The 563081-nt window shown below is 58.2% G+C and overlaps 4 protein-coding genes across 9 annotated transcripts; 3 read left to right on the top strand and 1 right to left on the bottom strand.

Moving 5' to 3' along the window:
- Positions 1–96706: 96706 nt before the first annotated feature.
- Positions 96707–97840, top strand: ACTRT2 (actin related protein T2; the record flags this gene model as incomplete). The annotated part of the gene is made up of 1 exon (XM_081055855.1): positions 96707–97840. One exon carries the CDS (start codon positions 96707–96709, stop codon positions 97838–97840), a length of 1134 nt encoding a protein of 377 aa, XP_080911981.1.
- A 38582-nt stretch (positions 97841–136422) lies between these two features.
- PRDM16 (PR/SET domain 16) lies at positions 136423–450984 on the top strand. 5 transcript variants are annotated; one of them, XM_081057127.1, is made up of 17 exons: positions 136423–136551; positions 239761–240110; positions 293836–293886; positions 406095–406229; positions 415272–415374; positions 421308–421515; positions 423252–423399; positions 423779–423932; positions 428496–429912; positions 432201–432285; positions 434985–435154; positions 435812–435889; positions 441406–441575; positions 442982–443156; positions 446114–446347; positions 447250–447424; positions 448648–450984. In XM_081057127.1, exons 1-17 carry the CDS (start codon positions 136515–136517, stop codon positions 448780–448782), a joined length of 3825 nt encoding a protein of 1274 aa, XP_080913253.1. In that variant the 5' UTR covers positions 136423–136514; the 3' UTR covers positions 448783–450984. The 5 variants fall into 5 exon arrangements, with proteins under 5 accessions (XP_080913253.1, XP_080913252.1, XP_080913255.1 ...); XM_081057126.1 differs by having other exon boundaries at positions 432198–432285; XM_081057129.1 differs by lacking the exon at positions 447250–447424.
- Positions 450985–463530: 12546 nt separating this feature from the next.
- Positions 463531–485581, top strand: ARHGEF16 (Rho guanine nucleotide exchange factor 16). Of its 2 annotated transcripts, XM_081055448.1 has the most exons (16): positions 463548–463612; positions 465176–465400; positions 469800–470403; positions 472266–472311; positions 473418–473587; positions 475214–475270; positions 475710–475870; positions 478403–478555; positions 478708–478837; positions 479660–479734; positions 479959–480051; positions 480173–480324; positions 480762–480950; positions 481868–481941; positions 482503–482604; positions 483124–485581. In XM_081055448.1, the coding sequence occupies exons 3-16, from the start codon at positions 469819–469821 to the stop codon at positions 483261–483263; spliced, it is 2127 nt and encodes a 708-aa protein (XP_080911574.1). In that variant the 5' UTR covers positions 463548–463612; positions 465176–465400; positions 469800–469818; the 3' UTR covers positions 483264–485581. The 2 variants fall into 2 exon arrangements, with proteins under 2 accessions (XP_080911573.1, XP_080911574.1); XM_081055447.1 differs by lacking the exon at positions 465176–465400 and having other exon boundaries at positions 463531–463612.
- Positions 485582–492002: 6421 nt separating this feature from the next.
- MEGF6 (multiple EGF like domains 6) lies at positions 492003–525675 on the bottom strand (the record flags this gene model as incomplete). The annotated part of the gene is made up of 33 exons (XM_081055446.1): positions 492003–492302; positions 492892–493020; positions 493126–493254; positions 493483–493611; positions 493750–493878; positions 494998–495126; positions 495678–495806; positions 495938–496069; positions 496258–496386; positions 496511–496639; positions 496903–497031; positions 497340–497468; positions 497772–497900; positions 498181–498309; positions 498401–498529; positions 499129–499260; positions 499406–499534; positions 499611–499742; positions 500317–500442; positions 502788–502922; positions 502998–503132; positions 503837–503965; positions 505646–505774; positions 506536–506667; positions 507037–507207; positions 507802–507924; positions 508269–508388; positions 508739–508876; positions 509227–509349; positions 510582–510704; positions 511587–511712; positions 519222–519344; positions 525507–525675. 33 exons carry the CDS (start codon positions 525673–525675, stop codon positions 492046–492048), a joined length of 4461 nt encoding a protein of 1486 aa, XP_080911572.1. The 3' UTR covers positions 492003–492045.
- Between the last annotated feature and the right edge of the window lie 37406 nt (positions 525676–563081).

Raw genomic sequence — 563081 nt, 5'->3', positions numbered from 1 at the left:
ACGTGGAAGGACCTGCATGTGCCCCCCGCTGGCGGCTGGCAGCACAGGCCTTCCCGGTGGGTCCAGGTGAGGGTGGTGGACTGGCACAGCTGGGGCTGGGGTGGCCGCCCTTTACACAGAGTGCCCGGAACCACCCTGAGGACCTCTCCTGACCCCGCTCGGCCCCTGCCCCCAGTCTCAAGTAAGTGTCTGGGTTCCCATAGGGCTGGCCGTCGGCTGGGGCTCCTCACCCGCTTCTACAGCTCTGAGCCAGAGCTCTGGGGCCAAGGACGGCCCTGGGAGTACCAAGGCCATTGAGGTTGGGGAGGTGTGTGTCCGCAGGTCGGGGGGATATGTGGGCTGGCCTGGGCACTGCTCCCGGGCCACTGGCTGCCCTGGCTAAGCGGCCAAGCGTGGGCAGGGCAGGGGGCAGCCCACCCACAGTCCAGCCCAGTGGGGCCTCAGCGCAGGCGCCATGAAAACGCCTCGGCCGCTGTCGCGGACCGGAGCCGAGTGGGTTCCTGCAGCCATTGCAGTTGACCCGTGCAGGCCGGAACGTCTCCGGGAGAGAAATATGGAAGCAATTACTGTGAGAGCCGTCGTTTGAGCAATTCCCAAAGAGACACCAGGGCCTGTCCGCTCGAAGCCTGGTGCACGGCGCCCTAATGAAGCAATTAAGGCAAGGGTCCTCCGACTTTGATCTCGATGGGGTAATTTTTACAAAAACATCACGGAGTGATAGATACCCATAACTCAGGGTCCTTAATTGTACTTAATTTGTTTGGAATACGAATGTGCATTTAATTAAACCCCAGCTCGGCCTGCATGCTTCAAGCAGGGCTGTCAAGGAAAATTAAGACCCAGTTTGCTTTCAAAGTTACTGGTTTTTATCAGGCAAGGACAGCGGTCTTCGAACAGAAGGTTAGAGATAATTAGGCTGAGAGCTATAGCCCGAGAAAGTGGAGGGAAGGCACCACGGCCAGGAGGGTGGGGAGACGGGGGAGGCCCGGCTGGGGTGGGGGCAGCAGGGCCCCTGCCCCATCCAGACCCAGGAAGTCAGGGAGTGGGCCCTTGGCTGCATGTGGGATCATGTCCACAGCTGGGGTCGGTCCAAGGCAAGGCCTGCAGGACAGCCCAGCCTTCAGAGTGGCCCGTCACATAGGACCTGCTGGCCTCTGGTACATTTCAGCCATGAGGGCACAAGATGTGGGACATGACCCAGCCCACCCCTCAGGTAAGAGGTGGGAAACTGAGGCACAGACCAAGAGCCTGCCCTGGTCCGTGGTCACACAGGACACTACTGTCTGCTGCTCTCCACCAGTGCATGTTTGTGGGGCGTTGCCTTGTGTCACCTTAGATGCCCGTGAGAGGATCTGGGGAGGGTGACGTGGTGATTCTGAGGACAGGTGCTTCCAGCCAGCGGACTTGGACATCACCTCTGGGCGAGGCGCAGATGAGAGAGGAGAAAGTGGCTGCCCAGCCACACCCAGCCCACGAGGGAATCTGGGCTCCCAGACACACCAAGGTTTGCATGGGGACCTGTAGGGACGATGTCCCCAGTCGGTTCAGAGGACCCCAGGCCTGCTGGCCGTGGAGCAGCCCGGGGGAGAGACAAAACCCCTCTCTCCTTTCTGATCTGAGACTTAGGGCACACAGACACGCACACACGCCCATGCGCACACACGACACAGCACACACACGCACACGGCACAGACATGTGCATGCACACACAGGCATACCACATGCGTGCACACACGTACACCTGGGGGCTCATGTGGGCTCAGCGGTTTTTCTCTCCGTTGGCCTCTGCGTGACCCAGGTGCTGGGCTCCCGACCGTGGTGACTCTGCAGCTATCCCCACTGTGGCCCTGTCTCGGGGACAGATGATGAGTTTGCCAGACTAAGAAGAGCCCACACTCCTGACCCTGGGCCAACCTCCATTCCTGGGAGACCAGCTGGAGTGCCAGTCCAGCACTGGGGTCACTGTGGGCAAGCCCCCGGCTGCGCGGCTGCTGCCTCGCCGACTCGGACTTTCCCCTCGGCCTGAGTGCCCCGCAGGGCCTCCCGCTGCCAGGGTCCTGTGGTCTGCAGCCCAGGAGGGACTCCCGACAGTGGAGTGGGCAGTTCCCCAGCCCAGCCCAACTGTGGCAGGATCACACCCCAGCACTAGCACCGGGGGCCCCTGAGCCCGCATCTCGGCTCCCCGCCTGGCTGCGGAGACGACGTTCTCTGAACGGCCTGCTCCCTCATCCTGGAAGCTCAGTGTGTCTTTGCTCACTGACCCCTTTAATTGCTGCAATTCACTGGCTTGTTAGCAACCGTCCCTTTCAAGTGTCGAGAGGTTAAGTAACTTGTTCAAAAGTGACTAGAGGAGATGGCCACACTGCATCACTGCCTCGGTGGGAAGGGGACTTTACATTGGGGCCCCTGGAGAGCCAGGCCCTCCCCAGGCCCACAGAAGCCACCCTGCTCTGCGAGAGGTGTCTGCCCGGGTCAGCCTGGGTGGAGGAGGCGGACCTGGTGCAGATGTGGTCACAGAGGCTGCCCGATCCAGCACTGTGACCACTGGGCATGCGGGTGACATCCTGCGGAGGACGTGCTAACGCATCCTGCCCCTCCCACGGGGCAGACCTGCCTCTGTGTCCCCAGGGGGCTGCCGCCTTGTGGGGACACCTGTCCATCTGGCGGCAGTGACCCCCAGGGATGTGAAGTCCATTTGGTGACTTGCACACATGCAGCAAACTCCGGACAATCGAGATGCCACCAGCACTGATGGGCCGAGCTCAGTGCTGAGCACCGTGCGGCTGCCGCGCGTCCCGGGGCCACAGGCACACAGCCCACCCCCGGCTTCAGCCACAGGAATCTTCTCTCCCCGTCCTGGAGCCCGAAGTCGGAGCGGCAGGTGTCACAGGGCTGGTCCCTCTGAGGCCGTGAGGGAGAACCCGCCCCAGGCCTCTCCCCGCTCCTGGTGGCTGCTGGCGTCCTCGTTGTTCCCTGGCTCACAGACGTGTCACGCTGTCTCTGCTTCGTGTTCCCATGGCGTCTCCCGTGCGTGTGTGTGTGTGTGTGTGTGTGTGTGTGTGTGTGTGTGTCCACACTTCCCCTTTTATAAGGACCCAGTCGTATGGGATCAGGGACCTACCCATGTGACCTCATTCTCACTTCTCATCTGCAAGGACCCTGTTTCCAAATGAAGTGACGTCCTGAGGTCCCGGAGTTGGGACCTCCGCCTATGGGTTTGGGGACGTGGCTCAGCCCGCCACAGTAGCCCTCACGGGTTGCTGGGAGGGTTATGAGCTGGCGCATGGCAGGGGAGGTGCTCGGAGCACTGCTGGCACGTGGAAAGTGGCGTCAGGGTTGGTTATGGAAGGTTCCCTCCATCAGGCGTCCCTGTAACTCCTAACTGCAGTGTTTCAGGCGCCCGGTACAGCCTGTCTGTGGGACCATTGGGTTCCCCACACTCTGAGCAGGAGGCCTGGCCAGGAACGCAGAGCACGTGGGGTGTTCTGACCGAGGACAGGTCATGGCGGCATTGGTTTGGGGCCATTGGAGGCTGCAAGGGCCCTAGAGGGTTGCCTGGGGTGACCAGAATGGTATGTGCTAGAAAGCTGGAGTGAGCTATCAGGACTCAGAGAACAGCCCCAAGGACCTGGGGCATCTCCCGAGCAGGGCTGCCGCTCAGCTGCTGCCGGGCGCCTCTGGGAGGGCTCTGTGGGCTGCTTCGGGGACAGCCCGAGGGAGCTGGAGGCTGCGATCAGTTGCAGCTGAAGGAGCAGGGCCACTGCTCGGAGCAAAAGTGCCAGGACAGCACGTGGACACGCTTCTCCCAGGCCTGCTTTCTTAGCTCCTTGAGTGCTGTGTTGGCAGGACCTAACAGGAAGCCAGTCACGGTGGTGCTGGCGGGTGGGGTTGTTTGCAGGGTCCTAGCAGCATCTCAGCAGATGGAAGGCTGGGCTGGAGCTGAGGGACAGCACACGAGGGAACTGTCGCCGTCCACCCTCCGGCTGCTCCTTGTCCTTGCAACCCTCCTACGCGTGTGTCTGTCTCCAGTGACGACAGTGCCCGTTTCTGCTTCTGCCGAACAGGACGCAGTCATCAGAAAAACAAAGACAGGTTCATCCCCCTCATAGAAGACAAAACCCCGAGAGTCATGGTCCCCGTTTCCCAGCCAGGTTGGCACTCGTCACCGGGCCATGTGAGTGTCTCTCCTAGTTCAGTTACGACACCTCGCATGTGTGTTTTTGAATAAATATTTGTCTGTGAAAATTTTGTAGTACAAAGAAGAAACTGCCAAATGAACCACTGCTGACAACCTACTGATATAATAATAATGGGAAGGGAAAGGGGGGGAAGGAAGGGGTCCGTACACACGAATGCACATGCCCCGCACACACGTGGGAGTGCGTGTCAGCTCTGGCCGCTGTTTCCATGGCCGTAAGGCCCCGCAGCCTGTGCTGACGCTGTCGCCCTCCTGCGCCCTCTCTGTGCCCTTGCCCTCCCCAGCGTCCTGGCGGACGGCCCTCTCCCCGGTGGGTCTGAGACCTCTGTGTCCTGCCTTTCGCTTTCTGGTTGTCGGGGGTCTCCCCTGGCTTTCTCGCTCCTGAGGGAGGCACCCAGGGTGGGGGGAGGATGCCCAGGTTCCAGCTATGTCTCCTCCTCAAGCCTTCAGATGTGGCATGTGCTGCCCCAGTGGATACGGGGCCTGTGACTGTCCCAGTTGGTTCACTGGCCCTTGGAGCCCCAAACACCCAGCTGCCTGTCTCGACCTTAACTCAGTGTGACCACTGACGTGTCACCTGCTGGCAGCCTCCTCTGATCACGGGCTACGGGAGCAAAGGGCTACACAGGGGGCTCAGGACGTCAGAAATCTATTTTCTCTAAGTTCCGGAGGCCGAAAGTCTGAAATGAAGTTGTTGCAGGGCCGAGCTCCCCTGCAGGCTCCTTCCTGCCGCGTCCAGCTCCTGGGGCCGCAGGCGTCCCTGGGTTTCTGCCCACATCTCTGCCTCCGTCTTCACACGGCCTTCTTCTTCCGGCATCTTCCTCTTCTGACAGGTCGCCCGCCCTAGTGGCCCCTCTTAACCGGTTACATCTGCGAAGACCCTGCCCCGCATCAGATCCCAGTTCCAGGTGTTGGGCTCTGGTAGGTGAACCCTTATCGGTGTTCCTGAACGACACTGGACATGGCAGCTCTGAAACGACTTCTTGGGGATTGTGTAGCAAAGCCTGTGTTCCTGAGGCAGACATCCCGTCCCCTAGGCCGGCTGACATCCAACTCCCGTGGGGAAAGGGACTGGATGCTGCGGAGACCAGAAAGTCCTCTGCAAAGTGACCGCCCGAATGAGATTGTCACGAAATCTTCCGAAGACCGATGACGGAGGCGAGTTTCTGACACGCGCCAAGGCCCTAATGCTTCCTAAGTGACAGCTGGGTCATCACAGAAGAGACGGGCAAACCCGTGGGTTCCGTTTGTGTTCGGTTTCTACTCTCGTCTGTGCAATTAAGTGTAGGGTCTCCATGTAGAGCAGTCACTCCGGGGGCTAAAAGAATGACATTGTTTTCGGGCCACCACTGCGGGCCTCTGGCTTTCCGACAGTAACTGCTGCTCGTCACCGCCCCCCAAATCCTCCTGGCCACGCAAGGTGGCAGCTACTCTCTCAGATGCCACGCCTGCCGTGGTGGTCACGTGCGGCCGCCACTTGGTCCCCAAGGCATGCACTTCAGAGGAATTTAATCATAGTCAGGCAAGGGTGACAAGTTCATTAACTGGTGCCACTGCAGGGCACAGACTGCTGGCATCCCGTTTTTCCTTGGCAAGGATGACAGCACTGTGTTGGAGGTGAGGCCACCCCCAGGCTGTCCCAGAGTCCCAGCCTTGTCGTGGGAGCCTTGGGTCACTCCCGGCTCTGGGTACCAGCCAGCACCCAGTCTGGAAAGCCAGAACTGCCCTGTGCAGTGCAGCTGAGGGTTAACGTGGGGACCGGGGACAGCGGCAGCTGCACAGGCCTTGGAGGGACCGTGCGGGAAGCAGCCACCACCCTGGGCAGACTGGTGGCCCGTGGCCGGTTAGGCTCTCCAGAGCTGGCGCTTCTCGTTCCAGGGCCTTTGCTCTGACTGGGCTCCTGTCTGGAGTCTGCTGGGGGCGGCACAGCCCCGGTGCTCACTGCTCCTGCCCTGGGCTTTGTGGGTCCTGGTGTTTAGTCAGACGGAAGGGCCTGTCCACAGGGCCTGTCCCCTGACCTCCCATCCAATAGCCCCAGCCTCTCTCCAGCACATCTCCTTGTGTTTTCCTCCCTTCCCTTCCCTCCTTTTCCCTCCTCTCCTCTCCTCCCCTCTTTCATTAGCTCCTGCAAAGTCACCAAGCTGCGGGGGCAGGGGTGTGCCCGAGACAGGAGCTCACGTGCGCACTGTGGAGTCAGGGGCCATGCGTTTGTGGGGGCAGAAATGTCCTCAGGGTGGGTGTCTGGCCCCAGGCAGGGCGCACTGGCCAGTGCCCTCCCGTTGAGGGTCCTCTTTGAACACCTGGGAGCAGTCATGTCCCACCTGGGCAGCCTTACCTGTGAGCTGTGTCGAGAGAAAGGACAATGTCCATTCAGGCCTTGAAGGGTCATCTGGGGCCTGGGAACAATCTTCAAACCCACCATTACCATCAGAGTCCTGGCTGGAAAGAAGTGGCCCAAGCACGTGGGAGAGGGCACACAGGCCGTGAGGGGCCGCGTGCAGAAGTGCACAGGGCTGAGGGGTACGGACGCCCGGCTGCAGTGGCCACATCCCCACCCCAGGTCTGGAGGCTGGAGGACGAAGCAGCCTCTCTCCTGTCCTCTGGCCTCCTGCCTCCGACCTCCTTGGCCAAACCCCATGGGAAGCCAGAGGGCAGTCCCGGCAGGTCAGCCTCCTTGGGGACACAGGGCTGGCAGTGAGGAGGACAGCAGGCCTGCAGGGGCCAAGGTCAACGGGAGGGGACTGGGCAGTGCGCCTGCGCGGGGCCAGGCACCCTCCTTGAGGACATTTCTGCCCCGAAACGCATGGCGCCTGACTCCACCGTGTGCTTGTGAGCTGCTGTCTCGGGCACAGCCCCTCCCGCACAATCACCAAGCTGGGGGTGTGTGTGAGGCTGTGGGATCTCCTGGGGCATAGCCCCTCGCACCATAATCCACAGATTTCCCCGGTGTGTCATTTTTAATAAACACCATTGCTGTTTAGAATCTGATATTCAGGTAATTAGCTTCCCCTGGCATCTTCCCACGTCCACATAACACCATGAAGGGCAGGACACGGGAATCTTAAAACAGTGGTTATCTAGCGGGTTCCTCAACCTCCAGCTGCTGCTTGGGTCTCTCTGGGCCCAGGAGCAGGGGCTGGTGGGGGGCATGCGGGAGGGGGCTCAGCTCCTGAGTCCTTCATGCAGCCTGCACCGTGGTCAGGAAGGACTTAGGGTCCAGCCCTGGCTTCCAGGACGGCAGACTCGTGTCTGAACTGCCCAGGGCTGCTCTGCGCTGGCATCACTCAGGGGCCACTGGGTAGCAGAGTGGCGAGGGGCGGGGGTCCCTGCGTGGGCCTGGTGTCACCTTAGCCGGGCTGCTTCTGCTGACCCAGTCTGTAAAACGGGCACGAGCAGAATACCCGCCTCAAGGCTTAGATCTTACAGAGGAGCCAGTCTGAGAAGGCTCAACTCCAAGTCTGTGGCGTTCTGGAAAGTCCAGGCTATGGCGGCCGGAAAAGGATCGGGGGCTGCAGGATCGGGGTGGGGAGGGTGGAAAGGCAGCACCCTGCTGCCAGTAATGTCTTTACACGTTTGTCCAGACCCACAGGATACGCAACCCCAAGGACCCTCATGCACACCAGGTGGAGACGTGTCAGTGCAGGCCACCGGCTGTAACACGGGCACCCTCTGCGGGGACCCTGAGAGCCAGGAGGTTAGGCGTGTGTGGGGGCTGCTGGGCGGGGTGGGAATTCGGCATCGTTCTCTCAGTTTCGCTCTGAACTTCAAACAGCTCTAAAATATGAAGTCTATTAAAAGAAAGTACCTCGTCAGGGGTCCAAGAGGCCTGAATGACAAGATACGTGCCAACCGTGTGCCTGGCACAAGTCACAGCGGCTCCAGAACAGCAGCCCTACGTGCGGCTGGCTTGCTTCGGGTCTCGAGACAGACAAGGCCACGTTGGCGGGGCAGGGGGACCAGCCAGAGGCAGGCGGACGGGGACACGGACCAGTTGTCCATCAAGAAGCTAATGGGACAGGGCCAGAGACCTGCTGGGATGCCTGCAGGCTGGTCACGGTCGGGCTGGAGGGGCCGCGCAGTGTCCCCTGGGTCTCGCCCCCCTGCTCTCAGCGAGGGGGTGAAAGTCTGCGCAGGGATTCCCCGGGGGCCGCGTGGTGCTCGGCGGCTCTCAGAATCCAGTGTGGAATCTTTGTTAGCGGCTCGGCATACATCTTTTAAATTATAAATCAATAAATAGTTAATTCAAGAATAGAGCCTCTTGAATATTTCATGCTGCCCATGCACTGTGCCCTCGGCCTGGATGTTGCTGAAACAGCGGCAAGGAATTCATCGCAAATTTACCCCAAAGTCCTACTCGTGTGGCTGCGGGCTCAGCGGGGAGCAGACGCCTGTCGTCTGCACTCACCTGGGACCTTGTTGGCCGTTGTGTGATGCTCAGAGGGTGACCCTGGGGGCTGGGGCCTCACGCCCCATAAACCACCGCTGCTCAGAGGCTCCTGGGCTGTCTGACCAGCGAAGGCCAAGGGCAGCGTGTGGCCACTCTGACCAGAACAGCCAGCGGAGGCGTCACTTGTGTTGGATTGTGCCCCTCCCACCATGAACTCTGTGGCTTGGGTTCCCCTCTGAGCCGCAGGCTCCTCGTCTTAAATGTCCCCTCCTCACGTGTGGCCTGTGCTTGGAGCAGTGAATGTGGGTCTTGTGGCCGCAGTGGTGGAGGTTGTGTCTGAGGTCACAGTTGTCCTGCCTGACCGGGGTCTAGAACTGGGCTTCGGCCAGGGAATGTGGCCCGTAAGTCCACGGTGCGCACGTGAGACGGCACCGGGACCCCTGTGTGCTGGCTGGCGCCTGGCCGCAGGTCCAGCTCAGGATTCTGGCCAGACAATGCCCCTTTTTATGTCCCGGTGCCACCCTGGCCCTGGGGAGGGTCTGCCACTGTCAGGGGAGCTAGGGTGCTGTGGGGATGGGCCCCTGGGGGCTGTGGGGTTATGGTGACGTGGGGGGGAGCTCGGTGATTTTCTAGTAAGCTGGAGAACTGAGGCCTTTCCCAACCGTGCCTGCCGAGCCCTCGCTGTTGTGTGAACGTGGACGGGCACCTGTGATGAGATGTCTCTTTGCTCACTCACTGGTGTGTTGCCTGCGTCCCCAGCTAGGAGGCCCACGAAGGGGGCTGGCGGGCACCTGGACGTCGTGGGCACTGAACGCCATGTCAGCCACGTGGGTGTTGGGGGGCTGCCGCTCTCTGTGGGGCTGTTTGGTCAGCACCTCTAGCGGCCCCATGGTGTGGGTGGGGCTCAGGGGCCGGCTCCGCACCCCGAGCCCGAGTGGCCTGCGCTCCCCCCGCCCACCACGCGCTGGCTGCTTGAGGGCAGAGGGAGGCCGGTGATACTGGCTGGGGGCTTCTGGTGAGCAGAGCGGCCTCAGCCGGGCGTGCTGGCCCATGGTGGACACAGGTGGCGGCCGCACAGCCAGAGAAGCCATAGGACGCAGCCGGCTGCCCAGCAGGCGTGGTGGGTCAGGGGAGCAAGGCCCGCCCGCCCCTTTCTGTGGGACACCGGGTGGAGAAGCATCAGTCCGGTGGGGGAGGGACAGCCGGCCCTAGGCAGCCCCTTCACTGCCTGCCCCCTGCCCTGCCCCCACCCCTGACCTTGGGGGGCGCTCCCAGGGGAGCTGGGGTGGTGCGATGCTCAGTAGCTGCCCCCCACAGCCCAGTGTGTCTCCTCCAGAGCGTTCTAGAGCAGGAGGGACGCCAGCATCCAGTGCTGTCGGCCACAGCGGCATGAGGCAGCCCTGGGCTACACGGAACCTTTGGCTTGGGTCTCTGAGCGACCTGTGACCTGCGGGGACCTGCAGGGGAGGGGACGGTGCGGGTGGTGGGGGGAGGGGAGGCTGGAGAGGGGTCTTTGTGGGGAGTCTGAGCTCCCAGGAGCCCGCAAAGCTGCTCCCACTAAACTCGTCTGAAGTTGGCTCGGTCCCCTTGTCCCTGTGGCCAGTGTGGACCCCAGTGTGGTTGGAGAGGGGGTGGCCATACAGGAGGTTCCCTCCCTGTCTCCGTGGGGACGGGGGGCGGGCACCACGATGAGCCGTGCAGTCTGGGGGTGCATGGAGAGCTGCAGGCATCACCCCTCAGAGACCCACTAATGAGCCCAGAGCTGGATGCCCGGAGGCTTGAGGTCTACGACATTTATTCTGTGCCCTTAAGGCCAGCGACTGCCCAAGAGGGACCTGTCGCGTCCCCAGAGCAGATGGCAGTCCTTCCGGCCCGGGTGGCCGTCATGTGCGTGGTCGCTGGCAGCCCTGCCTCTGCCGGCCTGTTAGCTCCGCTGACAGAGCTGTTACAGTGACAGTAGATTAATATCTCTTTAATCAGCCAAAATGAACATGGCACGCTGGTGACAGTCCAATTTTCTGCTAACAGATTGTAGCCCATCTAAACCCAGCACTCAGCTGATTTTTATTTCTGCCAGAGATAACTCAGCGCGAGCACCGGCCGCCGTCGTCCCATCCACCGCCTCCCGCTCAATAAATCTCCCACCGCGTGTTTCTCAGCCACCTGTCAGGGCGGCTGCGGGGACAGAACGCGCCTCCGCAGGCCGGTGGCATTTGGAGGCCACGCAGAGCCAGGGGGCACCTGGGTGGGTCTTTCCTGCAAGTGGGGCTGCGGAGTGTCTCAGAGGCCCTGGGGGGCGAGACGGAGGAGCGGTGTGTGTCAGTGTGCACGTGGGCGTGTGAGGTGGGGTGGACACCAGTGTGTGTGTATAAATGTGCGTATGTGCATGTGTGTGCATGTGTGTGCAGTGTGTGTGTACACGTGGGGTCCAAGTGCCAGCACAGGCTTTGTGTGACTCCGGCCATCTCTCCACGGCCATGGGAAGTCCCTTCTCGTTCCCATTTTCTCTGTGGGATGCAAAGGGCAGCCCTGCTCCCTCTGCTCCGAGACACATCCTGTGACGTGGAGGGTAAATGCGGGGCACATTCTGGGTAAGAGCGCAGCACCCTGAGTGGACTGCCTGCCTCGATGACAAACTCTTCAGTGCGTCTCTGGGTGCTGCCTGGTGGTGCTTGCAAATATGACTGTCATCTGTGTGGCCCGCTCACCCAGCGGCCGCGGCCATCAGGGTAGCTGGGGTGCACACAGCCTGCTGGCAGCCGCTTCTCGGAGGGCCCTTCCAGAAGCTGCACCCCCGCCGCTTCACCCTGGGACCAGATTCCTGGAGAGTCATGAGCCCTACACAGCATCCCGGCAGCCTGACCTTCCCCAGGGCCCTTTGCAGCACTGGATGGCGGGAAGGGCAGGGCCTCCCAGGGGCCAGGCCCGAGCCTGAGTCCTGGAGCGTCCTGCCAGGGGCCCTGGTACCATGAGGGGCCCGGCCAACGTCCCTTTCAGATCCTTGCCACCACCAGGAATTCTTCCTTAAAAAAAATTGCACGAGAAACAGAGATGAGAGGTCACGCTTCTCAGTGAGCACGAACCCAGAGGTGCTGGGGTCGGCGTCTGGCCTGGGCGGCCGTGTCTGCAGATCTGAGTCCAGCCTCAGAGCCGCCCAAGTCCAGGCCTTGACACCCACCCCTGGTGCCTTGAGACCGCCCAGCCTCCTGCCTGCACTGGGGCTGGACCCACAGCAGTGCTGCTCACCTGTGCCACCTTTGTCCCGTTCCCTCAGGGCTGGGAACCTTGTCCCCACATCTTTGCTTGGTCTCCACTGACTGAGCCAACCAGGGGAGGGGAGGTCGGCTGCTGGGGGCTCAGCCGCCTCCCAGACGCCGTTCCTGGGCCGCTTCACGTACTCACTAGCAAACATGGCCCATGGTGAGGCTGGCTCGTGGAGCCCATCCCCGCGGCTTTTGCTGATGGACGGTGGGCCTCCTACATGGTTCTAGCCTCCTCTGCCTGTGGCTGGCAGTGCCGCATGCCACCTGGCCCCAGCAGGGTGTCCCTTGGGCAAACTGACCGGGAGTTTCCCTAGTCTGGCCCCGAGCCCTGCCCTGAGCTTGCCTGTCCCTCAGGGAGCCTTCTCCATGGAGGGTGTCCCCATCCGCTCCAGGAGTACCTGGGCAGTCCTCCTTCAGGGCAGGGAAGCCACCCCCCTACTTCTGTTCCAGTGCCATCCGTCCAGCTGGGCTGGTTGAGTCCAGTGTCAAAGGGCCTCTCCCCAGAGGCCACTGGCTCGGGCAGTGGGGGTATCCTGCCATCCTCTTTATCCTGCTTGAGGATGTATTCTACGAACAAGATGGTGAGTCTGCTGGTGATGAAGAGGGCCTGGTTGCCAGCAGGATGGGAGGGGGCTGGGCCGAGTGATTCCCGGTGAGGCCTGGCGCCCGTTCGTTTTGCCTGCAGCCGTCTGCCTGCAGCAGCCTCCGGAGAGCTCTAGAGGGAGGCAGAAATCTGTTTCTCCAGAAAGGCCTCCCGAGAAAGATGGGACACAGGCCCAGACCCTTCTCTCCAGCACAAAGGACCCCGTGGCTGGCTTTGCCCCCGGGGCAGCAGTGGGAGGGCATAGTGCACTGATGGGGAGGGTGTGAGTTGGGGAGCATGCCCCTGGGGGGGGCGGATCCTCGGAGGGCACAGCAGTGCTGCCTTCAGTCCTGGACGTGGCCCTGGGGCAGCTTCCCGCAGGGAGAACCCTTTCCAGGAGGGCTGCCCTAGGCCAGGTGAAGACCTGGGAGAACCTGGAACGACGAGGTGGGGGCCAGGTGGTGAAAACTGAATGTAAACTTGTCCCTGCTTATCCTCTGTTCCCCAAATATCCCTGTGACAACTCCAGGCCCTTGGGGTGGGAAGTGAGCTCTCCCCATGTGGTTTGGTGGGTTTGTGCTGGGGTCGGTCCCAGGCATTTAGAGAGTTGAGGGTGGGAGTGGGAAGGACTAAGCCCCTTGAAGCTCCAGGGTTGGGGAGTGCCGGGAACACGGGTCAGCTTGCTGAAAGGTCACCTTCTCCAGTCACTGCACTCGTCATATTTAAAGGACCCCAAGTCCTCTGGCCTGAGAGCGGTCCGAGGGTCAGCCCTGGGCTCTGGCCACAGCTGCCCACAGCATTTCCCCTTTGGAGACCTTCCCGCATGCTCACCTCCCCACCCCATGGCCAACCTGGGGCCTGAGAGACAGAAGCTGCACAGGCTGGGGCCTGTCTGCTCCAAGTTCGCACGCCCCCACGTGCACAACTACACAGACACGCAAAGTACATGCGTGCACATGTGCACCAGTGTACACACATGCACAGACATGTGCACAGTTCATACATGCACACACGCAACATGGGTGCACAGTACGCATGCACACCCCCTTTAGAAGACCTCACCCAGGACTGGGGCTCAGGGCCCTCCAGCCCTCAGACCGGTCAGGGGCCTCGGGGGCTGTCTGCTGCAGCACGGGGCAGAGGGCGGCCGTGGACACTGCTGGCCGGCCGGCCGCGGTGTGGACACGGGGGAGACAGCCGTCTACGTGCTCGCGTGTGGATGTGGTGTCCGGGGAGAACCCACCAGTGTGTGCTCTTGTCGCACCCCTGCTCTGAGTGCAGACGTGCTGCACCTGTGTGTGGCTCTTACACGTCCTGTCCACACTGTGCCCCGGTGCCCGAACGTGGCAAGGCCGGGGCCAGTCCCAGCTGGTGGGCAGCGCCGGGAGCTCCGGGCCTGAGCCACTGCTCAGTTCAGACTCACCACGGAGCTGGGGCGGCATCTCCCCCCAGAGCCGGGATCTGGGGCCTCGCCCCAAGGCAGGTCCTGACCCCAGGGCCGCCCCAGCCCGCCGTTCCGTGGGCCCCATCACTGCCGACAGGCTGGCATTTCCCTTCCTGTTTGCTCTTTTTTCTCCCTGTCATGTCGACAAGCAAGACCGTGTTCCCTGACAGACGGAAATATCAGCCGTGAGCCCGGACCAAAGCAGCTTTAAACTTTAACGAGAGGCGTTAATGGAAATTCAATGGAAGGCTCCCCTTCAAACGTGGGGTTCTGTTTTATCCAAGGAAAAGTGCTCTAAATAATAAATAAACTATGTGTGTTTCAGTTCTTTTACATGCGTGAATATTTAAAACATGCAAAAATGTGGAAGACGCATTTGCTGGGAACAAAAGGAAACACTCATTTAACCCCAAAATGTGTAAGTGAAGGAGGTGTGGGGCAGGAGATGGGGAAAACAGAGCAGATGCCGCTGGGTGTGAGGGCTGTGTGAGCCGGTCTGCAGATAGGCTGACCTGACGGGCGCAGGGCCTGGGCTGGGCGCCCGCCCAGCGTGGGGTCTGCCCCCACCTGTCCAGCTCAGTATCTGCCCTCACAATGCGGGGTCTCTCCACTCTTCCTCTGCTGATCTGCTGTTTGCAGATTTTGGAAGCCCAAACACACCGCTGCCCTGCCTCTTTCTGTTCTGTCATTCTTCGTTTCCTGAACACCTGGACACCCCTCGTTTGTTTAGCACCTACTCTGTGCCTTAACCTCCAGACTGTGTGAGTTTCCTGGGGCCGCTGGAAGGAAGCACCGCAATCGGGGGACTTAAAACAAGACATTTGCTCCCTCCCACTTGTGAAGCTGCAAGTGCAAGACCCAGGTGCCCCAGGGCCACGCTCCCTCCAAGGGCTCTTGGGGAGGGTTCTTTCTGCCTTGTCCAGCTTCTGGGGGCTCTAGGCACCGCCTGGCTTGAGGCCTCATCACCCCAATCTCTGTCTCCGTCGTCACAGGACTGTCTTCTCCCTGTGCCTGTGTGTCCTTTTCTAATAAGGACACCAGTCGTGTTGGAGTGGGGCCCCCCTAATGCCCTCATCTTAACTTGCAAAGGCTCTACTTCCAAATGAGGCCACACTCATGGGTACTGGGGGTCAGGACTTGAGTGTGTCTTTTTGGGGGACACAGTTGAACCCACAATACCGGGGCACCTAAGCCCTCCTGGAACCTTTTAGGGGCAGGGAGCTGGAGGCTGAGGGGATGAGTGACCCGCCAAGGTGGGCTGTGGGGTCAGACAGCAGAGGTCTCTGCAGGGTTCTGCCAGGGAAACGCCAGCTCCCAGCCTCACGTCAGCTGTGGGGGCCCTCAGATTGACTGGTATTTTCTCTCACTTGGACACTTGGCACCCTGCATCTCAGGATGGGGGGTGGTTGTGCTCACGAGTGTGGGAGGTGTGGCTCCCTCTCTCAGGGACCCCTACTCCCCCCAGTGGCAGACATTTTAGACAGACTGACGGACATGTGGGTCTTTGTCTTAGTGCCTGGTTCCCCGCAGTGCCTGAGGGCAAGTGGGAGGAAGCCCTAGACCTCGGTTACGCCTACCCAGCTGGGTGACCTTGGGAACAACAGGTGTTCTTGGCCCTCCTTCTCCTCACTTGGAAGTGGCCCTCAGATGGATGCTGCCCCCCAACCCCCGCCTGCCCCAGTGGGCCGCATAGTGAGAGAGCAGATGCAGGCAGGGCCTTGGTTAAAGCGTGGAAAGTGGGCTGACAGACAGGCCCATTTTCTGAAATTCATGTGGACTTGGTCAGATTCTCTGTGGCATTTTCTAGAACTTTCTAGAAAGGTTTAAGAAGGAAGTGCTATTTTTCCAGGGCACAGTCTGGCCCTTGTGCTGATGATGCAAATGATAATTTCGCCTTCGAGAGCCCATCTTCAGGGTCCCTGTCCTGCGAACGAGGAAGCCACGTGAAGGGGCTGGGCGGTTGCCACAACTCACAGGAGGGCAGAGGCAGGATGGAGAGCTGGTCTGGCCGCCGCTGTGTTCCTCAGGTGCCTGGGCTCACCTGGCCTGTACAGGTACCTGCAGGCTGCTCCGTCACCCCACAGTCCAGGAAACCCTGCATTGCTTTTAGTGACAATTCCTTTTGCTCACCCACCTTGGAGGGTTCACGGGGTCACCACTCAATTATTCATCACCTCGGTCTCCCTGGGATGGAGAGGTGGGAAGGCTCCGAGTCTGGAGGAGGGTTTTTCATGTCGGTGCATTAATTTTTAGACTTAGTCTCACTGGGGGCCACCCTGAATGATGCCCCTTTCAGACCATCAGGTGGGTTAGGCGAGAGGGATCGTGTATGTCTGAGGCTTTGTGACCGAGGGCAGCCCGAGAGCATCCTCAGACACAGCAGAATTCCAGGATCCTGAGTAGAAGAAGTTTCCAGACCTGGAAGCAATGTGGTCGGTCAGAGTGGGACTTCTCAACAAGCCATTCAGCCCAGGCCAGGAATGCTCTCCCCGGATTATCACATTTGCTCCGGTTCCCCTAGGAGGTCGGGAGAGCAGCCAAGGAGGAGAGCTGCCAGTTTCCAAGTGGGGAAACTGAGGCAGTTCCAGCTGGAGCTTTCCCTCCAGTGGCTTCCTTTAGAAAGTCCCCTGGGGAGGGGATCTCTGCAGGGGCCGTCCTGCGCCCAAGCCGGGAGGCCGGGGTCCTAAGTGGTTCCCGGTGCAGGCAGCTGCAGAAGCCCTGGCCCAGACCGTTCTCATTACAGCCAGATAGACTCGGTGAAATTATAACACTAACAACATCATTTATTTCAGCAGCATCGGGGCAAAACGACTTTACAACGGTGTTTTACGCGCTACATGTGCGCCGTAAATATTTCCATAAAAACATGCATTAAAATATAAAAGTGGGCCCCAAGATATCCGAAGTTGGGAGGGAGAAAACCCACAGCAAAGCCGTGTGCCGGCCGCTGGGTGTGAGCAGCTGCAGGGGGTGGCCTCCCTGCAGGGGGTGGGGGGGTTGCTGAACGCTGCCCCTCCCCAGCTTTGCTGAGGGGGCAGGCGAGACGTGGGGGCTCAGCATCTCGCCCACTCAGTCTTGGGCTCTGCCCAGAGACTGTGCCCCCCTCACCCTGTGTCTGGCACCTCCCAGTGGTCAGTGAGGAAGGGCCCCCCTCTCCGGGCCAACACCCTGGGGGTCCTACCTGACCTCTGCTCACAGCTGTGTCTGCTCAGCCCCTCAACCATGCACTCCCCCAGTTCACCCCCTCCCAGACAAGCCCACCATCCTGGCGGACCCCTGTGGCAGGGCCGGGTCCCCCTCAGAGCCTGGGCCCTCTCAGCGTCTGGGCTGGGCTCTGCTCTCCCAGCTGTACAGTTATTGACTCACCTACACTCCACAGCTGCCCCACATAGGAGGTCGGCACAGGGAGGGTTAGCGACTTGCTCAAGGTCACACAGCAAGAAGTGGAGGGGTCAAGACTTGAACCCTACTGCCTGGCTTCGGAGTCCTGAGTCCCTGAGGACCCCATATGCCAGCTCTAGCCAGCTCTCAGCACACCAGGCCCGGCTGGCCCCTCCCTCCTGGCCTCCCTGGGACACTCTGAGCGGTGCCCTCCTCTCTGACCATCCCTAACGCAGGGTTCCCTTGGTTGTTGCTGCCCTTCCAGGCAGGGCCCCTGGCTGTGCCTGCAGGGGTCTTGGCCCCTGCTCAAGGCCGTTGCTGCAGGCTTGGGTGCTAGGAGGGCTCCGGAGAACTGGAACCCTCATGTCCAGAATGTTTTTCTCCTCCAACACTTACTAGTTCTGGTGACCTTGATGGCAGAATTGGGGGGAACGGCTGCCCCAGGCAGAGGCCTTGGTCTTGCACAGGGCATTCAGCCTCCCTGAGTTCACCCTGAGCCAATATCCCTCCATGTCACCATGTGACTGCCAACCTGACCAGCATACTCCCCACTTTCTACCCTGGGTTGGAGCCTCCAGGCCCACCCCTCACTGCCTCTACCCAGTCACGGCTACTGGTGGAAGCCCCAGTGTGTAATGGCAGCCCAGCTCTCAGCTCGGCAGCCTGCCTTGGACCCTCTCCTCGTCTGTCTGGCCAGCTCCTGTCCTCAGCTCCAGGACACTTCCCTCCAGGACAAGCTTGCTGTTGACCAGGTCGCACACTTATTTGAGGCAAGACAAGGAGCTGCTGGGAGAAGAACAGCTGAGGCCCCCTCCCACCCCGGGCCTCCCACTATGGCCTTGGAGACGGGAGGATGGGTTTTTGTGCTGGAGCCCAAGGTGGCAGCAGGGCAGCCTGGTGCCCGGGCAGGGGCGACAGGGAGATTGGAAGCTAACGGGAGCTGTGTGTGCTGTGGGGGGTGGGGCGCCGGGAGGAAGGATGGTGGGGCGGGGCCCACAGGTGTGCCCATGTCACCAACTCATGTGCATCAACGAGACTGAAAACCTTAGAAATGGAAACAGGCTGCAGTGACAGAAACGGAACCGTCGGAGTGGCCCTGGCCTTCCGTGCCTCTTAGTTCTACGAGAGCGGAAACTTCTGACTGGAGCCTCTGCGTGGCCTGGAAGAGCCAGGCCTGGGGGAGCGTACCCACACTCCGAATCTCGTGCTGACCCTGCAACATCACAGAGCAGAGCCGAGCTGGCAGCTGCAGAGCCGTGAAGGAAATGGGGGGAAAGCCACCTCTGCAGTGTGGCACCCCAGCCTCCATCCCCTGGGCCCAGGTCTCCCGGGACCAAGCTGGTGCCCAGGAAACCTCGGCGCCTGGAGCCCCCTGGTGGTGAGTGGCCACCACTGCAGGGCCTGCTCCATCCCCGCTGGTCCCTGTGGGGTCTGCCTTCTCTGACGTCCCGGGACCCGCGTGTGTGGCCCCTGGCAGGGGTCCAGGCAGGGTGGCCAGATTTAGCAAGTAAAATCCAGCTAATTTGAATTCAGACCGTCAATGAATAGTATTTTAGTGTAAGTATGTCCCATGCAGTATTTAGGACAAACGCTGAAGACGATTGTTGATTTGAAATTCAGACAACTGGGTGTCCTGGGTGTTATCTGGCAGCCCTGGCAGAGGGTGTGTATGGAAACAACAAAAGAAAGAGGCCCAGGCTCGTGAGCCAGGGCAGATTGTCTCCCCGCCAAGGCCAGTGGGCTGGGAGTGCCAGGCAGGGTGGCAGCCGGGGGCTCAGGCAGTCAGGGACCTGCAGGCAGGGCCCTCCCCACTCCAGTGGCCGTGGGAGGGGCAGGAGAAGTGTGGCCATGGGGAGGGCACAGGGCTTGGGTCCCGGTTGTTCCAGCGCCATCTAATTGTTACTTGAAAGGCTTTATTAAGATACAGCTGAGGCTCCAGGACTCACCCATTCGAGTGTGTGACTCAGTGGCTTTCAGGATACTCCCAGAGACAAGCAGTCACCACCACACACGACGTGGGAACATTTCCATCATCTCGGAAAGAAATGCAGTTCCCCTGAGCTCTCCCCACACCCCCTCTCCCCCGGCCAGGGCTCGGCAGCCATGAATCTGCTTATGGACTTACTCATTCTGGACATTCCGCAGAATTAGAATCACGTCCCGTGTGGCCCTTTGTGCCTGACTTCTGTCACTGAGCAAGATTCCTCCAGGTTGTAGCACGTGTCAGAGCGCATTCCTTTTTAAGGCTGAATAATGCTCCCTGCGTGGACCTGCTGTGATTTCTTTATCATTCATCCGACGACACACACTTGGGCTGTTTCTACTTCGTGGCTGTTGTGAGCAGGGCTGCTGGGCACACGCGAGTGTGACTCTCGGGTGTGGGACCACTGCCCAGAGTCACGCCCTCCCCTGGGCCCTGGGCCTCTCCGACTCAGTTGACCCCGCCATGGGGAAGCCCAGGGCACTGGGCTGGTCCCAGCGTGGCTCCCACCCAGGTGTGCACAGGTGTGTGGGCCGTGGGGACCGCCCAGGGAGGTTGCAGGAGCTGTGGAAGCAGAACACTTAGGAGTTCACATGGATGTGAATCGTTTCCCAACTGAGTTCCAGTCTCTAGCCGGCCAAGGGACAGTGGTGGGGCTGGCTCTAGTCTCCGGGGGGCCACATCACACCTGGGCATGTAAATAGTCACCTGAGCAAGGTGACGTCTGTGCCCCCAAGTCTGCCTGAGAAGGACGGCTCTTCTAGGATGGGAAGCCTGGTGGCCTCGTCACCCCTCCCTGCCTGGCCCTCGGGAACCCTGCAGCGTCTTCCTGGAGCTGCAGCTGCCCAATCCTGACTCCGATGGTCTAAGAACTGGCGTGTCTGGTTGCTACCCAAGCTGATTGACAACAAAGGCTCTGGAATTAAGCATGGAGTTCAAAGGCCACTGTGCCCCTTATCACTCTGTGGTCCAGGCACCTCAGCCTTTCCATCCTCACACGAGGTAACGATGGTGGGACCCACAGTGCAGGGAACAACAGAACCGGTCATGATGTCAACAAGATTGTCCTTCCTGGGCCCAGGTCCCTGTGAGCTGGGCTTGGAGGATTCCTGGCAGGCAACCCACTGGCTGTGACTTGGGAGGGTCCCCAGTGACAGACCATCTGGACCCGGTGGCTCAGGTGTCCTCGAGATCAGCCTCATCCTCAAGGATGGGCCCTCCTTTCTCTGTCCTCTCTCTGTCAGGGGGTCTCAGCAGCTGATGGCAGAGGGCACCTGGGCTTAACAGGAAAGGTCAAGGGTCTTGCCAAGGGACCAGAGAGGAGGGGCCCTGGGTGGACAAGCAGGTAGGCCCAGCTGTCCTTATGTCCCCGCCGGAGGGGCCAGCTATCCTCTCCCTGTTCCCTGGGTGGCCAAACCCACTCAGTGCTGTGGGTCTGCCCTGCCTCTGAGGTGCCTTCTCTCTGTCCCCTGTCACCACAGGTGCTTATGAGGCCTGGCTGCAATGTCCCCACTCCTAGGAAGCCGTCCTGTCACCAGCAGGTAGGAGACAGCCCTCCGCCTTGGGGAAAGTCAGGCTTTCCTTTGCGTTGCATTATTTCAGCCTCTAAAATCAAGAACTCTCCCCCCCCCCCCGCTCCCCAGTCAGAACATGAACTTCACCAAGTGAAATGTCATCAACTTATTTCAAATGAAAGGCAGAAAAGTGCTCCATGAGCCAACCGGAGAAGGGCAGACCCCGGGCCCAAGGAAAGGCCGACCCCAGCCTCAGAGCTCGTCTTGGAGAAGCTCGAACTCCCTCTGATGTTCTGGGCTGCTCCAGGGTGCCCACATGCTGTCGCATCCCTAGGAAGCGGGGACCCAGAAGCACGGTGTCTGCGATTCTCATTCCCTCCCCTTTTAAGGAGAAGAAAAGGACTCATTCTCCCTTTGTGCCAAAGCACTGCTGCTGCCCGGTCATCTGTCATCAGCTTCTTCCTTTATACAAGTGACTCCCCCAGAGGACACCACACATGGTCCTGGGGCCTTGGGGTGCCCTGAGCCCTGCTGGCTGTCCGGGCGAGAGCCGTGACCTGCTGGGAGCCGGATGGTGCTGTGTGCTGTCCACACACCCGCGGCTGAGCGATTCGCCACGCCGCGTAAAACCTCTCAGGCCCTAAGTTTCCCAGATTGTTTTACAGCAAAACTCGGTGTCAATGTTATGCTTTGAAACATTTAAGAAATGGCAGTTTATGGTCTCAGATCTTTACGGTTTGGAAGACCAAACACTCCGCTCGCGAGGGCCAAATCGATGGTTGAAATGCAGGAGAAACCCCATCATGTTACAACAGGAGAGAATGGCCTGTGAAGAAAGTGCCCAAATCACTCCAAGCTGTTTCGGGTTTCACGTCTCCGCTCTCTACGGAAACACGCTCGTGCTCTCGGGCGTAGAGTCAAAATACACAGAAACGGGATATTTTTAGACAAGCACATTTGGAATAAAACCGCCTGCTGCAGTATGCACAGAGGGCCTCCAGGAGGTGGGGGCAGCCACACCTCCCGCCGTCCTGTGTGCTGGAGCCCAGCTGGCTCACCTGGTCCAGTCCCTGCCTGACCACACGGTGTCCTCCTGGCCGTGGGACCTGGAAGACAGGCTCCCAGATGCAGGTGGTCATTGTCCACTTGCTCCCTGGACATGCAAGGTCCAGGGGAGCTTATGTATGCACACGTGTGCATGTGTGACTGGGTACGTGCAGGGGCACATACGGCCCAGCCTGTGTTCCGGGCAGTGTGTGGGGGACCTGCTGACTTGCTCAGCCGGGGGGAGGCAGGGCCCCAGCTGGACGGTCCTGCTTGTGCCCTGCTTTGCACAGCTGCGCGGCACACAGACCGGGTTTGCTCATCGTGGGACCAAGCACCGTGTAAAAGTCATCGAGGGGGTGTCAGTACGGACCCTGAGCTGTCTTCATGGAACCACTGCTGTTTTAAGTGTTGTGGTGATTAATGTGCAAAGATGGGAGGCTGATATGGAAACACGGCCCGGGGATCCACAGGCCGGGCCGCGTGCCCCAGGATACGGGAAACGATGACAGCACAGTTCTGAGCTCCCTCCATCCGCCGTCCCTGCTCAGCGCTATGGCTACTGGTCATGGAGTACCAGGGGGGTGCCAGCAAATAGCCCCTCTGTGGCCTGGACTGGGCTCAGAGCAGGAGTCCGTGCACCAGACTGTGTGTTCGCAGCACCTTGGGTGCCCACTGCCCCGTCCCGGGACCCCTGCTCAGAGCCCACAGCCAGAGGACCACGTCTGCTTCCCCGGCTCAGGGAAGGCCTAGGATATTACTGAGAGCTGGAGGGTAGGCCTTTACATCCCACCACGGTGGCTCAGGGCAGCCCCTAGCCAGCCATGGACAGACCGCGTGCCCCTCAGGCCGTCGGCCATCGGCAGTCTGCACTGAGGCCGTAACCTGCAGCCCAGGTGTGAACCTTTGTCCCAAGCCCAAGCAGTGGTTGGCTCCAGGAAGAGCCGGGGTGGCGGCTAAGGATCGAGCTGCATTCTGGGGGGATGTCTCCAGTGAACGCTGAAAAGAGGACCTGGTGGTAGGACTAGGGAGATGAGCCAGACGGAGGACGGGTACCTAAATGTGAATTCAAAGCCTTGGAGTGTAACTGAGGGCATTTGTCTGCTAGAGCCATTGCAACAAACACCACAGACGGGGCTTAAGAACAGAGTCTGTTCTCTCACCTCCTGGAGGCTGGAGGTCTGAGATCCAGGGGTGGGCAGCTGGGGGCCTCCTGGGGCCCGTGTCCTCAGCGCGTGGACGGCCGTGCCCTCCTGTGTCTTCACACGGCCGTCCCTGTGTGTGTCTGTGTCCTGCTCTCCTCTTCTCATAAGGACACCAGTCAGATTAGTTCAGGGCCACTCAGTGACCTCACGTTAGTTTGATCACCGCTGTAAAGTCCCCATTTCCTAATACAGTCATATTCTGAAGTCCTGAGAGTCAGGAGTCTCACATACCTTTTTTGGGGACACATTTTAACCTATAATTGTATGTCCTGTGCAATATTTGGGGCATACTTAGCCTCAAAGTTTACTCGTTGCTTATCTAAAATTCAAACAGAACTGCGCAGCCTGGGTTTTTCTTGGCTAAATCTGGCCTCCCTGCCCACAGAGCCCATGTCTGGGCCCCCCTTTCCCTCACCTCCAGCAGTGGCTCAGCCAAGAGGCAGACCAGGCCCTGGGGAGTGAGGGCTTGGACGCAGAAAGCCCTGGCATGCGCACGGCCAGCAGGCCTCATGCGGGGGGCGTGCCGACCCCTTCACCCGGGCAGAGCTAATGCTGGAAGAGTAAAGAAACGGGTTTGCAGGTCCATCTTTCACCACACACACACAAGCACACAAGGCACACATGCATGCACACACTGACACACACGCACACACGTGTGCGTGCACGCATGTTCGCGTACTTGCACACGTGTGCACACAGGCATACATACAAGCTCACACATGCACACACATGTGTGTGCGCACACTCACGTCTCAGAGTGCAGACTTGCTCTGTGTGCAGGCACGGGGATCCGGGAGCTGCCAGGAGGTTCTCAGGGCGCTAATGAGCTGCTCCAAGGCCCTGAGGAGATGCGACCACGCAGGTCGGATTTCGGATGGTTGATGAAGGAAGTGAGGCCCCAGCAGCCTCTGGTTACAGTTTAGGAAACACAGGGCGCCCGGGTCTCCAGTTCAAAAGGCAGAGAGATGAAGGCGGCCGAGAGGGCGGGAGCCAGAGGGGCTTACAATGTGGCTCGGTCTCTGGAGGCTGCTCCCTGGACCCCAGCCTGGCGCAGACGGGGTGGGGCAGCGTCACAAGGCTGGAGCCCCTGCGAGGTACTGTGGCTGGGCGGGGGCGGCTGGTCCTGGTGGCTCGATGCCTGTCTGTTGAGGGGGCCCGATGGCCACACATAAGCTGTCCCCGCCTGCTGGCTGCGGCCACGCTCCCCAGCCCCAGCCCCAGCCAGGAGGTTGGGAAGTGTCAACACCAGAACAGTTTTCAAGTGAAAAACCTCCGATTTATTAACTCTGCTCCCGAAGCCAACGCGTCTGTTATTTATGCGGCTTTGATCTAAAAAGCTGTTTGTTTACATTTTATTGTGTTATAAATCCCCAGTGAGCAGGCATGATATTTTTATGGTGCCCAATAAGGATTCTCTTGTGAATGTGTCCGGGGCTTGGGGTCTTGACTGCCCTGCTACTGGGCTCTTCCCTCCTGGGTCCTGCTCTGCTGACCATCTGACACATGCGGCTTGCAGATGTGTCTCCTGCAGAACATCTGGGGGGCACTGGCTGTCAGTGCACGGCCAGCCATGTACAGGCGTGGCCGGGACATGGGGCCCTCACAGCTGCTCCTCTGCAGGTCCCGGGCAGGGAACTCATGTGACCGCTCAGCCTTTAGTGGCTTGGGGTGGAGCCGTCCTTTTGCCTCTTGTGCAGGCGAGCAGCGGGGACATTGGCCACTCACCTGGCCTTGCGGTCCTAGCTCAAGGGGGTCCTTTACCGGAAACAGAGACAGCCAATGGGCAGGAGACGGCCGCATCCGCTCCCGTCCTCACTCAGTGAGCACTGACCCCATGCCTGCTCACCCAGGTCCGTGCTGGGGCATGGACACAGCGGTGATCGGGCTGCCCACGGCCCTGGCCCCTGGAGCTTGCAGACCAGGGAGGGAGAGCAGCCTGGGGGTGACAGTGCTGATTTGGGAACAGGCAAGACCTCGCAGAGAGGGGACACGAGGCCAGGATTGGAAGAGTGAGTGTGTGTTGCTCCGGCAGAGGGCAGAGTGCGGGAGAGATACCCCAGGGTGAGGGGTGAAAGGTTTGGGAAGGGAGAGGGGTCCCTTGAGGTTGGGACAAAAGGGGTGACAGCAAAAGGGTTGGGTGGGCACGTCCCTCCTGCGTGACGGGAAAGTGGACTTCACACTGTCCACTATGCCCAGGTGGGATGGGCCATCACTGTGGTCCTGCCCCGTCCCTGACCCCGCCCACACCCCAGGCAAATGTCACTGTGTCTTTCTTGGTGATTTGGGGCTCCGTGGCCAGCCCTCAGCATGATGCTGTCACAGCATGTCACCATCCCTGTTTGTGTGCCCTAACTGTAGGGCCTGGGTCTTCCTCATCTCACAGGACCCTTAGCCCAAGGGAGAAGTCCCTCAGAAGGGACGGGTCACGAGGCTCCACCGAAGGGTGTGAGAATGTCACCTGAGTCTTCCAGCCCTGCCAGGCTTTTTTGGACAACATGCACTGAGCACCTTCTTCATGTAAATGCTGTGAGGCTCTGGGGACACAGCATTGAGTGGAAGAAACACCGGGGACATGGTCTAGAGAGGGATGGGCACTGAGATGTGGTTTAGAGTAGAGCAGGCACTGGGGACACAGAACAGTGACAGGGACACAGGACAGGGACAAGGCACTGTGCTTGGAGAGGGAAAGCATCACTGTTGTCCCATGGAGCTCAGAGGCTGGTGGCACACAATCAACCAGCAGTTCCCGTGGCGTGGGCAGTTTTATTTAATGTCCAACTCCACCAGGGAAGGTGCTGTCACCACCCCCTTAGCCGCTGAGGAAACTGAGGCACGGAGTTTAACATCTGGCCGGACAGCTGCTGGTGGAGGAACTCGGTCTCCGAGCTCGTCCCTCTTGACTCCCGACCCCACCCTCACAGTATCCACTGGTGGCCCGGGGGCTCAGGCAGCGGCTGAGCAGCTCACAGCTGCAGGTCTGCAGGCTCACTCTTCTGTGGGAGGAGCCGGGCTCCGCGTAGGGTCAGCTGGGAGGGTGCGTGTGCACACAGGTACGTGTGTGTGACACTGTCAGTGTGGCACACCGTGCGGGGCATAGAGCTCAGTGGGGACCGACGATGACCACACTTACAGGCCCTGAGTATGGAGGAGAAATCAGCGCAGGGAGGAGGAAGGGTGCGGTGGGAGCTGGGAATGGTGGCGGCTGGCCAGGGGTCACCTGTGACATAGGAGGGAGACCGGGGCAGGTGAGAGGGGCCACCCGCATGGTTTCCAGGGGAGAAGATCCCAGGCCAAGGACCAGGGTGGGGGGAGTGGGGTGCAGGATCGCTCAGATGCTCCTAGACAGCAGGGAGCAGAGTGGCCGTGTCACAGGGCCAGGTGGCCGACCAGGGCAAGGGACACTCATGGGGACCTGGACGCTGCCTCTGAGCAAAATCAGGGCTGTTGCAAGGGGCACAGGCTGTGGCGGGGACCTCGAACGAAGCGGTGAAGATGGGAGGGTCTGGATGCAGAGCCCGGCTGACCCACTGGGGGTGGGGTGCTGGGCACGGCCTCAGGCTTTCATCTGTGGCCCCTCCCTATGGCAGCTTCTCTGTCTTCCTCTGTCTGGTCCTTCCGCCTCAATCGTCAGGATGTGGGGTGGAAGCGGGAGCCTGCCTTATTTGTCTTTTTTTTTTAAATAAGTATTTTTAAGAGCAGTGTAAGGTTTACAGAAAATTGAGCAGACAGCACAGAGTCCCCCAACAGCTTGCACCCTGTCCTGCATTTGTCACAATGGATGGGCGGATACGGAGACCCCTTGGTTACGACAGCCGAGGTTGACATGAGGGTCACTCGGTGTCGCACATTCTGTGGGTTTGGAGGAGCACGTAGCGTCACGTGTCCACCTTTGTGGGAGGGTACAGAGTCGTCCCAGCGCCCTCCACATGCCTGTGTGGCACCGCCTCACCCCTCACCCCCACCTGCCCAGTCACCCCCAGCCCAGCCCGCCGTGCCTGCCCGTCAGGGCTCACTCCTGCTGCGCATGGGTCCCCCAGGGTGGGCATGCCGTTTGGGGCCTTCGGGTGCAGGGGGACCTGCTGTGGGCACTGACCGGCCGTGACTTAGCCAGGAGACCCTCGGGAGCCCCTTCCTTTCCTGAGACTTAGGGTCATCCCGCATTCAGCTGAGGTCTGGAACGCAGTAGGTGCTCAGTTAGGCTCAGTTCTCTTCTCTTTGCCCCCTCTCCCCTGGCGCCTCTCACTTCTCAGAAAGTCCTCACTTGTGGGGGGAGGGCGGGCACAAACTGGGAGGAGTTCCCTTGTTACCGACGGGGAGCCCGCCCTGTGGGCTGGGGCTGCTGCGACCTGTGTGACTTGTGTGGGCCCTGTGACCTCCCCTCCTCCCCTGCAAGTGGGCTGGGAAGTGATGACCACCAGGTCATGGCGTCCTCTACCCAGGGGCCACGCGGGGCCGGCCCCGTTTACGGTCTCCTCGGTGCAGCCCTCTGGAGCGAGGCTGAGCCTCGGCGAGCCCCAGGAGAAGGCTCTCTTCATCTGTAATGCAGGAAGATTTCCAGGTAGGAAAGGATAAGCCCGGTGCGGGGGGTAATGAAAAATAACGACAGGCCGGCGACACATCTGTGTCTGTGATCTCCTGGCCGCAGACGTGCAAGCACTCACACACATTACGCACGGGCCCGGCCTGCAGGCTGGCCGTGGACTCTAACGTGTCATCGGCTTTCAGGAAACTGGAACCTCAGAGTAAGTATCAGATGAGTTGCTAATGTTGGAAAAAAAGCGAAAAACATGTTTAGGGTCTCTGTTTTATGGCCGCTCTTGAAGTCAGAATTTGCGATTGTAACCCAATGCGGCCTCGGCAGCGTGTTCTCAGTCTTGTCGGGGTAATTGAAAGTCCAGACTACTTTGGCGTTTAGGCCTCCGAGCAGCTGATCCTGTGCTGGCCCCAATGGGGAGGAGTGCCGAGCCCTCCCCGCGGGGCGGTGGGTCTTGGTGCCGACCGTGCCAGCAGGCAGCCGTGGTCCTGCCCCCACCTTCGTCCTAGGGACCTGGGCCACACGCAAGCAGAGGGTCCCCCGCTGCAGCTTTGCAGCAGCCCCGTGACTTTCTGGGTGGCCCAGCTTTGTCACCGGGACCTTTAGAAGTGGAGCTTGGCCTGACGTCTCTTCTGTGTCTGCTCTTTCCCAGGAGGACAGCATCCCAAACTGGGTGCCCTACGTGGCAGGCAGGGTCTTCAGGGATCGGGGGCCTCCTTTGGCATCTGTGATAGACTGAATTGTGTCCCCCTCCCAAATTCTTATCTCAAAGTCCCAACCCCAAGACCTCAAAATGTGACCTCATTTGGAAACGGGGTCCTTGCAGATGAGAAGTGAGAATGAAATCACATGGGTAGGTCCCTGATCCCATACGACTGGGTCCTTATAAAAGGGGAAGTGTGGACATACACACACACGCACACACACACGCACACACACACACACACACATGGGAGACGCCATGGGAACACGAAGCAGAGATGGCGTGACGCGTCTGTGAGCCAAGGAACAACGAGGATGCCAGCAGCCACCAGGAGCGGGGAGAGGCCTGGGGCGGGTTCTCCCTCACGGCCTCAGAGGGACCAGCCCCGTGACACCTGCTGCTCCGACTCGGGCTCCAGGACGGGGAGAGAAGATTCCTGTGGCTGAAGCCGGGGGTGGGCTGTGTGCCTGTGGCCCGGGACGTGCGGCAGCCGCACGGTGCTCAGCACTGAGCATGGCCCATCAGTGCTGGTGGCATCTCGACAGGGTCGGACAAGTTGGCTCCAGCCCAACACATGTTTGGGGGGTATTTTGGGCCCTGATTTGGAGAAATACCCTTGCCCTTGGGTGTTGGGAGTACCCAGCCTGGGGGAGAGTGCCGTCTGCTTGGAGCCTTTGCTATGTGACCCATGGCTGCCCCTGGTCGTCTAGTGGGGGATATGTCCTAATCCTGGGATCAGACCGTGACCTCCATTCACACGGCCAACAGCTAAACAACCTTCTCTGTTTGTCTGCCCACTCGTGTAGAATGAGAACTGCTTTTGAAAAGATGGATATGATGAACATCTTGAACCCCAGGCCTGCCCCACACGTCCCTACCTGCTCCGCTCCCTGGGCCCCAGGTTGTGGGCAGGGGAGGCCTGGGAGGCTGACCGTGGAGCTGGCCCCGGGCTTTCTCGCTCTGCCTCTGCTGGAGTCTGGCCAACGGAAGTCACTGCAGGTGTTAGCCTCTCTGTCGGACCACCTTGGTTGCTGTGTTCCCTCCCCATGCCACCCTCCTGGCCAGGACCAGTAACGGCCAGCTGCCCACCCTCTGCAGGGGCCCCACTGTGAAGAGTCCTGGGGTCCCGGTGCTGCCCCCCACTTTCCCAGCCCTGCCCATGTCTTGCTCAAGACCCTCAGTTAGCCTTCATTGACTCACCCCACGGAGTGAGCCGTGGACATCCTGCTGCGACCCTGTCTGAAGCGGGTGCTGTGCTCGGTCACCCTCTGCAGTATCCCTATCTCCATCCTCTGGGCTGCAAACCCCAGCACGAGTTATTATGGGGTCACATCTAGACTTCACTCCATAGCACACATGGGATCATGGGATTAGGGGTGACGCTGTGATGCGTTAACTGTTGGGGCCCCAAACTCCACCTCCTTCTTCTTCATCTGGGTGGCAGGACATGCACACACAGCCAAAGACACGTACCAGGGTGACACCGAGAATCTGGGAGCATCAGTGTGGGAAGTCCTCGACCTTGGTGTTCAAGGCAGATTTGGGGCGATATGTGATGAGGATGAGGCAGTGGTCAGAGTCCTGCCCTCCTCCTGAGCCAGATGTGGCTGCCGAAGTTGGGGTGTGGGCTCACCGAGAGGGAGGCGCCCTGCTAGTCCAAGGGGCACAGAAGGAGCCAGACCCGTCCTCGGCAGTCTGCCCACTTCCCGGGGTCGAGGTGGCCCTAGTTCCCCAGCTGGCATGGGGCAGGTAGGACAGGTAGAGGAAGACAGGAGCTGAGCGTGTCTGGGGCCATTCCCAGAGTTGGGCGGGGGGGACAAGCCAGCAGACAGGCAGGGACACGACCCAGTGTTGAGGGGTCTGTGGAAACCAAGATGCCCACAGGCACCACCCTGGGCTCCAGATGTCAGCTGGGTGTGGGCAGGGGAGGGGAGCCCTGAGGGCATCATTCTCACCCTGACATGACCGCATCCTCTCAGCACTGGGAAGATGAAATGGAGATGAATTAAGTCATCTCAGAAGGTACATTTGCAGCTTTGCCCACTAGTGGCTTCGTGGCCTAAGATTCTTGTCCCCAAAGATCCATACACATTTTCTGATGGGGGCAGGGCAGGGGCAGACCACAGTCTCTGACTCTGAGCAAAACCGTGAATTGTAGCACTAACCTCGGTAGAAGATTAAGTGGCCGGGAGCGTGTTTGGGAGGGGACACAGCCCCCTCCCCTTTCCGGCCCGCTCTCCGTGCTGGCATCTCCCCGGGCTTGAATTCATTACCCAGGAAACGTGCCACGCGGGAGGGGCCTGCCTGAATCACACGTTTTTACAATTAGCCATTCTCTGTACACCTGGGCTGGGATTCCAGCGAGGCGGAGGGGCCAGGAGAGGTGGGGGTCTTGTGGGGTGACCATGCACCTTCCTGTTTGGGTAAGAAAGGGGGAAGGGCGGGAAGAGGGAAAAGCCACTTTGGAACAACAGGCCAAAGGGGAGTCCTGCATGTGCCCAGCCCTGTCCCCCAGCCTCAGTCCCCTAGCTAGGGCAAGTCCTGAGCAGGCGGTCTGCAGGGCGGCTCTGGGCCTGAATCGGACCTTTATGGCCCTCGGGGACGGCCTGGCAGATTCATGGGCCGGCGCCCTTCCCTTCTGGGCTGTGAATGGGGCCCTCAGCCATTTCCTTCTCATTTAATTTATCATTTGTGCCTTCTTTCAACACCAGGCACGGGCTAGCGATATTGGAATGTGGTCCTGCCCAGAAATGCTCCTGCGGCAAGAGGCCTGGAGGGGAGGGAAGAAAACATGCTGCCCTTCTCCGGGGGCTGAGCTGCACTGTGGGTCCCCTCCAAGCCCTCCGTGGGGACAGCCCAGCTCACGGAGGCCGACGTGGCACCAGGGAGTTTAGGCCTCCCAGCAGCCCCTGTGGGCTCCTGCCCACCCCATGGCCCTCACCCACGCTCACTCATGCTCGAGTCTCAGAGCAAAGACACACCAGTGCAGTTTCCAGGTGAGTGACCACTGTCCTCCTGGCTTGTGCGGTCAGACCCACTGCGGTGTCTCAGGCTTCGCTCTCGGCCTCTGGGTTTGAGTGTTTCTATTGTTTGTGGTTCGAAAAGGTCAGAATTCTCACTATCCTGAGAAGTGGATGAGAAGAAAGGGCCCGCTACGGATGCTGACATTGGACGGAGCAGAGAACCTCAGCCTCTGGGCTCAGGACAGCCGGCTCGGCCCCGACTATGGGCCTGAGAGTGCTGCTGCGGGTGCCTGACCAGCGTGAGGAAGGACGACTGTCTATATTTCATTGCACTAGTTCTGCCTCATTTCCTGACTCCTCAGTCAGCCCCTTGTGTCACTGAACACACGTGCACGCACACGCAGGCATGAGGCATGCACATGGTACACACGCACATCCACACACACGTGCACACACGGCTCTCTCTAACAGGAGGCCCAGCCTCCCCGCTGTTCAGGAAGGCATGAAGCCGAGGTTCACCGCAGCAGCGGGAGTGCTGGGCCACTGGGAGCTGGAGGCCAGGTCTCCAAAAAGGGCACTGCGGGGGCCTCGTGGAGCTCTGAGCCCACTCAGGTTCCCACAAGCCTGGCCTCCCCACGAGCCCTGCCTGCCGTCAGCACGATGAGACGTGGGCCTTCCCCAGTGTGGGGCAGAAGCTGCCACGGCTCCTGTGGTCCCCCGAGGGGAGGGCCACTGCCCCTGCAGGCCCGCCTCCACCCAAGGGCCAGCTTCCCTTGGTGGTGGTGCTGCAGGGCAGTGCCCTGTGAGGTGCCTGCCAGACGTGCCAGCATCCACCTTTCCAGGGTCCTGTTGTCACCAGAGTTTGGACCAGAGCTGAGATGAGGGGGATTGGTGTGCCATCTGGGAGGCAAAGGGCCCATGGCCTACGTGGCCGGAGAGAGTGGTTCGTACATCCTCCCGCTGGCTAGGTGGGTTCGGGCCCCTCGTCCAGCGGAGACCAGGATGCCCACGGGCCCCTGTGCCTCCATTTGTCCATGCCACCCTTTGGCATTCAGTGGGGACATTGTACCTTTGGGCTCAGTCCCCTCCTCGTAAGCCCAAGCCCTGTTGCAGGCGTGGCCCTGCAGCCTTGTCATAGATGGGCCCAGAGGGAGCACTGGCACAGGCGCCTGCCCCCGGGCTGCGTGTCAGTGGGAGAGGTGCCCGAGCCCGCAGACTGAGCGGCGATGCGTGTCCCTGTCCTTTCCCACCGAGCCCTGGACTGCTCTTGGATGTGGAGAGGAGCACACATGCCTGCACACAGCAGGGTGACAGTCACCTGCTGTAGGCACCAGCTGGTGGGCTTCCAAGGAACGCTAGAAAGAGGGACTGGCCTGGACCTGGGGGCTGCAGCGGCCCCTGGGGTCCCAGGAAGACCCTCACTGTCCACTCCTTCCCCTGGTGTTTACAAAATGTTCAGCCACAGATGGCGGCAACTTGTTCCAGGTGGGTGAGTGGGGAGAGGCAGGAAGAGGAAAGAAAATAAAGGACGGAAATCTGCACGGTGGGCCTGGGAGAAGCAGCTCTGTGTTACTTTGCGTCTCAGTCATGTTCTCAGGAGGCCAGGTTTCAATTTGGAGGCTATTTGAATATTCTGTCCTTCATCCCACTGACCCGCCCGACAGACTGGGGTGTGATGGTGGCAGCAGCTCCCCAGAGTGTGGATGAAAATTGGTTTATTTTCTGGCATCTCTGTTTTTGAGCCAGATGGGGACAACCCTGGGGGCACTAGGGGGTCATGACCCAGAAGGAAATGCTCAGAGGCACCCACACCAGAATAACCCTCCAGATGACCCCCCAAGAATGCTCCTATGTCGTCTACTTTCTTCTTTCTTCAATTAAAATTTATTTTGTATCAGAATTATACATGGAAATAATCTGTCAAAACCATACATGCACGTAGTGTAAGGGATAATATGCACACCAGCCCCACTTCTCATCAATCGTCTGGTCTCAGTGCCCCAGAAGCAGCCATTTCCAGCTCTTCCTGAGTTTTATCTGCATTTACCTTTCTATTCTAAAATAAAATGTTTGGACCTTATATCACATACACGTGAAATAGATTTTAACAACTTTCTGTTGCCTTTGTGCTGTCGGAGGGTGAAAATTTAACTCTCTTCACACCTGTTAATGTAGCTGTCGCTTCACAATTTTCTGTTACATCCGTTTTCAGGTTCACGTTCATAAGAATCTCAGCCAAGCCGTGTAAGGAACTATGATTCCATTTCCTGAAGCAACTTTTTTATTTACCTGCGTTAACAATTGACTTATATTTTCATTAGCAGATGTTTCTGTGTGGCTGCCACTAATTCATCCTTAAACCGTCCTAAAGAGCCATCACATTTCTCTAAAAGTGGCCAAATGCATCGGATTTCTGTTAGTTTCATTTATGTTCTTATTTGGTTTTGGAGCTGTGCTCTTGGATCCTTCCTTTGTATTCTCCCCTTAACCCTGTTTTGGTGGCTCGTTAGTTCCTATCCTACTCAGGATACATTTAGGAGCAAAAGGCTATAATAATTCAGCTGGGAGATGAGCATAAAGCAGCAGTCTTCCAGTTCACGGGGACGTGAGCTCGCCCCACTAGGCCACCAGTGCATTGGACGTCTTTGGACTTGCTCTCACTATCACTGTGGATCCCATTTCATCTTTTTTGTTTGTTTGGTTTATGCCCTTGATTTCCTGGAGCACATCCTCAAATAGCTTTTTGAGAAAAGGTTCCTCAGAAGGAAGTTTTTGCAGCCTTTCAGTCTTTGAAATTGTCTGTGTTCTACCAACATTCTTGATTGTGTGTTTGTCTGAATACTAGATTTTAGACTGGAAACGACTTCCCTTCAGGATTTTGAAAGTGTTGCTCCGTTGTCCTCTGGCTTCCAGTGGCTATTAGGTCTGAGGCCATCGTATTCCTGATCCTTTGTATATAATCTGCTTTTTGCCTCCTCTCTGGAAGCTTTTAAGCTTTTCTGTTTGCCCCAGTATTATGACAGTTTGTGATGTTACGTCTTGGTGCAGGTAAACCCTCATTCCTGGGCACTGTCCCAGTTTTTTGTTCTCCCTGAAATTAGCTGCTGGACTCCTGGGTTGATGTTTGATGTTAACGTCATCTCCCTTCTCTCAGAGGTTGTGCTTCCCTCAGAAAGTTCTCGGGGATAAAATGGAGCTTACTGACGATGAGGAGGATTTCACATGGGTCTCCTTTAGACCAGACCCCTCAGAGGCATTTGGTCTTGAGAAGGAGGGACGCTGTAGGGGAGCAGGTGGGCTCCACTCTCATGTGTCACCGTGTCACTGCCAGCAGGAGACCCCACACAGTGTGTCAGCCCTGGAGCCACCTGGACCCCAGCGGCCCTCCAGTCTTGTTCCCATTCCCAAGGACACACGGCAGCCACGTGGCCTATGACCCATCTCTGCTCCAGCTTCCTGGTGGGAACATGTGCCAACCTGACTTGGGCAGAGTCAGACAGGGGCTGAGTTCTAATTCGGGGACTGCCGAGTGGCTTTGGGCAAGTCACCTCCCCTCTGGCCTCAGTTTACCCCATTCATGGCCTTGCTGGCTCCCGAGAGCCTCTCACCTTTGCCCTCTGCATTAGGTGCTCTTGGGGCCATGCTCAGAGCCAAGGACCCTCCCAGGGACCCTCCAAACCCAGCAGCCCCTCAATGTGGACGTTCCTATCACCAACCGCACATTCCTTCATTATAAACGTCCAGCCTCAAGCTGACCACAAATTCTTGTCGGAGACAAATCTAATATATTTCTCCCCTCGTCCCACCACCACCAGATCCCAAGCCACCCTGGACACGGGGCCGCTCGGCTTCTGTCGTCCTCGGCCCCTCTCTCCGCCCTGGCAGGGCGCCAGTCTGGGAAGTTCCTTCTGATTTATTGTGTTTGAAACGACCCGCAGATGTGGCTGATTCTGCTGCCTGTTGCCAATTAAAATGCAGGAGGACACTCGCCCTCCTGGCTGGACAGCCCTTCCTCCCAAGGTTGGGGACTGGATCAGCCACGAGCTTGGGTTGGTGGTCCTGCAGGCTCCCAGGCTGAGCCATGGGGCCCATCAGTGGGAACGTTTACTTTCAGGGAGCCATGGGGATGGAATAGTCCCTAGAAGGAAGTCGCCAGTGGTCTACAGCTGGATGTCCACTGCCAATGGGGTCTGCTGGCCTGGATGCAGTCTCTGATGGCACCACATGACTCTGGCCCTCAGCACACCAATGGCGGGAACCACTGATTCTGAGTTAGTGGCACAATCGTAACTCTGGAAAGAAAATGCAATTAATGGTATCTGTGTGTGGGGATGAAGGGATGGAGAGGGAGAAGGCACACCTAGACATAGCTATGATAAAATCACAAGCTGTTGTGGGGGCTGGTGGCCATGGCCTCCACACTCTCTGGCCTGTCTACACCGCACGGTGCAGGGCGCTGAGATGGGCCATGGCCCCCGTTACAGACACATTTCGGACCTCCCCACACTGTCTGATAATCATGCAACCTTACTTTTAAAAACAAAAGGGACCCATTAAATAAACAAACGCTTTTGTTATTTAAAAACCCATGCAACTTTTCTTGTTAGTAAACCTGCCCTTTGGGAAACCCATCCTGTGTCAGGCGTGTGTCCCCTTTGGTTGACAATCGGCCCGCCCGGGAAGGCAGGCTATGTGGACTTGTCCTCCAGAGCAGAGCCCCTAGAATTTCCCCAGGCGCGCTCATTCCCACCTCCACGCCCATCTTCAGAGCTACAGGGATCCGTGGCCCCAGGGCCCCAGGGCTCTGCACTAGGGGCCACCAAGGGGCTCAGGACCCCATCTTAGCTAAGTCCTGCCTCTCACTAGTGTCTCAGTATCAGTGGGTTTCCACTCACAGCCAGGAGAAGGGGAATACCCCCTTTGTCTCTCCTCTGGGGTGACTTGTCCTCCATCTGCCCATGGAGGAGAGCGGACCCCAAGCTGCTGGAGGCTCTGGGATGGATGTCCCTCTGTCCCACCCCAGGTCACCTCCCAGCCAGGAAGGGAGGGTTGGGCCAGAGGACACAGACGGCTCGCCTGCCTGCCCACGCGACGGCTGACGGATGGATGGGAGGACGTGATTTTGTGCTGATCACAGCCCTGCGTCTCCAGACCAGGGTAGCAAACTCACGGATGTTAAATTCCCTTTTACAAACAAGGGAGCGTGTCTCTGTTAGCGTGTGTTGGTCCTCGTGTTTGTGAGTGTGCCCAGACGTACGTGTGTGTGCCCAGGCGTACATGTGAGTGTGCCCAGACGTACGTGTGTGTGCCCAGGCGTACATGTGAGTGTGCCCAGGCGTACGTGTGTGTGCCCAGGCGTACATGTGTGTGTGCCAGGCGTACATGTGAGTGTGCCCAGACGTACATGTGTGTGTGCCCAGGCGTACATGTGTGTGTGTGCCCAGGCGTACATGTGTGTGCCCAGACGTACATGTGTGTGTGCCCAGGCGTACATGTGAGTGTGCCCAGACGTACATGTGAGTGTGCCCAGGCGTACATGTGTGTGTGCCCAGACGTACATGTGTGTGTGCCCAGGCGTACATGTGAGTGTGCCCAGGCGTACATGTGTGTCTGTGTTAGTACTCTCAGTGTCCGTGTATCGGTCTGTGAATGCGAGTAGGTGTTATGTGTGTGTGTGTGTGTGCACGTCAGTGTGCATGGGTGAACATGTGTGTGCTTGCACATGAGTCAGTGTGTGGGCAGTACTTGGCTTTCCAGGGGACCCTCTTGGCACAGACTTGCCTGGAGAGGACGTCACCGAGTGCTCTTTGCTAGGACAGAGGGGTGGGGTTTATGTTGAGGCCATCTGGGGTAAGAGCCATTGCTAACGTCACTAACAGATGTCTGACCTCTGATAACCTGTCTTGGTTAAAAATCTTAATAACAACATAAAAGACTTTAAAATTTTTCCCTTAAGATTCAGCAAGTAGTTTGTTATGAAAATGTGCTTGTGCATTTCCACAATACACAAAAGGGTCTGGCGGGGTAGGGAAGGCCACACCCCTGGGGGCCATGGTCAGTGCCGGCCTGCGGGGCGACGGGTGCAGGGGCAGCGGGCCACCAGCCCCGGGAGTGACGGGCCCATGCAGCTCTCGTAGGACTCTGCCCGAATTTGGGGGCTCTGACCTGCCTGGGGTGTGGAGTACATGGCCCCTGATGGAAACTGTCGTTCATCTCAGACGTGCTCTCTGGTCCCCAAAGGGCAGGCGGCCTGCCATTGGGGACTGGAGCACCAGCTGTGGTTCTGTCTGTCACAGAGCTCTCAATGGCGCTCCTCCAGTACCCAGGCAGGAAGTGCCTCTAGTGCCCTGAGCCCTCGTCCCCAGGGCCTACAAGCCGGGCTCCCTATGGGCTCAGAACTTGCAGGTTCCACACGGGCCTCCAGACCTCAGCCCCCTCTGGCCTATCTTAGGTCAGGGCGTGGTGGGCACGTCCCCTCGGGTCCTTGTGGAGGCAGCTTGTCGTTCCAAATGCGTCACCCAGGTGGTCATGTTGAAGGTGACCCCACAGGGCTGGAAGCAGACAGAGGCTTCAGGGACAAGCAGAGAGTCACGCTGAGTGGCCAGCACAGGCTGAGTGGAGAGAACCCTGCGGTGAACTGAGAGGGGTCCACTCACTCAAGGGTGGCGGGCGGGGGTCCCTCCCTCTGCAGGGCTGGCACCGAGGGCCGGCACCTGGCTGTGCTGTTAGAAATTTTTCAAAAGCTGAATTCGTTAAGAATCCACCTACACATAGAAGCAAAAAGGACCCCAAACAACCAAAATGAAATAAAATTAAACGAGAAAACCACAAGCACAGAACAGCTTCAATGGCAGGCGGCTGGGGCCGCACTGGAGGAGGGAGGTGTTTGTAACGTGTTCAAAACTAAGCTTTTGTTCTCCTTTTCTGAAAAACGGGACCCCAACTATGTACAGCGCAGGCCGGCAAGCCTGGACCCACCTGCCGACGGAGAGGGCCCCGCCTCTCTTAGGTGCCCACAAGGTGAGCTCAGGCCCCTCCCCACCGTGGGGAAGAAATTCACTGGAACTGGGAACCAGTCAGTTCCCGACACCTCTGCCCTGTCGGGCTCCCTCACCCTTGGGGACTGAAGCGACTGACACCTGGGCGAGACAAGCTGCTGCCTGGTGTCTTCGCCCGACCCCCCCAGACCAGCAGTGGGCGAGCAGGGAGCCCAGGGCATGGCCACCCCGGGGACAGACCGGCAGACTCTAATCGGCTGGGGTCACTGCTCACAGCTTTGAGTAACAGCAGGCGGTGAGCTGTGGCCGGCCAGCCACAGCTTCTGTTTCTGATGGAGCCCTGGGCACCACGATTTAATGGATTAGTTAAAATGATGTGAAAAAATGGATCTCTGATTTATGACCTGCAATTTTTTGCTGACTGCGGCATGTTTTTTCCAAGCCCCGCGTTTTAAAGTCTCGGGCACATAAGGCCTTTGTTGTTTCGCTGATTCGGCCCTCAGGGCTCATCCGTGGACCCTGTGCCCAAGGCCCCTCCAGACCTTTAAAACAGGAAGTTTAATTTTATAGAATTAAAAAAGAGAAAACGGTACTTAATTATCTGGCTGTGAAACAGCACTGCCCTTTCTTAATTTTAGGAGCTAATAAAATGCCGTTCCCGCAGTTAACTACTTCTGGTCCGAGGCGCCCTACGATTCTGCCTGTTTGGGGAGGACGTTTTATGATCTGTTATGTATTGCACTACGGTTTTTAAGCTCTGCTATGACATATTTCTCTCAAGATTTATTAGGAATTTTTATTTAAAACAATATATTAAATAGGGGAGAAAAAGTAATCTCAGGTAAAATTCAAATATTAGCAAAACATAACACGGACCAAAACCTCTTTCATTTGAAGTTGCCCCCCTCCTGCCCCCTCCCCACCCACTGCTGCTAATAAAACGGTTTTGGGGAACCATGGCGCACAGCTGTATCATTAATTCAACATGGCTCCCAACCTGACTCCAATCAGGGATCAATTTCAAGGCCAGTTGGTGCTAAAGTGACTTTATGGAAACAGAAAAATGAACTGGGCCCGGTGAGACCCTGGGCGCTGTCCTGGTTTCCAGCAGACCCTGAGGGTGACCACACAGGCCCATCCCCGAGACCCCCGAGGTTCCCCACTGGGGCTGACTCCTCAGCCACGCCGGGCCCACCCGCCTGCCCCACCTGTGTCCTCAGCTGCAGTCCTGCAGGGTGTCACTGTGTCCTTTGGGGATGAGAATTTTCCTCTCCTCATCTGTGGAGGCCCTACTGTGTGCTAGCTCTGGAGACTCCGGCTTGGTGCTGTTCAGCCATGGAGGCGGGGGCTGCAGGGGCCTCCCGGGCATGCTCCTCCATCCCATCAGACAGCGTTAGTTCAGCACAGGTCCAAAGACGGTATGTAAGACTCATTCCAGTGCGAGACGGTGCTGACGGAGCCCCAGGCACGGCCCTTCGGAGCCCAGGTGCTGTGGGTCTCATGGCAGGGCACAGTGCTGACCCTGTGTGGGTCCTGGCGTGTTTGGGAGGGGACCACAGGAAGGCTGAGCGCAGCGTCCGCGCATGGGACACTCAGCCCCGAGGAGCCAACAGCCCCCAGAGGGCAGAGTAGCCTCTCATGTGCCCAGGGAGCCCAGGCGTGGGTGGGGACAGTGGGGACCTCCTTCCTGTGCCCTCTGCTCCCCAGCAGCTGTCATTCAGCACCAGCTACTTGGGTGCGGTCGACGGCTGGCCAGGGAATGGGACTGGATGAGTGCCCAACCGAGTGGGCTAGACAAGAAACACAATATTTACAGCTTGTGGTTAAATGTGAGGAAGAAACACACAGGGCAGTGAAAGAGGGGTCAGCAGGGGGCCCTTGACCTGGAGGCGTCCAGGACACCTCTGATGAGGGGGAGCTGGGTTGGGTCTTTCTTTGGGACTCCCAGGCCCACGTCCCCTCTGGGGCAGCAGGAATACCTCCCGAGCAGGTGTCCCAGGCAAGAGGGCGTCTCGTACCAGCCGGATCCTTCACGGGGCGGGCACCCTTGATTGCAGACGAGCTGCCCTGGAGAGCATCTGTTTGCCCTCCATGGTCCCTGGGTGCTGGAGCGGGCCCCACTCACCTAGGGGCCGGCAGTTAAAAAGGAAATCGTCCTCAATTCAGAGACTGGCGCTTCCCAGGCCTCTATCCGGCCGTGGGTAGTCAGCTAATTTGTGGGCACTCAGGAGTGCGAGCAAATCAATCGTTTGAGCCGTGTGGGCACGCTCGCGTCTCTGTGCAGCCTGCCTGGGCTCTCGCCAGGCCTCTCAGGGCCAGCCTGCTGCAGTTGCTGAGTGTCAGTCCTCAGTAAAGAGCCAAGGCCAGCTCGGGGCTGCATGGGGGCGTGACCTCGGCCCGGAAACGGTCAGGCTATAGGGCACGTGTGCCGAGGCGGGGCATTCCAGCAGCTCTGTCCATGCAAGGGCTGGCTTCCGGAGCCATTGTCACTACTCTGCCTGGCCATCCAGGAGTGCTGGGGCCCCAGAAGAAGGGACACCCTGGTTCCACATCGCTGCCTACACCCTTAGCCAGGGACCCCTTCCCCTGCGAACCCCGTCCCCCTTACCCCCAGAGTTAGGATGTCCTACTTGGGGAAGGAGTCTTGTGGTGATAGATGGGGCACTGCTCCTTTGTCCTGCAGGTACAGGCGGCGACTGTCAGCAATTGTCATGGGACTGCAGGGTCCCACCGTCCATGCAGGGTCGGGGTGAACAGGGTCACCCCCCCAAACTTGTATCCACTGAGAACCTCACAGAGTGACCTTATTTTATTTGGAACTTGGGTCTTTACAAATACAATTGGTTATGATGTGGTCATATTGGATTAGGGAGGTCCCTTTATCCAATGACACATGTCCTTACAATGCCAGGAGAGGACACAGAACATGGGGGAGAGAAGGCCGTGCGATGACGGAGGCAGAGGTTGAAGTGCTGTGGTCACAAGCCCAGGAAGACACCAGAAGCCAGGGGAGTGGCGGGAAAGACCGGCCCCCAGAGCCTCCAGAGGGAATGGGCCCTCCCTGCTGACACCTTGGTTTGGGGCTTCTGGCCTCCAGACTGCGAGAGGATAAATTTCTATTATTTTCAGTCGCACGTTCGTGACACTCTGTTTTGGCAGCCCCAGGAAACTAACAGAGCTCCAAAGAGACTCTTTCAATGGGATCCCGTCCTGTCTTACATATTCTCGTGATTTTTGAAATCTACCCTCGTATCTGTTTTATTGCAAAAAAGGGCGGGTGATCCCTGGGCCTTCCAGTAGAACCACTGCTATGTCTGTCCTGTGATGCATTCGTTTCTAGCTTGTCTCGCTATGCCCCACGGCTGCCCTGGGCCGTAGGACAGTACTGACCAGCCTGGCCGGCTCAGATCACAGCCCCACCACTTTTGGCTTTGGGCAGGGCCTGCGCCCTCCTAAGCCTTAGCCAAGGGACCACCCTCCTCAGGCTGCTAGGAGCATGTGACTGGCTCCCATATGAAGACACTCGGTGCAGAGCCCCACCTACTGTGCCTAGGAAGCCCTGGCTGTCATTTTTAGAGATGAGGCAATAAGGAGAGACAAAACTGGCCCCTTGGTCCCAAATGCTGTGTGGGTGACTCCTGTTCTTTCATTGGGAGCTGGGGGGTGGTGGGGGGCAGAGAATCACAAGGGCTGGCGAGGGGCTGAGACGCACATGGTTCCACTGCACCATTTAACCCGTGGGGTTTTGGAGATGGGAGTAGTCAGCAGGGGAGGGTGTGGGCTTGTCCTTGGGGAAAAGAGATTGTGTAGGGAGAGGAACATCTGCAGCGTTGGGGGAGAGTGGGGAGAGGCAGGTGGGTGGCAGGGGACGAGTGGGGTCCTCCCTGGGGTTCCAGTTGCCTGCTGGGCTCACAGCACCCAGCCTGCCAACAGGCTCCCCAACCATCAGCATGAGGCCTCTATGGCCATCAGGACCACTGAAAGGGCCGTGGCTCCGCTGCCCTCTAAGTGCCGGCATATTCGCCCTCAGGACCGTGGGGTGCCCCCAAATCTCAGTAAATGCTTTGCTTTATACGGGGCAGTGACCGAGGTTGCTTTTGATTTCCCTGGAACCAGTTCCCCCATCTTCCTTGCAGCTAAATGGAGCCTTCCCAGATCTATTTTGAGTAACCTCTGAGCTGAGACATACTTGTGGAATGACAAGCCTCGTGGTGATGCATTTACTGCCGTCTTCAAAGGCGGAATCGGAATGGAAACAGGATCCGCTGCCCGGCACAGGGCAAGGGAAGGAGCGGGGCTGGTGCCATCGCAGGCCCTTAGCGAGAAGAGACAAGATGGATCGTAACAACTGCGCCGCTGGAATTCCGGCGTGCGAGGCCCCAGGGTCCAGAAGTGTCGCCCAGGATTAGAGACTTGCTGAGGAAATCGTGGACAGCCGTGGAAAAAGTGTGCTTGGCTGGCTCTCACTTGCTCCTCAAAGCTGCCTGCTGCCCACCTCCGCCAAAATCAATCCTGTGTGGACAGGAGGGAGGTGGGCTGGGCAACAGCCGGGCCTTCCCAGAAATGCAGGGAGTGAGGGTCCGAGTGGGGCCGGCAGGCACGGGCCAGGAGGAAGAGCTTCTGGGCCCCCACCAAAGCTCCCAGGACCCCCACCCCCTCCCAAACATGCAGACTGTGCTCCGCGGTCAAGAACCTCAAAAGGAGCTGAGGAGGGGGCGAGTCACAGGCGAGATGGCAGCTGTGTCAGACCCCATATGGAGGTCATTACTGGCCCCAGAGAAGCTTGTTTGGGGCTCGAGTGTCCAAGGTGACAGCCTGTGCCGCTGAGGGTGTAGGGGGTGGTGTGGGGGGAGGGTTGCTGCAGGAAATGGTGAGGCTGTTTCAGAGCCCCAACAAAGCCTGGGCAGAGAGCTGGCTCCATGGGAGGGTTTCCATTCCGTGTCCCCAGGCTGCAAGGCCAGTCCACGAAGCTGGGGTGACATGAGCAGGAAGAAATGAGAGGCGTTCAAACATGGGCAAGCAGGGAGGTGGGGAGTTGGAGCTGTCCAGATGCCTGGGCACATGTGGCCTTTCTCCTTGTCCCGATCCCGCCATCTCCCGGCTTTGCTTCCTCCACCCACACCTCTCCCCGTCTGTGCTTTGCCTCCTGACTCTGCCTCCCTGGCGCACCGTCTCCTCTCTCCCTTCTACTCCATCTCTGCCTGTTTCCTCCCTCTTTTCCTCTCTCTCTCATTCCCCCTGCCATCACCTCTCTCTGTCCCCTTAGCCAGGAGGCTCAGAGGTTTTGTCCAACAGTATCTAAGGTAGGTGACCAGGGACCATGAGCAGGTGGCCCCCGTCAGCCTGCAATGCTGCAACTGTGACAGACCAGAGGGCCAGAGCATGAGTTGTTGAGGGGCAGACGAGAGGGCTTCTTCTGTTTACCATTCCGTGCTATGGGAGTCCTTGCAAACAAACTCACAGCTGAATTCCACACTGTTGTGGTCCCCTGGCCACACTGGCCCTTCTGGGGGTGCCCATGATGGCTGGACCTAATGGGAGGCCCTCTCTTCACCTCCCATCCCCCCTCCTCTGGCTTAAGCCAATGTCCTGAGTGTCACAGCTTTGTGTCTCAGAAAGTGAAATGTGTGCAGGGGAAGGATTCTGTGCACAGTAATGGCAGATAAAAAATTCAGAAAAAAACAGTTTGAATCAGAGTTAAGAAGGCAGTGAAGACTGAGGGGAACACAATGCCAAAGAGGGTCAAAGGGCACTTAGCACTTGGGGCTGCTTCTTCATTAAGGACATCCACTAATTCTGGAAGAAATGGCTGGGAGCCTTTAAATCATCTCAATACCAGAAATTGGACTTAGGTGGTCCTGGATTACTAAGTCTCCTTGTGCTTGGAGAGACATATGTCCTCTCTAGAGGAAGATAATATAATTTTAAGCCTTAGATTCCATATATATATATATACACATATATGCAACAAAAATAACTAGGTCCATAAGGAGATAAGACAGTATAAATGAAAACCAAGAAAACAGCAGGAGATATAAACAGGAGCTCCAAATATTGGAACTATCAGGCATAGACATTAAAATATCTACATTTACGATGTCTAAGGGGGTAAAATAAATGACTTAGAAGTTTATCAGAACTATAAAAAAGAACAAAATGGAAAAAAATGAACAACGAATATAATAATCAAAATTAAGAACTCAATGGATATATTGCACAACAAATCAGGCACAGATGGAGAGAGAATGAAAGAACTGGAAGATGGATAAGGAGAAAAAAATCCAGATGTAGAGAACAAAATCTATGGACAATACAGATGAGAATTTAAGACTCAGAAAAGATAAAGTAAACAATTCTACAGACTTCTACTTGGAAAGAAGGAGAAGGAGAAGGAGAAGGAGGAGAAGAAGGAGAAGAAGAAGAAAGAAGAAGCAATATTTGCATAGATAATGACTGAAATTTTTCTAAAACTGACCAAATACATTTAATCACAGATTTGGGAACTCTTACAAACCCTGAACAGGTCTACGAAAGTTGGGGTTACAAATGTGAGGAGAGCGATAGGAAGATGGTGGAAGAAATCACCACGGGGAGGGATCTTTTCCCACCCATGTTCATTGGGCAAATGTTGCCTTTTCTGTCCTTCTCATTTTTCCCCTCTCTGTCTTTCTTGGATCAACTTAGTAAACTGCTGAAAACCAAAGAACAAGAAAAATATTAAAACCACCAGAAAATAAGACTCATTACTTTGAAAGGAACCACAACAAGATCTAACGCTGAATAGACACAAGTCAGAAGACAGTGAAATAGTCTTAACACTTTGAAACAAGATAACTATCCATCTAGACTTCTACATACAGAAGAAAGTATATTTCAAGAAAGAAAGCAAATAAATATACGTTTCTAGACGAACCAAGTCTGAGAAGTTGTCGCCAGTAGATGGTTACTGAAGTGGACATCAAAAGGTTCCACACAAAGTGACAGGTGCCCGTGGAAGGTCAAAGACGCAGGGAGGGATAGAGGTCAGCACAGATGGTGAGTAAGTGGGCAGATGTATATGAATGCTGATGGGATAAACAAAAATCAACACTGTCTGGGGTACATACACGTGTGATTGAGATACATAATATCAAGATATATAAGCTGGGGGGAGTAAAGTAGAATTAAAGTATTTTAATACCTTTGCAGTGTCCTAGAAGAGGGTAAGAGTACTAAGTAACATTACTCTTTGACAAGTCAAGGACGAATGCTGTAATCTCTAGAGTAACCACTAAATGAATAAAAATATATGTATAACTGATGAGATAATTGAGAGGGTGGAGTAATAAAGAAAACAAACCAACTGAATTGATCTGAAAGAGGCAAGAAAGGAGCATAGACAATTCAGGGCAAATAGAAAGTAAATGGAAAGACATATTTAAGCCCAAATATATCATTAATTCCATTAAATACAAATAGATTAAATGCTCTCATTAAAAGACAAAGATTGTCATACTGAATAAAAACAAAATCCAAATACCTGGGAGAAAGATGGACATTTTATGTTGATAAAATGTTCAACTCACTGTGAAAATGTATGGATTCTAAATGCATATCCACTTAATACCACAGTCTTGAAATAAATAAAGCAAGAATAGAGAGAACTGAAAGAAGGAATTGAAATCTGCAGATACAGTGGGAGATTTTGGCACAAATGTCTCAGTAGCCCATACGGCAAGCAGACTAAATACCATGAAAGATGTAGAAGATTTAAACAAAATGATCAGCAACTTAACCTAATGGGCATAGATAAAGTCTACACCCCAAGTGGCAATATATAGATATCTCCCATGAAGCATTTAAAAATGAAGTTTATACAGGGCCATACATCAGGTTTTGAAAAATTTCAGAGGATTGAAATCATGTGGAAATAAATTAGAAATAAAAAACAAATGTAACGACAAGAAGAGTCTTGCAAGTTTGGGAATTAATAAGGGTATTTAAAAATAACATACGAGTCAAAGAAAAGCATCACTTTGGAAATAAAAATATTTTAACTTTAATGACAACAAAAATACATCACGCCAAAATGTATGGTATGAAGCTATAGTCTTCTTTCAAGGTAAATTTATAATATTGAATGCATTAAGAAAGAAAAGAAATGGAATATCAATTATATAAGCAGTCATCTCAACAAGTAATTAAAAAAAAATTCCAAAGAAAGTAAAAAGAAGAAAATGGTAAAAAGAATAGACAACAAAGGTAAGATAATGAAGCCCAAAGTTTATTCTTCATGTGATTAAAATTTAATAAACTAGAGCGAGAGAGAGAGAGAGAGAGAGAGAGAGAGAGAGAGAGAGAGAGAACACAAAAATGCAAATAGCCAATGTTAGGAAGGAGTAAGAGAAAATCACTATAGATTCTGTAGGCATTAAAATATTTTTTATACTAATCAATTAGAATATGTGAATGAAAACATTTCTTGAAGAATAGAAGTTAAACCATCACAAGAAGAAACTGAAAAATCTACATGATTCTATAAATGTTAAAAAATGGGCTCTGGAATTAAAATCCTGTCCATAAAGAAAACTTTAGATCCAGATTCACTTCCCAGTCCAGTTCTGTCAACATTTAAGAAATTAGGCCAATCTTACACAAACTCTATCAGGGAATTCAAAAAAGCTCAATCTCCTCAACTTAGTTAATGGACCCAAAATATGACGTAAACTTCACAAGAAACTTCACCCAGACCAATCTGCTCACCACTTCAGAACTTAGGGGCAAAGATCTTAAACAAACATGAATGAACTCAAAATCATCAGCATATAATATAATACAACTTGACTAAGTTAGATTTACTCTAGGAATAAAAAATGGGGTTAACATTCTTAAAATTAATCAATGTAATTCAGCACATAAATGGAAGAGTGAAAAATCATATAATAATCATAGATTTAGCAAAGACATTTGATAAAACTTAGTATTCATTCATGATTTTAAAAATTAGCAAACTTTCTAGAAATAGAAAGCAACTTTCTTAATCTAACAGTGTAAATATACAAAAACTTACAGCAAATGTCATACATGACGAATTGTTGAAAGATCTCTGAGACTGAGAACAAGACAAGAATGCTTGCTACTACTAGTTTTATTAAACCCTGAACTAGTAATTTTAGCCAGTGCAATAATGCAAGAAAAAGCAGTAAAAGTTATAACTATTCGAAAAGAAGATATACTGTTGTCATAATTTGCAGGTGATATGATTATGTAAAGAGAAAATCCAAAGGAGTCTACAGGTTTATTATTAAAATTAATAAGTGAATTTAGCAAACATTTCTCTCTCTCTCGGTCTCTCTCTCTCTCTCTGCATATATATATATATGCAACAAACAGAAAATTAAAAATTTAAAGCTACCATCTATAATAGCATCAAAAATATCAAATTCTGATTAATGAATCCAATGAAAGGTGTGCCAACCTCATCACAGAACACTATACACCTTCAGGAAAGTTAAAGAAACCATAACAAAATTTAGAGGCGTACCCTATCGTAGGTTGGAAAATCCACGTAGGTGAATATGTCCACCTCTGCAGATTGATGTCTAGACTTAACGCAACCCTAATCAAAATCCCATCCATTCTTCTGTGGTAACTAGAGGGTATTTTTAACTTTGTATGAAAAATCAATGAGTTTGGAAGAACCATTACTCTTGAAGGACAAAGGGGGATTTATTGCTTCACAGATCACTCAGTCTCGTGAAGCTGCTGGGTCCTGGGAACCAAAGTGGGTGAGAGGCAGGCATCGGTCGTTTGAGAATCCTGAACGGCTAGCTCGTCATTGCAGGACCCGGGGGTTAGCAAGAGGGGCCACGTATATGCCAATCCCATGTGTGCGGCCGAGGGGCAGCATTGACGGAACTGACGAGCGGGCTGATGGAAATACATTATAGAAGGAATTCATTTCAGACCATCAAGGCAGGCTGTTGTCACCTCAGTTTCTCTTTCTGCTTTAACACAAGACAAGGGATAAGGAGATGCAAATGTTGGTTAATGAGAAATCCCAAAAACGTCAGGTAAGATGGGGCAGCTTTTCTCTCCTGCCAGGAGGAGCAAACGGCAGAGAGAAGCCCCAGAAGGGACCTCCATGCGCGTCTGCCATGTGCTTCACCTGCCTCATGATGGCATGAAGCCCTGGGATTCCCTCCCTGGTCAGGGCACACGCAGGGCCAGCGAGACCAGCCGCGAGGACACCGGGCTGTACGACCCATTCCAAGGGGGAGAAAAGTGTGTCGCCATCGATACTTCATTCCTTTGGACTTTGCTTTATGTTACAGATACCAGATGGGACCTTTTTATTAGATATCATTGAGCCAAAATACGTTTAGTTAACCAAGTATTCAGCTTAAAACTTCAAGGAACATGATTAAATTTTACAACCACAGCTGTTAAGCACGGGCTCATGCCTTCCTTGGCCACGCCCGAGGGGAGGACGTCTGATTCTCCAAGGCTAAACCCAGGAGGCCTGACCACGCTGAGCAAGTCCCCACAGCCTCTCCTGGTGCCCGAGTCCTTGGCCAGTCACCCGTGGGTGCAGAAGGCCTGCATGCACCCAGCACCAAAGAGGCAGGCAGGAGGCTCCCTGCAGGAGCTGGTCACGCAGGGCAGCGTGACGTCACGACCGCCTCGCTGAACCCTGGTCCTGTCCCCTACCCCCTGCCCCAGCTCAGCAGCCTCAGGCAGGTTCTGCGTTTCTCCCAGGACACCGAGAGGCTGAAGGAATGATATCTGTCTCCTGGAATTGTTGCATGTGACAAGGCTAGCTGGCTGCTACAACTTCCTTGCGGCCAAATAATCGCCACTTCCTTGTCTTTCTCAGCATGTGCCCTCGCAGGAGGTGCCCGAGCCAGAGTGACATGTGGTCTGCAGTGGATACTGAGGGCACCCTCGAAGGACCCTCAGCATGGGGACAATGCAGGCCTGTGTCCCGGGGCTGCCTTTCCTCACAGACTCCTCCTGTCTGCTGTGACACGTGCTGGTGCTGCCATTGGTCTCCTGGGGCAAGCACGGCTGGGGTCATTCAGGTGTTGGCCTCGTCATTGTTAGCGTTTTGTGGCAGAGTCAGGAGAAGGCACAGCAGGATGGGCAAGGAAGCCGCGGGTGGGTGGGGCCACCTCGGGTGTCCTGTCACCTCTGTCCTGGGAGTGGCCTGGGGTCACCTGTCCTGCCAGCCCTCCTGCAGGCCGTCCTGTTTGGTACAAATGAGGTTCCCAGACAGATGGACCTCTCCTCACACCTTCCTGAGCTGGAGCCCTATTTTATGTCCCACAGCACGACACCCGGCCTCGCGGGCACGGTGAGGAATGCCCGACAGCACAAAGCATGTGCGTGGGAGCTCTCCCTCCTCATGGGGCGTTGGGCTTATGGGTGTTCTCTGAATGTCTTCCTTCCTGGGCCCTGTGGCCCCAGCAAGATGGCCCGTGGAGGGCCAGGGCACTGGTGCCCCCCTTACTGGGCAGATCTCTGAGGATGTTTCCATCTGTCCCTGTGATCGGGCCCTTTGGTCTCAAACTACCCTTCAGGAACTGGAAAGGCCGGGCTTGTCTCTTCCTAGTACTGCACTGGCCAAGAAATGGAAATAATAGGTTGAGGGCGACCACTGGCATTCAGACCACCTGATATTAGAGCGGCTGACGGACAAGCAGCTTGACGTGTCCCCAGCTCTGCCCCACATCACACCAGACAGCAGGATGAACACGTTCCTTCCTCGGTTTAAAAACGCTTGACGGGTCTGCGGGCGGCTGTGGGGCCCTGGAGACCAGGCTGGGCTTTTAATCCTTTGAATCCCCAACTCCATTTTGGGAGGACAGACCTCACCTCTTCAGCAAGTCCCTTGTTATGGGATGAACTGTGTCCCCCAAATCCATATGCTGAGGTCCTGTCCTAAACCCCAGGAGCTCAGAATGAGACTGTGTTTGGAGGTGGGTCTGTACAGAGGTGATGAAGGTCATCAGTCTGGACCGTCATCTTATGTGACTGGTGTCCTTATAAGAGGAGGAGGTAGGACCATGTGGGGACACAGGGAGAGGACACCAAGGAGAGAGGCCTCGGGACAAAGCAGCCTACTTACACCTTGCTCTCAGCCCTCAGCCTCCAGGACTGGGAGGGATTAATGTCCGCTGTTGAAGCTGCCTGGGCTGTGGTGCTTTCTCAGGGCAACCCGAGGGCCTGACACAGCAAACCAGGGCCAGACGGATGGAAGGTGTCCTGAGGCTGGAGCCTGTCCTTGCTCACCCTTCCAGCACAACTGCTAAGAGGAGGCTGGGGAGAAAGGGGGGCAATAATATTGTGTAAATGGGATAGCAGACATCTGGGTGTCACTCTCTCGTCAAGCAAATATTTGTTCAGTGCTTTCTGGGGTGAACACATGAATAGGCCCCAGCCACGCAGAGCCCACAGGCTATTAATGGAATTAATAGTCACTTAGAGAAACTAACGAGAACATATGTGACAGTTTGGATAGTTGCTCAGCAAATACTCACCCCTCCTCTTCAGCTGTGGGGTGGGGGTGGCTCCCCAGCTGTGAATGTTGGGCTGGGCCCTGTGACTTCTCTAGATGTTGGTGACTTGGTGTGAGCAGAGGCCAGCCACCCTCCGGGCACATGTCCTGGAGCAGAAGCATGATATCCATTGCTTACTTCTGTAACCTTCACTTCAGGGTCCAAAACTGTCCTACTTACCACTGGGTTCCTTCCTTCTTTCATGTCCTCCATCACTCAGTCATTTCCTGGACACCTTCCTTGTGCAGTTACCTGTGCTGGACCTGAGGAGGCCATGAGTAAGGTAGTGGTTCACTCATCCACCCATCCACCCATCCATCCATCTCTCCATCTACTCACCCATCCAGCCATCCACTCAATCTATCCATCCATCCATCCACCATCCATTCATCCATCCATCCATCCATCCACCCATCCACCCATCCATCCATCTCTCCATCTACTCACCCATCCACCCATCTACTCAATCTATCCATCCAGCCATTCACAATCCATCCATCCATCCATCCATCCATCCATCCATCCATCCATCCATCCACCCATCCATCCATCTCTCCATCTACTCACCCATCCACCCATCTACTCAATCTATCCATCCAGCCATCCACCATCCATCCATCCATCCACCTTCCATCCATCTATCCATCCACCCTTCCTTCCATGTGTTCTTTCAGTGACTATTTCCCAAGTGGCCATTTCTCAAGTGCCATGTTGGCTCAGGGATATAGTGTTGAACTAACAGATAAGCCTGTGCCTTGTGGAGCTCATGTCTTGTAGGGACAGGAATAACCTAATCTGCGGTTACAAATTATAATGAGAGAAGTAAAGAAAATGAGTGGGAGATTCTGCAGGGCACAACGGGAGGAGACCATTCTGAAGGGGCGGGGGGATGTTAACCTAAGACCTGCAGTTAAGGAATAAAGAGACACTTGAAGCATGAGCCAGGCTACCCCTGGGGGCTTGGGGACGCCCGCAGTGTGTGCGGGCCCTGGAGAGATGAGGGGTCTTCAGTTCAGGCAAATCACCCCAGCGCCTGTACTCACAGCCCCATAGTGGGGCAGAATCAGCACTTCTGGGGAATGGGAGATGAAGGGAGTCACTCCCCAGGAAGACTTTGTTGACTCCCTGTACTGGGTTCCCCAAAATTCATGGCCAAGGAACCAGTGATTGTGACCTTATTTGGAAATGGGGTCTTTGCAGAGGGACTCAGGTTAACATGAGCTCACACTGGAGTAAGGGGGACCCTCAATTCAATAACTGGTGTCCTTAGAAGACGAGTGAGATTCAGACACGCAGATGACACACACAGGAGACGGTCATGTGAAGACAGAGAGACCTTCCCATAGAGCCTTGGAGGGGAGCACGGCCCTACTGACACCTTGATTTCGAGATTCTGGCCTCCAGACTGTGAGACAATAAACTTCTATTCAGTGGCAATTAGTGACCGTGGCCAGACACGGATGTACCCCTCTCCCCCCACCCAGGACCGGCCCCTCCCTCTTTCAAACCCAGGTCTTTCTTGCTGCTGCGTCTTGTGTTGCTTTCCCAGAACTCAGCAGCCCCTAAGCTGACATGCCTATGCAGTCATTTCACCCAGCAAGTGAAAGTCCTTAGAAGCCCAGCAGCTGGCCTCGCGTACATAGTAGGTGCTTTATAACTGACTGAGAAATATCCATGCTCTCACCTTCCAATTTTCTAAGAAAACTGGCCTCTCATGGCAATGCCCCCACCCCATCCTCCATCTTGAACCTGTGGCTGTCCCCTCATGGCTGGGCAGGGCCAGCTGGTGGGGCTGGTGAGGCCTTTCCCTCATCATCTGTAAGGACAAATCACTGACAAGGAAACTTGCCCACTTGGGAGCTGAGACTTGGGGGGAATTCAGCTTCCACTGAAGGGAAATGATTTATAAGAGGTTTGGGGGCCAGAGGTCTCCTGGAAAGCGGGCACCGGACAAAACAGTAATCAGCAAATTCCAAGAGGTCGTCCGTGACGGTTAGGATGCTGTGTGGTCGTCCCATGCCAGCCTGGGGACAGGGTGCCATGGCTGCTCCTGCAGCCTGACCTTCCTGGCTTGACACCACCCGGCCGCTGCCTGGTCCTGGTTTGGTTAAGGGTCAGGTGGAAGGGCAGACACTGGTCTGGTCATGTCACAGAGCGATTCATCAAGTCCTCTGCCACCTTGAAGCAAGGCTTCACGCAGGCACCCGGTGCTCTGGTTCAATGGTCTCGTCTCTCGGGCCTAGTGTACTGTGGGCCGCCGGCAGGTGAGGAGCCCAGGATGACAGGGTGGGAAGGGGCACCCTGGAGCAAGTCCCCATTCCCATGGGCAGACACAAAGCCTGGCGTTTGGGGAAAGTCCTGGCCACACCTCCACGGGGTGTCGGGGCGACTGCTAGGCTGTCCTCGGCCAGGTCTGGGCAGGGTGTGCCCAGGTGGAGTCAGCGCCTGCTGCCCAGGCTGTGTCCAGACACACGGTCGGAGGTTGATGGGCTCACACTGCACGGCTGGGCTGTCACCTGGGAGCAACACAGAGCTCAGGGGGCCAGAGCATGCGGGGCCCCAGTGCCCACTGCACGGAGAGACCATCTCCGGGTTGGGAGCGTTGGCCTCGCTCTGGGGGCTTCCTCCTCCTGCCCCCTGATGCCTGCACTGGATCCAGATCCCAATGCACTGAACATAAGAATTAGTGCGGCGTTTAGGGCCCCTGGAGGGTCAGGGCCACCGTCTGATTTAGGATGAAAGCTCAGAGGAGGGCGGTGGTGTCTGGCCGGGGCTGTCCTGATGGAATTTGCTCCCAGAACCCAGAGGTTTCCAGACAAAATGGGGCGACGCTGGCAGGATGGAGCATCTGTGTCCTCTGGCCTGGGGTGGGCGCTGAATGAGGTCGGATGCCCTGCAGAGTCTGGCCGAATCCAATGACACCGAGACGCCTGCGAGCTTGCACTGCTACCGTTTTTAGGGCAGTGTGCGAGACCCACTGCAGAAATAATTTAACGTACCAGCCCCATCACACTTGATGGTCCCACGTGGATGCTGGACGGCAGCTGCTGCCCCGGATCCTGGTACAATGGGTGAAAGTCGCAATTTGGAAAAGAGGATTTTTTTTTTCTTTGCATGAGTCACTTTCTCCGCGTGGAGAGATGGCTGGCGGTTCTTATCTTTGAACTTCCATGTACTTAACGCTTATGAAAATCAATACCGTCCATTAGCCAGCCACGTTTCCATTTTTAATCATCTATTGATATACGGCCTGTGCTTTTATAGGACTAAACAAATTTCCGCTCTCCGTGGCCCTCTGTAGCCCGGGGGCAGGCGGGTGCGCACGGCCGGGACGTAAATGTTTATTTACTGCCTGCTTCCTGATCGAGGACATGCCTGGTCCACGGGCCTCAGCTGGCTTTTACACGGGAGACTTACGGTCACTTCCTGTTTTCCAGACACAGCGCACCGTTTTTAAGGAGCGTGATGAATGTGAGGTATTGTGGGCGTACTCACGGGCCATGCCCAGCCCGCTCGCAGCTTTATTATTTATTTACCCCTTCGTTCATTCCTGGGGGGGCAAAGGGGAAGCGGAGACGGGGAACTTGTCACAGCTGGGGCTGTGTCCACCGTTCTCTTCTGGTTTTGACAGCGTCTGTCCTGAGGACCACGCAACCCCAGGGAAGGTTTTTATACCCGGGATCCTTCTGGAATGAGGGCCAGGGGGGCACTCCCTCTGTGCTGCATGTCCCTTTGCCCCAGTTACCAGGAGACATCGGGGACCCAAGGGGAGATGCCCCTCACCTCCTGTGTGCTCACCTGCCCTTCACTCGCAGGCTGCGGCCCTCGGCCTGGCCACGGCCTGGCTGTCTCCTCTGAGCATCTTTAGAGACAACTGTGTACAAGCATCTTCAGCGCTGGCATGAGCTGGGGACAGGGGAGCTGGAGACCAACACACCCACCCACCCCTGCCTCTCGCTGCCATGGTGTAGACGACCCTCAAGGAGTCCGGAGGACGGGATCTGTGTGTGGCAGCTCCGGGGAGCCCTTGCCACGCAGGGGGGTCTCTGAGCACCCGGGAGACCGCTGTCATCCCGGGCCTGAGTGGCCCATCTGCATGACGGGTGTCAGTGTCTGGAGGGGGTACCCTGTCCACCAGCGCCAGTTCACGCGGCTACTTCCAACTGCAAATCTTGCTGGTCTGGAAGTTTTGTGGCAGGAATTAGTCCTCAGCTCCAACTGCCCCCAGGGAGGCGGCAGCTCGAAGCAGGGGGCTCAGAAGATGTCTTGCAGGGGGGCACGCCATCTCGGAGGGGAGCTCAGACTCTCTAGTCGGATCTTTCTGTGGCCGCCTGGGCTCGGGGAGCGGAGCTGGCTGGGCCGCACGCGGGCACAACCCGGAGCCCAGGGCTGGCTCTCAGGGCGGGCTGCTGTCCCCCTGGCGTCGTCTGTGTGCCTCGAGGGGTTCACATCATAGAACTCGGGGCTCACAGGCCTCGGCCACCCAACGGCTTCCCATCTGTGTTCTAAGACGCTCACTCAGGTGTTGGGGTCCCCCGGGCCACCTGCTGGTAGGGCACAAGGTGATCAAATTCTGTGTCTGCAGAACCACCTTTCTTCCTTTCTGCCATTTTAATTCTGTTCCTACACCATGTGGAGGTGTGTGGATAAACAGAATCCTGCTGCTAAGATAAGGTGACAGTCGTTTGTCGTCCCGGATGCCTAATCCTCACACATGAGGAAACTGAGGCCCGGAGAGGAGGCCCGAGGCCCCTCTGGAATCACGCAGCAGAGGGAACTCTGAGGTCCAGACTGGGGTCTGTCCCTGAGTCACGCTCCTCCCAGCGGCTGCGCGTGTCAGGGAAGGGTGGGAGTCTGGGTGCAGGGACCCCTCTCTGTGCATACAGAATGGACAGACCGCTGGGCGCACCACCGGCCACCCAGCACACGACGCCAGGCCCGGCGAGCCGAGGCTGTGTGTTGGGCCTGCTTCTGTGGCCAGTGGCTTCATAAACCGCCCTCTAATGAAAGTAACACAGGGCGGAGGGAGAGGGCAGCCCTCACGCGGGGCTGTGTCGCGGAGAAATGTGCTTGTTAAATGTGTAATGAGAGACATAACAAATCCCCAATATTGGGCAAAGCTGTCGTTAAACCCCTTAATGATAGTGGAGTTTTCTCTGGTGCACCGCATAGACCTTTACAGACCCTTTGGCGTGCGTGGGGGGCAGGGGGCAGGGCAGGGTGTGTGGGGCAGGGGGTCTGTCTGGAAGGGCCTTTCCTGGAGGCTGAGACCCTGGAGCCCGACCTCCCTCTCATCCCTGGCCCTTTATCCTCGGTGGCTGGGCCGTACCTTCTGGTCCTGCTTCCCCTGGAGGCTGGGCCCGCGTGGCAGGCTGACACACCCCGTGAACCTCGGAACCGCCATTGGCTGCCGTCCTGTCACTCGCTGAGCCCCAGCCATGTTCCTGACACTGCCCCGGGCCCTTCTCTCCTGGACACGGCAGGACCTCCTACGGGTTCTGCGGCCCTGAGCCCCAGACGTCCTTGGGACCAGGCACGGAGAGAGCGTGCTGCAGCTGGCCCACCACCGGGTGCTGCCCAGAGCCCCACAGTGGAAGGGTCCCAGGGTCAGAAGCCCAGTCCCTGGCCCGCCGGGCGCTGTGCTGATAAGGCACCGCTCGTGTCTCCTCGGTCTCCCACCTGCACTTGGCTCCTGCCGTCAGCGCGAGTGGTGGGGTCCTCAAAGCCCAGCATGTAGCTATCCAGCGGTCCTGGTCTCCAGTGGTGTTGGGTGTGCGGGGGGCTGGGGGAGGGAGGCTTCACGGCCAGGCTTTTGGCCTGGGGTGTGACCTCAGTGGGAGGGTCCAGGCCACGTTGGACCACGAGCACCCCTCACTCCCACCACAGTGACTGAACCTGACCTTGGAGGACAGTGGCCGTCTGCTGTGTGCCTGGGAAGAGTCACCAGAAGTCCCTGCCATCAATGGTGAGAGGGGGCCTTCAGTGTGTGGCCAGCACACGGGCCTTGGGGTCAGCAGAGAAGCAGCATTTATGCCCCAGGCCCTGGGGCTGCACGGCCTCCTGTCTCCATCAACATCTTCTCATCCTTCAGACGCCTGGAAACGGAGGCCACCATGAGGCCCTGGGGCCCAGGCTTGAAGGGATCTCTCCCGGAGCCAGGGCAGCACTGGGACCGCTGGCCGGCACTGTCGGGTTGGAGTCATGAGTTTTCGAGTCTCCCAACCCCACTGAATGCAAATGCCAGGGTGAGCTCGGCAAACACTTTGCTGCCTGTGGTCCCACAAAAAATCCTGCGACACGTAGTCTTCCCTAGGGAGCAACTGGGAGTCTGCATGCCAAGGGACCTCAGTGGGCCTTCCTACAGGTCAGGGGCCACGAGCCCCAGTGAAGGAAAGTCAGGGCTGGCCTCATCCCCCCGTCCCCTCCTGAGTATGGGCATGTGAACACCTCTCCGTGCCTCAGTTTCCTTATCTGGAAAGCAAGCGTGCCATCTTTGAGGGGTCGTGAGCAGTAAATGGATTGATCCGTGGGCAGGGTGGGTTTGGACGTGCTGGTGGTAGTTTTACTGTGGGGGTGTTCTTATATAAGGGGACGGGGGGACAGGCCTTTGCAGGCAACATTTTCAAAGGCCCTCAGCATGCATGTCCACCGTCCTTCCAGAAAGACTGACCCATGCCATGCCTCAGCACCAGACCCTAAAGGGACTCCCCCAAAGGACAGGGTCATGGCCCTGTCCCACCAAGGGGTGAGGCTGAGCTAGAGGCCCAGGTAGGAAGGCAGTAGGAGGGTGAGCAGCAGGGCAGGTGGGGCAGGGTCCCCTTGCCGTCCTTGGGCCTGGCTGACCTCGCTTACGCAGCCCTTCCTGGGTCCCCGCCCGGGCAGTGGTTTCCCAGGCCGCCGGAGGACCCAGGTGTGGAGAGGTTCAGTAGTCTGTGCCCTGCCATCCACTCTTGGCTGGGTGTTAACGGCCAAATGTTTGGCAAGTAAATTACCAGAAAGAATTATTCCTGAGAGGCAGACGTTTGTGGGAAGATGTTAGAAACCGGACAAATGGCCAGTGACTGTTTCCAATGCGCCACCCCTCCCAGACAGAAGGCCCGGCTGAAATGAGGGCCAGGCCACCTGCTTTTAAGGCTTGTGAGGGGAGGAGGGTGGTGAATCCTCCCAGACAGGACCCTCAGCCCACCCAAAGCCGCTCCTTCTGAGGGAGGAATGGGAGTGAGCTGTAGGACTGGCCCAGAGCTCCCCAGAATCCCTTCCTCAGAGGTGCTGGGCAGAACTCAGCCTCTCAGCTTCCCTCAGAGGTGGCCGGGCACAGCCGGGGTGGGGGTCCCTGGACCCTCAGAGGTGGCCGGGCACAGCGGGGTGGGGGGCTCTGGATTGCGCACAACGTGTGCTCTAATGGCATCTTAAGAATCGTGTAAGGAGAGCACATGCTTCCGTGGGCCCCACCTGCCCCGTCCTTGGAGGTGGTCAACAAGCTTTGTGTCTGGCCAGGGGGTAAGACACGGCAGGTCCCCTGCTTTTAGCAGTGATGGCAATGACGCTTCCCGCTTACCTAGCTGGTGCCCCACACTGAGGCTCCTGGCCAAGCATGAGGCCTGACACAAAGTTGGCATGAGGAGTATCCGTTGACTGAATTCCAGGCACCGTGACCCTGGGGAGGCTGGTGGGCAGACCACGTGAGCTGCCACGGAAGGCCGTCCAGAGAGTAGGAACCAGCCCGGGCAGGGCTGCAGCTGTGGCAGGAAAGCCCCAGCCCGGCTGACCAGCCAGCCCTCTCTTCCAGACCCAGCGGCCCAGGCTCTGCGATGGGTTCTGACGGCTCTGTGCTGTCTCCTTTCAGCTGTGGACCAGCAGCCTGCACCCCGCTCCTCCGAGGGGCCAGGACGCATTGCCAGCTTGCGTTGCCAGCTCAGACACGGGGAGGGATGGGCCCGGAGGCCAGGGAGGGCGTGCAGGCTGGTCTCTGCACACGGCTTCCAGGTTCCTGGCAGCTTCCGGTCCTTAGCTTCATTCAGCCTCATTGTTCTCATCTGTGAAATGGGGAAGGTGCCCACCTTGAGGTTTTGTGAGTAGCAGATTACACTCGATGAAAGTACCTCATGCAGCATTCTGTGAGGATGTGTGCTGAGTGCAGAGCCAGGTATGGATACCCGAGGGGCGGCCCCCAAAGGACAGGTCCCCCAGACCACCTCATAGCTCTCCAGGCCCAGCCCCTCCTGGCGAGACTCGTGCCCTCGCTGGGCTGCCCTCAGAGGAGATGGTGCTGTGGCCGGAAGGACATCCAGACTCACCAGGCCACACCCGGCCTCGTAGGTGGGATCACGGCCCTCTGGACCTGGGAGCCAAGGTGCCCGGAAGAGGGTGGGGGACCCTGCAGGAGAGGGGGTGCAGCTGGACCCACGGGTGAGCCCTGCTCGGAGCAGACCCTTGCCCTCCGCGAAGGCTCGGCCTGCGTCTTTAAGACGCTAATGGGCCCTCTTAAAAAAAATGACAGTTTGCCTGCACACTAACAGGTTCTCGTCTGACATCAGCAGGGAATCAAAGATATTTTATTATTTGGAAACTCCATATAGGGAAGGCAGCCTTGAAAGTCTGTCATTGCTCCAAAACCCACACCTCCCCTGGGAGTTAATTATTTTCTTAAAATGCAACTTGTACTGTTAGTTTAAAACATTCCAACTGTGTTCACACTCTTTAAATCTTCAGTAAACCTTAGAGTTTAAATCACTTGCAGATAAGAGTAATTCTATTAGGGAGAGAGGGAGCAGCGCTCGGAGGAGGTGAAATCAAATGGAATGAAAAGGCCATTGACTGTGGGTTCTCGGGGCACCTTACCCCTCGGGACAGCTGGCCACAGACTATAGCCCGCCAGGGCCCGGCTGCCCGGTGCCCCGGCCGGAGCTGCTCACCTTCCCTCTTGGAGGGCTGGACACAGGTCCTGGGGGCTGGACTAAGGTCAGTTGCATGATGGCCCAGGTGGGGATACTTTTGGGGTGACCCACGACACTTGCCTTGGTTGTGGGGAGCCTCTGGGTGCCCAGGCTGGGAGGCCCCTGGCGCCGGACGTCCGTGTGGGGCCTGTGTGGGGCCAGCGGTCTGGGATGGGCAGCCGTGGGGTCTGCCCTGGTTCCCTCGTCCTCACCTGCCAACATCCTCCAGTCAGATTGCCTCTGCTGCTCTGGGCCAGGAGGCCATTTGGAACATCACTTGTGACTGGTCTTCCTCCCAAAGCCAGGGGACAAACCCAGAAGTCAGCCTGCCATGGGCGAGGGACAGGCTCCTTCTCTGCTCTGAGGGTTCAGGTTTCTGAGGGGTTTCAGGGACGCCTGAGCTTTTATGCCTGCCCTCCCCCACCTCCAGTTCAGGGGCCATACATTGAGTGACGTGTGTCCTCCGGGCCATTCTGTTTGGCCACAGGTGGTACCTCCTAGTGCCTTGGACACTTCTCTCGACTCCAGCCTGGTGCACACTGCCCTCTCACTGCCAGGACGGCTTGGCCACCAACTCCTCCCAGCCTCCTTTTCTGTCTGCAAGCCCTGCCCCAGGCACATTCAGGGGCTGCCTCTTCCTCCCAAACCCCGTGTGTCCCCACCCCAGCACTGGCCATACTGGACCGCTGGGCCACTGGTCACCTCCCCACTAGACTGAGACCCGCCCCCAGGCACAGCCAGGCACCCACGTGGGGGCTCAGTGCAAGCTTGTGAAAGGGGAGCACCCAGGAACTAGAAGGGACAGTGGGCTGCTTGGTGAGGACATGTGTCCTCCCACAGGCATTCAAGTCCCCTCATGCTGGGCTGGAAGGGCCATACATGTCCCAGGGGCGGCTGTGCCACCAGTTAGAGCCTTGCATTTCCTGTGACAGAGCCCCCCCCCCCCAAGGTGGGGTCCAGGCATCACCCACTACTGCCAAGGGCAAACCCAACCCACCCCTGCAAAGTCGTGGGAATTCCCTGGGCTCCTGGGGAGGGCTGCTCAGTGTCTTCCAGGCTCCCTGGACCTGCACTGCAGCCTCAGGTGACCCCCTCACCTGGGGAAACAGCAAACCTGCCTGCAGCCCCACGGCCTGCGTCCTCACTAGGGGCATCTCCCCATCCCATTATTAAAGAAGGGAGGAAGGACAGCCGAGGAATGGGCCCAGAGTGACCGATGGGCTCTGGGGTGAGGAGGGGTCTGGCAGCTTCAGGAGGTAGTGCCCCCCCAGTTGCATACTGGGCCAAGCAACAGGGGTGGGAGCCTGGTACCACGGGGCTCAGCTGTGTGTGCAACGAGTGAGGGCACTGAGTGTGCAAGTGGGTGCCAGTGTGTGTGAGTGTGCGTGTGGATGTGTGTAGAGCCCAGCAGTATCCACACGTGTCTGAGCCCCGTCCCCACTCGGGTGCCTGCGTATCCAGCCAGGCCAGGTGGGAAGAGAGATGGGGCCATGTTTACAAGACGAGGGGGCCAGCCTTACCTTCCCACTGCCTGTCAGGGCTCCGCCTGGCCCAGGGTCTGGCTGCAAGCCCTCATGCCCACACACAGTGTCGGGGAGCCCATTAGCTCCCTGGCTGCCCTGCACTTGCAAACGCTTCGCGCCCCATTTCCAGCAGCTTTGCAGCTGCACTGGGGCAGGCTGGGGCAGGGGTGTGTCTGGCTCAGTCTTTCTCCCAGTCACTCCCGGTGGCCCCTGCCCTCTGGATGATGGGGGACACGCCTGCGGCCTCCTCTCCCCAGCACGACTGGCTGGACCTGTCCCGACAGAAAGAAGTTCCAACCGGGCAGAATTCTCACCAATGGGTGAGAGCATGTTCATAAGTGGACGCTGCGTCTGGTTCATGGTGGGAAACAAGCTGCCCCAGCAGTGATGGCCGCTGGCGGGCAATAGAGACGTCCACCATGGGGCTCTGTCTGCTGAGCCCGAAGGCTGTGGTCCTTGTTGGGCCAATGTGGACACCCCCTCCCCTCCTTCTGGGCTCAGGGAGGAGGCCTTGGGGGCCGTTGGTTAGGCTGCCCAGCCTCCAGGTCCACCCTCAGTGTCCTCGGGCCACCTGCTTCAAGAGCTGAGGGTGGATCAGACTTGGGCTGTGCCTGGGGCACAGGATTGGAGCTGTAAGACGCCCAGATGTTTGCTGGGAGGAGTGACTCCCGCAGGCTGAGGGCGGGTGCCCTGTGCCCTGTAGGGGTGTCCCCCCACCCCTGCAGGGAAGGCGGCAGCTCTTTGGAGCGGATACGTCCCAGCCCCCCAGTGTCCAGCGTGCTTCTCGGGTAGACCTGGCTGTCTGGCAAGCTCCACGCAGGCTTTCAGAAGGTAAGCTCCGGAGGCACCCTGGTCTGGTCTCACTCTCACCAAATAGCATTTTGATGAGTTAAGTGTGAGAGAATTAAAAACAACCCGATTAAATTTCCTTTATAAATACACATGGGTTTGGAAATCAAGGGGAAAAGCAGCTTTGGGCTAATAAAATGCTGCGTGGGTTTTCCCGCAAGTGTTGGGGAAGGCGGCTGACAGATCCTCAGAGCCCGGATGCCCCAGGCTGAGGGGACAGGGAGTGCGAACCCCGCCCCTGCCCTGGAGCTCCCGGCCCCCAGCCTCACCCCAGCCCAGGCCAACGGCAAGGTGGCCAACTCTGCTCACCTCCCCACCTCCCACTAACTGCGCCAACAGCTTAGGGCACCGCTCTCCCGGGTTATCTCATCCACGAGCAGCACTGTGGCCACCGGGGCTGGGATCATCCCCGTGCAGGAGAGTGAGCCGAGGTGGGAGTGTTGGCCAGGCTGGCTGAGCAGGGCCGTCCTAACCACTGGGAAGCGCAGCCCCTGTCGCTCAGACGGGTGGAGGGGGGCAGCTGGGCACACAGTGGCAGGGGAGGGTCCCAGGCAGTGGAACAGCTGAGGTCATTGGAAAGGCAAACAGCATTGTTAACAGCTCCAAAAATAACTCAGCAAGAGTGAGATCCCCAGGGGCTCCTCCAAGCAGTGGGCCTTGGACAAGGGGGGTGCCCGCTCACATAGTGCCGTGGGCAGTGCTGGCCTTGGGGGCAGGCCCGGCTCCAACTGGTGTCCTGGGCCCTACGGAGCTCTGATGAGTCCCTCAGCCTTCCAGGGCTTCATCTGCAAAATGGGCCAACATGAGATCTGACGGGGGACGAGCTCATCCTCAAAGGGTTTGGGGCGCTGCTGATACTGCCTGGCTGGTGGGCACTGTCCTGTGTCCCTTTACGACGGCCGCATTATTTAAAGGGTGCATTTGATACGTTTTGACTCATGTATGTGCCTGGGAAAACATCACCACATCCAGACTTCGGACATATCCGTCACCTCCAAGAATCCCCCAGGCCCCTTCGTCACCTCGGCGCCCTCCCTTCACCTCCACGAGGGCCATCACAGATCTGCTTCCTGTCACTGCACATTAGTGGGCGTTTCCTGGAGTTGCGTCACACTGGAGGTACCCTTTGTCTTCCCTCTCTCGGAGCTATCATTTTGAGATTCGTCCTGTCGTGTTTGTTAGTCGCTAAGTCCCCTTTTTCTTGTAGCAGGAGCCATTTACTGATGAATCCCTTCGGCTCTTGTATGTGTGAAAAAGCCTTTGCTTCACACCAACCTTTAGAAGAGATGTTCCCTGGGTGTGGAATTCTGAGTTGACTGGGTTTTGTCTTGTTTTTCTTCTAGGACTTCAGAGAGTCTGCCCTGCGCCATCCCCACACCATCTTCTCACCTGCGTTGTTTCTGACCAGAAATCTGCCATCAGCCTTCGTTTTGTGTTTTTTGTGGGCAATTGTCTTTTTTCCTCTGGCTGCTTTTGAGATGTCCCTGTGTCACTGGTTTGAGCAACCTGATAATGAATGTATTCTCATTCTCTGCGTCAAATTATTGAACTTTACAACCACGCTTCTTGATAAAAACGCAGACAAACAAGGCACAAGGAAGTGACGTGTCTCTTCCTGTGTCATGTCCCCGGGCTGACGGGACCCGAGGGCCGGAGGGAAGGACCAGGCAGGAACCTCCAGCTTCATCCTGGTGTGAGGGCAGCAGGTTCCCGGGATCTTGTTCTGTGGCTCCGTCCACAGACAGGGAGCCCTGCTGGGGTCCCGCCCCCTCATCTGTGTGGTCAATACTGCGCCGATGACACTTGTTAGTTTTCACAATGCTGTTGTCTTTCCCTCAGTCTTTTCCTCTCTGTCTTCCGGTCAGAAGGAGTTAGGCGAAAGCTGCGGCGTGGCCGCCATGAGGGCGAGATGTGAAGAATCAGAGTGAGCCTGGCCTCCCACAAAGCCGCGGCCATCTGCCTCCCTCTGCCCCTTCCTGGATTCCCTTGCACCAATGGGCTGGCGAGATGCGCTGAGCGCTGGGGCCCTCTCCTCGCAGGGCAAGCTGCTGGCCAGGCAGGGCCCTCCGTGCCCTCTGACCCACGCCCCGGACTGAGTGCTGCCCTGCTCCACACCCCGGGGGCCCACGCAGGGAGCAGACCCTGAAGGGGGGGCCACAGAGTCCTGGATGTACTGCCTTGTAGGTGTGGATGTGGACTCCCTCCCCGGGTGCTTCAGGCAGGGCAGCCCCCAGGTGCGGGACACAGGTCACACACAGGTGGTCCAGGGAGCCCGGGAGAGGCTCCCTGCAGAAAGTGGGCAGCCAGGCCAAGCCAGTCCACTGGACCCGTGTTTCTCCACCGAGCAGACGGCCGGGGTGGGGGCAGGAGTGTGGGGTGGGCACTGGGACCCTCATCGTGTCCCTTCTCACTGGCGTGTCACTTACTTGGGCAAGCAGCCTCAGGGTTCAGAGAGAGCCCAGCCCCTGCCAACCTCAACTGGCAGCCTCCACGGGAGCCGACGTCTTTGGGGGCAGAACTGACTCTATTTCCCCTCCTTCCTGGCCCGTTCCAGGGGCTGGGAGGATGTGAGGTTGAAGTGAAGAGGCATCTTTGTTTCATTAATTTTGCCCGTTGGAAACTCCGGTGTTAATATTTATGAGAAATGACCTAATATCCACGCCGCCTGCCGCGTGTTTGTTTAACATATTTAACATGATTTGGGGGCTGTGTTTACTTTTTAACAGCCTGGGCGAGGGGACCTGACCTCTCTCCCCCACCAGGGAGAAGAGGCAGCAGTCCCCTGCACGGCCTCCAAAGTCGACCTTCGTAACTAAATGGCTTAGGAAACGCATCACCCGAGCCTGCGGGAGGGGTCCTGTGGGGACAGAGGGGCTATGTGGGGCCCGGTGGGCTCCGCAGACGTGCACCTCCCCGCCTGAGCTCCACACATGCAGGGGAAGGGGTAGGTGGACTTCTCCAGGAAAGAAGGAAAAGCATTTGAATGGTTTCTGAAAATAGCTCCTTTGGATGTTGTGAGACAGCAATTTCAGTCAAGTGCTCTCTCCCCGTTTCTTTTGCCCTGGTTGTTTGGCCCTGACGTTGATGCTGGCATTACTCTGCCTGGAGTTTTCCCTTTCCCTCTCTGAGCTGTGTTAGTGCCTGCACAGGTAGGTGGGCCCCACGGGGTGGTGGGGACCGCGTGTGGCCAGGCCCCCGCCTTTCGACCTGACGCCAGGAGCATGTGCAGTGGGAAGACAGCTGGGCCTCTGTGGCTGGAAGAACGCTGGCTCAAATGCCAGTTTGTTGCTTAAAAGCTGTGTGGCTTTGGACCGGTTGCTTCAGCTCTCTGAGCCCCAGGTCCTCCTGGGGTAAAGTAAGAGTGAGAACAGGGACGATTCTGGCTCAAGGAGTTGTCATAAGGGTTAGAAACTGTACCTAGACTACGCTGGGTCCTTCTGCTGGGTGGTCAGACCTGCAGGTGTGGGGCTTTGGGTCCACTCCCTATGATGTTTCACAGAAACCCCCCCAAAAGGTGCTCACAGGGGCTCTGGCAGGCCCTCAGTGTTCCCTGCTGAGCCTGGAAGAAGGACCATCACAGCAGAGGCCAACTCCTGGGCTCAGCCAGCCAGTCGCCTTGGAGACCCCAAGGAGGATGAAGTCGGGGGCCCTGGGCAGTGAGGGGCCCTCGCCAGGCCCAGCTATCACCAGGCTGGGACTGGCCCCAGTGTGTGCAAGATGACAAACGACACGTTTTCCAAGAGCCATTTTGTGGGCTCCAGATATGTGGGGTCTCTGCCATACTCATAAGCTGTCCAGGGTCATTCTAGCTGAGAGACCATGTCTTGAGTGCTCACCTAATAAAGAATAAAAGGGGACATAAGAGCGACCCCTCCCACATGGAGGTGCCGCTTTCCTGGGCATGAAATGAGCCCCATGCCTCACCCGCTGGGGTGCAGAAATGACTTGGAAGGGGGGAGAGGGGGTGTCTCAGTGCAGCCTTCCTGACGGGGGTCTGGCGGCCAGGGGCGGGATATCCATGTGATCCGCAAAACCCACCAGAGACGGGGGCTCCAAGTCCTGTCCCAGGTGAACAGGCAGGACACGGCCATGTGTTCCTGGGTCCAGACCTCAAGCTGAGCACTGGTGTGGCTCCTGCACCACCCTTTGGGGTAGAGGCTGTTTCCCCATTTTATAGCCTCAGCACCGAGGCTCCAAGGCGTCCACAAGGCCGGAGCCCACAGCAGCCTGGGCCTTGGAGAGAACCTGCTTGTGATACATGAAACGACACCCTTCCAGGGTGTTGGTCATGCAGCCTGCACCCTGTCCACCTCCCAACCCAGCTGTCCAGCCACAGCCCCCATGGATGCCCCTGACAGCCCGCCCCGACCCTCTCCACCGTCTGTCTTCTTTTGTGCAGAGAAGGGGCGACACTGCAGCCCACCCAGGGAGCCAGGCAGGGTGGGCGGTGAGAGCTTGAAAGGAGAGGAGCGGCTGGGGGAGACCCTGGCAGGGGACCCTGCTATGTGCTCTGAGAAGGCCCTGTGTGCTCATCTGAAATGTGATCCCCTCCAGGCTCTGCCTTCCCAGCCCTGCCCTGTGGAATGAAGATGCAACTCTCAGCCTAATGGTTGGTGAAGGACACAACCAGCTGCCCATCAGGCCTAGACCGGCGACCTCCTGGGACAGGACACCAGCACGCGTGGTCAATCAGTCCCAACGCTTCTCGACACGCTTCTCCAGTTACACGCCACAGGGGTGATGTCATAGCGGCCACTGCTGGAGCCCGAGAAGAAAGAGGCTCCTCTGTTCCAAACCCCAGGCCCAGCTTCTTGGTGTGTCTGAGTGTCTCTTCCCTCGGCTTCAGGAACGAGCTAGTGTTGGAACGTTTCTTTATCTCAGACTAAGGAGGTAATATATGTTTACTACAGAGACTTTGGAAAATCTAGGAAAGAAAGAGAAAGAAATAGAAAGCATTCAGAATCCTACTGCATTATATTTCCTTCTAGTATTTTCCATCACACAGCTCTTCTTACCAAACTACCTACCTACAACTCATCCATTCATCCACTCATCCATCCATAATCCATCCTACCTACTCTCCATCCATCCATGAATCCTACCCACTATCCAACCATCATTCATCCACCACCCATCCATCCATCCTCCATCCATCCATCCATCATCCATCTGTCCATCGTCTATCCTTTCTTTTTTTTTTTTTTTTAAAGAATGATGGGTTTTTGTGTGTTTTTTTTTTAAGATTTTATTGGGGAAGGGGAACAGGACTTTATTGGAGAACAGTGTGTACTTCCAGGACTTTTTTCCAAGTCAAGTTGTTGTTCTTTCAATCTTAGTCGCAGGGGGCACAGCCCACCATCTCTTGTGGGACTCGAGGAGTTGAACTGGCAACCTTGTGGTTGAGAGCCCACTGGCCCAGGTGGGAATCGAACCGGCAGCCTTCAACATTAGGAGCACAGAGCTCCAACCGCCTGAGCCACCAGGCCGGCCCCCATCCTTTCTTTTTGACCAGACCCTTCCATGGGGTCTGGAACGTTTCCTAGATTCAGCATTTAAGCAGAACAAAGGTACACCGTAAGATGAAGCTCTCGTACCAGGAGGTGTGGGGTGAGAGTGGAGCTGGTGTGGCACTTGCCCTTTTGTGTGTGAGTATGAGTGTATACGCATGAATGTACTTGTATATTCGAGTGTGAGAGTGAATATGTGTCTGAGCATGTGCAGTGCACGTGTGTGCCACCGTGAAGAGAAAGGGGGCCTGGCGGCCGCGGTTGACAAACACGAGCAGAGCCCTGCCTGGCTCCCAGAGCACTCTCTCGGCTCAGCCGGGAGACCACACGTCCATTGGTCAGGCCCCACGGGCTGCTTCCCGCTGTCTGCTCTGGCCGCCGTGCTTGGGCGCAGGGCACATCCCAAGTCAAGATGGATGAACACGCCTTCGCATGTCACGGAGCCGGGTGGGCGTGCTGGAGGCCGCTCTCTCACACATGGTCCACGTTAGCCGCCCCCTGACTTGTGTCCGTGAAGCGCCTGGCCCTGGTAGCCAGTCCCCGCCCCCACCGCCAGCCCACCTCCACTTCTAATTGGGCCGCCAAACCGTTTAATGGTGTCTGCACGGCTGCAGGGCTGCTCAGGGCAGAACAATGCGCCATTCATGTCCAAACAGAACACTAGTGATCGGGCTAATATCTTTAAGCTAAAAAGCAAGGCTTAATTGGAACAGATGCTGCAAATTCCAGTGCAAAAGGCCAGCTCCTATGTGATCTAAACCAGGTATGTGCCAGGGGTTCATTTTAATAGTGGCTTTTATTTTTTTTATTGGCATATACAAGCCTCACTAATACTCTGAGCAGCAGACCGGCAGCAGGGCTCTCAGGAAACCTCCCTGGCGAGAGCCTGCAGAGCTTGCTGCAGTTGTTTGGGTTACAGTGACGATGCCCCCTTTGCCCAGCTGTCCTGGTGGACGCTGTCTCACCTCGTCCCTGGGCCGGGCTTTCTGCCTTTCCAGATTGATGCAGCTGCCAGGGCTTTCCACCTCAGTGTCCCCTACAGCACCCGACGGCCTGCTCGAGGCCGCGGGTCCTACAGATGTAGACGAGGCCCCTCCTCTTGGCCAGGCAGCCAACCCCCACCAAGCACCCACTGAAGTCTTCCCGCTGATGCCCCATGCCCTGCAAGCAAACTCCTGTCTTTGCTCCAAAACTGTCGCTATTCAGCAGTGTCCTATTCTGAACCTCCCAGCTGAGTCTGTCAGTGCAGAAGGAAACGTCCTGAAGCTGGGCTGGCTGGGACCTGGACACTGGAGCAGAGCCGGCCTCACTGTTACTGCCTTCCACGTGTTCAGAGAAAGATGAAAATCCCAGAACTCCCAGCTCTTCTTGGGACTTGGGCAAAGCCTGTCTCCACGCGGTCCTGAAGCGGCCCTCACCTTGCCTGCCCCATTCTGCCCAGGCTTGGCGTCAGACTATCCCTGAGAGTGAACCTGAGCCAGGGGACCCGGAATCTACCTGACCCAATCCAAAACATGCTTCCATTCAGACAACTGAAGCTGTCACCACCTGACCTGGCTTATCGAGGCCTGGAAACTGCCTCAGGAAACTTTTATGATGTTTCCATCATAAAAGCTAAAATGGGACGGGTTTCCCAGTCAATGAGGACTCCCATTTACTGGAACTTCTGAGGCCCCGAGGGAGCTGTTGGCAGGTTTTATCTGAACAAATGCCTCAGGAGGGAACCAAAGCTGCAGAGCCTACCACCCACCCACCCACCCACCCATCCATCCAGCCATCCACCACTCATTCATCCACTCCTCCTTCCTTCTTTTCTTCCTTCCTTTCCTCCCTCCCTCCCTCCTTCCCTCTTTCTCTCCATCCTTCCATTTATTCATCCATCCATCTTTCCATCCTGTAAATATTTACCTGGCCACTACAAAGTGCCTGGCTGGTGCATGGCTTCCTTCCCTCCCAGCATGCACTTGGCACACTCTGTCCCAAGATGGGCTATGGATAGGCTGCACTGGTGGTTGGTGGCTCAGTGGAGGCCAGAAGGACCAGGAAGTCAGCCAATAAACTGCATGCACAGGGGAAAGGTGAAGAATGGGTCCTCTGTCTGGACCGGAGCCTGGCACCTGGAGGCCCTTCCTGCAGGAAAGGCTGTCCTCACCCAACCCAAACCTCCGAAGAAATCACTTCTTGGGCTCAGGGCTCTGGAAAACCTCCAGATAATTAGTAGGCAGAGAGGAGGGGTGCTTAATGCCCAGGGAAGTGAGAGTCAGGGACCATTAAATGGGGTGGCCATGCTCCACAGCTTTCCTCTCCTACACTCTACAGCGCCCCAGGCCGGGGAAATGCAAGCCAAGTGGGGCGGTGGCCCTCCTGTGACCCCTGCCCGAGGTCCCTGCTTCTAGAACCCAGGCCCAGCATTCCACAAGCCTCAGGGTCCTGCCCTCAGACTCTCCTTCATCTGGGCAGCAGACGGCTTGCCCAGCGTCACGACGGGGCTGTCAGTGTCAGGCACGACCACAGCCCAGGTGGCCCAACTGTGGGGACAAAGCCCCCCAAAAAACAGTTTCCAGGCTCTCAGCCTCACATAGAAAGGTGCTGGCTCGGGTAGTAAATGGCCATCAACTGTGATCAGATGCCAGCAGCTGTGGCTAGTTGGCCGTCAGCTGTAACCCGTAAGCCATTGGCCACTAATATAACGGCTGTGGCTACGCTAGCAGAGGAAGGAATGGGGGCTAGCAAGAAGATGGTGGCTGGCAAGCGCGGACTGCTGTTGGGCAGATTATGTAGATCCTGCTTTCTGTGTCTCCAGCCCAGCCGCCAGCGAGAATATATTGGTTTGATTCCCCTATCTATGGCTCCGTGGGTGTTCCTGTTTGGCCTTACCGTGTCCTGCGTTCTTGGGCGGGGAGCGGGAGCAGAGACCCTGCACGACAAATGGCACAGTGAGCAGGGTCCCCCGCGTGACACCAACTCTTGGTCCCGCTGAGTGGGATCAGAGGCCCCCAGGAGAGCCTTCCTGCTCCCATGCTTCTTGAGGTGGTGCCCTCCAGGTGTGGGTGGTGAGAGGGACTCGGGAATTGGCTGGAGGCTGGGGAGCGGGTGTAATCAGGGATCCAGTCTGTTCTCCTTGGGAACCAAGATGCCCCCTCAGGGAGATGCACCCAGAACTCACACGTCCACTGGGGAAATGTGAGCAACCATGTCCCCGGAGGCCAGCTGTGGCCATGGCCCCAGGGGTGAAAGTGGATAAGGAGGTGGGGTTGCTGGAGAGGTACCTGCCTCCCTCAGGCTGAGAGGGGTGGATGGGCAACGAGGGCCTCCCACGGGAGAAGGGAGGCAGTCCTGAGCACTTGCCGGGCCCCCGAAGCTCCCATTTCTGTCAGCTTCTGCACAGGCTTTTCCAGAATCATGGAATCTTTCAAGATTCCAAGATTCCACAGAGACAGGAATGGACACAAATACGGAAAGGCCCCACTCACCTCGTCTTCATCAGGTTTCTCACATCGAGCAGCCTACATCCTGTTCTGTTTCCACCTGAACCTCACCTTTGGCATTTATCATTCTCAGGCCTGGTTGGTGGTCTTTCATGAGGAGTCCCATGTTTGCTTGTGCTTTGCACGTCGATTGAAGGGTGTGTACATGGTTTTGAGCTTCCCCCACACGATGTGTTGAGATGCGGCCGCTTTGTGGTATGAAAGCTGCTGTTCCGCAGGTGTGAGTGCCCCACCCACCCCAGGCTCAGCCACGCTCCTCGTGGTGGACATCTGGGGTCCTCCCGACGTTCTGCTGCAATGAACGGGGCTAATGTGGACACTCACACACGATTCCCTTTTAAGGGCCTGTGGGGACAGAGCCCCAGAGAGCAGTTTCCACGTCTCACGTGGAAAGGTGCTGGCTCAGGTAGTAAATGTCCCTCAACTGTGATCGGATGGCCATCAGCTGTGGCTAGTTGGCCGTCAGCTGTGACCAGTGAGCCATTGGCCACTAATACAACAGCCGTGGCTACACTAGCAGCGGATGGTGGCTGAGCTAGCAAGCGTGGATTGCAGTTAGCAAGTGGGGTTGGCAGGCAGAGAAGCAGACGGCAGATTGCCTGTGTCTCCAACCAGCCACCAGCGAGAATATAGTGGTATGACTCCCCCATCTATGGCTCTGTGTTCCTTTTTGGCCTCACCATATCCTGCGTTCTTATGTGGGGAGTGGGAGGTGAGACCCCGCATGACACCCTGTGTGACAGGGCCGATGCCTAAGAGTGGCACTGCTGGGCCGAGGCTTATCTCTACCTCTAAAACTTGCCAAATGACTTGAGGGCAGAGGTTGTACTAAGCCAGGTACCTCCGACCCCCAGGGATATGAGTGGTGTTGACAGACCCCTAAAGTCTGCCCGCCTGGTGTCTGTGGCATGGCCTGTCATTCTGGCTTTCATCAGCATTTCCCTTGTGACAGGTGACTTGGACCATCTCTGCCCAGGGTTCTAGGCATTTGTGTTACTGCCTCTGCAAAATGGCCCATGATAACCTTTACCCATTTTCCTGTTGGAACGTTCCGTCTTTCCTATTTTTTTCCCTTATTGTGGTTAATTTTTTTAAATGAACATTTTATTTAAAGACCAGATACATACAGAAAAAAATGGAAAGGTCGTAAGTGTGCATGTGATTGGGTGACTTCGCAGAACGGGCGCGCCATGTATTCAGCACCCGGATCAAGACACAGAACATTCTGGAACCCCAGAGGTCCCTCGGGTCCTTCCCGTCACTACCCCATCTTCCCACCAAAGGTCGTAACTATCCAGACGCTGCTCTTTACGTATGTGGCATTGTGCAGCCTGTGCTGTGTGGTCTGGCTTCCCTGTGCCACGTTTCGGCTGTGAGGTCTGTGGAATCGGTGGGTTCCTGTTTCTACAGCGGACCTCATTTAGGTGCGTGACGTGTGTGTCCATTCTAAGAGTGTGGACTCGAGCTGTTTCCGCTTTTATGCAGTTTTGATTGAAGGTCTTACCAACACTCTGGTAAACGCCTGTGGACTTGCTGTGCTCCATTTCTGCTGAGCACAGCTGGAATCCCCGGGTCAGGACACCAGGGTGTTTGTTCTGGTTTTGTTCATCCTTCTAAACAACCTCAGAGCGTTTGTGCTGGTGCCGGCCTCTCCCGCAGCACGACGGTCCCTGCTTCCCAGTCTGGCAATATTAGCCGGTCAGACTTTCAGATTTAGCCAAGCTGTGGGAGTGAAGTGGTAGGTCCTTCAGGCCCTAATTTGTGTTTTCCTGGTGAGTACAAAGATGGGAATTGTTCAACTGGTTTTCTACTCTCCTAATAATTTCAATTTATCCATCTTGTCCTGATGGCTAGTACCCTGGGCGGCCTGCCCCAGGCCATGAACACATTCCACCGTCTCCTCTAGAGGTTTTAATGTTTCCTCTCACATTTACAGCTACGTCCTACGTAGAATAGATATTTTTGCATGGTGTGAGGTAAGGACCCCGTTTAATGTTTTTTGCTGTATGACTTCCCAGTTGACCCAGTACAATTGATTAAAAATGCCATCCTTCCCTGGCTCCTTCACCAGAAGCCAGGGCCCACGTCTGTATGCATTTTCTGCTCTGCGTGTCTGTAAGGACGAGGGTGAAATCAGGATGGAGCTAGTTGGTTGTAAACAGACATATGACATATAAAGTGAGTCAGTCTTCCATGCTGTGTAACAAACACCACATACTTAGCCGCTCAGAACCCTACCCACTAATTATGTCAGAGCTTCTGGAGGTCGGGAATGTGCCAGGATGTTCTCGCAAGAGGGTCTCACAAGACTGTAGTCAAGGTGTTGGCTGGACAGTCTTTCCTTCTGAAGTTCAAGACTCTCTTTCAAGCTCATGTGGCTTTTACAGAGCTCAGGTCCTCATTTTCTTGCTGGCTGGTGGCCAGGGCCTGTTCTCTGCTCCTAGAAGCTACTATTGAGTCCTTGCTGTGTACCCACTCCATCCGCAAAGCCAGCGACAAACATGGCACCTCACGTAAAATCTCTCTCATGCTTCAATCTCTTCTACCAGCACAACCCCTCTCCCTTTAAGGACTCATCGGATTAGGTGAGGCCCACCGAGGAAAGTGCCCCTATCAACTGATTTGGCACCTGAATGACATCTGCAAATTAAGTACCTATTCCTACCACAGTGGGCTGGATGTCTTAGGGGTGAGGGGAGAGCACACCTTCTGCTCTGTGGGGAGCCATGTCCAGATGTGGGGAGAGCAGCAGACATCGCTAGGCGATCCGGGACTCTGAGGTGGACATTTATTCCCTCTCATAGCAATAGAATTCCTGGTTGTGAGCTCAGCACATGACCGCCCAGGATAAGCCCTCACCCCAGCCTCCCTTGCAGCTAACTGTGGCCACGTTAACAATACGACTAATTATAGTGAAAGTGATATGTACGATTTCTGGATTGTGTACTTAAGAATGTTCCCATCTTTCTTGTAGCCTGTGTCCTGTGTAGAGGGGATGAGGACAGAACAGGAGGAGCCCAACTCCCCAGATAACTTCCTTAAAGGAAGCCGCGATGTCAGCCATGGATAGACTCTGCAACATGGTAGGTGGGGGAGAATGAAACCTTACCTGTTTAAACTACTGTATCTTTGACTTTCTTTTCTGTCAAATGCTTTCAAACCTAAGCCTAATTAATACTGACAGCAACTGACTTGAATTAGCCTTTCTAATGTTAAACCGTTGTTGCATAACTCTGGTAAATCGAGTTTGGTCACGATATTTTGTTTTGTGTATGTTTGCACATTTCATGTTACTGCATTTAATTTTTGGCTGTATTATTTATGACTTTTTTTTAAAAAAAAACCCAATGTTCGTAAGTGAATTTAGCCAAAGATATCTCCTTCTTGTATTGTCCTTTTCTGATCTTGAATATCGAAGTGATTTTAGTTTCATTAAACGATTTGGGAGTGCGTTTCTTTGTTTATATTTTCTGAACCAAACAAGTGTGTTTAGAATTGGAACTGTATATTCATTGAGTGTTTTGGAGGCTACCCTCTAAAATGCTCTGATTCTGACGGTGTACTTCATGGGTATATTTTGCATTATTTTTAATAATAAAAGACTTTTATATTTTCTTCTCTTTAGTATTTTTATTTTTTTTTTTTGAAAGTAAATTATGAACTCCATCTGGATTTCACCAGTTTTCACACTAGAGTGCTTTTTCTGTCCCTAGGTCCAAGTTAGGATACTACGTTGCATATAGTTGTCCCGTCTTCTTGGACTCCTCCAATCTGTGACAGTGCTTGTCCTTCATTGTCATTCACGGACCTTGACACTTCTGAACAGTTGAGGTCCGGAATTTTGATGCATGATCGTCAACTTGGGTTTCTTTTGTTTTCTCATGATTACAGTGAGGTTGTAAATTTGGGGTAAAGGACGTCACAAGAGGACACGCCCTTCTCCGTGCACTACATGAGGGTAGTGCAGACATCACTGCCTCCTACTGTAGGTGATGTTGACCTTGGTCTTTTGTTGAAGGTGGTCCCTGTCACCTTTTACACCGTTAGGTTATTGTTTTCCATTTGTAATTAACTAATATTTGAGGGGAAGTATCAAATATCAAATACAAATATGCTGTCTCTCCTTAAACTTTTACCCAACAAATTTAGCTTCCATCAGTGGATCTTGCCTACAATAGTTATTTACTGTGCTTTTCTAATGGTGATCCTTAAATTTCCATCCATTCATATTACATTTGTTAACTGAAATGCAAGAAAGAGTTGCCAATGCTCTTATTTTTATTTATTTATTAATTCAATCATTTGTTTATGAACTCATAGATATTTTCCCCTCTGGGTTTTAATCTAATACTATTACTATTTATTATATTACTCAAATTGTTCCAGCTTTGGCCATTGAGAGCTTTTTCTGGTTCCACATCCTCTAAACATGCCCCCCTCACACACACACACATAATTTGTTCATTTTGTGAATTTGTTCATTTTGTGAATTTTCATAAATGTTCTTTATCAGATTGAGGAACTTCCCTTTTTTCCTAGTTTGTTGATTTTTTTTAAAAAACCATAAAAGAGTGTTGGATTTTGCCAAGTTCTCTTTCTGCATTTATTCAGATGATCATGTGGTTTTCATCCTTTATCCTATTAATCTGGTGTATTAGATTAATTGATTTTCCTGTGTTGAATGAGCCTTACTTTCTTGGCATAAATTCCATTTGGTAATGGTATATAAGCTTTTTTAATACGTCATCGGATTCAAATTGCTAGTATTTTTGATGGTTTGCATCAATACTCTTAAGGGACTCTAGTCTTTTTCTTCTATATTCTAGTCTAGTTTTCTTTTCTTGGGATGTCTTTGTCGAACTTTGGCATCAGAATATTGTTGACTTCACAGACAGAGTTAGGAAATGTTCCCTCTTCTTCTCTCTCTTTTATTTTTTATAAGAGTTTGTGAAAGATTGGTGTTAATTCTTTTTTAAATGATTCATAGAAATTGGAGAACCAAAACAGCTGATGGTGTAGTTTCAGTCCAAAAGCTGACAAGCTCAGTGCACAGGAAGAGCTGACGTTTAGTTCTTAAAGCCTGAAGGTAAGAAAAACACCCAAAGTCTCTGCTTAAAGGCAGTCACGTAGGAGGAATTCTCTATTGCTGGGGGAGGGGCAGCCTTTTGGGTCCATTCAGGCTTTCAACTGATAGGGTGAGACCCACCTATATTGTAGAGGGCACTCTGCTTTGCCGAGTCTACTGATTCCAATGTTAATCTCATCCAAAAACACCCTCACAAACATACCCAGAATCATGTTTAACCAAATATCTGGGCATCCCAAGGCCCTGTCAAGTTGACACACGGAATTAATCATCACACCTTCTTATTGCTTTCTTTAGGTTTAGTTTGTTCCTCTTTTTCTGGTGTCTTAAGATGGAATGTTAGGCTATTGAGTTGAGATTTTTTTTTTTCTTTTTCAGTGTAGGTGTTTTCACCTATAACTTTCTTGCTAAGCTCTGCATTGGCTGCACCCCATAAGTTTTAGTATATTGTGTTTTCATTTTAACTCATCTCAGAGTAATTTCTAACTTCCCTTGTGATTTCTTCATTGAACCATCAGCTATGTATAACTGTGTTGTCTAATTCTCACATATTTGTGAATTTCCCTAATTTCTCTCTGTTATTGATTTCTGTCTTCATCCCATTGTGGTCAGAGAACACACTTTGTATGATTTTAATGTTTTTGAATTTATTGTGTATTCTGCTGTTGTTAGGTGGGGTTTCCATGGATGTCTTTTAGGTGTACTTGGCTTCAGTGTTTTTGAAGACTTCTGATTCCTTGGTGATCTTTCTACTTCTTCTATTCATTATTAAAACTGGGATATTTAAGTCTCTAACTATTATTGAGAATCGTTTGTTTCTTTCTTCAATTCCATCCATGTTTGCTTCATGTATTTTGGGGCTCTATTTTTAGCTACATATATGTTTATAATTGTTATGTCTTCCTGATGGATTGACCATTTTATCATTGGAAAATGCCCTTTGTTTCTCATACAATTTTTGTCTTAAAGTTTATCTGATATTAATATAACCACTCCAGGCTTCTTTTGACTTCTGTTTGCATGGTATCTTTTCCCCATCCTTTTACTTTCAAACTGTGTCTTTGAATCTAAATTGTGTCTTCTGTGTACCACATATAGTTGAATCACGATTTTTAAAAAAAAAAAATCTATTCTTCCAATCTCTGCCTTTTGATAGGTGGAATTAATCCATTTACATTAAATATAATTACTAACAAGGTAAAATTTATGTCTGTGGTTTTGCTATTTGTTTTCTATATGTCATACATCTTTTTGTTCCTGTGTTTCTCCCATTACTGCTTTCTTCCATGTAAAGTAGATATTTTCTATTATGTGACAGTTTAATTTTATTGTTGTTTCTTTTACTATATTTTCTTAGTGTTTGTCCTGGGGATTACAATTAACATCTTAAATGATTACAAAACAATAAAGATTACTACCAACTATGGACCTCAAAAAGGAAAATATCTGCAAAGAAGGACTCCTTGTGGTTAACTGGTTACAAATTCATAACCAGAGCCTAGCAGACATTGCTGACAGAGGCCCTTCGGGCGATCTGCTTTTCAAGGAAGTGCCACAGACTGGCTTTTAAACCCCTGAGCTGGCTCCTGCCTGAGTCAACCCCTATAAAGGAGTTCCTTGTTTTGTCTCTCAACCAATGAACTGAGACGTACCCCATCCAATCAGAACTACACAACTATATTTTCATTTGCATCTATACTGACCAATTAGAACTGCTCCATAATGTCCAATCAGAATACACAGTCCTGACCAATCAGAACTGTGCAGGTTTAGATTCCTCATTTACATAAAAATGGACAGGAACTTTTTCTATAAAAGATGCCTGCCCTTGCCCCACCCTTTTGTCTTGGTGGAGTGCACTTTTGGTTTCAACCAGGGGTTGCATTTTCCCGGTTCCAAACTGTTCACCTGAGTAAAGTCTCCTTTTCTACACCTCAGATTGGGAATTTTTGTTGACACCATTTAATTTCAATAGTATACATACATTTTGCTCTCCTATATAGCTCCATTCCCTCCCAGGCCTTTGTGCTATATTGCCATATAAATCACATTTTTATATATTTTATACCCATCAACACAGTTTTATAAGTATTATTGTACACAATTTTCTTTTAAATCATATAGAAAAAGAAAAGAGCTATAAACAAAAAAATACATTTATACCATCTTTTATGTTTATCTTTGTAGTTTTCTTTACAGGTAATTTTATTTATTTGTGTGGATTCAACTTACTGTCTAGTATGCTTTCATTTCAACCTAAAGAGCTCCCTTTAGTATTTCTTGTAGGGCAAGTCTGATAGTGATGAATTGTTTCACTCTGTTTATCTGCGAGTGTATTAATTTCTTGTTTATTTTTGCAAGAGTTCTTCTCAATATAGATTCTTGGCTGGTCGTTTTTTTCTTTCAGTGGTTTGTATAAGTGATCCCCCTGCTTCTGACTTACAAGGCTTCTGATGAAAAGTCAGCTATTAATCTTATTGAGAATCCTCTTTACCTGATGAGTTTTGCTTTTCTCTTGCTGCTGTTGTCTTTGGCTTTTGACAGTTTGACTATAATGTGTCTAGGTGTGGAACTCTTCGAATTTATTCTACTTGGAGTTTATTGAGCTTCTTGGATATGTAGATTAATGTTTTATTCAAATTTGGGGAGGGTTTTTCATTATTTCTTCAAATTTCTTTCTACCCATTCTCCCTCTCATTCTTGGACTCCCGTTATATGTATGTTGCTATGCTTGATGGAGTCCCATAGATCTCTGAGGCTCTATGCATTCTTTTGCATTTTTTTTCTTTCTGTTCCTCAGAATGGATTATCTCAATTTACCTAGCTTCAAGTTCACTGATTCTTTCTTCTGCCAGCTCAGATCTTCAGTGGAGCCCATCTAGTGATTTTTAATTTTCATTTTAGTTACTGTATTTTTCAACTTCAGAATTTCTGTTTTTAAAAATAACTTCTATCTCTTTATTAATATTATCTATTTGGTGAGGCATCATTCTCAACTTTTCCTTTCAGTTCTTTAAACATGTTTATAATAGGCGATTTAGGTCTTTGTCTAGTAAGTCCAACATCTGGAGCTCCTCTGGGGCAGTTTTTATTGATGGCTTTTTGTCCTATATGGGCCACACTGTCCTGTTTATTTGCATGTCTCATAATTTTTGTTGAAGAATGGATGTTTTAGACAATATAGTGTGGCAACTCTGAAAACCAAATTCCCCTCCCCTAAAGTTTTATTGTTGTTGCTGCTGTTTGTTTGTTTATTTGATGACCTTCCTGAACCAATTCTATAAAGTCTATACTCTCGTGTGTGGCCACTGAAGTCTCTACTTGGTTTGCTTAGTGGTTAGTTAATGTTTGGACAGAAATTTTCTGGAATAACTTGAGCCAATAAGCCTCTCAGAGCTTGCTGAAGAGGACTTCAGTGCTCTGGCAGGCAGGGCACAATTCTGTCCTAGCCTTCAATTTGTCCTTATGCAGCATCTCAAGGTCAGATGGAGGTGAGAGATTAGGGCCTCCTGAAGTTTTTTTCCTGGGCATGTGCACATGCGCATGCCTTTCTAGATTTCCAGGAAGAGTGTTGGAACTCTACTCTCTGGTGGATGTTAGACTGTTGGTTTTCACAGCTCTTGTGACTGACACACTATTGGTTTTCAGGCTATTATGCAGCTTGGGGGTGGGGATGGGATAGGGCAAGTGAAAATGCCACAAAGCTCTCCAGTCTTACCAAGATTCAACCACTTTATTGAACAAATTCTAGGAGGCCTTTGGTGAATTTCCAGTCCTGAAAAAGTTGATGTTGACCATTTTGACGAATGATCTTGCTTCTGTGGAGGAGCAGGGTTTTGGAGTCCTTATTCCATTCTAGAAGTGCTCCTCTTCAGGAGAAACGTTTACAACCTCTGTCTCAGTTCAGATGAGACAGACAAGCTTTCTTGTAGTATTTGTGTGCCAGTAAGTGGATTTTTTCAATGGCCATCCTTTCACGGAGGGTATAGCAGGAACCATGGCTGTATGCAGAAGTCTCCATTCCAGGCTTTGCCCCATTGGCACCTAGGGCTTTATCCCCTGTCCCAGGAGCCCATTTCAAGCCCCTTTACACCAAGACCAGCATCTGGGAGCCAGCCACAGCATTAGCTCACCTCAATTACTATTTTGGGTCATGTTATTCATTTTTGGGCCCCTGGAAATTTCCATTACTCTTTTGCAAGCTCAGCGCTCCATTTAAAAGATAGGTATCACATTTTACCTGTTATTTTAAAACTATTTTTTAAACAGGAGTATTCTTGGGTCATTCTGATTGGAATATTCCTGGTAAAAGGAGGTCTCTATATCTTTTAACACTCACTTAAGCGCACACACACACACACACACACACACACACACAGCTACCAACATGTAACACGTAGAAGCAGGAAGCATGAAACCATGGTGAGGACAGTGAGTAATTATCTTGCACGGAGACAGTAAGAGAGTCTGACCTGGGTCCAGGCGTCTTCACTGCTTCTCATTCCACCTGTGGCTTTCCCTAGAAGTTTCCAATGTGATGAAAGTGAGGTGTTTGGGGGTGCTGCTGTGTCAGGAGCTGGGAGTCCGCTGTAGGCCCAGAGCCTCCACCTATCTGGAGAAGGGCGGGTCTTTCCTGAAGCTGCAGCCTGGCACTTCTGGGACTATTATTTGGGCCTAAAAACAACACTTCCCAGGAGCCTCCCCACCCAGCATTCAGAGACAGTAAGAGGTTCACAAACCCCAAGTTAAATGGAAAGGCTGTCTGTCCATAACAGCGGGTGCCAGGTGGAGGTGTTAGAAGGATGGTTTGTGTCCCCCAAAATCCAGATGTTGAATCCTAACCCCCAGTGTGATGGTGTTAGGAGGTGGGGCCTGTGGGAGGTGAGAGGTCATGAGCGGGATTTACACCCTTATAAAATGTGTCCCAGAGAGCGTTCTTGCCCCTTCCACTGTGTGAAGATGCAGAGAGATGGCCATTTAGGAACCAGGAAGTGGGCCCTCACCAGACACCCAGTTTGCCAGCGCCTTGGACTTCCAGCTCTGTGTTTAAGCTCCCGGCAGCGGCGTCCTGCGAGCTGGCTGAGCTGACTGAGACAGACAGGATGCCCTGGGAGAGACCAGAATGGAGCTGGTGCTCCTAGAAGCTGGCCCATTTGGACAAGAGAACTTTCTGGGCTGCGAGCAGGGTGAGGACCGGAGGGAGATTGGCCGAGGACTCCTAGTGTGACCTGACAAGAGAGCAGCTATCTTCTGGGCCTCAAATCCAGCGGGGACACGTGGGGACCAAGGACAGAATGGGTGGTGGAGTCATTCAGCAGCTTGATGTTTTCTTAAAAACGTGTTGGGGACATCCCAGTCACCTGACTATAAGTGCTATACCTTCCTCACCCCACATTTGAGTACAGGGTCAGACAATTAAGTTCAGGAACTCGTCCTAGACAAAGTGCTACACACCTCATTGCTGAATATCACTATGGTCACCTTCCAAGTACTCCCCTTGGGAGGCTATGCACTGATGCCAGCACTTAGTCCACCCTTCAAAGCAGTTTTGGAACTCTTTTTCTGGAATGGCCAGCAGAGCTGTCGTATTACCCTTGATGTCCTGAATGTCATCAAAATGTCTTCCTTTCAATATTTCCTTTATCTTCAGGTAAAGAAAGAAGTCATTGGGGGCCAGATCAGGTGAGTAGGGGGGGATGTTCCAATACAGTTATTTGTTTACTGGCTAAAAACTCCCTCCCAGACAGTGCCCTGTGAGCTGGTGCATTGTCGTGATGCAAGAGCCAGGAATTGTCGGCGAAAAGTTCAGGTCGTCTAACTTTTTCACGCAGCCTTTTCAGCACTTCCAAATAGTAAACTTGGTTAACTGTTTGTCCAGTTGGTACAAGTCCATAATGAATAATTCCTCTGATGTCAGAAAAGGTTAGCGACATCGTTGCAACAAGGAATGTAATTGTCAGACCTCGTATATACCGGGGTTGCCAAAAATACGTATATACATGATTTGTGTTCATTTTTTGTTATCAGTATATATTGAGTATTACAATTTTAATGCAGTTTTTTCCTTTCTTAAACGTACATTTTTTTTGGCCCCTCTGTGGACATATATGGTCACACAATTCCACTTTTCTCTTGTTTTCCCACTCTCCAACCATGTAGTAATTATATAAGCTCTCACTTTGGAAAGCAACAAAGTGGCCAGGATTAGGCTGCAGGTGTTGAGATGGAAGGGACCCTGTGTTCACTCAAATCTGGTTGTTAGAAAACTTGGGGAGAGGATGCAGCCTGAAGTGGTAGGACCTAATTTCTTCCTTCTCACCTTTGTCATCATCGTCATCAGGGGTCACCGTTCCCTGAGCACCCGGCCACGTCAGGCACTGTACCAAGTGCTTTATGGGCACTGTGTCATTTAAACCTGTCAGCCTCCTGGGGATCCCCACTATTCTGGACACTTTGCAAAGAATGAACATCAAAGAGGCCCAGAGCGCTAGCTACTCATGGTCCTAGAGCTACTCAGTTGAAGACCCGGGATTTGAACCCAGGGCGTTCTCTCTCTGGAGTGCATGTCATAATTATGACAGTTTTCCCTGACGCTTGTTTCATGGGGAAGTTTCAGCCGCCCAACCAGCACCAGGGATCTGTCCATGCGTCGTCCCTACATCAGGCTCCCCTGGGATGTGGCTGCATGTAGTTTATCAGAGACATTCATGAGTAAGACCTACAAGGGACGAGAGGAGCAGGGCAGGTGGGGGACAGCTGGTGACCTCGTGGTCTCACACCGTCTCGGAACACGAAGCGTTGGGCTTGGGGGTATTCACAGCAGTGCACACATGAAACATCTGTCTGTCCTGTATACCTCCACAGGGGGTCATTGGAGGGGACCCTGGGGTTACATCACTTCCCAGGCAAAGCTACTCACGTCAACTGAAAGAAATCCTCTGGAGAAGGAGGAAACATAAGCTAGTAGTAGCGCCCAACACTCAAGCAACAGTAGATGGAGTTGTTGATCCAGTAAAGGGGGCCTGGGGGGGCCCGGTGGCGTCTGCTGCAGTGCACCCCTTGTCTGCTCAGAGTCACTCGCTACTCCCAGGGATTCACATATCCAGTCCCAGATTCTCCATGAATCTGTGCTCTTAATTCCTGTGGAAATGTCTAGGAAGAAGGGTAGTGTGATAAAGTGTGCCCCACTTTATCTGCTACAGCAGATCTCAGTCCCTTACAGTTGGTTATACGATACTCACCGCCCTTGTTCTGCATGTCCTCCCTCTAGGCTGCTTCTCCTCCTGGTCCAGTCGCCTTGACGCGTGAGGGGACCCATTAGAAGCTTGAGTCCTGGTTCCTATGCCTTTATAAGGCCATGGTCATTGTACTTGGCCATTCATGGTTTAAGCTGGGCACTGGAGCACCAACAGGTGTCCCAGCAAATTGTCTGCCTCCAGGCGTCGTCCTCCCCACCCTGCTGTGTGTAAGCAGCCGTGCCCCCAATGATCAGTATTAGTTACCCCTCCAGCACAATGACTGTTCTGCGTGGGGCGGCATGTGGGAGGACCAGTGGGTCCCCGGGAGAGGCCGTGCTGTTCAGGCTCCTTCGAATGAGACACTCTGCGTTGTCAGCTGTGGCGCTGTGTACAGGAAATGCAAAGCCATACCCGGAAGACATGTCACACTAGGGAGAATGCCCGCCCTCCCCAGCATGGAAATGGCTCTATGGAACCAACTCGCCACCGCGGCTGCTTGGTGTCTCTGAGCAGTGGCCTTAGGGCCAGTCTCTGGGACTGACAGGTTGGACAGACGGCAGTGTTGTCATGCCGTCAGCCTCAGGAAGAGGAAACCCACACGGCTGAGCCAACACAGAGCTTCAGACCCTGGCACCACGCCCACTTCATACTTGAACCCATTGCTCAGACACGGAGATGGCCGAGGACGGAGGCTGGCTGAGAACGGGGGAAGTCACCCTGTCCACATGGTTGCTCAGAGCCCCTCGGGCCGTGAAAGCTCCCTGGTGAGCACTGATGTGCAATTTTGTGCCATCCTCAGGTCCGCTCAGGGGCCTCTTCCCCACAACTCCCTGTCCCCTATCTTCTAGTTTCCTCCCAGCCCTCTGAGCAGCTCGCTGAGCCATTCACTGCCCATGAGCTTGTGCACGTCCGCGTCCTGGGAAATTTGTCTCCACAGAAGCAGGTGTGCAGGTGCGTGGACCCAAGCTCTGCCTCAGGAAGACATTAGCTCACCCTGCTTTTCAGCTCCACCTCTGAGAGCAGCATGCCATGCAGCCTTCCTTTTGTAGTGGTGGACTGAATTGTGTCCTTCAAACTCATAGGCTGAAGCTCTGACCCCCAAAGGGATGGTAATGCGGGGGGCGCCTCTGGGAGGTGATTAGGTTTAGATGAGGTCATGAGGGTAAAGCCCCTCGGTGGCGACAGTGCCTCTATAAGAAGAGGGAGAGAGCAGAGCTCCCATTTTCTTTATCTATCTATCTGTCTATCCATCTATCATCCATCCATCCATCCATCCATCCATCATCTATCCATCATATATGTCTGTCTGTCTGTCTGTCTGTCTGTCTGTCTATCCATCCATCCATCCATCATCCATCCATCCATCCACCATCTATCCATCATCTATGTCTGTCTGTCTGTCTGTCTATCTATCTATCTATCTACCATCTATCTATATCATCGACCTACCTATAATCTATCATCTATCATCTATCTAATCTATCTATTATCTGTCTGTTTTCTATTTCTGTCTCTGTGGATCTCTGTCTCTATCTAATCTATCTCTTTTTCTTTCTCTCTTTCCTTGTCCCTACTGTCTCCCTCCACCATGTGAGGACACAGCAAGAAGGCAGCGTCTACAAGTCAGGAAAACCGTTCTCAGCAGACCCAGACAGAACCTGCTCACACTCTGGTCTGGATTTCCAGCCCCCGAAACTGTGAGAAATAAATGTGTTGTCGAAGCCCCCTGTCTGTGGCGTTCTGATACAACAGCTTGAACGAAGACAGTGGTTAAAGCAGCGTCTGGCCCACAACTCCCACTTCTGGGATTTGGTCCTAAGAACCTGGGACACCCCAGCGCACAGGATGTCCACGGCAGCACTGATTAGCCCTCTGGAAGGTTTTCCACTCTTAAGAGGCAAAACTGATCACCTAAATTAATCCCCCGCACAGAAAACCGTACAGTCGCCCGTCGTTCTGTAGAAACGCCCGGGGGCTCCTGGGAAGACGAGTTGGCGTGGCAAGCATCCACGTGGCCTCATGCCCTCTGCTCCCCTTCAGCTCAGCCACAGTCACAGGCTGGGGAAGGGGAGCTCCAGAAAATCCATAAACCCTGCCCCCCGCCCACAGGTGTGGGGGCCCAAGGCACAGTGCCTTCTGAGGGCACTTGACAAAACTGAAAATCGTTTGCCAGCACAGGTGGGGCCCCTCCAGCCTCTCCCTGGGGGTTACTGCTTTTCCCCAGAGCCGCTGATGCCAACAGCCCAGCCCACGTGGCCACGGTCTAGGCGGAGGACCCTGGCTGTGCTGCATAGACAGAGAGGGGCTGAAGACAAGGGGGCCTGAGCCCTGGGGCTCGGCCCATAGCGCAGGCTCTCACTAGCCCCAGCCCAGCCTACCCCTGACCCCTGGGCCTGGATGCCAAGCCTGGCTGCCCCCGTCCCCTGGCTGGCGTTAGGTGTTGTGGTTCCCCCAACAGGGATCTCTTTCATATACCAGGTCAAGGCTGGTTGGGAAAGACCCCAAGTCAGAGAGCCAGTGCTTGTGATGAGCAGGGAGCTGGGGAGGGTGACATCACCCCTGCCCCAGGGCCCCTGCTTGTCCCATGCTACTCCCTCACCATGCTGAGTGCTCTGCTTCCCGGTCTCCCATGTGCTCTCGGCCTCGTCATTGGGGTCTTAGCTCAGTGGGGTACCCCCGATCACCTGACTTACTTAACTTGTGCCTCAGCCCCGTCCCTCCCCACCTGTTTCATTTTCTTCGCGGTGCGTATTCCACGCTGACACCACCTGGGTGTGTATGTGATCCCTCGTGCGCCCCACCCTGCTGTCCCCGGCTGCAGCTCAGTGAGGCAGGGCCTGGGGACGGTGTGTGCCATTCGTTCAAGCCGTCGTTGACTGGGCAGCAGGTGGGGAGGGCACAGGGGGCATTGGGGACAAGCTGGGGACCCCAGCCTCATCCACACTAAATCTCTTAAACAGCACCGTCCAGGATCGAGCCTCTGGAGGAAATGGGTCTGCACCTGCCTCCTCTCGTGCTGGGCACGTGGGAACCGTGGCCCCCAGTGTGGGGGACCCTGTCCCACGTTCCTGGGGCCGTCAGCTCCCATTCCTCTCATGCAGGGCTGCTCTGGCTGACCCATGTTGCTGATATCTTGGGAACGTGGTGATCAGAGCTGAGCAGGGGTCATGGTTACCTCCTGGCTCTCATGAGAATCGTGAGGGCAGTGTGACCGTTTCAAGTCTCTGCCGACTGGTTTTCCAGAGGTCCCTCTCCTGGGAGTCTGGGCAGACAGGGGGCCCAGGGGAGAAGGAGGCTGGTGTCCATTTTTGGGTTGAATTCCCTTTTGGAAAGCTCCAGGCATGTCTCTGGCACGGGTGCCCAGAGTGGCAGAGCTGGGACCCCGTGGCCCGCCGGCCAGCAGTCCTGGCTCACGCTCCTTTCCTTGATATGTGCTTCGGCCCACGGACTTGGGAGGGCTGGGGAGGGACTCATTTGGCTCCATTCTGATGACTTGGATCAAATGTTTGTCTACGTTTAGGCTCCTAGTGGAACATCAGCCATGGGCAGACCCCTTAGAGTGCTGAAGCTGAGGACTGGGGGCCCAGAGCACACTGGTGGGCGGCTGGGTTTGCAACTGCAAGTACAAGGTGCCCAGTTCAACTTGAATTTCAGATAGAGACTGAAATGTGTTTAGTACAAGTATGTCCTGTGGAATTTGGCAGTCCCCCACAACAGCAACCAAGAATGACATCAGAGAGTATGAACAACCAACCCCATCTGGGGGTCACTGGGGAGGCCAGCTCAGGACTGCTCCCCAGACAGGCCCTCTGCTCTCCAGCCTTTCCTGGTTCCCTGGAAGGGAGGTGAGGACACGGGACAGGTGAGATGTGAGCAGAAGTACACATGTCACTTCCAGGTGCAGTGGCCCCTCAATGTCTTTCTTGCCACCTGAACAGATGGTGCGTGAACCACCTGGAATCGCCCCATCGCCCTGCGTCTCGGAGTCTGCGTGGAGCTGAGGGAGCTGAAGGCTGACAAGTGTCCTGGGGCTGCCAGAGCTAGGCCCGGTCTTCCCATGCCACATCCAGCGGGACGTTGGGAGATCCCGCCAGGCACCCGACACCTGTCCTTGGAGAAAACCCTCAAGAAAGAAAAGAAAAGAGAAAAAAGGAGAGAAGAGAAGAGAAGAGAAGAGAAGAGAAGAGAAGAGAAGAGAAGAGAAGAGAAGAGAAAAGGGAAAAGAAAACCCTCCCTGCTTGTGAAGGAGGCCAGAGGACTGAGCCCACAGGCTACTCCAAGTGAACTGCTCGCTCATTTGTAGCTCCTGCCTGGACGGCATCTTTCCGCGGGCACCGGCCCGCCCATCATGGGATCCCCAAGCCCCGTCCTTGTGCGAGGTGCGTCCCCCTCCAGGCAGAATGTGGGCTCTAAGAATGGCCATCGTGAGGAGCCAGGTGGGGAGCTGGGTGCTGCCTGGAGAATCACATGCTTCCCCGTCATTCATCAAGTTCTCATTCATTCATTCGTCTCAAAGGCTGTTGTCCAGGCAGGTGCTGGACTGGGCAGTTCAGGGCCACAGCACTTACAAGATGGAGCCCCTGGCCTCCTGGAGCATGAGCCCTGCTGGCAGAGACAGGTGTGATCACAGTCAGGGATGGTAGCTAGACGACGACCATAATTTGCAAGGACAAGTGTGGGAGGAAGGTACACGGCAGTATTCCAGACTCCAGACACCACTGTCCAGGGAACTCGGGCCCTGGCGGGTGGGCCCGCACCTGTGCACTGGTCACGCAGCCCCCAGCCATCGCCGGTGCACCTGGGCACTGAGCGTTTAACTCAATGTCGACATCCATGGTTACAGGTGGCTGTGACCACTGCATGGGGCAGCTCAGGTGAAGAGGGTGGTCCAGGAAGGCCCCTCCGAACCTGGTGCCCAGGTCTGGAGGGAAAGCGTCCCTTCAGCCCCTAGGAATTGGAGCAAGACCAGTGTGGGAAGCAGGGAGGGCCAGAGGGTGAGGGGTGGGAGATGGGAGAGGAGCCAGGCAGGTCCAGTTTGTCTCGGGCCTCTGGACACAACCTGGACGTGATTTAATTCAGCCTGAAGGGGACGCTTTAGAGGGTTGCAAGTGTCACCAGATGACCACGAGATCCTGCTGGCTTCAGCTCCTTGTCACCCTCTGGGGCAGCGGGTCCGTGCCAGGTGCTTATTGTACTCACCAGCCAGGCTGCCGGGTCCCTGAGCAGCGACATGGTTGTCAGGCCAAGGGAGCTGAGTGGAGAAGGCGCTGGAGGAGGGGCCGGGGGCCAAGGCCCCAGGCTGCATTGTTCTCTGCACTGTTCTCGGCACCGGCCACCCACAAGCTCACCACCGAGATCTCAGACCCACCACCCTGGCACGTCTCCCTCCGCCTCTCTAGACAAGGTCCACAAAGTTTGTTTGTAGAGAAGTCGTGTCTGCAGCCCCTAAAACCCGAGATCCACTGTCACTTGCCCAGAACCTGAGACTACATATTGACACAGGTGAGATGTGCACGGAGACGCTGCTGGGGAGAGACAGGGAGATGCGACCTGGTGTTGAGATTGGGTTTGGGGAGATGGCCCCCTCTGCCAAGGGCGTCTCCAGCTTCCACTCCTCCTGGAAGACGCGTTAAAAAAAGCCTCTGTCTCTTGAGCTGGGGATAAACTCTGAAATGCGATGTGGCCTTTTTGGTACCTTCTCTAGAAGGTCCTGTGGATTTTGTTAAAAAGAAAGAAAAATGACAGTTGGGACGAGGGGAAATGGACACCTTTAGAAAGGTGAGTTGGTGGGTGTGTTTCCTCCCCACGGACTGTCTGAGGCTGCAGGGAAAACTGCCACACAGGGTCGGCGGCTCAGAGCACCAGGGACACCTCAAAGCAGACTCAGGTGAGGGAGGAACTCAAAAGGACGATGCCGTTACCTGTCGTGGCTGTGTGTTTACGTGGATGTCAGACAGGTGACGCCGCTTAGACACCTGACCGTTATTCTGAGACTCTTCTCGGGGCTGCTGTAACAAGTCACCACCTTGGGGGGCCGAGAGGCTTAAAACTACAGCAACTGATGCTCTCCCTCTTTTGGGGGCCAGACCTCCAAAACCAAGGTGTGGGCGGGTGGTTCCCGGAGGCTCTGAGGGAGCGTCTCTCCGTGGCTCTCCAGCTTCTGGTCACGGTCAGAGGTTGGTGCTGTCTTGTTCCTTGGCTGGAGCCACACCACCCCCATCTCTGCCCTCATCATCACATGGCCTTCTCCCTGTGTGTCTGTCCTCTTCTGAGGACACCAGCAGTTGCAATTTGGGCCCATGCTACTCCAACATGCCCTCATTTTAACTTATTTAATTGTGTCTGCAAAGACCCTATTTCCAAATAAGGTCATGTTCTGAGGTTCTGGGTGGCTGTGGATCTTTGGGGTGACCTGTTCGGCCCAGGACACGTGGTGCACAAACCCTTCAGAACCAAGCATGGATCCTCAGCCCTGCGTCAGCCACGATTCCAGTGTCTTGGGACCCAGCTCCTGACGGGTCCAGCCACCTTCCTGATCTGTGGACCAGGAGGGAAGTGGGAGAGGACCCCCTCGTGGATGGGCCTCGGCCGTGCTGGGGGTGTCATCAGGCTGCCATCCAGCCCCCTTGCCCACCACCGTGATGGGGACGGGCCACGGGGGCAGCAGACCATGTGCAGAGGTGGGTGAGCGCTTCTGCGTGGAGACGCCTGTGTCTGGAGCAGCTCCTCCACACCCCCCACTGTGAAGATGGGCACCCCCAGAAGAGGACACCCCCTCCACTCCCCGCCGCCAGCCTGTGGAAGGCAGCCTCATGGTGGACAAAAATCCTTTCACCTGGAGCCAGAACTCCACGGAGATGATGAATCTTCTTCCCCCACGTCTGTTTCAGGACCAATGCCTGCCACTTACAATATGAAAAACGCCGGCAAGCTGGCTGGAAGCGGGACGTGGTGAAAAGGTTAGTCCCCTGCCTTGGGCTGGCGCTGTACCCTGCCCCCACCGGAACACAAAGCCTTTTCTTTCTCCAGCTGGAAACGCACACTGGCCCATGAATGCAAAGAGCTCTTTCAACATTAGATTTTAAATTATTTGAATTAAATCTGGGATCCTTCCGGGCCGCGTGCTCCCCGGTCATTCATCACCGGCTCAATGCAGAGGGCTGCCCAGCACCTCCAGGGACTGCCCTCACGGAGATGCTGCCTCAGAAACCGCATGAGCTGTTTCAAACTGAAAGCTGGGCCGGCCGGTTGGCGGGAGCTCAGGCACACTCTGCTCGTCGGAAGCTGGCGGCTCCGCACACTTGTTCATTTGCTCTGGCTTTCCTCTGGGTAATCACTTTAATACACTTGAAAATAAACCTTTTCCCCACCGAGGCAGGGCGGCTTTTTCCCTATTTAGCAAACATTGATTTTTTTCCCCCCTTCAGTGTCCAGCCTTGCCATGAAACTAACTAACAAGCGTCTTTTGTTCCGGGGGCCCCCTCCTACCCCCACCCCCAACCCGCACATCTTGTGACACTTCCACTGGGCGCCAGCAGGGGGCGGGAGACACTCTTTTTTTGAGGGCCACCCTAAGGGTGCTCCTGCTGGACTGGCCATGGGTCAGGGACAGCCTGGTGATGGGGTGACCAGCAGCTCAGAGACTCAGTGGTGACGGAGTCTGAGAGTGCTCACCTGGACGTGCGGGGGGGGGGCCGGGGGAACACCCCTAGTGTGTTTGAGACGACTTAGGTCAGGATATAACATTTTGCAGTAATAAGAAGTGGCAGCACTACTGGTTATATAAACGAGGCCACCAGGTCCCAGAGAGTCTCTCAGGAAGCCAGAAGAGGCCCAGCCAGGTACTCACGCCAATTGACCGGTGTCCCCAGCACCCCTGACTATGGGGCCACCCTCCTCTTCTCCTGAGACTCACCCAGTGCTGTGAGCTGCCCACAAAAGCTGGCATCCCTGCTGACAGCTGGGGGAACTGAGGCCAGAGCAGCCATGCTTGGGTCAGAACTGCCAGCGGGAGACCCTCCCTGTAGTCCTGGCACTCTGATCGATGCCCCTTTGTGGGCAGCTTCCAATATGGCACTCAATCTGGGCATGTGCACCTTCATGTAGCCTCTCCTCGTACTCAGGGCAGGGCAGACTCGCTTCTGGCCAACAGAAAACAGCAGAAGTCGTGGGAGGTCACTTCCGAGATTAGATTATAAAAAGGTGGTGGCTGTCAACTTGGGTGCTTGCGTGCTCCCCCCCTCTCTATCTTGATTGGTCCCACTAAGCTGATTGAGCCAGCTGCCACGTCCTGAGGTCCCTGGGAGGACCCCACGTGGGGAAGGCCTGAGGCCTACCAACCACCATGTGGGTGAGGCTGGAGGCGGAGCCATCCTCACCTCCCCGTGGGGCCTTCAGATGAGACCGCAGCCCCACCGGCTACTTGACGGTAACCTGATGAGAGACGAAGCCATTGGCATGCCCGTGAGCCATGCCCAGATTCCAGACCTATAGGAACTGTGAGATAAGAAGTGTTTGTCGTTTTCGGTCGCTAAGTTTGGGGTTAACTTGTTACATAGCAACAGATGGTGAATACAGCCCCTTTTCTGTGCTGCACGGAGCAGGCACTTCTGAGACGTTGCTGGGATTCCTTCTTCTCATTTGCTTTCTCCACACCAAGGTACTGAGTTCTCACTGGGCAGGTGTTATGGGTTGAATTGCATCCCCCAAATTGTTATGTTCAAGTCCTAACCCCCAGCACCCATGAATGTGACCTTATTTGGAAGTAGGGTCTTTGGGATGATCTAGTTTAGATGAGGCCATTACGGTGGGCCCTGATCCAATAGGACTGGAGTCCTTACGAAAAGGGGAAATTTGGCACAGACACGCAAATAGGGAGAAAGCCAGGCGAAGACTTGGGGTTACACTGCTACAAGCCAAGGAGCTACCAGAAGATGCAGAGAAGCCAGGGCCGTCCTTCCGTACACCTTCAGAGGGAGCACAGCCCTGCTGATCCCTTGTTCTTGGACTTCCAGCCTGAAGGACAATTAGGTAATACAGCTGACCCTTGAACAATAAGAGTTGGGATGCCGATAACCCCTGAAGTCAAAAATCTGAGTATAAGTTAAGTCTACCCTCTGCAAGAGAAGCTGCTCACTTCAGTCACTAAGACAGGAAAGGTGGATGGGAAGGAGGAAGGAGAGAGAGAGGGAGGGAGGGAAGAAGGAAGGAGGAGAGAGGGAGGAAGAGAAGGAGGGAGGGACGGAAGGAGGGAAGGAAAGAGGGAAGGAGGGAGGGAGGCAACATAACTGAATAGGAGGTAGAATAGATGGACGGACGGATGGATGGGTGGATGGATACATTGAGTAGATGGGTAGATGAGTGGCGTAGATGGATGGTGGACAGAGGGGTGAGTAGGAGGGTGAGTAGGTGACTGGATTGATATGTGAATGAGTAAATGGATGGGTAGATGGGTGGATGGGTGCATGAGTAGATGGGAAAATGGATAGGTAGGTGGGTGATACAAATTCCATCTCAGAGACTTAAAGGGGCTACCAGGAGGAGAGCTCAGGTCTCTGGGCTTCTTTGGGGGTGACTGTGGCAGAAAGGTGGAAGAGAAGCCATTACTAGGGGCTTCCTGCGAGCATGGATGGCCCCTGGACTCACACAGCTCCATTGGATGTTTGTACCATTCTCTCTCTTGCAAGAGCATGCCCATCTTGCCATCTGCAGAGTCACCCTGTTTCTCCAGGCTGTTGACCGACATGGGACCAGGCCCTCAGTAACCAGGATCTGGCCGCCAGATGTCAGCCAGCACTAATGAGCCCAGTCTGCTGGTCACTAATTGGCTGAGGTTCTGGGCGCCAGTGACAGATGGAACCAGGGACGCCAGGACAGACAGGACAGGCCTAGCCCAGGCTTGGTGGCCCAGTCACACTGAACCAGGGTAGTGAGAGGCAGGGGTGTCCGGCAGATTCAGGGCTGCCCACTGCCAAGTGTAAGTGCCTGGAAAGCTTCCCAAGGCTTTCCAGGGGCTGTCCACCTCCGTCATGGACTGGGGCTCCTCCAAGGGCATGGGAGGTGGGGGTCGGGTTGGGGCTGGAGAGGGCTGCAGCTGGACGTGACTGCTGGAGCAGAAATAAGAGCCAGCCTTCCTGTGCAGGACGGAAACGAATGCCCTCCAGAATAATCACGGCGGTGAGCCTTGCCCTGAGGAGGGAGATGGAGTTACAGCCAGTTCGCCCATAAACTTGTTCAACCGATTTACGAGGCATGCCGGGCGCGGGGTGGGGGCAGGGCAGCTGTGGACCGGCGGGCCTCTGGCTGGTGTTGGAGAGGGGAGAACGCCCGTGTGCTAACAAGCCTCACGGCAAATGCTCAGTCACGGCGTGTTTCTGTCACGTGGAACATCACGTCCCCTGAAGTGGCAAGGACAGCTGTGGGCATCGACGAGGACGCCTGCACCGGCACACGCGTGGCCCCTCTGAGCTCTATAGACCCAGCTGGCAGAGGGATGGAGGCGTTCCTCTGATGGACGTCTGACGTCCAGGAGGCAGGAGGGCTGAGGACTAGGTTCCCAGGCACCTGAGAGCCACCGGGGGCAGTTTCTGCCCTGGGGGGGATCTTGAAACCAACCCAGCATCACGTAGGCCGTAGCTCATAAACCCACTCGGTTTTCTCAGTGGTCACGGGGCATCACCCCACAGAGAGTATCTCGCTTCTTGGCGGGGGTCTCAGAGCCTTCCCACTGTTCTCCAAGCAAGGGACAATCCATCAGCTGATTATGTGGAGGGCAGAAACCTTTACTGAACCCGGGGGCTGGCTTGGGCGGCAAACCCAGAGCTGACATCTGGGGAGCTGGCCTTTGCCTGACCTCTGAGCCCTGGGCGTGGAGCAGGGAAGGTGGACCCCTGGCTGGGGACCCTTTGTCTTCAGTGTACAGAGAACGGCAAAGTGGGGACTGCTTCCCAGGAGCGCTCTGCCTGGCGCGTGGCATGCAGTGGCCATGACTTTCCTGGGTTGTGAGGCAGGTTGGGGGTCCCAGACCCAGGGCAAAGGGCAACACGTGTCTCAGGCTCAGCAGGGAGTGAAAACATTTAGGAAATGGGTCCTGGAAATACTCGGATGGCTTTGCTCAGAGCCACTCACCGACGGCTGGCCCTGCTTGGGCCTGGAGGGTCTGAACTCATTCAGGGCAGACAGGGCTCACAGAAGGACAGAGAATGGCTGTTACAGGTTCCGTGACAGGTGGAGGGCCCCAGACGGAATCTGGAGGCCAGAGAGGAAGCTAGGCCTGGGGGCAGCGGGGCGGGGGGGTGGTCGTGCTGTGTGGCCTGCGTGTAGGTCGGAGGCAGCTGGCCCGGGGGACACTGTTACTGTGTGTTGTTTCAGCAACAGGGTGCCGTGAGGCCTCAGCACTTTCCCAACGGACAACCTAAGCTTTGCATGAGTGTCTGTCCTTTCCTCTCTGTCTCTCCTGCAAATGCCAATGTCCCAGCCAACGTGAGCATCTGGCACACAGCCATGGTGCAACCTGGCATTTGGAACCGACATGCAGTCCTCTCTCCCCAGCTTTGGGGCCCAAATCCAGAGGGCTTGAGAGCACGTCCCTCCTGATTCAGCCGAGAATGCGGGCAGCAAAGAGAAAATTCGAGCAAAGTCTGAGATCCCAGTACACAGGCCGTTTGGGGCACCACCAGTCACACCCCCACCCTCACAGCAGACTGCGGGGGACACACACTCCCCTAAATGTTGGACCCCAAACCTTAGAAGCCTCGCAGTGGTAGCCGATGAAGGTTCTGGGCTGCGCAAACTCGGGGTCACAGCGTCTACCTTGTCACCCACTTGATTCCATTTCTGTCTGGAGGTGTCCCTGGGCAACAGCTCAAGTACCACTGAGTTTTTATTGACTCCCACCCAGGGCTCAGCGCCGGTCGGTGCCCACAGTGCCCCGCGTCTAGGTCACACACCTATACCACACACCTGTAGCACACGGCTATGCCATGTGTCTACACGACACGACTAGCACATATTCCTTTTTTGCTGGTGGGTTGGCAGGACGTGCAGTGAGCTCCGCTGGCAGAGAAGGCCCGGGGTCTGGGAGGGATGTGACCGTGGGAGGTGGTCCTCTGGGACAGCGTTCTGGATGGGGGAGGAGCTGGACCGCAGGGTGGCTTGGGACATGACAACAGGGGAGAAACCACCCATAAATGTCGTGTGCTCCAAGGCCACCCCACCCTCCTTGAGACATCAGTGGGCCTTGGTTCCCAGGCCTGACCTCCACCCAAGCTTCTTTCTGAGCTGAAAACCAGTCTGGGGTCTGAGTGCTGGTGCTGTTGGCCTGGTTCTCTGGCGGCTGGAGAGCGGCTCCTCAGCCAGCCCTCGCCATCTTCCTGGCCTTGATGACCTGGTCATTTCTGACTGTGCTTCAGTGGGCTGCGCTGACTGTGTGACAGGCCACAGGCAGAGATGTCCCAGGCTGGAATCAGGGCTGCCCCTCATGAGAGCTCTCCCCCACCCCCTTCTCACAGGCTACTGCTACTGCATTCCCAACCCCATGGACCAGCGGATGTTGCTCTGTGACACACCTCCCAGGGCTTCAGAGAGCAGTGAGGGACCCTGACTTCAAGCCAGAGTAGGGACATGCACTCTTGGAGAGAGAACCAGCAGGCCCAGGTGGCTTTGCTTAGTATCCACCTGTGGGACAGAGAGCCCGGGCTGGTGGGGTAACAGGAAGATAATCCCCAAGGACTTCCTGGAGGAGTCTGAATTAAAGAGAACACTCCAAACGCCTGCTGTGAGGAGGCTGTGGACATCACCCCTCCAACCTGGACCTGGGCCTGGCGTGTGGTCACTCCTCAGCAAAGAAAGTATGTTTTTGTCACCCTGCCAACAGCAGCTCAGTTGGCCCAAGACACTGGTTCTCTGGGTAGGCCCAGGCTGAGATGCTTCGCTTGGTTCTAAGACTTGGCCTCAGGTCCCCAGGCTATTGTAACACCCCTGGGTACGGCCGGCCTTCTCTGTTTGGTGTCTGACCAGGTGGAGAGTGCCAGGGGCTCCGAGCCCCCACCCCCTACAGACCCTTTGGTGCCGGCTGAGGACAATTGTTGCCTTGGCTGGATTGTTACCTAAGGGGCTGTCATCCCTGAAAAGGCCTCAGCAGCCTGGGCCAGTGAAAGGAGAGCTGGTCTGTGGGCGAGGATGGAGGGCTCTCGGGGACCCGCCATGTGTTAGCCTGCCTGGAAGACGCCCCGACGACTGTGGAATCCTGTGCCCCTACGACTTCTAGAGGGGCCTCTTGTGTCACAAAGCAGCCGAGCGGCTTCTGTCTTTATTTTGCTGAGGCACAGAAGGGGACGCTGCAGGCATGTCTAACCCACACGTGTTAGAGTCTCCCGCCGTGATTTTTGACAATGGGTCTGGGCTCTGCAAAGCAGGCCTGTCCGGAGAGATCGGCCCTCGCCATGTCATCAGCGCCATCGTGGGACACCCGAAATTCAAGATGCCTTTAGCAGGACCCAATCAGAAGACGTACTTTGTGGGGGAAGAGGCCCTGCACAAGCACGAGGGCTTACACCTGCACCACCCCATCGAGCGAGGCCTGGTCACGGGCTGGGACGACATGGAGAAGCTTTGGAAGCACCTCTTCGAGTGGGAGCTGGGCGTGAAAGCCAGCGAACGGCCGGTGCTCATGACCGAGCCCTCCCTGAACCCCAGGGAGGCCCGAGAGAGGACGGCCGAGGTGATGTTTGAGAAGTTCCACGTACCCGCCTTCTACCTATCGGACCAGGCCGTGCTGGCCCTCTACGCCTCGGCCTGCGTCACGGGCCTGGTAGTGGACAGCGGGGAGGGGGTCACTTGCACTGTCCCCATCTTCGAGGGATACTCCCTGCCCCATGCGGTCACCAAGCTCTATGTGGCGGGGATGGACATCACAGAGCACCTCATGCGGCTGCTGCTGGCTAGCGGGCGGACCTTCCAGTGTGCCCTGGACAAAACCCTGGTGAACGACATTAAGGAGAAGCTGTGCTACGTGGCCCTGGAGCCCGAGAAGGAGCTGTCCCAGAGGCCCGAGGAGGTCCTGAGAGAGTACAGGCTGCCAGACGGGAGCATCATCCACATTGGGGACCAGCTGTACCAGGCGCCCGAGGTCCTGTTCACGCCCGACCAGCTGGGCGTCCAGAACCCAGGCCTCTCCAAAATGGTTGCCTGCAGCGTCACCAAGTGTGACGCCGACATCCAGAAGACGCTTTACGGGGAGATTGTGCTGTCCGGGGGCACCACTCTGTTCCAGGGGCTCGACGACCGGCTGCTGAAGGACCTGGAGCAGCTGGCTTCCAAAGGGACGCCCATCAAGATCACGGCGCCCCCCGACAGGTGGTTCTCCACATGGATCGGCGCCTCCGTTGTCACGTCCCTGAGCAGCTTCAAACAGATGTGGGTCACCTCTGCAGACTTCAAGGAGTTTGGCACGTCCGTGGTCCAGAGAAGATGCTTCTGAGGGCCCCGCACACAGGGCGGTCCCTGGGACCAGGAGCTCACCCCTCGGCATTGGCAGGGTGTTGAATAAAAGGCAGATGGTGCAGCTTGGTCACATCAGGCTCATTCTTTCTCGGTGGTGCCAGAACAAGTTCTGACCCTGGTGGTGAATCTCTGTGCAGTCGCTCTGTCCCCCACCCCTTTGCCTTCTCCTGAGAAAGCCCTGGGTTATGAGTTGAGGCTGTGTCCGTCTGCAGCATTTGGACCAAAAGCAGGGGCCCGGGCCTCATGCTCGAGTCGGCAGGAGTCTGGAGTCTGCATTTTAAACACATGGTGTAGGTGGATCTGAGAGCGAGTCAGGAAGGGGTGGCAGGACAAGTGGGAGTGCTGCCCTGTGCTGGGCCAAGAAGCCCTCACCTGGGTGGGTCTTGAGCACAGCAGAGCTCTCGCAGCTGAGCAGGTGGGAGCCCTTGTCCCAAGCGGATGGGGACCAGCAGGGGAGAAATCCCCACCTGTTGAAGGCTCTCTGAGGGTTCCGCTCCCTGGAGCACGCGAGACTCAACACCTCCATTGGATTGTTGTGACCTTTCTGTATGCTTTTACTTTCAAAGATGTTTAATGCAGCGTTTAGGGGTAAAATACTGGGACAAAGTTCATAGCCTCAAGGAAAGAACGGTTGAATAAATTATATGAAAGGGAATTTTTCCACGTTGATTTGGTAGAAATCTCCCAAAATATTACTGGGAGAGAAGTGGAGAATGTAGAGTAGTCTTTATAAGATGATTCCCCTTTTGTCTGGTAAAGCAAACAATGGCACTTCCCCATGTGTGTCTGTATGCAGTTTATGTTCATTTGTAAGTAAATGTGTGTTTTTATAGGGTTATAAACATATGGAGAGAAGAACAGAAGGGTAGAGAAGGTTGGTGGGAAGGAAGGAATGAGTGGAAATGCAGGAGGAAGGGAAGAGGGGGAAAGAAGGAAAAAAATCTAAAAGAACTATACAAAATTTCATCTTGAGTGAAATAAAGCCATCTATCTAAACGTGTGCGTGTGTGTATATTTAATGTTTGCCAGTATATCTTTTTCCATCCTTTTATTTTCAAGCTACCTATGTCATTTTTGAAGTGAGCATATGGTGTATATGAAAGGCAGAAGATATTTGGGTCACATTTTTAACCTATGATGTCAATCTCTGTCTTTTAATTGGTGTATTTAGACAGTTTATGTTTAAAGTAATATGTTCTCTCTTAAGTCTGCAATGTTATTGTTTTCTGTCTGTTTCCTCTGTTTCTTGTTCTCATTTCTGTTTTCTTACCTGCCTGCGGGTTCCTTGAGTGTCTTTAGGATTCCATCTTGATTATTTATGGGTTTTGAGTTTGTATGATGTTTTAGTGATTGCCTTTGTCCACTACTACTGACATTTCCCCACTCGGAGTTAAATGTTGAAGCCTGACTTCTATTTAAATCCTTTACCCTCCCAACTTTTAAATATAATTGTTTGCAGTATTTCCTCTGTGTACATCAAGCCCAACCTCATGGTGTTAAGATTTTCCCTTCCACCTTCGAATGATTTAAGAAACCCATGAGAAGAATAGTCTGAAAGGGTTACCCGTACTTTTTACCGAATCCCAAGTTCTTTTGCCAATCCTGAAGTTCCCAGCCCTTTTCTGCTCTGCTATCATTTCCTTTTTGTTTAAGAGCACTATTCTTTAAGAATAGGTTTGTAGCAACAGATCTTCCCAGTGTTCTGTCATCTGAGAACATCTTTATTTCCCTTTCATCCCTGAGGATACTTTGGCTGGATATAGAATTTACGGTTGACTTTTTTTTAGCACTTGAAGAACACTGCCAAATCCTGCCCTCATGCCCCCTGTGGTTCCAGATCAGAAATCCTCTGCTATTCGACCGGCAATGTGGCATTTCTTTCAGGCTGCTTTCAAGAATTTTTCGTTGTATTTAGTTTTCAGAAGTTTAATTATGTGTCCTGGCATGGATGTCTTATCCTATTTGGGATTTATCCAGACTCTTGAATCTGTAGATTTATGTCTTTTGCCAAATTTGGGGCATTTTGTGCTATTATTTCTTCTAACACTTTTCCAGTCCCACTCTTTTTTCTCTCCTAGTTTTTTGTCATCTGAGAATGTGTTTATTTCCCATCTGGGTCTCTGAAGATACAAAAGTTAGCAATCTTATTATTGTCCCACAGGCCCCTGAGACTTTCGTTCATCATCTTCAGTCTATTTTCTCTGTTGTTCAGGTGGGGTGAAGTTTATTCACCTGTCCTGAAAATCACCAGTTCTATTGTGTGTCATCTTGCTCTCCTCTTGAGCCCCTCCAGCCCATTTTTTATTTCCGTTGTATTTTTCAATTTGATAATTCCCATTTGGTTCTCTTTTTATAACTTTGAATTCTTTGCCGAGGTTTTTCATTTTTGCATTTGTTTCAAGGGAAGTTGTAATTGCTTGCTGAAACATTTTTATGATGGCTGCTTTAAAAGCTTTGCCCAGATAATTCCAGCAGCTGAGTCATCGCAGCCTGCTCCAGCACTCACATCTGTGGATTGCCTGTTCTCATTCCGTTTATGATGTTTCTGGTTCTTGGTGTGATGAGTGATTTTTCTATTGTGCCCTGGACATTTTAAATATCCTGAGACTCTGGGTCCTGCTTAATCCTCTTTTGGTAGTAGGTGTCCCCCTATTGAGGTGTAGCATGAAAGTCATAGGGGTGGGTGTGTTCAGTTTTCTGCTGATACCACCCCAGAAATGTGGGAACTGACTCACATGGCCGCATTGCAGACAGGTAGGAAAGAGGTTCAGCTTCCACCTTGGGCCCCCTGAATCTTCCTGAAGAAAGTAGGCACTGACTAACACCTCCTCAGTGCCTCTGAGTGGGAGTGAATGCTCAGCTCCCCACTGAGACCAACTGACACTCAGGAAGGGGAGGCGGAGTGTCAACTAGCCCTCCTCCCACCACTTCCTTCCATCTTGCTAATGTTGGGTGAGGTTGGAAATTCAGATCCCCGCTGGATCCTGCGACACCAAGGGGTGGAGGTGAAGCAGTGGTGATGAGACCCGGCTCACACCACTGTATTCAGTCTTATTGTGTTGTTTGGGGCTGAGGGCTCCACTCACCCCTGGACCACACCAACACTACCCCACTGGGTCAACCTGAGAGTCACCTGCTTCTGCCGAGTGGGGATGGAGCGACTCCCTGCTCAGCCGTGCGCCACCATGCAGGTGGGGAATTGGGAAGTGGGATGGGGAATGACTTGGGGCTAGGCTTGGGGTTCTATAAGACCAACTGCCCACTCTGCCTGCTGAAACCACAGAGGAGGTGTGTGGTTTTTCCATTGGCATTTGGGTGGAGGAGGGAGGGCATTCCCCAAAAGGTAACACTTCTCTCAGTGGGAACAGACTTTTCTTAGAGCTGTTTTAGTCTGTGTCTGTTGGAGATTTGGGGTTGGAACCTTCTCCAGCACCCTGTAGGGATATATGGGAGACAATAAGGAAGTTCAGGGAACTTCTCAAGTCCCAAGACACACCTTCTTCCCTCCTTTCAGGTGCTTCCTACGTTTGCTTGTATTACAATAAGGGCTTTTAGTTATAAGAGAGAGGACTTAGGCTCCTGAGTAATGTTTTTATTTCTTTTCATTTCTCCTGAAGCTCACAAGTGAACTTAGAGAGGCCAGTGGCCCTCACCCTCAATGCCCTCCCTGTCAGCATCACTGTTTTACAGGTGAGAATGTCAAGGCTTGGGAGTTAAGACTTTTCAAAGCCATATAGGGAGCTGCGAGCAGAGCTCATCCCAGATTCCCAGTCCAGGGCTCTTTCCCCTTTGAACATTCTTTTTCACCATTTCCCACACAAGACTGTCTTCATGTTACTCAATTACACCTCAAATAAAATAACTAACAGCTTTCTTTTTTCCATTCAAGAGCTGCTATTACTGCTATTGCTATAATGGTGATGTCGGGGTGATGGTGATGATGGTGATGATGGTGATGATTGTGATGGCGATGGTGGTGATGGTGGTGATGGTGGTGATGGTGGTGATGGTGGTGGTGATGATGATGATGGTGATGATGATGATGGTGATGGTGATGATGGTGATGATGGTGGTGATGGTGATGGCGATGGTGGTGATGGTGGTGATGGTGGTGATGGTGGTGGTGATGATGATGATGGTGATGATGATGATGGTGATGGTAGTGATGGTGATGATTGTGATGGCGATGGTGGTGATGGTGATGATGGTGATGATGATGGTGGTGATGGTGATGATGGTGATGATGGTGATGATGATGGTGATGATGGTGGTGATGGTGATGGCGATGGTGGTGATGGTGGTGATGGTGGTGATGGTGGTGATGGTGGTGGTGATGATGATGATGGTGATGGTAGTGATGGTGATGATTGTGATGGCGATGGTGGTGATGGTGATGATGGTGATGATGATGGTGGTGATGGTGATGGCGATGGTGGTGATGGTGGTGATGGTGGTGGTGATGATGATGATGGTGATGATGATGATGGTGATGATGATGGTGGTGATTGTGATGGCGATGGTGGTGATGGTGGTGATGATGGTGATGGTGGTGATGGTGATGGTGGTGACAGTGGTGGTGATGGTGGTGATGGTGATGATGATGGTGGTGACAGTGGTGGTGATGGTGGTGATGGTGATGATGGTGATGATGGTGGTGGTGATGGTGATGATGGTGATGATGATGGTGGTGATTGTGATGGCGATGGTGGTGATGGTGGTGATGGTGGTGATGATGGTGGTGATGATGATGATGGTGATGATGATGATGGTGATGGTAGTGATGGTGATGATGGTGATGATGATGGTGGTGATTGTGATGGCGATAGTGGTGATGGTGGTGGTGGTGACAGTGGTGGTGATGGTGGTGATGGTGATGGTGGTGATGATGGTGGTGATGGTGGTGATGGTGGTGTTGATGGTGGTGATGGTAGTGATGATGATGGTGGTGATGGTGATGGCGATGGTGGTGATGGTGGTGATGATGGTGACGGTGGTGGTGATGGTGGTGATGGTGGTGTTGATGGTGGTGATGGTAGTGATGATGATGGTGGTGATGGTGATGATGATGGTGGTGAAGGTGGTGACGACAGCGGTTTTCTGACCTCTGGGTCATCTTCAGCTCTATGTCCTTAGGGTGCTAAATTGTAGAGAGGGAAAGTAGCTCCCCAAATCCCTGATAGAGTAGCAGGAGCTTTATAACCAGTCTGGCTTCTAATTCTGGTTTCCTTGTGATGCCATGTGATGACATAGAGACTCAGACACACAGGGGTCAAGGGGAGAAAGCCCGGCCTGGTCACTCTCTCCCCGAGGATTGCACTCTCTGCCACAAGGAGCTTCATCCTCAAAGCACTTCCCAGGCACAGGAAGCTTGGTCCCCACAACCTGGGGTGGCTAGGATGACAGTGTTCACTCACTCGCTCCCTCAGTCATCTCACTGATACTGCTGGGAGGCCTACCAAACCACAGGCACGTCTCCATGAGGTGTGGGTCCTGAAGGGAGAAGACACTGTTCTGTCGTCCACTGTTCTGTCGCATGGCCACCAAGGATGCAGAGTGGCAGTGAGCAGAGAGGTGTGCACATGAATTGAAACAATAGCCCGGATGCGTGTGGCAAAGGACCCACTCACTCTACAGTGACAGAGCCCAGTGCAGGCTGGGAAATGCAGGTGGCCCAACAGCTCAGGCTCTGCACTTGGACAACCCTCTTCCCCATGAAATGGGGGTGGCACCAGAGCTGTGAGCAGTATCCATTGTCCTCACACACCTGCATGACAGAGGGGGCTGTCCAGTTGTTTGTGGGCAGCAGAGGCCCCTGGCTCAGTGCCCCTCCCACCCTTAGTCGTAAGATCTGCAGACCTTGGACCTTCCAGCACAGGGCGGCTGTTAGTGTGGGGGTGCCCAGGACAGTGATGGGTAGATCCGGAAGGACAGGCCCGGCTACCATGCTGCCTTTCCCCCAGAGTAGGGGTCCAGTGGTGGGACAGTCCACAGCTGGGGTCGGGGCTCCCCAACTCCCTTAGCTCTGCTCTCCTGAAGTCAGTGGTCAGGGAGACGCCTCCAGTCCCCAAATCCATGCCTGCAACCCTCCCTTGTACTCCCGTCACCCCTGCCCTTCCCCAGACGTGCGCGGGGCTCCTCTACTTCCACAGCTGGGCTCATGTAGCCGTTGGAGAGCCCGACGCAGGGATCCGAGGCCCCGCGCCAGCACGGGAAACTTGTAAACAAATGAGCTTCAACTGTCGACAGTTTAAATCGTATACAGCTCACTGACTTCCATACGAGAGGGGATTTACAGGCGCTTAAGAGTTTAGAGTCGCGCTCTGGGGATGCGGCACAGATAATGAGAGAAACGGCGGTTGCTGGTGGAGCTAATGCCCCCAGAGAGGGGTTTCCAGGGACCAATACATAAAGCCAGGACCCTCCCCCCCATTCTGGCTCCTGCCCGCTGCATTCTAACTCGGGGGTGACTTCCATCTCCTCTGGAGGCACAGGAGGTGGGCTGTTCTTCAGGGGCCGGAGGGCCTGGCTGCCCACAGAACATCAGACACCTGTGGGCAGAGTTTCAACCCTCATTCGGAATGTGTCTGACTCTCAAGCTTCCTAAAGGTCTCACAGAAAAGGATAGGTGTGCTCCCCTGGCTCCCCAGCCTCTGGGCACGTGTGTCTGTGTCAGCGTGGCACTAACCCTGGCGGTGCCAGCCCGTGCGTACCACCCCAGCACCCTGTGTATGGGAGGGAGTGCAGTGGAGGGGCTGTGCTGGGGGCTGACATGCTTCCTGGAGGCTGAGGCTTCGGGGATCCCCTGTGGGTTGCACAAAGCCTGGTGTTTCCGGGAGCCCTGGATCCTGGGGGCAGGTGAGCCAGGGGTTCAGGCACGAGCCAGGAGGCAGCCAATCCAGCCAAGGCCTGGTTCAACCCCATGTCGCCTGATCAGGCCTCAGTCTCCCCATTTGTCTGCCAGGTACAGGGACAGAGAAGCCGAGCTCCAAGGAACAGTGGTCTGCTGCAGGCCCAGCTCTCTGGGCAGCTTGTCCTGGGCACCGGGCAGAGCGGGCACCCATCCTTGGATGAACAAGTGTGTCTGAAGGTGCAAAAAGGGGGAGGAGGGCTCAAAGGCCAGGGCTTAGGGTAGATCCAGAACCAGGCTCCCCTGTCCCCAACCTCCTGCCTACCTAGCCCCAAAGCAGGACAGAGCAGAGCAGGGCCAGGCTGACCGCTGCTAAGTTCCACTCACTCTCCATTCTTTCCAGAATGTTCCTGGGGGTGGGGCAGTCTGAGAGGGAATGACAGAGTGTGTCCTCAGGCTGTTTGGGATTGAGGGGCTACCAGAAACTCCCTCAGCCAGCGTGCTCCTGGAGGGGGAGGGGAAAAAGTTAACTGCAGCAGTGACCAGGCTCCAGGAAGGTTGTCACCCATGGGTCCCTTGGTGCGGGTCCTGGTGTGGAGCTTCCTTGTCCTGAGAGGTGACCTGAGGCAGGTCTAAGACTCCTGGCCCCTCACCCGTTCTGATGCAAGGAAGCCAGGGCTGGTTCCAGCCTCACAGTTTTGCTAAACATGGAAACCTCTGCCTCGCACGTGGACACCCAGGACCCCCTCCCCCTGGCTGCTGTCCCAGCTGTGGGCAGAGCTGTCACCAGGCTACATATGCACTGTGTCAGCAGCCAGCGGAGGGTTCCCTCCTCATGTTCCTTCAGACCCGGCCGCGTGCAGCGCACGTCTTTCTGGGAAAGCTGGCTGCCTCCTGGTCCCGTCCTGGCTTCCCCGGGCGTGCTGACCCCATGTGTCTGGGGCTCTGTCACCCAGTGACAATGCCTGACACTGGGAACAATGCACTTACTGTCACGGCTGGGTCTGGCTCGGAGCACAGAAACGTAAGATGCTGTGTCCCCGTTATCACCCTCACAGGGGACTGGGCTGGGCTCCAGCTCGCACGAAGACATAATAATTTTCTCCCATCATTCAAATCTCCTGTTCCCTCGCCTTGCCCCACCTTTTGGCGGCAGCACCCGAGGGGAGAGGGTGGCTGGCCTGGAAGGGCCCCAGGTCCCAGGATACTTTCACAGCTGGGTAGCTGTGCGGCGTCCAGGGCCCATGGGGGCAAGGGTGGTCAGCACTGCTCACCAGGGGCCTGGCTGCGGCACACAGCAGGCACAGCGTTTCCGGGATCTGCTCCCTCCCACAGTTGTCTCTTGACCAGAGGCCCACAGTGCTGGCAGGGCTGGGGATGACGCGGGAGAGATGCAATCAGAGGGTGGGGCATTCTGGTGGCCCGCCACTGCCCACACTGGCCAACTCCGGTCAGAGGTGGCCGCTCCTGGCTCCCGGAGAGAGGGCTCCATCGGCCACTGCCAGCCTGCCTGCATGGTTAGGGCCAGCTCAGAGACCCCACTGGAAGCCTGGCAGGGAGAGTGGTGGGAGGCGGGTCCGCCCGCCACGGGCCGTTTCAGGCCTGGCTGAGAGGCGGCAACCCGAGTCAGCGGATACCTCACAGTTATGCAACCGGGGTCGGCGAGGATGGGCCGCACGGCCAGCCAAAACAAGCACCTCCCGGCTCCAGAGTGTGACATCGTCGGGCCCAATTAAAGGGACGCTTGAGGAGGCGGGTGGGGGTTGGGCGTCGATGACAGCCTCCCTGGGAAGAGCAGTGTTCTGAGAGGCCTGGCTGCTATGCCAAGGCCGGCCTGGCCCCCACGGCCACCCCAACACCCTGGGGAGATGGAGGGAGGCTTCCAGACTGTTCTCCCCTTCCCCCCAACTAGACTGGACATTTCCCACACAAACCCTGCATGTCGGGGAGGGGCATTGATGGAGAGATTCTTGCTGCCCTTTCTCTGCGCCCAAGGAGCCTTGGAGACCAGGCTGCTCGTTAACTCATCCAGCTGCGACTCAACCTGGGCCAGGTGGGTCCTGGAGTTTCCCAACTCCAGGCTCCCAGCCTGATCATCTGTGAGATTCACAATGCAGAGTGTCAGGTGCTATCTGGGATTCAGAGAAGATAAGGACCCTGCCGTCCTTTTCACTAGGGTGTCCTAGAGCCTGGTGAAGGCCCCAAAGATGAACCAAATGTAGGGCTGAGTAGTAATGCACCCAGCTGCCACCGGAGTGGCTTTGAGTGAGTGAGAGGACGATGGGGAAGGCGCAGGGAGGAGGGACAGACAGGAGGGAGCACCTTACCCCTGCGTGAGGCCCCCCTTTGTGTAGAGGGAGCACCCACCTTTCTGGCCCACGACTGTTGGGGCCAATAATGTACAGTAAGAGCCGCGGGCCAAGGTCGGGGTGTTGTCCCCTTGGGGGAACAGGAGGAACCCGGGGCACCTGGTGCAAACCCCAGGCTGGAGACGGGTGAGCCCACGTGGCCCCTGCCTTGCCACCCAGGTGGGAAGCTGCAGGGCCAGGGCTGCATGAAGATATGTGAGGGGAGGAAGGAGACGCTCTGTCCACAGGAGCAGGATGTGCCTTTTATCCTACAGGGAGCTGGGAGGAGGTTTCCCATAAAACTCATCCGTGACCATCGATCAGAAAGTGGAAGCCAGATCTCAAGAGCTGAAAACACTGGCTTCGGGCTCTGCACGCGGAGGCCGGGGGCTCAGCCAGAAAGCCTGTGAGCCCAGGAAAGGGCATTACTAGGCCCTGGGGAGGCCGGGAGCCGCGTTCCCCACAGATGCCAACCACCACCTGCTCTGGGTCCCTGTGTGGCCAAGCGACGAGGCTGCAGACACTTTGGCCAACGAGGGTCCTGCCTTCACGCAGCTTTCCACCCCGAAGCTCAGCAGAGAACCCTCAGGAGAACCCCCATAGCAGACGGGACAGCACCCTACGCCTACTATCCTGGCGGTGTCCCCAACCTGGGCTGGGCGGCCTTGGCATCTCAGCTGCGAGCACGGCCACAGGGGTGGGACTCACAGCTACTGATCTCCCCGAAGTCGCCGGCTTTGCCCAGCGCTGCCTCGGCACTCACCAACCTGCCAGTATCTGTCCCCATGAGCAGAGTGGAGGCAAGTGGCCCAAGCAACTGTGTCCTCTTTTAGCAGAAAGAGGGACAGCAAGGGTACAGGACCCCCCAGGCCATCAGCTATGTAAGGGGCAGAAACGCAGCTTCAGCCGGCCGTGTCCCCCAAGCCGTCCCCAAAGCTTCCCACGGCAGGACACACGGCTCCTGGGCTGGGAAGAGCAGGCAGGCCATTGGAAATGACCACGGCCCTGGGGAAGCCAGCGGTCCCCTGTGTCCAGGGCATGTCCCTGACTGAGAGCCCCAGCCCCGGGGGCAGCCACCATGACAGAGGTGGCGCCCACAGGCTCTCTGTCCAGGGACGTGCCCGCTCACTCTGCTGAGGCCTGGCAGTCCCGAGGGCTGCAGCAACGGCCACAGGCTCTGTGGTCCCTTTGAATCCTCCTGGGGGGCTTGTGAGCGGGAGCAGGGGACGCGCCTCGCCAGGTGGGTTCGTCGGCCCCTCCCTCCCTCCTGTCCCACCAGGAGCCCTCTGCGGTCCTTTCCAGACGTGCAGACAGAGGGCTGGGGTGTGCTGTGGGGACCGCAGAATATGGATAGGGCACTTATCAGTGGAAACAAAAAGTTTTCACCCTTAAGAGAAATACACATCGTAATAAATTTACCCGCCAGTGGAAGCGTCCTTGGGGTCTTGTGTACGAGCCTCTCCCAGGCCCAGGACACGGGGCCTCCCTGTAACCCCAGCTCTTCCTCTGAGAATTCCAGGGGTGGGTTTAGGTCACTTTTCTGAAAACTGGTGAATAAAAGTAGGAGTTGAGTTTTCAGAATACAAATAAAAATTCAAAATTCTGGAACAAAAGCACAGCAAAGCCCAGATTCAGAAGAAACTCAGTCAGTGCAGTTTAAACCCGTCCACGCCACTTAGCTTGCTGTGAGCCCACGAGCAGTTAGTGGAAGGGGCTGAGGGACCCGTCTGGCTGACGTATCTTCAGGGACTCCATTGCTGGGCTGTGACTCTGGCTGCTGTCCCTGTCTGACTTCTGGTCGTCCCCTGAGCCAGCCTCCCACGTCTTAGGGACACTGGAGGTGTGTGGCTGTGCGCTGCAGGCTGTGGGAGGACACACGTGCACACACATGCATATACAGGACACACACACGTGTGTAACGTGTGCACATGTGTGCACATGTGTGCATTCTCACAGGTGCACACAGACACATGCACACACACTGAGTGAGGCCCCACAGCAGAGACCAGCCATGCGTCCAAGTCTGTCCTGACTCCACCCTGGCCCCTTGATGTTTATTCCTTATTATGCAAATGAAGAGCCAGAGCCCGTCAGGGACTGTGCACGTGACAGTAACTACCCCGTCATCCAGTGACAGTGACTACGTGGAATCTGCCTCCTGAACCGCCCTGCAGAAGCCGCGTTTTCCGGCAACCTGGGACACGACGGCAGCCGCAGACCCTGCTGCACACAGCTGCACGTCAGCCACACCAGACACGTGCACACATGTCCTCTCCCGTCTGGGCCTGAGCACACCGAGAAAGTCGCCAGGATCAGCCGGGCAGGGTGACAGGAGCTCGCCACGTGGGCACCTACGGGACAGCGACAGGAGCTTAGGATTCGGAGCCAGCAGCGTGCTCCCACCCAGATTCTGCCCCTGGTGTGGTGGCCCTGGGAGGAATGGGCATGGGGGGGTGCTGACGGCCACCAGTGTCCTGCTCAGGGGCATGTAGGAGATGCCCAGGAAAGGAGGACCCCAAGTCATCTCACACACCAGGTGTTTGTTCTCCAGTGACCTGCTTTGAGGGTGGGGTAGGAAGGGGGGCTGCAGGGAGAGGCTGGGGGGCCTTGTCCTGGCTGGGAACACCCCATGTACCAAGCCAGGCAGCCACGTGGCAGCAACGGTGAGGGAACGGCCCTTGTTTTGTGCACTTACATCCAGAGTGTCCAGGGGAGGGGTGCCGGGCACAAGATGAGTGTTGGGGGTTCGAGCCTCAGGGTAAACAGTGCTCTGATCCTGTGAGCCTGGGCGCCTGTCCCGCATCCTGCCCAAGGATCTGAAGAGGGGTGTCCCCAGCCCCTGCCGCCCTCGCTCCCCCCCAAGAGGGTCTTCTCCAGCGGGGCCTGGATGCAGACATTACACGGGGCCATGGTGTGGGGAGCGAGGTTCCCCGTGCCCAGAGCCACGCAGGAGTGATGGGCTGACCTCCTTCCCATCTCACCGTGCTGACGTAGGAGAGACCAAGAGCCTCTTTCCCACAGGCCACAGATATAGATGGAAAAACCCCAAGCCCAAGTCGGTGAAATGGCTTTGGAGCGTGGTTTCTTCTACCAGGTCATGTGAAATGGTCTCACTCCTCAGCCTGTCCAGTTGGCCCCCTCACCAGTGGAAGCTCGTGTGCGGCCAGAGTCTGAAATGACGCCAGCAGCTCTGCTGGGGATTCCACGAAACCCAAATCATTCTTTCTGTAAGCATTACACAATCGCTTTTAGTTCAAACGTTACTCTGTGTCCTGGAGTGAGACCTTCCTCTCCAGACCTTTGGCCGGAGGACAGAAGCGTTCTCACAGGATGAAGCCGAGGGGGACAGATGAAGACCTGGTCCCTTGCAGTGCCAGTCTCCAGATGAGGTCCTCTGTCGGGGCGCAGACCGGCCCCCATTAGGTCTGTGCCTGGGGTGCTGGGGCAGATCTGTCTCCAGAAGTAGGGCTGAGCCGTGGAGAGGGGGGAGCTTGTCTGCTGGCTGACGAGCTGCAAGAGTTGGACGTGTGTCCCTCACGAAGGACATGTTCCAAGTGCCATGTGTGCTCTGGGACAGTTTGGCCATGACCAGGAGGTGGAAGCACGGGGAGCAGCTGGAAACCACACAGGCAAGAGCAAAGCATGAAGGAGGCCGCTAAGGGCCTGGGCGAGGTGGGGGTCTGGGGCCGCCTGGGGGTGGCCGGCGGGCTGGCCGGCAGCTTTTCGACACTTCCTCACAAAGCGGACATCACAGACTTTGGATTCCAGGTGGCACTCACTCGGGCAGCCTGGCTGGGAACCCGCAGTCAACAGGAGCCAAAGTAACACTCCAGGCACCCCGGAGCCCAGCTCTTCATGGGCTGCTGTGTCTGTGGAAGGACGCAGTGACCAGCACCCAGCAGCTCTGCACCTCAGGAGGATCAGCTCGGGCCTTGTCCTGGGTGTGGGGGGACCCAGCCCTGACCAGCACTGCCTCCCCGACCCAGCTCTTCTGAGCCTGGGCATGGCCTTGGCCTGCCCAGGGCAGTTTTAGCGAGCATCCCCCCACTCCTGACACATAACCAACTTCCTCTTTGTAACGTCCTCCACGGCCCCTGTCCACTGCCTCTGTGCTCCAAAGTCAGCTCAGCTCTGTACTGGTCTCCCCCCGCGGCAGGAGCTCAAATCCAGCCTGTCAGGTGACAAGGGTCAGTGCAACTTCTCTGTGACACCCCAAAAAGCCAGGCCTGGCATGGGCCTGGCACGAGCCTCTCACCAGAGGGCGCAGGGCCCCCCTCCCTGCTTGGCCTGCAGACGGAGCCTTAGCTCCTCTCAGGGGTCTTATCCTCCCCGGATGCAGCTGCTCACTTGCCCCCCCCGCCAGGACGGCCACTCACCCACTCCTCCCCTCATTCGCTCACTTGCAGGAGGCCCTGGAGGGGCCCAGACTCCCAGCCTGCTTGGTGGCACGAGGACGGAGAAGTTGGCTGAACTCTGGGTCTCAGTTTCTTCATCAGCAGACTGGACGTGAGCACTGGGCAGGGCTGCCTGGGCTGTCATTGTCACCACCGCACCCCTGGGACTCACCGTCTGGTCAGGGAGGGAGACACTGAGCAAGTACTCACCACGGACAGGAAATGGCTGCCGTGACAGGCGTCACGGGAGAGAGGCAAGCGGGGACTTGACCTCGTCGGGAGAAACTATAACTTTGAAACGAGCAGAAAACTTACTGGGTTTCCTTCCAAAAGGCGTTGTCTGGCAGACCCTTCCTGGCTTAACTGAACTCCCCGGTCTGTGCCTTTCATTGTCTCTGAGCTCTTTCAGGAGCCCGTGAGCTGCAGAAAACGGGGGGCGATGGAGAGGACTGTTGCCCAGAGAGAGGCGGGCTGCAGTTGGCCCTTCCCTGTGAACACAAACAGGCTTCGTCCAGAGCAGCTACGTCTTCTGTTCCCAGCCGCCTCTGAAGATGCCTGTGCTCCAGGTTGCCCTTTGAAGCAGCTTTCACACCCTGTCAGTTCCCTCCTAAGGTAATGAATGAAGTCAAATTGTTGGCACGTGTTTATCTTATACTTGCCTCAGAATCACCAGTTTACCCATTAAATTATACTTTCACTCCCTCAGAAAGAGCAATCAGAGAAGGCTTCCCAAAGGAAGTGACGATTGAGCTGAGACCAGATGGAAGAGCAGGAGGTAACAAGGCGGAAGGGAAAGGAAGAGCACGTGCAAAGGGCCTGAGGCTGCGGGGACATGGGAGCAGTCGGGAGTCTCCCCTGATTCCGCATCTCGCCCAGCAGCCTGGCCCAGTCTGACCATGGGCGCCTCTGCAACAGTCTGCAGCAATGACAGCTGCCACCCAGTGTCCTCCGATGACCCTGCTTCCTAGGACCCTGTGTCTCCTCACTGTTGTCATCAACCCTGCTTTCCTCACCTGCCCCAGGTGGCTGAGAACAGCAGCTGAGAACCAGGTGTGGGGCAGCCAGCCTCAGTTCAAAGCTCAGCTCCAACAATCAGCTCTGTGACCGTGACAAGGTTGTCTGACCACTCTGTGACTCAGTGTCCTCATCTATGAAATGCAAAAGATATGAAAAGTCTAGAAAGTGTAGAGAACTCGCTGATGGACAGTCAGGGGTCAGGCAGATGAGGATAAGACCGGAAGCCCATTGCCATAAAGGGAGGGGCTTGGCTCCTTTGTCACCTGTTGGAACCACCCACAAGGGACCCAGCTGGAGCCAGAGTTTGCACCACTCAGGAGTGGGGGTGTCAGTCCAAATCTCCTGCTCGTCGTCTCTCCCCACATGCGTTGTGTGTGTTTAATTTGCTCCTGTGCTGCTGGTGCACATGGCTTCATGGATTTCTCACTCCACAGTATGTGTGTAAAGCTCTGTCCACTTTGCAGTGAGAACACCTAGTTGCCACTCGCTGCCCCCTGGCTTTCCCCAGGGCGTGTCCACCACGACATCAGCTGTCCTCCCACACAAGCAAGACGGGCCTGGGCCTGGGAGCTGTTCTGGGGGCGGGCGGTGGGGAACAGCATACAAGCAGTCACCGTGAGCTCTGCCTGTCCCTTCAATGCCCCATCTCTGTACCCCGTTCCCCCACACCTCCACCCTCCGTGCCATTTCACTTTCAAATGTTTGCAAATTGGTTGGGTGTGAAGGTGGAAAATCTTTTCCAAAACTTGCATTACTTCGATTCCTGTTGAGTTTGAACATCTCTGTGCATGTTTTGGCCAGTGAAGGGCCCCTTGCTGACTCTACAGCTGCAGTGTTTCCTTTTCTATTTTGAATTAATCACTTAGTCCTTTCAGCCATGGCACACATCTTCTCCCCTCTTCAGACTCTCCCTATCTTTCGCTGTTTTACTTTCTTATGTCTGGTACATCTGTTCCAATATCTTTAACTCTGATGTAGCCAAACCCCTTAATGTCCAGCTTTAGGTAAAGATTTGAGGTCTGATTTCAGAAGTTCTTTACTGTCCGAAGATGACAGCTCTCATCCCACATCTTCTTTAGCTGATAAAACCTGGAGCTTTGGCCGGCCCGGTGGCTCAGGCAGTTAGAGCTCCATGCTCCTAACTCCAAAGGCTCCCGGTTCGATTCCCACATGGGCCAGTGGGCTCTCAACCACAAGGTTGCCGGTTCAATTCCTCGACTCCCGTAAGGGATGGTTGGCTGCGCCCCCTGCAACTAGTAACGTCAACTGGACCTGGAGCTGAGCTGCGCCCTCCACAACTAAGACTGAAAGGACAACAACTTGACTTGGAAAAAAGTCCTGGAAGTACACACTGTTCCCCAATAAAGTCCTATTCCCCATCCTCAATAAAATCTTAAAAAAAAAAACACAAAAAACCTGGAGCTTTATCTTTCATACCTAGGACTGTATCTGTCCAAAGTGCCCTGTGGAAAGGCTTGATTTTTTTCCACCCAGTGAATCAGTTTTTCCAACACACCCACTGAACTGTCTGTCCTTTGTCCAGATGAGGAGCCTGTCACACCATGGGCCCTTTTCTGAGCTCCGTTCTGCACGATGGGTCACACTGTCTCATTCTCAGGGCTTCGTACCGGTCTAGTGGTCAGTAGGATGAGCGCTCGGCTTTGCTTGTCTTTTCAAAAACTCACTAGCTGTTTGTGACCCTTTGTTCAACCACGTCCATGCTAGAAAAGGTTAATTAGACCCTTGGAACACGCTGACGAGATGTTGATTGGGGTTGAATTGACTCTGAAGATTGAGTGGAGAAGCCCTGTCTTCAAAATATTGAGTCATCCCATCCATGAACGTGTATGTCTTTGCTTTTATTCATCCTGCTTTGCGCTCTGTGATACGATGAAACTTTTCCTGGAAAGGCTTGTGAATTCCTTGTTAGACTAATTCCTCGGTCCTTGAGAGATTTTGTTGCTAATATGAACGACAGCTTATTTTTATTTATTACTTTTTCTAATTAGTTACTGACAATGTCAAGGAATGCTAGTATTTTGGCAGGTTGACCTTTTATCTGGACTCTTACTGGACACTCTTATTGTTTTGTTGTTGTTGATACTGTTTGTCTACTAGTTATTTAGGATCTTTATATTGATGGCCATTATCTAGGTGACCAGTCTTCTCTTATTTCTATTTTTATTTTATTTTTATTCTTACAAATAACTATAGGTTAATTTCTTCCCTTGGGCTCTTAGGTGACTTATTTCTTACTGGCGTCTGAGGGAGGTGGCAGGACTGTTAGGTGCCACTGAACAGTCACGCGGGGGCAGGTAGGCCTTTCTCGTACTTGATCCCAAAGGGACCACATCCAAACTCCACCAGGTGAGAAACCTGCTATAGGTTTTTTTGAAGATCAGCTTCACCAAATGAAGAAAGCTGCTTCCTCGTTTTCTCAGAGACTTCAGACAGATGAGTAAGTGCTAACATTTATCAAATAGTTTTTCTGCACTTATACAATGTTTCCTGAGTCCGTTAATGTAAATTGATCAATTTTCTGAATTTAAACTATCTTTGCATTCCTGGGATAAAACATATTTGACACGATGAACTTTTCCCAACATTTTATTGTGAAAACTTTTAAACATCCAGGAAAATTGAATTTTATAGTGAACGCCTATATACCTACCACGTAGATTAATATATTACGAGTTACACTTACATTGCACATCATTTACATTTACAAGGTGGCTTGTGGTATGTGCATCAAATGTGTGCAGAGGACAAGGTCGGTTGTGGTAACTGCCTCAGGTATATGCTGAGGACCAGGTAGGTTCAGTGAGAAGTGGGTGAAAAGTACACCTCACAGAAGCTGTGTATTCCGTCAACACTGTTTCCTCTCACAGGAAATACAGTAAAGCAGTAGTGAGGTTCTGAAGGCTCGTGTTCCTCTTTTCAAAGTACAAAGGAGCAAGTCTCTGGTCACAGAATTGGAGTCGCTGTGTCTCTGAGTGTGTAAACCGTGTGGAAGTCCTCCGGCCCCATGATAGCCCAGCTCATTGTCCAGAGAGTTTCCCACCTGCAGTTCAGGGAGGGGAATCTAAACCAAGCCCACAGTTCTTGGAGAGTTCAGGAAAGGTGAGTTCAGAGTCCCCCAGATATTCACAGTTGATGAAATTCAAGAAGCATTGTATCAGTGTGACTCTCTTGGCTCGTACAATGGGACCCGGGTTATGTAAGACATTAACATTGGGACAAATTGAGCAAAGAGAATTTTGGAACTCTGTGTGCTCTTTTGCAACTTCCAGAAGAGTGAAATTATAAAACAAATAGATTTTATAAATTGCCAGTCATGAGACGAAATACTGAAGGGAGAAAACTGTCAACCTAGAATTCTATCTCCAGCAAAAATGTTTTTCAATACAGGGCAAAATACATGACATTTCAGTCAAAATAAAAGTTGAGCAAATTTATGGTCAGCAGACCAGCATGACAATAAATGTCAAATAACATCCTTCCTGCAAAGAAAAATCACACGAGACGGAAATACAGACCTACACAGAGAAATGAAGGATACTGGAAATGATAAATATGGGGTAAATAAAAGAGCATTGAAATTAATTTTTTTAAATTTCAAACATAATTAACTTCTCAAAGGAAAATAATACCAACATTGTAAAAGGTTTATAAGATGAGGAAGTAAAATTTATGACAATAACACAAAGCACAGAAGAAAGGAAACACACACTGTTGTAAGGTTTTGCACTATGTGTGAAGTGGTATAACATTATTTGAAGTTAAGGTAAAGTTAAAAGTGAAGTCTGGTAAGTTAAACCTGCAGATCATAAACTCTAGAGCAATCAATGAAGAAAAGTTGTAGCTGATAAGCTAATATGGAAGTAAGATAGATATTTGAAGTCATTCCTTTAATTCAAGAGGGCAGAAAAACAGTAACAACAAAGAAGTGAGACAAAAAGGAAAACAGACAGTAAGATGTTATATTTAAACACGACCATATATGTAATCACATTAAATGTAAACGGCCTAAACATTTCAATGAAAAGGCAGAAATTGTCGGAATGGATTAAAAAAAAATGAAGTCCCCCACCACATTAAATGCTACAAGAAACCCAGATAAGTTAAGAGTAAAAGGATGGGAAAGAGATACCATGTAAACACCAATCAGAAAAAGCAGGAGCTGCTACATTATCATCAAGAAAGATTTATTTAAGAATAAGAAATATTACCACGGATAATATGTATCCAAGGATAAGGAAGAACATTTGTTAATGATAAAGTAGTCAATTCTTCAAGAGGACACAGTGATCCTAAATAATCCCGAGAGAGACCACATTCTGAGCTGTAAAACAAGTCCCAATACATTTTAAAAGGCTGAAATAATACAAAGTATGTTTTCTAACTACAAGAAAATTAAACTAGAAATCAATAATAGACAATACTTGAAAATTCTCAAATATTTGGAAACTACGCAACATACTTCTAAATAACTCATGGGTCAAAAAATCAATCACAAACGAAGTTAGAAGATATTTTAAACTGAATAAAAATAAAAACACAATATAGAAATGTGTGGGATGAATTTAAGCAGTGCGCAGAGGAAAACTTGTCACATTAAATTCTTATATTAGAGAAGAAGAAAAATGTCAAATTAATAATTATGCTTCCTTCTGAAGGAATTATAAAATCAAGAAAAAAATTAAAGTAAGTAAGCAGGAGGAAATAAAGAGAAGAGTAAAAAGTAAATGAAATAGAAAACAGAAAAACAATAGAGAAGAATCAATAAAACCAAAGCTCTCCTTGAAAAGGTTTATTGATAAATGTCTAGCCAAACTGATCAGGAAGAAAATAGGGAAGAAAGAAATTACCAAAGTCTAGATGAGGGAGGAGACACCTTTGCCAAGTCTACAGACAGGAACAGGATAACGAGAAATGCTACGAACAGCCTTGTGCAGGACGTTTGGAAACTAAGATGAAAGACGTAACTGTCTTTGAAAAACACTAACTATCGATGCTCACTTCAGAATAGGTGCAGATAACACATTTGTCTATATAGAAAATCCAGAGGAAACTACAAAGAAGCCACAGGAACTAATAAGTGAGTTTAGCAAGAGCAGAACATACAAAAGTCAATGTACAGAAGTAAATTGGATATCTACATACTAGCAATGAACAACTGGAAATGGAAAGACAAAATTACTATAGAATTAAAAATATAATACACTTAGTGATCGATTTAACAAAAACAAAAACCAAAAAAAAAGTGTAAGGCTCATACACTGAAAACTACCAAATATTGCTGAGACAAATGAAAGAAAACATATTAAATAAATGGAGAGATATACCACGCTCTTGAATTGGAAAGGTCAGTATTGTTAGAGTGACAATTTTCCTAAAATTGATCTATAAATTCAATGCAATACCAATAAAAAACATCCAATAATTCTTTTATAGAAATTGACAAGCTAGTGCTAATGTTTATGTGGAAATACAAAGGACCTAAAATAGCCTAAACAATTTTGAAAAAGGAGAAAAACGTTGGAAGACTTATAGTATATCTCAAGGCTTATTATAAAGCTAGAGTCATCAAGGTAGTGTGGAACTGACGAAAGCTGGAACGTCCACACAAAAATTAATTGGTCAATTAATTTTTGACAAGGTTGCCAAGGCAATTCAATGAAATGAATTTCAATCTTACCTCAGACCATACCAAAAAAAAAAAAAAAAAAAAGCCCTCAAAATATATCCTAGATCAAACTAGAAGAAATAAAGCTGTAAAACTTGAAGAGAAAACAAAGTAGAAAATCTTTGTGACCTTGGGTTAGGCAAAAATTTTAAAAACAGAACAGAAACACAAGCACAAACTATAAATGGAAAAGAAAAAAAGATGTTGCTAAAATTAAAAATTTTGTTCTTCAAAGGACACCGTTAAAAAAATGAATTGGCAACCAAATGCCAGGAGAAAGTCCCTCAAACCATCTATCTGGGGAGGGGCTGTCGGATGATAAAATGTCGGGAACAGAAGGGAAAGCTCCTGGACGCTCAGGGGCTGCACCCAAAGCAGGCGTCCTGACCCAGCACAGTTGAGTGTTCTGATGTTGTATGAAGCACCATTTAATCTTTTACCAAATCCCTGCTTTACAGGTGTCCAAGCCTCTCACCAGATGTACTCATCAACTGGAGGGTCCGCTGGGCTGGGCTACCCCCTCTCTGGGCTGTGCTCATCCCCGTGGGCAAGGTCCCCAAAGTCACTGAGAAAAAGGGGGCCAGTTATCCCAGGACACCTGAGTGGAGTGGTTGGCTTGACTGCCAGCGTGAGGACCCCCCACCACGCTAGACCCTGTCCCCTTGGTCTCCCCTTGCTGGCCCTGCCTGGGGTGAAAGGCAGCTGGACTAACGCTCGGGGCACCTTTGGAAGAAATCCACCTTCGAGGCAAGAGGGTAAACGATCAGTGTGGTTATTCTGGCAGAATCTGGAGAACAAATAATGTCGCCTTTATAAGGGAGTCAGCTGAACATTTTACAATTCTTCCCCAAATTGACTAAGCCATTTTCACAACATAAAACGAGCAAAAAATGTAATTATTTCAAGGTGTCCTTCACCTCGAATTCACTGGAGGCTCACAGCTTAGGGGTTTTTAAAAATACATATATTTAAAGCAAATATTATTGCAAATGACTACTCTGTAATTTGGATTAATTGCTTTGGTTTTTTCTGGAAATAAAATCTTTAAGGCAAACCCATAAAAACCCTGGAGCTATTCCTGCAGTCCCTCGTTTGCAGAGAGACTGGCAGCCCCACTAGAGGCCTGGGTGGCTCACAGAGTCCCCTGGAGGAGGCTGTGCCTTGCCCAGCAGAGCCCACAGCTGAGGACAGCCCCGGCCATCCCACGGTGGCCTGGTTACACCCAGCTGGGAAGACACCTTGTGAGTTTCCGGGGTGGTCCCAAGGCCCCAACCCAGGAAGGGCCCAGGAAGGCTCCTGGCCAGGTTCGTCACTACTCCCTCTGCAGGGGGAGGTCAGAGGTCAGCCAGGCCCTGCCAGGTCAGCCTCAGGGAGCACATGCTGGTGTGGGACTGGCAAGAACTGGCCCCAGCTGTGCCCGTGGTCAGAGGAAGCGTGAGGCTGTGGATGTGTTGGGGTGGGGGGGGTGTGCAGGAAAGGCGGATGGATAGAAGAATCCTGCACCTCCCCTGGGCTTCCTGCCCACTGTGGACATCTGGAACTTGAAACCTAACCCCCGTTGCAGGGAGGGGTCTCAGGGAGGCCCTGGGGAGGGTGTGCGTGTCCATTTTTAGGAGTGAGTCGAATGAGCATGTTCAATGCTCAGGGGAATGAGGAAGACAAGGATGGAGCAGGGGCTGTTGGATGTCTCTTGGGACCCTTGAGAGGAGTTGCAGTAGAATAAGGCACGAAGAGCAGAGTGTCCGGTGGGGCAGGCACGGAGGTCATGTGACCACCAGTCACCTGGTCCCTTCAAGCCTATCGTCTTATTTGTTCTGAGCAGCAACCCTGAGTGCTGGGCATCACCTTTGCTCTCCTGGCTGCTGTGCCCAGGTCAAGAAGTGACAGATTGGAGAACTGTGCTTCCTAGAGGTGCAGGTGAATGAGGTGAAGAGGAGCAGGTCCTGGACTCTGGAGGGCTCCATCCTGCGGCCAATGGCAGATGCAAGACATGGATCCCACCTGGTTGTCAAGGTGAAACCACTGTAGACAGCTGGACAGGGAGGACAGAGGTCTGGAATCCTGGGCCAGCTTTGTCACCAATGTGCACTATGACCTTAAACAAATTCCATACCTCCCATTAGGTGTCAGTTTTCTCCAGTTCATTCCCAGTTTCATCATAACACTTAGTTTCCTTGAATCATTGGGGAAATCCATCCACCCACCCAGCCAGCCAGCCAGCCACCATCCATCCATTACCTACCTGTCATCCATCCATCCATCCATCCATCCATCCATCCATCATCCATCCATCCATCTATCTGTCCATCCATCCATCCATCCATCATCCATCCATCCATCTATCCGTCCATCCATCCATCCATCCATCCATCCATCATCCATCCATCATCCCTCCATCCATCCATCCATCCATCCGTCCGTCCGTCCATCCATCCATCCATCATCCATCCATCATCCCTCCATCCATCCATCCATCCATCCGTCCGTCCGTCCGTCCGTCCATCCATCCATCCATCCATCATCCATCCATCATCCCTCCATCCATCCATCATCCCTCCCTCCCTCCCTCCATCCATCCATCCATCATCCATCCATCCATCCATCCATCCATCATCCATCCATCCATCATCCATCCATCCATCCATCATTTATCCATCCATCCATCCATCATCCATCCATCCATCCATCCATCATCCATCCATCCATCCATCCATCCATCCATCCATCCATCATTTATCCATCCATCCATCCATCATCCATCCATCATTTATCCATCCATCCATCATCCATCCATCCATCCATCCATCCATCCATCCATCCATCCATCTATCCGTCCATCCATCCATCCATTAACCATCCATCATCCCTCCATCCATCCATCCATCATCCATCCTCCAGGCCCATAGCCTCCCATGAGAGAAGCTGTGGGCAGAGGCACACACATGAGTACAGAAGAGCACTGCTGAACACAGCCCAGGGAGGAGGAGCAGCTGGGCGGCCCTCTGTGGATGGATGGGTGGAGAAGGTGTGGCCCAGACACACACCAGGTGTCAGTCAGCCGTAAACGGGAAGGAAGCTCCGACACCTGCTACGGTATTGATGGACCTTGAGGACATTATGCTGAGTGACATAAACCACATACAAAAGGACTAGTATTCTATGACTTCACTCACAGGAAGTCTCTGGAGGACTCAAGTCCATAGAGACAGAGGAAGGGTGGCTGCCAGGGGCTGGGGCGGAGAGTGAATGTTCACTGGGGACAGAGTTCCAGTTTGGGAAGATGGAAAGTTCTGGAGGCGGTGGTGGGGACAACTGCACAACACTGCAAGTGTGCTTAGGGCCCCTGAGTGTGCACTTAACAATGGTTAAGACGGTCAGTTCTATGTGTGGAATTCTCAGCCCCTCACAGGAACAGTGACTATCACCCCACAGAGGCCCAGAGGGGGTGCAGTTCTCACATTTGCAGGTGAGGAGACTGAGGCCCACACAGGTGTGACCAGCTCACGTGCACAGGGCGGCTGTGGGGTCAGGCGGCCACTTGCTCTGGAGACTGCACTCCTGCCCCTCCCCCACCCCTAGGCCTCAGGGGTGGAGCCCAGGGTCAGATGCCCCTCCCCCATCTCAACAAATTGGAAAACTGAGTCAAGCTCAGAGTGCGTCCATGACCTCCCATGTTCTGGTAGAAATGAAACTTAAAGTTATAAATAAGTTGATATTCATAAAATAAAGTTTTATTTAAAGTCTGTCTCACAAATGTGCTGAGGGGAGCGTTACCAATAGCAGGGTCAGGGGAAGCTCCTGGGAGGTAATGACATCTGAGCCAGCTCCTAAAGAACAGTGTTTTGTTCTTAATTTCAAACCTTGTAACAGTTACACAACAGAGATATAGTCACTGGAGAAAAATAAAAATGTAGATAAGCATAACAGAGGAAAGAGTTCTAACACCCTGAAAGGCCCACCCTCAGAGGAAACCTCTGTTAATACTTCAATTTACATTGCGAAAGGTGCCCCCCACCTTGGGTCCAGGACAACATGGCAATACGAGTCTCTACATCATACGTCCCTTGTACACAGTAGTCCATCGTGTGGCACTGACCGACTTCACGGAACAATCCTATCTGCTGCAGGAATGTGCCATGGGGGAGGCTCCAGGAAAGTCAGTGGTCAGGACCCGGGACCCCTGGGTGGGATCAGGCAAACCCTTCACCCCTGATAAAGAGATTTTAAAAGACATTTACCGATATGGAGGGGAGGACAGAGTAACCCCAAATTTCTGAAAGCTGAATTACAGATGGGACTGTGGTAACCAGGCCAACAAGAGAAAGGCAGCACTAAATAGAGAGTGAGGGAATGGGAGATTTTACCAGATTTAATACAAAGAGCACCCCGAAACTCAAGCTTGGCCATAAAAGTGCCCCCGGGACTAGGGGTGCCGGAGTAGGGGTGATCAGGGAGTCGAGAGTGAAAGGGGTTTGTGAGGAAGTTAGATTCCTGGATCCCCACCCCCCCAGTATCCCTCCCCATATTAGCAGAAGTCCAAAGGCGTATTCCCAGGAACACAGGCAGGCTTGACTAAAAGCTGCCTGCAGGGGCCAATTTGGCTCCCAGAAGACTGACAGCCGGGCTCCTCCCTCTTTTCCTGGGCGCTTCCCTAGGAGTCAAATCCGTCCCTAAAGATGCTGACACCAAAGGCTCCCAGGATCACCATTCTGTGAATCTCAGAGGCAAGAAGCCCCCAGCCCTCACTCTCAGGTCTTCTACCTTGCTCTGTGCTCCCCTCTAAATCATGGGCAGACAGCCAAAGATCAACAGATGTTGGAGAAAAGACAGAGATTAAACAAAGCCATTTGGCGAACTCACAGCCTAGGTGGGCAGAGGACAATGTCATACTATCAATTTCCAAAAACGAAGAACAGAGGTAACAGAGGGTCGAAAATCAGCAACGAAGTGTTTCAAGAAAATTTCCCACAGCTGAAGGACATAGCTTCCAGTTTGAAAGGACCCACAATGGACACAAACAGACACTGTCTAGCATGCATCACTGTGAAACAGTGGAATGCTTGGGACAAAGAAAAGATTCTGGAAAATTTCAAGGATAAAAAAGCAAGTCACACACAAAGTATGAGGAAATAGACTCTCCATAGACTTTCTCAACAGCAGTCCTGGAAGCAAGAGGAACAATGGCGCAAAGCTCTTAAAATTCTGAATAAAAATCATGTCCCATCTAGAATTGTATATCCAGTCAAACCATCACTCTGGGAGGGTGGAAGAATAGAGGCATTTTCAAACATATGAGGCCCTAAGAACTTACTTCCCAATTCATCAGACGCTGCTAGGGCATGTGTTCCACAAAACTGAGAAAGTAAGCAAGAAAATATAGGCTCTGGGGAGCAGGAGATCCAAAGGAATTCCCCACAGGGTAACAACCAGAGATCCTACTAGGATGATGGCTATGGGCAAAATGTACAGGGCAACTGGTCCATATTGGAGTGGCGTGAGTAGGGAGCCAGCTGTGAGGACCTCTGTCATCAAAGCCCTGCAGTCACTGTGCCCTTGTCTTAACTTGGGAGAGCCTGGCTTAGATTTTTACTTTAACCTGGCTTGTCTTGACCATGCGTGAAGTCCCGTCCACCCACCCCTATGGGTTTCCTGTGGCTGCTGTAACAAATTACCACAAATCTAGTGGCTTAAAACAGCACTAAGTTCTCTTTAAAATGGGTCTCACTGGACTAAAATCAAGGTATCGGTAGGGCTGCTTTCCTTTCCAGAGGGCCTAGAATGCATTTACTTGCCTTTTCCAGCTTCTAAAGGCTGCCTTCGTTCCTTGGTTCATGGTTCCCTTTCATAGTTAAAGCCAGCAAGGCCAACTGAATCTTTCTGCTTCCCTTTACCACATTTAAGGACTTTTGTGATGTCCTTGGGCCCACGGGTATATTCCAGAACACTATTCCTATTTCAAGGTCAGCTGATTAACCATCTTAATTCCATCTGCACCCCCCACCCACTGCCCTTCTGCATTGATTTCCCACTCTTCTCTCCCTCCATCCTTCTGCTCCAGCCACACTGGCAATTTTTCGCCTCAGGGCCTCTGTACTGGCTGTTCCCTCTGTCCAAATGCTGTTCCCTAAGTGTGCGCATGGCTCCTCCTCACTTCTTTACGTCTCTGCTCAAATGTTACCACCTCAGAGAGGTCGCGCCTGGCCACCACACAGACAACTGTACCTTCCTCACCTCCGACTCCTCCCTTTTCTTCCTTCCGGTTCTCCACAGCATGGATGTCACGCAGGGTGTCATGCAGGGTCTCTGGTCCCGCTGCCCACATAAGAACGCAGGATATGGTGAGGCCAAAAAGGAACACCCATGGAGCCATCGATAGGGGAGTCATACCACTATATTCTCACTGGCGTCTGGGTTGGAGACACAGGAAACAGGAGCCACACTATCTGCAACCCACTGTCCGCTTCTCTGCCAACCAACCCACTTGCTAACTGCAATCTGCCTCTCTGCAATCCACAATCCACAATCCGCGCCTCTCTTCAATCTGTGCTTGCTAGCTCAGCCACCATTCTCTGCTAGTGTAGCCACGGCAGTTATATTAGTGGCCAATGGCTCACTGGTTACAGCTGACGGCCAACTAGCCACAGCTGATGGCCATCCGATCACAGTTGATGGCCATTTACTACGCGAGCCAGTACTTTTCCACGTGAGGCTGAGAGCCTGGAAACGGCACTCCTGGCTCTGTCCCCACCATGGACAGCCTTCTAACATGCTGTGCAGTGTTCTCATGTATCTTGCTTAGCTGCCTCCCCCATGAGTAAGTGAGCTCCGTGAGAGGTGGTGGAGGCTTTTGTCTGTTTCGGTCACGGCTACATACTTGGGGCCTATGGCTGTGCTGGCACATACTAGGTGTGTGTGGGGACAGAGCCAGGAGTGCAGTTTCCAGGCGCTCGGCCTCATGTGGAAAGGTGCTGGCTCAGGTAGTAAATGGCCATCAACTGTGATTGGCTGGCCATCAGCTGTGGCTAGTTGGCCGTCAGCTGTAAGCAGTGAGCCATTGGCCACTAACATAACTGCCGTGGCTACGCTAGCAGCAAATAGGGGGGCTCGCAAGAAGATGGTGGCTGGCAAGCGTGGATTGCAGTTAGCACAGCAGGTTGCGGACAGTGTGGCTCCCACTTCTGTGTCTCCAACCCAGCCACCAGCGAGAATATAGTGGTGTGACTCCCCTACCTATGGCTCCATGGGTGTTCCTTTTTGGCCTCACCATGTCCTGCGTTCTTATGTGGGGAGCGGGTCAGGAGACCCCGCATGACTCCCTGCAGGACAGTGTGCAATAAATGTGTGCCGCTTGAATGAATAAAAAGCCACACTGCAATCTGTGGATGCCTCTCCTCGGTCAGCACCTATTTCCTGCTGGCTTCCAACCAAGGGTCTCCCGTCGATGGCCCCAGGGTTGGTGCTGGACCATGGTCTGGCTCATTGCCTCTTAAAACCTTCACCTGCCCAAGACACCGCTGCCTTTCCTTCCGCAGCTACGGTAGGCAACCACCAGTCTGCATTCTGTCCCTGTGGATTGCCTCTTCCGGATACTTCATCTAAATCAGATTACAATATGCACCTTTTAATGTCTGGTTTCTTTCACGTGGCATGTTCGCAAGGCTCACCCAGGTTGTAGCATGTGTCAGAACGCCATTCCTTTTGATGGTCAAATACCATCCCATGGTGTGGACAGGCCACGACTCACTGACCTACCTGTGGCGGTTTTAATATTCCTCGTTCATTTCAACTTGAAGCTCTAACAGCTAGACCCACATTTTAGGCATCTGTATTATGGGATAAGACAGGAGACAGTTACCACACAAACCTGGGTGGTGGTCACTTTTGGACTGGCACGGGGAGGCACCTAGAGGGTGAGGCTGCCCAAAGAGCTTTGGAGAAAACGGTCCTGTGCTCGTCCTGTGCTGAGGTGCTGAGGCCGGTGCTCATGTGACACCCATCAGCGTGTGCACCTGCGTCTTACACACTCATCAAGCTGTATGCTTATTTCCAAATTTTTAAAAGAGCTTTAAAAGCTTTTTAAACATGCATGCTCAGTAGTGGTGTTTTAAATGGTAGATTTATTGAGGTTAATTCACATACCCAAACACCATTTTAAAATGTACAATTCAGTGACGTTTTCAGCACATTCACAATGTTGCACAGCTGTCTTCCCGTTTCATTCCAGAACCTTTTCATCTCCCAGGGGAGCCCACACCCATTGAGCAGCTTCTCCCACTTCCCCCTCCCCCAGCCCCTGGCAATCACTAATCTAGTTCCTGTCTCTATGCATTTGCCCATCCCGGACATTTCAGGTGGATGGAATCATACCGACACGTGGCCTTTTGAGACCAGCTTCTTTCACTGAGAAGACAGTGTTTGAGGTTCATTCGTGTAATGCACGTGTCAGCTCTCCTTCCCTGGTTATGGCCAGGACTCCTCTGTGGTACGGACAGGCCTCGTCTCATTCCCGCATCGGTGCTGATTTTCCTGTTTGTCCTTTACTTCGTGTGAATAGTCTGCAGCTGGACTCATCGCAGGGTCTCGGAGACCCAGAGGTCCTGCCGCTTCTGCTGGGTCGGCATGAATTCTTGGGGACGCTTTCAGCCTTGGATTGTGCAATTCCAGAGCAAAGGCTTTACAAGCAGCCTGTGGAGATGAAACAGTGTTCATCGTTTAGGTCTGGGTCTGCTGGCTTGACCCAGGGAGAGACCTTTCTGATGTCCTGGGCCGAGCAGAGAAAAAAGAGCAGCAAGGATGGCAGGGCGGCTTTTCCAATTTTGCAAAAAGTGCACACACACAAAAGGAAAAGCACTAAACGCACGTTCGATGGGGCAGGCAGCCTTCAATGAATGACATCATTTGTAGAACATAAATCTTGGTTTGTGTGATTTATTTATGTTAAGAAATCCACATATGACGCTGAGTTTTCAATGGCTTTGTTTAAGTGATAGTTTTTCCTTTTTAGTGAAAGTTGGAGCGAGGATAAACAGCTCCAGCTGTAAAAATTAAAGGCGGAGGTGGAGCCAAGGTGATTATTACACAAAAAAGCTGAGTGGAGAGGGGTATTTGGCCCTTCTATCCTCTAAAATGAAAATTACCCTCTGCCACGATGTGCCATGAACAATTACCTGCTGTTCATTAATTAACCTATTTTAAAAGCACCACGTTTCTACTAGACACTGTTATTTCTCTAATGTGAAAACTGGCTTATTCGTGTTTATTAGAACAACTATGTCCCACGTGGTCTGGGCTCAGTGCACACTTAACTGACACATATATTTTTTAAATGACACATTTTATGATTGGAAATACCTTACTAGAAGCCTAGATGCTGAGCATGACTTACTTGCTGTGTTAGCCCCACACTGGGCCCCCAAAGCCACTGGCTGAGTTGCGGGGCTTGCCCCCAGAATAATTCTGGGATGGCCGCCCTGAGCAGGCAGCTTGACTCCCCAGTGAGAGCTGGACTCTGAGGAAATATGGACCCCACACGGCTGTCTTTCTGGACACAGGCAAGTGAATGGTTATTGTCAGGAGCACATGGCTGACCTGGAGAGCACAGCACTCTGGAGCGCATGCCCCTGGCACCACATGGCACCCAGGGAAGGGTCCTGGGCACAAACCCCTCCGCAGCGTTGCCTCTGTCACGTGCATACCCTGGAGAGTGTCATCTTGTTGTCTGTGTCACCTGGAATCAGGCTTTGTGGTCAGCACGGAACCCCTCTCTCCTGCCTCTGTGACAGGCCTTGCACCTCTGAGCCTCAGTTTCCTCATTTGTAAGGTAGAAGCAGTTGCTCTTCCTAGTGAATGGGATTGTTGTGAGGGTCCCATAACACCCTGAAGCATCCCAGGGGTGGCAGCCAAGCTGGACGACGGCCAGCACCCTGCCTGGCACAGGAGTCCGGCACCATCTGGCTCCATCCCTCCAGGCCAGGGAGCCCCACGAATAGACAGTCTCTCCCGAGGGTGCTCTTTCCACCATGTCCCCTGCCTCCATCATCTCGCTGAGGCCTCCGAGCAAGCCGAATGTCTCATCCAAATGTGCCCTGCGCAGCAGTGGACCTGGGTGGCTTGCTCACTGTTGGTTCCCTCACACGGGGCTGGCGCTGGCTGCTGAACGCAGGCGGCCCTTTGCAAGTTGGGGCTGATGAGGGACACAGGTCACTGAGCACAGGGCTGCTGCCTCCACTGTGCTGCAATGTCCTATAAAGTTGCCCCTCCTCTCCTCTGTCTGTCCCCGGGCTGAAACCAGGCTGCAGAGATTCCAGGATCACTTTCTATGCACTCAGCACACTTCATTCATTCGTGACTCCATTCATTCATTCATTCATTCATTCATTCATTCATTCATTCATTCACTCACTCACTGAGCTCCAAGCAGGCTCCCGGGCTTGGGCCAGGCACTGCAGCTTTGGAGTGGTCAGAGACCCTGAAAGCTCCAGGTCTGCTGGAGGAAACCCCTTCACGGCCAGCCTGCACCAGGAGACTGTTCCAGCAACACTGTCCTTACCGGGGCCTCTGCCACATGTGAAAGAATGAGTGCTAGGTCTGCAGCATGATCCAAGAGCTTCGGGCCCCCCAGGGGACAGGTGGTGGGCCTGTGAGAAGCACCAACTGCAGGTGCCAGGAGACCAGCTGGCCCTCCACCCTGACCAGGCAAGACAAGGGCAGGCCAAGGTCAGGAGGGTGGGGCCTGACACTGAGAACCTGTGAAGACCTGCCTAACAGCTCCAGAAGCCCTGTCCTCAGGCCTGGCTGACTTGCCCTCTGTGTCCAGCCAGGGAGAAGGTCACTGCCCTCCATGGGTCCACTCAGAGCCATGGCCAGACCTTGTTTCTGTGGGAGGAGGGGCCAGAGGGTGGCCGGACTCTGCCACTAACAGTCCTGCTCCAGCAGCCTGCAGAGCTCCCAGGAAGCACGAGGCTCTGCCCTGCAGGCTGCCATCCCCACAATAACCTCTGGCTTGCCTGCCTGCACATTACACATTAAGAAATTGGGGCACCCAGGACGCTGGGGTGGGGGAGCGGCCCTAGGGTCTCAGAGGCTGTAAGGTAAGGTGCCTTCTGTCCTCACCCACCCAGCTGTCTGCTTGCCCTGGAAGGAGGTTGGGGGGGGGAGGTTCATAGCACAAACACATAGGGAAGCAGCAGGGAAGCCCTCCCATGTGCATGGGGGGCAGTGCCCAGGCAATCCCTTTGCTGCCCCCCCAACCAGGCTCAGCATTCCCATTAGAATTCCATTGATATCATGGGGGAGGATTGCTCAAGGCTGGGACCATGCCATCTCCACCCTAGTCCCCAGGCCTGGCACATAGTTTCTCCTCTGGAGGTCCTTTGACCTGCCTGGGCTGTAGGGGGTTTGGGGCCTTGTGCACGTGTACCTTTGTTGGGGGGCTTTTGGGGTGAGATGCAGGAGGGAAGGATGGGGGGAACATCTGCCTTTCTCTGCAGGTGGCAAAGCCTGGGGTAGTGGACACCAGAGCCAGTTGCCTGAGTCCTGCTCCCTTCCTGGACACGAGGTCCTGGGCTGGCAGCTGGGGTAGGGGCAGAAGGCCCTGCCCCTGGAGGACATGCAGACTGGTTCCATCACCTTCCGGCCACGCAGCAGAGGTAATTATTTTCCCTGCCGGGGGCGGTCCTGATCTCCACGCCTTTCTTGTTGGCTCAGGTAGCGGAGTCTCCACCTTCCGGCTGCCAAGATTACAGGTTTAGTAGCAAGCAAAGTGGGGCGGGGGGAGGGGGTGTCTGCTTGGGTGCCCCGCTAGACACTCCATTCCCCTCTTTCCTCCCGCATGATGCTGCCTAGAAGCGGTGGTCGGCCTGGAAAATTTGCTCAGGTCGTGCCCCCTCCCCCTGCTCTCCCACCCTACCCCCCGCAGTCAAAATTCGGACGCTCGTTTAAGAGGATAGCTGCACCTGGGCTCCCAAGGTCCCGCCCCGAGGGCCCCGCCCAGACGTGCCAGACACGCCCGGTCCCAGCACCTGGAATGCCGCCGTAGTCCCGGGGGTAGCGTGGGGAACCCGGGAGAGACCCGTTTTGTTCCCGCCCCGACGGAGCTCAGCTGGGACCCAGGCCTCTATCGCCCGCCCTTCCTTCCCGGTAGCCCCAACACTCGCCCTCTGCAAGACATGGGGTGCGGGGTGGACCACCCTAGAGCTGGAGCCTGGTGTGTTAAACCTCCCTGCGTCCTGGGCCCCAGGGGAATTGGAGAACACCGCCCAGAGCGAGCCAAACCGCTCCAGGGGGGGAGCTGGACCCTCATCTTCCTCCACCTAGCCCTGGAGACGGGAATTCGAGGATGGCGCGAATGAGGGGGTGAGCGTGAAGAGCAGGGATGGGCAGAGATCGCCCAAGAACAACATCGCGCCCCTTCCGCTGTGGCCGGTTCCTCTGAGCCCCACTGCGCAAACGTGGCCCCAAGGGGCTGGCTGCGCGGCCCCTGCTTGGCGTTTTCCACTCGTCCTTTCTCCCTCCAACCTCACATACACCCGTGAGAGGGGCACAGGAGGGTCTGGTTCCATTTCACAGATGGGGAAACTGAGGCGTGGAGGAGAAATCCACCGCAGCTCCCTGTGCAGGGTCGCATCTGCAGGGTGTGGAGCCCTCAGGAGCAAAGACCAGATTTCGTTTCCAAACTAAGAGGGTCCGCGGCGGTGGGGGGAAGGGGGTCAGGGACTGCGGCCCAGAAGAGAGAAGGAGGGGCCTTTGCACAAAGAGGGTGCAAGCCGATTTGGGGAGTCTCCTCAGGTACCAGGCGGCCAGGCCAGGGTCCTCGGTTCTGGGGCGAGGGCTCTGGGGTGGGGTCGCGAAGAAATGGCTCCCACCGCGCGGCTCCCGGGACTTGATCGCCGGAAAGGCGACGCGGTTAACCGTTTTCGTTGTTGCCAGGGCTCCGGCCGCGCGCAGCCAGAGCCGGGAGCAGGAGGCGGCGGCCGCGTCCACGAGGGCCGCGTCTGGAGCGGCCACAATGCCACCTCCGCCGCGCGCGGCTCCGAGGACCCTGCAGGGCCAGGACGCGGGGGGCCGGCGGCCTGGGGGTGCGGGCGGCGCGAGGGCCCCGCTCCGAAAGGTGCCGGCCCCCGGGGGCACGCGGTGGGCGCGCCGCTCAGGATCCACGCAAGCCGAACAACGGGATTCGTTGGCGGATTTTTAAGGGTTCTCGGCCGGAGGGGGAAAGCGTGGGAAACCAATTCCGTTTATTGCTCCCCGCGGCCCGGCCGCCCGCGCGCTGCAGCTGGAGCCCGTGGCTCGGCGACCGCTGGGTCCGGACCCACTGTGCGCGCCGCCGAGGAGGGGTCGTCGGGGCTGCCGGCACCTCCTGGAGGAAAGGTGTGGGTCCGGTCCGGGCGCCTACTCCCTGCCAGGCTCAAACCGGGAGTTCAGGCCCGCGGCCTCCATCTCTTAAACTAAAAATGAAAACAAAAACCAAAACCTCCCGGTTACCACCCACCCCAAACGGCACGTGGCAGACCCCAGGTGCCTGCCTGAGAGTGCTGGGGGGTCCTGAGAGATTGTGGCCCCGGCCGGGACTCCAGGATGCAGGTGGGCAGGGAAATCTCGGGACCTTCCCGGGAAGCTGCTCATCTTCTAGGACGATGTCCGCCTGCCCCAAACACCTGCGTTTTGCTGCAAGTTGGCTGTGTGGTCCGCATTCCTGGGAAGTCCCGGCCGCCAGTATGCCCCGGTCTCCCTGTGACCCGCTGCAGACCCGGGCACCGGGTGTGGGCACCCAGAGGCCTCCACTCGGAGCGGCTTAGGGAACCGCCTTGCACAACGCTTAGGACCTCCCTGAGCCAGAAACTGGGACCTGTGTCCTGCCCTTGAAATTGATCTGGGTCACAGCGAATTTCCCTGGGGCTGGGGTAGGAAGAGGGGCAAAAGGGGGCCTGCAGTAGGAACCCAGAGCCCAGGAGGCTCCGCCGGCCCCAGTCCGGAGCGAGGCGTGGTGCCGGAGAAAACACTGCCAGAGTGGCGGCCTCCTCGGGGGAGGAAATGGCCCTGGAGGATGTCTGTGCCCTGCCCCCACCCCAATTCTTGACCAAACACTCGAGCTAACTATTCGCCCCAGGCTGCAAGGCCTCTGCGTTCAGTCCCCAACGCGTTCCCTGCCGGGAGCCAGGACCACCATGTTTTCTCCTCAGCGGCTGGTCTCCAGTTTGTCCCTGAGCATACAGCCTTCCGATGTTCAAATCTGGGAGACGTTTCCATCTAGTGTAGAGCAGGGGAACGAGCCCAGAGGGGAGACCTTCTATCTCCGTCAGACTCAGTGCCTCACGTGGAGGTTGGGGTGAGGCCTGGTGGTCTGGACCCCTTCTGGGGCAGTTCCAGGTCTTAGAGGAGAGCCCATGTGTAAACTAAGGGAGAAGAACCTTTATTCTCTTAGCTACTCAGTGTCTTTCTGAGCAGGAACCAGAGCGTGAGCAAACCTGGAGTCTGATAGAACCCAGAGACTGAGTGCCTGACAGCCTGCAGCCGAGCTCAGGGAGCCCAGAGGGGAGCATGGAAGGAAAGCGGAGAACCCAGCCAGAGAACCCTCTGCCCTATAGGTGGCTGGCCATTCCCACTGCCCAGCACGCAGTCTGTCACAGGCTCCTTGGGGCCTGAGGGCCTGGGTAGGGGGGCTGGGCCAGCTCTGACCCTGCTACTCCAGGCATACAGACCTCGAAATGAAGACCTCCTCTACAGAGGCCGAGCCTCTGTGAGTTGGCCAGGAGCACGGGTCCTGGCCGAGCAAAGGGACCTTCAGCCGGTGTGAGAGCGGTTTTACTCCCTATGAGCTTCTCGGAAACCCGGGAATTGGGGACTCGCCTTACTCGTTGCCATTACAATGCCCGCTACAGAACTTCAGGACTGGCTTTGCTCCATCTCCCAAACATGACCCTTTCCCAAAGGCGTCCCCCTGATGCTGGGTCTCCAGCTGCACTGCCCTATGAGCTGGACAGGCTGGGAGTGGGCAGAGCCCCGGCTGAAGTGGATCGCACTGCCCCAGAAGTTGGTGGTAAAAGTCCCTGTTCCAGTCCCCTGACCCAGCACTGAAGTGGGTTCTGAAACTCAGAGTGGAGGGCATGTCTGTGCAGCCAACCCCCAGCTCAGCAGCCCCCGACAAGCCCAGCGGTCACTGGGGATGTGGTGGACAGCATGCCCATCCCCAGGGCAGGGTCCCATTGGCGGCATCGGCCACAAGATTTCCCACAGCCTGGCTCACTTTGAAAACTTCCCGTAAGCCTTTCAGTATTACCGAAATGAAAATTGGGCTTCACTGGCCCACACCTGTTCCCCTAAGTCCCACATGTCCTCGGGCAGGACGCAGAGCTGGGGGCCCCCAGGAGGACCTGCCTTTGATTTTCCCTGCTTCACCCTCTCTCTGTCTGGGATTCCACAAGGTCTGACCTGCTCTCCATTCTAAGTCTGGCCACGTGGGGGCAGGGCCTGGTCAGGCCAGGGCCATGGCCTTGGGGATGGCCTGTCCAGGCGCCTGGAGCTGATCGGCTGATTGGAGAGAGCCCTCACGCACAGGGGCTGCAGCACATGAAGATGCCTGTCTCCCGGGTCAACCTTGATTTCCAGAGCCCTCTCTCTCCGCAGGCTGGCCCAGATGTGCAGTCTCACCCCCAGCCCAGCAGGGTCCTAGCAGGGGGCAGGGAAGAGAGTGCAACCTGGCATTCCCCCCACCCCAGCCTCCTGCCCTCCTTCCCCAGGCCCTGGTAGGGTGCAGTTCCAGAATCTATAGGGTGTCCAGGCCCAGCCTGGCCAGGGCTCTGAGGATTTTAATCGACTCCTGAGCTGAGGGAGGGGGCAGAGAGAGGGCCTGAGTGAGCTGGGATGCTCCAGGAGAAGTCTGGGCCCTCCCAGCCTTGGGGTTACTGGCTGCTTCCAGGGCAGGGGAGCCAGTACTGGGCTGGGCTCAGGGGTCTGGAGGAGACCTACTCTGCAGGTGGAAGGCTTCACAGGCACCCCATATTCTCCCAGACCTCGTACACAACCTCATTGAGAGGCTCCCTACAAGGGGTCCTAGAGTGCCAAGATATGAAGGTGACCCTGCGTTCTCTCTGGCCAGCAGCTCTAGCCAGTTAGGTCCACCGGTGAAAGCCTGCCTTGGCTGAGTTAGGTGGGCAGTTCCAGAGCTCCGGGTTTCCAGCTCCCTTTCCACCTGCCTCTGTCAGTGACCACCCTCCCCACCCTGGAAGTGGGCAGGAGTGGGCTCTCAGCTGGCTAGGGCCAGCAGCAATGCCCTAGTCCCCGTGGGCACACTCCCCACCGAGTTGTGGAGAGCCTGGTAGCAAGGCCCAGGGACCCTCTGAGTCCAGCAGTACTGCGCTCAGCCCACGGGGAAAGGTAGTCCGAGTGTTTGGGGAGGGAGGAGGGCGAGAGGCCCTCGGAAGGACGGGCGGGCACTGGCGCTGGAGTGCCCGGGACGCTCAGTGCTGCTGCCGCGGGCAACACTCACCTAAGGGCAGGAAACAGCGGAAGAGACAGTCAGTGAGAACCAGAGCCGGGCAGAGTGCCTTCTCCGTCGGGGCAGTGAGCGGGGTGCAAGAGTGGACACCCCCAAGCAGTGGGAGTTCTGTTGGGGTTCCCTTCCCGGCAGGGAAGCGGCTGCCGGCTTAAGAGGCCCAAGGCCCAGAGCTGCACCGGCACTGGCTCCTGCCAAGCCCGGCTCTGTCGGGATTTTCCTCTGGGGAAGGGTTGGCCATGCACCCCTCGCCCTCAGGGTGTTCCTGCCAGGACCCTGGGGTCTCGGGTTTGCTCCCTGGCCACGGCCCGCTCGCCTCTTTTATGATCAGAGAGCCCCGGCTTGGAATGTAAGTCCCAGGGAAGGCACTGCTGGTCTCACTGCACAACACAGGGGAGGGGCAGGAGCAGGAGGTCTCCCAGGTGGCAGAAACCCCAAATTGCGGGCTGGACCCCTTTCAGGCTCAGGCTGACTCTGCAACAGCTCCAAGTCCTGCAACCTGGCCGAGCCCTGGTCCTGGAAGGGCCCGGGGATCGGCCCTCCGGTGGCTTCCAATTCATTTTGGAATCCCAGACATACACACTCGACTGAGGAATTCTCACTGTCCCCACCATGTCCTGGGCCCAGACATCCTGCCTGCCCCCAGCCCAGCCCTCCCGTGCGGCGCCTGGGAGTTTGAGGGCTGAGGGCAGAAGGAGAACCCGGTGGGCGCCCGCCCCCGCTCCTCCACCTGCTCCGCCGGCTCTCCCACCCTGGAAACACCTGGCCCGAGCGAGGCGAGGGGGGAGTGTCCCCAGAGGCCCGGTCCCTGGAGGTGGTCCAGCTCGTGCGCTCGCGCGGTTGGGTACTCACCTGGGGGCCGCAGAGGCAGGAGTTCGCGGGTTGCCCCCAGGGCGGAGAGGTGCGGGGACGCCGGGTGTGCGGACAGCTGTCCCCGCGATGCCTCCCTGGTGCCCGGCGAGTTGCTCCCCGCAGTTCGGCGCGGGACCGAGGGCGGCGGGTCCGAGTCCCGCCCGCGGCCCGGGCAGTGGCGGAGCGCGGAGCTGGCGGCGCCGCCGCTGTTGTTTTTGAGACCAGAAGCCCGAAGCAGCGGCGGTTGGGTGGGGGCAAAGGGGAGGGGCAGGGGCCGGGGAGGGGGCGGCGGCCCGGAGGGGCCTTCGAAGGAGCCGGGTTCGGGTGTGCGGGCCCGGACACCCCCTCAGCCGCTGGGGCCAAGGGCTCGGACCAACGCGGGAGAGGGAGAGAGGAACGCGGGCTATAGGGAGATGGTAAACCCAAAGCTTTTTAATCAGGACTGAAATGCAATAAAAGGAAGCAAAATCAGCCAGACCCGCGTCCGAACTGTCGGCGCGTTTGCCCCACATCCGAGGAAGTCGTGAGGGCAAACGCAGCCGCCACTCTGTCTTCGGCCGGCCGGGGCGGGAGCAGCAGCGCAGCGCGACGCACGGGAAGGGTGGGGGGATAGTCACCTCGCCTCCGGGGCCACCTGGGTCCTTTTAAAGTGTCCGGGGTGCGGGCCCCGGGCGGGAGCGCCCAGCCCGGAATGTGTTCTTAAAGGGCCAGTTCCGAGCTGCGCTGAAAAGGGGGGTGGGGGAAGGGGGCGGGGGGAGAGAGAAGTGAGGTGAAGCCCGGGAAGGCCGAGGAGAGCCCCCCAATCCCGCGCCGGGGCGGCGGGCGGCGGCGGCAGCGCGACGATGAGGATGATGAATACATTGCAAAGTTTTTTTGGCCCCGGCGAGGGGTGTCAGATTGAGTGCTCTGTGCGCATGTGCGAAGGTGTCCAAACTGACAATGCTGGGGAGATGAAGATAGTGTGTGGCTGCTTCTGGGCTCAAGGAGGAGGAGAGAGATTCCGCGAGCCGACACCATGCGATCCAAGGCGAGGGCGCGGAAGCTAGCCAAAAGTAAGTCTCCTGCGCTCGGCCGCGCCGCGCCAACGGGCCCGGGCCTCGGGGCCCGGGCGTCCGGGCCAGGGGTGCGCGTCGGGGCGAGGCCGGCGCGCCGCAGGCTCCTGGCCCCCACAGCGGCCGCGCGGCCCGGGGGCTGCTCCGCCTCTCGCGCTCCGGGGCGGCCGGGCTCGGCGCGGAGGCTCGGGGCGCCCGGGCCGCGCGCTCCCCGAAGGCGCCGGCCCCCTCCTCGCCGAACCCCCTCCCCCCCCGTCAGGCGCTCGGGCCCGGGAACCCGAGGCGCGCGGTGGGGGCCAGGGAGGGGGGCGGAGGGGGAGGGCTGGGGGTGGAGGGGAGCGAAAAGCGAAAGTTAGCGAAAAGTTGACGACAGGGGAGAGCAACTTTTTCCTCCTCGCTCGCTCTCTCCCTCTCTCTCTCCGAGTGGCTCTCAGTCCTGGTCAAATCATATTCCGGGCTTTTGAAATAGTGGGCGCTAGAGCACCGCCTTTGGCGTCGGCCAGCCGGGCGCGGAGGAGGGAGACCCCGAGCCGGGGAGGGGGCGGAGGAGGGGGCGCGGGCCGGCGCCCACCGGCTCCGCGGGCGCGAGGGCACGGGTGGCGAACGCAGGACAGCCGCAGCCACTTGGGAAGCAAAATGGAGACGTGTTCCTGGGCTTGGAACTATGGTCGTGAAGTTTATTCCCACCGGTGTCCCGCGCGGCGGAGGGCGCTCCTCTGTGACTCCGGCAGCCCACGCGGGCCGCCCAGGCGCCGGTGCCTCCGGCCGGAGTGTCCCCACCCGGCCGCCTTCCGACCCGCTGCGGCCGCCACCACCCTCCGCCCCGCTCGGACCCTCCTGCACCCGTTCGCCTGGCACAGCCGTGAGGCCCGGCGGGAATAGAGCTGCCCCCGGCGAGACTGCCCGGTTCCCGGCCTTACTTTCTCTTTCGCTGCGTCTCGGGCCGAGCCCCGGGCTCCGCGCGCCCAGCCCTCCGGCTCCGGGTCCTCGCCGCCGGCCGAGTGCTCCCGCTGCCTGCGCTACCGCCCGCCGCTGCGCCTCGGGGCCACCCGTGCGCCCTCCGCGCCCAGCGCCAGCGCCATCGGCCGGGAGGCCCACGGGCCCGAGTGGCGTGCAGGTGGGGGCGGCGGCGCAGCGCGAGAGTGCGGCTCCCGCAGCCCTGGCCGAGGCCCGGCTGCAGCGAAGCGGAGAGCGCCGCGCGGAGCGGAATCGGCCCCTCTGCTCTCGCTGCCCGCTTCTCTGCCGGCCGCCAGCCCACTGGCGGAAGGGGCGCGCGTCCTACTCCTCTTGGGAACCCCGCCCGACCACCAGGCAGCTCAGCCCGCGCCTCCTCGGCCTGACCCGGCCGGGCCTCGCAGCGCTCGGGGCCGACCCTGAGCGTGAGCCCGCTGGGCGCGAAACTCCCGACAGTTTGGGGACGAAGTTCTGCTCTCCGGGTTCGGTATTGGCGCGGCGCGGCCCGACAGCGACCCGGCGGTCGTAGGCCGAGGCCGCGTGTCTGGCTCGCCGGGGAAAAGCAGCCTATGCGGGACGCCCCTGCACTCCGCCGGTGGCTCTCGGGGCCCTTCGGGAAGGCGCCGCCGCTTTCCAGCCCGTCTCCTCTGCCCAGTGCTTCTGGCCTCGGCCTCCCCGCCTCTCTCTCTCGTAACCTCTGGCCCCTCTTGGTGCGAACAAGGCCCCCGGTTTGGGGTTGGCCCGGCTGCGCACGCGCTACCTGACTGCCGGCAGGGGCGCGGGGTGTGCGTGTTGGTGTGCATGTTGGGGTCTGCGTGCAGTGTGGGCCCCCTCAGAGTCTCGGTCCAGGCTGCCAGCCTCCCGGGTCAGCCTCTCTGAGGAAGGGCCTGAAGCTGGAGAGAGAATGTGGAAAGTGGCCGCGCTCTCTCCTGGTCTTCGCTGCAAGCGAGTGGCGCTCAGCGTGCCTGGCGGCAGGGAAACTTCCCATGCCCCCAGCAGGCGGCCACTCTGGCCACCATTCTGGCCTTCTCTCTCTGTCTGCCCCACCTCTGCCAGGTGGGGAAGGTTGCCCAGGCCAGGTTCTGCTCAGGACCTAGATGGTGGCTGGCAGCCTCCAGCCTAGCCTGGAGGCCAGAGGACAGGACCAAGGGTAGGGCGGCACACAGGTTTCCCCTTCCTGGGAGGCTTTAGTGAGAAAAAGCACAGGCGAGCAGGTCTGTCAGGCCCAGACCAACTGGAGCCCACACCAGGGCAAACATTGGGGACCCCTCCTTCTTGGGCCCCACAGCTGGGACAGCTGTCCCAAGCCCTCCCCAAAAATGGTGGTGGCTGAAGCAGGCACAGAAACACGCTGCCTGCCTGACACAGAGCTCAGGACCCGCTGAGGAATTTCATTTCAGTGGACAATATTTTAAGCAGATGTGGATATCCCAGGGGACCTGACTCTATTACCTGAATCCCAGGCAGAGGGCAGCTCAGGGCCACCAACAGAACCTCCCCCTCTAGGCCACGTAGCGGCCAGGGCCAGGGGCTGGGGCTCGGGGGAGAGGTCATAGTTACAAGGCCAGTGTGCAGGGCTGGGCTGTGCCTGCAGCCATGTGCTGGGCAGGGAAGGACTACCAGGTGGGTGGGTGTGACCGCCTGACTCTGAGCTTGGGGGGCTGCACCAGAGGGTGCCTCTGGGACTGTAATTTCGTTTGTGTTTCCCCAGGACCCCACTCCAGGGGGTCTCTCTTGCTGGGCCTGCACTCTGGGGTCCTCCACTGGGGGCTCTGAGTTGAGCTTTCCAAGGGCAGAGGCCACTGGGCTGCTGTTCAGCTGCTGGAACACCCACCACCTCCTCAACCTGGGCTTGGGAGGCAGGAGGTACAGTGAGGGTCACAGGTCGTGTCCAGGGTCCCCTCGCACAGGCTGGGGCAGGGCAGGCCTGTGGGGGAATAGGGCTGTCCCTGCGGAACATTTAAAAACAAAATGCCTGACAAAAGCTTTGTGTTTCTGCCTCTGTTGTGAGCCAGGTGGGCACAGTTGTGGTCCCTCCTGACCTCTGTGCAGGGAAGGATGGGCCCCAGGAGGGGCCTGTGCGCCTGTGCCCAGCCAGGGGCTCCATCCAAGCAGCCCCTGAGGCCTAGTCCCGGTGGAGGTGACGGATCCCACGGTCTCAGGCACTCCATATCCTGGGTCTGGGGATGGTGGCCTATGAATGACTCCCGCTTAGCCCCTAAAGTGAGGGTGGGGCCTGCGACCTCTGCTAGATGTGGCTTTTCAGTGTGTCTTGTGTGTGTTTCAGGGTGATGTGTGTGAGGAAGGTGACAGGGTGGGGGAGCCAGGCTGCAGGCTGAGCTCCCAGCCCCTTCTTTCTTCCCCCTCCGCCGCGGAAACAGGCCAGGCTCCCTCTCTGCTGGCCGCTGCCCTTCTCCCACCCGCGGAAAGTCTGCCTTTCCACCATTCCTCTGCCTGGAGCTGGGCAGCAGCCTCCTGTTTGCACGCCTGGTAGGGGAGCAGCGCCAGGAACTGTCCGGTGGGACGGGAGCGTCTAGCCCGCTTCGGGCGAAAACGCGGAGGCAGTGGTGGAGGGGCGGGGTGCAGGGCTGCCGGCCAAGGCCAGGGGCCCTGCAGCGGTGCGCAGAGGCCCCAAGGCTGATTCCGCGCTCTGCTGGTGGGTGTGCCGTGGCTGGGGGCCTTCTAGAGGAAGGCAGGGGAGTTACCAAATCCTGTTTGTGGAGTGACCTCCCGGCGGGCTCCCCAGAGAAGGGGAGCTGCGCTCTATGGCCCCCCACACCCAAAGCTCGTCCAGCGCTGCCTGCTTTTCCTGTGTGCTGCTATCGCACAGCAGGTGCGGGCTAGGCCTCCCCCACCGCCCTGCCCTCGGCTCCCGCGCACCCTGGGTCCCCCTCCTGAGCAGAAAGCAGGGCATGGGACTTGGTACCTTTTTCTGTTGAGAGGCTAGGTGCTGATGGTGGGGTGGGGGGCTCCCCCCACCGGGCTCCTAGGAGAGGCCAGCCAGCTCTCTGGGCCACTTTGGGCGTGATTAGCCCCGTTTTATTCAATTCGGAGGCAATTAGGGATCCTTGGGGGGCTGGGGCTGGTAATTAAGGTGATGTATAATTAGAGTTTCAACAAAAATTATCCAGGATTAAAAATCTTTTGAATAATTTCGTTTAAAAATTTCAAATAGTGCTAAATACAATTTATCAGGGTTTGAATCAAACCCGTGTAACAAGTCTTGGACGCCGCAGCTCATGTCGCCGGCGCAGGAGGACGGGGAACGGCCAGGACGCCGTCCCCATGAGGGAGAGAACTTCTCGCAGCGAAGGGAGCGCCGGGCCTCGCTGCGGGGAGAAGGGTGGCCGCGGGCGCAGGCCCACTCGGTGGCCCAGGGCTCCAGACAGCGCGGGCCCACCGCGCGGGACCTGGGAACCGCGGCTGAGCCGACGATCACCGCAGCGGCGCCGGGGTCTCCGCACACAAAGTCGCGGCCAGCAGCCGCGCGGAGGGAGCAGCGCCCGCGTCTACGCCCGGCAGCCGGACGCGCCCAGGCGCCCCTGACCCCGGCCCGGCGAGTACAGCTCCCTCCACCTCCTGGGCTGCGGTCCGGCCCAAGCGCCCCTGCCCTTGGCTTCCTGGACAGAGGAGGGGGGGTTCCTCGCCCCGACCCCTCGACCCTCAACCCTGGCCCACACTCCGCGGGCGGCTGGCCCATGTTCCGTTCGCAGTCGCCTCTCAGACCTGGGTGCAGAGAGAGGCCGGATCGGGTGGGTCTAAACGGGGCAGTGGGGGAGGAGGAGACGGTGTGGAGGGGACCCAGGTGGAAGGTGGAGGTTGGGCTTTCCAGGATCGACCCCACCTCCCGTGGACCGCATTCGCTGGTGCAGCTTCCCCGAGGTGATGTGTGGGCCCCGCATTCGCTCCACGCACCTGCCTGCCTGGGGAGGCCGGAGCAGGCTGCAGCCTGAGCCAGGGTCGCTGCCCCGTCCCGGCCCCTGCCGATGCGGCTGCCTCCAGGGAGAAGGTCAGGGTTCCTTTAGAGGTCACTGTGGTCCACGTGGAAGACATGACCCCATTCCCCTTCACTGACCCTGAGGAGGCTGGAGTGTGGCGTATCTGGCACCATTTTTAAGGGGTAAGAAAACCAAGGGACAGAGACAGAGAGGTCAAGTAACCCACACAGATCACACAGCAAGTTGAGGGTGAAACTGAAAGTCACTTACATAAAGCCCTCCCAGGTTTCTTATTTAGCAACCCCTCTACCCCCACACTGCAAGCTGCAGGTATTTCCATAGGATTTTAAAAAGTGTGTCTGGGTTTAAACATTTTCCCAAGGCCAGTGCTCAGCTTGTAACAGGTCTGCTCTCAAAAAACAAGCAAGGCATCACTGTGCTTACAGCTGTGGGTGCAACTCAGCCTCCCGCAGGCTGGCTTTTTCCTACTCCCAGGTCTGGACTCTCCCGTCGCTCTCCCCACCCAGCAGGCGAGGCGGGAGGCCTGGCTCTGGCTTCTCCAGCCCCTGGTCTGTGTGTCCATGTCTAAGAGCAGGTGCAGAAGAGTGGAAGTGCCCACCACTTGCCTGCACCCCCATCACTTAGTGCCTTTTACCTGAGTGAATTCAGGAGGTGTAGGACCTATCTGCTCACCCCCCCACCCCCACCCCACGTCTGGAGGGAAATAATCTCCGCCCCTCCCCTTAGACAATCAGGGGGAGGTGGAGCTGCCTCTGCATGGACCTGAGCACAGGGCAGAGGGAACTGGCAGCTCAGTTGCTGGTCCTGCCTGGGCCGGCTGCTGTTCCTCAAGTGTGGGCATTTCCTAGGCTACGGCCAGGGCCACGGGTGGCAGTTTTGGGCCACCTAGTTCTCCCCAGCTCTTGTGGGCCCAGGGCAATGCAGGGCAGGCTCTTCCTGCTCTGACCACTCTCCGTCTCGGGTTTTTGCCATCAGTTCCTCTGGGGTCCGGTCTCTCCCGAGACTCTGAGGAACGATGTCCTCCCTTGGGCTCGCAGAGAGGAGTGCCCTGCTCCCAGATCCATGTTTGTTTAATAGTTAACATTCTGTGCAAAACAGGAGGGAAGTTAGAATCTGGTGAAGGCTTTGCTTATTTTATATCCACTATAACTATTTCTGTCCATGAAAATTGGCTTAATTATATCAATGGAATGTTGCTTTTTCAATTCTGTATGCAATTAGTCCGTCTTGCCGGCTGCAATTTATTTTAATAAAAAAATAAACCAGTGGTGTGTTCAGTTCCTCGTCCCCTGGGGACAAATGCGATTGGTGTGTTTAATTTCATTAACTACAATGCGGCCTACTGGAAAAATGTATAAAATCAGCTTTATACAGCTTAAACACTGGCATTTGAAACAAATCATTATTGCATTAGCTGTCACACTGGTAATTCTAGAATCTAAGGAAAAAAATATATTATGGCTGTTTTTATAACCCTTTGCAAATGCACTGTTAAAATAATTTATAATCATTTGAAAACAGGGCTGGGTCCTGGTGAATATTTTATCTCCTCTGAATAAGGCTGCGCGTTGTCCCGTGTACCTCGCGCACCCTGACGTATGTGCCATTCCCAACTCCAAGCCCTCCTCTTTCAAGGTGGAGGCAGTGGGGGCCGGCTGTGAACAAGCCTAGTGAGCACGGGCTGATTTGTTCATTCTGACCAGACCCCGCTCTTGCGGTGGAATATTTGGTGCAGTGACAGACGCATGTGAAGTTCGCCAGGTCAGAGGGGACCGCCGAGGCTGGTGCTGCAGAGCCCTGGGTTTCCCTAACCTCCCCTCTGGCCTCTCAGATGGGAGGAGGGCTCCATAAACACATAGAGCCTTACAGGCGTGGGAGGAAAACCTCCCACTGATGGTGTTCCCGAGCTCCAACTTGGGGAAGTGAAGGACTACCTGTGCTCTGCTCACCTCTGCCACCACCCTGCTCGGGGGAAGCCAGAGAACCAGTGACCGAACACTGCTTTCTGAACCTGCCCAGGGTCTGCAGAATGAACTCAGTTAGGGGGTTCACTAGACAGAGGGAATGCATTGCTTCTTGGTGGATAATACACTTCCAGACGGTGGGCGCCTCCCGTTCGCACCCCGTTGAGCGTGGCTGTGGAGGGGCATGCCCCAGTGTGTGTTGGGATCAGCCTTATCAGCGGAGTCCTGGACCAGCCTGAGCCGAGGCTGCGGCCCATGAGGCAGGTGATGGGGCCGCTTGCCTCTTGCTCCCCTGGGTGTGTGGCTAGAGATGGTTAGCAGGGCCTCGGGGAGGGGTGTTGGGCAGACTGTGGGCTCCTCTGGCCGTCTGTCACCTGGTTGAAATGCGCCATGCCGAGACCTGACTTGTATTGCTAAAAGCCCGACAGCCGGCCGTTGGCCTGTCCCCGGTATGGAGGTGGTAAGGGTCCACATTTGGCAGTAGAAGGGCAAAGACACAAGGTCTCAGCCTCCCTGCCTGCTGCCACTGTCCCTGTGTAGATGCCTTGGGTATCTTCTAAGGGTCTGTCCCCTGCCCCACCCCAGGTAGTGCCCAGGGTTATTAACAGGAAGAAAAGACCTTAGTGGGCTTGGTCTGAGGCCTGGTACCAGGACGGCTGTCCTGCTGATGTGGGAGGGGAGGGGTTCCCAGCTCTTACCTGGGTTTTCTTAGGGGATTCCCAGAAATATCCTTGGGCATTTCTGGCCACATTGAGGACTATCCCCTCGCTCTGCCCCTTAGCCTCCTGACTCACCTCATGGATTTACGTAGATTTCATTGTTTCCTTTTGACACAAAATTTATATTCTATGATAATTTTCAATGTAGGGTGATGGTGGGGCATTACGGGGCACAGGCACACCATCTTTGGGTCTGAAGCTCCCTCCTGCTTCTCGGGGGGTGGCTGGTGGGGCCGCGCAGGGAGGACCTGTGCCTGGTCTCCCCAGATACCTGGCTCTGGGACCACACCCCGTGGAGGTGACCTCCTTATGCCCAGGGTGGGTCCTCAGGCTTGTGGTTTGCTTTCCTTTTGGTAAGCTGCCGAGTTGAGAAATTAATGGCTTTGTCTACTTTCTTACTTTAGAAAGAATAACAAAACCAAACGCTTCGTGCAAATCTCCAGCTCTGGGCCGTGGGTGCCCTGCATGCTGCAGCAGAGGCCTCACATGGAGCCCTGCAGCCGCCGCCCTGGGACAGGGCTGGGGGCACGCAGCTCCCTCCAGCGCTGCACCGCCTGGAGTCCCACTCCCAGGTCCCCACACCCCGCCTGCATCCGGCTCTGCCAGCACGGCACCCCTCGCCCCCTTGCCACCAGTCACCTTTGCAAAATCAAGGAAAGGGGAAGCATTTGGGGGAATAAAAGTGAGCTATAACTTGGTTGAAGGGTTGCAGTGTATGTATGTGTGTTCATTTGGACCTCATGCTCCTGCACTCCCAGCCTCAAGCAGGGATGACTCCACAGAAGGTTCTGGAAGGGTCCAGAATGGAGTTTGCTGGGGCGTCCTGGGGCAGTCAGAATGGCAGGTGAGTCCCGCTCCAATCAGACAGGCAGTCAGAACTGAGTTCTGGTTTTCTCTCTTTGGCCTACGTGGAAAACTGCTTTGTCAGTCCTCGGCCTTCCTCTCCAGCCCTTATGGGGGCCATCTGCGGGTCCTATAGGGGGTGCACAGGCCCGGTGGAGGGTGTGCACCCCAGCCTCCCCCCCCCCCCCGCCTCCCCCGGTGCTGCGTAGCTGCCCAGGCTGCCCCATCACAAAGCCCGGCCGCTCACCGGACTGCCTGGCTGCAGCTAAGCAGCCGTTTGGATGCTGCCATCCACCTCAGTCCTGACCTGAAACACACACGGGATCCTTAGCTCCAGATTTTACTTTCAAATTGGGGAGCACAGATTCTCAGCCCAGGTCGGCCCCTCTGCTGGGTGGCCAGGCACTTGCCGTGCTCACAGGCCCTGACTCCCTCTGGCCGCCTTCCTGGCCCTTCCGCCACGCTGGGCCTTTTCTATCCTTGCATCTTTCTTCAGGGTCTAACAGCTGTGGGCATCTGCAGCCGCTTCTTACCAGAGGCCTCTCAGTTCCTCCAGGGGGTGGGGGGTCTTCTGTTGTTTGTGCGGCTCTAGTCCATCTGTCCCTTCATCTCTGGCCCCGGAGCGCAGCACGTGGCCCATGGGACTACTGCATATGGGCCTGAGACCTGCTCCCTGGGGGAGGGGCATCCAGAGGAAGCGTGGTCATGTCACCATGCTCTGGCCAGTGTGGCGTGTCTGGGGGTTCACAGATGCCCAGAAGACGCTCTGATCCGCAGTGGCCAGTAGGTCCTTATCCCGGAGTCTAGGCCTGTGTGTCCAAACTATTGGGAAGGGGAGAAATCCAGATTCAGCCCAGCAGGCCACCCCCAACCCCAGCACCTTGGGGGACAACCCACTGTCCCCATCCCTGGCCTGGCCTCTGTGCTGGTGGAGGGTTTGCCAGAGCCTCCCCGTCCCCCAAAACTAGCTGCTCTCTTTCAAATTAGAAAGGCAGAGAAAGAGGGCAGAAAGGAGGGAGGGAGGCGGGAGAGGAGGCTCACATACCTGTGTGCTCCTGGGAGCCCCTTCCTCGCCCTCTCTACCTAAACTCAGTGGCTCACATGCAATTTGTGTAGCGTTCCTCTGGTTGTGGTGGCAGGCAGGGCACCCCAACATTTCAGCACACGGATAAAGTGCCTGGGTGGGCGTATGAGGAATGGAAAGGGAATATGGCCGGGAACTCTTCCCTGTGACACAGTGGAATCCCCGTATCTGCATGCAGTTGCTGGCAGTCAATATTGTGCGTTAATGTAGACTTACGTAATAGACTGCCATCGGTCTTTCCAGCTGCCTCTCCGAGGGAAAGGGCCGTGCGCTGAAAACACTCATACACAGGTATCTGCTCAACGGACTGTTACAGCCCCTTCCGAGAGGCCCCGGTCACATTGGCCCATAAAACATTTAAACACAAACTGAAAATGATGCTCAGGGTAGAAGCCCCATGGTGACCCCAGGAAAGTCGCTGTGCTGCTGGGCAAAGCCCGGGGCATCGCTCCTCGTCGAGCCCTGTCACCTCCTACCTCCCTCCTGCCATTTGGTCCAGAGCCTCTGTCACTCCCTGGCACTTCTGTGCCCTCAGGTGACGCTCTCTCCGTGAAGGTTCAGAATGAGTCCATCGCCCTAGGTCTCACACGTTCCCACGGAGGCGTTTCGCCTTCCGTCCGTCTGGGAAAAGCGACATGATGAGGTCTTCACTGTGCTAGAAACCAGCGTCTCTGGCTGGTGCTGCCCTGACAACCATTTCCAGCCCCTAAATTCAGAAGTGGCTGCTGGTCACTCCTCTCCCCATTGGCTGCCCTGCTGGCCCAGCCTTGAGCGTGCACCTGGCATCAGGGTTAACCGCCAGGTGGTCCTGAGGACTAGTTCTGGGGTGTCAGTGTGGGGGACCTCACCACGCTGCTGGAGGCTCCCGGGACCCCTTTTGGATGGGAGTTTATGCCCCAGAGAACATCCATTGCTCCATAAACACTGAGCTGCTTTAGGCTGTAGCAACCGGCATGGGGCACGGTGTCCACAGGGCTGTGCCACCTTCCTCACCCGTGCCACCTGCCACCTGCTCGTCCCCTCCCTGGGAAATCGGGCCTTCCATGCAAATTGCTCACAGCTCTCATTCCTGGAAAAACCCGTGCATTCTTGAACTGCCTGAAAACCGGGAGCATTTGTTGGCCCGAAATGACGCTGCGTGCGGAAGCACCGACGCTGACCCTTCGTCTGGTCAACACGCTGGGAGGGTCTCCAGGGAGAGCACAGCCATGTCCACGTGTTTTCATGTGTGCTGTGTGTTCACATGTATGCGTGCACGTGCACCTGTGTGCAAGCATGGGTCTGAGGTCGGAGACTTACCCTCAGGCTGGTTTTGTTGTTGTTTTGTCAGTGACATGGCACCGTTCGTGACCACTTGTGCTGGGCACGGAGCCCCTCGCTTGCACTGCCCCCTCCCACTGCTTAGCTCTCCGCGGTCTCTGGCCGTGACTGCAGCAGCCGGCCCGAGTCGTTTGCAGCTGCTTGTGCTGGGAGAAGAGACTGAAGTTCAAAGGTGGCGAGAGGAGTGTCTGCACTTTCCCGCACGTTTATAACCCCCTAGAAGAAACAAAGAGGAGAGGGGGTTGTTTAGATAATCCGGGGCCCTAGTGCTCACATTTAGAAAAATTAGGCCCTCTTGAAAAATTACAGAATTATGCTGCCAGTGTCAGGTTCCGAGATAATGATGTGTCTGTGTGCGAAAATATTAAATTGCAATAACACGCCTGGGAGGACCTCTCTGAATAGGGTATTCAGTTCCCAGCTTGGGCTGGACATCAAGCTAGTGACTGACAGAATACAAATGGTGTCAGGAAGCATTGGGGGGTGTACAGCCCGACTCCGCTGTTTTTATCGCTTTCTCTATCTCGGTCCATCTAGCCATCCTTTTATTTAATGAAACAGCCCGACAATGTGGCTAATTATTTATTTATCATGTTAGCAGGAGGAAAAGCTATCAGAGACAGATCAATTTTTCCCTGGAAGTGATTTGACGTGACTTAAAAAATAAGGCCCGCTAAGATGCTCTGGGCTCTGTCTGGGTGTCTCCCAGAGTCCACTTCACAGGCTGTGCTGACGACCCATTTTTTAAAACACCGAGCGGCCCACTGCAGGGCTGACCATGGGTTTCTGCGCCGAGGACCGCGGTTCCTGGCTTCTTCCGGGTAAATGAAATCTGAGTGGCAACAAGTAAACCTGGGGCAATGGAAGGTTTTTCTTATTTCCACAGAGCCCATGGAGACCTGGCGTCTCTGAAAGGAAGTCGGGTGAGATGGGGGTCCTGGCCCCTGACTCTCGCAACTCTCCCCGTGTCCAGGGAGCTCGTGTGTGTGCATGTGCGTGTACGTGAGCATGTGTGTGATGGAGAGGGGGTGGAGTTTTAGTGGCTGCACGTTTGGCTGAGTGTCCTTATGAACAAAAGGGCTGGAAAAAAAATCCACTGGAGAGAAAGAATGCTCAGAAATCAGGGGGCAGATAGCTGGCCCAAGGGGGGCTCTCGTTTCACGGCTGAGAATCAGAATTGCAAAGCAAGGGGGCCCCCAGGCTTAACTTTCTTTCCATCGAAGGTGTTAATCTTACCTTCCAAAGGTTAGATAAAGCCGCTCAAAGCTGCTGTGTGCTATTGAATCGCATCTGCTAATTACGGCGGGGATCGAGGTTCGAAGCCCATCTCGGCCGCCCCGCTGGGTCCCCAGGCTGGCAGCCTGGATAAGGGATCTTTCTTTGCTCCAAGTTCTCCTTTTACCCTGGGTTTTAGGTTGCCTCCAATGCTGACAGACTACCCTCGTTCAAAGGGGAGGGGGCGCTGATGGGCACGGTGAGGGTGAGAAGCCCATTACCGCAACCGGGGTCCCGCTGCCCCTCGGGAGTCCCCCTCCTTGACCCACAGACTCAGCAGGACAGAGTGAGGGAGAGGGCCGGGCGTGGAAGAATGCAGCCTTGCGTTTTCTGACAAAGAACCCCCGATTCTTTATTCAACAGGGTAGAATAATACTTGGCGTCACCTGCAGGGCCTACCGACTGTTGGAGGAATACAGGGAAATGGTCCACAGACAGCTCAGCACAGTGGGTTTTCAAGGACATTGGGACCTCCAGGACAGCTGTGGGCCCCCGGGGGATCTGTGATCACAGTGCTGGTTCCATCCCAGGGTGGTGGTCACTGGCAAGTGAGCATAGGCCGGCCACAGGGTGCAGGGGAGAGGCGGCCACCTTGGGGCCCGCATCACAATGACATCCCTCCTGAAAGCCCGTGACACTCACAGAATTTGTAAAAGCAAAACCCTCCGTCCCTACCCGGCCCAGAGGCAGAGGCCCTCAGGGCCCGGGCAAGCAGGCAGGACTGGGTGGTGAAGCCCGGCTCCTGTCATGGTGGTGAGCGTCCCTGCTGGGCACTGCAGGCCTCTTCACACACTTTGTCCCTCCGGCTCCCGAGACACCACAGTGTCGAGTGCATCTGCACCAGCGGCTCTTGGTCTGTACGTCCCGAATTCCAACTGCGATGAGCTGTATTCTCACCTTAGCTCCTCGGACCAAACCAGAGGAACCTGATGGGCCGACCTGCCGGCTGAGTGTTGGCCCTCAGGCCCCTGTGCCACCGGGCAAAGGGGAAGGTGGCCGGGGTGGTGTCACCTTCCGAGAGTGGTAGAAGCCTGTGGGGCCCCACCCAAAGGAGATTTTCTGCTCCCTGCAATCGTCAGGAGAAGCAGGTCCCCTGTGGGTCCCTCGAGAGCACCTCCAGGCCAGGCTTGACTGGTGTCAGAGGGATAATGGCCCGGGCCTTGGTCCGGAGTCCCCCTCCGCCAAGGCCGAGATGGGCAGGAGAGTTGCAGATAAGCAGGAAACCTGGGGTGACTGAGGAGGCCCACAGCTGAGGGTAGATTGAGTTTTAGAGAAGGGGAGAGGGGCGCCCTCAGGAAGCCTCCTACACCCCTACCTGGGCTGAGGTTGGGGGACACGTGCCAGCTCCTGGACTCTCTGACCTGTCCCACCTCTGCTGGGTAAGGACAGAGAAGGGACTGATGGCTAGTGTCATGTGCTCCTTCCCCGGACCTTCATCCTGGCCTACAGGGCTGGGGGTGTTTCTCCAGAAATGGTGAGGCAGATGTGGGGTCCTGTTCACCTGTCCACTCCAAGCTGCGACAGCTGGAGTGGGTGCCTTCACCCCGTCGGTCTGGAAGGGCCAGCCTGGGGGTGGTTGGGAGATAAAATGAGATCTGTGTGCTGGACAGGGGTAAGCACCTGTGTCCCTCATCAGACACGGCCCCCACCTTCTCTGTCCCTTGCCCGACATTTCTGACTGGCTCAGATGGGGGGCAGGAAGCGACTGAGGCCTCGGGTAGCGACTGAGGGTGGGGGGACTTCAGGGCACTTGAGCACGGGACGTTGGTCTCTGATATTGTCTGCAGGACCGAGGCTGCCATTCTGTCATTGTTAACAGGTATTTTGGGTTTGTGGAACTTTTCTCGCACCGGCCGAAGGCAGATTTTGCGGGAGTGTATAGGGCTGAGCAGTCTCCGGGGGCCTCTGGCTGTGTCTTATAGGTTTAAAAGGTCGTCTGAAATATTTTGAGGAGGGGAGAACAAACGGATCCCAGCGATAAGGGTCTGGTCTCCTTGCAAGCCTGTGCCGACATGGGTGGAGGCGTCTGGCTAGAGGAGCTTCAGGCCGGAGGGTTGTCTGGGCAACTTGGGCTGTGTGCTATCTGCGTGACTGGGGCAGGCATCTTCCCTGGGTGTGGGGCTCCCTCCACCCAGCGTCCGGGAGGAGAAGAGCCTCCTGCCCAGCAGCCCACCGGGCCGGGCTTTGGGAGTGTTAGACCCTGTCTCTTGGGGTCTCTTGCTTAGTTTTCTTCCAGGGGATTTGGGGGTGTTGACTGGCAAGTCCCAGAGATGAAAGGGGAAGCTGTTTCCCCTTGCTCTGTCATCATCCAGCTCCTGTTCTGATTCTTGACAATGTGTCTTTGGCGTCACCCAGGTGGACACACTTAGGACTCGCTCAGGGACCCCTGGGATAATGGGGCTTCACTGTAATCAGTGTGTGCACAAACATGTACACCCCCCCGCAGGTACACACGCTTATGTGTGCAATTGACACACGTACAGCTCAGTCACACAATGCAGTGTGTGTATGTGAACACACGCAGGTACACACACACGTACGCATGCGTGTGCACACAGTGCTCTGTGTACACAGACATGACTCCATGACCCAGACTCTGGTTTTAGTCTTGGACGGTTAGGGGACTGACACATAGATAGCAGATGGAGCACATGTTTGCAGGCAAAGGGGACGCCCGTTCAGGGGGCTGTCACTGAGTCTCAAGAGGAGAGGGAGGCTGGGACAGCCAAATCCAACTGCAGGACCACGGGCTCCCTCCGGGAGAAAGGGTCTTGGCAACTGCCAGGCCGGGAAAGCCTGTCCTTCTCCCCTGGTTGGGACGCCGGTCCAGGTGGGCCCTGGGGTGTTGGGGCCCTTCCCCCTGGGGTGGGGCAGGCAGGACGGGCTGGATCTGGTGTCATGCAGACCCAGGGGCACAGGGTCCCGTCTGGCCCTTTCAAAGGGACATTCGATCTGAACCCTGGGGCCCAGTAAGGAGATTCCTGAGCGGAGCTTGGGATCAGAAGCAGTCGGCGCTGGACAAAGCACTTTGCACCGTCCTTGGCTCTGGCAGGAGGCCCTTCCTGGGATTATCTGCCCCCTGGGAGGCGTGGAATTCTGGGGGCCAGGGGCCACGCAATACAGAGCTCACGCAGGCCCCCGATAAAGCGGGCTGCTTTCTGAGGCCCTTCTGTCGCCGAAATTTGAGGTGCGGCCCCAGAGTGGAGGCCGCTGGCCCAGGACATTTGAGCCAGGGAGGCACCGTCCATTCTGCCGTTACCCTTGGGAATCAGAGTCCAGGCCGTGTCTGCCGGTGCTTATACCTGGGTCTCCCAGCTCACCCCACCCCCGCACTTAAGAAACAGTCTGGAGGGCGGCATTTTACTTCCCAGACCCAGCTGTTCGCAGGCGTCGCTGTGAATCAGATGCCAGGCCCAGTGGACCCGGCCGTGGAGGGAGGGCAGGCGGGGAGGCTGCAGTTCACTGGGAGCCAGTGGGTCCCTGGGCGGAGGCACCAGGTGGCCCCCACATGTCCCTCTGCAGATGCCGGCCCGGCGTCTTCGGAACTACTGAGCATCCTGACCCCTCTGTCCCCGACTCATTCCCGTCTTTGTCAGGGCACATGGGGGCACATCTAGTGTGGTACCCAGGACCCGACTGACCCTCTAGGACGTAAGTCCAGTTGGAACCTGAGCGAAACCACAATGTGCAGGCGGCATTGCGACCTTGAAGAGACAGACGTGGATGAGCCCCCGCAGTTTTGGCGGGGTGCTACAGACGACCTGAGGGGCCTCTGAGGCAGCATGGGGTGGGGGGTGTCTCTGCCTCAGTGGCTCAGAACCAAACCGCTCTGGGGGGCAGACGGACTGGTCTAGGAGCAGAAGCTGCATGAAGTGGGTGGGTTCTGACTCTCGATCCGGGTGAGGTGTCTGCGCTCCTGGTCTGGCTGAGTGGGTGAGCAGTACAGGCTTTGGGCTCAGACCCCTACCAAATTCTGCACCCACTGCCTGCAAGCTGTGACCCAGGCTTCTCTCGGCCTCTGTGAGCCCAGCGTTCCCATCTGTGAAACAGGTGACCCATACCTCGTGGGGCTGTGATTGAATTGAGAATGGACCTCCCCATCCCTCCTGGAAATCAGTATCCTGCTCCCATGGCAACTGGCCTTCTGGGGCCACGGCAGGGACCACGGCAGGTCTCCTCTGGGTGCCTGGGTGACCTTCCTGGTTTTCAGCACAGGCAGCAGGAGGCCCTCAGCCAACACCTCCCCCCAGGCCTGCGGTGGCCCCAGTTGAGCATGGCTATGGGGACGTCCTGAGGCCGCCCCAGCCTCATGCTTCCCTAGGCCCCAGAAGCCTGTCCAGCCCTGAAAGCTGGCTCCCCATACACACGTGTGGGTTGACGGTGGGCGGTCAGCTTCTCTGGAGCTCTGAGGCTCTCTATGCCTCGCCCCAAATCTGTTGGTGTGCACGCACACAGGCTTGGCACCTTCCTTTAGCCTGGTTCAGGGGGGCCTCAGAATGTGTCCACGGGTGCCATTGAAGGTCATGGTGTCTTGGGGTGGGAAGCAGTTGTCTCTGCCTGGGTCCCTTTTTGTTTACACCTCTCAGATCCCTTCCTCTCCGGGGAGACAGTTGGGTAAACTGAGGCATGCTCAGGGTGTGCTTGTGCATGTGGAAGTGCTTATAAACTGTAAGTTGCTTGCCTGGCGAGGTCCACATGCAGAGTCTCACAGCCAGGGTGGCCAACCTGGACGGCAGGGTCACTGGTTCCGACCCCAGGCTCAGTGTCCTTTCAGCCTGGAGTGCGCCCTGCAACTCAACCCCAAATGAGAAAATTCCAGTGGTGGAGGGGCCTAGGACCTTCCTGTGCAGAGACCTGCACTCAATGGCAGTCTCCCCATACCCCTGCCTCCATGCACCCTCAGAGCAGAAATGCCTCGAGTGCACATGTTGGCCTGGCTTCCCGCTGCCGGCCTCCTGCCTGACCTGCCTCCGCCTGTTGTATTTTCATGTGGGTACTTTGGTCCTGTTTGGGAGCAGGCGGCCCAAGGGGAACCCTGGTGGCTTATCTCGCTGAGCCTCGGCGGTGTCGGCTGGCACCTGTGAGCGCTGGGCCCAGAGCTATGCAGAGGAGACCCTCCCACTTCGCCCGGCCATCACCGTCCCCTACCTGCCACTTTTCAGGGGATGATTTTATCAAGTCTTTCCACTTTTGGAGCTAACGAAGGATTCTTGACTTAATCTGTCAGTGCTTGCCCTGCTTATTTATTTATTTTTATGAAGTATGCTGTTAATTGGGCAAACGATCATACCAGAGACTTCTGCGGAAAACGGGAAGGCTCCTGAAATTACCACCAGCGAGGCAATTATGTGACTGAATTCCACAGCCCGACATGGTAGCTGGTACCTCCAATGAAAGAGGGGAAAAAAGAAAAAGACAAGGACAGACAGAAAAAGGAAAGAACAAAGCCAAAGTCTGCAGGATCGTGATGCTCAGACTGTGTGTCTTTGTCGTGTGGGCAGCGAGGCCTCCTGCCAGAGGAGAATGCCTGCGCCTGGGCCTCCTGGAAAGTGGGGGGGGGAGGTGAGCAGTTCCTCCCTGGGCCCCCCCCCCCCAGTGCTGCTGCTGGCCTACCCCGCGGCGGGGTCCTGAGGGCAGACGGAAGATGGAGCATGTAACCTACAGCAGAACAAGACCCTGCAATGCAGCTCCTGCTGCACCCCATGTGGGGGTCCAGGAGCGGGGGTGCTGGGAGTACCCGCTGGGTCAGTCTGCCTCTCACACGGCCTAGGAGCCCCAACAGAGAAGTGCTGTCCACATTGGGGTCGGGTCAAGGGTCCTTCCTTGCACTTGGCAGGCAACTCAACCCCAAATGAGGAAATTCACATATTTTGGGTTTGTGGGAGGGAGTTTTTAGATCAGAGGAGGACATTTAAACTAACTGTGATTTTTTTCTTTTTTCTTTTTTTTGGCAAATAAACTCTTAGTCAAGAATGCCCCATCTGCCCCATTCCCCCGGACATTATAAATCCAACAATTCCAGAGCATCAATCCAGAGAGGTCGGCAGCCCCGGCAGCTGCTGGAATCACTTTTTTCAAAAGCGTTTCTTGATTGTGTGTGCCTTTACCCATAGTTCTCGTTTTTACTTTTTTTTTTTTTTTTTAAAAAAAAACAACCTTGAGATGCCTTTGGACGAAATCTCTGGTTGTTGACAAATCAATTTTCCAGGGAGGGAAATGCATTTCTGTTGGTGGCACTGGGGTCCGGCCTCCTGCTTGTGGCTGAGCGAAGATTAGACTAAATTTCTCGGCGAGCTGTGTTTCCTCGGTCCCCCGTGACTGCCCTGCGCTTTGGCCTTCATGCTACATTCTTTTTGCCTCGTAATGTTGTTTCTCTCACCTTCTAAAGCCAGCCAGCAGCAGCGCGGCTCAGATTTATGAGGTCTAAACTTCTAACAGGATCGTCTATTTCATACATTCTCTCTGCCGCTGTAGTCATCTGACCTGGCCGCTGCTCTCCGTGCGGCTCATACATGCAGGGGTCTGTGTGGCTGAGAAACGTGCGTGTGTAAGAGATGGGAGGCTGGCCCTGGCATCTTTGTCGCATTAAATCAGGGAGCTGGGGCCTGCGTCACTGAGAACAATCCAGAAACAATAATACCCCTGCCGCACGACCTAGCCCCCATGTGTGTTCTTATGTGTTTGAATAAACGTAAAGCTGGACCTTCGACTGGGGTGGAAGCGAGTGGGGGCATGAAGTGCGTTTACAGAGCGTCCCCTACTCCGCACTCCCCCTGGGGTCTGTGGCCTGAAGGAATTTCTCTGTGGCTGCAGCATGAGCGACCAAGGTGGCACCTGCAGCAGCATCGCCCCCGCCTGGAGAAGATGTGGGAGGACCCTGCACTCTGGGCCGCGATGCCTGCACGGTCTAGTTCCCGGCTGGGAGCTCATCGTTTGCTGAAGGCTGTGGGGCCCCCAGGTCCCCCAGCCTCCTCCTGGGTCCACATCCTCCGTGAGCCTGTTTGCCTACTTGGCATCCAAGGGGATCTGCAAGTTCATTTAAGGCAGTGCGAGCCCTCTGAGTACAGCGGCCTGTCCCTGTTCCTGCGCAGGAAAAATAAAATGTCCCCAGGCCATAAAACACATGCTGTTCAATCGGCCTCTTTATGTGATGGAGTTTCCTCATTGAAACAGAAGTGGCCCTGCCAGGCGCGGGGTCAGACACCTCTTTCTAGGGGCGCATTTGCTCCCCAAGTGGCTTGTTCCGGGGCAGCCACCACTGCAGACAACATTTGAGGAAGCCGCCTGTCTGGCACTTGCAAATTCCCCGTTTTATTACATTGCCTCCAGGCCCAGCCTAATCAGACGGACGTTTGCCCCAAGGCCCCACTCTTTCCCCACCAGCATCGCTTTTGATTTGAGAAAATCGGAGCACGGGCTGTTGACTTGTCACCACTGGAAGTAGGCTCATTCGAGTGACTGTGACAACGGGCTCAAACCACGTCATCCGCCCACCCTGCCGTCCACCATCCATTTGTCCAGTGGTGGTTACGGGTACCCACCTGCCTCTCCCAAGTTCTGAGAGGCTGTGTCTGGGCTGCAGGTGCTCAAGGGCAAACAGGCAAGGGCGGTAGACACCCCGGCAGGGTAGAGTGACGTTGGGGACCGTGGCCTCCGTGTCCCCAGGAACTGCCCGTCTGCTTCCGATGGCGTCCAGCTGGGAGATGCCGCCATGTACCCACCCCGGCCAGGTCATGGGGCTGTGGCCCCGCTCGGTGTGGCTTCAGGGGACATCTCTGAACCAGTCCCGGGGACAGCCCACCCAACAGTGCAAACTCCTCAGGAATCCAGCGGCCACTTTCACCTAAAGAAGCTGGGCCAGTCCCTTGTGCCCCTTCCGGGCATGTGTCCCCTATTTGTACTCCTGCAGCTGGCCTCGTGCCCATGATGTTCAACCACAGGGTGGTTTTTGGCGACCTGGGGGCGCCTGGGGCCTGGCTTTGCCGCTCCCTGATTCTCGGATGCTAAGAGCCACCTCCCATTGGACCCCTAAAGCTTCCTGCTTTTGAACTCTGGCTGAGTCACCCCGATCTCAAATCGAGGGGGTCTCTTCTCATAGCAACAATCCCCCAGAGAGCAAGCAGTCATCTGATCCAGGGCTCCTGAAGCGGCAGCAATGTTCCTACACGAGACTCTCAGCCCTGAGCTGCTCCTAGATGGAAAGCAGACTCTTCAGGGCGGGCCTCAGCGGCTCCCAGGGTTGGGGGCACCATCTCTCTGTCCCCTTAGTCCCGGTGTGTGGTTGGACTTTCAGATATGTTTGGGTCCACGTGGGAGTCGGTGGGAAAGGCCCGGAGGGTTCCCGATGGTGAGTGACAAGAGGCTCCCACTGGGGCGGCCATGGCTCAGTTGGTTAGAGGGCGAGCTCTGAGCAGCGGGGCTGCCAGTTTGATTCCCACATGGGCCGGTGAGCTGCACCCTCCGCAACTAGATTGAAGACAACAACTTGAGCTGAGCTGCCGCTGAGTTCCTGGTCGGGCGGCCGGATAGCTCAGTTGGTTAGAGCATGAGCTCTTAACAAGGTTGCTGGTTCAATTTCCTCGTGGGATGGTGGGCTGCGCCCCCTGCAACTAAAGATTGAAAATGGCGACTGGACTTGGAGCTGAGCTGCGCCCGTCATTGAAGGACAACAGCTTGACTTGGAGCTGATGGGTCCTGGGAAAAACACACTGTTCCCCAATAAAGCCCCTGTTCCCCTTCCCCAATTAAAAAACAAAACAAAGAGGCTCCTACCTCCGTCCGTCCTGTGTCTCCCGAGCTGGGTTTCGACCCTAAAGGGGTCAGGGAGAGATGGCCCCCAGGGGCATGTGGCGAGGGGCCCCAAGTGTGGACCCCAAAGCACAGTATGCTGCATACTCCCCCTGGAGTTTGTGCCCATCTCACCTGTCACACATTCTTAAACCTTCCTGGCCACACGTTCCCATGCCCTGTGGGCCCATCGGTGGCCACCCGCACTCCAGGGCCACAGATTGGGCCCCAGGAGAGGACTCTGTGGTCACTGGTCCAGGGAAAGTCAGGGAGCGTGGGGATGGGCATGCTGGGGGCTTTGTTCAGGCATTTGCTTTTCATTTTCTGATAAAATGTGCCCTTTGGTTATAAAAGCCCGACGACACTCAGCACTTGCTGTCAGTGCGTGGTAACTGGAAACCAGGTGCCGGTCAGGATGGTGAGGCTGTCAGTCGGGGCTTCCGCGATGTTTCTCGGGCCGCCATGCACCTCCCTCTGGCCAAGCGGCCCCTGCCTGGGCTCTGTGCCTCAGGGGGGCCTGACATACAGTGGGGTCTCCCGGAGGCTCTGGGCCTGAGGCTGTGGGCTGGGAGGCTGCGGGTCCTCTTATCTCGAAGGGACATGATGTCCCAAGGTGAGGCTTTGTTTTAATGTTTAGGAAAGGTGCTACAAGTGCAGTAGATGGTCAGGGCAAGACCGCCATGGGGCTGGGACTTCTGGTCACCTCGGGAAACCACTGCCCAGCCCCGTGACAGCCAGGGAACAAGTGTCAGCATGGCTGATGACCTCACCAGTGACTTCCCAAGTCACTGTTCCCCTGACCTGGCTGGGGGAGGGCGTCTCCCCTCACCTACAACTCCCTCCCAGGGCCCAGGGTAACCCGGTATGAGAGGCAGGGCCCAGGCTAGCCGGGTGTTGGAATCAGACAGCATTAGGTGTCTGGTGAATCACGGGGCAAATGTCACTGCCCCTCCTGGACTGTAGCCGAGCAATAGCCGTGGTCGATGGGCTCAAAGCACAGGAAAGCGTCTGGAATGCTGTGCGGTCTGGCCTGTGCCCCCCCAGCATGCCCACGCAGAAAGCAGGTGGACAAGGAAGGAGATCTCGGTAAATTTCCCCGAGCGCTGAGGATTTTTACAAGTTGCCACGGGCATGTGGACTTCTGTGATTCTGTGGTCAAGCCACTGTGTTCCAGGAAGTGCCAAACAGAAGTGGTGACTCTGGCCAGTGACCTTGGTCTGGGGAAAGCAGTGGCCGCAGCCAGTGTGGTCTGTGGCTGTTGGTGACCTAGAAATCTGAGTGCTCAGGGCGGGAGGCGGGGCACCCTGCCACAGCAGAGTGGCCACGGGAGGGGAAGTCACAGTGCCAGGGTCAGGGGCCATCGGGGTCCATGGGTGGGGGGTGGGGTAGTGGGCACCTGGGAGTGGGGGTGCCTGGAACAGTGGGGGGCCAGGGCAGTGCACGCCTGAGTTTCCCAACTGCCTTTCCTTTTCCCCGTGCTTCTAAGCATCTCTAGGGTGGCCGTGAAAGTCTTGGAATGGAGGGACTTAAAAATAAATTCACGTTAAGCGAACGGTGTTTCTCAGGATCAGAATCTGTAGGTCAGTCGGTCAGACGGTGCTTTGGGCAAGTGAGAGCAGCCATGTCAGCTCCTTGCAGGTTCAGTGCCAGGGCCAGGGACCCTGCCGAGAGCGGGCCCTGGTGTGCGGTGATGGGGAGGTGACTTTCATGCTGGTGACCAAGAGAGCATTTCACTTATTGGCGTGAACAGCCTGGTTTCGTGGAAAACACTGCGTCCCTGAGCTGTGTGCCAAGAAGGAATGTCACACCTTCCACACAGCCTTGGATGGCTGCTGTCCACTGCTGCTGGAGTGAGCAGGGACTGGGGGGAGCTTCTGGCTTCCTGCGGTCGGGAGCTGGGGACTTGCCCTGCTGCTGTCACCGTGGGGACGTGGGGACGCCAGTCTATGTGCTTGTTCCCCTGGGAGAAAATCCCGTGGGCCAGAAAATCCTGTGGGCCAGGGGCTGTGCATGTACTGGCTGGGGGCTTCCCTCCTGCCCTTCCCCTCAGTGGTTGGGGCCGCAGAAGCTTTGGTGCCTGGTACTCAGCACTCATGGTCAGAGCCTTCTTAGGGTGGCATGGGGGAATTTCCTATGTTGGGTGAGACAAAGCCAGGATGGGCGAGGCTGGGGGCTGGGGCCGCGGGACCCCTCTGCCACACCAGGTCCCCTCCCATGTCTCCACCCTGCCATGCACAAGTGGCCATCTCGTGTTTCTGCTGCCCCCTCCAGCCTGGGAAATGGGGACCTGGGGTCCTCAGGCTTGTGCTTCCTGGGCGCTGGCTGGGGTGCTGGGACGGGCGCTGGCAGGTGGTCAGGAGCTTCGCGCTGCCTTGTATTCTGCCTGTGATGAGAAGAATGGTCTCGTCCTTGTCCCAGCAATGCTGCAGTGGGCTCAGTGTGGCCTGAGCACCCCACAGCTACCCCGAGAGGCAGGTCCCTCTCAGGAGAGACCTGGGCTCACCATCTGGGGTTTGCCGAGAATACAGTCAGCAAGGACGAGGTGTACATATGGCAGTTTGGGGTGTGGCAAAGTGTACAGCTGGGGCTGTACAGACCACCCTCTGTGCCTCAGTTTCCTCATCAGTAACGCAGAGGTAACACCGTTGGCTCCTCACGGGGTTGGAGGGAGTTGGCCTTCTTAAGCTAGAAAAAGCAGAGCCCAGCCGGCATGCTTCCTCAGGGGGCAGGAGGGACCCAGAGTCTGGGGAATATGCTGGTTAGTTCTGGAAAATGAAGTGAGGCCGTGAGGCTGGCAGGTAGCTGAGGGAGGAGGTTGTGGTCCTGCCAGCCTGCTGAGGGCCTCCCTGGGCACAGCCTCTGCATATTCAGAGAGGGGGTTGGGCAGGTGGCCGCTGCAGCCTGCCTGCAGCTTGGTTCTGACTCCGCAGGTGTGGATTTTGGACAAAGTCAGGTCCAGACAGCTCTGGGGGCTTCTGTGCCGTCTGAGACTCGGCCGGGCCTGCAGGTGCCTTGAGCAGCCTTGGTCCAGGCCCAAGAGAGCAGGGTCTGAGCGGGCTGAGGTTGGTGCTGGGGTGTCTCTGTTAGGTCGGGAGGACTCGTAGGTGTGCATTCGCCACTTGAGGGTGTCCAGGGGATGGTGCCATCTGCTTTGGGTGTGTTTTGGGGAGCCAGGGGCCGGTTCACTGTCGATACGCCATGGTCTGTGGTTTAAAATCAAAAGTCCTCTCCTCTGGGCAGGGTGGGCTTGATGACAGGCACTGGTGCCAGAATGGAGCCCAGGTCAGGGGGGCCGTTACCCACCCATCCTCCTCTCGCTGCTTTACAAACGGCCTGTGGCCTCTGTCCCAGACAGTCGTACCTCCCGGAGAAGCCCCAGGAGCTTGCCCTCCGCTCAGCCTGGACCAGGTGGCCTGGGACATCTCACCCCGCCGAGCCTGACCGTGGGGTGTGTTGGGTGTGCGGTGCGCATGCACACAGGCCGGGTCCCAGGGAGGACTGCAGGGCGGAGCCACCCAGCCTGCCCTTCTCCATCCTGTACCGGACTTTCCCGGCTCCGTGTCGGAGAGCCTCCACCTGCGGGCACCCCGGCCAGGGGGCGCCTGCGCACGGGGGCACCTGGCTCCGCTCCTCCCCTCTCCAGGCTGCAGCCTCAAAGCCCCTGCCTCAGGTCCTTTCTCGCGGCCCCCACCCTGAGGGGCTGTTCTGAGCCCCTGTCTCCCGGCCTTGGCCAAGTTGGGCCTCAACTTGGGAAGGAATGAGGTCACCGGAGGGGGCGGCCGGGCGTGTGCTCAGACCTGGAGAGGGTCTGTTTTTAGAAACCACACCTCTCCTGAGGTGAGATCCACTTAACCAAGCCCCTTCCCCCCTCGGCCCAGCCTCTTCCCCTTTTGCCAGCGCGGTGGGGACCTGCCCTGCCTGCCCCCGGGCTCCCTCAGTCCCACCGCTGCCACTACACTGGAAGCGTCTGTCCTGGGGGTTGGACGTCCAGGGCCCCCCTCCTGCTCCTGGACCAGTGAGGACGGCCGCCTGGGGCACAGGGCTGACCAGCAAGCCTTGGAAGCTTCCAGAGCCCGCAGCTGTGCCTCTTAGCAGCAGAGATGGTGAGTAGGTCTTCCGTCACCGGGAAGCACACAGGTGGGTGAGCCCCAGGCCTCGTCTTCCTCAGCTGCCCTGCGTCGGCCTGTCCTTGGAGCCGCCAGGAGGGTGAGCCCAGCTGCCTCCACTGTGGGCCAGCTGTGCAGTCCCCCCATGAGACAGCAGCCATCATCTCTGGGACCACTGGGGCCATTTTCAAAGGTGCCACGGCCATGCTCCCCCTGCTTCCTCCCACCTGCCCCCCACCCCCGCGTTGCCTTCTTCAGACTTTCCCTCAGGGAGTGTCCGCTCTTTCTCGTATCTTCTGAAAGAGGGACAGGCTTGTGCCCTGTGCCGTGTGCCTGCCCACAGGTACCTGGGGTGTGGGTGTCCCTGGGGACCGTGAGGCTGGGCTGGGGTCAGAGATGCCACCGCCCGTTTCCCGGGTGAGGACCCAGCAGTTCAGAGAAGCTGCCTGTGTTGCCAAGGTCATGAGAAAGGTCATGGGCGAGCCAGTGGAGCCTCTGGATGAGCCAAAGGGCGAGGTCTGGCTCTGCTGGAAAAGCTTGGATTCCGATGGGCCCTTCGCTGGCTGTGGCCTCGGGTGTTTGCTGACGTCTCTGCAGGATGGAGATGAGGTTGCTCATCTGGCGGGAGGCAGGAGAAGCGTCTCTAAGGTGTCTGGCACCTAGAACGCCGTCCTTAGTAATAATGGTAATTAATAATAATCACAACAGTCAGCGGCAAGGCTCCGTCCCGGCATCTTGGTATGGCCCCTGCAGTTAACACCTTGGTAGGTGCTGTCAAGATCCAGCGATGTCACAGAAGCCACCACTCGCAGCTGTGCCACAACTGAAATGCTCTTGAAAAGGCACCTGTGGGGACAAAACCCCCCAAAAAACAGTTTCCAGGCTCTCGGCCTCACATAGAAAGGTGCTGGCTCGGGTAGTAAATGGCCATCAACTGTGATCAGATGCCAGCAGCTGTGGCTAGTTGGCCGTCAGCTGTAACCCGTAGGCCATTGGCCACTAATATAACGGCTGTGGCTACGCTAGCAGAAGGGAATGGGGGCTAGCAAGAAGATGGTGGCTGGCAAGCGCGGACTGCTGTTAGGCAGATTATGTAGATCCTGCTTCCTGTGTCTCCAGCCCAGCCGCCAGCGAGAATATATTGGTTTGACTTCCCTACCTATGGCTCCGTGGGTGTTCCTTTTTGGCCTTACCGTGTCCTGCGTTCTTGGGCGGGGAGCGGGAGCTGAGACCCTGCACGACAGCACCCCCCGCCCCACTCCTAAAAGTGCTCAGCTCCTGGCCAGCCCCTCGTGCTGCTGTCCCGTCTCTGGCCAGAGAATTTCTGAGGGGCCTGGGGGCCTGGCTGCTGAGCCAAGCTGCACTTTCTGAACCGTGGAGGGGCAGGGAGGTGGCGGCCACAGGCCCAGCTGGGGGCCTGAGAAGCCTCCTCCTGAGATGCCAGGTGCTGCTGGGGAGCTGGGTTGCTCGCAGAGATGCCTGGTTGGGGGGCAGTCCCTCACTGAAGGCAAGAGGCAGGTGGAGAAACTGAGACATTTGACAGAAAGCCACTCCGGAGTCTGTTGCTGCTGCCTGGGGAGACCAGAGAGAGGGTTCTGTCTCGCCCGCCCCTGGAGCCCCCCTTCTCAGTGCCATCACTGTGGCATGCAGGCAGGGCCCCCCCTCTGTCCAGGCAGCTCCCAGACAGAACCTAGGCACTCCGGGGTGAGGGGACGTCCTGCCTGGTTCTCCAGGGGACAGGTTCTGGGTAATGACGCCCCACCGTGGCCGCGGCCTTGGTGGTTTAGGATCTGCCCCCTGCCTCCTTCACTGCCCGCTCCCACCCCACAGGCAGGGCTTCCCTGAGGCTCAGGGTGCTTCCCAGTTTGTAAAGGGGCACGCCTAGGCCGGGCTGTGAACCCTCTGGGGGTTGTTCTGCCCTGAGCCCCCACCAAACCCACTCTGGCCGGGAAGGAGGGATTTGCCAGGAGCAGGAGAGGAGAGAGATCTTGGGGAGCAGAGAGCTTCCCCGTGGGCCAAGATCACTCACAAGCTTTTCAAACAGTCATGACTTCATTTGGGGTAAACCACCTGGCGCCGTCCTACCTTACCCGGCCCAGGCTTCTCCAGGGCTGTAGGATTCCGAGCGGAACAACGGCCAATAGTTTTGGTGGCTGATCGTCGGGGTTGGAAGGGCCAGGCTATTGGGAACATGGAGGTGTGAGGTGAGTGGGGGCGTTGGGATAACCCACACCAGGCTGCCCAGGAAGGTGATTGGCTTCAGGCACATCTGTAACCAGCCTCGATGGGCTGGGGCTATGACTGGTGCCCACGATGCGGACAGAAGCCCCCTGTTTGCTTGTCACTGGGTCTCCAATGTCATGGACTGGGGGGCTGGTTTGCATGTTAACTACAGTGAGGCCAGAGGCAGGTATTGGGCTCTGGCTAGTGTTGCTTGAGGTCCAAGCCAGTGCCTTGGCTTGTTCCTGCTCTCGTGCAGTTTGGGGTGCTCTGAATACGCCTGAGTATCTCAGAGGGGGCTTCCGAAACCCCAGGCCTGTGGGGTCTGCAGACTATGGACGAATTTGCTCAGAACTTGGGGACACATTCACTCCTGCCGTCTGGGGTCAGCCTCGGGGTGTCACCTGCAGTTGGCACGTCAGGATGGGCATCGGAGATGGTTTGAAAGGGAAACACGCCCACTGCACTGCAGACAGGAAGAAGGAAGCCAGGAAGGGTGGACGGCTGAGGGTCTCCTCTCCCGCCACGTCTCCGTCTGAGGAGCGGCGAGGAGCCGAGCTCAGGGCAGGGCTCACCTCGGGCACGCAGAGTGCTGCTCATCTGGAGAGCAAACCAGGTGGGGACACCTGTGAGCGGCCCTCATTAGGGGAGACCTGTTCAGCAAGGATGCCACGGGTGAGGGGGTTTTCCTGAGTCCTCGTGGGGGCTGGGAGTGCTGGTCCCCTGAGCCCTGTCCTCTGAGGGGCGCAGACGCTGCCCTGTGTGTCTCCTGCTGCCATCTTGGGGAGGAGAAGGGTGTTGGTGTCACTTCTTTCCTTTCTCTCTGAGAACCCAATGTTTAGGGCGGGGATTGCATCTGCAGGGCCGCTATGGCGGTCTTGTCGCAGCCGGATGGCGTCTCCCCACGACCCCTGTGTGAATATGGATCAAGGCACCTCCTCCCACCCCATCCCACCCCACTCCGGCGGCTTCGTTTCCTCCAGTTATCCATCCCATTTGGGGGTGCATGCAGAGGCTCCTCTGCCCCTGGGCACCCCCCCCCACCCTGGGACTGTATTGCATTTATTTAAGGAGCTGAGAGAGGTCTGGTCCCTTGGGGGCCCCCAGAGCACAGAGGGACCCTGTCAGCTCTGCGACTTTGTCCCCACACCTGTTCTGAAGGGGCAGATCGACCTACTCAGTGGGCTTTTCAGTGTTATTGTCTCTGCAGTGACATTCCAGGAGTTGGCTCAGGCTGGGCTGAGGGTGGAAGGAGGCTCTGCAGAGAGGAAATTCCTGTCTGCATCTGTGGCTTTTGGGGGGCATGCTTCCTGCCTCCCCAAGCAGGACAGAGAGACCCCCAACACAGGACCCGGGGCTGGGCAGCCTTGTGGGGGTGCTGTGCCCAGGAAATGGCTGAGCTCACCCACTTTGCTGAACACCCCATTTCCTCCCTTCATCTGATGAACTAAAAGTCAGACACTTGGTTGGCGTTTGTGGGTGCTCACGGTGGGCTGGGCACAAGTCAGGGTGCCCCAGCCTCAGGAGTGGCCAGCTTGATGGGACAGACAGACCAGGTCCCAAACCCCAGCTTGGAGGGACAGGACTTTGGAGAGTGATGCCAGGCCAGTTCTGCAGGGTGAGCAGTCCAGGCCATCGAGGTGGCAGTGACATTGTGGGGACAAAGCCCCAAAAAATAGTTTCCAGGCTCTCGGCCTCACATAGAAAGGTGGTGGCTCGGGTAGTAAATGGCCATCAACTGTGATCAGATGCCAGCAGCTGTGGCTAGTAGGCCGTCAGCTGTAACCCGTAAGCCATTGGCCACTAATATAACTGCTGTGGCTACGCTAGCAGGAAAGGAATGGGGGCTAGCAAGAAGATGGTGGCTGGCAAGCGTGAACTGCTGTTAGGCAGATTATGTAGATCCTGCTTCCTGTGTCCCCAACCCAGCTTCCAGCGAGAAAATATTGGTGTGACTCCCCTACCTATGGCTCCGTGGGTGTTCCTTTTTGGCCTCACCATGTCCTGCGTTCTTATGTGGAGAGCGGGAGCAGAGACCCCGCCTGCCACTCTGCACGACAGACATGCCCGTGAGTTTGACATTCTCAACGGTCGTTTTCAACACCGCCCTCTTCTACACGACAAAACCAGTTTCCATCATAACCAGGTAATAATCGGTCACAATTATTGCTTTCTTGATTCATTTCTTGAGTTTTAAAACAACGAACCCTTTAAAAACAAGAAGCTCCCATCTTCACTGAAATTTACACTTAGCAGACAAGACCATCAGCCTCTGCAGTTCGACTGTTAAACTCGAGTCAGGTCTGCAGCGGTCAGGTGCTGTGGCAGGACAGAAGGGACTCACTGCGGCTTCTCCTACTTTGCACGGTGTGGTTACGGCTGATTGGGCTTGGGGATCACGTGTCCCCAGGACCGGCGACAGCCCACCCCCCAAATCTCAACCATTGAAGTCGCCCTCAGAGGGAATGTGCATGGTGGGGCCGGGGTGGCCGTAGTTCTCGAGCTAAGTCCCACACCTGGCACAAGGTAGGGAAGGAACGCCTGCTTGTGACCTCGGGTGAAGCGTCCACGTACGTTAGCCTTGCTCTGTATTCCTCAGCGGTTGTTGGGGACATTGTCACAGACCGAGGTCTGTCTGCGGGGAGCAGAGTGCCATCCCTGATCAGGATTGGCATTGCCACGTGGGGTGATGATAGAAAGCGATGACCATCAGGTGCTTCTGTTACTGTTTTAAATTCTCTGCCTGGTGCCCCCTTTTGCAAGGCCTGGGCTGGGCCACTCCCACCTCCCTGGCCCTGGGTGGTGGTTGGGGACAGACATATGTCCAGGAAATGGACACAGCTGAGTGGCAGCATCTCGTGTGTGTTGAGTGAACCGCGGGCAGAGGGGGTGGCTGGGGCGAGGGGTGACAGTGAGTGACTGGGCCAGGGCTGTCTCTGCAGAGCCAGGCTCTCTGGGATACGACCGGTGAGTCTGGACCAGCCCCTCCCCTGGGCTTCTCCATTCTGGAAGGGGCCCGTGGGAGAAGAAAGGCGTGGGAGGCCGTGTGGCCCTCTAGAGTCTGGTTCTGAAAGATCCCAGGGCTTGTTGGTTGTGTGGCCTGGTTCCCGGGTGCCCTGGGTCGAAGGGGAGCAGGTTCCCAGGGGTCAGGTGATGGGGCGCCAGTGTCCCTGGGCTCTGACGGGAAACCTGTGTCTGGGCGCTGGGCACCTGGTGGACCTGCGAGCAGTGAACCAACCAGGGAAGCGTCTGCTGCCAGTCTGCCTGCCCCACCACGGGTCCTGGTTATTGTGAAGTGAGGTGACACTCAGCAAAACACTCAGAGGGTCCCTGGACACCCTTGCAGACCTCCAGCCCCCTCGGGCAATGGGACCCTTCACACAAGCTTGGAGAAGGGAGTTGGGTGGGGCGCTCTGAGATCCCAGTAGCTGCCTGGAGCCCCCAGTCAGGCATGTGCTTTGGGAGCACCTCTGGTCACGTTCTGGCCAAGGAGAAAGAGGCCCCAGACTATGCTGTGAGGGCTCTTTGGTCGTTTCAGAGGGTGAGAGGAGAGAGGTCTTGGCTGACTGCGAGGGCTTGGGGTGGCAGATGATGGATAAACATGGTCCTCGCCCTCGGATGGGCGCGGTTGAGAAGGGGCCATGTGATATATACTCCCAGTACCTGGACTGGAGCCCCCGCAAGAGGAAGAGATGGAGGCTGAGCCGTTGGAAAGGGCTGCGCTCACTTAAGGTGACTTCTGCCACTTTGCCACGTACTGACATTCTGGCTGGAGTCTCCAGGAGCGGGGGGAAGCATTGGCCATACTGTCCCTTAAAAGGCAGGACCTGGAGAAGTGTCCTGCTGGGGAGAGGGGCCATCCTGAGCTGGATGGGCTGCACCGTGTGCGTGGGATGCGATCGGAGCAGAAGCTGCCTCCTGCCTGGGTGGGGCCCACCTGGTCCGCTGGGCGCGGGGAGACCATGACGGGCAGCCTGCTGGCGCTGCCCCTTTGGGTGCGGGAACAGAGATTGTGCCAAGGTGAGCTCAGCTTTCTCCCCTCCTCCCACTGCTGGCCGGGACGGCCTCGCAGACACTCTTCCCTCAGAGATAGTGGCTTTCATCCAATGCTCCTCCGCTAATCACCAGCCATCGTGGGAAAGGCCCAGGATGAGGGCCGAAGGCAGCACATTGTCTGGGGGAGATTAAAGCCCCAGAGCCCAGAGCGGCATTGTCTGGGCAGCGGATAAATCTTCGTGCTGTCACTCAGACGCTGAATTAAATCCCCCCTCGTTTCTGAAGGGGCTTATCTGTGCTGAATGGGCGGCCGTACAGCAACGCGAGCGTGTTTGGGAGCGGCTGTCCCGGGCACCTTCTGAGCAGGCGCACAGAGAAGGGAGCTCTGTGCGACAGGCGGCATCTCTCCTGGCGGGAGGGTGGGGTCCACCCAAGGTCCCGTGGGCCCCATGGGGCGCGCATCGCACAGGGTGGGACACAGGACGGCTGGGAACCTGTGGGGGTTCCGGGCAGAGCTGTCCAGGGAAGGGGCCCAGAAAGGATGCGAACTTGGCCAGGTCAGAGGGTGAGCCGGGGGAAGAAGGGAGCAGCAGGGCTGCCTGAGGCCGAGAAGGAATTGACCTGTGTGCTTCAGAACCTTCCAGAGAAGCCACCCCATCCCTGGTGGAGACTTGAAGCGTTTCAGCGATCAGCCCTCCAGGCTCCTCCCCAGCTCTGGCCAGCAGTAGGGGGGAACCAGGGCACCTCTCCCAGGACTGTTGGACTCAATAGCCCCACCTTTGGTCTCTGGCTGTTCAGGGAAGCACTAATCGGGGTTTCCTGTGTTGTGTGTGAAGTGTCCCCTAGTTCACAGGGTTTGGCACTCTTCTGTGGAAATCTGTGGCTGTGCTCGTACCCCTAGTCTCTCCTTGGAAGGAAGACCACGGTCGTCACCTGAACAGGCAGGTGTCCCTGTTGCCAGACTTGTCATGAGCCCAGAGCAGGGCAGGAAGCTTGTGGAGAGTGACAGCCCCACCTGTGCCCGGCCCGGTCTGCAGACCTGGGCCAGAGCCTGTCGCTTCCTACGGGCGGCCCCCTCCTCCTCGCTGTCGGCGAGGGGTCACTGTGTTGGACATCAATCACAGCCCGTGTGTCTGAGCTCACTTCTGGGCGGAACTCATTGCTTCTTCAGACCCTCCTCTGGTTAGACCAGAAGCCAGCGGTCGTGTGTGTGGTGGGGACATGCGTTGAGGCTCATCCCAGCTGGGGACCGGGGAAGGTTTAGCACGTCCTCCCTGACCTTACAGACTCGAGGCCACAGCCTGGGCGACGGCAGGAAGGTGGGCGCTCAGTCCCTTCCCTGAGTCTGGACCAGATTCCTGTAGGTTCCTGGGGCCCCCAGACAAAATGCCACTGATGGGGCAGCTGAAAGCAGACATGCTCCCCAGCCCTGGAGGCTTGAAGTCCGAGGTCCACGTGTCGGCACAGCCAGTTTCTTCTTCTGGGCGTGTAGACGGCCGTCCTCTCCCTGTGTCCTCACGTGATCGTCCCTCTCTGCGTGTCTGTGTCCTGTCTCCTCTCTTAGAAGGACACTAGTGCTACTGGATCAGGGCCTACCCTCGTGACCTCATTCTACGTTAACACGTCTGAAAAGACCCCATCTCCAAATACAGTCACATCCAAGGTCCTGGGGTGCAGGACTTAAATGTACAAATTTTGGGGGACACAGTTCAACGCGAAACAATGCTGTCTGCCACCATCTGTGCTGCCCCACGGCTGGGCTTCATTTTGGCTCAGAGCACCACTGTCTGTGATAATGTTCTAATGCAGCCCCAGAAATGGGATTGCAAATGGGCCCCAGGAACACCCAGTCCCCCGAGGGGTGAGGCAGAAACATCTGGCGTGGGGATGTCCTGAACACTGAGTCCCGAAAGAGAGAGGGCCTCTGGGCAGCCCCAGGAGCGGAAGTGCCGGGAGGGGCAAGAAGTGTGCAATTAGCAGAGAGGCTGCTCTCTGAAAGGCCAAAGGAGCTTAAAGAGAGGCCTTGAACCTGAGAAACGGCCATGGAAATCAGGGCTTGACTGGAGAGCACGATTTCTCTCCTTTCTGTGGGGTTGAGCCTTTTCAAAAAGATTTCAAGAGAATAAAATCAACAGGCCCCAGGAAATTTGCATATGGCTACTTAACATCGATTCTGTATTTTTATTTTTTTTTAAAGAAATAAACACATCCTCAAACATCCCCATCCGCAGGGCGGGACTACCCTGGGAGTTAACGGTTCAAACCTTTACAATTTTTTAAAACCCAACAGCTTTCCATAACAAAAGGCAAAATTCACAAACAAATTGCCTCCCCCCTCCTAAGGCTGCTCCTTGGCCCGGTGAAGGCGTGTTGACAACACACAGCTCCTTGGGTCACCGTTGAATGGCGGATCCCACGGAGACAGGGTCCCCCAAGGTCTGTTGAGAACAGCGTGGCTCAGGAGCCTAAGTGCATGCTCTCCCCCTTCCAGTTCTTTCAGAGCGCCCGCTAACAAGCGGCATTGTGGGGCCTGGGAGGCAGCCTCCACGAGCAAGCAGCACTGCGCAGAGTCTGCCCAGGAGCAGCTGTCCTTGCTGGGAGGTGCTGGAAGATACTGGAAGGTGCAAGAAGGTGCTAGAAAGTGCTGGAAGGCACTGGGAGGCTGGGGCCTCCATGGACTGGGGCTTGTAGTTCTAGAAGCATGTGTGTGCTGTTGGTGACTGCAGCCTGTCCCAGGTTTGGGAGGGGCATTTGGTGAACAGCCGTGGAAGGCATGGGGTACACGGCAGCAAGGGACCCCCAACCAGAGGCCTGAGGCAGCCCTGAGGGCAGCGCAGGGGAGAATCGCCTTTACTCCTCAGCCTGCCCACCTGCCTGGGTGCTCCTTTCAGGGGTCCAGGAGGTGGGATGCCCAAGCTGGGCCCCAAAGCCCTCGACCCAGCCGGTGAGAGGGATGCAGGAACAAGTGCCCGCTGTGCCGCCCGCTCCACACGTTTGGGGCCACAAGCTCAAGGCCCTCTCCTCGGCCCCCTTCTTGCCTCTGACTGTGAGCTTGGGGCTCTTGCCTCTTCCTTGCAGAGCCCTCACAGCCTGTGCCTCACTGTCACCCTGTCCTGAGCCGTGCATTTCTAGGTTGTGACCAGCCCCCCCACCCCCCCCAGGAGACGTGACCCCGGGGCAGGGATGGCTTTCCTGTTTCTCCTGGCTCCCAGTAGACCCTCCATAAACAGTCACAGAAGGCTCACAGGAGACGCAGATAGGCCTCCCGGCAAGTCCGTCAGAAGGGCAGGCACTGGTTGTGCAGAGGGGGCGGCACAGGACAGACTTGGCTCAGGAGTGTCCGGCAGGGGGTGTCCCCAAGTAGCCAGCCCTCGCCGGCACCGAGTGGTGGGAGGCCAGCGTGGGGCCACCAGCTCTCCACCGAGGAGCGAGGATCGTGGGGACCCGTGTCCTGGAGGCCATGTGCTGGGCTGCTGGGGCTCCACCCTGGAGAGGCCACCTGCCACCTGCTGGCTTCCCTGGCCCAGCCTCTGGGGAGGCTGCGGGTAAACCCATGTCCACTTTGTCCTGTCCACCTATTTCGGCCATTGTGGCCGCCCTGCCTCCTTTGTGGCCCGGCCAGCACGGGGGCCTGGCTGCTCACCTCTGGCTCAAACCCCCTTGTTCCCACTCTGCATTCAAAGACAGGAGCTCTGGTGAGTGACAGACCACAGAAGGCCCGGCGGGCGCGCCCCTAACTGGTGGATGCTCAGTGGACTCTTCTGGAAGCCCAGTGGTCGGCCGGCAGCGTGCTTGGCATTCTCACAGTCACCGGTCTGGACCCCAAAGGGTTAAGGAGTGAGTGCGGGGGCTTTGTTCAGGGTGTCTCATCGTGTAACCCGCAGCCTGTCCCCAATCCCTTCCTCATGACCATGATTAGCACGGAGCCGGGATGAATAGGCCAGGCCGATTCCTATGGTAACCTTCAAAATGCATTCCTGGGCAGGCTCGGCCTTCCCAGTAATTACATTCCTAGCTCAGCCCACAAACAGCATGCTAATTAGCCCCTGGAGAGAGCAGGCTGCGGCTCCCTCCCTGAGAAAGGGGCCGAGGCAGCAACTCCTGTGTATAGCTCCCACTCCCAATTGTGAGGTGCCTGGGTGCCCAGGGCATTCAGGCCAAGCTGCCACGGAAAGTCCAGGAGGGGGAGCAAGGACAAGAGAAAGGGGGCCTGAAAGCCTGTCCCCTCTCCCCTGCCTGGGCACTCTCAGTGCATCCTGTGAGGTCAACCGAGCTCCCAGCCCGGGAATCTGGGGTAGGACCCTTCCTGGAGAAATGCCTGAGCCAGCTTCTCGTCAGCACCTGGAGCCCTGCTGGGGTGGGCATAGGGGTGCAGGCAGGACGGCCTCAGTGAGTGCCACTGCCAGTGGCCAGGGGACCGGCCAGCAAGTGTGTTGGTGTGAAGTGTGACCAGGCCTGTGCAGAGACCACTTGAGGCTCGGGGTGAAACGGGTGGGGCGAGATCCCATCGCGGGAGGGAATGCTTGGCCCTGAGGCTGTTGAGAACTTGGGGCATCCTGGGCGTGCGAGAGGGGCTGCAGGGCGAGTGCCCAGTGGCTTTGAGGGGGTGTCAGAAGCCACCAGATAGGCTTTTAGCAGGGGTAAGGTGGGCCTGGCCCTAGCTGTCAAAGATGGCCCAGGCTCCAGCACAGAAAACAGATTCCAGTGGAGCCCACGTGGGTGCAGGTGCGCGGCTCCCGCTGGGGTCTGGCTGGCAGAGGCGATGGCTGGGCGAGGCCAGGTGGGCACATGTGGGAGGGTTTGGGAGGCAGAACTGGTAGGAAGTGCTGTGGGTTGCAGGTGGGTGACCCCAGGTTTCCGTCCTGGCCAGAAGGGCCTATGGGGCCGGGTGTATGGCCGCTGCGGAACCAGCACCGGTCAGACATGGCGGTCCTGGCTCAGGTGGCATCGCTGCCTGCTGGGCGGGTGTGCCCCTCAGACCTTGTCAGGGTCAGGGTCGGTGGACCAAGCTGCTGTGGCCGGGGGCTCTGGAGGCTGGAAGCAGGGCCAGGCTGGCCTGAGAGCCCAGGTGGCTCAGACGGGAGCTTAGGGAGGATTAGGATTTAGAAGCAAGTTCCTTGGTGTCAGTCTGCTCAGCTAATTCTCATGTAAATAGAGCAATCCTTTAAGTATATATCATTTAATGCTCAACAGGGAGCCTGGCATCTCTGTAACACACCAGCCACTCAAAATACCTGCCAGGTAACTCCTGTGGTGGCAGCCCAAGTCCCCTGGGCTGTCCTGTGGTAAACCCTGGCAGCACCATCATTATGGGAAGGGCCCAGTAGATTTTCATCCCCTATTGTCCTCGCCTCTGGGAAGACACCTCAGAACCGCCTTCCCTTGTTAGGGACACACGATCCCAGGAACTCTGCTGGCCAAACCCCCGGCACCTCCCCAAGGTGCAGCCCCCAGAGGGTCTCTGGCCACCCTCTGCCCCGGCCAGTGGCCAAGTGCCAGCCCACTGCAGGCACTCCCTGTGGCCAGCCTGGGGCTGGGCTCTCCTGGGGGGGTCTAAGTAGAATGCATGGGGTCCTTCACGCAGAGCCACCGGCCCCACCATAGTCGCCCGTGTGAGAGTCGTGCCGCGCACCTGCCAAGCTCTGTCCCTGCTGGGGAAAACCAAGTGTACAGCTTGGGGACATGCCCACAGCATGCGTCTGAAATCTTACGTTTGTCGGATGAAGGCAGGGAGCACGTGCAGCGTGGAGCCACCAGTCTTTTCTTTCGTTCTCAGAGCTTTTGTGTCTTAGTTAATAAATCCTTCCCCACGCCCAGGTCATCTTCTGGAAGTTTTGAAGAGTTGTTTCCATCGTTGAACCCCCTACCCTCTGTTGTGAGTGGGTGTGCGTGGTGTGAGGTAGGCGGCTCAGCTTAGTTTACGCACCCCGTGGGCAGCCATGCTCCACTGGAGGGGAGTGGCAGCGTTGGTCTGTGTGGTCTGAGATGTCCCCAGCTAACCTGCAGCGTCGCCCCTGTCATAGAGCCAAGTTCACACGAGTGAGGCTGTGTTTCAGGGTCTCCTTCCTTCCCACCAATCAGTTGGTCCTAGCTGGGGCGCCTGCGAGGACTGTCTCGAGCACCACTGTACCCTGAAAGCAGGCGCAGCCGTGCGTGTCCCCACTGTGCCAGCCCCTGGCCAAGCCCTGAGGGCAGGGGTGGGGGAGCGAGGCCCAGCGAGCTGGTGAGGCCCAGGGGGCCTCACCCTGAGTGGTCTGGGCAGCCCCCGTCTGCACTCCCAGGTCTAGAAACCACGGGGCCTCCGGTGCAGCTGCTCCAGGACAGACCGAGCCGCTATGATGTCAGCTCTTTTTTGGAAGGGGGACAGTGTGAACAGGACAGTCTGAGGCAGCAACCCCTTGTCACTCCCAAATGGCCACGGATTGTTTGGAAAGGTGTGGTAAAATTTAAACACCAAGAGTAAAGCAAAGTGGCGTAGGTTAAGAAGGAGGTGTGTGCTGCGTGGCGTCCCCAGAGGCTGGGGGCTCGGCCCCGGCGCTGGCTGTGGCAGGTGCTGGTCGTGGCGCTGGGTGCTCATTCGCCTCCCCAGCGTTTTGCAGGTGGGTGGGCTGCCAGCTTGTTAGATGAGACGGGGCACTGTGCACACTGCTTTGCACTTACGATTGTTGACCACTATTTTATCGTTAGCCACGGATGGCACCATCTGTGGAGCAGCCACACCCCACAGCCCCGGGGACACGCGCTGTGGAGTCCCGCCTGCTCGGTACCAGCGCTCAGCGTGGCTTCCTGAGCAGATGCTGAAGTGATTCTGCTCCACGGCACTGATTCTGCTCCCCAAGTCAGCTATCTTTTAATAACTGATACTTACTGCTCCCAGGGGACCTCGTGAAGCATCACAAGCCATTAGACCAGGGGCTCCAGCCAAGGATTAATTGAGCAGCGATTAGGAAATGGCTTCACGCGGTGCTGCGGGTAACTGTGGCTGTCAGTGACCAGATCGAATTCACCCCAGGGGCAGGTCGAGGGGACTACGTGCCTGCCTGTGTGTTTGTTGGAGCAAAGAGCTGACACCTGAAGTCCTGAAGGTTTGCTGGGGTTGCCCCACATGCCATGTGAGGAGCAAACAGGTGCATTTGGTCAGTGACTGATGTGTTTTGAGGGGAAGCTCCTCTGTCTTGGAAATTGGCTCCGGGTCACAGGACAGTGGTATCACCGCCTTCTGGATGCGAATGAAGCCCAGACACTCGTCCACATCCCGGCGTGGGGCCGGGGGTGCGGTGCCTGGGGCCGCTGTCTTTCAGCCCTAGCGTGTGGTTTAGAGAACACGACGATGATTGGCATTGTGGTGACGTGAGTGCCGTGCCATGCCAGGAGCCTTCCTTGCAGTGTTTCTTTATTCCTCATCACGCCCCCGCCCCCACCCATGAGGGTGAAGGCATAGCTGGAGGAGGGTGTGGCTGACCTGCTGGCAGGCACATGGCACGTGCGGAACAGGGCCAGACCGAGAACTCAGTTCGTCTGACTCTGGGGCCCCAGGTCCTCATGACAACAAGGGTCTGTTCGGTCCGGCTTCTTCCATGCTGCTCTTGCCGGGAGGGTCCTGTGCCCGGGAGCTGCCGAGAGTTGGAGACCAGCAAAAGGAAAAGCCGGGACTTCGCTGGGGCTTTAGCTGAGGAGGGGGGGCCCACACCCCAAAATCAGCACCGTAAACTCGCCCTGGGAACCCTGAGCTCTACCACGTCCTGGGTGAGCCCCTCGCATGGCTGTCACACCCTGTGTGTGGCTGAAGGCTGTCCTGGGTGGTGTCCCCGGCTTCCCGGCCCCTGCCCCAGGAAGGCGCATGTGAAGGCTGGTCGCTTTGAATCCGGGGCTGCGCTAACAGGCTCCCCAGCTCACCAGCGCTCGGCCCTGAGGAGGCCGCCCCCCAGGCCTGTCGTTCTGGGCCCTGGCTTCCCGGAGACCTCCTGGGCCAGGTGCCAAGGTCAAGGCAGGATGGGGAAGGGACAGGAGCTCCGGACACACCAGCGTCCTCTCCAGGGATGGTTTGTGCTGGGTGTTGGGGAGACAGCAGAACAAGGAGGCAGCCTGGTCAGGGTACCCGGCTCTGCCATCATATCGCCTCTCCCTGGTGGCCCATGGCAAGTGGGGACCTGGGGCCCCTGCCAGGAGTTCCTGTTTGTCCCACTGAAGGCTCGCTTCTGTCTCCTTAATGTTTAAATTATTAGATTTTAGCGATTCCAGTCGGACCTAAAGTGGCCTTTCCTCAGAAAAGTCATGTATCGACAGCCAAAAAGGGGTTTATATTTGTTAGGGTGGCATGGTTAGCTTGAGGACATTTTCTTTCCCCTCTTGCGGTGTCTGAGCTGTGCGGTTCCTGTGGCCCTGGAGAGAAGGTTCTGGACATGGCAGGCTTCGCATCGCTGTAGCTGGGAGCGCGAGCTCCACACAAGGCAGGTCCAGAGTCCGTCGTCTCCAAAGGTGTCCCAGGAGGTGGGCCGTGCGAGGGGACATGAGCTGGGCAACGACAGGGGCCAGTCTGTGGACAAGAAAGGCTGCCCTGTCGTTGACCTGCTGAGGCTTCTGGGAGACAGCTGTCAGAATGACAGGGGGCAGGATGGACTGCGTCTGGGCGAGATGGCCTGTGGCAGGCTGGCCAGGACGTGGCCCTGGGCCAGCAAGCCGCTGTGTGTGTGCTGGGCCAGGACGACTCGGAGGCTGGAGACCCCCACACTGGCATCCCGAGGAGCCACCCCCCCAGCCCCGGGCCCAGGCTCACATGCGACATCCCCAAGAGGACAGGCAGGTAGGAGAGAAGGGCTTTGCCTCTCGCACCCCTCAGTGGGGGCGGGTCTGCACAGGCCCCTGTGTGTTCCCTCAGGTGGTGGGGGCGCAGTGGACAGGTTTCTCCTCCCTGAGGGGTGCTGACAGGGAGGGACCCGCACACAGAAGCAGGGCGCTTGTCACGAGGGCTGAGAGCCGGGCAGTGACCTTCGTGCAGGACCTGAGACTGGAGGGCTTCCGTCAGGAGGGCAGGGGGAGGGCAGGGAGGAGGAAGGGCGGGAGGAAGAGCAGAGGCCAGGGAGGGAGAGGAGGGGGATGAGAGGATGAGGAGTGGGGAGGGGACAGAGGGGCAAGCGCCAGGCGGGGGACAGACAGCGGAGGGCACCGAGGCCCAGCGCAGGCAGAGGCGGTGGGTCGGGGCGCACACACCCCCTTGGGGACGGCGGGTCCAGCTTTCAGGTACCGGCCTTTTGTCTGCTGCCCTGAGCTCGCCTGTCAGCCCCGCCGTCAGAGGCCTAATCTTTTTTTCTTCGCGGGCTGAAAAGGCCCAGCATCACATCAGGCAACATACTGCTGCCTATTCTCCTTCCCCACGGAACCCAATCACCGGACAGCGCCTCTATAATTCACTCCCCAGCCCGCCCTTTGAAAAGGTGGGCCGCCTCGGAGCTGCTCGCCCAGCAAGATAAATCATGTACTCGAAATTAACTTCCATTGAAGGGAGGGCAGGAAGAAAGGCTGATGGCCAGCGCGGGCGGGCGGCAGGCGGGTCGACTCCTTGGTAAATGTCAGCGAGGATAATTTGGGGGCCGTGATTAAGATCTTATCTAGGTGGGAAGTAAATAGGAAGGACTTTCATAAAACTCTGGCCTGTCTGTCCGTGCTCACCGACTCGGGAAGTTCCTCTTCTTTTCTTTTTGCCCCTGTATTTTTGGGTGGATGGGAAGGGAATACCAAAGAGGTCTCCATTAACAGAAAAGTTGAATCCAGGGCCTCACTCAAAGGGATTACATAGACCTGGGAGGAGCCAGGGTGTTTTTCATCTGGTAACAAAGGGCAGAAGGAGCAGGACGCAGCCACCTTTGTCTCCAAACACCAGCTCCCGAGAAATGCTGAAAATTGGGGGTGGACGTCGGTCACCATCCGGTGAGGCCTGTAGGCTTCTATGTCTTGCTTGTCTTTGGTCAGGAACATTATTTTGCTGCAATAAAAGTTTTCCTCAAATAAAACCCAACAGAAGCCCCTTACGGACAGGGCTGGAGGCCGTTTGCTGGTAAACGCACTCTGGGTGCCCGGTACCCATCAGGTGCTTGCAGCCGCGCTGCCGGTGCTGGGTTGTTTATTTTTGCTACCAGATGACTTCAGCGACCCACAGCTTGAACCCCAGGCTGCAGGGCCTGGGCTGATGACCGGCCAGGTTCATGTGGGCGGCTGCTCTGGGCGTGGGCTTCTGCGGGCTACGGCGGAAGTCACTCTTTATTGACGAATCTGTGCCAGGTCTGCGGTGCCCCTAATTGGAATCGCCGGGAGGTGAGGACAGAATGGCTCCGCAGGCCGGTCCTGTCCATAGATCCCCATTGCTTCTATGGACAGGGGTGGCCAACAGGGCCTCCTGGTGGGAAGGAACCCTGGGCATCACGAGGTCACATTTGCAAAGGGCTCAGCCCAGGGTGCACCGCTGGCTCTCAGGCTCAGCAAACCGTGACCTGATCGGTACACACCCCCAAGGCCGCGGGCCTGTCAGACCGGGCAGCGCCAGCCTTGTCACCTGGCACCCTGAGCCCGCCCGGGAACTGAATCAGTGCTGGTCCCTTGATCTATCACTGGACCGCTTGCACCTGTTCCCACCTGATGCCCGAGGCCCCAGGGGGGGGTCTGGGTCCCTGGACTCGTGCTGTGGGCTGGAGGGGGAGGGCAGCGCAGGGGAGCAGAGAGGAGGACAAGAAGACGTTGGAGAAAGAGGGTTGCCCAGAGGGGCCTGGGTCCCTGGCCGCTCATCCACCCCTCCAAGCCAGGACCTCAGCGGGCCAGGGGAGGGCTACACACAGTAGGTGCTCAACAAAGGTGTTCGGGAAGCAAGGAAAGAAGGAGGGAGGGGGAACGGTTGGAGCAGACACCTCAGGAACCAGGCAGAGTGTGTGTGTGTGGGAGGCCACAGGGATGGGCCTCCCGTTGACGCTTTGTTCTGGAAGGTTCCGTGTCCTGAGCATCATGGAGTGCCGAGTCACATCCCTGGCCTCTGTGCGCTAGGTAGCACCCCCATAGTGCTGACGCCCCACAATGTCCCCACGCCTCTGCCCAGGCCTAGGTGCTGCTGCTCTGCGTCCCCCAAAGGTGTGTGAGCTCAGGGGCCCCAGGATCTCAGGAGTTATATTTTGACTTGAGACTATTTCCTGTTTCTCCCTCTTTGATTTTAAACACTAGGGACGCAAGGGGACAGACACTGGCATAGTTTCCATTGCCTGCCAATGTTTTGTTTGATTTTGTTTTTAAACCCACGAGTAGCGTGTGGAGGAGTTTTAGCGACAAAGTTGCCAGGTTATAAAATGTAGATTTGCATTCGACGTTCCTTTGAAATGTCTCGGTGTCGTTTTAAGACAGCAGCATTTACTCCCTACACACACTCGCACATATGCTCACATGCTTGCTCACACATGCACACACACAGCGAAAGCTGGCTGCCCCTGGTGCTGGGCACGTGGGCATGTGTGGGCACTTGGACAGCAGTGGTCCCCAGGACCTCACCGAGCAGGTACAAGTGGCACCCCGAAACAGTCCCAGGGATGGCTTCGAGGGCCATTCGGCAGAGTCCAACATGTCAGGAGTGGGAGAGAAAAGGCTCCTTGTAGACGCTGATCCAATGGCTGGCACAGGACCCAGCTGTGAGGGCAGCAACCTCGTTCTGCACAGCTGGCCCCAGCCCGCCCTCCTCTGCCCGCCAGGCAACCCTGGTGTCTTGGGGTGCAGCCTGTGGAGTCCTGGCACTCGGCCCTCAGCCGCTGCTCAGCCCCCCGGCTGTGTGGCCCTGAGCCAGGTGCTGACCCTCTCTGCGCCTCACCATGGTCCCGCTGGGTGCAGGAGGATGATGGGACTGTCTTCACCGAGTGGCTGGGAGACGCTCGCTGTGGGTGACGCCGCCATGGTGGGTCGGTGCTGACGGAACTGCCATGGGCAGGGCCCCAGAAGACTGTCCTGGCGGGGGGGGCAGGCGGAGGGGCTGTGAGAACACGGGGCCCCCTCAGGAAGGGGTGCAGGGGGTGGGCAGGCTTGGAAAGTGGCAGATAAAGCAAACAGCCCAGCTCCTAAACAAACCCAGCAGGACAGGGCAGATGACAAATGATGGGACTGTGTCAGCTTGAGAGAAGATTGGACTAATGGCACGCGGACTTTGCACTCCCAGGATCAATATTCCATCAGACAGGCCATGTGAGCAGCTCTCGAGGACAAAGGGGAGACCTGGCGATCGTCTGCGCACACTCGCTGCCCCAAGCGCCCCCCTCACCATGGGCCACGAGGAAGGCCGAGCAAGGCCAACGGCCCAGGACAGCGCCCGGCTGCAGGCCGTCCAGCCATGGCCTGCAGTGCCGGCCATGATGTCATGTGGCTGCAGGTTACCGTGCTAGAGGGTGCTGGGGCTGGGATGCCCAGTCCTAGGTTGTGGCTTCCGGAAAACTCCACCTGGCTCTTCTCCGGCCTCCCGGGGACCATGTGGCCTTTCCATCCCATTTCCCTGCAGCCCCTCTCATCCCACCGCTCGCGGGAGGCTGGTTTCCATGCAGGTGTGTGGCCGGGGCCCCAAGTGGAGGGTGTCTGGTCAGGTTCTCTGGGGCGACGGAAGGGACTGTCCCAGATCCTGGGTGTCCCTGTCTTTCAGCACGTCACCTGAGAGAGGTTCGTTTTCTGCATCTATTCCCTGGTGTGTTCATTCCATCCATGTGTTGAGTGTCAACTGTGTACGACATTGAAAATCAGAGCCAAAGACAGAAGTCGTGTGAGCAGTAGGTGTGCCCATGGTGGCCTGGAAAGGATGCTGGCCGTGCGTTGCCCAGGTCTCTTCTTGTGGGAATTTTACACCCAAGATGGCGGCTTGGCCTGGGTGCCATTGGCCCTGCTCCCAGGCAGGAGACCCTTGTCCGGGCTTGGTTACTCGGGAAGTGGACCCTTATCTTTTTCTGGCTGGGCAACTGCTACAACCCCCTCTCCCCGCTCCAGCCTCTCTCTGCCAGCGACAGGCTTACCCGTGGGGCCCCTGGCCCCCGCTCTGATCGCAGACACCGTGGGGCCCATTCATCCCAGGTCTCCCCGAGCCGAGCCCAGGCATGCTGAGGGTCTGCCTGGCTGGGAGGCCGGCCTGTGGTCAGAGCGGCAGGCCAGAGCTGCTCTTCCCGGGTCCGGTTGTCTGCCTCCAGGTCAGCTCTGCCCGTGGGTCTGGCCCTGGCAGGTGACTAACTCAGCGGGTTGCACCTCTCAGCCCAGGGGAGGTCATCGTGCGCGTATTAGATCTTAGCCCAGTCCCAGGCACTTCAGGACAAACACGTGGACGAAGGGCTCTTCACTTGGCTCCCCACAACCACAGCCGGCCAACACTCGCGGTTCTGGAGGAGCTCATACCTGGGGTCCACCAGAATTGAGGGTCTGCACCTATCCTGCGAGTATGGAGAGCGAGTGTGCAGTGCTGGCCAGGTGGCGAGTCCCCATGCTGCAGACGCCCACACGGGTGGGGTGGCAGGCCCCCCGGCAGCAGTGAGGGGCTCCCGTCAGGGGAGTTCTGTGTCTGTGGGGGGACCCCCCTCCTTCACGCGTTTCTGCTCTAAGCTTTTTTAGGCACAGCTTTTCCAGCTAACATCCTCTTGGAATAATTCATTCCTGGTTTTTCCATTTCCACATGTACTTCTGTGAGAGCTGCCCAGGTGGGCCCAGATTTAGGGCCATTTTAAATACAAATGTGGCAGCCAGGGCCTGGAGGTCCAGCCCCGGTGTCCCGGGGTCATGGCCTCGACCTTTCGGAGTGGGACATCAGATTAGACCGGGCAGGGACGGGCCGATTTCGTTGCCCCATCCTCCTGGGACAGCAGTGACACAGGGACTGGGGACCGTGTGGAGTCCAGGCAGGAGTGGGTGCTCGCTGCCACCTGGCCTCCTGCCACTACACACGCCAGCCTGGGTTCTACCCCCCAGCCTCTTCCAGGTGACTCGTTGACTCAAGCAGGAAAGGATCCTTTGCTTCCCACGAGCCCGTCTCCTGTGTGAGGGAGGAGCAGGGCTTGGGGCCCTGAGGGCTCCTGGCTAATCTCGTGGTCAGGCTTGGCCCACAGAGCCAGGCCGTGCCGTGGGCACAGCTCACCCCGTGCTGGCGCTGGGGCAGGAGCCAGGGACCCGGCCGCCCTCCTGGACTTGTCTGAGCACTCAGTGCCCTGTGACTTCCCTGGGACCACAGGCCCAGCGACCTGTCGTGTATTCCTGTGCTTTCCTTGGAAATGCAGCCGGGTCCAGATTGCAGCACTTGGGCCTCTGACGCGCCACACTCGCAGGCTGCAGGTGGCCAGGGCTTTGTGGGAAGCAGGGGCCCATCGGGGCACTGCACCTGTGTCCACACTGTGTGCGTGTGTGAATGTGTGGGTGCGCTCAGTGTGGGTGTGTGTGCACGTGCGCACGTTTGGGAAGACTGCACACACACACACACACACACACACACACACACACACACGGCACTGCCCCATCCCTGTGACAGGTGTACCCACAAGGTGAGCGTAGACCTCAGCGCAGAAAACTCGGAATCATGTGGAAGTTATGATAACATGGAGGCGTGGCTGCCCCACTGTGGCCACACTTCTGAGCTCCTGCCTTCCGCCCAGGACAGTCTTCCCCACCCTGAAGCTAGAGGTCCTTCTCTGGGTGAGCCTGGACGCCCTGAGGCCACACACAGGCCAGGCTGTCTCCTGGCAGATTTGGGGGAACACAGAGGTAGGATCGGGGTTGTCCAGTCGAGCCCTCCCAGCACCCCAAGCCGTGGCACAGGCCCTATGAGGACAGTAAAACCACACCGGGGACTGGGCCCTGGGGGCATTGGGGCCTGGCCCAGAGCAGGAGCCTCTCTGTCCTAGTCAGATGCTTTGGTGAGGCTGATGGACGGACAGCCGACAGTGTCCTGGGGTCCTGGGGGCTGCCAGTGGGGCAATGAGCAAGGGAAAACCCAGGCTGCACGGCTGGGGCTCTGCCAAGACGTGCACATACGACACGTGTGCATGTGTGTGCATACTCGCACACATACATGTGCCTGTGTGAATGCACGTGCACTATGTGAGGTACACATGGGAGCATGTGCAGGTGTGTGGACACGGAGGCACTGAGCTGTGCGAGTGGGAACGCCCAGAAAGGAAGCCACAGACAGCCCTGCCCGGCCTCCACGGGCGCTGTGGCAGGAGGGGACCCCACCAGCCAGCCAGCCTGTAGGACCTCGGCTGGCTCTCGGGTTGCTTGACCAAGAGGCTGGCCAGAGGGCCCTTGGCTTCACCCCAGGGTCAGCCTAGGAGGGTGGGGGTGGCGTGGGCCTGGGATGCCCCTTGGCCCGTCCTGGCTGCCTCCATCACCCTCTGGTGCCTCTCTCAGGCCAGGGCCTTTGTGGCCAAACTCGCTGGTCTGGTGACTTCTGCCTCGATGCCCATTGATCCGTGGGTTTTGCGTGGACAGCCCCCTGCCTGGCACAGCCGTGCTGTTCTCTTTCTCAGCAGCCGGCAGCCTCTCTGGGCCGCAGGGGGCCTTCCTTTCCAAGCACGGGTGGAGGAGAGCAAGCTGTCTGCTGCCTGTCGGCCGGCTGTGCACGGCGCTCCGCGGCTGGCCGGCACCGTGGTGGCTCTTTGTGTGAGCAGGCGGGTGACCCGACTACAGGCTCGGCCCTCTGGGGTCCGGTTAATTACCTTTCTCCAGACCCCAGCTTGCAAAGTCATTTCCCTGAAAGGGCGCAGTGGGGGGGGCTCTCAGTCCGGCCTGGGCCTGCCTTCTGGGCTGGGCTGGGGGAGCCGGGGAGTCGTCTCAGTGTAGCCTCAGTGGCCCCACGGCCTTGGCTTCTGGGGCTGGGGGCTGCGGGGCTGTGGGTGCAGGGTTCCTGGGGGTTTCTGGGGGCCTGGACTGAGAAGCATGTGGGGAGAGGGTTCTAGAAGCCTGGGGCTGCGAAACCGGGCGGCAGGAAGCAGAGGCCTGAGGCTGGGAACGTGGGAGAGTGGCGGGGTGCCGCGTCTTTGTGCAGGCACAATGGGATTTTGATGATAGATCCTTTTTCCTAATGTAAGCCACGGAGTTAAGTGTTTGAAAATTGTTCCAGAAGCTGAGAAAGGCCTGCCCTTCTGGTCACGCTGGATTGTCTCTTACTTAGCAGCTGACAGGCCCATCTGCAGGCTGCGGGGGAGGGTGAAGCCTGGGTGAGGGGTGGCACCCTGACCTCTGCAGCCCCCAGAGCTGCGGGAAGGAAGGAGGCCCTGTCCTGCCGGTGCCCAAGGGTCCTGTCCTGTCTCTGTGGAGGGCAGGCGAGCCCTCCTAGCTCTGCCTACCACCCTGGAATCTGGGCCCCTGGACTAGATGCCTGTGGGTCCTTGCCCCAGGGCTGGGGGACCAGGGAGAGGCTGGGGTGTGGCCCCCCAGCAGGCGGGCCTCTCTGCTCGGGGCGGTTGAAGCCGTCCATCGCTTGTCCTTGGCTTGGGTCCACAGGTGGTTCCCTGAGCCTCTGTGGGAAGACGGTGTCGGGCCAGCCCCTGCCGCCGGGCTGAGTTATCAGTTCGCAGCTTGAAATCCAAGTAATTAAGGGGATGGATTAAATCTGTAGGATGTCTCCGACGCTGGCCCCGTATCATGTTGTTCCACAAATATCATGTGTCCCCGGCCCCCGTCACAGTCTGCCACCCCTCCCCCACCCCAAGGCGCTGGAAGGTTCCAGGATGCGTCTCATGCACTTCAACTTTGTTTAGACCACTGTTACCGTAAGCACGTCGTGAAGTGGCATGAAATTCCACAGCATGTAGAGGGCACTGCACTGCCCAGGGTGTGGCCGGAGGACAGGGACAGGCAAGAGTGGAAGGGAGCCAGGAGGGGGACTTTGTTCATGAACTTGAGAGGGGTTGTCACATTCACAAAGGTCAGCCCAAGCCATGCCGGTCACTCATTTTTAGTGACCCCCAAGAGTCAGCCACACCCCCTGCAACCCTCAAGAAAGGGAAACTCGCTGTCAGCTGGACAGGCTATCCCAGAGGGCCAGAGTGGGACTCAGGAGACCTCTGACCGGCAGCCCCTGGTCCTATGCCCTGCAGACCCTGGGGGAAGGCAGGGTGGGGGCGACGCCTGCCCTTGAGCCTTAGGGCTGGAGCTTCTCAGGCCTTCAGGTAGAAGCCGGGGTAGATATTGGGGTACCCAGGAGCAGTGGGCCTCATGGGAGTGACCCAGGGGGGCAGAGCAGGGGACAGTTGGGCGGCGGCTGAGCCCCGGCCAGGAGCAAGCGCGGCCACTGGCCCCAGAGAGGACCGTTAGGGGCCGACTTCCCACTTCTGTGAAAACCCATTCTGTGTTTAGATTAGAAACAGGATATAATAAACGTGTTAACATGTCGGATCTAGTGTTGAGACGACCTAAGTGGGCGTTTGTCCTCTTTTCTCTCTGTTGTGCAGGAAAACGCCGCAGTCCGTGCCCTGACTCTGAGGCCAGGCCGGGGGAGGTGCTGGGCTGTCGGCAGAGGAGAGCGGAGGGTACTCGCCTGTCCCAGGGTCAGGGGTCAGCTAGCAGGGCCCCAGGACCCCACCAGGAGCCCCAGCCCCAGCCTCTGCCCATGAGAATGACCCTGGGGCCACGTGGGGGGCTGTGGGGCAGGATCACATTATTTGTTTTTAAAAAAGGCTTTTATTTTAAAAGCCTTTTGTCCTGGAGGAAAACAACATGGAGCTATTTTCAGGAATAGGCTCAGAAAAAGATCAGCTCTTAATTAAAACAAAACACAGTAAGATCAGGCCGTGGCCCGGAGGCCCCCGACCGGAACAAAACCGTTTCTGTCGAGACCTGTAGGAGTTGTGCGGCCAGCGGCCTGTAGGCCCCGCTGCCTGGCCGAGTGTGGCTCCCAGGCCTGGCCAGGATGGGGAAGTGTGGGACAAAGGGTGGCAGTGACAAATGACCATGGCCTCCCAATGCAGAGAAACAGATGTGAGTCGGGGACAGGACGCGGCGGACGTGGCTGATTAGGGGACCGAGCACAGGACCAAAGTGCAGCCACACAGACTCGGGGGATGGTGGCCCAGGCCTCACTGGCTGCCTGCTGCCCAGCCCCACTCAGTGGGCCCAGGTGGGCCACCTTGTCCCCGAGGTGGCTGGAGACCCCTGGAATGCGAGGGTTGGGTGGGACGTGGAGGGAGGGAGGGGCTGCAGCCACGTCAATAACCTCGGTGATGCAGTGAGTGAAACATCATGAAAAATGAAAGCAAATCCTGCTCTAATCTCCCCGAACAAAGGCCTTTCAGTTGGACCAGAGTGGAGCGGGCGATGGGTAGGGCCAGATCTTTCATATTAAATGCGCACCCGACAGAATATGGATCTTATTAGGGAGCCATGCAAGGCTCTTTTCCTGCACGTGGTGTCTGCGGAGTTGGGGGGGGGGGGTGCTGGCGAGGCTGTGTCCTGGCCGCAATGCAGCCACACGGCGGCCAGGAGTGTGGTAGTGCCGGGAATGCCCACCCGCCCGCCTGGAAAGCCGGTCGGGGCCCCTCCATCCAGTGTGGGAGAAGATGAAACTCGTCGTCCGTCTGTAATCGATGCCTGTGACACCTTGGCCCGACACACTCTTTGTCTAATTGTCCATCCTCACAGCCCAACAGTCAGATAAATGGCCAAGGGATGAGTGACCCCCCCAAAGCGGCCAAGCCTGCGGAGAGTCAAGTGTCCACAGGTTTCTTCGAGAGGGTCAGATGTCTGAACGAGGAGCCATCCCGATTCCACCTTTATCACACACCTGACACGACATCCTTGAGAAATGCTGCCCCTCGGGACCTCCTGGAGGGGCCCCACCGGCCCCCTGAAAGTTCCTAGGAGTTCCGGTCTGGGCAGAATAAACACAACTCAAGTGCCTGCGGGTAGAAGAAAGGATCATTATATGAGTGAGAAAAGTGAACCGTTTTGACTCAACAAATACCACAGTCCTGCCTTCTTCCAGACTCAGTCCCCCGCCATCGAAATCAGCCCAGGAAAGGAAATCAAATTTAGGGGTTTCCCTTACTGGCCAGGATGTTTAATTTAATAAGGGGTGGAGAGATGCTGTTGTATTTTACTTTATTTCGACTTTGAACAGGTTGAGTGTTCCTGTAGGGCTCTGGGAGGGCGGCTGCTGGGAATAGAAACCAGCCTGGCTTGCAAATTCAAACCAGGACCCTTTTCCAGCCTCCAAACCAGGGAGCAGCTGGCTCCTCTGGGAGGCGGGGGAGACCCACTGCATCTCAGGCCTGGGGAGTGGTTCAGGGTGGGACTTGGAGCTCGGGGCAGTGGGGTGCACAGGGCCAAGCGAGTGGGAGAGAGACCCCTCAATTTCATCGTGTGCCATGGATAAGTCACCGCTCATGGCCACTGGCATTCTTTGGTGCCATGGCTGTGGCACCGAGAAGGGCAGCACTTGGGTTTTGCAGCTGTTGTGTGGTTGGAGCCGGTATACGGCCAGGCTGTCCCCAGTCTGTGGCGCCTCCTTCTCTGTGATCTGGAACCCCTCATCGCTCCCCCAGAAGCTGTGGCCTTCAGCACTGCGGGAGCTCAGCGCCTCTCCCTGAACATGAGACAGGGGCCAAGGGACGTCATGGTGCTACGTTCTGGTAGCCCGGGAAAGCTGGTGCTGTTGTAATAAGAGACCATCACTGATTCAGGGTTAAGAGCATTGTATCTTGAGGCATCAGTCAAATCCATAGACCCCCCCAAGCGAGGTGCAGAGGCTGAGATAAAACGCTTTCCCCAGGTGTAGGGGAGAGTGGCTGGAGCCCAGGGGCCTTCCTGGAGGAGGCATCACCCTGTGATTCGCACCTTCCCGCCTTTTCCTGATACTGCCTTCCAGCTCAGAGAGCACACTCCCACTCCCACGTGAGGGAGGCCTGAGTGCTCCCAGCTGATGTCGCTATGGTTGGAACCAGGGGACAGCCCATCCCAGCCCTTCTGTGCACCCCTGTGGGACGTCAAAGGCCCTGGTTCCAGGTCCAGGGGATCCAGGAGATAAGGCTGGAGGTGGAGCCATCCTCTTCATTGGCTCCTCAGGTGGTTAGTGCCGTGCTTCTCCTCACTGAGGGGAAAGAGGAGAAAGTTAGTCCTTCACAAGCCTGAAGGAGTTGGTCTGTGAAACGCTCACCCAGGGTGTGGCAATGTGGGCCAAGCATGGTGACGGCGTGGTGGCATCATTACGGTCTTGAAGCAGGACACTGTGACACCGTGGAGCCCCCTCGTTCCCCTGGTGGGGGCACGGTTCTGTCCAGCCAGGCTTCCTTTCAGGACGCCGTCTCTCTGAGGCCTTTGTGCCCAGCAGGGGGAGAGGTCTTCCTGCAGGAGGACTGAGAGACCCCCAGCCGGCCCTGTGAGCAGCCCGGAGTCTCTGAGGGGGCCTGGAAGGAGGGCCGATGTCTTCTGAGCCCCTGCAGGTTTGCCTGTGTTGCTGTTGGCCCGCAGTGACTTTCACAGGGGCACGGGGTGGCTGCCTGCATGCGTGATCTGTAAATGTGCACCTCTGTGCAGTCGTGGACAGTGGGCAGCGCAGGCCAGAGGCAGCGGCCCCGGCTTGGCTCTCTGTCTGAGAGTGAGCCGCCTCCCTTCAGGCCCCGCCTGGCCACATGGTCACTGAGCCATGTAACAGCCCCAGGCAGGCAAGGAGACTGAGAGATGCACTGTCCTTCACACCTGGGCTTGTCCCTGCTTGGCCTCAGGCAGCACACGACTCCGCTCCTCCCAACCTCAGGGGAGACCGCAGCGCTGTGGGGGGGGTCTTCTCCCCTCCTGGCTGAGGTGGCCAGCCCAAGGTCCCAGAGACGCTATGGATCACAGCCCCTCCCCCAGACAGACCCTGCAGGGAACCAGGACCCACTAAGGAGCCCCCGGTTCATCCATGGGCCTTGGCAATGTGGCCACGAATGGCGTCCGCCGTGCCAGCCCCCACCCCACCCTGCCCACATTCCACCAGCACTGACTCCACCAGGCCGCTCAGCAGACCCAAAGCCAGCATGGTTCGGCTGAGCTTGTCTTGGCCCAATGGTGGGCATTTCCTGGATCGGGGCCATCAGCGGCCAAAGGCAACAGGCCGGTGGTGAGCATGTTCTCCAGGTACCTTTCGGGGAGGCCCATTCTCCTCTGGCCAGTCACTCAGGCCGAGTCCAGGTTCTTATGTGCAGCCCGGGCTGGTGGCTCTGGGCCTGCGAGGCCCCAGGACTGACCCGGAGGCCGGCCTGACCTGGTGCCTGCTGACGAGGAGGGAGGAGGGAGGGGCGAGAGCAGTTACAGAGAGGGCCACCAGCTGTCTGCTCTGGCTGAGATGGGTCAGCCTCTCGCATCTTTTGTGGCCCCCTGAGGTATGCACCATGAGCACCACGTCACACAGGGGAAACTGAGGCCCCAGAGGCCAGGCAACTTGCTCCAGACCACTCAGTTGCTGCTCAGCAGCTCTGAAGGGCAAAGTAGCTGGGTCAGCAGGACGCATCCTCGGAAAAATTGGCCCGCCGCTGACCGTGGCTGGCGCTTGGAAAGGTTTCAGGGAAATTGTGGGTTTTAGGGACCAGGCAGTTTTTTTTCCAGAGAAGAAAGAACATCTCCTGGTCTCTCCTTAGCTGATCAGCGAGTTCCAGCAAGTGTGATGCCTTTGGTCAGCCTGAGGGGCGCCGAGCCCACTGCTCAGGGCCCCGGGTGCAGGCTCGGGAGGGCGGATGGTGGGGACGGTCCCAGAGATGCCCGATTCATTAAAGGCCAGGCTCCTTTGTGGGCCCCGAGCCCCAGGCCCATTGCTGTCATGGGCTGTTACAGGCGTAATGACAGGCATTAGAGCCCCGAGAGCAATTAACAGGCTGCTTAATTAGCAAGAGGAATTAGAGTGTGAGTGGCTGGTCTTCTGCAAAGCCTTGTGGAGAGCGGCAGTTATCTGATTGTGCACTGATCCACGGCTAGCCTCCTTCGGTCATCCTCTCCCCTCCTCACAATCTGTGAATATACAACTGTTTAAATATTCTAAACTGAACTGTCTTAATCAACGAGCGGAGAAAGGGTCCCATTGTGCCCTTCCTTCCCCAGCCCAGCAGCTCCTACGGTCGGTCGGGCGGAGGCAACAGCCGGTCCCCGGGCCCTCGCCTGGCCAGTCTGGCTGGGCCTGGGAACAATGTGTGGCCGGCTGGGCTGCAGGCGAGCTTGGCCCCAGCTGCCACATGCGTCCTTCTCTGCAGGCTTCTCCCAGCTTTCCGTGGCTCAGTCTCTCCCTGTGCTTTGGGGCATAGGCACGGGTAGACCCAGCGTACAGATGGCTATGGTGAGACCTGAGGGTTTGATGGCAACTGCACAGTGAGTGACAGGTTGTCTTACTCTTGTGGCAGCATTCAGATCGTGCATGCATGGCCCCGTCAGAACCTGGCATGGCTTCGAAATCCCCGGGAGGACTTTGGGAGCCCAGGGACGCTGGCTGATGTCAAGAAACGTCCTCCTCTCGTGCTGTAGCCTTTTGGGAGATGGAGGGCTGGGGGGATGGAGCAGTGGCCCCAGACCTGGCTCTAGTGTGGACCCCGTACCACATGAAAGATGCTTCTGGAAGGAGGGGAAAGAGGCGAGGCTCCCAGCCCCACCTGGAGGGAAGGGTGCATCTGATAATGGGAACAACCCATGCAAAGGCACAGAGGCTGGGAGGTGCAAGGAATGTTCTAAAAAGGCTCCTGATTCTGTGTGGCCGGTACATGAGGTGGAGGTGGGGCCTGGGTTCTCCAATGACAGGCCCAGCGCTTGCTCACGGACACCAGATGCCTTCCATGTATGTTCTGGCAAACAGGAGGGCTGGGAACTTGCTTCAGCAGACAGCTGGAAGCCCCCCGGGGCTGGCCCCATGAGGTCCCTGGAGCGGGGAGCAGGCAGGACAGTGACCGAGTCCTGGACATGTTTGCTGGGATTCTGTCTTGACACCTTGGCTCAGCCCAGCCGGGGCCTGGAGCTGGAGGCTGGTGGTGGGAATAAGGCTGAGACGCTGGTTTTAAAACGAAAAGGGAAAGGTCAAAGGGAAAAGATGGAGAGAGGGAGAGAGGCCCAGACGGCCTCTTGTTTTGCAAAACTCAAAATAGATTTCAGCACCGTGCTTTTTAGAGACAAATCTCTGCACTCTTCTGCGATCCTCGCTTGACCTCTCATGGTTTCTGGCAAGGGGAGCCTGTTACGATTTGGCATCGAGCGGTTTAAAATGCATAACAGCGGTGCGCGAACTTTGCCAAAAGCTGATCTCTGTTGGTTTCTTGAACTTTGCTTTTCTTGTTTGCTACATCAGATATCATCTTACCCAGACGATGCCCCCATGAGATAGAGCGCTCCACCCCTCAACTTTGTGGGTGCAGCCAATGTCTTTCGTTTTGCTGCGTGCTGGGTCCATGTGTGGAGAGAAAGGACCCCCGGCACCAGCGTGCACAGCCCGGCCTCCCAGCCACTTGGGGAGTCTTTATCGAGCTCAAATGATGAAACCTGGTTTCTGGTTTCATTTTGGAAGACTCGCCGCTAAGCAGATCCATTCTGCCTGTAAAATGATACGGACGCTCCAGGCCACCGTGCTCCCTCCGTGCTCCTGCCCCTGGCCCTTCTCCACAGGGCAGGGGACAGTAGGACCTGGGTCGGGCCAGCCATCCTGGGCCAGGGCCCACTGGGCGGAGGCGGGCTTGCCTGTGTGAGTGTGGAAGCAGCAGGAAGCGGGCTGGCCACCGGCCTCCGGGTGGGGGAGGCCCTCGGGCCCTGGCTGCTCACCGGGGAGCCCAGCTGCCTGGAGCAGAAAGCTGGATGGTGTGGTCACGGGGAGAGGGGACTCCGAGATGAGGGTCAGGCTCTGGCTGTGGCCCTGACCACGAGGCTCCTGGCATCTGGGGCATTTCCCCCCGTCTTCCTGCCTAAATCACTAATTCCTAAGAAAAGCGCCAGCATGTTTCCATCCACTTCGGATGGTGCTTGAATGAAAACCCGTGTCTTCCAGGTCAGCCCCACTGCTGAGGGGTGGACTGCATTTTATCTGAACGTCCTGAGCATTATCGAGTGAAAGGAAGATCCAGCCTCTCTTCCACCCGTATTCTGCGTTCTGCTGGGGCCAATTATCTTTAGAAAAAGAGAAGCAAGAACATCGAGGGTGAGGGGTGCCTTGGTGTCTTGTCCTGGAAAACTTGGGGACTAGTAAATCCACCTTGATTCCTGTTTTATTACTTTTTTCGGATCGTGAGGTCACATGTACGGCTTTGGAACATGAAAGCCTCAGTGTAGAGACGTCAAGAAAGAGCCCCGCCAGCCAGGACTGGGTGGCCCTTCTCAGTGATGTTCTCTCCCACAGCGGTGGCTGCAGGCTCAGGCCCCCAGGAGTCCAGCTCAGGAGCCCAAAGGCAACTGGCTGCACAGTTTGGGGAGGCGGGGGCGTGGTGAGCCATGAAAGAAAGTGTCTTGGGAGATACAGGCATCGAGCGGTTTGGTCCCCTTGTTTTGAAATACGGGGGGTAAACATGGGGATGGTCGAGCCCCTGGCATCACGCATGCCCGTGCGTGTGTGCATGCATGTACCTGTGCATGGAGACCCTGTGCGGGCACAGACAGACAAGCTGCTCCCCAGCACCTCACCCAGAATCCTTAGCCAGCCCCGGGGGCTGCCCCAAGCCCGCTCCTCTCACCTCTGGGTCCTACTTGCCAGGCTGGGGTACGGGGCCCTCAGCGCCACCTGGCCTGTCCCAGCTCAAAAGGACCCTGAGAGTGTCACTCCCCCAGCAGGACACCTGGGTGCCTGTGGTTCTGAAGCCGAGGGATTCAGAGGTTTAGGGTGGTCTACCCTGTTCTCCTGGTCCCTAGGCTGACAATCGTCACCTCAGCCTGACCAAGGATGGACGACCCTGGACATTGTCAGGGTTGCTCTGTCCTGTCACCTGCTGTCAGTGACCTGGCCACCGGTCAGATGGCCTTTTCCTGGCAGTGATAGCACCGTGCTGGGCTCCATGAGCATGGCCTGCACAGACGGGCGTCACGTCTGCAGCCCAGCGTGGGCCCCTGCTTGCAGCCTCGAGGAAATGACCACCCCGCCATTGCTGCCAGCCTCAGTGTCTGTGCACGGAAAGTGGGAGGGGCGTGTGAAATCAGAGGGAGGCCGATGGGGACGGCGGCGCCCCTGCCCGTTTCCCTCACTGTGGACGCCGCAGGAGTGTGAGGGCTGTGCGAGCGCTCTGAGGGGGCGGCCAGGAACGAAGCACATGTGTGTGCATGTGCACGCGTGTGCGAGTGTGTATGCTTATGCAACTACACCCTATGCATGCCCAGCACCAACTCGGAAATGCAGGGGGCAGGGCATCTCTCCTGATGCCCACGTTCAGGGCCAGGTGGATGGGAGCCCAGGGGCCTTGGTGGCCGATTCTAGTGCTTTCCAGTCACGGTGGGGGAGCCCCAGGGGCCTCCATGCGGCTGGTGGGAGGGGCAGGCTCCTTAGCCACTGGGCCCCAAAGCTGGCACTGCAGAAACTCCTGGAAGAGAAAATGGGACTGGGTTTAGACTTCTCCTGCCGCAACCCGACAAGTTCTCTCTTTCTCATTCTGTTCCTCTCTGTGTGTGTTTTGCATGTACATGTATGTGTATAGGCAGACACGGGTAATGTACAACATACGTGTGCATATGTAATTTATTCTACGATATATAACTTGTTTTACATAATAAGTTGTTTACGTTATAGTTATTGGCAGTTTTCTCTTTATGAGATAATGGACCCTCATTCTGTAGAAAACACTAAAGGAGGCAGAAGAAATTCAGGCTTGTGGCAGGAAGGAAAGAAGCTGGGGTCCCTGGAGCTCCAAGGAGCCCCCGCCCACCTGCCTGTGGGGCCCTAGCAGGGTCCCACCCATTTCTACTCCACCCCGCAGGACAGGGCAGGCTGCTAGAGCCGTGGGAGGTGTGTGGAGGGCTCCCCTCGCGCACAGGACCTGCTCTGGCCAGAGTTTTTATGGGGTGATTTGAAGAAAGTTTTGAGACACAGATCCCAGAGGCACGCCCACCGCTGACTGGTCCCCTGCAAGTCCCAGACTACATGCCTGGCCCCCAGGGTCTCTGGGGCACATGGTGACGGGTCCCCAGATCTCAGTGAGAAGCCAGCAGACCCCTCTGTCCAGGACAAGCAGGGACCCAGCATAGGGGCTTGACCAGCCTGGGTGGCCTGGGCCTTTGGACAGCTGGGCTCTCCCTGGAGCCACAAAGGGTCCATCCAAAGCCACCTCCACATCCCACGTCCCTGTGGGTCCTTCGCAAACCACAGACAAGACTCAGAGACACTGACTGTCGGATTGGTCCAGCCCTGAGGGCACCCTCCCTCCCCGCTGAGTGGCTGTCATGTTACTGCTGATTTAGGCGACCTGTCTGGGGCTCCGGGGAGGGGAGAGGCTGCAGCTCCTCGGCCGGACATCAGTGGACGCATTTCCAAGAGCTCATTGTACATAGATTTCACCTTCCTCCTGTCCTGCCTGAGCGGCTTGTCTTATTATTTGTGCTAGAATACCTGTGTTTTCATTTACTGCGCAGGTCGGCCTGCCCGTCTTTCCCACACAGCTTCGCCGGCTCCCACCATATTCCCTTGTGCGAAGCTGTGTCAATATTCGCGTTTGCTTCTTGCTCTCCATTTTCTCATTTACTGGGTGTGTTGAGAACTGGCCCCCATGGGTCACTTGTGCTGATGCAGCATGAGGGAGAGGAACTTGCTCAGAGTCCTGCAGGAGAGAGGAGCCGATGCTCTTTTCTTCTAGAACATTCTATCGTGTGTGGCTGGCTTTGGTCTCTGCTTCCTCCTGCCTGCGCCTCATCTTGCAAGTTTCAACTATTTTATTTTTGTTTGTATCTTCTTTGCACTGTATGCCAAATATTTAAATTCATGGAAAAGCAAGTCTCCTCTTCTATTTTAAACGTTTGTTGTTATTGTCAAGTGTTACTATGTCCCCCTTCGAGAAAAAACTTCAAAATATTTTCCCCCCAAAATTTATTCTGTAATCTTATTCCATTTTTAGGTTAAAGTTAGGGGGATTGAAAGCTTTATGATTTCAATTCTTCCTATTTAGGAATATGCCTTTCCTTGTTTAGTCGAGGTTTTTTAAAAAAATGGTTTTCACTAAAATTTGGTACTTTCCTTCCTAGAGCCGAATTGTAACACATTTTTCCTTCGGTTTACCTCAAAGGATATTTAGCATGAAAATAAGAGAAAAAAAAATGTCAAAGTGGAAATCATTAAAACTCCTCTCCGCTGCTGCCTCCTCCAATGTAGAAAGTACGTTGAATGAGACAGTTCCAGAACCAGTGAGCAAATACTTGCATGCCGCTGGTGATGCAGTGGTTTTCTGTGCCGTGCTCCCTGGGGGTCAGGGGGTGCCCCTCCCCGCTGGTACTCCTGGGGTGGTGAGCTGGGGCCCAGCTGCTCCCAGCCCAGCAAATGCCACAAGGTGGCCGTGTCCGGAGTGACGGGCTGCTCCGGGGTCTGCTTCTGTCCCTTCCTCTCCAGCCAGCCAGTGGCCTTTTCCTCCGCTCACTGCTGCTGGGGAGAAGGCTTCCTGTCCCTCCCGGCCTTGCCTCTGTGGCCCGCTCCTAGATAAGCCTGTTAAATTAGCCCCATAATACTTAAAATGCTAGTCCGTTTAATATGTAAACAATGACAATTTTTTTTTCAAAGGGTTTAGGATTTAAATTAGTTTTTAAAAAACCCAATTACTGCCATTTAATTTGGAGGAGAGAGTTCTTTATTTGCTAATCATATAGTTGGGAAACGAGCAATCAAGGGCACAAAGGGGCGGTAAGGGCACCTTTTACAGGTTTGAACTTGTTTATCTGGGTTCGGGGTGGGGCGTCTGCGGTGAGAGCAGCCTGGGTGATGAGCCTGGGTGACGGCGCCCTGGGGGGGGGGGGGGTTGAACCAGGATGAAGGGCCACATGGCCGAGCAGCAGAGAAACATGTGTGATCGTTATAGTGTCTTGTTATTTCGAAGATGTTTACAAATGTGTTAGAACCTGGACATGGGCCCTAGTCTCTGCCCAGATGACTCTCTGGCCGGCAGGCAAAGGAGAGGCTGCTGTGTGGAGGGTGGACAGGAAACCTGGGCCTCGTCAGAGCAGGGTCCTGGGCCCCTGTGGGCCTGGCCTCATAGAATCATCCGGAACTTTCCAGAACCTTCCAGAGGAGCACGCATGCCCCAAGAGGCAGATAGCCTGCATTATTCAGTTTGCCTCCTCAGACCCGGGACACTGGGTAAACATGGGAGCGGGACTTCTCCTCTTCCCTCCGTCACACCCTCCTTCCTCCCCAGTGAAGTATCTTTCCAACAGATCTGGTTTCCTGGAGCTGACACGAGCCTGGAAGGCTCTGGAGCCATCCTGTCCAACTCTTGCCTCAACACCTCTGCTTCCTCAGTGAGAAAGGATGATTCATGTTGAACAGAACCTGTCTTTGGAGCAAAGGGATCTTTACTGGGATACAGCATCCTGTGAGGAGATGAGACCCGGGGTGGCTTTGGCAGGACTGCCCAGCCGAGTCCACACCCCTCTTGCTGCCTCTTGCAAACACAGATGCTGTGCTTCTGCCCAAATTTATGGGGAAACGGGCCTGTAATTAACACAGAGCCATATTTAACTGGCCCGGGACACTGGGTGTTTACAGAAGACACTGCAGCATGGTTCAGAAAGGCTGCAACTTGGGACCTGCGGCAGGTGTGTCAGCAGTGGCCATCGGAGGTCCTGGTGCGTCCACTGAGTGGGTGGGTGGGTGGCCACAGGCCCTGGCATGGCAGCCACACTCACCCGTCCTGGCACCTACCAGAGAGACATCCCTGACTGGAAGCTGGCCATGGACGCCTGAGATCTTCCCCGGGCTGACTTGAGGTGGCTTTCGGTGCCACAGCCCTGGTGTGGGACCAGCTGGGTCTTCCCCAGAGGGAGGTTTTGCTGAAGTGGGCCTGGGGCGGGATGTCCCACTGTGACCCGAGGTCACGCAGGGCAGGACTGTCCAGCTGCTGCCCCCCAGCGCCCACCACCCATGGAAGTGATTCCAGGTCCTCCGGCGCCCTCACCACCATCCTCCACAGGGTCCCACGACACTGCGTGTGGTCTCACTCACGTCCACAAAGCCTGCTATATGTGCAGCTGTTGACTCCGTCTTGCAGAGATGAACGCACCCCTCCCCCCTCCCCAAGGTCACTCGGTGAGTGATCCAACATCCGGGAGCCCCAAACCTGGGCTCATGACGGGCCAGCTCCGTGCTGGGGCCCCAGAGGAGCGCGTCCCAGGCCTGGACCCTCGGAGCTGATGGCTGATGGAAAAGGAGGCCCGTGCACAGGAGCTTTCCAGGTCATGGGAACCGTGTGGGAAGGGCCAGAGAGCCAAGCGGGAGTCCAGAAGGCTCCCCGGGACACAGCACACATCTTGATGCTTAAAGACAAGGACCTGGCCGGCAGAGAGAGGGAACGCCAGGCAGAGGGCACAGCCTGAGCAGTGGCAGGGACCCTGGGGAAGACGCGCCCAGGGTCCGAGCTGAGATGGACAGCGCTCAACACATCCCACCCTCCTCCTCCTCTCCACGTGGCCTCGGGCGTCAGAACCCCTGGACGGAGACCAACCACAGCATGTCTGGGTCCCGTGCAGCCCCCTCCCCGCACGGGGCGGAGTGGGGGTGTAGGAAAAGACCCACAAACAGCAAGGGCCCTGACCTAATTGGTCCAGGGAGGTCAGCATCAGCACCTACAGTGTTCAAAATCGGCGAAGATTAAACTTAAAGCGATTAGACAACTTATTTTCTTTTTCAAGACATTAGCTGGTCAAAAATGACAAAAATGTCCTTAAGCCGTGATGAGGCAGAGGCAGCGAACAGGCGGCCTTTTGTTTGGTGGCGGGGCCCGACCACGGCCTGCGTGGGGCACCCGGGAGCCCACCTCCCGGACACGGTGGGGGAGTCGGCAGTATTAGTGGGATTAGACCGCTGAGCTGCCGGGTGGCAAGGGAACTGCCGGCCACCCACAGGGGCAGGGCTGAAGGGAGGAAGGGCATCTTCCTGGCAGAGCTGGGCTGCCCATGTATTTGGGGGCTTCGGAGCACCCCGGAAACCGGGGAAGAGCCCGCACAGCTTTGGCCCAGCCCGCCTGGGAAGGAAGGTGTGAACCCAGTTATCCTGTTGGCCTGAAGGCCCCTGACTGCCTGGGCACAGGCCAGCTGTGGTCGCCAGCCTGTCTTCCCCAGGCCGGGGCAGGAGAGCAGGTGGGGGTCCCTGGCAAGGGGCCTGGGTTCTCAGTGGGCGTGGGTGAGAAGGGTGGGCCCAGTGAGGCCTTTCTCTGCGCCTGGCTCTTCCTGTCTTGCAGACACTGTCCTTGGACCCGACATTTTCTTAAGAAAAGAAAACACATGAGCCCACATTTCTTATCTGAGTGCAAACAATGAGGTCGCCGCTGGCCCGGGAAGGGGCTTTCACAGCAAGTCCTCCGACAAGAGCCCAAGCAGCCACTGCCAAGACTGGCGGGGCCTGTCGGGCCCTGCCCTGAGGTCGGTGCCCTCCCCCTCTGCGGCGGGCAGGTGACACGCCAGCTGTGAGCCTGGTAACCAGATCCTGCCTGATGCATTGCACCCGGCATGGCAATGACAATTAAAGGGTCTCTTCACCCGCTTCCTTCTGAGCGCTGGCACTGTGGGTCCGAGCACCCCCTGGGGCTCAGGCGTAATTATAGGGTCGGGTTACCCCGAGAAACAGGTCTCGGCATTGTTCAGTCCAACCCTGGACCCCACGCCCCGACCCTCCTACCCTTCCCTTCGCTTTGCTCTCTGGGCCTGGTCACTGAATGCTGTCCCCAGGGACCCCTCCTCAGTGCCCTTCACCATCCCAGAGAGGGTGGGCCTGGGGAGGGGGCAGGGACCACCTCTTGGGTTGCTGGTGGCGGCCCAGAGAGTGGGCATGGGCGTCTCCGACTATTTTCCCAGCAGCTAAAGTTAGCCGTCCAGGTGCAAGGACATTGTTTTGCTTGCATTGTCTGAGAGCCACAGGATACCAGGAGTGGACAGGCGAAGCGGCCTCCTCGGAGCTGCCCCCAGGGAATCAGGGGGGTCCTTGGGCCCAATGGTGGGCCTGACGGCTTCGGGCCTTGAGCTGTGCCCAGGCGGGACAGTGCCAACCTGAGGGCAGATCTGTGGGTGTTGGGAAAGCTGGAGGCTGCCACTCGCCCCAGGCCAGGCAGTGGCGGCAGAGGTGAGGGCCAGGCCACCCAGGTAGAGCTGCTGCGTGAATCTCCCAGGGTCTCGTCTCTGCACGCCGTCTCGGGTCCTCACGACACACCGGCACGGTGGTCCATTTTATGGATGGACAGTAGGAAGTAGGGAAGCCAGGATTTGAACCCAGGCCTGGTCATGTCTGGTGTCCTTGCCCACCACTCTTTTATTATCACTGTGTTGCATAGAAGTTGGTTCCTACTTTGTGGCCTTGTGTCCACAGCCTGGGTGGGCCGGCTCTGGGCTCTTTGAGGCCATGGAGACTGGCTTCTCTGGCCGGCAGCTCCCGGCACTGGGTGTGGACCGAGGAACAAGCTTATCAGCCATTTCCTGTGGGCCCCCCCTGCCCCTCACCCCCTCCCCTGCTCCTGGCAAACACGCTGCTCTGTAGACGATTGCACACTGCTCCCCCACCCCCAGCACGCAGACCCCTCCTTTGGGCAGCCTGCGACCAGTAGTACCTTATCATGTCCGGTGCTGGTGGTGGGGCAGCCCCTGTTCTCTGGATGCGGGGAACTGGTTTGTGGCCTCCTGCTGGCCCAGTCGGGGTGGGGAGCTCTGGATTGTACACGGCGGGCCTCTCGGGCAGGGCACACCTTCTCCCCCTGCCCTGGCTCTGGGCCCAGGAGGGCTGCTGCAGAAGGAAGTCTTGGATCTGTTGGGATGGATGGTGGGTGTGGGCAGTGGCAGGAGACTTAATCTATTTTACAGATGAGGAAACTGAGTCAGAGAGAGGTCACCGTGCTGTGCAGGTGGCAGGAGTCCCGCTTCAGCCTGGGCATTCAGCGGACCAGGGCAGGGCCGTTTCTGTGGCAGCACCCTCAGGCATCCCCCGGGCCCCTCTCCCCTCCCTCTGACCTCGCAGCCACCTGGCTTGAGAGCCAGCATGTGAGGTGGTCACACGGTGCAGATTTAGATGCGAGCTTGTCCCGTAGGGAGCAAGGAATGCAAAGCTGGCCTCTTCCTTCCTGCAAAGCCTCATCATGTGTGTGAGATAAGTTCTGGGGACAGTGGTGGCTGCCAGGAGGACGCTACCAGTGCTGTCCCAAGCTACCCAGGCAGTCCTTAGGATGTCTCTCTGAAAAGTCCCAGAATGTTCCAGGGCCTGCTAATGGGGAGGGTGCTACTAGTCAGACCAAATGTGGTGGGGTCCAGAAGGGCCCTCCAGGAGGACTCCCTGGAGGAGGCGGCTTCGCGTATGTGTATGAAGGAGGCTGGAAATTATCCGTGATGAACAAAGAAAGGCTGGAGAAGGCTTCCTTGTTGGGTGCATAAACCCTGAGTTGCCTTCTCATCCCCACGCAGCAGCTGGGAACAGGTTTCCTACAAGGCGGGTTCATGAAAATAGCTTGAGGGAAAGTCGTGCCTCCCATTTTGCTACCAGCAAGAAGAGCTGCTACCTCTGGGCCCCTGGCCCCATTTGCCAGCCCCTCCCAGTGCAGGTGGTTTCCTGTGGTGTCTGCTGACACCCCCATCTTGGCTCAGGACCCCTTGGAGGGCTAGACCGCGGCTGCAGCAGCCACTCCTGTCAGTGCTGTTCTAAATACTGAGTTGGCGTCCTGGGAGGGGCAAGGGGGTAACCCCACGCCTCCCTACCAATACCTTTGTGTGCCCTCCCCCAGCCCTGCCTTCTGCACCACCGAGAAGCCTGTAAGCTTGGGAGCTCGGGGAGGAAAAGCGTGAGGCTGCATCATCCACCGGGGGAGCCGGCATGGCTGGGCTTTGTGGGAAATGCCTTCCTGCTTCCGTCTCTCAGAGAAGCGGAAGCAAAGCCCACCAAGTAGACCAAAGGGATTCGCTGACCAGGCCTCCAGGTGCCAGGACGTCCGATGGCTGGGGGTGTCTGGTGCCCTCTGAGGCTGTGCTCGCTCTGCCCTGGGGGGCCTCAGGTCTGGACCCTGCATCTCCCCAGTGTCACAGTCAGTCTGGGTGGCGTCCGTGTCCACTTTCCTGTGTGCGCTCAAAGTGGTGGCAGCGTTTCCACCGTCCCCTTCAAGGTGCCCTGATCCGAACCAGTGACAAACCACACTGGCTTCCGGGCCGGAACCTCCCTGCTGCTCGGCCATGGGCCCTGGAGGCACTGGGATGTGTGGAGTGGGGGCCTGACTTCTTGTCACAGACCCTTCCTTTCAGAAGATGGCACGGGCACCCTGGGAGGTGGGACAGACAGGGCCTCGAAAGTTCCAGAAAGTTCCAGGAGGCTTTTCTGCCATGGCCCAGCGCTCGCCAGGGCACTGGCGTTCCAGCCGTGTTGGGGGCGCTGGTCACTGAGTCCTCTGTGTCGGGAGGAGGTCTCAGAGCACGTTGGGGGAGGAGCCCAGTGCCCTGCAGTGGGGCTGGCCAGTGGATTTGTGGCTTCTCTAGTTTTGTCTTTTCATGATCTTTCGTGAAGGAGGAGGAGGAGGGACGAGGTCGTTCCCGGTGCTGCCCTTTTACCTCCCCCTCAGCAGTTTCCCCGGTGCGGTGGGCATTCATTTTTGACCTTTGGGATAAGATAATGGGGCTTCTGTTCTTGGGAGAGGCTCAGGGGCCCGGTGCTCGGAGATCCAGTGTCACTGTGACTGACCCTGGCTGGTAACTCTACACACAGATGCGTTTGCACTTTGCTGCATTTCTGTGTCACAGGGGTCGGCCAGCTGAATGGTTGGGAGCAGGGGTAGCCCACACCCTCCCCCTGCCTGCTCCATTGCTGCCCATACTGGGTCCTTTCCCTCCCCAGGGAAGCACAGCTCGTAGGGAGTCTCCCACCCTCTGGCTGGAGCCCTGCTCCCTCTCTCCCCCGCCACCGCCAGCAGGGCATTTCGATGAGGACCCTGGAAGAAGCACACTGGGGCCTCCTTGGTGACCCAGGGGTGCCAGGACTAGTGTTTGAGTAATGAATCCCATGCCCTTTTGCCCAGAGCGGGCAGCACATTCAGAGCAGACAGCTTGCTTGTGAATGCCGGTCACCCAGCCAGGAGAGTGAGGGCTGGGCAGGGGTCCAGCTGGGGCTGCAGACCCGCCTGACACCCCTCTGGGGTGCAGTCCCGCAGTGCCGTGTCTTAGGGGATGGCCAGCTCACTGTCATCGTTCATGCCATTGCGAATAAGCCTCACGTTGTCAGCTGTGGTTCATTCTCTCTGCCTGGGCTGCGGTGACTTCCCTCATGGCTGTGAGCAGAGAACTTTCTAGGACCAGAGCACCCGCCCTGGAAATGGTGCTCATACCCCCATTTCTGTCACAAGAGAGGGAGCTACTCCCATCAAAGGGGAGAGGGGTCCCGGGCTGAATGTGGTTTGGGGGGTTCCAGAGTGGGCTCGGGGAGGGCTGCTGTGGTCCCGGCAGGAGGCGCGCCACCACGCTGGCCGCCTCCCTGTCCTCTTCCCCGGTGACCGTGCACCCTGACCTTGAGCCCTGGTCGCCTTCCTCTGACCACCCCTGCCAGACGAGTGCGTCAGCCTGGTGACGAGAAGGCACTGTTGGTTCTGGTTTTTGACAAAGTCATTAGTGAGATCTGCGTCCTAAAGCAGCGTGTTAGAAAAGGCTCCAGGAGGTGATTATTTCTTTCATTTCAAACCTTACGTCGGCAGCACCCAAAGTGGTCCGTCCCGGGCGGTGCTGGCTCCGGATGGCCGCTTCGGCCATATATCTTTGTTTAGGAACCTGGTTTTTATTAAATTTAATTGCTTCCTTTTCTGCCCTTAAATCAAGGGAGGCCTCAAAGCAGGGACAACATCCATTTAATTTAATTACTCTGCACTGCAGCCTCCGAGTAGACCCGTGGCTACCGAGGGCTCACACAGGGCCCCCAATGCGGAAGGAGCCCGGCAGCTTTGGGAGGGGACAGTGGAGGGGCCTGGGCTCGGGGCTCCAACCTCACCCCCCACCGACCCTACTCGACGGCTGAGAACCAGACTCCAGACCTTGCTTTTCACGCACTTAGTGACGTGTTCATTTTTCATTTGCCATTAAAACTACACTGGCTCTGTCACTGAGGACAATTCATTTTGGACTATCTATCTGTTGTAGCCAAATGTTGTCACCCGCGGTCCAGCCCTGGGCTGCAGACACTCGTCAGCTCCGAAGCAGCCGTGGGCCACACATGCTGCCCTGCATGCCGGGTCGTGGTTGGGGACCACAGCCGAGCAGACCCTCCCTGCACCCCAGGGCGCCCGCAGCCCACCGGGATCCCTGCCTCGGTTTCCAGCACGCAGGCGGCTGTGGACTTGGGTGACCGCAGAGGAGCCGAGCGCCATGGCTGCTGCGGCCTACGGGGTACCAAACGGGCTCCGACTCCGGCTTTCACCCCTTTCCCTCCACAGGGAAACCCCGTGACAAAGGAGCCTCTGAGGCCGTCTCTGGCACGCGTTATTAAGCACCACCGATGTTGAGAGCCCTTGCAGCCGGGGCTCCCCGGAACTCCGAGCAAAAACACTGGAAATGATTAAGATGATTTGTTAAATAATAGAAAATGTTTTTCATTTCCCAATTTCCAGCTCTTGCTAAAACCATCCTCCAGTTGCCTGCTTCTCATTCCTTAATGTTTAGACTTATGGGCCAATTTGAGAGTATTTTCTCTTTCTGCCGTGATTAATGCTGCTATGAAAAAATGTCATCACAAGTCACCTACCTGCCCTGTCAGCCAGGCATCAATCTCGCTGGGCTGGGCGGTAATTTATGACTGGTGCTGGCAATTTGCAAAGCTAATGGGGAGCAGGGAGGAGGAGCTGCTCCCCGCTCTGTCTGCTCGTCTGCGGCCTCGGCAGCCCCCCTCCCATTAGCAGAACAAATGGTGCAGAGATCAGACAGCATCTCCAAGGCTCGATAAATATTTTATCAGCCATAATGGAAATTGTCAAATTGATCTAATTGTACAATACGTTATCAGTGAGATATCAAAGCCGGGTCTGGCCTCTGCCCGGACCCTCCTGGCCTTCCCGGCTGGTGAGTCTGGGAGTGGCGAGTGCCTCTGACGTGGGGTGAATAGGACACTGGCCACAGCAACCCGTTAAGGGGATGATGAATTCTGTGGAATAAATGTCTTATTCTGTTGGGCTTTCCTAGGCCTGATTTTTGAGACCCAGAGGGGAACAGAGAGAAATAGAGGCAGAAGGACCGAGAGAGTGGGGCAGGGTCAGGGCTTCTCCCGAGGCACTGATCAGTCCCCACCTTCTTGCTTGGGGGACGGCAGCCCTTGACAGTTGGTCATGTAGCTGCCAAGCAAAGACCCATTGTGGCCTCACTTGTCCTGTGAGGGCGGAGTGTGCCGCTGTGGAAGGGGACATTTGTTTTTCTGGCCCTCTGGAACCAAGGGCCCTTGGGCTCGACGGGGGGCAAGGTAGGCGTAGCTCATGGTGCTTCTTTAAAATCCAGGGTCACGCTGTGCACTTGGTACCCGTGGGGGCAGATGCTGGTGCAAACCATCCTCCAGCCCGTGGGAGCTGGCAGCACATTTTAAAACGAAGCTCATGAGAAACCGAAAGCTGCCTCACTGTACCCCTCCCCCGGGGACTATTCATGGGGTCTGGTCCTCCAGGAAGGGGTGGGGGAGGGACTCGGGCAGCGGTGGCGGTCAGGCGTCTTTCACAGCCAGGCAAGACCTTTTGATTTCTAGAACAAACAGCGATGTCTTAGACCTGGAGCCCATTTGCAAAATCGAGTGAAAACATCTGTGAACAAGCTCACGACTAGCTGCCTGGCTGAGTGTGGGGAGCCCTGCCCCGGGCGCCGGGGGGTTCCGGCCAGCGTCCCTCCTGTGCCATGCCCTCCTGCCCACGTCCTCAGCCGCTTCATTGCAGCCTTTGTCCCGCTTTCAAAATTGCTCTGGGTCTCAGGGGACCTTCCAGGGGACCTTCCAGGGGACACACAGGAGCCAGGGGGTGGGGGGGTGGGGGTGGTTCTCTGGTGCAGACATTCCAAGCCCCATGCAGCCCCAGTGTCAGGACAGCCTCCTGGGTCGCTGTTGTCCTGGAGCCCAGCCGGGACCCAGTGGACATTCACCTTGACCTATGCCTTGATATTGACGAGGAGGCGTGGGAAGTTCATGCCTTGTCTGCGGGCTGCGCCACGACGAGCAGGCAGCGTCCGGAAGGGGCAGTGGGTGGCGAGCAGAAGACGGCTGCGGCAGCTGGGGCCCTGGGCAGGCTGGGCTGGCGAGCACCAGCCAGGGCGTGGGCACCATGCGCTGCCTTGCACGCCGCGTCATGTGCTTCCCAGATGGGGGTGGCCCCGGCCAGCTCGGGCTTCCTCGGTGGCACCTCCAGGCGGGAGGCAGGTCCATCAGTAGCAGCTTTTCCGTTAGGGAATCCTAAACATTTCTCGGATGCAGGCTCCGGCCATGTTTCTCATTAGCTCACCCGGGGGCTGGGGAACACACGTGCACACACACGCATGCACACACACACAGAAGCCTGCACTCTGTCTCTTTGGTCGCCTGTCATTTTAAATAAAAATAAGGGAGAGTGTGCCGGCGTAACGGGAGCCTCTCAAGGCAGCGAGGCTGGCTTGTGGTCTCTCTCAGGAGGGGTTGGTGTCGGCCCACGTGGCCTGAGTGCAGTGGACGCTGGTTTCGGCAGTTGTTTGGGCAAAGGGACACGATGACCTCTGGGCAGCCAGGCACAGTGGACATGGACCTGGGCTGGGGACTCGGGAATGTCCCTGCCCACTAGTTGGGACGTCAGGCCTGGAGGCTCAGTGACCCCCACGAGCCGTCTCCTTCCCTGCGTGGGTCCGCTCCATGGCTCACTTTTTCTCCCTTTCTTCTTCCAGAAGAAAATGACAACAATGTTTGAAACCGCTTTTTACTTTCATTTTGAGTGATGAGGACCAGGGGAGGAACCATGTCTCCCGCGTGTCTGAAACCCGACAGCGTGTGCAGCACTGAGGGGGCTCAGATGGTATCTGCGTGGGAGGGGGACAGATCACGTGTCCTGCGGCTTCTACCCAGTGTCACCATAGCAAGTGCTTCACAAGTGTGTTCTAGCGGGAGGGGAAACAACCGAGGGCTCTTCCTTGCTCAGTACCCTCTCCTGACTGGCTAAGTCCCCAGTGTCCTGGGAGGGTGGGCCCTTCCTACTGCCCGGGCCCTGTCACCATGGGACGGATGCCGAAGAGAGGAAGAGAGAGAGAGAGAGAGAGAGAGAGAGAGAGAGAGAGAGAGAGAGAGAGAGCACGCACTGGCCGCTGGTTCCACTGCTCACAGAAGAAGGTGCTGGCGCCTGGGGCACCAATACTGCCCTCAGCGGGGACCCCAGTCCCCACAACGTGCTACCTGGGTCATACCTGAGAAGTGAGAACTGTCTTTCCTTGTCTTGGGAGGGAAAGCAAGAGGCCTCTGAGCTTAGAGACACCTGGGTACCTGTGCAGCTGACCCTGCTGGACACCCCCCCACCGCAGGAGACCCCCACACTGCCCGGCTCAGCCATCCAGGGGCTTCTCCCCAGGTCTCCTCCCAAGGACATCCTAATCCGGCCACACTTGGCCGCCCCGTGGACGAGTGCTCCTGGTTATGGGCCCGTGGTCAGGCCACGCCAGGAGGGGGTTTAGCCCCGAGACCCCTGCGACCCACCCACTCCCCGTCCCACCTGCATCCCTGTGGAAAATGACATCTACCTGCAGGACCATGTGGTGTGTCAGGGTGCGGGCTGCAGACACAGGTGAGGTCACCCCCCAGGTCCCGAATAACCGCATTAAGAAAGTGTGATGTATCGAGCCGGATTCCAGCTGAGATCTAATGTGTCCGAGTGAGCCCTGGGTCCCTATTGCCCGGCACATGGGAGCCCTGTTGTCCCCTCCAGGACCCGGCCACTGGCCCTCTGAGAATAGGACAGGGTAGGGGCCAGCTTTCTGTGTTGGTGAGGCCTCTGCTGGGCGAGGACGTGCGAAGACACCCCACCCTGAGCACTGTGTGGGGCGGAGTGCTGGGTGCCCAGCAGTGAGGAGGCCCTGCCCATGCTTTGCTCCCCACCCCTCCCACCCCTCCCACCCCTCCCCCTGCTGGCAACGGGGGCCCAGCTCCCCGGGGTGAGCACTGACCTCAGCCAGTACCCCCGCTCTCTGTGACGGTGAACTGTCGGCGGAGAAGTCATTTGAGAAGTCTGCAACACGGGATTCGTAAAAATGAAGTGCTCTGCAGCATGTGTGTGTGCACGCGCGTGGGTACGGGCGTAAGTGTATGCGTGTGTGTCTGTGTGTTTACGTGTGTGCATGTGCACGTAGTATGTGTGTGCGTTCACTTCTAAGCAGTGACCTGAGGACTTGCCTTAAGCACTAGGAGAAGGAGCAGACAACTCGTGGGCCGTGAGCGTGGGACATGGTACGCCTCCTTCCCGCTCACACCCTGCTGGCCCTTTCTCCAGCAGTCAGACTCATTCCGACCCGGAAATACACAGGGGTGCCTGTGGCCACCAACAGCATGACTTTGGGACGTGGTCTTCGTGACACGGCCTTGCGCGTGGTGGCGAGCCACGAGAGCTGTTTGAGGCTGAGGCCCTGGAGGCCTGGGGAGCCCATGCAGTTCTCCTCCCTGTGGTGGTTTCTGCTGGAAGAATGGGTTTCCAGGTGCCAGAAGTGATCGCCTTCGCCCTGCAGTGTCTAAGTGAAGGATGAGACCCCAAATCTTGACCTTGGGCTCTTTGGGGGGGCCCAGGGACATCTGGGTTGCACATGACAGCATTGCTCCCGCTCAAGATGCAGGGCCCCAGGCCCGGCAGGTCATTGGTGCTCTGTGGGGCCCTGGGCAGCCACCAGTGAGCCCGGGGCTGCGCCTGGAGCAGAAGTGAGAAGTTCTGCAAAGGCGGTTTGAGGTTCTCCCAGGCGGTGGGGGCCGACGGGCTGCAGCCAGAGCCCCTCATTGGTCAATGTTTGCACTGGGGGGCTTCCGGCTCATTTTGTATGCGAGTCCTCCCTTAGATGCTGACACCCTGGTTCGGCCACGTCGAAAGCCGGGGAGACCGCGAGAAGCAGGGTTTGCTGCCTACCGTCGAGGGGCTTCTCGTCCCAGCGCCCTCATCCCTCACTCCTCCCGGCTCTGAGTGCCCCCACACAGACCTGTCAGCACTCTCAGCTTGTGCAGTTGTGGGAATGGTGGGGAGGTTTGGCCATCAGGTGGCTTCATGGAAGGGGCCCCGCACTGAGGGATGGGCAGGAGCCCCAAGGGAAATGAAGGAAAGCTGGGGGTGCCCTTGTGCTGTGATGGGAGCAGGCATCACCGACAGGCCCTCACCAGGTAGCTCTGCAAAACCAGGCACCAGGGCGGCAGGAGAGCTCGGCCTCCGGGCATGGGAGGCGCTGTCCTGCCTGGGAGCTGCCAGCCAGCCCTCCCCAGAGCAGGCGGCAGCCCCCTGAACTTCCCTTCCCTTCCTGAGGGGCAGGGCTCCCCCATGGTGGTGGCCCTCATGCTGGGGAGCCTCTGAGATGCCCATGGATCCCAGGTCGGCAGCCTTGGCTGTGCCAGCCCCGTCGTGGGACCTCCTTGCCCCCTTGTTCTAGGAGTCTTTGGCTGGAGTGTCCTTTCTATCTCTTCTGTGGCCAAGCATGGGGGGCTTGTACCTGAGAGAGATTCCAGGAAGAGGGGACCCCCTGAGAAGGGATCAGCGGAGAAGGCGGCAGGTGCAGGGCCCGGGTGTGGGTGTTTGGGTGAAGACATGGTCCTGGCATGAGGGCAGCTGTGGTGGGGACGGGAACTCCAGGGAGAAAGAAGCCCCCAAACCACAGCCCCCTCCTCGTGGAGGACACAGTCTTCTGTTGCCGTTCACCCAAGCAGGGGCGGCTTCCAGTGACTGTGTGACCCCAGATCAAGGAGGGTCCGTCCTGATTCCACAGAGAGCACAGAGCCCCATGGAGGCAGCAGCCCTGGGTGCCAGCTGAGGTTCAGCCGTGTAGGGACGTGGCCAGGAAACCAGGGTGCCGCAAGCTGACCGGCAGCTCCTGGCTGGGGGCCTGACTTCAGTTCCCAGCAGGGTGCATGCATTTGCCTGGGGGCCTCGTTCAGCACGAGGTCATGGCCCCTGGTTAGGGAGCCGCACGCCCCCAGCCAGCGGGGCCCGCACTGTACCCAGGCTTTGATCCATCAGCCCCGAGGCCAGGCTGGCATTTGTGGGGCCTCAGTGGTCCCCGGCCCTGTGGCATGGAAGGCCATTGAGCACCAAGATCTTACTGGCTTTTATTTCACCAGAAAGAGAAACTGACACGTTCTTATTAATTAATCTTTTCTTCAAACTTAATCACTCAAGGAAGGGTCCGGCCTTGGGCAGCAAGGCCGACTGTCCAACTCCAGGGTGGGGAAGCATGTTCTCGGACGCTCTCAGGCCCACTGTCACCTTGGAAGCTGATTCTGGCTCCCGCTGGGCCTGGAACACACACCTCCACTGGGGACCGGCTGGCAGTAACCACTGGCATTGACATTCAGTGCTCCAGGAAGCCCGAAGCCCAGGTGTTTTCTCGGCTCTACCGTGACGGCCGAGACCCAAGCAAGTGGCCATTGTGGCTGGGGTGTGTCCAGTGTCGACACTCAGCGTTGGGGATCCACAGGCGTGGTTCCCCCCCACGTGTGGGCAGCTCCTGAAAGGAGACAACACACCCCAGACAAGCAGATGGTACACACGTTCCTCCCAAATCGCAGAACCCAGCACCAAAACACACGTGCAAGTGGGCAAGCCTCGGGTGTCTGTGAGTTGGGGGAAAAGCTTTGTCGGCCATGGAAGCTCCCAGAACGTGTTCCACGTCGGTAAAATGAAGGCCGTGGATCTGGACACGCAACCCAAGGCTGTCGGAGAAGCGCAGCATTCCTCGGCCTCCCCCCAGCGAATGTGGGCCTCCCCTCTGGACTTGAACTTCAAACAGATGGGAGTAAAAGAGACTTTTACAGTCACGAGGCTTTGGCTGAAGTAGAAGCTCACTCTTTCACCCAGGTCCCGCGGGGGTGGGGCAGTGAGCGCAGAATTCCCCAGGCCGGCTGCCCTCAGGCGGGAGCTGGCTCTTCCAGGATTTGACCCGGACACGCTCCTCATCCTGGCCACATCACCCCTGTGATGCCGCAGTCAGGAGTCCAGCTGCCTTTGTCCCCAGACACAGGAAATGGGGGCCACAGTGTGTGTCCCCTCTCCGGGCACAAGGCCCTGGGCCCTGGGGCACCCTGTCTCCCTGTCTGGTCTGGAGAAGTGACAGCCAGGGTCTAATCCTCCCCAGAGTCCAAGCAGGAAGTGGTTTTACGGGGTGGGGGGGTGTCTTACCTCAGGGTAACTAATATGGAGCACCAACTCCTTCTAGGGGTGGACCCGTCCCCGGCCCCCCCGCCCCCGCCAAGATAGGACAGACAAGGCTGCTCTGGGGCTCGATCCCAGTGCCCACTCCGGGCCGTTCATGTGGGTGCTCTTTCTTCTTTGACTAAACGGGGTCCCTAGGGGCTGTGCTCTGATTGCGTTTCCATCTTCACACCAAGAGTAAAGCAAACAGGTGAGAACTAGTTCTGACACCGGGGCAGCGTGTGAGCTGCACCCCGGCCCAGGTCGCGGGCGGCAGTGTGCGCGGGGCCCTGGCTCCGCCGCGTCTGCGCAGGTCACAGCACACCCGCCGTGAGCGCAGTTTCCCCAAAGGTCACTTGCGTCGTTCATTCCTGGAAAAGACTCGGCTGACAGGGACGGCTGTCTGTGGGGGCTGCTGGGATTGGCCACGTTACGTCCGAGCCACGTCACTCCTTTCCGCTTTCATCTGGGCATCACCGACAGCCCTCGCAGGAGCAGGGTCAGGCAGGCCTGAGACCCCTCTGTCTCTGCAGAAGCTTCCACACAGCTGACTGTGACTTTTAAACCTCAGAAAAGGGAACAAGCCACTGGGCCAGGACAGCGCACTCTGGGAGCTAAGTTGGGTTTGGGTGGGACAGAGTCTCCTCTCTCCTCATCTCTGCAAAGCCCTGCTGGTCACCTCATGCCTTGGCTGTTCCTGTCCTCTCTGAGCTCTGTCCCTGAAGGCAGAGCGGGGCCAGACCCAGGCTGAGCGTGGACTCCAGGCTGGAGTCCCCTCTCTAGACCCGAGGGCTCCTAGCGACAGGTGCTCCGATGCTGGTGTGGGGGGAAGGTGACAGGACCCGGAGGATCCCTGAATCAGAATCACAGGGCGAGGCCACTTCAGGCCCCATTTCAAACGTAGTAAACAAGGTCGCTGAACCGCAAGGCAGTGTTTATCCATTGATTCATTCATTCATTCATCCAGCCATTCATTTATTCATCATTCAACCCACCCATCCAACCTTCCATTCGTCTCTACATCTGTCCCTTCCTCTAGCCATCACCCGTTATCCATCCAGCCAACCAGCCAGCCAGCCAGTCAGCCTTCCATTCATCTCCACATCCACCCCCTCAGTCACCCATCACCCATTATCCACCCATCTACCCTCCCATTATGCATCCATCTCCATTCACCCACCAGGAAGTACTGATAGTGTCTTAAAGTGCCAGGCACCGTCTGTGGTTAGTCCCCTGAACAGGCACCAGTAGGTCCCCATCTGTGACAAAGAGACAGACTCAAAGCGATTATGGAGCCTTGACCTCTCCCTCTGGAGTGGGCATGCGTCCACTGTGCTGGCGTTTCTGGCACTGAGCACACGCTCTCGGGAGCCACACTTGCCCATGGGGTTTCTCCGAGCCAGGGCCAATGGCCTGTAGGACGGCGCTGTGTTGCTGCCCACCTGACTTCTGACTTGTTGACGGGCCAGGCCCGCTGCAGGGAGCTGCAAACAGAACTCGGCAGCGCAGGGGCCCTTGGCTTCAGGGATACCCACGCTGCTTCCTGAGCCACAGGAGTCTCCATTCTCAGGCTGGTCGGGCTTTGCCCTGAGGCTCAGGCTGTCCTATGAGCCCCCTTTCCTGCTGAGGCTGATGGCCAGACCTAGCCAGACAGGGCTCCTGTGCAGTGATCGTGTCTGCCCTTCTCTTCTTCTGAGTGGGAAAGGGGGTGCCCCCCACCCCTGGCCCTTACTGCTGGGTCTGCCTTGCCCACTTTCTCTTCCCCCCACTCCAGACTCGCAGCCTCCTCCTCCCAGCCTGAATGTGTCCATGTTCATAGGCCACGGCGGCCCCAGAGGTGAGCGCTGAGCGGGTGGGTGGAGGCTGTGCGCAGGCTGAGGCCAGGAACAGGGTGGGGGCCTGGGTGGGCTCCCGTATCCCTGGAGTCCTGGCTGTCTATGCATGTACACACGTGTGTGCATGTGTCCAGGCTACACTGTGCTGGGAACGGCATGCACCGCCGTCACCCACCCAGCCGGCAGGTGACTCTCGGATGGAGAAGTCGGCCCATGACCGCTGGCTCACTTGCGTGGGTGTGGCCACCAGGCTGGACCAGAGTGCAGCTCACATGGACACAACCCACCATTGCAGGAAACACGATGCAGGAAAAACTGCCGTGTGTCTTTCTGGAGGCCTATCCTCATGCTGGCAACAGTTTCTCTCGCTAGTATTTGGTCCTGGAGAGCCCCAATTCACCCTTCCGGAAAACGCCGTCCTGTTTGGATCAAAAAATAATTAGCAGGGCTTTAAGTGAGGGTTTCAAGTACACATTTAATTTACGCCGACTCACAGTCATATGCTAAGTAAACACCAGCTGAATATTAAACTCGCACCATTGAGAAGCGCGGAAGGCACGGTTATCGAGAAAACTCGGTAAATATACCATTTCTGTAACTGGTAATTAAATTAATAACACACAGCACTTGTCTTCCACAAGTGAAATTAACTTGCGCATATCCGCTCGGAGATTCGGGCTCGGGACCTTTGGATGGGAGTGTTCCCAGGGCGTCCTCCTTCCCAAGGCCCCTGGACGGAGAGTCCCAGCTTCTGAAGCAATTAGGCTAGTGAATAAAAAATAAAGGAAACCCCTCCCCATGCTGTCGTGCCCCCCAGCCCATGTCTTTCCCCTTTTGTCTTTGAGTCCCTGACTCTAGAGCCGCGTGCATCACCGGGCCCTTTGCTGCTTTCCCCACGTGCCTGCTCTGTCACAGGGACCTGCCAGGCCCTGGCCTGCGGTGACTCGTGAGGGTCTGATGGGACCTACTCCCATGTCCCTCAGCGGGCCGACGGGGAAGGACAGGGGGATAGAGTTGTCTGTGTGGCCTGTGGCCTCTTGCATTCTACAGGAGTGACTTGGCCTTTAGGGACACAGATGCCATGTGGCGCATTGTGACGAAGGGCTGCGTGTGCCCAGCCAGCTTTAGGACCCAGCCTTCCTGTACCCACACTCCCATGACCCCAGGCGTCCAGTTTCAGGCGGCTTACACGTCCTGGCTCCCCTCTGGCCCCAGCTGCTCCCCGGTGTTCTCAAGGCCCCCAGCACGGCACACCCTTTACAGCCTTGTGCTGCCTGCTGGGCGTCCCCTGTGCCCGTGTGGGGAGACCTTGGTCCTGCAGACCCTGATGGAGGACAGGAGCCCAGCCCAGTTTAAGACTCGCACCCCCTAGCCGAACCCTCTGGCCACCATCACCCCCTTACATCAGGAGCCCAGGGCAATGAGTGTGGGTGACAACAGCTAGGCAGGGCTGGGGGCACTTACGAAAACTGCTGTGAAGTCAGCATAAGCATCAGCAGTGCAAGTCCTGTCGTTAAAAACCCACATGCGCCCAAATAAGTCTTGTTTGTTCCAGTGGGTGAGTGGAGGGTCTGCGTGAATAGGTTTCTTCATCACTCCCAGAAATAAAGTCTACTCCGTTCCCAACCCAGGACCCCTGGTCCGTCGGGGCTCCCACAGGTCTGGCCGAAATCCTGGTGTGAGGGGGTAGCCTTCCTGACCTCCCCCGCCTCTTGGCCCCCAAATCGCAGGGCTGCCGCCATCCTTAATAATTTCCCAAGGAAGGTCCCCGAAAATGACTTCTATGGGGACCCAGAGCTGGCTGCTAGATCTCTGGGTGACAGTCCAATAGCCAGCCGAGGCAGGTGGTGGGACCAGTGGCCCGGGCACCTTTCTTGGAGATTTTAAGAGAAAATAAAATGGGGAAAAGCAAACCAAGGCTGGAGGGCTTGGCTTAGCCCCGGCCGCGGTGCTTGCTGTTGGCATCGTCTCAGGGGGACCGTGGCTTTGGCGTGTGGGTGCCATCGTTGTCCACAGATTGTCACAGCAGTGTTCTCTTGTGGAGAAGAAAGGGACCCGCTCCATCGGTTCAGAAACGCACTTGTCCCCTCGCTGAGTGCCTCCATCTGCTTCCCTTCTCCATTCTCCCGCTGCTGCCCGGCCACCCCCCAGCTCTGTCCTGGGCCTTGCCTTCCCAGCTCCTGAAAAATGAGATCATTTCAAACGGCGCCGGTTCCCACTTTGCGAAATGTGCTTGATATGGGGGAGCAACTGTGTCATCTTGGACTTAAACGAAACCTCGGTGGTTGGAAGGCGCGGGCCCCGGGGCTGGCGCTTTTTCCTTTCTCTGACCCTCACGCCGTTCCTGCCGTACCCTTCTCTTCTTCTCCAGAGCTGCTGGGTGTAATGCACTTCCTTAAATTAATAATGTGCAGGAGGAGATTTACAACACGTCGCTAAAATATTGTCTCTGCCTTTTATTCATGCATTTGTCACTGTGGCCTCTGATCGAGGTGCTCGGGGAAGGGATAAATAATGAAGAGAGAAAAAGCTCTGTCATAATCCAAGACCATTTGCAAATTCATCACCGATATTCTCAGAGAAGGAGAGACAGAGGAGATGACAAATGGGCCCCAGCCCTAATATATCTCCTTGATTTCCTCTCCTATCCAGTCAGATAACCTACTTGGGCTGTGACAGAATGAGGGGCACGGCTGCCCCAGCAACAGATGGGGCTGGGCCCCCAGGACCCAGAGGCCTTGATTGGGGCCAATTTGAATGCTAATTTGCGATCCATTGGATTTTCTGTGACCTTTGGGTAAATGGTTCTCAGAGGGGAAAAGGTCAAAGATGATTTCTGCCGCAAATCCTTGGGAGTAAAAGAAGTCACCGTGTCTTCTAATTTTGTGGCTGGGTTTGCTCAGGTCGATGACCATGATTTAAAAAAAGAAGTGGCCCAAATTCAAATCAATTCCCCCAAAAGAGGCGCGGAATGTTGTTCTGGTTTGGAGGGATGGTGCTGGAGGGCCTCCCGGCCTGGCCTCCCTGTGAGGCCTGAGCTGAGCCCTTGGAGGCCTCCTGGGTGGACAGCTTTTACCCGACAGGAACTGGGGGCAGGGGTGGGGATCTGCTCTGGGAGACTTTGCGCCACTCCAGGCAGTGTTGGCTGGGCCAGAGAAGGCTCAGTCTTGCTGTCAGCAGGCCACCCCCTGGGCTGCGCCCCTCCTGGGAGTGTGGTGGGGACAGGAGCCTCAAGTCACAGCCCCAGACCTGCTCCCTTCCTGGGCATCAGGCGTGGGTTTAGCACAGGGTGCAAAATGCAGGTGGAAAGTGGCTTCTGTGGGAGCCTTCCTATGTGGCCTTAGGGAACCCGGGGGTGGGCGTCAGCTCTGGGGGCAGCTGCCTTGGTGGGGACCCATGGTTCCCAGAGTGTCCAGAGGGAGCCAGTGAGACTTGGTGGACCCGACGTGGTGCAGCTCCCCTGTGGCACGGAGCACAGGGCAGGGGGCTCTGGGCAGTGACTGGCTGGGGGTGGGCAGGAGGGGCAGTCCAGGGTCTGAGAGGCGAATGCCACCCAGGGCTGGCCCCACCCGTCTCCCAGGCTGAGGTCCCCTTTTCCCACGTCAACTTTTAACATAAATTATAATACACATTATAAAAATGACACCATTATAAAAATAATGCGTGTTCACTGTAGAAAATACAGAAACCATTTTAAAATTAAAATCTCACGTCCCATCATCTATTGTAGAAGTAACATTTGCTGCATTCATTCAGTGTCGTGTTTATCTTCCATACATGTGTGTATACATAAATACGTATGTGTGTATACATACACACATTAAATAATTTATATACACACACCTATGTATGAAGGTATATACAGATATGTACACATACATACATGTAAGCTATTTCGTGTATGTAACACATGATACGAACTGATAGTTGGTTCCCCCAAATCTCTGCCGTCTAAGCGGGCCCACCTGTGCCGGCAGTGACCACCACCGGTCAGGATTTCCCTGGCGGAGGCGGAACCTCCTCTCCTGCTCCTTAAACTCTCGGCTTCCCGAGGCCGCGAGACGAAAATCGCAAGACACAGTCCACGGGCAGAGTTGTCCTCAAGGGGTCACTTTCTAAAACAGGGGACCAGACCTCGTTTGGATGTTAAAACTTGTTTTCTGTTGCAAATGTGCTATGATTAGTTAAACAGGGGGCATTTAAAACTTTTCAAAACATGTATTTTTTAACCTCTACTGAAGCAACTGATATTTCAGGGTTTTGGCCGAGTCAGTGAAATTTTAAAAGTGGCATTTTCTTGAAGAGCTGAGCAGGTGCCTCCAAGTTTGCTGAGGTCTGAAGAAAGCTATGACTTTCCATCCAATCCTAACAGGCCAGCTTTGGGGGGCGGGCGGGTGGGGGTAGGGAGGCGTCCTGCTAAGTATTTTTCTGTATAAAGTGCAAAAAAACGTCGCCCTGGGTTGAGGAGCAGCATTTCAGGCCCCCAGGCATGGCCCAGGGAAAGTGGCATGAGAGAGGGTCCCTACATGGCAGGGGACACACTTATACTAAAATTTACTGATGTTTGAAATTCAGGGCTGACTGGGAGTCCTGTATGTGTGTCTGCTGAGCCTGCCGCCCGGGGCTGGGGACACACCGGCCACCGCGCGCCCATGGAGGGGCTGGCGAGGGAGGCTCTTCCCAGCTCCCGTGGCCCCGCTCTCAGCACTGCACACAGAGGGGGCTTTGCGGCGTAGCCCCAGGCCCCTGGGTGAGACTGTGGGCCCTGTGCTTGGATCATCTGGACAGGCTGGGAAAGCGGGGGGTGACCTGGAAGGACTTCACGCCCGAACCCGGAGCTGTGGGTCCCCGTGCACGAATCTGTGTCGGACAGGACATGCCAGTCACATCCTCACCCCTCTCTGCCTCACTGATAAACTCAGGAAGCATTCATGGAGTGCCTACTGTGTGCACAGCCGCTGCCTGGCTTTGGGGAGGACACAAAGGGTCAAGGACCCCTGGAGAATGCCCCTGCCCCCACCCAGGGTAAATGTTACTCTGGGAAAGGGGACAGAGAACGCCTGGGGCCATGGAACAAATAGGACGCACCCTTCCAGACACAGCGGGATCAGGACGTCCCCCGGGGTCAGGGTCCCAGAGCCGGAGCCGCCGCCGACAACCAGACCCCTGGCTGCAGGTGGCACGCTGAGAGCTCGGCAGGAATGGCCCAATTTCATTCTCCCAGGTCCAGTTCCACAAGGTAGGAGGCTCAGAGAGGTCATGTGCCCTGCCTGAGGCCACACAGCCAGGAAGAGGCCCAGCTGGGTTAGGGCCCTTGTGCTGTGTCTCAGGCCACCCCCTCCCCCAAGCCCGGGGGTCTGCGGCTTCCATTCTTTATTTCCCCTGTCCCCATGATGATATCGTGCCTGTATTTTCTGAGACCCTAAGAGGAGAGCAAATGCAGTGGAAGAAAGCACAGGGGCTCAGGGGAGCCTCCCACAGGTGAGGGCGGCCTGCAGATCGCCAGGTTTTCAAAGTTTCCCAAAAGGTGGCAGAGGGCCGCCTCGGGTCTCAGCAGAACACGCGGGACCTCACTGGAAAGTGTTCAGGGGAAGTTGACTGGAAACTTGGCCCCAGGGCTGGCCAGGCTTCTTTGTTTGCTGGTCACAGCCACGGAGCACAAACCCAGGGCTTTCCCACATCTTGTCAAAGGACGGCATTTCCTCTCCCCTTTCTCCTCGGGCTGATTAGCGGGTCGGGCAATAGTGTGAGGACACGTTGGGGGTAGGAAAACGGGGGTCATTTTGGAGAACCTCTTTGTGGATGGGTCGGGAATGGGGAGAAAATGAATAGTTATAAGCTCATTTCCATAGAAACTGTCTCATTATCATGCTGGCTGCCCGCTGGACGCTGGACGAGGCAAGGCTTCCTGCCAGTAACGGGCTGCACAATGAAGTGTGCCCTGCCCGCCCGGCTGCCAGAGAAGCCGGGCAGGAGCCATGGCTCCCACCCCAGCCCGCTCGGCACACAGGGACTGTCAGCATTTCTTTTCTCTGGAAATGTCAGACATCTGTGTGCGGATTTCACCCGGCGTATTAAACCATATTAGCTAGCCCCATCTACTGATTGGGCGAGTGTCGCTGGATGGTCGGTCTCATTGTGGATTTTCCCTGCACACGGGGTGAGAGCTCCCAGGCACCCCGAGAGTGTTAACAAAAGAAATGGGAACAATTAGGTTTAAAATCACTTCCTGGGCCGTGCCCTTTGTGTTCCGTCCGCGTGACATGGCCCGGTCCCCTCGCTTGGGAGGCACTTTGTCACCAAGCTTCACGGGCAGGCGCATTTATTCATGGGCTGTTCCAGCGGCTCCAGCAAAGCTGCCCGCTGTCCCCGAGCCTCCCTGGCTGTCCCCAGACCCCGTGCTCCTGTAGCTAACCCCTTCCCAGCCCGGGCAGAGTCCCATTGTGCTCGGGTCATCACCACACGAGGGTCTTTAGGTCTGGAAAAGAGGGAACAAGCGTGCGACCAGGGAGAGAAACGGGATTTCTTCCAAAGGAGAGGGGCGTGAAAGTAGGGCGGAGGCGGGTCCATTTCACAAGCTTTTCCCCCAGAACAGGCTTGTTTTGTTAACTGTGGTGAAATGAACATCGGATGATATTTGTCATTTTAACCATTTGTAAGCGCGCAGCTCCATGGCACCGCGTGCATTCGTGGGTTGTGTGACTGTCACCCCACCTGCAGCAGCAGGATTCTCACGGTCGCCACCAAAATCTCTGTCCCCGTTAAACACTACGGCCCGTCCCCATCCCCCGACCCCTGCTCCCTGGAGTCCAGTTCCTGCCTTTATGGGTTTACCGGCGGCTGTTTTTAAGACGGAGCAGCTTACCTGAGGGAAGCAGAGACCCCCTGAGTGTGGCACCCACAGCCCGGAGGCTGGCACAGCGGCCCCACCCGGCCCGTGTCGTTACCTCTGTGCATTTAGTCACCATCTGTGTCGCCTGGTTTTGTGAGAGGCCTGTGCGGAAAGAAACAGTCCTGCCCCCTGGGAAGTGAATAATTTGGAATTGACCGACAGCAGCGAGCCCCGAATGGGAAGATGGCTGCCGCCGAGCGCGTGAACCCCGAGGGGAGTGTGGGGGAACCTGATTGCACGGGGGAAAAAACTGAGAACGTGGAAAGTGCAGGAAGGGCCCGGGGTCCGGCAGGGGCCTGAGCTCTGCCTCCCTTCAACATCATCCGAAGAGGTAGGGACTGATGACACGGTCCCCGTTTTATACTCTCAGATGCCCAGGAGGTCAAGGGTTCAGGTCAGTGCAGCGTGTGCCCAGAGCGGCGGCAGGGCCTGCAGCTCTGTAAACACAGCTTCGAGAGCCCTTTAGGAATGGGGGTGTGGAAGCCCCCCCTCGTACCTCCAAAGGAACGTTAGCTCTGGCCAGCCCTTCTGGCCAGTCACTCAGCACAGCCCTGAGTGTCCACCCGATGTGTCCATCCTGATGGCCTGAATGAGCCCCTTCAACAGTCTCGCACATAGTAGGTGTTCAATCAAAAGTTCTAACGTGAAATCTGTCAGTTACATTAATGGCTGTATTAGTGTCTGGGGCTGTTGTAACAAAGCCCACGGTCAGACTTCAGCCACAGGAATCTTCTCTCCCCGTCCTGGAGCCCGAAGTCTGAGCGGCAGGTGTCGCAGGGCTGGTCCCTCTGAGGCCGTGAGGGAGAACCCCCCCCAGGCCTCTCCCCGCTCCTGGTGGCTGCTGGCGTCCTCGTTGTTCCCTGGCTCACAGACGTGTCACGCTGTCTCTGCTTCGTGTTCCCATGGCGTCTCCCATGCGTGTGCATGCGTGTGTGTGTGTGTGTGTCCACACTTCCCCTTTTATCAGGACCTAGTCGTATGGGATCAGGGACCTACCCATGTGACCTCATTCTCACTTCTAATCTGCAAGGACCCTGTTTCCAAATGAGGTCACGTCCTGAGGTCCTGGGGTTGGGACTTCAGCTTGTGAAATTGGGGGGACACAGCTCAGCCCAGGACAATGGACTGTGGGCGACTCCATCCCGAATGGCACCATCTATCCTCGGGGGCCTGTGGGACCAGTCTGCCGACCCAGCGTCGGTGCCTGGGAGTGCTCAGACAGCCCCCCACTCTTTCCAGCCAGCCTCGCCGTCCCCCAAAAACAATGAGGGGCTGCAGAACTCGCCCGCCATACCCTGACACGGTGCCTTCCCCAGACTTCAGAGGCTCTGCCCCGAGAAGTCTATGCCACTCAGACATCCAGCCAACAGCTTAAGGATAATGTGTTGTAAACACAGGAGAGCATTCTGTTTTGTGGTTTTCTAAGGTTGAGAAGTGATTTAGAATAATTTTAGGTTGTCCTGGGTTGGCAGACAGTGTGATAGGCAATTCAAGAAGACAAAGGTTTCCAATGGAAGGATTTCCCTTCCTTGTTTCTAAGTTTTTAGAAACGCAGTCAGCGTTAGCCGGCGAGGTCAGGCTGACAGCTTCTGGAACGGCTTTCTGCAGCAGGTGGGCCAGCAGGTCCGGGGCTCCCAGGTCAGGGCCGTGAAGTGGCGGCCGCTGTGCTGAGTGAGAAAGGCTCCCGCCCTTACACCTGTGCCCAGCTTCTCTTTAGCCAGCACATCTTCCAGTAAGAGCTCTGCTCTGCTGTAGCCGGCACAGTATGTCTAGTGTGTCTGGAAAGGACGGGTTTGCAGCATGAGGAATTGCTAGCTAAGTGCTGGTGGCAGGCGGGTGGCCTGGAAGGGGCAAGGGTCTGCAAGGTGACCTGCAAGAGAAATGAGGTCGTGGCCGCTTTTCGGTTGTGCCATTGAAGGCCTTGCAATGTTGACGGAATAAGATGCCGCCGCAGAAGCAATTCTGCAGGGCTGTGCTGGGGGCCCCGGGAAACGGGCCCTGGAACTCTAGCAGGGAGACGTGGCATGTGCCTTCACCCTCCAATGGGACGCCTAGCTATTGGGGTGAGACAGGGCACAGACTGATGGCCTGTTATCTGCCACCCAGGGGCCTCATGGGCCCTGTTCTCCCTCCCCCTGGTATTCTGGGCTACGTGTCTGCTCCCCAGCCCTGCAGGGTGGGGCCTCTGCCCCCCAGAGACATCCCACCCCCATGTTCCGTCAATGGTTGCTTGTTTCTGTGACAGTGTGGGGATGGGTTCACGCCCTGTGCCCGGTTAACGTGGGCCGAGAGGCCTGTTGGGGTCAGCGGCAGAAGCTCCAGGGCCCGCTCTCTGCCAGACCCTTTCTGGAGGGGACTCGTCTCAAGACAGGCAATCTCCTGGTGCAAACACCTACCTGGGCTCGTGGGTGGGGCTCACCTGGGCTAAGGAAAAACCTGGGCTTCAAAGGACAGGGCTTCCCAGGAGGCAGGGGTGGGGACCTGGCCTCCTTTCCTGTGGCTACACCATGCGTTGTTGGATGCTAGCAAAACGCGAGTTAGGAAGTGCCTTGGAGAACGGCTTCTGTGGGGGTGGGGTGAGGCGTCCAGGAGGGCGGGATGGAGCCCCCACTTAGCCCCTGGTCCTTCCTGTGTCTGGATCTGAGCTCTCCACTGGAACATCACCTTGCTTTCCGTTTGGCTGAAATTCATTAACTGCCAGGAAATCATGGATTTCCAAGCCCAGCTTTTTCCACAGCCTTCCACTTAGCAGAGAAAATCAAATTGATGCAAGCAAGTAACGAGGAACAGCTCCTGAAGAAGTCTGCTGAGCAGCCCGGCTGGCAGCTCCCCGGCGAGGCCGGCGGCAGACGTTAGTGGAGGTGACTTTGCAGAGACCCCCAGGCGTCCATGCCAGGTGCCATGGGCCAGGTGTGTGACTGTAGGGACTAACTCTGCCCAAGGGTGCCTGTCATGCAGGGTGACATGCGGGCTCCCCACATAAGAACGCAGGACATGGGGAGGCCAAAAAGGAACACCCACGGAGCCATAGGTAGGGGAGTCACACCACTATGGTCTCGCTGGCGGCTGGGTTGGGGACACCGGAAGCAGGAGCCACACCATCTGCAACCCATAACCACTTCTTTCTGCCAACCAACCTCACTTGCTAACTGCAATCCGCACTTGCTAGCCAACCTTGCTAGCCCCCATCCTCTCTGCTAGCGTAGCCACGGCAGTTACATTAGTGGCCAATGGCTCACTGGTTACAGCTGACGGCCAACTAGCCACAGCTGATGGCCATCCAATCACAGTTGATGGCCATTTACTACCTGAGCCAGCACCTTTTCACGTGAGGCCGAGAGCCTGGAAACTGCTCTCCTGGCTCTGTCCCCACAGTGCCTTTGGATAATTCTCAAAAGGAGATTGAGTCCCAGGCCCAGGGCAGGCCCGGTTCGAAAGCGCTGCCAGGGGTACCTCCCTGCCTTAGAGCCAGTGGGTTGGGGCTCATGTTAAACAGGCCTCTGCAGGAGACAGCTCTGGCAGAGTGTTCCTGGTGGCCTGCTGGCTTTGCCTTAAAAGAGAACGTGCGTGTGGGCGAGAGCTCCCAGCGTATCGCCAGAAACCGGAGGCCCTGCTACTGGCCGGGCGCTGCTCACAGCCTCCCTGAGTGCCCGGGAGGTGCAGATGTGGAGGCGCTCCTGGGCCAGGTTCCTGGTGTCTCTCTGAGTGACCGCAGGCCACACCGGTCTGGGTGCCAACTGCCCAGCGTGCTCAGAAGCCCTCGCCCGTGTTAGCGCATTTCATCCTCAAGGCAGCCTGTGTGCAGGCACCGTTGTTACTTTGCTATGAAGATGCTGCCTCAAGGCCCAGAGACCTCAAGGCGCTTGCCCGAGCACACACAGCAGGACGCAGTTCTCTACCCGCCACTCAATCCCATCTCTCCCCGCCTCCCCGTTCGGAAGGACTCCTGGGGACCCACAGTGAGTTGATGGTCCATGGTGAGGGCTGTCGCTGCTGGGCTCCACTGCACTACTAGCAAGTTGGAAAAGGCTCTGGTCCAAGGATATTATCAAGATAAAATGAGGAGGTGGAGGTTCCCCGAAAGCCCAGCCTTCATTCTGCAGGAGAAGACTCCACCCTTTATCTGTGTGTTTGCTAGAAATTTCTGAAAATGACCCATCCAGAGCCAGCTCGCCAGCCGGCAACAGGCAGGAACGAGGCTTCCTGTTCTCCAGAGTTCAGGCCCCTGTGGGCCCAGGAGCAGGGGCTGGTGGCAGGAGGAAGGCAAGGTGCTTGTCACCAAAGGGTCACATTAATGCTCGGGTGGCCAGGGCGAACGGTCTCTCCATCGTGAACCCTGAGGGCAGCACGGAGGGCGCCTCTGCCACCCCCCAGTGTCTGCTGCACGCGGCACCAGCTCCTCACGTGTGAGCACGTAGCTATTTCCAATCTCACAACAAGCACAATGAAAGGAACAGGTGGGAAGATTGTTGAGACTCGTAAATTAGTCGCTAATGAGGAAAATTAGGAAATTTGCCGAGGCATAAAAAATGAGAAGTCCAGAGAAAGAAGACAAATGGGTCGGGAGTTAGTGCCCCCACCCCCACTCTCGTGCCTTCAAACCCTGGTCTAGCACAGACTGAAATGCAAATCTGACGACGGGGTTAATGGGAAGAAATTGGTTTAAGATGTAGAAATGATTAATTGGATTAATGTGCAAAAGATGGTCAAAGTTGTGTCAAGGAGTGAGGGGGAGGGGCCACCTGCCACCTGCCAGCCGTGTCAAGTGCTCTGTGGGTGTCATACCCCTGGTCCCCCCAGGACCCTGACAGGTGGGCCCTGTCGCTCCCCTCGAGAGAAGACCTGGCTCAGAGAAACTACGGGAGCCGGTGCCCAGCTACATGAGCCAGCTCGGAGCCCCGTGCTGCCACACCCTGTGCCCATCCCCCTCCCTGGTGAAGGACCTGGACTGGGGCTGAGTCGGGGACAGCGAGACCACTGCCTGTGGTCTGCAGTCACAGGACAGGTAAGACGGGAGCCTGCAGAACCGGTCAGCCATGTCCGGCCAACGGAGGCTCCGCCCCACCTGTTCAGGCTCCGCCCCACCTGTTCAGGCTCCTCCCTTTGGCGTGTTCCTCTCTGAGCCTCAGTTGTCCCTGACCCTAGGTGGTGTCATCTCGGGTACCACACGAGAGAATTTTCTGCTCGTCCTTACCTACAAAACCCACGTTTGTGACCTCGGGGGAAAGTCAACCTCACCAAAAGCAGATTTCTAAGATCCGCCCTGTTAGCCTCACTGTTCGGAATACGTGTGATTAGAAAGTACAGTGGCCCCCCCAGTGCTGTGGGGTTGGGGTGCCAGCCCCCACGCAGTCGAAAATCCTCGGCTAACTTTGGACTCTCCCATACTTCACTGCTCATAGCTTGTGCTGATCAGAAGCTGGTAATCGGAACAGCTGGTTACCCCGTAATTTGTAAGTTCTGTGCATGAATCACATACTGTATTCTTACAACAGAGGAAGGTAGAAAAGACGGTGGTGTTAAGAAAATCATAAGGAAGAGAAAGTGCATGTAAAGCACTGTGTGTACATATTGATACCGTAAGTTTATGTTGTCAATCCAGCATGAGTCGTCGGTCAGTGTTGTTTTGTGTGACAGAACCCTGTGGATGTTATAGAAATCACTAACACTGGGTACCCAAAATGAAAAGATCATGTGGAAAAGCGGTCTGTACTTACTTACAGGAGATGTTTGCAGGGGGACCAAAGGGAGCAGAGCCTGGCCGCTTGTTGGGCCCCGTTTGAGTCCATGTGCTGCCCTCGCCAGATTACTCCCTGGGGCAAGTTGTGGCTGCTCTGTGCCTCAGTTTGCTGATCCATAAAATGGGGTAATAGTGGGCCCCAGTCCTGGGGAACAATCAAGGTTATTGGTGTGAGCTTCCTGGCAGCACGTGGGTGTTGGCCGTCACCTCGACAGGGAGGGTGACAGAGTAAAACAAATACACAAGGAAGAAACCAGGGAGCCTGGAGGTGCCCACCGCCCACCCCCTGCGGCCCCGTATGCCCTGCAGGCTCCTGACTTCCTCACGTGGCATCAGCATCTTGTGGGGAAGGAAGGGAAGGGCCCGGTGCTCGCTGCAGCCCCTGGCGCCTCCAGGAGCCGCGGGCCTCTCCCCTGGCTGCCGGGTCGGGCTGGCGCTCGGGTCAGCAGCGAGCTACCGCCTTTGTCAGGGTGATTAATAGTGGTGGGGATTGTCGTTAATTCACTGCCTAATGACTGCGGCCGCCGCGCTCCGAGTAATCGGGTGATGTATGTGGGGAGCGTCCACCTCATGGCAGAGGTGAAAATCATTTCGACAAGTCAAATATTGTCACAGGGAACAAATGGCTCTCCCTGTTAATAAAAATTAATGAATTTTTTTTCTTTCTCCCTTTCTTTTTTTTTTCTCGCCACTGGCCTGCTAAATGAAGCTGCAGAGTGGCTGAGCAGGGAATGAGCTTGGCGGAGTGAAGCACTTTATTTGATGGTTAAAACTATAAACGTCTTTATTAGGGCAGAAAGCAGCCCGAGGGCCAGGGTGGCTATCGGCCAGTGGTGGCCACAGCTGGAGGCTGCTCTGAGGTGGGGGTGATGGGCAACCTCCCCGCCCGGGTCTGCCGGGGTGAGGATTGCGGGCAGCTCTCTCCACCCCTCCAGTCTGCAGCCCTACTGCCTGGGCCACACCAGGCAGGAGAGAGAGGGAATTGGCACAGGTGCCCGGGCAGGGCAGCCACACGGGGAGGGTCCTGCTGGCCCCTCCCACCCCCGGCGCTGAGGTGCAGGAAGGCACTGCTTCCTTGGGGGGGCATCTGGGTGAGCTGAGCCCCTACTCTTGGCTGCACAGGGGCTCAGCCTGTGTACCTCCCCACCCCTGTTTTGGTGGGGGGCCAGCCAGGCTCATGGGAGAGGGAAGAGGGGCCGAGGCCCTGCTCTCACCACCGGCTGCCCACCTCCAGGGCTGGAGGCAAAAGGCCATGGCAGACCCGTCTGCCTCCCCTGGTGCAAACACCCTGTGTGTGCAGAGGCCGCTGAGCAGAGGGTCGGGAGAAAAGGGCTTTGCCTCCCAAACCTGGCTGGTGGGACTCTGTAAGGAGGGCCGTTTCTCCTCCCATGCACCCTGCCCGGAGCCCGGCCCCTCCTCACCTGGGGTCCCCAAGGACACCCCAGTCCCACCAGGACCCCAGGGACACTGGGCCTTCCAGGCTAGGGGCAGGCTCTGGGGTCTGCTTCCTTCCTCTTGTGATTTTTATTTCGGGGCCACATTTGTTTACTTGTGTCCCTTGCTCTGGCCTCGAATGGCAGCCACAGGCCCAGTTGGTAGGAACTGAAGAGATAAATCTGTCTATAAATAGTTTGGTGGCGGTTGTTGGGGTGTTTGCTCAGCGGTAACCCGTTCCTCCTCCATGTGCTGCCCAGACAGGGAGGGGAGGAAGGCCCGCTCCTGGGGTCGGAGGGGCCCCAACCTCACCCCCAAATCCTCTGTGCTCCATGGGGGGCCTGCAGCAAGCAGGCATGCCTGTCGGAGCAGGTGACTGTCCCACCTTGGCCCATCCCCTCGGCACCCCACTTAAGCCCCTGAGTTTGCAGAAACAGTGTGCTTGTGGGTATTGGGGTTCCTGAGCTCATGCCTGTTCCCTGAGGCTCCCCCAGGGCCCTCCACCTCCCTCTAACAGGCGCTCCCCTCCAACAGACTGGGGTCCCCGCTATTCCAGGAGTGCATGTGGGCACAGTGGGGTGCTGACAGATGCTTGGTGAGAACGGAGCCCCAGAGGTGCCGTCTGTTTGGTGTGTGGGCTGCCTGACGACCGTGGGATGACAGTGTCCCCACATGCAGGTGCCTTGTCACTTTGAACCTTCCAGTGTTCTCCCACATTGGATGTACCCCTATGTTATATCTGTACCCTGAGGTCCAGAGAGCATCTGTGGGCGAGCCAGAGGACAGCCTGCCGTGCTTATCAGACCCGAGGATCAGCCGAGACGGTGTGCGGAGAGCGCCTGGGATGGGGCCGGGGGCTGAGGACAGGAGCCTGGTTTCACTTTGGTGGGACAGCCTGTGAGACCCCTTTCCTGGGTTTCGGTGACGCCAAAAGTACCCCCTTGGACTTAAGTAGGTGTCTGCACCCCCGCGTTCATCGCAGCATTACTCACAATCGCCAAACGTGGGTAGCAGCCCGGTGTCCACTGACAGACAAACAGATGGAGAAACAGACGTGGTCCATCCACACGGTGGAATATTACACAGCCTTAAACAGGAAGGGCTTTCTGACACACGCGACAGATGACATGGATGGGCCTGAAGGACGCTGTGCTGAGATCAGCCAGACACGGGACGACTCCTGTCTGATTTTACTCAGATGAGGTCCCAGGAGGAGTCAGATTCACAGAGACAGGAAGTAGGAGGGTGGGGGCCAGGGGCTGGCACTGGGGCAGGGGATGGGGAGCTGTTGTTTGATGGGGACAGTTTCAATGTGGGAAGATGGAAAGTTCTGAAGATCGTGGTGGTGATGGCTGCACAGCACGTGTGCTTAGGGCCACTGAGCTGCACACATAACAATGGTTAGGATGGTGAATTGTGCGTTATGTGTCTTTTACCACAATTATTTTAAGCGCCCCGTGGAGTTGCCGAACGTGAGGTTAGGGAGCTGGTGTCTGGAGCCAACCTCCCTTGATATTTGAGGGGGTCATGGGGGCCGGGGTCCCCTCTGGTGCATTAACAATACAGGAGGCGAAGGGTCCTGGGAGCACACCCCCTCCTCGCCCCAGCTCACATAGCTCGCAGCACGGGGGGGCTGTGATTTAGAAGAAAAACAGTGAGATTTGAGCAATCGGGGGCTACCTCAGTGCCCCCGGGGCTCGGGGAAGTGGTATATTAACCAAGGAATAAAGGAGAGGAGGAAAAAAGGCCAAATCACATCTCTCTGAAACAAAGAGGCTTTTTACCAGGAACAAGCCTTGATAAAAATTACAGTGGCATCGCAAGCCATTCAGTGCCTGCCCGGGGCGATGGAAGCACGAGGAAATAGGGACGCGGGGCCTGAAATAGGGACGCGGTGGTCTCCGGAGCATTGCGTGGATAAATAATCGTCTTAGAATAATGCAGTGGCTTTAAGTAGGGGCCAGGTGGTCTGGGCTGCGGTCAGAGCCCCCCATCGCCCTGTGTCAGCTTGGCTGGACAGAGGACCTGGGGGCTGGGAAGGGGCTTGCGCCGCGAGTGGGCTCCTGCAGCTCCATCTCTGGCCAGCAGCTGGGCCTGGCTGAGAGCAGGAGTAGAGGACAGAGGGACCCAGTGGGATGTGGTGGTGGCCAGTGAAACATGCCCTGGGGCCCCTGCCAGTCCCTGGGGAGGTGGATCGAGCCTTGAGTAGACTGAGCTTGCCAGTGGCAGCGAACAGCTGGGGGTCCTTCTGCAGGACATCCAGGGTCCCTGGCTCTGAGAGGACTGCTGCTCAGGCTGCACTCCCAGCGAAGGGCTCATCTACTTTGTGTATCAGTTTGTTCATCCGTGAAATGGGTAGATATGACTACTTCACTGTGCTGGGGGCAGACTAAGAACCAGGTGGAGAGCTTCTGAAGGTGGGAACTCTGTGAGGGGAGGCGGCCCCCAGGCCACATCCATGGTGGTCAGGGCTCTCTGTGTCTGCTCCTGGGCTGTGGTAACAAAGGACCATAATCTGCAGGCTTAAAGTGTTTATTCTCTCACAGTTCTGGAGGCCTCTGTGATCCTGTAGCCGTCCTCTCTGTGTCTCTCCTGGGTCTCTGCCTCCTCTTTCTAGCACAGCAGTCATGTTGCATTAGAGCCCAGCCTAATGATTTCACCCAATCGTCACTTCTGCCACAACCCTGTTTCCATCTCAGGTCTCATTTGCAGGAACCAGGGGTTAGGACAAAACATCTGTTTTGGAGGGATACAGTTCAACCAGGAGCTGGTGACATCCTGAGTGACAGGAGGCCAGAGTCGCAAGGCCTGGACCTGCCACTACCTGCTCTGGACCCTGGACAAACCATGGGTTGTTCTCACCTCACTTCCGTCTTCTCCAAAATAAGGCAGTGCTGGGGGCCGTCCCTGCCAGCTCAGTGTTTGGGACAAAAGAAACACGTGTGTGTGACAGTGGTCAGGTCAAGTGGTTGCCCCCTTGTCGGGTTGGGAGGAGGGGAAGCTGTACCTCTTTGTTGGGGAGGTCCCCAAACCTCGGCCCTGGCAGGACAGGCTGGGATACAGCTGTGACAGCACCAGAGGCCGGAGCCAGCCCTGCACCGTCCCAGTCCTAATGACACTCAGCTCTGCCCGCCCTGCAGCTGGGGCTCCTCGCCCTCTGGTCCCTGAGGGCAGGTCCTGGGCGAGGAGCTGGGAAAATAAACGGCCATTGATTATTATTAATATTTAGCATGTTTGCAGGAATGTCTTTTCTCGGAGCTATTAATCTGCTATGTTATTAACAGCCGTGCTCTGCTCTCAGCCCAGAAGCTCGTGGCTGTCGGCGAGGGGAATGCCAATGAGCACGGTGCCCGAGGCGGCCGGCGGCCCTGGGCAGCTCGGTCAGGCAGTGGGTCCCCCGAGCATCATTGGCTCTCACTGGGCCATTCCTACAGCCAGAACGGCTTTGTTCTTGTCTTACAGCAAGCTCTGGCTCTGGGTGAGAAGTGACCATGTCTGCTGGGCTTGACTGAAGTGCAAGGAATAGCCACGCTGAATCCTGTCAATTCCCGTGTCCCTTTCTGACAAATCATTTCCGGAAGTGGGTCCACAGGACACGCCCCTGCAGCTTAAGGACACCTCGAAGACAGGGCTCCTCCTTGCCTGGTTGCACTTGCCAGAAACGTAGCTACACAGAAATCCTCAATTAGAAATAAGAAAGTCTAATCTCACTGTTTTATCCAGTGGCTTCCATGGACCCAGCCTGACTGAGTGCTTCTCTGTCCCCCTCTCATCTCCTGAGTGGCTGGCAAGATAGCCCTCATGACAGTCTCAGCTCGTGTAGACGTACAGGCTCTGGGGCGGGGAATGTGGTGGGTCTCTGAGGGGCTCAGGACACAGCACCGGTCCCTGCGTGGTTTGAGAGGTTAAACAAGAGTCAGAAGATGGGAAAGCCAAGTTCTACTTGTTTCTCCAAAAAGGCTCAGGGGACAGGGCCGGCAGGCCTATGGCTGAACCCCAGAATAAAAGACATGCCCACCCCACCCTGGGAGTGCTGAGCCCGGCAGCCACTCCCCCTGGGTGATGGGAGGACAGCCCTGAAGGAACAGCAGAGAAACTGGCCCCTTCCAGAGGTGGGGCACTGAGCTGAGCAAGTCCCGGTTTTTCCCCAGATTAACCAGAGCCAGGGGGGAGGAAACAGGGGGTCTTGTTAATGGGGCTGATCCTCAGGGAAGGAAAGATAAGACTGGGGAATGAGGTTCCTGCCTTCCACTTCTTTTGGTAAAAATTGCCCTCAAGGTTGTCCATCCATCCATCCATCCATCGATCCATCCATCCATCATCCATCCATCATCCATTCATCTATCCATCCGTCCATCCACCATCCATCCATCCATCCATCCATCCATCATCCATTCATCAATCTATCAATTATCCATCCATCCATCCATCCATCCATCCACCACCCACCACCCACCCACCATCCATCCATCCATCATCCATTCATCAATCTATCAATTATCCATCCATCCATCCATCCATCCATCCATCCATCATCCATTCATCAATCTATCAATTATCCATCCATCCATCCATCCATCCATCCATCATCCATTCATCAATCTATCAATTATCCATCCATTTATCCATCCATCCATCCATCCATCCATCCATCCATCCATCCATCCACCACCCACCACCCACCCACCATCCATCCATCCATCCATCCATCCATCCATCCATCCACCACCCACCACCCACCATCCATCCATCCATCCATCCATCCATCCATCCACCCACCACCCACCACCCACCCACCCATCCATCCATCCATCCATCCATCCATCATCCATTCATCAATCTATCAATTATCCATCCATTTATCCATCCATCCATCCATCCATCCACCACCCACCATCCACCCACCATCCATCCATCCATCCATCAATCCATCCATCCATCCATCCATCCACCACCCACCACCCACCCACCATCCATCCATCCATCCATCCATCTATCTATCCATCCATCCACCACCCATCCACCACCCACCACCCACCCACCATCCATCCATCCATCCACCACCCACCATCCATCCATCCATCCATCCATCCATCCACCACCCACCACCCACCCATCCATCCATCCATCCATCCATCCATCCATCCATCCATCCATCATCCATTCATCAATCTATCAATTATCCATCCATCCATCCATCCATCCATCATCCATTCATCAATCTATCAATTATCCATCCATTTATCCATCCATCCATCCATCCATCCACCACCCACCACCCACCCACCATCCATCCATCCATCCATCCATCCATCCATCCATCCATCCACCACCCACCACCCACCCACCATCCATCCATCCATCCATCCATCCATCCATCTATCTATCCATCCATCCACCACCCACCACCCACCCACCCATCCATCCATCCATCCATCCATCCATCCATCCATCCTTCCATCCTCTCACATATCCATCCATCTTTCCACGTAGTCATCCATCCACACTGACCTACCCGTCCATCCATCTGTCCATCACTTTATCCATTCATTTCCTGTATCTTCTACGGGACAGGAGGAAGGTCATCATTAAATGCTGGGACACTTTCTCAGGTGTTATCTCACTGCAGTGAGGTCACTGGGTTGCATAGTATGGTGTCCGAACAGCCCTGACCAGCTGTGTGACCTTGAGCTTCCTTTCCCCGATATACAAAACAAGACGAGTGAAGTCACAACCCCACCTCTCTTACAGGGCCACTGTGGGAATCAGACGAAGGGCAGTGCTGGCCGCGTGCTCTGTGGGCCAGTAGGCACGAGCAGCACGAGACCCCAGAGGGCAAGGTGACTTAGTGCTAATGGTCCCGAACCACAGAACTGAGGAGAAGTCGGCAGTCTGACCAGGCCCTCCCTGTGGTCACCTGGTTGCTTTCAGAGTCATACCTGGAGCTCTAGAATGGCCCAATGGCCAGGCTGGGGCTGTGCGTCCCAGAGTCCCAGGCGTTCGCTGTTCTCTACTTGGCGTCGTTTCTGCCACCACACTCCTCTTAGGAGCTGAATGGTACCGTGAAGCACTCCTTTTGATTGGCCTGGTGGGATTGAATGCTACCCTGGCCATTAAAACCTTCAGTTGGCCTTGCGGAAGGGGTGTCCCCAGCCTGTCTCTCCCTGGGGGAGGGCATGGCCTGGGGTCCTTGCTGTTGGCTAAGATGATGGGGACACTTCCCGAAGGCTTTGGGCCTGCCGTGTCTGGTTGCCTCTGTGTAGGATACATGGATGAAGGGAGGGCTGGGTGGGCGGATGGTGGATGGGTAGGTGGTGGATGGGTGGGTGGGTGGTGGATGCTCTAGCTGAAAACAAATTTGGGAGCCCTGGCCAAGCCTGGTTTTCCTGCAAACACAACTGAGCATTTCCTGGATGTCATATGGCTCTGCTTCCCTGCTAGGGAAGGAGGGACGCTTAGAAACACGGTCACAGCCATGGTCCCCTTTCACCCACCAACCCTCCGTAGTGAAAGCACGCAGCTCGGGGGCTCAAGCTGATCCCTTTGGAGCTCACTCGCAGGCAAGGAGAGGGAGCCTTGACACCATTTTTTGGACGTCCTTGGCGAGCCTCCCACCCTCCCTGACACAGCCTGTCCAGGTGCCTGGGGTGGAATGAGGTCTGCTGGGTGCAGCTTCTTTAACCGCGAACCAGCCTTTAAGTACATCTGATGGGAAATAAACTGGGGTGTAATTTCTCTTGGCAACCAGACGGGTGACTGGTAATGGCTGATTGCAGGTCGTTTTCCTCCTGCCAGGTGGCAAATTTGTGGACTTTCTTGCACGGGATCAGGTATGAATGGAACCGTGTGGATGGCACTGGCCCAGATTTCCAGGGCGATCTCTGGCCGTTTGAAGGGCCGTTTGTGTTGAACCCTATTTTCCCAGAATGCATTCTTCTGGTTTTGGCATTTCTGGCATGGGCTGCTCACCCCCCTCCTGGAGCCACAGCAGTGCCTGTCACATTCCAGGGGGCTCGTTTGGGCACAGACCGCTTTGTCTGCACAGTTTCAGGTTCAGTGGGCTTGGTTGGGTAGGGCCCAAGAATTGTAGTTTTTCAAGTGCTGGGGGACATGACTGCTGCGGTCGGGGGACCCCACTCTGAGAACCTTTGAGCCAGAGAGGCAAAACATCCCCAAAATGCCCAATACTGGAATGTCAGCAGCCCAGCTCACTGGGCATGCTCCCTAGCAGGAACCTGCACCCTGTGCCCTGCTTCTGCTGTCAGCGGGACCGTCCCCTGTTGCCAGTGACGTGCCTTTCAGCCGGGGCGCCTCCTTCAGGGCGGTGCTCTGGGGGCTGCAGCCAGCTTGTCTGGAGCCGTGGGCACAGGTTCCGTCTCTGGGTGCAGAGCTCCCTGGGCACCTGGGCCCAATCCACAGTTGGACACTGCACCTTATGGTTTTGTCCCCAGTGACATTTCAGGTCTGCCACTGTTTTCTAAAAACAACTGGGCTTCTTCAGACAAGAGGGCTTTACCTTCAATTAGTTTCAACGCTGGTCAATTTAATGGTAATCTGATCCCTTTGACTTGAGAAGTGTCCACTCAGCCATCAGTCCCCATGTGTCCTTGTGTCACGCTCTGTTGAACCTGAAGGTTACAGCGTTGCTAGGCAGGGCCGGTGGGTCTCCCACAAGTAACCACCATCCCTTTGAGAGGTGAGGCCATGAATTCTCTGGGTTCAGAGGTCACTGAGTGCAGAATTCCCAGGGGAATGCTCCTGCCCCTGTGCCTCCTGGACTCAGGAAGGGGGTGGCTTTCGGAGTGTTCAGGATTGGGCCTGACTGACCTGGCGTGTCTCCGACTGGGGAGAAGGTCTGTAACAAATGTTCTTGGAAAGACATTTGGGCAGCCAGTGGCTTTGGGGGAGCCAGCCGAGCCCAGCCTGTCCATCACACCCTGCACTGTGTGTCACCATCACTGCCCAGGGAGGGCGGGTCTGTCCCAATTTACATGGAGAAGGCGTCAGCTCTGGGGCCCGGGTCTGAGGCCCAGTGTCACTCGCTGAGGAGTGAGGGGCTGCCCAGGCCAGGCTACTGCGGTGCTTCTCTGGGGATGAGCACAGGACGTGGTTCCATCGGCTCTGGGTCTGAGAAAGTGACAGGGACTTTCAGGAATCAGTCCTGTCGGGTGTCCGGGATGGTTTCCCTTCGTGGGTTCTTGAGCCCATGAGCCAGCCGCAGCGTGCAGGCGGCAGCCAGGGCAATGAGATCAGCCTGCATGTCCACACTGGGCAGGGCCGTGCACCCTGGCTCCACAGGGAGGGGGGACAGGACCTCGCAGGCCAGGGTGGAGTTTGCTGCAGACCAGCCTCGCCATCAGGTTGAGTTGGGGGTCTGTGGCGGGTCCACACGCGCCCTACCTGAGCAGCTCACTTGTGGGGCATCACGGTAGCCCTTCTGCTCCTCTCTCCCAGTTATCTCTTCTCCCCCACTGGGGGACAATAGTGCCCATGCGAGGGTCAGCAGCAAATCATCGCAGGACAATCTGCTTTTGACCCATGACCCTGGGATAATTGCTGGATGGACTATCATGAGGGAGGAGAAGGTGCAGATTGGGGGGTTCCCTCTCAGGCCAGGCACTGGCCACCTTGCTGGTCTCCCCCATCCCAGCCCTGCCTGGCTCCAATGTCTGTGTAGGGTATTGAAGATGATGATGGGGTGACCAGGCCCAAGGTGCTTGGTACAAACTACTGCCCAGAGCCCAGAGAGTTAAGGATGAGCGGCGCTCTGCAGGTATTCGGGGTCGGGGGACCCTGGCCAAGACGGGGAATCTCTGAGACCAGTGAGACGACTTAAATGTGTCCCGGTATAAACTCGCAGAGCTGAAGGAATCACTCCCCACTGTGTGCGCAGGTGGAGTGAAGAGCTGCGGTTTTCCTAAGTAGATGCTCTTTCAGTCAGAACCTGAACTGAAGTCACTGTGGATTCACACACATTTGTCAGAACATAAGACGGAGACCCTGTGTGCCCTTTGCCCGGATTCTCTGATGCTAAGGGTTTGCAGAACTCCAGTCTCGGGCAGGGTGTTGGCAAGGACAAAAGGGAGGATGTAGATACAATGTACCCTCCTTCAGACATTGATACAATGTACCTTTCTTCAGACATGGGGCTTTAACTTGCTCCGCATGTATATTTACCGTGTTTCCGTGAAAATAAAACCTAGCCTGACAATCAGCTCTAATGCGTCTTTTGGAGGAAAAATTAATATAAGACCCTGTCTTATTTTACTATAAGACCAGGACAAATAATATAATATAATATAATATAATATAATATAATATAATATAATCCCGGGTCTTATATTAATTTTTGCTCCAAAAGACGCATTAGAGCTGATGGTCCGGCGAGGTCTTACTTTCAGGGAACACGGTAGTTGGGCCCCTACCCACCACCACAGGCAGGACACACAACCACCCACCCCCTAAGGTGCCTCAACTGGTCCTCCTGTGACCTCCAAACCCCTGTTCCCCACCTGGCCCTGATGTCACTATAAATACAGAGCTGGCTTCTCCATTCAGGGAAGTCTCTCCCTTCCTCCTCAGCCCCCACTCTTTCCAGGAGTGACCTCATAAAGACGGCTGGGAGCTTGGTGTGGCTGAGTCGATGGGTCAGCCAGCCCTTCTGCACTTGGTTCCTGGTAGGATGGACCCGCAGAGGCCAGGCCAGTGGCTCTCTGGGCCACGGCACAAAGGATGCAGGCTTGGGAACCCTGGGGGTGGGTGTCTGCTGGTGGGGGCAGTGCACACTGTCTCCACGTGAGTGCGTGCCCTCTCAGGCTGGAGGCTGTGCGCTGGTGTCCAGAGGCATGATCCTGTGACAGCCACGAGGGCTGTCCTGCGAGGGCAGTGAGCCCCGGGAGAATCGTACTCTACGCTGGCGGAGGGAGCGAGCTGGCCCCACAGAGTGGGCGTGTGGGCAGGGCGAGTTTTCCAGTCCCTCCACTGGCCCTGCTGGCAGAGTGAGGATGTCACAGGCCGGCATTCGGGGTCCCTGTGGGATCCTCGTGGCCCATCGTGGGGGCAGCCAAGCACCGCCCCACTGCCTCCTGCTTGAAGGAGGAAGGGTAAGGCTGCCCCGCACTTCTGTTCCCGGCCCCTACAAGGCGGCTTTCCTCTCCCTTCTTCCGGGGTCTCCAGGTGGCAGGTAGCAAAGTCCTCACCCCCCAGAGGGCCGCGTGGAGGCGGGGGGGCTGGCTGAGGGCGCCTCGCCTGGATTTTTAGGACTTCCTTGCTTCCCCTTATACACTTGTACACAGACTCCCACCTATGTTCACACTTACACACTCATTCAGGTACTCGCGCGCGCGCACACACACACACCTACACTCCAGCCCCCTGCTCTCCCTGCCCCCCATGGTGCGATTTTCCTGCCGCAGTGGGGCCAGCAGATTGAATGGTTCTCCTGAAGACTCCACCACACAACAAGGGCCTGCCTGGAGCAAACACTCGGAGAAATCCGCTCCTGCCCGCCCGGCTGAGGAGCCAGGCTTAGATCTGCCCAGTTCTGCCAGGAGCCGGGGCTTCAGGGATGGGGCTGGGGGTCTTTACGCCGAGTGGCTGCCCTCCCGGGACACTGCTTACTCGGCCACCAGCCTCATGGGGACGGGCACCTCTAGACCAGCCCCTTCCTCCCCTTCCCTCCTTCCCCCTCTCTTCCCCTCCCCTCCTCTGCTCTCCTCCTTGCTTTTATTATCTTGGTAGGTCTCCCAAAAGAACTTTTAGGAATGATGGACTCAGTCATGAGCCCCACGTCTGAAACCACCACAAAACCTAAATAAAAGGGCCTGAGGTCTCCTGCCCAGTAAATCACACAGTGTCGCCTGTTTCCAAAGTCAGAAAAAGCTTGTGCTCCTGACTGTGTATCCCGACCTTCGAGAGGGCGCCACTGGACACGCATCTGCCGTCATGGGGCCTGCGGAGCCGGGGCCGGGGGCCTGGGGAAATGTGTCCAGCCCAGGGCCGAGGGCAGAGGGGCTCCTGCCTGGGCCAGCCACCTCCCAGGCTGGCTGGCGCGCAGAGCTGAGGAAGAATGGTCCCTCAAGGACCCTGGGGAGCAGGACAATTTGTGCCTGGCCTGCCCCCCGGCTCTGGCGGCCTCCAAGCAGCCATCCACTTTCTCCAGGGCCTTGGGGCTGCTCACCGAGCCTCATTTTCTCCAAATGTTTTCTGCACAGTAATTAGGCCTCCTGTCACCCACCTTTGAAGGAAGAGAGCTCTCCCCCCAGCAATGGGGGCAGCAGAATGGAGACTTGGTTTTCCTGGTGCTTCGGGCAATCACTTAACCCTGTGCCCACCGGGGCAGGGGAGGGGGCAGGCCGGCAGAGCACAGCTTCCTGTAATCAGCAGGAAACACCACCGCTCTCTCCTAAGCTGTTTGCTCGGCCAGTAAATTAAACATGCCCTTCAAGTGTTGATTTTCCTCCAGTAGGTGAGGCGTTTTGGGAAGTAGAATTCAAAAAAAAAGAAAAAGAAAAAATAATCCGAAATAAAGGAGCCCTGAGACACACAAGCATGCGTGGGGACACTGCGTGCGGGCAGACCCACACAAGTGGCCGCTCTAATTCCTCATTGTCCGAGGCAAAGGCATCACACCTTTGAGGCGTTCAAGTCATGCGTGGGGTGGGGCAGAGTGGGGGGGACGCAGCTTCCAACCCGATTTTGTGATTTTGTGTGTGAGCTCCGTGCAGTTCCAGTAATGAGGTGGCACCTTAATCACCCCTCTCGTGATTTACCTTCACGCCACACGCGGTTGCTAGAGGTTTACGGGGGAGTTCTTTCAAACCTGAACAACTTTAGACCCTTAGGGCGGAGGGGGCAATGGCTGCAGTTCTGTTGTTGCATTTTTGAAAGGACCCTACCAGGCAATTAAAAAGGAACCGTTGGCCACTTAAAACATAATAATTACTTCCGTGAATGCGGCTAAATTAAATAAGTGTTATCCCCATGATTTTTTTTTTCAAGACTTTGCTTTCTTTTGAAAGAAAACATTTTGTTACTTCTCAAGCAGATCTGTTTGCAACCAGCATGAGGAACCTGAGGCATTTTTCGCGTACTTAAAAGTCCCCGTCTCCGTGGAGACTTTTGTTTCACCAGCCAAAGTCAGGCAGGGAGCAGGGAGGGGCCGCGAGACGAGGACCAAAGTGACCGCGGAGGCCGGGTCACTTTTACAGGTTTGCAAACCAGCGCAGACCGAGAGACTGAGGCGGGAGCATGTACATGAGGGCAGCAGGCAGGAGCGGGGAGCCAGCCGTCCTCCCCTCCCCTCTGTTCCTCCCCCCTCCTCTGACTTTTGCATGTTATTGGGGTGAAATTTACATAACATAATAAAATGAGCTCTTTGAAGTGAATAGTCCTGTGGCACGTAGCACACTTACCATGCTGTGTGACCACCACCTCTGTCCAGTTGCAGAACGTTTTTCCCCCAAAGGAGACCCGCACCCATTAATTGGTCACTCCCTGTTGCCCAGCCCACCCCCAGCTGCGTCTCTATGGATTTGCCTTTTCTGGGCATTCCATGTAAAGTGAGTCGTACGACACGTGGCCTTCTGTGTCTGCTTCTGTCACTCGACCTACTGTTCTTAGGGCTCAGCCACGTGACAGTGAACCTCCTTTTCGTGGCTGAGTATTACTGCCCTGCGTGGATGGACCATGTTCGTTCACCTCACACCTGGTGATGGACACCTAGGTTGTTCCTACCTTTAGGGAATCATGGGTGACGTGCTGTGAACATTCACCTGTTTCTTTGGGTCGTTCTTTGGGTGGACAGTGAGCCAGCCCCTGGCTGACGTGTGACCCACCCCTTGCTCTCGCTACCCCTCCCCAGCCCACTTTTTATCACCTCTTTGGTGATAAGGCCACCTCTGCCTAAGGCCACCCTCTGGTGTATGTCCAGGTGGCACTATCTTAGCACCAACTGTGTCTTACGATGAACCCCAAATAGCAGCCGCCCTAGAGAGACAATGGGACCCTCCGCCCTCCCACTCAGTCCTGTGAGCTGCAGCCCGTGACCTCAGCAGGCTTCTGCCCTTGTCTGCCATGACGTCATTGGGAACTTTCAGGACCCCTTCCCAGGGCCCAGAGTGGCCCAGGGTCGGAGCGTTTTCACAGGAACCCAGATACTGAATCCTCCCAAGAACTTGGGCTATGTCCCCATCTCCTAACTCCCAAGGCTACAGACACATTCTGGTTGGTTCCAAAACATGTATTTCACCAACAGCCCCAGGTTGGGTTCCCCATGTGACAACTTCCATGTCCCCAAACTTGTGGAACATGGGCGGCTCCTGTCCTTGCTGTCCCAAAGCAGAAGGGGCAGACAGGTCCTCGGGTACATACACGGGGCTGCATGAGACACGCTGCGGGGTCCCTGCTGGTTCCTGAGGGAGCTGGAGGAATCGCTTTCCTGGGCTCCTCTAACATGGATGAGAGCTGCTCGGCTCAGAGCGAGCAGAGGTGCCGTCTCCTGGGCCACTTCTGGGCCTCTTGGCGCCCCTTGGTTCCTATTCTGCCCCAGTCCCAGGTGGTCCCTGAGCTTCATGCACTGGGGAAGGTGTGCTGCTGGGCCTGACACTACATTGTTTCCTTCAGGTGACGGTGACATTGTAAATAATATGTATGAGCCGGACCCGGACCTGCTGGCTGGCGAGAGTGCGGAGGAGGAGACTGAGGACAGCATCATGTCCCCCATCCCCGTGGGGCCGGCGTCGCCCTTCCCCACCAGCGAGGACTTCACCCCCAAGGAGGGCTCGCCCTACGAGGCCCCTGTCTACATCCCCGAGGACATCCCCATCCCGCCGGACTTTGAGCTCCGTGAGTCCTCCATCCCTGGGGCCGGCCTCGGGGTCTGGGCCAAGAAGAGGATGGAAGTCGGGGAGAGGTTTGGCCCCTACATGGTGGCGCCCCGGGCCACGTTGAAAGAGGCCGACTTTGGATGGGAGGTGAGCATGTTCGTGTTAGCGTGATTGATCACGGCCATTTGTCTTGTGTTCCATCTATTTATAAAGCCGGCTGAGCAGCCGCTGCCCCAGGCGAGAGGCTCGGTCGGAGAGAGCGTTCGAATGTCACATTTCCCAGGCTTATTTTATCCTGCAGCTCGCATGACGCGACTCTGAAAGCATCAGAGGTCCTCGTGGACGCCTGTCAGCCCCCATAGGCTGTGCCCGCTCTCTTCCCGGAAATGTGTCTTTAATGAGCTCATGTCTTAAGACGCCCCATGCTTCCCGTCTGGATCTTAGGTGCCAAGCCTGCAATCTCGGCAGAACAGCAGAGATTAATGGAATGTCCCAGAACAGGAGTCTACTCGAGAGAAATCTGCATGTGGGGGGTGGGGGTGGGGCTAGCTCCTGGCGGGAGCGGCACAGGGCAGGCGGCTCCTAGAATGTGCCTGGTGGCCGTGCTGCCCCCAGGTGCCCTGTGCACACCAGCCCAGGGCCTCTCGTCACCACACCCTGTCGGCCAGCTCCCTGAGAGGAGCCCCCAGGTCTCAGATAAGCGGGCACAGTCTCACCCTGCCAGAGAGTGGCATCTGTGGTGAGAGCTCACTAGCCACCTGGGCCCGCCTCGATGGCTGTGGAACCTGTGTGTGTGCACGAGAGCAGAAGGAAGCACGTTAGTGAGGGGTGCTGACGTCCCCAAAGGCCTCCCTCCCTCAGAGGTGTCCTGCTCAGGCCACCAGGGTCCCAGCCCAGCCTGGGGGCCTTTCAGGGTGATCACCTGGGGACCACAGGCCCCACAAAAGCACTGTCCCCGCGGGTCCTGGCCTTTCTGCAGGCCTGCGTAGCCAGTCCTCGGGGGCATTTCAGCAAGGGCCCTCCTTGGGTAGAAAACCAGGTGCAAACCCAGATTACTTCTGGGTGCTTTGCAACTTTCAAAGTGCTAGGATGGAGGTCAGCTCTAGGAGGAGGGCCCTGTGTGGCCAGGGACCAGGGCAGTGAGGGTCGGGGGAGCCAACTCTCCCAGTTTCTTAGTGGTTCCGGGCAGGGCCCCAAACTTCAGTGTTTGGGCTGCCACAGCCCGGCAGAACTGAGACCTTCCCTCCTTCACAAGGAGACGGGGGTAGGTGTGCCCTGAACACTGGGACCCTTCCACCTCCCAGCAGGTGGGTGAAGTGTGGTCTGGTAGCAAACAGGTGTGGACATTGGTGTACACAGAAGCTCGTGGCCCGAGTGCCAGCTCTTTAGATGGTTTAGCTTCAAAGTGGGTTGACCAGGTGGATGAAGGAATGGGAGCTCCACATTCCAAAATGATGGCAGCACCGATGGGTGAGGCGGGGGTGGGGGGGGGTGTGAGCTGGGCACAATCCCGCCGTCCCCAGGGGCAGACTCATTGTGTGCCACTGATGGGGGGTTCACCTTCAGAGCAGACCCACCAGGAGCCTGGGAGCAAGTGAAGGGAGCCTGGGATTATAGCCGTCCTGGGGCCACACTGCACGCTCTTTCATGGCCCATAGGGACGTCCCTCCTGGGACCAAGGAGAGCATTTGGCGACACCGGACAGGTAAGTGGTTTCGGCTGTGAGATGGCGTTTTGCAGACACTGCCTGTCCTGGCCTTCTCCGCCTGACTGTTTGGGAGAGGAATTTAAGGGTGTTTGTCTGAGACACTCAGAAAAGTCTGGACTATTTAATTAATAGGGGGCTTTTAGACGCTGAAGGGTAAACGAACCTTCCAGGTAGCGTGTTGGATGACCTTGAGGTGACTTTGTTCTTGTCTGCTCTGATATGGGTTTCTGTTTGCTCTTTTTTAAAGAAATGGCCCATATCGCCGCTGCTTGCTAGGTGCCAGGCCTGGTACAGGCCGTGGCTGTTATCTGCCCGGGCCTGTTGACTTTGCCATATTATTTATTCTCTGCGTACGTGAGGGAACGCTCTCCCCACACGGCGCGCCTCCCATCTCGGCTGCAGGCTTTGTCCCGCGGTCGTGACCTGACAGCTGCCTTTCATGCCAGCACTTAGAAGTATTTGCCCTCCATCCAACGTCCTCAAATAGTGCTCCAGACACACGGACATTATCTCGTCTGACCTTGTTTTCTTTGCGAGTTCAGGCACCGATTACCTGCTTTGTGATCCGTCTTTGGGCTTTGTGGCCTCCAGCAAACGGGTTGGGAGCAGTTGTCTGCGTCATCATTGCAGTGGAGAGCTGGTGGCAGGATTGGACAAGGAGCCACCGCCTCCCTGGGGACGGAGGGGGAGGAAGCAGGCATCCTGAAAACTCAGGGCAAGTCCACTTTTGCCTGAAACAGACCATAAGTTTGAGGTGGTTTCTTCCTGGCTCCACGGGCCTCAGTTTGGACCGTTGGGGCAGAACGCCGCCATCTTGCTTCGTAAGCAGCCTTCCTGGAATTTCCATGTGTCTCCTGAAAGATGCTGCCGTTTTGCTTTGTTTCTGTGTCTTTCTCAAGGATGACTGGCAGCTCGGGAGACGGAAGTGACTCGCGGGAGCCCCTTCCCAGTTATGCGTCGTGCGTACAGGCCCCAGATCTGAGTGGAAAATCCAGGCTCCAGAGCCCCAAGCTTCCCGTGGTTCCAGACAGCAGGGTTCCTCCAGTGAATCCCCGAGTCACTAAGGCCAATCAGGTGGTCTGGCCACGCCGCCTGGCCCGTCTGTGCTCCTGCACACGCTCTGCCGCGGCCGGCTGTGAGCTGGGCCCAAAGCAGGCAGCGAGGTACAGACAATAACTAGACCCGTGTTAGTGCGTGGGGCCGGAGCCAGATGTCACGGCAGGTCCCAGGGACAATACACGAGTGCAATCATCTTACGACGGTCCTGAATTTTACGTGTAGCTGTTCACTCTTGTGCTGGTAATTAAGTTTTATAAATCAGGGTGATTTGATTTTATTGCAATTTACATGGTATTCACTTACTGACAGAGAACAGGTAATGGCATTTTAGCAAAGATGACAAAGGAACCCGAGGAGGTTCCTTTGCGGGTGGGGGCTCCCCTGGGGCTTGGCCGGGAGCAGGCTCTGTGCACCATGAGAGCTAGGAGCTGAGAGATCCCCCCGCAGACACAGGAAGGCCTCCCTCTGAGGCCTGGTTTAAAATCAAATGGCCTGTTTCCTTTTGTCTTTCTGTACCCGGTGCATTGCCTGAAAGACTGTTCCAGGGTGGCTCACCTCACTAGCAAAAGCGCCTCCCTCCCCTGCGGGGGCCAACTCAGATGACCTACGACCTTCAGGTTCAAGGTGGTGGGGTCATCCTCCTTTCATGTTGTTTTCCTTAAGTGAGGCTGAGCCCGTCCTCACGCTGTTCATCACTGAAACCTTTCCTCCTTCCATGGCCGATAGGCCCGATTCTCTCCCTCTGTATTCCCCACGCGTGCGGCCAGAACGTTGTCTGACTCTAAACTTCCCCTCTCCTGGGTGTTTTGGGGGCACACCGGAAAGTGATGCCTGTCGTTTTGGAAGAAAACACACCCCATGTCAAAAGTATCTCCCTCAAACCCCAACCTGGCCAGCCATGTCTGTGGGGACAGATGGGTGCTGGGATGAGTGGCCATGGCCCCTGGGCTCCATCTCGAAGAGAGGTGGTCTGTCCCCCTGCCCAGGAGGACACCAGAACTCCCGGCCCCCCTCCACCCAGACCGGTGGCCTGCCTGCTGTCGCAGCTACCACTCACCCTGCCTAGAATAAATCACCCCATGATTGCATTTTATTGCCCTGGGGTCTGGAAAAAAAACCACAATGATTTTGATCGTTTGTTGAGTAAATCATGACATTTATCATTGTGCTGTTTATTTAGCTAATTAAGAGATGGCTGCAAGTGACAGCCCAGAGGGAGATGGGCTGTGAAAGTAGTCTCCTCGGAGATGCCATCTGCCCCCATGCCTGGCCCTGCAGCTGTGTACCCGCCAACAGCTATGGGGTCTGCACAGGGGAGGGGGCAGTGCCATGCCAGGCCCCCCAAGGCCACAGAAGCCATTCCACATGGGAAGTGCCTGTGCCCTGGCTGTTTCTTGGTTGAGTGAGTGTCTCCCCCTAAAAGCAGGCTGCTGGTGGCTGCCCGGTGCCTAGAGCATTGCCAGCCTGTGACTGGCACATTGTCTGTTGAATGATGCCTCTGCCTGTTTAAGGAGCGGCTGGAAAATGTTCACATGAATGATGGGGTTTCAATTATCTGAAGAATGGACTCACATGTACTACTGATCCCATTGGCTTTGGTTTCTGAGTAGTAATATCCGTGTTCATTTGTTCAATCAACAAACGGGCTGGGTTTGGGCCAGGGCCCGTGGGTTGCTCTGGGGTCTTAGGGAAATAGCCCGAGGCCTCCAGCTGCCTGATTCTCCAGTGTGGCCCCCAAGCCGGCTCCTGCAGGGTCCCGGGGCCCATGGGAGGTGCTGACCAGGGCCAGGACCCACCGCCCCAGCCCTGTGGGCTGCCAGGACACCCCAAGAGGCCAGGGTACAGGGTGCTGCGGGAGAAAGCTCCCCCAGCTCTGCGCTCTCAAGGACATTTATGTAAAAGTGAGATTAAATTATTGTCCAGGACACCGACCTTGAAGAAAGGCCTGTGTAAGAGGAAGTAATCTCTGGGTGTGCTCACCCACCCATGTGCATTTTTAGAAAAGCGATGTGTTCTTTCCCAGGCAGGGCCGGGGATCCTTAAAATGGGGGGGAGTGTGGGGGCCTATTTTGAGTCCAAAGTGGCAGGATGGTGATGAAGCTCATGGGTGTCTGATCCCCTGGGACACGGGGGTGTCAGCTGCCGTGGGAATTCAGACGCTAACGTCTCGCGGACAGAACGCATCACAGGACTTTCAAAGGCACTGTGACACACGCATGAAAACGCAGCACCGAGACCAGCATCTCCAAGGTCCCAGAAAGCATTCCAGGTCCCAAGGGCTGAAATTCAGCACCTCGGGTGTGGGGGGGCAGATCTGCTCGGGGTTCCTGGGTGGGTCCACGCTCGCAGGCCTGGCTGGGCGAGGCAGGGGCGTCCCAGGGTGTCATCTCAGAGTGGCGGTCCCGTGTCCTCCTGTCCCAGGTTCAGGTGTCCGTGAGGAACAGGCTTCCTTTCCCTCTCCTCCTCAGGCATTCACCCTCTCACACGCTCACCCAGCACCCTTCCTCTTCCCTCAAAGGTTGCAAAGAAAAATGTGAATGTTGGTGTTAAAAGTCAGGACTCTCGTTCTTCAGATTTTTTCTGTGTGTCTGAGACCTGAGGGCCGAGGTCTAGACCCATGGTCTCACCTTAACTGCACATTGGAGTCCCTGGAGCATTAGAGTTACAGGTGCCCAGGCCCCACCCCAGGCACACCAGGCTTTGGCCAGATAGAGGGACCACCATCCCTGTTTGTCCAGGACAGTCCTGGTTTAGAACCAAAAGTCCTGACAATCTCACCTGCACACTGGGTTGTGAAAGCTCCCGGGAAATTTGATGTGCACTCAGGTCAGCACAACCAATCTAGAAGGAAAGAGCAGAGGGTCCTTCTAGAAGGAAAGGGCAGAGGGTCCTTCTGCCCAGGGTCAGGCTGACAGGACAGCTGGCAGGGTGCTGAGCAGAGGTTTCCCAAAAGACCTGCCACCGCCTTCCCAGCATGCTGTGCCCTCGCTGGGGTCCAGAGAGGAGAGTGGGACCACTGGGGATGGCTGTGGGAGTTTGGTCACTCAGTGGACAGTGCTGCTGTGGTGACCAGTGTGTCGTGCTCCGTGCCATGCTTGCACACTTCCTCACACCTCCCCGTGCACGGCTCACACGTCAGCCCCTTGTGTGTATCCTTCACCCTGGAGCCACCGTGGCCACCTGCTTTTGCTGGCCCGCCTGGGGGAGGGGGCACCTTGCTCGTGTTTATTTAGCTCTTAGACCATCTGACTGTGTTTACTGTGGTCGTGCCAACAGTGCCAGCTGCTGGGGGAGGAGGGCAGGGCCAGTCTTCCCTGAAAATGCGCGGGACTGGGTTCCCTGCTGGTCTGATGGCCACACGGCCGAGGGCTTGGGGTTCTCAGCCCCGAACCCTGACCGCCCTTTTTCTCGATGGCACCAGGACACGTGTGTGGGACCATCATGCTGCACCCCTCCCCCACGGGATCGCACTCCCAGAATCCTCCTGGCTGCGGCCGCTCTGCCGCGTGGACCTGCCCCTGACTGGGTTTCCTGGAGTTATATTTGAGGCGCAGAGACATCTCAGGGTTTTTTTGTTTTGTTTTGTTTTCCTTGTGATAATTTTCCAAACGGTGTTTAGAAGGCATAAGGTACATTCAGAAGAGTGTCCCAAATTGTAAGCGCGCCGCTGAAGGCATCTTTGACCTGTGGAAGCACCTCCCAGGCAATATGCATTTGGGGGCCTCCAGTCGGGATGGGATTTGAGCAGAGACGCAGACCTGTGGGAACAGAGCAGAGCGGGAGATGGCTGGGGGGCGTGTGTGGAGGGCCCGGGGGTGCAGACCATCTTCCCCAGGAACCACGACAGTGCAGTGAAGGAGCCACATGGCAAATCCTCGCCCATCCCTCCCGAACACCGTGCCATCAGGTCCAGACGTTTTTAGCCCAAGAATGCCATGAAATCCTGCACTATCTTAGGCCAAGCTCTGAAGCGCGGGTATATAAGGAATTTTAGAAAAAAGGAGAGAGAATGACTAAGAATACCTCCTCAGAGTTCGCCTTTATTTCCTTAAGGGGTAATAACTCAGCCGCAGTCCAGCAGAGGGGACTTTCTTTAAATAGAGCATCTGATTCACAAGCGAAAATGGAAATAAATATTTTCTTTTCGTTTTCTAGAGATGTCCGTGAATACCAACTTCTTAAATGGTATTTTACCCTCCACATCACACACACACACACACACACACACACACACACACACACAGTGACAACCAAACCCACTCTCACTCTGGACCAGGGCTGCTCCTGAACCAAAGACGTGTGGAAAATAGCATCAGGTTGTCAGAAGGAGGACGAGCCCGGGACCAGGGACGGAGGGGAGAATGGCTGCTCCTCGGGGGCCACCAGCCTTCCCCTGGAGAAGGGGCCACTGTCCTCTTTCCTCCCTCCTCCCTTTCTCTCTTTTTTTCCTTAAGAAAAATAGGGATTACACATTTTGGAAAATAACAAAGGCACCTGGTATGGGCAGGACTACTGAGACCAGGGCGGGCTGGCCTGGCACTAACTGGGCACCTACTGTGCGCTGCAGAGTCCGAATGAGACTCTTTCTACATGGTTCTCATTCTCCCTTTTGGAGATGGGTCTCATGCTCCAGCCCTGTGAACCGCAGTGGGGCGTGGCGTGGTGTTTACTGGTCACCCCGAGGGTGCCCCTACTATTTATAGCACGAGATTCTCAGGACCCCAGAGACAGCCATCAGTAGAGCCGAAGTCCCGGGACACCCAGGGCCCAGCTGGGGGCAGAGATGTGTTCAGACCGGAACCACGCGGGGCCCATCCCAGGGAGTCCGCCTATAAGGCTCAGAGTCGGGACCCCCTGACCCCCAGTCTAAAAGGGAATCTTGTCCAGCTCAGGCTTGGGTCCCATGGAGCCCGGCCAGGGCATTTTCAAAGTGCAGATTCAGGCCCCACCTTACTGGTGGGTCAGAATCCCTGAGTGCCCAGGAATCTGCATTTAATTAGCAATGGCACAGTGGGCTCTGGGAGGACCCCACTGGGGTGCAAGGCCTCTGAAAGGGGCTCCCCTTGACCCTCCCTGCCCCCCACACCTCCCACCGGAGCCCAGAGAGACATTTTCCTGCAGGTGTGAGGACAAATAGCAACAGAACCTTTTTTTTTTTTTTTTTTTTTTTAAGGAGGGCGCGACTCACAGTGGCCATGAGGGATTGAACCAGCAACCTTGGTATTATTAGCACCATGCTCTAAGCAACTGAGCTAACCAGCTACCCCGCAACAGAACCTTTCTTAACTGACCTTGTCAGGGCCAGGTGGACAGAGCGAGAAGTGGGGGTGGGGGTAACTGATGGGAAAGGGAGTGGGAAAGGGGAGCTGAGGGTGCCAGGAGCAGCCTGGCTGCCCCACTGCGGAGTTCTGGGCATCAGGTGAGGCCTGCGAGGGGCTCCTGCCACCCATACCCCATACAGCTGGTGTCAGCACTGCTCTGTTTGGGTGGGTGGCACCCTCGAGACTGCCCAGCAATGTGACGCCCTCCCTGAGGGCGTGGCAGTGATGGCCAAGTGGGGGTCCCAGGCACCGACTGTTCGTATTATGCCTGCAAACCACTTGGGGCATCACCATTTCTCCCCGTCACTGTGCAGGTGGGAACCCTGAGCCCTAGAGAGGGGAGGGAGTCCCGCAGGTCACACGGTAGGTTGGCACAGGCTCAGGGCGATGTCGTTCTGCCCAGCTCGTTGCCACTGTCGCTCGTGAGGCCAGTTCTTACTGACATAGGGACTCAGCCGGCCCCACTGCCCCGGGGTCCCCTGCAGAGCAGTCCCCAGCCCTCCACCACCATGTCCTCTGGTGACGGCCTGGCCCTTGGCATCTCCAGGGGCGTGGGGATGAGTAAGGTGTGGGATGACATAGACGGACAGCGTCCTCTACCTGCAGCCACACGGCTGCCGGTGAGGCTGCTCGCGGGTTACTCCTGTGCTGCCACCAGCTGACCCCACATTCCAGGGCGCCCACCTGCTCAGACTGAAGCATCTGCCGTGTTGCTCACTTACATGGAAATGTTTCTATTTCTAGTACTTTCCCAGCCACAGGCCTCGCCAGGCGCAGACCAGGCCAGGAGGGAGGCCTGTCCTGAGGGTGGCAGCTACTGGACAGGCAGCTCCCTGGGGATCCTCAGCACGGTCTTGGCCGTCCTGCCACCCCGCTCCTCCATGGGCCTCCCTCCCCCTGGGCCAGACGAGAGGCCGGCGGTAGCAGGCCATAAAAGGTCTCCCTGGGTCATGGGACAAGGGCGTGAAGCTCCTGGCCGGGCCTTGTCTGCTTATCAGGGCTTCTCTCGTGTTGGGAATTTTTGAGTGCCGATCACTCCCGGGTTAGGAATGTGTTCTCAGTGTGTCACAGGCCACCTCAGCCTCAGCCAAAAACCACGGTGACACAGCTGCTCGTAGGCCCACCGAGGGTCGGTGGCTGCGTCTCCTGCTCTGTTGGGGGCCCTGCCGGGCTCTGAGGTGGGGTGGGTTTTTCTGATCAAGGCCGGGTCAGCCCAGGGCGGCTTCCTCAGAAGGCCAGCAGGGGTGGTGACAGCTGGCGTCCTCCCACGCTGTCCAGGTTCCCCATGGCCCCTACCCTGCTTTTCACATCATTTAGAATGTCGCAAATACTATGGCCTAAAAGTGACTTTTTAAATCGGCTGACAGCATGCACCTTGGTGTGTCTGGTGGCGTCTCCTCCTCCAAAAGGGAAGATCCTACACCCAGGTGGCCTTGTGTTATCATCGCGGGGGCCAGTGCGCCTGCCGCAGCTCACCTGCGTGCCCGCCTGTGGGCTGAGGGCACCTGGCCCGGCCACCTGTGACATGTGTGATTATGTTCCCAGGGAGTTGCCTCGAAGAACGGTGCCAGCCTCCCTGGGACGTTCATGGGCCAGATCTTACCCTGTCCCTGCTGTCCCCTGCTCGCCAGCCAGGGCAGGCCCGGGACCACCGTTGCCTGGCTCTCAGACTGTGTTCCTGCCTTCTGGGCTAGTGCCCAGTTTAATTGCACATCCCATTGTGTCATCCCCTGTTCAATCATGTTCAAAAATACCTCCATCCACCCCTTTCCCATCTGGGTCTCTCTAAAGTCCCTTCTGGCTTATCAGCACAGGCATTTCACAAGCCGAGCTAAGATTTCTGCCATTTAGGCCCCAGGCATTGTCTGTCCCTGCGGCAGCCGAGATAAACCCTCACCCAGAACAAAGTCGCAATGACCTTTTACAAGTAGAAGCGCCTTGTTTCCCTCTAGACTAATTTATCAGCCTCCTTTCAGCCCGGCGCTCAGCGGAGGCCGTAACAGCGCTGCCAAGAGCGGAGGTGGCCAGGGGATTACGAGGCCGGAGGCCCGGCTGGCTCCCCTGTCCCCTGTCCCCCGGCACCTCAGGGCCCACAGGGTGTAAGCTGTAAATGGCCGTGGGAGGTGAAGGGGCGAGCCAGGTGTTTGCCAAAGAGGACAGCAGCCTGAGGGTGGCCGAGCCAGGGGAAGGTGGCCAAGGCTCCTCCCCTGGGCTCCTTCAGGGCCCAAATAAAACTTTGGGTTCAAAAGGTGAGCCAGACTGGAATAATGATAATAAAATGGCCTATAGGAGAGGCCTCTGAGATCCAGGACTACCGCTCACGGGTCTGCCCCAACCTGGAACCAGGGTCCCTCGGCAGTGGGCAGGGAGGAAAGGCCACTCCTAGGCCAGACACAGCCAGCAGTTGAAGGCTGAGGACCTTCCCAAGAGTGCATTTCTGGAAGGTTCCAGTTACTCTGGCTACTGGAGCTTATTCACACCGTGAAGAAGCCCTGGGGGCCAAGAGCGTACGGCCCCAGCCCAGGTGTGTCACTTCCCGCGGCCAGGTGACCCAGCTGAGCCCCCGGGCACTCCAGGAACGCCGACCACGTGTGCCTGCTGACACGTGTGCCTGCTGATTGTACTGCGGCGGAGGACACCCCCCTGCGGGTTCTCCACAGCTGCCCACACGGCCGCCTTCCTACGCTGTCTTCCTGGGTGGAGCATGGCACACCCTTTCTCAAGTCTGAACTTTCAAAGGTGACTGACTGTATCGGTGCCGCCGCCCCACCTCGTGTCTCCTCTTTCTCTCGGGAAATTCGTAAGTTCCAGGCCTCCCAGGGTCAGAGGCTCCTTGGACGCACAGGGCACATCCTGGGACGTCAGACTGCCCTCCACGTTAAAGGTGGAGCCACATCAAGTTCATTTTTTCACAGAGGCTGAGGGCTCATCTCTGTCCCACAGGGAGACCCCGTGGTGACGGCAGCCTAGGCTCTGAGGGTCCCCACGCACAGTCCCGATGCTCCCAGTGAGGGCTGGTTTTCAGGGAAGGTGAGCCAGGCACGCTTTTCACTGCACCCAAGTCAGGGCCTGGGGGAGGGGTGCTGTCACGGATGCGGTCGTCAGTGCATCAGGCCTCCCTTTAGACTTACGGTGAGTGAAGAAGGGACCTTGACGTCATCTGTGGGATCCAAGGAGCACGCGTGGGTCTCCCCCACAATGTGTCAGGCTCTCCTGAAAACAGCAGAAGTGGGGGTGTTTGTCCTGCCCTCGGAAGCCCAGTCAGGGGCTCAAGGAAAATCCCCAGAGGAGACGGCCACTGAGAAGCCCCAACTCCCTACCAGGAGGTGCCACCTGCAGCCTTTTGGCACAGACCTTCAGTCCTGAGCCAGCGGTGGCAGAAAGAGCCAGTGACGGGGTGACGGGCAAGGGGTGGGGTGACAAAAGCTGTCGGTCCAGCATCACACCCCAGCTGACTGACGACTCAGAAGGTGCTGGCTGCTCTGAGAGGCTGACGTGTCTGGTGTCTGGGGCGTGGGCTCCGCGCCTCGGGGAGAGTGAGCCACGACACGCGGGCTTCCTGTGAGGAGGACGGGATGGAAACGGTCTATTTTGCATTTTGATAAAACCCTTGAAACTCCATGAATATTATCACGGAGCAGCCATGTTGAAGCCAAAATATTTTTCCTTGTCTGTAAATGTGTGTGGTCTTGGAGGCTACTTTCATTGAGCTGCCTTGAAAGCTCGTCCGAGGGCAGGTGGCATGCAGCGCCAGGGGCTGACAGGTGGGCTCTCCAGTCTGAGGAGATGGCCTGGAAGTTCAAGTTCAGCCCAGCCTGGGGCCCGGCCTCTGCCTGGGCCCTGTGGGAGGGGCTCCGTGGCCATTGAAGCTCCAGGCTGCTGGGTGTGAGGCAGGTGGCCTTGGGGAGGGTCTCTGATGGGGTCTAGACCGTTGGTCACGGTCAGGGGCTGCTGGTCAATAGTGAGGATGCAGGATGGCTGCTCGGAGCAGCTGGCCCTGGACGGGCCTGGCAGGACCTGAGGAGGCAGAGTCTCTGCTCGTCTCCTAGCGAAGACCCAGCAGGTCCAGGCTCTCAGACGTCCACCGAGCTTGCTTCGCTCCCACAGAGTCAGAAAGTGAACCTAACTCCACAGCCCGCCCGTCTGGAGATGTGAGTCGCTCCCTGGAACTCGTGGCCCATTCTCAGCCTGAAAGATGACAGCAGAATTGGAATTTAAAATCTATTAAAGATATGGTAACCCAAAACAGCAAGCCGGTCAGGCCCAGGGTGGCCTTGATGACACTGGGCACCCGCTCCCCATCCCAAAGCTCCACGTTGGTCACAGCCACTTCCAAGACCCCTGGTCCTCCACCCTGGAGGATGGTGGCAAATGCCTTCACTGGAGCCGCCTAGGATCAGTGAAGGACAGTGTCCTGCTCCCAGGTGGCAGCTCCTCTCTGCTTCTGCAGCCGCCCCCACTTCCTGACTCTGATGAGCTCACATGCTAGTTACAGGGTTTCTCATGTCTGCGGGGCCTGCAGCTGAGCCTGAAAGCCCAGATCCAGCTTCTCTGGCTTCCTGGCTTTAGCAGGGGCCATTCACATTCAGATGCCACGTGTCCCCGAGGAAGGCATCCCCCCACAGTGGAGGGTCCCAGTGCCCGAGGACACGGCCCTGTGCCCTGGAGGCTGAGCTGCCCTGGATCACGGAGGCAGCACTCTTCCCTGGACAGCCACCCTGCTCTGTGGTGTGCGCATGGCCTCAGTTTCCAAACTGTCTGTCGCGTCTCCAATGTGGCTGTGGGCCTGCACAGCTCAGGGCACGGCCACCGGGAGACTCCCCTGGAGGTGTGGTCTTGTCCCCACGTGACGTCCTGGCGAACTTCCATCCCGTCCATTTACATGAGAGGAAACTTGGTCATCCCGAAGCTGCTGATGGAGCAGCTGCCACCAAGGGCGTGGGACCCCAGCTCCAAACGTGACGTCTGTTTCCAGGACACGACGGGCCCTGCACACGGGAGATGTTGGGAGGCTCAAGGAGACGCTGAGAAGGCACCTGGCACCGTGGGTGTTAGTGCCCTGTTCCTGGATCCCTGATCTTAAAGTGACTTTAAATCCCAGGAGAGCAAATACCTACGACCTGGTGTCCCCTGCCTGGTGGCAATCAGGCCTGTGTCACACGCGACCAGTGCCGAATAGGTGAGGGACAGACCGGCCACCAGACCTTCTTTGGTCTGTTCCTCTAACCATCAGATGGTTTCATCAGGTTTTCTAAGATACAAAGTCCAGGTTGTGAAGATGTTGGTGGCACAGACGTGTGGCATGGGGGTGGCCCGTGTCGAGGACAGAGGGCCAGCCCAGGCTCGTGAAATGTGGCTGAGACCCCAGCAAGCCATCCCCATCTCTGGGCCTCAGTTTCCCCACTTGCAAGAGAATTGAAACGAATTGTCCTGAAGGCACGTCCCAACCATGTCCTGCCCCTGGACGCTGCGATCTCCAAGATGTGGGGACGTGAAGAGCAGACGGGAGGGTTTTCTTCGGTGGGATCTGAACTCCCGGACAGTACGTCCCTGAGCATTTGGCCTGTGGTCTCTCCCCTCGGAAGCTGTGTTCCCCAAGACGGGCGTTCTCATCTCTGACGAGTTCTGCCGTCGTGGTCACGAGACAAATGAAGCCAGCGGCCAGGTGCTCCCCGCCCATCGCCTGCGCGGCACTCCTGGGAACGTGTTCCCAGTGTGTTCACTGCGCTGTTCCAGGTACTCAGGTGGGGGCCCTTCCCCAGGATGGTTCCATCCAAGCCCTCAGACGCCGGGCCTAGGAAACGGTGAGGCGCTTCAAACACGTAATGTTGCCGCCTAAACGGCCTTGAGGAGCTCTCACTCCAGCAGTTTCCATAGAGTCCGATGGAAGGGGCCCTGAGTTGAAGGGACAATGAAGACTGCTGGGATACAGCGCAGGTGACAGAGTGCGGAGAAGGCCTCTGCCCCCAAAGCCACGGGCCTGCACTGGCTCCAGGGCTGTCCCAGCGAAGGTCCAGGGACCAGGCGGCTCAGACTCGCATGTTCACAGCCTGGGGGCCGGGCGTGACAGCCACAGGTCACGGTGTCGGCAGGGCCATGCCTCTCTCCAGACTGCGGCGGTTTGCTGGAAATCTATGGCTTGTAGACACATCACCCAAAGATCTCTGCCGTCATCTTCATGTGGGGTTCTCCCCACGGCCATATCTATGTCCCTTTCTATAAGGACGCCAGTCATGTTGGACGAGGGGCCCCCTCCCCCAGGACAACCTCATCTTAACTCATTACACTGCAACGACCGTTTCCACACGAGGTCACATGCTGAAGTGGTGGGGCTCAGGACTTCAACAAATGAATTTGGGGGGGACATAATCACCCCCAAACAGACTCCTTATAGGTCATGTCGTTCCCCGGTATCATGGGTGACAGAAGACAGTGCTCACTGGTCCATGCCTGGTACTGGGATGCTGGTGCCCACGACCTCCGGCCGGGTGTCCTCAGGGGACACTGAGAGGAGCAGTGCTTGAGTGGGGAGTGGGACACCAGGGACCCCTGAGGGATTCTGGTTAACGACAGAGGTGCTCGCCCATCTCAGCTGTAAGACTGTTTAGGGCTTGCATTTTGGGCCAATTCCTACATTTTCCATTGGAAGATAATAGCAGAATTTGCTTGGCCACCCACAGACCCCCCGTTATCCACGCCCCTGTCGTGGGTACCCCCGTCTGTGTGCATGTGCGTGTGTGTATGTGCACATGTAGGTGGGCATGTGTGTACACACACGCACATGCACGCGGTGAATCTGCAATGGAAAGAAACAGGAGTGCACGGGGACTCCACCTGCTCCTGGCAGGGTTTTGAAAACTTTTTCTTTAAGCAGGAAAACTTGGTTTAGAGGTAAAACACTGTCGTGTCAACACTTCAGAGAGACGTGGTGGCCAGGACCACAGCAGTGACAGGTCCAAACCGAGCCCACAGCAGCGAGGGAGGCAGCGGGAGACGAGAGCCCCCCCAGAGCAGTGCCCAGAGCTCCTGAACTCCCTGGTTGCCACGCCGTGCCCTGTCCCAGGACGACTGGACGGCTTCCCGGCAGACCCAGGTGGGGGTGACATGAGCGAGTGTGAAGAGCGGGCTGTCTGTCGGTGTCACTTCCCTGTGTCTGTGCGTGGGCAGGAGGAGGAAGGGTGTGTGGACCAGCCTGTGCGAGGCTGCGAGCACCTCAGAATTCCGCTGCCCATCACCAGGCCTGTTGACCCTGGTGTGGGGGGCACAGCCCTGAAGTTCCTTGGGAGTCCATTTCCAAAGGAAATGGTTAAAAATGGGCAGCAGCAGGAAGGCAGAAGAGAGGGACAGGCGGCCCAGCGGTCGGCTAATTGGAGAGCGGGGCGTGGGGGGAGGCTGGGCGCCCGGACAGTGTGCTCTGGGGCTGGGAGCTGGGAAGGCCCAGGGATTGTGATCGAATTAGCTGAAGTCAGAACTCCCCTGAATGAGGTAAAGAAGCAAAGGGGAAATGAGGGCCTGGGGACAATGCAGCCTAAATGAGGCCCCCATTCACTGCCCTTGAAAAGGCTCTGCTCCCTTTCTCGGGGAGGGTGGGCAAGCTCACTTTTGTTTGGCTGGGGGCAGGGGCTGCCCTTGGAGGATAGACTTACCTACAGCCAGTGACGGGGGAGGGCGGGAAATGGGGTGTTGAACATAATCCCCAGAGCCAGCTGTGGGGTGACAGCAGACGCAATTGTCCGGCACATATCAAGGACCCCAAAGAGCTCCCTCTGTGCTCCCCGCACGTTCCCTGGAGACCGTGACTATGTCACCCGCTTACCCAGAGCTCGCTGGCCCAGGGGGCCTGACCCTCAGTCTTCTACTGGGTCATTCACTCTCTTTATCTCCACTTAAAATTCAAAGATTTAATATGTGTTCTGATTGTGTATGCAAGAAATATATCCTCATAGTTGAATTTGAGAATAATATTACTGGAAGTAGCAATAAAACCCATAAAATACAGAAATAGACCAGCCAGAAACCCGACTGGACAAAAAAAAAAAAAAAAAGAAAGAAAAGAAAAAGAAGTGGGAGGACTACAGCTTCCATAAAAATTACTTAACAAAGTGCTATGCTCAGTAAATATTTGTTGGATTCACGCATTAATTAATTTTCCAGATGAGCTTTTTCCTAATCCACTTTTTAAAGAAAATAAGGATTAAGAACGCGGCGGAATCTGATGATTAGGCCGGGCTGGAGAACATGAAAAGGAGCGTGGTGTGTGCGGCGTGGGGGCTGGGCGCGCCTGCAGGGGTGAGGACGGGCTTTCCCGTGTGCAGTGGCTGGTTTGCTATTCAGAGCCCCTCTGCACACATGCGGCATGTGCCAGATTGAACCGCTGAATCTCGGGGTCCTGCCAGTGAGCCCCAAATGCGGATCCGAGTGCCAAGGGGACCCGGAGGGCCCGACGCCCGGACTTTGCAGAAAGAGCAGCGGGGCTCAGCTCTTCCCTAACCAGCTGTTTAATGATAGTTCGTTTTCCTCAGGGTTAATCTGAGTTGGGGACGGCTTAACAGCCCCCCGTCACCGACGGCCCCGTGTGGCACCGTTGTCCAGTTTTCCTCACCAGGGCCCGTGTCTGGGGTCACAGAGCTGGTGTGAGCCCACTGACCCTCACTGACTGGGCCCGGCGTCCCCGTCTCCTGTGAGGGGCCCGCAAGATGTCGTGAGAATGGCAGGAGTCCCAGCATGCACACTCACCTGCGTGAGCACTCCAACATGGAACGGGCTTTGCTGGTGCTGGGGTTTTGTTTTGGATTGTCACCATGGAATCTGGCTCTGCCACTGTCCTCTGGGGGCTGCGTGTCCCTCTTATGCACCCGCGCTAGGGCTCAGGCCTTCCAGGTACCCCCGCAGGAGGAAAGCCTGTGTAGGTGGCACACCCTGGGCACTTTCAAGGTGTCTGGGGGGACAAGCGTCACGTCCCCCACCTGAAACCTTTGTGAGCTCCTCACCCCCAAAGGTGGCAGCGCTCCAAGTGTTTTCGAGGCTTTCTGACCTTACCATATAGATTTATCCAGATGTGGGGGAAAGCGAACAGCTGGGAGCCTTCTGGGCAGAGCGGGGCCCTTTCTGGCAGAGGCCATCATGTCATGGGCCATGACAAGCGCACGTTCATTTGCAATGAGGAGTCCCTCTGGGGACTCTTGGGCGTGTCTGGCGTGGGGAGGTGGCTGGCCTCCTGGGGGTGCAGCCAGCCCAGCCCAAATCTCCGAGCAGACAGGCTCCTAGCCCCCAGAGAGGTGTTCAGGGGCCTGGGGTGGAGACATGGGTGTTTTCTGAAGTGGCAGGTGTACCACTTACTTTTTCTTTGGACAGTAAATCTGTTTCCTAAGCAGCAGCAGGGAAATGACTCTTGGGCAGGTGAAGAGGTTGGAGTTAGGGACAAGGTGCTAGTGCCACGTCAGAGGAGCAATCCTTCACAAAGGTTCCCAGAAACCGTGTTTGCAGTGTGAGTTTGAGACCCTGATCCCCCACACGCCCAGTCACAGAAGAGGAGGGCGAAGGGAACGGCTCAGGTCTCCTAGGGGCACCTCTGCAGGGGGAGCCCGTCCCCACAGGCACACACGGGAGGTCCACGCCACCTGTGTGTCACACTGAGTGCCAGCTGCCAGGAAGGTGAATGCAGCCAGCAGAGCGTAAAGGAGAGGAAACAGGCAGAGTTGGGAGCCAGACCTTGAAGGGTGCCCGCTGGGTGGAGCAGCCCTTCCAGCAGGTGGGCGGGCTGCACGGGGCCAGTGTGCCAGCTCTGCCAGCTTGCAGTGTCCAAAAGAATGTTCCAGGCAGTGTTCTAGCCCAAAGCTGGTCATCCCCTTTTTATGACTTGGAAAGAAATTTGCAAGGTCATTTAATGAATTCCACCACTCCAGTGTCCCTATTGTACCAGTCCCCTGGTCCTAGGGGCCCAAGCTGATTCCTTCCTAAAAGCCGGTTGGTTCTACCATCTCCGTGCCCTTGGCGTCCGCTCATGGCAGAGACGCAGAGCTTTGCTCTGCGGAGGCCAGTGCATTTCCATCCACAGCTCTGAAGAGGAAGTGAAGGCATTTGCAGTTCAGAGCAGGGGCCGTAGCGTTGACTTAGATTTAGTTACAGCGTGTCACGGTGTGGGCCCCTGGCGGCCATGTCAGGGAGGTCCCGAGACCCTTGGTGGCCCTGAGACGTCACTTCACCAGGGCGCCTCAGCGTGCCTGGAAAGTGGTCCTGGCCTGTCACTCGGGCTGTTGCACTGAGTGAGTGAGACTGACCCGGAATGGCTATCTGCAGTCGGTGAGCGAGCCTGGCTGTGTGGGGGTCCCACCATCAAAGTCAGGGCCTCTGTCCTCAGCTGTCACCCAAAAGGGTAGCGGGGTAGCAGGTGGAATGACAGCCCCAAAGGCTGCTGTGCTGTGGTGACTTGTGCCGCCCGGATTCTGTGGTGTCCCGCGTGTTGCAGGATGGTTAGTGTGATGGATGCCATCGCACCCTCCACCCCGAGCTGTGACAACCCCAAGTGTTTCCAGATGCAGCCAGATGTGTCCTCTGGGCAGCAGAGTTCCTCTGGCTGAGAACACAGCACTTACGTAGGAGCTAGTGACCCCCTTTTCCAGCTTCTTTCTTTGGAACAGTTTCCTCTGGGTCCCTCAGGTGGCTTTTGCTCTCTGCCATGACAAGGGGCCCCAGGGGACCTGTGTGGCCTGCAGACTCCCACGTGCCCAGGTGCCAGCTGTGCCCGGCTCTGCCCGTCCTGTGCCCGGCCCTCTAGAGGTCTCCTACTGCATGTGCACCCCTGGTCCGTCCCAGAACCAGGAGAGACACTTGTGCTGCGTGGCCCATCCCGTTGAGGGAGGATCTGGGGTGGCATTGTCGGTGGGCTCCGGGCCAGGCTGGTGATCTTATCCACACGGCCCCCGGCCCAGGAATCGCCGTCCCTTCTTTATTCAAAGGATCTGGCCTGCAGCCCGTTTGGGGCTCCCCAGGTTTGTCCTGAGGCCATAATGCAGGTGTTCAGGAGACCGTAGGAGAGACGTGGAGAGGGGACGAGAGTCCTTTCTGCCACTCTGCACCCCTTCCCATCCTCCTCTACAGCCCTCGGTGCAGCCGAAGGGGGTCGAGTGTGTGACCCACCCGCTGGGTGGCCAAGCAGGTCCCGGGCCCTTGAGGTGAAGCTCGGCCCCCGTCCAAACCCGGGGCTGTGACAAAGCGGGGAGGATGGGGCCCAGATAACACGTGGGAGCGTGGCCAGCCTGACCACTGCTGTGGCTTCTCCCCACGACGCATCGTGGACGTGGAAAGTCTTGGCGAGCAGAGAGGGGATCAGGCATGCTCTTCCTGGCACTGGTTTTCCGTTCACATCAACTGGCTTTAATTTTTTATTCAGTGTGAGGGTCGTCATTTCCATGGTCAGGGTGGTGACTTTCCAACCGACGCCCCGGTACCCACTGTGTGCTTGGGGTCAGAAGCTCCCGCTGACAGGGTGCTGTGGGAATTCCGAATGGACTCCGAAGGGAACGCTCTGTGCTGCAGTGGGTGAGTGGGTGGGGATGACACCAAATGACGTTTGAATGTCTTAGTCAAAAACATGGGAAAGTGTTGGCTCTAGTGACAAGAAAAACTAATCATTGATCTGGCCAGGGCTGCTTGCTACCTGAGCAGAAAAGGAACAAGGAGATAAGCACCTGAAATAAACCTTAGATTGGGGTTTACCAGCCATGGTCACACTGGAAAATCACGGGAGTCCTGAGAGTGTCCTGCGTGTGGCAGCAGAGAATGCAGCCTGCTGAGGCTGTCCCAGGTCCTGACAGGGAGGTCCTGACCTCCACGCCTGCCCCGCGGTGCCCTCGGGCAGACCGGAGCCAGCCGGGCTCCCTTTCCTGGCGAGGTCTCCGAAGGTCACGTCCCTGCCTGGGCTCCCCTTGGAGAGCCGGGCAGGCAGCCAGAGCTGGGTGGGGGAGTGGCTGTGCACTGGGCTCCTGTCCTTCTTGGCCGAAGCTTACAGGTGCAGGTGGAAGTGCAGCACCCAAGTGGAATGTTCTGGAAGCCCAAGTTGGGAGCTCCTGTGAACCACAAATAAGGCGCCTCCTGCTCTGGGGGCTGCATTGGGACTGGCACCGGGAGCCTCAGGTGCCCCCCCCCACAACCCCCAGCAGAATCCCCCCACCCGGAGTTCTCAGCCGAGCATGTGCCTCCAGAATTTTCCAAACTGGCCCAATAACAGGCAGTGCTAAGGCTGATGTTCTAGAAAAGGGGCTGCAACGGGCGCCTTCTAACCCTGCAAGGTGAGGTGGGGAGTTCCAACAGGTGCCCTGCGGTCTGTTCTCAGGCTTCCTCTCCCTTAGCAGGGTTCCTATGTGACCTGGAAAGCATCACAGCACTTTCTAGAGACTTTAGCAAGAAGACCTGTGCCACTTTGAGGCCACTTTTCTTTCTCGACTACAGACAATCAGTGACTGTTAGTATAACCATATTTTAAAAAGTAACCCAGGTATGCATGTCTAGAGCATGAATACACTGACGGAAGTCACAATACCAGAAAACCGTGTTCTATATGCCCCAGAATTCCCGTGGTGAAATCTTGTTGTCGTGAGCTTGCAGGGCCCTTGGAGGTGTAGGCGTCACCTACCCGATGCTTCCAGGGCTGAGCTGTGACACTGGGGGATGGGGAAACTGAGGCCCAGGAAGCCGGTGCGTCCCACAGGCTCATGAAGGGGCCCCGGCAGGCTGAGAATCCAGGCCCCCACCCAGCGGCCAGCACGGCGGGCGGCCTCGTCCTGGGGGTTAGGAAAGATTCAGAGGCGTGTCTGTCTGTTCCTTTCAGTTCCAATCTCAGTAGCTTAAGCCACACAGACAGGTTGGTAAAATATTTCCGAGACACACTTGGAAGAATAGATACTACTTTGTATGTCGAAGGGCTCAGAGTTAAAGAGAATTTGCTGTTGATGTACGTCCTGATTCTCGGGGCAGGGAAGGGTACATGCCTGACCTCTAGGCGCATATTTGTTTATTCACTCATTAGATACACATTTGTGTATTCACTGATTAACATGTATTTATTTACTTATCTGTTCATTAGGTACTTATCCATTAGACATATAGTTTGTTCATTCACTTGCGTGTTTGTTTACTAATTCATTAGATATATGGTTGTTCGTTCATTGGGTGTACTTATTTATTCACTCACACACTTGTTCATTCCTTCATTGGACATATCTTCCTTTACTCCCTCATTCCTTAGATATATATTATTTAGAGCCTGCCGTCTGCCAGGTCCTGGCTGGTCACCCACAGCCAGTGGGTGGCTGCTTTCCTTTTGTCAGCCGACCAATCAGAGAGGAGTGTGAGTCACTTCCTGAAAGTGCCTGCGTCCCCCTTGAATCGGAGATGAAGAAAGGACTGACTGTGCGTGTCTTCCCAGGGCTCTGCTCGCCAGTTGGAAAAGCCGTGCCCGGGTCTGTTCCGATGCGAGTCGCAGGTGGGCCGCGAGGCCTGGCTCAGTTGGAGCCTCAGGACGGTGGCTTCTCAAAAACAAGTTGTGTTTGGCTCCATTCGTCGTCCTGCTTGTGATTTAGGGGACTTTGTCCCCAAGGGCTCGGCCGTGTCCTTGGTCTTCCAGGGAGCGGTGTGAGGCCGCTGGCCGCAGCCACGGGAGCAGTGCCGGCCACCGTCTGTCCTCTCCACCCGCGTGGCCTGTCACTTCGGCGTGTCAGCCACCAGGCAGTTGTTCCTTGGAGAACAACAACCGTGGAAGAAACGGCCCAGGGTGCCTGCACGTGTGCGTGCAAGGTTGCCTTGGCGCCGTGCTGTGCAGCGAGGGCCTGAGCGGAGCGTGCGAGTGGGAGAGGGTGTGTGTGCCCATCCTCCCGCACGGCTGCCTCGTCACGGGGCAGAATGGGCGAAACATGAAAGAGGAGCCAATAAATAGTTTCCTACCTTGTGCTGATAATGGGCGGGCTCTTTAGATTGATTAATCCTCATGCTGCCCCTGGACGTCAGTTTGGGAGTGACAGTAACAAGCATCCGAGGGCTCGGCTAATTTGCACGGCATTCAGCATCGCGTGAAAACCCCTCCGAGCTGCGGAAGGGCCGCTCAGAGCTCGGCCTCATTCAATGGGGGGTGATACGCTGGGAAAGGGGCCAGTTTGCACAATGCCCAAAAGAGCAAATTGGCGGAAGCTTTGTTCTTCCTTGTTTCCCTGTCGCTTTCATGCGGTATTGCCGCAGTTAAGCTCCTCATTTGTCCCCTCCGGGAGCTCAGGGCTTGGGTCACCCTTGGGGCTGCCTTTTCAGGTGATTTCGACACCCCCCCGGCCCTGGCCCTGTCCCTCAGGAGAAGGTGGGGGCAGGGCAGCCTGAAGTGGGGCCACAAAAGGAATTCTAAGCGCCCAGGCCTGGATGGGGACCCCGATGGGGGGCAGCAGAGGCGGCCTGAAGCTTACCCTCACTCTGTCCTGCTGCAGGGCCTCTCAGAGGTCCTGGCTGGAAATCTGTCCTTCTGGAGTCTTGTAAGATGGCGTGAAGGTTCCAGCTTGTCCCCTGGCTCCCACTTCACTGCTGCCTTACTTGCCACAATATAGGGGTTCACCACAAATTAAAATGAACCAAGCTGTGTCCCTTTGGCTCCCACCAAATTTTCTGATCATTGCTCGGTTCCTGGTTCCATCCGGCCTCTGCCCCCAGCTCTGTCCTCTCCCTGGAGCTCAGCATCAAAAGGGCAGCTTTTAAGTCTCCTGCTTGGTCGGCCGACCTGGTTCTCCTTCCTGGGACAGGGCCCCAAGTATTTGCTATATTGTGTTTCTTGGGTATTCTTTTAAAAGCACCCTACCAGCAGAGCCATGTGGGGGAGCTCGGGGGACCTGCCCAGCAATAGCATGGGTGTCACCTGAGGAAGGAAGGGACAGTCCCCTCATTCACTTGCCGCGTGCTTCCTTGGAAGGACTCACTTGCAGAGAATCACAACCCTCGTGCATTGGCAGCCCCTCGTCTGCCAGAAAGGACACACCACGGCCACCAGCACCAACAGATGTATTTGCAGGTCCCCAGACAGCCAGTAAGCACGGCTCGTTTGCAGGTAGGGCAGAGAAGGGAACACCTTCCCACATCTTTATGAATTAAACACGGCAAGTCCATCAGGTCACACACACGCACCCATGGTTGCTTTTTTTACCAACACAAATAACCCCACCTGTCCTGTTGGGAAGAGGGTTTTGCGGGGCAGGATGGCAGGACCCCAGTTGTCTGCTCAGCCGTTATAATTATAAAATTGGAATGACTGTAATTTGCCACTTAGGCTTGTCACTGGCTGGGAAGCCACAGTGCTGTGCAGGGTGGTACGCGGTGTCCCGAGTTTGGGGTTGGTGGTGTGCATTCTGTCCCACTGAGGAGTGCGTTGTCACTTGCCCACGGGTGCAGGCATCTGACTGTGATGGCCTCTCGAGGGAAGGCTCATGCTCATCCAAGTGGGGGCTGTTAGATGGCAATTTTGTTCACCAGATGCTCTGAACACCTCGTGTTCTCACCTGGTGTTTGCTCAGGACGCCAGGGAGGCTGAGCTGTGCCTGGGACGTGAGGTCCACCTAAGGTCACCCACAGTCAAAGTCACAGCCAGGGTTGTAGATGGAGGACTCACGAGGCCACGCTGCACCCGCCCCTGAGGCCTCGTGGCCCCACATGAATCCTGCAATTCCAGATCATTATCGAGGCCGCTTGGCCTGGGCCATTAATTCAGAAGCACGCGGGACACAGGGAGTGGCTGGTGAACCCAACGGAACGGCCGGCGAGCTGCACCTGGACACACAGCCGAGTCCCGTGTGGTCACCTGGGCAGACTTGTCTGGAACCAACTGTTCCTGTTCCGTCGCAGCCCCCGTTCTGCAGGGTGCACAACCAGCCCAAAGCGTTCAATACGGCCCAACGGAGACAAGTTTCCCGTAAAAAGTTTATTACCAAAGGGGGACAAAAAATAAAGAGGGGAAATGGTTTCCTTACTCACACAACTGTCTTTCACTTCATCCTCTTGTTAAAACCATGCACCTCTAGCCCTGACGGGGACCTGACACACCGGCAGCTCTCACCCCCACCTCTCCCCTTCCAGGCAGAAATCGTGCTTTTTCAGTCCCCGTGGGGCAGGGAGCTTAGAATGATGGCGGCTTTTGGCAACTGATTTCCTTCCAAAGCGGGTGCACTCGTCACCCCGGCTGGTCCCAGAACCCCAGCCCACGGCAGGATGGCAAAACCATCTCGCAGGGGCAGGAACAGCTTTACCCCGAGTGCCAGCATCTCCACACTCTTCCTTTATTCCGAGCAGCGTGCTGGGCCCCTGCGGGCTTCTGGCCCAGGGCTGGCTTTTTCCATATCAGTCAAGAGATGGCCACAGATAGGGAGATGGTGACCGCAAAGATGACCTTGGCCAAGGGGAGCTGGTGGACGCAGGTTCCTTCATCAGCGGGTCCTAAGGCCCTGGTGGGAAGCCCTGGGCATCTGTCCCCAGAATCTTCCCTCAGGGCCGTCTGATCTTGGAGGTCAGCAGCATCGGGCCTGACACGGGGGACCTGTGCAAGCAGGTTATGTGCTCAGTTGTGGGGGGTATTCATTTCGGCCGACTGCTCTGCCATCACGAGGCCGTTCAAAGACTCCATGCCACCTGCAGACCCGTTACTGCCATTAGTCTTGGTGGTTAGTCCTGAGCTGTGGGCTGAGGATTCCGTCACAACCAAAGGGACATCCTCACGTGTCCTTCCCTATTACTAAACATAAGTAGTAAGTAGATAAACGGTAGAATAGAACGGGATGGGACTGGGTGGCACGGGACAGAAAGACCAGACCCTTTCTGGCCTGGCAGGGAACCTTTAGACCTTCAGGACGACAGCGGCTGGCTTCTGAGTGTGGGCAAGGCGACAGTGTTCCCTTAGAAGCACCATTCGGGGCCAGCCCCCTTCCAAGGGGATGAGAGTGTTTGAGGGGATGGGAGCAGACCGGTGTGGGCAGGTGCCCCCAGCACGGTGGCTGCAGCTCGCTCGTCCTGGACCTCCTCCCGGAGCCCCATCCTTGGGGGACCTGTCTGGTGCCCAACCCTGGAGCTGGTGGCTTCAGGCCCGTGCTTCCCCCTTTGCCCTTTTCCACTGGGCGTGGAAGGATGGCCGTGGCCTTCTCCCTGCCAGCCCCTGCCCTCCGCCTCGCGGTGCCCTCGGGCCTCTGGTTCCCCTTGGCTCTCACAGATTCTGTCCGTGTCCGCACCCTCATTAATCAATGTCAAGCACGACATCGGCAACAAGGCCTGTATTCTTCGGCGGCCCCCTCAGCCTCACACATCCCATTGTCCCGGGCCGATTCAGATGGCAAGAAAACAGCCTATGCAGCACATAAAAGAGATGAGACAAAAATGAAAAGAATCAAGGGAGAAAAAAGAGGAGGCATTTTTCCCCCTGAAACACTCGAATAAGTACCCGGCAATGATAATTTAAATTATTCATACATTTATGAAAACATCCATTGAAAAGTGAAGTGTATGATGGTCTTTGTCTGTTTTCCTTGTCTCTTGTTTGGGATTAATCTTTACTGTAACCCGGGCTGGCCATGCCCCCCTCACAAAGGCCACTCTCTCTTTCCATGGGAAAAATGTTCAGCACATCCCAGGGAAAAGTCGGGGGGGACCCGTGCCGATGTGGCAGTTGCCAGGCCCTCAAGACGCTGGATGGGCTATGTCCAAATAGTGTCCGATGAACAAAAAGCCCGGAGTGGTTCTCACGTCTGTGTCAGGGCAGTGACACATCCGTGCCATGGGGCTGGGGAGCTGGAGTGGCCGCGGCTGCCGCACGGAGCATGCGTGTTGATCCCTGCAGCCCCCGGCCCCCCACCCGCAGAGAAGCATCAAAGCATTTTCTTCCATGTGACAGCCGCCTGCGAGGTCCCTGCGAGGGCACAGTCCATCCCGCAGTGGGGCTTCTGGGTGGCTGTCACCTGCAGGATGGGGGCCCTAGATTGGCAGACCCTGTGCCTGTCATAGAGCATGGTGGGGGGAGGTACCTGGTCCGCCCGAACCTGGAGGAGGAGCCATGAGCCACGTTGTCCCTAGGCCGTGTCTGGCCTCACGAAAAGAAGTCTCGGGCCCAAGCGTGAGGCCAAAGACGGTTAAGTCAGTCTGACATCAGGGAGCGGGGAGTGGGGCCAGCAGCCGTCAGCGGGAATTGGAGCCTGCAGATTGCTGGCCATCAGACCACCATCACCTCCATCTACCTCACCTCCTCGTGCCTCCCTGTACTTCCTGGGGGCTACCGCTGTCCCCAACAGCCCGAAGCCACCACCTAGGATCGTGCCGTTTCCGCTATGTCATTAAGCTCGGTGTGCAGCTCTGTTCCTAGTTGGAATGTCGCAAGGAGGAAGAGAAAGAGCGCCCAGCCCCGTGCCAGAAAAGTCGTTTTTATGGAGTCCCCTCCCTCCAGCGCTCCCCTATCCAAGTTTTGGAAATTTCAAGGTGTATTCCAAACCGGGATAAAGAGGCCCACAGAGGAATTCTCCCCTGCGCGGGTCTCACTGGGAAGCTGTGGCTGTCGGTTGTGGGGAGCCATTGGGCAGCCATTTCTTTTCACTGGAAAGGACCCAGAGCTGCCTGAGCTCTGCAGCCCATGTTCCTGACAGCTCCAGGCTTGGGGCTGCACAGGGGGCATTTGGTAGGTTTAGTGATGGGGACACTCTCAGTGTCACCACCACAGGAGCTCTCGTGGTCCAGAAAACCCAGCAGAAGCTGTCGGGAGGCCCCCACCCCCGCTTGCCCAGACTTATTTGGTCTGGAATGGGAGCTGGGACCCATGGGAACAGCCTCCTGGTGGGATTTACAGCCTCTTTGGTTGGGGCCAGGTCCGAGCCCAGAGGAAAACGCTCCTTCCGGCTCCTTAATCGGGGGAACAGGAACCCCAGGGCAGGCTGCAGCACAGACGAAGCCCTTGGGGACTTGGCAGGGACGTGGAGGGCTCGCTATGGTTTGGGAGGGGACTCGGGCCTCCAACCAGTGACTGCAGCCCTCCAGTGACTTCCAAGAGCAAACTGTTGTCACCGAAGTCATTGTTCCTATTACCGGGTCCCTGTGCAGCTCATCCTGGTAGCTCTTTTCTTTCTTTTTTCTTATTTTTTCAAACATTGGGAACGTTCTTGAGAGACTTGGCCTGGTTTCCTCAAGTTCTCGCAAGTTCCATTTTGGACTGGCTGAGATGCCCTCTCTTCTGCCTGGAAGTGTCAGGGGATGCTGTCTGCAGGCTGCCTCGCTCCCCACCACCGTCCCCCCAAACAAGGTGTTGGGGACCCTCTGGCTTTGTGGCCCCGTCCCTTCTCCCCCTCGCCTTCCTCCCTCTTCCGCCACCAATGTTGGGGTCTGGGAAGGTAGCCAAATGCCACCAAGGACACTGCAGCAATAAATCATCTCTCATCCAACATCTGCAGGCCCCGGGGGCAGCCCCTCACTACTGCTGACCCCCCACACCCGGTCCCCTCTGACAAAACACCTATTGTCGTGGCCGAGTGAAGAAGACGCGTTTCCACTTACAAAGAACCTCTGAGGACAAGTGTGGACTGCCAAGGGAGGTGCCTGGCTCTCGGCAGGGAGCCCAAGGCACACTCTTTCTTCCTCCTGCTTCATACTTTTCCTCTCTCGTGGGGGTCCCCCAAAGCCTTTCATTCGGCTTCATATTCACATAAAGACATCAAGAAAAAAACTCAGCAGAAAGAATTATTAGGCATGGTTGTCAAATGCTTTATCAGAAAAACAGGGAGGGGGAACAGGGTAACCCTTTCCGCGCTGGCCCAACAGGCTTGATTCCTACGAGACCCTGGGTGTCCCCAGGAAGCAGGGCCACCTCAGAGCACAGGGACGGGCCACCGGCCGACACCACACAGGTATGCATGCGCCCGCTCAGACATGCACGCGGGTGCAGGTATGTGTTTGTGCATGGGTCTATTTATCAGCAGATTTCCGAATCGCTGCAGAGGAACTAAAGGTCCGGGCCCACTTTCCTCAGGAAGAGATGTTCGGGCCCTTCCATGTGGCTCGTTCTTTGTCCAGTCAGCACAAGAGGCTTCGTTTCCTCTTCCACGTGGTGGGGGCCTCTGCCCCCTTTCCCCCTGGCACAGGGGGCTTCTCCACCCTTGGAACGGAGGTGTGGCTGAAACGAGAAGCCCCTGGACACCAGAGGATGTCCTCCCCCAGGCGCACGCCAGGGCGTGGGTGGGCGATCGTGGGCACAGAGACGCCGACATCAGATAACCCAGCTGGCTTTCTGCAGACCACGCTTCGGGAACGCGGGGGTGGCCTGGGCCCTTAACCCCCGAGTGTCTGCTCCCTCGCCCCCGCAAAGGGCTTTCTCACCAGGTCCCTCCAACACGGTGTTGCCACCTGCCCAATGCGACAGGTTTTCTAGAGGAGGGAGCCGGGATGTGAGGGACACGGGTGGATCGGCGGGAGCTGCATGCATGTGTGTGTGGGGGTGGGCACGGCCTCCAGGAGGCCCCTTGGAATCCGCGGGGAGGGCCGCCCCGGGGTGTGTATCACCCCAGGATGCGATTTTCAGGGCAGTCTCCTGATGTACAGAAACCGAGAACCGCATGCCGACAAACGGCTCCCTCGGCAAACATTTTTATTTCCAATTAGCAAAAGAAAAATTGCTAATTTGCTGCAGTTGGACCCGGCTGACGTCTCAATCTGCAGAGTGTCAGTGAAGTGAAAGGAAACGTCTCGCACTGCGCCGCAGAGAGAGCCTTTCCAAAGGGGGTCAGGGCGGCAGGCCCAGAAAGCAGATTGACTGGCCACAGCGCTAAATTACTCACACAAGACACACATTGTCTGCCGTGCCAGCTCCCAGAGGACCTGCTTTCTCATTCTTCCCCCTCGGAGCCTGGGCGGGGGAAGGGGTCCGAGCGTGGGAGGCCAGGGCAGGGGCTGGCGTGCCTTTGGAGGGGCAGGGTCATCTTCGCATCGGAGAGCGGCAGAAGCTGGGTTAATGATTGCCCAGGCCTGTCTGTGGTGTTGGGGAACAGGACGATAAAATTATCCCGGAGCCCGGCCGCGGCTCTGCGCCCAGCAGATTCAGTACCAGATAATGTCCATGGGAGTTAATAGCTGAACGGGCCCAGGGCAGGGGCCGGCGCTGACGCTGCTCGTCAAGGCAACGAGGGCCGCCCCCCTCACTGTGTCCTGACTGTGCCCTGAGCAGCTGATAGGGGCAGCGGGGGGTGGCTCTTCCTGAACCTCAGGCATTCATCTTGTCCCCCATATGAGCGGAGCTTCACTGCGTCTCCCAGAGAAGCAGGATGCCTTGTGGCCTTGAGGACGTGAAGATCCACGGGGTCAGCGTAGAATGAGGCTATGGGACGGGGGCTCCTTGGGGAAATAGGAGGCGGCCATGCTGGCCACAGATGTCTGGCACTGAGGTAGTAATGAGCCGCCCCTGAAAGCCATTGACCACGTAACCTCAGACAGTAAAAGCCTCCGGGTGAGGTCTGGAGGACAGGACCGCCTGCCTCTCCAGACAGGAGGCTCCTTCTGAACAGACATTCATTACGTGCCCTCAGGAGCCGGATGAAAGCACCTCGTCCCTGCGCTCAGCCCACACGGGCTCTCCCTCTGCTGGACTTCCTCCGGTGTCCATGGTTCTGACCCCTGCCCATCCTCAGTGGGCGGTGGCCCAGGTCAGGGAGCAGCACCAGCCGGCTGGGGCTGAACAAGCGTCAGGTGCCAGACTCCACTGTGCTCGGGCCCTGCTGCCGGCTTAGGCTGCCCGTGCTTCTCCTCCGCCGGAAATGCCGGGGGTGGCGACCTCTGAATGGTCTAGAAGGGCCCCGATTAGAAGCAGTTCCGATGGAGTTCCACAGCCGCTGGGCGATCGGCCGTGCAGAGACCAAGGTGGCCCAGAGGTGCATAGGCAGCCCCCCCAGAGACCGACGCGCTACTCTGAGGGGAGAGGGTCCTTCCCGTGACCTCTTAGAGACAGGCTCCGAGCAGAACAGGCAGCTAGCTTGGCCAGGCCCAGCCCTGGGAAAAGCACCACCAACCCCAGCGAAGCTGGCGTGTCAGCCACTCAACACGCAGTGGTGGGAACATCCACGCCTGCAAGGGCACTGGACACACAGTCAGGTCAGGCAGCCCCCGAGTGGGGAGCAGGCACCATTTACAGGCAGACAACTGCGATGGCCGGGGCAAGGGCCGAGTCCTGGAATGCTCGTTGGCCACTGCGGACATCTGCTTCAGCCCCGCCATGTGTGATCTGGCCTGGAAAGAGATGTTGGAGAACGTTCGGCAGGGGCCCACTGCCTCTGTCTCACTCTGATCATCAGGAAACAGCCACTGGACTGAGAAAGCAGAGGCCCGGACTTGGACGCTCCAGGTACCAGTGCATGGTCTCCTGCTGTGTGCCCTCAGACAAGTCACTTGACCTCTCTGAGCCTGTGCCTCCCAGGGTCAGGGAGACGATCAAACTGGATAATGTATGTGGGACTTTTTTTTGCAAGATGTGAAGAGCTGCCTGGATGCGTTGTCTTTGTGCAAATAAGGGGAGAGTGCTGGAGCCTGTATTGTGCAGAACCCTTTGTCCCGAGTGGGCCCAGTCTATCAGCACTGTATTTTCTTCAGTAAAAATAAAGAGTGACTGCCCGGGCCATCAATCATGGAAAGGGCTGGCCTCAGATGTACAATACCCACAGCACTGTCCCCAAGGAGCCCAGGCAGGATGGGCATTTTGCATTCGGCCCTTCTCCTCTCGGCCCTGAGCTGTCTGTCCAGAGCCTGAGCGCCAGCAGACACACACACGTGCCTGCGTGCACACGCATGCACACACATGGGAATGCAGTGAGCACATGCGTGCATACCAGCACGGAGACAAAACACACATATGTACTCGTGCACCCTCCTAGAGAAGTTGCCCTCCTCTCATTCTGGGGCCCAGAGCTGGGGGCCCCTCCGAGTTTCCTGGTATGGAGAGTTTTCAGGAAAACCTGAGAGGACAGAGCACAGACAGGAAACCTCAGGAAGCTGGCTTGTCACTCTGTTTCTCGGGCCCCGACAGAGGCCTTTGGACCCGGTGCTGGTGCCCCGTGTCACACATGCACCCGCAGGTCCCAGCCCAGGGCGAGGTGCCATCACCTTGATCAGGTCCCCTGGGCCATCTCCCCGCAGAGCAAATAGCCCAGGTGGGAAAGCTGACAGCTCAGAGCTAACTGCTCGCAGGAGGCAAGCTGTGCCCAGGCTGGCAGCCCCTGCTCTGCAGGCCCAGGCCCCACGCAGGCCCAAGTGCTTGGGTGCCAGTGTCCTGGGGAACACCTCTCTTTCCCTCTGCCATGCAGGGTGGGGGCTCTCAGCCCGTTGTCAACCGTCTCTCCTTTCTTGGTGGCTTCAGATGGTGGAAGCTGCTGGCCCTGCCTGCAGACAGTGCTGTCACATTCTAGACCCCTGCCAAGCAGGCCTCACCCCCCAACTGCTGCGTAGGACAGGGGCTGCTGTCCATCCCGGCTGAGCCCCAGGGTCACGGGGAGAATGTACACCGCTGCCCGTGCCATCCTCGCCCACCCCCGGGACCTGAGACTGGGCTGGGCCCAGGCACCAGCATTTTGCAAAGCCCCTGGATGTTTCCAGTGGGCCTCCGGGCTGAAGTTGGCTGGAGAGGGAATGAGAACCAGAGCTCCCGCCCCACGCTGTGTCCACGATAGGGTCTGTGCCTGTCCTGCACCTACCTGTGATTTCCTCGCTGATGGTTTCCAAACCCCAATGTTTGGGCAGTTTGCATTCTAAGGGACCTGAGAAAAAGTTCAGCTTGTACACCAGCTAGTGCAGCCTGGGGCCAGGGCAGCTTGAGGGGAGTTCAGACTGGCCAGCAAAGCCCCAGCTCCAGGGGCTTCCAAAAGTGTGTGCCTCGGGTCGCCTGCCCAGGGTGCACCATCGGCCTGGGGTCACTGCCCAGGGTGCACCGTCTACCTGGGGTCACTGCCCACAGCTGTTCTGTCTGCTGGGGTCACTGCCCACGGCTGTTCCGTCTGCCTGGGGTCACTGCCCACGGCTGTGCCGTCTACCTGGGGTCACTGCCCACGGCTATGCCATCTGCCTGGGGTCACTGCCCACGGCTGTGCCATCTGCCTGGGGTCACTGCCCACGGCTGTGCCATCTGCCTGGGGTCACTGCCCACGGCTGTGCCGTCTGCCTGGGGTCACTGCCCATGGGTGCACCGTCTACCTGGGGTCACTGCCCACGGGTTTCTGTCTGCCTGGGGTCACTGCCCACGGCTGTGCCGTCTGCTGGGGTCACTGCCCACGGCTGTGCCGTCTGCTGGGGTCACTGCCCACGGCTGTTCCGTCTGCCTGGGGTCACTGCCCACGGCTGTTCCGTCTGCCTGGGGTCACTGCCCACGTCTGTGCCGTCTGCTGGGGTCACTGCCCACGGCTGTGCCGTCTGTTGGGGTCACTGCCCACAGCTGTTCCGTCTGCTGGGGTCACTGCCCACGGCTGTTCCATCTGCCTGGGGTCACTGCCCATGGGTGCACCGTCTACCTGGGGTCACTGCCCACGGGTTCTCCATCTACCTGGGGTCACTGCCCACGGGTGCACCATCTACCTGGGGTCACTGCCCACGGCTGTGCCGTCTGCTGGGGTCACTGCCCACGGCTGTGCCATCTGCCTGGGGTCACTGCCCACGGCTGTGCCATCTGCCTGGGGTCACTGCCCACGGCTGTGCCGTCTGCCTGGGGTCACTGCCCATGGGTGCACCGTCTACCTGGGGTCACTGCCCACGGGTTTCTGTCTGTCTGGGGTCACTGCCCACGGCTGTGCCGTCTGCTGGGGTCACTGCCCACGGCTGTGCCGTCTGCTGGGGTCACTGCCCACGGCTGTTCCGTCTGCCTGGGGTCACTGCCCACGGCTGTGCCGTCTGCTGGGGTCACTGCCCACGGCTGTGCCATCTGCCTGGGGTCACTGCCCACGGCTGTGCCATCTGCCTGGGGTCACTGCCCACGGCTGTGCCGTCTGCCTGGGGTCACTGCCCATGGGTGCACCGTCTACCTGGGGTCACTGCCCATGGGTTTCTGTCTGCCTGGGGTCACTGCCCACGGCTGTGCCGTCTGCTGGGGTCACTGCCCACGGCTGTGCCGTCTGCTGGGGTCACTGCCCACGGCTGTTCCGTCTGCCTGGGGTCACTGCCCACGTCTGTGCCGTCTGCTGGGGTCACTGCCCACGGCTGTGCCGTCTGCTGGGGTCACTGCCCACGTCTGTGCCGTCTGCTGGGGTCACTGCCCACGGCTGTTCCGTCTGCCTGGGGTCACTGCCCATGGGTGCACCGTCTACCTGGGGTCACTGCCCACGGGTTCTCCATCTACCTGGGGTCACTGCCCACGGGTGCACCATCTACCTGGGGTCACTGCCCACGGCTGTGCCGTCTGCTGGGGTCACTGCCCACGGCTGTTCCGTCTGCCTGGGGTCACTGCCCACGGCTGTGCCGTCTGCCTGGGGTCACTGCCCACGGCTGTGCCGTCTGCTGGGGTCACTGCCCACGGCTGTGCCGTCTGCTGGGGTCACTGCCCACGACTGTTTTGTCTGCCTGGGGTCACTGCCCATGGGTGCACCGTCTACCTGGGGTCACTGCCCACGGGTTCTCCATCTACCTGGGGTCACTGCCCACGGGTGCACCATCTATCTGGGGTCACTACCCATGGCTGTTCCGTCTACCTGGGGTCACTGCCCACAGGTGGACCACCTGCCTGAGGTCACCTGCCCACGGGTTCTCCATCTGCCTGAGGTCACCTGCCCACAGGTTGTCCATCTGCCTGGGGTCACCTGCCCAGAGATGTGCCATCTGCCTGGGTCACCTGCCCACGTGTGCCCTGTCTACCTGGGGTCACTGCCCACAGGTGTGCCACATCTGCCAGTGCTCAGGTGAAGCCATAATGACCCTCCCTGCCTCTGCCTCTGCCAAAATAAAGGCCTCTTTTTGCTGTGAGGACACTATCACACGGACGCTACCTGGCTAATTTTAACCAGGGCACACGTAATCACAGTGCTGCGAGCAAACGTTGCTATCGATTTTTGTGGGGAGCGAACGTTTCTTCAGTTTATAACTCCTGTTATCTTTTGACTCGTAGAAGGGACGCTGATAAGCCGAAGTTCATCTTTTGTCTTGGCTCCTTCCCCAGGCCCCACACACGTGTGTAATACCACTCTCTCTCCCTGGGCACAGACATTTTTGTTCTAATTGTGACAAAACAGAGAAAGGCATTTGGGGCATCAGAGTATGTGGTGTTCGATCTAGAATAAAATGGCTTGGATTTTCTCTTTAGGTCAGATTAAGCTCGCTGAGACCTGCTTTCTCTCCTGGGTTGTTAGGGAAATGCCCCATGAATGTGAATATTTGGACCACATGTCAATATCGCAGCCCCAGGAACAAATTTCTCAGTACATCACAGCCCTGGTGCAAAATGCCACCTGGGCATTCGTACCCAGCGCACTCAGCCATAGCAGCAGGACGGCAGAGGTACAGCCAGAAGGAGCCAGCCCTGCTTCTCAGCCCACGGTTTGTCACCTCGTTGCTTTTCTCAACTCGAAATCCCGTATGAGGATGAAAGAGAAGGCCGGAATCCCAACTGCATTGGAGGCCTTCACTCCTTCTTCAAGTATTAAGATAAAAGGGTGTCACTTTTCAACATGTTAAATATAATAGAAAATCCATTGCTCCCATCAGGTGATTTGTCTTTAAGCGGAGCCCCAGTGTCAGGGAAAGAGGCCACAATGCATCAGTGCACCCTGCCCCTCAAACAGATAATCAATTTCCCTGAAAGCATCAATAATCAGAGTGGACATTTATGGCTCCTCAGATGGTTTATCTTTGGGGCTGGGGACAGCGGGGCCATGATGAATACCAAATCTTCCAGGGAACACAATTAAATGCGGTTAGGATAAAGGATTTTATGTCGTGCACAAAAAAGCAATCAAATTCATAATTGAACTGCATTGCATGAAATCTGCTAGAAATAAATATCACACCCCAAGCATAGCCCCCAAGTGCCCGTGTTACAGGCCAGGCGACACTGTTCCCAGCCCTCCAGTCGTTCATCCCTCCCTAGGCCTCGGCCTGCCCCTCTCCTGCGTGGCACTCTGTACCACTCCCACCTTGCAGTGCTCGGGCTACATGGCCACTTTCTCTTCTAGTGGAGAGAAAACGTTTTGCTGCTCTGAGGTGGCTTCAGTGGGGCGGACATCAGGACTGTGTGCACTCGCCCAGCCACCTTCAGGGCTGGTGGGTACCGTGCGTGGGTCAGAGCCTCAGAGCAAAAGGCTGGTGTGGCCAAAGGGCTTCACCTTCCTAGCCGGTCACCGGGGTTCTGGGTGGGGGCACCGTTAGTTCCGGTTCAGGTCTGTTTGGACTTCATGAACTTGATTTTGGAGAGAGCCTTGAAAATGTTAGCGTTTAAGGTCATATACACTTGGCAAAACATGGCTTTTAGTTTGGGAGGGAAAAAAGGCATAAAGGGCACTTGGACACAAAACAGCTCCTTAAAACAGCATTTTGATGAGTTAAGTATAAATAAATCAGAAACACACGGATTTCATTTCCTTTAAAATACCCGCGGGCTCAAACACTAGCGGGAAAAGTGCCTGGCAAACGGCGGTTTGGGATTTTGACAAACCCAAATATTTTGAAGAGGTTTCTGAAATGTTTGCACCCAGGTCTCCTCGTCTGCCCTACCTTCCGTGAGCAGCCGGTGGTCTCCTCCCCACCTGTCTGCGACAGGCAGGCCGTCCGTGCCTGTGTGCATGCGTGTGCATGTGTGTGCATGTTCTGTGGATGCACACGGGCTCACGCAAGCATGCAGAGGGAAATAAAAGCAAGGGAGATGTGAAAAGAGATGAGGCTTGGAGACTTAAAGAATTCTAACTTTACTTTAACATGGAATGGGAAAAAAGTGAAAACTGCTTTTCAAGGAGTTGAAAAAAGGCTCCATGTAAAGCAGGCATTGGAATGAAGGCAGGGCTGGCGGCTGCTGCCCGGACAGGCTCCACCCCCAGAAGTGTCCGCTCCCACAGACAGAGCTCCGTGGGAGGAGCCTGGGAGAGCCAGACGTGTGGGCACCGCACAGAGCGGCCGGAAGTGCTGGCCCGACACTGAAGGGTGATCTCTGCCTCTGCAGGAAGAAATCGAGTTCAGTGCCATGATGTTCCTTCACCTGTGCCACGGGGGGCGAAGGTGACGGCCGGCGGGGATCACGGCCAGGGCCACTGCAGGACACGGCTGGTCTGGGTGGCGCGGGCGGGGCCCCACAGGCCAGCAGGTTCCAGGACACTGACCAAACAGCAGGTTCCTCCTTTAGGTAGCTCAGATGCCAGGAAGGAAAGCAGACACCACACCTTCCTTGCTGTCCAGAACTAGGGGGTGGTCAGTGGGGGTCACTGGGGAGCCCCTGGTTATGAGTTTGCTGGGCTCCCTAATGAATAGAATAAATACCACTAACACAAGAGCTGGTTGGTTTTGCTGACCCAAAAAGTGCCGGAAGTCGCTCCGATTCTCCGAGCTCGCGTGCACTGCTGCCTCTGGGGCTTCCACGGGACGAAGTGTGGCCAATACCTGTGGTTCTGCCATCGTCCCCCCACGGGCTCTCCCGGTGCACCCGCAGCCCGTCACTCAGACTGGACCGAGCCGAGTCTCGGTGGCCTGCGCTATGCAGCCTGAGTTCTTATCTAGAACAGCGAGTCCCATCTTGCGCGCCGTCTCCGCGTCTCCAACACTGAACTGCTCGCCCAGAGACGTAAACAGAAATGCTGCCCGGTGGAGGCCCGCCCTGAGACATCCTTTCCCACAATGTTCCTTTTGGCTTCTGATTAGAAAAAAAAACTCGCAATCAATACTCAAAGTTGGATTTTGAGATTTTCTGCAGTGTTGGGCTGGGAGCATTTAATAACAAGCCTCCTTAGGGCTCGGCCTCCACATTTATAATAAAAGTAAACATTTTCCCTTCCTGACGTTGCCGGCTGTGCCAACTGCAGAGAGGAGCTTGGATGTGAGAGGAAGTAACTGGACGCACTTAAAATTAACGCCACCAGCATAAGCCCTGTCCGTCTTCACAAAGCCACGTCCCTTAAACAGGACCCCAGGGGTCAAGAGTGCCTGCTGACCTCCCACCACTCCTCTTAATTGTACGAGTTCCTCAAATCGACATCCTCTTTGTCAGCCCAAGGCAGATCAAGGCCTCAGATCACTAATTGTACACATACAGTACCTTTGGCTAATTGGGTCAGTTAATGTTACTTAAGAAAGCACTTTAAGGACAGGCGTTGGGTATGAAAGAGGCAATTCATACGTTTAATAATAGGCTAATAACTGGCAGCGATGAATCACCCGCCGTTGTCCCACGTACCCACCGTCGGACTCTCCCTCCAGGTCTTGGGACGTCTGGTACAAATTAATGCCTCCGCAGGAGCCAGCGGTGCTGCGAGCCCCTGCTCTCCCTTCGGCTCGCGTCCCTTCCAGCCTGTGAGGGTTTGGCAGTGCATGCAGACCACAGCCCTGGTTGCTGTTTGGGGAGTGCATCCTCTACAGAAAAAAGCAGCCCTGTTATTTCTATTATTTATGAAAGAGCCTTTGGTTAAGCGATTGGGAACAGGAACCAGCGTCCTGCACCCTTGTCCTGAGGCCAGAGGCTTAGCTGATTTACTCAGTGACCCTGGGCATGCTCCCTGACCTTCACAGACCTCAGTCAACTCAGCTGGAAAATTGGGTAAAAAGATTGTGGTGTCTCTCAGGCATGAGATGCTGCGTGGAGGGCTTGGGGCGGCAGAATGGTGACAGCCGAGCACACAGGGATGTGACCATGGCCGGGGGTCTGCCCTCCCCCTGACAGCCAAAGCCAAAAGGAAATCAGACCCGTGGGCCCCAAATCGGGCCTGGGACTGGGGATCGGGGGCCCAGCTTCGCGACCTGCCTCGGGGAGATGCAAAGGCCAACTCCCCAGCAGGCCGTGCAAAGCTCCTGGGGACGGCTGTTTCCTGAATCCTGACTCCCTGAACAGGGGCCGTGCAGACAGTGCCGCAGGCTGGTGGGTTCCCACCTCGGGCCCTGCACACTCGGACCCAGCGGGTCAAGTGCGTTCCTCATCCAGTCCTGTTTCGAGATGTGGCCTCTTTGCCATATCCCAAAATTGATCGTTCTATCCACATAAACCTTTTTCCATTTGGGGCAAACAAGACAGAAAATAATCGGCAGGCGGCCGCCCGCATCAGCGGGCAACGCTGACTTAATCTACAGGCTCTCCCTCTCGTGAAGAGTCTGAGGGAGGCTCGTTCGCGTCCGCTCACCTCCCAGGGAACGAAGCTCCAAGAAGCAGAGTTTCTAGGGAAGGGAAGTAAACCGACGATTGCACGTGGCTGGACGGGCATTGGGAGAGGAAAGGTGACCCACAGGTTTCCTGCTCTGACCTGCAGGGTGAGTCCACAGACCCCCGCAGCGCCCAGGGGGAGGAATGTGTTTGTCAAGTACGAATGGGCCGTAAATAAGACCATTAGACCAAACAAAAGCACCACAACTGGAGGTCACAAAGCAGAAGGGCGCTTTTGCACCTCCCGAGTCGCTGTTGGTTTTGGCCCGTGATGGAGCCACAGGCCCAGCCGAGGCCGAGGCCGCAGGGCATCACGGCCACGTGTGAATCCTGTCCTTAACGACCTTGGAGTGTCCTTGCCCAGGAGCCTAGCCACCAGCCACACAGGGCCAACGATTTCTGCGGGCCACACCGTCATCCCTGTCCCTTGGCCCCACCCACCCTCAGTTGGTCCCAGCTCTCCAGAGCCCATGCCAAGCGGCTGGGGGTCCCCTAGGTGTACTTTCTATGTCTGTTTCTCTCTCTCCTCTTTCTCTTTCCATCTCCTTCCCTCTCTGTCTCTCTCCTCTCTCTCTCCTTCCCTGTCTTTGTCTCTATGTCTCTGTGTTTGTCTCTCCCCTTCTCTCTCTCTGTCTCTCTCTGTCTCTCTCTCTCTCTTTCTCTGTCTCCCCTCCCATGTCTGTCTTTCATATCTCTCTGTCTCTCCCCCATGTTTCTACCCCTCCCTCTCCACCTCCCAGCCCCTCCGTCTCTCTCTGGGCACAGGACACGCTGCAGTACGTGAACAGACCCTTGTGTGGCCCACAGCCTGGCGGGCCTCAGTGCTCTTCTCAGTCTCTGGAAAGAGCAAATAAATTATGCCACCAACCAAAATCTCCCAGCTCCAAGAATAGTTTTCAAAATCCAGCTGTGTCCAAGAGTATTCCTGAAAACATGGCCAGTGCTTGCCCAAGGTCACTTTTGCCCACACTGGGGCTGGGTGGACACATTTGCCTGGAAGCACAGAGTGCCCACAGCGTACCTGGGGGGTCCCGCACAGAGACGCTCGCAAACTGCGGTGCCCCTGGGGGCCGCCCTGCTTGTCCCCCGACGGCCCTGGGGAAGCTCATTCACTGCAGGCCTGCTCTTCCTGCTGCACTAATGGGGGTCATTTTCCTGAGTCCGTCGTGCAGACAGATGGTGACCTTGTCATGTTAAACTGACAGGCATGCCACATGTCTGACGAGCATCAGAGGGCCACCTCCCACCCTGTCCGGCCTGCATGCCGAGGGCCACGCGTGCTGCCGTCACAGGGCTGAGCAGAGCGTTTCCGTGCAGAGGCCTACAGGGCCTGTGAACCAGAAGGCCCGGTCCTGCTTCTGGCAGCTTCAGGAAGACGGGGGTGGGGGTGGGGTGGGGGCAATGAAGAGGGAGAGTCACGCTCTGCTCTCAGGAACAGAGAGAAAGGAGGAGAGCGGGCGTGTGCACCCGCCTGACGCAGGCCCAGGAGAGCCGTGGGGCCCAGAGCACGGGTGGGCGGGCCGGAGGGTGAGCGGCTCCTGTCCTCAGAGCGGTGGTGGCCATCACACACGGTGACAGGCAAGGAGTGGTGACGCAGAATGCAACGGCCACGTGTAGAGGTCAGGACAGTAAGCAGGCGCTTTGACATCTGTTTTCTTGATGTCACATTCTCTGTACTTACGAGGGTGTCACTGTGGCCCCGGCAGGACCTCCCATCTCCCTGTAGCTTCTGGGGCCCCTGGGTTCCCCCTGCCGCCACCACAAGCATCATCATAAAATGAATTCACAAGGGGACAGTCTCAGTCACCGAGCTGTCCGGCAGAGGGTCTTGTGACAGAGCCGCCTCCACTGACAACTTGGCTGCTCTGTTCCTGACTCCAGGTGGCTGTCAGGATTGGCATGCCATTCCACATCCCCAAGTGTCATGAGGACGCCCCCCCCACACACACACTGCCTCCCGGGATGAGCCCTTAGGGCTGGTGGACTTGGGGCAGGGCCATCGTATTCTGGGCCAGAAGCCCAATGACCACAGGCCCTCCCGGCCACTAGACCTGCCCCCAGAAGGGACCCCTCCCCATCTCGGGAGGCCAAACATCCAGGGACATGGAGAGGCTCGAGGCAGAAATTATTCCAAGGGGTGTTTTGAGATTTCCTTCCTGACAATTTTAGTGCCTCTCCTCTTTGGAAAACAAACGGGGGAAAGGGAAAGAAAGTAAAAGGACCAGAACAATTCAAACTGCTCCCAATTTCACACGACTTTTCCTGCTGGTGGGCCCCGCTGAGAATGTGCTCTGGGCACGGGCAGCTGTTCACAGGATCAGGTGTTCTTGGGAACTCAGCCTGCCTGTGTCGCGGGCCACAGCCGCTGCCCACTGTCCACGCTCTCCCACCTGCCACAGGGTGAGCTCCCTGTGGCCAGAAACCTGAGGCGTGTGAAGTGACAACCTTACGGTATTTCTTCTGCTGGGGGTTCTGCCTTTGCCATTGGGTGTTGGCCGCGTGTGAGCAAAACCACCCGAGGACAGATGAGCCCCCTGCTCAATTGAGCCTCCCATTCCTGCAGAATGTTCAGGAAAACTTGCCGCTGGACCCCCTGTCCAAGGACACGGAGACGTCCTTCGTCCATCCTCTGTGTCTGCCACGGGCCAGGGGTCGACAGACAGAAACTGCTTGAGGCTTTCTACGCCGCAGGCAGTCTCTGTCCCATATTGTTTATTTTTACAACCCTTAAAAACGGTAAAAGCCATCTTAGCTCGCAGGCCCTACCAAAACAGACTGTGGCCCACTGACCCTGCTGGAGGCCGGGGCAGCCCAGAGGGGCACTCTGTGGCGGATCATGCGGTAGGTCACTCCCACAAGAGGATTTTGGCCTGAGCCTGCGCGCCCTCAAGAATGGTAGTTCCAGTTTCAGCGGCATCACCACTCGTGCTCTCGTCAGAAAGCTGGCGGGTCCCCACCGCTGCTGGCGCCTTTCTCAGCACTGGGGCTGCCAGGGGCAATGTACCCGCCTTCCACTGTCCAACTGAGGGAGCTGAAGCTATTCGGTTTGCAAGGGCGCATGGGGTCTGGGATGGACGGCCGGGGCTCAGGGGGCAAGAGCCAGCTCTGACTCAGAGTCCCGGTGCTGCCCCAGTGGCCTCTCCTCACTCTGGGAAGCCTCCCAAAGTGGGGGGAGACTCAAGCTGACAGCCCATCTTAGGCAGAAAGCCCCTCAAGGCATCCTCCAGGGCAGGGAGCCTCACCCTGGGTTTGCCCCCGTCCCGGAAGTCCTCCAGAATTCCCTCAGCAGTACCTCCAACGTGGTGCCCTGAGCTGGAAATGCAGATGGGGCCCACGGAGTGTGCATGGAAATCCAAAGCGGAGTGGGGTGGGGAGGCCAACCATGCCTTGCTGGTTCCTCCTGCACCCCCGTCCCCAAGAGCAAAGCCAGCCCTAGGGGCTCTAGGCTGCAGCCGCTGTTGCATGGATGATACAGGGTTCTGAGGGCTGCCTGTTTCCACAGCAGATCAGGGCGGAATTCCTCGGCACAGCTGTTGCTGTAATTGGGTCCCATTAGGAAAGTGTGCGGTCTTGTTTGGCGGCTCTCTGCCTCCCACCACCCCACGCACGGTGGTCTCCAGTTAGCACAGCAGCTGGGACCAAAACTCAGGCTCTCGGGCTCTGCGCTGTCTCCTCCCCACACTTTGGAGACGTTTCTTGTGGGATGGAAGGCACAAGTCCCATTTGTCATCCCCCCCCCCCCATTTCACCAAATGGAACCAGTTCTGCAGAGGCCACATAATCTGGTGTGGGGGGGGGGGTTGCAACTCGGCCGGTTCCCAGCTGTGTGATGTGGATTCGTCAACCTCTCTGAGCTCAGCATTCCGGGGGACAAACGGGGACCACTGGAAGATGCTCCTGAGCATGAAATAACACAATGGCATTTTGCAGAGCCAGTGTATTTGTTAGCTGTTGTCACTGTCATTGCTGTTTCAGGACCACCAGGAATGGGAATGATGATCCTTCTGGCTTCACTGGTTGGCAAGTTTATGGAGTCCAAAAGGGAAGAGTCCACAAATATTTGCTGAGCAAAGGAGTGAATGGAATAAGTAAAGAATGAGGATTAGATGAGGCCAGAATTTGGTCGGGAATGGCCTTTTTCTCCTCCAGGTCATGGCCCCAAGGGGGACCCTGACGACAGGTGGCTACTTTTCCATATTTCCTCGTTTCTCTCTCCCCAAAAAGTATGGCCCACCAATTTTAACAAAATTAAAATTCGGTTCTGCTTTGAAATGGGGGTTGATCTCTGGCTGCCACACCTTCCGACAATCAAAGGTGGCCCCATAAGTGGGGTAGGAATTCACAGCTCAAGAGGAGCCCGAGTCCTAGCGGGTCCCCTGGGGTGGGGGATCGGCTACAGCGTCTGCCCAGTCGTGTCCCCCTGGACTGTGTGTCAGAGCAGACATGGCCCCTTGTTTACTTATGATTGGTCGGGATCCTCTTAACAAACAGGGTCAAGTTGAAGTGCATTAATGATTCTGTCAACATGCAGGTTATTTCTATAACCAAAAGGGGTGGCAAATGAAACATGTGTCATGAAGCCATCGCTGACCCTGTGATTTAGCTCCCCTTCGGGGGACTCCAAGGTGCCAAGTCCACCAGCGGTTGTGCGGGGTCACTGAGCAGGGTCTCTGGATGGGCTGTCACCGAGGCGTCTGGGCGGAGGTCTGTGCCTGGGACTCCTGGTGTCCTCAGAACGGCCTGCAGTGGTCCTGGGGGACGTTGTTCAGACGGGGCTTTGGAGAGCCAGCTATGGCTGTGCGGTCAGTGGAGCTCGGTGTCGGGTGTGTGTGAAGCCATTGGGGGAAGGGCAGAGCACCTTAAGCCAGGTGTGCCTGGACACGGGGCTGACGCTCGCGAGAGCCAATCAGTGTTCTGGGGCTGCGGAGGGCGCGGCTGTGCGGGGCCGTCAGAGAACAGTCTGTCCTGTCTTCGAGCGGCTGGCTGCGGAAGGCTGGGCACACGCACCTGCCGTCCCCGCGCTGGCAGAGCGTGGAGGCCTTGGGTCTGCAGCATTTTCAGGTGCTTCCAGTGGCTGGTGACTTGTGGCATTGTCGTTCATTTGTCACCGTGTCCAGAGGGGTGTTGGGAGCTAGGGGTGACCTGGGAACTTGGAACCGAGGTGTGTGTGTGGCTGGCCAGGTGATGTTCTCTTCGGGGTGTCTCACCTCTAACACACCCCACCTTCTGGGGACGGGGGCTCCTCTGCGTCGGACTCCAGGCTCCCCTCCAGCAGGGTGACTGACCGACCACACTGAGGGGCCCCTGCTCCCGAGTCCTGGGATGCTGATACAGGAAATGCAAGAGGGGCTGGCCTTCTGGTGTCAGGGGTCAGGCGGGACGGCCTTGACCCTGGATGGGTTTCCATCGGCTGGGGCCTCCCATGCTGTCCTCCACCAGGCCCTGAGGCCCCTGCACCCTTGAGACCTCGGTGTCTGATCCCCAGCCACCTGCCGAGACGCCTGGCCCCGTGAGGCCGGGTGCCTGTCCCCACAGCGCACAGCTGTGTTTCCACTCAGCCCCTGCCTTGACCTCAGGAGACGTCTAACCCAGTGGGTGGGGCTGCCAGCAAGGTGGGGAGAGCTCTGAGGTGAGCTTGTCCCTCCCATGTGCAGCTGGAGGGCACGTTCGCAGAGAAACAAAGGGAGGGAGGAGGGAAGAGACGTGGGTGAAGCTCCTCAGTGTCACCTAGAGTCACCAACTTGCCACACCAAGTTTGTGCACAAGGAGCGTGGCCTTCTGTGGATTTGCCCTGCCTGGGCCGTCCCTCCCCCACCCTCCCCCACACCCGTACCCCCCACACACACCCCTAACACATACGCATACGCCCAAACCCCCACACACTCCTCCCCACACACCCTCACACACCCACATACACCCACATACACACTCCTCCCCCCACGCACCCCCCACCGCACCCCCCCCAGGGACCCCTTCTGCAGGGCCTGGTGTGGCCCAGGCCACATGGCTCCTGCCCGCTCCTGGCTCCTCTTCTCTGGAAGCCACACCTCAGAAGGGAGCTGTGCCCTGATCCAGGAACACAGCATGTGCAGAAGTTTCTCCTGGCCTCCGGGGCACGCATGCCCAGGCCCCGGGTACCCCGCGCTTCCCTTTCTGAGGCTGACAGTTATGGCTATTCATCAGTCACGTGCTGGAAGTACCATGCGTCCCCTGATTCTGACTGACATGCACTTCCTCCAGGGACAGCAATCTTCCAGAAGCAAGAGGCGGGAGCTGTCCACCGAGGGCCGGGTGGGACACTGGACATGCATGTCCTCAGGACGCATGGAGACCTGCTGGGCTCAGCTCTCGCACGCTGCCTGGCACGGAAGGGGCTGGGCAGTCTGTTTTGTGACTGCTGACAAGGGGGAACAGGCGGGCGGCCTGCTCCTGCCAGCTCCTGCCCACCCACTGCCTTGCCAGCACCCTCACAGGCCTGGGTGCAAGCATGGTCTCCCTGCCCAGGAGCTCAGCTCCCCACACAGCCCCCAGGACAGAGTTCCTGCTGAGGCCAGGGGAAGAGGGCAGGGGTCCCAGCGACACAGGACCCCAGAGACCGGCCCTGCTCCGGGGCTTCCTTCCTGGGTCAGGGCGGGTCCCTGGCTACCCGTTCAGGAAGGGTAGAGAGGTCTGAGCAGCATCTGTGGGGTGGGGCCCTGAGATCTGGGGCTGCCCAGTGCACACAGGAGCCTGTTCTCAACCTGGAGGAGAATTCAAAGCCACCGTAGGACTGGCTCAGACACTCCAGGGGTTGGGGTGTCTAAGCTAGGGGTCTCCAGCTCAGTCCTCTCTGAGAAGGAATACCTTTGGGGGGCAGTCCATAGAGGGAGAGAATCCTTGCAACCCGCCCTTCTCCCGCCCCCCCCCACCACCACCAACTACAGCCCCAAGGGGAGGTGGTCAGCTGAGTCCTGACCCGACACCACATGTCCCCATGGCATTACATGCAGGGAACAAAGGCTTGGGCGGGACGAGGGGACCATTCTGTGCCTGCTTGTCTCCTGGAACACAGCTCAGGGAGCCTGGGGAGAAGGCCCTGGAGGGGCCCGGCTGGGCTGCTGCTCAGGCCAGGAGTTAGTGAAAGGGAGAGGGGGACACCCACCCAGAGGGCTCCCAGCAGCCACTGCCTCTGTGACTCTGGCTTGGGGACCAGGGACTTGCTGTCAGCTTGGGGGGCATTTGAGGTCAGCTAAGGAGCTGAGCCACTAACAAGGTAGCTTTCAGGTTGGAAGTTTGCTGGGGAGCCCCCGGGCTGGTGGCATCCCCTCTATTTCTCTGGGGGCCTTGTCAGGAAGATGCCTGATGGTGGAAGCCCAGTCTGCTGGACACCGGGAGGCCTGGGGCGAGAGGCCAGGCAGGTCCACACCTGTGCAGCCCGCAGTCTTTCCTTGGGAGAGGGGCTGCAGCGCCTGCCCTCCGTCCCTGCCCCACGCCTCGGGCCCTGCTCACCTTGGTCCTTGCAGGGCCTGCAGCTTTAGCCCTGTGTCTACCCCTGCCAGCTGTGCACACGTGGATGGTTACTCTCCCTCTCTCAGCCTCCTCCTCATCTGTAAGGACAGAGTGACCACAGCCCTTCTGCAGCGCTGGTTCTAAGTTTTAATGCATTAGTGTGAGCCAGATACTGCCCAGCCCTCTCCTTCATCTCTCAGGGGGTTCGTTTGGGCAGCTTCCGATAGGTCCCAGCTGAGGGTGGGGAACCAGGGGCCAGCAGCCCTGGGCAGGGAAGGTGCCCTGCGTGTTCCGTGGACCAGCCATGTAGACTGTAGGTCCAGGGTTTATACAACGACGCCCTTTCCTGCCCCGCCCTGCAGACCCCCCTTCCTCCCTGGCTCCCTGCCCTGCACTCATCCCTCTGTCTTGCCAGCATCCTGGTCCATATTCACCCTCAGAGGCAAATAGAACCACACCATCACGAAGACGCCCACTGCAGAGCCCCAGGGCCTTTCCAAAGCCTGCGGGCCCCCTCCCATCTTCCGGGCATGCTGGTTTGCTCCCTGCCCCACCCGTGCACAAACTACCCCATGTCTCGGCCCCTCCCCTCCTCTGCCCCCCTCCACCCTACTTTCTGTTTCAAGATTGCTGCTCCCAGAAGCACCCTCGCTACGTGGTTCTCAGCAGGAGTCTGCAGGGCTTCCATGTTCTTCAAGTTTCTGTTGTTGAAGGAGGGAGCGTCACCCCATTGCCTCTGCCCCTAAGTAGCTAGCAGCAGCATGAGTGCTGTTTTGAGAGTTTTTTAAATGTCTCCCAGGCATCTTCCATGGGGCAGTGGGCACAAGATACCCAGTGGGGGCTTGTAAAAGGAGTATGTGAAAGGTGCTACCACCCTGCCCTAGAGGGACCTAGTAAAACTAGACCATATAACCTGGAGAGGACGAGACTTGGGGAAAGGCAAAGAATTCATTCATTCGCTCATTCAGTCATTCATTCTGCAGAAAGGGGGGTGCAGGCACCAGATGGCCATGGGTGGGGCCGGGGGTACAGGTAGAGGGCTGTGTGCCCATGGACGGAGACCGCCAGCAAACGGACTGTTCTGAGCACATCTGACGGTGGGCAAACCGTGCCTAGAGATTCTGGGTCTGAGCAAGGCCACGCTGGCCAGGACACAGCCGTGTTCCCCACCGTTCGTCCTTGCAGCCAGGGCAAGGCAGCGGGGGTGGCCCCACTTCAGACAGGTCACGAGAGCAGAGGGCTGGGGGTGCATCTGGGAAAAGCAGACCAGTGGGGAGTCTGCACTGGCTCCTTGACCGGGTCCCCGGTAGAGTAGCCCGGTTTTCTTGTTGGCCGACAAAGAGGGTTGGGATGGTAGCACTTTGCTGTCATTCATGCAGGGCTGTGTCCTCACGTCGGACACCGTGTGGGCTCTCAGTAAGGAATCCGTGTGCAAACCCCTGGCTCCAGGGTCCTGTGGGATGCTTGGGAAATGCCTTGGGGAGGGGAGGGGAGGCGAGGGCGGGGAAGAGGTCGGGCTGGGAATGTAAACAGCCGTGGGGAGACCCACATGCGTTTCGGGGATGGGCTCTCTGAAGGAGCCTGGGTCCTTTTCGTGCCATACTTGACTGTGTAAATATTTTTCTTAGGAGTAAAGAGAGGGCCTCCATTCATTGGATAGATCTCACTTGAAAGAACTGAGAAGTATCTGTTTAGGCATAAAAGCTAAAAACAGTGTCCAAGGCGCCTTTCAAAAAAATCATTTCTGTAGCTCAAACACAGCCAAGCTGGATTTTTTTTTTTAATGCAAAAAATAAATAAATATTACCCGCTCCCAGTTGAGAGCTCAAGAGTTTGTGTCAACACCATGGGAGCTTTTGCTCCCGGAGCCAGAGTGGCCGGTGGTGACTAATACCCTTCACGGTTCCTGTCCCGGCTGCCAGTGGGACGCCACCCAGCTCGGCTCGAGCTCACAGGCCATGAGCCAAGGGCCCGGCTGTGGGGAGCGCCCTCGCCCGGGAGGGCCCTGGCCAGGGTTCAGGTGTGAGTCCGGTCGGAAGGGACGCCATGTGGCTTGTTTCCCTGGACTCACTACCCAACAGCCTCCTGGCCCCCCCCCCAAGCAGAATCCAGAGTCAGGAGCCAGAATCTGACCTCTGCCTCCTCCCTTCGCAGCTTCTTGACCTTTGGCCTGCGGCTCCGACTCCCTGCCTCTGCTTCCTATCTGGAAGGCAAGGTAACGACAGCTCGTGGCCCACAGGGCTGCTGTCGGAAGTCAACGAGATCCTCCTTCCAGGTGCCTGGGACGGACCCCACATTGGGGCCCCCAGGAAGGTTGGCTCTGCTGTCCTCACCTGTCACCTCTGCTGCTACTGTTCCTATCACAATGTGAATGCAGCATTTACACCAGGGAAAGTGGCGGTCACGGTCACACTTTGACTTGGACAGAAAATTAAGGCTGAGCATTGTTCTCTAAAAAACTACATCTTCCCCGAAAGGGAGGTGGTGCGCGTGGGGCTGTGGGCACCCTTTGCCAGGAATGAGATGAGCCTGAAACTCGGTGGTTCCGGAAGTTCTGATTGTCCACTCATGAGGCCTATTTTGCGGGCACTATTCAGTTGGATGTGAAACTCTCCTCGGAGGGCAGGCCCCGGGGCGGCCGAAGCAGCTGCCCACGAGCCTCGGGCTTGATCCCTCTGCTCAGACTGTCTCCAGCAAGACCCTGAGCCCCTGTGGCCCTCAGCCCCCCAGAGGTTTGCAGAGCGAGGCTCAGAGATGGCTGGGGGGAGGGGGGTCTCCAACAAGCACTGGGGACCCAGGCCTCCTCTCCTAACACCCCCGAGTGACCCACACAGACAGCCCTGACCTCTGCCCGTGCGGCTTCTTCAAGGGGAGGGGCCTTGGAATAACCAGCTTTCAGTTACTTCTAGGCTCAGACTCACAGCTTTGGGCAGGAAGAGGTGACTTCAGCAAAGGACAAGGGAAAAGCAGGTTAGAGAGAAATCTGGGCTTTAAGGCCAAGGGTAAGAGGTCAATAAACGAGAGCCTTTGGTGACCTCTGGGGCCACAGGCCAGATTAGGGGGTGGAGGGAGCTTCACCCGCTTCTCTCTGGTTTGGGAAGCCACAAGGCCAGGCTCTGTCTGGTTTCCTCCTGTAGGTATGTTTTCAGATACTTTAATAACAGATTATTTTGAAGGGAGAGAAACCTTCTGGGATCCATTTGTGACACCGACCAGAAAGCTTAGCCCCCCTCGGGGGACACGCCAGAGCTCCAGAGCTGTGAGTGTATGAGATGTCTGTACGTCTGCTTTGGGCTGACTCTTTGGAGAACAGAGGGTATTTATTTTAAGAGTCAAAAAAGATGTTTTGACCAACCCCACTTAGTTCAGTCCTGGCACTGATACCCGCGAGAGAAGCAAAATGCCGGAGGTCAAACCTCGCTTTTTTGGCTAAAATGCTTAATCAAAACACACCTAATACTTGTGCCGGGGTGTGGAGATGGGGTTGAGAGCGGCCACAGCCACTGCCAACAGCTGGCCAGCCAGCGACGCGTGTGCTGAGGGCTCAGCTAGCAGAATAAAGACGTATTTCAGCAAAGTGCAGCCTTGGCAGGGGAGAGGCCAGGGCTCAGAGGCTCCAGAAGGGGTGCGTCCGGCGCTGTCCACCAAGGTCAGTGGGGGGTGAAGAGGTATTGATGTGCGTACCTGCCAAGGCGGCTGGTAAACAGGAGCGGCACAGAGAAGCTTCCGGAACAGGGGGTTGCGGAACCCAACTGAGACCCTCTCTTTTCGGGAAGGCTCTTCCTTCTTTAAAGTCATCACACCGGCTTCCTCTTGGTGCTGGGGGTGGGGTGGGACAGCATGGGGCAGCTTGAGCCTATCCTCCACTTCTGTCTGCATCTCGTGACAGGGTGGGGGTCTTCCCTGCTCACCTGTGGTCCTACAGCTGTGCTTTCGGCAGCCACACTGCCTAACTGCCCACAGCCCCTGGCCCGAAAGAAGCTGAGGACCAAGCTGAGGGGAGCAGTGAAGGGAGCCCAGGAGCTCCTGGTCGGCCTGGTCTGTCCTCTCTTGCTTAGTGTGCCGTGCATAGCATCTTGACCCCGTAGGGACTGTGTGATTTGAACACCATGTCTCTGTCCCCATCTGACCACAGGCTCCTGGGTGGGTGGGAGCTGTCACTGAGCCTGTGCACAGACCTCGCCGGACTGTGGTGGACAGAAGGGCCTGACACAGTGACTGAGGGGTCTCCCGAGATGCTCCGTCCCATTCGGCCACGCTCAGCCTCTGAGCAAGGCCAGTGGTTCTGGCCTGTGGGGCGCGCTTAGGCCGGAGAGCGGCTGGCTGTGTTGAGGGACAGCAATGATCTGGGGGGAAGGGCCGTGGGGGCCCATGATGTGCCCGTGCTCTGAGCTCCGTGGGGAGAGGCTGCTCTGGCTCTCTTCAGAAGGTTCCCGTGTTGGTTTCTGACCAAGGGTTTCTCGGTGAGTCAGGACTGGTCCCTGCGTGTGTCTCGGACGCAGGTCCAGGAGCCCGCAGTAACCAGGCTGCAGGAAGGGCCATCCGGGCTCCCCACCCTGGGGACACGAGCGGTGCTGCCCTCAGAAAGCGGCCACTGTGTGGTGCCTTGTCTAGTCAGAGCAGGTGGGCGCACAGCTGCCTCCATCCAGGTGGTGGCCTCCTGCCCGGGGACACTCCCCATGTCCTCGTCTTGCGGCCCGGCCTCCGTGCAGCAGAGTACCAGCTCCTTGTGGGGTGGGACAGAGCCCCAGGACAGCCTCCGGACCCTCGGAGAAGAGAGACCTGCCTCTGCCCCTCTGGCTGGTCACAAGCCGTCACTGGCCCGAAGGAAACTCTGACCCCAGTGAAATGACCACAGCTCCATTTTCCTGGGAAACTATCCAACGCTGGTGAGCCAGCCAAGGTGACATTTGTGATAGCCTGCAAACTTCAGAACCACTCGGTGATCACAACTGCCACCTCTCGATGAACAGGGTTATGGGGAACCAGGAGAAAAGCAGGTCCAGGCCACCAGAAGTCACCCTGAAGACAAGGCTAGCGGAAACTCGGCCGGGACGGCAGGCACTCCAGTGAAGGGGCCGGGGTGGCGGGGCGGCTCCCACCGTGGGCCCCGTGTGCAGGGTGTTGGAGACCCGAGGGCTCCGATGTGGGGATGCGGCGCTCACGGGCGTCCCCTGTTTGACCCTCTGCGGAGTGATGGGGCGAGCACCATCCCATCTGCCACATCGCGAGGGCGCGAGCTGGGCACGTGGCCTGGACTCTCCGCAAAGGCCTTCTTCCCACCAGAAGAGGCGGGGCCTCCCTGCTGTGATCCAAGCAGAGGCCAGCAAACCTCGCGCCTGCCACACGGGCACATCTGGGCACATCAGGGCACATCCAGGCTCTGGCCTGTGAGCGGTGAGCAGGCACTGGCCTCGGGGCTCAGGAGGCACAGTCCCATCGGCAATGTCGCCTGTGCAGACGGCTCTGACTTCTCTGGGGACCCCTTCGTTGTAAGAGCATCTTCAATAACGTAGCTGAGAAGCAGGCGGGGCTGGGAAGGCCGGTTGTGGTTTCAGCCCAGCCTTAAACTCGCGTCTCCATCCACAGTGTTTCAGCCGACGTGGGGCTCAGCAGGAAGCTCGGGGCGGCGCCCCAGCCCAGCTCCCCAACTCTCGGGGGAGCCCTGGAGCTGCATGGGATCGGGGCGCCCCTGACCTGGGCCTGTGGCCTGGGCCGGGCAGGAGGCTGCCGTCAGATCAGGCTCAGAGCTCTGCCTCCAGCACGGCTGCCAGTGCCCAGGGCAGGTCACTCCTCCAGCACGGCCGTAGGTCCCGCGGGGACAGGTCACACTGCTGAACACTCCTCTCCCAGAGGTGGCGTCTCTGGGTGCCCGAAGTCAACGTATGGCCCCATGGGAATATGACCAAGCTGGCCTGGCTGCAGCTAGAGAAGGTCCCGTGGCACCCGTGACCTATTCAGCAGGCTCTCCCGGGCTTTACGAGGCAACTGCATGTCGGCGTCGGTGCATGAGGGTCCCTTACGCCCCTTCCCTGCCGGGGAATGGTCCCCAGCAGCCGCAGGGTGACAGGTGGCATCTGGCCAGGTTGGGTGGCCCAGGCGTCATCGGTGGTGGTGTTGAATGGGGCTTCTCTGACTGAACTCCATGGGGTGAAAGGAGGGTGAGGCACTAGTACCACCAGGGCCCAAGGGGCCACTTCCTGGCTCAGCACCAGTGGACAAGACTCAGCTGAGGCGGGATCCTAGGAACGGAGGTTGTTCTGATGGACACCCCTCGTGTGGTTATGTCCTCGGCCCTGAGGGCTGGTTCAAGCCACCCCCTCCATAAGGGGCAGGTTAATGAACCACAGAATCCGCCCAGTTCAGGGAACCCCGTGACCCAGCCAGGAGCCCCCAGTTCTGGGCTATACTGATGAAGGTCTCCATCTCTGGTTGTGACTGAGTCCAGGGAGCAGGTCTGGACAGCCTACAGCAGGACAGTGGTCCACCTCTGTCCTCAGGGTCTGGAGGTGGCGCTGCATGGCCCTCCCTGGCTTTTGGACATGGGTGAGCTCGGCCCTTTCCTGAAGCCACAGGCAGTCAGCCTCACTCCCTCCTGTCTTGGTGTAGACGGATAGCTTTGCCAGCCTTCTCAACTCTGGATTTGAGAGTGAAAAGCAGATGGGAGGCAAGAAAACCAGGCCTGCCCCCTGGCTGAACTCAGCCCCCGGCCTCTGAGGCTAATCTCCCATGGGGGCCTGTCCACACAGACCCAGCGGGGACAGGACACCAGGTGACACGGTCTCTGCAGATGCTCCTGGGGGACTTCCCAGCTTCTCTGCTGTGCCGTTCACCTTTTTCTAATTCTCTCTTTGCACTCACAGTCGCTTTCCAAACCACAATTTCAGAATCTATTAAAAGAAACATAAAATCCCCAATTGGTTAGAATTCTCAACATTTAAAAATATGACTTATTGTTATTACAGCTGAGCCGGGGCAGATTGGCCAGTGTTTTGGAACGTAGCACCCTGGTCCTTTCACTGCCCGCGTGGGCACTGGTGGGCCCCGTGCTCCACGCTGGTAATTGGAAAAGGCAATGGTGTGCTTTTAAGGGGAGGGGAAATGGAACCCCTGGATTTGACACCATTTCTCGCTTTATTTTTGAAATGTTAGTATCAATCTCAGTTTCTATTCTTAAGGAAATGACGTTCCAATTTCTATACGTGTCCACGCACTTTCGATCCAGAAGGGAAAACCCCATTTATACAGCTAATTTGTCAGTTTGCTTAGCTTAGAAAGCACTCTGGGACCCGTCCCTGAAATGCCGCCCCTCTGGGGTGGAACCCAGTGGTTTTTAAGAGGAGCCGCCTGCCAGGCAAAATGCTACAGCTCTGCAGAGCTGAGCCAAGGAAAGCTCCAAGTCCAAAGTGTGGACGAAAACCCCGGAATGGCTGGAACTTTGGCCATTCTCTCTCTCAAGCCTGTGTCCATGCAGTCAGACGGAGTGGCCTCATGCCAACCCTGGCTGCACACCACATGGGCACGATCACCTCCAAACGTGGGAGCTTGTGTGCGGGTGGAACTCCGAGGAAACAGCAGAACACTTGTTGGCACGTTTCAGAACGTTTTCATGCTCCTATTGAACTGTTTCCGATAACATATGTGTGTCCCCACCCAGTTACTAAAGGATCAGGGTGAGCTCCACAGGACGGCTTCGTCCCCAGAAGGACCCAGCTGCCTTTCCAGGGAGCTAACATCCCTGGGGGGTTCCTTGCCGTTCCCAACAAATGGGGAGACGCTGTCAGAATGAAGGACCCAGTTCTCCCCAGGGCCCTTTCTTTCAGATGGTGGAGAAGTGGCTGGGGTGTACCCTCAGTATTTCAGAGGACATTCCATCTGCCCCCATGACTTACAGCCCACGGTGGCTTGAGAACTGCATTCTGCCAGCAACTAACAACGCCTTTCGAAATTGTTTTGCAGCAAATGCTGACGGATGCAGAAGTGTCGTCACAGGAAGGCTGCATCCAAAAGGTAGGAGAGCTGGTTCCACGCTTTCTCTTGCCTCGGTCGTGTGTGTCCCTGTGCTAGCGTGTGTGTAGTCGGGCCGGTGGCCGCGCAGGCAATCCACGATTGATTGTTATCTGCAGCCCCACGCGTGTACAAAGCAGTGACTCTGTAATGAGGACGGGGCTGACTTTCATCGTGTGGGCAGGTAGGGGTCACCTCACTGCGCCCCCCTGGCTCCTGGGCACCGAGCAGAGCCCTGTACCTGCGGGGATCCCAGGTGATGCATGAAATTAAATAAACGCAGGTTGTGTTTATTTCACTATCTTCACTGGATATTCACATGAAAAGCCGGTAGGGAGTAAAACACACGATTGGCTGCAGGTTCAGCAAAGCCTTTTGCTGTACTCAGCCTCCAAAGAGGGCCTGGGCAGGGCGCTCAGCAAGCAGCCTGGTAGGCGAGAGAAAGTGTCGCTGTGGATGTCATTTGCTACTCTTCTGGCTGGTGACGGATAATAGCTGGTTGACAGACATTAGCTCTAAAAGACCCAAGGGTGAACTAGGCCTGAAGGATGTACACATCCCAGAGGGAAGCACCCCCCACAGGTAGGTACGTACCTATGTCTGCGCGCTGTGGGCTAGGCAGCTGGCAGAAGGGATCAGACCCAGAAATCATCTCCAAAACCTGCAGCCTGTCGTCAGAGCCCCCATCGAATTTGTGTCATTCACAAGCACTCACGTACACATGTACACACATGCACACACATACCACACACACGCATACAAACACATGTCACGTGAACACCGGCACACGACACACGGTAACACAAACACATGAACAAACATGCCCACATGACACAACTCATGGTATACACAGGCACATGTGCACACAAACGCATGGTTACACATGAACACAGACGTGCAAACACACACACAGACACCCACACTCACGCACGGCAGCTGTTCTAGCATTGGGGTTTTCAGTAGAACTGAGGTGGCATTTTCTCTCTCACTCGGCGTCTTGCATGTACGCGTCGTGCCGGGCAGCGTCAGGAAGCCCAGCAGGCTGCTGGGGCGTGAGTCAGCACCGGTCAGCCAGCTCTTGTCAAGTGCTCTGTTCTTAGGGTCACAGTCACAGAACATGTGCTCTCCGGGCTGTCAGGCTGAGCGCTGAGCATTCCAGTCATGGTGAAGGCCCCTCCCTTGCTCCCTTCGCGTTCTCCCTGCGCCTGGCTTGGTGGTTGGAGCCTAGGCATCTGGGCAGTTCTTTATGGGGGGTAGGACATGGGGACCCGCCATATAAGCAGACGTATGGGTAAAGGATACGACCTGCCATCTGAGCAGAGTTATCTGGAACGGACTGGGGATCTGCCCCTTCCTGCCAGGTTCACACCAGAGACATTGATTTTGGAGAAAATGTTGCAATGGGAGACATTTTCTGATCCTGCAGTGACCTCCTGAAGGACCTCTGACAGGGTAACCCTTTTTACCTCGTTCGTCTCCATACCTCAGGGTCTGTGTCTGGCCCCGTGGGAGCCTGGTGACTGATCAGATGCCGGGCCATGTGTCCACTGCCAGGCCCATTGTCCAGGGGTGGCCTGAGCCCTTTGCTCTTCAAAGTGATGTCAAGCCCAACAGCGTTCTTTTTCCGTTTCCTGCCTCTGGGAAGGAATTCGTACTTTCTTCAAGGATATAAAGTAGTGATAGCTCTGAAGCAGCTTTCCCACATTTTAAAGAGTTGAGGTATTTTCACTTCCCACAAAAAGGGACCTACAGTCAACTCCAGTCTCAACTTGCAGAGCAAATGTGAAATCTTCATTTTTCCCACCACAATTATGACCCTGACCGTCCAAGCCTGGGCAGGACTCCCTCCTGACAGTGGGCGGCCTGGCAGGAAGTTAGAGCGCTGCATCTGTGACAGGCCGGGCAGTCACTCGTCCATCCTGGGCACAAGTGTGAAGGCAGAAGGCTGGAAGGTCATATCTAAAGGAAAGCGCGGTGAGGAGGCAAGCGCTGGATGCTTTTGCACCAGAACACGAACAGGTGGGACAAGCACAGGGGTCTTCTCTGTCCTCCTGCAGCCCCAGCGGGGCCTGAGGGGCCTTGGCTGACGTGGTCCAGAGGCCCTTCTTCCTGAGAGCTGCTTGCGGGCTGGGTGCGAGGTGCCGCCCTGCCAGGGCCCTGCCCACAACGGCCCAGTGTGCATGGGCATCCCCTCGAACACAGGCCCTTGTGAGGCCCGTCCAGGAGTCCAGACGTCCAGGGGTCCCTCTCCACACAGCATCAGAACAGGCCTGACCCCACAGCCCCGAGCATCAGGGAGCCAGCATTGGGCAGCAGGGCCACAGGGGTCTTATCTGCCGTCTGTTTGGGGGCAGGCCTCCTGACTCCCAGCCAGCTCACGTCCAGGGTGCTCCCTGGAGGGGGCTCTGCCCCACCACCCCCTGAACCCAGGACTGTCCCAGTCTCCCACTGAGCTTCGGTGTTATCAGCATTTGGGGCTTTTGACTGACAGGTGGGTGCCCAAGGTCACATTGGTGAAACGGTGGAACCCCGAGCCTGGGGCTTAGCTGTGGACCCCCCCTGCTGTGATGTGCCCGCTGCTTTGGGAGGGAGCGAGCGGATGGGCTGAGAGAGGTGTGAGCAGAGCTAACCGGGGCGGTAAAGATGGGTAAGTGCAGCACTCATCTGACCTTCTTCCAAGTAGGAGGACCGCCTTCCGCGCCGACGGTAACTTACCGCTGTGGAGATACATATGTTCATTACAGAATATAGCTCCACATGCCTCGGCCTGCTATTTTAAAAACTAATTTGCTGGATTCCCTGGTAATGGGATGTGAACCCCAAGTCGTCATTTCTGTGTCTGGCTGAACAGGGCCTCTCTGCTCCCAAAGACTCACGGGTTTGTGAGCCTTAAAAATATGGTCCAGAAGCACTGGGGGGGCTGTGTGGCCTCGGGTTGGTTAGTTGACATCTCTGAGCTTCATCTATGCCATCATTAGGATAATTATATTTCTGTTCTTTATCTGCATCAGTGAAATGTAACAAAAGTTAATGAATTCGATCAGTGGCTTGACACAGAGATATACAGAAAATGTGATATCTTGTGGGGAATTGCGGTTATAAATTCTAAGTATTAGAGAGCCAGGTTGCTGGTGGGGCTGAAGAATCCATTTGTTCAGAGTTTACAGGGAGAAAAAACCCACGCCCAGGGAGGTCTCCCGCATCAGCAGAGGGCGTGGGATTCGAACTCAGGACCCAGCTGGTGGGGGGTTGGGCAGGGCTCTGGAGTGATAGCGGCCACCACCTATAAGAGGCGCCAGGCTTGGCCCCGCCTTCAGAAGGGGCGGAGCCACCGCCTGGCAAGGCCGCACCTGGCAAGGCCGCATGCCCCGCCTCTGAGCAGCCTCCACACCCCCACCCTCCAATGCCCCTCCTGTGATCCCTGCAGCCCTACCCTTTCTCCATACCTCACGACCCTCTCCACCTCTGTCCTGCATTCTTGCCTCCTCCACGGTCCCTGGTCCCTGTCCCCATGTGTCCTCCGCAGCTTGTGCAGCTTGGCTTTGGTGCTGATGAGACTGGACCCCTGCTCGCCCCTCCTGCTTCCCTCCCCCGCCCCCCGCCCCCTCCCCCACCCCCCTCCCCCTCCCCCCCACCTCCCACTCTGCACCGCCCTGGTGCGCTCCCTGGGTGAGTTGGAGGAGCTTCCCCCAAAGTCACTTTGGCCGCAGGTCAGGCTGCGTCGCCTTTTCTAGCCTCGGTGCCAGGACTTCTGGGGCTGCTCCCTCCACCGGCTCTATTTAGTCTCTGTTTACTTAGAGGGAAAGCCCGGGGCTCCTGGAGAGCAAACATCTGCGGGAGATAATCTAGCGAGTTGTCCATCCATCACTCGGGTCGCCCCGCTCCCTGGAGAGCCCGCCAGAGCCGGTAATAAAAAGGCCGGGCGAAGAGGCTTTGGGGACGAATAAAGAGCCGTGTTAAGGGCCCGCTGAAAATGGATGGAAGTCATTATTAAGGCTCAATGGCCGTCTTATCAAAATCCAATAGGACAGACATTTGGCAAAAGGCTTAAATTTATTCTTTGACTTTCTGGAGGGCTTGAATTTATCCGTTAACAAGAGTGTAGTCCACCCGGGGAGATGGTATCAGCTAAAAGAATTTTGATTCAATCTCTTCAGTGATATGAAAAGGGGCAAACACAGGACCCCAGTAGCCTTCCCTTTGTGCCACTTTATCTTGTTTTCTTTGACCGTCTTGAAAAGGAAGGACGTGTTAATACAGTGCAGCCCGGAGAAAACACAAACAAAGGGAAGTAGCCTTTTTCTTTTTCTTTTTCTTCTCCACCCCACCCCACCCCCCAAATAAATAAATCAGGAATTCGAATCAGTAGGGCTCGGACTGGAAACTTGAAAAGGTGCCTCATGAGAAGCTTGGACCAATGGAGCACCCCAGTCAGCACTCCGGGGAGGGCCGGGCTCAGAGGAGAGTCAAAAAGAAGTGGAGCTCACAAAGTCCTCCTGCTGGAAGAGGGGCCGTGATGGGTCCGTAAATCTCTCGCTGTTGTTACGTACAAAATGCTACAGGTCGCAGAAGTCACCTGCTCGCCCAGCTGGCACTGTCCAGACGGGGTGATGGAGCGATGTTTATGATCATTTGTGAGGTGATTATTTGGACATTAGAACCCTGGCCTGTCCCCCTGGGCTGTTGTGTGTGCATGTTTTTCTGTCACCTGACCTGGTGCAATGCCTCTGGTATTGGGCAGCCAGGAGGTCTCTTGGGTCCCTGGGGGTGGCGCTAATGAAGGGTGACTAGCAGCCGGGAAAGAGCTGGGCTGAGGGAGCCCCAGGGCGGTGGGAGTGGAGACAGACAGGCCAGTGCGAAATGTCTTTTCTGCAGCAGTGACGGGACAGACCACACCCCGGGGTGTACCCAGCAGTGGCCAGGACACACTCGGCTCTGGGGGCCCAGGTCCTAGTCTCCGTGGGCTGTTGAAGCCCCTGGGCACTGCACGGTGTAGCTGACACTGGCGTTCAGTGCTGCTTCCTCTGCATTGTTTGTGCCCGGGAGGAAACAGAGGCATTTTCCAGGTGGCTGGAGGGTTAGAGGAAGGCGGGCGGGGCAGGAATGTGGCTGGAAGGAGAAGGGTCCCGGGACCACCATGCAACCCCAGAGTGGACTTTCATGTGCCCACTCGTGTTGGGTCCAGCCGGTCTCACTGGGACTGGAATAAGCGTGGTTCCCCGTCGTCAGCATGGCCTGTGCTGGTGAGGTGAGGGCTGGAAATTCTCTTCTTACTCCTGTGCACGTCCCAGCAGCAACACTCCAGAGCCACTAGGGCCCTGCTTTAGTGCCCAAAAAACACACCCTCGCCGCAAGCCTAGGAACCCTGCGATCCCAATTATGAATTTGCATGTGGGATCAGTTATGTCTTTATGAAATCAAAGTGTGTTTAGCTGCCACGGAGACGGCCCCGAGTTGATTTTGATAATCTCGGGCTCAATGGACTCGCCTCGTTGCAGTAAGCCTTCGACAAAAGGCTGGACAGTGGCTGAAAGCCCTTTGACGACATGTCTCTCTTTCCTTTGTTCGGGGGTTGCTGATAAAAGAGCCGGGAGTCCATTAATTCAGTGAATGAACATATAGGAAAGTCAGTCCCCTCTTGAGAACAATAATGTTGAGGTCAGCTTCGGTTGCCATGGAAACTAAGCACTCCTAAGAAGTTCGCATCCTTGATTTTTGCTGAATCAAAGGCTGCAAAGCGAGAGGTGTAATGGGGCCAAGACCAGAAAGTCGGAAAGTGCCGCCTCCGCCGCCGGTCCCTTCCTGGCCGGTGGCCCTGGGGACCCGCGTCCCGGGACCGCCCCACGGCTGGCTACCTGCCCCTCCCCCGGCCCGTCCTGGGAGGCCTCCTTTTTCACAACTGTTGACGCTTATCTAAAGAGGCGGCTTGGGGCAGAACATCAGGCCCCTGGGCGGACTCTGACCTGCAGCCACCTCGCAGCCCAGGACTTGCCCCCGGGGCGGTGGCACCAGTGGCCCCTTCCTTCGCAGATAAGGGTGATTAATGGGCTGATAGTGTAGCCCAGTGAGTTACAAGCAGCTCCCGCTGGGCTGGGTGATGACATTATACATGCAACCTTTTTGCATTTTGTCCCCCGCCCTCCATGGGTTGACTCCACTCCCCTCACCCCCACCCAATGGAGGGATTCCCGATTAGCTTAAACCTCAGAAGAGTCTGGGGACAGGTGAGGGTAACTCACTTCCTTCTGGTCACTTGTGACCTGCTGCGGCCCTCGGCCTGGGGGCTTGAGGGGGCCAGGGCTCCAGCAGGCGTGCACAGACAGCACTTTGTTCCACACACCTGCTCAGGTCTGAGAGCCACACCTGGGGGGAGGACAGCGGGAAGAACAGTGGCTTTCCCCTCGTTGTGCTCCTGAGAAAGCAATGAACCAGGTTTCCTCTGTCAGCCTGCAGCACCTGTGTGAAATGTCTGAAAGAGGACTAGGCTGAAGCTTGGGTCCGAGGGCCTGGCCGTGGGAGAGTGGGAAGGGACCCTCGGGTCCCCCAGCAGCCCCGGCACCGTGTGTGAGAGCAGGTTACATGGGGACCCATCTCTGTGGTCAGGACCTTCTCCCACCTGCTGAGATTTTGTGCCCAAACTTAAATCTTAACAGCACACAAAACCACCAATGTGAAGGACTCAGAACTTGAAAACGGGCACTCACCTGGAAGGTAAACAAAAGGACCTTCTTTTTTCTGGAGGCCCAGTGCTTCCCAGCCCACCCCACCCTCTGAACCTGGTTCTGCCCCGATGGTGGGGCCCTTGCCTCTACTGGGACTGCTGCATTTCCGCTTCCTCCTGAGCACACTGGGAGCTCCCAGTCCCAGCACGGCGTGCGTGGGCCGAGCATTGATTCGGGTAACAAGATAGCGACCGGGCACAGCTCTGGCACCAGGCCTGCTGAGTGGGCGTTAGGGGTGCCACTGCTATTGCTGGAGTGGCCTGAGGAGGCCGGTGCGACCCTGGGTGGATGCTGGCCACGTTGGGCCTCTTTGAGGACACCTGTCTCCAAGGTGGTGTTGTGCCACCTGCAGTGGGTCAGAGTTCACAGGCGCAGGTGTCTGCCCCACGTGGCTGTCCTGGAAACCACACCAGCCCCTCAGGGTGTCAGAGGCGGTCCTGGCAGGTGGGTGCTAGGAGAGGTGGCAGGCAGCGGCTAATGAAGCAGATTTATTATCTACATTACCAGCTTCACAGGAGCCAGATGGTGGTGTCAATAAACTGTAATCTTCAGGTGGGTGCAATAGTGGGTTAATTAAATTGTGCCGCACGATCAGGAGAGAAAAATACATCAGCTCTAAGGCCTATTCTGCGTCTTCTGCTTAAAACGCACAGACCCGCAGCGGGCGAAGTCGATGTCACTGCCCTGGGTGGGGCGCTCCCCTGCCAGCTCCCGGCACAGCCGAGCTTTGGAAGAGAAGACAGGGCTTCACCTCCGCCCCGCCTCACCTCGGGGATAGCTGTCATCCTGGGTATAAGGCCCCTCCTGGCTTCACACAAACGGATGTCCAGTGGCCAGTCCCTCTCCTGGGAAAAAACAGCAGCGCCGGTGGGTGCTGGGGTCTGCCCGCAGCCTGGCCACTTGGGGCTGTGCCCACTTCTCTCTCAGTGCCGGTTAAGCACCCCAGGCCTCCAGGGAGGGTCGGCTCCTGAGGTCCCCTCATGCCTCAGATGGTGTTGGGGAGCCAGGCTATGCAGCTGGCCCTCCTCTGAGCCCCAGGCCTGCACAGGCCATGAGCACACGTTTTGGTTTCCAGGCGGGGGGCCCTGGGCAGGTCCTGGTCCTGAGAGTGGGGAGCCGGACCTCTCATCACTTCTCAGCCCGGGATTGTGCTGGAGCTGGGGTGTGGGGGTGTGGTCCATCCTCCCGCAAGGGCAGCGCCTGGGGGCTCTGCAGCCTGCCCTGCCTGCAGAAACTCTGGAAGGGGCAGGGCCACAGGGAAGGCTGTGTTCTCTAAGAAGCCACCTGCTATCTTGGGATGGAGCAGGATGTGGCCCAGCTTGGGGAGGGGCCCATCCTGGCTGGCCCTTTATTCGCCAACTTCTCCGGCCTCCTGATGCCACGGGGTGGGTGTGCGTGCGGGGGTCCCATTGGGGCCTCACGATGCTGTCAGGCTGCCCATGCACGTGGAGCCAGGAGGAGAGGAGAGCAGAAGTGGCACCTGGCCCTGCCTGGCCCCAAGGAGGCTGGCCTCTATGGAGCCCCAGCCCTGTGGGCCAGGGGCGGGCTTATTATTATGCCGTCATGTGGTCAGAATGCTGGCCCACACCAGGCACCTGTGCCCACATTCCTCCATGCAGGCACTGTCACCCCCACTTTACTGCTTAGGAAACAGGCACAGAGAATGGGGGGTCACTTGCCACACAATTCAGTGGAGAAGCCAGAAACCATCAAATGCCAGCCAGCAAGACTCCGAAGCAAGTGATCTGGAATATCGTGTTAATCATGTGTCTCCAGTGCTGCTCTCCACATGTAAAGTCACGCCAGCCTGGGTGCTTTAGGCATTGAGTCCAGAGTGGCACTAACCTATGGGTGTAATACAGAGAAACGCAAGACTGGATCGGGCTGGAGTGACTAGAAGCAGGTGTATCAGTCAGCTATTGCAGCCATACTGCTGTGTAACAAACCACCCTGGACTCTTAGACCACACATGCTGATTCTCACTTACCTGTGCAAGCTGGCTGATCTCGGCTGGGCTCAGCTGGGCTTGGTTCCAAGCTGACCGTCTCGTCCTCCTCAGACAGTGGGCTCTCTGGTGCTTGTTGTCTTCATGGTGATGGCATGAGAAGAGGAAAAGCAGATGCTTATAACCATCGAGGCCTAGGCTCAGAAAGAGCACATTAGTCCTTCTGCCCACATCAGCCAAGGTCACCCCACGGTCATGGCCACCAGCACAGGGGGGAACCTGCCTTTCACGGGAGCGGTGGGTCATGCAGCAGGGGGCATGCAAGTGGGGCAGTAATGCAGCCTAACACAGCAGGCTTTCTGGAGGAGGTGGCGGTGGAGCTGGCAATGCCAGTTCCCAGGTGACAGCTGAAGTAGGGAGAAGCCCTGGGGTGTGCAAAGAGAATGGAGCCCACAGTAAGGCAAGGAAACCGTGAGCATGGAGGAAAGACAAGGATAAAGTGAAAATACAGCCCGCTACCTCTTGCAGCCATGTCTGACTGGCAGTGTCCCCTCCTCGCCCGTGTCCATGTATCTCCTGGCTGTGCCTAGCCCTTGAGACTGACCCTCTTCCTTGAAGAGAGCATCTGACCTGTGGTCCAGAGTTGCCTGGAAAAAGCGATGTCAGGTCAGTTGTGGGAGGCGCCTGTCCCTTTGTTGGGAGGGGTGAATCAGTGAATGACGCTTAAGAACAGGCCAGGGAACTTCATCCTTCTGTCGACCTTGACTGATGAGTGGTGAGGTCCAAGAGGACAGGTGAGGAGGGACCAACCCACCCAGTGCCTGAAAGAGGCATTTGGGTGACCTGGCACTAAAAAGAGGGCGTTGCTCTCAAGCCACAGGAAAACACAGAGCAACCGTAAATGACGTCACTAACTGCAAGCGGCCGATACGAAAAGGCTGCGTGCTGTGTGGTTCCAACTCTGTGACATTGGAAAGGCAGAACTATGGGAACAGTAAAAGGGTCAGTGGTTGTGGTTGTCGGGTGGGACGAGGGAGGGATGAATAGGGGTCACAGAGGGTTTTAGGGCAGCGAAATTACTCTTGTCGCCGCTATCGTGATGCATGCGTGTCGTTCTGCGTTTACCCAAACCCGTAGAAGGTCCAACACCAAGGGGGAACCCAGTGTAAATTCTGGACTGTGACCATGTGTCAGTATGGACCCATCAGTAGTAACACGTGACCATACTAAGTAACGCAAGATATTAAGAATAAGGGAAACTGGGGCTGGGGGGTGAGAGAGGGTCTGCGGGAACCCTCTGTACTTCCCACTCATTTTTCTATAAACCTAAAACTGCTCTAAGAAATAAAGGCTTTTCACTTTTTTAAAAAGAGATGTTCTCAAAAAGTGGCATCTTATCGTCACACACACACATAAGAAATATACACACACATCTACGGATGTAAAACAAGAAGTCTGGAAGGAAATATGCAGAAATAATGTCACTCTTTGTGGTGATTTAATGGGTGCTTTTTAGAAATGGATGCGTGTGTGGGGTACTTTAGTTATTAAACGTGTTATGTTATGTAAAGTGCCCGGATGGTGCCTGGCGCATAGCGGTGCTGGTGACGAGGCTGGCGGGTGGCTGTGGGGGACGCATGCTGGGTGACTTCCAGGCTCAGCTGCCAGTTGCCAGTGTGATACCGTCCCGAGCTCTCTGCCCTCCAGCTCTGCAGCCAGAAAGTTCCGGACGGACGCCGCAGTGGTTGCCCTGGCAGAACTACCCTGTGGGTCTCTCCGTTGCACAGAACTGGGACGTCTGTCAGGCACTGAGGTGGGGCGGCTGTTGGGTCCTGAGGCCTCGTCTCGCTTCACCTGCCTGACTCGTTCCCTTAGGGCGTCTGCCGTTTTGTCCGATTCTGCAGAGTCTCAAAACGCCCTGCGTTCATTCATTCACTCACCCATTCAGCGACTGGTTACCAAGAACCTACTGTGTGCAGGACGCTGTCCCAGGTGCTGGAGACACAGGCTGAACTCTCCCCATTTCTGCCCCCCTGGGGTTCATGTTGTGGGACCCCGCTCACCTGTGATGGGCCTCCCCGGCCTTTGTTCTTGGGGGCCGTGGTGCCCTGGGGATGCCCAGCTCCAATGTCCCCAGTCAGGCACTCCTCCTTGTGGCGGGGCAAGCTTGCAGGAGTCTGTCGCAATGCTTCTTCTGTTCATTTTCGGCAGAAATGCACCATCTTGCCACGTGGGCCTGGCCATGTTCCTGGAGGTGGCTAATTCTAAGGAGCCATTTTTCGAAGCAATTCCTTCTTTCGTCCCCTGTTCTATGCAGGGGGACATTGTGAGGATAATAGATGGATTTGGGCCAGAAGGAGTGAGATTCTTAATTGAACAGATTCAGTATGAGGGTCCTGCTTCTTATTCAGTAGTATTTTCTTCTTTGAATAACGCCGCCTTCAGCTGGCCTCTCTGTATGCTAACAGGACCCATTATTCCACCTGACACCCACTTCCATCAGCCACGGCCATTCGCTGAACGGCTGCTTCTCACCCAGTTAACAAGATGTTTCTCCAGTATAGTGTTGATAAATTAAGTCATAAAAGGCGAGACTTATTATTTCATGTTGGAACCTTGCCTCTGTTATTTCTGAGCAATGGCCAAGATTCAGAGTATTAGCCACAGAAATGTCTGCATTGCCGGGGATGGAAAATTATCACATAAAAAGAGTCTGATGTGGTGTTCATCATGGATCCGCTGAGTGTAGGGAGAGATATTCAGAGACAAAAAAAAAATCGTAAAAATTCGCTTCTCCACATTCACCCTGGGGGGAGGGACCGGTGAGCCACGCATCTCTGTGCTTACTTGCGGACATACTGTGTGCTGTGGCCAAGCCGGGGAGCCATGCATTCTCTGTGTTTACGTGACGAGGTCCTGTGTGCCATGCGAGTTACCAAGGCCTCGAAAGGGCAGATAATTATCGGAAGAAAATCTGAAGCGTAGGCACCCCAGAGAACTGCAAAAATAAAATGAGGAGGAGGAATTTTGAATAGATTTCCTCCCTTTGTATTTCTGTTTTGGATAAGAAGTGCAGAGGCAGGAGTAGAAGGGAACTGGCAAGGTAGTGAAAACCCTCAAGCTCGTCCTCAGGATGGTCTGGGCCGCCCTCCCCTCCCCCGGGAGACACGGGGTGTCTTCGTCCAGTGTCTGCCCACGTGCAGCCCCACAGGAGGCAGAACCAGCCCGAGGGGAGGCCTGTGTGTCCTGGCTCCCCCAGGAGGAAGGCGCATGACTGTCTTTCTGTGTGCAGAGCCAGGCCATGGGGCCAGGACCCAGGGAGGCAGAGGACACACCTGCGTGCTCATTGCCGTGTCCCTCGGCTGGTGGAGGTGACGAGCTTAGATCACATCTGGAGAGTGCTGGTGGCTCTGGGAGGCAGCTGCTTCTCTTCCTGGGGATCAGACCAGTGCATTCACCCGTCTGAGGTCACTCAGACTGTCCACAATAGCTCAGCCCTCGCAAAATGCTCCCAAACCCAGACTCCTCAACACGAGGCCGTGCCCGGGGTGGGGGGCACCTAGCTGGTCCTCACTGTCGGGGGTCATCCACTTTCCAGGGTGTCTGAATGGGAAGTGTGTGTTCCCCAGAACCAGGTGTGGGAGAGGGACAGGGGAAGAGAGCCGCATCCACTCAGCCTGGGCTGGCGCCCACCTCCTCTCCTAGTTGGTTTACCTGGTTGTCCTGTCGCGTCCTGGGCATCCTTCCCATTCCTGCAGCAAATGCTACGCCTGTGCCCCTTAATAAACACCCAGAAGTTTTCTTTCATAATCACCTTTTGGCCCCCAAAGTGTCACTGAAATACTCCTCAAAGCCCTCGCCCCTCCTTGGGGCCCTGGTTTCCCAGCATGACACAGCGTTCACCTCCTCAGAAGCTCCTGCCCGTGCACTCTCTGCCAGCGCCCCTTTTGCACCCTCACCCTCCAGGGAAAACCTTGCCTTTCCAGCAGCACAAACAGCTTTGGCTGCCTGAGCCCGAGCAAGTGCCCTGCCCTGTCCTACCCATGGGGGCACTTCCTGAGCTGTCCCAATTCCTGGGCCTCTGGGGCTCAGACCCCACACACAGTGTTAGAGGCATTGGGGGCTCGCTCACCTCTAACCCCACAGGCTGCCTCTTGGTGCAGACCCCTCGGAGCCACTCCCACGGCCTCGTGAAGGCCTGCCCACACACTTCAAGTGGACCTCGAGATTTGGTGGTGGAAAGAATTTCTCAGAAGGCTTCTAGAAGTCTGTCTGAAGACTTCTTTATCCTCTGGCACCTTGATTTCCTTGTCTGTAAAATGGAAACACTAGTAACTTCTCCCTCAAAGTTGTCATTATTGATTACGTGAGTTATTATATGTAAAGCACACTTCAAATAGCACCTGGTACATGCTTAGGGCTCAGAGAGAGACCAAGGTAGTGGTGATAGTGATGATGATGGTGGTACTAGTGATGATGAAGGTAATGGTGATGATGGTAAAGGGTGATGATGGTAAAGAGTGATGATGATGGTGATGCAGGTGGTGGTCATGGTGGTGGTGATGGTGGTGGTGATGATGGTGATGGTGGTGATGGTGGTGGTGATGATGGTGATGGTGGTGATGGTGGTGGTGATGGTGGTGATGGTGATGATGGTGATGGTGGTGATGGTGGTGATGGTGGTGATGGTGGTGATGGTGGTGATGGTGATGGTGGTGATGGTGGTGATGGTGGTGATGGTGGTGATGATGGTGGTGATGGTGGTGATGGTGGTGATGGTGGTGATGGTGGTGATGGTGGTGATAGCCCTTGAAGTCTCATCCAAACACCAACATTACACAGGGGATCCAAAAAGCCCAGGAGAGGACATCCAGAGGGGGATTAGACACAGGAGTTTTAATTCTGGCTCCACCATCAACTACTGTGACCTGGGGCAAGTCACCTAACCTCTTGGAGACTTGGTTTCTGACTTGGCACCACAGGGCAGACAGTCTGCGTCCCACTGAAGTTCCTGGCCTGCGAGGACCTTTGAGATAAGGCCCAGAGCAGCGCTGGGCGGGCACCTAGTAAACACGAGGCAGCATTAAAAGAAAAACAACAACAGGAAGAGACAGAAAGAAAACTCCTAAGTGCCCCTCACACCCTGGCCCTCTGACATGACCTCTCACACGGAGAAACAGGCCTTGGGGAGTTAATAAGAAATACAGGACTTCCTGCGAGATAGCAAGTGAATTGTGAGCCGTGAATTACTTTTTTCCTTTGAAAAATGATGTAGTTGGGTCAAAATATTTTTGCATTTCAAACACTTGAGTTCCTTTGTCCTTGAGGTGACATGACTGGGTTTCCATGCAGGCTCACAATGCGTGGAAGCATCTTTTCACTGCCAGACGGCCCTTCCGATAAGCCCACCAATTCATAATGTGAGTTTGGAGAGCTGGAGAGGGGTGAGAAAGCACAGGCCTTTGGAAAGTCTGTTTACACAGCAGCGAGGGGCCTTCCCCCCCCCTCCGGTAAACAGGGCAGGAGCAAGGGCTATTGAGCGCAGGGCTGGGTGGGGGCCGGTACACACACCATGGCCGCGGGCCCACCCACACTCCACACCCAGCCAGGCCCTCGGGCAGACCTGCCTGGGCGCCTCTGGAGCCAGACTCCCAGGTGATGAGTCTGCCCCTCCAGTGAGGCGCTGGCGGCTGGGGTGGGTCTGTGTGAGCGTGGCCTCATCTGGGAGAGCAGGCGTTTCCGTCACAGCCCGTCTCGCCCTCCACCCTGGCCCCAGCTCAGAGTTGTCTCCCATGGGGCAGGTTTGCTCAGCTGATAGTGGGTCTCAGCGGCGGCCTGCTTGGCCTCTTTGTCACAGGGAGTCTGTTTGGCTGCCGTTCGGAGCCCCACAGCAGCAGGACGGGAAGGGACCATTGCCCTGAAGCTGAGTCAAAAGCTCCAGTGCAGTGTGTTCTCTGGGGAGAAGACCGAGCACCAGATCTGCTTGTATATTTGGCTGTTCCTTCAGGCACTTAAAACGCTTGCTGCAAAAGGCTGACCAGCACGGTAGACGAATCAGTGCCCATCCTATAGGTGAGGAAATGAGGCACAGAGAAGTTAAGTTACCTGCCCAGTGTCACACAGCTGTGAGAAGGGAGGGCAGGGAGTGAGCCCAGACTCTGTGATCTCAGCAACAGAGCACAGTGCTCCCCAGAGTGGGCTGGACACTGAGGACCCAGGGCTCCCTTCCTCTCCTGAAGGAGAAAGCAGCATCCTGTTAGCACCTGGACCCAGGGCTCAGCCCCACCCCTGAGTCGGCGGGAGTCCATCGAAGACAGAGCCAGCCAGCCAGGAGAAACAAACCCAGAAGGAGCTGAGGTCTTGCCAGGCCCCAGCAGACCCACTTAGTCAGGGTCACATGATCTGCAAGTTGTGGTCCAAGCTCCCTGGGTACCCCCACCTGCCTCCACTCCTGGGCTGCTGCTGCCACCCCATCCCCAAAATTGGATAACAAAGTTGGAGGCTGGCCTCCTTTCCAAGGGGACGTGAGGAAGGAGTAGAGCTTGAAAAGAGCCACAGGGAGAGATCCCACGGCACACAAGGGGGGAGCAAGTCGGGGGGACCCCTAAAGTGATAGTGATGGTAACAACAACAGGAGTACGTTGGGGGGTCCTGTGCCAGTGGCACCCTGGTGCACCTGCTCAGTGAGCAGTGGGTCCCTGGTGACCCTGGTGCACCTGCTCAGTGAGCAGTGGGTCCCTGGTGACCATGGTGCACCTGCTCAGTGAGCAGTGGGTCCCTGGTGACCCTGGTGTACCTGCTCAGTGAGCAGTGGGTCCCTGGGTGACCCTGGTGCACCTGCTCAGTGAGCAGTGGGTCCCTGGTGACCCTGGTGCACCTGCTCAGTGAGCAGTGGGTCCCTGGGTGACCCTGGTGCACCTGCTCAGTGAGCAGTGGGTCCCTGGTGACCCTGGTGCACCTGCTCAGTGAGCAGTGGGTCCCTGGGTGACCCCGGCCCACCCTGCTCAGTGAGCAGTGGGTCCCTGGTGACCCTGGTGCACCTGCTCAGTGAGCAGTGGGTCCCTGGGTGACCCTGGTGCACCTGCTCAGTGAGCAGTGGGTCCCTGGTGACCCTGGTGCACCTGCTCAGTGAGCAGTGGGTCCCTGGGTGACCCTGGTGCACCTGCTCAGTGAGCAGTGGGTCCCTGGTGACCCTGGTGCACCTGCTCAGTGAGCAGTGGGTCCCTGGGTGACCCCGGCCCACCCTGCTCAGTGAGCAGTGGGTCCCTGGGTGACCCCGGCCCACCCTGCTCAGTGAGCAGTGGGTCCCTGGTGACCCCGGCCCACCCTGCTCAGTGAGAAGTGGGTCCCTGGTGACCCCAGCCCACCCTGCGAGGTGTTGTGTGGTGTGGTCCTGTAGTGTGGTGTAGTTTGCCGAGGTGTGGAGTGGGTTGGGAATCTCTTCACCCTCCTTGAGAATGAGCTGCAGTGCCCATGAGTTTGCACCTGGCGGGGGCCTCCAGTGGGCTCTGTGTGTAGGTGGGGACCTCACCAGGTGGCCAGACGCGTGGCTGGCGTCCTGCTCCTTTGGGCTGGGTCGGTCGGCACACACTCAAGGGTCTCCTCGGATCCCGGCCTCGCTCTGCAACACTGCCTCCCCCGTGGGTTTCTGAGCACTGGAAGCTTCTTCTGTTTGGTGTTTAGCTGTGTGAAGGCCGGCACGGGCAGGCTGCTTTGAGGACACGGTTAGTTGATGGGACAGCGTGACCATCTAATTGTGTCTGCGCTCTGCCCCCTACTCCCATTGGACTCTGTTGCTAGCCTTGCCCCAGGTGTGGGAAATCAAGGTCCGGTCGGGAATTCTGGGAGATCCCAAATATGTCGGGAATGCTGCTGTCCTGCTGGCCCCCTCCCAGCCCCGGTCCAGATGGCCCCACCTGGTGGCTGGTGGGGAAGCTACTCCTGCGCCACTGGGCACCGCCTGGCCGAGGGCCCCTCCCCAGGGCCACAGGCCCGAGCCGCCTCCCTGCTCTCACTGGTGAGCCCCCAGAAGAAACCAGCCAGAGCACAACCAGCACCACCAGGCCCTGGACATGGGCACCTGTCGGAGCACTCGCTTCGCGTGTGACGCACGCAGCCTGCGGACACTGGCTCGGTTGTCTTCCTCTGGCCGCTGTCGCCGTTTTGTGTTTTACTCCGGAGGGAGCCCGCCGGGACAAGGCTGGTATTGGAGGAAGGATCTCCTTGAATGATTTAAATAAGGAACGTGGAGGAGCCTTCGACAGCCTTTGGAGAAGCGACGGCTGGTCAGATGGCAGGAGCTGGGGGAATCGCCACACACATTCATTTGTTGGTTCAGTGGACAGGCGCATGGGGCCTCCCCTGCGCTGCACTGTCCCCGGCGTAGGGCTTCCTGGCCTCCTTGTAAGCCCACTTGCCCCAGAGGGTGGCCAGCCCCTCTTTGCAGACCAGGGTTCGGGGGCGCAGGCAGGTGAGGGACTCGCCGAGCGCAGGTGTGTCAGCACGCCACCTGCCCGTCTCCACCTCACTCAACGGGCTCTGCACCGTCTCCCGAGCGCGTCTCCATGCCGGGCCTGCGCTGGGCCCTGCACCTGCAGGGGTGGGCGGTCAGGCCCTTCCCTGGGAGTCCCCCTCCCGTCTGTCTCAGTCTGCTCGGGGTGTCTTCCCCAACTACCACAACAGGCGGCGGCTTAAACAGGAGACGATCTCTCACACTCGTGAGGCTGGGAGTCCAAGATCAAGGCGCCCGGCAGTCAGCGCTGGTGAGGCCTCCCCCTCGGTCTGCACACTGCCGTCTTCTCCCTGTGTCCTCATGGGACGCACAGTCGTGTCTCCGCTCACAAGACCACAAAGCCCTTTCGGAAGGCCCCACCCTCGTGGCTTCACCGCCTCCAAACACCCCCCCTCCAGCTGCTGTCACCATGGGGCTAGGGCTTCAGCATGTGACCTGAACATTCCGCCCGTGGTGCTGTGGAACAGGTAGCAATAACACACACACACAAGTGATGAACACGGAGCAGTTACCCGTGACCAGGGTGCTGCCACCAAGGCTTTGTGACGCGGGTGTTGGACGATGTCCCTGACACCAGGAAGAAGTGAGACCGGGGGGTGGGGGGGCAGAGCTGAGAGCCCCCAGGCAGAGGGACCGGCAACTCAAGAGCCCCAAAGAGCAAGGACAGGGGAGGGGGGAGGGATGGGGGACATGGGGTCACAGGGTGTTCTGGGTGGGGACTGGGCAAGGGTGGGAGCAGGGAGGATGTATGTGGGGTCTTTCCGAGGGAGGAGCCTCCGTGTGTGAACAGGTGCTGGGAGAGCTGGGGTGCTGGTGCCATTTGCAGGAGGGAAGGGGAGTGGATGTGGACTAGCAGAAGAGAGATGTCGGCTTGTCCATCTTCATCACAGGCACCCCTGAGACACCCCAGAAGGGTGTCAAGTGGGCAGTGATGTGGGGGGGTGAGCAAGGAGATCCTGGGGTGCAAACATGAAGGGCCAAGAGGAGCCTGAGCCGCTGTGGCCTCTGAGAGCAGAGGAAGGACAGGCAGAAGAGCCCTGGGCGCGTGCAGGCTGAGGGTGGCTGAGAAAGATAGGACACAACGGGCTCTGGTCTGGGGACCCTGTGACCGCCGGCCTGCACGAGAGAATTTCCCGGGGCGTGGGGCAGAGCTGCGTGGCTTGGAACTCGGGTGTAGGGCCCAGAACAGGGACAGCAGGTTTGAGTGGGCAGTGGGACAAGAGCTGGAAGGGGCACAGAGTCAGGTGGAGCTGATAGCGGGTGGCTGGGCATGCTGGCAGGTGGCCCAGCGAGGACAATCGTGGGGATCGGTCCCCGCAGAGGGCTTGCCCTGGGCTGGAGGGGTGAGCAGCCTGCTTTCCCTGCGCCATGACATATGATTCTGGGGACCGACCTGAGGCTCCTGGGAAGAGGAGAGGGGTGAAAGGTGACCTTGGAGAGGGAGTGAAGCTGGCAAGGGGGGCCCTTCCTGGCTGGGGGCCTGGCATCACAGCCACAGCAGTGGCTGTGGGACACCTTGTCCCAGAGCCTTGCCCGGGGGGCTGCCTGAGAAGGGGGATGGTGGGGCTCATTCGGGGGGGCAAGGTTGGAAGCCCTGGGTGGGTGCCCTGGTTGGTACCAGAGAGATCATGGTGAGCCCACTGGACAGGCTCGCAGTCCAGCCGGCACTGCGCATGCTGTGGTCAGTGCCCCCACTTCCGGTGGGGGCCTGGGGCCCTCACTCTGTGATCCCCAGCCTTGCTCAGGCCTTGCGCTCACTTTTTTCATTAGGTCCCCATTGTCTGGAGTCCCACCCGGCGGCGTGCGGCCTGTTCGCTTAGTCAGCAAGAGTGCCCGTAAGCCGCAGGCGTCACAGACGCATATCTAATCGCTATTTTCTTGTCACTGCTTCAGAAGCTCAGCACTGGCTTCGGCCTTCAGCTGGTAATGAGAAGTTAATAAAAGTGGGATTTTGTGCAACGCTAGCCTTCTGACATCTTAATCTTTATTAAAGAGACGCAAACTTGCACAGAGCAAGCGGGCCTGCCCGGCACAGCCGGACGCCCAGAGAGCTGGTGGAGGTGTCCGAGGGCTGCCAGCACCCCTAATCCAGCAGTGTGGCCGCAGCCTGCGTTTCCCGGCGCTGCCCATGCTGACCTCAGCAGACGTGACTTAATCCCCGCAGAGCCCAGTGAGGCCAGCGTGAGCAGGGCCGTCCCGTTTGGAAGGACCCAGGTAGCTGGGTGGGCACAGGCGCCACGCGGCTCCAGAGGGGCTGTGTCTGTCGTCCTGCCTCCGTTTCTCTCCTTTCTCCTTTTCCTTTTTCATCGAGGTGAAATTCGCAAAACATACACACTAACCCTTGTGACGTGAACAGTTCCGTGGCATTTAGTGCGTCTGTGTTGCTGTGGTTCCGAACACTTTCTGTGGCCTCACGGAGACCCTGTGCCCACCGGCGGTCACCTGTGTCCCCTGACAGCCGCTAACCTGTGTTCGTCTGCCCCTGTGGGTGTCCCTGTTTTGGACATTTTCTACAAACGGCATCACAGTACGTGGCCCTTTGTGTGTGAATATCCTCACTGACCAGGACGTTTTAAGGTCCGTCCACATTGTAGGGCGTGTCAGAGTGTCACCCCTTGCACAGCAGAGCAGTGGACCACACAGTGGGCCCTCCGCGATTGTTCACCCACCCACCCGGGACGGACGTTGGAGTGTTTGCACCGTTTGCCAGGGTGACTAGAGCTGCTGTGGTGTGCATGTTCCAGTGTCTGTCCAGGGTCCTGTTCTCAGTTCTCTTGGGTGTGGACCTCGGAGTGGACTTGCTAGGTCCTAAGGTCCTCTGGGTTTACCCTCTTGGGGACCCGCCAGGCTGTTTTCTGCAGCGGTTGCCCCAGTTTACATTCCTGGGTGTCTCGGCTCTTTTGACTCAGAGTTGCTCTAAGACAAGCATGAGCTTCGCAGGGTGGCTAAAGCCGCCCCTCAGCCCCTGGGCGACCTGAGCTCCTCCTCTGTAGGTGAGGTCCAGCAGAACAGCACCCAGCTTCACCAGTGTGGAGGGCCGCCTGGCCCATCCATAGGGAGCCCCACTTGTTCATAGGACAGAGGACCGTGACCTCGATTCTAAACCTGCAAGTGAGAATCTATCATGTTAGGTGCCGCTTAGACCCGGGCTGGGTTTGCCTGCACTTCACAAACCATGTCCGTGAAGACGAGCTGACTCGGCCGGCCTCAGGGTCCGGCCAACAGGTGCCCACACCGTGGCTGGCCTGGGCCCTAGGTCCTCAGACCGTGAGCAGCCAAGGCTCACGTCGGCACACACGTGTGAGCATGTGGTGAGCAGCCCCACTGCCACGTGTTCCCAGCGGCCCTGGGGCTCCAGCCACACGCCTGTGAGCACCTACCATGTTTCCCTGAAAATAAGATCTAGCCAAACAGTCAGCTCTAATGCGTCTTTTGGAGCAAAAATTAATACAAGACCCCATCTTATATTGTATAAGACCAAGTGTGATGGTAAAATAAGACCGGGTCTTAATATTAATTTTTGCTCCGAAAGACACATTAGAGTTGATTGTCTGGCTAGGTCTTATTTTCGGGGGGAAAGGGTGTCTGACCCCAGGAAGGGCCACGTGACCCTGCTGTGGCCATCGCCCAGCCACTTGGCGAGTGTGTGCGTGTGCAATGTGTTTGTCATCGGCTAATCCACTGAGGGAAGGAGAAGAGCCTTTGTCAGTCTCCAAGCAATTAGGGTAATTAAAAAAGAAAGCTTATTGGGTAAACATGCTCTCAGATTGTGACCTCTTAATTAATGGACTACGGGGAGAAATTACAGCAGTGGCCGGATCATTAACACGTGCACTTAGAGGAGAGCTGTTGGGGGGGGCAGGATGGAGCTGGGCGTGCAGGGCAGGCTGCGGCGGGGAAGGAGCCTGCTCGGGACATGTGGCCCCTAGGGACAGCCCTGTGCCAGCCAGCAACTGGGGCAGGTCAGAGGAAGGCTGCCCCTTTGTTTCCAAAGTGGGCTCCAAGGAAACAAACGCTGGTGGTCTTCAGCAGAGGCCACGGCCTCCACAGTGGGCTCTCACCTTCCTGATGAGGGAGAATAGAACGGGGTGGAAAGAGGGTGTGGGATACCGCGGGTCCCCCAGGGTGGGCCTTCCCACCTCCCACCCCAGCCGAGTGTCCACTGCAGCCACTAGAACATTCTAAAATTCCTAGACCCTTCGAGGTGTGGGGCCGCCAGCAGTGATCTGGCCTGAGGCCCCCAGCCCTCCCCCAGCGCAGCAGAGAGACGACATGGGGCTCACCTCCACCCTCCAGCCGGCCTGTCCTAGCTGCTCTGTTTTCACCCGGGGTTTCACGCAGGGATCCCCTCGGGGGCTGGCTGGGTAGCGGGTATTGCATCCTCCCTGGGGGGAACAGTGAAAAACACCCAATCTATGGACCTCCTTTAGGGGGCACAAGCCCCTGGGTGTGGGGGCCTGCCCCGCGAGGGCCAGAGGCCCCAGTTCTGAGGCCCCATGACCAGGGTGGCCCTGCCAAAGGTTCCCACCCACCACCAAGGCTTTCCCACAACCCGTTACTCCCAGACGCTGCTGTTCCCAGAGATGGGACCTCGGGTGTGTTTCTTGTTTTTCAGGCGGAAACAGAAGATACACAGGGAAAGGTTTGGGACAGGCTTTAAGACAAGATTCACGGGAATGGAGCAGCTGGTCATAGCCGTTGGGAATCTCCAGGGTCAAGGCTGAACTTCAGACCCTGAGAGCCACGAAAGCAGTGGGCGGAAGGCCTGGATGGATAGGCCTGGGGGAGGCGCCCGCCCAGGGCAGGGGAGGTGAGGCTGGAGGAAGTGCTTCCTGTCAAGGCTGTGGCACCCGGCTCCCTTGGAAGCCTCACAGTCAGAACTAAAAGCCTGGCCCTCCCTGCCACACATCCATGGGGAAGGAGCTGGTCCCAGAGGCCGCCTCTCACAGCTGAGCAGAGCCCCGGCTGGGGGGGTTCCTCTGGAGTGTTTGCACACCCCCAGCCAGGTCCCTGGAGTGTCCTAGAGACAGGAGACTCCCTGATAGTCACTTGGTCGTTCATGGACAGCCCTTCTGTTCCTACAGCAGAGCCCCAAGGGGTGTCTCACCACAGAGAACAGCGATTAAGGAAAGTTTGGGCCAAGGAATTCACGTTCAGGTCACTGCTGACCAAATCCAAGAGCATGGACAAAATGGTAGTAGCCCTTTGCAGCGCAGCCTGGGTCCCACAGCTGGTCCAGGGCAAGGCAGGCCATACTGCCTTCACACGGGGGGGTCCTGGAACAGCAGCACCCTCCAAACCCTGTGACCCCTGAGGGTGAGCAATGGCTCCTCCTTTGCCATGCCCTCTGGGCCAGTGGCCTTGTGACATGTGCCAGTGAGGGGACAATGGGACCAGTGGATTTGCAGCTCTGCCACTCCTGGGCCTGAGCCCTTGGGGGTTGGGCCACTCTCACCTACCCGTGGGGACCGTGCTCCTGGTCTGTGGTCACGTCATCCTTGTGGGCTCGTGCTAAGGGCTGAGTGAGACACACAGTCAGACATACACGGGCGCTGTGACAGTCGGGCCAGGACTTGCGTTTCCCTCCTTGCCTTACCCCGTCCCTGCAGCTGTAGGGGAACAACACCTTGTTCCCTGCCCCCCTCCCAGGGGGCCCCACACAGGTGTGAGACAGACCTTCAGTTAACAGGGTGCCTCCTGTGATGCCCGTGTGGCCCTGTCCTCTTTGCTGGGGGTTTTACAGGAAGTGATCAGACAGCAGGAGCTCACGGGTACTGGGGGCTGAAGCGGAACTACCAGCCCATTTGGAAGGAGCAGTGGGGCCTGGGGCTGCAGAAAGTTTCGTGCTAGGGAACACTTGGACAGGGCCTAAGAAGTGGAATAAAAAGCCATGGGCTGTCTGAGGAAGGGCGGGCCTATGGGGGGAACAGAGTGCAAAGACCCTGCTGCATGGAATAGCGTGGGAACGGCGTTCAGGAAGTCATCGGTTGTACCGTCCGTGTGGAGCACAGGGGAGGGCAAAACAGTGGGAGAGGCAGCGTGAGAGGTGGTCGGGGCCGTAAATCCACATTAGGCAGCTGGGTGTTGGGGGGACCCCCAGAAGCCTGGGACTCGGAGGGTACATGTACCAGCTGCAGGTGGCAGCATAAACTGGGCCAACCCTCAGGGTCCCCCAGGCCCAGCCAAAGCAGGACCCCCCGCCTTATGCAGGAAGCTGTTTTGTTCTATGAAAAAGAACGCAAATAAGTGTAAGAAAAAGAAGCAAATGAGATAAAATGTCAGTAATTGTTGACGACAATGCTTTACACTTTCCCACGTTCTTTGTTGTATTTTTAAATCCCTGGAAACAACTGAAATGCCAATAAAATTAGGGGATGAGATTTGGGGCAAGAGAAAAGCCTGGGCCACTGACCCCACCCTCTTTATTCAGGCTGTGATTCCCCCACCCAGCCTTTGGGAGCCGGTCAGGGTTGTCCCCTGAGCCAGAACGTGCCTTCTTTATGGGAAGGACCAGCCACCACCTGAGCTGGGCAGGTATCCTGGGCCATGTTGCCAGGGCCTGCATGGGAGGGGACACCTTGGAAAGACAGGATGACGTCCCCTCCCAGAAGCAGGGGGAAGTTGGGACAGAGTTGGGGGGCAGATGGCTTAGCAGGTCCTAATCCAATTCTTACCCACCCAACCCTAGTTTCTCAGAACCACATGAAAGGGGCTCACTAGGAAGTAGGGGGCTGCCTCCCAGGACACCCTGCCTTGGGTGCCACCCTAAGGCCCAGTGCCTGGAAGAACAAAGGGTGCTCTCCACCGGAGGGACCTGTGGGGGAGAAGTGGTGAGTGAGCACCCCCCTTCCATGTCTATTAGGGTTCTGTCCTTGATGCTTTCTTGTCATGTGTGCATGCGTGTGTGCACATGTGTGTCTGTGTGGGTGGGTGCAAGCATACATGAACACGGGTGGGCAGACATGTACACGTGCCTTGTGACAATGCATGTGTGGGTGTGTGCACATGTGTGTATGTATATGAAGTGCACGTGTGTGCAAACATACGTGAATGTGGGGGCAGGCGTCTCTGTGACATGTATAGGTGTGTGCATGTGTGTATGTATGTGTCGTGCGTGTATGCGCATGTGTGTGCAACCATACGTGAACATGAGGGGCAGAAGTGCGCATGCCGGTGACACACGTATGTACGTGTGGGTGTGGGTCCGAGCGCAGCCCCCTCACCACAGACTCCGTGCGCAGAAGTAACAAAAGAACCTCTGAACTGAAGCGGTCACGTCAATCTCTGATGAATGAGCTAGGATCCAAATTTTTAACTAATTGAGCACATTAAATAGAAAGTCCCTCAGAAAGAAGGGGAAAAGGACTAATACCAGACACTTTTCAAAGCTTCTTTAATAAAAAGTGTATTTGGGGTTTGACCGTAATGGCTAGCCTTGCTTGCCAAAACCTGACGCCCTGGCAGGTAACTTTCATCAAGCATATCTGAAATGGTACCTAAATGAATTAGCAATAAAACGGACTTAGGCCGAGCAGTGGGGCCCTCCATTAATCTCGGGTTAATCACTAAAGAGGTGCCATTCACTTTTCTTAAGAAGTCACATTTTTCTCCCCTTGCTGGTGACCAGATTTCATAAAGTAACATATTTCTAATGAAAGGTCTCTGCTTGAATTAAACCCTGAAGGTTTATGCAGATTTCGAGTTTGATTACTGCTGGCATGGGCTCTTAGCCGGCTGCGGAAGGAAGGCCCTCTCTGAAAGGGCCCAGCGTGCAGTTCATAATATTCTTTGAAATAAAATAGTGCAGTTGTGCTTAGTGGCTTTAATCAGCCCTGACTTTTGATAGTCAAACAATAGCTAATTACAGTAACACCTGCCTTCCAGGCCCTGTCACTTCGGCTCCTGCCGGAGAGAGGCCTTCTCTTGGAGCTGCGTGATTATTACAGACTCTCTGCACAAAGAAACTAGAGCTGACACTCAGCAAGTTTGGTAGCCATTAGGAAAGGTTTATTTTGCTGCCGCTTTGCTAGCTTTTCCATTCCATTCTTCCTCTTTGTATTTTGGGGGGTTGCTGGTGGCGAGGGCAGGGAAGAGAGAAAGGCACGTCGGGGCCTGGGGAAGCCAGCTGCAGGGCAAATGCTGTCACTTTACCCCTTTGGGCTTGAGATTTGGAGACGGGTGTCCTGAATGCTGGAGACCCCGTGAGCTCCCGTGTACAGACAGCAAAGCGGGGACCCGACGTCTGGGCTTGGGGCCAGGGGGGCAGCTGGGCAGCTCTGGTCTCATCTTCCTCGGGCGAGTGTCGTTGCAAATGAAATGCACTTCAGTGTGTGGGGAGCGAGGAGACTGGCCCAGTGGAAGTCATAAATTACTATCTCGTTTAAGTCTTTCTTTTCTCATTAATTTCGCCTGGCAAATGAGCCTGCGTTTCCCAGAACCCGGCCAAGTGAGTAACAACTATCAGACTGTCAGCTGTGGGCTCGACAGACCCTGTAACAAGTTCCTCCTGGAAATGAACAGGGGGACGTGGGCGATGGAACAGGCGGGCACCCCATCCCCATCCCCGGGCCGCGGCCCTCATCCGCCCTCACAGCTGCCTATTGTGGGCCCCCGCTCACCCCCACGGGCCTTTGGCAGGAGCCCCCGCCCCACCAAGAAACAGAGGGAGAAGCAGGGTCTGGCTGGGCCTGTACAGGGGGCCAGTCATTGACCAGTGGCCATCCAACATGCCGCTACTGGGCGTAGCCCTGGCAATGGGGGCCCTGTGTCACCCCGTCCGCTTACCAGTTCCCCCAGGAACTCCATGGGGTCCCCTTGAGGAAGGATGCAGCCAGGGTTGCAAAGGGCCTTCTGCCAGGGCTCTGGGTGCCCATCCCTGGGGGTGACGTGAGAACTGGGAGCCAGAGCCAGGAGGGCACGAGGGAGTCACCCCAAACTGGAGAGCCCTGCGTAGCCGGGCGCAGTCCTGGCCGCCCCCAGGAGGCCTGCCATCTTCCTTACTCGGGGGATCAGAACTCCTGAGCCATCTGCACTGCGGCCAAGACAAAGTTCCCTTCTGCCTGTGGTCGGGCGGCGCTCTCGGAGGGCGTGTGCGCACACGCGAGCACGCGCGTGCCTGTAGGGCCATGTCCCGGGTCCCTCTCACGCTGCGGGTGCCATTTCCGTTCTGCTGGCTTTGGTCTCTGGACACTGCACCATGTTGACAATTACCCACAGCCAGGACTTGCCAAAAGCTGGAGTTGAAAAGGCTTCAAGGAGGAAAAAAACAACTGGAAAGCTGTTTTCTGTTAAGGCAGGTTTATTTTTCCTTGCAATTATGTCTGACTAAAACGTCCTTGTGCGGGAGGCACTTCCCCAAGAAAGGTTGATTCACCCAGCCCTGGACAGGGAGGGAGTGCAGGCTGCCTCCGGTACGGCCCCCGGGAAGCCTGGGGCTCTGCCCAGGGGCAGCAGGGCGTCCTCAGTGGGTCAGCAACAGGCCCCAGTCCCGTCCCCACTGCCTGCTCCAGGTCTGTGAGTGAGGCCACTGCAGAGCGAGACCCCCAGTCCCCTGGAGAGGGAGCCAGCCCTCCGCCCGCTGACCGGCCTGTTCCTCCCTGGGCGCCCCTGCCCCTGCTCCGAGGCCGGCCTGGCCCTGGAAGGGGAGTGAGCCCTGGTGGGCCTGGGCTGCGGTCAAGTTCAGCACCTGAGATGTGTCCGTCCCCTCCCAGCTCTGCCCTTGCCCGCCCCGTCGCTGCCCCCGGCCTCTGAGGCGGCATCTGCCTCTCGTCTCCCCGTGTTTGTCATCACTGATCACTCCGATGGATCGTCTCTGTGGCCGCAGGTGGGCAATAAACCCGTTCTGAGTGCCTCGTGCATCTCCCTCAGGACTCCGTCGGCGTGACAGGACTTGACACCTTCATCCGTCACCCACTGCCTGTGGTCATTGTGCCCGATGACCAGCAAGCAGACAGGAGCCTGGCCCAGGCGCGCTTCGGGAGGGGCGGCGTGGGGCCCAGGGGGGTGTCGCCCACCATGCGACCTGCCGAAGGTCGGGCTGGGGCTCCAGGCTCGGGGCCAGGTACCACCGGGGGATGTCACCAAGCGCCGTGGGCTTCCCTGTCTCCTGCCACCTTGGAAGGCGCCTTGGGGGCACATTGCCCAGGAAGGCTGTCTGGCCCCCAGGGAGCAACAGGAGGACAGTGAAGGGAAGCCCCCTGCCAGCCCCAACCCTTCCTTCTTGGGGAGAAAAGTCGTGGGTTTATGATATGGGTCTGCTGATGCCCCCGGAGGTGTGGCCTTGGGACAGTGTCGGCGCTGACGCCCTCACTCACACAGTGGGGCCTGGGCACGGAGCCTTGACCCTCATGAGCCGCATGGCCTGTTTCCTGCACATCACCACCAGCACCCACGCCGTCCTCAGACACGAGCCCTGTGCTCCTGGGTGCTGTGTGGGTGGTTAGTGCCAGCGGCCAGAGCAAGAGCTTGGGGACCGCAGGACCGTGTGTCTGGGGACCTTCCTCCGGTCACCACAGCGTTCCCTTCACCCCGTGTAGACGCCCCTCGACCCCAGTGGAGCTGGCCTGTCTGTCCTGTGGTTCTTTCCCGGTTTGTGCCCTCCCGCTCGTGGCAGAGAAAATCCCCGCGGCCTCTCTGGTCTCCTCTATGCCAGGTACCTCCCGTGGCCTGTTGCCCTCGGGGGACATGTCCCTCCCCAGAGTGGCCTGTCCCACCCCTGGACCAGCACGCAAAGGCTAATGCTGTCTGGGTGACATATAGGGGATGAAATAAACAAGTGCCACAAGCAGGACCCCCTCGGCAGCCTGCAGTGCGGAGGGCGGGCTGGGGGGTAGTTCCCTCCTACAACGGCCCTTTCCTGGCTGTGCCAGCCCGGCTGGCGCTGGGAAACCCATTTCTGTCTGTGCTCCCACATAAAACATGTGGGTCAGCAAACACAATGCGCCTGGGAGGTCCCCCCTGTGCTAGGCATGAAACACTGACCTCAAATCTTAGGGGTCACCTCGGAGGCCCACAGGGAGCCAGGACACCCAGCAGTGGCTGGTGGGGGCCGGGGCTGTCAGGGAATGTCGCCGGGGGCATCTTGATGCAAGCTTCGCCCTTGAGGCCTGTGTCCCCGGTGACTCCTAGGAAAACGACCGCCCAAGAGCTTTTCTGCATTGACAAATTGACTGATGGCACATTTTGAGAGATGTGTCTAAATTCGGAAAACCTCCTCTGGTCTAAGAACAGAGACAGGAGGGGACAGTGAAACTAACAGGACAAGCCACCCTGGCCTCTCACGATGGCCAGGCTCCCCCGAAGCTCATGTGCAGTGATTGTTGAAAGCTCCCCAGTTGCCTCTCGAATTGCCCCAGTACTTCCGGCCCCAGCAGTTGGAGTGCAGCCTGCCTTGAAGACAAGCTGCCCGAGTGTCCGTCCTGCACAACTCCAGGCGCAATGTGCTTTCTGTCTGTCCCGGTTAGCCTGTCACTGTCCTGAGGGCTGGGAGGGGCTGGCTTTGCAAAGCGAGCTGCTGTGGAAGCTGCCGTCAGGGGCCACCAGAGCAGTTCGGGGCCCCTGAGGCTTGGGGGTGCAGTGGGAACCTCTCCTTATCAAAGGACACATTGTCACCAGGCTCTCCACAACCCTGCCTACCGGCCCAGAAGGACCGGTGGCATCTCAGAGCACGGCCAGGCCTCTCGTGGACAGCCTGGGCCCAAGAGGCTGGACTGGGCCTTATGTGGGGCACATGGCAGGCGAACGGAGCAGGAATGAGACGCAGCCTGAGGCCAAGCCCAAGACACAGCGGCATCTGGGGGTAAAAGTGCTCTTGTCAGACCCTTAGAGAGAGAGGGAGAAAGGCAGGGCATGGGGAGCGTCTGCACTGGGCGGGCCTTGGCCGCCCGAGGGAGCCTGCAGGCTGGCGGGAACTCGCCCTGCACAGCCCCCTCGGGCCAGCCTCCCCTCCCCCACGTGCCTGGCTGCCGCTGGCTTCCTTCTGAGCTGCCTGACCAGACCCCCCTCTCACTCAGGGCTTTCTCTGTCAGTCGGAGGGAAAAGACGTGCGTAGGAACCTCTGCGGCAAGGCCGGAAGCCTGCCAGCTGTGCCCTTCCCCTGACGGAGAAGGGGGCTGCCCAGGGGCCATGAGCTTTGACTGGGCGACTGGGGGGTGCGTCGTGCAGGAGGGGCAGCACAGCAAAGTGAGGGGCCGTGGAGGGATGGAGACAGGGCAGGACAGGGGGCCTCTGCCCTGGCCCCTGGCCCCTGCAGGTGCCCATGGAGGGCAGCTTCCCAGAGCCCTGGGCACAGCCTGGAGTTAAGGTCGGGCATGGGGCTCACCAGAGGAGTTGACGGGGAAGCCAGCCTGTGCCCACCATGTCCCCTGAGCAGTGTCACCCAGAAGGGCAGCCAGCGTGCAGCGCCAGGCGGCCTCCTCCCGCCCACCTCCAGGCGCCCAGCGCTGGCGGGTACCTGCTCCCTCCATTATGTCACCAAGCAAGTGTGAGCCCCTTAGGACAAAAACCTCGTGAAATCCCAAGTGTCTTACAAGAAATATTGGTTTATCTTCCAATCATGGTAACAATATATGTTCTTTGTGAAATGATCGGGGGAAAAAACCAGGAGGGTTTAAATAAGAAAATCAGAAGTACCGTGATTCCTCTGCTCACACATAAAGATAAACGCACGGCGATGGGGAGACACACACCGTCAGCTCAGTGTGTGCGGCCGCCTGGCCAGAGCTGGCTGTGTGCCTGCGTGTGCGCGCAGGTGTTTGCACGTACATGCGTGTGTGAGGGCAGTGCAGGCGTGCGCGCACACATGCTTACCCCACTGGAGACCACGGCACAGACGCAGGGTGACACCGCCTCTCCCACTCAGCTTGTCCCGGGGACGCGGCCCCACGGTTTACACGGCCGTCATTGGAGGCGGAGTCATGTCACTGGACAGCTGGCCGCCCGATGGCCTCGCAGGGGATGTCACTCCCCTCCTGGGGCTCCCTGGCTATCCTGGGTGGCCGGGCATTTCAGGCTCATCTCTTGTACACAGAGGAAGTGTTTTCTCCCCTCGTGTCCCCGGCCCACCCTGCTGTCAGTGGCCAGCACCCATGAGTGGCGTTGCTGTCATCGCCGTGGGTTTCCAGGCTGCGCGCGGTTGCGGGGAGCTTCCTCAAGGGCAGTGGCACCATATAAAACCTTCTCTGACGTCTGAAAACATGTTTAGCTTTGGAAAAACTATACCAATGAAAGGGAACCCTGGGCAAGACCCTGGGGGCCAGGGTGCAGCAGGAAGCAGGCCGCCAGCCATCCTAGGTCCTTGGCAGGGGGTCTCAGAGCAGGAAGCTAGGAGTAGCCAGGGCTGAGCCCCGCGACACACAGGGAGCGACAGAATCCCATCAGGGACTCAGGAAATTGGAGCATTGGTTAGAAACAATGAGGAGATTTGAAGGTTTGGCTCCAAGCATCACAGGGTGTTTCTTCCCTGATTCTGGCTCTGGAGGCCCAGGGGCCTGAGCAGAGCAGGGGGTCTGGCTCCAGGCCGGGAGGGGGTGGGCGGCACTGCTGATGGTCCCTAACCCTCTCCAGCCTCCGCCACTCGTCTGTAAAGCAGGGACGGTGCTGCCAGCCCCCGGGCTGCCATGGAGGTGCAGTGAGATGGTGAGGCAGAGCCCTGGGCCCGGGCGGCTGGGGGTTCTGCGGCATCGGGAGAGCAGGGCGCTGGGTCTCGGGACGACGCTGCAGGGCCCACGTGTTCTCTTTCGCCAGGAACTCTGCCATAGTCTCTGGCGCTGCTGACTCCTGGCCACCAGAGCACGGCTGGGTGCACGGTGGGCGCCTGGCGGGTATTTTCTAAATGAAGCATGGAGCCAGGAGGCAGGGCACAGCTCGGGAAGGTGGTGCAGGTGCGGTTCTGTCGCAGCACCTATCCCGTGGTCCCAGAGGCCCCTCAGGACACAGATCTGGGCTCCCACCAGGTGACACCTCTCTCATGCCTTTTGTGCGGCCAGAGTCCCATGGTGGCGACCGGAGCACTCTACTTGAGCCCAGGGACTTGTTTTCTGAATAATGGTCCTCACGTGCGTGTCGTGGGCCCTGCATTTTGCCCAGGTCCCCGACCAACCTGGGCTGGGACCGCCAGCTCTGTCCTTTACCAAGGGAAGCGATTTGGACTTGCAAATGATAAGCATCTGAAACTGGTATCCAACTTGGCTCCACTCTCCTACCTATAAACAGGCCTGATCCGTGAGTTCTCAGAATGTTCTAGAAGAGGAATGTGTTTAGGGCTGGCTTTGGCATGCAGACATTTCCATGGAGAGGTCGGTAAGTGCCAGAGTCTGGCACTTACCCTGGAAATGCAGGCTGGCCCTGCCGGCTGGGGCAGCTCGGGGCTGTGAGCTGGGCGGAGGCCGCGGGCTACTGGCTCAGCCCCAACACGTCCTTGACCCAGAGACCTTGCCCCCAGCTCTGGAGCTCTGGCCCTTTGACTGGCCGCCCCCAGGAGCCTGGCCCTTGAGCTGCCTGGTGGGCCATGCAGACTCTGCCAGGGGCCTCTGCTGCAGGAAGCCCCTCCTAGCAAGCTCCACGCCGAGGGTGTCCTGGCCTCACATTCACCTCGAGGAAGGCTGCTTCTTACAACAGGACGGAAGCTCCTCATACAACTGGCTGTCTGAGAAGCTTGGGGATGGCCAAGGTCACTGAGCTTGCCGGGACCTACGTCTTGTGTCCGGCAAACCCTGCAGCAAGAGCAGGCTGCCTGTGTGTGTTAGACGGAGCAGCTCTTTGATCACGAGTGGCGGTCAGCACTGTTGTTGCTGTGTGAGTGTAAATTCTCTGGGAACCTGGATTTCCTCCCTCCGTGCGGCGGGGGGCACATTTTATCTGTGTCAGGCTGAGGGAAGGAGGAAACTGCAGGGCAGGCTGCGCAGGTGGGTGCCAGGCTGAGCGGTGAGCTCCCGAGCCTTTCCCGGGTCACACACTGTCTTGTGAAGGAATCTGGCCCAGTGGTGGGGGCACTGCTGCCGCCCGTTAGCCCCTCGCGGCCTCTAGGTGGGAACTTCCCCGGCAAGGGAGGTGCCAAGGCGTGCCCGTCATCGGCCGAGCCCAGGCCTGAGACAAGGCTGGCAGCGGGAGACAAGCAACTCGAGTTCCGAGGGGCGACACTTGGGTGCGAAACCTGGGCAGACTCAGCAACAGCTCCAGGCAGGAAGCTGGCAGGGCCTGGCCACGGGCTCCACTGACCAGGGGGTCCCAGTTGCTGGTCCATTCACCCACCTCCTGTGGCCTGGGCCCAGCTGGGGCTGCCACTGGCGCTTGGAAGCTGGGGTGCAGGCGCCCTCTATTGTCTGCTCAGGGATGTCGTTCCTCCAGAACGCACCCGCAACCCCGACGAAAGCCTCTGCAAACTGACATCAAATGCCCGTTTCCCCAGACGTTATCTGCCTTTGGGGAACCTTTAAAATAAAGAGTCAAGCGTTCCCAGCTCCGGTCTGACTTTTAATATGAACTGTGTGGTCCTTGAAGCATGAGTATTTTTCTACAGCATTTAAACAGCTCCTATTCAGTCAGTTTCGGTAGAAAAGCAATTGGAAATACGGCCGAATGACGGACGAGTTTGTTTCCCTGTGGCCTGGAATTCTGTCGAGAGCAAAGGCGTTTCAGAAAGCTCCAGAACACCAGAGCCTGGGGGCACGCCTCCCTGGGCAGGCTTCTGCGGGCCCTGGGTCACGTTATTGTTCAGCAGCGGAGCTGGTCCTATGACTCTTCGGGGGGTGGTGTAGCCGGCGGGTGGGACAGACAGGGACCAGCTTCCCAGCCACCTGGCGGGCGTTTCCTTCGCACACATCCAGCCTGGGGAGGAAACTTCTCCCGGGTTCTGCGCTGTCTTTGTGTATTTGAATCACCCCTGAATGAGCGTCTTAGATACTTTATGGAGGGTTTTGTTTGGAGATTTGTGTTTGTTGTTGTTGGGGTTTTTGTTGTTGTTGTTGTTGTTGTTTTGGTTTGTTTTGTTTGTTTAGTTTCTAACATGTCCGTTTTCCATCTGGGGGCAAATGTATGACTTTTTTCACTTGGTGGCAGTTTCTTCATCGTGACTCGCTGCAGGGACAGTTACACCCTGGAACGTCAGTCCAGTTTTCCGGGCAGGTGGAGGCGGCCCTATTCTTGCCAGGCAGACAAGCCCTGTGGGCAGCGCCAGGACCCCCAGGGTGAGGCTGTTTGCCAGGGGGACTCACATGGACATTCCTCCCGAGGGGCAGGTGGCACTGAGGTCCTTCGCCAACAGGCCAAGGTGGGGGGGACAGGCTGGGTGCAGTGAAGGGGAAGGGAGCATGCGGGCAACAGAGCCACCTCACCATCCTCATGACAACAGACGTTTCCTGAAATTCTAGGTTGGGTTCTGCAGAGAGGCTCGTAGACAAGGTCTGCACTTGTGGTCACCTCCGGCTGCCCCAGCCTCCAGTGGACCCGCTGACCTCGGGCCACAACAGAATGAGGCCCTGGGTCCCACACAATCCAGGCTGTTAGATTTATAACAGCCCTGGAAACACTGCCAGGGCACGTGGGACCAGTGTCGTCGGCTGAGGGTTTACGAGCTTGGGAGTTAATTTGCGAGGACGGATGTGATGTGGGTGCGTAACCTCCCTGAGAGGCGAGCACGTGCCCGTGCGGCCTTGTTGTAAAGCCCCATTCATCATCCCGGTATTCATGGGCATGTGGGTCCCTTTCCCAGTGCCAAGCGGTTGGAGAAGCATCTTGTTCTAGGCACTGCTGGGGCACCACCCAGAACCACGCCCGGGGACAGTGGCACTGCCATCTCCATCAGACAAACTGTCTGCGGGCAGACTGTGTGGTCTGACGACGGGAAATCAGAGTTTGTCCTGGGCCTGGGAGGGGAACTGCAGTCTCGGCAGTGGGGTCTGTGAGTGGCCCCTCGAAAGCGTCTTTCCTCTAGAGGACTTAAGAGGTCACACATGAGCTAGGGGCGAAGTGCCTGCCCCGGGCTGAGGAAGGCAAAGCAGGAAGGGACGAGCAGAGCCTGGCACGTGGACTCCGGTCTGTGGCTGCCCCGGAAGCTTCTAGACTCAGTGCACCCAAGCAGCACGTTTCCCTTGACACGCGGGTCCCTTCCCCAGCCGTGAGCCCGGGGTGACATGGTCCTGATGGAGCTTGAGCTTTGGAAGGTGGAGGCCGGCAGTTTCCTCAGCCAGCCCCATCCTTGGGCGCCCCGCTGTGTGAGGGGCCCCAGAGGGTGTAGCAGGGAGGCAAGCTGGCGCAGCCCAGAGCCTGTCCTGGTGAGAAGTCGGAGAACACCGGGCACTGTTGGGGACCCAAGACAGGTGTGCAATGCGCCTCGGGGCCTCGTCCGTCTGTCTCCAGAACCACTCACGGCAAACGCCGCTCCCCTCCAGCTGGCCACCCGGACATTCTTATTACCTGTCCAGGTGTCGCTGGGCAAGCCGCTCTCCCTCCTGCCTGCACCCCATTGTTCCGCAGGCTCTTTTAGGTCATTTTACATTTTCACCTGATCCCTGTAATTCTGCAGAATATTCCCCGACCACAAAGCTGCCCCGTGCACCTGGTGTCCCATCCGCACTCACAAAGCCCTGGACAGAAATGTCTCTGCTCTGGCCCCAGCCCGGGCCCGGGCCGGGTGCCTCTCCCACCCACACCCCGATGCTGGCATTGGGTGAGGTTACAGCTTTCTCGAGCCCCGGGCACAATGACCTTCTTCCTCAGGGCTCGCTGGGGCCGCGGGAGCCTGTCGGTGGAGGTGTGCCCCGCCTGGCCCCTGGGGATGGGGTGCTGCTCGCGGCCGCACAGGCAGGCACAGGCGCAGTCCCACCAGGAGGGGGGCACGGCCCACCGCGTGCGGCTCCGGAGCCTAATCAAAACCCCTGCGGCATGACACAACAAAACATAAATATCAAAGAACATTTGAAGAGCTCAATACATTGATCAGATTCCCCTGAACCTTCACCCTCATAACGACGGGACCATTTAAATGCTAATGTCATTTTTTAAAAAGTCAATTACAGGATTTTGAAGGACTGGAGTCTGCGTCCTCCACCCACGGCTCTCCCACTGCTGACTCCCTCTGCGTCCGCGGGCACTGGAGCGTTGGCTGTCCCCTGCAGGGAACACCCCGCGCAGTAGTCCCCGTAATTGAATCAAGTTGATACAGACACCAAAAATATCCCAGGCACAGTGGGCGACAGGAAGCACATGACAATAGAGCCGCAGTCTGTGGGTCCAGGGGGATGGCAACTGCAGTTAACCCTTTAAAGGTCAGGACCACGCCGCCAACCCCCAGGCTCGCCTCTGTCCCAGCGGGGAAGAGACCAGGGTTGGTGACACACCAACCTTCTGGAATGTTGCAGAGATGGGTGCATTTCCCATCAACCCCGGCTGTGCTCCCTCTTCCTCCCGATGGGCATTCTTGCTTCTCTGGACTGGCGTAGAGGACAGCTGGCTGCCACGTGGCCAGGAGGAGAGAGAGAGGGGCGCCATACCACCCCGAGTGGACCCCACTCAGGGCCCTGGGTTCCTGCCCTCCACAGGGGCCTCTGAGGTCTCAAGAGGGTACTTAAACCTTGCACCCCCAGTTCCTCCCACACCGGCGATGCCCATGATGGCTGCCTGATCTGTTTCCACTTTGGCGGACTACTGGGTACTGGACACGTGACTCCCACGAGGTCTCATCCAGAGGGCGCACAGGTGTGGGGGCACTGCCTGCTGGTGTACTGGGAAGAGCTAGAAGTTAGAAACCATCGCCCCCAGCTGTGCGAGCTGCACAGGCCAGGAGGCAACGCCTTGGCGGCTGGGGGGAGTGGGAGCTGCCCCGAAGATCCTGGTAGATACAGCAGCCTGCATGCCTAGGGAGAACGCAACAGATTTGCCAGCATATCTGGGCTTGTGGTCGCGGGGCTGACCTGTGACCGTCACAGTCCCACCCCGGCGGTGGGCAGAGTGAGCAGAGATGTGGGAGTCAGCTGCTAGCTGGTCGCTGGACACTGATGTGGCCCGGGGCTCCAGGACAGGGCTGTCTTCTCCACCTCGCTGGCCTCTGGAAGAAGGGGTCCTCCACACTCTGCTCCCCGGGTTGGCAGGGAGAGCCCCACCTTGGCAAGCCCTAGCCTGCTTCCTGAATCCCAGGGTCCTTGCTAGGAAAGTCCGGGTGACGGCCCTCACACGGGGTTGGGGCTGGGCAGGCCGCCCCACCCAGCTCCTGGGAGCAGGTGCAGTGCCCGGAGCTCAGCCACAGATGGCAGGACCGTGCTACCTACCTACTCATCCCCTCTGTCCCCCTGCTGCTCGCACTGCAGGACGTCTGGTGGGCCTTAGGGTGTGGATGCCAGGCGACGAGGCCTGCGGCCATGAGGGGCTCTTCCTTCAGGAGCCAGGCCCAGCCCTGCCAGCCTCCCACCTCCCCCCGGGTCACATGTCCTGAGAAGGGGCAGCTCCGGTTGGTACTCAGGGTCCCGGATGTCCCTTCTCAGCCGACACCATTGGAGAAAGTGTGGGCGTTCTCTTCCTGCCTTTGGCCTCTACCCAGCACTTTGGGGATTTTTGAGGCTTCAGAAGTTACGGGGCAGGGGTGGGGGGAGGCAGCTCCTGGGGGACTGCTAGCATGTCACCCCTGGGCCACTCTCTTGCAGGAACTTGGGCAGGGTGCTCAGCTGGCCCACGGCTTGGCCTCAGCCCCTGGCTGTGGAACCCAGTCCCTGCAGAGGGGTCTTCTGAGGTTCCTTCTCCCTCATCCAGTGTCACTCGCGGCGGGGCTCAGGTGGCAGAACCCCCAAAGAGGACGAGCGCCGCCAGTGTGGTCATGGGGAAGGCGCATGACGGGGGCTCCCAAGGTGGGGAGGGCAGGGCTGCCTGCAGTGTGGCCCGGGGACCCCTCCCCAGGACCAGGGGTGAGCCTGAAACACGTGGCGTCCTGCGCACTGTGTATCTCTGGGTGTTGTCGACCAGCAAAGCCCCTCGGGGTCCTGATGGCCCAGCCTGGGGGCCAGCAAGCAGGCAGACCCCAAGGGCACCCCGCTCAGCCACTTAGCTTGCAGCCTCGTTTTACAAATCTGTCAGATGGGACAGGTGTCGTGTGGCAGTTGAGGTGGCTGCCGCCTGTGCACCTGGCTGTGCAAGTGCTGAGCCCAGGCCGCTTACAGACCCACCACGCATGTTTCCACCTCAGCCTCTGACGCCTGACCCCTGGCCCCCACACTTGTTCCTGAACTTGACCCGCTTTCCTCCCACATGCTAGGGCCCACGCGCACCAGGGCTGGGGCCTAGGGGTGAGGGAAGCCCGTCCCGGCACCCACAGTCCATGTCCTGACATTTCTCACTGGACCTTGGGCTCCTGAGCTTCACCCTACAACCTCTGTGCAGGGCTCCCCGCAAGGGCTGGGTTCCGACACTTGGGAGTAGAAAATGGAAAAGAGTAAACAAAAGCTCATGCCGACCAGCCCGGCAAGCATGAGCTCCATTCATATGTCAGCTGCTTTCATCCTCACGATGGCCCCATGAGAGAGGGGCTTTCAGTGTCCCAGTTTCGTAGATGAGGAAACCGAGGCACAGAGGCTGGAACCTGCCCGGGTTCCCCCAGAGCCGGCACAAAAGGAATACCGCCAGAAGCCCAGCGTCCCCAAAGGGAACTTGGCTCGATCTGTTCCTCCCTCCAGATCTGCACACCATTTCTGAACTCAAACTCAACTGAGGCTGGCAGCCCTGTCCTTGATGGGCACAGAGGTGCACGCTCAGGGCAGCCCTGGGGCAACCGTGACTAACAAAGGTGTGTCTCCCACATCTTTCCCTAAATGCTGTCCCTTCTAATCGCAAAGCCCTACGCCTGAGTCAATTCAGTGCTGGCTGAATGGAACATCATCACCACTACCTCGCCAACCCCACTGCAGTGCCGTCCCCACTCGAATCCCACCCACACCGGAGTTCCATCCCCACTGGAATGCCGTCTCCACTGGAATCCCATCCCCACTGGAATGGCATCCCCACTGGAATCCCATTCCCACTGGAATGCCGTCTCCCCTGGAATCCCATCCCCACTGGAATGCCGTCTCCCCTGGAATCCCATCCCCACTGGAATGGTGTCCCCACTGGAATCCCACCCTCACCGGAATCCCATCACCACTGGAATCCCATCCCCACTGGAATGCCGTCTCCCCTGGAATCCCATCCCCACTGGAATGGTGTCCCCACTGGAATCCCACCCTCACCGGAATCCCATCACCACTGGAATCCCATCCCCACTGGAATGCCGTCTCCCCTGGAATCCCATCCCCACTGGAATGGTGTCCCCACTGGAATCCCACCCGCACCAGAATCCCATCACCATTGGAATGCCGTCCCCACCGGAATGCCGTCCCTACTGCAGTGCCATCCCAGCTGCAGTGCCGTTCCCACTGGAATCCCATCCCCACTGCCACAGGAAAGAACTGGGCTCTAGGAGGACCCGCAGCCGAGGAAGAAACTCAAGACGGGGGCTGTGGATTTCAAAATATTGTGAAATTTTCTGAGGCAGGTCCTAAAAGATCCCTGAAACAGGATACGCAACCTGAACTTGGCCACATAATGCAGCTCTGTCTGGGAAGGGCCCGGAGCGCCAGGGCCCTGAGCTATCTTTCAAAGGGCGATAGTTACGGAAATTAGTGGTGCAGAAATCCATCCCCATCATTCATCAGGGGTCTTATTAACTGTCCTACGATGTGACAGGAGCAGCCTGGCCTGCTGGCTTCAGGGGCCTGGGAGAGGCCGTCTTCGTCCTCAGCTGCGAGTACAGGTGTGGCCACTGCAGCTTCCCAGGGCCACCCAGTGTAGGCAGTAGCTCGAGTCATAGGTGAGGAGGAGCTGGAGCAGAAGGCGACCCATACAGCCTCGTCTAGGAGCAGCGGTGACACAGCGTCCCATAAGGGTGGACTGCACCAGGTGGAAATTGCCCTGGCAGTCATGGGTCCCATGGAAGGGCCAACTAAAGACCACAGGGAACCCTGGAGAGGCCTGGACTCCCACTCAGCTGGACCCGCTGGGGCCCCCACCTCCCTGAGCCTCTGTTTCTTCACATACATGTGATGCCATGTATCTGGCATCTCAGCGCCAGATTCAAGGAGCTGACCCTTGGGAAATCCCCCAGTGGTGACGCTTTTGTTGTTATCACAGTGGCCAGGATGCCTGACAGTCAGCCCTGGTGTCCACAGCCCTTTTGGGCCCAGGAGCTCCCCTGGCACCCATCTCCTCCTGTGACTAGGTCTCCCCAGCCTTTCCATCGAAACAGTGCCCCCGTGACGTGACAGATCAAGGCTGCAGTTCTCAGTATCACCTGCGAACTTGTTAGAAAGTCCAGTTCTCGGGTCCAGCCCAAACCTGGGTGGAATGCTGGGGTGCAGCCCGTGCTCGGTGACCAGGCCCTGCAGGTAACGACTTCTGGAGTGAAACCCACTGGGTTGGACAGAGGACGAGACTGGTTCCGGCTCCTATTCTCCAGGGCTCTTCTCCATGGGAAGGTCACAGAGGCCGCTCAGTGCTCCTGGCGGGCCCCACCCCATGGCGGGCACATTCCCACAGGGGCTCCCGGGGAGCCTGGCACCTTCAGGATGCCCTGTGTCCTGCCGGAGTTGGACACAGCAGCAGGACCCAGCATGGAGGCACGTGATCATTTCAGAAAGGCTGGTTTAGAGGCCAAAGTCTTTGGGCTGAAGAGGCCTTGGCAGGACGCTTGCCTTTCAAGGTCGTGCTCATGACCTTCCACACATGATAGATTTATTGAGGGAAAAACATGTTGAGCTGTTTTGTCCAATGACATCGCCGTCAGGAATCTTCGTGGCCGGGCCCCAGGCCTGTTACTCAACACTGGCGTTATTACCCTCAAAGCCAGACGAGAGAGCATGGAGGTGATAACGCAGTGGGAGGGTACAGAGCCTTTCCAAACCTGTTCATTTATAGCCCCTGCAAGTCAGAGTAGCGTCCGGCTCTGTCCAGGGGCCTTTGATCGTGCGTCTTGGTCTGCAGTGTCTCCACCTTCGGAGAAACAGAGGGCATGGAGAGATAACAGCACTTGAGCGGGTCACGCTCGCCCCAGCCGCCCTGCTATCTGCTTCCCCGAGTGTTGAAAAGAGCTCTCTCGGCAAGTAGCACACACGTAACCTTCACCCTTGACCGCACTGTCTGGTGGCAGATAAGAAGGTGGGGGTGTCGGGAAGGGGAACGGAAAGGATAAGCAATCTCCCCAATCCCCTAAAAGATAAGGATGGGTGGCGTGGGAACGCTGCTGGGCTTCCTGTAGGGTTAGGAGGCACCCAAGGAGACAGGAATAGGGGGATTGGGGCAGAGGCAAAGGTGGGAGCCCAGGATAAACATCCTCCACCAACAACCAACATTGGCTCGGGGGGGGTCCATCCCCACAGCTGAGCCATGAAAAGCTTGTACCCCTGAGTGTGTTCGGAACAGCCCCAGGGGGTACCCAGCAGCGAGGAGGGTGACACAAGCGGAGGCATGCTTGAATTGTCCCAGACGGAGGCATTCAGCTCTGTCCCATGGACTGGGACTTGGCACAGCCTCCGCTGGACTGTCCTTCCACAGTTAATTACCAGGACAGGGGTCTCCCCCATGTGGGGGCTTTGCCAGGAACCGTTGGCACTGGGAGGATGGGAACCGATTCTCTTGACCTATTTCTCACCCTGGTACCTGGCATGTGGCCTCTCTCAGAGGCATTTGAACAACTTGCACACTTGAAAAGAGCCACCAGACGAGGAGGGTTTGTCTGGGGAGGGGTCCTTGGTGAAGCCCACCAGAAGGCCCGGTGGTCCGGGCAGTTCCCTGCCACTGAGAAGCTCACATGTGGACAGAGTTAGGACAATCAGGACACATTTGCATTTACCCCAAGCCCTTCCCTGTCAGAAGGAACCCTGTGAAAGTCTCCACGGACACTGGTTTTGATAAGAACACGTGGGGAGAGGCAGCATTGCCATCTGAGCGCTGACTCACCCGTCTGTGAAGCAGGAGAGGGAACAGGAAGGAGCCGATCGCCAGGGGCAGAGTTGGAATGCCAGCTCATCGGAGGCGTGGAGGCGTGAACTCGGCCGAGCTGTTAAATAGGATTCCATGATTGTTTCATAAACAGTGAGATTGAAGTGCCTGTGCCGGAACCGCTGATCATAGGGGACTGCGTCTGAGCTCAACTCGTGACTCTATTTGTTTTGATAAGTGGTTGTCTCAGCTAATAGTAGGGTGTTTCGTTGTTAAGAGCTTGTTGAACGGGATTTATGGAAGAATCCCACGCGGTTATTTGTGCGGGATGCTCAGCGGTCGATAGGAGGTAGGGAGCTGGTGCCGACGTGGCTCCACATCTAGTGGGTTTCTTACTGTCTCCCGATTAATGTGACCCCTGTGCGTGCGGGAGTACCTGATGGGCACGGCCCACAGCAGTGCACAGCTCCTCGTGAGCACTCAGAAAGCATGTGTATGCGTATGTGTGCATGTGTGTACACCTGTGTGCACGTGTGAGTGTGCATGTGTGTGAGTGCACGTGTGTACACATGTGAGTTTGCACATGTGAGTGTGCATGCATGTGTGTTGATGCACTGTGCACGTGTGTATGCATGTGTGCATGTGCAGTACATGTGTGCACACATGTATGTGTGAGTGCACGTGTGCGCGCATGTTTGCACACGTGCATGTGTGCACATGTGTGCATGTGTGTGCACTGTGTGCATGTGTGAGTTTGCATGTGTGTACATGTGTGAGTGCATGTGCATGTGTGTGTGTGTGATGGGGTCTGGGTTTCTGGCTTTTCTACAGGAGCCTCAGCTGCGCCAGTTCCCTGATTCCTTGGGGACCAGGTGTCCCTCTTGTCCTTCTTGAGGGAGGCAGCAGGACACGCTTAGCTCCAGGTGAACAGGTGAAGCCTTGTCAGGTGGGAAGAGCTTTCCTTTCCGGGCAGAGCCTGGATCAGAGGCACTGTAGTGTATGGGTGCACCCAGAGTGGAGGGGGCTGTGTGCCCTGGGCCTTCTCCATGAGGCCTCTCAAGGGACTCCTTCATGTGGAGGAAGCAGGTGACAGGTTGGACCCCTCTCTCTGTCCTCTGCTCCATCTTCTGACCAGCTACAGTTTCAAAAGCATTTCCAGAAGGAGGCCTCCACCCTGCTACACGGGGTTCCCCTCCTAGCTTGCGGGAGCATGGCGGATGGGGCCCCAGAAGCCTCTGGTTACCCCCAAAGAGGCAGTGAAGCCCCTCTGCTTTGCTGTCAGTGGACGCAGCCCTTCCCACTTGGGCTTCTGTGTGTCCCCTCCCTCCTCTCCTCAGTAGTTCTTTCTCCCCTGGGGCAGAGTCCCCAGACGGACCAGCCCCCACAGTGAGCTGATCCCTGAGGAGCCTGGAGGGAAGGGACACCTCCCCCGACCTCACCTGGCAGAGCAGCTGTCCCTGTTCCAGGCCCCACCTTGCTGGGCCGTCATTGGTTCTGAATTAACAAAGACTGTGACCTTGTGGTCCTGCGAGGAATGCCCACAAAAGAATCAGAGTCAGACAATCCACGCCAGTGTCCCTGTCATAAGCAGGCCAACCTTTTTGCTCTTACATTTGTTCTCCACTGAAAGGAAAATGTACTTTCTCACCCACAGACCGAGCCAGCCCCGCCTGTTTTAAGAATCACATGCTCAGGAATGCAGAGAGGCAGGATTGGGTCCCATTTTCCAGGGTTCTCCCACCCTGGGGAAACCACAGTGGCTGGTCCTGGGATGGCTCAACCCTGCACCCCAGTGTCACTGGGCATACTTGAGGTGCTCACCTGCCTGGGGGATGCAGGCTGGCTTTTAAGAAGCTGGCTTCCAGGTGGCCCTGGCTTGTGGCTCACCCCCGCCTCCCAGAAGCCCTGTGCTTTTAAGAGGAAAGCTGGCACAGGAGGGCTGGTGTGCCAGCACATGGAATGAGAGGTCAGGCTGCTGTGGTGAGACAGTTACAGGGTGGTACCCAGGGCAGACATCAGACGGTAGGCACGAGGATTGAGTTGTGGTCGTCACCCCTTTGGGCCTCCGTTTCCCTTCCTTACATGAAGGTAGGCTAGTCTGAGAGGAGGTGGAAACGTGTCATGGTGATGGGAGAGGGCTGAAAGGGTCCCCTCGGACTTCTTGTGCCGCCCAGCCCTCTGAACGTGCCGTGATGAGCTCACAGAGGTGACGGTCTGATCTTGGTCCCTCCACGGCCCCGTGCCCCCTACCCAACCTGGGAGCATCCGTGCTGTGGGGGATGGGAAGATGGCATCCTTTGATGCAGGTGTAGAGGCCCCATTCTCATTAAAGGTGGCCGTGCACGTGTGCCCGAGGAACAAAGGGCCCCTTCACTGTCACCTCCCCAGGGGCGAGGCGCTGGCTGGCCTGTAACCGAGGAGCCACGCTACCCCCACTCCCTCTGCACCGTCCGGCTCCCGAGGCCCCCACACCACAGCTCGCCCACTGCAGGCTTTGTTTAGTCTGGGTTTCTGGGCGTTGGGCTTTTTTTTCTGCAAAGTCTTCCAAAATTCTGTAGGCTGAAGACACCACCCGGGCTGCCCAAGGGAGAGTGAATAACCCTCCTCTATGAGAAGTTCCTGTCTCCCCGCAGGGCGCAGCGGGCTGAGAACTGGGGGTAACTGGAGCATGACAGCCGCCCCCCACAGGAAGGCCATGGAGCTGGCGCCTGTCCTCCCTGATCAAGGCAGGACAGGAGTGCGTGGGGGGCGTCCCCATGGCCCCGGCTCGGCAGGTCTGCTTCCACCCAACCTCGGGATTGCCCGCAGGACGGCGAGCTGTCTCAGACCACAGCTCTAGCCGGCTGCTGGGAGTCGGCCCCGCTCCCTAAATGTGCGGCGGTGCTGTGGCTGCATGGTCCTGGCACGGTGTCACCCTCTCGACAGTCCTGGGCTCGTTGACTGGTTCCGGGCGGTTTTAAGGTCCTTGCCTGATGCCCTGTGCAGGGAAACCATTTCCCTCCCATGTCCTGGAGTTGGCCGTCCCATGATCTGAGTAGCCCCCCAAAAATGGGGTGAATCCATCCAGTCATGCAACAAATACTTGGGGTGCCCACTTGGGCAGGACGCTGGCTGCAGGGAATGGGGCGGGGTTCTGTGTGTGAGCAGCAGTAGTGGGGACCAGGGCCAGGAGGAGCCAGGTGGTGTCAGGAGGAAGCCTTCCAAGGGAGGCGGGCTCCACGGGCCAGGACGAAGCACAGCTCCGGGGGCTGCGCTGGGAAGGAGGCTAGTTTCGTGTTCCAGAAGGACCTTTTTGTGTATTGCTTGTGGACTGTTCTTAAGCCCACGACAAAGACAGAATGGCTGGGTGGGACCGGTTTGGGGCTGAGCAGCACCTCACGCCTCTCAGCCCCACCCCACCCCACCCCTGCCCCTCGTCTTCTCTCAGCCTGTGTCTGTGCTGGTGTGTTGGGGGGAGGGGGGCTGCTTTCAGTCTGTCCTCCGAGGGTCTCGGCTCTCCCACCCTCCGAGAGGCGCTGGGGTCTGTGGGACGACGTGCAGCTTCCCTTAGTGACTTTCCAGCACTGGGCTCTGTGTCCTGGGCCCAGGGAGCCCCTGTCAACATCCGTGGGGGGTTTAGGGCTGGAGGGTGGTGAGAGGGCAGGCAGGCGGGAAGCTTCGGAGAGGGTTCACGATGCCAGGCATCAGACCAAAGCCAACACACGGGGGACTCCTGCCCTTGGCACCACGGTCTGGGACAGTGGCAGGGCAAGAGGCCATCAGAGTACGTCTGCCCAGGGTGGGAAGGGGGCAGGAGAACGTGCCCAGGAGACGAGAGAAGAAACGGAATCCAGTGTTCCACACTCTGGGAGGGAATAAGGCCCAGGGGAACCCCAGGCCACCCCAGGGAGGTGGTGGGGTCTTGAGGAGCGCGAGGAGAGGGAAGAGGCAGGTGGGGCCACAGGAGAGGAGGTTCCTGAGAGCCAGACACCTGGGCCCTGGGACGAGTGTGAAGCGACTTACCTTCTGTGCCTTAGAGGAGTGAGTTCCCATCCCTGAGCTGCAGGAGACTTTCTCTCTGCAAAGCGCTGTCACATCTGAGTCCTGTGTCCCTTTCTCTCCGTCCTGCTCTGTGCTTCTGAGGGCCCGGGGCCTGCCTCCTAGAAGGCATAACCCCTACGGCAGAGGCTCAGGGCAACAGGCTGTCCGTGACGACAGACGTGGTCTAGAACTGCGCCGTCCCAGATGGTAGCCACGAACCAAATGTGGCCACTGAGCCCGGGAAGCGTGGCCGGTCCAGCTGAGGCACTGAATTTTCATTTGATTTCATTTTAGTTACATTACATTTGAATGGCGACCCCACTGTGCAGGGAAGCTCTGGATTCTGGGTCTTTGTTTCCACACAGCACATCGCAGGCCCTCAACAAGTGAAGTGGCGTCTCAATGAGAGAAGCCTTACTTACGTGTCCCCAGACGGCCGTCATTCCCTCAGCACTGCCCTGAGGACTGCCCCCACAGGAAGCCCCCTTACTGCTGGTGTCTGTCTGCCTTTCTCTCGTCCCAGCCCGCTTCCACTGAGTTTCGCAAGGACAAGCATACGGCCGATGGCCCCAGGGCCTGACCCCTACAGGGCTCAAGGAATACTTGCCAGTGAATGGACAAGTGGAAAAGCAGTACGTGCCCTCTCGTGGTTGGGGGAGCACGGATGCAGTGTGGCTGGGGCCCTGTGCTCTACCGACAAGGGCAGGGTAGCTTCTGGGACTTTCAGTGGCCATCAGACCCCCTGATGTCTCGGTATTTTCCAAGGACACTATCTGGGGACCCTGTGCTTAGCTCATGGTGACAAACATTTCTCTAAGCTCGGCTACCAACTGTGGCCCAGGCTGCCAGACTTGACAGTCGGTCAGGGCAGGCGTGTTTGCCCATCAGCCAGGACGGACAGGAAGGGTCTGCTCCTTGTCGGTGGGCTCTGACGGCCCCCGAGCTGTGTCCAGGGTGCCCCCGGGTATTCGCATTCACACCCGCACCGCTCGCTGTTTCCCGGCTGCCAGGCCTATCATCCAGCTGCCACAGAAGCCACGCGCACGTCCCCTCGCAGAGCTGAGGCCTCAGGGGAGCCGTGGGGTTCTGCGGAAACGCCTGCCAGTTCTCCGTGTACCCCACCCCCACCGTGAGCACGTCTGGCGCATGCCAGGCCATGGGGTGCACAGAGGACCAGCTCAAGCCAAATTCAGAGACCCCTGGGGCCAAATGAGAACATAGGTTGTTCCCGTTTATATAATATACAGTCTCGTTACTGGTGGTAGTTTGTTCTAGGAAGTCTCCACAGACACTGAATTAGGAGCACTGACCCCGTGCCCCCGGGCTCACAGAGGGCCAGGTTCCTGCCAGCCTCTGCGCACAGCACTTCCGTCAGCCATCAGTTGTGTGTGTGTGTGTGTGTGTGTCTGTCTGAAGACACCTTATTTATCATGTACATTGTCCTGGTGACTTGCTAACCTTGCACGTGCCCATGTTTCCTCCGTGAGGCACCAGGCCGCCTTGTACCCAGGACACCACACAACACTTTGGCCTGGGCTGCGCCATTTGAAACAGAAAGCACCCTCATGCAGAAAACATGGCGCAGAGCAGGCTGGGAGAAGGACGTACGAAAGCTGAAACCAAAAGACGGACTGTAGCCCCCTCAACCTCAGCTGGAAGCAGGCACAACAGACAAGCCCAGTGTTTGCCCCGGTGCATGTTCTAAACGAGTCCAAACGCTCCGCCATTACCGATTTGGGGGTACAGATACATTTGAGCAAGTAGGGGAGTTCCCAGGTATGGAATCTGTGAGTGAGGACCAACTGGATAGACGTGTGTGTGTGTGTGTGTGTGTGTGTGTGTGTGAGCTTTATGATAGGGTCAGCTCAGTTTTATTGAGCTGTAACTCACATCCCATAAACTTGACCCTTTTGAAGTGTAAATTTGGTGGGTTTCATTCATGGAGTGGTGGAGCCATCACCACCCCCTAATCTTAGAGCATTTCCTCACCCCAGAAAGGTAGCCCATGCCCCGTAGCAGTCGCTCTCCATTTCCTGGGAACCCCTACGCCGCTTCCTGTCTCTGTGGGTGTGCCTGTTCTGGACATTCGCATAAATGAGGTCCCTTGTGGTGTGGCCTCTCATACCTGGCTGCTTTCACCTGCTGGAATGTTTCTGAGGTTCGGCTGCACGGTGGCGTGTAGTGGGCTTCCATTCCTGGCCGCGGCTGAATACCACCCGCTGCAGGGATGGGCCACGTTATGTTTATTATCTACTCGTTGGCATTTATTATCAACGTCGCAGACGTTGGGTTCTGTCCACTTTCTGGCGACTGTGAATCGTGCTGCTGTGAATGCGTGGCCCTGTGGTGTCATTCTCAGGCACACACCCAGGAGTGGCACTGCTGGGTCCCACGGTCACTGTATGTTTAGGTTTTAGAGGAACTGCCAGCTGTTTTTCACAGAGGCTGCACCATTTCACGTTCCCACAGGCAGTGCACCAAGATCCAATTTCCCTGTGTCCTGACAACGCTTGGCTTTGTCTGGTGTTTTGTTCCTAGCGTCCCCGTGGGTGTGGCATGTGTCCTAGGAAGCCACGGGCATGCATGGGAAACTGGCTTTGGGAGCTTGGGGATGTAAGGCAGGAAGGATTTGGGGGTCACACCTGTGTGAGCAGGGCTGCCTCTTCAGCAGAGAGAAGTCAATTTTCCATGGCACCTTCTTGTGACAGGTCTAGTCCTACAGAAGCCAAATTTGTAGCCCAAGAGGAAGGTCCATGATTTTGTAAGACAAAGAAAATCTTGTATTTCACCTCTGCACCACAGCACCACTGGCCTGGCTGACGCGCCCAGCGAGGGGACAAAGGAGCCCGTTACTCCCAACACTTCCAGGGCGGTCTTCTGTGGGCACTGAGAACAGCACGAGCGAGCCCAGGAGCTCAGGCAGGTCTGATGGCACCAAGAAGCGCTCGCTGCCCTTTCCCTCCTCTAGGTGGCCAACAAGGCCCCGAATTCTCTGAGAGCACAGGGTTCCCCCCAGGCTCCTCCTCCCAACCGCTGCACCAGGCCCCCGGGCCGGCCGAAGCAGGATGGGACCCTCTTACTGAGAGAGGGTTGTCCAGGCCGTGTCACCAGGTGGTCACTGAACACATATTGGAGGTGCTCCAGTGCATAAGGCACGCAGATGAGGGAGGGAAGGCCACCTCCATTTGCTGCAGCAGCTGCAGGCATTCCGGTCCCTTTGTGCCGGCACATTTACATTCGGGGTCCAGAAGGACCCACTGGGGACACTGAGTACAGTTCCAGCACCAGGCTGCTGGGAGCTGCGTGCAAAGCACCCTGCACATGGGAGGGCCTGGGCGGCTCGGTCCCCCAGAGACGAGCGCGGGTGACGTGGGAGGACCGCGCTGGGCTGGCCCCACTTCTCTCCGCACCACCCTTGGCTGGTTCTGCTTCTCAACACCTCGGGCCTGTTGGGGGCACCCGTCCAGCCACGTAATTAGCCGCAGTGGATTTTCCCTATTTTGTATCTATTTACTTGCTTACTCGTGGCCTCTTACATGTAGTTAATGATTTGGGCTGAAGTTTGCCAGTCACGACAATCCTCCGGGTGTCCAATTGTAACAACACAGCATCCACACCGGGTGCCAGAGCCCACGGGCAGGGCAGCTGCAGCCGGAGGACGCGGGGTGAGGGGTGCAGAGCGGGGGCATTGCCAGGCCTGGTGCCCTCACAGACCACATTACACACACGTGCCTTGTTAGCACAGAGCTCGGGTGACCAACGTCCATTAGGGACAGAGTCGAGACCCAAGATGGGATGAGAAAAGGCCTCTGGCATGAGGTGCAGTGCTGGCCAGTTTCTATTTTGCCCGCGACTCAGTCATTCATTGACTTAGCACTTTGCCGCTCACCTGCCCGTGCCAAGCCCTAGGTGGAGCCCTGGGAGATGCCACCTTCATCCTCTTCAGGTTCCCAGAGGACGCAGAGTGAGGCAGGTCTGTCATGACTGGAAAATGCCGGGAGACCCGGGGTCGAGGAGCCTTGCATGGCACCCCTTCACTGCTGGGAAGCGCCTTGCTTTGAGCCGCTTTCACTCCAGGATCCACCACGTGTCACCGGCCTGGCTTCCCAGTATCTGTACCCCCAGCAAAGCAGAAGAGAAGGAAGCTCTTGGCACAGGCGTCAGACCGCAGCAGAACAAAGGGCAGAGCCGTAATGCACCCAGCGATGGGGGACCCCAACACTGCATGGCACAGCATTCTGGAGGCCACGGGAGCCACATGCATGGTGCCTGCCGCTCATCCTCACGGAGGAGTCACTGGAGTCAGGGTGATGGCCGCACAGCAGGCGTTTTCTTAGTTAAAGTCGGGAAATGGCACGTGTTAGCGATGTTCCAGGTCAAAGAGCTGAGTGGTTGAAAGACTTCCGCCCCCTTTTCCCTGAACTCTCCCTATACTTGGACGTGGCCACATGGCCACATGCGAATGTCATCGATGGAGAGGATCTCTGTGACAGTCCACTGGGCTGGTGCAGGACGTTTGGGAGAAGTTTTAAGTATTCCACAGAAAAATATGAATGCTGAAAGATGTTTGCACAGCATTAATAGTGGCATTTCAAAACCGGCTTTATTGAGACGTCGTGGTCTCACACTGGACAGTTCACCCAGGACAGCGTACAGCTGGGGAAGGCGGGCGTTGGCATTCCGCGGCCTTGGACAGCCGTCCTTGCTCTGGCTTCCACCTGGTGACGTCAGAGGGCAGGGTCGCCCACAGAGCCTCCCAGGGAGGGGAAATCCAGATGCCACGTGGCCCCCCTCGCAATCCCGAGGCCGTGATCCCGCTCACCTCAGGTCCGGGGGCCGCGTCACCTGGTCCTGTGTTCCTTTCCACGGATGTCGGGCAGGGCGGCCCATTCAGCAGCGTGCTTTCTTGTCCAGCCCAGACAGCACGCGGCTGTATGTGACCTGTCAGGTGACTAATCTGGTTTGCCCAGGCCTCTTCCGGTCCCACATCCCAGGAGCACATTCAGTCTCTGCACCCCAGTTTGGCCGGTCACCGCAGGTCAGCAGCAACTGCAGACCAGGCCCTGGTGGTGGCTGCAGGGCCCCTGCCACCCCCCAGGCTCCTCCTGCCCCCCCCCCAGAGATCAGGGCCTGGGAGTGTGTGTCAGGACGGGACTAGGCCTCTGTGGCACAGATCGTGGCGCCCAGCTTCTCGGGCGGCAGTGTGTGTCCTTGCGCCTGACTGTTAAGGAGCAGTGCCGTGTCTCGCCACGGGTTTGGGTGGGCCGTGCCGTGTCTTCTCGCTGCTCTGAGAAAGAAGTAAGCTCGGCGATGCCGTCCAGCTAGGGCCCGGCTGCAGCCTGGGCTCTGGCCAGAGTGCTGGGTCTCTGCCCACTTTGCCACTTCCTGGCTCTGTGACCCTGGCAGAGGACCCAACCGCTCCGTGCCTCAGTTTCCCCTCTCAAAAATGGTGCTAACAGCGTGTCGGTGGTATACTGCAGTGTCATCAACGTGACGATGGGCCTCTGGCGGGTCCACAGCACGTGGTGGGGACAGTAGGCACCAGCCTCCCTCTGGGGCCCAGGGGGGCTGGTGACAGGTGAACCCAGACATTCTCTGTGGGTTTAATTTTCCATGGCTCCTTCTTGGGAAATACCCAGTAAACCGCTGTCCCCTGACTCCCCAGATCCTATCTGTGACCCGCACTCCTCCCCACCCTGATTGTTACCCCCAATGATGGGGAGAAACTGAGGACACCAGGCCTGTGCCCACCTGCTCCCCAGCTCTCTCTCTGCCCACTCAGCGCCTGGTTCTGTTCTGGAAGGTCTTCTCCCCACTGTGCACAGAGGTCCCCGGGGCACCCTCCCCTTTCCACGGTGCCCTCCGCTTCCTCTGAGCGACGCGTGTGGGGTGGTCACAGGAGACGAAAGGTGACCTGACCGTCAGCAAATGTCAGCTGGGCACTGGGTGCAAGAGTCCCTGCTGTCACGGTGCAGGCCAGGCTCCGGCCCCATGTGTGCCGACCTCAGGAGGGGAGCCTTTCCATGGCTTCATAGCGCCGCCGTCCCAGCTCTGTGGCCTTGGGCACCTTTCTTGACCTCTCTGTGCTCCTTTCTCGTCTATGAAATATGGTAGACAGAGCTGGCAACAGGTCTGGCAGGGAGAAGATGCTTGGTAAGTGTGGGTGGGAACTGCAGTTATTATTAGGCTTGTGTACCCTGGGGCTGGCCCGTGGGCATGCTTGCTGTGCCCGGAGGCTGTGGCCACACTGGGCTGGAGCAGGGGGTGCCCTTCCCACGTGACCACCACCGTCAGGATCCCAGCAGGGAGAGAGCCTGGGGAGGACGGGGTGGGGGCCAGGGAGCCCCCAGAGCGACGGCAGGGACCCCAGATTCCGGAAAGCTCGCAGGACCCTCCCCACCCAGTCCAGGCATCCACACAGGGGTTGGAGCCTGAACCCCGGCTGGAGGCCCCTGGACCCCACGCTCACCTGTGTGCGTCACGTGGAGTTTATTTTAATCATTTGCCACATGGAAGGCATTTTAAAATCCAAAGCCAAGACACGGTCACATATGCATGTCTGTGCTGGTTGGAGACTTCCCGGCAGAGCACAGCGCCCGGACACTCGGGCACCAGGGCCACAGGCTGGGGCTCTGCTCCTGCCGCTGCCCGGCTGATGGCCCTGGCTCAGTTCCCTCATCTGTAAAATGGGTATCATAATGGGTGCCACCTCCGTGGTGGTCCTGGGGGAGGTTAATTGAGATAATACACGCAAAGCCTTTTCAGAGGGGAACCGAGAGGCAGGAAGCGCGTGTGGTGAGTGAGAGCATCTTGTCCCTCAGTCTTTGGAGCTCAGTGTCCCACCACCCATCATCCACGACCACCCGGACCCCAGCCACCCACTCCCTCTCCTGGGCTAAGTGAGGTGCCATCAGCCTGGTGGAGCACTGGCCCGATTTCTGGCGTCACAGCCCCAGGGGCCTCTGAGCTGCAGAGGGTTCCCAGCCAAGCCCAGCCCAGGGTGAGGTCAGGCTTTCCAGGGGCAGAGCCATGAACCAGTTGGGTCATTTGGTCCCTTCTCACTGGAGGGGACCTGGTCATGACCCCCACTCCCACCCCCGGACTCTCTCCCTCCTCTCGCTGCCCTTGCACCCCCTCCTCTCTGCCCCACTCGCTCAACCTTCAAGGATTTTGGCAACTCTTTGTAGACCCTCAGGTGAGACAGTGCCGAGGAGGAGTGCCCCTGCGTGTGCACACGTGTGCACACGTGTGCACACCAGCAAGTGGTGGGATGCAGACGGTCCTCGCTGAGCCTAGCCCGGGACCCCCAGCTCGGGGTGCGCGTGGTGTGTGGGTGAGGGCGGCGAGGCGGGGAAGGGGTTAACGCAGGGCAGCCGGGCCGTCACTTCCCCTAATGGAAAGCAGACCGTCCTGCAACAATTGCCCAGTGTTAGGCCGCTAACAGGGCCGTGTCTTTGTTGCTGTTCCCACAGAGTGGGCTCGGCATCTTTGCTTTCTTTCACTTTTGGAAACAAGCAGGAGGAGCCAAGTCTAGAGAGAGATTCTTTATTTCTTCCCCAAATTGCCTGGAAACCTGCTCCCCCCCAGTAGTGCCGCCATGCTCTGTCCTGTGCCCACCACTCCCAGGCACTGTCCTGGCTCCGGGAACCTTCCGGGCCACGGAGCCCCCGGCCCAGTGGGCAGGTCTCAGGGAAGTCAGAGGTGCGGCCCAAGAAAGGGAAGAAATTACGTAGGGCCACTTACAGGCCAAGGACGGGCCAAGCATGATGCAGGTTTGTCTTCATTGACCTTCTAATCGATTGATGGGTAAACTGCGGCCTGGAGAGGTCCAGAAGCTCGCCCAGATGGCACAGCTAGGAGATGAAACTATGTCTGCCCGACCCAAAAGGCAGCCGAAGCCGGTCTCACCCCAGGAGAATGGCCGCAGTTCCGTCCTCATTACCCCCAGGGAAGCTGGGTTCCACATCCTCTGACAAGCCTCCGCTCTCAGAGAGCCCTGCCTCGGACAGAACCAGAAGGCCGACACATCACTGCCACTCGCCCCTGGGCCCCAGGGGCTGCAAAGCCACCAGCGTCTGCTCAGTTCCTGGTGGCCCCAGACTCACAGGGCCATCCGCTCTTGGCCAGCATGTCCAGGCCTGGAGAATGGAGACCCGCAGATTTAGACCCCAGCTTGGCTGTCCCTGGGGAGACGCCCTGGGCTCCGATCCTGACTACTGTCTCCCCCTGTGTGAATCAGGACCCCTGGTATTGTCAGAATTGATCAAGACAGTGTGAGAAAGGGCCGTGGCAGCCTGGCCCATCCCAGGCTCTCAGCAGGTGGCAGCCGTGCCATCTGCGTTCTCCCCGGTGTCAGAGCCTTCTCTGCTCGTTCCTGCACTCACCCTGGCCCGGAGCCTGTGGTCAGGGCAGGACCCAGAGAGGAAGCGGTCACTGGTTAGGCAGCGTGGTGGGCAGTAGGACAGGTACTGGGGTCTGGGACCGTAGGACCACACAGGCCAAGAGGCTGCCACCCCACCCTCTTCCGAAGCTCGTGCTGCAGGCTGGCCCCCACCTGTGCCCTGACAGCCCGTTTTCCCCGACTGGTTGTGTGTGGCAGCCTTCTGGGGGAAGCTTCCTGAGCCCATCCGGGAGCCCAGAGCTAGCAGGTCCGGCCACCAAATGGACAAGCTCAGGGATGGACTTTCAGAAATGGACCCTGCATCCTTCGTGAAGCCCACCGACTGCCAAGCCGCTCCACTCCGAGGGCTGGAATTTCAAACTTACACAAATATTCCAGTGCTTTTCAAGCGTGTTCCAAATAGACATTTATGTTGGCTGAGGCAGTATTTTCCTTTTATTGCTGTTATGAGAGTCAACATTTTTCCAGAAATAACTTCTGAAAAGTGTGCCTGGATTTTGAACACATGTGATCCTGACATACGGGGAGAAAGGCTTTTCAAAACACGCATGCACACATGTGTACCCACAAGCACATGGAATGTACCTTGGACATGCACCTTCCAAAGCGCTGCCTGCATTTGCCAGGTAAAGGGTTCTCATGAGGGTCTGAGCTTTCGTGTTAAGTGGCCACGTTCTCGGGTGGCACGGCAGGCGTGGGCTGGTGGCCGTGTGCCACGTGGTGTCTCCTGAGTGAGCCAGTAGACGTGTGACGCTCTGCCCCCTGTAGGAGTGCTGTTCCCATGAGCTGATGATGGAGAGGATGTGGTTTCTGCTGCCTCATCCATGGCCTTCTGCCCACGAGGGGTAGACAGGGAGGCGAGCGCAACAGTTTAAAAGGAATGTAACCGCTCGCTGTCTCCGGAACGTTCACCCAGATCCGCTCTGCCCCCTGGATCCACTACACCGTGAAGGTTTAGTCATCCCCAAGGCCCTGAGTCACAAAGGGACAGCTCGGCATCCACACACCGAGAGCTTAGTTTACCAGAAACCTGGCTGCTTGTGAAATTGTAAATAGCTCCGGGTAGGTCAGGGAAAGGAGCAGGAGAATCATCGGTGGGTGACAAGGCAGTGTCCCCCTTTCCTGCTGGTTTCCCCACCCAGCGTCCAGGTGGGAGAAGGGAAGTGGAAAGAGAAATTCACATGTGAAGGGAAACTTTTTTCCAAGATTGGGAATAGTCCCTTTGGGCTTGCTGCACCTATTGTCCTCGCCAAGGGTCCCCAGAGACTACGTGGGCCCCGTTCGGGGCTGGAGTGGCTTCCCAGGGGCTGCTGAGCGCTGCCATCTGCTGACCCCAGGCAAACCTCCAGCTGCCTCCTGCACCGTGAGTCTGGGCTTTGCGAATGTGTGAAGGTATTAGCTGGCAGTTACAACTGGAAGGCAGCCGAGAGGCCTCGCTTCTCCAGCAGGAAAGCTTGTAGAGCAGCGAGTCTGGACCGGGCCCAGCTTCAGAAACAGGAAGAATTAATAGGAGAAAATGTGAGCGCTGTTAGCACTCCGGCTACGATTTATTGCCGACGGTGGGGAGGACGGTACTGGGGGCACAGTGTTGTCCACTCGACCATAAAATGTAATTAACGAGTCACTGAGTGTGGGACCCCGGAAGTAAGGTCTACCGACAGCCGTTTTCAGGGGCACGTGACCATCTCCCAGTGATAGGCCCTTCTCCCTCCCCACAGGGGGAACTGGGGGTCATTACACAGACCCAGCCACTCACTGTCACTTAAATCTAAAGAAAAAAAGCCTGGGTGCTGGGTGGCCCAGGAAGTTGTGGGTGCGGTGGTTCTCTGGAACAAGGACACCCTGTGTGGTGGCAGAGGAAGGACATTCGGGGACAGGGGGACAGTGTGTCTTGGCCATGGCTGGTGTGGGCCAGGCCATTTAGCAGCACTGTCCTGGCTCTTCTCACTGTCCTGCACAAGACAGTTTGGGGGCGGGGGTCTGAGTCTCTCTAAGGAGCTGAAGGACTTGTTTGCATGTGCGGCTGACTGATTGGGTAGCCTAGGAAGCCTGCAGGTCAGAGAATGGCAGGACCAGGACGGAGAGAAGAGTCTGAAACCCTCCAGCCTGGTGAATGAAAGTCCCCTGCCACCCAGGCCCACTGATCTCGCTCCATCCTCCATCCCGGGAGCAGACGTCATCCTCACCAGCTCTCCTCCTTCTCTCGCTGTGTTAATGAAGGAAGGTTGGGTTTTGTGTTGTTGTTTTTCCCCCAATCGCCCCGCCCCCACCCCTGCAGCCAGTTTGTTCTCAGAAACCCCCCCTCTCCTGAGCTCTTTGATCTTCTGGTTCGGGTTCAGTTGCTTCGTTTTTTGCAATTACCAGCCTGGAGGGAGGACGGCCCTGACCTGCTTCAGCAGTCTGGCACACAGATGGGACAGGAAACGGGGAGTTTCTGTCAGCCTTCGCCCCTATTCATCTTGGATAGATTACAACAGTAGCAGCTCCAAATGTCTTCATAGCCCATTTATGATAAAGCGATGGTAACATCACACAAGAAGAGAAACGTGCAGATTAGCGATATCCGGGGGAAGATGGATTGACTGAGTACCGGGGCTTGTTCTGAACACAGCCCCCTCCCGCCGCCCGCCCGCTCCCCCTGCTCTTGGGAAGGCCCCTCCCTGGAGGCCAGCGGGTGGGACGGGCACCCCGAGGAGGCCAGAGACACTTGCTTCGGCCTCTCTCTCTGTCTCTGCCCCCCTTCCCGCCCTCCCTTTCCTTGCATTCTTTGCCTTTCCAAGTTTTTGAAAGTCTACAGGGCAACCCTGCGGCAGCCCAAATAAATCAAGCTGCCATGGTTACCCTGCGGAAGGCTGGGATTTATATTCGAATTTCAGGAAGAGGGGCAAATCCATCACCTTGGAATGCTGCATCTATAGATTTTAAAGTTTGCTTGAATTATTATGGGGGGGGTGCGTGCGGTGAAAGGGGAGTTTGGAATAAAACCAAGGGGAACTGGCGAAGGAAGAACTTCCAGCTGAAGGACAGGGGCACATTTATAAGCCATCAGTGCGAACCATTAAGACCCACGGCTCTCTCTTTGTTCTTTTTAAGAGGAAACACTTAACAAGTTGTTGTTCTTTGTTGTACTTTTTTTAATGAGCCAAGAGAACGTTGCTGCTGTCCCCGCGCTGCCTGGGGAGGAGGGGCCCCAGGCTTTGTCTTTTGCATTTTTCATCCTTTTCCTCTACATGAAGACTGACAAGAACCGCCCCCCCCCCCACCGAAAGCTGATCCTTGCAGGCTGCTTTCAAAGAGCTCCAATTTAGAGCGTCCCCAGCGACTTCATCTCTAATCACGTTTTTACTTTCCTGCTTACCAATCGGAGACACCCCCCCCCCACGGTCACTCCTGTTTCTATTGATTAGAGTGAGGCTCCAAGGTGAGGGCCCAGGATGAATGGGGGGGGGGGAGATGCGTCGAATGGCGGTGGCCCTGCCTAGAGAAGGTATCTGAGGATTTGAATGACATCTCAGGGGACAGTATCAGGCTTCCAAATTCCTTTCATCCATCAGATGAGAGAACAAGCCGTGGCTTTCAGTGGGACAGGGGCTGGGGCTTTCTCCTGCAGCGAATGGGCTCAGGCCACACAGATAAACAGCGTCTCCTGTTCCTTTGAAACCTTTTCAGGCAGGAGTCGTCTGTCACTGACGGAGGGCAGGTGGGGGCAGGGAGGGACCTTTCAGCTCTGATTAAAGCAGCAAGTTCAGGGCCACAGTGGAGCTTTCGAAAGCCTTTCCAGTCCTTCTTTCTGCTTTACTGACTGGGTTTACCCCACACTGTGGGGGTGGGAGGGCAGGCAGCTAGCCCTGCATTCCAGAAGAAACTTTCCTTTTCAAAAGTAGGATCAGGGCTAGCTAGAAAGAGCTCCAGGTCTTTCAGGTCCCAAGCGCAAGGGCATTCAGCTTCCAGAGAAAAATGGGTGCTTATTAATGCCAATGGTATACACCACGTCCTGGGAGAAATAGGAAGGTGAGGAACTGAGAAGGGATTCAGTGGGCCTGGAAAGGGGTGCAGTGTGGCCGGAAGGACAGATACAGTGTGGCGGGAAGCAGGGATACAGTGTGACAGGAAGGGCGGATTTAGGAAGGATGGATACAGGAAGGTTGAATAGTGTGGCTGGAGGAAGGGATTCATTGTGGGAAGTAGTGACATCTCTCATGTCCCCAGGCCCTGGGTGAAGACTTTGCAGCCTGATGCAGAGAACCCAGTGAATAAACACTGGCTCGTAATCCCTATGGATGACTGTGACTGTTGGGGGGACCGTCTCTGTCACTGCTGGTGCTGCAAGGGATGTTTGCTCCCCTGGACTGCCTGCTCTTGTGACCAGGGGACCTTGTGGGCGCTTATGTGGGGAGTGACGGGTAAGAAGGACACTCCTGGCCAGACCCTCACTGTCCCTGTGGGGGACTCTAGCCGAGAAGGATGACTACCAGGTGGGCACAGTCTGGGTGCCCTGTTTCTTGCCACCGGCTCCATGGCTTAAGCAGCGTGTGGGTGTGGACACACAAGGTCATTGGTGCGGTTAAGGTTCAGGGCCGCGGAAGTCCGGGGGCTAGGTGTCATGGGCTCCCGCGGCATCCTGCTTCTGTCCAGACCTGACTTTCCCCCACAGCCAAGCTGGCATGGGGGTGACCCCTCCCCCTCCGCCCTCACCTCCTGCCTGGGACCTGTGGCTGCCTTGCCTCCAGACCCAGCCCCTGGGAAGTCCTCTGAGGGTCACCTGGTGAGATGAGCGTCACAGGCCTCGAGCCTGCCCACGCACCCCAGCCTGTTTCTCCGGACACCACCAGCGCTGTTAGGGGTCCACATTGCTCATAGGACTATTTCCTTTTACTAAAGACCCCAAAAGTTTCCAAAGGCAAAATGACAGGCTGGTTAACTTTATATCCCAACTCCAAAAAGATACATTTTCTTCTTTGTAATGCACTCGTTAGTGGTTACTGGCACGTTACATTAACTAATTTGAGATCGAATTATCAAATTTGCTCATTGCTGCTAGCGCTAATTTGAAACCTTACAATAAAGAACGGTTTGAGAAGTACATGAAAGGCTGCCACCCACAGCGGCTCCGAGGCCCATCCCCGGAGCAGAGCAGTGAGGCTCGCAAAGGGTTCGGGGTAATTGCAGTCATGAGCCGGAGTTGATTGAAGAAAATTATACCCCAGTTTTTCACTACAAGTTTTTTTTGTGTGGCTTTTCTTAAATTATGCGGTGAAATTCAATTACAAGGGAAGACACGTACAGGACTTTTAATAACTGTATTAAGAGCATCTTTCCAGCTCTGTTCTGCTCCGTCTTATCGAGTTGTTCACCGACAGCTTTCTCAGATTTGTTCTGTTCCTGAGAAGTTTGGGTATTGAATTTGTTTGTTTGTTTTTTAAGAAAATTATTTGGTTCAGATTCACTTTTTTCCATGTAATTTTTCTTATTTTTCTACAATTTAGACTAGAAAACGTGGGAAAGGAAGCTTCGACGTGTGTGTGTGTGTGTGTGTGTGTGTGTGTGTGTGTGTGTGTGATATAGTGTTTTTTGCAGCTTGGGGTTCTTTGTTCCATCCTTGCCAGACAAACACTCATGGTCTTAAACTTCCCTGTAAGGTGGGGAATCTCAGTAACCATATTTCTAATTGCAAGTAAAAAAAGTAAATTCATAAATTCCAAGTATCTTCTGGATATTTAAGGCATGCCAGAAAGCAATAGAGGGTGTTTTTTAATTTCCCTGCTTATTGAAAGATTTGTAACAATAAAAAGTAATCAGAAAGCCAAGGGAGCTGCACTCACTGCCAGTGCTCTACCTACTTTCCTTAGAAAAATGCAACTGTGAGTGAAAAAGAAAGGCCCCTGAGCTCTGTAATTAATTCATTTACATTCTTAATGCCACAGATGGCTACAAACGTGGCATGACATTTAAAGTGACACCCGGGAATTCCAACCCAGCCAGTGAGTCCTGCTTCACTGTCTGTCAGGGAAATCGGGAGCAGGACGTTCCTTCAGACCCTGGGAGCAGAAACACTTCCGGGTGGCATCCCATGTGAACACCGACTGCCGCAGTCGGGTCCAGCTGGCTCCAAAGGCCACCCCCCCACCCCCACCCCCGTCCTCCCTGCTGCCCAGCAGGGGGTGGGACAAGGGAGACCCCTGGGAGGAGGGCTTGGTCGCACCTAGAGTGTGCTGTCCTCTGCCTCCTTCTGAAGGCCCAGAGGCAGGTTAGGAGCTGGCAGCAAGGACAGTCAGACCCATCGCCCTTTTCTTCTGATGTGCTTGAGCATTGATTCCAAACTGTCCAGCCTTTGCCAGCTTGGGAGCGTTGGCCTGTGGCGCAGGGCTAGATGATGCGAGGTGACGGCTAGATGAGGCCGTGACCTGCCTCCTGGTTGTACCTGAAGGAGAGGCCAAGGCCCCCGAACCAGGCTGGGCAGCGTGTGGGCCGACAGGGAGAAAAGCCCCGGTGGGGTGGGAACTGCAGCCTGCTGGCTGGCCCCTGGCTCCAGGGGCAGAGGAGGGCAGGGAGGGCTTTGAGCCCGTGTCCGACCTCCAGCCTCACTGCCCCATTGGAGAACTGAGGCTCAGGGCTCAGACTGATTTCCGACCTCAGGGCAGAACCGAGCTCTGCTGGCTCCTGGACGGTGGGGTTTCCTGTGCCACCCCAACCCACCCACAGACGCCAGAAGCCATTGTCCACGAGCACATGCTTCTCCCACAGCTTTCAGAGCCTGGGCATTTTCTGCCCACACTCACGGGAAGACAACACAGGACGAGCTGGGTTCGACTCATGGGCCTTCCAGCCTGTGGGCAGCACAGCGAAGCCCCTCGGGCAGCCGTCTTGCCAGTCAGCAGGTGTTGGTGATGCGTGGCGGGTGCTTGTGAAGGGAGACAGCAGTGGAAAGGCTGTTCCACAAAGAAGTGCTCAGGGCTCCCTGCCACGACTGCCAGGTATGGCCTCCTGAGAGACCTGCTTCCTTTTTCCTGGAAGCACAGCTATGCAGAGTGTACACCCGCGCCCTCTCCTGTTGGTTAGCTGTACTGCAGCGCCATCATAAAATGCCAAATGTTATAAAAAGAAATGTACGGTGGGACTACACAGGAATCATAAGGGCCAGATCCTCCAGGGCCCTGGGAATCTGCATGAGGCATGGGCCTATGCCAGGTCCAGCTCAGAGGTAAATGGGGATGTGTGTGCATGCTCACATGTGTGGGCTGAGTGTATGTGTTTGGGGTCAGTATGTGTCAGTGTGCGAGGTGAACGTGCATGTGGGGGGCAGTCTCTGCAGAGGCCGAGGGCTGGGGCCCCCAGGGTGCAGCCATGGGAAGCAGGGTGGGTGCGGGGCCTGTGGCCTCTTCGTGGAGGACAGGCTTGTTTCCCAGGTGGCCTGGGTCAGTTATTATCATTTAAGGGTACAAAGTCTGTGTCTGTCCATCTTGGCCCTGAGTGGGGAAGAGAGAAGAAATCGATAACACGTTGCTGCCCATCTAGAGAAAACCCTCACACTGGGGCGGCCGCGGCCCTTCCCACTGCAGCCACCATCCTAGCACCACGCAAAGTCCTGCGGCTCAGATAGGACAGGTCCTTTGATTGCCATTGATCCCGACCCCTCCAAAGGCTTCTTCCAATCCCAGGACTCAGAGGCCCTGCCCACCCCACCTTGGCCGCCGTTGTGACACCAGAGCTTCTGAGCTGCACCTGTGATGTCGGCTCTGCCAGGCCCTGTGAGCGCCCTGGGGCAGAGGGGAGCCCGTCTCCATGCATGCTGATGAATGCTGTGTGCCCCGCCCCCAGCACACTTTGTCACAGCTCCGAGAGGGACAAAGGCCGGACACTGGGCTTGGTCCTTGTCACACACCATGGGAGCAGCCAGGGTGTGGGTGCAACACGGATTCTCACAGGAAGAGAGTGGGGGCAGTCAGGAGAGGGAGCGTGTGGGGGGGAAGCCAAGGGAAGCCTGAGGAGGTGCCTGCCATGTGCAGCGCCTGAGTGGGGAGGGCTCTGTGTGCGCTGACTGTGTGTGTGCGGGGGCGCTGTGTGTGAGCGAGATGGGAATGGGGTTTTCTGGGAAGGCTACTGCTCCCCGAATGGCCTGGGAGCTGAGCCTGAGAGGAAACAGCCAGGAAGAAACGGTCTGTGGATCGACTCCAGCTACGTCATTTTCTCCTCTCAAGAGCCTGTAAAGCTCATGCTCCTTGTAAAGACAGAATTGACAAACAATCAAGAACCCTGGGCACCACCACCCCCACGGCCGCTCCAGCCTGTGGCTGTGGGAGCACGTGTGCTCTAGGCGCCCTCCCCGCCCCGCCCTTCCGCCCCTGGGACCCGTGTCCCCACTCTGTGGCCAGCAGCAGGGGAGCCCTTGCTGTTTTGTGGGCTCCTCCCTGCTGTTCAGTGTCCTCCCAGACCTGGGGTGGGCCGGATTTCAAGGGCAGCACTTACTCCCCAGAAGTGGGGGGTGTCTTGTCACTGGAAATAAGCCCGTTCTCACCTGGTCTGTCCATCTTCCCCTCTTCCATTCAGAACCTGCGTCCTGCTGAGAACCCGCTGCCCTTGCCAATTCCCTAGGGAGAGACGAAGAACATTCCATGTTATCTTTAAAAGAGGCGTGCATGGCCTTCTCGATTTCCTACTTTCTGGCTGAGGTTCAGTTAACTGGCATTCCTGCATTTCCTGCTCCGGGCTGCTGGGACCGTGGGGTGTGGTGCGTCATCTCTGGGCAGCCACCAGCTCCTGGGGAATTTGCTGTGACTCAGCCGGTGGGGACGGACTCCTGTGCTGGCTTCCAGGCATTGTACCATCACAGAAGGGCCGGTCCATGGTATCCGCGAGCTTCTCAGAGTGCTGTGTGCACTTGGTGGGAAATGAGATGCCAGGTCCTCTTTTCAAACGGGATTCCCTGAAGTCTTAGCACTTAGGGCTCAGGAGCGTCGGGGCCGCTCCACCAGCAGCTGTTCCTCGCTGGTTTCAGTTGCAGCAAAGCATGAGGATGGGAGTAAGCAGGCATCTGCCATCCCCAAAGCAACTTAGAAAGTCGGACCGCCCGGGTTTGGAAGAACTGGGAAAACATTAGGAAGCCCAGGCTGCAGCTGGGAAGCAGGCAGTTTGCTGAGTTCTGACCTTCAGGCCCTGCGTGCAGCCAGAGCCCTAGACGTAAATTTCCCTGCGAGCTGACAGAAGCAGCATTCCCCCTTGCCAATCTGGGCAGCATCTCGCTCCCTCTCAGGAGGGCTCCTTGGGACGCTCAGGGGGCCCAGGGAGACAATCAACTGAGGGAGTAGGGAACTGTGTGGGCTGGGGATCCCCACTGGCCACCAGTACACACGCGTGAGCCCCAGGCTGGGGACCCCTGGCCCCCACTGCGGGACTGGAAACCAAGCATGCGCAATCGTAAAAAGCACCGTCAAGGGCACAGACGTGGCCGGGTGGCCGCCCTTACCAGCCTGACTGCCCTTAATCCAGAGCAGTAAAAAACGGCAAGGCCCCACATCCCAGAACCTCGTCAACAAAGAGGGCTTTTTCCTGAGTATTACAGCCCCTGGCAGGGCGGGTAACAATGTGACGGCTTATGCAATGCTGTCAAAGAGGCCTTTTCAGCTGGAGAGCCTCGGCCCCTCGGCTCCCACGTTCTGCGTCTCCTTGGGCGGCTGCCGGCCGGCCAGCGGGGCTGGGCGCAGGCCTCTCAGAACAGCTTCTTCTCGGAAACGGGAAGGAAAGGTCTTGCTGGGGGGGAGGAGGGGCGGGAGGAAGAGCTGCAGCTGAAGGATGAGGCGCATCAGGAGCCCAGCGGGTAGCGCAGAGACGCTCACCGCCCCGGGACACACGCCGGCCTGGCCTGACAGTGTGGTGGGACCCTAGTGCAGCCAGGACGGTCACGTGGCCCCAGGACTCGTGTCCCTCCTCCTGGCCACTCTGCAAAGAGGGACAGACAGGACATCCACAGTGGGCCTGGGGGGAGCTAGGAAGGGCCTTGCTTTGTGGGGCGACCCCACCTGTCCCCTCACTGTCCTCTCTGAAGCCACATGCTCCCATGTCCTGCCCGCTGGCCTGGACCTACTCCATCACTTTCCCAAACTCTCGGAGCGACTTCAGACAATCTCCCCAGATGTGCTCCACTTTGCCACTGCGTTGGGCTGGGCGCAGGGTCGCAGACACCAACCTGACAGCTCATTCGTTCATTCATTCATTTATTCCCAGTGGAAAGAGTTTGTGGTCCTTGTCACCTAGGAGAAGGGCCAGAAGCCTCACCAGCGCCAGCCTGCCCCTCAGGGCGCTGGCCGCTCACGGCTCCCGTCCTCGTGCCGTCGCTGACTCCCTAGTGGGAGCCCTCACACCCCGGGCAGGCGCTGAGCAGGGCCTGAGTCCCGGGAGCTGAGTCCTGCAGAATTGTCCCGTTGAATCTGTCATGACACGCCCCCACCCCCCCACACCCCCAGTTCTCAGCGTGGTGAGTGATCAGGTCTGGACACAGCCAACTGCCAGCCTGCGGGCAGCACATGTGACATTCATCCTAGGGTGACACGAAGCCGAGGCCTGGCAGTCGGCTGTGCCCTGGGCCTGGGCCCTGAAGGACACTGGAGGAAGTCCTGCTTCCTGGGAGGGGCACGCATTGCGAGCACTCCCCAGAACCCTGGCCTCCAAATGCCCCCCCACCCCAACACCGAGGGGAGTCACCGCCCAGGAGGGGCCGGCCCACCCGCCCACCCAGAGGTGGCCCAGCTCCAGGCCCCACCTCCTCTTCTCTTTATGTTCTGACTTCAGGAACATGCTTCCCTTGAAGTGGTCACCCGAAACCCCAGACCCTCTGGGAGGGATGCGGGAGTATCTCCCAGAAAATCTCTTAGGCATGTAGAGCCCCCTGGTGATGAATAGCCCCGAGCAGGACAGGTGGTAAGAGGATACCTGCCGTGAGGCGGCCCCTGGCTCTCAGGATGGGATCAGACGGCCCGGTGGGCACAGCTGCGGGCCCGGCTCCATCCTGCTGGGTCAGTGCTCTCCTCGGGAGATAAAGGCAGGGGACACTCCTGAGGGGGGCAGGGGACGCAGGTGAGGGCCCAAGTGCCCCCAGAAAAAAGGACACGCGAGTCCTGCTGGGCAGCCTCCGCCGTGTCCCTGAACCCTGCCGGAGTGGGTTTCCTAGCAGGGTGCCTACGGGATGGCTCTCAGGGACCTGTCAGTGTCCTGGAGCCACCATAAGCAAGTGTCACCAACTGGGTGACTAAAAACAATGCACATTTATTCCCCCAGTTCTGGAGGCTGGAAGTCTGAGATCAGGGTGCGGGCAGGGCTGGCTCCTCTGGGGGCTCTGAGGGCGGCTCCGTCCCAGGCATCGCCCTCGTACTGTTGGCTTGTGGGGGCAGCCCCCCGACCTCTGCCCCCTCGTCACACGGCTTCTTCCTGTGTGTCCCTACACTGGCCTTCTTATAAGGCCGCAGGCATTGGATGGAGGGCCACCCTAACCCATTGCGACCTCATCTTCCCTCATGTCTGCAAAGACCCCATTTCCAAATAAGGCCCCATCCTGAGGTTCCAAGCAGACGTGAATTTGACCTACTACAGAAACCACGGTCAGCTCTAGAGAAGGGCAGCTGCTGCCAGGGTTGGCCTAGGAGCCTGTGCCCCGGCCTGGAGGCCAGTCAGCCAAGGGTGATAACTGGGGCCACCCCTGTCCCCCTTTGCGCAGCCCACACACACTGAGCCCCAGGAACAGCCATCACCAGCCTCAGCCCTCGAGTTCCACCTGCAGACATGTGTGCAGCCCCGGCCAAGGGCTAGTCAGGAGCAGAAGCGAGGGGTCCACCAACGCCTGGGAGCCAGAGCCCAGAGCAGAAGAGGGGACTAGGGGAGGCCACCTGTCCCAGCACACGCCAGGCGGGTTGTCTCCCGGGGAACACTCTGCTCTGTGCCTCTGCTGGAGCTGCTTGGTCTCCGGGCTGGGGACAGAGGAAGGGACTTCCTGCTCCCACCCAGCCGCCCTTGGCCTCACTAGACCCAGTGTCTCCTCGGTCTCAGGGAGAAAGTTGCTCCTGGGGCTGTGGGGAGCCCGAAGCCTTCCCCAAGTCCAGCAGGAGGGCCCCAGCCAGAGGGCGCAGCGGGCAGCTTGAGACTCAACTAAAAGCATTTGGGATTGGAAGTCTTTTGTGTCTACACTCCCCTTTTTCTTTCTGAATTTTCGTTCAGCACCTCAAAGCCACCTCTCAAGGCCTCGTGAGATTGCAGGGACAAATGGTCCAAGTCCAGGTGTCGCTTTGCCCCCGTGAGTGGAGCGGACTCTGTGTTGGACGTCTCCGCTTGAGGAGGAGGCCACAGCGTGAGCCGGTGGGTGGCTGGGTCTGAGGAGCCGCTGGAGCCGCTGTCGGGGCCTCTGCCACCTGCCTGCCTCCCTGCCTTCGCGACATTCGTCCCCTCCGTCCCTTCACCCCACCCCCTGGATCACTCCAGGAGTCATCTTTCAACGCCCCGTCCACACAGTTGGGACCAAACAAACGCGGCAGGTCCCGAGCAGGGATTCTGTTTACCCGACAATAAGTTATTTGACCCGGGCGCTGATCCGGTTACTGATATCAAGCGTGTCAGCTCCCCGCCTGCACACGGCTGCCACCCGCAGACATCGGGCGGGAAGCCGGGCCTCGTTTGGGAGGCCACGTCACAGGCAGGGAGGACACACGGCCCCAGGTGCGTTGCTTGCCTATCATGGCTGCCTGCCCAGGAGGGAGGGACCTCGAGAGGGTCAGGGGAGGCCCACATGTGCACCTCAGAGCTGCAGGAGGGAACCCCGCTTCCGGGGCCCCTCGCAGTGCCTGCCCAGTCTGGGCAGCTAGTCTCCGATCTCCACATCAGTGGGGTTTTGGAGGCCCAGGGCATGCCTGGGGCTGGTATCTCCTGCCCACTGAGCAGAAAAACCCTCTCATGGGAGAAAACAAGTAGGAAATGCTGAGGTTTCTCAGACACTCTTTGGGGAAAGAGCAGGGGTCTCTGGGGACTGGGACGTCCCTAACCGCAGGGCCTTCTTGTGCTCAAGCTGTTGGACGCCTCTCTGGTCCACATCTAATGCCCCCACTGGGCTGAAAAGAGAGCTGGCCGGTCCTGGAGAAGCTCCGCGAGGCCCGCCGTGACCCCGCAGTTGCTGTGGTCGTGGGGCTCCGAGTGCTCCCTTGTCAGGGTTTCTCACCTGGAAACTGCTATTTGTGGTCAGAGCAACTTGTCGTGGGGGCCATGTGGGATGTTCACAGCGTCTCGGCCCCCACCCAGCATGACAGGGACAGCCAGAACTGTCCCAGACACTGCCAATGTGGGCACAGACTGCCTTGGGGGGGGCAGGTGGAGGGCAGTGTGCCAGGAGTTTTCCTTACTCCCCCGGCATCTGGTGGGTAGGGGACGCAGAGACCCTTCCAGTTCAAAGGGCTACAGGCCAATGTACCCCCTGGTACCAGAGAGACATAGTGGACACTTGTGTCACTAGGGCCCTGCTACACAGTGCAGCCCCTGCTCTGGGTCAAAGACGGGCCCAGGCAGAGACGCTTTTGTGCTGGGAGTGAGTTTTGTTGGAGCCGGGGCAACCTTCCCCCCCAGAGAACCAGGATTGGTGTTGTGGCCAGCAAGGACTCTGGAGCCCCCAAAACCAGTCCACATGCTGGTTCTGCAGCCTGGTGACATTTGGGGCACATTATATGACCCTCTGTGCCTCATTTCCCTATTGTGAAAAGGCGAGAAGCTTGGCACTATCCCCGGCCTTGTGTTCAGACCTGGTGAGGCAGTGGGGTAACAAAGGATTGGGCAGCCATGCTGGGGGGCTAAAATACTCCACCCCTCCCCACCCGCACCTCCCCTTTGGGATGGGAAACTGAGGAAGCACTTGCAGCCCCTCCCCTGTCCCCAAGCCGCGCCCCAGGGCCTTCCAAGCTGTCCACCCAAGGCACCGCAATGCGTTCTGTTAAAGCCAGGTGTGGGTGCAGTCCCGAGCCGGAGCCAGAACAGGGGAGACCCTCGATTGGATGTGGGTGGTCTGCCCTGAGGAGGGGACGGGGCATGGCCTCGGGCGTGGCCTCGGCCTCAGGCTCTAAGGAGCTCTCACTATGCCGCTGAGGAGACTGTTCCCTGGTTCCCCCTCACCCAGGAGTCCTACTCTCGGACCCATGGCATCCCGGGGGCCGTGTGCCCACAGCAGTGCTGGCAAGTCACAGCAGGGGGCTGGTCTTGGGGCTGGACTCTAGCTGTGCTGTTGGGGAGGTGGGATCTTTCAGGTCTGCAGAAAGCTGGAGACCACAGTTATGGTGGGGGGCCATCCTGGATCCAGGGTGGGAAGGTAGGGGCCTTTCCTTAAACTTCTCCGTCTTTATAAAGGGCTGAGCATCAGAGTAGGACCCCTCAGAGTTACTGACCCACACTGTCTGGATGTGGGGATCCAGTTTTGCAAGAAGGAAGTTAATGAGCACCCTGGATGGGTGAGATGGGAGGGCCGGGCCCTTGGCTGGCTTGTGGAGGGCACTGCACCTTCACACAGGGCTTGGTAGGGGCCAGAGGGGCCCACCGTCGACCTTGAGACTTACTGTGGCTGAGGCACTGGACAGACTGTCTAGAATCGTTCTGACCTCAGCATAAGGAAAACTGGCAGGGAAGAGGCTGCCGGCTCCCCAGGTGCCCCTTGCAGGAGCCATTTGCAGGATGTTACTAAGATCCGCAGAGGTGGGGAGTCTCCTGGACCGGCCGGCCACCCGCTGGCCAGGGCAGGGTCTTAGAGAAGCACTGAAGGCAGAGGACAGCCCTCCCCACCCAGGCGAGCCCTCACCCCTCCTGCTGCCAGGCCTGTTGGCTCGGAGTTATTCTGGCTGCAGGAAACTGAGCATCCAGGGAGGAAGACCCGCTCCCGTCTGTGTTGTTTCCTTGGGGAGAGCTCCAAGCTACCCCTCCGCCAGTGGCAGCCATTCTTTCTGTTCTGAGTGCTCAGCGCTCCCCAGCCCCACCCCCACCCCCCAACAGGCACTCCATAAGGTTGGCCTGGGGCTGAGGTGAGCCCCTCCAGCTGGGAAGAATGCCCCCAGGGGGTGAGTGGTCCCTGCAGGAGGAAGGCTTTGGAGCCCCTGTCCCGTCAAGAATCAGGCCCATCTTGTTGCTGGCGTCTCTGATTCCTGTGACAAGTGCTGATGGGGAGCCTATCCCGGGAACAACACTAGAAGTCTCAGCCAAGAGGGGTTAAGGGTGCCTTTGAGACTTCTGACCACCCACTTCACCTTGGACTTGCCGAGTCTCACTGCAGCCTCTTAACTCTTGCCTCGCCAGAGCTGCCGGCCGCCCAGCTAGATATGTGCAGACTTCAGTGCCCTTGAACCCTGCGATGGTGACATTGAGCAGGGAGCACACTTTCCACCTTGCAAAAGGCCTTTCTGCTCCTTGCCCGGCCCCTTTCTCCTCCTCTAACCCTCATCTTCCCTGAGCACCAAGCACCGTCTCCCAGCCTGAATCTGCGTTCGCTGTGAAAAACATGGAGCTTCCCTTTCTGTCTCCATCCACCCTCATGGTGGTCACCGCCCTGATCCTGGGCCTTGGGCATAGCCCGTCCCTCAGCCAGTCTCCAGGTCCAAACCCCCAGTCAGAGGCCCCCCAGGACCCACTTTTCCTGCCTTCCAGAGCGAATCAGATAAAGCTTCAGTTGGCTGAAGTCGAGACCACCATCCTGGAAGGGCTGGGTGCTGGGAGAAACTTGTGAGGAAGAGGTAGACCAGGGAGACCCTCGGATGTTTGTCAGAACAGAGGGGCCCCCCTGCTTACGGGGGCTGAGGAGGGAGACACTAAGCCTGAGTGCCCCTCTCCTCTCCCAGCTCTGCAGACACTTTCTCACCTGCTGCCCTGGGGCAGAAATTGGAGCCCGCCTCGCGTGCCTGCCGGGGTCAGGGGGTGAGGAGATAAGAGCTGGCCCTTTGTGTGGGGAGCTTGGCTCTCAGATCGCAGGAAGTGGGCCTGAGCGCAGGAGAATAGCGCTCACTGGGAGTGGGGAAGCGGTGGCTGATCCCATCTGATAAGGAAGGAGCTAAACCCACACTGACAGGCCCTCTGCCCGCCCGCCCACCGCAGGCTCCAGGCCCTGGAGCGGCTCCTGCCCACCAGCCTGGAACGGCCCAGCCTGGGGCCCTGCACTGGCCTGCACCCCCATACTGGGTGGGCTCTGGCCCTGTGGGTTGCAGAGGGCCACCAGGCCATGCATCTCCTCCGTTGTCACTCCCCCCTTGCTCACCCGATGGGACGGGACAGGGTCCTGGGAACCACCCGCCGGAGTCTGGGGCACAGGCTGTGCTTCTCCCCCATGCAGGGCAAGGCCAGCGGGGCTGTGCTGACAAGCCCTGTCCCAGGGCCTATCGATGAACAGGTGCTGCCGCTTCCCCAGAGGGACCCCCAACCCAGAGACCCCACCCAGAGCGGCTCCACACACCTTTGTTGAACAAACAAGCGAATGTTCCAGGCTAAGCAGCTGTGGGAAGGTGCATGAACCCAGGGAGGGCAGTATGTGGAGGGGGCTCCCCTGAGCCTGTTCCTTAAGAAGTCAGCCACATCCTGGAGGAAAGGACACGTTTCCCAGTCCCCTCATTAGCAGCCAGCAGGATCTGGGGCCCAGGTCTTGGCCATCCCTCTGGTGGGAACGGCAGGGACGATCTTTCTCTCTGATGCCCAGCACCCTCCCTGGGCTGAGACTTTGGCAAGAGGCTGAGGAGCCATCACCCCTGGGTCCCCTGTCCTGGGCTCTTCCCGGCTCTGGGCTCTGTTCTGGGCTAATTGGTCCCTCATTAGCAGTCTCTTCACCTCGGGTGCAAGGGCAGTGAGCTGTTTCCCTACCCCCACCCCTTTCGACCATCTATGCACAGCCCTGGAGTGGCTCTGGGACTCCTGGCTTGGGGTCCTTTTCTCACTTGACACAGATGTACCCAAGTCTCTCAAGGGATGAGGGAGTGTGGCCCCCAGGCCTGGCAGTGGCTCAGCCATATCTCTGAAATATAAAGTCTGACCTTGGGGTGGGCAGGCACCCCTTGGGAAGGGGACAGGCTGGGCTTCCCCACCCCCAGGGTCATCCAGGGCAGGGCAGACCCACCTGCTCAGGGACAGCAGTGTCCGTCCCCCCCCCCCCATCACCTGCCCCAGGGCTCTGCTGGAATATTCACACTCTTTTCCAACTCGTGACCTGATTGGGGACATCGTGTGCACTTGGAAATTGTAATTAGATTCGACCTTACTTTGTGTACTCGTTCCCAAGAAAATCATCTATTAATTGATTCCAATTACTCTTAATTGTTTCTCATACATTTCAATTAAGCAGCCCTGTAGTTACCGGCGGGAGCTCTGGGTTAGACAAGCAATCACCGCCCCTCGAATGGCAGGGGTGTGGGAGCCCAGGGAGACCCGGCAGGGCCTGGAGCCAGGTCCTTCCCTGGAGCTCCAGGGCCTCCTGCCTCCCCCCGGGGCAGGGAGAGCCGCTCCCAAGAGGCCGGGCTGGCCAGGGTGCTCACACCACCTGGGGGGGCCCAGCCCTGTGAGAGGCCCCGGGAGGGGAGGGAGGCTGGATGGCCGGGCCCCCTGCAGCTATTGACTTGGTTGTTTTGTTTTGTTTTTTCCAAATCAGTCTTTAGTGTCAAAGGTTGATTTTTTTATTACCGTAAAATGCATGTAACATAAATGTATCATTTCAGCCACTTAAAAGTGGACACTTCAGTGGCAGGTAGCACATTCACAGAGCTGTGCAGCCATCCCCTCTGCCCAGTTCCAAAACCGCCCCAAAGGGAGACCCCCCCATGAGCGCCACCCTGTCCCCAACCCGCAGCCCCTGCCCCCAGCCCTACTCACTGTCTGGTCGAGGTACCTGCTCCGGGCATTTCACATAAATGGAGTCACACGCCACATGGCCTTTGGTGACCTGCTTGTGTCCACTCAGCACACTGTGATCAGGGCGCCAGTCCTTTTCATGGCAGAGGAATGTCCCACTGTGTGGCTGCCGCGCGTTTCGTTGATTAGTTCATCTGTTGATAGGCATTTGGGTTATTCTGCTCTTGGTGATCGTGAATGGCGCTGCTGTGGACGTCCCCTCGTATTCGAGTTTCCGTGTGAACATCAGTTTTAGTTCTTACCGGATATGTCCGGGAGTGCTTTACTACTGCAGTTACCGTGACCAAGTGTGATGGCGTCGTAGCAGAGATGGATGGGAAGGAAAGCCAAGGTGTCCCTGGGAAGTGGCTGCTTGTCCCTCCGGGGACACTGGGAGACCCTCGGGGTGGTGGGGCTGGGGCCCACGAGGCCAGTGCCTCAGGCAGGGCTCTGACTCGGGGAGCCGGGGCCCTGTGTGCTCGCTGGCTGCAGTGGACCACAGTGATAGGAAGAGGGAGGAGAGACCTGCCCCTGGAATGTGCCGAGGATTAAAGCACCTTCTTCCAACACCTTGTCGAATCCTCTGTGCCCAAAGCCCTCGTGGCCCAGGTGGCAGACTGGGAGTCCAGGTGGCTTGGTGGGCCTTTTATTTATAAGCTGTGTAATCCGGGGTCCGGGGTCCCCGGGCGTCTGCCTCCGCACCTGTCAGACGGGCTCAGGAAGTGACCTAGACCTGAGGATGAGGCTCTGCGTGGCCCCCGCCTGACACAGTGTGAACAGGAAGCGTGGAGGGAGCCCAGAGAGACCCGGGACCTTCCTGGGTGCAGGACCCCAGCCCAGAGTCGGGCTTCCCGTCAGTAAGGCCACAGAGAGATGCCAAGGGCATGAGAGAGCCCGAAACCCAGCCCTCCTGTACCCTGAGGGCACCCAACGTCACTGGGCTCATTGCTAGAGTCACGTGTGGCCAGCGGAGGCCAGGTCCTCCAGCTCTGCTCGTCTCAGTGTCTCGGAGGGTGGTTCCCAGCTTCACCATCAAGTATTAGCCCATCCGTCCTCACCCCTCCTGCTTGCTGGGCCTGCCCATCACCTGCTGTTGCTGAGAAGGAAAATGGGACACAGAACGAGCCCTTGGTGCCGTGACAGCGAGGCCACCTCACCCAGCGCTGGAGGAGATGGCCCTGAGCCAGCTGGGAGCGCCCACCTAGAGGCAGCCTGGGCGCCGTTCCGATGCCACCCTCGCCCCTCAGCTTCCCCCCCCCGGTCTCCAGAGTGACTCCGCTGTGCTCACGACAGCAGCAGCCCTGGAGCACTGGCCAGGAGGTGACCTGACTGCTCCTTGCTCTCAGCTGGCTGTCACAGCCAAACCCACGTTACAGGTGAGGGGACAAGATGAGGTCGTCAGTGACCTGACCCATATGACAGTGTCAGCACCTGTCACCCTGTGTGCTCAGGGACGGAGACGCCAGCCCAGCGTGCTGCATGCCCAGGCGGGAGCAGAGACCGAGGCGGGCACCCAGAGGGGACCCTGGACTCTCTCCAAGGCTCCGAGCTGCCCTGGAAGCGGACGCATTTGGTGGAGAGCTCAGCGCTGTGTGCGGAGGCCTGAGCAGACGTGGCGTCGCAGTGGGCACCTTGCTGCCAGGGGAGACAGCGGGCAGCTGCCAGCGGGTCCCGCGTGAGGAGGAGCGCCTCACAGGCGGCCCCTTCTCGGGCCTTCTGCTTTGGAAAGTGAATGAAAGGCCGTTATTGAGATGACGAGGGACAGGGTGGAGACCTTGGAGGACACGGGAGCAGCCCCCCCCAGGCCTCCACAGGGAGCACGGTCGTCGCCCAATCACAGCCAGTGAATGGCGCGTGTCCCGGAGTGCGCTTCGCGAGCCCCTGAGCGAGCGGAGTTTGTGTGCTTTAACTTGCCACTGGCCAACGCAAGCAAATAAACAGCACTTCAAAGACACGAGCGCGCGGAGGACATCTGCAATCCAACCTCTGGCTGAGGTTTCCACACAACACGCCCTCGGACATAAATCTGCAAATAAACTTTCCAAAGGAAAACATTGACTTCTTTCAGAATCCACCCTTATTCCACGTTCCGTCCGGTGTCCTGGTAGAAAGTGCCGGCCGGGCACGTGTGAAGCGAGCGGCGCTCTCGGCTGCCGCCCGCTCCCCCCAGGCACCCCTGCAGCCCCAGGAAGCTTCACAGGGCTCACGGGGGCCAGGCCGCCTCCGGAGGGGTGGGGGCTGGGCAGGAGGGGTGGGGGCTGGGCAGGCCCAGCGGGAATTCCAATTCCAATCCTGTGCAGCAGCCCACAGAAGAGGTTCTGATGTCCCTGTGACGGACCCCCCCCCCCCGAGTGTCACTGAATGAAATAGGAGTCAGCCAGTCCCCACAGCTGTGCTTCTGAGGCCTGTGGAGTATCAGGGAGACCGTGGGGCCTGCCCGTGAGGCCATCGCATGTGGGCTGCAATGGAGGTGTGTGGGTGTGTGGGACTGTGTGTGTGCGTCGTGTGTACATGTGTGCTGCACGCATTGCCATGTGCGCACACGGGGTGCATACACGTGTGTGCATGTGCGAGTACCCCTCCGTGGAAGTCTAATGCAGGAAAAAGGAGAGGAAGGGACTGTGGGCGGCTTTTCTCCCCGACGCTTCGAGCATGCCCAGTGCTTCCTGCTCCGCCAGCATCCAGTTGCTGCCTCTGAGCTGACAGCCTCCCCTCTTTTTGGAAGAACAGTCCTTGGTTGAGTTCTTAGAACCTGATTTCTGAAGCTGTAGTGTTGGGGGTAGAGCAGACCCCCAGGACCGAGCTGGAGTCCCAAGGCATCTCCTGCAGGGTCATTATTTCTGGGTGTGGGGACCTCTGTGCTCGAGGCCACCCCCTGGAGCTGCCATGCCAGCACAGGAAGAATGGCCGCCGGGCCAGCGTGCGGGTGCACACCACACAGCCCTCGCCGCTCTGAGATGGCAGACTTGTCATTCACCGGATTCGGGACAGTTCTCCATTTGCTCTCTCTCCTTGGGGGCACCAGGTGGCACCGGAGGTGGCATTTGTCACTGATTTGCATTTCCACTCCCCTTTCCCCCAGTGATCTAGGTAGAGCCTTGACACCTTGAGCTTTGGTTCTGGAAAGAAAGGAGGAAGATACAAAACACACGTGCATAGACACACATAGAAGGCAGGTTTGTGTGCACAGAGAAACACATACACGCACACATACACAGGCACATACCAGACACACGCACACATGCATGCACACGTGTGTGTCCACAGATATCCATGCACACACTTAAGACCCACAGGCATACATGACCATAAACATACACAAGCACACATATGTGCATGCACACGGAGACACACACATGTGCACGCGCAGACTCCTCCAGTTTTGTGAGTCCATCCCCAGCTGCCATTTTTCTGATTTTCATTCTTCTAGAGAAACAAACCAAATTCCCTTTTGGGGCCTGTGAGAGACCTTGCCTGGCTTTTCCGAGGGCGATTCCATGTGGGGCGGGGGGATCGACGGTAAGGGGTCCCGACCACGATGTAGGGGCTGCCAAGTCCCCTCGATCCTGGGCTGACATGTGCCAGCCGCTGGCGGCTTTGGCCACATCCTGTGGGACAAGGACGCTCCATTAAACCCCCGGGATCTGAGCAACAAACCGAGACGCTCAGAGGCCCCCGGGCCCCCAACCAGACTTCCTGATTTCAGGAGCTCCTTTCATGGGGGGGCAGGAGCGCTGCCCACCCTCCTGCCTGCCTGGGACAGGTGGCTGATGAGTGTGTGTCTGGCTGGCTCAGTGCTGATGACCCAGACTCCTGACGCCGGGCACTGGCTGCCTGGGAAGCACCTGGAACCATGGGGGTCTTGGCCATGGTGCCCCCCTGGGCCTCCAGTGCAACCTGGGCAGAAGGTCTCTGAGCATGGATGGGATGAGGGCCCTCTATGGGCAGACACACCCTGCACACGGACCCCATTTTCCCAGCTCCGAGGTCAGAACTGGGGTGGCCAGGGCAGACAGGACCCACGAGGATCTGCAGCAGAGGGCACATGGTCCCACAGCAGCCACCACACCATTTCTGCCTCTGGGGCTGTGCTGAGCTCCCCAAACCCCGGGAGATAGGAAGGACCTGTTCTGAGTTCTGAGGGTGACAAGCAGCGTTGGAGCTTCAGAGCCATTTACCTGGCTCTGTGCCTTCCAGGTCCCACCTTCCCAGGCACTCCTGGAGGACAGTTTCCTGGCCATGCTCTCCTCCGGCCACTGAGAGTCGAACCACGTATTATGGGACACTGTCCCCGACACAGTAGGCCTCCGGGGACAGAGGCCTCCCAGCAGTCTCGGCACCCCAGCCCTTGCCCTGGAGGAGCCATAGGCAGGCCACGGTGCATCAGTGCCAGGGAACCGTGACTGCATGGACAGATGGGTGAGGGGTGACAACCTGGGGGTCAGCAGGGCCTGGAAAGTGCTCAGAGTGGAGTGGAGAGGGCGTCTAAATCCACGTGGCACATCCTCCTGGGCTCCCTGGAGGAGGCGCCGCTTAGGCTGGGACTCAGAGGACAGAGAAGCTTTGTCCCCTACAAAGGGACATAGGCAGGGAGCTCAGGCAGGTGTGGGAGGGAGCTTTGGCGAGACCATCACCTCCGTTCTCACGAGACCCCACCTTGGCTTGGCCATTAGCATCTGCCCCACCCTCTGGAGAAGTGTGCGAGACGGGCTGATGCCCACTCCCTGCCCAGCACCTTCCCCCACTGCCATCATCAGTGACACACCGTCCACTCTCAGGGAAGGAGGAGCCCACGGTCTGGGGACGGGGCAGGGGGCAGGTGCTCTGGGCTGGGTACCGGCTGGAGCTGGAGGCACAGGCAGTCAGCAGTGGGGCCCCAGCATCCCGCCCCGTCTGGGGCCCGGGGACGCCCACAGAAGGGCAGTGCGGGGATGGCCTCTTTCTCCCTCCTGAAACACGTTACACGGGAGCATAATGAGACACAAGCCTTTACCTGATGGATATCTCAGGAGGGTCAGAAAAATGCTGATAAATGCCAGGGTCCTGCGTGTACAGAGCCCTGTCACGGGTCAGTGCGTCCCAGGGAAAATAAAACAATTATTTTTGACAATGTGCATCAATACCATCTATGCCATTTCCCCCGGCACAGTGCTCCCCTCCCCCACACCATGGCCATCCCTTCTGCACTCGTCTATGTCTTCAGGAAACAGCCAGCAGACTCAATAAGCCAATTGTTAGCTCCATCGATCTTATTTGGGGTCCTGAAAATTCAGCAGACAGCACAGTGTTAAATTATTAACTAAATGTTTCCACTCGCTGGGGACATGCTTCTGCAAAGACCATCTAGATGAACAATGGCCTCTTTATGAAATTAACAGCCGAAGGGGTGGGTGGGACAGGGAGCAGAAGTCACAGAGTGGCCAAAGGAAGGGCCGTGCCCCCCTGCATGGGGAGAGGAGCCTGGAGGGCGTGAGGAGGCGGAGCACGTGCCCGGCAGAGCGGCCAGGGCACCTCACACCAGACAGTGCAGTGTCCAGTCGCAGGCTCTCGTTAGCCAGGTGGCTGGCTCTGTCCCAGCCTCCCCTTCCCTTCACCACATGGGACAAGCGCCCACGGGGCCGAGGGTTGTGTTAGGTGAATGCGCTCTCCAGTGGGAAGCGCTCAGGCTGACACCTGGTACAGCTTGAAGAGGCTACCACTGCACCCCGGCCAGGCCCCCCGCCAGCTGGGGTGGGGGGAGCACAGAGGCAGTGGGGACTCACCTGCTTCATGCCCAGCAGGGCCAGGCCATGTGCCAGGGGCCCGAGACCTGGGGTGGGGCATGTGGACCCAGCCGCAACCTCAGGAGCTTCCATTTGTGTGGGGAAGGCAGGTGTGCAGGGTGAGGGCAGCTCAGGGCCCAGGACATCAGCGTCAGGCCAGCCGTGCCAGGGCCGCCCACGATAAGGAGCAGAAAAATGAGGAAGCGTTCTGAATTCAAAGGTCGGAAACGGGAATTCAAAACTGAGTGAGGCTTCAGGCCGCAGTTCGGGGCACTTTTCTCAGGCTTGCTTTGCTCAGCAGCAGGAGGCAGCCAGAGGAGTCCCTGCAGTGGGCACTGAGGGCAGCTCACGGGACCCTGCCTTTGAACTTCTTACAAAGATGCTCGTACAGTTGGGACACCTGTGGCTTCTGCTGCTCAACAGAGTGATGGTTGCACATACCCCGCTGGTTTACAGTTGCCTTTCTCAGTCGTGGCCTCTTAGGGGGGCACCTCACAGGTTGTTGACCCGTCGTCCTGTGGACGGGCATTTGGGGTTGTTTTCAGATCTGCACTATTATGAATATAGTTACGATGAACATTCGTGTACAGCCATTTTGTAGACCTAAGTTTTCATTTCACAGTATATGTTATCTCGGGGTAAAATTGTCGGGGCATAGGAGAAATGCACATCTAAATTTATGAGACGTCGCCAAGTTGTTTTCCAAAGTGATCAACTACTTTGCATTCCCACTGGCAATGATTAAGTTCCGGTTGCCCCATCCGCCCGACATTTTGCATTATCAGCCTTGTAAAGGTGAACCGTTTTAGTGGGTACGAAATAGTACCTGGTGGTTTCCGTGTGCGTTTCTCTGATGGCTAACGATGTTAAGTGTATTTTCATGTCATGTGCCTGTGTAACTGCTTTTGTGAAATGCTTTTTTCAGGTCTTTGCCCACTTTTTTTTATTGCATTGTTTGTCTCTTTAATGACAGTTTTTGTGGAGATCTTTATATATTCTGGACACCAGTTCTTAGTCATTTATATGTATTGCAGATACTTTCTTCCAGTGTGTGGTTTGCCTTTTTTATTTGCTAAACAGAGTTTATTGATTAATGGATGTTTTTAATTTTTTTGAATGTTGAGTACTTTTTTAGCTTTTTTTTTTTCAAATATTTTTCTGCTGCATTTTCTATCTCTTTTCTCCTTCTGTGACTCCAGTTACACATACACCGTGTATTATCCCACAGGGCTCTGTGGCTCTGTTCATTTTGTTCCAGTATTTTTCTGTAGCGCTATGTTCAAGTTCACTTACCCTTTCTTCTGCCGTCTCCCACTTGCTGTTAAAAGCCCATCCAGGGATGCATTCATTTCATGCATTATACTTTTTGGTTCTAGAATTTGGTTCTTCAGTGCATTTTTCATTTCTCTGCTGGCATTTCCTATCTGTGTGCTCCTTATGATTATCTTTTCCTTTAAGTCTTTGGACATGTTTATAATAGCTATTTTAAGTTTTTGTCTGCCAAATCCAACATCTGGGTCATATCAGAGTTGGTTTGTGTTGAAAATTTTTTCCCTTGACTATGGGTTAGCTTTTCCTATTTCTTTCTACATTTAGATTTTTTTTTTTATTATATTGTATTGGTCATTGTAGATGATACATTGCAGAAACTCCAGATTTCGTGATCCTCTGAAGAGTGTGGGGTTTTGTTCTAGCAGAACTTTCTGTCACCTGCTGCTCACCTTAAGGCCACCTGGCAGAAGCTGGACTGCACACTTGGTTAGGGTGTGTCTGTCTCCGTTTTGCTTTTGGTCTCGGGGGTAGGCTTTCCTTTTGAGGCATACCCTTCTAGACTCTGAATGGAAAACCAGAGAGTTCACCAAACCCCTCTGAGTTGACAGGACTCTGGGCTCTCTCTTCCTGCTGTGCTGGGGGCAGCTGAAGTCTCGGCTTAGCCTTCTCAACCTTTCAGCTGTCCACTTTCACTGGGCTCCATGAAGTTTCCCTTGGGTAATGCAAGGGTAATGCAAGGATAAGCCCAGGATTTAGGGGGCTGATATGCACCCTGGGGCTCACCTGCCTGTGGTGCCTTCCTCTCCAGGATTTCCCCTCCACTTGCAGCTGCTCTGGCCGCCTCCAAACCTGTGCTCAGACGCCCAGTCCGGTACTGTGGCTCTCTGTTATGTTCTGGCTGCCCCATGCCCAGGGGAAGGTGCCGTGGCTTCTAGGGAAAAGCTACATCATTGTGGCCTCCTCCTGTGCAGCCTGTTCTTCCAAGGGTCACATCCCTTTACGTGCCTCCTGCTTTTTGTCACTCTCTGATGCTTTCAGATCTTTTTTAAAAGATATTTTGTCCAGCGTGTATAATTGTTATCTGCAGGAGGGTGAGTCCAGCACAAGCTATTCCACGAGTCCTGGACCCAGAGTGTCCAGAACCCCCACTCTGGTGTTCCACGTGCCCGTCCACATGGCCTCGTGCCTTCACCCTCGCCACAGCCCAGGGCAGGGGCTAGCACGAACACCATTCCCATTGGGCGGCTGGCAAGAATGAGGTTCAAACTGGTTAAGTGCCCGACACAAGGATACCCGACTGGTGGGAAGAGGACTCGGCTGGTTGCAAACCCCGCACTCGTCCAGCTGTTGGCTCTGAATGTGTCACATGGGCACAGCCGGACCCAGTCCCGGCCACCCTCAGGTCCCCCTTGCTGCCTTCTGTAGCTCAGTTTTTCTTGGCGGCCGTTTCCCTCTACCCAGGCTGCTCGGTGCCCCCAGCCGGGCCCCCAGGAGCCGACAAGAGCCCCACAGAGGCCATGTGGCTGTGGGCCAGAGTCTCCACTGAGCAGGGACAGTCGGAGGGGCTGCTGTGAGTGTGAATATAAAAGGGGGCATTGAGGGGCGGGCTCCAAGGAGACTCCCTCTCCTTCAGGGCGCACAATATGGCCTTTGTGACGCCTGGCAGGGCCGGGCTGAGCGGGAACTTGCCTCTTTCTCCTCGGGAGAGATTATTTCATTTAAAAATAATTGAATGTGGAAAATGTTGGATATGGAAACTGTTTATCGGGTTTCCTTTTTTGTTTCTCCCGCCGGCTGTGCCCGCAGTGGCGAGCAGGGCCAGCCGGCTGTGCTCTGGGTTCCGTGCAAATTGGGCGGGGGCTTCGGGGTTCCCAGCGGACGAGCCTCGGGCTGCTGGCACGGCCATTGTGGTGAAGGGGCCACAGAGAGTCAGGGCTCTCGGGCGGGAGGCTGGGCCGGCTGACTGGAGGTGCCGCCGTCCTCATCGCCCCAGTAATTCCCCATTGTTCCTCACCCGGTGCCCATGGCCCCACATTCCCCAGGGCACCAAGCCTTCTGCTCAACCCGCTCCATCCTCCGTCTGTCCTGGGGCTTCCTTCTTCTCACCTTCACCCACCCCATCTCCCAGGGGCCATGCAGACTCCTTCAAATCAGTCTGGATGGCCAGCCAGGCCCGCTCCTGTCATCCTCTGAGCACGCTCGACACTGTGTCCTCTGTCCTTCTGGACGTACACGCCAATGCCCCTTCTCGCCCCTCTCCTGACTACACACCTGGTTAGGGTACGTGTCCCTCAGTTTTGCTCTTAACTCAGGACGCAGGCTTGGCTCCTAAAGCAGAGCCCTTCTGGGCTTTGAGTGGAAAGCAGAGCTGTTCACCAAGCCCCTGTGAGTTGATGGCTCCGCGTTCTCTTTTCCTGCTGTGGCGATCCAGGCCAGAGGTCACTCTGGCCACCCACACAGCACCCACTCCACTTTGGGGCATGGATTAGCGGCTCCATGAGGGAAGCCCGCCCTCCGTGCACGCCCATCCCTGGTGTGTGGCCAGCAGTCGGCACACACTCGGGGGTGTTTGGAGAGATCGAACGTTTGGTCAGTCGATCGAGTCTGCTCTGGGACCAGTCCTGCCAGTCGTTTCCGTGTCCTGAGCTAGCCCCTCTCCCTGAGTGTGCGTGTTTCCATCAGACTGGGGTTTGCACTGTGGCCTGATCCCCCCGAAGTCCTCAGAACAGCCACGGGGCTGGCCGGCCCACAAAGCATCTCCCGGCCTCTCTGAGAGCTCCTTGGGGGCCTCAGAAGATGCTCGGCAGGTCCAGCTTCTGAGTCTTGTCCCGGGAGGTGGAGGGAGCCCAAGAAGGTGTGTGGCCCGGGAATCCAGGATGGGACTGGGGGCTGTGCCTCCTGGGTCACTCGCCCTGGAACTATGGTGTTACCTAAGGTTCCACCCCAGGAAGACATTCATTCAGCGAGGCACCAGGGCAGCCAGAGGGAGCCTTGAAGGGGACCTCGGCCCCCGTTCCAGATGGGGAGCCAGGCCCAGGAAGGGGAGACGCCTCCAAGCCTCTGCACGCTCTGGCACAGACATGGCTCCCTGCCATTAGCCCTGGAAGAGTCAGGCACCCTGCACCTGGCCCTGGGGAGTGGTAGGTCCCATGATAAGTGCTATCTCCGTCTGCGTCTGGAAGGCCCACCCCTCCCGCTTCCGCACCCAGGACAGAGCCATATACAGTGGGTGCTTCATCAGTGCCTGTGGAACAAAGGCAAGAGGCAGCCAGGGGCCAGCTGCGCAAGGGGCAGCAGTGGGAGGTCAGAGCCATCCCCCCTGCAGTCAGTTCACACAGGAGCTTGGGACAGCATGAGCCTGGCTCATGGGGAGGGTCACCCATCATTTTGGCATGTGAAGTTGGTGCCTCTTGGACCTGTGGGGCGTGCCCACCATGGACAGGCGGGCCCCAGGCTGAGGAGGAGAAAGCCACGCCCAGGGCCCCAGTGCACACAAGCTACAGCCTGCCCTCCCCACCTGGCCCAGGTCCCCCCCGCAAGGGCCCCAGCACTTCCCACAGGCGAGCACTGGCCCCTGAGGAGCCTGTAGCTCCTACTACGGAGGGCAGCCACCTACTCCTGCACAGTGTCCACTCCTAGGCCCATCCACCATGGCTGTGGGGTCCCCTAGGTGTCCCCAAGGCTGGCGTCAGGCCCTGGGTGTCCCTGAGGATTTGAACCCTGGGCTGTGTATCTTAGTGGCTCATCAGCTTCTTGCTAAGACTAGAATCAACCTGCATGTCAGGCTGCTCGAGCTATGCAGGACCACTGGGCAGAGAGAGCCCTTCCGGTGGCAGGAAGCAGAGCTTTCTATCGAGCAGGGAGGTGAGGAGGAGAGCAGGGAGAGGGGGGAGGGGAGCACAAAGGGGAGGGGAATAGGGAAGGGAGCAGGGAGAGGGTGGAGAGGCCACGAGTCGCCTCAGGCATGCCCAGTAGCCCAGGCCTGGGAAGTCCTATGGCCGCCAACGTTTCTGTGCCGGCCTCAGGGTGAGGATGAGACCCTCTCGGGGCTCTGCCTGGCCCCAGCACCCGCCCACACTGGGCACCTGCTGAGCTTTCTGGAGCTGCCTGACCACCTGGTGGGTCCCTTTTCAGTATTCATGTGGAAGCCTGGGAGAAGCCAGCAGAGGAGAGAGGAAAGCAGGACAGGCAGCTACTCAGCGCCATCATAGACCCGCCAGCCGAGAGCGTGGGGGCAAAGAGCTCTCATCATCAGAGCAGTGGGCACGGCTCTGCCACTCACAAAGGTGGTCTGAGTGTGCAGGCTGGGCCGGTTGGCACAGTAGGCTTCATAAAGCCTCTGCTCCAAGAGGTAGCCCAGTCCTTGAACTCAAGAAGCCCCTCTGAGAAGGTGCCCTTGAAAGTCAGGTGCCACCCAGCCCCATGCAGAGCTCCTGACACCAGCTATTGGGTTCTTTGCAGGGACCACCCTCTTCCCCTCCAGCCCTGGGGAGTTGGGCTGCAGTGAGCCACCAGAAGGGGGTACACAGGAGGGCCCTTCCCTGCCCCAGCCCAGCGAGAAAGTGGCCTATCCTGGCCCTGGTAGGGGGAGAAGAGGGGCAGCCAAGGGCAGGTGCCCACTCAGCACACCGGGGCTCTTGGCTCCTGCCTGTGGAGGGTGGTGGGGGCTGGGCACTGCGTGCAAACTGGTGACAGGACAGGCTTGGGGCTTCACACACATAATCGCAGTGATTATTGAGTCGGGGGGCCAGAAGTCAATGCGTTTCTGCACATTTGTCAGCAAGAAACCGCAGTCCACTGGCCTTGCCCTGCCCCCTGGCCGTGACAGTGCCGCTGGCCTGCTGTCTGGATGCAGCGTTCCCAGGCCTGCTCTCTGGCTCCCAGCGAGGGTCCCTGTCCCAGACAGATAAGATAGAGCGGGTGTCGGGAGGAGGTGCCGACGGCCGTGCCAGCACGCTGTGAGTGATCAAAGCGTCTTGAGAAAGGTGCTGACGTGGCCACCGCGCTTAATGAGGTCATCGCCGGAGCTGTTGCCCTGATAACCCGGGGGTCAGGCGCCCAGCAAGAGCAGCACGGGGAGCAGGGCCGTCGAGGCCCACTGCCCACTCATTTCAGGCCCTCATCCCAAGCCCAGCAGGCCTGCCTGGCCGGGACAGCCGAAGGGGGACCCTGAGGCAGTGCTGGTGGGGAGGGCAGCTGTCACCAGGGAGCTCAGGCTGCACCTTCTCCCTCCCAGGTCAAGGGTCAGCTCCCACGCCTCTGGGAAGGTCCTGGCTGTGCCGCCCGGAGGAGCTCGAGGAGGAGCTCGCTGAGCCGGCCTCTGTGCTCCTCTGTGCTCAGCGCGAGGGGGGAGGAGCCTGGAGCCCGGTGGCCAGCTGGCCACCGCAGTGGGCCTGGCTTTGCTCAGACGCCCTCTGCCGTGGACGCGAATGGCTAGCTCAGTTCAGTCCAACCCAGCACTCTCTCCCTGGCCCGGCCTGAGCTCTGAGTGCTGCAGGGGAGAGACACAGGACACCTGTCCTCGAAGGAGGAGGAGGGGTGCCCTTGGAGAAGCACCCCCCTACCCCCTCCCCTCTCGGTCTCCGTTGCCGGGTCTCCGTTGTCCGGAGCTGTGGCCAGGCTGTGGCTTGGTGAGTGTGCAGGTGTGACGCTCCAGTCCAGGTGACATGTATGTTAGCGCAAAGATGAAGTTCCTTGGGGACCGGCGTGGCCCGCAGGACGCCAGCTGCCCCGACTGTTCTGCAGCCCCTCACCCTGGGGCCAGGGATGGGCGATCCTCTGCCAGGAGTCAGGATGGGCAGAGGAAGGGCTTCGCATCCCTGTCGTGGTGGCTCTCGGGCACAGTGTGACTTTGCTGAGGGCCTCAGGTGGAGCACCCGGCAGGCAGGGCCCATGGCATAGGCAGCTTCCCTGTTGGCCCCCCACTCAACAGCCAAGCCAGGCCGCCAGGCAAGCCACTGCCTCCCCAGGCCAAGCTCTGGGTCCGCGGGGCACCCCCAACACAACACACTGCTTCCTTCTTTCCGGGCTTCAGACACATTTCCGTGCCCCGTTGGGCGGCTTTCGGCCAGTCGCAGCCTTTTAGGCCACACAGACCCAGTCCTTGCAAAACCCACTGCGAAGGAGGTGTTGGAGCTCCACGTGGAGCCCTTTGTGTTTTGGAGCCTGGGAGAGAAACAAATCAGAAAGCCACTTCCAAAAATAGCCAGCACAGAGTGGGAACTGTCTGGGCTGTTGCAAGTTCGCACGGGCCCCCTGGGTGGCCCGCTGGGGACGAGGGAGCTGGCATGAGCTGCCTCCCAGACCCAGACAGTCCAGGCTCGCCGGGCGGCCCCCAGTGGGCCCTGTATCCTGGGGGTGTCTGAGCAGAGGGCCTGTGTCTCCCAGGCTCCACCCGGGCCTGACCAGCCCCTGGTGTCTCCCAGCCGCCCTCAGCGACCGGACAGTGGACAGGCAGAGGCACCCCGACGGGGCTTGGCACAGGGCAGCCCTCCCGGGCCTTCAGGGGAAGAGGCCTGCTGTGGGCAGGTGTTCTGAAGACACTCCTAGAGCTTTGTGACTCAGAACACAGGTCACGGGGCTGTGTGTGGGGAGCAACCTGTCCTGGGGCCCGTGTGGGGTCCCAGCAGCTCAGCAGAAGTTGCCTCTGTAGGAACTTGAGGGAGCGTGCCAGGCCGCGGGTGCAGGACTCCCCACAGCAGGAGGCCTTCACCCCGTGATGGCACCCCACCCCACCCCGTCCTGAAGCTGGGTGCCCGTGGCTGCAGGTGTCCAGGGCACAAACTGGTTGGTGACTGCAGGGTAGCACACAGGGCCACGGACCAAGGAGAAACTTGGTCTGTGTGCAGACAGGCCAGGTGATTTTTATTTTTTATGTAAAAAGTCAGAGGAGTAGTTTTGTCTTTCATGCACTTCCCTGTGACAGCTGCACTAACGCCGCATGGTCTGGCCTGTTCACACCACTTGGCAGAGAAGGGGGCGAGGGGGGGTAGGTCCCTGCCAGGTGGAGCGCCACTGGCCCCAAACCTGTTCTCTCCGCCTCCCCCACACAGGGTGCTCCGAATAGTTACCAGCAAGTGTCAGCCTCAGTGTCAGACAACACTCGATCTCCCTCCCCCTTGAACTTCACTTTCTCCGCAGGAAGGCTTTCTTCTGGGCCGTGGACACCTTGGGCTCTGCAGCCCCGGCTGCTGCCTGCAGAACACAGCATGGCTGCCCAGGGCGGGGTCCACACGGGCCGGGAAGGGGCCTCTGCCTCTCCATCACGTTCAGAGGGCCCCAGGACCCCACCACAAAGCATAGACTTTGCACCAGCAGCTCCATGTTTGAGCCCCCTTCTCATGTTCTCTCTCCCTCCATCTCTCTCTCTGTCTCGCTCCCTCTCACACCATTGCCCCCCTCACTCCAGCCAACTTTGTGCGGTTCAGGCCCTTACGGTGTCCAAGCAGTGCCCCCACAGTGCCATGACTTAGTGTGCCCCAGGCTGGCCCTCTGTGCCACATGCCCCTCCCCCAGACCCTGAGGACCCCTCAAAGAGCAGGATGACCACACACTCTACATCCAAAAAGGACGCTCTTGGGAGGGAAGGTGCAGGAGACCTCTTCTGGGGGGACACCCGGCGAGTCGGGCTGGGGGTCACCTCTGATGCCCCCACTGCAGTGCTGGGGCTCGAGGCTGCACTTCCTGCCCCTCACAGACACCTCCTCACAGAGGTGCGGACTTCAGCAGGGGCTGCAGCTTTCAGTTCTTCTCCCCTAAATGCTCTCCGCAGTCTCTTTCCTCTACACTGCAAGCGGCTGCTCACTGTGCCTGGGGGGGGCGGGGATTCCAGGAGCGTTTCCGCCCTCTCTGCTGTCACTTTATTTGCTGTCTTCTCCTTTCCCTTTCTTCTGCCTCCGCGGGCCCAGCCTCTGTGATTAAGCCTCAAGGACTCCTGCTGCTTTTAATAGGTCTGCGGGCTTGACCGTCTGATGAGAACCGAGGGCCCAGCTTGTGCCTAATACCCGCGCTGGACTCTCCTAATGCTTGGTATTAATCATCACTGTCAAGCCATCCAGGCCCTAAATGCATCCACCCCATACAAAATCATGCTAAACAGAAGGGAAAAGGCCCTGATTGGCTGCATATTGAAAACAGACATTAGGCAGCCCCCGCCCCACCTCGCGCCCCCAGTGGATAGCTCAGGGTGTGGGCCTGCACATTTGGGGCTCATCAAAGTTCCGTGTCGTGTGCAAAAGTGACGCAAAGGCAGCAGTGGGGGGTGTGACGGGGCGTCCTCGCAGTGGGGCCTGGGTGCGAGCACAGGGCACGCTTCGGGCACCACCCTGTGGGCTTGTCCCCAAAGGTGGCCGGGGGCTCCTCCGGGACCATGCAGGGCTGGGCTGAGGGCTGTTTGGGGGCAGTGCCCACCTGGAAGCCCAGCAGGGCACCGAGCTACAGGTTCCAGCCATGGGAGAGGGAGGAAGGGAGGGAGGGAGGGGGGAAGGAGGCAGCCGTCCATCCTGGGAGCTCCCACACTGGCCCCAGCCAGACACCCCGCCGCCCTTGTAGCGGGGATCTGCCTGCTTCCCTCAGCTCCTTCCTCCTGGAGTTTGTCATAAAAGTTAACCGGGTGTGAAATGCGTGTTGCGTGAGCTGTGGTAAAAGTTTATGACAGCGGATAACCTGCCTGTGATCTGCTTACAGCCGAGCCTCCCTGCTCACCACACGGTGGGCGCAGGCTCCGGGCAGCAGCTGGCTGGCCTCTCCGCAGGGCAGGGGGAGGAGGCCAGGGCTCTGCTCACACCTTAGGGGTGGACCTGGCCCCAGAGCCTTGGTGACCCTGCCCGGCAGCCCTCTGCCTTTGTCCTGGCGTCGTCCAAAAACGCCCCTCTTACGATGGTCCCCGTTGTCAGCCGCTTTCTTCCCTGCAAGTGCTGAGTTGGCCACAACTGAGGTCCTGATGTACCGGTAATGACCGGGACCCCTTGGGGGGAACCCTCCTGTTAGCAAAGCTTTGCACCCTCCGTGTTGTTCCTTCCGCCTCCCACAAACTGCAGAGAGAACTGGCCAGGGAGAGCTCAGGTGAGAGGGAGTTTGGGGACGGCCAGACCGGTAGCGTTGCTGAGCCCGTGGCCCTTCAGGCGAGGCCTCCTGCCTGCAGTGCTGCCCTGAGCTGCAGACCCCCCTGCTACCCAAACCAGCAGCACCCACAGGAGTAGCTCTGGATGCCCAGAGTGGTCTGTCCAAGGCTAAGTGTGGGGGACAGGGGGTGTCTACATGCACATGAGGTCCAGGCTGCTTAGCCCACTCGGGCCTGGTTGCTGGGTCCCAAGAGAACGGAGCCGTGGTGAATTCTGGACTCTCGGTGACCCTCCTGTGACATCCACGCTCATGGCACAGGTTCCTAGTTGAGGCGCTCGTCTCCTGAAAATGCTGTAGTGGGACACCTTAAATGGCTAAAAATCAGTGAAAAATCAGGTGACTTGGGTCCTCTGAGTTCTGGGATGTGGGAGGGGCTCTAAGGAACGAAGAACATTTGCCTGGCCTTGCTGTGTGATTCCCCACCTCACCGGGACAGCGGAGCCCCGGCCTAGGGGTTGCCTCAAGAGCAGACCCTGGAGGTGACAGATGTAGCTGACCATGGCAGTGGATGGGGCGTAGGGGCCTGGGGGGCTGCAGGAGCCTGGCGTGCAGCGGCCTTGGGGAAGAGCACAGCCGGTGAGGCTGGGGCGTTTGCAGAGGGGACCATCTACACTGGACAAGAGAACATTTCCTTTCTCCTTTGAACTGACTGCATAACGGCCAGCTCTGGCGCCGTCACAGAGCGAGCTGGGAGCAGGACAGCTGAAATCCTGACCCACCTTCCACTGTTCAGAACAGAGAGCTCACAGGGCTGCGAGCTGGCTACCCAGATGTGCAGAGACAGGACGGGGACATTTCAATGGTGAGGGCTGTGTGGGTAGGGCTGGGGGGTGGGAGAGGGAATGCCGTGTGTGTCCCGTGAGACAGGGAAGCACTGTGGTGGTCTGGACTGGCCAGAGGGAAAGTGGGAAGGGCACGAGGGGCATGGAGGCCACATGGGGGGAGGGGTGGAGCGAGCGCCACAGAACACCCAGAGCGGAGGTTTACAAGGGTCACGTGGAGCTCAGGGCTTTGCAAATGGCCCTGGGGCCAGAGACGCTGAGGCAGGGGAGGGGCTGAGGTTGGCGGGGTGCAGGTGGGAGACCACCAGGTGCCGTGGCAAAACCATCTGTCTGCATCCCAGGGAGACAGCCGCACCTGGGTTCCCTCTGAACCCCTTCCTGTCCTGGGCCTGCCCTGCCCCTTATCCCAACCCACAGTCCTCCAATCGGATTAAAGAGCCAGACTCACCCCCACGCACCTTTTTTTTCCACTTCTGCAACAGGGCAGTGAGCTGCTTGCCCTCAGTTTCCCTGCTAGCAAACGGGTTGAACGAAACAGTCCAGCAAAGCTTTCCGAGGGTGTGCGTGAGGGCTGGATGTGCACCCAGGTCTGCGTGTGAGGGCCCTCCAGTGCCAGGACCCCTGAGCAGCCCCCACCTCTGCCCCGTGTGACACACAGAGTGCGTTCTCTGTGGCCACGATGGGACAAAGGCAGGGGGTGCCGGAATGAGGTGGAGCCCTCGGGGAGAGGACCTCGTGCCCCAGCTCATGGATGCCGCCCAGGAAGTGAATTGAGAGGCTCTCGTGCCAGCAGCTCTTCTTGCAGGAGGGTTGGGGGGAACCTGATTTGGGCGGGAGCGTCGGTAACAAAAAGAACAAAGGCAGCTCTTGCTGCGCTGAGCTCACGCAACCCATTCGCTCCTATAGCGCCTACAACCTGCCCCCAGGTGCGGGAGGCGCAGCACCTCTGGGATCACGTGGGTGGCAGGCTAGCGCAGGAGGAGGCTGAGCCAGCGCCCCGCAGAGATGAGCTGGACAGGCACACCCAGCGGGTCACCTCCTGACCCCCAGGCCACCTGCCGCTGGAGCCATGCACGAGCTGTCTGCAAGTCGGGCGCCCTGCGGGTCCCAGACGCCCCCCGACACGCCCCCAGCCATGACATCAAAATGAATGTGGGCGAAGACACTCAGCACCAGCTCCTCCGGGCACCTCCCGACAAGAACAATTGGCCTGTCGGTGACGAGATGACAGCTGCCACCTACACCTTGAATCAAGTGCAATTTTCAGGGCCCAGGACCCCTCCGCGTTCTTCTGGAAACAGTGCCGTTTGCTTTTCCCACGACTCCCATGACGGCGTTAGCAAAACTTCCCTAATCTTAAGCAAATAATTCCCTGCCCACATCAGTGCGCGGCGTGCAGATGGATCGCGGGGCCGCCCGAGCGGGCCCGACGTGTCTGGTGTACGTGCAGTTGTTCCCAAGCCCCGCAGCCCCTCTCCACCGAGCTGTCATCTCGGCCGAGAAGATAAAGGTGAGAGAGTCCCCACGCCAGAGGGAGAAGCTCTGGGCAGCCGGGCAGCCGTCCATCTGTTTTATGACGTGTGGCCGCCGTCTGATCTGGAGGGGCCGGAGTCAGCCTGCACCCAGACCCCTCCGAGGAGAAAGGAGAGGAGGCGGGTTTGAAGCCACCCCCTTCGCAGGGCACCCCAGTCCAGAGTGTCCCCTCGCCTGTTTGCAGAGCGTTTTGGAAGCAAAGCAGCAGCAGCATAAGGAGCCAACAGCACACCTGCCATGTCCTGACACCCTTTGTGGTCTCAGCTGGGACTCAGGGCAGCCCTTGGGGCGGGGGGGGCACTGCCCTCACACCCATTTTACAGAGGAGCAGGCGAGGGCACGGAGGTGCAGCTGGGCAGGTGGGACGTGGAGATGGGGGCACCACCCTACTGTAGGACAGGGCTGGGCACGCTCCCTCGTGCCCAGACTCAGAGGCCAGATCTTGGAAGCTGAGAAAGTGCCCACACCACAGGGAAGCTAAGGGAGCTGAAACGGGGCTGGCCACGCTCGGTCCAGGCAGCTTGGCACTGGGTCTCCAGACAGGTAGCGCGGCTTCGCCTCCCTCCCACGGGCCTTGGAGCAAACGCGCCGGCCAGTGCAGGGCCCAGATGGAGAGCCCGTGTCTCGGCTGCAGTTTGCCGTCGGGGACCCAGCAAACTATAGGGATCCTGGGAGCCCCTCACGGCGGCCCAGCCAGAGTCCGATACAGACAAGTGACTTCTGCTCTCTAAATAGCCCTGGGCCCAGGAGGAAGGCCACTGGATACCTGGCCAAAAGGTGTTGTTTGTGTGCCCCCACCAGCCACGTGCTTCCACCCACTCTGAATAGGGGATCTGGTGGTCAGGCCAGGCAGGAGCTACCTGGGAGAAGGAGGGTACCTGCCTCTCGGAAGCATTTCCAACTGCGTTTTCTTCCAGGGACCCTCGACGACGGCGCGTACCTGGAGGGTCCCGTCACTTCCAGGTGCCAGCCATGCTGAGCTTGAGAAGCTTCCACAGCTTTTGTCCCCTCCCAGGTCCCAGCGTGGGCCGTGGGAAATGTGATGCCGTAGGTATGGCAGGACTGAGAAAACCATCGGGTCCTGCGTGGGTCCCTCTTTGTAGCTCACGACATGCAGAGCTTTCTAGAGCCCTGGGCCTGGCCCTGGCCCTTCTCCCTTCCCTGGATCCAGGAAGCAGTGTCCCTACAGGCGGCCTGGCTAGTGCTGCTGGGAGATGCAGATGGCTGCCAGGGGACACCTGCCCCAACCCATTCCAGTGCTTACCTCACCTCCCTGCCAAGCCACCCACCGACTCCCAGAGGTCAGGCAGTGACGACAGCGAGGGCCTCCTGTCTCAAAAGCAGTGACCTTCAAGCAGTGGTTTTCAACCATGGGCCACTTTGCCTTCCAGGGGATATTGGCAATATCTGGAGACATTTTTGGCTGTCACCACTGGGGACGGCGGAGGTGCAGGGACATTGCACAACTCCCCACAGTGCCCCAGACGCCCCCCATGCTAGAAAGTGATCCGGTCCCAGCTGCCCACAGTGGTGAGGTGGACAAGCCTGCCTGAGGCCTTGGTCTTCACAGATGACAGAAGCCGTGACAGGTGTTAATGCTGCTGCAGAACGTGGCCGAGGGGAAGCTCACTGGTCTTGCAGTGGTCCCACGTCCAGCCGCTCATGCGCCGTGTGTGTCCCTGTCCTGGGCAGGTGTGTCCACCCTCAGGACCAGGACAGGGACGGGGCTGGTCAGGACCCCTCACCTGGGTCAGCGTGGACTGTACAGACACAGGGCAGTCGGCTGTCCCCACCTGGAGGACAGTTTGTCCCGTGTCCCTGTACACGGATCAGTCACCAGAAAACACCTGGTCCTGCTTCTCATAGGCTCAGCCTGCAGAAACTTAGGTAGACACATCCTGAGGAGCTTTTCTCCAGACACAAGACCTTCACGTATCCTGGGAGGGCTCCGGGGGCACCTCGGCAGAGGGGCAGCCAGCCAGGAGGGGGCAGAAGAGGCTGGCGGCCGGAGGAAGTCGCCTGTGGCCAACCTTCGCTGTGGCCTCAGGGAGCAGCTGAGATGGGCAGCAGGGGCCCTGGCTTTCCATGGAACGGGGAAGAGGCGGCAGCAGTCCCCTGGCCACCCCAGGACCCTTGCTAAGACCTCAGACATCCCTAAAAGTGTGACAACACGGGTGAATTCTTCCCGGAGCCACAAGCCAGATGGGGCACCCAGACACAAACGTCACCCCCGTACAAATAGCACTGAAGAAATGGGCCTAACAGCAGGGCACACCTTGTCGGGGTCCACACGTCACATGTGGGGTGCTCCGTGCCAGGAGGGTGGGGAGGTCACCCCTCATGGGGACCATTTTGAGGGAAGCGGACGCTGCTGAGTGCACCCAGGAGAACAGGAAATCGTGGAAGCCTGAACCATGGCTGCCACCCTGTGAAAAGTCAGAAGAAGAGCCCTGGTGCCACCGCAGCTGATACTGTCATGTGGGGTCAGCTCCCAGCAGACCGACCCACAGCCCCGCGTGCTTGCTGGAGTCTTTAAATGTATGTGTCTCTTCAAAACTCTTCAGAATTGTTTCCTCAGTTCAGAAAATCAGGGGCACAGAGGAATCATGTGCCACCCGGCAGAGGCCACCAGCCCTCTGGAAAGGGTCACGCCCTTTCTCCCAGGTGTTAAAGTTCATGAAAATAGCCACTCCTGCCCGGCTGTCTGCCTCGAGGCCTAGAGGGGAGACCTGCCTCCCCTCCACCCAGGGCTGGAGGCGAGGGTTCCGGGAAGAGGCTCAAACTGCAGCAGCCTTCCCAATGGGAGGCCTGTCCACGCCATCTGCAAGAAATCTCTATTTGCAGTTACTTTGGAGTTCAGATTTCACTCTCCACTCCACCTGTCATCATTGTTTATTCTCGTCAGCATTCACAGCTCCATCTCTTCTTTTAAAGGGCCTTTAGAAAATTGTTGGCAATCTTAACTTCTTTCCCCCTGGGGGGAGAAAAAAAAAGACGTGTCCTCTGTGTGACTGAGGAGGAAACCAGGAGCAGCCAGCGCTCAGAAGCCTGGAAAGCGAGCCCCCGTTAGCACGACGCCCTTGCTGAAAGGCCGTGTTTATTTAGAAGTTGGCACAAACCAGGACGTCACGTGTGTGTAATGCACGGGGTCTCTCGGAGAGAGGGTGCCGTGTGCACATGCTTTGTCTGGGCTTGGACATGAACTCGGGGGTCACGTGGAGCCGGGCATCTGTGACACGCAGAGGACTCCCGCGTTGTCCCCGCCCCCTTAGAACGGGCCCTGCAGCGGCTCCACGCCAGCCAGGAGCAACAGGCACAGTAATTAACTCCATGCATCCGTGTTAGCAGGCCGCGGTCCCTTGTCCCTAATTGTCACATATTTGAAAGCTCCAGTAAGTGAATCAAACACTTCTTTTATCTCATCATCCGAGACACGGCGCTTTAATGGCGACCATATGTGCAGACGCGCGCGCTCTCTGGAGCAGGGACTTCAGTCCAGGCCGGTGTTTTCCGCTGAGGCCCAAGTGTGCTTGACAGGACTTGCAGGCAAGAGAGGCCAGTCACCTCTGGAAGCAGCGGGTTCTTCTAGCCCCGAGCTGCTCTTTGTTCTCGGATGAAAGTTGTGGCTCTGCGGGGTCGTCGTGCTCTGTGCTGGTCATGCACGCCTCCAGGGGCCACAGGTCCTCAACCAGAAACGGGAGCTGAGGAGTCGCGTGGCATGCATTCATCTCAGTCACGGTGGCCCCTCGTCTCCTCGTCCTGTGGCCACCTGGACTGCCAGAGGCAGCGGTTCAGGCATGACAGTGGGCTCTGTACGAGAGGCTGGCAGGAGCGGGTGCTGTGTGGCCCTTCAGCTCTGCAGAGACTTGCTCACAGGAGAAGGCAGGGCCGGCCTTCTGAGCTGGGTGCTATTCTGCTGTCCTCGCTGGGTTCCTTGGGAAGGAGGGAGAACCTGGGGGGTAGGGGGAGGCCACCAGGGCAGGAGCAACTGTGGTCGGAGACACTGCCCCAGGGTGACGAGAGGAGCCCCGAGCTGTCCTGCCCCAGTGCACTACCCCCCCGCCCCGGTCCTGTGTGGACCAGGCTACTCCGTTTTTCCAAAGTGGAACATCTCTGGAAAGTCAGAAACCGGTGCCAGCTGTGCAGGTGCTGTCCTGCAGGAAGCGGGGAAAGGGCCGGGCGTGGCCAGGGTTCTGTGGACTTGCGTTTTCTCCTGCAGAGCCATTTGTGTGTGGCTGAGTGAAGACACTGGCTCACCAGTCACGGCACTGCGTGCCCACTGAGCAGCATGAAAAGCCTTTCTGAAGTGGGGGCCGGTTTGTGAAGTCCCAGGGTTCCTCATTCGTCCCACATTTTGGCTGTGACGTGGTGGATGGACGGGGCCATAGCCTCTCGTCCAGAGGCTTCTGCTTTGAGCCACGAGTCTGTGTTAACCATTTTGGCCCCAGGGGCAACCCTGTGGCCCCGCTTCAGCCCGCATGCCTCAGCTACAGCCCAACACTCAGCGGGAGCTGGACACGGGGCTCTGTGGACGGTGAAGCCACACGAAGCCGTGGCAATCCAGAACCAACGCTGCAGTGTTAATTACCTAGAACCTTCTCCAATGTTCTGGGCAGTTGGGGAGCCCCTGCTTCAACCATGCAGAACAACCTCCCTCAAAACTGGATGGTCAGATCACTGTTTTGTTAAAGAAAGAAAGAAGCTAAAAAATAGAGCCATGTTGTGTGTCTACAATGAAGCCCACATTTTACCCAGCTGTAACCCTGAAGGTCATTCTGGCTGTAACGCCTGCCAGATCGCCCAGACTTTCCTGGAGGGAGGAGCAAGGACAGACTATGTCCTGGACTTTGAGAAAAGGCCCTGACGGGCCAGGGTGAGAATGGGGCAGAAGAGGATCCAGCCAGACTCTGGGAAGTGACAAGGCCCAACTGGCCACAGCCAGCCCCCAGAATGGCAGCTTGGGATGTGAGAGAAGGCAGCCACTCTTCAGTTCCACCTCCAGACAGACTTTTCCCTGGGGAGTGTGGCGTGGCCTCATCTGGGCTCTGGTGACCTCATCCTTCCTCCTCGAGCAAACGCCTCCTTCCCGTCCCAGCATTTGTAGTGCAAGGTCAAACTCAAGTGAAAACTCTGTAACCAAGGGGACATGGTGACATATGGCTCGCCCTCCCTGTGCTCAGGACACCTGGCGATCCTTCCCCGAGAACTGAGAGACTGGACAAAGAAAGACATAGGTGTACCTTGAGGCCAGCCCTGCATCTTGCAAGGAGACAGAGGAATTAAATAGAAGATAGACAGATGATAGATGATAGATAGATAGATAGATAGATAGATGATAGATAGATAGATAGATAGATAGATAGATAGATAGATAGATAGATAGATAGATAGATAGATAGATAGATAGATGATAGGTAGGTAGATGGATGACAGGTAGAAGGGCTGGTGCCCGTTTGTTGCTGTCTGTCCACTGTCATTCTCCTTGAACAACTGGTCTAACCACCAGTGTGACATGCATGTGTCCGGTCATCCATAATTAAACATTCCATGGAAGCCATTCATTTCTGGGAGTCGCCCCCCACTGTGGAGGGAGTCCCTGGGTGGACGGCCTGTAGGGCTCAGGGCCGGCGAGTCCAGGCCAGGCTGCACGGCTGTGACTTCGAAACCCACCCCAGGACCCACACTGCTGCTTTGCCCCGAGGTGAAGCTGTTGGGTTTCTTGGGCCCCGCGTGTCATTCCTTATTCCCGAGAGTGTGATCCAGCCTCGATTTCGTGAGCACGAGATGCGTAGTCAGCTCCCCTTTCCCCCAAAAGGCCCCTTCCAACTCCGCGGGGAGGCCATGAACCCAGGGCCTAACAGCGGTCTTGCAGACTGAGCATGGCCAGCAAGAAAACACTCAGGAAGCTGGATGTGGGGACCAAACTCCTTTTGAGGAAGAGGAAGGGGGAGGAGGAACCGAAAACAAAGCCACACGCAGATCAACGCAGTCCCAGCCCAGAGAACGCTCTCACTGAAAGCAGCCGTGTCCAGAGGAGGACCCGAGGGCCCCTGTCCGCCCCGCGGCTTGGACGAGCCCTGCAGTCTTTAGAAGCAGGAATAAGTCCTGTTACCTTCTCTGCGTGGCGGGCGCCGGAGGCACGATTCAGGCCGCATGTGGCCTTGAGCACAGAAGCTCCCAATGAAATCCGGGTGCTGTTCCCCTCACCAGCTGCTCCAGGCGGTCAGCTCTCCCAGAGCTTCCGGTGGGCTTCTGGAAGGGCGCAGAGGTCAGACAAATGCCACACCCACCCAGTTCTTCATGTGCTTAAGGAGCTCGTCCACCCGGTGTCAGGTCTGGCTGGAGGTGGTTCAGTGGTTCTCGGGGGTTCCTGGTTTGCCATTAAGTGGACCCCAAATAGTCCTGCATACATAGCAGCCTTCGCAGATCTCACTCTGACCTTGTAACGGGAACGCAGGAGGGAATGCCAACGAGCCGCGGCCTCTTGAAACGCCTGGGAGGTCAGCTGGGGGGGTGTGACAGCCTGTCCCTCCGCCAGTCTGCCCCCCCACCCAGGGCGCTTTCTGCAGAACCCCAGCAATGGCTCCTGTCCCAGTTCAGCCCAGGTTAGTGGAGCTGTCTCCTCCCAAATGTCCACCGTCCGGGCCTTGCCGGCCGGCCCGCCCCTCAGCCCAGCAACAGCCTAGCCATGACCATGTGTTCCTGCACGCGGCCCCAGGGCCAGGGCAAAGTTAAACCCGACTGATGGCAACAGTTATTTGTGACCTGGGCAATTCCTTCCTTCCCCACCCAGCTACCCAGGGGGACAGGTGGGCTTCTGGGAACAAGCGAGAGCAGTTTAATTATCACAGTCTGGCTGGCAGGACCAGCAGCCTGACATGTGGGCCCGCTCCTCCCCCAGCCCCAACCCGAGAAAGACACTTTTATTGCTTCTTAAGGAAGCAGTGTGTTTTAGGGTGGCCTCTTCCTTTACGAGCGCCATTCTTCCACACCCGTGAGTGCTGCCGGCTGAACCCGTGCCAAGCGTCCCCAGGGCAGGGCTGCAGGTGGCGATAAAAGGGAGGAAGAATCCAGGGGGTTCCTAAATGCACTGGGTTTGTCTCAGCCAGGGAACAACTAGCCAGTGGGTGAGGTGGTGTCTCCTGGACGCGACCCGGAGTCAGCGGGCTGCGGGTTCAGTGTGGTTTGTTCTGAAATGTGCAAATTGAGTTGCAGGGTCCAATGGGCTCAGTAGTGACCCAAGGACCTTGAATAGCTGCTCAGGGGGACTCGGGTGGGAGGCCTGTAGCACCTCCTGCCTTCCCTGCACACTCAGACTATCGCAGCACCTACTTTGTGCGCAGCCGAGAGTTACCGTGAGGTCAGACGCAGTCCCACCCTGGGTAGGGCAGTCTGTGCCAGGCTCCACAGGGGCACAGACACACAGCTGTCGTTCCCCACCCCACCCCAGTCAGCGACTGGAGAGAGGTGTGCGGCTGTGCTTGGGAGGAAGGTGGGGGCTTCCCACCCATGCAAGAGCCCCTCCTGCTTCCTCCTCCAGCTTGGGAGCAGGCTGCCCACCCTGAAGTCCTCTGTCCTTCCACCAGTGGCCCTGAAAGGGAGCCGCCTCTGTGCATGAGGAGGGGCCCAGGGCTGGTGGCGTCCCTGAGGTCTGGCAAGGAGAAGAAACACTGGGCTCTGTCCCGGGCAGCTGGCGGCCCCAAATGCCAGCCCTGATGTCAGCCACAGGCCAGAGGAGTCAGAGCCTGGTCCTGCCGCTGCACACATAAGGCATAACTACCGCCCAAGTGGCCCTGTCACTTGGCGGTGGCCTCACCCCCATTCTGCAGCAGTGCAGGTGATTAATGAGAATTATCATTAACGCTGATCAGAGCCGTTGGGAGGAGGCCGGGTGGAAGGAAGTGCCCTTTGTGGGCTACAGGGACCAGTCTGAAGGGTGTCGGCTGCTTGTGTGTGTGTGCTTGGGGGCACACACACACATGCGTACATAGGACAGGGCTCTGGGGCTGGTGTTCAGGAGAACGTCTGGGCAGATGGGGGCAAGCTGCTGCTGAGAAATGGCCCTTGCCGTATCGTGGACGGCAGGCTCCCATGAGGCCCCTCTGCCCCGTGTGCCGACAGCCAGAGAACGCAGGCCTCGCACCGCTCAGCCCATCAGAAGGGGTTCCCTCTCGCCGTCACCCATGACTTAGCATGCTGGGCAGCTGTGGGCAGACCGGATGGGCTCAGCCGAAATCAGAAGCGATGCAGGGAGGATGTGTGCTGTGGCGACACCCTGAGACGGGTGTGGTGCAGCTAGGGCACCTCTGTGGGTTTCGTACCTCCTTCCCTCCGTGCCCACCGACCCTGCGCTCGGCCCTAGTCTGCCCGGTCCCACCCCACCATGCCGGACACGCCTTTCCCCACCCGTCCCGAGAGGAAGCGGCAGAGTGGGCTTCCCTGCCCTCCGCATCCTCGCTGGGGGGGAGGCGGGGGGCAGTGTGGCTTAAAGATACAAAGTGTCCTTTTATTGGAAATATCAATTCAGAAAGGGGCTAGTAGTAAGCTGAGAATATTTGGATAAACTTGACAGCCCTTAGGACTAAAAAAGACCTTTTGTTCCCTCCGAGAAAAAGGCTGTCGCACACCCTGGGCTCCCTGGAGCCGGTCCAGAAAAAACTGAGGTCGGAGCAGAAAAATGATTAGGGCGTCTCGTGAAAGATCTTTACTCTAGGTCAAATGTTTATTATTATTTATTTTATTTTTTTATTAGAATGTGTGGCTAACATCCTATTGCATAATATTAGGCTGTAACCGTGTCTTCGAACACCGAGCCTGGTCTAGCCCCGTCTGCCGGCACACAAAGGGAACGTTGTGGGGTTTGGGGGCCGCGGGGGCTGGGCCCGCGTCTCTTATTTTGCTTCGCTTTGTTTTTGAGATGTCAACCACTTAAAGAAGGAGCTTCTTCTAGTGTTTGCACTCTGCCGCGTAAAGGGGTCTCTGCAGCTTGCGTGGGGAGGGGTCACCTCTCCATGTCCAATGACAGGAGGTTGTACGTGTGGATGGCACGTGACTGAGGAGGAAGGCTGGGGAGGGGTGGGGACCTCGAGAGAGGCTACCTTTCGGCTGACGCCCAAGCCCAGGGTACCAACAGCCAAACGGCTTTTTGCGAGACACTGAGACATGATGGGGCTACCAGGCCCCGTACCCCCTGAAACAGCTGCCCTAAGTGTCTATTGTCCAGAAATACGCCAGCAGCCCTGGGGTTCCCCGATTTCATGACTATGTCCCAACTTGTCGGTTCCCCAAGAGAGCAGCTACTTTCTAAGATTCCCATAAAAGGACAGCCCGCGAGAAGCCACAAGACGAAAATCTCAAGCCTAAGTCAAATCTTCTTCCACCCAAACACATGAAAAGGAGAAGGGCTGTCTGTCACTGGAGGAGACACTCAGCTGATGTCAAGTGAGAGGTGACGTGGCCAAGCTGGAGAATATTTTAGCTCAGTTACATCCCTCCCCGCAGAATGAAGGCGAATAACTATCTGCATGTGAACCGCTCTCTAAAAACATCCTGGGATCTGAATTCCCTGCAAATCCAGACGTTTCTCCACCAGCCTCTGCAAAAAACCCCAGACGGTGGATTTTCTCATCGGTCAATGCACAGGGGAGCCCATGGACCCAGAGCTTTGAGGAGCTGCATCTCTGAAGAGTGACGCCCACGTGCCATGGAGAGGTGGTCACAGTGGCCCCAGGCAAAGCAAGCAGTCATGTTCTCCATGCCCACAGCCTCCTCCTTCCCTGCCCTCGTCGAGGCCCAGCAAGCCGGCGCCCGGCGCCTATATGGGCATCTTTTGCAGAGACTCTCTGTGTCCTGACTCTCAGCAGCCAGGCGTCCCAAGGAGCAATGTCTGGGATGCCAAGCAGGCACCTTCCACGCAGCCTGGCCACGATCAGCCCGGGCGTCCTCAGTCATAGCCAGCCCCTGAGACGGAAGAAACACACGAACCGCATCTGAGACCCGACAGGGAGTTAGGCCGGGGGGCTGCCAGCCTGTCCCCAGAGTCGCGCCACTTTGCAAATATCCATCTAAAGAAAAGTGCAGAGACGCCGCAATCTGCAGCCCAGAGCCCGCACATCTGGGGGCTTCATGTTTAGGTGCACCCCGGTCATCACATGTACCCGCAGGATGCCAGATTCCAGATACCTGCACCCCAGCTCCCTACGCCTGTGGCTTCAACATGCACCTCAAGATTTTAAGGAGATAGTGTTTGCAGAGATAATTTCTGCTTCCACTGTGGAAGGTAGACATAAATGTAAAGTATCGATAAAAGTGGGAGGAGCAGTCGTGTGTTTTAAAGTAATTACACATCGGCACTTACTTTTCATAACTTACAGTTGATATGATTTAAAGAATTACTAGATTTGGAAGCCAGTGTACTTTAAATGTTTTGATTCTGTTCTATTTTTCAGTGAGTTGTTTTAAAAAATTAAATTGGATATTAAACTGAAAAAGCTTGTCTTCAAAATAAGGCACTTGGGAAAGAACGGAATGGATCATTTTTACTTAAAAATAATTTTAAAATTGGCATCATTTAGAGAGGAAGACTGAGCAAAAATAATTTAAAATGAAAGTAAAGTAATGTATGTTGAGAGAGAGGGAGGGAAAGGAAATAAGTGGGAACCATAATGCATCAGACATAGCTAAGGGAGACTCCCCACAGAGGCAGAGAACCGTCTAGAAAAGAGCCAGTGCCCCAGCAGAGGGGAGGAGTTTTGTGTCACATGGGGAGCTGCTCACTCGGTGACCAACCCTGGCCATCGTGGGATCACTGGGGACTGCTTGTCCTCCGAGAGCGGCCCAAACTGCTGCATGGGGCTGCGTCCAGCACCGACTGGGAGGACGGCTCTGGCCAAGAGTCTCCAGGACACAGATCCCAGCTCAGGGGCCACACCAAACACTAGGTCTCCAGCTAGAGAAAGTTTGTGGGGGTCTCAGATGTCAAATGCAATGCTTCTATATCCACAGCTATTCTCCCAGCTAGGCCAGAGGCCCCAAATCCAAAATCAAATGGAGACCAACCGCCCGTCCCCCACCAGTGTGCCCCCAGCCCATCCCCTGAGGAAGGAAGCACCACGTCTGCACACCCAGCCCTTCTTGACAGAACACCAATCCAGTCACCTGGGGAAGTGTGCCAAATCAGGACGGCGGCTGAGGAGCCATCCCAGCCACGCACAGCCTGTAACCACGCAAGGAGCATGCTGTGTGGCCCTGGGTTTTCCTTCTCATCCTGACAACAGCAGTAGAAATAGCTGCCAGGATAAGTCACACGCACAGCCCCCTCGAGGGAGCCCAGAGAATGTGTGCTCCCATCCTTTGCCTTTTTGCAAATAAAAAGCAATATCAATACAACAGCAGAAGCCATGAGGAGAGAAACGTTCTGAGGCTCTTACCCGCATTGAGCTTCAGGACAGGCTGCGGGCTGGAGGGTGTACGTACTTGAGAGCCATTTGTGTCCTGCAAATGCTGGTGATTAGATTTTTAATAAACCGCTTCGATTCTATTTCCTGGGCTTGAATAGATGTTTGAACTTGGCTGGTGTGGACTTGAAAGGGATCCAGGTAATACCGTAGTGGGGGACACACTTTTAATTCCTCTAATATATTTCGTCAGAGGTGACTGGCTGTAGGAACCGGCTGGAACACGGAGAAAGAGGGAGAGCTATTGCATTTAATTGGTTCCGTTTGTCATTCGAGGCTGACTCTGCCTCACCTCGGCCATGAATCATTTCCAGACTTGCCAGGCTCACCCAGCGTGCCCACAGCTCGGGAAAGGAACCAGCTCTGGGTTCCCAGGGAGGTGTCTCAGACTGAGCTCACAGCCCAGGGCAGGCCTGGCATGCGGCTCAAGGTCCGTCACTGAGACGGACAGCGCGGGAGAACTGGAGAATCCAGAAGGAGCCATGTGACTCAGTATCCTGGCACCGCCATTCCCAGCCTCTGAGTCACACCACGTCCGAGGCGCTGGGCGGGCCGGAAGGATGACCCTTTGGGTTACAGTTGCAGGTCCCTGGGGTCCCACCCCACTCACCCAACTAGACTAGACGATGGCCAAGCTCTGGGACCCCTGCAAAAACCAGAAATCCTAGGAGGTAGAAGCATGACAACAGTGTTTGGAGGAAAAGCCTCCTCTCCCCGTAAAGCCAGACAGAACAAAGGCACGGGCCCGGCCAGCATTTCTGCGCACGCGTACCTGGGCCTGTTGGGGGGCCCACAGCTGCCTATTGGCAGGAGCGTCCAAAGACAACACGGTCTGCCAGGAGCCCTTTGCCAGTGAGCGTGTTTGTATGTCACAGAGCAGCGAGAGGGCTCACTACGGGGATTGGCAAGGTATTTGCTTAGATTTGGCCTGTTGAGATTTGAGCTATTTGCAGGAGCTGATCTCAAAGCATGAGGCTTGATATGGAAGGCAGTGAGTCATGAGGCTTCTCTAGACCGACGTGTCCCCTGGAGAAGGAAGAAGGATGGGCTCGGAGAGACTGAGTCAGCGGCAGGAAAGGTACTAAATATAACCAGGCTGGATCCATGCCACCGCCTGGCAGACCTCACTGAGCACCTACTGTGTGCCAGCTCCCACAGGGTGCTGGGATGGACAAGCCAGCATGGCCTCTGCCCTGGGAAATAGGATGCTGCCATGTCAACCCAGGGAAACATCACACTGTCACATTGAACATAGGACAGTGGAACCGAGACACTGGACCCAGAGAAGCAGAGTGATGAGAAGGAGGGTTTGCAAGTCCTTTGGCAGAACCCAGGGAGGAATGAGAAGGACAGCAGTCCAGCAGGTGACAAGGGGAGATGAGGGAAGAAAGACCCACTGGCAAAGGCCTGTGGAATACAGGGGACAGTCTCAGTTGTCTTGAAGCACTTTACTCATTTGTCTCCCAAACATTCTGGGCACGCACTGTCTGCGTGGCTCTGGGAATCTGCCAAATGAAACCCACTGTGATCTGTCCTGTAATGGGGCAGGGGCCGTGAGAGCCCCTTTGATGTGTGGAATCAAGGCAGGCCTCCTGGGAGAGGTGTCCATATGTTCTTCCATTTCACAGCTCCTAGGAGGAGGTTCCTGTATATCTCAGTTTGGCAAGTGGAGAAAGCCAAAAGTGTCTAGGTGAGGGACTCTGTGTCTCATCCATCCATCCACTATCCATCCATCCATCATCCATCCATCCACCCATCTATCCACTCATCCATCCACTCATCCGTCCATCCATCATCCATCCATCCATCCACCCATCCATCCATCCATCCATCATCCATCCACTGGCCCATCCATCCATCCACTATCCATCCATCCATCCATCCATTGACCATCCATCCATCCATTTACTATCCATCCATCCATCCATCCACTCATCCATCCATCCATCCACTATCCATCCATCCATCCATCTATCCATTCATCCATCCACTCATCCATCCATCCATCCATCCACCCATCCATCCATCCATCCATCTTCCATCCACTATCCATCCATCCATCCATCCACTCATCCATCCATCCATTGACCATCCATCCATCCATTTACTATCCATCCATTCATCCACTCATCCATCCATCCATCCACTATCCATCCATCCATCCATCTATCCATTCATCCATCCACTCATCCATCCATCCATCCATCCACCCCTCCATCCATCCATCCATCCATCTTCCATCCACTATCCATCCATCCATCCACTCATCCATCCATCCATTGACCATCCATCCATCCATTTACTATCCATCCATCCATCCATCCACTCATCCATCCATCCATCCACTATCCATCCATCCATCCATCTATCCATTCATCCATCCACTATCCATCCATCCATCCATCCACTCATCCATCCATCCATTGACCATCCATCCATCCATTTACTATCCACCCATCCATCCATCCATCCATCATCCATCCACCGGCCCATCCATCATTCATCCATCCATCCATCCATCCATCCACTCATCCGTCCATCCATCGACTATCCATCCATCCATCCATCCATCCATCCATCCGCCCACCTACTATCCATCCATACACCCTTGGAGATATTCCGTGAGCCCTGACTGAACAGCACTCCTTGCTCTGGGGAAGCTTTACTCGCACTTGGCCTCCATGGTCAAGTAGAGGACGGGGGAGTAGAGCAGGAGCAACCATGCTGCTTAGCGCTGGTCCCCACAGATCGTGAGAGAGATGAGACACGCAGCCAGTACCCAGTGTCCAGCCAGTCTTTTCCACTCTTGCTGTGGAACATTGGGCCACCTACCTCACTCCTCTGTGCCTCAGTTTCATCATCTACAGGTGTGTCCAGGCAGTGCTGCCCCTTGGGGAGATGTGAGTCAGAGATGAGGCCCAGCAGTGACCAGCAGCTGGAGTGGCAGCGGTCACTGTTAGCAGCTGGAGGTACATGTAAAGAGGAAGCAGTGAGAGCACGCTGAGTCTCTCAGCTCAAATGGGTCTGGTTCTGAGAGCTGCATGTGGAAGTCACTCCCAGGTGACGGGGACATCCGAGAGGTTTCTGAGGACAGTGGGGTCCTGGGCCTCTGAGCTGCTCCTACCGAGATTATGGTCTGGAAGGTGCAGAAGCCCCAGCCCAGAGGACAGCGCTGGAGGAGGGGGAGGGGTACACTCGGCCTGGCGTTTCCTTCCACACCGGAGGCTTCTGTCCAGCAAAGAGGAAGTCCAGACCGCTGCCCTCAGGCCCCAGGGGAGTGTGCTTGGGAGTCTCCCCCCAACTTGCAGCAGCTTAGCCATGTGGGAACGCTCCTGCACCTGCTGGGGGAGGGTGCCCGTTCACCAGTTCTTCAGTTTGTCACCATCTATGTGGCCAGAGAAAGGCTATGAGTGACACCTCCCGGGGCCTCGCATACACTGACAGGAACAGCTTCCTGTGGGTAGACCCCAGGCTCCCACCTCACCCTGGGCAAAGACGCTGCCACAAGCATTTGGTTTGGGTTGTTTGGGCTTTTTTTCCTAATCATTTTATGATCAAAAAAGAAAAACAACGAAACAAGAGTGTCACTTCAGAATGTCACAGTGTCTGTGGTGCGACCTTTAGGCTCAGAGCTTCCGCACCTGAGCCCACCTCAGGTCAAACGAGGCTTTGACCAAGTGTGTGGGTTGTGAGTGTGCTAACCACGTCGGCCTGGGGCCGGGGGGGTGGGGGCAGCAGTGGACCCTGGAGGCTGGGGGAACGGTACGAGACAGGCCGGATTTGGGGGGCTTCTCTGCACTGGTCGCCTCGACCGTCCAACTGTCCTGGGTGTTGGCACGACGGAGACTTTCCATGCTGCCCTTCCCTGGGCATCAAGCTCTTGGTTGGCTTCCAGGTGTAGGTCTGCATGTGTTCATCCCCCCAGGAGGCTGTGGCGGGGCTGAGGGACCGTCCTTCTGCACATGAGCACCCACAGACAGGTCAGGGGTCCCCCCTTGTGGTGCCAGGTCGGGTGGGGGCGCAGAGGAGCACAGCATTTTCCCCCAGATTACACCTGGATTGTCTGAGCTTAGAAACGTCTGCAGGGACACACTCTGGCAAGTAACTGCCCTTGCGCCACCAGTTGTCTCCTTGGAGGGAAGGTCGGGTGGTAGGGGCCCGGGCGTGCGGCTGCTTGCTTTCCTTAGAGGGTGCAGGCCCCAAATCCTTGCCTTGTCCCTGTCGTCACACAGAGGCTTGTTCTTGGTTCTTGTCACCGTCTTGTGAGAAATGCCCAGCAAGGCCACAGAAGTGGGTGGGGTCAACCTGGCGTGACGGAGCGGCACTCGCTTCCGCCCCTGCCCCCCAGGCAGGACTGACAGCAGGCCTGGGGCTTTCTTCTTGGGTGGGTGCCACTGGAAGCTCTGGATTCCGCCTGGCCGGCTGTGTAGAACCCCTCCGTCCAGCTCGAACATGCTGCCAGCTGTGCCATCCCCCAGGGGACATAAGGCCGGTCCTGGATGTCCCACACAAGACCGTCCACTGGAAGAAGATGGGGCAGGGCCCAGGTCACCACTGCCCCGAGAGCTGGAGCCTACAGGTCACCCCATTGCTTTTACTTGGAATTCTTGGTGGATTTTGACAACTCTGGCGTCCTTCTGGCGTTGGCTAGGGGGAAATGACTGAGGTGGAGCCGCCGGTGACATGGGGCCTTCCCTGCGGGGACGTGGGAAAACGTTAGCACCGGGCATATCTGTCAGGAGCTCCAGAACCAGACCCTGGGATCCCAGCTGAATCCTGGGAAGGGCTGGGTGAATCTCATTACTGCTGCTGCTGCCTTGACCTCCCCTCCCATGAAGAGGCCTGCTCCCAACCAGAGCCAGCAAGCCAGGCAGTCGAACACAGGCCACTCACCTTCTAGATGAATTTCCAGTTCAACAACAATGTGGGACCCCTTTAAAGAGGACACGTCCATAAGCGGGGTCCTCATTACACAAGTTCGGTTTACAAACGTCTCAGAGGAAATGTCTTATGCCTGATCTGCTCCCAGCAATTATGTCTGAAGAGCAAGCCTCCTGGGCCAAGTGCCCTCTGGGAGTAGCTACAGCAGCCTGCCACCCCCCAGAGGAGGGTCCCCAGGGCCCCTGCCTGTCACTTAGCAGGCCCCCCAGTCCCTGGCCTGGGTCTGTGAGGAGAGCTGCCTCCTGCTGGGGGTTGGGGGCCCAGAGCTCTCTGAAGTGACCAGGGTTCTCTTTGGGGGCTGTGCACATTCCAAGGACCACATGGGTAGGCTCCTGGCCAGGGCTGCTTTGTCCCTTTGGGGACCCTGGGCCACCTGCTGAACATTCCCAACTGGTCAGGAGTCTGTACTTACTGCCCACCTGGAGACCCCAGAATGGGCCTCCTCTGGCCAGTGTCCGGTCAGCCTGCGGTGGGCAGAGCCCTCCCTGCCTGCACGTTTCGGAAGAGCAGGTGAGCAGGTGCAGCCAGCCAGGAAGCAGCAGGGGCCCGCAGCTGTCGGTGGCTGGAAATACTCGCATGTCCCTGCGGCATGTGATACCTGAGTGCTCTCAGAGCCAGGCAGGTGGGGATGGAGCTCCACTCTGGATGTATTAATGATCTGTTCCTTAGCCATGGGCCTCCACAGAAAGCAGAAAAGAGGCTTTCTAGTTCCAAACGGGAAACTGAGGCAGGACCCCACACCACCCACATGTTGTCAGAGACTTTGAAACTTCAGGGTTGGAAAGGCACGTGCGGTTCAAACAATCCAGCCTCCCTGCAGAGCTCCCTGGAGGCAGGGCCACCACGCTTTCTTGAATTCCCCTAGTGACAGAGTGCTTAGCCGTTTGCGAGGCTCCTGGCCCATGGGTCTCAGCTGCCGGCCTGAGGTCTCAGCAGACTCTAGCCCCGAGCACGTCCTCACCGCCGATCGCCCTGGGAGGTCCCGATCTGAGCAGGTCTCTGTTTCATTCATTCATTTCTCTGTAGATGTAAGAGCTGGTTTGACGCCCCACTTTGCCTTTTTACTTCTGATAGCTCAGGGCTACAGCTCATGCCAGTGAGACAAACGGCAGACTTACCAGGGTGGACAAGATGTGTGTGGGCGGAGGCCTAGCCCCCAAACACCCCACTCAGGCCATAGGCTTCTGGGAACATCCCGGGGACAAGGTTGTGTCCAGGTCACACCAAGGACTGGCAGGCGGGCAGGCCGTGCGGGCTAGCGGCCAAGTCCCAGGCTTTTGTAGCCCTTCTGCTCACCCCGTGTGCCGTGTATGTAATGGGGGTGTGTAAGTCCCACTCCAAGGGACTTGGGGAGGCTCCCTCGGGTGACAGGAAGTCTGCTTTGCTGTTGTCTTACCCTCCAGTCTACAAAGGGTGGAGACGCTGTTGGTTGAGCTGAACCCCTTGTGTGCTGCTCCTGGACAGAAGAGGAAAACAAGAAAAGGGGAGAAATAAGAGTCTGATGGAAGGGAAGGAGAGGGCAGAGGAGCTGGAGAGCCGCGGGAAGCTCAGCAGTGGGCAGAGCTCGGGGTCTGTGCCGGGACAGGCGCCCAGGGCCGCGCACTCCGAAAGCAGCGTAGCCCCCGAGTGTCTGCGTAGTGTGTGGGGAATGGTCTGTGAACCCCGGGAAGCTCCACGGCCCCTCAGTGTCTGGGTATTTTGGGGAGAGAGGGTCTGAGAACCCCAAAGAGTTCACGGCATTGGGATACGTGGATAATTAGTGGTCCATTCCTTCACCTGCCCTTTGCAAAACACTGTCAAGTGTGGGTTCTGGGCTCTGGCTTCAGCACAGAGGCTCCACCTGTCGCTGACACCGGAGCAAGGCCCCCAGAAGAGGACTTGGGGCGTCAGCCTGGCTTCTTCCTGTAGCATCTTCATTCTGGGAGTGAGACCAACGCACTCTGGTCCTTATCCCCCCAAAATACACACACCACTGTCCTGGAACTGTCTGATGGAGACCACAGGAAGCCAGGGTGTCTTAGGAGCCCCCAGACTTCTTCCAGGCATGAGCCTCAGAAAACGCTGGCTCTATCTCCTCTCTCTTCATGAGATTAGGAGACAGGCTGGCCTCCATCTTGGAGAAATAACTTCCATGAGTTACCTGTTTTTTCTAGAAGCAACCCCCCTGATCCCCGCCTCCTTCCCTCCTTTCACTCCCCTCTCCCTCCCCAGCCCCAGCAGGTGGGGCCCCAGGCCCATGACCCCCCTGCTAGGACTCCTGTCTGCTTGGCCGCAGTGTGACTGCTTCCACCATCCACATTTCGAGTCAGTACTTGGTCATCTCAGCTCTGAGCCCTGTAATGAGCTCATCCAGGCCCCTGTCCACACCCAGACCGAGGTGTTTCCAGGACGCCTTCCCCCACCTCCTTCCATCACGAGAATGGCCTTTCTGTTCCAGCTCCTCGCGAACGCCATAAATCGTCATCACTGTGTGTGTGCATGCGGGTGCCTAGGGACAGGAGAGACCCACATGGCTTTGTGGCTAGGGCTCATGGGTCCTTACAGAAGGGGTCAGGATGACAGGAGCAGACCCTGCCCCGGTTCCCGCCCCACTGTTGGAGGTGCCAGTGCTTCTGGGGAGCCACATGACAGCCACAGGACACAGGGACCCGGAGGGCAGCCTCGGGCTGCTCCTTCCTGCACGCTCACGCGGAATCCATTAGGCCAGCTGACGAGAGATGCCTCAGCATTCCCGCCTGCGGGCTCACCCGGACGGGGCCAGTGGCTGGCCATGCCCGTGCGGCGGCAGAGAACCAGCCCAGCCGAGAGCCCACAAATGAGAAGTGCAGGAAACCTCAAATGATGTGCAAAAAAATTGTCAAGGTTAAGAGAATTTTTCCATCCCTTTGCTTCATAAGTCAGCATTTCTGATGGGTGATTTGTGAGCTGGGGAGCTGGTGGGGGACGAGGGGTGGGGGGGGGGGCCTGTGAGGCTGAGGAAGGGAAGCGGGCAGGGCAGCTTCCTGTGAAGGCAAGGGGATGAGGCAGGAGAAGGGAGGTTAAGTCTGGAGAGGACCCAGAGGAAAGGGACGGCGGGTCACCTGGCACCGCTCAGAGCTAGAGCTTTCATTTCTCTGGAAGGAAGGAACTAAGCAGGACTTCCTCTGTCACCCCGGAAAGCCAGCCAGGGTACCACCAGGGAGAACGGACCCCCTCTGGCCTTCGGGGGCTTCTAGGAAGTAACTGCCACCCTGTAACCATCCAAATGGTCAGGGGCTGGGGGACCAGATCTTCTGGGTGGAGGAGGAGGGACATCTCCCAAGAGTGACCGGGAAACAGGCTGCTGGCTAGAGAGTGGGGGCCAGGTGGGGAGGGGGTGGAGGTTGTCACGTGCACCCTGAGAGGGACGGGCAGACTGGAGGCCCCAGCAGTGTCGCGTGTGGGTGAGCAGCCAGCCGTGTCTGTGTTCTGACACCTGAGAGAGCCGGTGATGTCTGCCCTGGCACAGGGAAGGTTTAGAAGAACGTGGGTCATGTCCCATTGCCTGCAGGGCCGTCGTGTGAGAACAGACAGGCTTGTTCTGCAAGGGCCCAAGGGGAAGTTGCCGGGAGGCAGGGTCTGCCTGTCCAGAGCTCATGCCCAGTGATGCAGTGGGGTTCGGGGCAGACGGGCTGGGAGCCGCGGCAGGTCCTGTGCGTGCACGAGTGTGAGAGACGTGTGGCCTCGCTCACAGACGACAAGCAAGGGCTTGGGTGCGCGGTTGAGTGGGATGAGCCTGGAACCTTCCAGACGTCCTGCGGGGGCACAGAACCCGCAGGACGTGGCGGGCAACAGGCCGTCACAGCAGTTGGCTTCCTGTGCTTTTCTTCACCTCCCCCCAGAATAAGTCCTGCGTGTGTACACGTATGTGTCAGTTGGGAGGAGAGGGGCTTCCAAGCACATAGAACAGGACTCAGTCAGTCCGTCCGTCCATTCGTTCCTTACGTGCTTCTTCCAGGGGTTTCTTGGGGAGACAGGGCCCAAGCCCCGGGAGTTCAGTGAGGCAACACCCTTGAGCCCGTGGGACCCCAGGGGAAGGCTGGCAGCAGGATTGAAGTCCCAGGCTCTGTGCCATAGATGGGGCACAGGAATCGTGTGCAGGAATTGTGGGGCAAGGACCCCAGGGAGCTCTGACCCCAGCACTCACCCCTCTTCCTCTTGTGACAAAAGACGGCAGTGGGGCCGCCTCACGGAATCGAGGTGCCACTAACCACAAGTTTTGCTGGGGGGTCTTTCTTTTCAGCAGGTTTCCTGCAGTTGGGGTGGGAGGTGAGAGAAGGGGGGCCTCTCCCCCTGGACTGGTGCTCCTCCCCCCACCAGCCAGCCCACAGGGCTCCCTCTACCCCCTGCCCTCCTGAGACACTGGACTCCAGCAGCTGAGGACTCAGACAGTTTCCCTGCTGCCACACTGTCCCGCCCTCCATCCCTACCTGCCTGTCTCTTGTCCCTGTGTCTTGCCAGACCCTCTGGTTTCTGTCCTCTCTTTTAGAATTAGGCCCATTTGGTTGAAGTTCCCCCAAAATGGAGAATTCTCGGAACTGAGGCCCCTTGGCTCACAGCCCCTTTCCAGCTCAGGCTACCGAGGTGTCGGCAAAGCTGGGCCCTGGCGTGTCGCTCAGAGACTTGTCATGTACAGGAGGGGCCACAGGGTGTGGATACACCGACAGATGAGAGGCAGGTTCTGGGTCTCCTGCAGCAAAGCAGCCACCTCCCCAAACCTCTGTTTCCTGGTTGACTCCGAGGCCGTTTAGAAAGTGTCCGTGGATATTTGGGGAGCATCTGAACTGTTTACAAAGCACCCTGATTCTCTGGCCAGAGGGAGTTTCTCCAGGCCCCAGGGTCTCCTTCCCTTCTCAGAGCCTTATTATTCGTAACAGGGACAGGACAACCTCCAGGGAACGGAGGCCGGGTGCCCGAGCTGGGACAGGTCACTACCCCTGATTTTACTGACTCCTTCTGACGCTCTGCTCCCACACCCCTGCCCAGCAGACACCCCTGCCCACCAGACACACCTGCCCACCAGACACACCTGCCCACCTGGGCACACCTGCCCACCTGGGCACACCTGTCCACCAGGGTACCCCTGCCCACCTGGGCACACCTGACACACGTGCCCACTCAGTGTGCTGGTGCCCTCAGCCCCTCCCTCCCACGCTCTCGGGCTGGGCTGGGATACCCAGGACGCTCGCCCCAGACACTGATGCCCCCACAGCTCCGGCTAGAGCAGAGCAGGTGGGAGGTGGAACTCAGCCACAGCTTCTCTTCAGGGTCCAGCAGATCTAGGGAACCCCTCTCTCAGCTGGGACAGCAGTCAGGTCCCCTCATGAAAGAGCTGCTCAGAGGTGCGCCCAGCTTCTGCCTGTCAGGTACGTTCAGAGAAACCTGAGAAGAACAAAGGGCTGAGGCAGGCCAGGACGAGCGGGTCGCCCCACAGTCTGCAGACTGCGAGTGAGATGGAAGTTGCCACTTTTCGGAAAACAGAACGTTTCTCTTACTTTCGGGGCTCTGTGCACACTGGTGTGAGCGTGCAGGCCCCTGTGCAGCCACACGCCCAACACCTTTACCTTGAGAACGGTTTTCTCCAGCCTTCCACCCCAGCTCTCCTTAGCAGAGGGCTCTGTTCTGAGACCCAGTGGCTTCTGCTTTGCCACACGTGAGACAGCTTTGCTGCAGAGCATTGCTGCTGGTGCTACAATCCGCTGGGTGAGAAAAGAAAGGGCCCCCTCCCCCTGCACGGGGCTCCCGGAGGCTCCTGGGCATGCCAGCTGGGTGGGCCAGGGTCCTCGCTGATGACCTGAGGGTCAGCTGATGTCCAGATGCTGAGCTGCCCGCCACGCAAATAGCCAGTTTCTCGCACGGAGCATGCCTCTGACCGTCTTGGTTTTCTTTCTTCCGGGGCAGGTCTCCGAAGACCTGGGCAGCGAGAAGTTCTGTGTGGATGCTAGTCAGGCGGGGGCCAGCAGCTGGCTCAAGTACATCCGCGTGGCGTGCTCCTGCGACGACCAGAACCTCACCATGTGTCAGCTCAACGAGCAGGTAGGTAGGGGGCTTGCACACAGGGCAGTTCTGCCCTTGGATTTGGCCTTGGGGCCTCAGCACCAAGATGGATAGGCATGGGGTGCCAAGGTAAAGGGTCAGCCCCGTCCTGCAGTGGGGGAGGCTGTGTGACACTTGGCCAGTGCTGGGTTTCCCAGAGCTCAGTGACCCCCAGGAAGGCTCCATCGGAGCCTCTGTCAGTGGCCTCCCGATGCTGACAGGGCTTGCAAGCCCAAAGATGATGGTTCACATGAAGAAAAGCAGCCAGAGCAGACAGGACCCGAAACTCCAGGGTCCAAATTGCCTACAGACGCCCCCCCCCACCAGGAGGCACATTAGAAGCAGACAACAGGAACCATGTGCTGGAGAATTATGTCTAAATGGTGCTGTTGAGCCGAGCTCTCCAGGAGGGTCAGTGCTGGTCGTCTGGAAGGCTGAGGTGCGGCCCCAGAGCCCAGAGCCCCTGAGAACCGCTGTGGCATCCGGGCCAGCCTGCAGAGGGGACACGCTCACCATGGGTGTCCGTGCCACCCCTGGGCTCCAGACCCCCGCACTGAGCGTGGGAGATGCTTTGCAGAGTTTCTTTAGACTAAGACGGCAGTATGTCCCCAGTGCTTGGAGCTGCTCAGTCGATGGCTTTAATTACCAGTTTGCAAGTGGCTCTGGAGCCAGGCCCCTCGGGCCACATTTTCACTGGGTTCCTGGGGGAGCAGGGGCCCAGCCCCTTCCATCAGAGCAGTTTGCTTTTGCCTGTGATATCTCGGGGTTACACATGAGATTTCATTTGCAAAAAGGATTCCATTGCTTTCAAAAATGTTTGTGGAGACCACATAACAAAGGGTACACTCTCACGTCGCCTGTGCAAACCATTAACATTGGGTTTGAGGCTTTTGACGTTAGAGAAACGGTTTTGCATTAAGAAGCGCGGAAGCACCACCAAGGCGGTCCGTGGGACCCCCGTACGCTGCAGGCGGCTCCCTCATCTGCCAAGTGTCCTTGGCGTGGGGCTCAGCCTGCACCAAGCATCCTCCGAGGGACACGTGCTGGCACCCGACACGGTGGGCTTGAATCTGCCTCTGCCACAGGGACACTACGGCTTTTGGTTAGAACCCACCATTTGGAAAACAACTTCCTTTTGGATTGCAAAAATATTGCAAATATGAAGAAAAAGAATACTCATAAAAATTAGAACAGAACTTTAAAAAAACAAAAAACAACGCATCCTTCTTCCAGATGACAGTGCACTTTGAGTTAAGGTACACAGAAAGCGGGCTTCTGTCACCCCTTCTTTGTATCCGAGGTTGTGGAAGCCACACCAGGGGCCCGGGACCAGGACTCTGCTTTTGTGACATGCAGAAGAGAATAATGAAGGATCCAGTCCTTTCACTTAAGAAATAGATGTGTTGGAATGCCTGAACCTTACTGAAGCACTGACGTTGGTATCTTTATGCAGCCAGCTCTTGAAAAAGCAAACAGATGTATAATCTTCTCAGAGAGAAGCCTGTCTTCAAACATCTTTGTTTTATTATTAACATTTCAGGGGAGCTTTTATTTCAGCTCCACGTTGGGTCCAAATGGAATTGTCTTTTTTGCCCAAACTCTCTTTCCATCGTCAGGACCAGCGGGCAGAAATATTTTCAGCCAAGACAGAATAATAATCCTTAACTCCTACTGGTCCCTTTAATTTAACCCCACGCTCATCCCCCAGTGCTTACCTGCTCAGAAGCTCCGTCCTAGAGCCAGAAACACAGCTGGCTGGAACCCAAAAGTAATGTCAAGATTGTTTTGGACTCACCTTCTGGATGTTTCTCTCTGACATGGCCTTGGGGGGGGGTTAATCGTCTCTATTTTAGTGATAACTTTTTTCTAATTGCAAACATATATTGCAGATACAAAGCAAAGGAATAATCATAAAAATTAGAACAGAGCTTTAAAAACAAATACTTCACAAACTCAGAGGAAACTTGGGGTGTGCGTTTAAGCAAACGCAACACTGGAATGGCCCAAGCAGAGCAATTCCTGCACCTGGAGCTTGTGAAGCCCCTCAGCCTCCGAGGGGGAGAGGAGCCCCTGCTGGGGGGGCACCTCCTTGGACCACACGGCGGTTCCTGGTGTCATCATGCAACCGAGGTTCCCCCTCAGCCCACATGGCCCTTTGCTGGCAGCTGGCATCCTGCATTCAGCCAGGCTCTCCAGCTCACACCGTGGGCACCCAGGAACCCAGATGCCGGGCAGGGCACAGCACGACTGTCGGTCTGGTAGAGCCTTGTGTTCCTATGCGAGGAAGGTGGGCGTAAGACAAAGTGAACCCCAGGGTCTCCAGAGAACTCCAGCGTGCGGCCTCCTGGCCGTGGGAGGTGCAGTCACGGAGGCCCCGACACCCCTTCCTCCCAGCCAGCGCTGGCCTCCAGGAGCACGTGAACTGGTCCGTCTTCTCCCGCGGGCACGTGGTCCTTATGGCTGTGGGGTTGCCTGTGGCTCTGAGAAGTCGCTGCTCCGGGGACTTCAGGGAGAGGCGACGGCCTGTCCGGCCACCCTGCTCCTCTGGTGTCGGCCTCGGCCCTCCTCCCTATAGCTCCGGATGACGGAGCCCAGGGCAGCAGGGGCCATGCTGGGCCTTGAATTCCCTCCTGGACCCGGCCCTGTCACCTGAAAGGTGACTTGGTTTGCTCCCTGCGTGGGGCCTTCAGACAGTTCCGGCAACACAGATTTAGGGGCGGCCTGGCTGCTGGGAGCAGAAGGTCCACAGCAGACAGCTGGCAGAGGCCCGTCTGCCCCTGGGATTGTTGGGCGTGGTCGGGTCACCGCCGGAGAGCCTGGGCAACTTCGATTCACCTTTGCAGCTTCACATGAACAGACGGCAAAGAACCACGGGCACCTCAGTTCCCCGCCACCTTGCCTCTTCCAACCCCGCCATCCTCCAATCCTGACTCTTCTCTGGAAAACAGGAGACCCTCAGATCACCCCTGGGTGGTTCTTTCTCCGGCAGTTGTGAGCCAGCGAGTTGGTATGAAATGTTTCAGGAGACACAGACGTGGTCTGTTCCTGGATTCATGTTAGTGTTAAGAGAGAAAACAAGAGCTTGGAAATGAAGTGCCCACTGGTGGGAAGGAGGGTGGGAGGAGGCTCTCCCTGTGACGTGGCCTCAACAGGGCAAGGATGCTGGTGGCGAGATGTCAGGTGGCCACGGGGCTGAGGATGGTGCGGCCTGGTGCTGGGGTCACAGGCACGCTGGGGAGCGTGCTCAGGGTTCTGGACCCCCCAGCTGGCCGGGCAGCAGGAGAACCCACGCCACCAGCATGTTGCAGGGGCCGAGTGAGGGGCCGGCCTCCCAAAGTGGAAGCAGACGAAGGCTGGTCTCCTTTTCCGCGTGTCAAACAAAGGCATTTCATTAGCAGATTAGCCGCCTGATAACCACGCAGCGCCCGCGTGCATGAGCCAACACTGGTTTTTAATGAAAACCTGGTGCTTCCCCGGGCCCAAGCGCCGCCCGTTGGCAGAGGCCGTTTTGCTTTTGCTTTCGTTTCCGTGGCCCCAACGTGGACCCTCTGTCTGCAGGGCTGGTATCTAAACAATGGGCACCCGACCTGCCTCACCATGCTCTGCCCCGTCGCTGGGACGGTCCCTACTCCCTTTGCTTTCATCACTCACAGGTTTATAATTAAAAACTGTAAACGAATTGGCTGCTTTAAATGGTAGCTTCCAATTAGATATGACTTGCCCCTTGAAAATGAGAAGAGCAGAGCTTCATTTGGCGTTTCCTAATCAGTTCACAAAAGACTTTAAAAAACGTATCAAATTCGTCTGAGTCCGAAAGCTGTCAAATTTTACAGTGCCTTCTTCCGAGTAAACTGACCCTCTTTTTGGCAAAGAACAAGATATAAATTCAACTGCACTGTCACAAGACTGGCTGTAATCACTTGTCAGAATTGATCATCTTTTCCTCCTGAATCGAATGGAACGCTTTATTGGAAGAGGCCATTTAAGAGTGATGAAGACAATTGACTGTAACCAATAATTTAGAGAGAGAGAACTAATATCCAGGTCCAAAGTGTATAACTAAGACAGAGATAAGTGTGTAGAATTTTTTTCTTTAATGTTTGGGCTGCTGGGAAGGTGACAGAAAAGAGAGCAGCAAAATGTAAAGATTTTGGCAGATTACTTCAGCCACGCCTGGGGACGGAGGGACCTGGCAAATCCCAGACAACAAGCCTTCTCTTCTGTCAACCAGAGGAAGGAATCGTCTGCGTGCCCTGGAGCTGGAGCCTGCAGATGGGGTCCAACCTGAACTGTGGTCCCCTTGCTCGGCCCTGAAAAGGCAGGCGGCAGAGCAGGCCGGAGGAGGGCTCCAGCAGCGCAGGCTCCATCACGGGCAAAGAGAAAGACCTCTGCCCAACCCGCGGCAGCTCCCAGGGCTGCCCAGCGACGTCTTGGAACATCGCCTAGGCTGTTTTTAAAACCGGGAATGCTCAACCCATCAGCCAGCCGCCAAGACCCCGTGTCCACAGCCCTTCCTAACAAGAGATGGCCCACAGTTTGGGGACAGCAAATAGTGAAGACATGCATGTCCTTCAGGCAGTGAGGCAGTGCTGGCAGCCACCTAGCCTCTTCGGGGACCCTGAAGATAAAACAATACCCAGTCATAACCTTCAGACCAATGTCCTCTCTCAGAAGGACAGGCGAGAGGCAACTGGGCCAAGAGGTGAATTGCCTTCAGCTGTCTCCGTGGAGGTCTTCAGACCCCCCTGGCTGTGAGCGCCCCTGTTGTGCAAAGCCCCTCACGTATGTACCACACCAGAAGCCTTCTGGAATTCAAGCACCGCTGTATTTCAAAATCTGGGATGGAGAGGGATTGATGTTTTTATTTTTTTTAAGCTAAGCACACTGAGAGATCTCACCTGTTTTACTCAAACATTTCTGTAAAGTTTCTCAAACCGGTCAGAACAGGGCAGAAAAGTTGCTCAGTTCACTCGATCACTTTCACATTTTCAAGAAAACCGTTTGTCCCCGGGAGGGGAGAGCAGAGGCTGCAGCCTGTATTCTGCCCTGGCCGGCAGTCTGCGTCCTCTGGCCATTTCTAGCCAGGCCAGTTGGGATGCAGTTTTTCATCCATTTGTGTTTAAAAATTCTAAGATTAAGTAGAAGTAAAAAATGTGCGACTCAATTGTTCATGTTAGAAAATAATGTTTATCCTTGAGAATTGATTTGATGTTAGAGAGAAAACCTGAAGGAAGGCTAAGGAGAAAGTATCCCAAACTGACAGTCATTATACATTTGAAATATTTCTTTGTCTTGAAGCATGTTGTTGGGGGAAAATAATGAAGTTCATGCTCTTAACAGGCCCGGGCTAAATGAGTGTGGCCTCTGCCCCAGGCCAGCCCTCCTCCGCCGTTTCTCAGCCTTTTGTTGCATACCAGGGCACCGATTCGTCCCCGGTGCTCCGTGTACCTACAGGGAGCGCCTCTGTGTCAGGAGGATGACAGAAGGGGAGGCAGCAGGCAGGGTCAGGCGAAACAGTTATAATTCCTCAGGCCTGTTTCTGGTGTTTAACAAAAGTCGTTGTTATCAAGAGGACGGGAAACGTTGAAGCTACGCAGTAATTTCAGAGCAGGTCTGTTTGGCACCGCTCTTTTCAAAGCCGTTTAGAGCAGACATTTATTGGGGCTAGTAAACTCAGCTTCTGGAGCGGCTTCCCCCGCCGTCCGCTCCTGAAACCAGAGAGGTGTTCTCAGCAGCCTTGCGGGGCACACAGTCCAGGGCCTGAGATGGCCTGTTTAGCGCAGGGGAGCAGCTGTGGGGAAAGACACAGGTAGTTAGATGCTGGAGGTGTTCCCCTTCCCGTGGCTGAGCTGGCCTGAGAGGGGGCGGAGGAGGGGGGTCTTCTTCCTTGAGAGGCCGACTTCTCTGTCCCCTTTTAGGAAAACTCTTCCTGTACAGCGCGTGTCCATGAGGCTAACTTGGCCTTCCGGTCTGAGTAAGACCCAGGGGCACACAATGAGAGGAAGGTGACAAACCGACTTCAGGAATTTGTAAGGGGCTGCGGTAATCCAGTAGAGGCCCCGAAGGGCAGGGCCGGGCTGGGTACGGTGAAGTGGCACTTGAACCGCCCTGCAGGCCAGGAGCGGCCGGGCCTCAGTCCCACCTAAGCCCGGCCTTTGTCCCAGGAAGTCGCCCGACCCCGCCGACCGGGACGGCGCGCGGCTTTCTCGGCGCGTCTGGCTGAGGTTGGGGACAGGTTGTCAGGACGCGGCGGCCCCGTGCGGGGCTGCGCGCGGCGGGCAGAGGCCAGACCCACGAGTTTGGGACAGTTTGCGCCGACTCCCCTCACCTCCTGGCCTCTCCTCCAGGTGCAGGCAGGTCGGGGACGGTGACACGCACACCGCGCCCCGCCCGGGCCCTGCGATTAGCACTAATAGCGATTAATTCCCTCGGCAGCTCAAAGTCCAGGCGGCTGCGGCTCGCGGCTCCCCGCCCTCCCGTCCCGTGCTCGCGCCCCCGCCAGGCGAGCGGGCGGCCGTCCTGTGGGTCCCGGGACGGGGCGGTTCCCCGGGGGCCAGTCCTGTGGGTCCAGGTCGGGGAGGGGGCGACCGCTGCGCTCAACCTGCTCCGGGAAGCCGAGCGCACGGGACCCTCCCTGGGCGGCTGCAGGGGAGGGTCGGTCCCCGGAGGCCAGGCGGCCTTGGAGGCCCCGAAGGAGGGAGTCCCGGCCCTCGGGTTGGGAGTGCGGGGGCGGGGGGGGGTCCTGTCCTGCGGGCCCTCGGAGCCGCGTGGGCGTCGGGAAGCAGTGGTGGCCCTCCAGGAGGAGGGTGAGGTGGCTGTGTGTGGGGGGGGGGGGTCCCGGGAGGCCGGTGGCCCTCCGAGGGGGCCTGGGGGGAGGCGGAGGGGGGCGTCAGGCCGCACGCAGCCCTGCCCGCCGGCGGAGCAGGAGCCCAGCAGCCCAGACTGCGCGGGAGGACGTGGCCGCCCGGAGCCCGCACCGAGCGGGACGCCAGGTCAGAGCCCGCGCCCGCCTCGAGCGTCCGGGCCCTCTGGGGGCAGGGGGCGGGGGACACGGGCGCGGAAGGCGGCGCGGCCGGGCCACATTGCCCTCTAACGGGGACCCGCGGACAGCCCTCGGCTCCGCAGGGGTCTCCCCAGCCCGAGCGCAGGGGCTGCCGCCCGGCGACCGCGTTACACCTTCCCGCTGGGTGCGCTCACTTACTGCCCAGACGAGAGTGCTGCCGTCCCTGCTCGTTAGCGACCCCTGACTCTGCCCCGGCGCCCGCGGGCTCTGCGCACTTCGTTGGAGCTTTGGATGCACTTTGGGTACGATTTTGAAAAACAGCGACTCAAGTCTGATTTTTTTTTTAAAAAAACAATGATTCAGCCACTGTATAATTTTTAGTTAAGTGATAAAAAACTGAGACCTTAACAACAATTGGTTTAATTACAGCGGTTAATAGGGTCCGGTTTCCATTCTCCATTTTGAAATCGCACCATTATTGTCGTGCCTGTACCTGAGACTAATTGCCAAACAAAATCACTGCTGAGTACAGGGAAAGGAGCTTTTCCCAGCAATGAGATACGTGTGCCTGGGCAGATTTCCCACCGCAGGCACTCCTGCTGTCCTGGGAATGACATCCAGGTGGGCGTTGGGATTCTCGGTGGCTTTATGTGTCCCTTCGCAAGCGCGTTGGTATCTATCGTTCTGGAGTTGGGACTGGCGGTTTGTGAGAGAGCCCACAACTGGACAAGGTGTGGAATCGGGGGAAGGGTCCAGGAGGCCCAGCCTTCCAGATGTTTCCCAGGTTGGGGCAGACAGCAAGTGAGGCAAGAGGCCATGTGCCAGCTTGTCCCTGGGCCACCGGGTTATGTCCAGCTGCTGCCCGGAAGCCTGGCCCATACCTGTCTGGCAGGTCTCCATGACGACTCTGGGTCGCAACTGCCTGGAGAAGCCTGCCCCTCGAGTCTCCCAGGACAGAGGGTCTGTTTGGGTCATTCTCTGGCCTCCCAGCCAGTCCTGTGGTTGGTTCCTGGAAGCTCTTTGGTGACTCTTCTCTGAATACAGGCCCAAACACCCACGTGCTAGGGGGTAGGCAGTGGATTGGCCCTAGAGACACACCCTCCTGTCTGAGATTTCCAGATTTAAGCTGCAGGCACAGCCCTGCTCACATGACAAGTGGCTGCCCCCTCCCAGAGGACGTGTGCCCCTGGTCTCTGCCTAGGGCAGGTGGCTGCCGGGCAGGCCCAGACCTTTGAGGCAGTTCCCTGGGCTCCACCAGGGGCTCGTGCTGTCCTGCCCTTCCAAGTTGCTCGAGTTTTCCAGATCGCAGCCACCACCTTCAGTGCAGAGCGTCCTTCTGCAGGTGACACATCAGCAAGCGGCATTACGGCTCAGCACTGAGGCTGCACATTGCAAGTTGATCCCCTGGGCCTCGGAACTGTAGAATCCATCCTGAGTCCCACCCTCCCCTCCCTGTTGCCAAGGACGCCCCCTACCTCAGACCCCAACGGCCACTAGGCACCAAGTTTGCCGCAGGCACACGCTCCTCTCCACCTCCCCTTTCAAATGGCGTCCATGCACGTGGAGACTCGCAGCCTGGGTCCTGACGCCCGGGGCCTCCGTCGTAAACACCCAAATGAACTCTCGACCCAAGCCCCCCTCCAGTGGCAAAGCGTGTCTTACACACACGCTGACAAAGGGAATCACCCCGGGCCTGCTCCTGATGAAGAGAGCCCCTTCCCCCCAAATATCTCCCACCAGGACACGCCCTACTGGGGAACTGGGGAGCTAATTCTCACCGATTTAATTTTATACCCCCTTTATCAACCCTCAAAAGCTGGATAAAACAAATTAAAAGGGGACTCTGGTCCTTTCGCATGTGTTCTGCCAAATTCCAGACGGGGACCTCTTTGTAGCAGTTACAAAGCAGGTCAAGTGGCAGTGCCTCAGCCTCCCCCATGAGCAGTCCCAGCAGCCCGCTGGCTGGGTGGGCACAATGTGGCTTTCGAGGTGACAAGGACGACAACGCTTAGCCTCTCTCTCTGGTTTTTTCATCCTAGATCTATTACAAAGTCATTAAGGACATTGAGCCAGGACAAGAGCTGCTGGTGCATGTGAAGGAAGGCGCCTACTCCCTGGGGACGGTGCCCCCCAGTCTGGATGGTAAGCCCCCACCAGCAGAGCCTCATTCCGCGGGATGGGGGGCGGCACCCCCAGCCTCTGCCCAGACCCCAGGCTCAGCGAAGCAACCGTCCCAACACCTTCCCAGCCTGAGCCCTTCGCCTTCTGCCCTGGGTTCTGTGGGCCCCCTGAGTCCCCGAGGGGACTGCAGCCACCTGGGGGCCTGGGAGCCGTGTTGCCGTGGTCGAGTCCCAGTCCCGCTGGTTTTTAAAGATGTGACATTTATTATTATTACCATCATCATTATTATCAGCAGCCTTGTGTGCTCCCCCTAGTACTTAAACAAAAGCAGTTTAGTGGCTTGGAAACACTCGCAGTCCAGAGAGCGCGCTGCGCCCTGGGAGAAGTTTCAGTGTCATTTAGGAAAGGGCACTGGCAGCATCGGTGTCTTTGAAGGTCCTGCCCACCTGTACTTAGAAGGAAAAAGCCCGAGAGAAATGTTAAGGAACAGTGTGTTTGGTGAGAGGGAAATGCAGGACAGCCGGCGCGGCCCCAGGGCTACAGGCAGCAGCCATGCCGTCCACCGGGGCTCTGAGCGTCCCTGCCTCTGGTCTTGTCACTGGATATCTGCAGTAGGTGCACTTCCCTCCGTTCGTCCATCCAAATACATCTCAGAGGATTTTCTCAGTGTGAGAAAATTCCAGCCGCAGACAGACTAGGGTTTCTGAGCCACAGGTTTGCTTTCCTTCATCCACATTGTTGTTAAGCAGAGTGCCCAGTCTCCCTGGGGTCCTGGAACCATGTTAAGTTGCAGGGAGGGGGGCTCGCCGCACCACGTGGGGCCCTGGAAAACTGGTCCATTAACCCCCAGAGCCTCTGCTGAGCCGATGGCCTCTTTTCTTTGAATGAGACCCCACAAGTAAACAGAAAAGCAGTCTCCCCTTCCAACCGTCTCCGGAACCACCGACTCCACTTATGCTAGAGAAAGGGGGAGGCTAGTTTTCCTTCCCATTTTTCTTTCCCTCCTCTCCAAACACACCACAGCTAAGGATCCGCACCACTGACTGCATGTTTCTCTAAGGATCCACTCCGACGTCACGGCGTGGAGTGGCATTGGCTGGGCAGGGAGCTGGCGTTGGAATCGCCAGGAAGCCTCTGAGAACAGACCCAGAGCTCTCTGCCTTAATTTACCCTTTCGATCCCCCAGCATGGCCAGCAGTTAGGAGCCAGCCACCTTGTTGCATGCAGTGGTAGCTCGTGTCCCTGAGTTGTTCCAAAGGCAATCGCCACAGAAGGACCATTTTACGAGCCGGATGCTATCTGTACTCTCTTCTGGAGTTTGGTTTTAATTAGGCCGTTGAGAAAAGAAAAATAAATGGCTGAGATCTGGGTAGCAGGGGGATGGTCTCATTTTCCTTAAAATAATTGTGGGAAAGACCTATGATTTTAGATAACACACGAGAACGCCGAAAGATAAACCCACTTAGCTCAAGGAGCGTGCTCGACAATGGGATCTCATTTGTGGAATGAAATTTCTTTCTTGCGAAAGGTTTTAGAAACCTTGATTCCTGTCTCCCTTCTGGCCCCCGATCTCAAGTAACCTGGGTCTACATTTTCCTAATAATTTATCAAACATTTGTGGGCTAATTGCTTTCCACACATAATAGCCCAACATCAAATATTTGACTTTTCCGACTCTTTGCTGTCAAGATCACTCCCTTGCTTCCAACAGCCACCACCACCACCCCCCCCCCCAGTTAAACTCTGAAACGCACAGAAAGAAAATGCAGAAATGTTTCTCACTAAGATAATTATCATAAAAAATCTTTTATCCCAGCCCCAGCTAAATGCAGCGGCCCCTTATCACGGCAGGAATTTGGAGTGGGCTCTCGAGCGCTTTGAGCCCCGTCTGGTAGATCAGCAGGTCGATGCCATATAATTGTGTCCCCCTCGGTTCTCTGAAGCCATTAGGCACTTATTTATTTTTCTGTTACGTTCCTGCTCTGCCGTGAAAATTTGCTGATGGGACTCCAGATAGACACGCGAGCCACAGGTCTGACGCGCAAGACGTGGGTGGGGCTGCCACGCTGGCTGAGCTTGATTTGGGGGGAAGCTGGGCCCGCTCCAGCCGCCTCCCCCACGTACCCCCACCCGATTTAGAGGAGGACAGTACAATTTTAAATTGCAATTCATCCTGCTCTTGCTGGGGGCAGGGGCTTTGCCGGGGACACCGTTCAGGTGACACAGAAGGCACGCAGGCCCTGGCTTGCCAGCGCGTGGGGGCACCAGGCCCTGTGGTTTGGGGCTGGACGCGTTCTAGAGCCTGAAGCTTTGTGAAGAAATGCGATTCCGCTTTCCTACCAGTGGTTCCGGGCAGAGGGGCTACTTTCTGGTTTATCGTTTCCAGCAACTCTTTATTTTGTTTTAACTCTTTCAATGGAAAGGGAAAGAGTTCTCTTTCAGGGAGACTGCCTGCTCTTGGAAGAAAATCATTTCCATTCAGATATGCTTTGCTTTGAGAAAGGCTCAAAAGTATTAACTTTTCCCTCTCCAGAAAGACCAGAGAGTGCAGTGCATTGTGTCGAAAGCATATGAGGCCAACATAATATGAGACAATACAATAGAACACAATAGAACATAACACAGTACAGTACAATCTAATTCAATATAACATAACAAGACTAGAATGTACTCTCTTAGTATTTGTTTAAAATACTAAACTGCTTATGCTGGGAAAGGGAAACCCACGTGGGCCATGCCCTGTCCAGCTCGCCCCAGGTGGGCACTCAGTGCCAGCCTTACCTGTAGAAGACGGCTGGGACACCTGTCCACACCGCAGCACGGGTGGGCGAGGCTGAGATACGTCCTGTTCCTGGCTCTGTCCTTCGACCAGGGTAAACATGGGTCCATGTGGGACGGGAGGTGAGGGAGGAGGGAAGCATTTACCACCATGGCTGTTTCCATGACCTCCAGGCCCCCTCACATGCCGTCAGAGTAAGAATCAGGCTGAATTTTCACTTTAAATCCAAATTCCAGATCAAAACTGGAAAAATCAGTTTGTCAGAGTTATGGATGGGTGGGGTTGGCATTTCTTCTTGTCTTTGTTTTCAAATTACAACTTCTGTGATTGTTCTTAGCTGGGTCCAGAAAGAGTAAAATACAAACGGGCATTTCTCACTTGATGGTGACGCTGGTGGGTGGGCCCATGCCACCCAGGAAGTCGGGACGAGCCCACAGGAGCAGCTCTGTGGGGTCTGCACATCTGGCTGTGTGCTAACATGGTGCTGTCGGAGCACAGATATACCGGGAACTCTATTGAAAGACAAGGAAGACTGCAGGGCCCGCAGTGCGTTCCCTCGCACACCACATGTGGCACACGTCACGTGCACTGGTGGGAAGTGGGGACTCAGCCGCCCGCTTCCTGGGCAAAGGCTGCAATGACACGGCCCTGCCACTTCGCTGGGTGCCCTGGGCAAGTTAGTCGGTCTCTGGCGGCCTCAGTTTACCAGTTGTAAAGCAGGCGTAAGCATGGCCCCAGCCAGGTATGCACGAATTGATCCGGGGCTTAGATGCGTGAGAGCCGTGAAGTTCCTTGGCCAGTGCCTGCTGCTGAAGGCTCCCACACGGAGGTGGCAGCAATACTCTTCACGTTGTCCTCACTGGAGACATTTCTCCTGAAGAGTCTGAAGGCTGGGATTCTGTTTCAAAGGCAGCATTGTGTAGACAGCAGGGTGATTATTTTGTAACGTGTACCATCCTTGCCCCCTCCCCATCCTGTGTACGTGGCTGGTGTTCCACCCTGGCACCTGAGCACCGGGCAGGACCGAGGTGGTGGGTTTAGTTGTAGAACCTTCTCTGAGTTCACTCCCGAGTCAGCCAAGGGCCCCACCCCTGCCCGTCCCTCTGCCCAGCTGCTCTGCACTGGCAGGAACACAGGGTCCCACTTGTGTTTGCAAACACGTAAGGGTCAAGGGCCCGGCTGCTGTCTCTGTCACCTGCACCCCAGGCTGTGCTTTGTGTGGACCGCTGGCCTTCTTGCCTCCTTCTAGCCTACTTACAACATGTGTCTCGGGTGAGTTTCAGGGGAGGTTTGTCCAGAAGGTATTTGGGGCAGAGCCTCCCAAGGCCGGGAGGTCATGGCTCCTGCCCCCACTGCTGTGAGCCCAGAGCAGGGCTGGGCACTGTAATTTGATTCCCTGGACTGGGGCTGTCTGGCCTGCCCCAAATGCACGTGCCCGTGTGTCCCCAGGGCTCCTCTTGGCCAGCAGCCCTTCCCTGTCACCCACATATCTGCCTCTGTGCAAAGACGTGAACAAAAGTCACATTTGGCAAGGCGATACTTCTGTTTCCGAGGGTGTTGTCCAACGCCCAGGGCCTTGGCTGGGCATCTCAGAACAGCTTCTGCAGATGTCTCCCCTTTGGGCATCGGGGGGGGGGGACCTAGGGGCCCACCAGTGGGGATGCCCACCAGTGCCTCCACCCTGGAGCTCAGGGACGCCGTTCGGTCCTGAGGAGGTGGCTCCCCTCTCCCAGCCCGCTCACCTAACCTGCACAGCTTCTCACCCTCCTTCGCACGCTGAGACACTTACGGGGTACATGTGACACAGGAAGGGAGCAGGAGGCAGCCCCCCTTCTGCTGCCCCCATCGCCCCTGCCTCTTTGTCTCCTGTACCCCTCTGGGTCAGGCCCTTTCAGGCAGCACTCAGCCCACGTTATGAAGGCTCTGCTCAGTGCTGGGCCCAGGGGCCTTTGTGTGTGTGCACATGCACGCACACACGTGCACACAAAGGCACACGTTCACACGCACAGTTGCACACACATTTACACATGCACACATGAACACAAGTGCATATTCACATATACGTATGCACACATAAACACATGTACACTCAACACGCATAACCCATGGTCAGCCATGCACACCAATGTGTATGCTTAACATACACACAACACATGGGGACACAGAAACATACACACTCACGTGTGCAAAGGAAGCACACACAGGAACACACAAACGTGCCCATATGTCCAAAGCCCCAGGCACACTTACATGCACGTGCATGCAGGGTGTGGATGTGCAAATAGTCACACATAGCCACACACAGAAGCACACGTGCACACTCACTCGTGTACACGTGAATACACACACACACAGTATAAGCATGAGTACGGCGGCACGAAAATGCTGACGCGTTCGAACAAAGACGCACAGACAAGAATGCTGATATGCGTGAACACTCACACTCGTGCACATTCATGGTCACCCAGCTGCACGCCCATGCACACAGCACACACACCAGCACAGCTGCAGACCCATGCACAGGAAGCACACATGTGCACACCAATTCATTTGTGCAAGAGCTCCAGTGCACGTTCAATCTCCAGACCTGGTGGGGACGCGGGGCCCTCCTCGGGCAGAAGGGACAGTGCTCTGGGGAAAAGTGGCTGTGAGGCAGCCGCTAGGCGGGGAGGGGGGAGCCTGGGATGGGCCGGAGGTCGTCCCCCCAGGAAATTGACAGCTCTGGCCTGATTGTTTGCCTTGGCACGCTGGTCAGGATGCCGCCTCGTAAACTTAATAATAGCTGCCCTCCCTTTAATTTGTTTGACCTTGACGCAATAATTTATGATATGCATTAGAGCTCTGTCGTCCTTTTTCTCCTAATTCATAAACAAAGCACTTGGCCTGGCTTCCTTCTCGCTCCCGAGCGAGCGCAGGGCCTTCTCAAGCCCACAGCAGCCTCCTGAGATGCAGGAAGGGGCCCAGTGTTCCTTACGATGCAGACAAGGGGTCTCTGTGGCCTCCATGTCCTCGGGTCAGCCACTCCTAGGTCCGGGAAAAGGGCGGGAAGGAAGCAGGAGCCGGAACAGCCAGGTGGGGGCAGGCCCCCGGCCTCCGTGCAAGCCCCTCACAGGCCCTGGGCTCTGGGGCAGGTCTGGGGCCCACCCGCCTACCTCCCGACCTCTCTCTCTTGCAGAGGAGCCCACGTTCCGCTGTGACGTATGTGACGAGCTCTTCCAGTCCAAGCTGGACCTGCGGCGCCACAAGAAGTACGCGTGCGGTGCCGTGGGGGCCGCCCTATACGAGGGCCTGGGCGAGGAGCTCAAGCCCGAGGGCCTGGGCAGCGGCGACGGGCAGGCCCACGAGTGCAAGGACTGTGAGCGGATGTTTCCCAGCAAGTACAGGTGCTGACCCACCCCCGGCCCTGCAGGCAGCCAGCAGGGCCGGCGACCTGGGAACATAGAGGGAGCCTGAGAGGGCCAGCGGTCGGCCCTTGTCCCTGACAGGCCCAGGGGCCCCTCCAGTGTGGCACAGCCCAGGGGCAGGTACCCCGCCCTCTCATCTGACACTGCAGACAGAGCCGGCGGTGAGCTGGCCAGGGGAGGCTCCGGCGTGGAGGCAGGTCCCTGGTCAGAGCCCCAACTCCTGGGAGATCCACGTGTAGCTCAGGGGAGACACCCCTGGGCCTGCCCTCGTGCATCAGGGCAGAGTGGTAGAGACAGATGGGGAGGAAGCCAGAACACAAGCGAGACCAGGAGACACGCAAAGGCCCCGGGGCTGCTGCTGTGCAAAGGTCTGAAAGCAGATTGCGGCGGCAGCCACACCCCGTCCAGGGATTGGTGGAGTGGCCTGGGCCTCGGGGCAGTAGCACCCAGGGGGCCCCCTACCCCCATCACAGTCACCTGCTTCTGCTCCCCACAGGCGGCACCCGCCTGTCCCGGGACACCTCACAGACATGGGCACAGAGTGTCAGGCCAGCTGGACACCCTCAGCCAGGAGCAGGCCCCAGCTGGCCCTCCCCTGCCCTGGGGCCAGGCTGGAGTCAGGACCTGGGGGCTAGAGGCTGGAGGCCCTGAGAACCCCTGGGAAAGATCAGGCGCTGTGGGGAAAGAGCCAGGACGTGGTGTGCCCGAGCTCCAGCGAACCAGGAAGATTTTCCTGCCTGGGCCTCCACCCCCTGCCTTTGAAAATTTCCTCCCGGGGCAGGCTTGCAAAGTCAGAGTACAGACCCATCAGGTCACTAACTGGCTGTGGGATTGCGGGGGATTGATCGCCAAGCCCACTGCAGGCCCCTTCCCTCCCCGGAGGCAGGAAACCCTCCACCCTGAACAGATGACAGAAATAAGCGTTTGGGCAAATCCCGACTGAGGCCCTGGGCGGTAAGCGCTGCTCAAGAGGGTCCGTGTTTTCTTTACATAAACACATAAATCACAATTAACAACAGGGAAAAAGATACAATCTGCCGGGTGTTCGAGAACCAAGCGTTTCTGATCTAAATGGCTGGCTGGGCCCGTAATTAACGGGCCGTGATGTATTACTGCTTTGCTCATGAAGATTAACGGTGTACCTGGGACAGGGGGAGAAGCAGGGTTTCCCCCGAGAGGAGGGATTAGAGCTGCCCGTTCATCCACGTGCCGCCACAGCCCTGCCCGAGCGGCTGTGCTCTCCACCCATCACATCTCATTTGGAGACCCGCTCCTTAACTCCCTGCCGACCACCTTGTGCGTGCCTGGCGGGCAGGCACTCAACCCGGCTTGGCCAGCGAGCACCCTGAGGCCACTCAGAGGGTGGCCTTGTGTTTTCTGGGCCCTGCTCCCACTCTGGGGCTCATGGAACATTGGACCCCTTTGCTCATGGCTCCGAGGTTGGCTTCAAGGTCAAGATTGTCCAGAAGAGTCATAGGAAGTGTGGGCGGGGGACTCCCTGGGCATTTGTCTTGGATAAGGGCCTAAGCTCACTCGGGGAAGGCCCTCTCTGCCCCTCCATCCCCTTGACCTGTCCGGAGGGCAGGTGGGACTCGCTCTGCTCTCTGAACAGGGAATAGGGTGGAGGGGGTGCTCTGACGGGCCATGCTGGGCTGTGGGTCCTGGGCAGCCGGGGGGCAGATGGCCCTGCAGTGACCCCTGTCCCCACTGCACAGCTTGGAGCAGCACATGGTCGTCCATACAGAGGAGCGAGAGTACAAGTGTGACCAGTGTCCCAAGGCCTTCAACTGGAAGTCCAACCTCATCCGCCACCAGATGTCCCACGACAGCGGCAAGCGCTTCGAATGTGAAAACTGCGTGAAGGTAACATGCCCATGTATGCCTGTTGCTCCCACATGAGAGCAAGTGGGTCAGACAGCTAGGATGGGGCAGGGCCCCGCCATGTGGCAAGAGAGGCTGGCAGGGCGAGCCCCCGAGCCGAGGCAGCACGAGCACAGCGCTTCTACTGCGTTCCTGCCGCGCACATCCTCGTGGCCACATGACCACAGTTCTCTCAGGAGCTACTATTGAGGGAGCAGAGTCTGGGAGAGCCTTGACAGCTCTCCTTAGGCCCCCGGGGGGTCACCACTACAGCAGAGACCTGTCCTGGCCAGACCTGGGGCAGGGGCAGGGTGGCGAGACCCCATCCAGCAGCCAGAAGGAGGATGGCGGGGGCACCAGCCGACAGCGTCTGTGTCCCCAGGTGTTCACGGACCCCAGCAACCTGCAGCGGCACATCCGCTCCCAGCATGTCGGCGCCCGGGCCCACGCCTGCCCGGATTGTGGGAAGACATTCGCCACATCCTCCGGCCTCAAGCAACACAAACACATCCACAGCACGGTCAAACCTTTCATATGTAAGTTGTCCCCCAGCTGGGCCCCTAAGTGACATGAGGGTGCCTGGGGGGGTCAGGCCAAGACAGGAAGTCTCCAGGCTGTGCCCCATTGGCAAGACCCCTGTTTCTTTAGAAAGGGTTCGTGGCAGCTGCCGACATGAAGCCCAGGCCCTGGGTGCTGTCCTGGCGCTGTCTTTTCATCCCTTTGCCCCCTCGTGCCCTCATTAGGAGACTCATCTCCCTTGCTCCGCCCTCCTTGGTTCCTCCCCTGCTTATCGCTGCAGTGACCAAGGTGGGTGGTGGATAGTGGGAAGGGCCGCCCTCCCTGCCCCTCCTCTCTCTGCACTTCTGCCCCACCCCACCTGGGCTCCAGGAGGTGTGACAACCGCCATGGCACTCACTGAGTCTCATGTCATGGGCTCAGCAGCCCCTGGGGAGCCCAGGCTGTGTGAGCAGTGCTGTCCAGGTGGCAGGGCTCAGCCGTACATAACGGGCCTGTGCTTGTGGAGCTTCCCCAACAATGGAGAGGACAGAGGCCAAGCCATATACACGTTAATGTATATGTATGTGACAGGCACATGAGCCGAGGGGAGGTAGGAGACTCTCCAAGTGCCAGGGGCTTGGCCAGGTGGGCACTGCTCCTGTCAATGTGATGGGAGGGCCTGTGGGACGAGATACTATAGCAGAACACAGAGGAAGTAGGGAGTGAGCTGAGGGGACACCTGTAGAGGGGGCTCAGAACAGGCCATGGGCACAGTGGCCTTGAGGCCAGGTGTATCTGGGTAGTGAGTGATGGGGGTAATAGGAAAGGGGTCAGAGGTTACAAGGGGGGCCCTTATGGGCCAGCCCAGGGATGTGTCCCAGAAGATTCCTATCTGCCTAGCAGTGCAGTGAGCAATCATTTCACACATGATAGTGCTAAGTCACCATTCACACCTGCATTGGGCTGAGTCACCATTCACACCTGCATTGGGCTGAGTCACCATTCACACCTGCATTGGGCTGAGTCACCATTAACACCTGCATTGGGCTGAGTCACCATTCACACCTGCATTGGGCTGAGTCACCATTCACACCTGCATTGGGCTGAGTCACCATTCACACCTGCATTGGGCTGAGTCACCATTCACACCTGCATTGGGCTGAGTCACCATTCACACCTGCATTGGGCTGAGTCACCATTCACACCTGCATTGGGCTGAGTCACCATTCACACCTGCATTGGCCTGAGTCACCATTCACACCTGCATTGGCCTGAGTCACCATTCACACCTGCATTGGCCTGAGTCACCATTCACACACATTATTTCATGGCATCCTTACAAATCGTAGGGAGTGGGGGCTGCACTATCTCCAACTGACAGAGAAGTAAACTGAGGTTTCCAGACAGTGTGTGACCTGTGTAAAGCCCAGAATCTAGCTCCAGGGGTCTGGCTCCTGACCCTGGGCTGAGTGGCCTGGAACTTGTCAGGCTCCATCACATCAGTGTGAGGGGTGGTGACTCTGGGAGCTTTGGGCCTTGGGGTCAGGGTGTTCTCTCCCTAGTGAGCGTTGTTCAGCACTGGATGCTTGCCCCAAAGAGGCCATGCTGACTGGCCAGTCAGGCCTTTGTCAGGGGCTATGTCCCCACCCACCCACTGCCCCAATCTCAAGCTTCCAGCTGTCCTGCTAGAGGTGAGTCAGATCCCAACCCACCTGGGTCACTGTCTCCCAGAGTTGAAGAAGCAAAAGGCCAGGCCAAGTCCACTAGTGCCGTCTTTCTACACACCACCACCTTTGTGACCCGCAGGCACTGGAGAGAGAGCATCTGAGCAGTGGCGTGAGCAGCCCGGCCGCCTGCACGGGGCAGGGCCCATGGCCTCTGGGAGGGGCTGGGAAGAAGCGAGCTGGTGGGAGTGAGGCTGGGGGCTGTGTCTGTGTAGCCGGAGGTGTGATCCTGCTTCCATGGGTGACCGTCACAGCGAGTCCACTGGGGGAAGGATACATGTGAGCACATCCAATAAGAGCGTGGAGGTTTTAAGAAGCTTAGAAGCAGGAAAATTGCAGATAGGCTTCAAAGTTACTGCCTTTCTGGGCATGCAGACCAGCTTTGTGAAGTCTCATTGGGTCGTGTGAATCACGTGAGCTTCGGGAAGCACAGCGCTCTGGGAGGGTCTGTTCCCACTCCCCCCACAGGCTCCATGCGAGATGGGGAGCACTGGCAGCCTGACCGGCCTGCTGGGCATCAGCAGACCTCACGTCTTGTCTGCTCTATGCTCACCTGGGTTCCTCGGCTTTTGGCTAACGGGGTGAATTGAGAGAGAGAGGCCCCACGCAACCAGGTTGCATGTGGGCATGTTCCATTCTGATAGGGTGACACAAATTTGAGAAATCAGATGAGACATGTGCAATACAGTCTTGTGGTCCCCCAGACCGCAGCAGGGCACATGGTAGACCCCGTGGTCAGGCGTGGAAGGTCACTGCAGACACATGAGAAAGTGCAGACGGAGCACTTGGAGAACAGGTCAGCCGCTCGAAGGAGCACGGGCTCGCAGCCGTGCAGGCTCTGGTGTGCACAGACCTGTGTGCGTCATGGGCTGCACCTGGCTGCACTCCCACAACCCCCGCAGGGCAGTGCCAAGACGCGCCTGGACGCCCCCCCGCCCGCCTCACTGACCACACACCAAGGCAGCGTCACTTCCTGGTGGTACCTCCTGCACCAGGGAGCTTAAGGGTGTGCCAGCGGGTGTGTTAGAGAGAATGGACACATAGATGACAGTCTCCTTGTGGACACTTTTCAGAAAAGGACCTTCTCTGGAGTGCATGGGTGTGTGTACCCACGCACATACCCTACAAGGAAAAGGAACTGCTGATGGGGTGAATATAGGCCAGGGCCGCCCTGCATCCTGACCGGACCCGGAGACACCCTTGGTCAGGTGCTGGTCCCCACGTGCAGGGGCCTTTCCCAGCCCCTGCCGACAGCCACCTCCTTTTCCCGGCTCTGAGCCAGCTGCTGGCAGTCCCAGGTCCCGGACGTGCATCTTAGACTTCAGTCTCCATGGGGCCTCTCTGTAGCCCCAGCGTTTCTGCACATCCCCTCCATCGTGGGAGCGGGTGGGTGGGAACCAAGGAGCGCAGGCTCCCTGAGCCCAGGCACGCTTCCAGGCTCAGCATGACAGCAGCCACCAACGAGGCTCTGACAGAGCCCCCTGGTGGCCGGGGGCCTGTGAGGGTCACTTACTTGTCCAGCCAGGCCTGAACTGAGGACCGGCCTCACGCCCGCTGAAGGCCGGGTGGGAGACCGTCCAGCGGAAGCACCTCTGTACCAGCGTCTGCCCAAAGGGGCAGATTGGATTAAATGAGGGCGCGTCCTTCCCCTTCAGCCCTGAAAACGCCCCGCCATGCCAGACAACTCGGAAGGCAGAGCTATTCATATGAATAGATACTGTGATTAAAGAACATGATAATCTCAGGGGCGAAGCTCCCAGCTAGAATAGCATGACATCAGGCAGCCAACCATTTGTGGTGAGCAAGAAACACGCTGAAACCATTGTTTCCACCGGGGCTGCATTTAGGACACGAATTGTCCTGCAGAGAGACACGCTTGTGGGGTGTGTGTGTGTCTTCCTCCCACTGCTAGAAAAACAAGAGAAGAAAGAAAGGCTGGTGATTCACTGATATTTAGCTCACAGGCCATTGGGAAAATGGCCGAGATGGGTCCCCTGGGCCTCTGGGTCCCGGTGTTTGGCTCTGACCAGCACTGCCCTCTCCTGTTAAGAGCAGAGACTTGTGTCTGCCAGCAAGAGCCTGACGCTGCCTCTTCACCCCCATTTGGCGACGTTCCACTTTTCTGAACCATGGACCCAGCCCCTCTCTGCATGGCCCTGCCTGGGGCTTCCCTCCACCCCACCTTCAGGCCACCCCCAAATGGTGACCTCACACTGCTCAGACTCCCTAACTAAGAACCCCTCAGTGGGCTGGTTTCCCTCTTTTGGGTGCACAAAACGGGGCCTCAGACCAAAAGAGGGGACAGGGTAGCTGGGGGCATTTTACTCTTTAGACAGCGGGAGATCTGATCTGGGTGGCCGTGGTCTCCTCTCTGCTGGTGCAGTGTCACTGACACTGCACCCCATTTCCCAGTGGGGCGGTGAGATCTGTCTGAGCCAGCCCAGGGGCCCAGGGAAGGCACAGGGGGTCCTTGCAATCCATGCTGGTCACTGAGGGTAGGAGGCACCCATGACTGTACATGTGTGCACACACGTGTGCAGGGACACATACACACTGCACACTCATGCACACATGCACGGACAGCACATTCACGTATGTATGTGTGTGCACCTGCATACATTCCTGCACACATGCCCACACACATGCGAGCACATCATGTCACATGACCATGCACGCACACACTGCCTTGGACATACACATGCAGACACGCCTGCTCATGTGGCCACACACGCACCCCTGTGCACACACGTGTGCTCACACACGAGCACGGCTGCTCTGATGACAGAGCCAGAAGTGGCCCGTGGCCCAGTCCCCGGAGCCCAGGGTTTCCCGGTAATTTCATACGGTGTTTGTCTTCGCTTCCCGCTGACGCTTTAGGTGAGGTCTGCCACAAGTCCTACACGCAGTTCTCCAACCTGTGTCGCCACAAGCGAATGCATGCCGACTGCCGCACGCAGATCAAGTGCAAGGACTGCGGGCAGATGTTCAGCACTACCTCCTCCCTCAATAAGCACCGGCGCTTCTGCGAGGGCAAGAGCCAGTACACGCCAGGTGGCCTCTTCTCCCCGGGCCTGCCCTTGACCCCCAGCCCCATGATGGACAAGGCGAAGCCGCCGCCCAGCCTCAACCACACCGGCCTGGGCTTCAACGAGTACTTTCCGTCCAGGCCGCACCCGGGGAGCCTGCCATTCTCCGCGGCCCCGCCGGCCTTCCCCGCACTCACGCCCGGCTTCCCAGGCATCTTTCCTCCATCCCTGTACCCTCGGCCGCCTCTGCTACCTCCCACGCCGCTGCTCAAGAGCCCCCTGAACCACACCCAGGACGCCAAGCTCCCCAGCCCCCTGGGGAACCCAGCCCTGCCCCTGGTCTCCGCCGTGGCCAACAGCGGCCAGGGCGCCGCGGCGGCCGCGGGGGCCGAGGAGAAGTTCGAGGGCCGCCTGGAGGACACGTACGCCGAGAAGCTCAAGACCCGGAGCAGCGAGCTGTCGGACGGCAGTGACTTTGAGGACATGAACACCACGAGCGGGACGGACCTGGACACGACCACGGGCACAGGCTCGGACCTGGACAGCGACCTGGACAGTGAGCGCGACAAGGCCCAGGACAAGAGCTCGGTGGCCGAGAGCAAGCCCGAGTTTGGGGGCGGCACAGCGCCCCCGGGGGCTGCGAACAGCGTGGGCGAGGTGCCCGTCTTCTACGCCCACCACTCCTTCTTCCCGCCGCCCGACGAGCAGCTGCTGACCGCGTCGGGCGCGGCGGGCGACTCCATCAAGGCCATCGCCTCCATCGCCGAGAAGTACTTCGGCCCCGGCTTCATGGGCATCCAGGAGAAGAAGCTGGGCGCGCTGCCTTACCACTCGGTGTTTCCCTTTCAATTCCTGCCCAACTTCCCACACTCCCTCTACCCCTTCACGGACCGCACCCTTGCCCACAACTTGCTGGTCAAAGCCGAGCCAAAGTCGCCCCGGGACGCCCTCAAGGTGGGCGGCCCCAGTGCCGAGTCCCCCTTTGATCTCACCACCAAACCCAAAGAGGCAAAGCCCGTCCTGCCCACGTCCAAGGTCGCCCCGGCCCTGGCATCCGGCGAGGAGCAGCCGCTGGACCTCAGCATAGGCAGCCGCGTCCGAGCCAGCCAGAACGGCGGGGGGCGGGAGCCCCGCAAGAACCACGTCTACGGCGAGCGCAAGCTGGGGGCCGGCGAGGGGCTGCCCAAGGCGTGCCCGACGCCACTGCCCCAGCAGCCCTCCCTGCACTATGCCAAGCCGTCACCCTTTTTCATGGACCCAATCTACAGGTATTAACATGCCCTGTCCTCACCTGCTGTCCCACTTGGGCACCACCCAGCTGGGCAGCTGGGCGGGGTCAGCGTGCGGGAGGTGACACTCACACACTCCCCGGAGGTTCATAGCCTTTGGTGGATTCATGGGGGCTCCTAAGCTTTTGGGGGTGTTCTGTGCCTGAGCGCACACTTGGCTAGGCCTGTTCCTGGGGTGGACGCCTAGCCAGAGCCAGGTTTGGGGTCTCCTGGATACACAGGGTTCCCTGTTGCTGACAGCCCCGGGGTACCCGCTGCCCTGCCTGAGCCCGTCCTGCTTCTCCATCTGTCTTCTCTGGACCAGACCTCAAAACTCCTCTCGCTCTTTCCTCTGCTCCCAGTGTCTCTGCTTCCCTTCAGCTGCTCTTTGGAGCCCCATCTGGGGGTGTCTGGTGGTCTGGGGAAGTCGGGGGAAGGTGAAGGAGGGGAGAGAAAGGGTGTACAAATGTCAGGACCCCTCTGGTGAGGGGCCAACTCAGTCCCCCCCAGGTTGTGGGCGGGCTTTGATCAGATGGGTTTGCTGGAGGGGAGGGTCTGACCTCCACCGCACCTGTCCTGGGGCGCTGGGCAGGCCGGACCCCGAGAAGAGAGCTGTGCACGTGGGCAGCTGGGCTCCAGAGGGAGCCTGGAGGCGCCCGCACAGGCTGCTGCAGCTGGCACAGGCCTTGGCTCTGTGAGTCCCTCGGCCACACGTGTGTGGTGCACCCACTGGTGCGGGAAGTAAGGGGGCACGTGGCCGCCTTGAGGGCCTGTGGCCCACTGTTCCCTGAGGGGCTGGCCAGGGCCTGGGATGGGCCTGCAGGTGAGGAGGTCACACCTGCTGAAGGTACACGTGAGACAAATGACAGAGGTGCCAGGGTGGGGGAGGCAGGCAGCCTCCTGCTCTGCCCACCAGCATGCCCATGGGATCCCCACCGTCCACCAGCCTGCTGGGGCTGCCGTGTGACACAGATGAGCAAAAAAGGCAGAAGAAGAGGAGACGAACGTCGCCCTCCTCCTCCCGTGTGGGTCCCCCTTCTCTCTGAGCAATCAGTGCTGCCTCAGAGGGCCGCACCCAACGCGGTCCGGCTGTGACCGGGCAGGCCCTCGGTTAAGTCCTGCAGAGTGAGACGCTCTCCGAGCCAGTTTCCACACACGCACATGGCCACTGCCAGAGGTTTATTCTATTCCTCCGGGAGGGGAACCTTCCCATCTCCTGTCCTCTCGCTCCTGGACTGGGCTGTGGGTCTCCGTGGCGTTAGCTGCCAGGTACTCCTGCCTCTGGGATTCTGGGGTGGCTGTGCAGTCTTCCCACCCTCAGCCCCTTTGCGGCCATCCCCCGTCCTGCTCCCGTCAGTGCCTCTACGACTCCCCTGGAGGGCAGACTCACACGTGAGAGTTATGTAAGCCCGGCACCGAACCAGGCCCTCGCACGAGCGAAGCAGGAGCGGCTGGTCCCAGGCTTGTTCAGAGGGGCTATGTCTGGGTGTGGGGTGGTGGCCAGTCTCCCCAAAGTGGAGATTAAATCTCCACTCCTCAGGGGAGACTGAGGCAGGTGCTGCTGAGAAACAGTGAGAGGAGGGGCTCAGGTGAGACGAGGCATTGCCGGACGCCATCCCAGCCACCTCCTCCACTTGTTCTGTGGTTAACAGTTGTCACCACCATTTGAGAAACATTCTAGAACTGTCATCTCTAGCAACTTTCGCAAGTCTGCGGTAGAACCTGCCTGGAGGCCCTGGTAACTTCCCCAGGATGGGACCCACTTGTCACTCACGTTTACCTGCCCAGTCGGGCAGAGCACCCAGGCCAAGGGCCAGGAGGGGTGGGAAGTCGGAGTGTGGGTGGCAGCCTGCTCTGTGCTCCACGTTTTGCTGTGGCAAGCCCAGTGTCCCCGACAGGGCTGACCCCTCGCAGGGTTGACAGGTCAGTTGGCAGAGGCCGGTGCACCCGGGGCTCCAGAGAAGACTCCAGGCTCCAGCATGGACACGTGCACGGCGCCCACAGCTGGAGTGTTTGGGGGGACACTAGGGAGACCCGGGCTTTAGCACTGGGCATGTGGTGGTGGGGAGCATGAGAGGGGGCCTGAGCCAGTGTTTGGCAGGCAGCCAGCCAGGAGGTCACACAGGCAATAGGGTGGCCAGGTCATGGATGTCCTCACAGCCATCAGGTGGGCCGGGGAAGCCAGGCCGCTGTGGTGAGGTCTCCCACCTCGTGAGTGATGGGGCACAGGCAGGAGCCCGGCGGGCCGCTCGCTGGGGTACGTAACCCTCTGTGTTGCTGTCCAGCAGGGTAGAGAAGCGGAAGGTGCCAGACCCCGTGGGAGCCCTGAAAGAGAAGTACCTGCGGCCGTCCCCACTGCTCTTCCACCCCCAGGTAAGACCCACTGTGGGCCAGGCAGCATTTTTTGGCAGACAGGAGCCCCAAGGCCCGTCCAGACCAAGCCATACACCCAAAGTGGGCCTCAGCTTCCCCTCCTGTCCTATGCTCAGGATTCTCTCCCTGCAGACCCCACGGGTAACCGTGGGGTGGCCAAGGACCCTGGCCCACGAGGGTCCCACTGACCCATGGATCAGCTGTAGCAGGGAAATGAACTTCCATGGGTGGTGGGCAGAGTAAGCCGGGAGTGAATCCAAGAATTTTGAACATAAAAGGGAAGACGGGAAACAGCCCAGAGGTGTGGACGTGAGCAGTCCTTGAGTGTACGTAAGTGAGAAGACCAGGAGAGGATCGGCCTGCGTGTAGAGCGGGGAGAGAAGGGCATAAGGACGCAGGAGCAGGAGAGAAGCGGAGGGACTGCCATTGAGGGCAGAGGGTCCCAGTAGTGGGGGCAGGATAAACGCCCTCCCCCAGGGCTGGATAGGGTGGCCAGGCTGTCGGCTGGACTAGAGTTGGAGTCTGGGAAAGAGACCCCCCAAGTCTGCACACAGTCGTGTGTGCCCCTCCGGCCACGTTCTCCCAGGGGTGGGCACAGAGAGGTGGCCAAAGCTGGGGTGAGCAGCAGAGCCCGGCAGAGTCTTTCCCAGTTCCCTGCCGCATGCCTACCTGTTCTCACTGCTTGGGGCCCAGACCCCCCAGAGCCACAGGGCTCCTGCCCCAAACCTGGAGGGCCCAGGAGCCTGAGCTGTGGGACGGGCCTGAACCCGACCCCAGACGGGGCATTGTTCTCTCTCAGAGCTTCCCACCCTGGACAGACACCCCCAGGTTGTGAAACCCGCACCCTGCCTGGGTTCACAGCTAAACTTAGTGCCTCCCATTGTTTTGCTGGGGCCGTGGAGTTTGGGTCACAACTTCCCCTGATTTTCCTCGGACGGGCTGGAAAAAGCCGACAAGCCAACCAGGCGCATCCTGTGTTTGTGTTTGTGCGGGAGCCCAGCCGGGATATCTGACCCTGTGGAGCAAGCAGACCTGCAGCGGCCTCGGAGCCCCACCCAGGCCTGAGGAGGGGGGGGCACTGTCCCCTCTGTCAGCCCCCTGTGCCTGCCCTGTGGGCCCAGAGCTGCGTGGAGCTGTGATGGGAGGTGGGGACCAGTAAGTCACCTAATTAAATGGCCGGAGGTCAGACCATCACTTGGGGCCAGATAACTGACCGCCTCTGGGGTCAGATGCAGTCAGACTGGTGGTCAGGTGCCAGGCCCATTGTCAGGGGCTTCCGTTTCGGACGCCTGGCGTGCAGGTGGGCCCCCAGGGTGCAGGGGACCACAGCCCTTCACCACTTCTGGGGGTCCTGGGGAGTCTGGGGTGGTGGAGAATTCCCGAACCTTCCAAGATTGTGGCTAAAACGGAGACCACAGGCAGATGGGCAGGAGTCTGTGTTCTGGGGGTTCCCATTGTCCAGGCGGTGGCGGGGCCAGTGAGAGGCTGGACAGCAGCGGAGGGTGCAGTGTGCATCTGCCTCAGCAGCGACCGGGGTGGGGGGTCAGCCCAGGACAGGAAGCACTGTGAGCCTGAGGGGAGAACGTGCCTGCCACACAGGGATGGTGAGCCTGAAGCCCTGCCACCCTGGCCCACAGGGAGACCTGGGTCACATGGGCGGACACCATTTTTCATTCGCTAACCCCTTTCTGGGTGATTTTATCGTCACCAATTTGTTGTCCCCAACTTACACCCTGATGGACTGTGCCATCATGACAGTGCTTCCCGTCCAGGCCCCCACCCTGCCTCCCGCAGGGCCTGGCTCACAGCGGAGACGCTCCAGGCAAACCCCTCCGTCCAGGGAAGGAGACAGGGGAAGTGCTGCTGAGGCCTTTGCAGCTCCATCAGCCCTGTCCCTCCCCTGTCCCCAAGCCCCCAAACCTCAGGAGACAGGAACAGTCTGGGATTCTGATCGGAACTCCGCCCACCAGATGGGAATGAGGAGTGCCACACCCCCTCTCCTCCCTGAGCAAGCTCTTGGCATCTCCAAGGAGCAGAGAGACCGCTCCCTTTGGGCACATTACCGTGTCCTGTGCCGGGTCACACTGGCACTATCATCTTGAGCATTGGGGACTAGACTCAGGCTGTTGGATCTTAGTACTTTGCCTGCAATTATGGCCTGCTGCCACGAGGTGGCAGTGCTGCCTCGAGCCCGTGATCCATGCTTTCACCTGAGATTCAAGCAGCTATCTTAGTTTTTCAAGACTCAGAAAACAAATTTAAATATAATTCTGTCTTTAACTCAAACTAGACATCCAGGGGGCTGGCCAGGGGTCAAGACAGTGGGGCATGGCTGGCTGGTTTTAAAATAAGGGTGTGTATAATCACATACATTGACAGCCTGCATCCCTGTCTCGTCAAACCAGACAGACAGGCAGGCTGCTGAAGGTCACCTCCAGCTCCACAGCCTGGACTCTAGACTGTCAGGGAAGGACAGGAGTAGGGCTGGCTGCAGGAAGTGAAAGAATCCAGCCCAATGGCCAAGAATATGCGGTGACACTGCTGGTTCCAGTGACAGCCTGGGGGCCCACGTGGCCTTCGTGGCCTGGCCCACTGGGGTGCTCTGTCATCAAGGCCCTGCAGGTGCCCTTGGGGTGGGCCCACCTTGGGGTGGGCAGCTCAGGGAAGTCCCCCAGCTTTTTCCACTCTCGTACCAACAGATGTCAGCCATTGAGACCATGACAGAGAAGCTGGAGAGCTTTGCCGCCATGAAGGCAGACTCTGGTGGCTCCCTGCAGCCCCTCCCCCACCACCCCTTCAACTTCCGATCCCCGCCCCCAACGCTCTCGGACCCCATCCTCAGGAAGGGCAAGGAGCGCTACACGTGCAGGTGAGACACAGCACGTCCCTGGGGGCTGGTGGGGCGGCCCTGACAAGGTGGCCACAGGTGACACAACACAGCCTGCAAACCTCCACTTCCAGGAAGAAACCCTCAGTCACAGCTTATAGCATAATAGCAATAAAGGTCCATTATCCGCAAATACGCATGTGTAGGGTGCGCTGCCCCCGACCAAGCCGCGTTTGCTTGAGCCTAAGAAAACGCCACCTTGGCCCAGCCGGCTGGACCTCCTCAGGTCTGACCTGAGACGTGCTGGTCAGTGTTTAATCACGGGAAGGGAACTGAAAGCCCAGCACTGGGAATACACTGCGCTGTCCAACCCCAGCTGCACCGGCCTGATCCACCCGTTCCGACCCAGCGCAGAGCCCTGGGCTCCCGGACTGAAACGCTGCTTCAGAAGGAGCGCAGCCCAAGCAAGCCAGAGTAGGCCGGTCTGTCCGTCGGGTGACACGACGTCGGGCTTCTCTGTGAAGCTCAGCTGAGCCTCCGGGCTGCAGAAGAAACTGAAATCCAGGATGTGCAGCTGGGCCACCTGCCTCCGATGTGGGACCTCGGGGACCAGATACCCAGCTGGAGGCTGGGCCAGGAAAGGACCTGGGCCCTTGAATCTATGCCTCTGCCTAATGGTCTCCCCACCACCCACCCCAGGTACTGCGGGAAGATCTTCCCTCGATCTGCAAACCTCACAAGACACCTGAGGACGCACACCGGGGAGCAGCCGTACAGGTGGGAGCTCACCCGGCCTGGGCTGGGGGGGACAGTAAGGGCAGCGCGGGGAGCCAGCACGCTGCTCCCTGTCAATCCCTGGCCCCGCCGCCATCCTGCCCACTGGGACGTTGCAAAGATGAGGCAGGAAGTGCCTGGCAGGCTCCCGGAAGGTTCCCACCTGTCCACAGAGGACGATGCCCCGAAGCAGCTCTCCCTCCTGCTCTTGGGGTGTCAGCTAGGGCAGGGCTAGGGCAGGGCTCAGCCTGGGTCCCAGGGGGGGTCTGTCGGAGAAGCCTCAGCCTCACCCCTACCAGCCCAACTCCGTTCATGTCACAGTGGCCACAGCGGACCTAAGCCTGGGTGGTGGATGAGGGCAGATGCCTCAGGCAAGGTGCGCAGTGGGAAAGGAGCTCCGTGCAAATGCAGGTCCCAGCCCAGGGTTGGGGTGCCCTGAGGGACTCGCTGGACAGAAGCCGGGTGTCTGCCCCCCACCTCACCCTCAATGCTTAGGCAGAGGTGACAACCACTGCGTTTCACATTCACAGCGAGTAGGGGCACAACCCCCATTTCAAAGATTCCCTGCGACTTTCCTAGGCCCCGAGCCCACAGCCGCGCTGCTTACCATTCAGCTCCAGAAGTGGGTTGTTCCCTCCATCCCTGGGGCTTTCATGGGGTACAGGAATGGCTGGGGGTGACGCCCTGGCTTTCAGGGACCCTGCTCAGGGAGAGACCTGGGAGTCAGCATTTTAGATGAGAGCCCCAAGTGATGGTGACATGAGGCAAATTGGGGAGACGGCTTAGATGCCAAGATGGCATTTGGGGGGTGTCTGGCGATAAGGAGTTTGGCATGGTTTTGAGTTGGTGGCATAAGACTCCTATATCTGGCCACACCGAGCTTAGAGCCACCCACTGGCCCTAGAAAGTGTGTGTGTGTTCCCATCCCTGGGGACGGTGGCCTGCAGGTGTCATGGTCCCCACGGCCCACCCCGAGACATAACAAGCATCCCCTGACCACCACAGGACCACATCCTGTCCTGGAAGGGTAAATGACAGCTCATGTGCCTTAGCGGTTATCTGGTCAGCGCACCCCCCGCCCCCCGCAACCCCCAGCACACAGGCACCCCTGTGCCTCCAAGAACTGAATTACAACTTAACAAAGGCCTGCAACAGAAAGATTGATTTGGTCCGCTTCCGGCCCCCCACATGTGTTTCTTCTGTAACCGGAGCCGACTTCTGGACAGTGTTCTGTGTGAGAACCTCCGGGGGTCGGCCGTGTTTATGGGAGAATTTGATTATCATTGATTTCTTTTGCTCTTGCCAATCTGTGAGGTTCAACTTGCATAACAGTAACTGCTTTGAAAGTTTGCTTTGCAAATCCTGACTTGATCTGGCTCAAGGCAGCCCGTGGTGAGGAGTCTGAGGGTATGACTCTGCTGTGACATCACCAGGGTTTCTGGGAGCACTTTGATCATTGAAAGGATTTAAGTGGGAAGAGGAAATGCGCACTTTCGTCCACAGAAACCCGCTGAGCCGGGCACAGGCCCTGCCAAAGGGACCCCTGCCCGCCCCAGGAGGCTGATTGAAACCTCCCACCCACCACCTGCCCCTGTGAGCTCGTGTGTGCCGCTGCGTGTGTGCCAGGGAGGCCAGCTGATCTCCCCTTACAGGCCAGACTTTTCATGAGCTGCCCAGAGTGACTCGATAATCAAAGTGGACAACACTGGGACACGCTTCCTTTAAAGTCCTTGCCCCCGCTCATCTGAAATCATTCAGAAAGTGTTTGAAAGCCCTTTGGCGTGGCTGATACATTTCCTGGAGGGAAGGTCAAACCGCCTGCCTGGGCCGTGCCAGTGTCCTGGACTGACTGCCTCTTCTACCTTAGAGATCTGAGTCAGGTAGGGGAAGAGGTGCAGTTATGACACTTATTTCTTAAAGCTGTACCGTGGAGGGCTTGTTGAGGTTAGGTTGGAGAGAGGGGGGAAGAAATGAATGAGGAATGAAGGGGGCTGCTTTCTTCACCCGTCCTGGCGGCCATGCTGGGGTGCTGCCCTGTGGGGACCTGAGTGACACTCTGGATGCGAGCCTTTGTGGCCTGGCCTGCGGGCTCCTGGGCGCCTGGGACTCCCACCTGAGGACACATGCCCTCCATCCTCAGTTCATTTCCCCCCAGGCTCCCGTCCCACTGTCTGCGTGAAACCAAATGCCCAGCCAGGCCCAGTTACCACTTCCCTCAGGGCCGACAGGTGGTCCGGATGGTCTTTTTTCTTTGTTAGTTTTATTTTTAGGGCTGGGTTTCAAAATCTCTTCTGTCTTTCCCTTCCCCTACTTTTACAATTACCAAAGCATTTCTCCCTGTGATGGCAGGTGTGGCCCTACTGGGCTGCCAGAGAGGACACTGCCTGGGGGCCATGTCACCTTCCTGGGACTGCCCCGAGCTGTGGCCACTGTCGCTGCCTTCCCTGGGGTGGTGGCAGCCGGGTCACAGCAAGGTACCCTCTAGGGCCTCAGCTGCAGGCCGCCACAGCAGCCTGGTCTGCCCTCCCCTTCCTGGTGGAGCCCAGTGGTGTTATTTTATACCACGAGGCCATAAATTTCACTCGCCACTTGTCAGCTTATTTACAGTGCAGACCCCAGCTGCTCACAGAGCCTAGCTCCCTTGAGCTTTGGGCTCACTGCTCCCCTAAATTTCAGATGGACTTCTCTGCCTGGGCCATTTATTTCCATTAGAACCAGGGAGGGCCACATTCAGGGTCTCTGACCCATTTGAAGGCACGGCTCCCCAGTCCTGCCTGATCCCACAGAGGCCGGAAACAGCTTCGCACGGAGCCCTGTCTGCGAGTGAGCTCCTACCCAATCCAGTTTCTCATTCAGGGTCCCCGCTGCTCTGAGGACCCACGGCCACCATTAGAGGGGACTGGTAAAGGGCCCAGCATGGCCCAAAACAAGGAGAGGACACTGTGAGCACAATACAGACGGAGGGTGGGCACCACTGAGCCTACTGGGTGGGCGGGGCGAGTGCCCAGACCTGGGCTGGGGCCAGCGTGGCCTTGCCCTTGGTCCTTCCTAAGCGACCATCCTGAGAATAGGACTGGTCTGGGAGCCTGGCACCATCGGGGGTGGGGGGCATATAAGTGTAAGGATGTGCCTGGGGGGGGCCTGGGTGCATTCTGGGGTGGAAAGTCCTCCTTCCTGGACTGTCGTGTTGGGGCTGCCGGCCTCAGCGAGAGCTCCAACCCCGCTGGACACAAAAGACAAAGCAGTGGTGCCTCCCAGTGTGGGATTCCAGGGTGGTGGGTGCTAGTTGGGGCCAGTGAACGTCATGATGCTGCCAGAGGACAGGCTGGAACCAAAGCCCAACATTCCCAGGGTCTGGGGGCTCAGCTGGCCCCAGGAGGACCAGGGCCCCATAGGCCAGCCCTGGGCTGGGAGCAGAGAAGGCTGAGGGTCATTCGGGAGGAGCCCGGGACCATGGCCTGGGGAGTCCTGTGTAGGTCACAGGCCGCTCCTTGCCCACCTGCTGAGAAGGCCAGGCAGATCCTGGAAGCTTCAGGAACTGAGTGAACGAAGCCCAGAAAGGCACCATGGGGGAGCCCTGGGGTCCTGTCTCACCAACCCCGCCTAATGTCTGTCATTGAACTTGCCAGGTTTTATCCCAGAGGTTGAGAGGGTGGGGTTGACTCTGAGGCTCTGAGCGTCCCAGGACAGGGTTTCCCAGAGCTGTCACCTTTCCTGCGGGGAAAGCCCAGCTCCTAGGCTGGGCAGGTGGGATGCAGTCACGGGGCTACGCTTCCCGCTTCCTTCTGTGTGCACTGTGGTGGAGCAGACTCCTCGGGCAGGGCCAGGCCTCCGAATGTCACATGTCAGAAACAGGACTCAGGTGCTGGCCAGTGGCTCTGTGAAGGCCACTCTGACATGGCCCTTCTGGCCCGGCCCCCGAGAGGCCAGGCTCCTGAAGCGTCCTCAGGCCGCTTCCATCCATAGGACCGCGAGTGCACTGGCGCAGCCGCCAGCCCCCGTCGGCTGGGGTGGGCCCTCCTGGGCCAATGCCAGGCGGCCACTCTTACGACAGGTCCAGCTGCCGGCCGGCCGGCCGCGTCCCTGTGGATGGACTCAGGCTGCCAGGAGTGTGCCTGCTGGGACAGGTTGGCTGCACTGACCGGGCAGCTGGGGTCCTGCCTGCTGCGTGGGAGGCCAGTCTCGTTCCCACACAGGAAATTCCACGAGCATAGGTCAGTGTTCCATGTGCTGTGCACCTCTGAGGCTCCAGAATGTCCCTGGGGTTCTGAAGACCAGGTGCACAGGTGTGTGCTCAGGTGTGCATGTATCACGTGGACACTAACATGCGTGCACTCTGCACACATCTGCACACGTGCACACTTGGGCGCGTGGAGCGGGGTGTCAGTCAGTAGTCACTGGCCTGGCCTGGCCTTGTGCCACCAGGAGGAGGCAGCGTGGGGACTGCGGAGCCCGGGGTGGCAGGTTCCTTCTGGTCAGCCCTCCCCGGCTCCGGCTGTTTCTGTGTCTGGCTGGGTTGTCTCGCTCCCTGGTGCTTGTAGTGCTATGCCCTGGCTCTTGGTCCCCCCTTTGCAAACTGGAGAGAATGACCTCCTCTTCCCTGCCCTCTGAGCATGAGGGCCCCACCTCTACGGGGACCCATCACATTGCTGGTGTCTCAGATTGCTCATCATAGCCATTTCCTGGCCTGAAGCACTTTGCTCGGCTAAAGTTGGGATGTCAGGAAAACATTCTCACAGGCGACGGAAGCTTCCAGAGGAAGGAGCGCCTTCTAATTGTCCCAAGTGTGGTGCCCACCGCAGAGGCGCACACAGGCAAATTGAGCATGCAGGGCTAGCTGGCCCCCACCAAAAGGGGCAGTGTGGTCATTTGAGGTCCGTGTAGAGGAGGCGGCCGGACAGGGGCAAGGCTGGGGCCCCCCAAACACACCTTCAGGGCAGTTAAGGCCCCCAAGTAATGGATTGGCAAGCTGAGGCCCCCAGTGAAATGGGACCGGCCCAAGGACCCACTGAGGCCCCGCTCTCCTTGCCCGCCCTGCACCAGGGTGGGTGTCTCTCTGCAGGCAGGAAGGTGCAGGGAGCAGCTTGGGCCCCTTCTTTCTGGGACACTGACCAGCTTGAGCACCTTTCCGTGGGGTGCTGCTGCCCCCTGGAGGCCACACGGAAAATGCCACCCTCCACCCTCCAGAGTGGACCTGCGTGGCCGGCCTCTGTGCTGGGAGACCAGCAAACGGGGGGCATCCAGGGGCACGGGCCCCACTGGGTACGCGACCCCTCGGGGGCTTCCCAACGTGACTCTCCCCCCAGAGGTCCAGGGGAGAGTACCTGCTTTCCTAAGCGTAGCTGCTTCTGGGCATCACCACCACCTTCACCACGACCACCTTCAAGTGGGCTGACCCAGGGTCCTCGAGACACGCGAGGGGCACAGGGTCCGGCAGGGCTGCAGGCGGGGGCTGCACGTGGCTCCCTGGGCCCCCGAGGGCGGCCCTGGGGCTCCTCTGAGGCCTGTGTGTCTTCCAGGTGTAAGTACTGCGACCGCTCCTTCAGCATCTCCTCTAACCTCCAGCGGCACGTCCGAAACATCCACAACAAGGAGAAGCCCTTCAAGTGCCACCTGTGCAACCGGTGCTTTGGGCAGCAGACCAACCTGGACAGACACCTCAAGAAGCACGAGCACGAGCACGCGCCAGGTGGGGCCCCAGCCAGTGCAGCAGACCCCCCCGGGACACCCCGGGGCCGGTCCTGCAGGCCCCCGAGCTGGGGTAGATGGACTCAGAGGCGAGGAAGGGAGGGCTAGAAACACGGGAGGCAACCGGGAGAGCTGTGAGGTGGAGGAGGGGAGGGGATGGGAGAGGAGAAAGCAGGGGAGGGAAGAGGAGGGGAGGGGAGACGAGGGGAGAGAACAGAGGAGGGGAGGAGAGAGGAGAGAACAGCGGAGGGGAGGAGAGAGGAGAGAACAGAGGAGGGGAGAGGAGAGAGGAGAGAACAGAGGAGGGGAGGAGAGAGGAGAGAAGAGAGGAGGGGAGAGGAGAGGAGAGAACAGAGGAGGGGAGGAGAGAAGAGAGAACAGAGGAGGGGAGGAGAGAGGAGAGAACAGAGGAGGGGAGGAGATAGAAGAGAAGAGAGGAGGGGAGAGGAGAGGAGAGAACAAAGGAGGGGAGGAGAGAGGAGAGAACAGCGGAGGAGAGAGGAGAGAACAGAGGAGGGGAGGAGAGAGGAGAGAACAGCGGAGGGGAGGAGAGAGGAGAGAACAGAGGAGGGGAGGAGATAGAAGAGAAGAGAGGAGGGGAGAGGAGAGGAGAGAACAAAGGAGGGGAGGAGAGAGGAGAGAACAGCGGAGGAGAGAGGAGAGAACAGAGGAGGGGAGAGGAGAGGAGAGAACAGAGGAGGGGAGGAGAGAGGAGAGAACAGCGGAGGGGAGGAGAGAGGAGAGAACAGCGGAGGGGAGGAGAGAGGAGAGAACAGAGGAGGGGAGGAGAGAGGAGAGAACAGCGGAGGGGAGGAGAGAGGAGAGAACAGCGGAGGGGAGGAGAGAGGAGAGAACAGAGGAGGGGAGAGGAGAGAGGAGAGAACAGCGGAGGGGAGGAGAGAGGAGAGAACAGAGGAGGGGAGAGGAGAGAGGAGAGAACAGAGGAGGGGAGGAGAGAGGAGAGAACAGCGGAGGGGAGGAAAGAGGAGAGAAGAGAGGAGGGGAGGAGAGAGGAGAGAACAGCGGAGGGGAGGAGAGAGGAGAGAACAGCGGAGGGGAGGAAAGAGGAGAGAAGAGAGGAGGGGAGAGGAGAGGAGAGAACAGCGGAGGGGAGGAGAGAGGAGAGAAGAGAGGAGGGGAGAGGAGAGGAGAGAACAGAAGAGGGGAGGAGAGAAGAGAGGAGGGGAGAGGAGAGGAGAGAACAGAGGAGGGGAGGAGAGAGGAGAGAACAGAGGAGGGGAGAGAAGAGAGGAGAGAACAGCGGAGGGGAGGAGAGAGGAGAGAACAGAGGAGGGGAGAGGAGGAGAGAGGAGAGAACAGAGGAGGGGAGAGGAGGAGAGGGAGAGGAGAGGAGTAAGGGGAGGGGTCCAGTTGAGGGTCCCCCCTCTGATGCCCCTGTCCCCACAGTGAGCCAGCACGCTGGGGTCCTCACGAACCACCTGGGAACCAGCGCCTCCTCCCCCACCTCCGAGTCAGACACCCACGCACTTTTAGACGAGAAGGAAGACTCATATTTCTCTGAAATCAGAAACTTTATTGCCAATAGTGAGATGAACCAAGCGTCGACGCGAACAGACAAACGGTAAGAAACCCATCCTGGGCCACAGGGCTGTGTGGCCTCACCCAAAGCAGGGGCGCCCCACCCCAGCACCTGAACCCCACCCCAGCACCAGTCACCAGGGCACACCTGTGTGGGGACCAGCAGCCCACAGCAGAGGGTGAGACCCACAGGCTCTGCCACCTGGAAGCTGGGGAATTTCAGCAAGGGTTCCCCCTCCCTGCCTCAGTTTCTCTGTCTGGAGAGGCTGCGGACACAGGCTGTGTACCTAGAGCAGCGCCCAGCACACAGGCCTATCTGGCAGCTGGTGTGGTTTGGCCTCGACCTTCTCAGAGGTACAGCCGAGCATGGCCTGGCGAGGGTTCCTGCCACCACCCTACCAGCCTGTGAGACTCAAGAATATGTTTGCTTTAATCCCAGGCACTAAGGGTTTCCAAACAGGAGTGCTGTCCCTTTAAACACATGTACATGCACACGTGTGCACACAGCACAGAAAAATGACAGCATATGGATTCAGGAAGGAGGAGGGTGTTTGCACAACGTAGGATCACAGGACGGGGTGTGGCACTGACTCTGCCCCCCGCCCCACCAAAGGACACGTCAGACCCCAGGAGGAGGTTCCCCTGGGGTAAAAACTGGTGCTGGACCAGCTGTCAAAGAACCAAAGATGTCCCAACAGGCCTCAGGCACAGGGGAAACTGAGGCCCAAAGAAGTGGGGTGCTTTGCTGCTGCCGCATGGCCAGGCCCAGAGGCCCAGAGGGCCTCCCCATCCATCTCCAGCAAGTGAGGAGGGGCCCCCAGCAGACCAGCGTCCCCAGGAGCGTTTCAGCCAGGGTTCGTCAGCTGTCCCCTGAGGCCCAGACATCAGAGGCCACCCCAAGTCCCTTGGGAAGCCAGGCTGAGCCCTCAGGCAGCCTGTCCTGCTGAAGCCTCGCCCAGAGAGCCGGGAGCCTGGCAGGAGGTGCCCACGTCTTTGTCACAAGTGGGAGCCCTGCTCACAGGTGGCATTCATCAGCCGCTCTGCGTAAAGTGTGGGTCACTGCCAGGCCCATGCGGGGCCACATGATCCATCCTCATTCAGAACTGGCTTCCTTTTCTTGACCGTCAGAGAATTCAGGGCCTACTGGCCTTCCTGCTCACAACCCCCTTAAACCCACGGGCAGAATTGTGTACCCCACTCCGTATGTCGGAGTCTGGCCCTCAGGACCTCAGAATGCGACCTTATTTGGGAAGATGAGGTCACACTGGAGTTGGGTGGCCCGAATCCCATATGATTGGGTCCTTATAAAAGGGGAAGTATGGACACCGCACACGCACGGGAGACGCCATGGGAAGACCAAGCAGAGACAGCGTGACGCGTCTGTGAGCCAGGGAGCAACGAGGACGCCAGCAGCCACCAGGAGCGGGGAGAGGCCTGGGGCGGGTTCTCCCTCACGGCCTCAGAGGGACCAGCCCTGCAACACCTGCCGCTTCGACTTTGGGCTCCAGGACAGGGAGAGAAGATTCCTGTGGCTGAAGCCGGGGGTGGGGCTGTGTGCCTGTGGCCCCGGGACGCTCGCACTCCCCAGGCAGCCATTTGGAGGCCTGGACCTCATCCGGCACCCGCTCTGTGCAAAGCCGGCCCCGACCTGCCGGCCCCCGCCTGCTGCAGCCTCCTGCCAGCGGGCAGATGCTCTGTGTGGGGCCAGCGGGGGGCGGGGGGCTTAGATAGAAAACTGTGCAGCGCACTCGTGTTGGGTTAGGACAGTGTCCGAGGGCCAACACCCAGGGCCCCTGCACTGGTCATACGGTCCTCAGCGTGGGGTGTTCTCACAGCACTGAGAGGGCACAGGTCACCCCGCTGAGGGCCAGGGAGGGAGCCAGGACCAGTTCCAGCCCACATGGCCTGGCTCTAGGACTCTCAGTGCTGACGGTGACAGATGTGTGCCCTGCATGACAGGCAAACAAGCCAGTGCGGCATCCTGGAAGGCAGGACAGCTGTCACCGTCTGTATACTTGCTCACGGAAACACAAGAAGTGAAGATAGGCCGGCCCACAGCCCAGCAGCCAGGGTCCCCAGCCCATTCCCTCTGCACGAGGATGAACCTCAGTGTGGTCCACGTTTGATGGTCGGAGATCATGGGAGAGGACGCCACCACTGCGTGATGCTGAGAGCAGGACCCGTCTCCCCTGACATCAGTGGACGGCTTTCCCGTGGGCCGTGCGAGGTCCGGGGAGCCGGGCCTGGGGGCTCAGAACTCAGGTCCAGACGTGAGCTCAGCAAGTGTCCCACTGCCTGTGTGTGGGACACGTGCCCGGTGGCCCTTGCTTGGGCCCAGCCCACCCATCACAGACTTGCCAACAAACTGAACACAGGCTAGGGGCATTTTCTGAAGGAAATGGGAAAGTCTACAAGTCAAGGAACTTGTGTCTCCAATAAACTTGTCCTGGCGGTTCTGTTGCTGACAACAGCCCGGCCCTGACTGCAGACACGCCACCTGCAGGGGACCCTCACCCTCGCTCGGCCGTCCCATGTCTTTGTGTCCTCGAGGCCAGGAGGAGGAGCAGGCATCCATCAGGGCTGGGCCGGCAAGCCTCCCGCACGCAGAGCCTCCCTCCCGGGGCGTCCCTTGTGCAGTGCCCGACCCCAGCTCCAGCACCCAGGACCCCCGCCTGCCAGGCTGGCCAGCGCGTCCTTCCCCAACACGCACACTTGCCCTAACGCCCGGTGTCCACTCTGGAATGACAGGAGCCCTGTCGATGACTGCCCGTGCCCTGCCACCTGTTCAGCGGCCATCCTTTTCTCTTTGAATCACTCCCTCCCCAGGAACGGTGGCCCAGGACCTCAGCACATGTGTCACCGCCAGGGTTTTTATGACCACGAAGGCAGGCTCTCTTCGGAGGGAGCTGGGAGGGTTGGGGGAGTCCCTGGGGGAAGAGTGACCAGAGCTGAGTCTCCAGCCTTTGGGGGTCCATGGCCAACTCCCCCGTGTCATTCCAGGCAGGAGGTGCAGGACCTGGACGGCGCCCAGCCATGTCCGGGCCTCACGGGTGGGAAGCCAGAGGACGGGGAAGAAGAGGAGGAGGACGAGCTGGAGGACGAGGACGATGACAGCCTGGCAGGGAAGTCCCAGGAGGACGCCGTGTCCCCCACGCCCGAGCCCCAAGGCGCCTACGAGGAGGAGGAGGAGGAGCCACCCACCTCCCTGGCTGTGGGCTTCGAGCACAGCCGAAGGTGGGTGCCGGCCTCTGGGCCACTCCAGGGAGGGGCCTGCGTGTCACGAGGGTGACTTGTGCTCAAACTAGCAGAGAACCGGCCGTCCTGGCTGGGTCCTGCTCCCCCTGCAGGCGTTTATACCACAGGGGCTTCTGTGCGCAGGCCAGGGTGAGGCCGGGTCTGGGGACGGGGCCAGAGCCCAGCCTGCTTGCTCCCTGCACACGCACACGTGCACACACATGCACACGTACATGCACACACACACACATGCACACGTACATGCACACGCACACACACACGCATTTCCCCAGATGTGGGAGCAGAGTGTAGGAGGGGAGGCATGGAGGGAGCTGGGGCAGGACCCCAGGCACGTCTGGCCCAGCTGCACACAGCCTGTCGGCCCAGGGCGTGACGTCCAACCTCCCGCAGGTGCTATGAGGTCCGGGGGCCTGACCACCCGTAGTTTGGGAAGTTGTGCCCTCCAGGGCCACTGCCCACATCCCGACTGCTCACAGCCTACTGCCAGCTTCCCAAGAGCCTGTGGGGAGGCCCTGGGGAGACGGCTGTTCCCCTCCTCCCGCCCCTGGGTCCTGGGATGGGGAGCCCGGAGCCCTCCAGAGCCGCCCAGTCTCGGGAACCTAGATCTCACCGTCTGTCCTTGTCCCCAGAGACCTGGGTGCCCCGCCTGCTGCTGGCAGCCCATGTGCACGCACTCACCCCGTGTGGCTCTCTGTCTGTCAGTTTCTTGCATCCATATGGCTTCTGTCCAGTGTCCGTGTGTCCATGTGTCCGTCTCCTTATGCATGTGACTCGTGGAGACGCTGTGGCGTGCATGTAGGCACAGAGCCGGCCTGGGGCATCAGAGAGGTGGCGGGAGGCCAGACCAGCTAACGCCAGGCCCTCTCCGGTCGTTGGTGCAGGTGTGTTGAGGAGCCACCAGGCGGTCTCTTAGCTTTGGAGCCGATGCCGACTTTTGGGAAGGGGCTGGATCTCCGCAGCGCAGCTGAGGCAGCGTTTGAAGTTAAAGATGTGCTTAATTCCACCTTAGACTCTGAGACTTTAAAACAGACACTGTACAGGCAGGCTAAGAACCAGGTAGGTACCCCCAGAGCCTGCCCCTCCCCACCCCCAGGCGGGACAGCCACCGGGGCAGCCCAACTCTCACATGGCCGTCCCATGCCTGCCTGGGGGACACCCAGGACCCACTGGCCATCCCACGCCCATTGCATCAGCTAGAGACACACCCAGGTTGCCGCCACTTCCCTGCAAGCAGGAGTGAGGCAGGCAGAGGTTAAGAGCAGAGCACGTGAGACATGGGATCACCGTCCTCTCTTCCCCAGAGGGAGGCGTCCCCGATTCGGTGTCCAGCACTTTGGCCGCCGTAGCCCATCTCCCTCTGGGACCCTGCGAGAGTGACTGGCAGCCCAGAAGTTTCCTGTTAGGCAGGCAGACTCCACGCTGGGCCGTGATGGGCCGTGATGGGCCGGCGTGACCCCAGGCACTTCCAGTTTGTCTGATCCTTGGTGTGGGTGGGTGCAGGACCCCGCCTCCAGGTCCCCTCAGGTCTGAAGGGCATGGGCTCTTATTCCGCGATCTTCGGCCCACCCCGAGTCTCAGCGAAACGTCTGTGTGTCTGTCTGTGTCTCTTTACTAATTCTGTCCAGAGTGTTAACTCGGGTGGGACGTGGGCTGGGCTTTCCCATCACCCCGCCTGCTGCGAGCGGCGGGTCCTGTCACTTGTGCCCTGTGACTTGTGGCAGAAGGTTGCCCTGGGGACAGCCTGAGCCACACTGGCCTCCTAGACGCTGCCCGTGCATTTCCCCAAAGTACGGAGGTCTGTGCTGTCTCCATAGTGGTTCACAAGGCGCCCCCCAGAAAGGGAGTGACTTGGGACAGGACTTAGCAAAGACCAGCACCAATTCCCAGGCCCTCCCAAAGCGTTTGCTGATCAGCAGGCAGAGAATAGTGGGGTGCAGAGGTGCTTGCAGGGGTGAGCACCCCAAGGAAGCCAAGGGGCTCCCCGTGCTGGCCCTGGCGTCCTGGCTCCCCGCTGCACACGAGCTAGCAGGGCCCTCCTGCCTCCCTGCTCTACCCGCCCGCCTGCCCACCCCTCTTCCTCCTGGCCTCTCTGGAGGACCTCACCCCCCTCCACCCCACCCACCCCTGCACCTTTGCTCCCCCTCCTCCCGCCTGGATCTGAGCCCGTCTAGAGGGCAGTGGAGGCCGGGAAGGGGCGAGGACAGAGCCGGCCCAGGGTCAGCCGGACCCCCGTGCCGCTCACCTGCCTGTCCTGTGTCCTGTGTCCCCTCCCCTACCAGGCATACGCAATGATGCTGTCCCTTTCTGAGGACGCTGCTCTCCACGCCCCCTCCCAGAGCCCCCTGGACGCTTGGATGAACAGCACGGGGGCCACCCCCGAGTCCGGAGCCTTTAACCCCGTCAGCCACCTCTGACAGGCCCAGGAGGCCATCTCGGCCCCCAAGCCCCGACAGAAATCCCAGCTGTGGACGATGGAGGCGAGGGCCTCGGGGAGCTGGCATGGCCTGGGGCCAGGAGACCACTGTCACCTGCGTCTGACCACTCCTCAGTGTCTGGCCCTCCCACCGTGGTTCAGCTCTAGCTTTTCCAACGAAAACTCAGAAACCAGAAGCTACGGGAGCACTCACTGAATTCAAAGAATTGTTCTCGAGAACTTCATTCTAGAAGAGCACAGCTTGTGGGAACAGCCTCGCGGAATCAACCCTGTGGGCGAGGGCAGGATTTGAATCCCGAACGGAAGCCGGGGGCCACTTCCGGGCCTGGAAGGGATGGACAGACAGGGGTGCGCTCTAAGGACGAGATTGCCCAAACAATTTTTATAATGAAAATGACAAGAATAACCCTTTTGGTAATCTTATGGACGACAGAGTCTATTTAAGCATGTGGTTTTAAAAATAGACAGTATTTTTAAGAAAAAAAAAATGAAAAATGACTTGCAAATTGTTTTTTAAAAGTAATTTTGCATTGCTTTCAAATCTCAGTTTATTTGCAGACCCACGCCTGCCTGGGAACTGGCACTGCATTGGGTGCGTTCTTTATACTGTAGATAATGGAGAAATTTTCTATCCCTGACCCTGTTTGTAAAGCCAAGGTGATTCTGGGTCCCCCGAGGCAGAACCGAGGGGCGTGGCCCTCCCCTGTGAGCCGTTTCAGACTGTACCGGTACTGTGTCCTGGGCTGCCCGCGGCTGGGACGGGACATGTACCTGTCATTCGTGGCATGTGATTCATGGCTCGGCTCCTCCTAAGGCCTCCCAATTATGTGGAGAAGGTCGGAGTGGTAGCTCTGATCTCCAGCACAGAGGTGGGCCGGACACCTGGTGTCCCTGCCCCCAAGGTCTGTGCCTCGGCCACCGCTGTGCCAGCTCCACTGCCGCTCTCTAGAAGGCAGGGCCTGCTGGCCACAAACGTCCAGCCTCCACCCTCACCCACCCCCGTCAGACGGACTAGGGGAAGGAAGGGGGCGTGCCCCTCCCCTGCTCCAGGCACCAAGCTCCACACGCCTGAGACCAGGATCCAGGACGCAAGGGCCAGTCCTGCTCTTTGCGTGGGGTCTTGGCAGGTGGGACTGGCTCCAGGATGGAAGGGCATCCACACAGGACCTGGGGACCTGCCACCCTTCCCTGGGACCAGTCTGCTTCTCCACTCAATGGGCTTTAAATTATTCCCGTAGGGGCCAATTTCAAATAATAATTTTTTTTCCCTGATGGAATTTACCTTAATCTGTATATAACTTGTAATTTTTTCTAATTCATTTCTTTTCTTATTTTATTTCTTCCTTAACAGTATTTTTGGCATTAGACATTCTTATTGTGAAGAAATAATGTTAATATAAGTATCTAGTGAAGGACCAAAACCGTGTGATAAGGTTGTGTGTTGTGTGCCCGGTAGCCAGGGAGCGGGCGACCTGTAATGTGCCAAATATACCCCGCGGCCCCCCACAAATCCTGCTGTCACTGCTGCCCGTTTTCCAGACAATCATGTGTTTTTGTTAAATTTGAGTTTCAGTTGCATTTACGACAAGTGTTCTATTTATTTTATTGTTTGGAAGAAAAAAGAGTAATAATCTCCCAACTAGAGGGGAAAAAAATCGCCCAAGTTGCCCTTAAAAAAGAGTGTACGTCAAACCAGTACGGATCGCATGTCGCGGTGGACCTGTCCTCAGCCTGGCCCGGGGCAGCGGGAAGTGTCCGCGCAGGTCACAGTCGTCGGCGTGGGTGCCGGGGTGTCCAGCCTCGCCCTGGAGACCCACGTGGGGAGGCCCCTGAGGGCCCCACCAGCCGTGGATCCCAGTGAAAGAGCTTCACCCCCTTTCTCAAATGCACACGAGGTGGTAAGACTGACCGCCACCCGGGCACGTGCGGAGGCCACTTACACGAGTGCGCAGGCTGGAATGTCACCCCCCACCCCAGGACCACCGGGGAGAGCTGGCCGCCTCGTCCATAAGGATTTGCAAACCTAACCAACCGCTCACACCCCCCAAGGAGCCTCCCTCGGCCAGACCCCCTGGCGTGGCTCGGGGTGTCCACGTCCCCTTGAGGAGGATCCCTCTGAAAAGTCAACCTCAGATCCAAACACCCCATTTCTGTAAACCCAAATTATATGATTTCTTCTGCTAAAGAATAAGGTGTCTGGTTTTTCTTGCTATAGGACTCTCTCTGTCTAAAACAGGCAGTTTGGACTCGTGGACACCTAAGTGTCTGTTCTCGGCCACTGCAGGGCAGACAGAGGCTGCCCTTGCTGTTCCCCCTGGGGTCTCTCTGTGGACTGTCACATTCTGTCATTGTCGGCCGATCTTCCTAAGCATTGTCGCTTCTCTTTCCTTCTTTTCTTCCAACCCTCTCCCCCACTAGAAGCCCCAGTTGCACATTTTAAGGCCTATATTTTTGTCCCCCTAGAAGCGATTTAGAACAAGCCCAGTTTCTCCTAAACATTCAGCCCCTCGGGCCCAAGCACTTGGCAGGTTTAGGGGAGTCTGTCCTTGGACGCTCAAAGCTTAGCATGCCCCAGACCACAGTGAGCCACCCTCCCTCCCTGGTCCTCGGGCCCGGGCTCCAGTACCGGCCCCGCCCGGCTTACTCAGCCCCAGCACCTTTGACGCTGATGCCTCCAAGTGCCGGGAGACCCCTGGGGGCCAGGGAGCCTGGGTCTGGTGAGAGAATTCCCAGATCCCAGCCTCAGAGCACGAGTGCGGCAGGGCCGCTGGTCGTTGGGCTGACCGCTGTGACCCAGGGGGGCCCCGGTGTCAGGTTTGCCCAGGCCCAGCGCCCCTCCATCCAGCCTCAGGTGCTTCCCTCATTTGACACCCCCAAATGGAAATTCGGAAGGAAGCCTCTTCGCACTTCCCTCTGCTGCTCAGACACTCCCGCCCACTGCTGCTCTCATTCCCGGGGCCATCGTGCAGGACACTCGGGCCCTGTCCCTTTGGCCAGCCAGACCCTTCATGAGTAGGACCGAGGCACACATTCCTGCAGCCTGCCTGGCACCCCAGAGTGGGGATCTGTGGATAGGGGACGCCTGAGAGACGCCCAGCCATGCGGGCACCCCGTGCAAGGACCCTGGCTGGCCCAGCAGCTCCGTGACCCCAGCGCCCGGACTCTTCTGTCCTAGCTGCTTCCCTGAGCATTCACAAAGCACTTGCCGAAATACATATCACACATGTTAGCCTCGAAGCCTTGAAGCACTGGATTGTGGGCCCCCTGCCCCCTGCCCTCATCTCCCTGCCCAAGTGACTGAAATCTACTGAGCTGTATTCACTGTGCTTTCCGGCAGGGGGGTGGGGGGCGGTGCCATGGGAGCGCGCACCCCTGCACTGCTGCCCGGAGGGTCGGACGGATGGGGAGCCGGGCACTCTCCTCCGTCCCGGCGGGGGGACACGAGGACACAGCTGCTCCTGGTCAGTGCAGGTCAGCCGGGGATCAAAAGCCATGAAACTGTGTCTGTAGCAACGAGTAATACTGTGACTAAGACATTCTTACGTTATTCCAAGGACGTCCCTTTGCTCCTTCCATTCCAGTTTTCTTGTTGTATTCCTTTCTGTCACGGATTTGCATTACCACTTTTGGGGAAAACAAAAGGAAAGAAACGACAATGAAAAAGGCAGCTTGAGTTCCCAAATGTGCAGTTCACGTGTGAACAAAGCAATTCGGGAGGTTTCCTTCAGCGCATCTCGCATTGTCACTGTCTCTTCCAGACGAGGGGAGCCGAGCCCCGCTGTCGGAACACGTCATGGAAAGCTCACACACGTGTGTACATGCCAACAAGACCCCGAACCGCTGTGTCGTGTCATCCTTTTGCCATTGTTCCCTTACAGATTTGGTTTAGGTTTTTTGGTTTTTGGTTTTGTTTTGTTTTTTTTTCCTTTTAGAACTGTATAATGTTGAAAAGAAATCAAATGTAAATGTCTGGTTTTCATATAATTTTTTTTTAAAAGAAAAAAAACCATTGAGAGGGAGGCTAGTGTTTGTCCCACGTCCCCTGATTGTAAATGGCTTCTGTTATCAGTAAACTGTGCATGACTCGTGTTTAGCGGTCATTACTGTGTCTATTCGTGAAATTTTTATGGAAAGGAAAATTCCGTAGATGCACTTATTACACGTGGTTAGGTCTGTATCCTCATGACCAGGAGTCCTGAGCTTCCAGCACAAAGGAGATGCAGCTCTTAATTCCCGTGGAAACCTCTGTGGGAGGAGAACGGCAGAAAGACAGGACGTGGGACGTCACTGGCAGAGAGATCCCGCAGATTCCATGTCGGTGCTTGTGATCAGTACTTGCGTAGAGAAACGTCTTCGAGATGAAGCCTAGGCAGAGCTGATTTTGAGGTCAATGCCGTAGAATAGGACTGTATACCAAATGTAATCTTTCCGATGCTACAATGAATTTATACATGAGATTGATATGCAATAAATCTGTGTGCTTTTCTAACCTCTGAGCCCGCGAGCTTCACTGAGGGGACTGAGAAAGGACCCGGGAGGGGGGATGTGGCCCGTGATGGGGATCCTGGTGACAGCTCTGGGACAGCAAAGCCATCTTTCCAACACCACCGGGAGCTCCAGAGCGTCTACTCCCAGGCACAGTGGCCTCCGGGTGTGTCTTCCTCCAGATGTGGTGGCCCCCACATATGGCCTTCTCCAGGTGTGACCTCCTCAGGTGTGTCCACCTTCAGGCATGATGCTGCCCCTGCGTCCAGATGGACCCACCCCCAGAGCCTACCTCTCCAACTCTTGCCCAGGGCTTCTTGGTGACAGAGTTCCCTCCTGGAAGTGGTGGAGGAGCCCATCCTGTGAAGCTGGTCCTCAGCCAGCCCCTGCCCCAGGTGGACCGCCCCACAGGCCAGCCCTCCTCACTGTCCCCAGCCAGGGCCTGGGCCTGCCCCACAGGTGATGGATGGATGGACCAGGGGTGAGCAAATGGCCAGGATTCAGGGGGAGCCGATCATCCTCCTCCAGGGCGCCCTTCCTCCCGAATACCCAGGCGTTCCATCTTGGGGCCCACCTGCCTCAGCGGGGGCCCAGCCCCTCAACCTGATTCTGCTCTGACCGAGACCTGGAACGGTCACACCACCAAAGACCAGTGCTGGGTCCTGTTCAGGGAATCCACCCACAGGGGGCTCCCCACTCTCTCACCCACAATGTCTCCACTCTACGTTTTGCTGACACAGAGGCTAACTGGTGTCACCCAGGTGTCCCCTAGGGCTGCAGCCTCTGGTCCAGCCTTCCCTGTCACACACAAATAGCCCCGCCCCATCTAGGGTCCCTGAACTTCTGGACTCCTCCTGCCAACTCCTGCTGGCAGACCCCAGGCCTCTGCAGCTGCACCCCCAGGCTCCTCAAACACGGGCATGTGCCGGGCCATGCCATGCCCCGAGGGGGAGACATGCCTGGAACACCCTTGTCTGGGGTGTCAGGCTAGTGGCGGGCCCCCCCCCACAAGCAGCTTCCCCATAGAGTCACGTCAGTGCCTCTCTAGCTTCTCCAGGTGGTGTCTTCCATTCGAGAGCCCCGCGTTCAGGCGGCTTCTATGTTGCCCAATACCTGCTCATCACAGCCACCATCGCTGACACCCGTGACCATGGCCACAGGTAACTTCTTACCTACCTGACCCTTCCGTGGCCCCCAGTCTCCTGGCCTCCCGGAAGCTCCTTACCCCGCTTACACGCCATCCACCCTCACGCACTCAAGCCGCACAGGCAGCTCCCCAAGTCTCGGACTCACACCAGCAGCCAATCCCCCGAAGCACATAGGTGAGGGGGCCAGTGCGCCCTCCACAGCCAGAGAGGCCCAGAAAGGTGCCTGTCTGACAGAGCAACCCCGCCCCCACCGAGAGGGTGTAGGACCCTCCCCCAGGTGTGCGAGGAACAGTGTCCTCACACAGGGGTGAGGAAACAGCTCGGTGCCCATACAGGCCGAGAGCCCTTCATCTCTCCTGTTATCCTTGCAAGACAGGAAAACAAGATGACAACTTTGAGCTGAGAGATCGCTGCAATCCCCTTTAGAAGTGCCCAGGTCCATGGCTACCCCCACAGGCTGCCACCTCAGGCCCCCAGGACACACGGGGGCCCAGATCCTCGGTTCCCTGGGTCAGAAACTGTCACCCACACTGGACTGAGGCTGTGAAGATGGAGAGTGCCCCGATGGGTCCCTTTGTCCCCAAAGCCTGGCTGGACACACACTCTGAGCAGAAGGTGGGTTGCATGAATGAATGAATGAGTGAATGAATGAGTGAATGAATGGTTTGCTATAAGGGCCCTCACTCAACATGGATTCTGGGAACTCCAGTGCCGCTGCAGGGGCCTGAACATGTGATGGAAGCAGTGGGAGGGGGTGAGGCTGGGGTCCCCCATTAGCAGCTCCCGGTAGCTGCCAAAGGCAAGAAACGGAAGTTGATCTTGGAACAAGATCCCAGGGCCCCAATCTGGGGCACTGAGGCTTCTTATTTTCTTAACACCGTCAAGTGAAGTGTGTTCCCCCAGTGCAGGGTTGGGTGGGGATGCATTTTAATATTTCAGGTTCTTTTTTTCCTGGTGTGACTGACAAAGCGCTGGTGAGATCTTAAAACTCGGAAGTCCGATGTGGGGTTTGCCCGGGAGACCCAGAGCTTCCCAGCTTGGAAGACTTCTCTCTGGGAAATACATTTCCGTTCTCAGAGGACAAATGATGTGAATCACAAAACTGGTGAAAGGCCATGTTCCAAAAGTGTTTCACGGGATCGTATGACAGTCTCCAGCACGGCCGTAATGGCCCTTCCCAAGCTGGCACACTGGGGCTCCATCAAGGGAAAACTGTCCCATTTTTGTCCGGCCTGGCATCCTTTCTCTTCGTTAGCCCGAGGGGAGAGGGAAACCATGGAATAAGAGCCTGGTCTGATAATAGCTCTATTGTGGGGGGACTCAGGGGAAAGGAGGACAGAATATTGCTGACAAGCGGGCTTTGGCTTCCTCTAGTCCGGGTCCTCGCATCGAGACTGAGGGGAAAGGCTCCACGTTGGAAACAGGGAGGAAAACATCAACAGGAGGAAAATGTGTCAATGAGGAATCTGTTTTTCCGGGAAAGAGGCGCTTCTGAATTGCCCTTCAGATTCTTGTTGGGCCAAGCGAGGCTTTCAGTTATTTGCAGACAAGCTGTTTTCAGGATCATTAACATTATTTCTCGTGGTAGCAAAAGTCTTCCCCAAACTGAGATGTGTTTTCACTTGGGGTAAAAGGACCAGACCCAGCGTGGCTTTCCAGAGAGAGCTGTCCGGCAGCATGCGTTTGCTCAATGTGGGGGTCTGGGGCATGAGATGGCCGCCAGCCAGAAGCCTGGGTTTTGAATCCCAGGAAGGAAAGTATACTGTGCACCTGGGTGGCACTGTACCCAGGCAAATCACAACCCAATCCCCAGCAGGAGGAGCAGCCAGGGCAGAGAGCTCGGGCACCTCCTGGGGCCCTGCAAAGGGGCTCGCGTCTACCCCAAAGCCCAAGGGAGGAAGTTGACCCTTTGCTCCTGGGACCCAGCCCTCCAGACCACCAGGAGGCTTCGGGGAGCCTTGGAGAGGGTACCCCGCAGGAGCCAGCATCTAAAACCCAGTGAGAAGCAAACAGGTGTCCGGAGAGTGTTGCAGGAGCAGACAGGGCCTGTGGCTTAGCCAGGGGCCAGGTTAGGGGCTCCCAGCCTTCGACCTGTCAGCCCTTCGCTGCCCAAGCCCTGCCAGGATCCAGCCAGCATGCAGCTTCTGAGCACAGCACTCCTGCATGACACCAATTTACACAGCTCAAAAGTGCAAGGAGCGCTGGCCCGGTGGCTCAGGCGGTTGGAGCTCCATGCTCCTAACTCCGAAGGCTGCCGGTTCGATTCCCACGAGGGCCAGTGGGCTCTCAACCACAAGGTTGCTGTTCAACTCCTCGAGTCTCGCAAGGGATGGTGGTCAGCGCCCCCTGCAACTAGGATTGAACACGGCACCTTGAGTTGAGCTGCCGCTGAGCTCCCGGATGGCTCAGGTGGTTGGAGAGCGTCCTCTCAACCACAAGGTTGCCGGTTCGACTCCCTCAAGGGATGGTGGGCTGCGCCCCCTGCAACTAGAAAACGGCAACTGGACCTGGAGCTGAGCTGCGCCCTCCACAACTAAGACTGAAAGGACAACGACTGGACTTGGAAAAAAGTCCTGGAAGTACACACTGTTCCCCAATAAAGTCCTGTTCCCCTTCCCCAATAAAAAAAAAATCTTTAAAAAAAAAGTGCAAGGAGCGCCACCATAGACTGTTTGTGGTGATGTGTGTAGGAAAAGGACAAAAACGTGTGCAGTGGATAAATACCGAATTCCTCAGGGAAGCAAGGAAGGTGGGCGGCTGGGGGAGGGGCTGCAATCTTCTCTGCAATGGCTTATAGATGCCTTGGGAACCACTTAAACACACATGCAGGTCATCTACCAAAAAGAAAGACAGAGAGAAAGAGCTGCCCTTCTTCCTTTCCAAAGTGTCTGCCCTTCAACGCCTCTCTTGCCTCACTGCACTGGCCAGACCCCACACAAAGTGCGTGGGGGTAGGGGACACTTCGGCCTTGGTCCAGGCTCCAGGAGAAAGTCGTCAGGTCTCCACCTTTAGGTACGACGTCATCGACAGACGGCCTTCAGCGGGATGAGGAAGTTCCCTTCTACTCCTACACTGCCCAGATTTTCATTGTTATTCAGTGTTGTGTTGAGTCAAATGCTTTATCTTTAATTTATCAGTATCTTGAAGTGACACTGTCTCACTTCTGTAAAATACATGAACTTTGCAAGTGTATGTTTATTTTCTCTCCTCCTGTCTTTTGTGCTTTTGTAATAATATATTTTACTTCTCCATAGATTATAAACTCCATAATGCACCATCGTTATTTTTGCTTTAAATATTCTATTATCTTTTTTAAAAAAAAAAACACCTAGGAAATAAACCATCCATATTTATCCACACAGTTACATTTTCCAGTGGGTTTCTATTCCTTGTGCAGACCTGAATTTACATCTTTCATCATTTTCTTTTGGCCCAGAAAACTTAGGTTGACATTTCTTGTAGTGCAGGTCTGTTGGCGATGAATTTTCTCGGCTTTTATCTTAAAATGCCTGGAATTTGTTTTCTTTTTTAAGGACATTTTCACTAGAATGGACATGTTGGTTGGCAGGGTTTCCTTTCAGCACTTTGAAGAAGAGGTTCCAGTTCTCCTCGCTTGCAGTGTTTCTCATCACAAGTCAGCAGTTACCCTTATCTTTATTCTCTGAAGGTCTTCTCTCCATCATGGGTTTTCAGCCTTTTGATTACGATGGGCTGTGGCGTGTGTTTGTTTATATTCATGCTGCTTTGAGTTTATTGAAGCTCTTGATCTGTGGTCTTGGATCTGTGGTCTTGGATCTGTGGTCTTGAGGAGTTTTATTGTCACATTTTGTTAGATGGTTTCATATCATCTCATCAGCAAGGCTCTGCTTAGTTTTTCCACGCTTTTTTTTCTCTGTGCTTCAGTTTGGATAACTCCTATTGTCCTATCTTTAAGTGCACTGATTCCCCCCCCCATGGTGTCTAATCTGCTAATCCTGTCCAGTACATTTCTTATTTCATATATTATCTATTTTTGTCTTTAGAACTTTCATTTGACTCAGAGTTATACTTTCTCATCTGGTTATATTTATTATGCATTTGTCTATTTGTCTTTTGATTATGTTCATGGCTTCATTTAAATCTAAATGCCTTATCTGCTAATGTCATCTACGTCACTTCTGGATCTGTTTCTATTGACTGTTTTCTTCTAGTTATAGGTCACATGTCTGGTGATGTATTATTGAGTGCTGGAGACTGTAAATATCGAGTTAAGATCCTTGATTTTGTTGGCCTTCCTTTTAAGAATGTTGATTTTGTACCAACAGTCAACTTACACGGAGACCAGGTTTGTTTCAGAGCTCTGTCAGGTCAGGCATACAATAGCCTTCACTATGAGTTTAGCTTAGCCCTACACCTGAGATGTGGCCTTCTTTGGTCTCCACAAAGGCCCTGGGTGTCCACAAGGCCTCTTCATTCAGGGGGCATTCTCACCCCTGTGCAGACGCTGGCAGCTGTTCAGCTCACAGAGTTCCCTGTCGTTGTTCTTTGCTGGCTTCCTGGGATCTCATCTGCGTATGCACAGCATAGCGTTAAGCAAAAGACTCAGGTTGGCCCCAGGAGGATTTCTGGGGCTCCTGGCTCTTTCGATTCATCACTGCCCCCATCCGGGGCTCTGCCCACAAGCCCCGTCCACTTGGCCTGCCTGAGCCCCAAATCCGTCCCCTTGGCTCAGTGAGACCGTCATGTTCTGCCTGGTTCTACCTCTCGGAAGACAGTCAGCAATGGTGGGCTGCACCTCATCTGCTCCTTTCTCCCAGGAATCACGGTCCTCTGCAGACTGCTGTCTAGTCTGAAATAGTCACTTCTTGTAGTTTTTGTTCAGGTATGGTGGGAACTACTTCATGGCCAAAACGTCTGCAACATTTTAATTTCTCAGTTGGAGACAGATACATGCATTTAAAACAATTATTTCCTTCTTTGGAAACCTGAAATAGTCCCTAATTATTACAAAGGGGTGTGCGCTTCACAGTCAGACAGACCTGGGTTCTCATTCTGGCTGGGCCACTCACTAGCCAGGTGACAACAGGCAAACACTTGACCTCTGGGTTAAATGGAGACGACGACACCCACACCTTCGGGAGTTTCTGCAAGAATTCAGTAAGATGAGGTGTGGCACACAGTAGGTGCTTAAGAGGAGCAGCGACCATTTGCTGTTTGGGGACAGACGAGAGTGAGCGTGTGCTCCTGAACTGCGCCTCCCCAGTGGCCGGGGGGGGCAGCCAGACCCCGGTCAGCCCCCCAGCACTGGCAGTGTCCCCTCTCCATCTGCTCTGAGCCTCCACTCACCAGCACACAGAAGCCTCTGTCCTCAGACCCACACAGTGGCCGTGTCATCTGAGGTCAACGAGAACTTTCCCAGCTGCCCTCGCACTGGACGGGGCACCCAGGCGACTCTGCAGTGAGTGATAGGGCAGCCCAATGCCAGGGCGAGAGAAGAAAGAAGGGCTGTTGTGCCCAGGCCTCCATCCTGTACATTCCCCCGACAGAGGCAGTGCTCGCTGCCCCCTCAGCCCTGGCAGGGGAGACGACACCGTCTTGCAGCCTCACAAGTCCTCAGCTTTGGGCACCTGGGACCACCTGGCCAAAGGCCTCCTGAGGGTCTGCTGGCCTCAGGGCACTGCCTGCCTGGGCTTCAGCCTCAGTGTCTGAGCAAAAGCTGGAAGACTCGGAGGGAGACGGCCAAGTATACAGGACGCCCTTGAAACAGCCACAGGAAATGCTCCTGAAGACAACGAGAATTCTCTTCTTTATAAGAAATCACGCTGGCTGTGGGGTTGGGGGACCCATGTGCTCTCCCCCAGCTGGGGACCCTAGAGGGGTAGGGTCCTCGAGTAGTGAGTGCCAGGGCAGGCCACGCACCCACACTTTACCTTCCAAACGTGACCCTCAGTGTGCAGGTTCCACCCCTGGAGCTTGGTGCTAGGAGCTAAGGTGGCCAGCAGCCCCTGCCTCAGGGAGCCCAGTGATGAGACAGGGGTGTCACCCCCAAATCTCTCAAGCAGGTGGCGGAGCGGAGAGGACGCAGGGGCCATGCCTTTCACTTCTCGAGGCTGAAAACCTCCCCAGCTTGTGAGGAGACCAGGGACAAGTGGAACGAGCTCTGGCCAACTGCGTGGGTGTAGCCTCCCAGCCTGCTGGCAGAGCTGGACTCAGGGTGCTGGGTGCCGGGCAGGAAGGGGTGGGGTGGGGATTGACCCTGCAGTGACCAAGCTAGGTTCTGAAGGAGCCGAGTGGGAGCTGGGAACCTACCAGGCCTCAGTCTCCCACACTCCAGGTGGCCCCCAGCTGCTCCCTTCCTGCAGGTTGGGCCATGTGGGTGCAGTACCCATAATGGCCTCTGGATGGCAGAAGCTGCCCGCCTTTCCCAGGTTGCTGCCTGAAAGCGGCCTGTCCATCCACAGGTGTCAGCCCTCAGCCCCAAACTTGACACACACCCAGATGGGACGGATGGCCCATTGGTCCCCTCCCTGTGGGACCCAGCATGGATCCTGCACTGACTCACAGGCAGCCGGGACCCCTCCTGCAGGGCAGACACTGGGAGACGGGGGCACCCATGTTGGGCAAGGCTGGGGCAGGCCACAGGTGTGCTGGGCAGGGCTGCCCTTCAAACCACAACACCCAGGAAAATGCCAAGCCAGCCCCATGGGCCTGCAGTACCCCTTGTCCAGCACGGGGCTGCAAGCTCACAAGGCTACCGACCCTTGGGAGGCTTGTACCCCAGGTCAGCCTGTGCCCTGTGGACTGGTATGCCCCATGCCCTGCCCACTGCACAAGACCTGGCATCAGCACAGGAACTGTGGTGGCCTGAAAGCTCAAACACACAGCCAGTGTGTGGGTAAATGTAACCACAGAGGGTGGCACACTGGGCAATGGGCCTTTCCTGTAAAGGGGACCTGGAGACTGGTCAGCAGGGAGACTACCCAGCACATCTGGGGATAAATCCTGGGATCTCTGGCCACATCAGAGAGTCACCAGGTACTCGCTGAGCACCAGCTGTATACAGAGCCCTGGGCTTTGTGTTGTGGGATGGACACATGTAAGTAAGTGCTGCAGCAGGAAGAGGCTGTATTAACAGAGGTATAGTATCCAGAAGAAAGGAGGTGAGTACACCCCCTTGTCCTGGCACCGTGCTGAGTTCTGTTCTGAGGACCACATTTTGAGGGGGGATTGTGGCATACTTTGAAGTGTCTTGGGGGAACATGCTGGGACGAACAACCTGGATTTCATGACATATCAAGAATGACTAAAGAACGTGATAACAGGGAACGATGTACTAATCTGTCTTGGGAACTGGTGAGTCCCCACCCTGGAAATATTCAAGCAGAGCCTGGATGTCAGCCTCCTGGGTCTGGGTTGGGAATTAGGGCCTGTTACAGCCTCTCCACCCTTCTCTCGCCTCAGTTGCCAAAGGGGTCTTTCTACCAGATCTGATCACTTTATCCCTTTGCTTGAACCCTGATGGTTCCTTGCTGCTCTTAGGATAAAAGACAGACTCCCTCCCCTGCTCCCAGCTGGCAGTCTCCCCACGTTCCCCCATCCCGCTCCCTCTGCCTCCAGCTCCACCGCCTTTCATCTGGCCACACTCCTGCCCACCTCAGGACTTTTGCACGTGCTGTGACCCTGCCTGAAACACTCTTTTGTCCCTTTTCACAGGTCTAACTCCTGCTCACCTTCCAGTTCTCAGGTTTAGTAGCCTTTTAGGGGCAGTGGTGCTGACGCCCCCACCCCACCCTCCACACTATGATAGCCTCGCCGAGTGTGGTCCCCTCATTTGTGGTGATCGCCTTGGCTGTCATTTTACATTTGTCTGTCTCCTCGCTGCAGTGAGCCCCATGAGGACAGAGCCCATGTCAGTTTTGCTCATGGCTGTATCTCAGATGCCCTCCCTGCACAGCAGTCAGCACACAGTAGGACTCACTAAATACCTAAGAGTAAAAGGGGACAGAACACAGGAGAGAGGAGGAGGCTTGCTGGAGATGAACCTTGGGCTCGACCCGATGAACAGCTGGGAACCTCAGGAAGAAGAGGGGCAACATGAGCGCCTTCTCATTCTGGAAAACAGGCAGCCTTCCCCTGGGAAGGCGGGGGCTGTAGACAGAATGTGGGCAAAGGGGGTGGCTTCATGGAGAAGTGGAGGCCGCTGCCCTTGTGGGAGGCCACTGGGCTGCGCCTGAGCAGAGGGAGCTGTTGCCACCCTGGGCTGGTTGGGGCTGGGAACTGGGGGTGGGGAGGTGACACAGGGCAAGGAGAATGGCAAGGAGGGCCCCTGCCTGGTGCACTGGCAAGTCAGCCCATGCTGGGGGTGGAAGCCAACCTGTCCCAACCCCCAGCCCCTCCTGCCACACCAGGGAGCCTAATTCCTGATTCCCCAGTTGTGGACTGTCAGAGCCTCTGTGCAGGGGACTTCTCCTCCCCCGACAAGGCCTGGAAAGGCCAGTCTTGAGCAGGCTGGAGAGCGCCCTCCTTTCCAGGCCTCAGGATCTTCATCTGTAAAATGGGGATGATGGTAAGTTGACCACAGCACTAAGGCTGCCAGTGTTTTGTGTGGCGGCTGCTCTTCAAAGTATCCAGAGGCGGGGCTGTTTGTGCAGCAGTGGAGGCCCTGCAAAAGTCAGATTCCGGTAGGGCTGGTCAGCTTCCAGGAAGGCTTCCTGGAAGAGGAGGCATTGGAGCAGAGCCTGGGAGAAGTGTGAGAGCTGATTCAGGTCGCAGTGAGGGCAGCCTGGCCGCCTGGCCCTCCACGCGGCAGGCGACGCCCGGCGGCAGCAGTGGGCGGGGCGGGCGGTCCCGCAGCGGGTCGGCGCCAGCTGCGGACTCCGGCCCGAGCTCCGGAGGCGCGAGCCAACTTGGCCGCAGGTCACGTGGGCGCCCAACGGCCAGGTGGGGACGGTGACGCAGGCGGCACGGCCAGGTGTCCCGGGCGCGCCCAGCCGTGCCCTCCCGCCGAGTCTGGGAGCCGCCGCCGCCGGCCCGCGCCTCGCCCGCCGGGGAGCCCACCTGCGGCCCACCCGGCCCCGCCGAGCGCGCCACCTCCTCCCGCGGGGCCACACAGGAAGTAGGAGGGCGGGGACAGGGAGGGACCGCGCCGCGGGACCGAGCGCGGGTCCGGAGCGGCCGCCCGGCCGCCCCGTGGCGCAGGTAAGCCCGGGGGCCAGGTGAGCTTGGGAGGGGACAGGTGAGCGAGGTGGGGGGGTAAGTTTCGGGGAGCAGCAGTGACCCGACGGGCGCCTGTCGTCCGTTTCGCTTTTCTCCGCCAGCCCCGCCCGGGTCCGCGGAACTTCGCGGCCCCTCGTTCCGCGGTGCGGGCGGCCGGGCTGCGGGCGGGGAGCGAGCCGCGCCGCTGGGACCCCCACCCCCCGGCCGCAGGCAGCCCGCTGCCACCCCGCCCCGCCCTCCACGGAAACTCCCGCGGCCGGAGCCGGTTAGACGTGGAACTGAGCCTTGGGGAGGAAACGCAGGGCCCTTGCAAGGCTGTCGGGAGTGGGGACAAAACGACCCTCCCAACCACTCGGCAGAATCTGCTGCCCAGACCTGCTTTGGCCCCAACACTTAGCAGACCCAGGAAGGAAGACCCCGCCCCGCCGGGTGGACCTGGTGGGCACACCCACGGCAGGCGGGGGGCCTGCTCTGCCTCCAGCGGAGAAGGCTGCCCGCTTACTTTCAGACACCTGTCTGGGCTGTGGTTTCTGCCTCTGGGAAGCAAGGCTCCCGGCAGGGGGGCGGGAGGGTGGGGACCCGCTGAGACGCAGTGTTGGAGTGTGTGCTCACCTCGGCGTGGACCTGGAGCCCCAGCAGGCCCTGAACCTCCCTCCTGTCCTCCAGGTGAATAGCCTGCACCTCCGAGCACAAGGCACGGGGCTGCTTGTGGGGCGCCTGCAGTCCTGGCTGGGACCAGTGGGAGGGCGCCAACGCTGGGCACTGACACCCCAGTGGTGTAGTGCTGACGGGTGGGGACCCTGCGTTCAAATCTTGGCTCCGGGCGAACTAAAGCAAATTATGTAAGCCCTCTGGGCCTCAGTTTCCTCTCCTGGGAAATGCAAGCGCAGCAGTGTCCTCTTAGAGATGCTGGCTAGCTGCAGCTGAGGGTCTGTTCTGCAGTCTGCCCTGCTGATGCCCACGGCCCCTAGAAGACAGGACCTCTGTGAGGGGTAGGCCACAGGCACGGCCCAGGGAGGGGCCCAGTGCTGCTGGAGGGCGTGGCAGGGGGTGGGGGCTCTTGGGGGCTTCCTGGAAGAAGCAAGGTCTTAAGTCACTTGGACAAAAGTCACCTGGATAATGACATGGAGTGAGCCTGCTCCCTCCTCCCGTCCCCAGCGTCTCTGGTTCCTGGGGCGACATCTCTGACCCTACGTGGCAGGCACTCTTCACTTACCTGTGAGGAAACTGAGGCACACAGGTGACGCAGCTTGCCGGGGACCCCAGGGCTGCGGCCCCTGAGCACAGCAATCCATGGACGTGATCTCATGGGCACAGCTGCTCACCATGCATCCGGGTCCCGGAATTTTAGTTTCGTTTTCTGGATGGATGTCAGCTGCTTGTCATCTTCAACCGTGGTAGCTACCGTGCTCAGGCCACCGGCCGTCTGCAAGAGCGTCTTTATTTCTAGGGAGGGTCCCCACCCCTGTCGGATGGGGCCTGGCTCCTCGCCCAGCTCTGCCCCACAGGTCACATTCCCTCTCTACCTGTTTTCTCACCTGTCAGAGAGGACAGCTCCCGGCTTCCCGGAGCTCGGTGAGGCACTGAAGACACAGTGAGTGAGAAGGCACTTGGAGGACAGCTGCTCGTCACCTGTGCGGGCTCCCTGCCGAGTCAGGGCTCTGATTTCCTGTCCGGGGCTCCGTTGGGGAACACGCTGTGTGCCAGCCAAGCCTGGGCTGGGAGCCGGGTGTATGGGACGTCTGGATTCAGAGATGGGAGCCAGGACAGGTGTGCGCTGTGGGCTGACCAAGGTGGTGTGTCTGTGATGTGTGCTGGGGCCTGCAGTTGTCATAGGAAGGAGGCAGCAAGGGGCGGCTCCGGCCGGGGAGCTTCCAGGCACCCCCCCCCCCAGTCAGGCTGTGTGGGTCTCCCTGGACCCCCACCATGAAGAGGGACTCTCCAGTCAGCTAAGCCTGGTCTCTTCACCTCAGCATTGTGGACGTTTGTTCCAGATGGTTCCTGTGGGGCCTCTTGTGCTCTGCAGTGTGCAGCACGCCTGACCCCCGCCCCATGAGACCAGTAGCTCGGCCCCAGTTGTCACCATCAAGAGTGTCTTGACAGACGCAGCTGAGTGTCCTGTCCCCCGTGGGGCAAAGCTGCCGGGCTGGCCGCCCCGGAGCCGCCCCGGCCACCTTGCCAGCAGAGCTGTGTGCTGCGTGGCTTACGCAGCCAAGACCTGCCCCGAATTCCGGGTAACTCCACGTCTCGCGCTTGGCTGGGCAGAGTTACCCGAGCACAAGGCCATCATTGTGGGTCGAGTTTTCTGCAGCGAAGACCTGGATCGGGCAGATGGTGCCAGAGAAGCCAAGCCCCACCAGGTGGGGTGGGGTCGGCTGGACCTAGAGACCAGGGCGGAGGGGACAGATGTCCCAAGGATGGAGGTCATGTGGTGTCATAATCCGACGGGCGGTGGGTCCCACATTCCGGGTGTTTTGGGCCCTGGTGGCTATGAGAGTAGCTCTGACAAGAGCCCCAGGGCCAGGCCAGGAGCCTGCAGGGGGGCAGGAGCGGTGGGGCTGAGCCTGCTGGGGTCCTGGGAAGCTCATCCATCAGGAAGAACAGGGGAGAAGGGGGGCTGGGCTGCAAGGGGCCCACCAGGCCGGGGAGACGCCACTGCAGCTTAGGGCTGGCCGGATTTTGTGGGGCTGAGGGAAGGCTGTCCAGAGACCTCCCCTAACTCCCCCTGCTGACCCCCAACCCACTGCTCCTCACTTCCAAGCCCCTAGGGCCCCATACCTGCTCCCGAATGTGTGCCTGGGACACCAGGGCAGGCTGGCAGGCTGGTGAGTGGCAAAGGGAAAATCAAATGGCATGGCTTCCAAGGGCTCAATCTTTGGGGGCCCCTCCTGGCCCACCCTAAGCAGAAGCAGAAGGAAGTCACCCAAAAGGTGGCTCGGACCATCTGGAAGCCTCTGTGATGCAGCCCGGGGGGTCTCTGCTGACTTGAAGCAAAGTATCCAGGTGGACTAGTTCTTGGCACAGAGTACCAGTGACTTTTAGGGAGGGTGCCGTCCTAGAGCGGAGTGGACCAAAGCAGACCTGGTACCCGTGATACCTGGCGTTCACTCATCAGTTTAGGAAGTGAGCCCGACTGTTTGTGGGGACGTGAACAGGAAATTGTCCCTGCTTCCGGAGGACCCACGGACTCGTGGGGGAGACAGACAGACAGCACACAGCCTTCAATGCCATGGGCCTCTCTGGAGGAGCTTACCAGGGTCACCTTTGCTGGGAGCAGACCGACCTCTGTGGCCTGAGTGGTCAGTGCAGTGTCCGGAGTGTCTGGCCTCTTGGTAACTGTTGCCCGGACAGCATGGCTGTCATTTGCCCCAGAGGCAGCTGAAAGGAGTCTGTGCTCTCGGCCCCTCCCCTGTGCTGGCTCCAGGACACCAGACAAGGGCGAGCGTCAAGTGAGGACACTGAAGAGATACCTGTGGATCCAAGCAGCGGACACTGAGGCAGGGGGCGTCCCAAAGAGCCTGCCAGGCAGTGCACTCGGGTCTGCACATATGTGCATGTGTGCCCTGGGCACACGGGCCTCGTGCCAGCTCCATGCCCACCTCCTCGACACAAGCAGACAGCCGGGTGCCCGATGGGCTGGTGGAGGCCGAGACAGGAGGAAAAGTGTGGGAGAAGGAGTTGGGCCAAGGAACAGAAGGACACTAGTTTGAAAGGAAATAGTCATTGTCTTCAGCGTTGACAGAAGATGTGGCACCCCTAAAAAATAACAGGTTGCCCACAGAGCCGTGGGAGTGGACGGTGAGAACGACAGTACGTGTTTGGCGGGAAGGTTGGAAGATGGCCTCAGGGAAGAGGTCATGAAAACAGAGAAGAGGTCTGAGTCAGGAGGTAACCTCAGTGTGTTCATGCTTGTCGGGTTTTCCAGAAGGATTAACCCGAGAGAACACACAGGTGAGAGAAGCTACCAGAGAAATACCACTGGAAACATCTGGACCTAGAAGACACACGTCGGAAGGATGTGTGAGGACCAGGCTCAGGGAGCGGGTCCGTTCCCGGAGGCGCCGGAGCCCTGGGCGAAAGCTGTGAGACCCACACCCCCAGCAGGGCCGGGGAGGGCCCCATCATCCAAGGACGGACCTCGGATACCTCCCCAGAGTGGAAGCTGGAAGACAAGGGAAGAAGGGTCCTCGCTCTGGAAGAAAACAACCACTGACGGGACTTTAAACTCAGCCACGTCAGCAGCCCAGGGGAAGGAGAAGGAAGACATTCGAAAGATCTACCTTCTGGTCACTTCCTCTGAGGGAGGGACATGCCAGAGCCCGGGAGGGAGGGGAGCAGGACGGAGGAGGGTCTGGACCGCTGCGCGAGCTCCAGCCCAAAAACGGGACAGGCTGGGGAGAGAGGACAGGGTCGCTGAGGGCACACGGGGCTGCTGTGCTGGTTGGTATGGAGCATGTGATGGACACACGCCAGGCAGGGACGCTGGAACACGTCCAGGAGGAAAGCCGCAGGTAAACAGGAGGGAATCGTTAATGAAGAGAGAGGCTCGGCCCGGAGTGGGTCCGTCCCGTGAGCTGACACAAACGCCCTTGGGTATCACCCGGCAGGAAGAGGGTGGCTGACGGCCACGGTGGAGAGATCTCAAAACAGCAGGCTTTGCCTTGGTTAGAAATGAGGGGAAACAGGAGCACGGAGTGGAGGCCTGGGGGCACAGGGCGCGGAGACGGGCACACCTGAGTGATGACAAACCTCTTAGTGCTGTTGGACTTTGGCCCCGTGTCCAGGCAGTTCTGTGACAAATTGAGCAATAGAACGAAGGAGACATGGTATTGCGTGCGGTGGCTGCAGCCCTGAGCCCAGAGCACCTGCAGACCCCGGGGCCTGGCTGGGGGTGCCCCGGCCTGTGGGTACGGCCACCCTGATGAGTACCCCACACCTGGCAGTGCTTCGCCCAACTGGTTCCATCCGGGCACTTGCTCCCCAGAGAAGACTTTGCCCTCTCCTGGGACAGGCCTGGGCTCTGAGGAAGGGGTGAGGAAGAGTCAGGCCTGAGCCCCAATATGGGGACCCTGGAGGGAGAGGAAGGAGGAAGTGGGCGGGGGCTGTATGTGTGGGCACTGGGGGCACAGTCGTGGAGTCGGCCCTTCCATGCTTCCTGTTCCTTGTAAAAATGCAAACGCCTCACGTTTAAGGTGAAAGGACTCACAGGGGTTTCGAGGCTGCAGGCTGCCCACGTAGGTGCATTTTATTTGGCATGCTTACAGATGGAAGTCTGAACCCCGTTTTCCGGCCAGGCCTGGGTAAAAGGCAGACAAGTTAACATAGGGGTGGGGATTCGCGAAAGTGCAAACCTGCCCAGCCCGGCCCCGGGGAGGCCTGGTATGACCACTGCCATCCTCTGCCTGGTGACTCAGAATGTCCCTAGGAATGCGTGGGCGGTCCTCCTGGTGTGGGGGTGGACAGGGCTCCTGGGGACAGGGAGGCACAGCCCAGATGCCTTCCTGCAAGGGTTTAGTGGAGAACCTGACCTGTGTGCTGGGAGAGCTGAGTGGGATCAGGCTTTCGGGTGCCCCGCAGATGGTCGGACTGTGCTGGGCTGAAGGCCCGCCCCATGTGCCAGGCCCACCCCACCCCCCTCAGGGAGGGGCTCCTGGAAGCTCGGAACCTCCCAGGGGAGACCTAGACCCAACATTGGGCACTGAGTGTATGAGGTGGTCGGGCTGGGGCGTACCTGGTAGGAAATGGTGCCAAGAGGCTGTGTGACTGATTCTCGCCCAGGTCTGTGGGGCCCCGGGCCCAGGTCCTCTGAGCTACCCACACATACACCCCCAGCATGGGAGTGTGTGACCCCCCAGAGGTGGCACAGTGGCCTCACACGGCCGGCCGGCCTTGAGTGCAGTCTGCCTGTCCCTGGGCCCTAAAGCTCAGAGAACTAGCCACCTGGCCTCAGCCTGGGTCCCGGCAGGCCTGAGACTGTGCCGGCCCTCCCTGCACACCTCCCTGGGGAGGCCTGGTGACTGTGGCTGTGCCAGGGCCAGCTCCACGGCAGGCTGCGTGACTGGCCTTCAAGTGCTCGGACCCGAACACAGGCTCTGGGCAGGGCGAGTGCTGAGAGGGCGGGGCCAGGTGGCCATCTGCGTGCTGCCCTCACCTTTGCCCTGTCGCCCAGGACCCTGTGGCGGCCCAGCATGTCCCAGCGGCACTCAGACAGCTCCTTGGAAGAAAAGATGCTGGAATGCCGCTTCCACTCAGAGCTGCAGCTGGATGCCAAGGGGAGCCCAGCACCCAGGCTCCCAATAGTCCGGCAGTCCCTGAGGGTCACGGACAGTGCTACCTTGCAGCCTGATGTCCCAGGTCCCCCGCCTCCGACCTCCGAGGACACGGAGCCACAGACAATCATTCTGAGTACGCAGAGCCCCGCAGCCCTCAAGGTGGGCACTGAGCAGCTGATCCCCCGGAGCCTGGCCGTGTCCAGCAAGGCCAAGGCCCCCGCCCGACACCAGAGCTTCGGGGCAGCCATGCTCAGCAAGGAGGCCGCCCGGCGGGATCCCCGGCTCATCGCGGCCCCCAGCTTCTCCCTGGACGACATGGACATGGACGTGGGCCCTGGGAAGACGCTGACACGGAACCTGCGTAACCAGTCCTACCGCGCAGCCATGAAGGGCCTGGGGACGCCGGGCAGCCAGGTGGGCCCCGTCCATCTGAGCCCCAAACTCCAGGCTCTGGCCGAGGAGTCCAACCAGCCTCCTGCTCGGTGCCCGGCCAAAAATAAGGTAGGGGACAATAGGAGGGGGACACACATTGAGGGGCCTTGGGAGTGCATGGGCAGGGAAGGCCCTGACCCTGACCGCTGCCCTGCAGCTGTCACTTACTGAGCACCTACTGTGTGCAGGCTCCTGGCAGGTCTGTTTAATTAAGCCCGATGGACTTCATACATTCAACCCGTCCCAATGGGCCTGTGAGCCGAGTGTGAATGTCCCCATTTTACAGATAAGGCAGCTGAGGCTCAGAAAGATCCTTAGAAAGGACCCCGGACTCTGCTCCCCACTCTCAGACAGTGGGAGCAGAGCCGGGGAGGGACTAGCCCCGACAGCAAGCCCTTCCGTCTGAAGAACAGCTTGCAATGACTGCTTGGCAGCAGCACCTGACCTGACTCCATGCCCTGTGGCTGCCTCTAGCTCAGAAGTCTGTCGCCCCCTCTGTGTGCACACACACCCCTTTCCCTGCCTGGCAGCGGTGTCATCTGAGGGTTCTGTACAGAACAGAACAGGCACAGGGCCGGTGGGAAGGGACCCTCTGCACCCACAGGTGCCATCCCGACAACCTCCTCTCCTTCGGGGTCCTGCCCAGACCATGAGCTGTAGCCACGGCCTGGACCCATCGGAAGGCTGGCAACCCAGCGTGCTGAGGGACGGGCGAGGTGGGCCTTGGGCAGTGTCCTCAGTTTAAAAACGTCCCCAGCCTGGGAAATGGAGCACCAGCCCCTGCCATGCTACCTAGGGTGCCAGGACCCCAGAAACTGCCTCAGGACCTCGGCACTCTGCACCCACCCAGGGCCAGGCCTGCAGGGGCCATTCATTCACTCACTCACTATTGATTCGTATACTCAGCAAACATTTCCTGAGCGCTCACGCACCCAGTGATGGGGTACAGAGGTGACCCCAGTAGGCAGGCCCCAGTAGACCTTCCAGGGCAGTGGGACTGCTCAGGGAACTGGGGGAGCGCAGAAGAGGGGCTCGCCAGCAGCACAGGGCTGGCAGCTGGGGGGAGGGGAGGGTTAAAGCAGAGGCATGGAGAAAGGGCGGGTGCCCGGTGGGGGAGGGGCCCGGGTAACCGCCTGTGTGCCCAGACCTGGAGGCGGGAGGGGTGGGAATGTGGAGGGACTCAGGGTGCAGGGAGAGCTGGGCCAGGTGCAGCTGGGAGCACCACATATACCAGCTAGGAGACTTTTCAAGCCCCAACTCGTTTGGCGAAACCAGCTCCCACTTTCCTGGAACCAGGCACCTGCAAGGTCATGAAAAATGGCATAAATGGCGTATCCCCGCCAAGAAGGCAGGCTCTGAGCAGCCACTGGTAGGGCCGGGGTGTGAGGCCCCCGAGAGCCCTGCCCGCCCCCACTCCCCTCTGCGGCCCTGCCGTCAGCCGCTGGGCCCTCAGACCTGTGTGGGCACTGGACACTAACCCTCTTCCTGCCACCTCAGGCCACCCCCTCTGTGGGGTCCTGAGTGCAGCCCAGGCTCCCACTCCAGTGTCTCTTCTCGGTCCTTTCCTAACCGCACTGTCCTGCCTCGGGCCTCCCTCCAGACCAGTCAGAACACACCACTTTTCTGAGCACCCCCTCTAAACTACTTCAAGCCTGCCTCCTCCTCCAGGCAGCCCTCCCGATTTGCCCAGCCCTTGATCACCTGCCCTGCCTGCTCTGAGTCCCCCTGCCACCATGCCCTCCACATCCCTTGTGAAGCCAGCACTTCCCAAGTGCTGTCTGTGTGCCTAGTAGGGCCCACTCCTGCTGGGCATGCCTTCACATGTGGAGGCGTGAGGTCTCGGGGCCCCCGGGATGGAGGAATCTTTCTAGACCCATACCTGCCCCTCTCCCCTGCTGAGTACTGGTGCTTCTATATCTCTCATTTGACAGAGAACGCTGGGGCGGAAACGTGCACACAAAGGCTCCTTCAAGGATGGTGAGTGTGGCCGCAGGAGGCAACCATGGGCTGGGTTGGCCCTCACAGGCTTGTCATTGGGACCGTGCTGGGAGAGCGGAGAGGGAGGGGCTGGGTGCAGTGGCACCGAGAACGTGCTAGAGGGCATCCCTCCAGGGACTGGAGGGCCAGGTGGCCATCTGACCATGTCTCTCTGAGAAATCTGGAAAGGTCTGCAAGGTTCCCTTGACTCCCTTCTGCACTGTCCCAGGGGGGAGGCACAGACAGAGCCCCCACCCTCGCAGAGCCCCAGCAGACAGCTGTCAAGTACCCTGTGTGTGCCAGGAGAACAAGGCCCCAGGGGTGCAGACCTACCTGCCGTGTACTCTATGGGGGGTCTTCTCAGTCCACCGGAAGCCTGGTGGGGGCTGTGGGCTCAGGAGGGCGTGGGTGATGGCTGGGCTTTGGGAGGGCCCCCAGCAATGCGTTCAGCCTGCAGAGGGGTGCCGTTCCACCAGGACCCCACTGGGAGGTTGGGGGGTAAGTACCTGCCCTGCCAGGGTGGAGCATGCAGTGGGCATGAGGGGTGGGGCCAGGGAGGCCCAGGAGGGGCTTGGCCCTGGCTTCTGAGGACACAGGGACCCCACCCAGGACAGGCCCTTTCTCCCTGCCAGCCCCTGACCTCTGTGGACAGCCACGGGCCTGGGAGTGAGGAGGTGGCAGGATCCCAGTCTCCTGCCTCCCAGTGAGGTGTGGGAGGGGACGGCTGCGGGTGCGGCTGCTACGGCTCCGAGGCACCGAGCTGTGGCCGGCCTGGCCCAGTGGGCGGGAATCTGCGCCTCCAGTTGGAGGCCTCTGGGCCCAGCCTGCGGACACCTCCCCGCCGCAAGCCGCCTCCCCCAGGCCAGCCAGTGGGCCCCTGCAGTGCTGATTTGTCTTCTCAGCCTGGTCTGAAGGTGCCACGTTCTGCTCTGGGGTGCCACCCCTGTCCGGGGCTCACCTGGCACAGCCATGGGAGCCAGCCCGCCCGAGGGGAGCCCTGCCTGCTGCTCTCAGGGCCCCCTCAGGAGGACTCCGCCTGTGGGTTCTGGGAGGCCAGGCCCACTCAGAGCCTCCAGGCCTGCAGGTGACGTGTCCCCTCTCCCCAGACCCCCGGTTCTACCAGGAGATCCGGGAACGGGGCCTGAACACCAGCCAGGAGTCTGACGATGACTTCCTAGATGAGCCCTACAGCCCCCAGGGGACCCAGAAGGTGACCGCCCCCATCGTGCTCAAGAACTACCGGCCCCCCCAGGTCACTTGGAGCCAGCTCCCGGAGGTAGGACTAGGTTGGTGGGGTAAGGCTCTCCCTGAGCCTGTGGATGGCGGCCCCACGCAGCTGGCCCAGGTCTTCCGGGTGAGGGGGAACCTTCCATAGCGCCTTGTCTGCACCCAGCTTGTAGCGGGGGTCCCTGCCCTCGGGGGTAGCTTGGTATTGGTCGTTGGGGGGAAAGAGCAGGCAGAGGCACGTGCCATCCACGCGTGTGTGACGGGTGCCCCACAGGTGAGCCCCTGGCCCTCTGCTTCCTGCTCAGAGTGACCTGCAGGGAGCTGTGGGCACAAGGGACGCCGTTCTCAGGGCCCTGCCCCCAGGAAAGTGCCAGGGGGGCCCTCATGATGCAGAGGGTTGGGGAATGGGTGCAGGCTGGGGGCCAGGCCTCGGCGTCCACTGCCAAGTGACCCCTCGCTTTCCACATCTGGAAATGGGGCCAGTCCCTGCCCTGCAGGGCTGTGGGGGACCCTGTGGACAGCACGGCTGGGGTGAGGCCCTGAGACTGAGCAAGCCCTGGGGAGGCAGCTGTCGCTACCCCAGGAGGGCACAGCTGGCCACGTGCAGGCAGACTCCTGACCCATCCCCTGAGAGCCAAGGGATGGGCTGGTCTGCAGGCTGTAGGCGAGGTGGGCACTTGGATTCTCCTCTGTCTGCGGTGCAGTGGGGCCCCCTACTGTGCCCCCGTGGGGGATAAGGGGCTGAGGCCCTGTGACTGGCCACCATGCTCCAGGCTGTGGGACCCCCAGCAGGGAGGGCGCAGGTTGGGGTGAGGGTAGGTGGGTGGAAAGTCAAAAAGTACATGTTTATTGCCTCCAGGTCAGGGTTGGGGTTTCGGGCACTGTACCCTCAAAATGCTGCCAGAGTTTTGATCCCAGCCCCCTAAGCTGGGGGGATCTTGCTAAAACCCTTAGGCTAGAAGAGGAGGCATGGGTTTTAGCCCCCCAGCCCACGTGCCGGTAATGGCCTCTGGCCAGCCCAGTGACGAGGAGAGCGAGAATGGGGTGGCCCTGGATCCTGCAGAGGGGGCGCCCCGGGCAGGGGGACAGTCCAGCCTGTCCCGGGGGCCATGCAGGGACATGTCAGGCACACTGTGACTGAGACACACTGCACCTAGGGCAGCCTGGAGGCCACAGGGCCTGAGGGGGGGGGGACCCGGAGTGGGGGGGGACCCGGAGGGGGGGTACCTAGAGCATCACCCCCACCTCCCACTCAGGGCACTGACTCCCGTGGCCCAGCGTGTCTGAGCCCTGGCCCTGTCCCCAGCATGACCTCAGGGACCCCTGCATGGTCCTCCCCTCGCTACCCCCGCCTTGGGGCAGCTCTGTGGGAGAGCGCTCCCCTCCCCCACCCCCCCCACCCCCAGGATTCCCCTCTGGAACCCCATCCTCTTGCTTGGCTGCCTCGGAGCTCTTCGGAGGGGGTGGGCCTGCCTGGGGTGGGGGTTTCCACAGAGAGGAAACTTGTGGGTGACAGGACCAGGCGGGGACAGGCCAGCTCAGAGTCCCACTGCACGGAGCGTAGGAGGGCCGCTCTGCCTGGGCCAGCCCAGCTTCTACCCTCCCTGGGCCTGTCTGTCCACTCTGGCTCCAGCCGGGCGGAGAAGACAGACTTCCGGGCTTATGTCCCCAACAGGTGGTGGAGTCAGGCATCTTGGACTCGCTGCCAGCTGAGGAGCGCAAGAGGCAGGAGGTGAGGGCCAGAGCGGGGGGCGGGCGTCTCGTGTGGTGCAGGGGGCACGACAGCCATGGTGACGTCCCAGGCCTGACACCGAGATGATGGCTGATGCCCTTGGTGGGGTGGGCGTGGGGGCAGTTACCATTGTCCCTTCTCGGATGAGGGTGGAAGTCCTTGCCCAGCGTCACAGCTCATAATTGGCTGAGCCAGAGCACAAACCCAGGAGCTGAGCCCCTGTCCCCATGGCTGTCCTGTCTGCCCACCAAGGGCCTGCTTGTCCAGGGGGCCCGAATCCCTGCCTGCCCCCACACCCAGATCGTATGCCCGTGGCTTCAGCACCTGTCACAAATGCACCCTTGCCAGACCCGTGTGGTGGGGTGGCTCGTGCAAACCCCTTTCCAGGCAGGACCCCAGGGTCCCGGGGCCGCGCTGGCATCACGGTCCTCTCTCCCAGGCCATCTTTGAGATCCTGACGTCCGAGTTCTCCTACCAGCACAGCCTGGGCATCCTGGTAGCCGAGTTCCTGCAGTCCAGAGAGCTGCGGGCGACCATGACCCAGACGGAGCACCACCACCTCTTCTCCAACATCCTGGACGTCCTGAGCGCCAGTCAGAAGTGAGGCGCGTGCACGCCTCTGCGTGCCTGGGAGGCCACCTGGCCTGTCAACATGTGACGGTGGCCCAGGCTCTCGGGAGGGTGGGAGGCCAAGTTCTGGGAGACACTGCTCTGCGACTGTGGACGGCATGTTCGGAGCAGGCGCTGGTGGGAGGGACTGAGAAGCTCCCCAGGCCCTAAGGCCACCGAGAGGGACCCTGGGGACAAGTGAGCACTGGGGCTGTGGGCGTCCTGCACCCCGCCCCCTGGATACTGGAGGTGGAACACCTCCCATAGGGCACCGCCTTGCCCGATGGCAGGCACGTTCCCACCAGGACGCCCCGGCCCAGACGGCCCGATGACAAGGCGTGCGGTGCCTCCGGGACGGGACTGCAGGAGGTGGCTTCCAGTCGCGCCCGGGTCGTGTTCCTTCCTGGGGTATCTGGTGCCCAGCCCAGGCTCCGGTTGCAACCTGGGAGGTGGAGGAGGGGCCCGGCACGCAGCTGCAGGCTGTCATGGGGCCGTGTGTGTGTGTGTGTGTGTGTGTGTGTGTGTGTGTGTGTGTGCGCGCGCGTGTATGTTTACTCCTGTGGAGGGTTCAGTCTAGGTATGCACCTGTGTGGGCTCAGCCCAAGCTGCCGTGGGCCCCGGGAGACCCCAGACGTCCTCCCTGAGCCTCCGCAGGCCCCCTTGCAGACTGGGGTGGGTGAGCAAGCTGATGAATGAGGTGAACAAGTGACGGTTTAATTCATCTCAGCGTCCGACCGCCCTCACTGAACCCCACCCACAGTCTGCTGGCTGTGGGCCCTGTGGAAGTTTGCGGTGGGGGGGGGGGGCTGGGGCTGTCTTGTCCCTGGAGATGAGGTTTTCTGCAGAGCTTCAGTGACACTGACTCGGCGGGGGTTCTGGGGCAGTGGCTTCACCTCCATTCAGCTCTGACCCTCAGCTCCACGTGCCCCAAGCATGGCGGGGCTGAGGGCCAGGAAACTGTCGCAGGTGTGCTTCTGACCTCCACAAGGCCCCAGGCTGGCCACCGCTGTCCCCATGGGACGCTCCAGCCTCTCCCACGCCAAGCCAGGCCTGGAAGCTCTCAGCCATTCACAGCGGCCTTCCCAGGTTTCAGCTACTTTGGGTCGGTGGCTGAGGGCCAGCCTGAGACCTTTCTAGAAACCCACAGGGGTGACCGGCCTGACCTGCCTGTACTCGTGTGTGTGGCCCTGTGTCCAGGCAGCCAGGGCCCTCCCACGCCCTCCTGGTCCTGACATACTGTCCCCATTTGCCCAGCTGCCCACCCACCATGGCTGTCAAATTCTCACAGGCATCATGGTTCCCCGTGGCAGATGATCGGGCTGGGGACCAGTGAGGGGGGCCTGAGGGACCCCTGCCCACCTCCAGGCTGAGACCCCATCCCCTTCCCTGACACCCTCACTGGCCTTGCCAGGGTAACCAGAGCAAGGCCCCCGTCTTCCATGGGGATGGGCAGCCCACAGATTGATGGGGTTTCCTGTTCTCCCAGGTGGTGCCCGGCCACAGGTCCTGGGTGGTTGGGGCTGATGGTGGGCCCCTCAGTGCCTTCAGAATTGAGGACCGGGGACCTCACCCCACCCCCCCTCACTGTCCCTGTTGGCTTCCTCCCCTCCCACCCAGGTGGCTGTGCGGTAAGGGCCATGGTAGAGCTGGCCGCCCTGGGCCTGGTCATTCCCAGTGAGGGGTGTGGGCCCCTGGTATTCCCCATGTCAGGACGAGCCCATGCTCAGGACTCTGCTCTCTGCCCTTGAGAGGTCAGCCAAGGTCTTATCTCCAGACGGGGCTGCCAGGGTGGTGGGGGCGGAGGACGGCGTCACTGGGGAGGGGTTTCTCAGAGGGCCAGAGCTCTTGTGGTGAGAGCTCTGCTTTGGCCGGGGCCTGGAGAGCTGACGGGGCCTTGGCTGTGCAGGAGGGAGGCTCTGCTGGCGACACCATGTGCCACGGCGGGGGTCCAGCCCTGGCCACAGTGGCTGCCTGTGGGAACAGAACCCAGGGAGGCCCTGGGCCAGCGCCAGCCAAACATTGGCTCCCTTCATCCCCACTGTCCCTGCCGAGGCCTGGGTCATGGATGAGCCTCAGAAGGGGACACCAACAGGAACTGGGGGGCTAGTGGTCATCTGCAGGGAGTCTGCTCAGAACCCCCACTCTGAGCTGGGCAGAGGGTACTGGGGCGCTGAGCAGATCCTGGCAGCTCTGACCAAAGTCACAGAGCATCAAGTCAGAGTGACAAGCTCTGTCCTACCTGTCATCATCCCGTGATGCCCGCTGAGTCTGCCCGAGTCTGGCGGGAAGTAGCCTTAGGTTTGGTCAGGGGTCTGTGCCCACTTATTTCAGGTTTCAGCAGCTGATCTGTCCTAGGGTTCATCCTGAGAGGGCTGTGGCTTTCAGTCCCTGATAGGAACACTGGCCCAAGTCCAGCCCCATGCCTGCTGTGTTCCTGCGAGCTGAGCTGGCCGTGTGCACATGCACGTGTGTGTGAGTGTGTGTGTCCCAGGCCCACGGTCCTCACCCCCTCCCCCCGCACAGGTTCTTCGAGGACCTGGAGCGGCGGCACAAGGCACAGGTGTGCGTGGAGGACATCAGTGACATCCTGGAAGAGCATGCCGAGCGACACTTCCACCCCTACATTGCCTACTGCTCCAATGAGGTCTACCAGCAGCGTGCCCTGCAGAAGCTGACGTGAGTGGGCGTCCGGGGCTCCGGAGAAGCTGGCACCTCAGCTGGGTGCACGTTCCCACGCGCAGCCTGGCTTCCGCAGTTTCTGCCTGATTTCTGTCTGGGCCACCACACCTCTGCCCACAGCCAAGGGCGAGCCCTGCTGTCTGTTGCAGAAGCAGCAATGCCACCTTCCGAGAGGTCCTCCGGGAGATCGAGAAGCGGCCTGCGTGCGGGGGCCTGCCCATGATCTCCTTCCTGATCCTCCCCATGCAGAGGGTGACCCGGCTGCCTCTGCTGACGGACGTGAGTACACAGCCAGACCCGGCCAGGGGAGGGGGAGGAGACGGGCCTCAGCTGCCCTGGTCCCACCTGGGGCGGCCGTGGCTGTGTTCGCCGTGGTGACGTGGTCCCAGCAGCACTGCTGTTGCCCATAGGACTCTCTGCTGGGACCAGGTCCCACATCTTGTGGATCATCTTCCATGTACCTGATGGTTCACCAGGTTCCTTCCTATGGATGCGTCTGCCTGGTGTCACCCAGACCCCACTAAGTCTGTCCTGGGCCATTGGCGCGTCCTACCCGGCGCCCCTCGGCCAGTTGCCCTGGGTGTGGCAAGGGGCTCAGAGGGGCTCCCTGCAGTGGCTAGTGTCTGAGATGCCAGCCCGTGGAGCAGAGAGGCACGTGAGCTTGAAAAGTGCGCACACAGGCACGCACACACGCACATACACTGGCGGGAGCCTGGCTCAGCTCCTGGAAGCAGCATGTGCTTGGTGGGTCAGCTGTCCAAGCCAGATGGGATGTCAGACCCTCCAGGGCCCTCTGGGAAGAGTAGAAACAGTCTGCGGGGGCCTCCCCTGCTGGACCAACATGGCCAAGGACTGGGTGGGATGGAGACCTACGGGGCGCTTGCTCCTGGTTCCCACCCCAGCAGCCTGACCTGGCAGAGCCATCCGGGGACTGTGTGCCCGAGGGGGCCTGGCAGGAGCCCTCTGGGCACGAGCTCTCGACCTCCCTGTAGCCCCCACCAGGGTCTGGTGTTGGTGAGGGAGCCCCTGCCCCATGCACCCCTAAACGTGGGGTGAAGGAGGGCACTTGGTGCCTTCTCACATCTGGTGTCTTCTCTGCAGACACTCTGCCTGAAGACCCAGGGCCACCCCGAGAGGTACAAGGCTGCCAGCCGCGCGCTGAAGGCCATCAGTAAGGTGAGAGGGGACCCCGCCCCCCACCCCACCTGATGGCAGAGACACTGAGCCAGCTTTTCATGGTACCAGTGGGGAAAGTGAGGCCCAGGGGAAGTGGAGCTTGCACTCAATTGCTGAGCCCGTGGCACGGCAGGGACCAGAACAGTCTCAGAGCAGGCGCCTTGGGCAGGCCGGGCAGGGCATGGCCCACAGCCCAGCCTGCTCTGGGCACACACCCCTTGCAGCTGGTGAAGCAGTGTAACGAGGGGGCCCACAAGATGGAGCGCACGGAGCAGTTGTACACGCTGCACACACAGCTGGACTTCAGCAAGGTCAAGGTAGGCGTTCCCGACGGCGCCCCCAGGCCCCAGCCGTCCCAGGCGCCCTCAGACCAGTCCCCACCAGCGGCAGTTCGTCCTTGGCCCACACCCGGGGCTCCAGCATGTCTCTGTCCCCCAGTCCCTCCCGCTGATCTCCGCCTCCCGCTGGCTGCTGAAGCGCGGGGAGCTCTCTGTGGTAGAAGAGGCCGGGCTTTTCCGAAAGCTCGCCAGCCGGCCCACATGCTACCTGTTCCTGTTCAACGACGTCCTGGTGATCACCAAAAAGAAGAGGTGGGCCCCGCCGGTGGGTGCCAGGCTGCAGACATGGCCCCGCCACGGGGGGTGGGCAGCAGCGACCACCTCGGGCCCAGGAGGGGCGTGGGGGGAGCCGGCCTGAGCCTCCTCTGACCTCAGAGTTGTGGGCACACAACAGGGGCCCCCTCCCAGGCTGGCCTGCCCAAGGCAGTGGCCTGCGTCCCCCTACACTATGACACACATGCAGCTTCCGGAGGGTGTGCAGTGCCACCCCCAACCCCCCCGTGACCTGCCGCCTGGACTCCAGGACCTGGACGTTCATGGCCTCTGTTCTCTGGGTTGGGGATGACGGGGAGGCAGCTCTCGGGAGCGTCCTTCCGGCTGCCTGGCTCCCGGCTGCTGGGGGCCTGGGTGGACGGGGGTACCCCGGCTGCCCACACCCCTGCAGCATCGGGCCGCCCCATCTCCCGCAGTGAGGACAGCTTTGTGGTCCAGGACTATGCCCAGGTGGACCACATCCAGGTCCAGAAGATGGAGGCCTCGGAGCTCCCTCTGCCGGCGGGCGGCAACCGCAGCTCCTGCGTCCCGCACCCCTTCCAGGTGACCCTGCTCCACAACAGTGAGGGTCGCCAGGAGAAGATCCTGCTGTCTTCTGAGTCTGCGTAAGTCCAGCAGGGCTCCCCAGAGAGGGCAGCTCTGTGAACGCCGTGATGACAGGATTTCTGCCACCTGTGTCCCTGACCACTGTTACGTGCAGGGGCTGGGGACAGCCGTGTCCTCACCAAGTTCACGTTCCCGGGAGGTGGGGCACACCGGCCACAACATGAGCAGCTGAACCATCCCAGGTGTCAGAGGCCTGAGACCTAAGGAGAAAGACAAGGAAGGGAGCACTGGGTGGGGCCAGTGAGGGAGCCTTGTCGGCAGGGTGACATGGGGAGCAGTGTTCTGGCACAGGCTGGCGGTGCAAAGGCCCTGGGGCAGGAGGGCCCTGGCACGGAGCAGCCAGGACAATGGGGTTGGCACACGGCGGGTGGGGTGCGGTCAGGAGGGTGAGGGCGGAGAGCATACAGAAAGGCACTGGCACTGCGGCTCCTCCGCAGGTGAGGGAGGGGACGAGGGGCACAGCCTCTGCTCCCTACAGCACAGCCCCCTCTCCAGGTGGGAAGCTGAGGCCTGTGTATCAAACAGCCAACTGACAAAAGGCAGGGGCTCGGGGCCCAACTCCGGGAAATGGGGCGGCTGGGGTCTGGGGTACAGCTGCCCCCCGACTCTGACCCTGGGCAGTTGTCTGCCTGCCCCTCCATGTCCTATGACTTCCCACACCGCGACCCCCAGCGCAGCGCGTAGGGGAGGCCCAGGAAGGATGCCCGCTGATGGCCGGGCTCATGAAAGAGCGCCCAGGCAGCATGAGCCTTTGTCACCACGCTTTTCCCAGCCTAAAGGCTGCGTAGGGACGCTCAGACACCCATGGGAGGCTGCGTGACCCCCCATCTTCCCACCGTGCCATGCTGGGGACAGGGGGCTTGAAGGGGGCTGGCAGGGTAGGCCTCGAGGGCCCGCTGACGCTCTCTGCCCCCAGGAGTGACCAGGCTCGCTGGATCACAGCACTCACGCACAGGGAGCGGCAGGAGCAAGGCCCTACCAACAAGGGAGGTGAGCATTCACCCCGCAGCAGGGGCTCGAGCCCCTTTCCTGGCCCTGGTGGGGGAGAGTCTGGGCCTGGAGGGGGAGGTTCCATCCAGCCCTCTGTCCACCCCACAGCCTGCCCGTGGGGTGACCTGCCCAGGTGAGGGCCCCTAGCCATCTGTACGCACACACCCACTCTCTCAGGGCCTCCCCTCCCTTCAGTGAAGAGAACCCTGCCCTGTGCCCAGTGGCTGGGGGAAACGGGCCAAAGAGCGGGACTGGTTGGCCCGGGCTGGTCACTGCAGTCGCAGCCCTGCCCTGGCCCCTGGGAGCTGGAGCGCCCTCTGCTGGCACTGGACACTTTGGCCCTGAAAGCAGGCCTGTCTTGGGATCTTTGGGGGAGCGCAGCTTCAACCCGGGGGGAAGCTGCCACGTGTCTGTGTGCTGGGGCCCCCCAGGCCCCACTGAGACCGGGCCAGTGGGCTGTGTTTGGAGGTGGCCCCACCCAACCCGGGCTGCAGAACTCTGGACCCACCCTCCCTGGGAGGCCAGTCCTGCCGCTGACACCCGCCTCTCCCCACACCCCAGACCTGCTCCAGGTGGAGGTCACCAAGGCCTACCTGGCCAAGCAGGTGGACGAGATGACGCTGCAGCAGGCGGATGTGGTCCTGATCCTGCAGCGGGAAGACGGTGAGCGTCCTGGGGGGGTGGGGGGGTGCTGAGTGATGTGGGGGCCCCAGCGAGGGTCTGGAGCACACTGGCCTGGGCCGCTGACCTGGCCCTCTCGCCCGGAAGCAGTTAGTGCACATGCTCACGAGGGGCCTGACCACACGGCCCAGGAAGCATCCTTTCAGGACATGTTCAGATGTCCCCAAGTTGCAGGGTCCAAAGCAAGTGTGTTGTCACTCTGTGTCCTAAGTGGGTGGAGGTGGTTCTGCTCCTCCTGGGGCCCCCACAGGTGCCCACACAGGGCGGCGAAGCTGGTTAGAGTGAGCTCAGCCCCCAGTGCCGGTCTCAGGGCTGAGCACCTAACCAGGTGGTCACGTGACCTTGAGCAAGGCCCGCTAGGTGGGAAGTGGGGGTGTCAGCCTGACGGGATGCCAGGCCCTGGTGTCCTCTGCAACAGCAGCTCAGAGGTCTGGGGGTGCTGCCGTCGGGGCCTCCGTGGTGCCCGAGACCCTGCCCTCACCTGCCCCCGTCTGGGTCCAGGATGGTTCTACGGCGAGAGGCTGCGGGACGGAGACATGGGCTGGTTCCCCGAGGAATTCGCCCGGAGCATCACCAACCGAGTGGCTGTGGAAGGCAACGTGCGCAGGATGGAGCGTCTGCGGGTGGAGACGGACGTGTAGCTGCTCTGCCCGGCACCTCGAGAGGCAGCTTTAGTCCACACACCAGCACGTGGCCGTGCCGGCCTCCAGGGATAGGCTCGTCCCAGGAGCCTGAACCGTCCTGGATCTCCCCAAGGCCCCATGGGCCCCAGTGATGACTCCAGACACTTCAGGGGGAGGTCACACTTGGCCCCCACCCGAGGGAGCACCCTCACAGGACCACACCAGCCCTAGCCCTGGCCGAGTCCCTGGGAGGAGCCAGCCAGCCCTGCTCACTGGCCCCGCCCCACCCCTCTGTGTGCCCACAGGACGGTCGTGCCACGCGAGGTAGGGTAGAGGATGGCCCTGAGCACAGGCCGTCTCCCTTCTGCGCCTTTCCTGCCCGTGTGGGACAAGGAGGGCCTTGAGTTCCCAGGGCTGCCCCCCCCACTTTCCAGGAAGAGAGCCAGCTAGAGGGGGGTGACCCCGTGGTGCCAGCGCTGTAATTGTGACTGAGGTTCCTGGCGACATTAAAGTATTTCTAGAACTCCTGGATTTCTATAGCAAATCTAAGTCCAGGCAAAGGCCACATGAGTCCCCAAGAGACTCCCCCAGATACCTGGGTTGAGACTGACCCGTGTGGTCACCGTGCTGGGGTCAGTCCATTGGAACCCCATTCACGGTCACTCCTGGCTCTCCCTGGGCCCTGGCCTGTCCACCTGGTGCACCACAGGCAAGGCCAGTGAATCTGGGGGCTCGAGGACACAGCAGAGCCTGTGGGGGCCCCTTTGGGGTGTCCTCACAGCCTCAACTCCCAGACCTCTGCTCCCCTAGGAGGGAGGACATGCAGGTGGGAAAGGCAGGCAGACCTCTGGTTTGGGAAGGTCCTGCTGGGGGGCCGGGGGGAAACGGTTTTTCCGGGGGTAGAGGGGTGTTGTTGGCTGCCTGGCCAGGCTCAAGGACCAGTCCATTCGCCTGGGAAGCCCCCCGACAATACTCCTGATGCCCATCCTGTGCCCCCCAGCTGGGGTGGAGGCTGCCAGCTTTGTATGAAAGCCAGGGATGCAGCTAGCCCCTGCCCAGAAGTGGGTGGTTGGGAAGGCCTGCCTCTGGACCCAGGCAGAGGTAATTCAGCACCAGGAGGGTGGGGCTTCTCCTCCCCACCGCCCTCCATCGTGACCTCTGGGCCAGGCCTAGGTCAGAGCCCAAGCAGGGCTGTCCTGGGCAGGAGCTTTAGGGGTTGGGGAGGCCAAGCCAGGGAGAGGTGTGGTCTGGGGGGGTCAGGCCCAGCCCCTCACTTCCTGGATAGGTGGAAATCTGGCCTTGATTTCCCCACCCGTGAGCTGGGCTTGCTCCCTGCTTTTCCTGGAGTGCTGTGGGGACAAGCTGGCGGCCAGCGTGGGTGCCGCTATGTGTGCGCAATAGGTAGGGACCAGTGGGTACCATCGTTGTAGGAGCCCACCTCTGGCTCTCAGGGCTGACCCCCACTCTTGGGAAGGGCAGCCCTGCTCACCACCTATCCTCTGCCTTGGACGGTTTCAGCTAATGGAGCAGAGTGGGTTTGAGAAGTCCTGAGGCCACGTCCTCAGTTCCGTGGACTGGGGCGGGCACCATCTCAGCTGTGATTCAGTCTGCAACTAATTGAAGCCCCTCCACCCCACAAGCAATGAGTAAGAATGCTTAGCCTTGAGGAGGGTCATCTTAGGGTGCTGGGGAGGGGCTGGAGGGTGGCGGCTGTGTCCCCCTGGGGACGGCCAGGCCAGCTCAGGACAAGCAAGAGTCCAGGCGGAATCAGGCCCAGCCAGCTACACTGCCCCTCCTGTTACAGGTGGGGAAACTGAGGCCCAAAGACCCTTTGCCCACTGCTGGGGTCCGTGGGTTTGCAGGGGGCCATCGAGGCTTCCTAGGACACCAGCCGATCCGGGCAAAGCGTGTGCCCAGACACAGAGGTGTCCCAGCCCACACAGAGGGGCCTCTTGGCCTAGGGTACCTGGAGATTGTGTCTGCACAGCAGTGGGGAGTGGGGGCTGGTCCCGGGGCCTCACAGTTGAGCCCCTCCCTTCCCCAGAGCCATCTCAGGCCCCTCAGTACCCAGCCCCTGGTGGGCAGTGGGCACCCCAGCCTGCCCTCCCTGGAGTGGGAGCAAGGAGTGCAGATCACGACAGGGCAGAGGCCAGGTATGCATGGTCCCAGTTTACCCATCCCTCTGGGGCAGCAAAGCGTGGAGTTGAGCCGGTCACCACGGGGCTTGGAGGCTAGGGCCACCCTCCTGTGTTTGCATGTCCTTGAACCATGGGTGTCCTTGTAAACTGGTGTCTATGGGGGAAGGTGGTACCTAATTAAAGGGTGTGTGCTCCGGTGACCTTATTCTTGCTTCTCATCCCAACGCGAGTTTCAGGACTCCTGTGCCACTCTGCACACCTGGCCTCTGTTTCCAGCCCCTCTGGAACATTCCCATCCCAGGTCCTTTCTTCTGGGCGGCCCTGCCTCGCGCTTCCGCCCCTGGAGGCCACCAGGGGCACTGCAGGGGCACCATTCCTGCTAGCAGCCGCTTGTGGGTGTTGTACTTTCCAAATCGCTCCCCAGCTGCCCCCCGTCTACCTTCAAACAGGCTGGGATCTGGGGTGGGGGAGGAGTGACAGCGACATTTGGTCCTTGATCTTTAAGGGAAGTTAGTTCGTTCCAGTGTGTCCTGGGCCCTCCCCAGTGAAGCCTGGCTGGAGAGAGGGCGTCGTCAGGTCAGGCCCCTTTTAGGTCTAGTAACCTCCGAAAGTCTCACGCATCCTTTTGCCAGATAAATTCCCAGATACTATGGGTTTTGTTGCCACCTTGTTTTGTATAGTTTTCTAGTTGGTATCGCTGGTGTTGAAGACTTGATTTGTGTAGGTTTTATACATTTTATACATTTTACACACCGGCATGATTTGGTGGCCCACCTTGCCGAGTTCTTATTGGTCATGCTGATTTGTCTGTTGGCCCTTTCAGCTTTTCTATGGCAACAGTCCCATCCCCTGAAAACCCGGGTGGGTTTGTGTCTTCCCTCTGTTTCTTTTTCTCATTGGACAGTGTGGCCTGGGGCCTCTGCAGCTCTGCTGGGGTGGGGGAGGAGTGACAGCGCCATTTGGTCCTTGATCTTTAAGGGAAGTTAGTTCCTTCCAGTGTGTCCTGGGCCCTGCCCACGTCCTGTCCAGGTGGCCCTGCATGAAGCAGGCAGAGCCCATGCCTCCCAGAACGTGCCTCCTAGTGGAGGACAGGCAGAGACATCGAGGCTGTCACGTCAGGGGCCCGGAGATCAATGCAAGGAGAAAAAAAGGGACCCCAGTGGTGCATCGTGGGCAAGGAAGGCCCCGGAACACTTTGCGTGGACAGCCGTGAACCCACTGGCTTCTCCATTCAACTCTCAGGGGGTTCTTACCACACACTGTTGTCGAGGAGGCTCCTTTCTGTGCCCAGTTCTCCCAGAATTTATGTCCTACCTAGATGCGGACCTGGCAAAGGTCTGTCCTCTGATTTCTCATCTCACCCAGGCACGGACACATTTCCTGACGTTACACTGTCCTGGCATTTGAATCAAGTCAAATTCCCATTGGATCGAGTGGATGTTATTTTTTAAATATTTTTATTTGAGGAGCTAATATTTTATTGAGGATTTTTGAATACCCTTCATGGTTCTGTAATTTTCTTGCACGGCCATCAACACCTGTGTTTAGCAGCAAGGTGATACTGGCCTCGTGAAATGAGTCGAGATGTTGTCCTCTATTTAAAGTTTCTGGAGTAACTCAGATAAGTTCACGTGTCTTCAAATAATGCTGCCTGTACCAGCATTATCCCAGGCGTGGGGATAATGCTAAATAAACACGGGGAGGTGGGGGGAGTTTTGATTACAATTTGCATTTACTTAAGTTATTGGTTTATTCAGGTGCTTAATTTCTACCTACACAAATCCTGGCATTTTGTATTTTCCAAAAAAGTCCATTTTTCTAAGTTTCCAAAGTTATTCATAATATTCTTTTTTTATATCATACTCCCTTTTGTATCTGTAGTTAATTCTCCCTCCTTCTGTATTTTTTTTCTTGCTTCACATTTTAAAAAATCAACAATTTTGCTAGTTTTTTTCTTATTAGTTTTCAAGGAAATTTTGATTTTCTTAAACATTCCATTATTCTCCATTGGCTGGGTGTAAAGTTTATATACATGTAAATATAAATGTGTATATACATAAATATAGTAAATATAGAAACAAGTCCATAAAACATAGCATGTGTTAATGCGTATTCAAACTTCATCATTGCTTATGTCTTTTTGCTGAACCTACTGGTTTCTGTAACGAGCACGTTAAAATCACCCGTTACAATTGGTTACTCTACCTGTTACATCATCATTGCCGTGTGAATTTCTGAGCCTCTATTGTTGCCTGCAGATATGTGTATATATATTTACAGTCACTTAGGATGCTTTTAAACCTAAAATATTAAAACTCCTGCCCCAGCTTTCCTTCAGCTTACTTCGTGTGCTTCTATTTCTGTTCTTCTAAGTGTGTCCTTTATAGTGAAATACTGTTGGATAATGTTTAATGTGGCCTGGGGAATCTGTTTTTTGATCATTTGTAGCCACTTCTGTTAGGATTTGTTCATGTTTTCTTCTTCTTATGCTTTATTTTTCTTCCTTCCCTGCCTTCCTCTGGTGAGACATTCCCTCCAGATGGTTTGAAAGTGAAAACATCCCATCAGTCTTCTGTCTGTGGTCACACCTATCTCATTACCATCTGTCCGCATGTCCCTCTTCCACCAGGAGGAGGGAGACTGAGCAACTCTCCCTCCCCCACTCCACGCCCGCCCACAGGCCAGACTTTCCGTTGTCAGTTAATATGAATATCTGATTGTCGTACTCACTAGGTCACGTGGGAAGTGTGACTGTCTCATGGCACCTTCCTGGCTTCTTTCTCTTCTTGCTGGAGGGCTTTCTCTGAGCACATTTTCTAGCCAAGTTTCTGTGTAGTAACCTGCCAGGGCCTTGGATACCGACAAGAACATTCACTTTGCTTTTCAGTGATAGTTTAGCAGGGTGTAAAATCCAAGTTTCCAATTGTCATGCAGGGCGTCAGGCGGGGTCTCTGGTCCCGCTCCCCACACAAGAACGCAGGACACGGTGAGGCCAAACAGGAACACCCACGGAGCCATAGGTAGGGGAGTCATACCACTATGGTCTCATTGGCAGCTGGGTTGGAGACACAGGAAGCAGGAGCCACACGATCCGCAACCTGCCGTCCACTTCTCTGCCAACCAACCTCACTTGCTACCTGCAATCCACTCTTATTAGCTCAGCCACCATCTTCTTGCTAGCCCCCATTCTTCTGCTAGCTTAGCCACAGCAGTTATATTAGTGGCCAATGGCTCACTGGTTACAGCTGACGGCCAACTAGCCACAGCTGATGGCCATCCAGTCACAGTTGATGGCCATTTACTACCTGAGCCAGCACTTTTCTATGTGAGGCCGAGAGCCTGGAAACTGCACTCCTGGCTCTGTCCCCAGACAATGTTTTTCTTAAACACTTTGCAAGTAACATCACTGTCTCCTTGATTGGAGTGTTTCTCTTATAAAATCTGATGTCACTCTGATCCCTGTTCTTTTCTCAGATATCTAGTGTATTTACTTTCCCCCCTCCTTCCTTCTTCCTCCCTCTTCCCCCTCCAGTTCAAGCCGTTGTTTCTCAGCCTAGTTGTGTAGGACACAGCTCCCTGGCCCATGCTGGTGTTATGAGCCTTGCTCTCCCCCAGGCTGAGGCAATCAGTGGCCAGTCGTCGGTCGGCCGCTCACAGCAGCTCACGGCAGCTCTCGCCAGCTGCTGGCCACTCACATTGGCTGCTGGCCATTCATGCTGGCTCCCGGCCACTCATGTGGCACACGGTAGCCTACAGCAGCACATAGCAGCTGGCTGCCGGCCACTCACACTGGCCACTGGCCACTCATGGAAGCACACGGTAGCCCACAGCAGCTCACGCCAACTTCCGGCTTCTCACAGCCGCCCAGCTCCAGAGAGAGCTGTTATTCACAGTCTTGGCTGTAGAGGGCACAGTTCCCTGGCCCTTGTGGGAATCGAACCAGTGACCTCCGTGGTAGGAACACAGCACCCCAACCGCCTGAGTCACTGGGCCGGCCTTGTATTTACTTTTGAGGCTTAACATGCAGCTCATTAATTCGCTTCCTCTGCTACCTGTTGTTCACAAGTTGTTTTTAAAGGGATAGGGCTTCCTAGAACCCTCCTTATTTTGCCCAGGTCCTTTGCCCTTGAGGTATCAGCTAGCTGGTCTGGTGTTGGAGGGAAAAGGAGGGAGGCTATAGCTCAGACCCTAAACATCTGGTGTGACAATCTGGGTCCAACCTCCCCACTGGCCACCCCATCCCTGTGAGCTCTCCACCCCTCACCACTGTTTCTGCCCTGAGGACAGGAGGGGTAGGACTGGAGGTGGATGGGAGCCCATGCTGCCTCCACACCTCCCCTGCCCTTGGGCCAGCCTTCTCCCCTTGGGAACCATGCTTCACTGCAGGCTCTGGGTCTCGGGCACCTCAGCTGTGAGGCTTTTTAGAAGGCACATCTGCCTCTGCTTGGGCAGCCCCTGCCCACCCCTCTGGAGCCTGGAACAGGACAAACCCAGCTTTACTTGTTGGCACTCCCATCCCCAGGGAGGAGCAGGGGGCCGAATGGGCCAGGTGTCTGTGAGCCTCCGTAAACCGAGCGCACTCCTGCCGGCGTGCCCAGGAGGCCACCACAGTGGAACGCACGCAAAGCAGCACACACAGGCCTCAAGGAAGGGGCCGCTCCTTTCTTAACTTACTGGATTTCACAAGGTACAAGAGCCCACCGCCTGGAGGCCCCTCGGGGCCCCGCAGTCCTGAGTCAGGGCTTCCTAGGATGGGGCAGGACACAGACAGCCTCCCAGCACCCAGGGGTGCAGCGGGCACGTCCAGCTGCACATAAATACCATCACATAAATACAGCTGGGCGACACTTCCAGGTAAACAGGCTGAGCTGCAGTAGTCCCAGGGCCTAGCACCAAAGAACCTGCTCGGAGGGCAGGGCCCCACGCCAGCACCTGCACCCACACCTGCCCTCAGTCCCGACCCAGCGGCCCAAAGGGCCGGGCGTCCTCAGCACAGGTGGCCAGTGTGGCTGCACGACCCAAGCCATCCGCTCGTCTGAGCTCTGTGCAGCTGTGCCCAGTGGGGTCTCCCTCCTCGAGGCCAGACGATCCTTGCAGAGCGACAGGCTGTGCAGCTGTCCACAGCCCTTGGAGGCAAGGGTTGGGCGAGAGTCCTGGCCCACGGGCGTCTCTCCTTAGTTGTCACCAAAGCCCCTGAGTCCCTTTGGCGGCACCCGGGAGGTGGGCCCCGGCAGGGGCTGCCTCTGAGCTAGTGCCGCTCTGCCCTGTTGCGTAGCCCGGGTGCTGGTCTGTGAGGGGCTGTGTGTGAGGCCGCTGCAGGCACAGGAGGAAGCGTGTCAGCTCCAGGCAGCGGGGAAATTCACGCAGCTCCTCCTGCCTTCCGGCCCCTCCTCCCAGCTTCCCCCCCCCGGCCTCCGCCGTCTCATCTCCAAGGTCCAGATTCAGAACAGGGCTCAGATTCTAATAGTGCTCGAGCCTCGTCCCTCCTCTGGCCTCAGTCTGTTGGTGACGGACCAGTGATGCCACCAAATGCCACCCAGCCCCCTTACCTGGGTCCAGGGCTGGGGATGGGATCTCAAAGAGCTGGGGGGGCCCACCTGAAGGCAGACAGACACCCTCATGCTAGTGCCTCACCCTTGGGTGAGCAACAATAATGGGGAACACAGGCCTGCAGGGACCCCACACTCCTATGCAAATGGTGGAGCCTCTCCATCTCCTCAAAGGAGCGTTGCCAGCCCTGCCTTGTGCAGGCAGCATGGAGGGTTGCGAGGTGGGACTTTGGGCTGGATGGGTAAGGGCTCCACTCCAGGCCAAAGCGGATCCGCTCCAGGGCAGGGGCGAGGCCTCAGGCAGGCGGCACCCCCTCAAACCTCAAGGCTGCCCGGGCGGGCGTGGGGACTGGGGCGCAGTACCAGATCTGATCACCAAGTGCCGCCATGTCTGGCATTACGTCCCGAGTACCAGCGCTGTGAGGCTGGTGCCAGCTCTCTGGCCTGCCCCAATGTGGGAGATGAGCCCTTCTCACAGCTCCATAGCTCTAAACAGTTTTGGGTCAGGACTGCTTTGGTGAGGCTCAAAAAGATACATGCATACACAATATCAAGCCCGTGTTTGGGGTCCCCAAGCCAAGGACTTCAGTCTGGAATCTGCTCACAGCCTGGCTCCCCCTTCACCTGGTCGGCAGGGCCTGCCCGGCACAGACCCCAGGCCAACCCCCCACCTCCCTCCATAGACGTCCCTTTCAGTGTGTACATGTCCCTTCAGTGTGCACATGTCCCTTCCCAACACCAGACTGGGCCTGGGGGAGCATGTGTACCCCCACAGCCTCAGGGGGCTGAGGCCAAAGTGCCATCCCTGCACCTTGCCAAACTGTCTGCAAGTGCATGCGGGCACACGTGTGTGAAGGCACGCACGCTGGAACACACAGGTGCACCGCTATGCCCTGGGCATGCAAGGCAGCGGGGGGCTGGGTCAGCCCACCCACAGTGGGTCACCCAGCCCTGCTCATACAGTCCCATCTGCAGTTAAAGCCCACCCTTGCCTGTCTGGGACTAGAGGCAGTGGGGCTGCTTCAGGCTGGCAACATGCCGAGCCCTGCCCCATGGACTGGTGGTTGGAGGGTGACACTGTGCCCATCAGAAGCCACGTGAATGGACGCCATGCTACCGCATTGGGACGGCCATGTGCTCGCCACTAGCCAGCTCTGCGGGGGGGGAGGGACGGGGACTCGGCCAGGGGTGGGGCTGGGGCACATTGTCCTCCCGCCATTCTCCCCAGGAGTCTGGCTCACCTTGCTGGCACGTGGGCCCTGTGTAGCCATCCACACAGTGGCACTGCCCACTGACAGGGTCGCAGTTGGCCCCACCCCCACAGGCACAGGGCAGGGCACAGCCAGGCCCGAAAAAGCCCACTCTGCAGTCTGCAGGAGGGAGGGGAGAAGAGACAGGCCTGAGTGCCGTCTGCGTCCGCTCAAGCCAGGGAACCCTAGGCCTTCAGGTCGTGCGGGAACAAAAACCTCGAGCCTCAGTTTCCCTGCCCTGTGAGTTCTCACATGGGAAAGCACCAGCCACTGAGATCTTGCCCAGAATCACAGCCCCGTGTTCCTGCCCAGCCCCGGGACTGGCAAAGGGAAGCCTGAGGGTCAGAAAAGCAGCCCCAGGGTCATGTGTGCAGCCACAGAGGACAGCCACCCCCCAGCCCCACCCATGTTGGCAGCTCAGGAAGGTCTCCTTCCCACCTAACTGGGGCCTCTTCTTATGACTGCGGCCTCCACCCCAGGGACTCTGTGGGTGGCCTGAGGACAGGGCACAGCCCTGACAACACAAGCAGGAGCTCCATGCTGGGACCCTTCCAAGCAGCTGCCCCCCTACAGGGGGGTGGGACGGGCACAGCAGGGCACCACGCCCAGACAGGGGCATGGCACCGGTGGGGCTCAACTAAAGCAATCAATATTTGCCACTGACGGAGACCCGCAACTGTGCCCCCCACCAGTGGGACCCCAGACTTACCAAGGTCACAGGTGGCCCCCATGCGCCCTGGGGGACAAAGGCAGTGGCCAGTGACAGGGTCACAGGGTGCGCCACCCTGGCAGTCACACCGCTGGCGGCAGCCCTCTCCGAATGAGCCTGGCTCACACCCTGGTTGGGGGCAGTGGGTTCAGCACCTCCTTCTGTCCCACACCAGGACTATTCACGACTGGGGTGAGGGGGTCAGGTGGGAGCACGTAGGTGGGGAGCACTCACCCCTCTCGCAGAACTGGCCATGGAAGCCAGCAGGGCAGAGACACTGGCCGCTGACGGGGTGGCAAGGGGCTCCATGCTGACACTTGCACGCCCCCTGGCAGCCAGCCCCATGGAAACCAAGGGGACAGGCTGAGAGAGACTGGGTTAGAGATCCTGCCTCAGTTTACCCAAGCAAAGGACTGGGTTCAGGGGCCTGGGTTCCCCCTTCCTCCCACCCAGGCCTGGCTCCCCCATCACTGAGTCCCAGCCAGGACTCAGGCGAGAGCCTCACTGGTTCCAATATGACCCCAGGGTAAGCTGGGGTCAGGCCTTATCTCATAGGCCCCCATGAGCCCAGGTCCCCACCCCATGACTCACAGTGCTCGCAGGCCTGGCCATAGAAGCCAGGGTCACAATGGCAGGCGCCCGTGGCAGGCTCACAGGTGCCGTTATTGTGGCAAGAGCACTCCAGGAGGCAGGCGGCTCCGTAGCGCCCTGCAGGGCAGGCTGCAGAGAGCCAGCGGGTCAGTCTCCTGCTGCAGAAGTCAGTCTCCCCCTCGGGCACTAGCCTGATTCAGGTCACCCGGGAGCCGACCCTCCAGCCCACACGGAGACGTGGCTCTCCCAGCCGGCCTGGACACTCACCTAGCTCACAGTGCAGCCCTGTCCAGCCCAGGCCACAGGAGCAGCTGCCGGTGGCAGCATGGCACAGGCCTCCGTTTCTGCAGGAGCACACGTGCTCACAGTTCATGCCAAACCGGTTCTGGGGACAGCCTGGGGACAGAAGCCCGGGGCTGCTCAGAGCTCTAGCCCAGGGCTGGACATGCTCTGGGACACATCCCCACCAGTTCTGACATTCATTCAACAAATACTTCCTGGGACCTTTCGGGGCTAGTCTCTGCTTTCTGAGCACATGTGTGCCAGGAAGAAACACCAACTTAGTCCCGCCCATTCATCCATCCTCTCAATAGGCAAAGGACAGGCCTGACTCAGAGCTGAGGGTAAGTCGAGGTAAAGGGGCCAGGGCCCTCCAAGGGCTTCGAGAGCTTGCCCCGCCAAAGGGAGGGGTCAGGGAAGCCTTCCTGGAGGCGGCGGCATTCTGCACAGGTTCCTCCTCGGGGCTGAGAGGGGGCCAGGCAGGCTAAACTCCAGATAGCCCCTACTCATAATCTGAATGACCCATGGCTGCCGTCCTTCCCTGGGGACGAAGACATGGCCTGGCTTACGCCAGGTCCTGGGGCTTCTGACCCTTTGCTGCCACAGGCTGAGAACCAGCAAGTGTTGCTTGCCCATCTATGAGAATGACGGGAAGGGCAAAAGCCTCAGACCTACCAGGGGGGTCAGGCTAAGGGGCTGTGGGTGTGGCCATGGGGGCAGCATGTGAACTCCACGAGTGTCCCCAAGGCCATCCATTTCTGCAGCAACACCTGCGCTCTGGGCCTCACTGCACCAGGGTCCCTACCCCTGGGCCAGCAGAGAGGCCAGAAGAACCCTGTTCCAAGGGGACATCAGTCAGGTGGCTGGTGCTGGCCTCAGAGAAAACAGCCACCCAGGTGAGGGGGGCTCTGGGTCGGACACTGCTCAGCCTCTACTGGCCGCAGGGATATGGACAGGTCACATGATGGCCTGAATCAGGGGCCAAAATCAAGGCAAGGAATAGGGTGGTGTTGGATGGCCCGCTGACCAGAGCCGGGCACTGCTGTCCACACAGACAGGGCCCTCACTTCTTATCCTGAGGGACCCTTGGCCCCCTATGAAGGGTGGGTCCCCTTCATAGAGGCCGCAGGTGTGAATGTGCCATGGGACCCCACCGCTCCACACCACCAGCCTGCACCCGTGGCCAATGAGGTGATGCCTGGAAGTGCCCAAGGCAGCAGGCGATCCCCCACTCACCGTGCTCACAGTGGCTGCCAGTCCTCCCTGGGGGGCAGACGCAGGTGCCGGTCACAGGGTCACAGGTTGCCCCCTGCCCACATCTGCACACATGCGCACAGCTGGGGCCAAAGCGGCCCTGTGGACAGGCTGGTGGGAGGAAATGGGAGGGTGGCTGCTCTGGCTGGACGCCCTTCTGCCTGCCATGGTGGGACAGGGCAGGGTGGACAGGATGAGGCGGGGGTCTCCCGCGTCTGGCAGACAGGGCAGAGACTGCCTGCCCCCCAGCTTCCGGCAGATCTGCCATCTCCTCTCCCCCCAGGCTCTATTGGGGGCTAGGCCGGCTCTGCAGCTGCAGTGGCTCACTGGGGTCGCCCCCCCATCCCCTGCAGCCCAGACAGCACCCCAGACAAGTGGAAAGTCCCCACATGACTCAGGGAAAGGTCTTGTTCTCAGCAGGATGTCCGCTGGCCTTCGCACAGTGGAGCAGCCCCTGCTGGTGGGCAGCACCCTCGTCAGGGGCACAGCACACAGCTGGGAGGAGCAGGCGTGCAGGGCACCTCCCAGCTTAGCCGAGCCTGGGCCAGGGGGAAGGCTAGAGAGGCGGGCGGTCTGGGGACTGTCCTCCTGGCAGAGGGGGTGGTGGGGCCCCGCCCACTGAGGAGCAGGGAGGAGCCACCCGCCCTCACCCAGCCACTCACTGAGGCTGCAGTCTGTCCCCAGGAAGCCAGCGGGGCAGTGGCAGTTCCCTGCGGCCGCGTCACAGGAGCCCCCGTTGAGACATCCACACAACTGCTCACAACCAGGCCCAAAGCGCCCGGGGGGGCACCCTGCAAGGGGAGAGGCTAGCTGACAGGGGCCGGGGGCTGAGTCTGCCCCCCAGTGCAGAGCCTGGCATCCCCCCACCCTAAATGAGGGCCTTCCTGAGGGCGGCCCCACAGGTGGCCCAGGCAGCACTCACGTTGCCGGCAGCCGGTGCCGTGGTAGCCAGGAGCACACACACAGGCCCCCGAGGCGGGGTGGCAGGCCTGGTTCCCGCTGGGACACTGGCACTTCTGCCCACAGCTGTCCCCAAAGGTGCCGGGTGGGCAGGCTGGGGTGCAGGCAGAGGGGTCAGTCGTGGCCCACCCCGAAACAGGTGCCTCCCGAGTTGCCCCCGCGGCCCTCTTGGCGTGAGGTTTTGAGGCACAGCTCAGAGAAACGTGCAATCTGAGCTTCAGGCCACATCAGGAGGGGCTGAGCCACCCACTGCCCCAGGGCCCACCCTGCTCGGTCACCTACCCTGCTCACAGCCAGGCCCAGTAAAGCCTGGGGGACAGCGACACTCCCCAGTGACGTGGTGGCAGGCAGCACCAGGTGGGCACTGGCAGCGCTGGGTGCAGGCCTCTCCAAACCAGCCATGGGGGCAGGCTGCAGGAAGGCACGGGCTGGGATGGGGGGAGTCTGGGGCCAGCGCAGGCCCCGAGGCTCACGGAGTGAAGGACCCACCCCCACCGGCCAGTGGGCTCCCAGTGCTGGCAGAGCTGGGGCTCACCATTATTACAGAGTACACCCCTCCATCCTGGGGGGCAGAGGCAGGCCCCGGTGACATGGTGGCAGGTGGCTCCCCGCCGACAGGCACAGCGCTCCTTGCAGTGAGCCCCAAACGTGCCCTCGGCACAGGCTGCAGGACGAGACGGCGGGAGGGCCGAGTCCCCAGAGGCTGGGCTGGGGTCAAATGTACCCCACCTCCCTCTGGTGGGCTTCCTGGGCTGAGGCCCTCCCGCAGGGGACCCTGGGGAGCTCAGACAGCAGCCCAACCCCTATGTGCCAACTGACCACCTTGCTGAGGCCCCCACACTCTGGAGTGGAGCTAAGTCCACCCATTGTTGGCCCAATGGGGCCCTTCAGGCCTCCCTGCACCTGCCCCCAACCGGTCCTACTCACGGCTCTGGCACTTGTCCCCGGTCCAGCCAGTCAGGCAGAGGCAGTGGCCTGTGTGCCGGTCACAGAGGCCACCGTTAAGACATCTGCAGCTGTGCTGGCAGCCGGCTCCGAAGTGGCCTGGGAGGCACTCTGCAGGGCGGGAAGAGGATGGGGTCCCACTTTCCAAGAGCATGTCCCAGGCCCCAGGAGACCCTGCCTGGCCCGTGCTTCCTACCCCCAGAGCCTCGGATCCCGTGTCCTCAGGAAGGACAGGGAGGGTGCCGGTCACTCCGCAGGCCCGAAGCCACACCCCACGATGCTGTTCCCTCCTCCCCCCAACCAGGGAGCCACCTCTGACCACAGAGGGAGGGGCCTGGACCGCGGCCCGTTGGCATGCCAGCCCTGCCTCGCACGAAACCCCCCGGGGCCTCCTCTCTGCCCTGCAGCCCAGTGCTCACCCTTCTCACAGGCCAGGCCGGTCCAGCCCTCTGGACAGGTGCAGTGGCCTGAGACAGGGTCACAGGAGCCCCCATGCTGGCAGAGGCAGGAATGCTGACAGTTCTCTCCATACAGACCCTCGGGGCAGGCTGGGGGACAGAGAGGAGCACCATGGAGCACTGCCAGAGAGCCCCACAGAGGCCTGGACCCCTCCCCGACCCAGGAGGACCCCCCCACCAGTCGTGGGGGGCTCAGCACTGAAGGCTATGACCCTGGGTCCTAAGCACCCGCCTTCCTTCCCTCCCCCAGGTACTAGGTGCCCCGTGGGGGCGCAGGCCCCACCCCGTCCAGGTGAGCCCTGCTGTGCAGCCAGCTGCCCACTCCCACAGGACCCTGCTCAGCAGGTGAGAGGCAGCACAACACCTGGCCCCAGACTGCTGGGCGGGGCTTACCCTGCAGGCAGGTGGGGCCGGTCCAGCCAGGGCCACAGCGGCACCGGCCGTGGACGGGGTCACAGGAGGCCCCATTGAGGCAGGAGCAGGCCTGGCTGCAATTGTGCCCATAGGTGAGGGCTGGGCAGGCTACAGGAGAGAGGGCGGGCAGGCGTCTAGGGAGACGGACCTGGGGAGAGCGGCAGCCGATCTGCAGCCCCAGGCCATTGTGGTCACTCTGTCCTTCCCTGTGGCCTGGGTGTCCCTTGGGGTGGCCACAGATAGGGACCAACACGCTGGCCTCAGAGGCAAAGCAGTGTTCCCAAGGTGGCCACCGGCAGCTTTGCTCAGCCAGGACAACGTCCAGGAGTGGCCTGGCACAGTGAACCACAGCCTCCCCAGCACCCAGGGCTGACGGGACCTCACGCACTCTGGGCACAGCGGGGTCCCCGGCGGCCGGCAGGGCAGAGGCAGGTGCCGCTCACGGCGTCACAGGGGGTCCCGGCGGCACAGTCACAGGCTCCATGGCAGTCCAATCCAAAGAAGCCAGCCGGGCAGGCTGTAGGCGGGGGGCGGGGATGGGGAGACGACCTGGGTCACCAGGCCCCGCCCACACACCTGGCCACCCGGCCTGCCGATCCCTGGCTCACCAAGCTCGCAGAAGGTGCCCCTCCAGCCAGCCGGACAGGTGCAGGCCCCGCTGACGTGGTCACAGGCTGCCCCGTGCTCGCACTGGCACTGCCGCCCACAGCCCGGCCCAAAGTGGCCCTGGGGACACCCTGAGACACACGGGCCCGGCCCAACATCAGCCGGGGGCAGTGAGCCTGACCCCGTCCTGCCTAGGGCCTCTGCCATCCCAGCAGTGGCCGGAGACCGAGGGGAGGAGACTGGCTCCCTGCCTCAGGGGTGCTGGGCTCAGCCACAGGACTCTGCCCCCATCCCTGCCCAGGTGTGACCTCGGGGAATTCCTGTAGGAGGACATGCTCCAGGCCCAGCCCGTACCCACCAACCCAGCCTCTGGGGGCACACACTGAATGGCACGGCCCTTGGGCCTCAGCAGCCACCCTCCTCCCTTCTCCAGGTGCCCGTGAGGGGTGGCAGGCCCCTCCTCTCCCTGCCCAATGGTGGGCCAGGTAGTGGAAGAGTAGGGCCAGGGCCCACGCTGGGAGGGGGAGCTGGGTGAGTTCAGGTGAGGAGGCCACCTGCTTGTCTGGGGACGGGGGCAGGGCTAGAGTCCCTAGCACTTGTATGCACGTGCACATGTGTGTATGTCACGTGCACACATGCATGTCTGTGCACGTGTGCATGTGAGTGTGTGTACACGTGTGCCCCTGTATGCACACACAGGGAGCACGGCTCTGAGCCGGCCAGGACTCACGCTGCTCGCACTGGGGGCCCACGTAGCCAGCCTCGCACAGGCACAGGCCGCTGCCGGCATCACAGCTCCCATGGCCCGCGCTGCAGTTGCAGGTGTGGCTGCAGTCAGGTCCCCAGTGCCCGCTGTCACAGGCTGCAACACAGCCCCGTCACCCTGGGCAGGCCTGGCAGAGCCCACGGGCAGCAGAGCCAGGCCGGGGTTGGGGCTTCCTACCAGCCCCCAAGGTCCTGAGTGGAGGCTTCTCCAGGGGGATGGACGCTGGACAAGGGCCACCTACCTCTCTGGCAGTTGAGGCCGGTCCACCCAGGGGCACAACTGCAACGTCCAGTCACTGGGTGGCAGAGCCCGTCGTTGGCACAGGAGCACCTCATGTGGCAGCCCAGCCCAAACCAGCCTGCTGGGCACACTGCAGGGGAGGGAGGATGAGCAGTGGGCCCAGGGACCACAGGCAGGGGGCGGAGGTCGGGCAGCACGGCACTCACCATCCTGGCAGCGGCTGCCCGTGTAGCCGGGGCGGCACCGGCAGGCCCCGGTCTCAGGTTCACAGGCACCACCGTGCTCGCACGCAGGGCAGATCTCCTGGCAGCCAAGCCCCCAGCGGCCCTCGGGACAATCTAGCCCCCCACAGCCAGTCAGTCTCCCAGGGTAACTGCTGGGCCTGTCTGGCACAGCACCGAGCCCCGTGCCCAGCAGTGGGAACTGCTGCTCCCACCTGAGCCAGCCCAGGAGAGGCAGAGGGGCAGGTCCGAGGAGCTCCCGGCCCCTCCTCGGGCTACAGGGTCCCACCCCCGGAAGAGGGGTCCCTGGCCCAGGACGGTTCAAAAGGCACAACGTGGGACCCATCAGAGGGGCCAGGGGACCCCCATGCAGTAAAAAGTCACCCTAGAGGATAAAACCTCAGGCAGGGAAAGGCTGGGGGCTCTACTGGCCAACCTGTCCCCATCGCCAACAGGTTCCTGGCCCTCTCTATGGGCACGGCCACCCCCATGCCCAGACCCAAGAGTGGCTCAGCAAGGGCTCCTGCAACTGCTGTGGACAGACCTCGGGTCTGCAGGACCCCAGGGCTGGTCAGGGCTCCCAAGCACAGCCCAGGACTGGGTTCCCCAAACATGGCCCAGGGCTGGGGCCACACCCAGAGTCGTGCAACACAGGGACATAAGGGGACCAAAGAACATGCCTGCCACTCACCTGCCCCACAGTCATCCCCAGTCCTTCCAGGTGGGCACAGGCACTGCCCCGTGACCCTGTTGCAGGGGGCCCCCCTACAGGAGCAGGAGCCCGAGCAGTTCACACCAAACGTCCCTGCTGGGCACTCTGCAGAAGAGGGTAGGAAGGGCCTCAGCCATTCCCACACAGAACTGCCCTTCTCCCTCAGGGCTCCCCCCAACTCACCCCTGCCGTCGTGGGGATGCTGGACACAGCCGGGTCCCATGGGAGACCGGGGAAGTCACAGGAGTGGGCAGGGGATGGGGGATACGGGACAGGGTGGAAGGGGCCGTGGGGGAGAATGGTGAGGGGTGGCCTGGAGGACACAGGCAGGGCCTGGGGGTGGGGCAGGGCAGAGCTGCCAGTCAGCGAGGCTGAGGCGGTGTCAGGCAAGCGGCACCCTAAAGAGTGCCCAGGAATGGGTGGCCGGGCCAGCTCCTCCCTCCCTCCTGCCCCCTGGATCCACCTGGGAACCCTCTGCTGTGTCACCCCTCCATGTCGCCCCCCACCACTGAGCAGTGAGAGGGTCCTGGGAAAGAGTGGCCCTGGCGGGCTCGGCAGTGGCAACACTTCAGGGAAGACTATGGGTGCCCTGAGCCCCAGCCTGCCCCCCATGAGGGCCTTGCAGGACCTCCTCCACACGCCACACACCTGCCCTGACTGGGGGTGACCCAGGTAGTGGAGGCGCCTCCCTGCCCTGGTGCCACGTGGCACACTCTGATGCTGCTAGAAAGTGTGCACAGCATGTGGAAAGGGTGGCTGCGGCCAACAGTCCACGCCCACACAATCAGCCTGCTGATCACAACACCCTTCGCAGGGCTGACAGCTAGGATGTGCCCTGCCTGGGCTGGGGTGGCCGGAGTCCCAGGCCTGGGGCCTGCCAGGGCCCCGATGGGGTCCGCGCACAGAGGACACACCCCAGCAAACCTTGTAGTGACGGCCCATCCCGAGGGCACCCACCCTCATCCCACCACGGGCACAGGCACCGCACAAGTGCACACGCTAGGTGACGAGGCACAGCTCACACGCATGCGGTGTGCACAAGCACCCACGCTGTGTGGGCCAGGGAGAGGCCGGGCGGAGCAGGCTGAAGCCGTCCCGCCAGGCCTCACGAGCCCCTCTCCGCTAATTGGGGGCAGACTCGTGTTTGGAGCGGTAATATTTTCCAGACCTAACAACAGTGGGGGGGCCCATCGTTCCTATAAAAATATGTGTGTCATTTCCTGTAGCTCATCCTTAGGGCACTAGAGGCTTTTAAAGAAAAAAGGAAAAGAATGAATAAAGCCAGCAGGGAAAGGCTGCAGTGAAGCCCTTCCAAGTCTCAGAACACAAGCCACCGGCATGGCGCTGGGGGTGATGACGTGCTCGTGTGCTGGTGCCTGTGAGTGGGGGTGGGGCACAGGCGTCAGGGGACAGCGCCGGCCGGCCAGTGTGGCTCACTGAGCGCCTGCGGTGCTTTCACGGACGGGGCTGCTGAAGGTGGTCAGCACCACAGAGCTCCACGGAGACCATGGGGTCCCAGCTGGGTTCTGAGCCCACACGCCCCTCCTGTACCAACAGGACCAAGCGCCCTCAGCAGCGTCATCTCTGGGGTCCCCGTGACCACCTCATGGGGAGAGCTGGCCTAAGTGCAAACAGACCCCTCAGCTGAGCCCCCAGGCCCCTCCTTGTTTCCCAGAGGGACGGGCAGCTAGGTGGCAGCTCTGGGGGGATGGGCCTAAGGTCAGGGGTAGCTCAAGCTGGCTGCCCCCTGGCTGTAGTCATGCAGTTACACCCCAGCCCCCACCCCAGGCCCTGTCCACCAGGGACCAATGGGTGTGGACAGTGTGTGTGCTGTGTGCCAAGCGAGGTCCAAACCTGCCATCAGCAGCCACAGCAGCCCCAATACTCACACCAAGGGCTTTTTTCCCCTCTGACCACAACGTGCAAAGGAGGGGCCACCAGGCCTCCACTCTGGCCCACGGCTCTGTGTCCATTCACACCCCCCCAGGCCTCAGCATCCACGGGGAGGGCCTTCCATCACCCCCCACAGCCCGGGCAGGCACCTCTGGCCCAGATTCTGCTCCCAGCCAACACCCCGACGAGCAGCTGCCTCTGGCTGGCTGGCTTAGGCCGCCAGGAAGGAGCTGCTGCACCCACCCCGGCTGCAGTACGAGCACGCTCAGTCTGTCCTGGGAGGATGAGTGAGTGAATGACTTTGGAGGGGCATCGAGCGTGTTCTGGGCCAGGCCCTGGCCACACACACTAGCTCCGGCCCAGGCACCCTCACAGGGGCACAGGGACAGGCAGACCAGCACGACGAGGACAGGGACATGGCAGGTAACGGTGTCAACCTGGGCCAGGCAGCCTGCAGGGCTGACTCAGCCTCCAGCTCAGGGTGCTTCTGGTGCCCAGCGCCCAGCTCGAGTCTGATGGCCCGCACCCCACCCAGCCACCAGGGGCCAGCCACTCACCTTGGTCACAATCCTTCCCTTGGTAGCCAGCAGGACACTGCTTCCCACACTCGCCGCTGACGGGGTCACAGGCCAAGCCCGGGGGACAGACACATGCCTGCCGACACCCCGGCCCGAAAAAGCCAGGCGCACACTCTGCAGGGGGTGAGGAGAGAGGGGCCTGCGGGGTTCAGCCGGCCCCAGGGGCACCCCCCAACCCCTCACACTCACCGTCCTGGCACCGCTCGCCCCTGAAGCCCGCCTTGCAGGAACAGCTGCCATCCCTCCTGTCACACGCCCACGTGTTCCGCTGCTCGCACCTGCATTCCTCAGAGCAGCCCGGCCCGAAGGCCCACGGCGGGCAGGCTGCACCCACAAAACCATGAGGGGCGTGCCGTCTGCACGCACCAGCACCCCCTCCCAGTCCCGGGGTCTCAGCCCGTTTACTGGGCTGTGTCCCTGGGACCTGGCACAGAGGTGGCGCTGCCTGCCCCAACCAGAGGACCAAGCCACTCGCCCGTTCTATACACAAGAAACAGGGTCTCAGGGAACTCGTGAAGTTCACGAGTTCACCCTGGGTCACCCCACTTCCAGCTAGGACACTCTTGGGGTCCCAGTGTTCTCTCTTCTGAACAGTCCTTTTACAGATTGTGTAAAGAGCTGCTCGGACGAAGCACCTCATCCACCCGCCCGTCTCCCCTCCCCGGGTGTCTGTGGCCCAGGGAGGGGTGACCCCACCGGGGACCCAGGACTCGACCTTGCCTCCCGGAAACTCCAAAGGCCAAGATGAGACCCGCGCCCCAGCAGCTTCTGAGAGAAGCCTGCCACCTCCCTGACTTGAGCTAGGGACTGTCCACTCAGACGCCCCAGAAGCCGTTGGCAGTCCAGGGGACGTGGCCTTGAGACCCCAGACCTGGAGAGGACCCCACATCCCAGCTGGGGGACCTCACTGAGCCCCTGTGTCCTCATCTGCCAATGGTGAACAAACCCAAGCTGGACTGGGGACCAGAAGGCACAGTATCAGTGCTCGGCCCCTCGGCCCTGGGCAGCCAGCGGGCAGTGGGACTCACCCAGGTGGCATAAGCGGCCGTAGAGCCCTGGGTCACAGAAGCAGGCTCCATAGAGGCGGTGGCAGCGGCCCTGGTTGTCACAGTTACACTTCTTGTGGCAATATTTGCCATAGAAACCCTTGGGGCAGCCTGGGGGAAGGTGGGGCCTCGTGAGTGCCCACCGGGCATGGCCCCCATGCCCAAGGAGATGTTCTGGGGGGCTGCAGTGCCCAGCACGTGAGCCAGCAGTGGCCTGGGCCATCGGGGTATGGCCAGAGGGTTTGGGGCCCACCAGCAGCCTGAGGACCCAGCATCCCACACAGGCAAGGAGCCAGGGGATGCGTGAGGGCACCACGAGGTCAGGACAGCCATGAGATGAGCCTATGGACATGGCCGACGGCCCTGGCTGGCCTGTCCTCCCCAAGGTCTGTGGCCTGGACAGCGGCCAGAGCGGAAAACCAAACACGTTGTCCAGCACACATGGGGCATGTGCACAAAGACCTCATCCCAACCTCCCATATCGGACCCACACCTACAGTGTCCTGACTTCTGTCCTTCGGTGGTCCCTAGCCTGACCTCTGGGCCTCAGCAAGGGAAGGACACACAGCCCCAGCTGGCCAGGGTCCTGGGCCCCAGCTCAGGGGCCGTCCTGCCTATGGAAGGCCTACAGGGGGCTAGATAGTGACCCTGGGATATGCCCATGTCCTAATCCCCAGGATCTCCAGGTAGGACCACGGGTTACCTAAGCTGGCCAAAATCCAACAGGTGTCCGTAGAAGAGACAGGAGAGGGAGGGTGGAGATGGGAAGACGGAGCAGAGACTGGAGGGGCCACAAACTCAGGGACACCTAGAGTCTAGGGAATGAACTCAGGGGTCGAGGAGCCCTCCCACCCCTGAAAACTAGACTGCCAGGCCTCTCCTGGGACTAACCTCAAGCTCACCTGCATAGGTACACTTTACCCACAGGACCCCAACTGAGAACCACGTCTCCAGGAAGCCACACGACAGCACAAGCAGAAGCACTGACATGCAGACCCTTTACCTGCCTGGAGTCCTTGGGGTCCACTCAGGGCCCGTCACACAGGCAACTTCTAACAGGCAGTGGATTTCTCAGCCCTCAGCAGAACAGAAAGGGCAGGTTTGAAGGGAAGAAAGGCAGGGAGGCTGACAGAGCCAAGGCCAAGCAGAGGGAGGAGGAGGAGAGCCCTGACAGCTGCCCAAGACTTTGAAACCTGCCCCTAGGACCTCACGGCCACCCCGAGGCACTGCGGACAGGGCCTAGGGATTGCTAGCATCCACTTGCTAAAGCAGGAAGTTTTCGATACATTAGCTACTTCTCCAGCAAGAGAGGCAGAATTTTAAAGGTCTGAAGGCTTAAAGATGAAGCATTAGTCGCCTGAAAAAGTTATCTATGTGGACTCTCCAATTCCTCCAGAAATGTTGACCCTTCCAAGTTAGAAAGGACGTAGTGTCATTCCATGCGGCCACAGGCCCAGGTGTGATCCCTTCAGCAAATCCCACCCAGCTACTATATAGCTCTACTTGAATGCTTCCAGGAACGAGGAGCTCACTACCTATCAAGGGAACCCATTCCAAAAGCTATTCTTCTCTCAAGTCCTCACCATCTGCTATCAGTTAGACCCCAGGAAATCTAGCAAACAATGAAAAATCAATGCTTCTCTTAAGAAATGGCCTCATCCACATTGTTAGTTTCCCCACTCCTGTGGAAGGAAGGCAACTAGGAGAAAGCTGGGAGGGGTGCTCAGACATGGTGCCTCCCACTCCCATCCACCCCAGGGACAATCCCAGACACAGAGGGACTGCACCCACCATCCTCACAGTGAGCTCCACTGACACCTGGAGGGCAGCGGCAGGCCCCTGTCACAGGGTCGCAGGTCCCACCGTTCTGACAGTTGCAGGAAGAGCTGCAGTTCTTCCCAAAGGTGTCTGGAGGACAAGCTGCAGGGGGTGACAGGGAAGCAGAAGGCCACTGGCTTCAGAAGGACTCTGGGCCCAGAAGCCCCTCTAGGGACAGTGAGACACCCTCCTGAGGTTTAAGCCCCCCAGTTTAAAAGCAACGGCCCAGAGCAACAAGTATGGCACTCGTAATCCACACCACTGCCCACACTCGGGACAGACATCACTAATCGATCGCCGCGTCCTCTCCCTCTGAATTCCAACACATCCACCTTCCCCACCAGGACTTGCAACAGGCAGACCCTCAGAGACAGTCACTACAGCCCCGAAACCAGGTCATCCCTGGTCTGGGGTCGTTGGGCAGGGAGTGGCGCAGGCTCTAGACAGAGGCTGGGAGAGCAGTTTCCAAGTGTACTCTAGCTCCCAACATGCTGTGGGGCCTGGGGAAGCCACTGCTCCCACTGGGACATGGAATGACTGGCCCACCCAGCAGCTCCTCTGCATCAGACACCCTTCACTGTCTCAGTTGTTGGCTTGTCACGGGACCCCTGTCGACTGTAACATCTCTGAGGGGCAGACGACTGGCCCTGCCAGCTCCCTCCCCACACCCAGATCAGCGCCTGGCACAGAGCAGGCAGAGGTAGATACTGAATGCATGAGTGAGTGAGCGAGAGGATGGATGGGTCCACGTGGACCGCCCTGCCCAGGGCTGGTGAGGACCAACCTGGATGGGCCCCATGGGTCCTGGGGCTCTCAGGCCCCCGCCTCCACCGCCCCCCCAAACCCCGGCACAGCAGCCTCACTCTCGTTGCAGACGAGCCCGGTCCAGCCCGCAGGGCAGTCGCAGCCGTCCAGGCCCGGGAGGCAGGCCCCGCCATTCCTGCAGTCAGCACAGGTCAGGCTGCAGTCTGGGCCGAAGGAGTCATCCAGGCAGACTGGGGGCAGATGGGAGACGGGCCTCAGATCCCCCTAGCTCAAGGGCACGGGCATCGGCTCTGGCCCTTAGGCCCGAGAAGGAGGCACCAGGGACATCCTCTGCCCATGAAAGACCCTAATGGGCGAGACGGGTGGTGAGAGCCAGATGCCAGGGCCTGGAAGGGCCCCAGCTGGGGAGCCTGGCAGCCGATCCAGCCCAGGCTCAGGCCCGGACACACTGTGCACACTGCCCAAGAAGCTGGACCACTCAGCCTGGTCAGACGAGGCCATTGTGGGGATCCTCCCTCAAGCCCCAAACCTAAGGGTGGCCCGAGGGGACGCCAGCTGCCTCCCTGGGAGCAGCAGCCTGGGCTGGCACTGCCTCTCACCAAACTTCTCGGCCAGCATGTGTTCGCCCCGGGCCTCTGCCTCTTCCTCCTCGGCGCCCATGTAGTCGTCCTGGAACAGGTGGGGCACCTGGTCCCGCAGCACCGAGACATGTGGGAGGGGCCGCACGAAGGGCAGCTGGCCATCCAGGTCCACCTCGGCCACCTCCAGGGCTGGGCGGCACACAAAGGCCCCTTAGCCCCGGCTGCCCACCTGGCCTCGGGATGACTCCCCTGGCCCTCGGTGCCCAGAGCCAGCTCAGGGCCTGAGCCCCACCCCAGGGCCGCCACCTACAGCCCCCCAGTGCCCCTCCTTGCCCTGGTCTTCAGTGGGGGGAGCGGGTCTCAGCTGCTTTCCTGACCCTACTTCTCTGGACAGACAAGGGTCCGGGTCTTGGGGACTGACCTGTGTCACCTCTGTCCCAGCTCCAGCCTAGCTCCCACCCTGGCTCTAGGACCCTTTAGCAAGGACAGGGAGGTGGGGGCAGGATTGCTCTCTGCTCCTCTGGACACTGTCTTCTGTCCTGCGGATGATGTCCCTTCTCTCACCTGGGCTGACCAGAAGCTGGACGACCGAGACCTGAGTGACACTGCCCCGCGGGAACACCTGTCTGACCAGGCCCTTCCCCCCACCCTGCTGCCCCTGGCCTGTCCCACAGCAGGAGGCTGGGCCAACGTGAGACCCAGCCAGCCAGGAAGCTGGGTGCCAAGCAGGCAGTGGGCACGCGCTCCGGGAAGGAGTCCCGGTGGTGACAGGTGGAGACTCACGGGTACAGCCCCTGCGGTCCTCGTCCAGCCGGAAGCCAGCCTCGCAGGAGCACTGGAAGGAGCCGGCCAGGTTGGTGCAGTGATGCTCACAGCTGCCTCGGCTGGACGCGCACTCGTCCACGTCTGCGGGCAAACCCGGGCTGCTGGGGCCAGTCCTCCAGAGCTCGGGACACCCCTACGGCCCAGCTCTGCCTGCTGCACTGAGGGCCAGTGGCCTTGCTCACTGGGTGATGCCCCTGCCGCAGCCCAGGGTCAGAGTGACAGTAGATGTGTGGCCCGAGGGAGGCCAGGTTGGGAGCTGCCAGCCCCATCCCGTGAGAGACCAGTGACCACAGGCTGAGAGCAAGCGGGCAGATCGGACAGCCCTTCAGACAGCAGGGTCTCAGCCAACACCCAGAGCACAGGGCAGGGCCAGAGCCAGCCTTAGGGTCACCCCACTCCTCTGCTGCCCCGCTGTCCCCACTCACCCTCACACCCGCAGCCATCAGGGCTGAGCTGGTAGCCGGCATAGCAGCTGCACTCGTACCCGCCAGGGCTGTTGGTGCAGACCTGCTGGCAGCATGGTGAGTCGGCGCAGTCGTCGATGTCTGAGGGCACACAGGAGCCCACTGGCACCCAGGCACAGCCCACGTGCACACCCCGCCCACACCCGCCACTACACGCACACCCACACACCACAGCACGTGGGGCATTTGACTGACTGAGCTGAGCAGGAGGAAAGGACGCTGATGGGGCCACTGGGGTGCGGGGTGCTCAGGGGGTCACCATGCTGCCTGCCACCAGGGCCCACCCCCGACCGCCCCCCGGCTTGGGGCAGAGAGCGTTGGGTGTGACAGGAGAGAGCTTCCGTGTCACGGCGTCAAACCAGTCTGCAGACTTGGGCAGCTGTGAGCCCCGGGGTTGGGGCGTGGGGCATCTGGAAGGAGCCGGCTCGCACCCACACATGTCTTCTGGTCCTCGTCCAGCTCATAGCCTCCGGGACAGGTACACAACGGCCCCCCGCTGCTGTGGCTGCAGCCGTGGGAGCAGCCGCCATTGTTCGCCTCACAGCTGTTCACAATCTCCATCTCAATCCCTGAGGCGAGACCCGCCACCAGGGACGTGGGGCAAGGTCTGGGGTGACACCGGCCACCGGGCGCGGTCCTCCCCGACCCAGCAGCCAGCCTGGGGCCCCCAGGCCCACTCTGCTGGGAAACAGGCAGCACAGGGCTCCTGGGCCAGGAAGCTCTGGAAGCCCCTGCCGTCCTGTCCTCCAAGGGCCCACCCACATCCCCCACACCCATCACTGCCCTTGATTGACAAGGAAGTCCTGGCCCTCGGCCAAAGCAAGCTGGCAGCCCGTGGGGGCGGCTGGGAGCCACGTTGTGGCCCTCAGACACCTCCACGCCCTGGGGTGCCCATGCCCACCGCCCACTGTCCACTCACTGTAGCACTGCCGGCCATCGGCCCCCAGTTCAAAGCCTGTGAAGCACACACACTTAAAGGACCCGTGAGTGTTGAGGCAGCTGTGGGCACACTGGGCCAGCCCCGTGGCACATTCATCCACATCTAGATGGGAGAGGTCAAGAGGAAGAGCTCTAGGCTGCTGGCCTGGGAGAGGCACCCCCGGGGTGGTGCCTTAGCGTGGAGGGGACCCCACAGGGGTCGGGGCTCAGACCCCCGCTGCCAGGGGAGAGCCCACCCCATGCCCTCTCTGCCTTCCCATTCTGTGGCCCCAGGACGAGGGCCAGCCCCTCTGAGCATCGGCATTTTCATCAACAAGCTTCTAGTGCAGAACCACACTCCCTCCCAGCAGGGATGGCACAGCTGCAAGTCGACTTTGGCGCCCCACCGGCTCAGTGCCCACCCGTAGCACTGGCAGCAAGGGGCTCCACCTGTCTGAGCCCACGGTTCCTGACTGTGCCCTCTCCAATCCCACTGGGCCTGGCCCAGGAGGGGCCTTCTCACTCCTGCCTTTGGAGCCAGAGGGAGAAAGTGCCCAGCAGCTGACACTGGCATGCGGTTATCAGCATTGGCCATCAAGATTGGGTCCCAGTGTGCCCACCACAGCTTTGGTCACGCCTCCTGATTCCCTGGGGTGAAGAAGCTGACACTCAGCCCTGTCTCCCGCTGTGCCTGCCAAGCCACCTGCATGCAGAGTGACATTGGAAAGGATTCCTGGGTTGGTGATGCGTGGAACTATGGGGCTTCCACACCTGCAGCCTGTCCCTCTGATGGCCACCTGGCAGGACTCACACAGGCCCCTCCCCAGGCTGCTCCTGCAGACCTGTGTGTAACAGGGAGGAGTGGGGACACACAAATGTCCTGCGAGGGGGTGGCTAACCAACCCGGCCCAGCACCCAGCCAGGGCCCCTGCAGCCGGGGATGTGGGCACGCGGTCCAGAAAGCAGCCCCTGCTGGCATCTGGGTGACTGACCACGGACACCACCCAGGCTCAGGGTAACGCTTCTTCCCATTTTCTCTCCCTTATCTCTTTTGTTTCCCTAACAAGCAGGTCTTGCTTAGGTGATACCAGAAATATTTAAAAGTGAAACACAGCTAAAGTCTCCCACTTGCTGCTGCCGAAATCAGACTCTGCCTGGAAGCAGCCCCTTGAGTGTGTTCCGGCCCCTCCTCCCGGCCCCAGGCCCCCAGCAGCCCAGATGAGCATGGACCACCCCAGGTCAGGCCTGTTCCCACAAGGGCAAGTGCAGTAGACGCAGCCAGGCAGGCCCAGTGGGACCAGGGCCCCTCCTCAGCCGACCCTGGTGGGGGACCAGGGCACAGGGAGGCCGTCTTACCTTCGCAGGCCTTGCGGTCCGCGGCCAGCCGATAGCCCACATGGCACTCACAGTGGGCAAGACCCCGGAGCGCCTGGCATGTGTGCATGCAGCCGCCATTCCGGTCTGCACACGGGTTTCTCCCTGCAGCCATGGGACCGGAGGGAAGAGAGTAGGGTGGGAGGTGGGGGACCCTGGCAGATTCGGGGTACATGGCCCAGGGCCAATCGTGAGGTTCCACCTGGCGCTCTCACCCCTCCCTCCATATCCAATCTGACAGGTGGAGCAGTGGGTCTCCCTCCTCCAGATGTGGGAGCCCCTGAGAACAGAGCACGGTGCCAGCCTATTTCCTCCCCAGACTCCCCTTGGTGGAACCAGGTGCCCAGTAGCTCCCCCAGCCCTGTGACCCTGTGCCACTATGCACCCACTGCTGGCCTGGCCCCTCACACCCACCATACTCAGTCTTGGCCTGGGACCCACGAGGCCAGCGTGGAGGTGGAGGGCATATCTCAGCACCTGCTCCACCCCACCCCTCATCTTCATGTCTCAGGGGAACCCCTGAGCCTACTCCACCCTCTTCATCAGCAAAGCCCTTCCTCCCTTGACAGGCAGCCCAAGACCCAAGGGCAAAGTGCCAGATGGGGCTTGGCCTGCCTCCCCCACCGAGGGCCAGGACATGGGTCCCACATTACCCGCTGAGCCCAGGGTGCGTCTCAGAAGGAGGACCACATAGGACGCCCGTCCTGAGCTTCCTGCCCCCACAGAGGTGTGATTCCAGAGCACAGCCTAAGGATCTTCCTCCCTGACGCCCACCAGGAACCTGGCGATGCCCGCCGCCCCTCAGCAGCCCAGGGAGCCCCGCCTCCCTTGAGCCCCCTTGCAGCCCCGGCAGCCAAGCAGGGAGGTGCTTACTGCCTCTGTCCCCGGCCCAGGCTCAGGCTACAGGACTCCTGGGCAGGTCTGTGGGTGTGTGGAGCATGGGAGTCCCAGCCCCGTGCCCCCTCCTGAGGGCTGGTGCACACTCACGGACGCAGCGCTTGCCATCCTCCTGGAGCTGGAACTCAGGCCGGCACTGGCAGCGGTGCTGGGTCACCGTGAGCTGGACACAGTCGTGCTGGCAGCCACCATTGCCCATGGCACAGGAGTTGATGGCTGGGACATGGAGAGGAGCCCAGATCAACACAGGAGGGTGGCACGACCGAGGGGCTCATGGAACAGAGGGTGGCACATGACTCGTGCTTGCAGGAAGCCTCCAGGACCATCCAGGACCCCCAGGGCCACTCAGAGCCTCTCCTCCTTTCCTTTTCTGTCCCAGAAGTATGGGCTTCAAAGGGTAACAATATTCCTATATGGTTCCCAGGCCTGGCTTTGCTTCTCAGGCCACACACAGGGGGTGCAGGACCAGAGTCCATCTCTGGATGCCCTGCCCAGCCTGCCCCAGGACAGGCACTGCAGAGCAGACAGCCCCTCTGTGGAGGCCGGATGCCACCCAGCACAGAATGAAACACACCGGGGCCCCGCTGAGAACCAGGGTGTCCAGGGCTCAGAGGCTGAGCAGGCTGGGAGGCTCCCTGGAGGAGGCAGCAGGCCAGCAAGGGGTGGTGGGGCCCAGACATTCCACTATCTTGGTCGGCAGGCCAGGGCAGAGGGGTAGCTCCTGATGGACCAGGACAGCTCCTGTCCACCGTAGACCGGGCCCCACCCCACACCTGACCTCACAGTCCCCACTCCAACCAGAGGCCATGGGGACAGCACTGGGTGAGGCCACAGAGCCAGGGACCTACATCCCAGTCCCAGGACAGCAGCCCAGGCCTTCACACTCAGGTGCCTACAGGGCAAGGCTCTGCCGGGTCAGGCTGGCCAAGCGGGTGCCCACGTACTGAGTGGATGGGCAGAGCCACGCCCGGGTAGGAGGTGCTGAACAAGGCTGGGTGCCCAGGGTAGGCGATGAGCTCCTGGCAGCCCCATCCAGTCTCTGGCAGTGGCCTCGTGGTTAGGCACCGGTCAGCCCCGTGCTCTGGAGTACAGCTGAGTCCCATTATTAACACACTGGGACTGCCGGGGAGCAGGGCTTCACCCCAGAGGCCGCCTGTGCTGTCATCACTGACTCCGGGGGCTGCCGGCCTTGAGGTGAGCTTGGGAGGGAGGCCACTGGTTATTTTGCATACGGCACCAAAGCAGGAGAGCGGGAGCTGGGGCCAGCAGAGCTGGGCATGGCCTCAGGGCTCTTGGGAGGCTGAGCCCACACTCTCTGCCAGAAGCAAGTATGTTTGAAAAAGCCAAACACAGCACTCATGAGGCTGCCCTGTTCCCCACATGGGGGGAGTGGGTGGGGTGCCTACGCTGAGAGTCCCCTCCTGGGGCCAAGCCAGCCCTGGGTTGGGGGGACGACACGCAGGGGTGGCAGTGAAGGCTTTGTCTCCTGGCCATACCTGGCTCATTTGGGAAGAGGAGCAGCAGAGACACGAGGCCTGGGCAGGACTGAGGCAAGCAGGACGGCCACCACATCACGCCCCCGTCAGCCTCTGAGAGCTCTCCCCACCCACCTAACCCCCGAGTCTGGCCTGATGCCCAAGGCCCCGCCTTCCCCACCTGAGACAGCCTTGCTAATGCCACTTCCATCACTCCATGCTTTCCCAGCGTGGCCCAAGCCAGCCCCACCCCCAGGACCCTGTCTGTTCACAACCCCAGCCACACTGAGGACCCATAATAGGAACTAGCAGTGCTCCCTGGCGGGGCAGGCAGGCTCCCAGAGACAGGGGCTTGGAGCCCAGGGCAGGGGGCCAGCTGGGCAGGCAGCACAGCTGAAAGGAGGACCCCGGGAGCTGTGGCAGGGCTGGAAAGAAGCCTCTCCAGACGGACAGAGACCCTGAGATGGGCCCAGGAGCCATCCGACACTGGACCCACCAGAGCCCCCCGAGGGAGGAATCACAGGCAGCTGGTGCAGACGGAGGGGCTCCGGGCCCCCTGTCAGCTTTGCAGCCTCCGGAGCCCACCACTCGCTGCTCTGCTGCACACGTGCTAACATCCCAGACGCTCCCAAGCTCTGCACAGGAGGGAGCTGCGCCCAGTGCCATCTTGGACAGCTTGTGCCTGGATTCCCGGCATGCTCAGCCAGGCAGATTTTCCCAGGCGCCGGGCTGTGCAGCTCAGGAAAGGGCCAGAGCTATGTGATCAGTGCCAGAGCTGGTGGTGATGTTTCCAGGCCCCACAGGTCACCCATGTCTCAGTGACCCATGCCCATCCGAAGATGGGAGATTAGGGGGCTCCACAGCCCCTAAAGGGCTGAAAGCTTAGGGCACCCCTAAACTCAACCCCACTGTGCCTATATTTGGAGGTAGGGCTTTCATTGGAATTAAGGTTAAATGAAGTCATAAAGGTGAGGCCCTGATCCCATAGGATTTGTGTTCTTATAAGAACAGACATGAGCTCTCTCCCTTTCTGTCTCTCTCTCTCCACCAGGAGGACACAACCAGAGAGGCAGCCAGGAGGAGAGCTCTCACCAGGACTGAACTGGCTAGCCGGCACCGTGCTCTGGGACTTCCAGCGTCCAGAACAGTGAGAAATAAATGTCTGTTGTTTAATGACTAATCTGTGGTGTTTGTTACAGCCACCTGAGCTAACTAATACACCCTCACTCCCCAGTTTGCAAATTCCAGCCAGCGGACTGCGGGTTCTAATAGAGCTGGGCTGCAACTCCACCTTCTGCCAGCAGGGGCTGCCCTACTCAGGAGCCTCAGGTGGGAGGCATCCAGCTCGTCAAGGGAACAGGACCTCACTTGAGCAGGAAGCTGGACATCTACAAAACAAGTGTCCTACAGGGTGGGGGGCCCGCTCTGCCTGTGCCAGCAGTTCTCTGCTCTTGGGAGTGCAGGTGGCAGCACCTGAGACCTGGGCATGTATGTGGGCTGGAGCCCAGTGTCAGGTGCACCCAGTGCCATGGAGGAAACAGAAGGTGGGGCGGTGGATGGCTGACCTCGAGGGTGGCTCTGCTGGCACGGGCCTGGCCCCCAAGCCAGCATATCGGCCAGCCCAAGCTCGTCAGCTAAGGGGCCGTGTTGTGGCAGGCTGGCCAGCAGGAGAATAAGCCTGTCAACAGAGGGTCAAGCCCACCCCCTCCCTCTGCTCCAGCCTCTGGATCAGCCCGATGGTTGCAGGGCTGGCGTCCTAGGGTTTGTAGTTACTGCCCTCAGACTAGTTCGGTTTCTAGAACCCAAGAGCCTCACACCATGTATGGTCAGTGGCCATCCACAGCCCTTCCTTCCAGAAAGCCCACTGTTGGGGCAGGGGCAGGCTGGCAGGGTAGGAAGGGAGTGGCCTGCTTGGCTGGGCCTGGGCTCTGCCATCCTTTCCCCCAGGCAGCTCGTGGGTCAGCTACTGCTCTGCCTAGTGTATCCTGCCCCATTGCTACCTTCTAGATGAGGCCTCTGCATTACGTGAGGGCATAATTCCCTTGGAGCCGTGTGCGAGATCGCCCACACCCACATTCCGGGGGGGGAGGGGTGAGCCTGAGTGGCACCAGCCCCAACATCAGAAATGGCACACCCGCCAACCAGCGCCTGCTCCTCCATTCCAGAGAGAAGGACCAAAGATAGGCCCTTCAGCGGGCTGCTGTCATGTCCAGTGACCGCCCACCTCGGCATTAAGCTCTCAACGCTCGAACCCCAGGGTCTGTTGCGGCCCCTCAGGACCATCCCACCTTCATTAATACCTCCCAGCCCACCCCACACCTCGAATCCTGTGCCAACCTCTGGGTTCTGCCCTCCTCTCAGTCACCACGGCCCTAGTTAGTCCTTGCCCCCCCCCACTGGGTTTCTGCCACCTCCATTCTTTCTGCCACCGCCCCTGGCTTTCCTGGGTTGGGTGTAACCAGCCCATCACCCCAGCGCACTGGCAGCCTGCACTTCTGGGATGTAGGTCTCAGGCAAAGCCGCGATGTGACAGTGTCCTGGGATGAAGGCTGCCCTACATCCCCATCCCGTCAGGCTTGGCGGCCCCTGGGGCTGGGAAGGCAGGCTCCCTGGAGCAACCGCTGCCTGTTTCAGGGCCCGAGGGATCTGAAAACTTTCCCAGAACCACTTCTGCGGCTTTGCAGACAGGAGTTTGCAGACAAACCTCATGGTCTCCAGATTCCTGCTGCCTGCACTTTGGCACTGCCCCAGATGTGGCCAGCAGCAGCTCTGGGGAGGGCCAGGCGCTTCCCCCAGGGCGTCCCCTCCAAGCAGCAGAGGGGAGGGCAGGCTGGAGGGCACTGTGCAGCCCCTCGATGTGCCCCCACTGGGGAGACCCGGGCCTGGGGGAAGTGTCAGCTCCAAGGCCATACGGCATACCTGTGCCAGAGTCCGGGGATGGGGGGAAGGCAGGGCCTGGGAGCCCCTCCTAGGGCCCTCTGACTGGAAGGGAGGGGGGTGGGGACAAGGGAGGGACAGCTGGGCGACCTTGGGTGTACATGCACTTTGACACATGTCACCGCCAATGGCAAAACCCTTGTTTCAAATTCTCCCTTTTAAGAATTGAAACTTTTTTTGTTTTATTTCTGTAAGATCTTTTGCAAGGGAGGGATTCATGGAGGCTGTGCACTTCCTGTCCTCTCCTTGCTTTGGAGGCAAGTTCGACCATGAGTGTTTCAAGGCCCTCCTGTGTGTTTCAAGGCAGCCCTGAAGCGCTGCCTCCTCTGAAGGCTTCCCAGATCCGTCTGGGGACCCGATGTGGCACCACCCTGAGAGCTCCCAGAAAACAGGCCAATCCCACCCTGCGTCGTGGAAGGACCCTCACGTCCCTTTGGGCACCTTCTCCACCCCCAACCTTCAGCACCTCTATAATCCCTACTCAAACTGCTAGCGGGGAGGCCGGGAGGTGTCAGGCCTGTTCCTTCCCTGCCTGAAAAGTCCCAGGACAGCTCACAACACCCCTCCTCCCAAGAGGATGCCAGCAGGCCCCGGGGGAGGGGGGAGCGTTCCAAAGCAGCTGTGCTCCAGCTGTGCAGAATGCGCCACAGCTGGCCTGAATGGGGAAGGGGAGGGCAAGGGAGGAGCACGGCTCCTGCACTGATTCTTCCCATAAACATCTGCGGAGGCCTTAGGGCAGCCTGGGCTCAGAAGGTGCCACTGTGAACCTGGGACAAGGTCATCGGCTCCTCCCCAGGCCCTACACCCTGGGAGTCCCAAAGGAGAAGGGGGAGGGAGCCCCCGGAGAGTCCAGCAGCCTGGCATGGGCTGAGCAGGCCCTCCACTGGGCTCCACCTGGAAGCCCCTATGGGTGATCTGAGACGCTCAGCTACCCCTTCCCACCCCAGGCCAGCATGTCATGTCTGCGCAGCCTGGGCGGGTCCCATGGCAACCAAAGGGGCACCTGAGGAGAAGGGCAGGACAGCCCTGGAGCAAAGGCTTCTGCTCTGCCTGTGATGGAGCCCCCAGGAACCCCCTGTCCACTCCAGGAGCTTCTCAGCAAAGCTCAGTCCCAATGGGAAGGCAGCTCCCATGGAACCCAGACCCACAGACCCACACCAATTCCGGACACCAATTCCGGACACTCCCCAGGACACCTAGGGACTGGCCTGACGTTGGCAAGGTGTCAGCTCCCAGGAATTCCAGACACACGGAGTCTGCCAACAGCTTGGTGTGTGTGGGTGCAGGTGTGCGTGGGTGTGCAGGCACAATGTACATTTCCTGATGGGGCTGCAGTCAAAAGAGAAAGAGGAAGACTTAGGCCAAATACAGCATCAGGGAAAGCTCATCCAGCTACGGGAAGCCAGCGGGCCGGGGAGGGGCACGCATGCAGGGGTCTCAGCTGCGCCCCTCTCGGGAAGTGGCCAGGACTGGACACAGCACCCAGAAGACTGCAGAGTGCCTGGGGCTCTGGGGGACACCCACGCAGGCTGGGTGCCCATGACGGGGGCGGGGCAGGCAGAGGGGTGGTAAGGTCCTCGCAGCCTCACGCCTGGCTGTGCACACCAGACCCAGAGGCTCCGGCATCAGACCTGAGAAGACCCTTTAAAATAAGCCAGTGTCACAAATCAAGATTGAAGGGGGCCCCAGTGCAGGCATCGCTCATGAAAGGCTATTGGAGGTGCTCTAGGGTAACAATGGGGTGAGGTAGGCTGGGGGCCAGGGGCACGGCTGAGGGGCACCCCCTCCCAAAGCCAGCAGCTCTAGGCTACTATCGGTCCCTCCAGTCCCTGAAGGGCACCCCTCCCCTTTGCAGGCTGTTTCCCCATCACCACCTGTCCTTCCCCTCCCAGTGTGTGTCCCAGCCCCAGGCCCCTCCCAGGAGAGCCACAGCAGGGATGAGGCAGTGGGTACCCACCAGGCCCAGCCCAGCCCAGCCTGGACCAGCCCCACGAACGCCCTCCTCCAAGGAGGACCCTGCCCCAGAGGAAGGATGTGGGAAGGACATGCGGGGGCACCAGGGGCCTCCAAGCCCAAAGAGCCAGTGGCCATGGGTTCCCAGAAGGCCCCCTCCTGCCCAGCAGACAGCCACGGGGGGCTGCACCCCCATCGTTTTCTCTGAAGCACATCACAACATTCCTGCATCTGTTTCCACTTTCCAACCCAGAGAAACTTTATGGGGCGGCTGCATCATTCCCTGAGCGGTGGCCTGGACATGTGAGTGTGTGCGGGGGGGGGGGGGGGGGGGAGCCTCTCCTCCCCCTCCCCAGGGCTGGCAGGCTGCCTGCCACACAGCAGCAAGGCATGCAGGAAGGAGGCTGCAGAGGCCGCCAGAACACTCTGGTCTCCAGGGTGTAAAGAAGGGGCATCCTGCCCCAACCCTCCCAGAGAACGACCCTGTTTGGCCAGCAGAGAGGAGTCAGTTCTGTGCCCGCAGCACCTATGTCCAGAGCCAACCAGGAGAGGGGAGGGGGAGGGCAAGCAGTTGGCTCAACACCAGACTCCTGGCCTCCAGCCCCCGCACTCTCTACCTCGGTGGGCACCTGGCACTCTTCCCTTCTCTCCTCTTCCTTCCCCTGTAACCCTCCTGAGGTGGCAGGGGTGCTAAGGCCTGGGCACCCCCATCGAGTCCATTCTGCAGAGGAGCTGAGAGTCAAGGTCCCACTGCTCAGTTGTCCCTGCCTGCCACAGCCCAACCCCCCAGGCTCCTGGAGGAAGAGCAGCTCTGCAGGCCAAGAGGGCCTCACGCTGCCCCAGCCCAGGCCAGCCCTCTCGGACAGCTTCCCAGCGAGCATCTGAGTCGCTCCAGAGTTTGGGGTCAGTAGAGCCAGCCTGGGTCCCCGCTGACCCACCACAATGGCTTCTGCTGCAGAGGGCACCTGATAGGAGGGTGGCCCGGGGCTCTTCCCCACATCATGAGAGCCCTTCCCCCATCCCTAGGAGATGACTGGGGCAATCCAGCCAGATTCACGTGTGGCTGCAAATGGTCGACGCCCAGGGTCAAAGGTCCAGTCTCAGCATGGGGGAGCCAGGCCCTCTCACCTGCCTGAGCCTCAGTTCCCATGTGAGTGGAGCTGGAAGGCCACAACAGGCAGGCTGAGGACGCACGGCCTCCCACACTCAGCCGAGTGGGGCCACTCTAACACACCTGCTGCTGAGCCAGGCCCCAGCTGGCCTCTCAGCCCAGGAGTAGAGGGACCCCAGCCTCCTTCCAGACCTGGGCGCACCCAGGAGCCTGGGCAGGGAGGTGGCACCAGCCCCAGGAGGTGCTTACCCAGGCAGGTCCTGCCATCCGCGTGGAGCCGGAAGCCAAATTTGCACTCGCAGAGGTAGGAGCCTGGCGTGTTCACACACCTGTGATGGCAGCCGCCGTTGTGCATTAGGCACTCATCCACATCTGGGCGGGGACACGGGGCCGAGGGTTGACAGCTCTCCACGCCTGGGTTGCCCCACCCACCCACTCTGCACTGGCCCCAGGGACCCCCAGCCCAGGATCCCTCACTGAGGACACCACCCCAGGCCCAGGTGCCAGGGCTCCAACCCGAGACCTTCCTTCCCAGGCCAGGCCTACAACACGCCCTGAGCCCCTCATCCCTGCTTGCCATCCCCCACACCTGGCTGGCCTGCCTGGAGGAAGAGCAGGACCCTGACCTCTGGGGTCCACCAGAACGTGGGGAGCAGAACGTCTGGCCAATGCGGTGGCCACAGAGGGAAGCGGGCTCGAGTCAGACTGACCCTGAACACATGCTCTTTTCTTAAATCCAAATCCAGAAATGCTCTTGGGACAGTGACAGTTACTCCTAGGGGCACAGGAGCCCAGGAGAAGAAACGGAGAACTCAAGAGATGGCCTCGCCCAGGCTTCGGAGAAAGCCCAAGAGAATGCAGGGCCGGGGGTATGTCCTGGGCTGCACAGCGTCTCCCAAAATTCACGTCCATCCCAAACATGAGCTTGCCTCAGAACATGACCTTGTCTGGAAATAGGGTCTCTGCAGATGGAGTCAGTTAAGGAACCAGAGATCATACTGGATAAGGGTGGGCCCTACATCCGGTGACTGGGGTCCTGGTAAGAGTCTCGCAGGGAGGCAGGGGTTGAGCAAGGTGGCCCCAAGCCAAGGAGGGCTGGGAGCCACAGGAGCTGGAAGGACAAGGCAAGGAAGAAAGGGTCTGCTCCTGTTTCAGAGGAACTACAGCCAACACTCTGATCCCAGACCTCTAGCCTCCAACAGCGAGAGCATAAGTATCTACTGTGGATTTGTTTCGGCAGCCCCAGGAAGCTGGTGCAGGGGTCTTAGCCCCCAAAGTCCCCCGAGGGCTCCCAGCGCTGGGGATGTAAGAGTCCAGCACAGCAGACATCCCCAGAATAGGACTCAGTGGCGGTGCCAGGCATTCCTCTTCTAGGAGACACCCCGTACCTGAGACCACCGACCACTGCACAGGACACCTGCTCCCCCGAACCCCACACCACCGTGCTGTGCCATAGGGAAGGTGCCGACCAAAAGGGTCGGGACCAGCCCAAGGCCCCCAGAAGCCACCCCAAGAGCAGAACTGAGAGCTGGAGGGGAGGAGAGACACTCCCCAGGGCTGGAGGCACAGGGGCTGCACCCCAGGAAGGTGGCCTCCTTCTGCAGGAATGCAGGTGTGGAGAAGGTGGCGGCCCCCCAGGCCTCTCATCCCTCTCTCCAGGCCCACTTCCTACAAGCTGCAACGGACTGGAAGGAAGGTGCTGCTCCAGGCTCCAGTGTGTGAGGCCAGCACCAGGAGGGACACACCTGCCCTGGAGACGTGGAGTGACGGGAAGGGGGGAGGCTTCTGCTCACACAGCAGATACAGCGAGGCCCTGCAGCAGGCGGCGGCCATGTCTCCTCAGGCCGGTCCTCACCAGCCAGACACCAGCTCCCCAGACCGGAGTGGGAGGGCTGCCAGGAGGAGCCGTCACAGGGAGACAGACACACAGACGCTCTTCACTCATGAGCGTCTACCTGCCGAGGTCTGGGGCAGTCGGGCGTCCGGCCCCAGCACTGCCCCCAGCCCATGGCCAGGACAACAGAGGCCCAGGCTGCTGCCCGAGCCTTGTGGGGGACAGCCACGTCGGCTCAAAGTGCCAGCAAAAGATTGCAAGTTGCGTGGCTCCATTGGAAGAAAATATGACTTTGGGGGCAAGTCCTCAGCAGCGTGGAAACCTTGGCCAGCGGGACAACGGGTTTCCAGGGAGGCACAGAGCTGACATGTCCCTCTGGTTCTGCTCAATAACCCACTTGGTCCATGCCTTCTGCCACCACGCCACCCCCCAGTTCCCAGCGCTGCCCCCAGGGAAAACGCCGCCCTCCAGGCTCCCATCCTAAAACTGCAGCCATCTGAGCACACCTTAGAAGGGTGCCAAAGCTGGCACACAGGGTGGGGCTGCCCTGGCTGTGCCCGGTGCCTCCCCACCAGGCTATGCTTCAGGCCTGGCGCCAGTCCACACTCCGAGAACGTGCCTGGGGCTCCAGAAATGACACACACAAATCCCGGGAGCCAGGGTCTCTGCCTGGGACCTTTAGGGACATTTGTTCCACGCACAAGCTATGTCCACTCTGGGGCAATCCCAGGTCCCTCCCAAACCCCGAGGCTGCCATCTGCACCCTGGTAACCTATGGGCACACTCAGAACAAAGCCAGGATGATTTGCAGAAAGGAGCTTGAAAGCAAAGGGTTAATGGCCCCCAGAAGAGCCCCACAGAGGTCCAGGGGACAGAGGGAACCAGGCTGTGGCGAAGGTCTTAGGGATCAGGGCCTCTGTGGGGAGTCAGCTGCGGGGAGTGGGTGGAGGGCAGACCCAGACCCGCGGGGCAGGGCAGGAAGGGCAGCAGTCCCCCGAGGAGGCTCAGAGAAGAGAGCCCTCGCACTGAGACCCCTGCAGAGGTCCCTGAAAGGTAAAGATGTGACTGCATGGGGACAGCACTGCGTGTTGCAGGTGTTGGAGAGGCTTTGGGGAAAGAGGTGCCATGTGTGTCGTCCAAGGGTCGGGCAGGCAGCCTGAGCCTCTGTGTCCCCAGTGGCCCTGCAGGGGGAGAAGACACCTATGTGCCCCAAATGTGGCCCCCAGAGGCAAGCCTGAGTGAGCAGGACGGTGGGGACGCTGGCATCCAGAAACCCGGCTCTCGGCGGACGATGTCACGTTCACCCTGGGCTCAGGCGGAGGCTGACTCAGGCGGCCCTGTACCCCGAAGCAGCTGCTCCTGAGCCCTGCAGACACCTGGCTGGGGGGTCGAGCCTGCCCTGGGGGGCCATGTCCTTGACCAGCTCCTGGGCAGGTCTGCAAGGACCGTCCAGGACACGTGGAGACTCCAGGAGGAGCACTGCCCCTCTAGACAGCCCAGCAGCCCTGCAGGACAGACGGGCTGGGAAGCAGCAGGTGGGGGATGCCGGGGCAGGGTGCAGCCCATCGGGTCAGCAAGGCCCGTCTGGCTGGGCTGATCCTAACCGCGGGGGCCTCTCTCCGCAGCTCCACCTCCTGCCCACATGACCAGAGTTCTTCTCGCCCTCCTACTGTTCTGAGGGAACATTTAGACCCAAGCGCCCCGCCCTCATGCCGGCCTCTCAGAAATCCGGCTCCCACCTAATACCCACAGGCCCAGGTTGGCACACCGACCCCAGCCCCAAGCCCTTCCCACCCCCGAAGCTGCACTGCCTAGGTAGGGGACAGGCGCTGTGACCGGCGGCACAGGCAGGCGGTGGGGAGGCTCAGCCATGGCTTCCACTGTTTTCGGTCAGTCTGTCTGGATATCTGGACACAGTGGGTCAGTTCCAGGCTGCAGGATCTAAGGCCTCCCCTTCACCTCTCTGGGTGACAGAAGCCTGCTTACGGGCGGGCAGGAAGCTGGCCAGACAACCTCCTGCTGGGGTGGCCTCCAGCTCTGGGACCCAGGCCCCTTTATAGAAAGGACTTTCACTGAGAAAGCGAGGCAGGCTTGAGTGACCTAAACCATGCCTGCCCTGCCCCCCATGTGGGCCACGTGGTGGCAGAACAGAGGTGTGCTCAGCTGCCTCCAGTGACCCCAGAGCTGCTGACCCATGAGTGGGGCTGTGGCCGAGACACCGAGTAGCCAAAGGCTCAGGGGTCTTTAAGGAGAGTGTGGTCAGCGAAATAAAGAGGTCCATGTCCTAATCCCAAAGTCTCCCATGGCAATAGGGACTCTGCAGGTGGGGTCAAGGTAAGGACCATGAGATGGGAGATGACCCTGCAGTATGCAGGCGGGCCCAGTGCCATCGCAGGGTGGCAGGAGGGTCAGAGAAGCAGGGATTTAAAGAGGCTGCCCTGCTGACTTTGAACATGGAGGAAGGGGCCACGAGCCACGGCACACAAATGCTTCTAGGAGCTGGAAACGCCAGGAATAGATTCTCCCCGGAGCCTCCAGAGGGACCCTGCCCACCCACACATGGATTTTAGCCCATTTCAGACTGCGGACCTCCAGAAGTGTAAGGGAGTGGGCCTGTGCTATGGTGGCACTTGGTCACAGTGGCCACAGGAACTGAGCACAGAGCGCGTACTGCTATCTCTGGAGTCGTCTGAGCCCAAGCCAGGGGGTTCAGACCTCTGAGCTGGAAGCCAGGCCCAAGTGTTGCCCTGGCCAGCCCAGCCTCCTGACTCCTGCCATGGGCTCTGCTATCTCTCTGGCGGGATGGCTGCTGCCTGGGCGCCTCTAGAAATTACACTCCCTTGAGTCCTGCCCCACAGGGTCACCATCACTGTACACCAAGAGTCATGCAGTAGGACCAGTGCCCTGGGACACCCCAAATGGCAGCGCCCCAACCAAGCATCAGCACCTTAGACTCTGAAACTACAGCAGAAAACTGCTCTCCCAGGCAGTACGGAGGGGCAGCTGGCCCCCATGGCACTGCGGGCCTCGCAGGCTGGCAAGGAGCTGGGAGGCTGCCTCCTCTCCCATGCTTACCTGTTCCTTCCAGGGACAGTGCCCGGCCCGGGGCAAACCCACTCTGCCCTCCTCAGCCCCGGCCCAGCTGCCACACGTCTGTGCAGCTCTAAAGACGTCTGGCCGGCGGCAGCTGGCACATCCTGAGTGGGGCAATTTTAAGGCACAGCTGGGCCAGGGCGCTGCAGGAAAGTGCCCACGGTCCTCTTGCTGTCCTTAGCTGACATACACGCCTGGGACTTGGGCAGCCTGGTGATGGGGACGGCTACACACACTGGCACAGGGTGACACATCACTGTTCCCTGGGAAGCCTGTCTGGCCCTGTGGTATCTGCTGAGCTGGGGGATGGTGGTGGCTCATCATTAGGCTGATGGAGCCGTGGGATCTCAACAACCATCACCCAGTCACACCAGCTCCTGGCCCAGGAACACACAGCCAAGGTCCCATCGGCTGCCCCCACTGAAACCATCCAAAACAAGTCTGTTCTGAAGCCTCATCCATGCTAATGGGAAAAGAGTCCTCTGAGACCCTGCCAAAGCTCCGCCCAGGTAGTTATCAAGTTCAGTGTCCCGCTTTGCCCCCAAACATGCCACAGCGTCCTCACTCCCAGAGAGTGTACCCCGTTATCCAAAGGCCCTTCCCTTCTCCCCTCCACAAGCCCAAGCAGGCCTCAGAGCAGGGCAGGGGCTCCCAGCTCCCTAGAGCCCCAGACTGTACATGCTACAGTCTCATAGCATTCAGTGCCACCTATGGTGGAGTGACAGTGCTGGCCCTGCCTTGGGAACCCCATAGGGACTGAGCCCGGGTCCCAGCTGGCTGAGTGACAATGCCAGGAGTGGTAGAAGATTTTGCCACATTCAAGGGTCTGCAGCTCAGAATCTGTGTGTCCTCTGGCATGGAAAGAGGCAGGGGCTAGCCCAGGGGAACCAGGTGCCCGGCCCAGAGCAGCACTAGAAGAACCTGGAAGGGCCTGGAAAGGAGTGCCTGCTGGCCCAGACGGAGCTGGGTGATGACTCACTGGGGGCCACTCACCACACCCCACCTCGAATTCCTGAGGATGCCTGGCTCCAAGCTCCATGGAGCCTCCTGCAGGGAGGCTGGCCCAGCGTGGGTACCAGACCCGAACTGCAGGGAGAGGCAGGACAGACGCAGGGCAGGCTGTACCCACTTCCCATGTGCTGCTGGGATCCTCTCAGCTGGCCCTGCAGCCCACTGGGCTGCCCACACACATAAGGCTTGGAGGTGGGGGCAGGAAGGCAGGAAAGTACCTGCCACATCCACACATAACCCCCAAGGGGTTCTGGGGCCCCTGGAGGGGGAAGCCCTGCACGACGGCCCTAGGGGTCTCTGTCTGGAGCCTACACCTGGCTTGACCCCAAGAGCTGCCAGTGCAGTGGACCCGGCCGGGGCCAGGCGAGGTTTTTCTTCCCTCTGCTCAAGCGAACACCCTGCTGTCAGCAGCCCCTGCAGCCGGCCCAGGAGGGGACAGGAATGTCAGATGACTCAGGGCATTGGGGCACTGCTCTCGCCCTGCTCGCTCCAGCCTCCCGCGCAGACGTTAAAAAGAGGAAACAAAGGGGGCAGGCAAGGCGGAGCAGGGCACCCCGTCCCGCCCGCCCGCGCGCGCGGAATCCGCCGGCGCCCACCTGGCCTCTGGTCACCTGCGCTCACGGGGTAGCCGACCTGGCCCAGGTGGCACGGATAACAGCCCCTCCAGAGGTAGCGGTAGTGCGTGCCCGCGACGCGCGCCAGGCCCCCCAGAAGCCCGAGGCACCAGAACGCGGCCAGACTTCCACGGCGCCCGGGCACCTCCATGGCGAGGCGACCGCGCTGCGCTCCGGCTCCCGCTCCCGGCTCTGGCGGGCGCGCGAAAGCTGCCGCCCGCTGCTCTCCGCGCCGCCCGCCGGAGCCGCTCTGGCCCAGCCGTCCCGCCCCTCGCCTTTAAGTTCTCGGCTTTCCCTCCGCCCCCCGCAGGTAAAGGCCAAATCCTCGGCCGGAGGGCCCGCCCCCGGCCCCGCCCCGCCCAACTCGTCCCCCCCTCGGGCGCAGCCCACCGCCCTGCACATTCCTCCGCGCGCGCTCCCGCACCGGGCACCGACCCGCGCACAAATACAGGCACCTCCACGCGGACACACGTGCACACACACAGACCCATGTGTGCAAATACGCAACACGAGACACAGAACCCTGCACAGACAGGCACGTGCACAGAGGAACTGTGTCCAGCCACCAACAAGGAAAAGAAATCAGAGCAGAAAAGCTCCACCCTGGCAATGCCGGGGACTTCACGGAGGCAGCGTGAGGGGGTCTAGTTCCGCCAAGTTTGGGGAGGAGAGGGGGCTGAAGGCCCGTGGAGGCCAACCCACCAAAGTGGAAACCCTGGGGGTGGAGACGCCTGCAGCTCCCAAGCCTGCTGCTATCCCACACTGGCACTGGGTGTCACTGGCACTATCCTGACACCCATTGGACCAGGGCTGTGGGGTGGGGGGGGGGCAGGCAGGGGCTCACTGCAGGTGGGAGACAGCCAGAGCTAAGGGAGGATTGGCTGGCAGAGACAGCAAGCCCCGGGGGCCCAGCTGCAGACGCCATGTTCATGCCTCCAGCCCCAGACCCCTAAATCCCTACGCTGTGCAAGGGGACTGCCCAAAGCTCCAGCTACATCTGAAGCAGCCCTCCCCAGGGAGGGGGCCACAGCAGCTGTCATCCAGGGACCTATGTGTTCAGGCCTGACAAGCACTTGGCCTGCAGCCCTGCGTCACATGCAGCCCCACACCTCACCCTGATACCCTGCCTAAGCCAGCCCTGGCCTGGCCCTGGCCGTCCCCCTCCTCAGAAACTGCTGGGATGCAGGCCCCGATGGCCACCACTGTGGGCTGAGTCCAAGCGGACAACCTCCAGCTCACGGCAGCGAGGCACTGTCTCACCTTGTCCAGTCCTGTCTGTGCTCCAGAGGCCAGCCCATCCCATTAACTGCCCAGCGCCCGGCAGTGCAGAAACGGGCCTCCCTAGGGCCTGCCTGCCCCCCGGCCTGCAGCGGCCTCCTGAGCGAGCCTCCCTCTGAGTAGCTCCCCCATCTGAGGACTCCAGGCTGTCACCCGGAGGAGCCTCCGCACATCTCCCCGACAGGCTCTCTGTTGGAGCGCTGACGGTGTGCGGTGTGCGTGGGGTGGGCCGGCACGGTTTAGCCCCCAGTGTGCATCTTGCGAAAGCGTGCCAACAGAAACTCGAGGGTCCCACCCTCCGCGGCCACCAGGGCAGTGTCCAGAGCAGAGTCCCACAGAGGATGTACCCTGGGTCCCAGACACCTCCCTGCGCTGTGGTGAGTGCCAGACAGGCTTGAGAAGAGTCAAGGGACTGGAGGACTGTCCTACCCAGCAACAGCCATCGCCCCAGGACTCTCAGCATCCCCTCCCCAGCCCCAGCACCTCCCCATCCACAAGCCGGCTGGGACTACTGCTCTGGACCTCTCGTCCCACCTCATGGTTACCACCACGCTTTTGTATCAGCCTCAACTCCAACTCACCACCTGGCCTGGGCAGGGGTCACCCATTCCCACAGACTTCCTGGGGTGGGGGTGGGCTGCTTGAGGCCCATGCCCTCGGCACGCAGCACAAGGCAGGGCTGGGGAAGACCAAGGCACAGTTTGGGGGCGGCAGACAGAAGTCCTGGCCCACTGAAAAACTGGGTGGCACGAACAAGTCCCAGGAACCTACTGGGCCTCAGTTTCCTCATCTGTATAGTGGGCAGAGAGAAGGATTAGACCAGCTTGGGGCCCCACAGGCCTGAAGCCATGGAACACGCACACCCTGGGAAGGAGAAATGGGGCCAGGTATGACCCCCACCACCCTGCCCACGGGGCCCTGCGAGAAGGAAATCAGTTAATAAAAACGTGATACGAGTTTTCAGGAGCTGGTTCCTGAAGCACAGTGAGGCTTTCCAAATGCTTCTGACAAGTTTGGACAAAGGAAACGCCATCTTTTCTGCCCTGGAAGCCCTCGGGAGCTGGAGAGAGGCCTTGTGATGTCCCACCCCCATGCCACCCTCAGTGCGGCTCCTTTGCACACTGAGAGGCCAGCAGAGGGCCTCCTTCCTCCTTTCCTGCCCAGCACCCCCCACCTCTCCTCTCTGCACCTCACAGACAGGCCCGTAATTAACCCTCATTCTGTCCAGAAGGGAACCCAGGTGCAGGGGTTCCCAGCGGGCAGCCCTGGGCCTGTGCACACGTGGAACAGAGTGGGGCAGCCAAGGGGGCCAGGTCTGACTGGCCCAAATCCTTCCTCACTGAGCGATCTGCTTCAGGCTCCTCGAGATGAGGGCGGGCCCCAGTGGGTACCTGGTTCTGAGTGGGTGGGGCCAGAGGCCCTGTGGGAGGACGTGTGCCTGTGTAAGGCTAACTCGGGTTTCTCCTGCCTGACCTTTGCCCCTGGCCAAAGGCATCCTTGGACTGTCAGCCAGAGAACACAGTGCTGGGGCTCCTCCAGGGGGGCCGCCAAAGGGCCCTCGGCATCTGAGCCAGAGCCTGGGCAAAGCATTTCTAGGAAGCTCTGGCTTCAGATCCTGGCTCTTCCTTTCATCCTTCTCTGGGTGGCCTGGCCTTCTGGAGCCCCGGCTCCCATCCTTCCAGCTGCCTGACGGACAGTGAGTTCCTATGTATCTGAGTGGCAACTCAGAGGTCACCTTCTTGGCAAAACCTCACCCCAGAGCTGGCGGCTGCCACCTCTGTGCCCCCCTGTACCTGGCACATTCCTCTCTACACTTATCCATTCCCTCTTCCTCCAACAACGACCTGTGTGCCCACTCTGGGCTGGACACAGTTCTGGGGTGCAGTGGGGTCTCCCCACCCAGTTGAGGGTTATGTTCAGGACTTGGGGTGCAACGACTCTGGTCCTTCATCCCCACTAGATGAGGCACGAGGACTCGGGCATGGCAGTGGAAGTCAGCAGCCCACCAAATGCAGAACGCCCTCCACTGCCCCCCTCGGTGCCGCTGAGCACATCCAGGCCCAGGGCTATGGGGCCTGGAAGCTGTTTGGGAAATGCTTTCCCGATGCGGAAACACGGCGGAATGTCTGTGTGGCAGCAGAAGCCATCCCCCCACCGCCAGGCCGGCTCCAGCTTTCCTCTCCAAGCCAGGCGGCCACTGGGCTCCTTTGCCAGGACGCAGGCCAGGCCGAGGCCCAATGCCACCCCTCAAATGCCTAGGCCCCCCGCAGTGCTGGCCCACCCCACTGCAAGCCCCTGACACAAGAGCTTTGGGGCAGACGGCCGTGTGCCTAGGGCCAGCTCGGGCCAGGAGCTAGAACTTGGCCACTTGTGGCATTGTCCCTTGTGATCACAGACAGCTCCTCCGCGAAGCCCTTCCTCAGGCCTCCATGAGTGAGGTCACTGCCTCGGGGTTCGGGGACCTGACCCCACGCTGCTAACCCACTGAGAGGAAGCTGGTACCTGCCTGTGCAAGCTGCCTTCGCCTCTGGACGCAGAGCGGGTGCTGGGTGGTTCGGGTCTGGAACTTGGGACACCTGCAGGGTGTACGGGGGCTGCCTCACAGCTCCCCATCCCCCCCCAGGTTCCTCAGGATCAAGGCACGAGGTGAGCAGGCCCTGCAGGGGGACCTGAGGAGGCCAAGGCACCAGGCACCCTACATGGCCCTGGAGAGAGGAACTCACACATCTGGACACTAGCCCGTCCCAGGTCCCAACTTCAGGTGGAACTCAGCCCTCTTCAGGCAGTGAGGGGTGTAAGAGAGAGAGGGAAGTGACACTCAGAGAAGCCCCCGGAGGGCACTGCCCATGACACTAAGGTGCCCTGGTTTTGGAGGTAAAGGCCCACGGGCACAGCAAGCAGCAGAGTGGAGCACAGCAGTCACTGACTACCCATAGATACTGGGCACTGTGCCCAGCCAGCTCCCAGGTGGACCCGGAATGAGACCCCATGATTGTGGGGTTGCCTGGGGGAGGGGCAGCCCAGGCCCTGACTCTGCCTCGCCAGGACCTCCAGTCACTCCTTTTCTGTTCTGCTGAAGTCAAGAGGGTCATGTGACTGGTTTCAGGCTGGGGAGGGGTGCACTGAGAAAGCTGTGTGGGTGCCATGCCATCTGGGAACTTCAAGGGCTGAGGGCTGCAGGACAGACCATTGATCAGATGGCCCCTGACAGGCCACCCAGCTGCAAGGAGAGGGGCCAAGAAGGTGCTAGAAGGAGGCCTCTGGCTCAGGCTTCTCTTCAATCTGCCTTGGGGGACCCAGCCAAAAGCTGTCCTAGCCACCTCTGGTCCCCAGGTAACAAACACCCTGCCTGGCTGTTTCCACCCTCGAAGTTCAGAGCCCAGCCCAGAGCAGGAGGTCACTTTGCAGTCTGGGCTCACACACGGTCCACTCTGCCTCTAAGGAGACAGAGGAGACACCGACCTCCAGAACGCCCTCCCACCCATCTCCCAGGGCTGCAGCCTCCGAGTTTATTTCAGGAGCAGAGAGAGCCAGGCCTGGCCTCCCGAGCCGTTCAGCGTCAGCTTCACGGTAAACCCATTATGCGTCTGGGCTCCTCACCCAAGCCAAAGGAAAGAAAACGAAAACCACACTTGTTTCCTAGCACCCAGCTGCCATTCTTGCCTGCAGCTGCCCCTGGCTGAGCCAGGCGGAAACCGGGGGAGCCCGCTCCTCTTACACACATGCCCCCCTAGGACCCAAGTTGGAGCAGCCTCCGTCACATGCGCTCTCCCCTGGAGACGACGGCTTGGACGCATCCGGACCCCAGCACTGCGCCAGGAAACCCAGGGCCTGGTGTGCCTGGGAAGGCGCCCGCTGCAGGGCAGACCCAGAGCTGTGCTGGAGGCCTCCCGCACATGTGTACACACGTGTGCGCACGTGATGAGGCCCTCTCTGTGGTGCTCTTTTGCCCAGTTTCCCCTGTAGCCATGCGAAGGCTGGGGCAAGACCAGGTCCAGCCTTGGAGCACCTGAGCCCTGGAATGACACAGCCCCCACCACAGACACGCCCCCCCCACGATGGACACGGCCGCCACCACGGACACAGTCACTGAGACCAGCCTCTCACTGGGGCGTCTGAGCTGCCAGGCAGCAGTGACGGCAGAAGGGGCTCACAGACAGCCCCAGGGCTTACACTGCACTCAGAGGGGAGGAGACGGTGAAGGCCGAGTGATGGAGAGGCGTCCTGGGGGACGTGGGCCTGAGCCGGTCTTTGGACAAGCAGAAGGATGGGGAAGGACGCAAAGACTGGCTTGTCGCAGGACATCTGGGGCAGGTACACGGTTGCTGGCGCAGAGGCAGGAAAGACAGGAGAGGGGCGAATGCCAGGTGGGGCGTCTGGCTGGCAACGTGTGCCCGGCCCTGCCCACAGCAGGCACCCAACTCGCCAGGCACCCACAGGGCAGCCCAGGCCCTTCACCAGGCCCGGTCCCAGCATCCCACACAGCCTGCCGGGCCCACTCGATCACCCCTCCTGCTGCCTTCCTTCCACTCGAAGGCCGGACCTGAGCGCAGGACACTGGGGTCACAGGAGTGGCAGCCAGCTCTGGCCAACAGTTACACTGCCTTCCAAGGTGCCCAAGCCTAAAGCTGGCAGGGCTTGCCATCAATGGCACCTGCTGCGTAGACTGAGCTCGGGGACAGCCGCCATCCACATAAAATGCAGACAGGCAACTTCTAAACCCACAGGGCTTCCCAGCTCTGACAGGACTTGGCCATCGGTCCCCGCCGAGGAGGAAGGTGCATTCTCACCAGCATTCTGGTGCAGGTGCCACCCCCACCCCCAGAGCTGCTCTGGCCAGACCCCGGTGAGCTGGGAGCAATGAGGACTTGCTGAGGGCTGGGTGGGGTCAGGAGCCTAGCAGCCCAGCGCCCAGCGGGAACAGGGAAGGGGTAAGAGGATGGAGATGGAGACCCAGCCCAGATCCACTTCTCAGGGGTGCCTGCAAAGGAGATGGGGTCACAAGGGCATGGCGGGGAAGGTGCAGCCATTGTTACAGATGGAGAAACAGAGATAAGAGGCAGCCAAGAGCCACAGGCAGCAGGAGAACCCAGTTAGGAGGCGGAAAGGGGACGCGCAGAAACACAAAGGGAAGGGAGCCCCTCAGCAATAGACGACGGATGATGGATGGACAGGGAAAGTCGGGGGAAGAACCCACCCGGCCAAGCCGGGCGGAGAGGCTGGGCAGAGGGCTGTGAGGGGCCCGTCCTGCCTGACGGGGCCTTCACACACCGTCCCTACCTCAAGGCCACATGGAGACAGCAGCTTGCCTTCCTGAGGCACGCCAGGGACCCCTGCAAACTCCGTCACCACCACCCAAAGCACCCAGCCCCACAGCGCAGCCGCTGGACGGCCAGGACTCCAGGCCGAAAGTGGGGCCTGGAGCCTCTGTTTCCCCAGCCTGGGAGGCCCCAGGCCCCGTGGGGGAAGCTTCCAGTGCGGGGGCCAGGTCTGGCCTGACTGGTCTGCTGTGGCCTCCTCAGCCCGTCTTCCGTGAGCGGGGGCCTGCCCTCCCCAGGCAGCTGCTGGGTCCCGGCGTGTTGGGGCTCACCATTAGGGTGAGTGCTTCCTCTCACTGTGCCCCGACTCTGAGGGCATGGCCTCCGAGGGTCACACAGGCCTGGTCACACCTGTACTAGGTCGGGGCTCAGGGGTACAAATCGAGCTTTGCAGGTTCGAGCCTGGCTCTTTCCTCCAACCTCTGCCTAAACCTCCAGGTCCCGCAGCCGGCCATGGGCGCTCAGAGTGTAGCCATGTGGACACGGGCAGGCTGCACCTCTGGGGGTCTCCTCCTGGGACACTGCCCAGTGCCCTGGGCTTTGGGGGGTCAGGGCAGGCCTCTCGTCTTTCTGTCCCTGGTTGGCTCTGACTATTGACGTTGAAGGCTATTATTGTTCCTGCCTTGGCCTAAACCAAGAGTGCACCTGCCAGAATCTGCTCACTAGAGGAATGAAGTGGCCAGAGCCGGGGAAATGAAAGCTTTTCACTCTCAGCACCTCTGATGGGGGAGGCCCCCGGCCACAGATGCCTCATCAGAAACGTTGCCATCCTGCCCGGAAGGACCGTGAAGGACAGCCAGCCAGAGGGTGTAGCCCAGGAAGGCGCCGATTCCTGCCCTGGGGGAACAGGCAGGGGCTTTGCCTCTGGAAGGCCTGAGTGCATGCTGGGCTCCCTGGCCCATAGGTGCCCAATAAGCCTGCCAGGTCACCTCTCCCACTTCGGTCTCTGAGTCTGTAAGGGCAGGTCGCCCACTGTGTGCCAGACACTGCCAGCTGCGCAGAGGACAATGAGCAAGAAGCACCTTTAGCTCCCAAAACGCCAGCAGGCCAGAGAAGAGCGCCTCCTAGCCCCACCCTGGCCACCACAACGAGGGCCCCTAGCAGCTTCCCTTGCCCCCTCCCTGTCACCCCAGCACAACAGGACAGCACAGCTGGCCTGGGTCAGCCCATGGTCCTCAGAATCCAGTCGGAGCCCTGGAGGCGTCCGGGTCAAGACTTGTCACTTCCCACATTCTTGCCTCTCCCCAGGGACGGTGAGGCCCTGGCAGCTCCTTCTTCCAGCCGGACCTTGCAGGCCAAGTGGGTGTGACAGGAGCACTTGTTGGGGACCGGGCTTCCGGCTGCTTACCCAGACGGAGACAAGACGAGCCTACAACAGTTGCGGAGGGCGGGGGTGGGTGCAGCCTGCAGTGAGGTGCCTTGGGGCAGGGTCCCCTTCGCTCCTGAGAAGGGTGGCTTCAGGTCCACCTGCTCAGCACAGGTATCAGAGCCAGGCTTACAGGGGCCTCAAACCTCCACAGGCTTCTCACAGGCTCCCCGACGACGACAGCCGCTTGGCCCTCCCCACCCCTGCAGCCAAACAGCAGTGGGGAGTACACCGAGCCCCCCAGGAAAGAGCGGGCTGTGTGCACCTTGCGCCGAGAAGACTTCACCCGGAGAAAGCCTGCTCCCTGTGCAAACCCCTTTCCCAGGCCCCTCCTTAGCTCATGGAAGGAGGGAGGTCAGCGGGGGCTTGGGTAGACTTCCACCCCGGCGTGGGAAGGCAGAGGAAGAGACTGAGGTTGGAGTTACTCATCCAAGGGGCTCACTGACACCAGTCTGGCCGTGGAGTGGCTTTCCCAGAGGGGTTGACACAGAAAGCTGGGCAGCCAGGAAGAGCCTTCCAGCAGGCGGAGCCCACGTTTCTCCACAGGGCCTGCCACCTCCATGAACCACAGATCTGAGCCCACCTGCCCAGGGGCTGCGGGACGGGGTCATCTGTCGGAGGCCACACCCCACTGGGAAGCAGCAGGCATGCAGCCTGGCCTGGGAGACGCACGCGCTCTCTGCCTCCAGCCTCCCGCCCGGCAGAGCAGAGCACACGGTGCTGCTCCAGGATGGTCTCCCAGAACATGACACACACACTGGCCTGGCGACGCTCCCAGAGCAACGGCCAAGGCGCCCTCTGGCCAGGCCCTGCGGCCAGTGCTCAGGCCTCACAGCACGACTCGGCACAAAGCAGGTCTGGGCCCACCCCACAGCACCTGGGCACACCGCCCTCCACGCCCTCCCCACTGTGTGAGCGACCCGAGCCACCACTGCCCGGCGGTAAATCCTGATTTCCTGTCCTCATACTCAGCCAGCGCCTGACTGCAAGCCCCACTCACTCACCAGAAATGCAGTTTCAGGGGGGCTGGGCTGGCAGGGGGACAGAGAAAACACAGCAGGCGCTTGGCTCTGTGCAGAGCCCTCTCGGCCTTGCGGTGACTCGGAGCCCCAGCCATCCCAAACATGCAGAGCTGAGATCAGCCAGCTCCCAGGGGCCGAGGCCGGGAAGGGCCGGGGTGGGAAAGACAGAGGGATGCAGGTCTGAGGCCAATCCCTCCCGTCTGCTCCCTCCCCGGCCATCTGGTCCACACCGCTGCCTTCCGCCAACTCTGCGAGATGGGGGTCCTCTGGTTGAAGGGATTCCGGCGCCTAAGGGACGCAGCAAGGCCGGCTGGCGGACCCTCTGCTGGTGTCCAAGTCGTGGACTTACACTGCGGGACCTGCAGACGCATCGCCAGCTGTGCCTGGCCACAGGGCCATCAGCCCAAGTCAGAAGACTCCCTCTGGCGTGGCCCCCGCACGCCCTCCAGGGCCTGGCACAAGCCTCCGTGGGACAGCCGGGGGTCCCAGGCACAGACAAAGGGTGGGCTTGCATACCCCGCAGGCTCTGAGCGGGCTCTGAAGGCCCAGGAACGCAAGGGGCAGAGGATGGGAAGCCCAAAGTCCAGCCCCATATGGGAGGCCACTGGGCTGGGGAGCCCCTCACAGCAGGAACCCCGATCGCAGAAGAAAAGGCCCAGAGAAGCCAGGCCCACGAGGTCGGGCAGTGTGCCCATGGCAGATGGGGCGTGCACCAGTGGCGTCCGAGATTGTCTTCAGTGTGTCGGAGCCCAGGAGCACCTCCATGGAGGGGGCACCTCCGTGTCACGGCTGTGCTGTCGTACATGTGGGCACCCTGGGCCCGGAGGTTGGGGGTGGGTGAGAGGCAGAGGACACCCATGGGAGCTGGCCCTGGGCCTGGCACCCCTAGGCCCCTTGATTCATTCCCTACACCAACGTAGTCACCCCACTGTGGGGGCATTGTCAGGAGTGTGAGATGGCAGCTGGGCCGCCCCTCCTTACCCGGGGCCTGGGGAGGGGTACTCCTTCCTTCCCCCAAACCCCCTGCACTTGGCATGTCCTGGGGTCAGGGTGCAGGCCTTGGTGGGTTCTGCCATCCCTATGGGGCCCATTTCACAGGAGGGGAAATCAAGGCTAAAGTCAGGATATGAGGGGGAGAGGGGTGATGGGGAGCTGTCTCCCTCCTCACTGAGTTCTGGCTCCTGTGTACCCCCCACCAGAGAAGTGCAGGGTCCCCGCGTTCTGGGGTGTGAAAAATGGGTCACAACAACCCCTCTGCTACACATGCCCCCTGGCTCCTACTGACCAAGGACATGTGAACACACAAACCACGGGACCCCAACAGTGTTAGCAGAACCTCTCGGCCAGACAGACCCCCAGCCCCCGGCCTGACCTCACAGATGGCTCACAGCTGGACACAGTTTTTTCTTTTCATGAAAGGAAGTTCTGGGAGCTGGGGGACACAGCGAGAGTTTGACACGGCCCAGGGAAAGCACTTGCCTGCTGTCCGAACGCCCCACACACTCTCAGGAGGGCCCAGCTGCCCAGACCCGGCCCTGGGGTCAGGTGCCAGGCGGGGTCACAGCAGACAAAGGGCTGTGAGCGGGCGGTGGGGGGATGGCACAGGCCCTGCCTCGGCCTCCCCCGTCTCCTGCCCCTTCATCAGGCCTCAGGCAGCCCTTGTCAGGGCAGGGTGCCCACCCATGCCCCTGTGCCCAGTACATGGCCTGCCTCCCTCCCTCATGGGGACCTGCTGCCTGTGCTCAGCCAGGCTGGCCGCCCTCACATGCTCTCCAGTGGCACCTGTGGGTCCACCGCCTGCATGTCTCCCCATGCACGGCCTCCCAGGGTCCCCCCACCCACATCAGGTTCTTTGAGTCCCCCCAGGCTCAGTTCAGGAGAGATAAGTGGATGAGGCAGGGAAGACCCGAGGACTGGGCACCCCCCAGGACTCCACGTGGCCCCCTCGGAGCAGCCCAGGGTGGGGGGGGGAGGCAGCCCCAGGACCAGCCAGGCAGGGAGGCCGCGACGGGGAGGCGGCACTGGCAGGCAGTGGGGAGAGGGCCCGGGGCCTACCTCCGCAGGTCTTGCCGTCTCCCCGCAGCTGGCGGCCAGGGGGGCAGCGGCAGTAGAAGCCCCCGACGGTGTTGCAGCACACACCCTCGCAGCCCCCGTTGCCGGCAGCACACTCATTCACGTCTGCGAGGAGGAGAAGCAGGTGAGCGTCACATGGGGACCTCCCAGGCCACCCATGGCCACCCCAAGGCCTCGCACCAGTGAGACTCAGGCCCCCTCGCCACCAGAGGGCTTGGGCTGGCAGAGATGGGCGAGCCTCCCCACTTCAGACAGGCCTCCCAAGAAGGGAACCCCACTGAGGCCCGCGGCAGCAAACACACCCTGCCGCTGGGTCCCTCCACACACCCAGGACAAGCGGTCACCCTGTGGCATTCGAGTGCCACTTGGTTGGCAGGAAGGCACATACAGCTCGGCACAGGAGTGGGCCCTGCTCCCCAGAAAGAAGCCTGCTTTTGTGAGGGCACGAGAACAGCCTCTGTGTGTGTTCTGGTCCAACTCTCACTTTGCGGGGGATACCAGGCTTCCCCAGATTTGATGCCAGGAGGCCCACATGGTCACGGACACAGCTGCCCCCGGACCTGGGGCCCTGGGCTCCGGTGTAGAGCGGAACAGGTGGGGAGACTGCACACCAGCTCCGGCCCCGTGTCCTGCTCGTGGCCCGGGACGTGGGCACTGCCCCTGGGGTGGGGCGTCTGGCCCCGGGGGTCACAGGACTGCCAGCAGGGCTGGGTGCGTCACTGCCCCCCACTACACCTGACCCCAGCCTGCCAGGGGCCTATAGCACTACGGCTGCCAACAAGAAGGGCCAGGCGACCTGCCTTGTTTCCCAGGACGCCTCGTACATGTGTGTGGTGACACGGGGACCAGGCGCCTCCACCCACCTCCAGCCCCGACCGAGCTGCCCACCCCAGGTCCCAGAGGGGCTCTGCCTCCTGTCCTTCCAGCCTCTCAAGGCCAAAGGCACGGTCGCTGGTTTCATGGGGAATGTGACCTGCAGGCAGGTATACAAACAGCGGGGACCCCACCATGTCGCAGGCCATAGATGGCCAGGTGCCACACAGCCCACCGAGTGTAGCCCCTGGGAGAGTCAGACCTGTCCTACCGCACAGGGGAGCCCTCGAGGGGAGGCTCGGTGCCGACAGGCCCGGGCTGGTGTTCTCAGACCCAAGTCCAAGGTCCCCTAACGGCTTCGGCATTCGCCTCTGCACTTCTCCGGGAGGGTCCCCAGAAGACCCCGAGCTGGGCTTAGGCTGCAGGGGTGGCCAGGGTCCCACAGAAACAGCTGTGGCCAGAACTGCCTTGGGACTGCTGGAATGCAACTGTCGGCCCAAGCCTGCCGACATTAACCTCGGGAATTTTCTGGGAATTCCTAGAGAATTATGCAGGGCCAGGCGGAGGTCAGACCGGTCCAGCCCAGGGGTCAGAGCGGGGGTGCCCAGGGTTTCCCTGCCACGTCCAGCCTGGGGAGACAGCACAAACGCCCACGGGCCAGGAGCAGCCAGGTGTGAGGCACAGCCAGAAGCTGCTGGACCTGTCCTGGCATTCAGGTTACTCGGCCAGGCAGCCGGGAGGGCAGGCCGCCACACCAAGTGCGGCCTCTCACAGCTGCTGTCGTGGCACGGTCCCAGCTGCTGGTCCCACAGTCCCATGGCACGGTCCCTAGGTGTGGGTGGCTGCCACGTGAACGCCGGGCATCACCACCAAGGCAGGTCAGTTTCACAGCATACAACCCTGCCCTCTGGATGCCATGGTGAGAGGTGGCACGGCACCGCGGCCAGCCCCCTCCACACCCCGGCGGGCCTGAGCCCCTCGTGCTTTTGCATTGGACGAGCTGCTCAGCACCTGTGTCCACCAGCTGCACCGGGCCACCCTCAGCGCGGGTACTGACCCCACTAGTCTGGACGAACACCACACTTAGGGGCCTCCAGGAGAGAAGCAGACGTGGTAGGATGGCCATCCCTCCCCAGCCAGTGGCAGCCCGACTGAGAAGGTGACGCTGACCAGAGCCAGGGAGGGACACAGCAGATTCAGTAAGCTCCCCTCTGCTGAGCACCTGCTGTATACACAGCTGGGGGCTGGGGATACAGACATAAGGACCCCACCATCCTAGGCGATGGGCAGCATGAGGATGGAGGGGACCACAAGGGAGGACGGGCCCAGACACTGCACTTCAGGTTCAAAGTCACCTGCTCAGTGGGGGGCACCTAATCACCTGTTTAAACCCCCACCAGCATGCCACCTCTTGAGGCCATCCTGTGTCATTCCACAGCACCTAGGACAAGTGACAACTGTATATGCCACTCCCGTAGCCTGGAGGGGAGATTCTTATGTTTTTGCCCTTTTGCTATAACTCCAATAATGGGCACAAAACCCCACGTGTTGCAGGCCTCCAGGTGTCTGGTGAATGAATTGTGAGTCTGGGTGCCGTGGGGGCCCCTGGGTGCCCGGGGGAAGAGTGGGAGGGAAGCTAAGCCCCACTGTAAACCCTGTGAAATTCACCACCCTGAGGGAAGGACGTTACCTACTCAAGAACCAAATGAACAGCCGTCCTTTCAGACTGGGGAGTAGGGGGCACCAACCCAGGGCTGGGCAGCCAGGAGTCTGTGGATAGCCCTGGGCAGCCAGTAGCCCTGCTGAGGACAGGTCCTGCAATGGCCCCTCCCTGGCCAGCCTCAGGGGAGGGGACCACGGCACCCAGCAGCCAGGCCTGGGCTGGAATCCACACCGCAGGCTGAGGCCATCTGGGGAAGTATTTCCAAGGATTCCAGGAGCCATCCAAGGAGAGTGGGCGTCCTCCCGGGGGTGGGGGCACTGTCCCCATTTTCTGTGGGCACAGAATGGCCTCTGGCCCCCAAGCCAGGCCCCCGGGCACCTCCAGTACAGACACAGATGTGCAAAGTCTGGCCCTGCGTCTCCCCCTCCTCAGGGACCCGTGCCATCCCCAAAGGGAGGCGGTGGCAGAAGCCACACAGAGCAGAGGCCAGCTTGAAGGGTGGCGAGGGGAAGGATGACCCTCTCCACTCCAGGAAGACTTCACCACCAGCAGAAAGTTACAGCTCCCTCAGCCAGTTAAACACAGGGCCACCATGTGACCCAGCAGTTCCCCTTGTGGGCATCTACCCCAAACTGAAAACAGGTGCCAGGGCAGGTGAGTGGCTGGGCCTTGGCTTACTGGACCTGTGGGGACAGTTACCTTCACCCCACCTAGCCTCCAGGTCGAGGGCTACCTGTTGGGAGCCAGGGTTTACAAGGCTCTGCCTGCTGAGGAGGTGAAGCATTCCGCCTTCCCACAGCCGGGTGTCACCAGGCGGGCCAAGGCTGCGCCCTGCATCTCAGCGGGAAGGCTGACGGACGCACTGGCTGCGGGTGGACTGCAGGGGCTCTGAAGACGGCGCAGGAGCTGTCTCTGGTTGGGACTTCACAAAGGGCCCTGAGCTTCGAGGGGCCTGAAAAGGGTCCTTCCAGGGAGGGGTGGGCAGCCCCTCACCACGCTGTGCCTCACTGAAGGACAGAGGTCGAATGTCTGGGAAGAGGGGTGCCGGGAGCAACCCCACGACCAGCACGGCAGCCAGCACGGATGTGGGGAGCGCCCTCCCTCAGCAGGCTACAACTATCTCCCCAGGAATGTTCCACCTCAGAGCCCAGCAGCCCCTCCTTCCCTCGGGGGCAGCGGGACAACTGGGGCCCCTGGGCAAGCGCGCTCTGCAGACCGACATGCCTGCTCAGCGTCCTGGCCAGAACAGGCTCGGGCGCGCCTCAGGAGCCTGCCCAGCCCCACCCCAGTCACCCCCCTTTCTGCGTACCCTACTGCATGTCGTGGGCAGGGGTTCCAGTCCCAACAGGCAGGACGAGGCACTTGTGAGGGCTCTGAGCCAGTCCTGGGGCAGATGCCACGGGGGACACACAAAGAAATACAAGAGATGCCTGGCGGGGGCATCACAGGTGGCTCAGCCAGTGCGAGAGAAGGTGGTCCCACGGTGACCAGGCTGGGAAAGCAGGGACATCAGGGAAGGCCAGCTAGGCTGAGGAGGAGGGGTAGGGCCCAGGGCAGGCGAGGTTGAGGTCCCTGGGTCCTAGCCAGGTGGGGCAGAGCTGCAGTGGGGACCTTGGCTTTGACCCAGGGGAGCAGGCAAGGGGCCTCAGGGGTGCCCCGCGAGAGGCGGTGGGATAGTGCCCTGAGACAGCTGTGACAAACCTGGGGTTTCCACAACAGAAATCAATCTGCTCACAGTTCTGGAGGCCACAAGTCCAAAGTCAGTGTCCCTAAGCTGACCCCAGATGTGGGTGGGGCCCGTACCCCATCCTCAGCTCTAGGGGACATAGCCCCTTCTGCAGAGACCAGCCTTCCTGGGCACACCTATAGGGCATGTCTCACCAAGCCACTGCTCAGAGGCCACCAGGCCGAAGGAAGCCTCCCCCAGACACCTCCCCTCCGCTCTGCCAGGGTCCCACGGGCACGAGTCCCAGCCATTTGGCCTCTTGGCGGCTAGGCAAACATAGCCCATGGTAGAACCCCTCCTGATTTCGCTTTCCTTTTTTCTAAAACAAGGAGAGGGATACACGTGGTGGGGGATCCATGCGTCTCCCTTAGGGAGCACTGAGCTATGGGTATTTAATTCCATTTGGGTCAGAGATGAAAGCCCCAAGCAGCAGAGCCCAGGGCCCAGCTTGGGACACAGGCCCTCACAGCCGGAACCCAGAGCCCTGGTCACTCTCCCTGGCTGCGTGGTATATTAGGGGAAGGCTGAGACCCCACAGGGCCGAACAGAGCCCTCTCCACCCGTGAGCTCCCAGCACAGCGCTGCCAAGCCCGGCACCTGTCTCGGCTTGTTCCAGAAGCTCTCAGGGCCTCGGGCCAACACTGAGCTTGCTGGCTCCCAGGAAGTGCCTGCTGGGTGGGGCAGGGACCAGGGCTGGCCGCCAGACGCAGACGCCCCCTGCCCCAGGCTGAGGAAGCACTTACCATGGAGGGTCTGCCAGCACCCTTCTCAATATCCACAAAGTGAAGATTGCCTGAAACAGGCCCCAACTCAAAGAGCTGTCCCACCATTGCCCAGGGAAGGGGGCTCGGCTTGGGGCGGCTGAGGCCCTGCGAGCCCACCATGACTGCCCTCCAGGATAATAGGGCCCCAGGGGGCCCCAAACCGACCAGAGCAGGGTCTGCGGCCAGTGGGGCCCACTTCAGGTGGGCTCAGGCCGTCACGGAGGGAGAGGCCCTCCCCGACCTGGGCTCTGCGTGGTTTTCACTGTGCTGACGGGCCATCCCATGAACCCATGCTCTGCTCCCTGCATCACCAGGAATTCCCAAGATAGAGAGTGAGGCCGGGGACCAGCGCATAGCCTGGAGCTCGCTGGGAAGCCAACCAGCTAGTTTCCAGGTTGAACTCCTTCACCTCAATCCAAAGAAACCCCCATGAGCTCCTTGGGGTAGAAAATGTCACACACTTTTTATGAGATTGCCATGGTAACTGTCAGTCCAAAACTGTTTGCTGGATGGAATTAGATTTGCAGTTACCTCCTCCCAGAGCTGGAGCAAGCAGAGGTGAGAGAAATCCCCATAAAGAAAAGAGGCCTGCAGCCTCCGACCCAGGCTCACAGACCAGCTTCCCGTCGGCTTCCGTCCGCGGCGGGGCTGCTCACGCATGAGCCCGTCCCATGCCCTACAGAGCAGCCTGAAGCCCTGCTGGGTTTGGGTGGCAAGGCTGCAATCCTTTTTTCCGTTTTCCCGTATTTAGTTACTGTGGCAGGTAGATTAATGGCCCCCAGAGAGGTCCCCATCCTAATCCTTGTGACCAGGTCACACTACATAGTCAACTGGAATTAAGGTTGCAGATCAGTTGACCTTACTTACAATCGGGATAGTGTCCAGTGTAACCACAGGACCTCATGCGGGGTGGGGATGTTGGGACAGGAGATGGAAGAGAGTCAGCGTCCAAGAAAGACAGCAGGGTCACACCCAGCTGGCTCTGAACACGAGGAAGGGGCCGCGAGCCGAAGGACGTGGGCACCTCTGGAACCTGGAAGAGGGAAGGACCCTCCAGAAAGACCCAGCCCTGAGCACAGCTCGCCACTGGCGCCGCGTCAGACTTGTGACCTCCAGAACAGCACGAGAAGAAACGCACGCTGTGTTAAGGCACGAGTTTGTCATGGCAGCAAAAAGAAAAATGGGTGGTTATTAGGCATGTGTCACCTTTCAAATTGGAAAGACAAAACCACTTCTTTAGAGAGGAGCTTGCGCTGCCCTTGGCTGCCACTTATCCCTATACTGAGGGGAGCCGCCCGGCTGCCCACCTAGTGGGTGGTTCTCTCTCTCCTGCAGCTCCAAGGTCCCACCTGCCCGGGTCACCCAGCACACCCCCACCTCCGCACTGCAGAGGGAGTTGGATGGGGGCGCCCTCATCACTCACTCACAGGGAAGAGAAGACTCACGGGATGGGGGGGCAGGGACCCTCTGCATAGGAAGAACGCTTCGCAGGGCAACTCCAATCCCCCAACTCCAGAAAATTCAGCTAAAGCGAGGCTTTCTGGGTTGGACCCCCCACAATGTCTGGAGGACACAGCTTTCCTGTCCGGCTGCACAACCAAGCTGCGCTGGGCCAACACCACCCTCTGGTGACAGCTCCGGCAACTGCGTGACCGGCTGCCTTTCTTTCTTGGGGAGGCTTGAATGGGGTCCCCTGAATCCCTTTCCCTCTTCTCTCTCTCAATACATTCCCACTCTGCATTTGCTCGCTCATACATATACTCGACTCTTTCGACCCCCTTTCTCGTTTTCTTTTAAAACTCGATACCTTAGAAGACTTCTCTGTGTCAGGCATCTCAAGGTCTGGAATGGATCTTGCTGTCTGAGCCGGAGCCTGGGACCCAGCGGATAAAGGGAGCCCGTGGTTTCTACTCACCCCTAACGGAGGCGCAGCCTGAGAGTCACCTTCAGACGGCTGTGCGCCAGTGGCTGTTTCTCCTAGTTTGGTGAAGTAACTGGCCTCGCAACAGAAGGGGTCCCTCAGGCCACGTGCTCAGGGGCTTTGTGTGGACGACACTGGGGAGGAATCTCGATGCTTCCCCCTTCAAACATCAACTTCCAAACATTTGTAACATGACGGTGACAAACCTCGCGGAGACTTGGGGTGCGGACTGTAGGCACAGACGGAAGCCACGGAGCCCAAACCCAGGAGACCAAGGAAAAGGGTCTGAACACGCACCGAGCAACATGAAGCACAAGGAAGCGAGAAGGTGGCCTGAGCTTGGGAGCCCGGAGGCGCCCTGAGGATGGCTCAGGTGAGGAGAGTTTCCTTGTGTTTCGTTTGGAATTAATAGATTTTTACCTCTTACAGTAGTTTTGGGTTTATGGAAAAATTGGCAGAAGGGCGGCCGATGGCTCAGCTGGTTAGAGCACAAGTTCTGAACAACAGGGCTGCCAGTTTGATTCCCACATGGGATGGTGAGCTGCGCCCTCCACGACTAGATTGAAGACACTGAGCTGCCGCTGAGCCTCCGGATGGCTCAGTTGGTTAGAGCGCGAGCTCTCAACAACAAGGTTGCTGGTTCAATTCCCGCATGGGATGGTGGGCTGCGCCCCCTGCAACTAAAGACTGAAATTGGTGAGTGGACTTGGAGCTGAGCTGCGCCCTCCACAACTAGATTGAAGGACACGACGTGGAGCTGACGGGCCCTGGAGAAACACACTGTTCCCCAGTATTCCCCAATAAAATTTTTTTTTTAATTGAGCAGAAAGTACAGAGGGCTCCATGTACCCCCTTCTCCCAACACACACACCTCCTCTCTTACCAGCACCCTACATCGTGTCCACATTCGTTACAATGGATGGGCAATAGTGACACATTCTGTGCTCCACCTCCCTCTCTCCCTGCACCCCTCCCCACAGCCCAGCTACCACGAATCTCTGTGCGGCCGCCATGGTTCTGCCTTTTCCAGAATGTCCCAGAGTGGGAATCATGCAGTATGTGGCCTTCTCAGACTGGCTTCCTTCCCTTAGCAACGGGTATGTAAGGAGGCTGAGCCGTTCATGCGATCTTCCCAGGGTCACAGCTTCCTTCCCAGGCCAGGAGAGCCTGGGTCCCATCAAACCCTCCTCATCTGTGGTTTCCAGGGCAACCATGGAAACCAAGAGTGGGTCGCCTAGAAACGCTCAGACAGGCCTCACCCACTCTGGATTTCCAGGGTCACCAGGCAGTCCCCTCCGGGAGAAGTGGCAGGCAAAAGTAGTGTGCTGGGCTCCCCTGTCCCAGGCCTCTCCATGCTCAGGCACACATGTATCTAAGAATCCAGAGAGTCCACAGGGCAGGGGTCAGCTCTTGACCCCTCCGTACCCCAGAGACAGGCACAGAGGTAGCCTGGGGTCCGATGAAGCTGTGAGTTTTCGGGAAGCACCTGTGGAATCCTCCCTGTCTCTGGCAGCCAGGAAGGAAAGGACCCTGGCAAGAGACAGCCTTCAGAAGGGGAGGCGGGCACATCCGGATAGACAGAGGCTGTCACTGGCTCTGGCCCAGAAGAAGACAGGAGAAACAGAGTCAGGCTTTGAGTAGAGCTTTGGGGACTGGTGCCCCACTCTGCCAAGGCCTAAGAGCTAAGGGGGCCAGGCATTGTGAAGTTCAGGCAAAGCTGGACACGAGGGACCCTGAAGGTCCCTGAGCAGGATTCTGGTAGGCAGCTGACATGAAGGTGTCATTAAAGGTGTTTAAGGGAGTAGAACCACCCCAGGCAGGGCCGGGAGTGTTCCCTTGCCTTCTGCCATCAACCTAGGACCAATGCCACCATCAGGGCTGAAATGCACTGAGTCCCAAGGACTCAGAGGCCCTTCACACAGATACCTGACCACCGCCAGGTAACCCCCTGCCCATTTAGAGATGGAGACCCCGGAGGCTCGTCCAAGGCCACCAGCCTGTGGGAGCTGGGTCCCATGAAAATGCACCGTTGCCGCCCTACGCCATGTGTGCAGCCCCCAGAACTGTGCCTCCTCCAGAAATGAGCAAGCTGCAGAAGGAAAACAAGGGGATGAGGGAGAGATGACCAGGCGAGTGCGTCCTGGCCACACCCAAGGCTGAAGGGCCTTCTTGACTTCAGACGGGGAGTTTCTGTTTACTCTGAAAGTTATCGGGTTCAGTCTGTTTATACAAATCAGCCTCCAAAAATGTGGGAACAGGGCTTTTTTTCCCAGTTGTTTCCCAGAAAACAAGACAAAATGTAAAAGGCCCAGAAGGGAGCCAAGAACATTCCTTGGTTCCCAAAATGTCCAGGTCTCTACTCCCCCTCCAAGGCCAAGTTCCTGGGATATTTCAGTTCTCGGGCTCAGCAGACGGGCTGCAGCCGGGAGCCAGCACCCCGCTTCTCAGTGTCCCATGCAGTGGGTAAAGCTTAGGAAGAGCTGGTGTGGGCCGAGCCTTGCACACTCAGCCCATCTCCTTTGCGCATGTGCATATGTGTGTGTGTATGTGAATAGGTGTACATGTGTGTGCAAGAGTATGTGTGCATGTGTGTGCATGCATGTATGCATGAGCATACATGTGTGCATGTGTGCGAGTGTGTGCACATGTGGAGTGTGTATGCACCTGTGTGCATGAGTGCATTGTGCATGTGTGTGTGCATTCATTGTGCACGTGTGTGTACGTGTGTGCACATATGCATGTGTGTGTATATGTGTGTGCATGTATGCATACACAGTATTAATGAGTATGTGTGTGCATACTGTGAGCATATGTGTACATGTGTATATGCGTGTGTACATTCGTGTGTGCATGTGCAGAGTGTGTGCATGTGTGTGATTACGTGTGCGTCTCTCTCTCTCTGTGCCCTGGGGTGAGAGTGTCAGTTGGGCTCTAACACGTGGCTCACCCAGCCATCCGCTCACGTCTCCATGGTGTGAAACCCAGGGGCTGGACACACTTGCGCCTCTGGCCGGCTAAGCACCTGACCTGCCAGAAGCCCCTGCCCCCAGGCCAGACCTGCCTTGTCTAGGACATGAGGCCAGGACGCAGCCTCCCCTGGGCTGGCTACAACAGAGACAACAAGCTAGTCCCTCCCAGGACTCACCCTGGGGTGGGTGGCTTTTCTCCCTAAGAGTTCCCGGGACATGGCTGGAAGATCTCTCCAAAAATGACCGCCTAGGACTCCTGCCCTCCCCCTGGCCTGGCCCTCACCAACACCCCTTCTTACCGCACTCGGGTCACTTCCCAGAGGCCATCTCAGTCCCCTGCCCCACCGGAAAGTGAGCCCAGTCAGGGCCCCTGCACAGTGAGTGGTGCCCCTAGGCATGCACTCAGCTCACGTGCGCCTCCCTAGGTGGCCTGTGCCACCTGCCCAAACCCTCACCCATGCCTCGTCTCTCTCTCAATCACTTGAAGCCATAGGCCAGGTCCACACCAGCCCCAGAGCTACAGGCTTCATGGCCAGATGGACAGATTTAGGTGAGTGCAGAGCAGTCACCGCACAGAGGTGCTGCCCCAGTGCAGACAGGCCAGGCCCAGCTTACACGGCCCCCCTCCGTGGCTGACATCACACCTCTGGCAGTGGGACGCCTGCCTCCCCAGGAACTGCAGGTCCCTGAGATCAGGCCACGTCTGCTCAGCAGCCACGGCGTGGCCAGCCCCCAGCTGTCCTGGCACAGCAAAGGCCAGCAAGTAGTTGTTGAAAGAACATTGGCTGAGAAAAGGAAAATGAAATAGTGACGGTTATTTTGTTTAGGGTCTAGATTTCGGCATAAGTTCTATGTTTTCTGCAAAGGGCCCTCCTCCAGCTCCTCAGACACCCCCGAAGAAGAGAAATGAGGCTGATGCTTGGGTACTAGAATCCAAGAGACCCGAGAGGATCAGGGTATCTGGCCCCCATTCTACAGATATAAACAGTGAGACCAAGGAGAGGCTGCTACAGTCACTCCAAGCATCCAGCGGCTCAGGCCCTATGGTGGCTACACGTCTGGGAAGGAGAGGTTGAGACCATGCCCAGGCTGTGCCCAGATGCCCTGAGACCAGAGCTGGGCACTCCCCAGGTGCTGGGTAAAACCCTGCCACCAGAGGGCACCTCCCTCCCAAACAGGGGCTCCCACTGGCCAGCTCCAGCCCTGTCTTTCCAGTTTCAGGAGAGACCCGCCACCCATTGCGTCTATCCTCAGGACACCCACCACCCACAGCATGTGTCCTCAGGAGACCTGCCATCCATTGTGTCTTTCTCTCAGACCAAAGCCCGGGAGCCGCCTCTCTCCCTCACACCAGCTTCCCTTCTCCTGTACCCAGTCAGCCTCTTCTCCCCATGGCACTGCCTCGGCCTCTGTGCCCTGGCCTGATGTCACCCTGGCCCCAGCGTGGCTACCACGGCTCCCTGGACTTCCGGCCTTGTCACCTCGGCAGTGCTCTAAAGCACAGGCAGGCCCCGCTGTCCTGACTTAAAGCTCTCAGCAGTCCTGATGAAGTCAATACCCACGAATGTGTGCCAAGTGACAGCACCGAATAAACCCCTGGCCCTGCCCTACCAGACCTTCGGTGCCGTGGTCACCCGCCTTGCTTGTCCCCCAGGGCTCCCCGGTGGATGGATGGATGAACGAATGAATGAACGAACAAATGCAGTGTCCACCCAGGCTGCCCCTTCCCCATTCTTGCCCTGGGACCCGTTGTCGGGGCCTCGTCCTCTTTCCCACCTGTGTCCCTCAGGCCTCAGCAGCTGTCACATGTGACACCAGGCGTCATCAGCTGGGCTAGCAGCAGGAGTGGATGAGGAGATGCAGGGAGCCTGCCTGGCACTGGGGTCCAGAGTTGACCTGAACTCCCAGGCAGCGCTGCGCCTGCTCTGGCCTCTACAGCCACCAGGGGGCGCACGTGCCCTGCCATGTGGGGCAGGCGACCGGGTGGGTGGGGTCCATGCGGGGTCCCCTCCAGGAGAGGGTCTGTGAGCCCTAACCCGCATGTGGCTGTTCTCACAGAGCCTTCCTGTGGTCCGGGGAGGCTCTGGGAGGGCAGACAGGGCTGGGGGGTGGGGGCTTCTGGGGGCACCGTCATCTGGTCCCAGGCTGAGGCAGGGGCTGCAGCCCTGAGGAGGGGAGGCTCTGGAAGCCCACCGGCTTGGGGCCAGCATGTTCCACCAGCCTCTGGGCCTCCCCGTCCCCCACCTCCTCCAAGTGCTGCAAGAGCCAGGACCATCCTCAGAGCCTGATACCCAAGGCCTGGGGCAGGCAGAGAGAAGCAGGGGAGATACCAGCTTGCTTGTATGTGCTTCTGCCTAGAGCGGGGTGAAGCCCTGGACCCCGCTTGGTGTGGGGGTCTAGCTGCCCAGCGTCCCATCCCACGGGGTCTGTGCCCCACCTGACCACCCCCTTGGGCCTCCAGGGCACCTGGGGGAGTTGCGACCCCTGGGTTCTAAGGAATAGAAGAAACGGGTGTCAGCAGGTATGCAAGCAAGCCCGGCCACAGATCCCCCACGTCCTTCATTCATTCAAAAAGCACACAGAGAGCCCATCAGAAACTCAGCCGGGTGCTTGCCCTCCCAGAGCACATGGGGAGGGCTTTGGGGCAGATGTGCCCCCTTAAAGGCCAAGTTCAGTCTGTAAAAGGAGGGGTTTGGGCCAGACAGCGTCCGTCTGCAGGCTGCCTAATCTGGGCCTGGGTTCCTGGAGCAGAAACACCTTCCCTCAGCATCCAGGGGAAACCACGTGCCCACCCACCAGGGACAGTCCCCTGCTCTGGGACGGACAGCTGCCCAGAGGTGTGGGGCCCAGCGGTCTCTTCCTAGAGGCCCGGTGTCAACTTTCCAGCGTTGGCTCCTGGCCACCAGCTGCTGGGAGCCTGGGGGGTGACTGCCCGTGTGCTGCAGCCACAGCTGGGCCTCCCCAGTGCCCCAGCCGGGCCAAAGCTCTGCCTGGCCACTCGATGTCATCCACCTGCGCATGCCCCTCCAAGGGCCGGGAGAGGTGGCGAACGCCCAGGCCCCCAACAGTCCTGTGGCCACACTGCCCTGGACTCTCCTGGCATGAGTCCCAGACGCTCCCCAACTACACACTCAGGGCTCCTCCTGAGGGCTCTGGGTCTGTGGCTCCGGCACAGAGATTCGGGGCTGGCTGGGCAGTATGGCATCCTCTGGCCACGAGCTACAGAAACGGCCAGAAACCCTGCGCCTTCCCCCTCACACTGGAATCCGCATGGTTCAGCCAACTCTGTGTGCTCCAGGAGGCAGGAGGGCCAGCGGCCGAGCAGGCCCTGTGTCCACACCTCCCCCACAGCTCAGCCGAGCCACGCCGAGTGCCCCCAGACACAGCGCCACAGTAACCCTCTACAAAGTGGGGGGGAGCCTGCACAGAGAAGTGGGGGCTCCACAGGACAGTGCACGTTCGCCAAGGCTCCCCAGTGCTGTAGCTCTCACGGGGCAGTTCCCACTCACACAGCTCCACACAGGGACAGGCTGGGGGAGCTCCTGATGCACCAGCCACTGGTGACGGTGACACGCTTTCCCAGCAGGGGCTAGAGAGAAAGGTTTGAATGCGACTGATGCCATCAGGGCCGAGTGCTGTGTGGGTACCAGCTGCCTCATCTAGGACAATCCCCCACCCCTCCCATGCGTCCTCGTCACCCAGAGATGCCCCTCCACCAGGAGAGAGCCGCTTGCTTACCAGCACTCAGCCCGCCAGCCCTGGGAGATGGTGGTCTGTCCCGGACCCAGCCCAGAGCCCGCCTGATCACCTGTCCCCTCCCTGCCCTGCCCTTGTCCAGGAGGATGGCCCTCCAGTGGGGCAAATCCAGCCACCGAAGGCTGGGGGTGGACAGACCAGTGCAGGGCAGGTGCCAAGTCTCTAAAGCGATGGTGGTCCGGGGGGGTCACATGCCCCACAGGGAGAAGGCAGGAGGGAGGGGCCACGTGGGGCCACCAGCAGGTCAGGGGCAGCGGAACAGGGAGCTGGAGTTCTGGTGCCCAGCCCACCCTGCCTGTCTCCTTGGCAACGTGAGGAGGGGAAGGAGCCCCTGCAGCACTGACAGCTGGAAAGACGTCTTCGAGGTCACCAGCTCCCAGCCCTGCTGCCCTGACTTCCAGATGGACACATGTGAGATGGGGGGCACCGGTCCCCAGGCCCCAGGAAGGGTATAAAGGCCCCGTGGAACACTGACCCCACCCTGGGCCCTCTTGCCTTGTCTGCACCACGCCCTCGAGGCCCAGCCAAATGGATAGAACCGTCTGCTCTGCCCCACACACTTCCCAGGACAGCTGGGGCGCAAATGGGAATGTCTGGGCCGTGTGGCGGAACCCGCTCTGTGTGGGAGGGCAATTGTCGGCAGACGCGGTGTGGGAACCAGGGCTCAGCACCGAGGGGCCTGCTGTCCTAGAACCTTCAGAATTGCCTGGTTACCCCGAGACCACAGGACCGTGCAGGTTTCTCTGCCCAGGACCAACCAGGCCACAGACACCCCCACGCACTGCAGGTTCCTAAGGAGGGTCAAAGGTCCCGAGTCAGGGTGGTCATGTCCACGAGGCAGAGCATGGCTATGCATGGATATGTGGGACACCTCGGCTCCATCCTGCTGTGCACTGGCCTCCGCTCTGGCCACGAGGTGGCACCAGTATGACAGGCAACTCAAGGGGGCCCCTCTCTCATGAGACCTCAGACGCCAGGGCCGGCACTGGAGGACCCCACCCTGAAAGGCTAATCTGAGGTTCCTTGTGCCCTGACCTGACCAGTGGGGTGACGTCCCCTCACTGCTCCTGGCTCCCAGCGAAGCAGCTGCTGGCCCAGGAGATTGACCTGGGCAGCAGCTCCCCACAGGAGACCCGTTTGGCATGCTGTCAGCACCCTCGGCCGACACCTCCTCCCCCTGCCACAACAGCCTGCTATCAGCGGGCCTGGCTCCGTGATACTGCCCAGGTCCGCCTCGACCCGGGCACAGAGGGCCAGCCCTGCTCTGGAATGCCTGGAGCCGACAGGACCCGAGAGCAGATTCCGGGGCGCAGATCCAGCCCCCTCACTCACAGACCCCTCATTAATTATCCTGCTGGGAGGGAGAGACAGGCACGGCCCCAGGAATCCTGAAAACGGACAATCAGCACATTTCCTGGAATTTGCTCCTTAACAGCTGCAGCTCTGGGTGGCCAGCACTGGGGCGGGCGGTAGGCACTGCAAACAGGGACCAGCCGGGAGGGGCCCTGCAGCTGCGGAGACACAGCCTGCCCCTGCCCCTGCCAGCTGCTCAGCGCAGGGTCACCCCAGGCAGGAACCCTGTGTTTACTGAGTCACTAGCTCCTACTGCCAGGAGTTGGGGGGAGCCCTGGGGTGGCATGGAGGCCTGTCCTCTGAACCCACGCCTCAGTCCTGCCTGGACAGCAGGCCCAAGTGGGCAGAGGGCACTTGATATGCCCACTCACCAAACTTCCAGCCCGGTGGCACGGAGGCCGGTAGGGTGAGCTCACAGACCCCTCCACACAGGAGGGTCTGCTTCTGGGTGTCTCCTGCTGAAATTATGTCATTAAAAGACCCCTTCTCTGAAGCCAGTGCTGGGAGACGTCCTGGCCCCATGGTGTGCAGAGCTGGCCTGGAGCTCAGTCATCCCAGAAGACAGAGGGGCCTTTGTGGGTGGTGGGGGGACAACCTGGTCATTAAACGATTCCCTGCGCTCAGGAGAACACGAACGCCCCTCCCAGAGTCAGGCGCTCTGGGAGACGGGCTGTGTGCTGCGGTCCCCGGGCTGTCCCAGAGCAGACTGTGTGCAGACACCCCCACCACCCTGCAGGAACGTGGCCCAGCCCAGTGCAGGACGATCTTGGAGCAGCCACACCTGTCCCAGCCACCGGTCATAGCCAGCGGGGACCCAGGCCAGAGTCAAAGTCAAGTCTGGAGTCAAAGCCATCCACCCCTCCATTCAACCCACCAGACCCTGCCCACCCTGGCGCCGGCTCCTGCAGGGCGTGGGGCTGTCTGGAGATTTGGGGAAATGTCCTCAAAGGAGGGGTTCAGTGCAGCTGACGTGGCTTGTGTGGATGTGCCCAAGGCCACTCTGCCCACTCGGGCGGGGAACAGAGCAGGGGAGCAAGGGGCTACCCCAGGGCAGAGGACAGCAGGGTCCTGGCTGGTCACGCTGAGCCCACATCTCTCAGAGCAGCAGCAGCTCCCAGGCCTGGTCAGGCGAGGGGCCCAGAGCAACTCTCCTGCAGCCAGGAGTCAGGCTCCCACCCTCAGACAGCGGGCAACACAGAGGGTGCTGGGAGGTCCTGCTTCCTCTCCATTTGTCAATTATCCCAGCTTAGAAACAGACTCTCCCTTGAGTCAAGGCCAGGGGCTCAGGCCAGGCCACCTCCTGGCCCCATGCCCTCAGGGAAAGCCATCTGCTCTGCTGCTCTGCTTCTGGGTATAGCTGTGGGGCTCCCAACGCTCCCACAGTTTCTTGAGCCCACTCCTAGGGACCCCTACTGCCGACTTCAGAGGTCGGGCCCAGCTAGGTGCCAGTGGCCTGGGTGTGCAGGCTCCAGGTGGGACGACTCATGTCTCTCCCTGCTTAGGCGGGGTGGGAATGGAGGCACAGGCCACACCAGGTCCCCAGGGGTACCTGCCAGGCCAGGCCCAAGGCAGCTCTCCTGGTTCCAGGACTTTCCAAGGGTTCAGAGAGGGAGGATAAGGGTCCTGGGGATTTCCGCTGAAACTTGTGTGGTTTCCGTCCAGCCCCTGGGGCTAAGCTAGCTTACTCTGTCCTCTCTGCCCCTCTGTCTCCCATCTGAAAAGCCAATCTTCCCAGTCCCCAGCCCACAGGCACACCACCTCCAGGAAGCCCTGCGGACCACCGGCCCTCTGCTGGGCATCAGCGCTGAGCCCCGATCGCTCACTGGACCTGGAAACTAGAGTCCCAGAGCTGCCTCAGAGATCCGCCCAACCTGCCCAGTTCACAGGTGAGGAAACTGAGGCCCAGAGGTGAGCCAGGCGTCAGTTCTCAGTCTGCCCTTGTCCCATGAGGTCAGGTAAGACCAAGTTACAGAAATGACTAGTGGTCATTGTATCCCACTGTATAGTGCAAAAAAAAAGTAATGTGAGAGGGTGTGTGTTCTTAACTACAAGCTCTCCTTGCCTGTCTTTTCCTTAAAGACTCAATGCCAGTTGGCCATGAAGAGCTCACTCTTCTACAGGTATTGGGGGCATCTGTCCCCGCTCACCTGGGCAACACACACAGGTGAGATCTGCTGCAGAGGTAGGATGGAGCCTTATTTTCAGCTGGTGAAAACCTTTCCTGGTTGGTCTACTGCTCTGACAGGATCCCCGCGGCCCACCAAGAGACAGGGTGTGTCTGGGGTACACCTCCCACTTCTGCTGACCTGCAGGCCAGGGGGACAGGCAGTCCTGGGGGTGCCCGGATCCCATGCTACCCCAAGGCAGAGGCTGTGTGGCAGCTACAACCCAGGGAAGCCCAGGCATGTTGTGTGTGCGGTTACCCCCAGAACGAGGACGATGCCCTGCCTCCCATCAGTCCTTATGTCCTCAGGCCCAGCAGGCCAGGCCTTTGGGGGAGCACGTCCCCACCTCCCCGCCATGGTTCTTCACCAGGGTGCTCTGTGGCTCACCTGCGTTGACGCCTGTGATCTGCACAAAATCACTATTTTATCCCCACCCCCAGCAGATGGGCAACTAGGATCCAGTGCGTTATCCTGGGTCCCAGGGCAGCTGGTCCAGGGTGGGCACATGTGGAGGTCCTGGAAACCCTCCCTGGACCAGCTGCCCTGAGCTTAACTGCACTGCAGGCCTGGGCTGGGCGGGCGGGGGCTTGCTGTGGGCTCCCCACCCCCACGCCCCACCCTCCAGCTGCCAGCACAGGCCCCCTTTGTGCTCTGTAGGAAGCCTTGTGCTGGGAGGTGGAACAAAGCCGCTAAGCCCTCTGGCAAGTCTCTGGAGGGAGGGGAGCGTGCTGGGGGAGGGCTCTTCCCAGGGGCTCCCTCCCCCTCGCCTCTCCACCAGCAATCTAGCAGTCCCTGTCTCCCTCCCCCCTCTTTTGTTCAAATGCAAGAATTTGGGGGAACCAGAAAAAATATGGCTTTTATTTTCAAAACTGGAATCAATTATAATTGGGGGTTAGTTAAATATTCCCAACTGTGCTGGAGCTCAGGTCTGGGGTCCAAACCCAGTGTACAGGGGCAGGAAGGTGCTCGTGGAGGTCTGAGCCTGAGCATGGAGGGCAGGGCTGCCCTGCACACAGCACGACCCTCACACGCAGCCCTGCACACCAGCCCTCACACCCGGCCCTGCACACCTGGCCCTGCACACTCGGCCCAGCATACCAGCCCTCACACTAGCCCTGTATACCAGCCCATACGTCCAGCCCTGCACACTAACCCTCACACCTAGTGCTGCACACCAGGCTTGCACACCCGGCCCTGCACACCAGCCCTGCATACCAGGCCCTGCACACCTGACCCTCACACCCGGCCTTCACACCCGGCCCTGCACACCAGGCCCTCACACCCGGCCTTCACACCAGGCCCTGCACACCAGCCCTCACACCCGGCCCTGCACACCAGCCCACACACCCAGCCCTGCACCCCACCCCTCATACCCAACTTGCATGGCCAACTCTGCACACTCAGCCCTGCACACCCAGCCTTTCTTCCAGGAGACAGTGCCCCTTCGGCCATTTTCCAGCTTTATCTACTGTCCCCCGACTCGCCTCTCTCCCAGGAAGCCCACCCACCCCGAGGGCCAAGGGCTTGTCACAAGCTCAGTCGCCTGGTGCAGATACCCCTGCCCACCCTTCCTGGGAGTTGGACAGGATGGGGACGTGGGAATCTGCCCCCCACTCCGAAGCAAATCTCACAGGGCCCCACCCTGAGCAAGGCCTGGCACCACCCTGGGATACGGCGTAGTCAGAAGGTTCCAGGTGCTCCCTGGACACACCGTGACTCCAGCCCCAGCTCCGCTGCGTGGTCAGCAGCTGCCGGGCCTCCCTGACCCTGCTTCCTCTTTCACCAGTAAAGATTCCATGAGGTGACGCAGGCAGAGCATGACACGGAGACAGGCAGGTACCCCCGGCTTCCAGGCCCTCCTCCCACCACAAAAGTGACCGTGGGAGTGGGGATTCCCTGGAGACAAAGTCCGAAGAGGCTGGGGGCACAGAGCATGTGAGCACTGCTCCCCCCTCTGGAGCACCCCGAGTGTGGACCTCTGAGCCCACCCAGCACTGCTGCCCAGAAGTAGGTGACGCAGCCCCCAGAAGACGCACAGACGCCCTCCCACCAGACGCCGAGCCTGCTGCCGGATGCCTGGCTCCCTCCCCACGGCACCTTGCACACCCTCCTCCTTCTGGAACCCAGGAGGCCAAGTACTTGGGTTTCATGGGTGGGGGGCTGCTCACCACAGAGAGAGCGCAGGCCCAGGAGCCTCAGGCGGGGAGTGGGGGGGTCACTGGTGGTCCACAGAAAGCAGAGCGGGGGAGGAGGGGACTGGCAGAGCCCGGCCCTGAGGGGGAGGCAGGTGTCCCCATGGCTTCCTGGAGGAGGAGGTGACCAAGCACAGGCCACACTCCAGAGCCACCTCCGGGCCCCCTCCCCCAGCACAGGGGCCACAGCAGCAGCATCTGTGTGGCTGAGCAGCCACCTCCCCAAAGGCAGTCGCCACGAGGGGTCCTCCCACCCCCACCCACGGCCCTGGGAGTTCTGAGTAAAATCCAATGCAAGTAGCACAAATGAGCCGGAAGGTCCTCAAAGCATTTCTCTACGCCCACCTGTGGCCATAATGACAGACCCCGGGAAGAAGGGATGCGTGGCAGCTGGGCTCTCCATCCTGGCCTGGACCCCAGCCTGCGTCGGGGTGGGGTCGCCTCTGGCCAGCCCACAGAGGAGCTCGGGCTCTAAACCGCGAGGAGGCCTGGCTGAGGCTTGGAACCTGCATGGTGCGCACAGGGCACGGACCCCAGCGCCTGGGGGGCCTCACTCCACGGCCCTGGCCACGTCCCCCCCAGCTGAGCAGAGCTGAGGAAACAGCAGAACCTCCCGGCTAACAGACAAGCGGTCAGAGCCGCCCAAGCCTGGCGGGGGCTGCACTCACCATACTGACAGCGGGGACCCTGGAAGACTTGGGGACAGTGGCACGGCTGGGCTGAGCCGGGCACACAGCTGCCACCATTAAAACAGAGACCAGCACTGCATTTGGCTGTGGAGAGAGGAGGGGAGGCGCGTGAGCAGGAGCGGGAGCCTGGCGGTAATCCTCAGCCCACCGGCCAGGACACAAAGTCCCTGGGGACCGTCCCCCCCCCCATGAAGTCTGCCCATAAGGAGAGGCCTCAGGCCTGGACAGGACCCAGACCCTCCTCCCAGGAAGGAAAGCCCCTCCCCCCACTGCAGCCTGGACCACACCTGAGGGCTGAGCCCCTGAAGCTGGCTGGGGAGGGGCTCGTAGGCAGGCAACCCAGCCCTGCTGCCAGGTCACTGGTCCCACCTTTGCTCTGTCCTGGGTCACACAATGCCCTAGCCCACCAAAGCTTAAAGTGACCCCCCTCCCATGGCCACATCTGGTCTAGGTTCAGTGGAACCTCTCTGAACGAATGGAGCAAAGTTCCAACTTACGGTGCCCTGCGGTTTCCCACCACAGCGCCTCTCAAACGCACCTAAGCACCTGACAGGGGGACAGCTCCACCCCAGCCCAGCCGAGGGCTCCCTGAGAGCAGCCACCGACTCCATCTTCACCATCGTGTTCCTCAGTGCCACGGACACTTAGGAGGTGCTGGATAAATTTTGTCGCATGAATGAATGAATGAGTGAATAAATGAATGAATGAATGAGAAAACTAAACAGGCAAAGCTGGAGGTGACAGTTATTTGTAGAGAAGCCTTGGGGAAAGGACAGGAGCTCAGGATTTAAGGTGGACGAGGAACATGGCAGCACATCCACAGAGATGGGGGGCGGGGGAAACAAAGCTGCGCAAAAATGCACAAAGCTATGTCCCAAACCACGAAGAGCTGCTCCTGCTGGTCCCGGGTCTGGTGGGGTGCTGAGGACACCACAGAGGGGAGCCTGGGATAGAGGGAAGCTTGGCTCGCATGGAGTGGGGCTGGGCAGGCTCACGCACGGCAGGACAGGCACCCAGTGCAGTGAGGGGCACCCCCGCAGACACCTGGGGGGGCCCACCCAGGGGGCCAGGCAGCATGGCAGGGCCCTGCTTCCCTCGTGTCGGGAGGACATGGCAGCGGTCAGGGAAGCCGCCAGCAGCAAACCCACCCACAAGTGGACAGCACACAATGGCAGCCCAGCAGCTCACTACAAGGACAAACACCCCAAAGAACCACCCAACAGTGGAGGGAAAAGACACACAGCCAAAGACGGGAAGAGGTCACGCCTGAGGAAAGGGGGTGCAGGAGCTTCAGACCAGCACTTAAGAAATCCCGTGTTTTCCATCCTCCCATCCCCCACGAGGGAAAGGAAGGGCAGGGTGCGCATGGAAAGGAAGAGTCTGATGGGGCAAAGGGCCACGTGGGGAACTCGGAAACACAAAATGTAAAAACTCAATGCATGGGTGTTAAGTGAAGGATGGATGAGTGCTTTGCAAAACAATTTAGAGATTTCTAAGTGATAAATTCGTTTTGTATTTAACATTCGTTAATTTTTAAATGAATTGTATGAGCACCGTGTGCCCGGGGGCTTTTCTCATGGCTGTCGGCTTGGCCAGAACAGCACCCTCAGGACCTCCCAGGGGCCCTGGAAGAAACTGCCTGAACCCACAAGTGTGAGAAATGCAAGAGTAGGTGCCGGTGACCCGGGCCAACGGTGCTTTCAGGGTCTGCTGCTGCCCAGCGGCCATGTCCCCTGAAGGCTGAGTGGTGGGGAAGGCCTGAGGCAGGGTGAGTCACGCTTGGCTGGAAAAGGCCCCAGGAATCACTGTCCCAAACCCCGACTGCCCCCACTGGCCCCAACGCCCTAGCAGAGCTAGGCTAAGCTCCGTTACAGGCCATTTGCATGTGTCGAATGCAATATTCTCAACGACCTCCACACTGTCGTGTTACCTCCACACTGTCACCTGACTCTGAAGACTCACAGCCTCCCCCGCCCAGCAGCCCACGTCCAGGGCCTAGCAGGTCTCCTCGGCCTCCAGCTGAACGGAAGACGGAGTGTCTCCCTCCTGAATCTAGACTGTGAGCGGCAGGCGTGGGGACGCTGAGCATTGGCCAATCGTCCCAGCTTCCCTGGACCAGGCCTTTGCTTTGGGGTGAAGCTGGGGGGGTCTGTCTGTCATATTCCTAGAACCAAAGGCTGGGCGGGTCCTGAGGGGCGTCCAGTCCTGACGCTGCTCCTGGCAGCGCCTGGGTGCAGGACGGCAGATTTGGGGAGCACAGTTCTAGGGCACATCGAGGGATCTTCTGTGACATCGTAACACCAGCCATGTTCTCGTAGGTGGAAGGCAAGGAACTTCGCACTTGGGGGAACCTCAGGGGAACCCACTAGGAGCAGCTGGAGCAGCCTGTGCCAGGCCAGGCAGCTGCAGAAATAGGACCCCACTGCTCTCCAAGAGCTCGGTTCCTGCAAGAGCGGACCACCATGTCCCTGGAACCGTCCCGAGGCCAAGCCCTGGCCTCCTACCTTTCCCTCTCCCTAGCGGCCACCTGGTGGAAAGTTGGAGCAGCTCGGGGTGGGACAAGTGTGATCCACGCTGATGAGCCAGCCACCCACCGGCAGGCTGTGAACACAGGGGCGGGGCACCACGCATGCTCAGGGAGAAACGTTGGGCTTTCTCGAAGCCAGCCCCGTGAGTTTGTATCCCACACCTCCTCTCAGGGGCCCAGACACCTGAGTCCAGTCCATTCTGCAACACAGAGCCTCTGGTTTCTCGACACGCGCCTCTTGGGCAGCCTGTGAGGGGCTCCTCAGCGTGGGGTGGGCCCAGGTGCAGCCCCCAGAGGAGGGACACGCCTGTCTGCACTGGCTGGGGGCTGAGGTCACACGCTCATCAGGCCTACAGGTGACTCAGACCCCTTTCCTGAGAACTTTGAATCCTCAGAATTTTCTGGATGCAGCCGGGCTGCTCAGGCACCACCTCGGATCAGCTCATGCAGTGGCCGCGACGGCTATGTAGAATCGAGCATCAGAGCTCCCAGCACGGGCCTGGCTCACGGGCCTGGACAGAGCCCCTGGCGGGGACGACCACCGGGGCCACCTCACGCGGGCCCTGCTGCTGCCCAGACACTCGCGGTTCCTCTGCTGAATGCCGAGTCACAGCGGCCTGGTGGGTCGCAGCGGTGGCGCTGTGTTATTTTCCTTGTCACTCAGGGTGACGCCGGGACCCAGGGTGACCTAGTGGGGATGATTTATGGATGTCGCCAGAGAACAGTAGGGACCAGCTTTTCTGCAAGTCCTGAGTCAGCTGCTGGCTCCAATGCTCAAGACTCATAACCCAGTGTCCACACAGATGGGTGACCTTCATGGAATGGGATGGGGGTCCATGTCAGAAGGTAGCCGGGAGAAGGATCCAGAGGGGTGACCCAGGGTGCATCTGCCTGGCCTCAGATGGCCACAGGGCCTCCCGTACTGCAGAAACACCAAACTGGATCTCGTTCCAGAAGACAGCCCATCATTATGGCAGCGGCTGGCCCCCAGCTCCCAGATGTGGTGAGGCTGGCATGGCAGGCTCCTGTGGCCACCAGGCCAGCCAGAGGGCTCATGGGGCTTCTATGCTGCACAGCCTGGCATTCAGGACACTGCCAGGGCCCGTGAGGCACGTCGCAGGCGCACACAGCAGGACGGAACCCCAAGAGGACACGTCTGCCCCTGGCAGGCGTTTCTCCAGCAACCGGCCCCCAGCGGCCGGCACCAGGCATTCAGGGCTGGAACCTGTGAAGGGCACTGTGCCCACCACTGTTGGAGGTTTTCAGGGTTTCAAACGATGCTGGGCGTGTGAAAGCTCAGACAAAGGAGGTGACAGTGAGGATGACACTGGCTCAGCATGCCATCACGGAGTCGTTGGCTCAGGGGTGGTTCTTATCTTATCACCGAGCTGTGGGGCACATCCCCCTCCCCATGCCCAGGCCACTGATGAGAGCTGCCTGTGCATGGGCACCACAGTGCCCACTTCCCACCGGGGCCAGTAGCTAAGGAAGGGAGGCCACTTCCCTGTCCCTGCCACCAAACCTGGCCTCCCAGCAGCACTGGCCGGGGACTAGGGGCCTGGATGTGGTCTCCCTGCCGAGAGAAGTCAGCCCAGCTACTCCATGCTGACCATCGAGGATCTTGGTTCCCAAGGCAGGGCAAACTGTCCAGGCCAGATCCCTGCCCAGGCTGAGGCCGCACCCACCACATAGTAGGTCCCCAGAGACAGGCGGGTGGACAGACTCCGTCTGCCCAGAGTCAGACACAGCTCCCAAAGCCCCTGCATGGTGGCCAGCCAGGGGCGCAAGCTGGCCACACCGAGTCTGGGAGACAGTGTCCTGTCAGTAGAAGAGGTGGAGTGCCGCCTGGCCACGGGCCTGAAGCAAAGCCCACTGCACCCACCAGGCTCCAGCATCAGCCTCGACCGAAACCCTGGAGAGATCTGTGCAGGCAGTGTGGCCCTCCAGGCTCCTCCTCCTTCCCCACCCCCGGCACAGACACCTCCCCAAAGGTGGTCTGCAGGGCAGGAGACATGGAACCTTCCAGAAGGGCTGCTCCTGGACTGAGCTCTGCCTGGCACTTGGATTGCTCTGGGCTCCGGGTGATGGCGGCATCTCTGTGTCTCACTGCACCACAGCCCCGGGAGAGGCTGGAATCCTGTCCCTGAAAATCAGCAGAGCCCGCCCAGGGGTCTGAACCCAACTGACCACCAGTAACTCCTGGTGGAATCAATGAATGAACCTCCCCCTCCCTCTGCTGATGTCTGGAGCGGGTCCCAGGACTGTGTCTGAGACATGAAGACACAGAATCTGTGCAGGTAGCAGCCCCGCACCTGTGGGGAGCAGGCTCCATGTGCCCTGCAGGGCAGGCGTGTGCAGGGGGTACGGGTGGAGGAGAGGGGAGGAGCACTGCCCAGGGGTGAATGTGAGCACATGTGTGGGTGTGTGCCAGCTCTACTAATTCCCACACTGGGCGCGGGGCTGACATGCATCCAGAACGGAAAAGGAAAAGTGAACGGCAGAAGCAGGAAAGCTGAGGGCGGCCTTTCTGCAGGTCCTTCCCAGCAGAGCCCAACCAGCCAGGCCCAGAGCCACAGGACCAGAGCAGGGAAGGGAAGGGAGGCCAGCCCGGCCACCTGCCTGGAGGACCCCAGCTGGACACAGGGGTGCCCAGCCCAGGACTCACCCAGGGCCCTGACTGTAGGTATGAGACCCAGGGCTGCATCCCGTGGCTACAGCACAGCCCCCCTTGGAGTCCTATGGCCTTGCACTGTCCATTCCTTCTGCCGTGGGTGTCTCTTCCCCAGGCACATGCAAGGCCCCTCACTCACGCCGTGCAGGACACCCACGCCCTGGATAGAGAGGCCTCCCCAGGGCCCCCTCTGAACCAGCACCCATCTCTCGGCCCCTTCCCCAGCCTCATTTTTCTCTGTAGCATTTCCCACCAACTGGCATGTAACTCATTCCTCCCTCCTTTCCTCCCTCCCTCCCTTCCTTCCCATTTCCCTCCTTCCCCTGCCCTAGGACTAGAATGCCATGAGAACAGGTCTTGTCCCAGTCTCTGCTCACTGCCAGCTTCCCACGCCCGACTACAGTGCCAGGCACTCTGTCAACCCACCGTGAACATTTGTCCAGTGATCCCTGTGTCAGTATTTCTCAGCTCATGCTTACGGACACTGTTTTATTGTTCTGATTTTGTTACTTTTTCTTCATTTCTTTTTTAAGAAAGAATTAGGGGCTAGCCCAGTGGCTCAGGTGGTTGGAGCACTGTGCTCCTAATGATGAGGTCGTGGGTTCGATTCCCACATGGGCCAGTGAGGTACGCCCTCTACAGCTAAGAATAGGAACAACAGTTCTCCCTGGAGCTGGGCTGCCGTGAGCAGCCGGAGGTCGGTGTGAGTGGCCGGCAGCCGGCGTGAGTGGCCGGCAGCCAGCATGGACGGCTGTGTGCTGCCATGGGCTACTGTGTGCTGCTGGGGGCAGCCGGTGGCCAGCGTGAGTGGCTGGCAGCAGGCGAGAGCTACCGGGAGCGGCCGACCAACGACCAGTGACTGACTGCCTCAGTCGGGGAGAGCACAGGGCTCATAACACCAGCCTGGGCCAGGGAGCTGTGTCCTACACAACTAGACTGAGAAACACCGGCTTGAAATGGAGTGGGGAAGAAGTGGGGGGGAGAATTAGTTTGGAAAACACTACACAGTCTGTCTCAGGAACCCACAGTTCCCATTAGCATATGAAAGGCTCTGAGAAGTCCTGCAACAATGGAACCTGGTTAACTGTGCTTTACGCACAGCTTCCGGGAGCACGGAATCCCTTTCCCAGAGTTCTTCACATCACATCCCACGCGGTCGGTGCAGCTACTGCACCTCCTTGGGCCCTGCCTCTCCATCTGTGGCCTGGGGGGATGGACTGAGCCCAGCCCACCCAGACAGTGAGAGCAGACAGCCTTCCGGCACCTTATCTCTGGCTGCGTCCATCTCAGA

Source organism: Rhinolophus hipposideros (genome assembly GCF_964194185.1).
Source record: "Rhinolophus hipposideros genome assembly, chromosome: 8".
In the NCBI taxonomy this organism is placed as follows: domain Eukaryota; kingdom Metazoa; phylum Chordata; class Mammalia; order Chiroptera; family Rhinolophidae; genus Rhinolophus; species Rhinolophus hipposideros.
The sequence above is the reverse complement of the archived record's forward strand: the minus strand, read 5'-3'. Positions and strand labels throughout refer to the sequence as shown.

Coding starts and splice junctions, on each gene's coding strand:
- ARHGEF16 (XM_081055447.1), top strand. CDS start 469,819: ATGTCCCAGCGGCACTCAGACAGCTCCTTGGAAGAAAAGATGCTGGAA. Junction 470,404..472,265: donor GGTGCCCGGCCAAAAATAAG/GTAGGGGACAAT, acceptor CTCATTTGACAG/AGAACGCTGGGGCGGAAACG. Junction 472,312..473,417: donor CAAAGGCTCCTTCAAGGATG/GTGAGTGTGGCC, acceptor CCCTCTCCCCAG/ACCCCCGGTTCTACCAGGAG.
- PRDM16 (XM_081057126.1), top strand. CDS start 136,515: ATGCGATCCAAGGCGAGGGCGCGGAAGCTAGCCAAAA. Junction 240,111..293,835: donor AGGCCGACTTTGGATGGGAG/GTGAGCATGTTC, acceptor ATTGTTTTGCAG/CAAATGCTGACGGATGCAGA. Junction 447,425..448,647: donor ACAGGCAGGCTAAGAACCAG/GTAGGTACCCCC, acceptor CTCCCCTACCAG/GCATACGCAATGATGCTGTC.